Below are 576,716 nucleotides of genomic sequence, written 5' to 3' on the forward strand. Positions count from 1 at the left end.
GCATCAAACTGCATGACCCCAGATCTTTTACAGATTGTAAACACGTCTCTTCTGTCAGGTGTCTTCCCACAGGCCTTGAAAACTGCTTTTATGAAGCCTCTCTTAAAAAAGAACAATTTAGACACTTCACTAATGAACAATTATAGACCAATATCAAACCTCCCATTCTGAGTAAAATCATCGAAAAAGCAGTCTTTATGCAGCTGAACGACTTCATGGTAATAAACAACTGTTTTGATGTCTTCCAGTCAGGATTTAGACCACACCACAGCACCGAGACAGCTCTTGTTAAGGTCTTCAATGACATCCACTTAAACACGGACAATGGTAGAATTTCAGTCTTGGTATTACTGGATCTCAGTGCTGCATTCAACACAGTCGATCACAACATACTCCTAGACTGCCTGGAAAACTGGGTGGGACTCTCTGGCACAGTATTAAAATGGTTTGAATCCTACTTGAAGAACAGGGACTACTTTGTGTCTATAGATAATTACACATCTGAGCGGGCAAAAATTACATGTGGAGTTCCCCAAGGCTCCATTCTGGGCCCTCTTCTGTTCAATATTTTACATGCTTCCACTGACTCAGATCATGAAAAACAACAAAATATGTTACCATAACTATGCAGATGATACACAAGTTTACATAACAATATCACCAATTCCAGTACTGATTAGATGCATTGAGGAAATCAATAATTGGATGGAGCAGAATTTTCTCAAATTAAACAAAGACAAAACTGAAATCATTGTTATTGGAGCCCAGGAAGAACGGTCAAAAGTTAGCACGCAGCTTCAAGCGGTAATGCTAAAAACCACAAACAAAGCCAGAAACTTAGGTGTAGTCGTGGACTCGGACCTGAACTTCAACAGCCACATTAAATCAGTTACAAAGTCAGCCTACTACCACCTAAAGAATATATCAAGGATTAAAGGACTTATGACTCAGCAGGATTTGGAAAAACTTCAGCAGGCTCGACTACTGTAACAGTGTCTTTACAGGTCTCCCTAAAAAGTTGATCAGACAGCTGCAGTTAATTCAGAACGCTGCTGCTCGAGGTCTCACTAAGACCAAAAAAGTGGATCCCATTACTCCGGTTCCCAGATCTTTACATTGGCTTCCTGTCTGTCAAAGAATTGACTTTAAAATACTACTGCTGGTTTACAAAGCACTGAATGGTTTAGGACCAAAATACATTTCTGATCTTCTGCTTAGCTACGAACCATCCAGACCTCGCAGATGATCTGGGATAGGTCTGCTCTGTGTCCCCAGAGTCAGAACCAAACATGGAGAGGCAGCCTTCAGTTTTTACGCACCACATATCGGGAACAAACTTCCAGAGACTGTCTTCTTTGTTGTTGGGGCATCATCTTGCGAGACTTCTCTGACGGTAAGCGCTTTGCGTCTTTCCTGTTTCTCCGTGATAGTCGCTACAGGCTGTGTTTTTCTCTCTAGCCTAACTCTGTTAATTTAACGTATTTTCCCTGTTCAGCGGCTTACTACCGCCAAGTTTAAACTAAGCACACGCTATCCCTGCTTCAGCAGACACATCGCTCACTCTCTGAGTTGCCTCGCTAAATTTGCTATTGTTTACGCGCGATCTCTGCTAGCTACTTTAGCGCAACAGCTAGCCTAGCGGCTACGATGGCTTCTCTCTTTCCCTGTCCTCCTTCTCTTCTCTCCTGCCCGGTGTGTCTGATGTTTAGCTACTACTCTGCCTCCTTTACTGATAACGGTACATGTAATAAATGTAGTTAACTTTTTGCTTTGGAGGCGAGGATGAATGATTTGGAAGCGCGGTTCCGCACCAACAATCCTCCGTCGGCTGCCGCTGTAACCAGCCAGCTGACGCTAGCTGTACACGGTGCGGACCGACATAGCGTAGCAGCTAGCCGTCCCTCGGCAAACCCCGAGCAGCCGGGAGGCTGGGTGAATGTCCGAAGGAGGCATAGTTCTAAACCGAAGCCCACGGTGTGTCGCTGAGCCCTTTTCAGCGACACACCCGCTGAGAGCCAACTCTGGTCATTGGTAGCTCCATAGTGAGACACGTGAAAATAGCGACACCAGCGACCATAGTCAAATGTGTCCCAGGGGCCAGAGCGGGCGACATCGAAGCTCAATTGAAACTGCTGGCTAAGGATAAACGTAAATACAGTAAGATTGTTATTCACGTCGGCGTTAATGACACCCGATTACGCCAAATTGAAAACGTGGCTTATCAACACCTATAGCTGCCAACACTAAAAGATAAGCCTGTTGTGATGTTTTGATGTTATGATAATGTGTTGTTGCATTTTTTCTTAATTGTATAGTAAGTGTTTGCATATGTATTTTGTATTATCTTGTACATGTATTTTCTTTTCTTTTCTTCTTTTTTAATTGTAATTTTATTGCCTTTTTTACATCATGGCCAGGGGACTACAGATGAAAACTAGCCTTCTGGCTAATTCTGGCTTTTTTAACCATGTGTAACCATGTGTTTTATGAAATTGCACTGTCCCCTTTTCAATAAACTAATTCTAAAAATGTGTGAATATGCAAAAACAATGTCGGACTCCGTAGTTTTCTCTGGTCCCCTGCCAAACTTTACTAGTGATGACATGTATAGCCGCATGTCATCTTTCCACCGCTGGCTGTCGAGGTGGTGTCCAGATAACGATGTGGGCTTCGTTAATAATTGGCAGCCTTTCTGGGGAAAACCTGGTCTGATCAGGAGAGATGGCATCCACCCCACTTTGGATGGAGCTGCTCTCCTATCTAGAAACATCGCTGATCTCATTGGTAGTCCTAGAACATGACAAACCAGTGTTGAGACCAGGAAGCAGAGTTGCAGTCTTACACACTTCTCTGCGCCTCCTTTAGAGCAGTCACCCACCCAAAACCAAAACCACATAAGAACGGTGTCTGTCCCCCGACCAACCAAATTAATTAGGTCAAACAGAAGAGAGTTTTCACATGAAAACCTAATAAAAATTAGCACTTCCGATGTAGTAAAACAAAATAAGAGAATTAAATGTGGACTCTTAAACATTAGATCTCTGTCATCCAAAGCAGTATTAGTCAACGACTTAATATCAGATAATCATATTGATTTATTCTGCCTGACTGAAACCTGGCTGCGTGATGAAGACTATGTTTGCTTAAACGAAGCTAGTCCTCCCAGCCATATTAATACTCATATATCTCGAGGCAGCAGACGTGGAGGAGGAGTTGCAGCCATTTTTGATTCAAGCCTGTCAATCAATCCTAAGCCAAAACTAAACTATAACTCATTTGAGTCTGATTCTCAGCTTTTCGCACTCAAACTGGAAAACAATGCAGCCAATTCTGTTTGTTATTGTGTATCGTGCTCCTGGTCCATACTCTGAATTCCTATCTGAATTCTCTGAGTTGCTATCAAGTTTAGTCCTTAAATCAGATAAAGTAATCATTGTGGGGGATTTTAATGTCCATATGGACGTTGTAAATGACAGCCTTAGTGTAGCATTTACTTCCTTAATAGATTCTATTGGCTTCAGTCAGAGTGTACATAAACCGACTCACTGTCATAGCCACACTCTCGACCTCGTCTTATCTTATGGTGTTGAAATCGAAAACTTAATAATCTTTCCTCAAAATTCTTCTTTATCTGACCATTACTTGATAACCTTTGAATTATTGTTGCTGGACTTCACTCCTCTAGGAAAAAGCTACTACTCTCGGTGTCTATCGGATAGAGCAGTAGCTAAGTTTAAGGAAGTAATTCCGCCAGTCTTGAGTTCACTTCCATGTCTTAATGAAACGGAGGACTTTTATGTTAATCTTAGTCCCTCCCAGATCGATTCTCTTATAGATGAATCTGGAAGCCTACTTCGAACAACTCTCGACTCTGTTGCTCCACTAAAACAGAAAACTATAAAGCATAGGAAGTTAGCTCCCTGGTATAACTCCCAAACTCGTAAATTAAAACAAAAACTGCGTAAACTTGAAACCATCTGGCGCTCCACCAAACTAGAAGAATCCCGCCTAGTTTGGCAGGACTGTCTTAAAACGTATAAGAAGGCGCTCCGTAATGCCAGAGCAGCCTACTACTCATCTTTAATAGAGGAAAATAAAAACAACCCTAGATTTCTTTTCAGTACTGTAGCCAGGCTGACAAAGAGTCACAGCTCTACTGAGCCATGCATTCTGTAGATATAAAAATGATTAGAAGTTAATCACACTGGAAATTGTAGGTTTCATAAATTGCATGTCTCATAATCATATAGGTTTTTATAATCATGTAGCGTTTCATAATCATATAGGCGTTTTATAATCATGTAGGTTTTTCATAATTATGTATGTTTTATAATCATTTAATATGTGTGATATTAACCTATTCTATCATCCTCAGAAAGCGGCAGCGCAATAGAAAAGTAACAATCAGTAAAGGAGATTGCATGAGACGCTCCTTGTAGGGTATGAACTCAGCCGAACAGAATGTACACTCTTCATGAACTTATACATTCTTCATGAACTTACTTAACCACAATAGAGGAACAAAAATAGCGGAAGCTTACACAGACATGTATTTAGAATTTATAGGTCGAGAGAAACTAATCTGAGCCAGACGAAACATGGAGGGAGATGCTCAATGCATGGGAAGCGCATAAGTGTTTTCTTCGCAGGACCGGAAGGGGAGGCCAACGAGCAGACAAGGCCCCAATGTCTCGGGGAGGCCCAACGTCTCGGAGAAAGAAGAGGAACTACGCAATCAAAAATACACATACGCACGCATAAGCATGACACATAAGCCCTGCCTTTGTAACACTATATATGCTGGAGCAGGTAGCTTAGACACCAGAACTTTTTTGACTCTGGTATAGGGCACTGTGTTGCAACACAGCAGCTCTTAGCTAGAGAAGATAATTTTCTCCAGACGTCTGTTCATCTGATGTCCATCTGCAAATAAATGCCTGCAGTAATGGCGCACTAAAGAACCAACGACTCCGCTGTCTTCGTGATCCTCCTGCAGAATCTGAACAACGCAATATAGACTCTGTGAGGTCCTTCTGATTGACTAACTTGTGAACAAAATTCCTACAGAGAAACTTGGTGACCCCGACGTGATTCTGACAAAGGAGGACAGATCAAAGGAGCAGCGGAGGTTGGACCGGTGACCATGCGGAGTCACCTGGGCGCCTCCCGACACATCTGACATTCTCCACAAGGGCCCTATCATCTGAGAGGTAAGCAGTCACCTATTCTTTCTAAAAAGTAAAGACTGTGATTCGGCCATAGATTCTAAATTTGGTGGAGAGAGTCAGCATGTTGTCTAGAGGCTAGGTTTAATTTGATTAAAGCAGATGGACTGAGGATTTTTTTTTTAAAGGTCGACCGCCGATCCGGGATCGGTAAAACTCTCTATAAAGGCTCAGGGAGCCAGGCTCAGGGAGCCAGGGGAGGAGTTTCTGGATCATAAATCCAGAAAGGTCCTCGGCGCATTAACGGTGCTCATTAAGACGTTCTGGGAACGCAGAAAGGCCGGAGGCTAGAAAGACCCTCGAATATACATTGGACATAAGCAAAAGCGCCACAGGGGGATAGCCCCTAGGTGAGCCTAGAAAGCCACCTATAAGCTCTGGGAGCTAACGGTTCTGGGAACCAGGTTCTGGGAACCAAAGGAAAAGAGAGTAATAGAGAGTAATATTGTAATCACTGTGTAATATTGTAATATAAGGGACTGTTGTGTGGGAGGTTTCGAAGGTAACAGAGAACACAGACAGAAAAAGTGTGAGGAGGTTTCTGTGATGGTGGATACACCCAGTCTGTAGCCGCTGACAGTGAAACACTGCCAGTAGAAGCTTGTTGCAGACATCACAGAAAAGCCTTGAGTTTAAACTCACCACTGGTCTTCTCTTACCTGGGGGTACATAAATAGCAGGGCTGTGACGCTTGGTGTTTGATCAGTAAAACTGGTGGCTTATGTTTTCACACCGCTCTATCAAGGTAGAGTAGAAGGTTGTGTGAAGAGATAGCCATTAGGGACATGATCCACTGATCGGGCTATAAGCGTGTGTAAATAAATAAATAAAGGAAAACTGTGAATAGTACGTTACAGCGAATAACCATGGCAGATCCAGGGTTTGGTTGGGATGAATATTGGAAGAAAGTAGTTGAACAGACGCTGTCTGGACAACCAGGTCATAAAAAGAAAAAAGGAGAACTACGAGAATAGACTAGAGGATGTGAAAACTCACCTAACCTTATGCAAGGGATGGGGTGAGGGGGAGCCAGAAAACATGGTAACAATAATTCAGGAAGAGGAAGTCAAAGCGCAGAAAGCTGGCAGGGAAGAGCAGGGCAAGAATTTAAGCAAGTTATGGCATCAGCGGAGAGGACAGCAAAAGGAAAGGGAACGGTTAGAGGAGCTTAGAGCAGACCTACATGCTGCAGGCATGGCAGCGGAGATAGTGCAGAGACAGAGAAAAGGGAAGAAGGAAGGGAAAGCGACAGACGCTCCCCCACCATACACCGGCCCACCCCCGTCTATCCCCTCAGCCCCGGCAGTAAGCCAACTGTACCCAGAGCTGCCGCCACCAGCTCCACCGACCCGATATGTACCAAACAAACAACTACCGATGCTTGAGATCATAGGGAGAGCACCAGTGAAGATCGCAAGGACCAGAGAGGGGGGCCTAGCGGAGGCATTACGGGGCGGAAGGGAAAGCGGAAGTGAAGATGAGAGGCGCAGTACAATGGAGGCAGAACGAGATAGAGTAAGAAAAGCATACGAGAGGGAACAACGGGAAAGATATGAGACAGAGGTACGAGAACTAAGGGACATGGAGTTAGAAATAGAAAAGGCAGCACGAAGGAGGGAGAGAGGAAAGGGAAAGAAGGTGAAAAATACAGGGACACAGGAGATAGAAGGGAGAGAGGAGAGATCAGGTCCATTTGGAGAAGCAGCACCCAGACACACACAACAGGCCGGACCGGCATTCGTAATAAATCACTCAGACCCAGACTCAACTGACCAAGACGACGGAGTAAAGACACGACACTGCAGTAAAAAAGAAAAAGGGAAAGTTTAAATCAAAAAAGTTCCACCTAAATTTAAAAATAGAAAGCTCGGACTCAGAGGAGTCTGACGGATTGGTCTGCCTTTCATATAGCCCAATGAAAGAAAGCCACCCATGTCCATCCGACCGAGAGAGATGTGGGGAAGGGGTAAGCAACGCGCCAGTAGCTACTAGGACTCGGAGTCAAGGAGACATACCATCCCTCCAATTACCCTTGATAAGGGGACCAGGAAGAGGGCCACCAGTATACAAACCATTTAGCCTTGCAGATAAAGAACAAATGAACGCACAACTACCACCGCTAAGTGAAGGAGCTAATATGTGGCTACAGAAATTAGCCAGCCTAACCTTGGGGACAGAGATCACTATGGGGGACGTTAGAGGCCTTATTGGTCAGAAACACGGGTTGGGAACAGTCAAACAGTTAGACATAGATGCCGGCACCAGGGGGGGTATCAGATGAGGCTCCGTTCACCCTGCACATAGCCACGTTTGGCCCCGCAATAAGACAAAGGTTCCCACAACAGACCAGTCAACACACTGTGGCGTTTGGTAGAAAAGAAGGGGAGGGACCAGCAGATTATGTGGAGAGGTGTAGGAGGGACTGGGAGGAAAGATCAGGAATTAACCCTGGAACGGATCCCTTACAGGGAGCCATGTTCAAAGCAGCAGTTATGAAAGGAATAGATAAGGAAGTACAAGCTAAAATGGAGGACGATCCTCGAGTAGACACAGAACCCCTCGTAGTGTGGATACGTACACTCCAGCATCACATGCGCAGAGCAGATGAGAAAAAGGATGCCACTAAAACAGAGGTAGAAGGTCTTAAGCTCCAACTGACTAAACTACAGTTAGTAAAGGCGAGAGAAGAGGCGACCACTCAGAAAAAGGCAGGAAGAACAGGAAACCAGATGAGTCAGCTGCAGTCAGTGCCAGCTCCAGAGAACCCAGCCATAGGCCAATATTATGCAGGACCCCCTCCCCAAGCAGGATCATGGGGACCCCCCCAATCACGATGGAGAGGAAGAGGCAGAGGGTTTGCCCCTAGAGGCGGTTTTGGAGGAAGAGGCAGGGGAGGATCAGGGTTCAGGGGAGACGGGTGTTTTCTGTGTGGGAGTAAGGAACACTGGGCCCGAGAATGTCCTCAGGGCCAAAGGGGACCGCCAGGAGCAGGACCACAGCAGTCACATGTGCCACCATCAGCACAGCTAGCTCCAGGGAACCAGATGCCTCAAGGTGTGTGGTATCCAGACCAATACTAGGGGTGCCCGGGGTCGGGAACAGGGGGAGAGGCTGACCCCCTGTTGAAAGGAGAGGTGGACGGACACCAGGTAGAATTTCTAGTAGACACTGGAGCAACTAATTCGACTCTGACGCAACCCCAGACTCTCCAATAAATCCGTAGACCTTGTGGGATTTGGAGGACAGCCAACACCACTCCCTTTTACCGAACCCCTCCCTACAAAACTGGCAGGCTATCGGTTTCATCAAAGCTATGTATATTCGCAGCAGTGCCCTGTTCCACTACTAGGAAGAGATGTCCTAGTCAGACTGAAAGCATCTATACTCTGTGGGCCTCTGGGAGTACAGGTGTATTTCCCAAACGGGACAAAAGTGGACTGTTCAGAGACAATAACATCACAAAGGAGTCATGGACAATGGGTGTTAAGTGAGAACACTGACCAGCAGAGACAGTCAGCAGATGTCTACTGGGCACGGTTGGAAGGAGACCCCAACCCACCGGTCACAAATGTCCTGAACATATATCAACAGTGGAAACCATGGATCCACGCAGTACATCCGTATGAACCAGTCCCTGATTCCCCGCACTGTACTCTCCTCTACGACCGCACTCAAACTGAAGAAATTTACGAGGAAAAATTTAGAGAAATAGAGGGTTCTCCTTGGACGCTGAGCTCTGACTGTATATATGTCTCAAAGAAGGGAGTTGCAGCACATGTATTGCTAACCGAGAAACAAGCAGAATGGTACCTAATGGGCACGACCGCCGAACCACATATAAGTCTAGCCTTAGGAGCAGGCACCCAAGCCAAGGACTTAGGGCCGATGGTAAAAATGGCATCCCAATTAAAGGACTGGGAGAAAACTTCCATTCCAGCAGTCACATACTCTAAAGAGGGACAGGTATATAGAATCACACATCACACCTCATCTTTGTCAGAGCTGGAGAGAAAAGTAATCACACGAACACATGGGAGAGAAAGTACAGATCATGAGAAAACGGAGGAAATGTTAGGACGAATACCTAGCGCGGTGTGGGCACAAGGAAAAAACGACGTAGGACGGTGTGAACCTCCGGAACCACCAAGGTTCACGGTCAAACCAGGACCACCAGTGTGGGTCCCGCAGTACCCCACTAATGAAAAAGCTAAAACAACCATAGACAAGACAGTAAAAGAGTTGGAACAAAATGGAGTATTAGAACCCTCCACTAGCAAGTGGAACACCCCTATTTTACCAGTTCCAAAGCCAGATGGCACTTGTAGAATGGCACACGATCTCAGACTGGTTAATAAGAGAATAGAAACAACCCCTATTCCAGTCCCAAATCCACACACAGCACTCGCCGAGGTCACTAGAGAGATGACTCATTTCTCAGTGGTGGATTTGGCAAATGCATTCTTTTCCATTCCTCTCGAGCAGGACCTGAGACAATATTTTGCGTTCACATGGGGAGGACAAAGATATCAATACACATGCTTCCCTCAAGGCATGAACCTCTCCCCAGGTGTATTCAATAAAGTACTGAATCAACATTTGAAACAGGAAGTTATACTTCCAGACAAAACCATTTGTCTACAATACGTGGACGATTTGCTAATAGCTGCAGACAGTGCAGAACATTGCATGCAGGCTACGGTAGCAGTTTTGAGAGCGTTGGCTAAAACAGGATACAAAGCATCCAGGAAAAAGTTACAATGCTGTAGACCACAGGTGCAGTTTTTGGGGAGATGGATAACAGGGGAGGGAACTAATCTCTCAGGAGAACACAGGGACACGATCTTGAGACACCCTAAACCGCAGGACGTCAAAACAATGCTAAGTTTTCTAGGACTAACGGGGTACAGTAAACATTTTATCCCAGACTACAACAACAAAGCGGGCCCTTTGAGAAAGATGGTACTCGAGGCGGGAATGAGAAATCAGAGAGACTTGTTAAAATGGACAGTAGAGGCGGAAGAGGCCTTTATAAGACTCAAGCAGGAGATGGCAGGAGCAGCAGCTCTGCAGACTCCAGACTACAAGGAGCCGTTCTACTTAGACACCTCCGAAAAAGAAGGAACAATGAACGCAGTGTTGTATCAAATGACACCTTCGGGAAGAGCAGTGCTTAGGTATGTAAGCACCCCCTTGGATAACATGGAACAGAGGCAGCCTTCGTGTGTACGACATGCAGCAGGGTTAGCCAGAGTAATCCAGAAGGTAGAACATGTGGTAGCAGGACACCCTCTTAAAGTGTTGACCTTACACAGCGTTATGGCTCTGATCTCCTCATCCATATTCACATTGTCAGGCAGCAGGCACCGGAAAGTAGAGGAAAGCTTAAATGCCCCACATATCACCTACACACATGACGGAGTGAACGCAGCCAGTTGCATGACGACGGGAGAACCACATGACTGCATTCCAGTGACCACCATAGCATCTAAAATAAGACCAGACTTACTTACTAAACTTCTGACTCACTCAGACTTGGACTTGTATGTGGACGGGTGTTGTTTCAGAAAAGAGAATGGCAGTCTAAGTGCAGCATGGGCAGTAGTCGCTAAGGAACAGGGAAAGTTTAAGACGCTCAGCACAGGAGAAGTGAAAGAAAAACCGTCAGCACAGCTAGCAGAGGTAATGGCAGTAACGGCAGCATGCAATCTGGGGGAAGGAAAAAGAGTAAACATATACACAGACTCAGCATACAACAGTACAGCAGTACACTGCCAGCTAAAAGAGTGGGAGAGAGCAGGTTTTGTTACAGCTACAGGACTACCGATCAAACATGAAGGGGAAATGAAACAGCTAAGAGCAGCAATAATGAAACAAACAGAGGTAGCGGTGATAAAATGCAAAGGACACAGCTCAGACAAAACAGAAATAGCAGCAGGAAATGCAGCAGCTGATTCGGCGGCCAAAGCAGCAGCCGGATATAAAGTCCCAGCGTTGATAATGTTAGCAGAGGCCGTAGAGCCAACACCCCCGCGCTGGACAGTTGACCAGTTGGTAGCACTCCAGCAGGAAAGTGCTCCAGAGGAGAGGTCCATGTGGATAGGGAGAGGAGCTGTTAGAGGAAAGGAGGGACTGTTTCGATGTCCACAAACAGGGAGACCAGTGTTACCATCCTCACTGACACACTCATTGCTTGAAGAAGCACACGGACCAACACATGAAGGAACAAAACAGATGCTCCTCACCATGAATGGATGGTGGCATCCCTTCATGACAGCTATGATAAAAAATAAAGTAAAATCATGTTCCGTATGCAGCACATATAATGTGGCACCCACGTTTTCACCTCAAGCAGGAGCCCGCCCACTGTTAAAAGGTCTGGGGGAAGAAATCTGTGTGGACTACACGGATATGATTGATCCCTGCAGAGGATATCGGTTTCTATTGGTAGCGTATGATCGATTTTCAGGATGGGTGGAAGCTGTACCTGCAAAGAAGGAAGATGCACAGACAGTGTGTAAATTCCTGACAAATGACTGGATTCCTCGACATGGAATGCCAAGAGTGATACATTCAGACAACGGTACTCATTTCAGAGCGAACAATCTTAAACAAGTGGAAGAAATGTTTGGGCTCAAACATACGTTCGGCACAGTCTATCACCCACAAAGTCAGGGAGGAGTAGAGAGGTGTAACAGGACTTTGAAAGAAAAAATAGCTAAAATGAGGGCAACCACAGGGTTGCCATGGCTGGACTGTCTGCCAATGGCATTATATTCTGTAAGAGCAAGCGTAAACAGAGAAAAGAAGTTTACTCCCTACGAGTTATTTACAGGTCGGACGATTCCAGGACCGAGACACCAGGAGCCACTGGAGCCAGGAAGTGCTCCAGGACTAACAAGGACATACGTCGCTCAACTCCAGGGTTGGGTAAAAACTTTGGCTGGTAGCCAAGGAGGAGCAGGACCAGTGCCAACACCACTGACCGTACTGGGAGAACCCTGGGGGTACGTAAAAACATTAAAAAGAAAGTGGACACATCCCAGGTGGACAGGACCCCATAAGGTGGTGGAAAGAACTTCCACAGCAGTTAAACTACAGGGAGGGGAAGATAAGTGGGTACATCTGTCTAGGTGCAGACAAGGGGAGGCGCCGAAAAGGTCTCTAGACCAAGTAAGAACGGATCTGGCCAAACAACAAAATACCTAAGTGGCACATCATCAAGACGAATGAATAACCAACATACGCCGGTCAGAGAGCTGACACAACACATTGAATTTATCAAAAAATTACAAAAAGAACAAAGAGAGCTAAATCAGAAAGTAATTGCATTCCTTCTCATACTAGTGATAGTGACATTTCTAGCATTGTGGTATCTTACCTGTCTGTGGTCTAACATTTGCTCCTCTCACCATCGCAGGTAACCCACATGATGAAGAAGAAGAGTCGGCATATTAAAGCCACTCCAAAGGATTGATCACTCTTAGGAGTGATCAACAGGGGGAATTGTAGATATAAAAATGATTAGAAGTTAATCACACTGGAAATTGTAGGTTTCATAAATTGCATGTCTCATAATCATATAGGTTTTTATAATCATGTAGCGTTTCATAATCATATAGGCGTTTTATAATCATGTAGGTTTTTCATAATTATGTATGTTTTATAATCATTTAATATGTGTGATATTAACCTATTCTATCATCCTCAGAAAGCGGCAGAGCAATAGAAAAGTAACAATCAGTAAAGGAGATTGCATGAGACGCTCCTTGTAGGGTATGAACTCAGCCGAACAGAATGTACACTCTTCATGAACTTATACATTCTTCATGAACTTACTTAACCACAATAGAGGAACAAAAATAGCGGAAGCTTACACAGACATGTATTTAGAATTTATAGGTCGAGAGAAACTAATCTGAGCCAGACGAAACATGGAGGGAGATGCTCAATGCATGGGAAGCGCATAAGTGTTTTCTTCGCAGGACCGGAAGGGGAGTCCAACGAGCAGACAAGGCCCCAATGTCTCGGGGAGGCCCAACGTCTCGGAGAAAGAAGAGGAACTACGCAATCAAAAATACACATACGCACGCATAAGCATGACACATAAGCCCTGCCTTTGTAACACTATATATGCTGGAGCAGGTAGCTTAGACACCAGAACTTTTTTGACTCTGGTATAGGGCACTGTGTTGCAACACAGCAGCTCTTAGCTAGAGAAGATAATTTTCTCCAGACGTCTGTTCATCTGATGTCCATCTGCAAATAAATGCCTGCAGTAATGGCGCACTAAAGAACCAACGACTCCGCTGTCTTCGTGATCCTCCTGCAGAATCTGAACAACGCAATATAGACTCTGTGAGGTCCTTCTGATTGACTAACTTGTGAACAAAATTCCTACAATTCCTAGAGATCTTAGTAGTAACGACTTTATGAACTTTTTTAATGATAAAATTCTAGCAATCCGCGACAAAATTACTTGCATCTTGCCTTCAATTGGAACCGCGTTACCCTCAAACTCAGGAGTTTTAGAACTAGCATTAAGACCTGATATATATTTAGACTGCTTTTCTCCAATCAACCTAAACCAACTAACGTCAATGATCTCTTCTTCTAAACCTTCAACCTGTCTCCTAGACCCGATACCAACCAGGCTACTGAAAGAAGTCTTACCCTTAGTTAGTGCGTCGCTATTAGATATGATCAATGTGTCTTTATTAACAGGCTATGTGCCACAGTCATTTAAAGTAGCTGTAATTAAACCTCTTCTTAAGAAGCCTACTCTAGATCCAGGGGTTTTATCAAACTACAGACCAATATCAAATCTTCCTTTTCTCTCTAAGATCCTTGAGAAAGTAGTCGCCAATCAACTGTGTGACTTTCTCAACAATTACAGTCTACTTGAGGACTTCCAGTCAGGATTTAGAGTACATCATAGCACAGAGACAGCTCTGGTAAAAATTACAAATGACCTTCTTATTGCTTCTGACAAAGGACTGGTTTCTGTACTTGTTCTGCTAGATCTTAGTGCTGCATTTGACACCATTAACCATGAGATTCTAATATGTAGAAATTAATTGGCATCAAAGGAACCGCATTAAGCTGGTTTAAGTCCTATTTATCCAATCGATCTCAGTTTGTGCATGTCAATGAAAAATCCTCCAGGCACACTGAAGTTAAATACGGTGTCCCTACTGTCCTCCTAGAGCACTACGCTCTCAGAATAAAGGGTTACTTGTAGTTCCTAAAGTCTCCAAAATTAGAACAGGGGCCAGAGCTTTCAGCCATCAAGCTCCTCTTCTGTGGAACCGTCTTCCGGTTCTGGTTCGTGAGGCAGACACTGTTCCCACATTTCAGAGTAGGCTTAAAACCTTTCTCTTTGACACCGCTTATAGCTAGGGCTGGCTCAGGTTTGCCCTGAGCCAGCTCTTGGTTAAGCTGCTATAGGCCTAGACTGCTGGGGGATTATAGTGGCACACTGAGCCTCTCTCTCTCTCTCTCGCACACGCTCTCTCTGTGTATGTTCCCCCGGAGTCCCTGTGCTCTCTTGCCTAGCAGGTCTCCCTGGACCGTGGTGGAACCTGATCTGGACTGCACCGATGTTATGGTCTTGTTTGCCTCTTACCGCCAGTATTTTTAATTAAAGTAATTGACTAAAATCGGCATCTCTACTGTCACTAACTTGACCACTCCCGGGATCACTCCCGGGAGTCTGGCTATGCTTTCTGGTCCAGCAGAGTCCACTGAGGTCCTGACCGATGCAGACTGCTAACTGGCCTGATGCTGGAAACACCACATTGTAGTTCCACCTGCCCGCTGTGTGACTGTTCAACTACTCCTGCTTTTTGGTCTACGGCGACATGGTTGGGATGGATCCATCTCGGCGTGGCTGTGCCTGCTGCCATGGACTACTACTGTTGATACTATTGCTTCTGTTAATACCACCACTACTGTTAATGCTACTACTACCATACTACCAACACCAAATGCAGTTGGAACCCAAGGGCCTGGGCTGCACGGGATTTCTGCCTAAAAGCCTATTAAGGCAGTTTTCTCTCGCCACTGTCGCTGTAACGCTTGCCCCTGGGTGATGTTGGGAATTTGAAATTGTGTTGACTCTTGAAATTTTGAGCGTATTCTAGTCCTGCTCAATGTGTTAAGTGTCCTGAGACTTCTGTTGTGATTTGACACTATAAATAAAATTGAATTGAATTGAATAGAAAGCTGCAGGTCTGATCTCAGCTCTTTTAAATCAAGACTGAAGACTTTTCTGTTTGCCGCTGCCTTTCAGTAAACAATACTATCTGTGAACTTATTATGCTGCACTGTATTTTCTATTCCTTGATATTGTTGTTTTTATTTATTTATTTTTACATTTTAAACTTTATTTTATTATTGGCTTGTTTTAATGGGGGTTTTTTTCTCCAATGCTTTTCTGTAATGCATTTTAATTTTGCCTTTATTTTCTTTTAATTCTTAAATTTTTTTTCACTTTATTGTATGACATGATGTTATGATGTGAAGCACTTTGAGACTGCCTTGTGTATGAAATGTGGGGGGTGCAGGGTAAATGCCATGCGCCAGTCAGGGAATAAGAACTTATTCATGTGGCCACAAGCTCCAGATGCCATTTTCTACTATAAGAAAGATGTCATTGTTGGAGCTATTTATTTATTGTTAGTATTTAGTGCTGTTTAGTTTAGTATTCTGTTTAGTGAGTAGTTTGTTTTGATTATTCTAAATCAATTTATTTGATTTAATTATGATTAGATTTCTATTAGTATTCTATTTTATTATTTGCTTAGTTTAGGTGTTTCTTGTTTACTGTGTTTTGTTTCATTTGGACACGTTAAGGGGGCACCTGAAATTAAATAGGTACACTGTAAACCCGGATAAGTAGAATCTACTTAAAAAAATCAAGGTAACTCGTTGCCTTAAAATGTTTAAGTAATGAAGCATTAGTTGAATAAGTGAAGTGGACTACGTTCAATGTACTTGAGCCCATAATGGAATGGAATATAACATTTAAGTTGAATGTACTAATAACCAAGTTACCGTAACTGAAGATACTTAGTTTAAACAATCATTCCCACCCATTTATTTAACTCAGCTTGTTAAGTAAGCATTACTCCATTACCAATTCAACTTAATTGTATATTCTAACTGACCAAACTTAACTTTTTTGGTTCCTGAAACTCAAAATATGTCTTTCAATCAATAGAGCTGTGTAAAATTCACACATACAACTGCAACATTACACTGATCCAATTTTTTTTATTGAACATATCTTTTTTTCAGTAACATAAGAAACCAAGGCATGGCCTAATAGGCTTCTAGTGTGTAGATTCCTCAGTGATGGCATGAAAAGAAAAAAAAGTCTGCCTCACAAACTGGTACTATGCCAAGCTCTCTTCCTCTTTACCTCCAATCATTACAATATTGTACTCCGCCTCTTCAAATTTGGTTGACAAACTGGCAAGATAAAACTCAACCCTGCTGAACACTGGCATCTTAACATTTACACTTAAACACTTAACATTTACTCTTCAAATTTGGTTGACAAACTGGCAAGATAAAACTCAACCCTGCTGAACACAGTCATCTCAATATTTACAAATAACAATTGTGTCCATGGGAAAAAAAAAATGAGAATGATAATCTACCCCACTCCTCCATCTTGGCAATTGTGAACTCATCATTAACAAAAAAATGTTTCCCTGGATAAAATAAAAAAGCATGTGTGTGACAGAATAAGGGTGAAAAATAAAACCGACAGTAGATACCCATCTAAAGCCCACACTCTCCCCTCCTCCCTCTACCTCCCCTCCTCACGACCCCCCATGCTTTCTCTATCCCCCACGTAACATTGTTTTAGTCTGTCCATCTCTCCCTACCCTCTCTCTCTCGCTCTTCACTTTACTTTTACTGCCAATTAATTAAAAAAAAACTCACATTTGACAACTTGGAAAGAGGAGATTCTGGATCTTACATTGCGAGCTGATTCTTCAGTGTTTGGAGTTTAGGTTTCAGATCTGTCTTACCCAAGTTCAGAAGTACCTGTTGAAAAAAATCTAAAGTGTTCTTCATGTACTTTGGGTAGTTGAGATGCAGTGCATAGGTAAGTCCGAAGACAATGTACATGGCCTGGGGCAGGCTCTCAACATCCATCACAATTTTTCCCTCCAAGATGATTCCCACTGAGGATGCATTGTGGTGAAGGTACTGCGTGTGTGGAGTGATGTTTTCCTGTTCATGGCAGAGGATCCCCACTGGCACATCATTGTCGGAACCTTCCTCATCATCAACGTCCTGAAAAAAGGAACAGGGCATGATCACGTCAACATGTGCATGAACATAGTGCTACAAACAGCCTCTATAGGTACACAGCCCGCATGTCTGCCCTGCCCAGTGCAGCGACCCCTACAGAAAATCACTCAGGACAGGTGCAAGAGGCATCCACAAATGATCTGGGGTGAACACAGGACACAATTTTGGAGTGTGCCTCCTCCAGAGAAGTTGTTTTTTTCTTCAAACAACAATTACAATAAAAAAGAAACTATTAACACATGCACACCTTAAAATAATATGCAGTGTTGTATAAAGTACCCAAAAGCCATACTTGAGTAAAAGTAAAAGTACCTTACTGGAAAATTACTCAAGTAAAAGTGAAAGTTGCCTGCTAGAATATTACTTGAGTAAAAGTAAAAAAGTAGCTTGTATTTACTGTACTTAAGTATCAAAAGTAAAAAGTACTGTTAATAAAACGCAATCAGAAATTTGCCCACTCACACACTCCTTCGTGGCCACAGGTAATACTAAACATAGCGATTTCAGCTGCATGATTTAAAAGCTAACTTATTAATAACACTACCACTATGTAAATTAGTCTGACTGTCATCATCAGCTGGTTTGCTATATCAAAACTCGGACTCTCCAAACACAGGTACGGTCTCCAATAACACCAGAAAAAGACAGACAGATCATTCAATAACCCAGGAGTTCAGTTTTTGGCTAGCAGAGGCCAAGCCCACTCACGTTAGACCACGGAGACGCTCAGGGGCCGAGGGGCAGTAAAAAACAAAAACAAACAAACAAAAACGTAATCCTCGACTGTATAGTTTCACTGCGTGGAACAACACACTCTTTGCTTCACCATTAAAGTCTATTGACAGCAGGGCCGGAGTGGGACTCATTTTCAGCCCTGGAGTTTCATACCGGCCCACTTTAGATCACGACCTATTATATTAAAATAATGTAATTATAACTTTACATGTTAAGCATACAATAGCGCACTGTTCTCTAAAGCCTTGTAATTCCGTGTATTTTCACACAGCCTTGTGGCCACAAGTGGCCATAGTTCGGCCGTGTTCAGCTGTCTGTTTCCCGGCTGGTTTGCGTGCGGCGCGTCTTGGCGTTTCGCGTTCGACGGAGAGTCCGCCTGTGTGGACTCTTGTGGACCTGGGCGGGCCGGTGTTTGACCGATGTCCGCGGGCTTTTCAGCCAGCTCTGAGGGTGATAGTCCCGACAGTTTGGCTGGGTTCTTGTGTCTATTTACCTGCGGGAATCCCCGCGACGCATACACGTGATACCCACTCCACTCAGTGCCATGACTGAACACCGGCACAAAAATAAATCAAAATAATAATTGAACACCGGCCCTCGCGGCCCAAAAGTCAGACCGGCCCACCGGGAATTGTCCCGGTCCTCCCGATTAGCCACTCCGGGCCTGATTGACAGTAACACTATGCTGGTTGTTTCAGCAGCAGGTTCAGTCACCGATTCAGTCACCTCCTCCATCTCTGGCATTTTGCTTCTCTGTCTTCCTCCTTCTCTTCAAGTAGGCTAACATTAGAGACCCGACTTGTCTGAGACTACTACTAGCATGACAATGCGACCATTAATTTGAAATTTGGCCGCTGATTTCATCCGCCGCACAACGGGGTAAACCAATGATAACGTCTTGCGGTCTGTATCTCCCAACATCATTGGCTACTAGTCCCACTACAACCAAACAAAGATTGTCCATTGGCTGTCACGTTCCTTCTTATTTTGTAACGAGTAACGAGGATGCTCAGGTAAATGTAACGGAGTAAAAGTACTGATTTTTTTCGGAAAATGTAGTGAAGTAAAAGTAAAAGTCGTCAGAAATAGAAGTAGTAAAGTAAAGTACAAATATAAAAAAATACTACTTAAGTAAAGTAACGAAGTATTTTTACTTCGTTACTATACAACACTGATAATATGTATGGCAGCGAGAGAGGAGGGGAGGTAGTGAAAGGGCGAGCTGGGGGTGGGAGAGAGGAGGTAGAGAAAAATCAAAGTTGCTTACAAAACAAGCCTTGAAGAAGGTGGATGGATCATCACCAAGAATGACAGGAAGCCCCCTGAGGACAAGGCATCTGACTTCTGTCACATCCGAAGCCTGGTGGATTGAGGGAGCAGAGAGGACATCACACACTTTAAATAGGGTCCATATGTTACCCTGAACACTATGTGCACACACATAATCAATAATACACAGCACAGCCTTTTACGTACTGGACCCTACCTGTTATCTCACACACAGTGTTCAACTCACCTTTGTTTGTCGCATCAGGTCAGCCAAGACCTGCCCTGTGAGGACCTGCCCTGTGAGGCCCCTCTTCGCCCTGAAGATTTCCATGAGCCTGGGATTGTGATGGTCAAGGGCCTCGTAGAACTCCTGTCTCAGGCTCTTACCAACCACCCTGCTGAACTCCAGACACACCTGAAACATGAAAAAACAAAACATGTTCATGTTCAAATGAGTTGACACTATGTGATCTTTTTATACAACAACTCAGACTGCAATATTAATCTTTAATAATAAACTAACACAATAACCAACAAGCTAACAATAGCTACATAGCAAAACCTTGAAGAGGCATGACAGCTAAGAGTGGGACAAATAGCCAACTAACAAAAAATAAAGCAAAGTAAATCGAGAAATTTAAGCTAATTAACTAACTAATACTGTGAGCTAGTGTGCACCAACTTACAAGGATGTTTGCAGGTCTGTGGCTAGTTGCTTCACCGTCTCAGCTCAACTTTAGCTGTCTGGAAGCAACAGAGTAAAGACGTTTCAGAGTCGAGCGGACATCAGCTGCGTGTCACATTAAAAGCATATAGACGTGAAGACTTCCTGCCGAGCAGTCTATTGTGTTACACTGAGTATGCGGAGTCCGCGCGGTCATAAAACTTGAGCTTTGAGCCGACGTGTCGGCGACGTCCGCTTTAGGTACACTTCGAGTCCGCCGCGGACGTCCTTGGAGTCCGCTCCGTGTGTCCGCGGCGGACAGACCGCGTATGTACACGGAGCGGACTCCAAGGACGTCCGCGGCGGACTCGTAGTGTACCTAAACCGGACGGTTGCCGGACACGTCGGCGCAAGGCTCAATTTTTATGACCGGGCGGACTCCGCGTACTCGTACTCGGTGTCACACAATAGAATCTGCTTTAGCAAGGCAGCTGGGATCTGTGCCAACTTACCGGGACGTTCGCTGGTCCGTGGTCCGTAGTTGAGCTAAGGATAGGTCGCTGCTTCAGGTGCCCGGCTCAGCTCAACTTGGATTAGCTGTCTGGGAGCAACATACAATTTCCGTTACTGGCGCTAGCTAACGTTACCAGTGAACACATAGCTAACGTTAGCTAAGAAAGTGTGGGGCAGAGTTAGCTGGCTAGCTACTTTACTAGCTTGTTAATAACTAGCTAAGTAGTCTACTTTAAGTCAAAGTTTAATTTCTTTGTTACCTGAGCTAGCAGTCGGGACTGCAACGCATGCAACCAGTGCCAGGTTCCAACTTACCGTTTTGTGGCTGAATTCAGGTCATTCTCTGAAGGCAAACGTGGGTCGAAAAACTTTCTTGCTTGAACTTCACTTGTCGAAAATTTGAATACAGCTGAATTCTTTGTCTTTGTTCTGTTCTATCTCAAAATGTTAAGAGCTCATCAATGCCACTCTTTCAAAACTGGTATAAACTAGATTTTTGGCGGGTGCATGGGTGCTGCTATTAGTAACAGGCAAAACTTGATGATATTAAGTTGTTTGAGATCAAACACATAATTACAATAAGATAAGCCATTAAAAAGTACAGTTTACTCAGAATTCATAATTAATGTAAAGAAATGACACATGTTTAAGTAATACAAACTCAGTTTGTTTGAGTAGAAACTACTGATTCGACTTAAAAGCACAATTACAATAAGAAAGGACATGAAAAAGTTAATCTTAATCAGAATTAACAAGTAATGTCAATAAATTAGACACATTTAAGTAATATGAACTCAGTCTCTGTGAGTTGAATCAAAATCTGGGTTTACAGTGTAGGCTGTTGGTAAGGGACCAGCATGCACCTGGGTGGGCAAATTTTTTTTTTTTCCGGAGCGGGAGAGGCACATGAGTTTTCTTTGTTCTTTGTTTGCTCGCTTTTTGGTTAAATAAAACCATGTTTTTTGTTGAAACTGGACATTTGTTTGGACATTATGTTTTTCCCATCCGCGTACACCACAACCCATGGTGCATCAGTGGCTCTTTGATTTGTATGATTTGAAGTTTGATTCGAAACTTTTATTTGTTTTGACAAACGGCTACTACACAGGTAAAAAACCTGCCCTTGGACTCAAAGGAAATAAGCTTCAATACTGGACTTGTTGCATCGTGTGCATTATGGACGAATGGAAAGCAGAGATTGTTTAATCACCTTTTGGACTCAGCCACAGGGCGCATGCTGATTCTGGCCCAGATCGACAAGACGTTCAACCGTCTCAAAAAAATGGTATGTGATATAACTGTAAAGAGCTGTAATGGAAAACGGCCAAACGAGTGGAGTTTGACAGACAGTATTTCACGATAATGGAGTTCAATGAGTGCATGGTTGACTCGCTACATGCATACTTTTACGCACAGCCACGGCATATTCATTCATTCATAAAAAGCCGACCACTGTGTGCGTTTGTTTAATGAAGAGGATCTGTTGGCTAATAATCATTGTGTTTGCAACCTGCTCTTTTGTGCGTTTTTGGACTGTGATTGGTGTGTAAAAAAGGAAAGAAAACAACTAAAAGAAACGGAAAAAATGTCTGATGTTGCTGCAAAGGATGTGGAAAAGCCGTCATCAAAAAGAACTGTTAAAATGTCTTCTAAAGGTCTGGAATACAGTGTGACAAAGTACCAGGAAAAAAGGAGTGCAAACTGCAGACAAGCCAAAAGATGCATGGAACATATGAATGCGTTAATGGCATCAATCGAAAATGTTGATTCAATAAAGAATGAGCTTACTGTGTTCATGCAATATTACCAAGACGCAAAATGACACCCATAAATTGTTTATGAGTCTACCTTTGCCTAAAGATGAAGTTGAAAGGCAAAGTAAATACTTCTTGGAAAAAATGACAATGTACTGTGATTTCACTGAAAAGGTAAAAGGTTGGCTCTTTGACGCAGGTCATCCTTATGTAGAGCCAAATAAAGAGGATCCCGATGATCAATGTATTGCTGATGGAATAAGTCCTGAAGATAGTGCCTCCAATGTTGCAAGTGTAAAAGCAAGCTCTCTAACAGGGCGTACCCACCAAACGCGATGAAACTTCATCGCGCGACAAGATTACATGTAAAGTCAATGCAAAGACGCGATTAGACGCTTCATCGCGCCGGGCGACGCGATGGACGCGATAGCGTGGCGCGATGGACGCGATGGACCCGAAAAATCGCTTCATCGCTTCATCGCTTCATCGCGCCATCGCGCCATCGCTCGAGTTGAAATAATTGAACTTTTGCGGCGAATTCGCGTGAAGACGCGCCGCGACAGCCTATCAGCGTTGAGATCGTCACCGACGTGCTGACGTACGGACTCACCGGAGACAGATGGAAAGGCGCTCCGCAGCTGGAATGGAGCGCCGATAGTTGGTATCCAGGCGGGAGATCCTGGCACCAACCCTGGTTAGCAGGTCTTCAAACTGGGCAACAGTCAGCCTGAAGTACCGCTGGAACCGGCCGTCGTCCAGGCGCAGCTCCTGCAGGAGACGGTGGAACTCGCCGAGCTCACGCCGCCTCCGTAGGGTAGCATGCACCCAGAACCGACGTCGGCGCCTAGCCCGCAGACGAAGCTGGGAACTTCTCCAGAGTAGATACAGTGCAGCGATGGTGGTTATCTCAGCCATCATCGACGAGAGAATGAAATGGCGGAAGAAATGTTGTTGTTTGGGCGGGCTCGTCGCGATGACGCGATGCCGCGATGAGGCGTTTTTTGGCATATTGGACCGGCGTCAAAACTGGAGCGTCTAGCGCGACGCGATTTCATTTGTCGCGCGATTAAATCACGTTCATCGCGTTTGGTGGGTACGCCCCGTAAGATCACACTGCCAGCTATCACGGATTTCATCAACAACATCTGCACGCATTAAAGCTGAGGCCAATAAGGCAGCGCTTGTGAAATCCGGGAGCAGACAGGACAGCTGTGAAAGCGATCGTCCAATCAGGTGCAGCCATGAAGTGTGTGTGTGATTGTATGAAGGAGAGCGCCCGTCAATCATCCTCCTAGTGGCAGCCCACCAAGCGTGCAATACTGGCAAGCGGTAAACGTTGTTTACCCCCTGTAGTCCCCACTGCGCCTCTAACTGACACGCCCCCAGTGTTTGAGAGAAGACAGAAGTGCTTGTTTTTTCATTTTGACTTTGAGACCTAATTTCAATTTTTTTAAAGTTGGCAGGGTGAATAACAACACACTGTTCTGTGGTATGCCAAACTCAGAACACATATTTATTCTTACTTTACCTGGACTTTAAGACTTGAGGAGAAATTATACAGTGGGAGATGCTTTGTCCGTCCAACTTCCAATAAGCCACCTCATCTGGTCATATTTTTGTGTGAATTGAGACAACAAACACACTCCACAGTCCACGCTGACCTGATTTTTTTTAACCGAGTTTAATTGGTTAACGTTGATATAGTCAACCACCAGTCAAAAAATACTTACCTGGACACCTGTAAAAAGTGAGGACATTAAAGGGGTGCAATCATTCTCTTTGTTTCTACATGGATGCTCAAATTTAACAGAGCAACTGATGCACATGAAAGAACTGGACTTACCATCTAACATCTCAAGCTTTTTCACCGCATCTAACTTTAAGTCTGGGAGCTTAAACGTTAGTGGAGAGCCAGCAGTAGAGGATGAGAATGTTGACAGCAGGGCAGGACCGCTATCCGGCAGATGCCTCCACTTCACCAGCTCATCGACAGCGGGGTGCCTCGACTGAGACGGTATTGCTGTTTGCCAAATGGACAGAAAGTAATGAGAGACTGGATGATGTACTCCTACTCAAATGGAAATATTTACTGTTTTGCTTGTAAACTTTTCTGTAAGTGTCATCATCAGTTTGTTGAGGGATTTAGTGACTGGAAACATTCAGAACGCATCGGGACCATGAGAGGAGTGAGGAGCATAAGGCTTCCATGTTATCCTTACTCCACAGGGGCGAGGGCATCGGGACTGTTGATGTTTCTATGGCAACAGAAATGGAAGCAGCAAGGCAATACTGGAGAGAAGTCCTCAAAAGAGTTGTTATCCCTGGGGGAGAGAGGGCTTCCATTTAGAGGAGATAATAAATTGCTGGGGTTATGTCATAATGGGAATTTCCTCGGTATATTGGAACTGATCGCTCAGTTTGATCCATTTTCGTCTGGTCATATAAAGAAGTATAGGCAGAAAGGCCGGGGAAGTGTGTCTTACTTGTCATCAACGATTTGTGAGGAATTTATTGATGTCATGGGAGATAAAACTAGACAGATTATTGCAGAGGAAATTAAGGGGGCAAAATACTTCTCTGTTGTTTTCGACTCCACCCCAGACCTTCACATGTTGACCAACTTACTTTTATTTTCAGGTTTGTAAACAAAGAAGGCAAAATTGTTGAACGTTTTCTGACTTTTGAGCCAATCGAAAGCCATACTGGTGAAAGTTTGGCTGAATGTGTTGTTGCTATGGTTGCCAGTTTAGGTTTAGAGCTGTCAAATTGCAGGGGACAGTCATACAACAACGCAAGTAACATGTCTGGGAAGTACAATGGACTCCAAACACATCTGCAAAAGATAAATCCTTTAATCCATTATGTTCCATGCGCTGCTCACTCCCTAAATTTAGGGCAGCCCCGAGGTTGGACACTACTTTGACACTTTACAGTCTTTCCATCCATCCATTGTCTACCGCTTATCCTGTATTCAGGGTCGCGGGGGGGCTGGAGCCGATCCCAGCTGTCATTGGGCGAAGGCAGGGACAGGACGACTTTACAGTCTTTGTATAACTTTTGTTCCTCCTCTACAAGTAGATGGGGGAAAGTTTTTCACAAAACAGGAATAAGTTTGACGTTGAAATCTCTCTCATCCACCAGATGGAGCAGTCAAGCAGAATCCAGCAAAGCTCTGTGGAAAAACTATTTACACATAAAAGATGCACTTGAAAAAATAGCAGGCTCAGATGATGAAAAAAGAGATACTAGAAATGAAGCAGGGGCTCTCTGTGGTAAACTGGAGCAATTAGAAACAGCATTTATGGCTCATTTCTGGGATGCAATCCTTGACAGATTTCAAGCCAGGAGCATTATGTTACAAAAAAGTGACATAAACATTTTGACAGCTGTAAATCTTCTTAAGTCCTTGCGTGCCTTTGTTTCCTCACAACGTGACCAATTTGATTTATGAAAAAGCAGCATTGAATGTAACAGGTGTTAACAAAACCTACAAGTGTGACCTACAACAAAGTAGAAAGCGTAAAACCTTTGCAGATGAAGAGGGTGCAAATGATGTAAGTAACCTACAAAGTGGAAGGGACAAACTCAAAATTTAGACTTTTTTATGTCATCATAGACAAACTGCCTGTGAGCTGCCTTGATCATCGCCTCTCTGCTTACAAGCACTTAACAGAGATATTTGGGGTGTTGTTTCTGGTTGAAAGAGCAAGCAGCAGTGAGATCACAGACCATGCTAAAACACTGGTCAGTGCTTATCCATCAGACTTAGACAGTGGCTTAGCCAAAAACTTGAGAGCCCTGTAGACTGTAGACAGGGCTCTCAAGTTTTTAACTTAGTTCAGCGTGAGATTTTGGCTGAAGGTACGTGTCCACAGGCAGCATTATTTCGATGCTTCCCATTCATTGTGCAATGCATTCACGTTGTGGCGAGTTGCAAGAGACGGGGCGCCGCCTGCTGCAAGCTCTCGAAAATGTTTTAAACTGACTATTGTCGATCTAAAATAAAGAGAGATTCAGCAACTTCATAGCTTATTTCTCGCATAAAATGTTTTGAGAAACACATTTCGGTGAACTATTTTCGTAAAAGAAGAGAATGTTTTTTAATTATCCCGGTAATTTGTCTGCGAGAAATACTAGATGTGGTGTGTGAGCGTGTGAACAGGTTGAAATGCGTGTCTCACGCCCAATGTGTGAGACTTGAGAGCCCTGGGTCTAGCTAGCGCTAGTTGCTAGTCCAAAGTCTACCACATCAATGTAGTTTGTTAGCGCTAGCTGCTAACTGCTGCTACCTAGTGGCTATGAAACACAGGTCTGAGTTATTTTATTGAGTAAACTATTTTCATCTGCATTGTTATGAGGAAAGTTTGTGAGGAGGCAGAGTGAGACTATAGTGTACTTTCATCTTTCAAGTCAATATGTAGTGGCGGGTGGATCTAGCCTATTTGGTGAAAGTGGCCGCACATTCTCCCTTGCATTTTCCCATAGCCCACACATAGTATGGAAGTAAATGAAAGTTGGTTCCATCCCTGTAATCAGGACTGAAACGTTGACAGTGGCTACATGTATATTACCATATAACTACTTGGACGTTCTAATCAACCAATTTCGAGCTAGATCAGAACAATTTTCTAAACTTTATAATGGAGTTCTAAGTTCCGAGTTCATTTCTAGGTTTGTCCTTTCCAGTGGGCTAGCTGCTACATGTTCATTGTTTGGTTGCTTTTTGGCCGTTGCAAAACCTAATAAGTTTCATATACCTACCTACATTTCATAGGGTTCTTATATATTTTATATGCCATTTACTGCAAGAACTCCAAAGGACCTGAGTTTCCTCAGCAGATGGAGTCTACTCTGACCTTTCTTGTATGTTGCTGCAGTGTGATGAGACCAGTCCAGTTTATTGTTCAGGTGAACTCCCAGGTACTTGTAAGATGTAAAGGCTGCTCTACTGGACCCTTCATTTGGCACCATGTGGTTGACCCATGACGTTTTGGTCCCTGAAAACACCAAGGAGGCTGTGTCAATGATGATTAAAAATATGTAACATTTTTATAGCACATCAAATGTAAAGTTTATCCATGTTATAACTAGGATTTTGGAGGGTGGTGTCGATTCACTTCATACAGATTGTCATTACATGGTTGTTACTAATACTAAGTTTTCAATAGCATCTTTCCTGTTTTTGACTTTACTCATCAGATTTGATTCTCCAAGAGGCTTGCAAGACCACCCCAACCCCATGTGAGCAGGAGGACCAAACCACAACGGAGGAGCGAGAGCATCAGTCCGGACTGTTTTCAGCATACCGCAAGAGGCAGAAAAAGGTTCAGGTTCAAGCCCCCATATTCAGCTGAACCACTACTTGGATGTTTGTGATGGACAAAATGTCCTTCAGTTTTGGGCCATGAACAGACACACCCTCCCCTCTTTGTTCAAGGTGGCGGCAGGGGGGTCAATTGGGTATGGCAAGCTGCCACACCTTGGCTCCAGGGGAAAATGTAAATATTCGTTTTTTATAAAAAAAAAAGGCAGGTGATGGGTCCAATGTTGCCCCAGCAGCGGAGGGAGGAGGACCAGGTAGTGAAGGTGGGATTCAGGCTGTTAACGAGGCTGTTAGCCACTCCAGCACATGCGCCGGGGATGCAGATGCTAACAGGAAGACAGAGAGAACATGCATAGAGGCTGAGAACTCGTCCACACCGACTTCTCGAATTGAATCCGAGTCTGAGTCCCCACCAATTTCTCAGATTGAAAGAGCTGGATCAGACTTGGACAGCGATAAGGAAGGTCAAGGCCCGGGTGAAGGCGCGGGTGCCAGTACAACTACAGCAGTAGCAGCCTCTGGGTCAACTGGAGCAGAGAAGAAGGATATTAATGGATGTAAAACAGACGGACTCAGGCGTCCTCGTTTGACCCACTTCCCAACTAGAAATGGAAGACGCTTTAATGTCAGTGTGTATCAGGACTATGACTGGGTTGAATATTCTATGCAAGAAGATGCAGTTTATTGCTTTGCATGCCGTCATTTTGGAGGAGCCTCAACTTTAACAGGTGACAGGCATGCGTGTGTTCATAGACACTGGATCATCAAGGGAGCAGTAGACACAATTATGCTGCAATAGTGTGTTCTAACTTTAAAGGGGACATATTATGCAAAACTGACTTTTTCCTTGCTTTAGTTTGTATATTTGCGTATCCGGGGTGTCTCCCGACCCCTTAAACATGAGTTTTGACAACTAAGTCAATATTTAGTAACTGGCAGAGTCAGGAATTTAGTCTCTAAACGAGCCGTTTGGATTTTGACCGTATTGTGACGTCACAATCCGGTCTTTTGCATATTCTTGCATAGTCATTGCATTTTCATGGCATATCCCCGCCCACATTACGCCGGCTACCTGAACAAGGATCCGCCATTTTTTCTTACTCGCTTCACTTGTACTCGACAGCCTAACCGCCACCATGTACAAGCCGAAAGCCAAGCACTGCTGCTCTGTCATCGGATGCACGGGTCCTCATATGGGTCCACGGGGCCGCCTGGTGCCGGGGTCGTCTGGAGCTCGCCATGAGTCCGTCAGGCCCGAGAGTTCGGCCGGGGTTTTGAGCCTATAATCGGGGGGGTTACCGGCAGAGTTCCCGGTTCTCCGGTGCGGACTCTTGTGGCCCTGGGCGGGCCGGTGTTTTAGTGAGGACCACAGGCTTTTCACCATGGTCTGGGGGCATCAGGGCCGAGAGTTCGGCTGGGTTTTTGCGTCTATTTACCTGCGGGAATCCCCGCGACGCGTCCGAGTGTTTTACGGGTCTACGGACGGAGCAGAAGTCCGGCTTCGCGGTGCGTCATTGTGGCGCGGCGCGGAGCTGGACCGGCCGGTGCTTGGGTGAGGTGCATGGGCTTTTCACACAGCCTTGTGGGCACAAGTGGCCCGAGTTCGGCCGTGTTCAGCTGTCTGTCTCCCGGCTGGTTTGCGTGCGGCGCGTCTTGGCGTTTCGCGTTCGACGGAGAGTCCGCCTGTGTGGACTCTTGTGGACCTGGGCGGGCCTGTGTGTTAGTGAGGACCGCAGGCTTTTCACCATGGTCTGGGGGCATCAGGGCCGAGAGTTCGGCTGGGTTCTTGTGTCTATTTACCTGTGGGAATCCCCGCGACGCGTCCGAGTGTTTTACGGGTCTACGGACGGAGCAGAAGTCCGGCTTCGCGTTGCGTCATTGTGGCGCGGCGCGGAGCTGGACCGGCCGGTGCTTGGGTGAGGTGCATGGGCTTTTCACACAGCCTTGTGGGCACAAGTGGCCCGAGTTCGGCCGTGTTCAGCTGTCTGTCTCCCGGCTGGTTTGCGTGCTGCGCGTCTTGGCGTTTCGCGTTCGACGGAGAGTCCGCCTGTGTGGACTCGCGTGGGGCTGGGCGGGCCGGTGTTTGACCGATGTCCGAGGGCTTTTCAGCAAGCTCTGACGGTGAGAGTCCCGACAGTTCGGCGTGGTTGAGGTCTCTATTTAACGTCTGGATTCCCCGCAACGCGTCCGAGGGTCTACGGGTCTGCGGCGGAGCAGAAGTCCGGCTTCGCGGTGCGTAATTGTGGCTTGGCGCGGACCTGGACCGGCCGGAGCGTGACTGAGCTGCAAGGGCTTTTCGCCCGGGTCTGAGGGCACGGGTCCCGACATTCCGGCCCGGTTCGATTGCCTGTATACGGGCAGGATTCTCGGTGGCGAGTCCGGCAGCCATTTCTCCCCCGAATCAACCGTTGTTATGGTTACAAAATGGCGTCCTCACGTCTTACGCCCGGCAGGAAGAGGTGGGCGGTGCCAAGACCGTTTGGGCGGCGCACGCAGTAGCTCATTAGCATTTAGAGGGAAAGTCACTGAATCCGGCCGCTGAAAGCAGGGCTGTGAAACTGGTATGTTGAGAACCCTGCTGTGCTCAATCCTTGGGTTTTTTCGACCAAAGCATGTTACTATCATTCCATTTAGACATCAAAGACCCATGTCAACAAGCAGAAATGAGCATAATATGTCTCCTTTAAGGCTGTGATCAGTGGACATAATCAGAATCAGATTCAACTTTATTGGTCAGGTTTGCATAACAAACAAGGAATTTGACTCCAGTTAACCTTTGCTCTCAAGTACAACACACAAAAAACCCCCAGTAAAAATATAAATAGAATAAGGGCAGTAAGCTATTGTTACGCCCCAGGCTAGGGGAACAGGAGCATAACATAAATGAGACCGAGAACGACGTTTGCAATCAGTAAAAGCTGTTATTTATTGTATCAGTTCGTAAGTTGAACAAAAGTATACCACAAGGTGGACAGTTGAAAACAAAAGAAAACAGGAAACAAAATGAAGCGTCTCTTCAGGGTGAACCAAGGCCAAAAATAACAAACAAAATAAACAATCTACTCGACCAGACTGACTTTGCCCTGGGAGGAAAAGAAACAAACAAAATTTACAATACTAAACCTATCTCACTAAACTAACAAAAAACAGGAGAAAAAGGGGGATCAAAATAAACGGCAGTTGCACCCTTACTGCTTCCGTATCACAAGATATTTTAAATACACAAGATAACAACAATTACGATTATAAGTTGGGACACAAGTTAACAAAGCTCAAAATAGCAGCTACGCAGACGAGGAGGAAAAGTCACACCGCACAGTGACAGCCCTCAATGCGATCTGCAGAGCACTGCCTTTTCAAACGGGACCGCTCCGGACAGCTCGTCAGGCTCATCGGCTGCAGCTGCGGAGGACCAATGGCTGGCGGCAGGAGGCGGGACCTGTAAATCAGCAAAGATAGTGAAGAGGAAAACAGGAGCGCTCACTCGGACCCAAATGGACAAACACTATCGGCTGGGGGCCGTAACAGCTATGTACAAGAATAAATGAATAAATACAGTATATACATTTACAGATAAGTAGATGCTATGGGTGGGATAATACAATTGTGGGGGAGTGCGGCCTTGTTGTCCCTGTCAAGGTTGCCATGGTCGTGGACACCCCAACAGGCACAGACAAGACGCAGGATGCAATATACAATTGAAAAGAGGGTGGGAAAAGTGCAGTATCAGTATAGACCGAGTTTTAAGATTAAATATAAATATAGTGCAAGGCAGTTCAGTGCAACGATGATGTATTAATAACAATATTGTAACTGTAAGATTGAAGTGCACATGACATGAGGTAGATGAGCAGAACAGGTTGATTCACTTTGTTCAGTGTAAGGGTGGTGCTATTTCTGAGTGTTCAACAGAGTGACAGCTTGGGGGAAGAAGCTGTCTTTGTGTCGGCTGGTTATGGCAAACAGTGCCCTGTATCGTCTACCAGAGGGAAGGAGGTTGAACAGTTTGTGACCAGGATGTGAGGGGTCTGTAGAGATTTTTGCTGCCCTTTTCCTGACCCTGGATGGACAGATCCTGGATGGAAGGGAGGTCAGCTCCAATAATCCTCTCTGCAGCCATTATTGTCCGTTGCAGTCTGGCCCTGTCTTGTTTGGTGGCTGACCCAAACCAGACAGTGATGGAGGTGCAGATGACAGACTGAATGATCGCTGAGTAGAAAGTGGTCAGCAGCTCCTTAGGCAGATTAAACTTCCTTAGCTGTGTCAGGAAGTATAACCTCTGCTGGGCCTTCTTCTGGATAGTGTCAATGTGGGGAGACCATTTTAGGTCCTGTGAGATGGTTGATCCCAGGAACCTGAAGGAATCCACATTGGACACAGTGTCATTCTGAATGGCAAGGGGGAGGAGTGGTGGGGGACTTTTCCTAAAGTCCACTGTCATCTCCACAGTCTTCTTGGGGTTAAGCTCCAGGTGGATCTGACTGCACCACTGGACCAGCTGCTCACAGACAGGAAGTGTCCTGTCTGTAAGCAGACTCATCACCATCCTGGATCAAACCAATGACGGTGGTGTCATCCGCAAACTTCAGGAGTTTTACAGATGGGCCCTTTGAGGTGCAGTCATTAGTGTAGAGGGAGAAGACAAGCTGCTGCCTGTCAGACAGAAAGCTGATGATCCACTGACAAGTAGATGCAGGCACTGATAGCTGAGTGAGCTTCTGATGTAGGAGTTCAGGCATGATGGTGTTGAACGCCGAGGAGAAGTCCACAAACAGGATCCTGGCATACGTCCCTGGGGAGTCGAGGTGGTGCAGGATTAATTGCAGTCCCATATTGACGGCATAGTCCGCCGACCGTGCTCTGTAGGCAAACTGCAGGGGGTCTAGCAGGGGTCCTGTTATGTCCTTCAGATGGCACAACACCAGTCTTTCAAAGGATTTCATGACCACAGATGTCAGGGCTACAGGCCTGTCGTCATTTAATCCTGTGATGGAGCATTTTTTGGGGACTGGGATTACGGTGGAGCTTTTAAAGCAGGAGGGCACTTCATGCAGCTCCGGGGACTGGTTGAAGATCTGCGTGAAGATTGGCGCTAGCTGTTCAGCACAGACCCGCAGACAAGAGAGTGAAACCCCATCAGGTCCTGGAGCCTTCTTGATGTTCTGCTTCTGAAAGAGACGGCACACACCTGCACTAACTATCTCACAGATAGTTAGTGCAGGTGGGGGGAGGGGGTTGGGTGTTGAGGGGAAACCTATTGTACATCACGGGTGTGGTAATGGGTGCTTTTCAAACCTGCAGTAAAAGTCATTCAGGTCATCAGCCAGTTTGGGATTTTCTGGAGGGTGGGGGGATGGTCTCTTGTAATTCATGACCTGTTGCAGGCCTTTCCAAACTGATGCAGGGTTGTTGGCTGATATTATTTAACTTCTCACTGTAGCTTCTTTTAGCTACCTTGATCTCCTTTGTTAGCTTGTTCCTGGCCTGGCCTGTCCCGGTCCCCACTCCTGTAGGCCTCCTCTTTGGCTTGGCGTAGCTTCTTAAGATTAGAAGTGAACCAAGGTTTGCTGTTATTGTATGTGCAGAAGGTCTTGGATTGCACACATATGTCCTCGCAAAAACTGATGTAGGATGTTACAGTATCAGTGAGGTCATTGAGGTCTGTAGCTGCAGCTTCAAAAACGCTCCAGTTGGTGCAGTCAAAGCAAGCCTGCAGCTCCAGCTTGGATTCCTCAGTCCAGTTCTTAACAGTCTTCGCCACAGGTTTAGAAGTTTTTAGTTTCTGCTTGTAGGTTGGAATGAGGTGAAGCAGACAATGGTCTGAGAGTCCTAGTGCTGCCCGGGAAATGGCGCGATAGGCATCTTTTAAAACGGTATAACAGTGGTCCAAGGTGTTATTGTCCCTGGTGGGAATCTTGATATGCTGTCTGTATTTAGGGAGTTCCTTACTGAGATTGGCGCTGTTAAAATCCCCAACAATAATGGCGAGAAAGTCCGGGTGTTTCTTCTCAATGTCTGTTATCCTATCAGCTAATTGTTGTAGCGCGTCTGCTACGCTAGCTTGCGGCGGAATGTAAACACCTACCATAACAAACGACTAGAATTCTCGCGGAGAATAGAAGGGCTTACAGTTTATGAAGAGCGTCTCTAAGTGTGGGCTACAAGTCTTTTCTAACACTGTAACATCTGTACACCAACCTTCGTTTATGTAAAAGCAGATTCCTCCACCTTTCGTTTTCCCTGAAAGTTGTATGCTACAGTCCGCTCGGATGAGTTGGAAACCAGGCAGTTGAAGTGCGTTGTCCGGGATTCTTTCGCTGAGCCATGTTGTGGTAAAACACAGGGCGGCGGATCTGTAAAAGTCCGAGCTGGTTTGGTTTAGAAGCAGCAGCTCATCCATCTTGTTTGCTAGTGACCGGACGTTTGCCAGGTGAATGGATGGGAGCGAGGTGCGTAATCCCTGCTTCCTTAATTTCACCAGCGCTTCTGCTCGTTTCCCACATCTGCGTCTCCGGCAGATTCGATGGAGAACTGCAGCACCTCCAACAAGGATTTCAGTAAGAGTTGCTGGATCAGTGAAAATTGGAGAAAAAGTTCCAAAAGAGGTTTGCCTGATGTTTAAGAGTTCTTCCCTTGTAAAAGTTACTGGTGAAATATTGCAGAAAACTGATAAACGCACAAAAACAAACAAAGTACTAGAGAGCGAAGCACCGAGGCAGCCATAAGCGGCGGGACCTGTATAAGCGGCGCCATCTTGATCCATCACAAGTCGGATTGACACAAACAGGACAGATGAGGTGCAGGAGAACCGGGCTCATGTCAAATCCTTGTTCAAAATCACGTTGTTTCTGGGAAGACAAGCCCTCCCTCTCCTTGGCCACAACGAGAGAGATGAGGCTGAAAATAAAGGAAATTTCCGTGAACTTTTGCCGGTTTGAGGCCTCAGGGTTGTCCACTGATGGATTAATTATGAAAGGTCTTAAGGTAAGATACATTATCCGAACATCTTATTAATCTGTTTAAAAAAATATTTTCTCTTTTCTTCTCCCTCCCTCCCTCCCTCCCTCCCTCCCTCTCCTCTTTGCATTTGGACTTTAACAGTTTTAAGTTGACCTGGTATGTTCACGTGATATTGTTGCAATTACATAGTGAATGAAGTGAACAGAATGAGTGAAATTGTGTTTGTCAGAAAGGCTATTACTTCTCTCTAACCCTCTATCCATGGTGCTGAAAACGGATGCGTAACGGCGCATTTGACTGAATTGATTAATTTACGTGCGTAGTTAAGTGTTTGTGTCCATAGTTATGTTAGCGGGATGTGAGTGAGACTGCATTTGAAAAAGTTCAAATTTTCCTAACCACACAGATAAGCTACATAGCAGACTTGTTACTTTTGTTTTGATTATTTGCTGGGCATGTATATTGATTGATACTGTAGTTAAGTCATGTGACTAGTAACCTTGCCATACCTTAGCTTTGGCTGAATTGACGCCACTGGGTGGCAGTAAGAGTTTTGGAAATCCCTGCATCAAGTGCACCTGTTGAGCGTGTGAGTTCAGTCATGGCGGGATTATACTGCGACCCCATCGGCTGAGTGACAGAGTTCTGTCAAATTTGATATTCTGCAAATGCAATGCATTGTAAATGGCTTTTCACCATTGTTAACACAGAAAAGGCTAGCAGTGTTCTACTTGTGATTTCTCTGACACATGCAGGCAATGTCTTTGTCTCTCTCTCTCTCTCTCTCTCTCTCTCTCTCTCTCTCTCTCTCTCTCACACACACACACACACACGCACACGCACACACTCTCTCTCTCTCTCTCTCTCTCTCTCTCTCACTCTCTCTCTCTCTCTCTCTCTCTCACACACACTCACACACACACACACACACACACACTCTCTCTCACACACACACACACTCTCTCTCTCTCTCTCTCTCTCTCTCACACACACACTCTCTCTCTCTCTCTGTCACACACACACACTCCCTCTCTCTCCCTCTCTCACACACACACACACACACACACACACACACACACACACACACACACATTCACAAACAGATTCTGCCTCTTTTGCTCTCTCACACACATATGCACACATGCTTACACTAAGACACCAAGTTATGTTTAAAGTTTTCTCTCACATGAAAGAGTGAGGCCTCTTTGCATGAGTAGTGGACATAGAAGTCTTATTTGTTCAAGTTCATTCTTTGATGCACTGTCTTTTGCAACATATTGAAACATTTGTTGTAAATAAAAGGAAGTGGTTTGCTGCCCTTCCCAAGACAAACTACTGTGTTGAGTTCTCTGTCTGGTAATTATTGTTTGGTACACCTGGCCCTGTAGTCGTTCTTAGTACAGTTTTTCTCTATTGCTAAAACACAAAACCCAGTACTCTAAACCAAATGAACAGTTGCCTAAACACATTTAGTAAAACTACCCCCCATTTGCCACAACCACAACCACAATTCACCTGTAGACACTGTTCACAAAACCCATCCCCTTTTTCTCAAAACTCTAAACACATTTTGCCTTGCTAAAACACATTTTGAATATATCTCTGCTCCAATATGCATTGTGAAGTTCATGTGATGCAAAATGCCACCCACAGTCAGCAAAACTTGAACACAACGAACATACCTGGTGTCATTCAGTAAACACAACGACTCAAAATTGAAAACACCTGTTGCAAATGATATGACCACACCTATATAAGTCAGTGCAGTTTGCTGAAGGTTCCAAACAAAAATGGATGATCAAGGCAGAAGAAGAGGAGTTTGTGTCAGAGGAGGGAGAGGAGCAGGTCAAGGAGGGAGAGGAGCCGGTCAAGGAGGGAGAGGAGCCGGTCAAGGAGGGAGAGGAGCAGGTCAAGGAGGGAGAGGAGAAGGAGGGCGAGCAAGACAACGCATTTTCATTACAGATGAAATGAGAGCAACAGTCATTGACCACGTCATTGTCCACGGCATGACAATGACCGAAGCGGGACAACGAGTCCAACCAAACCTCAGGCCATTATTCGGGCCTTCAGAGAACACAACAGGTACTGTATGTAGTAGTTTTTTACAGTACTGTAGTCACTACAGTAGATGTTTACAGTATACAGTAGTATAGTGGAGTGCACCTACATACAGACAAGTGCAATCATGGTTACAGTAAAAGTGTGTACTGCAAGGACCATTTCTGACCAAATTACTGTATGTTTGTTTCTCTAGAGTTGAAAGATTGCCACGTGCAGGTGGGACAATGTCAGCCTGACAACCATAGACAGAGTCCTCAAGCGCCAGAGAGTACGCATGAAGCAGGCCTATAGGGTACCCTTTGACCGCAACTCTGACAGAATAAAACACCTCCGTCACCAGTATGTGCAAGTAAGTACAGTACAATCCATGTACACGGTGGCCTACAGTACTTTACATACAATACTATACTATCGTACTGTAATGTGCTGTATTGACTGTCTTTCTGAACACCTGAAAACGTTGTTTCCACAGAGGATCTTCGGGTTGGAGTCCATGGCCAGACCCCATGAATTTATATATGGATGAGGCTGGCTTCAACCTCACAAAAAGGAGGAGGAGAGGCCGTAACATCATAGGACGGAGAGCTATCGTTGATGTGCCCAGCCAACGTGGAGGAACCATCACTCTCTGCGCTGCCATGAATTCTAGAGGGCTTCTCCACCGGCATGCTGAACTCGGCGCCTACAACACTGAGCGTCTCCTCACCTTCCTAGGAGAGCTCAGATGTCTTGCATGACCGTGACCACCTGAATGCTGGGCCAGCTGATCACCACGACCAGCAGAATCCTGGGCCAGCTGATCTTCCCATATATGTCATCCTCTGGGACAATGTTAGTTTCCATCGCAGCATCCAGTTCAGAGAGTGGTTTAACATCAACCAGCAATTTATTAATGTGTGTCTGCCACCCTACTCTCCATTCCTAAACCCAATAGAAGAGTTCTTCTCATCATGGCGGTGGAAGGTCTATGACCGCCAACCCTACACCAGAGAAAACCTTCTCAGGGCTATGGACGTGGCCTGTGATGATGTGGCTGTGGAGGCGTTCCAAGGCTGGGTGCGGCATGCCAGGGCATTCTTCCCACGTTGTTTGGCTATGGACAATATTGCCTGTGATGTTGATGAGGTCCTGTGGCCCGACCCAGCCCGACGACGTGATGCCGCCCAGTGATTTCAGTGTCAATTTACAACATACTGTGTCAATTTACAAAGTACTTTAATAAAAAAAAAATCACACCCTGAACATTGTGTTTTTAATTGTTACTGTAGTATCTATTGTGTGTAATGGATCCTCCATGGAGTTTACAGTACTCATTTTTGCATTGAGTTGTGATATAACTGCATTTTCTGCATTATATAACTATTCCCATGAAACGCACAAATCTATAGTACATAAATGCCCAATACATATTTGAGAATAAATAAGGGTTTCTCAAATGCATCCTGGCAGTTGTGAAACTGTAAAAAGAACAGTAGTGTTTACATTTTTGCAGGCCTTGAGAGGTATTGTGGTGTTTGCTTTTGAGCATATGAGCAACTGTTTTGGTGTGATGGGTTGGTTTTGAAAAGAGACTGTGAGGTTGTGTGTACGTAGCTTTAGAAAAGTGTTTTGTGTTTAGAGTTTTGGGAAAAGTGAGGGCAGTATCATGAAATGTGTTTTAGCAATAGAGAAAAACTGTAATTCTGATCCTGCTGGTGCTAGTGAGTATTAATAATTATGCTTTAGCCTTATATCCCCTTCCTCTATTTGTTAGCTATTTTGTGCAAAGGAGGGCTACATAAAACTTAGGCTGCAGTCTCTTAAAGTTTTCAGATGGTTGTCTTCCAGCTTATATTTCTATGACTTGACATGTGACTTGCTTGACCTCAGCTATGACTTGACTTGACTCTCACAAAATGCTTGACTTGCTTGAGACTTGAAGGTTAAGACTTGAGACTTGCATATGTGTGACTTACTCCCATCTCTGCTTCAAACAAAGGAAAAGGGGAAGCAGCTTTGCCACTAACGTCACTACAGTAAAGGATGGAGTCATAACTCAACATACAGGAAACAAGACCAAGTCCTCCACTCTCAACTGCCTGTTCTGTTCACAAGATAATCATTCACTGGACCAATGCTCACCATGTAAAATGAAAGTACACAGGGACAAGATTAATTTTCATTAAAGAAAAAGGAATCTGTTTTGGTTGCCTGACAGTAGGCCACACTAGCAAATACTGCATGAGTCGTTTGGATTGCAACGTGCGTCACCAAAAGCACCCAAGTGCCCTTCATATAGGTACAGGATAAAGGAACACCCTCTGATCAACAGTCTGTAAGCTCTTCAAATGTTTCACCTGCAGAGTTTCAGACCTGTGGCCGCCATATTGGGGCCGGTCATGAAGATGCCTCCATTTTTTCTATTGTTGCAGTCAAAGATGGCGGCGCCACCCTACTCTCCATTCCTAAACCCAATAGAATAGAACCCAATAGAAGAGTTCTTCTCATCATGGCGGTGGAAGGTCTATGACCGCCAACCCTACACCAGAGAAAACCTTCTCAGGGCTATGGACGTGGCCTGTGATGATGTGGCTGTGGAGGCGTTCCAAGGCTGGGTGCGGCATGCCAGGGCATTCTTCCCACGTTGTTTGGCTATGGACAATATTGCCTGTGATGTTGATGAGGTCCTGTGGCCCGACCCAGCCCGACGACGTGATGCCGCCCAGTGATTTCAGTGTCAATTTACAACATACTGTGTCAATTTACAAAGTACTTTAATAAAAAAAAAATCACACCCTGAACATTGTGTTTTTAATTGTTACTGTAGTATCTATTGTGTGTAATGGATCCTCCATGGAGTTTACAGTACTCATTTTTGCATTGAGTTGTGATATAACTGCATTTTCTGCATTATATAACTATTCCCATGAAACGCACAAATCTATAGTACATAAATGCCCAATACATATTTGAGAATAAATAAGGGTTTCTCAAATGCATCCTGGCAGTTGTGAAACTGTAAAAAGAACAGTAGTGTTTACATTTTTGCAGGCCTTGAGAGGTATTGTGGTGTTTGCTTTTGAGCATATGAGCAACTGTTTTGGTGTGATGGGTTGGTTTTGAAAAGAGACTGTGAGGTTGTGTGTACGTAGCTTTAGAAAAGTGTTTTGTGTTTAGAGTTTTGGGAAAAGTGAGGGCAGTATCATGAAATGTGTTTTAGCAATAGAGAAAAACTGTAATTCTGATCCTGCTGGTGCTAGTGAGTATTAATAATTATGCTTTAGCCTTATATCCCCTTCCTCTATTTGTTAGCTATTTTGTGCAAAGGAGGGCTACATAAAACTTAGGCTGCAGTCTCTTAAAGTTTTCAGATGGTTGTCTTCCAGCTTATATTTCTATGACTTGACATGTGACTTGCTTGACCTCAGCTATGACTTGACTTGACTCTCACAAAATGCTTGACTTGCTTGAGACTTGAAGGTTAAGACTTGAGACTTGCATATGTGTGACTTACTCCCATCTCTGCTTCAAACAAAGGAAAAGGGGAAGCAGCTTTGCCACTAACGTCACTACAGTAAAGGATGGAGTCATAACTCAACATACAGGAAACAAGACCAAGTCCTCCACTCTCAACTGCCTGTTCTGTTCACAAGATAATCATTCACTGGACCAATGCTCACCATGTAAAATGAAAGTACACAGGGACAAGATTAATTTTCATTAAAGAAAAAGGAATCTGTTTTGGTTGCCTGACAGTAGGCCACACTAGCAAATACTGCATGAGTCGTTTGGATTGCAACGTGCGTCACCAAAAGCACCCAAGTGCCCTTCATATAGGTACAGGATAAAGGAACACCCTCTGATCAACAGTCTGTAAGCTCTTCAAATGTTTCACCTGCAGAGTTTCAGACCTGTGGCCGCCATATTGGGGCCGGTCATGAAGATGCCTCCATTTTTTCTATTGTTGCAGTCAAAGATGGCGGCGCCCTGTCCGGCTGTGGCTGCTTTGACTCTCAATAGCGACAGGAATTCTAAAATCTGGCTTCAGAAATTGCAGCAATCAAAGTTAACGTACCACCATAAGTAATTAATGGATTTACTACAGTTAAGCAACAAAGACTATGTGGACGCAGAACTTGAGGAACGCCTGCACTGTCTCGGACTGCTGCGTTGGGAAGACCCAGCGTCGTGCAGAGCCGTGGGGAGTTTTGCAAACACCGGCCACCGCAGGTGGACACGGAGGCGGCGCTATAAAAGACAGAAACGGGGCTGTCAAGGGGGGCTAACGGCGAGGCTAAAGGCTAGCCCATAGAGGACACCGATTCCATCTAGTCTCCTGTCAAATGTCCGTTCTCTGGAAAATAAACTGGATTATTTACATCTAGATCTCGCAACGAAATGGGAGGTGAGAGACTGCTGCGCTATTGTGCTGACAGAGACATGGCTTAACTCGTCTATACCTGATGCGGCTGTAAGCTTAGAGGGGCTAACAACATTCCGGCTTGACAGGGACACTGTTGTGACGGTAAAATCCCGGGGTGGGGGTGTGTGCATTTACACAAACAACAGCTGGTGTAATAATGCTACCACTGTTTTTAGCCACTGCTCTCCGGACATAGAGTTTTTGACTGTGAAATGCAGGCCTTTCTAACTGCCACGGGAGTTTACTGTGGTTGGCATTATTGCTGTATACGTTCCCCCCAGGGCTTACACCAAGGAGGCTCTGCATATCCTCTACAGCTCAATCAATGAGCTGCAAAGTAACCATCCAGAGGGCGTTGTCATTGTTGCTGGGGACTTCAACCAGGCCAACATGAAGACTGTCCTCCCTCATTTCCATCAATATGTGGACTTCGGTACACGTGGAGAGAATACGCTGGACCGGGTCTACAGTAACATCAAGCAGGCTTTCAGAGCAGGCTTGGCTCCTCTGACCACCTCTCAGTACTGCTCATCCCAGTCTACAAGCCCCTGCTGATCAGAGAAACCCACTGTGAAACAGGCTAGAGTCTGGCCTGAGGGGGCCATGGAAGCCCTCCAGGACTGCCATGAGCGCACGGACTGGGAGATTGGGACTGACATTGACTTCCTGAATGAACTTAATAACTATTTCGGCAGGTTCGAGGCGCTGAACACCACCACAGCGAGGAAGTCAGAGCCTCAGCCAGGAGAACAGGTACTCTTTTGAACCAGACAACATACATCTGCTTAGTGGATGTGCTGACCAGCTGGCCCCGGTTCTGACTGACATTTTTAACATCTCTCTGAACCAGGCCACCGTTCCATCATGTTTCAAGACAGCCACCACCATACCTGTTCCCAAAAAGCCCACAATAACCTGCCTAAATGATGATCGCCCCGTGGCACTCACACCTATAGTAATTAAGTTTACCATTTGAAGTGCTTTGAGAGGCTTGTTAAGCAGCACATGGTCTCTAAACTCCCCCCCAACTTCGACCTGTTCCAGTTTGCTTACTGCCCGAACTGCTCCACAGAAGACGCCATCTCCTCTGCAGTCCACCTGAGCCTTCAACACCTGGGGATAAGAACACCCATGTGCAGATGCTGTTTGTTGATTTCAGTTCAGCGTTCAACACTATAATCCCCCAGCATCTGGTGAGCAAACTGGCACCACTTGGTTTCAGTACCACACTCTGCAACTGGATCCTGGATTTCCTTTCTGAAAGACCCCAGTCTGTAAGGGTGGGGAATAACACCTCCTCGGTCATCACACTGAGCACAGGCTCCCCTCAGGGTTGCGTCCTGAGTCCGCTGCTCTTCAAGCTGATGACTCGCGACTGTCGCCAGGTCCACTACTAACAACATCATCAAGTATGCGGATGACACAACAGTAGTAGGCCTCATCCGAAACGGGGACCAGGCGTACAGAGAGGAGGTGCATCAGCTGGTGAGCTGGTGCAGCAAGAACAACCTCCTCCTGAATGTAGACAAAACCAAGGAGATTGTCATGTATTCCAGAAAAAAAAAACAGCCACACTCCACTGTGCATCAACAACTCAGCAGTGGAACAGGTGAAAAGTATCAAGTTCCTTGGGGTGCACATAACGGATAACTTAACCTGGTCAACTAACACCACGTCTCTGGTAAAACGGGCACATCAGTGATTGTACTTCCTCCCAAGGATGAGGAAATCACATCTTCACCCTCCCATCCTCACCACTGTCTACAGAAGCACCATTAAATCAGTCATGACCAATTGCATCTCCATCTGGTGCAGCAGCTACACAGCTGCTGACTGGAAGTGCCTCCAGAGAGTGGTGAGGACAGCGGAAAAAATCATAGGAACGTCCCTACCGTCCATCATGGGCATAGGACACAAATGCTGCCTGTCAAGACCAAAGAGCATTACCAGAGACACACATCTGCAAAATGGACTGTTCTGATACTGATCAGTCGAGATATGTTTGTTCTAAGCAGAATCTGGCAGATGATGCATCAAGAGAAATGAGGGCAGATAATTTCCTGAAAGGCAGGATGGATAAATGGGCCGAAGTTTCTCTGTGAGCCAAAGGAGGTTTGGCCTAAATTGGATTCTGATCTTGATGTGATTCCTGCAGATGACCCAGAGGTCAAAAGGGAGACGACAGTAAATTCTGTTGTTGTGGATTTTGAAAGTGCCACAGATCGCCTGCTCTGTTACTTTTCATCCTGGATGTGAGAATGACCACAATTACGGCTGGAGTGTACAGCAAAGAATGAACCACAGTCAGGTTTAGGGTGAGCAACAGAGGGGTTTCTTTATTGACCCATTAAAGCATACTGTATCGATACATCAGGCCCAACCCAGGTTCTTCTTCTTCTTCGTTGGTGTTTAATGGCAGTCGGCATCCTTAGTGTTGCATTTACCGCCATCTGCTGGACTTTACTTCTCCCGTTCCTCTTCTTCTCGTCCTTTTAATTAATCCAGTTGATACTAGGTATCTCAATATGATTCTCCTCCCTTCCCTCGATTTTCCACATTCTGTAATACTGTTAAAATTAATTTCCCTCACTCCTACCTTCCGCAACCCTCTAGTCATCATCTCCCTCTCCCTTTCATATCCAGGACACGCTATCACCACATGTTCTACTGTCTCCCTCTCCCCACAGTTACACAGACCATTTGCATGCTTCCCTATTATATTAAGTGTGCTGTTCAGTTTACTATGTCCTATTCTTAATCTACTCATTATTACCTGTTCTGTTCTATTATCTCCATAACATCCCATCTCTCCTACTACTCCTTGTAATTTATATAAATGTCTCCCTTTTTCCTGGCTCTTCCAATACTGATTCCATTGATTGATTATTTCCTTCCATATTAAACTTTTCCCCTCTGCTTTTGATAATTTTACTTTCACTTCCACCTCCTCTTTCATTACTGCCTACTACTGATTTTTGTTCTTTCCCCTTTTCCCAACACATATCCAAAACTCTCTTTGTTGGATGGTCTTCATTGTGTCCTTTTAGATTTATCCAGTGATTGGCTATAAGCTGTTTCCTTCTGATCCATAATGGCATTTCTCCTGTTTCAACCTGCAGGGAGCATACTGGTGCTGTTTTCATTGCTCCTAGACAAATTATTAGTGCTCGAGCTTGAATGACATCTAGCTGTAAGAGGACTGATTTAGCTGCTGATCCATATCCCACACTACCATACTGTATTCTAGATCTAATTAGTGCAATGTATATATATTTTAATGACGTAAAGTCAGCCCCCCATTCTAACCCAACCAAACACCTCATAACATTCAATACTTTTTTAAACTATTCCCTTCACATGTTCTCTCCACGTTAATCTAGAGTCAAAGCCCAATCCCAAGAATCGCATGCTGTTTACTCTTTCTAAATTCCTTCCATATAAATTTAACTTTTTATTTTCACTGATTTTCTTTTTTGAGAAGAACATTACTTTACTTTTTTCCACTGAAAATTTAAAACCCCATTCTGCTCCCCATTTTTCCACTTGATCTATCCCTTCCTGTAATTTCTTGACTATGATCTATGTTGCCTCCCCTCTTCCATACTGCCCCATCATCTGCAAACAGAGATCTTCCCATTCCTGTTGGTATATTGTCGAAAATATAATTTATCATTATTGTAAATATTGTAGGACTGATAACACTCCCCTGCGACGTACCATTCTCTACAATATAACTTTCTGAGATTTCTGACCCAATTTTAACCTTGATGACCCTTTCCCTTAGAAAATCCATGACCCAGTTAAATAACTTTCCCTCAATTCCCATTTGATGCATCTTAATCAGCAAACCTTCTCTCCACAACATGTCGTATGCTTTTTCGACATCAAAGAACACTGCGGCCACCGTTTCTTTCCTGTGCTTTCCTAATGACGTCTTCTAAATATAATATCAGATCCATTGTGCTCCTACCTCTTCTAAATCCACTTTGATACTTAGTCACCAGTCCCCTCTTTTCAATATGATACATGAGCCTCTCATTAATCATTCTCTCCATTATTTTACCTATATGTGATGTAAGAGCTATGGGTCTGTAATTAGTTGGCTTGCTATGATCTTTCCCAGGCTTCCTGATTGGGATGATTATCGCCTCTTTCCAACTTTGTGGGACTTTACCCTCTCTCCAGACTTTATTGTATAGTGTTAATATTTTTATGAATCCCCCCTCACTTATATGTTTAATCATAGTATAACATATTCTATCTTTACCTGCTGCACTCCTTCTTGTTTTGGCTATTGCTCTTTTCATTTCTCCAATGGTAAATGGGACATCTAACTCGTTTTCCCTACTATCCTTTTTTAACACCTCCCTGTTTTCATTTCTAGTTTTCTCCCTACCATTTCTTCCCTCCTCCGTTAAATTATTTGAGCTGTGCACCGCAACGAAAGTTTTAACCATTAACTCAGCCTTTACTTTATTGGTTACTGCCACTTCATTTCCAGAACTCAGGACTGGATAATTCCAGTCCTTCCTATCTCCACCCATTTTTTTCAACATTCCCCAGACTTCACCTATCTTAGTAGTGCTCCCGATCGAACCACAGAACTCCGTCCAATACGACCTCTTTGCTTGTCTTATTGTTTTCCTTACCATTGCTTGCGCTTGTTTATATTGGATCAGGTGTTGAAAGTTATGATATCGTTTAACTAACTTAAATGCTTTGTTTCTGCTTTTAACTGCTTGTTTGCATTTTCCATCCCACCATGGTACTAACTTGTTTTTCTTTCTGCCTGTACTTTTAGGTATGGAGCTGGTTGCTGCTGCTATGATCCCCTGCTTTATTTCCCTCTCCATCATTTCCACCTCCAAGTTATCACTAATCTGAGAGAGATTTATCATCACATTCCTTCATGAATTCTACCCAATTAGCTTTTTCTAAGATCCATCTTCCCCCTACTCTCTCCGTGGCCTGTACTGTCGCTAAATTTATTTTATTATATATAGGATAATGGTCACTTCATATAGTCCCTTTATGGTACACATTCCATTCACATAATGGCACTAATGTATTGGTCACTATTGTCAAATCTAAAGCCGACTCCTTCCCAGTATTTACGTCTATCCTTGTCCCTCTCCCATCATTCACACAAACCAGATTCTTTCCATCTAACAATTCCTCCACTGTCTCCCCATTGCAGTCATTCTTCTCACTCCCCCATAATAACTATGAGCATTAAAAGCTCCACACCACACTGTGTTTCCATTGCTCTTGCCTTCCATTTCTTCCAGTTTCTTAATGTCCAACTGTCTGCATGGGTTGTAAAAATTTAGTATCACCAGTTTCCTCTTTCCTGTCCATACTTCTATTATAATACTCTCCATCTCAGCTCCAATATCAATAACCCTGTAGGGAATGCCCTCTTTTACAAATGTGACACATCCGCCTCCTGTCCCTTCTTTCCTGTCTCTTCTGACTGCCATGTAACCTTTAATAATGAAGTCTAAGTTCGGTTTTAACCATGATTCCTGGATGCACATTATGTCTGGTCTAATGGACTCCTGACCATTAGCAATTAGGCTTCTTGCATTCCACTGAAGGATTATCATTATTATTAATATTACCCAATACATGATGTTTCTTGACTGGCCTGAACACTCAACTCATCTCTTACCTCTTCCCATCTTATCCCTCTCATATCCAGATGATGTACTGCCGCTTTCACTATTATTTGTATTCTTTCTGTTTTAGATTTAACCTCTGCGGTCGCATTTATGACGCCTGCTATGAATGTCACCAATGTCTTTTTCACCTCCACCATTTTCTTTTCAACTTCTTGTACAACACTTGTCATCACTTGTTTCTCTCTATTCTGTTGCATGCCACTGATATTCCCTTGTCCCGCTCTCTTAGCAGCTTCAGCATACGACACTTTTTCATTCACTTTTATCTGTTGCACTGTTATTTCTCTCTTCATAGCCTCACAACCCCAGTATGCTACGCTATGCTCTCCTCCACAGTTACAGCATTTTGGTTTCACCCCATTCCACATTTCCCATACTCATGGTCTCCTCCACACCTTGCACACCTTCTTTTTCCTTTGCACAGGTTAGCTATATGTCCATATTCCTGACAATTGAAGCACCTCATTGGTTTTGGGACGAATTCTCTCACATTATATTTTACAAATCCAAAATAAATTTCCCTTGGGATAGTTTTTGCATCAAACTCTACCACTACTGTTTCTGATTCTTTTTACTCAGGTCCTCTTGTCATTCTTTTAACATCTTTAATGGTGGTATTTCTCATTTTTAGATTTCCTACTAGATCTTTTATGCTGATACCAAGGGGAACCCCTGTTATCACTCCCTTACATCCATTATTTCTCTGCTCTCCAACTTTCACTGTTCTGAGCTTTTTCTACTTGTGTTTCTTTGTTACACCCAATTAGCAAGTTCCCATCTCCTAGTACTTTAGCGTACTTAACTTCTCCTACTTGTGCTCTGATTATTTTTGTGATTTTTAGTGAGTCCATTTTCTTTACTCCCCCTTCTCCCTCAAATCTCACCACGACATTAAGGGATCCCTTCTTCCCGCTCCTTACCTCATCTCCCTGCCCCTCACTCTCCGTGCCTTCCAAACTATCTTTATCTTCCTTCTTTCTCTTTTTCCCACTTGCCCTTCTACACCTTCCTCCTCTCCCTACTTGCTCCCATTCACTACCCCCTTTATCAATCTCATAGTCCTCCTCACTCATTTCCATACTGTTGTAACTATCTCCGTCCCCCTCCTTTCCCTCCATTTTACACCTGCTTACTGAAAGCAGCGCAAGGGTACCGCTACCGGACCTATACAGGCCGTCGGCCGATACCCCCACAATCTCCTCTCCGTAAGTTACCTACCTACTTGCTACACTCCAATGATAATGTCACGCACTCTTGTTCAATTCAATTTTCACTCTTCATTTTTAAGTTTTACCGCTCTTCCACAATCCACACTCTCCAACCTCTTCCTCCCCAACCCAGGTTGTCAAAATGGCACCTATTTATAGGGTGTCGCAGCTAATGACCCTAGAAGAGTCCATCCGCTGGGGTCCACTGCCTACCCACATGTTTAACAAACATTCAATAAATACGGCAAACATAACTAAATAAGTTAAAATGTACTGTGCAAATCTCCAATAATCTGTCCGGCATAAAAAGTTCATAGTGACCTTACCCACATGTTTGCTGATTTCATACGGTCCATGCCACGTAGTCAGCAACTTGCTTTCACTGGTTGGCAACAGCAACAAAACTTTTGGCTTGGATGAAAGACCCTGGCCTTTTTTATCGTACCACACTTTCTGGTTTCATTGAGCTGACTCCATGAATACAACTTATACATGATCTGTCTTCACTCCATTTATCCCTGGGGACCAAACTGGACAAAACTACGGTCTGAAAACATGCAGATTCAAGTAATGCTATTTCACGCTTTCCATTGATCAGAACTGGAGCTGTACGGCCTGCATCCCTCACTGTACCCACTATGGCTGGTCTCGGAGCGGAACAGAGGAAAGATGGTTTAGTGTGGCTCAAAACTGGGGAAAAGGGTTTTGTGTGCCCTAAACCATTACAGTGGTAACACCTGACATCGCTTTTAGAGGCTCGGGGAGGGGACTTTTTAACATAGCTCGTGGCCTGAGGAGTAAACTGCCTCTCACTTGAAAACCCTCTAACTCGTGGTTGACCATACCCCTGTTCACCCCCAGAGGACTTACTTGAATGGACCTGGTGGTTCTCCCAGCCAAAAGTGGCAGCTCGGCTCCTCATGTTTACTTGTTGCTGCATTTGGGAGATTTGATACTGTATGCGTCTCCATCGCTGTTCTTGAAGAGAGGACTCTTTCTCTCTTTGCTGGTCTCTCTCCATTTGTGCTCGCATAAATGATTTCACCAGACCTGCTAATTCATCCAGCTTGCCATCGGTCATGGTGTCTGGAGCACCTGCTGAGCTTGGCCCCTCATCTGGTTCTTCTTAGCCATTTTTCTTCCCCTGCTTTGGCATTCTTTGCTGTAACGTGTATCCCACTTCTGACACCACTTGTGAGAATGACCACAATTACGGCTGGAGTGTACAGCAAAGAATGAACCACAGTCAGGTTTAGGGTGAGCAACAGAGGGGTTTCTTTATTTACCGATTAAAGCATCCTGTATCGATACATCAGGCCCAACCCAGGTTGTCAAAATGGCACCTATCTATAGGGTGTCGCAGCTAATGACCCTAGAAGAGTCCATCCGCTGGGGTCCACTGCCTACCCACGTTTAACCCACCCTTTTTATTTCTATATTTCCACCACATAATCACTAACCTATATACACACCCTCATGTACCTCTACTAACAAAGAAAATATACATATCCACTTCCTATTCCATTTACATAGATACAATACACACATCAACCACCCCCACACCAATTTACACTTGGTTGTCCCCGGAACTATAAAAGCAGTGTCCGTTTCCTGGGGAAGCCTTTTGCCTGCACACCCTAAGGACAAAGACCTTGGGTGCAGTCGAATAGTCAAAAAATAAGGTCCTAACTCCTATTCCTATCTCCTATTCCTTGACCTCTGGGGAAAACGTCACGGGGTTAAGGAAAGGCGATAGGAGAACTCAAAAGGACTTAGGAATAGTCGACCGCGGTGCTCAGAGAATCCGACCGGACTTTCACTAAGCTACGTCATTATAACGCGGCCGCTGATGATTGACAGCTGATGATCGGCACCGGCGATTGACGTGCGTCTGCGCTGGAGAAACTACAATAATGGACTACAAAAAGCGCATCGTCCACTTCTCCACATGTTGGTTTTATAAACAGCTGGTTCACTGACCGGCTTCAGGTCCAGCAGCTCCTCCTTTCTGTTTGACCGTTGTTTTATTTACTTTTCATTTGTGGTTTTAGTTTCGTTTTTGTCAAACATTTGTAACATGATTGAAATACATTTAAAAAAAACCTTCAATGTTTATCACTGTCCACACACATTTATTATCACTATTCCAATTACTATATGTCTGCACGAAAGTCATTGTTAAATATGTAAATGCACATATAGTTTGTTTTCATTAACGGCCGAGGTGTGCGGCACTTTAAATGTTGCTCTCGCAAAGAATTGTGGGTCGGCGTAATCTCCTTTCCTTTCGCATAGGAAGGTCCGTTGCATCCTATGCTAAAGGAGCTCTGAAAGGAAGCATTGGAGCTCCTTTCCTATGCATTTTGAGAATCCGAACGGCTCTTATCATGGCGGCCACTTGTTTACTTCCGGGTCACTTCTTCAGTTAGGAACCTTCCTAAGCAAAAAAGACTATTCGACTGCACCCCTTAGCTGCGTTTCAATAACGGTTTGAGTCGCCCTCGCTCACTTGCCCTCAGCCCTTACCCTCGGGGGAATCCCCGCCGCCATCTTAAGGGCTGTTCCAATTCCCTGAACAGCTGAAGTGAACTCCGTGAGATCGACCCTTGAGGGCTGAGTGATCGAAGTGAACAACGATGGCCACTTCAGAGTTGTATATCACCCACAATGCATTGCAGTGGTGCACGAAAAATATGTCCATGCGGTGGCGATGAACCTCAAATACCATTGTCTGCTGGTTGTCACCACCAAGGTAGAAGAAGAAAGTAGAAAATGAATTAAAATTAATTCATTTTCTTAAATTGTGCAATTAGACTGTCTGTTGCAGAGTTATGGCAGAGCCCACCGTTTACAAGTGTAAGTAAATAAGCCGACGTATTGCCATCAAGCGCAGAATACGTCTTCGTCTCAATGAAATGAGTCTCCGCATATTTTGTGTAATTTGGAATAGGCAGTATAGCGCTACTCCAACAACGTGTGGTTGATCCATGATTGTCTGGGCTGTTAGTGAACGAGGGCAGGTGTGTTCCATTTACCTCTTTCACTCCCCCTCCGCCCACTTTCCCTCCGCCCTCCAAGTGGCCTCCGTGTGACGTCATAGCAAGGGCTGAGGGCAAGTGAGCGAGGGCGACTCAAACTGTTATTGAAACGCAGCCCTGGGGTGCAGTCGAATAGTCTATTTTGCTTAGGAAGGTTCCTAACTGAAGAAGTGACCCGGAAGTAAACAAGTGGCCGCCATGATAAGAGCCGTTCGGATTCTCTAAATGCAAAGAAAAGGAGCTCCAATGCTTCCTTTCAGAGCTCCTTTAGCATAGGATGCAACGGTCCTTCCTATGCGAAAGGAAAGGAGATTACGCCGACCCACAATTCTTTGCGAGAGCAACATTTAAAGTGCCGCACACCTCGGCGTTCATGAAAACAAACGATATGCGCATTTACATATTTAACAATGACTTTCATGCTGACATATAGTAATTGGAATTGTGTTGATAAATGTGTATGAACAGTGATAATAATTGAATGATATTTTTATTTATTTCAATCATGTAACGTTTTTTGTCAAACGAAACTAAAACCACAAATTAAATGTAAATACAGAAAACGATCAAACAGGAAAGAGGAGCTGCTGGACCTGAAGCCGGTCAGTGAACCAGCTGTTTATAAAACCAACAATGTGGAGAAATGGACGACGCATTTTTTGTAGTCCATTATTGTAGTTTCTCCAGCGCAGACGCACGTCAATCGCTGGTGCCGATCATCAGCTGTCAATCACCACGTTATAATGACGTAGCTTAGTGAGTCGTCAATACAGTTAATTGAAAAAGAATCAGGTTTAGATTTCAGCTTTTGCCTCGTCCCTAATATCATAATGTAGGATTTAGATTTGTTAAGAAGAAGCTTATTACATGATAGCCATTTCTGCACCTGAATGGAGGCTTGTATTCGTGGTAAGTCAGGCTGGGATGTATATATGACAGTGTCATCAGCATAAATTTGAACGTGACATTTAACAAGACTTGATGGTAGATCGTTTACAAAAATAGAAAAAAGTAGCGGGCCCAGAGTTGATCCAGGTGGGACACCCCTTTCTTGGACAAGAAAATCAGATTGAGATCCATTTATAACAACACATTGTTTTCTGTTGTGAAGGTATGCGCTAAACCACTGAACGGCATTAAGAGAGAGGCCAATACTGTAAAGCTTGTTTAGCAACAAGTAACGGTCAACAAAATCAAAGGCTTTTGTTAAGTCAATAAATATAGCACCAGTGAGTTTACCATTATCTGCGGCAGAGAACACATCATTAGTAAACTTTAGCAGAGCTGTTGTTGTTGAATAGTTAGATCTGAAGCCAGACTGGAATGGTGATAATAAATTGTATAAAATAGTGAGATAATGGGAGAGTTGATTGTAAATTAACTTTTCAAATACTTTGGCGATGGTACAGATAATTGAAATTGGTCTATAATTGTTTGGGTCAAGTTGGTCCCCCCCTTTATGGAGTGGGGTGATGCCTTCACATTTCCAGATAGCTGGTAACTCACAGGTGGACAGGGAGAGATTAAATAAATCAGCAAGTTGGTATATTAGAACATGAGAGGCAAGTTTGATAAATCTGATCTCTAAACCATCAAGTCCTGTACTGCTGTTTATTTTTAAGTCATTAATGGCATTCAGGACTTCTAGTGGAGAAATGCTTCTAAATGAAAAAGAAGTGGAACAGGCTGAAATATTGCTAGGGGTGCATGTGGCCAAGTAGGATTCAGGTAGAAGTGATGAGCAAACAGTCCAGAAATGATGATTGAATGTTTGGGCAATAGTTCATGGATCATGAGTTATGTTGTTAGCAGCTCTTATTTTATTAATTGTAAATTTATCAGAGATATTTAAAATACTTTTAATTTCACTCCAGAAATGTTTAGGGTTCTTAAAGTCAGAAGTAATAGATCCTTTGTTATAGTTGGATTTTGCATTACGGGTTTTTGTTTTGCTCATATTACGTAAATGCCTATACACTTCCCAATCAGTATTATCTCTTGTGCGACGAAAGGTTTTCCAAGCTTTATCTCTGTCTGAAAAGGCTAATGAGCTCAGAATTGATCCAGGGAAGGTGTTTACCGTTGACTTTTTACAGTCCTCCAAGGTGCATGTTTGTCAACAACTTCAATAAATTCTTTGTAAAAGAAATTCCAGGCATCATGGACATAGGGTATAAGTTGGTATCTATCCCAATTAATGTTAATCAAATCATTAATAAATAGATCAACATTAAGTTTCTTATATTGTCTGATTTTAATTACTTTAGGAGGCAATTTAAGTAATCTAATTTTTCATATGCAATAAACAATTGAATGGTTTATAAGATTTATAAAACTTTATAAAAATAGAACAAGTGTTAGGTCCTCATCTGAGTAAAGTAGTACGTTAAGAGCAACAGTGCTATGATCAGAGTGCTATAGGTAAGGGTTGTTGTTTTTTTGTTTTTTTGGGGGGGGGGGGGGGGGGGGGTGTTAGTGGGTCATGCCATGTAGGGTCGAGGTGAAGTCTGAACAGGTGAGTCTTGAGCCTTTTTCGGAAGATGGCAAATGACTCTGCTGTCCTGACATTGCTCGGGAGTTCGTTCCACCACTGAGGAGCCAGAACAGAGAAGAGTCTGGGCTTTGCTGAGCGACATTTGTTTGATTTCAGCGATGGTGGTACTGTGTTTGAAGGTAGATGGGTGTCGTTCCATTGATGGCCCTGAAGGCCAGTGCCATCGTCTTGAATTGGATGCGTGCTGCAACAGGGAGCCAGTGGAGGTCACGGAGGAGGGGGGTCACATGGGAGAATTTGGGTAGATTGAAGATAAGGCGTGCTGCAGCGTTCTGGATTCGCTGCAATGGTTTAATCGCAGAGGCCGGGAGTCTGACCAGGAGAGAGTTGCAGTAGTCAAGGCGGGAGATGACCAGTGCTTGGACCAGGAGTTGCGTTGCATCCTTTGTGAGGAAGGTCCGAATCCTGCGGATATTGTAGAGGGCAAATTTGCAGGATCTGGCCACAGCAGTGATGTTGAGGGTGCAGGATAGTTGGTCATCGAGGATTACACCCAGGTTCCTCGAAGTTGACGACGGCAATACTGTGATGCCCTCGACAGTGACTGACAGGTCCATGCGAGGGCAGTCTTTCCCTGAGATGAAGAGGAGTTCGGTTTTATTCAGGTTAAGCTTGAGGTGATGTGCAGTTGTCCAGACAGAGATGTCAGCCAGACAGTCCGAGATGCGAGTTGCAATGTGAGTGTCAGAGGTTGGGGGAAAAGAGAGGAACAGCTGGGTGTCATCTGCGTAACAATGGTAGGAGAATCCATGCGATGTAATAACAGAACCTAGTGATCTGGTGTATAGTGAGAACAGAAGTGGTCCTAATACTGAGCCTTGAGGGACACCCGTGTCCAGAGAACAGGGTTTGGACATAGAGCCATTCCATGTGACCTGAAAGGTGTGATTTGTCAGGTATGATGTAAACCAGCAGAGTCAGTTATGCCAAGTTCAGCCAGAGTGGAGAGGAGGATTTGGTGGTTGACTGTGTCGAATGCAGCAGATAGGTCAAGGAGAATGAGAACGGAGGAGTGGGATGAGGCTCTGGCGTCTCGCAGGGACTCGGTCACTGTGAGGAGGGCCGTCTCAGTGGAGTGAGCAGTCCTGAATCCTGATCGATTAGGGTCAAGGAGGTGGTTCTGCGAGAGATAGGATGACAGTTGGTTGTAGGCGGCACATTCCAAGGTTTTAGAGAGGAATGAAAGAAGAGATACAAGTCTGTAGCTTTGGATGTCAGTAGCGTCTAGGGTGGGTTTTTTAAGGAGAGGCTTCACTGTAGCTGTCTTAAAAGCCGCTGGAATGAGACCTGAGGTGAGGGAGGAGTTGATCAGGGTGGTGAGGAATGGCAAGATGTCGTGTGAGATGTCCTGGAGAAAAGAGGAGGGAATCGGGTCAAGGGAGCAGGTGGTGGCACGGTTAGATGTAACAAGTGCGTGAACGTCTTCAGAGGTGAGGGGGCTAAAGCTGGTAAGGCCATCAGAGTTGACAGTTGGGGGAGATGTTTTCTGGGAGGGAATAGGCGTGAATGAGGAGCTGATGTCATTTACTTTCTTGGTAAAGTAAGTTGGAAAGTCATCAGCAGTAAGGGAGGGGAGGGAGATGATCGCGCAGGTTGTGAGATTGGGGGACAGAGAGTGTCCAAAGAAGAGGAGAGTGAGGACATCAGGATGGAGGAGGCTTCCTCAGTAGGCATTAAGGAGAACTGTAGAGTGAAGATGGTAGTGAGGAAATAACAGTTGAGGAGAGAGCAGAGGGAGTGAGGGATTTCAGGTTGCGGCGGCTGGTGACAGTTCGAGGCGTAGAGGGGAGGGATGTGGTGGGCTTCATGGGGAGGGAGAAAGTCACAAAGTGGTGGTCGGACACGGTGAGCGGGGTAACAGAGAGTGCAGAGATGCCACAGGATCTTGTTAAGACAAGATCAAGTTGGTTCCCGGCGCGGTGAGTTGGTGGAGAGGGGGAGAGTGTAAGGTCAAATGCGGAGAAGAAGTCAATGAATTCAGATGAGTGCTGCTTTCCCGGGTGGATGTTGAGGTCACCGAGGACGACGAGTGGTGTGCCATCATCAGGGGAGCAGCTCAGGCGGGCATCCATCTCATCTAAAAAGTCACAGAGAGGACCGGGTGGGCGATAGATCACTATGATGTTGAGCTTGAAAGGAAGGGTGACAGAGACGGCGTGGAATTCAAGTGCAGATCGGCGTAGGTGGTCCAGAGGAAGGACCTGGTAGGAACATCTGGGTGAGATGAGGAGCCCAGTTCCTCCTCCTTGCCCTGTTCGTCTTGGGGAGTGTGAAAATGAGTAGGCAGTTGAAAGGGCAGCTGGAGTGGCAGTGTTTTCTGGGGTGATTCAGGTCTCCATAAGGGCCAGGAAGTGGAGAGTCTGCAGCGAGGCATAGGCTGAAATGGTGTCCGCCTTCTTGACTGCAGACTGGCAGTTCCACAGCCCCCCTAGTACTTCAAGTTCCTTACCGGTGGAGAATGGTGGGTAGCAGAGATTGGATGGGTTACAGCCTCGAGTGAAGGGTCTCTGGTAAAATCTTCTCCAGTGTGATGTCCTGACTAGGATAAGACACATGGCTGCAATGGGAGGGGGTTGAGATGTTATGCCTACCTCAATGGACTCCCACAGATAGACTCCCTTGTCTTCGTTCTGCTGGCCTGACGCTGCAGCTGACGCTGTAGTGACAGCCTTTTAAGTGCTCAGTTTACCTCATGCACTGACTGTGGCCCCTCCCTCCAATCAAGTCTATTGACTACAGCTGAGCTGGCTGAAACTAGCTGATTGCTCACTTAGTATAGACAGCTTCACAAGAATTTAAACAACAAGCTATCAACACAAGACTAAATGTTACAACTAGCTTTACTCACAGAATGCCTAAACCAAAATCTACAATTAGTTTCTGACTTACCAACAAGAGACAAAGCAGCTTCCTTCCTTTCTCCAGACAAAATGTGGTTTGGCGCGGCCCATGTCTTCTCTCATCGATAAACGGCATGGAGTACACACTACACAGAGGTAGGCTAGCTAACTTAGGAAAAGAAGGGGTGCGCACACATCACAGGAGTGCAGGTGCTGGACCAAGAAAAGTAACTAAGAAGAAATAATAAAGGTCCGCACACTGATTAAAGCTCCCAAACGTGGATTTATTTAGCACAACGTTTCGGACATGTTGTCCTTCATCAAAAGTGCAATGCAGAACAGGTGTAGGGGGTGGGGTATATGTACCTGGGAATGGGGGAAGGGGTGTGTCACTCATGAGTAAAGAATATATACAAAATGTACACAAGGGGGCCATAGTGACCCAAACAGAACAACCAATCAATATTGGCTGTAGCATTAAAAAACAGGAGAAATTACATTAAGGCCCGCTAGACCATTAGACCATTTCACATCAACATTACTATATGAGCATATAGTAATGTTGATGTGAAATGGTCTAATACAACTCCATAAATATCATTTTATAAATATCACATTGTAAACTTGGCAAGTTAGAATCTCCTACACAAATGTTCAGTATTTCATAAGTAATGAGGAAACATGTGAGCTTGGAGAGAATACAACAATGAGAATACAAATGTGAAACAAGTAATAAGTTAAGATAAAAATGTCTTCATAAATACATCAGCCTACAGAAATGGTTTGATATCAAACTCTTCATTTAGACCAGCTGGAGACATTCCATTCCATATTCAGAGTGTGAATATAGTAAGTCTCACGTTGTAATAGTAAACGTTTATGGTCACCACCTCTTGGGGGCTTGTTCACTTTTTCTATCCCTGTGTACTTGAGGTAACAACGGGGTTGCGTTCGTCCCCGCATCTGATATTGCTTCTATGTTCACTGATCCTGGTGCGTAAAGGTCTGGAGGTGCAGCCTACGTAAGCAAGACCACAGGGACACCTGATTAAGTAAATAACATAGGGAGTGTTGCAAGTGATAACGCCACGTATCTTGAGTGTCTTACCACTACTAGTAGTGTAGCCACATTGAGCACAATTGGCGCCCTTGTAATTCCCTTCTTGGATGTCATCAAGGCTGGCTAACTTACTCATAGATAGCAACTGCTAACGCCATTTAGCGTATGCCTAGCTTGAGGCGTGTGCCTTTGATATTGTAACATGCGTGAGGGGGAGTTGGGATCTGTGGCGTGTGCACGAACTGTGAACTGTGCTGAGTGGACAGGATGATATGGACGCGGTGGATTTTTGCAAAACAAACAAGCTCTACGTGCACGTAGAGGCAAGTATTTTTTTCTAAAACCGTATGATTTATGTTGTTCTATCGGAGCATAGTGTCGGCTTCAGTGAATATGATCAAACAAATGTTGCCGACTGCGACTTTAACACTCAGTTTTATTTAAATAAACCACCAAAGTTTGAGTTTTGTTTTCTCTGTGATCATGCATGTTTAATGGCTGCTCGACATATATAATGTTTTGACATTACATGGTGTCTAATACATTTTCTCCCTCTTTTAAATGAAGGCTTCTTACAAGCCTTTTTGAAGGGGAAAATAACATCGGGTTCCCTCTGCAGCTGTTGTGATTTGGGAAAGTAACCTGCTTGAGATGGCAGGTCGAATGATAGGCCATTCCTTCCTGCATGGTGGTTTTGGTGTGTCAGGAATCAGTTTGCCTGTGGTGACCCTGTTGACTGGTGGGAGCACGAACACAGCAGTGTCAGCTCTTGGCCGCTCCTCATTTGCCTAAAGTTGAAGTCGGATCTACTTTATGCTAATCAGAGGCGCCGGGCTCGACTCGCCGCCTCGGGAACGCTTGCGAACGCTCGCAAACATTTGTTGTTTAAAGAAGAGCTCCTGTCAATCATCCTCTAGTGGCAGCCCAGCAAGCGTGCAATCCTGGGAAGCGGCGCGTCCACTCGCGTTTAAAAACGCCCCTGTGGACACGTACCTTGAAGGTGCGTGTCCACAGGGTAAGACCGAGGGTTCAGTCGATAAGACCAAAGTCATCTGCGTGTACTGTGGGTATGAAATGAGCTACCATAGAAATACGTCCAGTCTGAGATATCACTTGCAAGTCAATGCACTTATATCCTAACTGTACTTATCTCCTGTTACGCTATCTCCTGTGACATGTTCACTTTAACTGTTTGTGATATATTCTTATAACCCTGTTTTGATCCCATGTTTTGGTAAGGGGATATCCATCCATCCATCCATTATCTTCCGCTTATCCGGGACCGGGTCGCGGGGGCAGCTGCCTGAGCAGGGACGCCCAGACTTCCCTCTCCCCAGACACTTCCCCCAGCTCCTCCGGGAGGACCCCAAGGCGTTCCCAGGCCAGCCGGGTGACATAGTCACTCCAGCGTGTCCTGGGTCTTCCTCGGGGTCTCCTCCCGGTGGGGCATGCCTGGAACACCTCCCGAGGGAGGCGTCCAGGGGGCATCCGATGCAGATGCCCGAGCCACCTCAACTGGCTCCTCTCGATGTGGAGGAGCAGCGGCTCTACTCCGAGCTCCCCCCGTGTGACGGAGCTCCTCACCCTATCTCTAAGTGAGCGCCCCGCCACCCTGCGGAGGAAGCTCATTTCGGCCGCTTGTATCCGGGATCTTATTCTTTCGGTCATGACCCAAAGTTCATGACCATAGGTGAGGGTAGGAACGTAGATTGACCGGTAAACCTCTCTTTTCCACGACGGACCGATACAGCGACCGCATTACTGCAGCCGCTGCACCGATCCGCCTGTCAATCTCACGCTCCATCCTTCCCTCACTCGTGAACAAGACCCCAAGATACTTAAACTCCTCCACTTGAGGCAGGAACTCCCCCCCGACCTGGAGGGAGCAAGCCACCTTTTTCCGGTCGAGAACCATGGCCTCAGATTTGGAGGTGCTAATCCTCATCCCGGCTGCTTCACACTCGGCTGCAAACCGCCCCAGGACATGCTGGAGGTCCTGGCTCGAAGCAGCCAACAAGACCACATCGTCCGCAAAAAGCAGGGATGAAATCCAGTGGCTCCCGAACCAGATCCCCTCCGGCCCACGGCTGCGCCTAGAAATCCTGTCCATAAAAATAATGAACAGGACCGGTGACAAAGGGCAGCCCTGCCGGAGTCCAACATGCACATGGAACAGGTCTGACTTACTGCCGGCAATGCGAACCAAGCTCCTGCCCCGGTCATACAGGGACCGAACAGCCCTTAGCAGAGGGCCCCCGACCCCGTACTCCCGAAGTACCTCCCACAGAATATCACGAGGGACACGGTCGAATGCCTTCTCCAAGTCCACAAAACACATGTGGACTGGTTGGGCAAACTCCCATGAACCCTCGAGCACCCTGCGGAGGGTATAGAGCTGGTCCAGTGTTCCACGGCCAGGACGAAAACCGCATTGTTCCTCCTGAATCCGAGGTTCGACTATCGGCCGAATTCTCCTCTCCAGCACCCTGGAATAGACTTTCCCGGGGAGGCTGAGAAGTGTGATCCCCCGATAGTTGGAACACACCCTCCGGTCCCCCTTTTTGAATAGAGGGACCACCACCCCGGTCTGCCAGTCCAGAGGTACTGTCCCCGACCGCCACGCGATGTTGCAGAGACGTGTCAACCAAGACAGCCCCACAATATCCAGAGACTTGAGGTACTCAGGGCGGATCTCATCCACCCCCGGTGCCTTGCCACCGGGGAGGTAAGGGGATATTTGAAGTGTTAAATAAACATTTTCATAAATCAAGTATATTTGCCCTTATGTTGTTAAAAGTATTAAGAATATGAAAAAAATACATTAAGGTACATTTAGAAGAAAAAAAAATGTGCCAAAAAATGCGATTAATTTGCGATTAATCGCGAGTTAACTATGGACAAAATGCGATTAATCGCGATTAAAAAAATTTATCTTTTGACAGCCCTACTATATATATATAAATATATATATATATACAAATCCAGATATCGGACCCATAATCTTTCCAAGGGAGTTGTTGACTGAGGACCTTAACCCACAGGTTTGCTGCCTTTGTGTCTTAATTGGATTTACATTAAGCTATTAGAATATATATTAGAATATTCCTGTAATTTACCGTGTTAGTCAGTGTAAAAACAATGCTTTACTATTTAGATTGTTCTGCAGCATCTAACAAGAGTCTTAGTCTTGGTGTTTTAGAGTTTTAGTCTTGATGCGCTTGGATTTGATCCACTGTAGGCTGTCATCCAGCACATCCACTGGCCACAACCCAAATGTGACAGCGATGAGGATGAGGATGACCCTGTTCCATTGGAGAAAGTCAGTCTCATCACTGGATTTTTGAGGAAATAGGACTTAAGAATGGACCAAAATAAAGCAAGTGTATTGCAGCTGAAGAAATGCCAGTTCTGATGAAAATAATCAGCACACAATTTGGGGTAGTGCAGTAAAATCTATGTACGGTGTGATATTTTGGCAAGTTGCATAGGCTCAAATTTCATCTTTTGAAGAAATGCTTTTGAGGTTTCATGTACAAAAAATGATCTCTTCCATAGCATCACCAGATATGCTGCGTGACCTCACGAGGCCAGCAAAAAAAAAAAAAGAAGATTTGTTGGAAGTTGCAACCTTGACCTACCCAACGGCTTTCAACTGCTTCTACAAATTCAAGCTCCCCGGCCACTACCAGACCTACCCGATCTTTCACCAGGAAATGATGATGGCCATCAGTTCCCGTCAGTTCCGGATTTGGTCTTGTGTAGTTTAAAAATAAGGTCCCTTTTCTAAGTGACGTTACAGATTATATAGAATCCAGACATTCCAGTTCCTTTTCATTTTGCACTATTGAATGTTTCATGTTTGTTGAGTTAAAGAGTTAACTTTTCAGATGTTCTCAAGACTGAAGCAAATGTGGTAAAGAATACCCTTTTGTGCTCACACAGAAGTAAAATTCTGGCTTCCTCATGAATGTTGCTCAATGTGTGCACAGCCCTCCTGAACTAGAAAGAAAGGTTTAAACATTTTGAAGTGAGGACCAATAGCAGTTTGAGGTGTACATTGTATTTAATTGTGCCTTTCTTGCATACAGTTTGTAAATAAAAGAAAATCAATGTCTTGCTTTACCGTAGTTCATTGTAAGGTTAAACAGTGATATTGGACAGTTAAACTTTTTATAAAACTTAGCCTAGAGCAGTGACAGACAGCAGAAATGACACACTAGAAGACACTTCAATAATTGAAAGGTAAGTAAGGTATTCAATATGAATATGGTAAAATAGCACAATTTGAAATTTAGTGTCAAGTTTGGAACAAAATTAGTCTTGTCTAGATAGCTTGTTGTTTAAATTCTTGTGAAGCTGTTCATACTGAGTGGGCAATTACCTAGTTTCAGCCAGCTCAGCTGTAGTGAATAGACTTGATTGGAGGGAAGGGCTAAACCTGCATGAGGTAAACCAAGCACTTAAGACCTTGGGCCCTAGTTTCGTAGACCAGGCGCAGTCAGCTTTCAGCGCACCTGCGCCGCGCCGACGGGGTGTGTCCGCCTGGACTTTGCAAGTTTCGTGCACCGCGCAGGCTCGCGCACGCACACCTCCCGTCTCGCCCACCGGCGCAAGTGGGAAAGAGGGAGGAGAAGAAGGCGTGAGTGGGAGACGAGGAGGAGACGAGGCGTGGACTGGGATTAATACAGCCGATTCAGATCTTCACCAATCAAATGAGCTCCTCTCCTCACCTTTAATGCGTTAGGGGAGGTTCAGTGCAAGTTCCGTCACTTGACAACCCGATGACAGAAGCAGAGCCGCTGCTCCCACCACGCGCATCACGCGCTGTGCGCGCGTATCATAATAATAACAATGCCCATATTATAAAAAACAGGAGAGAGAGAGGGAGATGTTTTGGTCCGAGAGGCTGAGTTTCCGTTACGCGTGCCATCCGCCTTTGATCTGACGTCAGATGTGACGGGACAATCTATATAGATATAAATTCACGTGTTGATTCAATTAGTTGCATTAAATAGTGTTTGTTGTGATTATTTATTGCATTTAAATGTGCCTGGAACTGTGGAAACCTGCCTGTGAGGTCTCGGTGACGTGTACGCACTGCGCGCCGTCAGGCAAACTTCCACTCCGCCAGCTGTGATTCGCATTGAATGAATGGACTTTATTTACGCCTTGCGCCGAGACTAGACCAGGTTGGAGCTGGCGAGCTTTCAGCGAGGCTAGGCGAGGCTTTTTGCCACGAAACTTCCGCTACGCCAAGCTGAATCTGTGACGCCTCCCCCTGCTGCGCCGCCACACCCATCTTGGCGCAGGCGATCCACCAAACTGCCAAACTGACGGTGCGCAAGGCTGCGCGGGTCGAAACTTGCATTGCGCTGGCTCCGCCACCCTGCGCCGCCCTGCGCTGCGCCACGAAACTAGGGCCCCTTGTCACTACAGCGTCAGGACAGCCGAACAAAGACAGCCGAACAAAGACAAGGGAGTCTATCTGTGGGAGTCCATTGAGGTAGGCATAACATCTCAACTGCCACCCATCATCGAGGCTGTAACCCATCCAATCTCTGCTACCCACCATTCTCCACCGGTACAGAACTTGAAGTACTAGGGGGGCTATGGAACTGCCAGTCTTTGGTCAAGAAAGCGGACACCATTTCAGCGTATGCCTCCCTGCAGACTCTCCACTTCCTGGCCCTTACGGAGATCTGGATCACCCCAGAAAACACTGCCACTCCAGCTGCCCTCTCAACTGCCTACTCATTTTCACACTCCCCAAGACCAACAGGTCGAGGAGGAGGAACTGGACTCCTTATCTCACCCAGGTGGTCCTACCAGGTCCTTCTCCTGGACCACCTACCCCGATCTGCACTTGAATTCCACGCCGTCTCTGCCACCCTTCCTTTGAAGCTCCACATCATAGTGATTTATCGCCCACCCGGCCCTCTACCTTCAAACACTGGTCAAACCACACGCCCCGACACGAGCACTGGCTGGTACCACATTCTTAGAAATAAAAGTGCTAAGTAGAACCATATAAGGTTCTTCGGCTTGTCCTCATAGGAGAACCCTTTTTGGCTCCAGGTAGAACCTTTTATAAAGGTTCCACCTGGAACCCTTTTGGAAGGTTCTACCGAGAACCACACATAAAGGGTTATACCTAGAACTGTGTGCGTACAAAAAACGCGTCGTCCACTTCTCCACATGTTGGTTTTATAAACAGCTGGTTCACTGGCCTCAGTTCCAGCAGCTCCTCCTTCCTGTTTGACCGGTTGCTATATTTACGTTTCATTTGTGGTTTTAGTTTCGTTTTTGTCAAGTTTTTTAACATGATTGAAATAAAATAAAAAAATTCAATTATTATCACTCTCCACACATTTATCATCACTATTCCAATGACTATATGTCTGCATGAAAGTAACTGTTAAATATGCAAATAGGCATATCGTTCGTTTTCATGAATGGCAAAACCCTTTCATATTTTAAGGGTTTCATCTAGAACCCACACAGGGAGTTCCACTAAGAACCCTTTCGTTTTTAAGGGTTTCATCTAGAAACTACAAAAGGAGTTCCACCAAGAACCCTTTCATGTTTCAAGGGTTTCATCTAGACCTCACACAGGGGGTTCTAAAAACATCCCTTTTCAAAGGTTTTCACAAATAACTGTCTTGTCTTCTGAGGGTTCTATAAAGAACATATTGTATTCTACAGATCAGTTTAGTTCATATTATATTGAACAAACATTCAAAACATTTTAATGAGAAAAACATTTATTTAAAGATAGTCCAACAGAACAGGCTGTGTAGGTCCCAGGGGAGAACAGGTCAAAAGTCAGCACAGGTCCAGTGGAATCAGCAACATGACAGGCCAGACACTTCATGCTGTCCTCAGTCGTGGATTTGTGTAATCTCCAGCAATGGTGACATGGCAGAAAGTGGAGACAAAAAAGAGTTTTAGTTCCATCAATCCAAGGTGCACTTACTTTGCCTTATTGTAAGCTATCTACAAACAATAAAATAATGCATGGTCCAATGAAAGGAATCAGAGTACATACTGTACGTAGTAATCGTGACAGTGGAACAGAATCATGAGAAAGTGAGGGAACCCCACAAAGTTTTCACATTGATTTAAATAATGTTGAAATACTTTTCAGTGTTATGTAACAAGTACTCAAAATGTTACGTATTATAACAATAATGGAAATCTCAGCAAAACCCTCTTTTTCAAGCTAATGGCACACTTCGGCTTTCGTCCAAGCTGTGTAAGTCATTTCTACAAGAAAACAAACAAGGGTCATTCCGTGTCATTTCATCAAATTTCTGAAAATCTTCCCACCTGACCATCTCAGAATGTCCTGAAAAAATTCAAGTACAAAGACACACTTGTTACTAGGACTAATCCAAAATATTAGGTCTCTACTGTCAATAGTTTTCTCATGAAACATCATTGAATGAAGGGTAGTTTAGACGGTTTTTGGCATCATGCTCTGAAAAGCCATTTTTAAACAGCAATATCTGGAAAACTATCTCACCTGTAGCCTTCAAAATTGTTACAGAGTATATCTGTTACTAATAGCCTCCAGACATGGAATATCAGGGATGTAGCTCAATGATAACCTAGTATGGTAGGTACTTAAAAAGGGGCTTGTTGAAATAAAGTAGTACATTTGAAGAGTGGCTGAGCTCCCATTTTTGTAGATAAAAGACTTCTATCATTTCTGCCTCTATCTCTGGTGTTAGCTTAAACATTCTACAAAATATGGTCTCTCTTAGATTATTAGTTTCACAGATATTAAGGCTCAAAAATGGAAGTAAACACATCTTTGCCCAACTTCAGAGTCATATTCCAAAAAACTTACAACAAGTATCAGGTCCAAACTTACTTTTTTTGAAAGATCATATTCTTGTTAAAATCATATTAAAAAATCGGGAGGGTGTTTTGCCTCATTTTGTCACAGTGATTTTTTAAAATCCTGATATTGGTGGGGTTTTTGTGTCCGTTTTTGGTACTGTGAACTATCATCACTATTGGTATGTCACACCTGGTTTGTAGAGGGTGAAGACCAGACTATATGATGCAATCCATGGGGCAACCAGCTCTTAACTCACACATGACAGCCACCATGGGGCAGCTCCCAGGCCCAACACACCAAACCTCGCCCTTTCCCCTGGGAGATCAAGGTTCAATTCCTGGCATCAACAAACCCTGATGCAGTAGCCCCAAAGTCAGTTTTTTAACATCAGTTAAGGCTTGGCCTCTGACATCAAAGACCTTCCTTTATCACTGAACTTATGTGCAGCTTCACAACTTGACTAAGCCTGTCAGCAGGGTACAGCAGCCATGGGATTAGGCCGATCATGGAAAAGTATGAGGAGGAGACAAATACATGAGTAAAATTGTCTGTAAAATAAGTGTTTAATATTTTTCAAATTGTCTGTCACTAATCCACACATCACCTCAGTAGGCATTAACATGGTCACTCTGCATCAACCAGGCCTTGAACTCACAACTTCAAACTGTATCTCTAGATCACCTGACTTGTAACAAACTTTCAAAAGCCTTTGTCCAGTGAATAGTATAGCTCACTTAAATGCCCCAGAAAGAGGGGTTATATCCTTGCTGTAGGGACCCAGGGTTCAATTCCCCTTGCTGCTTCTTTGCTGTGTGTCATTTCCTCCTGAAGAAGGGAGTAGTGTAACTAAACTTTTAAAAAATAAACACAATTATAGCTGCGTCGGGTCCAGACTATTTTTGGCAACTTTAGGCAATTCTGAGCAACAAACAGGAGAATAGGAAGGCAAGATAGTTGACATTGTAATGTTGCAAATTTTCAGAAGCAAATGGTTCCAGGTAGAACCTCAGGCCTTGTAGAAGAACCCTATTGGAACCCTTATTTCTAAGAGTGCACCATCGCTGAAATCAAACAAATGTCGCTCAGCAAAGTCCAGACTCTTCTCTGTTCTGGCGCCTCAGTGGTGGAACGAACTGGCGACCAATGTCAGGACAGCAGAGTCACTTGCCATCTTCTGAAAGAGGCTCAAGACTCACCTGTTCAGACTTCACCTCGACTCTGCATAGCACCAGTACTACAGTTGTGGTAGAAAGAACCCTTTTGTTTCTTGCACAAAGCCAAGGCTGTTTGAATCCAAGAAGGGGGGTGCGCTTATGGTTAACGGTGATCAGAACCTACATTTTAGAATGTTTGACTTTTTTACCGATTAAGGATCAACAAAAGATTGTCGAGACAGTTGAAAAAAAGCATAATTTACCTCAGGTTCAGGATCAACAACAGGATTAAGTGAATGGCCCACATGCCACAACTGATTTGGTTTCAAGTATACTTGTATACAAGTATACTTACAATGCTTTTAAGAACTGTTCATTTTGCCCCAGCCCAACCCATTGAATCAGCTGCAATGTTTCTTAATATTATTAAATTAGTTTGCCTTGAAATGTTGATGATCATGGCCAGTGAATTTCTCAATATAGCCAGGAGGGAATTCATGAAAATTGTGCACTTCTGGAAAAGCTTTTGATTTTTGGCAGGGTGTTAGGTATGGGGCCTAAGGTTTTTAAAAATCCATGGATACAAGTTGGGGTGGCCCCCTAGTGGCTGGTATACATCAAAATCCAAAATGGCCTCTGCCGAAAATAGAAAAGGTCATATCTCAGCTTCCTTTAGTCTTAAATTGTTGTATAATGTATTTTTTCTGCTTTGTTTGATACAAGGAGTCCAATTCTTATTTTAAGTCCATTGTTATGTTAAATGTATTATCATAGTAATATTTAGCTAAAATAAACAGTTAATATCTCTGAAAAAGCATTTTTTAAATATTACTCAGGGCACTAGACCGATATTTTTACCTCCAAGGTATGCTTTTCTTTTTTGATTGGACAGGTCACTAGCATTATTGTGTCAGAAAGCACATGTAATGACCAAAAGGACCAGTTGAGGATTAAGATCAGAATTTCAGAACTAAGCCACAGTGAATTTATATTTGGCTTTTCACCATGTCAAGTATCCATATCAAATTTTAGTGGAATAACTCAATGAACAATACATACTTAAACATATATTTATTTAAAGGTTTCTGTTATGGCTGAGGCCCTCCCCTTTGCCCTGTCTTCCTTGAACCCTCTTCCTTCCTCTAGACCCTCGCCTCTGGGGGTCTTTCCTGAATTTCACTCTTCATCATTATTTGTACCGCCTCCCTCACACTTGCACAATGTAGTACAGCGAAGTCCAGCTCAGTGGCACTTACAGTTGCCCTTACAGGCAACCACACAGCCACAGTTGAGGAGGAGTGAGCATCCCTTGCTGAAATCTTCCAGATCTGTCCAATACAGCACCCAGACCTTGGTTCTGTCATTCCATTCCCAACCCCACTCACTGGGGTCTGGAATTTCTGGAGTTTTGGAGAGGGATTGCTTCCAGACAAAAGCTGCATTATGCAGGGCATGCTTTCCATGCTGGAATAAGGCATGATGGGTCGGGGGGATTGAATCCAGGGACTTGAGGCCATGAGTGAAAAGAAGCTTCCGGGCTTCATTGACTGACTCAACACCACAGTTCTTACTATACATGAGTACAGTCCAGCGTTTGAGAACTTGCATGTGCACTGATTCCAGTGTGAGGCAGGTTGGGTCTTGGGTGATCGCAATGAGGGTGTCGGTGACTTCTGGGTAAGCTGCCCATGCATACCATGCAGTTTTTTTGCCAATTCCATACATTGCTGATGCAACGTCACATCCTGTGAATGTGTGGAAGAGGGTCAGTGCTTGGCATTTTTGAGGTCCCAGCATTTCTGAGATGTGGTGGATTGGAATATCTTTATATGCCTTCCCTGATCCAAAACCAATCCATAGCTCTGAGAGCCCTAACTCCTGGAACAGATTGATAGCCAGCACAACCACATCACTATCTACTGTCCTTAGATAGGCCTTGGTGTGACCCTGTTCGGCAGCATGACGTAAATGTAGCATCATACGTGTGTCCGCTTCTTTCTGCTGACATGGTGACAATGCTTCTAGGTCAGTAGGTTTGTTGCTCAGGACCAAGTTAGCCTTTGTTGTCAGGAGGTGGTACTTCTGAAGCTCCTCACTGATATACTGAAACAGCGCATCTTTATTTTGGCTGTCCTTGAGGAACTTCTGCCATTGAGCTCCCTTTGGCAGAGGTATCTTAGCGGAGACTCGTGTTCTGTACCCTGCTGTTCCACCACGCATAACACGAGTCTGGGATTTGAGACTTGCCTCTATATACATATCCCAGACTGCGTCCACTCTTGTCGTCCTGTCAGTTATCAGGCTGTGTAAGTATTGCATCAAGTCCATCTGAGTGTAGTCTCCAAACGCTGGGATCTGATGATGTGTATTACTGCTGACATATCAAGCACGACCACAGAAGCTTCTTTGGCTGATGGAGAGGGGCCAGGACCTGAATGAATGAAATAATGAATGAGTTTATTTCAACCAGTAGCAGCAGACCATACTAATGAACAGAAGATTTTAAATAAAGATTTAAAAGGGTTACGGCAGAAGCAGAGCTTAAAGGTGCAGAACCCTTGTTCACCCTAAGAAAGACAGAAAATATGATATACAGTATACAGACCTGGCATTCCAGGTAAGCACCCAAGAATATCTGACTTGGTTCCTGACCGTAGCTTGCCTTGATCGGACAAAGATGGAAGCTCACACTGATTCTCACGCTTGAAGAAGTCATCGATGTCCAGATCAGGACGGGCTTGTAGGGACATGAAAAGCTTGGTGACAAGAGCAGTATTTGCCTTGGCAGACCCCAACTTGCTGGCACTCTTCTTCAGATCCACAGGTGGCCTGTTCGTAAATGTGTACAAATTAGCCCTTGGAATGACATCAGATAGAGGCTTGGTGGCTTTTTCTATTCTGTCCCTTACAAACTGTGTGAACATGGCTTTGCTGATATAAGAAGCTTCCCTGAGGGAATTGGAGATCTCATGGTCAATGACCTCACCAGTGTCTAGGGTAATGAGCTCTGTACCCATTTCTTTGAAGGGATTGATTATTTTATCTTCCTTTGCAAGATTGCATAGTTATTTCAATTGATGCAGGAACTTCTTCTATTCAGCAGCTGAGAACTCTGGATGTTCCAGACTTTCCTTCTTGCTTGAGGCAAAAAAACAGGCAACCTCAAACTCATCAACGGCCCGTATTACTTCTGGTTTTGAGAGCTCATTTATCTCCTTCTCCTCCTGCTGGGCATACAGGCCCTTTGAACCACTGTCCTCCTTCAGAAACTTGATACTGTGTTCCTGGCTCTGATCAAGGAACATAAGGGAGAATTTTTTATCTCCACGTTGCATAAACTTCCCCTCCATGAATGCCTCGTGGACTGCTGGATGGGTATCTGGCAGGTTTGCCATGTCCTTCAGGAATACTGGCAACCAGCGGGCATAATTTGTATGCCCAAAGGCAAATAACCATGGGCACAAATCTTCAAGGGCATTCAGGGTCAGTGGCCAATTGCCCACTCGCTGACCACGGATCAGACGGCAGTTGATCATGAGGTAGTCTCTCACTGTTAACCAGTAAGAGGCTGTTGGAGCATTATTCCTGAGTCGACTCTCCCACATCTCCATGCTTTCACAAGGCCCATAGCCCTCTTGGCAGAACTCTTCATATGCCTGTAGTTTGAGTAAATGGAGCCAGGCAAGGGTAAGCTGGACATGCTTGCCGCTTAGTAGAGATGCTGCAACACCAGTATTGAAGATCTTTGCAAGAGCAAACATCCTATCCCATCCAGAGCCAGCTAACCGCTTACCTCCACACTCTTGGGATATCATCTCAATATGAAGGAAACCCATGAAGCACACCATTTTTGATTCACCAACCTCGTCAGGGAACTTCCTCTGGCATTTCTTTCTGTTGCATATAAAGAGGGCAGTCAGCCACTATGACTGGAACCTGACCAGGATTTATAAACTCAGTTGCCCACATGACCACAAGCATTGAGTGTTTCTGCATGGCCACAGATGGGGCCTTCTCATAAAAAACAGGGAAAATACCAACTGTGGCCCTTGGCCTGACATCTTCTTTGCGTTGGCCATGAGAGGGGAATCCAGAGTAGGTCACTGGTGTGTCTTGAAGTATTCCATCTTTTTCACTCAGGACCGTTTGGAGATAGTTTAGCCATGCTTCGTTAGGGACTCCTGCTCGAGTGTTCTCAGTAAAAGCTGGTATGACTGTTCCATCTGGAATTGATGGCAGCTTGATTTCCCCAGAATATTCAGCGATATATGGCACAATGGCAAAGTCATCCGGAAGCTTGATACAGGTGCCTACAGAACCTTCAATGGTTAGAGGAGGAGGGTCCACCCCCATGTTGTCATGAGTGAGATGGTTGGTTAGAGATATAGCAGTGCCATGGACTCCACCAGTAGTGAAAACCCCCCGCTTCATGTTTGAGGGAACAACAACTCCATCAACTGCAAACTGCCTTGACATGGCATAGGCAAGGCCCCTCCTGACCTCCATGACTCGTTCATAACATACTGACATGCCAAGTGCATGGAAGGTTTTGATGATGCCTTTATTGCGATCATTTCCATGCAGTTTCAGTCCCACATAGAGTGGAAAGGGTGTTTCTTTCTCCTTCCTCTGATAGAGGGTGAGGGCTTGACTACTTTGCTTTGCAGCATTGCTGCATATCAACTGACTTATAGTGTAGGCGACTCTGACCCTGGCATTGATGGTGGCCTGATTCTCCTCATTCTGCTCAACAGAGCCTGAGCCTTGAATCAACACATCAAGAAGGGTCTGAAGAGGTTTTGCAACTGGCTCAGTTAGACAGGTTGATGTAAAGGATCCATTGAAAGGCATCTGTTGCAGAAGGATGTATTCGCACAGCATTAGACCCACTTCAACGATGTTCTTTGCCTCATCTTCGGTAATTTGAAGGCAAGAGGTCTGAGCCACAGCAGCAACAACTGTCTTCTTGTGGGCTATGTAGACATCATGGCCCTCTGAGAAAGCAGATCACTCAGGCCCAAGCTTCTTTAGGAGGTGCTCCTTGAATCGTACACCATGCACATATGTTCCACTCCAGTCTGAGCCCAGTTGCTCTAGACGACGATCGTAAAGTTTCCTCAAGTCAGCTAGCTTAAAGGTAGATTCATTATATTGCACATATGCTACAAGCTGAGCAATAACTAATGGATCATACTGCATTGGCATTTTCATTGCTTCTGATTTCTTTCTTTCCTCTGCACGAGCATCATTGCTTAGTTTTGTGTAAGGATGCATGATAACTAATATCTCCAGCTCCCGCATCAACTGCCGTGTTTAGTCTGGCATAAACTGCCCAGTTTTTTGATTCCATGGCCCATTTCTGGAGATTCTTTGAACAGTTGTCACTCCTAGCCCTGTAAATGGGCTCAGTGGTATCATCTGCAGTTTTTTACATTCTAGGCTAGCATTCAAACTTGACCTGTTTTTTTTGGGACTGAAAGTAGTCACTTCACTGGTTGACTCCTCTCTTGCTTCCCTGTTTTTAGCTCGCTGCAAAATATGAGACTGGAAGTGTCCTCGACATCCATGATGATATTTAGCTTGATTTTTTTTCCAAGGTGCGGGCTATCCCTGATCCATCGTTTAATCTTTCCAATGTCACTCCGAGGGGCAATGGGATATTAGCTTCAGCAAATGCTATCAAATCTTGTTCAAGGGTTTGATATGCTTTGAGATAACACTCCATTTGATGTGGACATCGCAAATCTTTGTTTGATTTTTGTTGACACAAGCAACACAATGCCCAATCTATTTCTCGTCTTGTACTTAACATATTTTCATCACTCATGATGAGATATGTAGATATTCAGACTTGGCATATGAAGATGGAAGCCTGAAATGTAAAAGTATCAGATTTGAAATGTCATCTAATGTTTAGAGACTTCTGAATTGAAATAATTTAAAGGGGCCATATTATGAAAAACAGGTTTTCTCTGGTCTCTACACCTATAAACTGGTCCTCCCTGAGCCTGCCAACTCCCAGGATGAGGAAAACAAGCAATTCCTGCATGGTCTCTGCAGCCCACCCTCTGGTAAAACAGTGCTCCTACAGGCTGTTCAGATTCAGCTCCTTTCGTTACGTAACGAAAGGAGTCATTTGCATAAGCCCGAACTCCTCTGCACGATGATAGGAGATCCGAAAGGGGGGCATTTCGCAATACAGCGCTGAGAGCCGACCCACGGAGAGCGCTGACAAGAGCATGGTCAGACCGAAGCAGGACTGACAGCCCGGGCCGACAGCAGCATTAAGGCACAGACCGACAGCATGCACGGACCCACAGCGCGCACGGACCCACAGCGCGCACGGAGAGTGTGGACCGACATCATGGACAGACAGCTCGGGAGAGCAAGACCGACAGACCCAAAGCGTGCACTGAGAGCACGCACGGACAGCAGCGAGAGCGTGCACGGAGAGTGTGCACGGAGAGCACGGGCAGACAGCACACACGGACCCCCAGCACGCACGGACCCACAGCGCGCACGAGTGTGGACCAACATCACAGACAGTCTGTCGGGAGAGCAAGACCGACAGACCCATAGCGTGCACTGAGAGCAGCACGGAGAGCGTGCACGGAGAGCACAGGCAGACAGCACGCACGGACCCACAGCACGCACGGAGAGTGCAGCCCAACTTACTGGTCATGGCGCTGGGTGATCCGGCTGGTGCTCAGTGAATAAATCCTTGTGCAGGTGAAGCTGGAGATAATCCTCCCTCTGTCTCGCGCGCTCTGGTGCGACTTCTGCTGCCTCCGGTCGGACGGAACCCAGGGGCGTGTGTCCGACAGAGCACCATGCACGGCGGTCCGGGTCTGGTCTCTTGCGTTTCATTTTTACGGCTAGGGTCCATGTTAGCTTGTATGTGTGTGTTAACCACTTCACATCGGGCTGCTTCAGTAACGAGGGTCAGCACAAAGCTGGCTTTGCCTCGACACTGACCCTAGTAAAAGTATCTGTCCCCACAATACGGGCCCCAGCAACTTCACCTGAGCCTACTATTCACATCAAGTTAGCAAAAGTAAAAGCTGGTTTCCCATCACTTTAAATTAAGTGTTCATATGTTATCATGTATTATTACCCAGTAATAAATGGTTGCAGCTGTTATGAGAGGGTTCCCCAAATTGAATATTAAAATATACTTAACACAACTTCCTTGGTTGTTCAGTATTGTTACAATCTGCTGATTTTCTTTCAATGTCGAAATGAAGAGGAATTTGGAGACATTAGCTAGCTAGCTAGCAAGCTCAGTAATCAACAAAGCAACTTCAAACTAACTACACAGAGGAATGTGGGAAAGTCAGTGTACCCTAAAATATGTAAAATCACTGTACACTTACCTCAGAATGTGATTCTTCTTGTCTTGTGAGGGTAGGAAAGTAGGACCTTGAAACATCCGAGGGTGCCTCAGTGGTTAAGGCAAACCACCTTGTTTAATTTGGCATGAAAATGACCTTAAAATAGGAAGATAATATTAAAATGACATTCCTTTTATCAAGTCAAGTAGAAAAAGTGTCATTATACATCATTTTAAGACTAAAGGAAGGTGGGATATAACCTTTTCTCTTTTCGGTGGGGGCCATTTTGGATTTTATGTATACCGGCCACTAGGGGGCCACCCCAACTTGTATCCATGGATTTTTAAAAACCTTAGGCCCATACCCTGCCAAAAATCAAAAACTTTTCCAGAAGTGCACAATCGCTATGATTTTTCACGAATTCCCTCCTGACTACCAGGAGAAAGGAGAAGTGTTGTATTCTCGGGCAAGCGATCCGGAGGCAAATGGTGGCGTACGGCGACAGGTGAGTACTATGGCATTCGGAATCAGCTGTGCGTTCCGTGCGCCGTGGCATAGTCACGTGAGTGTGTTCTGGGCAGGGAGAGTTGGATCAGCGCGATGACACACAGGTTATTCGGGAAGTGAGTGGGGATTTTGTACAGGTATAGAAGTGTATCTGCTGTTGAGGTAGTATCATAGAATCTAGTACACATAAGTAAAGTTTGACAGTTATACTTTTTTATGTCTCCCTCTTAAAGCACACCGTAGGGTAATTGCTCGTTTTTATAAGGTCTATATAAATAACCTATTTTATTGTCGTTATCATGATTATTATTAATATTATCAACCACATGAGATGTTTGTAAAAAGATTGAACTTTAATGGCACATCATGAGACTAACAGCCCACGATCTAGCGTTAAATATTAGACTGACACAGGAAATTTGCATTTTCTACTTAACGTGCTGTTTGTTGTCAAAACTAAGAGCCAATCAACTCTTAGATGAGGTGAGAGCCAGGTGTTTCCCATCATGCCCCGGGGCTTGCAGTCGGTGAGAGCAACTACGGCGCCGGGCTCTAAAAACTGCGGCCGCCTTGATCTCATGAGACTATCGTTGCCCAAGTGTTCATGACGTCAGAGCAAGTCGGGATCAAGTCGGACACAAAGCTAACCAGCATGCATTGTGTGGCGATCACCAGCGATCGATTCTGCGCAAGCCTGGCTCATCTCCAACAAGCCTAATGTGACATCCGGGAGGAGCTGGACTACCTGTGAACCTGATTGGTCTGCAGGTACTGCCTCATGCTACAAGGACACGAGCAGAACACAAAACAGAAGAATCAAATAATAAGGAGATAGAGCAACTGTCTGTGGCCACCACATTACATTTACATTTACATTTAGGTCATTTAGCAGACGCTTTTGTCCAAAGCGACTTACAATAAGTACATTTGTCAAAAGAAGGAAACAAAGAAACCACGACGTATCATTGCCGATGCAGTAAGAGCTAAAAATAGAACAAGTGTTAGGTCCTCATCTGAGTAAAGTAGTACTTCAAGAGTAACAGTGCTACGATCCAAGTTTTTTTTTTTTTTTTTTTTTTTTTTTTTTTTTGCGGGGGGGGGGGGGAGGGGGGGGTGTCGAGGGAGGGTGTTAGTGGGTCATGCTATGTAGAGTCGAGGTGAAGTCTGAACAGGTGAGTCTTGAGCCTTTTTCGGAAGATGGCAAATGACTCTGCTGTCCTGACATTGGTCGGGAGTTCGTTCCACCACTGAGGCGCCAGAACAGAGAAGAGTCTGGACTTTGCTGAGCGACATTTGTTTGATTTCAGCGATGGTGGTACCAGCCGGCCAGCTGAAGTAGAGGAGCGGAGTGCTCGCTTCGGGGCATGAGGTTTGACCAGTGTTTGAAGGTAGGCAGGTGCCGTTCCATTGATGGCCCTGAAGGCCAGTGTCATCGTCTTGAATTGGATGCGTGCTGCAACAGGGAGCCAGTGGAGGTCACGGAGGAGGGGGGTCACGTGGGAGAATTTGGGTAGATTGAAGATAAGGCGTGCTGCAGCGTTCTGGATACGCTGCAATGGTTTAATCGCATAGGCCGGGAGTCCGGCCAGGAGAGAGTTGCAGTAGTCAAGGCGGGAGATGACCAGTGCTTGGACCAAGAGCTGCGTTGCATCCTTTGTGAGGAAGGTCCGAATCCTGCGGATATTGTAGAGGGCAAATCTGCAGGATCGGGCCACAGCAGTGATGTTGGGGGTGCAGGATAGTTGGTCATCGAGGATTACACCCAGGTTCCTCGCAGTTGAGGAAGGAAATACTGTGATGCCCTCAACAGTGACCGACAGGTCCATGTGAGGGCAGTCTTTCCCTGGGATGAAGAGGAGTTCGGTTTTATTCAGGTTGAGCTTGAGGTGATGTGCAGTTGTCCAGACAGAGATGTCAGCCAGACAGTCCGAGATGCGAGTTGCAATGTGAGCGTCAGAGGACGGGGGAAAAGAGAGGAACAGCTGGGTGTCATCAGCGTAGCAATGGTAGGAGAATCCATGCGATGTGATAACAGAACCTAGTGATCTGGTGTATAGTGAGAACAGCAGCGGTCCTAATACTGAGCCTTGAGGGACACCCGTGTCCAGAGAGCAGGGTTTGGACATAGAGCCATTCCATGTGACCTGAAAGGTGCGGTTTGTCAGGTATGATGTAAACCAGGTGAGAGCAGAGTCGGTTATGCCAAGTTCAGCCAGAGTGGAGAGGAGAATTTGGTGGTTGACTGTGTCGAATGCAGCAGATAGGTCAAGGAGAATGAGAACGGAGGAGTTGGATGATGTTTTGGCGTCTCGCAGGGACTCGGTCACAGTGAGACACATGCAAACCCATTCTATTTGTGGGGCTTGTCTTGCTTTTCCCTCCCTGTTGCACCTGTTGTCACTTTTATTTGCACCAAAACAGATTAAATTAATTCACAATCACTTGTGCTTCATAAATGGACAGATTGATATCTGAAGTTTAACTGACTTGATGTCATACTATGATGATTAAGTGTTCCCATACATTTTTCTTGAGCAGCATATATAGTGTAAGAAAAGCAAAATAAAACAACAACAAAAAAACACTGTCCTTGCAGAAAAATGACCAATACCTTCTAAGTTTAAGGACATACCCTTCAAAATCTGTAGATTTACTCTGTAGCATTCACAGACACAATATGATACGAAATTAGACACACACACAAAAAAATGACACTATCAAACATGCCTTATTGTCGGAAAATCAGTCTGCAGAATATTTCTGGCATATCCGGTGAAGTCACCAGTGAATGATACGGTTATCTCAATAACATAAATCATTTTAGTGTAGCATTTTCAACACTAAAATGTGAGGAAGTTTTCTCTGAATCCAAACGAACATCCAGCAGATTAAATGTAAGCAGTGTCCCTCAAACACTCAAATAATTCAGGCAGTGTAATTTTATTCTTTTTTATATCAAGGAACTTTGCTTCATACAAAATGTTTAAAGTAGACAGTACTGCAGAATACAAAGTCTGGCCAAGTAACATAAAATCAGGCAAACCAGCTCTGTGGAACTGTCAACAATGTCCAATACTGTTTTAATAGAAATTTGTCTTTTCAACAAACCACACAGTTTATATCAAATATTAAAAAAACAACAAAATAACACATGGTATCTAAAAGTACTAAGTGTTCTACATGCGCATACATTGTCAAAACATGCAAACATTTGTATTTTTTCAAGAAAAGCCACATCTACACCTGCCTATGGTATGCAGAAATAAAGCCATTGGATTGCTCGTAATGTTTGGTGACTGATTGGTCAAGACTTGAGTGCAGGCATGTTTCCTTTGACTCAATACAGAGACAGTAGATGGTTAAAGAAGTTTTTGCCACAGTGTGACAAACATTTTTAAATTATGAATACATCATCGTTGTTCAAGGTTGACTCATAAAAACAGTATTGTGGAAATGGGTACATGATACACATGCAAATATATGTATAAAGTTACTGTAATCCTAAATATTCTGTTTCTTGTTTACATTATGTGCCTTTATGTATTTAAGTATTTTGTGTTTGCATGTTTTTTCATAGCATTTTCTATCAAATCACAATCATGCTGAAGCCTGAGTCTGAAGAGACCAGTAAGTAAAGCTACAGAATGGAATGGAGAAATGGGTTTGTCACGTTGCATAGCCCTACTCTCTTGTCTTGCCCCCCGTATTGTGTGTAAAAAATAATGTTTGTGTGTACATCAAGTTTAAGAGTACAGTCTAGCTCTGTGACTGATAGATGTTTGTCTCAAAATCTGAATTTCATCCTTCAAATTGGAAGCAGAAGCGAGGCAGCAGGTCTGGTTTTGGCCAGTAGAACAACTGTTCAGTAGGAACAGATGTCAATCTGATGTATTCTGCATATTCTTGGTGTTTTTTTCAGATTTGTGTTGCAATTTATCTTTCGGAGTCTTTCGGAGGTTTTAATTATAACGGCTGATTTCTCCACCATCTTCTACTTCTACAGTATGACAGTTCTCAATAGATTTGCTACATTTCCCTGAATACATTTCAACAAGTCCCGGCAAAAAGCCACAACCCTCTTGTTTTCAATCAAAATGGTGAGTGGACATGTTAATCCCAATGTGAAGAATTCTGTAGATTTACAAGATGATGAAAAAATAAATCACACGAAGAAATTGCTTCCACAATTCAATGTGTAAAATATGGCTAAAACTTGTGAAAAATTGATACAGAAATGATCAAATATTTACAATACTAATTCCTTCGTATTGAATAAATGATACATTAGCAATTTTTTTCATGGACTTCTTTGATTGTAGTTATCCTATTCAGTATGTCTGAACAATTACATGTAACCTTACCTCAGCATTCAGTATCCAGAGGTCTGTTGGAGGTTTTCTTGCATGTAATTCTCAAGAAATCAATGTACTACTTATCATTTTTTACAAATAGGGAATGTCGAATCACACTGCAAATTTGAAATGACATCCAATTAAATTCAATGAAAAGAAAGTAAAATGTGCTTGAGCAACTACTCAATAGTTGTTGTACTTTTGAGGGAATCTCCTCAAGCTCATTCAAGCCTCATTTCTGTAAATGAGTTTACAGCTGTGAATAGCTGGGTTGAACTTTTGTATGTGATGAGAAAAGTTCACTTTTTAACAGTTTACTGATGTTATATGTAGAGGTGCGTTGCATTATGCATCTGTATGAACACACTATATGCATACAGTTAGTATGTAGTATGGAATTGGGACAAAGCTAATAATGCTACTGTATCTTGGTTTGTTTTCTGCTACTGTAGGTGGAGCAGTTAGCCACACTGCCTCTTTTATAGTCAGTCAACTCGTTTGGTGAATTTCACCACCAGTGAAAAAGACAATACTTTTCCATACAGACACGCAACCCTCATATTAAATATATATTTGTATTAAATCCCATGCATGTTTAATATGAATGAATTAGATTACTGTAACATTTTCCGCTGTCAATCCCATGGTATAGTACCTGCTGGAAATATCTTTGTGTGACATTACGACATACATTTTTTGCCAGTTATATTAATATGAATAAAAAACACCACAAAATGACAAACTGGACCCAGAAATTCAAAAATATATCCACAACAGCTGATTGCTACTACCAGTGCTACTTTAGATGTCAACACACACATACAGGGCCTGGCTTGACTCAGAGGACCATTAACAGTCACCCTGGATCACCCTACTCTGGGTCTAAGTAACAGTGCACCCTCCCACCCCTTCAGACCACAGCGAACCAGCACACACTCTGCACTCCAGACAACAAACCATGACATTACTATCAAAAACCAGGTCTACCATCTGAACATGCACAATGTGTTACTGGCTTTAATGTCACTTGATTTTTTAGATGTATGCAGCTTTCATAGTTGTTAAATGCTCACATAGTGTTTTCAAAATCTTGGTTCCTACTCCTCCATGCATACATGATTTTATGATTTATCAAAAACAATAAAAAGATAATTGACTTTCATCTGTTATTTTTCCATTCCTGTCTTTTGAATGTCCTGTAGATACAGTTCTCTGCTCGCAGATAAGGCTTTCTGTGCAACTTGTTTTCCTGCAGAGCTACATAACCCAACATCTACTCGGGTATGGATGCATTAGAAAACAGTTGATGGTGCGTATTTCTCTACAGTATATCTAAAAGGATAGGCACTTTGTCTTAAAACATCAAGAAGTCTGTAAGAAACATTAGACCTGAAATTATGGCAAACTGTATGTTTACATAAACCACACCTTTGTTTTTTCATGTCATATAAAAGATGCACACAATGAAAAGAGAACATCAACAGGGACATTTTATAGAAAACAAACTAGTCAGTCCGGTACTTTGCCCTACCATGCAATGCTTCTTGTTTAACAGGCAAATCAAGCAACCCTGAATGTGTCACAGCACTTCATCTGTTTGACTGACACAGGGAATGTCATAAAGGATTAGGCATCATCATGGAATGGTAGAGTCCTAAACTAAAGAACAACACATCTGAGGTTTTTCAACATTTTCATGTATCACTTCACTGTTTCCATCACCTTCTGTTGTACCATATTGACTCTCAAACGCCCTTCAGTGACTAACTTTACTTCAAGGCTTAACAATGGCCTGTTATACAGTATGTCCTACTCTTGGCTGTTGCAATAATGTGGAAGAAGATGAAACATTAATAAGCTGATAAAGAGAAAATCTTGAGTACATAGTATCTGGCTGGACTGTGTTGGTAAATGTGCTTAAATGCAGATAATCTAAAGTTCTCAACCTCAATGATAATCCTTTTAAACACGACACAAAATAAAATCCATCTCTCTCGACACCAACCGCCTCTACAAGCTGCAGCCTGTGAGTCACTAACCAGGGCAACCCTGTTGTATGACACCTGATTTCCTTTGTGTTTCGTTATTGTGGTGTTGGCAGCACTGCTGAGAACATACTGTCATATTTCCCTGTTAGTAGTCTGCAATTTATGAAAACTAGCTTCATACTAAGGCGTGTATGAAGGTAGATTTGTGCCTTTATTATTCAGTCAAAAAAAAAACGTTGCTTCAATCAAAAAATATATATTTACAATAAATAAAACTTCACTTCAATCAAAAAAAGCTTTTTCAATCAAAGAAAAAAAGTGTTTGAATGCATTTTTTAGGGTCTTAAATATCTTTTTGCATTCAAACACTTTTTTCTTTGATTGAAAAAGTTTTTCTTGATTGAAGTTTTTTTTATTGGAAATATATTTTTTGATTGAAGCAACCTTTTTTTTGATTGAATAATAAAGACACAAATCGACGAAATCGATGTGGTGACTTAATGTCATGTTGGCTAATGCTATTAAAAATGCTAAGCCAACCAAGACAGTTATCACAGTAAAAAGCCCAGTTACCTCCAACAACAACGCATCCAGTTTGCAATGCTTCATTTAGAGTTTTGCTGTCTATTAGAGGGGAAGTTGTCAGGCTGTAACGCTTGCTCCTGGTGATGTTGGGACTTTAATAATGTATTGACTCTGAAAATCATGAACGCGTTTTAGTCCTGCTCAATCTGTTAACAACTTTTGTTTTGATATGACACTAGAAATTGAATTGAAGTTCAATTGTTTAGATGCTGGCTGCTTGCTACCGCTAACTACGGCTACTATGGGGGATTTAACTTTCAGACTGATAAACAGTGAACTCTTTAGCTTTTAGATATTGTGTGTTCTAGACGTGATGACTTCTCCAGCTTTACATTTCACAACCACCCCGCCTGCCACCATGGACTACTCCTGTTAATACTACTACTACTGTTAATATTACTACTACTGTTAATACTACTACTACTACAGTTTGTGGAGGAAATCGGTTAAACTACTAAATGAAAACTTCCCATCACACTGTTAATTTCGCTGTTAATATTACTACAACTACTGTTGATACTACTAATACGGTTAATATTACTAATACTGTTAATACTACTGTTACTACTACTACTACTGTTAATACTACTACTGTTAAAATTACTACTACTGTTAATACTACTACTACTGTTCATAGTACTGCTAATGCTACTAGACTACTACAACACCAAATGCAGAATCACCAGAAAATAATGGTGTCAGAGACATGTTTGAACTTGCCTGTACTTTCAGTGAACTAGGGAGGTCCAGGCACCAGTAAAACCGGCCCACAGAGTTCATGAGGATAAAAATTTTAAGTATTATTTAAGGAAAAGTGTGATAACATTATTTCCAGGGTGAATTAGGTGGAGAATCCAGCAGAAGTAGGAGGGAAAGTCTTGTGCTGTTAAAACTGAATCACTCCATTTTCAATTATTGGCTGCAGAGCCAGCTCAGGTTTAAACTCATTTGAGAATTAATTCTATTGCCTTCAACTGTGACTCCATTGACTTTTGACACCTGTATCTATTTATTTTTGTGTTGGTGAAGTGGTCAAAAGTAATTTCACTTGTTAAACAAAACATATAACCAGATCTTAAGATGTGACTACTCCAAATGGATGCAAGTGTTGCTCTGTGTCTGCGTAATTAACGTTAAGCTTTCACTTCATAAGGCGATGTCACTGTTGTATTCACAGGTTGTTGTGCTATCCCCAAAGAGCAGAGCAACAAAACAATGCAGCTTTAAGCTTTTGAAAATTGCTATTTGAAAATGAAGCCAAATTATAGTTAGATGCACTGAATCCCACAAATAATCTTAAGAGCAAAGCAGCATGTTTAGTCCTTTAGTGTGATTAATGCTTCACTGCTCAGTAATCAGGAATGAATCACCCTGAAGAAAAACAGCACTGTTTATGTGAATGGCTTCCCTGGAATACAGACTAGAGTTCTAAATAAATCACAAAATGTTTCTCTTCATCGACCAAAGATTTCTTTGGATCTAACCTTTCCTTCCTGCATCAGGTGATATTATCATCTCAATGTGTGGTCTGTGTTTGTAATGAAATGTTGTTTGAGGGTCAATATGGTGGTGTCAACACTGAAAAATTAAGTAAACTACTGTAAGACGTCTCAAAAAGTCTAGGCTTCTGTTTCAGAATGCTACGTGCACTTTGATAGAGATAACATTTTTTTTGCTCACAATCAAATATTACCCACTTCAAGCTGCTTAGATGTTCTCTAGGATTAAAATACAGCATTAAACATACACACTGACAATGTAAACGAAGCCTTCGAAGAAGATGATAGAACTCATCACAATTCCTCAAGAATGCATTAAAAAGATTGGTTTAAAGCCATGCTAGCACCATTCATCCTCCTTTGCCTCCTTGTAATACCTGGGTGCCCTGACACCAGAGCCTGGGTTGGTGCTTCCCCCGATGCTGAAGTGGAACCCGTTGGGCACCCCAAAGTTCTGCTGTGGAGCAGGATACAGGGCTTCCATCATGCGAGGCAGTGCGGTCTGAGATGAGCGTCTGGCACGGGGGCTGGGACACAGTGACACTGCTTCTTGAAAGACATCCAGCTGGTCCCAGAGGCTGCCATAGAGGCTGCCCAGGACCTCGCTTTTTCCCCGGCCCAGGAAGGGCTCAGAGCTGATACGAGTGACTGGGCAGGGAACGTGTTGGGAGCCGCCGTGCCGGAGGGCATCGTGCTCCGACAGACCACGGCTCAGTCGACCAGGACTCAGAGAGGCCTGGCTGGACACAAAGTGCACAGGGGATGAATTGGCAGTCTTGTATGCTATCCTGGGCCGTGGGGTGAGGGGGATCTGGGGGAGCTGCCGACGTCCGTGGCTTGGCATGCTAGAACTGGAACTCAGTGTCACTAGGCTGCGTTTAACCCAACCACTGCCCTAGATGGAAATTGGACAAGCAATTTGAAATGATGACAAAATTATGTGAGAGAGGAGAGGAAGAGGGAAGAAAACCGAGACAGGGCCGCCGGAGGGAGAAAAGGAATGGAAAGACACCAAAATGTGATGTGTGATAAAATGAAAGTTGACGGAGAACAAATGAGGGCGAAAACACAGACGGAGAAGACAGAATGAAAGAGGAAGCGCTAATGGAAAGGTAATGACAGATGTTGACAAGAGAAAGTGGGAAAAGAAGGGAAATGCCATGAGAGGTTGCACTAAAGACAGAAAAAGGACAAAGTAGTAATAAAAGCATGCAGATGGATCACAGTCATAATCCTAACAGCTCACCATTCTGGTCTAACAGTGGTGCACAAATATGTCACACAAATTTGTCGCATGGTGCAATTGCATATAAAGTCAAGCAAATTAAAGAAAATTCACGCCGGATGGCCTTGGGCAGTGTGAATGTTGTGAATGACTCATATGACGCAGAGCGAATGACGCAAATTTCTCAGCGAAAGCGATTTATTCATTTGTGTGTAACGCCCTGACATGCAAGCCAATCAGTGTTGAGATTCTGGTCATGTCGTCACTGAATCAGAAATGAAGACAAAACCTATTATAGCGGTAGTACCTGATAGTACCTAACATTTCATACAGAGACTGAATTAAACCATGTGTATAAAAATGTGTGAAACCACAAGTGACTGTGGTACAAACAACAAGGTCGCTGCCGTATTTATGCGTACACTACGTTATTTTTATATTTAAGGAAGCAGCTACAGTGTTTGTGTAGCCTACCTCCGATCGATCTGAACGGCCTTCATAAAACAGACTTTTTACAAATCGTCATCATTATGTCGTCTCCGGCATAATTTTTTATCCATTTATTGCAATTATATCACAAGAAAATTGTTTGATTTGGGTTCATACCGCTGTAGTAAACCAGCCGGTGTGTGTCCTGCTATTCACAGTGAATACAGCCTCATTAAATTCACTGAGCACCTCTGGGTGATGTTAACAGTGTTGTGACTGATGAAACAGTGTCGGTTTAATGTTTCATGTCCACGTATAAAGAAGTCTGACACTGAGATTGTATTCAAAGGCATATCTGATAAATGTGGCTTCTGATATAGTATAGTTTCATTTTGAACATATTTAACACAGAATTGAATGCTTTGTACAGAAGATAGCAATGTCCCAATCAGGTGGCCACATCCTTGGGAGGCTGCATTTGATGACTGCATGCGTCACAGCGGCTGTAACAAGGCTGTCCCATTTCAAAGACTGTGAATGCAACCTCCTTTTTCTGCCTGCCTGCCTGCGTGCGTGCTTGCGTCAAATAATGCAGCTTGGTCAGCAATCTACGTTCCCTTCTGGTGTCAATTTTGCATGCATTGGTCTCAGCATGTCAATATACACAAATTTCATGCATTTTCAAAATAAAATGTTTAGGCAACAAAACCAGTAAGTTATGCTTATGAAAAGAGTGACGTCAACTTCATGGACTTTCACATCACGTGAATAGGGAGTGACAAATGAGTTATGGATCACGTTAATAATGACTGATGTAACACAGTGGTGAGGCTTGTCCTTTTTTGGGTGGGCTCAAGCCTCCCCAAAACTTGCCTTTGCCCCTCTTAAGTGCAACTTAATATTTTCCTTGGTTTCGCACCTAACATATAGCTGGTCTGTTTATGTGTGTTGTGTTTTTTCCCCACCAGCATACAACGAACAAGAACCACCACGGTCTGAGCCAATCAGAGGCAGAGGCTCTGACCTCGGTCTCTTCTTCACTGAACGTTGGTGGGAAAAATAATTCAGGCAGGGTGTAGAAGCCTTAATATACTACAAGTGAAACAACTGTAGTTATGCTTCTCCTCCTCGAGCGACACAAATGAAGAGAACTATAGATCGTTTTGAACGTTTTTTCTATGCCGGTCCTGTCTCATCGAACTCCGGTTTACATTATGTATTTACTGCAAAGAGTACATCCAGAACCCGGCTGGTAAATGCTGCTTTTACAGTTGAGCATCTTCGCTATGAATTGAAACGTTAAAAAAACACCAGAAACACAATGGTGGTATGGCGGCAAGCTTAGCGGGCAGAGCGGCATTTTTATTATAAAAGGGCCAGTCCAATTCTGCTCACACCCGAGTCTGAAGTGGGTCCCACCACTGATCTGTAATATGTCTTTAGTCTCAGTGGGTCCCGCCCCCTATAGGTGGGTTGAAAACATGAGGAACTAGTGTTGTAGTCTCACCCCCGCTAACCAAAGAGCCTCCGGTGATGCAACATGAGGATATTCAGTCATCGGAGACTCTTTTTCAGAATAGAAATACGGAGATCTCAAAAATACTACCAGGTTTCTAACCATACAAAACTTAATGCAAATGGGGGAACTATCCCTTTTATGGTAGCCTCTTCAAGAACAGATGTCAGCTGCTTCTTGGGGGCTGAGCCCCCGCAAAGGTCAGATCCTAGAATCGCAGACGGAACATAATCATTTACTTTTAGTTTCTCCTGGACGACTGATTTTTGATCCGTCCACCTCTGCTAACCAACCCTGTGTTTTTATACTACGTCAGGCGCTTTGCCTTTACCAAGCTGCATTATCTGATGCCTCAGTGAAGACGGGTTAGAACCATAGATATCTATAACATAAGAAGTGGATGCAGTCATCAGCAGTTACCCATTGGTTTGAGGACTATGGTTTTGAAGCATTTTTGTTGTCGCCATTTTTGGATTTTGGTCATTGCCATCTTGGAATTTTTACAACCAGCAAACGGAAGTGACCATATTTGGACTGTGGAGTAGTGACTGGTGGAATGCAGGTTTAATAGACTTAAACAGAAGAAACTGCTGCCTGGTTATGGTACTTGAAATTTTGATTAAACTGTGTTGAGGCTCCTCACGTCATTATTTTTAATTATCCCCACAGCTTTAGTCTTGTTACCACTGGCATGCACACGCTGTCACTGATCTTTCTGCAAATACATGCCATTCTACGACACACACACATGACCACATGAAACTGGAGGCCATAACCTATCAGGTTCCACACAGGTGTTAATTCATAGTTTTATCTTTAGTATTATGAGCAGCCAAGTTTTCTATCTGATAAAAATGACATTCTTTGGGAAAACAATATTCAAAACTGTCAGATGAACTTCGAACTCATTAGAAACCCTTTCAATGGCCTTTATCTGGTCTGATACCTCGTCTGTCCCTACTCTACAAGGCTGTACCCTCCCACCTGCTTGTTGCTGGAGTCCTGCCCCTCACTGGGGGAGGCGGCACAGCTTGCGGTGGCAAATTTGGTGTGGCAGTGTTCCCGGGTGCAGTAGCGGTCACAGGAGTAGTAACGCTGCTTGTCTGCTGAGGAGTGACGTTTCCTGTCATGAGAGCGCCCACGGTCATGGCCTCGTTCTTTAGAGGCAGCTGGGTCAGACTCTCCTGGTGGACCTGTGGAGGAGGGTGAAGGGTGATGTTTCTGTGTTCTACGTTATATTACAGTCCTGTCTAATGCAACTCAACTTGCCAGTATTCTTGTCAAGGTATTTCAGAAAAGCGCAGGTGTTAATAATATAGCAATAGCATTAGATATTATTGTTGTCATTCAGCATTCAGTAAGTCAGCATGGAACGAAACCAGGAGCCTGAAACTGAAGCAGCTCAATGGAATTCAGCCATAATTCAGTTTATTATTTACACAACAGCAGATAGTTTAGTACAAAAACTAAAAGAGATTGGTTTTGATTGTAAAACTCTTAAGTGGTTCCAAAGCTGTCTGGATGGATGGTCTCAATGTGTAAAGTTAGGGCATGCCAAATCCAACTTCCTTCCTTTAAATAAATGTGCCCCGCAAGGATCTGTGCTAGGACCAATTCTATTTACAATGTACATAAATGATATAGCGTCCTTTCTAGACAACTGTCAGGTCCACTTTTATGCTGATGACACTGTCTTATACTGTGTTAATAAGTTTGTCACACAAGCAATGGACAATCTGCAGCAATCCTTCAATGCGTTGCAAACAGCACTAATCAAACTTAAATTAGTTTTAAATGCAAACAAAATAAAATTCATGCTGTTTTCAAGGGCAAGGGACATTGATTTTAGCAATCTGCATCTTACAACCTTAAATAACAACAAAATTGAGCAAGTTTCTGTGTACAAGTGTCTGGGCATCTGGCTTTATATAAAACTGAACTACTCATTTCATACAGATTACCTAGCTAAACAGCTGAGGCAAAAGATTGGTCTCCTTTACAGACTCAAAAAAGTCTCCCTATGCCGTGCAGAAAAAGGATGGTTGAAGCTGTCTTTTTGCCATTCCTAGATTATGGAGATGTTATCGGAATGCTACCCTTACTTCTCTTAAAGCACTTGACACAGTCTATCATTCGGCTATCAGATTTGTAACTGGCTCTAGCTATAACACTCATCACTGTACCCTGTATAATACAATTGGTTGGCCATCTTTATCAGAAAGACGTTCCAGACACTGGCTACTGTACATATACAAAGCCATCATGGGCAAACTCCCACCCTACATATCTTCACTGATACTCTGGCAATCACATGTCCACCATACCCGCTCCTCTAACCATCTCCAGCTCAGAGTTCCCAATGTTCGCTCTGAACTTGGTAAATCAGACTTTAGTTTTGATGCCCCTAGAACCTGGAACTCAGCCCAACAGGCCCGTGAACTAAGTTCACTCATTTCTTATGGGCAGTTAAAAGCTTTAATTTCAAATCTCCCCAGTCCAGTATGTAATTGTTTTACTTGACCCTCTTAATTTATGCTTTTACGTGATTTGCCATATTTATTGAACAAATTGTTATATTTTAAATGATATATCTGAATTATTTATTTACTAATTATTTTACTGTATTTTTTATTGACATTTTATGAATTCACAAGTAGTACTAGTTTTAGTTAGTAGTACTAGTTTATTATGTATCTCGGCTACATTGTACACATTTGTGTTTCCGAGTATGAAATAAATAAAGGTTGAATGTTTATTAATACCAATTATTGATTACTTTTTAACAACAAACTTCAAATTTAATAACCTAATAACATGGCTTCATGGCTGTGGCTGTGGCCAGGGAGTCTTCTCTGGAAGATCGGCGGTTTTGAATGTTGAAAAACATTTATAACGACAGACATAATGTTTAATACTATGTATTAATTACATTTATAACGGTGGACTTTATGTTTAAGACCATTTATTAAATACTTATTAACATTTATAACGACAAACAACATCATCAAGAAGACATGAATGACTTGCGAAACGTCAACCAGTGGAGACTCCAGGCAGCTACTGTTCAGTGGAGACTCCAGGCAGTTACTGTTCTCAACTCCCAACCAAAATGTGAATAAGCAGATATCTGAATAAATGTGCGTTATCATACTTGGTATGGTCAGGGGGATAGCAGTCCAGAATGAATTCATTTCAGGTTAACCTCTAGGATTTGGAGCCTCAGAATAGACATGATATTGCTCTTTTTCTTTAAAAAAAAAAGGGACTTCATGCTAACTTTCACGTCCATGCTTCTAATTTGGGTTTCTACTAAAACATGTTTACATTCTTTAATCTTTAAAAAAACTATAAAAAAACAAAAGAATATGTCTGTCATACTCTGAATATACATATTCACTCTGTCTGGAGACCCCCTCTGGAAAAAGCCCAACCTGCTTTGATTGATTTGCAAGAAAGACAAGGCACACCTTTGTTGTTGTAGTAAGGGAAGCCAAATCTGACTGGCTTGTTAAATCGCATGTTTTCTGATCCAAACAGCCCACAACAAACTGACTAGCTACTCTTATTTCACAGTTTGTGGGTTGGTAGGAACTCCAGATACCCATATGTATGTGCACAAGTACTGAAGACGTTTCCATCATATGTCTCTTTTAAGTACTAGTTTACCAGAGAGAGATTGTTTTCACATTTGTATATCATAATTCTTTTCGTTGTATTTGTGAAAAATGGTGCTTCAGTTACTGGACCACTTCTTTTGTTGTCTTACATGTGACTTTGTAAAAGAAAGGTGAGCACAGCAGAGCAGAGCTAAAGTGTCCTCCTCCACCAAGAGACTTGAGCATGATGTGTGTGTACACTATGTGTGTGTATATGTGCTGACTAACCAGCAGAGCAGGGTGGTTGTCCACCCAGAGGTGTATCCAAAGACCTCTGCCTCTTCTCTCGGTCTTTATCTCTGTCCCTGTCTTTGCGGTGGTGGCAGCGATGGTGGTGTTGGTGATGGGGTCGGTCATGGCTGGGTTTCTCAAGGGTGTAGTCCCTCAAGTTGACCTGGGGTACCTCCTGGGGTGGCTGCGGCACCACGGTGGAAGCAGAGCGCTTCATTGGGCTGGCATTAGGGACAATCTGAGGGACACATGAGAGGTTTTTATATATATATATATATATATATATATATATATATATATATATATATATATATATATATATATATACATATATGATTCTTCCACATTACAGTATACACAGCAAGTGTATACTGTAGGATAATACAGTAATATAATGTAGGTAGGTTAAGATATAGGACAATATGAAATTGTCATGTCACTATTAAAGGGATAGTTCAGAATTTTGGACATAAGACCTATTTTCCAACTCAGCCGGTGTGTTCGAGACGTCTGGAGACATTTCAAGACAACTTCCTTCAACTCAACTGTGACAAAACAGACATGATGATCATCGGCCCCAAATCCCTCATCAAAAACACCCACAACTTCACTCTCTCCGTCGACAACTCCACTCTGTCCCCGTCCCTACACATGCGCAACCTTGGAGTCATTTTCGACAGCAACCTCACATTTCAACAACACATCAATCACACCACCAGGACTGCCTTTTTTCACCTCAAGAACATTGCCCGTCTCCGCCCATCACTCACCTTCTCTGCTGCCGAAACTTTGATTCATGCATTCATCACATCCAGAATAGACTACTGCAATAGCATCCTCTACGGTTCACCTGCCAAAATCCTCGACAAACTGCAATACATACAAAACTCTGCTGCCCGCCTCCTCACCCACACCCGCTCCCGTGACCACATCACCCCTGTTCTGCAAAATCTCAACTGGCTCCCTGTTCCCCAACGCATTGAATACAAAGTACTCCTCCTCACCCACAAAGCCCTCCACAACAAGGCCCCTTCCTACCTCACCGACCTGCTCCACCACCACTCTCCCCCCCGTAACCTTCGCTCCTCCGACACAAACCTCCTCTCCCCACCTGTCAGGACCAAACACCGTACCTGGGGCGACAGAGCCTTCTCAATTGCTGCCCCCTCCCTCTGGAACTCACTACCCCCACACATCCGAGCCTGCACGGACCAGACCACCTTCAAATCACTCATCAAAACCCACCTCTTCAGAATCGCCTTCAACCCCCAATAATCCACTACCTCATCTGTACTGCATCACTAACTTGTTCTTAAATGTGCCTGCTCTTCAACCGTTTTATAACTTTATATTACTTGTTTTTAACTGTTTTATAACTTCACAGCACATCTTTTTAACTTATCTACTTAAGAATAACCTGCTTGTTTTAATGCACTCACTTGTAGCCTCCCTGTGTTTAATAGTACTTGTTTAAATGTATTGATTTTTAACTGTTTATGTAAAGTGTCTTTGAGATCCCTTGAAAAGCGCTATACAAATAAAATGTATTATTATTATTATTATTATTAAGACATTTCATTCAGTTCTTCTAGTTGCCGACTTAACTTGTGCTATGGCTAGCGCAAGTCAATGGTTCTAGTTAGCATGGCATTAAAAACAGTCTTGCCCACTCCACAGTGCACCCGGGGCAAATCAATTAAAACACTAGACTGTCGATGTACATATCTGTGTTGATAGAATAATATTTGAAACAAAACTAACCTTGCATCGCATGAATCATCCATTTTTTGAGGGACTAGTTTCTCAGCAGCAGCGGAATTTTACTTTTCTCTGTCGGACTCAAAACTCAGACGAGCTGCTCGGAATCCAGCCGGTAAGTACACACCTGAACACCGCCGATTTGTCGGCCCTTAAGCCCCCAAGGCTGTCTGAAAAGCCCTCGGAGCTCACTCAAACACCGGGCAGCACACGGCCCGCGAACCCACAATTACGCACCGCGAACCCGAACCTCTGCTCCGTCCGGAGTACCGTAAACCCTCAGAGGCGTTGCGGGGAATCCCTCCTGGCACCACCAGTCTCCGTTTGTTCGGTCCCGGTTCTCAGCTCCAGCGGGGGCTATCTCGGTCTCCACAGACGCTCGTTCACGTTCTGCCCTTCGAGCATTCCTCTCGCGCAATTCTTCCTCTGTATATTCAGGCTCGTACAGGTACGGTTGGGTTTGGGTGGAAAAAAACTCCTCATCAGAGTCTTCAAAAGTTTCAGTATATTCTCCAAAAGTGGCCATTTCTGTGAGATTGAAGAAACTAGCACTGCAGGCTACTCTGCGTCTGTAGCAATGACAGCAGGTAAACAAACTATTATAGAACCAGTAATTTATAAGTGCTAGGTGATATCAGTCCGCCGCTGCCATAGCCTACTAGGAAGTATGACACGCTGCTGCTGCTGCTGAGACATAAATCCTTAAAAATGCAAGGTTGGTTTTATTTCAAACATTCTATCAACACAGATATGTACATCGATAGTCTGCCGTTACAATTGATTTGCCTCGGGTGCACTGTGGAGTCGGTATGAGTGTTTTTAATGCCATGCTAACTAGAACGATTGACTTGCGCTAGCCATAGCACAAGCGAACTCGGCAACTAGAAGAACTGAATGAAATTTCTTGAAAACGTCTCCAGACGTCTCGAACACACCGGCTGAGTTGGAAAATAGGTCTTATGTCCAAAATTCCCTTTAACCTGGCCAAACAAATTGTGTTTCACAATATTATCCCAATCATCATCAAAATATGCTTAAAACCGTTAAAATGGCACTTAATACTGGTTTTACTTTTCATTTAGTTAATAAACAAATTTGTCACAGATAAGACAGACATATTGTTGTCCTTTTTAGTGAACAACAATCAAATTAACTTCAATAAGATGATCATAAATCAAAAGGTCTGCCTGCCTAAATTAGGACTAAACACTGTACATTTAAAAATTTTTATTTTTTAAATCAGGCTCTATTTATCACTTGTCTACTAAGATAGCTAGCTAGACATCTTTTTCAAGTCACTGTATCTGCGAATATATAGATTAGATTATGATTAGCTAATAAGTAATTGTTAAATATCCAAGATAGACATATCATTTGTATTATTGATCAGACAAATGGTGCGTCGCTGTACATGCTGCTGCAAGAAATTATGGGGCTGTGGAATCTCCTTTCCTTTGGTAAAGGATTGTTCATTCTTTGCTTTGCTAATGGAGATAATAAAGGAAGCATTGAAGCACCTTTGCATAGCATTAAGATCATTACATTGTCTAGTGAAGAATAAAGTACCAGGTGTTCCATCCAAGGCACAGTCTTTTAATTAAAGGTGTGCTAAGGCAGACTCGCTGTATTTACAATCTGTGTTAGGGAAACATCGTTACTTAAGTGGAGAAATGACTCTTATGGGTTTTCGGTAAATGTAATTGCTTGAAAAAAAAAGAAAAGCAATTGCAAAGCAGTATCTCTTTCATATAATACACATAAGTAAATCATTCTACATTATGTCCAAATAAACTGTACTCTATTTGATATTCTTATAATGCTGAACTATACATATATTATATTATACTATGTTGCAATTATGAATACCATTTTATACTATATAATAAAAATGTTTTTTACATCATTACTCACACTGTCACTTTAATTGTATGTTTTGTCTCCAAATAATCTTGTATAGTTCTATTAGTTTAGAGTATATACTTCTTATTATTTATCACTTTTACTTTCTCTGTTTATTGCTGTATTTGTGCTGCTGTAACTTCCACATTTCCTCCCTGGGGATCAATATTGAAAAACCTTTATTTAAAGGTTTTTCTTATCTTGCTTCTGAGATTTGGGGTTTCATACTACAATTACATTCATAGCACAAATTTTCAAAGGCTGATTTTGAAATCACTTTACTCAGTATATTTTAAAAATGTTTGGTTTTGGCAACAACAAAAGAACAAAAAGCATTTCAGGTTTTCAAAGAGGACAAAGAAGGGGCTTTAAGTTGTTGTTTGCTGCTACTTTCTTATGTGTATATAGTAGACTTTCATTGTTTATATTTTAGTATAATTACATGTCTTTATCTATTATTCTCTCTATCTCTTTCACCGTGGGACAGTGAGATACCTTCGATTCCTTTGTTTGTGGTAGATGTGAAGAAATTGACAATAAAGCTGAGTTGAGTTGAGTTGTGTCAAAACCCACGATATTAACCCACGTAACATAAGATCATCAGACATTACCATCTTGCATTACAATGACAATGTATTTGGATTACGGTATTGGCATTGTGGATTTAAGAGTTCATCTAGCTGGACCAGATAAATCTGCATAATGTCAATCACAAATAAGAGTGTGACATGTTGTGCGAGACAGCGTGTACATACAGCTAGATGGATCCCTGGACAGTTACGTGAATAGCTCCACTAGAGAAGGAGAAAGGCCAGACAAAAAAAAAAGAACAGGAGAAACAGGAATATTAAACAAGATCAACAGCAGCTACAGTTGGTTGCTATAGAAATGTTAACATATTTTACTAAAAGCCACTTTGTATAGACTTTTTAGATAACTGTGGCCTTATTGTTTGCAGAAAAAATTATACAATCCTGTTGAAAATTGATGCCTATAGAGGGTGTAGTCGTGGTTATGATACCACCACTGGTGGGTGCCAAAGTCACGGATTTCCATATCCTGCACAAAGTGGCTTAATTATCTAAAAATTGTAAATTTCAAAACAAGTTCATTGCTTATAAATACTTTTTCCAATTAAAGAAATACTTCAACGGTGGAAACATGAATCTGGATTGAAAGTGGGTCATACATGTAGTCGAAATGTAAAATACATTTTTTCGAGAAAAGGCAGACAGTGACTTTTTGGTGCGTGGATGGAAGACAACAACTCCCACAATTCACAGCTCCACAGAGATCATGACTGAAACTCATCTGCACATATTTCTAGTAAATACTGGGCCTCTGGATCGGTGTATGTGAGCGCTCCAGCGAGAGGATTTTGGACAGAGCACAGACAGCATTTTTATTCTAAAAGGACCGGTCTGCTCACACCCTGTGTCTTTAGTGAGGTCCCACGACTGATCTGTAATAGGTCAGTTGGTTGTAGGTGGCCTGTTCCAGGGTTTTAGAGAGGAATGAAAGAAGAGATACAGGTCTGTGGTTTTGGTTTTGGATATTGACTTTGACATTAGCTAACTAAATTGTTTACATTCTAATTCTGCTAACATGCTAATGTTTCTAAGGTTGATCTATTATAAAATAGCCAACTGATAAATGCCAGCTTTGTAGTTTTTGCTGTAATTTATCTATGATTGGCGAGCCGGTCAAGTTTAACCCTTATGTTGTGTGTTCTCTGAAAAATACTTAATTTGATCAGACTGACCTAAGATTCCATGACTTTGTCCACAAAAAGGATTTCAACACACAAAATAAATAGTATTCATTTGCATACAATTTTGTGTATTTTATTCAACTTTTGTACTCTTGGTGTTCCCGGTCAAAAATGACCAGTCATTAGAAATGAATGGGAGAGACTACAACTAGTGTAAAAAACTGATCTCAGTTACATCCTCATTTGTCATATGGACACACACACACACACACACACACACACACACACACACACACACACAAACTCCCCCCAAAACACCCATGTATGCGTTCATGTCTGTCTTGGTTACCTCCTTCCAATCGTCTTTGTAGATCCGTTTCCCCTCCAAGTTGGTCATGTTTACCACTATGTTTTTGATGGAGTCAGTCAGGGTCAACAGTTCAAAGCAGGATTTGATGTCATCAATTCGGGATACGGCACATTTTGTAGGTCCTGGGGTCATCCTGATGACATTTTCAGCTGAAAGCCTACCTTGATTCTCAGGTGGGGATGAAGACCAGGATAAATTCCCATTCTTTGACCTGAATGTGACAGCAGCCTCAGCATGGCCATCCTCTTCATCACTGGATTCCTCCCCATCAGTTGATTCTTGGTCTGGATTATATTCTGTGTCGTCTTCATCTTCTGACACTTCCCCGTCTAATCCATCCTCACTGTCAGTGTCCTGGCCTCTCTCCTCCTCACCAGTGTGGTGATCACATATGTAGTCAATAGCCTCACTTACTAGTGTTACTTTATGTGACTGTATAAAAAATTTAAATAGTTTCAAAACAAATGTCCTTGGTAACTTTGACCCTAAGTAGTCTGTGATAAAAAAATATACTATGTTTCACTGATTATTTTTTATAGTCAAAATAATCCAGAAATGATGCTTTTTAGAACTCGAATTCAAGATGTATATGCTCAGATCAGTGAGGTATACAGGCCATAAATAACAAATAGAAGTTCAAAACTTGTAATGTTCACAAGAACTGAAGTTGATAAAAAGTTCTAACACAACAAGTAGTGATAATATATGTATTATTACAGTTTTTATGATGAGTTTAAATGGAACGGTCATTTTTGACCGGGAACACAAAATTGTTTAACATGAAACTAACACAACATAGGGTTAATTAACCATTTATCCAATCCTACCATAGCTTATTTGTTAAACATAACATAAGTGTAAAATGCAGTCTGTGATAATGATCAATCAAATCCATGACATTGTGTAGACACTTCTTTAAGGCCAGATCTTAATTCGGGTGATTTGAATCAAGCTGGGAGACAGTAAAATGGCTGCTCAGGAACCGCAGATAACATGATCATCTCGCGAGACTTCTCTGACGGTAAGCGTTTTGCGTCATTTCCTGTTTCTCCGTGATAGTCGCTACAGGCTGTGTTTTTCTCTCTAGCCTAACTCTGTTAATTTAACGTAGTTTCCCTGTTCAGCAGCTTACTACCGCCAAGTTTAAACTAAGCACACGCTATCCCTGCTTCAGCAGACACATCGCTCACTCTCTGAGTTGCCTCGCTAAATTTGCTATTGTTTACGCGCTATCTCTGCTAGCTACTTTAGCGCAACAGCTAGCCTAGCGGCTACGATGGCTTCTCTCTTTCCCTGTCCTCCTTCTCTTCTCTCCTGCCCGGTGTGTCTGATGTTTAGCTACTACTCTGTCTCCTTAACTGATAACGGTACATGTAATAAATGTAGTTCACTTTTTGCTTTGGAGGCGAGGATGAATGATTTGGAAGCGCGGTTCCGCACCAACAATCCTCCGTCGGCTGCCGCTGTAACCAGCCAGCTGACGCTAGCTGTACATGGTGCGGACCGACATAGTGTAGCAGCTAGCCGTCCCTCGGCAAACCCCGAGCAGCCAGGAGGCTGGGTGAATGTCCGAAGGAGGCATAGTTCTAAACCGAAGCCCACGGTTAACCACCATGTTCACGTGTCCAATCGTTTTTCCCCACTCAGCGACACACCCGCTGAGAAGCCAACTCTGGTCATTGGTAGCTGCATAGTGAGACACGTGAAAATAGCGACACCAGCGACCATAGTCAAATGTGTCCCAGGGGCCAGAGCAGGCGACATCGAAGCTCAATTGAAACTGCTGGCTAAGGATAAACGTAAATACAGTAAGATTGTTATTCACGTCGGCGTTAATGACACCCGATTACGCCAATCGGAGGTCACTAAAATTAATGTTGGCTCGGTGTGTGAATATGCAAAAACGATGTCGGACTCCGTAGTTTTCTCTGGTCCCCTGCCAAACTTTACTAGTGATGACATGTATAGCCACATGTTATCTTTCCACCGCTGGCTGTCGAGGTGGTGTCCAGATAACGATGTGGGCTTCGTTAATAATTGGCAGCCTTTCTGGGGAAAACCTGGTCTGATCAGGAGAGATGGCATCCACCCCACTTTGGATGGAGCTGCTCTCCTATCTAGAAACATCGCTGATCTCATTGGTAGTCCTAGAACATGACAAACCAGTGTTGAGACCAGGAAGCAGAGTTGCAGTCTTACACACCTCTCTGCGCCTCCTTTAGAGCAGTCACCCACCCAAAACCAAAACCACATAAGAACGGTGTCTGTCCCCCGACCAACCAAATTAATCAGGTCAAACAGAAGAGAGTTTTCACATGAAAACCTAATAAAAATTAGCACTTCCGATGTAGTAAAACAAAATAAGAGAATTACATGTGGACTCTTAAACATTAGATCTCTCTCATCCAAAGCAGTATTAGTCAACGACTTAATATCAGATAATCATATTGATTTATTCTGCCTGACTGAAACCTGGCTGCGTGATGAAGACTATGTTTGCTTAAACGAAGCTAGTCCTCCCAGCCATATTAATACTCATATATCTCGAGGCAGCAGACGTGGAGGAGGAGTTGCAGCCATTTTTTATTCAAGCCTGTCAATCAATCCTAAGCCAAAACTAAACTATAACTCATTTGAGAGTCTGATTCTCAGCCTTTCGCACCCAAACTGGAAAACAATGCAGCCAATTCTGTTTGTTATTGTGTATCGTGCTCCTGGTCCATACTCTGAATTCCTATCTGAATTATCTGAGTTGCTATCAAGTTTAGTCCTTAAATCAGATAAAGTAATCATTGTGGGGGATTTTAATGTCCATGTGGACGTTGTAAATGACAGCCTTAGATTCTATTGGCTTCAGTCAGAGTGTACAGAAACCAACTCACTGTCATAGCCACACTCTCGACCTCGTCTTATCTTATGGTGTTGAAATCGAAAACTTAATAATCTTTCCTCAAAATTCTTCTTTATCTGACCATTACTTGATAACCTTTGAATTATTGTTGCTGGACTTCACTCCTCTAGGAAAAAACTACTACTCTCGGTGTCTATCGGATAAAGCAGTAGCTAAGTTTAAGGAAGTAATTCCGCCAGTCTTGAGTTCACTTCCATGTCTTAATGAAACGGAGGACTTTTATGTTAATCTTAGTCCCTCCCAGATCGACTCTCTTATAGATGAATCTGGAAGCCTACTGCGAACGACTCTCGACTCTGTTGCTCCGCTAAAACAGAAAACTATAAAGCATAGGAAGTTAGCTCCCTGGTATAACTCCCAAACTCGTAAATTAAAACAAAAACTGCGTAAACTTGAAACCATCTGGCGCTCCACCAAACTAGAAGAATCCCGCCTAGTTTGGCAGGACTGTCTTAAAACGTATAAGAAGGCTCTCCGTAATGCCAGAGCAGCCTACTACTCATCTTTAATAGAGGAAAATAAAAACAACCCTAGATTTCTTTTCAGTACTGTAGCCAGGCTGACATAGAGTCACAGCTCTACTGAGCCATGCATTCCTAGAGATCTTAGTAGTAACGACTTTATGAACTTTTTTAATGATAAAATTCTAGCAATCCGCGACAAAATTACTTGCATCTTGCCTTCAATTGGAACCGCGTTACCCTCAAACTCAGGAGTTTTAGAACTAGCATTAAGACCTGATATATATTTAGACTGCTTTTCTCCAATCAACCTAAACCAACTAACGTCAATGATCTCTTCTTCTAAACCTTCAACCTGTCTCCTAGACCCGATACCAACCAGGCTACTGAAAGAAGTCTTACCCTTAGTTAGCGCGTCGCTATTAGAAATGATCAATGTGTCTTTATTAACAGGCTATGTGCCACAGTCATTTAAAGTAGCTGTAATTAAACCTCTTCTTAAGAAGCCAGATCCAGGGGTTTTATCAAACTACAGACCAATATCAAATCTTCCTTTTCTCTCTAAGATCCTTGAGAAAGTAGTCGCCAATCAACTGTGTGACTTTCTCGACAATAACAGTCTACTTGAGGACTTCCAGTCAGGATTTAGAGTACATCATAGCACAGAGACAGCTCTGGTAAAAATGACAAATGACCTTCTTATTGCTTCTGACAAAGGACTGGTTTCTGTACTTGTTCTGCTAGATCTTAGTGCTGCATTTGACACCATTAACCATGAGATTCTAATATGTAGACTGGAAAAATTAATTGGCCTCAAAGGAAACGCATTAAGCTGGTTTAAGTCCTATTTATCCAATCGATCTCAGTTTGTGCATGTCAATGAAAAATCCTCCAGGCACACTGAAGTTAAATACGGTGTTCCTCAAGGTTCTGTGCTCGGACCAATTCTTTTCAACTTATATATGCTTCCTTTAGGCAACATTATTAGAGGACACTCTATAAACTTCCATTGTTATGCTGATGATACTCAGTTATATCTATCGATCAAGCCTGAAGAAACCAATCAGCTAGTTAAACTCCAGGCATGTGTGGATGACATAAAATCCTGGATGACCTGCAATTTCCTGATGTTAAACTCCGATAAAACAGAAGTAATTGTACTTGGGCCTAAACTCCCCCGAAGCTCGCTGTCTAAAGATATAGCGACTATTGATGGGATTGCCATCGCCTCAAATACTACTGTAAGAAACCTTGGAGTTATCTTTGAGGGTAAACCCTTGACTCGCATATTAAACAAACCACGAGGACAGCCTACTTTCACCTGCGTAACATTACTAAAATTAGGCCAATGCTGTCTCAAAAAGATGCAGAAAAACTCGTCCATGCATTTGTTACCTCAAGGCTGGACTATTGTAATTCTTTATTATCAGGCTGCTCTAATAAATCTCTTAAATCTCTCCAGCTGGTCCAGAATGCTGCAGCTCGTGTTCTGACTAAAACCAGAAGAAGGGATCACATTTCTCCTGTATTAGCTTCTCTGCACTGGCTGCCAGTAAAATCCAGAATAGAATTTAAAATCCTTCTCCTCACTTACAAGGCTCTTAATGGTCAGGCACCATCATATCTTAAAGAGCTCATTAAACCCTACTGTCCTCCTAGAGCACTACGCTCTCAGAATAAAGGGTTACTTGTAGTTCCTAAAGTCTCCAAAATTAGAAGAGGGGCCAGAGCTTTCAGCCATCAAGCTCCTCTTCTGTGGAACCGTCTTCCGGTTCTGGTTCGTGAGGCAGACACTGTTCCCTCATTTAAGAGTAGGCTTAAAACCTTTCTCTTTGACACCGCTTATAGCTAGGGCTGGCTCAGGTTTGCCCTGAGCCAGCTCTTTGTTAAGCTGCTATAGGCCTAGACTGCTGGGGGATTATAGTGGCACACTGAGCCTCTCTCTCTCTCTCTCGCACACGCTCTCTCTGTGTATGTTCCCCCGGAGTCCCTGTGCTCTCTTGCCTAGCAGGTCTCCCTGGACCGTGGTGGAACCTGATCCGGACTGCACCGATGTTGTGGTCTTGTTTGCCTCTTACCGCCTGTATTTTTAATTAAAGTAATTGACTAAAATCGGCATCTCTACTGTCACTAACTTGACTACTCCCGGGATCACTCCCGGGAGTCTGGCTATGCTTTCTGGTCCAGCAGAGTCCACTGAGGTCCTGACCGATGCAGACTGCTAACTGGCCTGATGCTGGAAACACCACATTGTAGCTCCACCTGCCCGCTCTGTGACTGCTCAACTACTCCTGCTTTCTGGTCTACGGCGACGTGGTTGGGATGGATCCATCTCGGCGTGGCTGTGCCTGCTGCCATGGACTACTACTGTTGTTACTATTGCTTCTGTTAATACCACCACTACTGTTAATGCTACTACTACCATACTACCAACACCAAATGCAGTTGGAACCCAAGGGCCTGGGCTGCACAAGATTTCTGCCTAAAAGCCTATTAAGGCAGTTTTTTCTCGCCACTGTCGCTGTAACACTTGCCCCTGGGTGATGTTGGGAATTTGAAATTGTGTTGACTCTTGAAATTTTGAGCGTATTCTAGTCCTGCTCAATGTGTTAAGTGTCCTGAGATGACTTCTGTTGTGATTTGACACTATAAATAAAATTGAATTGAATTGAATTGAATTGAATCCTGGACACCACACTTTTTCTGCTAAATTTACAATAGACAACAACGCAACAACGAAACAAAAATGTACAAATGGAAACTAGATGCAAAAGCCTTTGTTTGCTGACTAAAAGTAACTAAAAAGTAGAGTGAAGATGAAAATGTGACAAATAATGTTATGCATTTTCATCAAATGAATGAGACTAAAACAAACTGAATATGGAAAGAGGTGTGGTGAAGACGAGGTTTTACCTGCAGCTCAGCATTGAGTCGAGGCATAGACGCAGCTCTGCCCTGATTCTCCAGACCTGAACAAGGGACTGCGATTAAACTGGCACTGGTCTCCATCTTCCTCATCTCCACCGACTCCTGGATACATACACACACACAAACACACACACACATACACACACGCACATACACACACGCACACACACACACACACGCATGCACGCACAGCCCCATCAGCATCATCATGAATATAATATATTTAACGTGAGTAGAGCAGCACTTCATAACACAGACGGAACAAACTGTTTAGAAATGTGTTTTTAATTTGGGAAAATACGCTCATTTCCTCCAAATCCTAACAACAGGAACATATACCGTTCTTTTTGTCCTTTCACAATACAGTTTTTTTTCGATTGCTAAGACGCATTGGTCGAAACTGAAGCGACATGTTCAAAACTCTTAACACAGTCTGCATTTCCATCATGAAGCTCAGCTCAACAGTTAATCTCATGCCCAAAAGTGTGTCTCACCAACAAAACACTTCATACTTGTCTCAAAAGAAGCTCATTCAACAAAACACATTGGGCCCTAGTTTCGTGGCACAGCGCAGGGTGGCGTCAGTTTGGCAGTTTGGTGGATCACCTGCGCCAAGATAGGTGTGGCGGCGCAGCAGGGGGAGGTGTCACAGATTCGGCTTGGCGCAGCGGAAGTTTCGTGGCAAAAAGCCTCGGCGAGACTGCGCCGAAAGCCCGCCAGCTCCAACCTGGTCTACTCTTGGCGTAAGGCGAATTACAGCTGGCGGAGTGGCAGTTTGGCTCACCGGCGTGCAGTGCGCACACGTCACCAAGACCTCACAGGCAGGTTTCCACAGTTCCAGGCACATTTAAATGCAATAAATAATCACAACAAACACTATTTAATGCCAGTAATTGAATCAACGCGTGAATTTATATCTATATAGATTGTCCCGTCACATCTGACGTCAGATCAAAGCCTGACTGAATTAACACAGCTGAAAGCTGGACCTCTCGGACCAAAACATCTCCCTCTCTCTCTCCTGTTTTTCATATCTATCCACTGCTAATAAAATGCGTCTATGCCTGAAAAAATCTTTAAAAAAAATACAGCAGCTCGTGCCTGGTCTCGCGCCTCGGCAGCCTGTTGTCCGTGTCCGTGGAGAGACGCACAACTTTGCCGCAAGCTGGAACCGGAGTTGGGGCTGCAGCTGGTCTGAGCGGCCCGCAAGGTCCGGGTGTCCCGCCATTCTGGTGTTGGACGAGGAATCTGGTGCAGCTGTGGAGTGCAGATGATGAAGACGGTGATGATGATGATGAATGGCCCGGCCGGCTCGTGTAGGCACCTGGTTCTCGCCACTATTATGTCTACTGCTGTGCACCCTGACCCTGTTTTGTGATAGACATGCCTAAAATGTGCCTACAATTTCTATAGTGATATAATATCGGCATTATAATTATCATGACTATACGCACGCACAGCGTGTGATGAGCGTGGTGGGAAAGGCGGCGCTGCTTCTGTCATTGGGTTGTCAAGTGACGAAACTTGCACTGCACCTCGCCTGGCGCATTAAAGGTGAGGAGAGGAGCTCATTCACTCGCCCACTCCACGCCTTGTCTCCTCCTCGTCTCCCACTCACGCCTTCTTCTCCTCCCTCTTTCCCACTTGCGCGGGTGGGAGTGACGGGAGGAGTGCCTGCCGACTACGACTGGTCTACGAAACTAGGGCCCATTGTCTTACATTGGAAACACACACAATCACTCTTAAGAAATGGAAGACAAAATACTAACAACAAAGGACATTACATCAAATACATCTTATATTTCAAGTAAGAATGATTTTTGTCAGGTAAATCACTATTTTATATAGGATCTTTTGCACTTTAATGGTTCTAAATTATTGTATATGCTGTAATATATTGCAACAACACTGAATCAGGAATGCAGAGATTTATTCAAGAACATTTGTGCTTTTGCAAGTACTTCAGGACCATACAAAAAATTAAGATTACGTAGACAGAATAATGCAGAATCTCAGAATTCCAGTGGTAGAATACAAATTACAGTAAGAGATAAAACTAAAAAACAACACATGTATGTCACAGTGGGGTGGTTTTGTAGTATGGTTGCATTTGATTCTTTTTGCATGTTTTAATTATTCAAGCTCTTTTAAGTATTTGTATTTGATTACATTTGAGTATTGTGTTTTATGGTTTTATTAGTTTTATATTCTCGCATGGTTTTAGAGTTTTTATATTGTTGGGTTGTGTAACCTACTGTGACTGGCATGCTGTTTGTGGACAATTGATGAGCTGAACTGAATCAGTTGGGAATAACTGACCACACCCCCCTCACAGCACAGGATTGGCCGACACAGGACAGTGTGCAGTAGTTTTCGGCTTTAATTGAACACAGGTAGGCAGAGCGGGGGGCCCAGGGCGCGACAGGAAGGACAGAACGAAGTGTTACGGAACTGAACGGACCGAGAACGGAATCCAGGCAGCTTACGACCGGTCGGGAAAGTGGGCAACAGCTGAGTAGACGACCGACACAGCAGGAGCCACTATCGAGGCGGCCAGAGAGGCGGAGCTTGGTCCGCACGCTGCAGGAGGGAGTGAGACACGCCACGTGGGAACGCGGAGGGGTGATTGTGCGCATCGCGTTGTATCTGCCTCCCCCTCCACCCCCTCCCCTCCAGACTTGAGGTTGCCAGAGCTGTTGTGTTGGCGTATCCTCCGTCAGCAAGCTGGACGGCGGCCGGACAGCCGGATGCCCGTAACAGGACAGTGCTGATGATGCTAGCGTTAGCTGTGCTGCTAACGTTTGTTTCTATGATCGAAATGAATAACGTTGTTCATGGACGTCGGAACTATTTTCTGAGAGGGGGGGGGGGGGGGGCTGGATTTTTGTTGGGAGGGGCAGGGGAGAGATGCACACAATGATTAAATGGATAAACGGTCCGTCTAGGCTACGTTGCGGACATCCGACTTTCGTTTTGAAGTCAACAATCGCAAAAAGGATAACGAGTCGTTTCCCGTTTTTCGCTTCAAAATAAAAGAACGAAAAACGGAAAAATTACTCGTATCCCGTTATTCGTTTTGAAAAAGGAGAAACAGAAAACGAAAAATCGTTAACTGATATTAGATATTGTGTTAATGAATGGGATTCGGGAATTAAATAACAGTGCCATTTTTCATTCCATATTTTGCCGTAGGCTACGTCTTTTTTTACCAGGAAGGCGCTGTTATGCCGCGAAATTACCTGAAAGCCTACTTTGAGACATTTAGGGGGAGCTCTGAAACACTGTTCATAAACGCTCTGACAGCGTCTGATGCTCGCGTTTTGAAGTAAACCTACTGTTTTAAACACACACCAAAAGCGTTATGACTCGGACATAAAAGCGGAGCCTCCGCCTGATCGCTGCCGCCACTCAGCTGTTGATCCCGGGAGCCGCTCCGTGAGTCGGTGTCCAGCTCATGGAGCCTGCTAACAACAGCGATTGATTATGTCAAAATATGTTTATGTCCTCAGTTGTATGTGATGTGATGCTGTATTGTTCTTATGTGTTCTGTACTGTGTATGTTTATGCAACAAGGAGGCGCTAATCTGCAGGCTATAGAGGCAGGGCGCAAAAGCGTCATTAGTTTTTTGTTCCAGTTGATCTGCCGTAGTTTGAGACGAAGCTGTATGACCGTGAGACTGATGTGTCTACAGTTCGCAAATAAATATGCCAAGAAAGGCTGAAGAAAACCCGCTGACTCTTTTCATCCGAATGCAACGTTAAGCTGCAACAGTTAATATACCATAACTTTTTTTTTTTTTTTTATGCATGCGAGTGCCGCAGTTACAGCCGGCTTCCTTTATTATATATATTTTTATTTCCAATAAATTAACAAAAAGGATACAACAACAAAAATATCCATCCTGAAACAATATCGATGATGGGGTGACTCGTACAGTTTCTTTCTTCTTTTTTTTGTTTAACCCATGTATATACAGCTATATAGGACAGACAAGAAAACAAAATACAAACAGAACAAACAAACAAAAACAAACCAAAAAATAAACAAATATCTAAATCAATAAGAGAAAAAAAAATAAGTGGAAAAGCAGCAATCTGTCTTCACTGACATTAGTGGGTATTTGCACCTATATGTGCTTACCTGCACCAACATACACATAGGCGTGCTCGCAACACATATGTACATCCACATAGTCAAACATACGCATATATTTTACAGAGATACATATATTTAATATTAAGGTCTGCCCTGCTCTATAGGGCACCAATTCAGGGCTCAACCAATCATATGTCCCCTTTAGAAAATTCCTCCAAACCTAAAAGTAATGGAAACCAAAATTCTTGAAAAATATGACCACATTTATGTTTTTCCAAAGTTAATTTTTCTAAGGGTAAAAAAGCTGAAATCTGATTTGTAAAAATCTTAAGAGTTGGAGGGAAATCATCTTTCCAAAATAAGAGTATGCATTTCTTCGCAAAGTATGTTATCATAATTAATATCCTGCATTTTTTCGTATCTAACTGAAGATGCAATGGATCATTTAACAAATACAAACTGGGACTTAAATCAAATTTTATTTTCAAAACAGATTGTGTAAAGGAGTGAATTGATTTCCAAAAATGTTGTAGAAGTTCACACTCCCAAAACATATGTATAAATGTCCCATCCGTTCTTTTACATCTGGGACATTTTGCTGAGATAGTCTTGGAAATTTTATGCATTTTTGTTGGTGTTAGGTATAGTTTATGAATGAATTTAAAATTAGATTCCTTAATTTTGTTGCTAGTGAATGGAAAGTGTATTCTTTCACAGATATTTAACCAGGTATTTTCTTCAAAGACTATCTCTAAGTCCTTTTCCCATGACTTCTTTATAATCTGGAAAGATGACTTACCTCCTCTTGAGAGAATGTTGTCAAATTCACTTATTTTCCCTTTATATAATATATATATATAATATACCATAACTTAACAGGTTATGGGCCCAGGAGTCGTTCGGATGATAAGTTTGCTATCACCGTTTAGAAAGTCGCAACGGACCACATGCTGACGGGATTGCTAACTAGAAAAAGAGCAAGCTAACATGGCGGAACAACGAAGGAGATTGCCTCGACTGACGTTCGACGGAGATGAGACTAAGTATGAGCTTTGGGAGACCAAAATGTTGGGACATTTTCATTTGTCAGAGCTAAAGAATACAGTGTTAAGAGAACCGCGGACAGAAGCAGAGATAGCAGCAGATCCAAAGAAAAATGCTGACGCTTATGCGGAGTTGATTTTGCTGTTAGATGACAAAAGCCTCTCTTTAGTTATGAGGGATGCGCCCAACAATGGAAGACAAGCTCTGAAAATATTATAGAGTATTATGCAGGGGGGGGGAAAGCCCCGTATAATCAACTTGTACACCACGTTGACATCGCTTCAGAAGGCAAACGATGAAAGTGTAATGGACTACATCATCAGAGCTGAAACCGCCATCACAGCACTGCGAAACGTGGGTGAAACATTAGGAGACGGCCTGCTATGGCCTTAAAAGGATTGCCTGAGAGTTTTAAGCCATTCGCAATACATGTGGCACATACAAACGATAACATCACGTTTGCAGAATTCAAGACTAAACTACGTAGTTTTGAAGAGACAGAGAAGATAAAAGCAGCCGACTCCAGCGACAGTGTGATGAAAACTCAAGGGAAAACCGGATGGCGGCCCGCCAAGACGAGCGCGTGTGGCTGGAACAAAGACGACACAGAAATGGTGTGCTTCAAGTGTGGCACCAAAGGCCACAGAGCGAAAGCGTGTCGTCAGAAGACATGGTGTAGTTTTTGCAGAAGTGACACACACAAAGACGCCACATGTAGGCGTAAGGACAAGGACAGTAAAGACAAAAAGGATGGTGTGAGTAAAGCCTCAGAAGATGCTGAGGAGGACTAAATGTTCAAGGTGAGAGACGGAGGGACCCAGCGGCAGCTGGCACGCAGCATTCAGGAGAGGGGCCTGATGGTGGACACGGGGGCTACCTCTCATATTGTCACCGACATCACCATGTTTAAGAGTTTCCACTGTGCGTTCAGGCCAGAAACGCACACTGTCGAGCTGGCAGACAGGACCCGGTGCAGCGGGGTCGCTCAGCGGAGGGGAAACGCTGAGGTTTCCCTCATCGACAGCAGAGGACAACGACGCAAGGCGACGCTGAGAGACGCTTTGCTCGTACCGTCGTACCCCCAAAGCATCTTCTCGGTGAATGCGGCGACTACGAGTGGGGCTACGGTTGTCTTTAAAGAAGATAAAGACGCCTTGATAACCAGAGACGGTACCAGATTTAACATTCATGTTTATGACAGGATGTATTATTTGCATACTGAAGCTGAGCCTAATGATAAGTGTAATGCATGTCACGACATACAAGCATGGCATGAGATATTAGGCCACTGTAACTATGAGGATGTTCTTAAGTTGCAAAATGTTGTTGAAGGTATGCAGATCAAGGGTAAAATGGGTAGACCTGAACAAGAGTGTGAGGTGTGTATTCAGGGGAAGTTTGCCCAAACCAAAAATAGGGACCCTGATACCAGAGCACAGGCTCCCTTACAGATGGTACACACAGACCTTGCAGGTCCTGTAGCCACAGAGTTGATAGATGGGTACAAATATGTGCAGTCATTTACTGACGATTACTCAAGCGCAGTGTTTGTTTATTTTCTGAAGAAGAAAAGTGACACAGTACAGGCTACGGAAAAGTTCCTAGCAGATATATCCCCTTACGGGAAAGTGAGGTGCATGAGATCCGACAACGGAACAGAGTTCACATGCGGTGATTTCCAAGCACTGCTCAGGAAAAACAATGTAAGACATGAAACGTCAGCTCCGTATTCCCCACACCAAAACGGAACTGCAGAGAGGGGTTGGCGTACTCTTTTTGAGATGGGTAGGTGCATGATAGTTGAAAGTGCACTGCCAAAGCAGTTGTGGCAATATGCAGTTCAAATGGCAGCAATGGTACGCAACAGGTGTTATAACAGGCGTACAGGGCAGACTCCTTATGAGCTGCTGACCAACAAGAAGCCCAATGTGTCTAAAATGAAAAAGTTTGGGTCTGCATGCTACACCTACAAACAGGACAAGGGAAAACTTGATTCCAGATGTGATCAGGGGCGTTTTGTAGGTTACGACAAGAACAGCCCGGCGTATTTGGTGTATCATCCAGATACGAATAAAGTACAAAAAAAAAAGGCTAGGGCGCGCAGTTGGCAGAGTGGTTAGAGCGCATGCCATGTACGAACGTACATACGCAGCCGACCCCGGTTCGAATCCCGGCCGGAGGTCCTTTGCTGCATGTCACATCCCCTCTCTCTCCTCATGTTTCCGATCTATCCACTGCTAATAAAAGGCGTCTATGCCTCAAAAAAATCTTAAAAAAAAAACACAGGCTAGTGAAGTTTGTGAGCAAGGCAGCTGTGGAGAAACAGACACAGACAGGTGAGCCAGATCCAAGCGATGGCGATGATAGTGTGAGACCCACGACTAGTGAGATCACGCAAGGGGTTAGTAGGGGTACAGAAAATGCTCCAGAGCCAAGTGTACGAAGTAGAAGTGCACATAGTGATAGTCCAGGTACAGTACCTAGGTCTAGTGACCATAATCACACACAGCAGAGTGATGAACCCGAGAGTAGAAGGTATCCAGCTAGAGAAAGGAAAACACAGAGTTACTTAGGTGACTTCATAACTGATGACTGTGATAGTGATGGGGTTCATATCACGATAGACTACTGCTGCAGAGCGGTGTGTGGCGTCCCACAGACATTTGGGGAAGCAATGGGGTCAGCTAACTCAAAAGAATGGGTAAAAGCCATGGATGAGGAAATTCAGTCTTTAAACGAGAACAAAACCTTTACCCCGACAGCGTTGCCAATAGGCAAGAAAACAGTGGGGGGTAGGTGGGTTTACGCTGTTAAGACTGATGTAGATGGAAAGGATAAATACAAAGCACGGTTTGTGGCCAAGGGTTACAGCCAGAAAATAGGAGTAGACTATGGGGAGACGTTTTCACCCACTGCAGACCTGACGAGTGTAAGGCTACAGAAAGCGGTACGGGAGAATTTACTCCTGCACCAAATGGACGTGAAAACGGCGTACTTGCACGCTCCCATAGACTATGAGATCTACATCAATCCACCAGAGGGTTATCAAGAGAAAGAGGGTATAGTGTACAAACTAGAGAAATCACTATATGGTCTTAAACAATCCGGGCGAAATTGGAATAGGGTTTTGCATGATTGTCTAACTGAGAATGGGTTCACGCAAAACCCAGCCGACCACTGTGTTTATGCCCAAGAATCAAAAGAAGGGAAGGTGATCATAATCATATGGGTCGATGACTTGATTATTGCGGCAAGCAATGAAGAAAAACTGAAAAAGGTCAAAGAGATGCTTGCAGAACAGTTTAAAATGAAAGATTTAGGCAAACTCAAGCATTTTCTGGGAATCGATTTCAGTCAGTCAGATGGATGTATAAAGATGTCACAGGAAAGGTATACTAACAAGATACTACAGCGTTTTAATATGCAAGACTGTAGGATCAGAGAGACACCCTGTGAGCAAAAGCTAGAGTATACTGAGGATGCAGTAAAGATGGAAGACGTCAGGGTGTACAGGGAGGCCGTAGGAAGTCTTATATACCTAACTACTTGTACCAGACCAGATTTAAGTTTTGTAGTGAGCAGGTTATCACAGTACTTTGCTGAGCCTACAGAGGAGCAGTGGGTCACTGTGAAGCACGTACTAAGATACCTCAAAGGCACTGCAGAGAAAGGGTTACGTTTTAGGAGAGACGACAGTGAGAAGCTAGGTATACAGGCCTACAGTGATGCCGACTGGGCGGCTGATACCAGTGACAGACGCAGTACCACAGGCTACTGTGTGAGCCTTAGTCAGAACAGCTCCCTAGTCTCGTGGAAGACTAGAAAGCAACCTACCGTATCCACATGCGAGGCAGAATACATGGCGCTGGCATCCACCATACAGGAGTGTCTATACCTAGAGCAGTTATTGGGAGGCATAGATAACTACAGGTACACACAAACTGTAGTACATGAGGACAATCAGGGAACAATCGCTCTTGCCAAAAACCCTGTAAATAGAAGGAGGTGTAAACATATCGACATAAAATACCACTTCATCAGGTCTACTGTGAATGAGGGAAGAGTGACTTTGATGTATTGTTCTACTGACAACATGGTTGCTGATGTAATGACCAAACCTGTAAATAAGTTGAAACTGGAGAGGTGGTGTATTTATGACAGGGGTCCACATTCATTCTGTCTTTGTTTTCTTTTTGCTTAAGAGTGTAGCAACCTGAGTACAAGTGGGGGTGTTAAAATATGTTTATGTCCTCAGTTGTATGTGATGTGATGCTGTATTGTTCTTATGTGTTCTGTACTGTGTATATGTTTATGCCACAAGGAGGCGCTAATGTGCAGGCTATAGAGGCAGGGCGCAAAAGCGTCATTAGTTTTTTGTTCCAGTTGATCTGCCGTAGTTTGAGACGAAGCTGTATGACCGTGAGACTGATGTGTCTACAGTTCGCAAATAAATATGCCAAGAAAGGCTGAAGAAAACCCGCTGACTCTTTTCATCCGAATGCAACGTTAAGCTGCAACAGTTAATATACCATAACTTAACAGATTAACATAGTGTAGACAAGAGTGATTAGTAATGCGTAAGTCTCTCCTGCTTCCTAGAGCTCTTTTGGGTTTCGCTGCCCCGCCATTGTAGCTCAGTCGAAACTGGCAACCCCTGGTTGCTCGGCAGCTGAGACTCTACTGACTGCAATGATTTGTAGACACCAGTGGGTGGCGCCACGTGCCAAAACATGTTTTCAAAACATAAACATGATTTGCGGTCCGCAAAAGATCTTTTTAAATGTGAATATTTTGGCTGTACTGTTGTTGTTGGTGAGTTCAGTATGTTATATGATCATTATTTCTGAGTCTCTATGACATATTAGGATGATTTTACGGCCAGTTGCTTTAGATTTCTTACATATTGTACCTTTAAGTCTCACCATTATTCCTACTAATGATCTACCTGTGAAGAGCGAATGCCTCTGTGGATCCATACAGAAAGATTGAAGCAACTGTATACTAAAGAGGGGAGAGCCTTGTTTCCTTCTGGCCTTTGTTTATTTTGCTTAGTGCATGGATATTTAGTTGTTTTTGTGGTTAATAATTTATTTTGGCTCAAACCTTTTAGTTTACCTAATTCATTTCTATACACCCTTCTGTGTGAGCTGGTGCAGTGTGGCACAGTGGCAACTGACAATTCTTTTTCGTCCTCTATACTCGCCAGCGGAGGACACCACGACAGTGACGACCCATCTGCTGCAGCCAGGAGTTAGGACTGCTTTTAACTGGACTGGACCCTGCATGGACCCTTGCAACCCGGGGACATTTTAATTTGTAGTATTTTTACCCTGTTTTAGAGACTTGGGGCCCTAGTTTCGTGGCGCAGCGCAGGGCGGCGCAGCCGGCGCAATGCAAGTTTCGACCCGTGCAGCCTTGCGCACCGTCAGTTTGGCAGTTTGGTGGATCGCCTGCGCCAAGATGGGTGTGGCGGCGCAGCAGGGGGAGGCGTCACAGATTCAGCTTGTCGTAGCGGAAGTTTCGTGGCAAAAAGCCTCGCCGAAACTGCGCTGAAAGCTCGCCAGCTCCAACCTGGTCTACTTTCGGCGCAAGGCATAAATAAAGTCCATTCATTCAATGCGAATCACAGCTGGCGGAGTGGAAGTTTGGCTGACGGCGCGCAGTGCGCACACGTCACCGAGACCTCACAGGTAGGTTTCCACAGTTCCAGGCACATTTAAATGCAATAAATAATCACAACAAACACTATTTAATGCAACTAATTGAATCAACATGTGAATTTATATCTATATAGATTGTCCCGTCACATCTGACATCAGATCAAAGGCGGATGGCACGCGTAACGGAAACTCAGCCTCTCGGACCAAAACATCTCCCTCTCTCTCTCCTGTTTTTTATAATATGGGCATTGTTATTATTATGATACGCACGCACAGCGCGTGATGAGCGTGGTGGGAGCGGCGGCGCTGCTTCTATCATCGGGTTGTCAAGTGACGGATCTTGCACTGAACCTCCCCTAACGCATTAAAGGAGAGGAGAGGAGCTCATTTGATTGGTGAAGATCTGAATTGGCTGTATTAATCCCAGTCCACGCCTCGTCTCCTCCTCGTCTCCCACTCACGCCTTCTTCTCCTCCCTCTTTCCCACTTGCACCGGTGGGCGAGACGGGAGGTGTGCCTGCGCGAGCCTGCGCGGTGCACGACACTTGCAAAGTCCAGGCGGACACACCCCGTCAGCGCGGCGCAGGTGCGCTGAAAGCTGACTGCGCCTGGTCTACGAAACTAGGGCCCTTGGACTTTTACTACAGTTTTTACTTGTGTTTTAAATTTATTTTCAAGCCACAGGTTGTGCCATTTTTCTTTTAACAGTGGATATTTTAATTGCTGGTATTTTAAGAACGTCACACTATTGTGTGACATGTATACTGTAATATTCAGACCCTGCACAGGAAAAAGAATCGTAAGCCACTCCTTTTTGTATATGCTTTCTAATGAGGCCAAACGCAGATCACCTGAATCAGTTTTCAGCTGAAAACTACCATCAGCTGTTTGTAATTGCATCTTTTATTTATTTTATTGTCAATATTTTGATAGACTTTTCAATAGATTTCAATGTGGCTGCAGCAGAAATTCAGTGTTTTTTCCCTTATCATTCTGTTTTGAGTGTGTTTTTGTTTTTTTTAACTGTTTTGAACTAAGTGTGTCTGAAAGCAATGAAAAGTGAGACACAGTTTAGCCCACATGCATTTCTGTTTTACAGACTGTGTTAAGAGTTTTCAACATGTCTCTTCAGTTTCAACCAATGTGTCAATCGAAAAAAATGTCAAACCAGAGCTATATATGTGGCATCACTGCTTACTAGTGCAACTTACATTACAACATATTAGCTTACAATATGTATTTATTATGGATGGTCCACCAGTCTTCATGTCATGATTGTGGTATTTTGTAGGTTAATTTCCTGTTTTATTTTGTAGTTTGTGGCCCCTGTGTTTTCCTGTCGTGTACTTCCTGGTCCTTGTCGTTTTTGGTGTCTTGACTCCCCCACCCTCTTGTTTTGATTACCTACCTGCCCTAATGTGTCTCACCTGTTCCTCATCCGCTCGCTGCCTCCTTGTGTATGGTCTGTAGCTGCGGTTGAATAGTCAAAAAAGTAGGTCTCGAACTCGGAGCTAGGAAAAGTCGACCGCGCTGCTCAGAGAATCCGACCAGACTTTCACTAAGCTACCTCATAATGCTGCTGATGATTGACAGCTGTTGATCGGCACCTGTGATTGACGTGGGTCTGCGCTGGAGAAACTACAATAATGGACTACAAAAAGTGCATTCCTGTGTCCAGCTTCGTGTCCTTTTTGGTTTTGGTTGGTATTAAGGGTTCGTCTTGTGTTTGAATGATCCTGTTTCCTTTTCAATGCTGTTTTTGCCCTTGTAGTCTTCCTCAGTTTTGCTTTGTTTTCCAGTTAAAATAAACCTTTTGTATTTCACCTTTTGTCTCCACCTGCTTTTGGATCCAACCATTTCCACCCGATACATGATCGTGACACTTCATTGATCTGACACGTTTTAATTGTGCGACAGCAGTAACAGGATTTTCGGCTGAGATGAGGACCTAACACTTGTTTCTATTTTTTAGCTCTTACTTTATCGGCGAGGATATGTTGTGGTTTCTTTCTTTTGACAAATGTACTTATTGTAAGTCGCTTTGGACAAAAGAGTTTTTACATTTTAAAGATGAGCTCACTGTATTGCCCCCTAGTCCTATATCTATCTATCTATCTATCTATCTATCTATCTATCTATCTATCTATATATATATATATATATATATATATATATAGTCATAGTCCTCCATACAGTCTTCTAGATAGTCCGTAGTGGACCTCCCTGGACACAAACTTGATTTGGACTTTGAATTTAGCCTGACTTCTGCATGTGAGTTTTTGTTCTTGGTCCAGACAGTAATGGTGGGTTATACTGTTTCCTTAATTCACCCCAATCATCAGTATTCATTAGCAGATGTTAAATAACTTGAACCCTAAGATGTGCTTTGGTGAGCTTCGTTCACCAAAGCACTGCGACGCATCATAGACTCGATTATTTCTGCCAACTCTAGAATGAATTGTATATTAACAGCTGTATGTCTGTACAACAATGAGTAAAATACAGTTTCACGTACACAGCACGTGTTGGAATAATTTCTGTCTGCAGTACCTGAATGACGGCAGTGTCCGGTATGTCCTCTGATGGGCCCCTGGACATTCTCTTAGTCTTGGCACGGGGCTTTTCTTGGGGTTTCTCCGTCACCCAAGATGACGATGCCTTGTTGTTGTGCTCATGCCCTGGCCTGTGTGTTTTAGCAGTTACAGTTCAGCATATTATTAATAATAATAACACAGTGCAAATCTAGGTCATAAATTTACATTTCCACATGGGTCATGGCCCAAAGTTCGTAATCAAATTATTGTACATAATATGGACATGACCTCGATCACTTTTATGTTATCGACTTATTGTACAAAATATGGACATTGCTGTGATCAATTTTACCTTATGAACTAACCATATGATATAAGGCTATGACCTCAATAATTTTTGTTGTTGACTTATCGTACAATGTATGGACATGACCTTTTTACATTATCCCAGTTTAGGATTAATAAAGTACAACTGTCTATGTCTCTGTTTATTAGCGTATGATATAAGGCCATGACCTCAATTATTTTTACGTTATAAACTTACCATACGATATAAGACCATAACCTTGATCCTGTTTACATTATCACTATATCCAATCCTTAACAAGTACCAGGGCACACGTACATAGGGCATCACATACTGAACTGAAAGGCCAACACTATAGGAAGGGGATGAGCAAACTACATTTCCTGATGAAGCTGCAATCCTCCAACAATCCTCCAACCTATCTAAAGTGTTGGAGATCTTCTAGAAGTCTGTTGTTTCTCGTGCATTGTACTTTGCTGCTGTCTGCTGGGGGACCAGCATTGCCGGCTCCCTCATTGGGTGCAAAACCAGATACTTGTGAAGTTATGGTGGAGAGAAGGACACCAAACAAACTGTTATCCATTATGGATAACATTCCTGAGCATAACGTATTCATGGCCACCGTGCTCCAATCACCTGCTCAACGCCTCGACCTGAGCCTCCGAGCCCTCCCAACCCAAAGACACTAGCTACCTGGTTATTCCTCTGAACTTCATGACCATTTACCTGCCTGCTTACTCCTCTGCTGGAGAAAGCAATTAAGGTCATTACCAACCATACCTACCTGTTGTGTGATGTAATTGGATCCTAATCTGGCCCATGTCAGATCGAGGTCACGTACATATTTTACATGCTAAGTTGATAACATAATTATCTTGACAGGCCTAGTAACAATGTAACACATTAACATGGTGTAACTCTTGGCTACAAGTTAAGAGTACATACACTTTGCTATTGTTTAGATAGACTTATGCTTTTCTTCTAAAGTGGAGGCCTCCAACATTCATAGATCTATATATAGTTTGGCGTAGAATTTAAATTGTAAATTGTTGTGCCGATGCAACGCTACCTGGATGGGTCATGAATGATCAGTGTTCATTATTCTCTCAAAGTAATCATGAACCATAGACCTTGGGCCCTAGTTTTGTGGCGCAGGGTGGCGGAACTGGCGTAATGCAAGTTTCGACCAGCGCAGCCTTGCGCATGGTCAGTTTGGCAGTTTGGTGGATCGCCTGCGCCAAGATGGGTGTGGGGAGGCGTCACAGATTCAGCTTGGTGCAGCGGAAGTTTCGTGGCAAAAAGCCTCGCAGAGACTGCGCCGAAAGCCCGCCAGCTCCAACCTGGTCTACTCTTGGCGTAAGGCGGATTACAGCTGGTGGAGTGGCAGTTTGGCTGACCAGCGCGCAGTGCGCACACGTCACCAAGACCTCACAGGCAAGTTTCCACAGTTCCAGGCACATTTAAATGCAATAAATAATCACAACAAGCACTATTTAATGCAACTAATTGAATCAACACGTGAATTTATATGTATATAGATCAATATAGTATATAGTCAGATCAAAGGCGGATGGCACGCGTAACGGAAACTCAGCCTGACTGAATTAACACAGCTGAAACTTGGACCTCTCGGACCAAAACATCTCCCTCTCTCTCTCCTGTTTTTCATATCTATTCACTGCTAATAAAATGCGTCTATGCCTGAAAAAATCTTTAAAAAAATACAGCAGCTCGCCTGGTCTCGCGCCCTGACCCTGTTTTGTGATAGACATGCCTACAATGTGCCTACAATTTCTATAGTGATATAATATCGGCATTATAATTATTATGACTATACGCACGCACAGCGCGTGATGAGCGTGGTGGGAGCGGCGGCGCTGCTTCTGTCATTGGGTTGTCAAGTGACGAAACTTGTACTGAACCTCGCCTGGCGCATTAAAGGTGAGGAGAGGAGCTCATTTAATTGGTGAAGATCTGAATCGGTTGTGTTAATCCCACTCCACGCCTTGTCTCCTCCTCGTCTCCCACTCACGCCTTCTTCTCCTCCCTCTTTCCCACTTGCGCGGGTGGGAGTGATGGGAGGAGTGCCTGCGCTAGCCTGCGCGATGCAAGAAACTTGCAAAGTCCAGGCGGACACACCCCGTCGGCGTGTCGCAGGTGCGCTGCGCGCTGACTGCGCCTGGTCTACGAAACTAATGCCCCTTGTGTTTGGGAGAAATGATCATAGTGGTGGGAAGGCTGGGTTTTGGTAGCTTACACAATATAAATCTATCTGGAATTACTGAGCCTTTATTCAACACAAACTGATGTCACTGACAATGTTAGCTGTGCTTTCCATATAGTAGCCTTAATATGCTTACTTTCTACTTGGTCTACTTATTTAAGTAAAAGTCTTCTGCATTCGGCTGCATTACCTCAGTATTGACATCCATCTCACTCTTTTCTGAGTTCGGTGATCTGATGAACTGCACATACTGAGCTCTCCTTCATTGACAGAAGGACGATCAGTCCAGCTGCTGTCTGAATAATAGCCTGCTGCTCTCTTTGTAAACCACACACTGAATATGCGCAGATAGCAACTGCAAATGCAATGAAACCCTCAGCACACATTAACCCAACATCTTTCTCTTAGAAAATCTGGCCCTCAGTTAGTCTTTAGTTATTTTAGGGTATGTCAACTTATTTATTTTAGCCCAGGGGCAGTAAACGTCACATAAACGAAATCAAGGTTTGAAAACGACTTTCAAACCTTGATTGAAAGTCTTGATGTTAGAAAGTCACACTTTTTTTTCTTGATGTGCTAACTTAAGTTTTAGTTCCTGAAGCGTTGAACTTACAGCGTGCCTCCATTGTTGAGGGAGATGGAGCTAGGTCTGGTCTGTTGCTGGGAATTGGCATGGGATTTGGGCTGGGGCTGAAGCATGCTGGGAGGCTCCACACTGTTTAACATCATAGGCAGATCTTTCTCCTGCATGTGAGTCAGAGGCAGCAATGGCTTAAACAGAGCCCCGACCTTGCACTGTGAAGGAGAGATGTATAGCAACATGCTGAAGACATTCAGAGGCCGCAGGCAGAATATTGTTGCACCCAGGTCTGACAGCAGGGTCTCAGTGACACCCAGATATGGACTTGGGCCAAAATATTAATTTCTTGCAGTCATGCTTGTATATACAGTAGCTGTGCAAGGTTACAAAAAAAGGCAAATGCAGGTTCATCTTTAGTTGTGGCTGCCAAATGTGCCTAGGCTAATCAGTACTGAGTACCTTAATACTGAACACATTGAATTGGCAAAGCTGTTGATGGATTTTGTAATCCACCAGTGAATGGCTAGTGGATACAAAGGCATCTTCTGTGCATGTGTATATGCGTGCAGGCATACAGTCAAAGTGTGTATCAGTGTGTTAGCATATTATATGTGGGCACATGCATACAGGTTTGCAGTATTGCATTCAATGTGCTTCAGTGTGTGTGTTTGTGTGTGTGTGAGCGCAGTGTGCAGGCACGTGTGGTGTGGATGTTGTACCTGCGAACCAGACGTGCCCTGTTGTTGCTGCTGCTGCAGCCTCCTCGCTCGATTCTGCTTGTAGTAGTCGAAGATCATAAGGGCTGCATAAACCTTTCCCACTGTTAGTTCATTAGCTGAGGAGTGAGGCGTGAAGTAGAAGGACAGTGCAGAGTGAAGTCGAGAGGAGAAGATTGGAGATGTTTTCAAAGTTCCTTCATTAAACCGTTGAAAGGAGAAACCACATTACTGTAACACCATCACTTAAGTCTAAAAAATCAGCGGAGGAAGCCAGAGAACCCGGAGAGAACCCACACGGGGAGAACATCCAAACTCCACACAGAAGGAACCCAAACTAACAAAATGCTTACGTTTATGTGGTGTCACCAACAGATCCATGGTCTTCTGAGAGAGGCTGGGCCACACTGTAGATAGCTCCTTCTTTAACTCAGCGTCAGCTAATCGCTGGGCTACCATGCCTGGACAGCACAAAGAGAGAGACTTTTACCCTCTTTTAGTAAAACACTTGTCAACTGCCAGTCACAGCACAATATATACAGTGTTTTTCAAATGATAATGACAAAAAGAGACAAAAAAGTGATGTAAACTTTAAACTAGTTTATTCAAGATTTCCGACACATGAGACACATGAGTTGTCCATGAGGCGAGGCTCAATGATAAATCCTCATTAAAAATGCAGCCAGGAGGAGCACAAAGCCATCTAATGAGTAATGGAAGCTAGATCTGCACAATAGTAAATTGCAGCTGGCTGAAAAAGCTGCCGTTTTACATAACTTTGAGGTGAGGTGAGCTTTTACTTTTAAGATATTATTTCAAGATGTTTGTAACTAATTTGCTTCAGTTCAAAACTGGCCTTAATTGTTAGAGCTGCAATGTCTAACAAGCTGTCTAAAACGTTGACACCCTTTTCAGTTTTCCATATGTTGTCAGTCGTATGGATGACCTTATACATTTCTGGATGAAATTTGGTCAGTTAGTTTTTCTGTTGATGTTGTGAACCTACAAATTCTTCTGAAATGAAACCAGATTTCAGTCTTGATACTGCAGATTTGATACCCATTATGAAGCATAAATCATAGACAATATGACTAAATATGTTATTAGCTATATATTCACCCCCTGAATTATTTGCACATGACCTTTTATGTAATTTAGGTCAAGAGGTATCAAAAGAAGTAGGACGTCAAATTTCAGTATACAGCAATGAAAAAATATCACCTTCAATAGGTCTGAGAGAACACAATACCACAATGTTAGCATACATTTATTGGCTGCACACTTCTTCCAAATTACAGGTGATCACTTGTAAAGTGTTATAGAGACTGGCTACAAAGGGAGGTCAGCAGAAATGCTCTTCATAGGTCCAGATCTGTAACTTAGGGTTACCATGTATTTACTACATTGCTACTCAGCTAAAAACCCAAAGGCAACATAACTCTAACTGTTGTGAGAATTGTTCTATAATTTATGGGGTTTTCACTCAAACCAACCTTATTCAAATGTTGTATTTTCTTGAGAGAAGGTCATGATATTAGTCTATTCTAGTAATTTTATACTCTCTTCTATTCTAATAATGTGTGGTGTGTTTCTCTGACCTGAGGCCAGTTTGATCTCCAGGGCAGTTCGTATTAGGGCCATCAGGGTGGACGTGAAATGGACGCTGTTGTCATCAGCGATTGGCATGTTCATTTTGACAAGGCGCTGGGGAGAGGAGATGAGCAGGGACAGAGAGACTTTAGATGACACAGCAGTAGCAACCAGTCCCATCTGAACATACAATCCACCCGGAGAAATCAATCTGTGTGCCGCTTTGATCTAACATCCCACAGAGATTCACTCCTTTATAAAATGGAATTTAATATGCGCAAGCTTGGCCGCATTGATGACATGTTTCTGAGACTTAGTTAAGCACACAAAAAGCCTTCTCTACAAGTGCATACAAAAGAGACAAACTAGACATTCACATTCAGTGCTATTGGCTACAATATGCACTACACTGCAAGTCAAAGTGCACTGCTGCAAGACTGACATTGACCGAAAAAAAGTGAGAGTAGGCATGTAACGCATAACGATGAAGGTGCCTCGACAGTCGCAGGAGCTCGACTCTGTGGTTGCCATCCTAGCAATCATCAACTTACAGTTGAGGGGGTTAAGTATGTTCTACATGTGCAGTGGCAGCTAGCAATAAAGAGTGTCCATTCTACCAAGCTTGGGCAGCCTTAGTAGGAAGACTTGATTCATATAGAAACCAATGGCACCACTAGATGCACACAGAAGGCTGTGGGATTGTTGTTGTAAGAGTTGAGCTCCCCTGAACACAAAAATCATTCATCTACATGTGCTATCAGTGGCAGTGTAGAAAGTAAGAAAGACCAGAATCAGAATGTAATGGGGATGGAGAGCTGAGGGGCAAACACACACACACGCACACACACACACACGCACACACACACACACACACACACGCACACACACACACACACACACACACACACGCACACATACGCCAATTTGCATGTGGTCACACACTCACCTACACATATACACATAGACACAACCATAGGCTGCACAATTAGAAAGACAGCAGTATGGATCAACACAATCGCACAGAAATACATGAGTGGTAGTGGCACAAAATCTTTTCAAATGACTCCACAGAAACAATTTGACATTAGGTTTAGGAGAGAAAACATCTTGGTTCGGGTTAAAAGAACTATCTTTGTGACGTAACTTATTTCTGTTGAACCTGGGAATTTGTGTGTCCGCAACCAAAAAGCAGCGTAATTGCATCAGATTGAATTTGCATCGTTTCTGTGATGTTGTCACTTCAGTTTCACACATTGTGTGCCACCATGTCTAAACATTCAGAGTGAATGAAATCTTATGTTTCACTTGAACCAACTTTTTTACAGCTTAATATAACAACTTAGGATATGCCAAATTGTGTCCACATGGACTTTATACAATCTAATTTACACCTGATGTTAGCAAGCAATCTGTCACTGGATATGTTATCTGATCAGAGACCATCATATTTTGAGTGGATCTAAATGTGCATTATTAGGTACGGACAGCTGGTGGACTTGTAACAAACATGGTGGAGCTCATCAAAACTGACATTAAAATCCCCCGAGAAAAGTGCACAACACAATGAACATTTCTTTTTTTTTTGTGCATGTAACAAACAAATCACAGTTGGTGATAACATAATTTCATTATTTGAAGTCTCAAAGAGTAATATGTAAATTATTATCAAGGCAGTCTAGTGTCCAAACTAGAATGACTGCCTTGTTGTTGTATGTACACATCATTTTATTCTAATAGACATTTTTGTTAAATTGTCATAAATAGCACATACATTTTCTGAGGTTCTGAGGTTTTCTGAGGGCTGCACGGTGGTGTAGTGGGCACCCTCTCGCCTCACAGCGAGAGGGTCCCGGGTTTGATTCCCGGGTCGGCCCCGGGTTCCTTCTGTGTTGAGTTTGCATGTTCTCCCCGTGTAAGCGTGGGTTTTCTCCGGGTTCTCCGGCTTCCTCCCACAGTCCAAAGACATGCAGGATGGGGATAGGTTCATTGATGACTCTAAATTGCCCGTAGGTGTGAATGTGAGCGTGAATGGTTGTTTGTTTCTACATGTCAGCCCTGCGATAAACTGGCGTCCTGTCCAGGGTGTACCCTGCCTTCGCCCAATGACAGCTGGGATTGGCTCCAGCCCCCCCGCGACCCTGAATACAGGATAAGCGGTAGACAATGGATGGATTTTCTGAGGTCACAGTGACCTTTGATCAGAAAATTCAAATCAGCTGATTCTTGAGTCCAAGTGTATGTTCTTGCTAGACTTGAAGTGTTACGGCCAGCACAGGAAGTAACTAGGTATACCACATTATTGAGAAATCCTGGAGGTATGATTTTCAATATCGTGATTACTACAGACTTCACATTCTATGATGCTGTATTGATGTGATGTGTTGTATTTACCAGCACGCATGACCATTTGTGTTTGTTCACATCACCCGGGCTGGCAGCGCTGGAGAGGAGGTTTACACTGTAAATGTTTCATTGAGTGGCTAAAATAACCTCTATTACTGCTTTGTACATATTGTGGAGTATTGTCCCAGATACGCAGGGTAATCAAACAGCATCCTGCCCTGCCATAAATCACCCAGAGGTGCTCAGTGAATTTGGGTTGCATTCACTGTGAATAGCAAGACAAAATTGCGTCATTATATTGGCTTTATATGCAATAGTGCCACACAAAGTATTTGCTTCACGTTTGGTTTGAACATACATTAACAGGCAGCTGAGCTCAGAAAGATGGAAACTTGGATGGTGTTGTTTGACTTAACAATCTTATCATTTATAGTAGAGATGTCAGTTTTGGTTACGGGTGCAGCCACTGATCAGCTGATATTCATTCCCAATCAGCTGATCAGTATTTGATCAGTGGTCTATCTAATTCTGATCAGATGAGCCAATCAGATGTAACTTTGATTTTAAATGGAAACGTTTTCTATAGTCATTTGTCTGTTTTCAAGCCTGCTCTTTATTTAACTCTGAGAGCTTCACTACGGTGAGCTCCATGACACCTAGCCTGGTGTTTGTGTGTGTGTGTGTGTGTGTGTGTGTGTTTGTGACAGGTCCCGGCATCACGGAGCTCACTGTAATGAGCCCAGCACCTGGTACCTGCTGTGTAGTTGAGAGACAGAGAGAATGAGGGAATATTCCTGCACCTCCAACATCACTGCTGTGGTCCGATCCTGAGGATTTGCCCTCTACAACATCCACAGCATCCGGTCTTTCCTCATAAAGGACACAACGCAACTCCTGGTCCAAGCACTGGTCATCTCCTGCCTTGACTACTGCAACTCTCTCTTGGCTGGACTCCTGGCCTCGGTGACTAAACCATTGCAGCCTATCCAGAACACTGCAGCACGCCTTGTCTTCAATCTACCCAAATTCTCCCATGTGACCCCCCTCCTCCATGACCTCCACTGGCTCCCTGTTGCAGCCTGCATCCAATTCAAGACGATGGCACTGGCCTTCAAGGCCATCAATGGAACGGCACCCATCTACCTTCAAACACTGGTCAAACCACACGCTCCGACGTGAGCATTTCACTCCTCTATTCAGCTGGCCAGCTGGTACAACCATCGCTGAAATCAAACAAATGTCGCTCAGCAAAGTCCAGACTCTTCTCTGTTCTGGCGCCTCAGTGGTGGAACGAACTTCCGACCAATGTCAGGACAGCAGAGTCACTTGCCATCTTCCAAAAAAGGCTCAAGACTCACCTGTTCAGACTTCACCTCGACTCTGCACAGCATGACTCATAACAACCCCCCCCCCAAAAAAAGCACTTCTATGTTCTTACCTGTAGCACTTTGATCATAGCACTGTTGTTCTTAAGGTATCCTTGCTGAACAGCTACTACTTTACTCAGACGAGTTTCGTCACTTTGGACAAAAGCGTCTGCTAAATGCCCTAAATGTCATGAATATTAAATTATCAATAACGTTATAACGGTGGCAAGATGGCGTCGTAGTGTGAATACCTCGCCTGTTGAGCTCGAGTGAGATTTACTGAAATATCCGTCTAAAATACGTGTTCACCTGGTGAAACGTTATAAACGTGCGTGGGAGAAAAATACTGCTTCAGAGGAGCATGCTAGCAATGCTATGGAGCCTGCTGTGGTTGAACCCGAAGATGCTAACGAGGTGGAAGCCGCTGCCAAGTTCGGGGAATCCGGGAGCAATGTTAACCCAAGTATTCCTATGGCTCTGAGCAAGATAACTGACAACATTACAAAGACATTGGATGCTAAAGTTAACACTGTGCTTGCTGCTATATGTGAACAAATATCTCAGATGCAGGCTTTGGCAACGAGACACGGCTCTCCGGCGTGGAAGACACAAGGGATGAGTTGCAGGCTAAAGTGACAAGGCTTGAGAAACAAATAACCGACATGGCAGATCACATAGATGATTTGGAGAACCGCAGCCGCAGATGTAACCTTCGTCTGGTCGGGCTACCCAAGGGCACGGAGGGAAAAGATCCAGTCACTTTCATGGAGACATGGCTCCCCTCCTATCTCAATCTCACAACAAATCCGGGAAGATCAAGTTGGACCGCACTCACCGCTCCCTAGCACCGAGGCCGGGCGCTAACCAACGTGCTAAACCCATCATTATGAAACTTCACAACTTCGCTGATAAACAACGAGTGATGGCTGCAGCCCGGCGCCTTGCTAAGGAGCCGAACCAGCCAGCCACTACTCGGCAGCGTTGGCCAAAAAACGCAAAGGCTTTTGAAGAGGTGAAGGGTTGTCTGATGAGGAAGAACGTGGATTATGCCCTTCTATACCCCGCTACGCTGAGGCTGTCTGTCAACGGTGTGGTGAAGAGATTTAACACACCGGAGGCAGCTGCGACTTCTGTGATCTCTGTAACCACCGGACTATCCCTTTTCTCTAACATTGCGCCTGGACTGTGCCTTATGAAGCAATGTGAGTACCTGCCAAATTCAGGCGTGTGTGACTATGCCCCTTTTCTTTCCTACTGCTTATGATCAACCAGAAGAAACGTTCTACTTCACCGTGTTCTTGACGGACTGTAGTGTGTTTACGTCTATGGATAGGCGTGTGTTAAGCGCATGTTGCACCTGTCGGCTCCCAGCCGCAGGCAGGAGAAGGACAGTTTTTCCCTACATGTTTAGTAGGGTCATTGCCAAATTTCAATTTTTTGAATGTTTTGTTGTACAGCTCTTTGTTTTTCTTTCTTTCTTTGTTTATTTTACTCTTACCCAGCATGTGGTGGATCTCTTGGCTCAAAATACTTTGTATGATACATGAATAATACTAATAATGAGTAAGCTGCGAGTATGCACCTGGAATGTACGGGGTGTCCACAGCCCTATTAAGCGGAGAAAAATAATTACATATCTAACGATAGGATGATATAGACGTTGCTATGTTACAAGAGACACATCTTGATGACACAGAGCATTTAAAGTTACAACAAGGGCCATTCGGACAAGTATTTTTCTCTTCCTTTACAACAAGAAGTAGGGGAGTAGCAGTGTTGATCAGGAAAAACCTACCTCTTATAATATCTGACTGTGTTAAGGATCTGAATGGTCGCTATGTGATAATCAAAGGAATTTCGCAAGGTCAAAATATTGTAATGATGAATGTGTACTTTCCCCCTGCCCACCCAGTCGCTTTCCTTACCAAAATGTTTTTGGACTTAGCTCCATTCCTTTCTAGCTCCACTGTTATTGTTGGCGGTGATTTTAATTTAATAATAAATCCGCTTACTGACAAATTTCCACATAGTAACGCACACACTCCATGCTCTTTGTGAGGAGTTTGGGCTTATTGATGCTTGGAGGTGCACCCAACCCTCTGATAAAAGATATACATTTTTCTCGGCCCCACATAAGTGTCAAACCAGAATTGATTATTTTTTTCCTGCCAAGAACTGACTCAGTTTTATCTTGCGACATAACCAGTATAATTATTTCAGACCATGCAAGAGTAATTATGGACTTTAATCTCAAAACAGCGTTACATCAGTCTTGTCACTGGAGACTTAATACCATTATTCTTAAAGATGAGGAATTTACTTCCAACTTCTCTACTGAACTTAAAGCATTTCTGGAAATCAACACTTCATCGGCCAGCAATGCCTCAGTCTTATGGGTAACACGCAAAGCTTATGCCAGAGGATTAATTATTTCGTACTCTGCAACAAAAAAGCGCCAAAGACAGGAGAAACAAAAGTCTTTAGAGAGTGAATTGATGGATAAAGAAAAAGCATATATTGCCTCTCCATCACCACCACTGTGGCAAGAAATCACGGCAATCAGAACAGCTCTAAATTGCCTTCTTACCAGGGATGCAGAGAAGAAAATTAAATATGCAAGACAGAGGTTTTATGAGCATGGAGATAAAGCAGGCAAAAGTCTGGCATACTATGTTAAGAAGCTTGCAGAATCCCAAACTATTGCAGCTATATCTGATAAAGATGGCCACAAGGTATATGAAAATAAACTGATAAATAAGTGTTTTAAGAACTTTTATGAAAGCCTGTATTCTTTCGAGCAAGCTCCAGAGGGAGGGCAACTAATGGACAATTTCTTTGCTCAATTGGATTTGCCAAATTTGTCAGAAGAGCATAAGACTGCCCTTAATAGTCCCATAACAAAAACTGAAGTGATCAAAGCTATTAATAAATTACAAAATGGAAAATCACCGGGACCTGATGGCTTCTGTTGTGAATTTTATAAACAGTTCCAAAATATTCTTGTAGATCCTCTTCTTGACATGTTCAATCACTCCTTCACTACAGGAGAATTCCCACAGACACTGAAGGAGGCCAATATATCCTTAATTTTAAAAAAGGGGAAGTGTTCTGACCCTTTGCGGATCCTACAGGCCCATAGCCCACCTAAATGTGGATAGGAAGCTGCTTCCTAAAATCTTGGCCTCTTGTTTAGAAAATCTTTAACCTATACTGGTAAAGGAAGACCAGACGGGTTTTGTAAGGGGTCGGAATTCAGCTACCAATGTTAGACGTCTGTTGAATGCTATCCTAGCTTTTAAACAAAAGTGTATTAATGGTCTGGTGCTCTCTCTTGATGCAGAGAAAGCATTCGACCGAATTGAATTGTCTTTCTTACTGTATACATTGGGCAAATTTGGTTTGGGGGAGAACTTTATAAAATGGGTCAAAATGATATATACTAGACCACAGGCAGCAGTCTTGACTTATGGGGCCCTAGTTTCGTAGACCAGGCGCAGTCAGCTTTCAGCGCACCTGCGCCGCGCCGACGGGGTGTGTCTGCCTGGACTTTGCAAGTTTCGTGCACCGCGCAGGCTCGCGCAGGCACACCTCCCGTCTCGCCCACCGGCGCAAGTGGGAAAGAGGGAGGAGAAGAAGGCGTGAGTGGAAGACGAGGAGGAGACGAGGCGTGGACTGGGATTAATACAGCCGATTCAGATCTTCACCAATCAAATGAGCTCCTCTCCTCACCTTTAATGCGTTAGGGGAGGTTCAGTGCAAGTTCCGTCATTTGACAACCCGATGACAGAAGCAGCGCCGCTGCTCCCACCACGCGCATCACGCGCTGTGCGTGCGTATCATAATAATAACAATGCCGATATTATAAAAAACAGGAGAGAGAGAGGGAGATGTTTTGGTCCGAGAGGCTGAGTTTCCGTTACGCGTGCCATCCGCCTTTGATCTGACGTCAGATGTGACGGGACAATCTATATAGATATAAATTCACGTGTTGATTCAATTAGTTGCATTAAATAGTGTTTGTTGTGATTATGTATTGCATTTAAATGTGCCTGGAACTGTGGAAACCTGCCTGTGAGGTCTCGGTGACGTGTGCGCACTGTGCGCCGTCAGCCAAACTTCCACTCCGCCAGCTGTGATTCGCATTGAATGAATGGACTTTATTTACGCCTTGCGCCTTGCGCCGAAAGTAGACCAGGTTGGAGCTGGCGAGCTTTCAGCGCAGTCTCGGCGAGGCTTTTTGCCACGAAACTTCCGCTACGCCAAGCTGAATCTGTGACGCCTCCCCCTGCTGCGCCACCACACCCATCTTGGCGCAGGCGATCCACCAAACTGCCAAACTGACGGTGCGCAAGGCTGCGCGGGTCGAAACTTGCATTGCGCCGGCTCCGCCACCCTGCGCCGCCCTGCGCTGCGCCACGAAACTAGGGCCCATGGACTCTAAAGTCTAAATACTTCAATACTCACAGAGGGGTGATGCAGGGCTGCCCTTTATCACCCCTCCTATTCGCTTTGGCCATAGAGCCACTTGCTGAGGCCATAAGGGTGACACCCACAATAATTAGTTTAGAGATTGGACAGCTGTGTCATAAAATAACCTTATACGCGGATGATGTTCTAATCCTTCTGACCGACCCTGAATCTGTCAATCACATCAATAAGACCTTATTGATGTGATTGACAGATTCAGTTGTTTCTCTGGTTATAAGATCAACCTGGCTAAATCAGAGGCTATGCCCCTTGGTACCCTTTCAACAGTACCATCTACTGTACCTTCCTTTCCTTTCAAATGGTCTCCCAATGGGTTTGTGTATTTATCACCCCATCCTTTGATCAATTATATAAAGCCAACTTTGCACCCTTATTTTGTAAAATTAAGCAGGACTTAGAGCAATGGATGTCACTTCCTGTTTCCTGGTCAGGACACATTGCCCTGGTCAAAATGAATGTGTTGCCTAGGTTACTGTACCCTATCCAAATGATTCCTGTTTTGTTCTCTAAAAGGGTGTTGAAGGATATTAATGGGTGGCTCAGCTCTTTTATTTGGAACAAGCGTAGACCCAGGCTTAAGATGGCAGTATTACATTTACCAAGTTCGATGGGTGGCCTGGACTTACCCAATATTAAAATTTTGTGCCCATTTCCGATTTGTAAACGACTGGGTTAAGGGTAAAACTTAACCCTTAAAATCTGGATGGATATCGAGACAGCATTGTCTCAGTGCAAACTAAGTGATCTATTATTTTTTAATACTTTTAAAGAAATCAAAGCTTTTTGTGCAAATCCTGTAACAATCAACACTTTAAAAGCATGGCGGCTTGTCCGTCGTCTTGAGGGAAGATCAAATGTAACATCCATTTTCACCCCAATAATAAATAATCCTGCTTTTCCTCCAGGTTCTTCGGACCCTGGTTTTCGACAGTGTAAGAATATTAAATCCCTCAGTGACCTGCTTTCAGATGATAAGCTTATGTCATTTGAACAGCTTACTAACAAATACAAATGGTCCAAACAAGATTTCTTTCACTTTTTGCAAATAAGGCATTATATTATTCATAGCACAACCCTTATTGATCACCCTGAAATATCTGCTGTTGAGAAAATTCTGTTTGATCAACAATTGAAAGTGTCTCTGAGCTCATTTTACTGTGTACTTAATATTTTTTCTACTACTGATGCGCAGGGGGTCAGAAGTGTGTGGGAGAAGGAGTTGTCTGTGACCATAGATGAAGACAAGTGGGATACCATTTGGTCTCTTGCAAAAAATATCTCAATTTGCACTTGAATAAGAGCAAATTAAGATTTTACACAGATTACATATTTCCCCTGGTGTAGTAGGTAGCACTGTTGCCTCACAGCGAGAGGGTCCCGGGTTCGATTCCCGGGTCAGCCCCGGGTTCCTTCTGTGTGGAGTTTGCATGTTCTCCCTGTGTAAGCGTGGGTTCTCTCCGGGTTCTCCGGCTTCCTCCCACAGTCCAAAGACATGCAGGATGGGGATAGGTTAATTGATGACACTAAATTGCCCGTAGGTGTGAATGTGAGCATGAATGGTTGTTTGTCTTTACATGTCAGCCCTGCGATAGACTGGCGTCCTGTCCAGGGTGTACCCTGCCTTCGCCCAATGACAGCTGTGATCGACTCCAGTACCCCCGTGACCCTAAATACAGGAAAAGCGGTAGACAATGGATGGATGGATGGATATTTCCCCTCACCGCAGGCATTTCTTCAACCGCTCTCTTTCCCCTCTATGTCTCAAGAGTAAAACTGATGTGGGAACTTTAACTCATTGGGCCCTAGTTTCGTGGCGCAGGGCAGGGTGGCGCAGGGTGGCGGAGCCGGCGTAATGCAAGTTTCGACCAGCCGCAGCCTGGCGCACGGTCAGTTTGGCAGTTTGGTGGATCGCCTGCGCCAAGATGGTAGTGGCGGCGCAGCAGGGGGAGGCATCACAGATTCAGCTTGGCGCAGCGGAAGTTTCGTGGAAAAAAGCCTCGCCGAGACTGCGCCGAAAGCTTGCCAGCTCCAACCTGGTCTACTCTTGGCGTAAGGCGAATTACAGCTGGCGGAGTGGCAGTGCGCATACGTCACCAAGACCTCACAGGCAGGTTTCCACAGTTCCAGGCACATTTAAATGCAATAAATAATCACAACAAGCACTATTTAATGCAACTAATTGAATAAACACGTGAATTTATATCTATATAGATTGCCCCGTCACATCTGACATCAGATCAAAGGCGGATGGCACGCGTAACGGAAACTCAGCCTAACTGAATTAACACAGCTGAAACTTGGACCTCTCGGACCAAAACATCTCCCTCTCTCTCTCCTGTTTTTCATGTCTATCCATTGCTAATAAAATGCGTCCATTCCTGAAAAAATCTTTAATAAAAAATTACAGCAGCTCGTGCTGGTCTCGCGCCTCGGCAGCCTGTTGTGTCCGTGGAAACGCGCAACTTTGCCGAGAGCTGGAACCAGAGTTGGGGCTGCAGCTGGTCTGAGCGGCACGCGAGGTCCCGGTGTCCCGCCGTTCTGGTGTTGGACGGGGAATCCGGTGCAGCTGTGCAGCCACCGGGTTCTCCACTATTATGTCTACTGCTGTGCGCCCTGACCCTGTTTTGTGATAGACATGCCTAAAATGTGCCTACAATTTCTATAGTGATATAATATCGGCATTATAATTATCATGACTATACGCACGCACAGCGCGTGGTGGGAGTGGCACTGCTTCTGTCATTGGGTTGTCAAGTGACGAAACTTGCACTGAACCTCCCCTAATGCATTAAAGGTGAGGAGAGGAGCTCATTTGATTGGTGAAGATCTGAATCGGCTGTGTTAATCCCAGTCCACGCCTTGTCTCCTCCTCGTCTCCCACTCACGCCTTCTTCTCCTCCCTCTTTCCCACTTGCGCGGGTGGGAGTGACGGGAGGAGTGCCTGCGCTAGCCTGCGCGGTGCACGAAACTTGCAAAGTCCAGGCGGACACACCCCGTCGGCGTGGCGCAGGTGCGCTGCGCACCGACTACGCCTGGTCTACGAAACTAGGGCCCATTGTTTCTGGTCATGTCATAAACTTCAAAGATATTGGGTTGAAATTATAAGTGAAATGGAGAGAATTTTTCATATTAATATAGAAATGGACCCCATGTCCCTGATTCTAGGTCTTTCAAGTGACAAAAACAGCAGTCAACAAAAGACTATATAATATTCTAACGTTTGCAGCTAGGAAAAATATTCTTTTGCAGTGGGTCAGTGACAAGGTTCCTTCTATCTGTGGATGGCACAAAATAATTTTTGAATTGATCCCTTTAGAATATCTTACTAACGTTATACATCACAGTGTAGATCAGTTCTACAGAGTATGGCGCCCGTTTTTGGACTATATTGGTCTAGACCTTTCCTCCACCCTATTAAAAGGACTGCTGTGGACTTGAACGACGTTCGTGTACTGTAAGATTCACCACCTCTTGTATCATGTCATAAGTTCATCTCTTATGTAAGAGCTGTAGTGTATGTTTTGTGTGTGTTTTGCTTTGTGTCTAGTGTTGTAGACACTGTTTGTTTGTTGAATGGGAACAAAAATTGCAATAAAAACAATGAAAATAACGTTATAACTTGCAAAGCAGTGTAAGGTAGCCACCAAGCATTGTTTTCTGGTCTGTTGGACTCTAAATGGACCATAATGTACTAATTGAAGAAGATTTGAAACTAGAGATTGAGACCATAAACTCATGTTTACAATGTTAACTAAGGTAATAAATCAAGAGAAGTAGGGTTCTCATAGACTTCCATGCAATCTGACTTCTTTAGGCACACGATGGAGTCGCCCCTCGTTGGCAAGTAGAGAGAATGCAAGTTTAAGGCACTCTAGCTTGGCTTTACTTTTCAGAACTGGAGGTTGCAGCCTGGATGAGATCTGATCATAATGTAATCAAACTACTGTTAGATGATCACATAGCATTTGTTTTCCTGATTCAGATAAGACATCCGGATACAATTCACATTGTAATATTGGCTGGAGAGGAGACACTGTCTCTTTCTCAGTGGTCCAATCAGTATTCAACCAAAAGTAAACAAATACATAACATAATCACATTGACATTATCAATGGTGTGCAGCACAATCATTCTAACACACGGGCAAACGCACACATATCACCAAAAGTGGAAAGACTGAGATGAGATGAGATAAGAATGAGAGGGAATGGGGAGCAAAGAAGCAACAAAGTGAAAAGCACACAAAGTATTGCTCCCACAAAAAAACTACAAAAGCTACACACACACATCCACCTTCACACAGACACACACACACTCACACTGCTCCCCAAAATAAAATCCCAACTAGGAATGTACCATTCAAACATAATGAGACACAAGGGAGCAGAGTCCCTCCATAAAGACGATATGCTAACTAACATAGCTTTAGGTTTTCTTGGTTCATGTTACTATCATTAGTGATGGGTATGAGTCCACGCAAAGGAACAGTAACACAGTAAAAAACGAGGTAGGGGCTTACACCAACAATATCAGAGCGCTAGCAAAACTAAGTGAAGAAACGAGGGAAGGCTGCAGAGCACAGATATTGGTTTGAGTTTACGCCAATGTTAGAAAGATTGTTGAGCACAGGGAGGAAGATGGAGGAAGAGGAGGGTCTACCTTGTAGGCGACTCTTGGAGGACATTTCTTTCCCAAACCTAACGGTGGGGACATGTGGAGCAGCATCTGATACATATCGAGGTACTTGATACGGCCACTTCACAGGGTAGGAAATCAAAAACAAACAAAACGTAAAGAGAGAAGGATGGGGAGTTAGAGAAGGAGGAGAGGAACAAATGGAAGAAACCAATAAAACATGAGAACAGGAACAATGGAAAGGAAAAACAGAAATCTCTTGTCAATAGATTTCCTAGAGTGAGATATAAGGTGGATGTCATCCTCGGCCTCTGTGTCGGGGCACGGGGATGCATCACTGTGGAGCTCAGGATCCTTGAAAGGAAACATGGAATGACAAAGTGAGTTTGGTGGGAAAGCAGAGTGGGGAGGATGGGTTGACCCAACACACAGAATTATGATGGGAGGGAAGAGAAATGACAGCATTGTAACAGGGATGTCTGCCTCGACATGCTAGCAGATATCCCACTGGTACTTCAACCAGGGTGCATGGAGACAAAGGTTTCAATGCCAGCCCAAGCTTTGTTGGGGCATAGCCTGGCTTTATTAAAGTACCACATTCTTCATAAGACTTTAGATCTGGTTCATATAGTTTAGAGACCTGAATGTCAAGTCAAGTCAATTTTGTGTCAATTTTATGTAGCCCAATACCACAAATCACACAACTGACTCAGCATACAACTGCCTCTATCCTTAGAACCTCCAATGAAGTGATCAAAATGTTTGAGGGTTCAAACTGACAGGAAGTGTCTATACATTACAGACAAGAGAAAGGTAAGCATGGCAGCATGTTGGACCATGCTGTGGCTTTGAAAGCTTTGTTTCCACTCTGGCATCATCAACCAAAGCCAGTCAGTTTGGAGGGAAGGATGCTAGTGTAAAGGCGATTTCATTGGTGCACAGCCATTCAGTTAAGTTTTTTGGCATCGAGTTACACAAAGCACCCTAGTGATGGAAACGTCTGGTATTTGCAAACCTTGTATGCTACCCTATTAGGGCAGTTCTTCCCTAAGCCAAGGGGGGGTGAGATAACGCGCAACAAATTGTACATATCCTTATAGGAAATCCGCCCGCTGTGGAAAAGAACAAGCACATAAATCAACAAATGTTCAGGACAGCTTAAAATAAATTAATGATCATCAGTTGGCTGACTGCATACAACAAGGGAACAAGGCTGGTGCATGATGCCTCATTTAGTCACCTTAGTCACACAGGAGCAGGGAAGAGAGGAGTTAATTTAGAGTTTATCCCACTTTACATGGTATAACACTCTGGGGCCCAGAGGGAGGAGTGTACATACCATGCAGCCGGATCATACTCGGCCCAAACTCGGATGAACTCATCAAGGTGATGAGGCCCCAGGATGGAGGAGTCTCTGGTTAGGTACTCAAAGTTATCCATTATGACAGCCACAAACAGGTTCAGCATCTGGAACACACATATGAGATTTTACACCTTGGCCATTTTTGCATTTAGAGCAACGTTAAATTATCTCAATTCAATTTTTTTGTGTCCAGTTGAACTTTGGTTAACTGTTTTGACAGTGCGGATATTTGAGGGAACAGAGAGCCAGAGTGTCCACAGAATAGCATAATATTTTACAATGTTAGCTGTCCTGTACCACCTGTCCGAGTATAAATCACCTCGTTAAAGAAGCACAGCTTTAAAAATGAGATGATACATTTATTGCACTTACTGAATAAACTAACAATCGAGCTTTAGTAGCCAGCTAGCTCTTAGAGCTGGCCAATTTAGCCAGCTAGCTTACAGAGCTATTATGACTGTATGTATCTACTTTCTGGTGTGACTGCAGCTTTGTAATCATCATCACATGTCATAGAATGAAGGGCTTCACATTAGGATGCTCCTGACTGGGTCAGTAAAAAATTCAGTGATGCAGGCCAAATTGATATAGAACCAGGCTTGTGGAGTAATTTTGTATGGGGAATGCATAAGTAGGATACAAAAAGTGGTTAAAGGAGTCATCACCTGGAAATCGCAATTTCTCTTGTTAAAACATGCATATCTGTGTTTGACCTCAGTTGAAACTTGCCTGAAAGGCTGGAGTTTGAAAGTGGCGCCGTTTTTTCGCTTCTGCTCTTTTTCCGAACAGGAATAGCACACAAGGGTGTGCATTCCTAAAGCACGAGATTTTGATTCTGCGCCTTCGGTGACGTCACCGTGGCGGCTACTTGCATAAGCCCACCCCTCTTTCACCACCCAACCCCGCCCCGTCCGCTACCTGAAATCGCCGAAGCGCCGCCATTATGTTTTGGAGTCTGCATGCAGGCAAGCCCCCCCGGCTCTGTCCTTCCTGCGGCGAATCAACGCGCGCCTCATTACATATTATACAATGCACATCCGGACCAGTCAAAACCTCGCGCGTAATCTCGCGTGATAAAATCGCGGTACGAAAAAGGGTCAGAACAAGCTCAATGTTTGATTAAATTTATTTTTTTTTTTTCTAATAAGTTTTACGAATTGATCCAAAGCGATCCAAGGGGGGCTGGATACGTATAAAACCAGGTGATGACTCCTTTAATGTATTCCTTTACAGAAAGAAAAATAGTAATCAGATTACTGATACATCTGGTACAAATGGGGATTATGAACAGGATTATGATTTTTAAAACATTTAAAAGAAATAAGGACATACTCTGCACATGAACTTATGCATTATAACACTCATACAGTGGCCTGTAATGTTTATGAAAAAAATGCTTTGACTAGGTGGAAACATGACAGAACAGTGCAAGTAAAGGATGGTTTGAGCATTTTCCAGTTCATCAAGATGATGAGAGGGATTCCAGTGCGGGAAATCTCTGCTCCAGCAAACATACAGTCAGGTCTATATATATATATATATATATATATATATATATATATTGGGACATCGACACAATTCTCTTCTTTTTGGCTCTATACACCACTACAATGGATTTGAAACAAACAAGACGTGCTTTAACTGCAGACTTTCAGCTTTAATTTGAGGGTATTTACATCCAAATCAGGTGAACGGTGTAGGAATTACAACAGTTTCTATGTATGATTCCTACTTTTTAAGGGACCAAAAGTAATGGGACAAACTGAACAATCATAAATCAAACTTTCAATGTTTAATACTTGGTTGCAAATCCTTTGTAGTCAATTATAGCCTGAAGTCTGGAAGGCATAGACATCACCAGACGCTGGGTTTCATCCCTGGTGATGCTCTGCCAGGCCTCTACTGCAACGGTCTTCAGTTCCTGCTTGTTCATGGGGCATGTTCCCTTCAGTTTGGTCTTCAACAAGTAAAATGCATGCTCAATCGGATTCAGATCAGGTGATTGACTCATTCAACATTCCACTTATTTGCCTTAAAAATCTATTTGGTTGCTTTTGCAGTATGCTTTGGGTCATTGTCCATCTGCACTGTGAAGCGGCGTCCAATGAATTCTGAAGCATTTGGCTGAATATGAGCAGATAATATTGCTCGAAACACAAGCATAATTCATTCTGCTGCTTTTGTCAGCAGTTATATCATCAATAAATACAGAGAACCAGTTCCATTGGCAGCCATACATGCCCACACTATGACACTACCACCACCATGCTTCACTGATGAGGTGGTATATTTGATCATGAGCAGTTCCTTTCATTCTCCACAGTTTTCTCTTCCCATCACTGTGATACATGTTGATCTTGGTCTCACCTGTCCATAGGATGTTCTTCCTTTTTTAGGTGTTGTTTGGCTAAATCTAATCTGGTTTTCCTGTTTTTGAGGCTCACCAATGGTTTACATCTTGTGGTGAACCCTCTGTAGTCACTCTGGTGAAGTCTTCTTTTGATTGTTGACTTTGAAACACAGACACCTACCCCCGGAGTGTGTTTTTAATCTGGCCAACTGTTGTGAAGGGGTTTTTCTTCACCAGGGAAAGAATTCTTCTGTCGTCCACCACAGTTGTTTTCCGTGGTCTTTTAGGTCTTTTGGGGTTGCTGAGCTCACCGGTGCATTCTTTCTTTTTAAGAATGTTCCAGACAGTTGATTTGGCCACACCTAATGTCTTTGCTATTTCTCTGATGGGTTTGTTTTGATGGCTTGCTTCACTGACAGTGACAGCTCCTTGGATCTCATGTTGAGCAATAACAGCAACAAATTCCAAATGCAAATGTCACACCTGGAATCAAGTCCACGGGCCTGTACTACGAAGCAGGATTTGTGCTTAGCGAGGTAACTTAAGCGTTAACCCTGGGTTCTCCGTCCTACGACGCTGGTTCACTTCTTACCAGGGTAGATCGCCATGGTAACTTACGCTGTGGAGCTAACCTGCTCCGGAGCAGGTTATGTTCCTGATAAGAGATCAACGTGGAGAAACATACCGCCGACTGACCAATCAGCTCTCTTGGTGCGCAGATATAAAAAAAAAAGAAGCTCGGTGGATCGTGAGAGGGTCTCGTAGGTGAACTATAGAGTGTACTGAGACCGGCAAAACCCTTTTTCTGTCCCTGATTTTATGAGAGATACAGATTCTCATCGGAGGGAAAGACTTTTCTTTGTCAGCGTACAGCCTACTTACCACTTTGAATTATGTTTTTATATTTATTTGATTTGCTCCCAAGTCCGTTTTACACCGCCGGGATTGCAGCTGAAAGAATGAGGCTGATATTGTCATAAACCACGTTATAAGAATACATCCAAGCAACACATTAATCATTTTAAAGTTATATGTTTGGCATTTTATTGCGGAAGGACATTATAAGACTTAAAGGGAAGAGAGAGAGCGACGACATGATTTAAAAGTCGGCCGAAGGGCGGATTCGAACCCAGGTGCGCTGCAGGGAGCCTCGGTTCATGGGGCGGTAACTCTACCACTAAGCTATCTGCGAAGTTAAAGTGACCATTTAATCAGTCAGATTTTGTAGTGTCCTTATGATGGGGCAGTCATATTATACTACTAATACTATTAATACGACTTCCGCATTCACACAGTCAGCGAGTTTTTGCCAGCTGTCCTTCCTGAATTTGGCAGATGAAACTGTTGCCTTTTGCCTGCATTATATGTTTAACTTCTTCGTATTTCTGTAAGATTATGGTTTGCTCCTCGTACGTGAAATACGCCGCTCCGCTGCCGTAGACTGATCCATGTATGTGATTGGTCAAATGCTGCAAACCCCGCCTCTTTCATGTGCACGCGCTCATAGCTGGACAGGTAAACCCTGGGTTGAGTTAACGAGTTGATCACCAGCTTTGTGTGACCGCTTATCTCCGATTGCCTTTGTTAGGGTTACTTAAGCTGGATCTCTGAAAGATACCCTGGCTATGTTGAACTCGCTTCGTAGTACAGGGCCCAGACCTTTCACCTGCTTACTTGATGATGACATAATGAGGGAATAGCCCACACCTGTCCATGAAATAGCTTTTGAGTCAATTGTCCCATTACTTTTGGTCCTCTAAAAAGTGGGAGGCACATATAGAAACTGTTTCCTACACCGTTCACCTGATTTGGTTGTAAAGTCTGCAGTTAAAGCACGTATCTTGTGCGTTTCATTTCAAATCCATTGTAGTGGTGTATAGAGCCAAAAAGAAGAGAATTGTGTCGATGTCCCAATATATATGGACCTGACCAACAGGTAAATTTAAATGGGTACTGCTGTTTCGCCAAGGTAAAATCTGGTAACACAAATGTGATGAATGATTGTAGTCCTTGGGAGATTATGACATTTTCACTTGCATTGAAAAACAATTCAGCATGTTTCTTTTCTTTTTTGCATGTTTGGTATTCAGCTAAATGGTAATTATCCAAAAGTAAAAAATAAAGCAACATTTCTTGTCACGATTAGTATTGCGGGGTAAATGGTTGGACCCAAAAGCAGGCAGAGACAAAAAGGTAAATGAAAAAAGGTTTATTTTAACTGTCAAAACAACGTAAAACTGAGGGAGGCCACAAGGGAAAAAAAACAGCATTCAAAATGAAACAGGATAATTCAAAAATAAGACGAAACACTTACTATGAACAAAAACCAAAAGGACACAGGAAGGCTGGACACGGGAACATGAGTACCTACCAAGGAACCAGGGCAGTGCAACACAACGGGGTAACAAACACAATGGACCGACAAGGAGACAGGAGAAAAACTCAGGGCTAGATTTACTAACACATTTGTGCCCACTTGAGGCGCAATCCTTTTGCAACAAGTGTGTAAAAACATGGAACGGTATTTACAAACAGAGCACTTGGGTAAAAGTGCAGATTGTGTGCCACATGAGCAGAAAGACAAGTAGCGCTTTCAATATGCGCTCCTGGGAGGGTCATGGGGAAAGTGGAAGTTCCCCGCAAAAAGATGGGAGGATACGCGTTAACGCCGCCTAATTACATATTCCTCGATATTTACAAAAAATAAATAATCAACGCAGACTAGAACAATTCCGTTTTTGTGTTCTTTATTATTTTTTAGTGAATGGTGTATCTGAGACTGTTTGCTCAGGTAGTTTTATTTTTCTGAGAAGACGAGTGGTCGCTGACGTGCATGTCTCAGGTCTGGATGTCTCAGGTCGGCATGTCTCAGGTCTGGATGTCTCAGGCCTGGATGGTGCCCTGTTGTACGTTACCGTTTCCTTGGTTCGCTGCTTCATGTGCTTTTTAGCACTTTATTTTTATCGTTTCAAGATCCCTGTTATATACATGCTGGCCCATTCATTGCTCTTTTAGAGGCGCGCTAATTACACTGGAGGGCTCTCACAGATAGAGGGTCCCGGGTTTGATTCCCGGTTCGGGTTCCTTCTGTGTGGAGTTTGCATGTTCTCCCCATGTATGCATGGGTTCTCTCTGGGTTCTCCGGCTTCATCCCACAGTCTAAAGACATGCAGGATGGAGACCTGTCTGTCTCTAAATATCAGCCCTGTGATAGACTGGTTACCTGTCTGTCTCTACATGTCGGCCCTGTGATAGACTGGTTACCTGTCTGTCTCTACATGTCAGCCCTTCGATAGACTGGTTTGTTTTGTTTTTATTTAGATCCCCATTAGCTTTTGCAAAGCAGCAGCTATTCTTCCTGGGGTCTATCATATTTCAGTGTGACAAATACAATGTAGAAATACACAGAATGATAACAGACATGACATACATTACATGAATACATAACATAAAACAAAAAGAACACACAGACAAATGTAATTACATTTCACATAAAACATGGTTGACATCACAAAACAAATACAAAACAAAACAACACAAAAAGACAGCTGCATCAATCAAAGTTCATATTTAGATAATGACTTTTAAGTTGTTTTTCAAAGCTATATAGATTTAATTGAGTAATATGATAAAGGAGTAAGTTCCATTGTTGCATTGCCCTATATATAACTGTACGTTGAAACATAGTCTTGGATCTTTGTAAAGTGAAACAACCTCCAACTGCATGCCTTGTTGAATAATTATGTGCCACTGAACTGAAAGACAAATTTCTATAAATAATAAGAGGTGATTTTGTTATTATGACATTCTTAATAAAAACCATCAGTAATGACAAAAATCTAGTTTTTACATCTAACCAACCTAATGATTTGTGCATTTTAATACTATTAGTTCTCCATCCACAAGAAAGAGCTACTCTTGCTGCTTTATTCTGGACCAACTGCAACTTCCTTATATTACTCAATGAAGTAGTGGAGCAGACTATAGAGCAGTAGTCTAAATTAGACAAAACCAAAGCCTGTATCACTTGCCTAACAAGTTTGTGCGTTATATATTTAGCACATCTTTTGATTATTGATATGGCGTTTCCGATTTTAGTCACAACCTTTTTTACATGTTTATCCCATGATAATTTATTGTCAATAATAACTCCTAAAAGTTTTACTTCTTCTAGTTGCTTTATCACGGTTTTATTTATTGTGAGATTAAGCTTTGGTTTTGAACTTAAAGAATGATTTGTACCGATTACTATACAATTTATTTTAGACACATTTAAGATCAGTTTATTGTTATTGACAAAGAACAAAAATATAAACCTAAATTCACACTGAATGGGCTTTATGCACAGCTCCACTACTTCCTGAAATAAGCCAGCTTGTTTATTTCCTGTCTTACATTATTGGACCAATTGATTAATCCAGGTGTGTCTGACCTCACAACAATGGTCAGGCACACCTGGATTAATCAATTTGTCCAACAATGTAAAACAGGAAATAAACGAGCTGGCTTATTTCAGGAAGTAGTAGAGCTGTGCATAAAGCCCATTAAATAAATACATAAAATAAATAAAGCTGACTCACAAAGAGTGAGTAAAATGTAAAAGTAACTTCAAAGTAAATTAACAGGCAGGAAAAATAACTTCACACTGAATAAAATAAATAAATCTGAGTCACAAAGAGTGACACCATTAACAGCGTTAACGGACATCAACGGCGTCGTTAATTAACGGCGCTAATGGCTTGCAGGTCATCAACATCAGTTCAATTTTAGCAACACTAACTTGATTGAATTCAAAACTACACTCTTTGCTTTCCATAATCTCGGCTATTAACTGAAGAGATAAGTCTATATTATTGGACTGTAAGCTGACACTACTTTCCAATTTATCTATTTTTGTCATGAAGTAGTTGTTTAAATGATTTGATTGTCTACTGGCTTTGTGAGAAAACCTCCCTCAGTACCTAGGTTAGATGGTGTATGTTATAGATTGACTGTGTGTCACTACTTTATTAGAGGTTTGCACCTTTGTGTCGGTTTTTGAGCCCGGTGGGACAGTTGAGGTGGTTGCTCCCCACTTGTGTACATGGCATGTCTGTCTGTTCTGAAGTTCAGTAAAGTACCCCTAACTATATGCAAAGTGTGCGTGCATTATTACCCTTGGGTTATCACACTTTTTGGCAAGGAAGATTAAAGCTGGTAGCGGTGGAAAGTGAAGTTAGGGTCGGAGAAGAAGTTTGTGTTTCGCTCAGTGAATTCGTCGAAAGGGACGGCGACTGGATTGAATACGTCGAGAGACTCGAGCACTTTTTCCTGGCGAATGGCATTTCGGAAGAGGAAAAGAAACGGTCAATTTGTGTGTGCGGTGCAAAAACCTACAAGTTGGTACGCAATTTAGCAACGCCGCGGAAACCAGGTGATTTCACCTTCAACGCGGTGGTGACATTGGTGCAAAATCATCACAGCCTGAAGCCCTCAGTGATTGTGCAGCGTTTCAAGTTCCACACTCATTCCCGCAAGCCTGGGGTTTCAGTAGCTGCGTTCGTGGCGGAGCTGAGACAACTGTCGGAACACTGTGAGTTTGGGGCGGTGCTGGATGACATGCTACGTGATCGGTTAGTCTGTGGCATAAACGATGATGGCATGCAGCGCCGTTTGTTAGGAGAAACCACGCTTACCTTCATGAAAGCGCTGGACATTGCTCAGACATTGGAAACGGCAGTTAACAACACTAAAGACATTCAAAAGGCTAAAGGTAGCACGCAGTCAAGCGCCGTTCATCACGTGTACAAGGAAAAAAAGGCAAGCCATCAAAGTCCGTTGAATGTTACCATTGTGGGAGAGCACACTTGGCCAATGATTGTGGCTTTAAGGATGCGGTGTGTCACAACTGCAAGAAAAAAGGGCACATTGCAAAGAAGTGCAGGGGTGCTAAACATAAGCAAAACAAAGACTGGGGGAAGGCAAAGCCCAGGGCAACACATCAGGTGCAGAGTGAGGAGCCTGAGGAGCAGTGTTCCTTTAACATGTTCAACCTCATCGATGGCAGTGAGCCAAGGACAGAGCCCATCTATGCAACATTGCAGGTGAATGGAAAAGACCTGGAAATGGAGGTTGACACAGGCGTCTCAGCTTCAGTGATAAGTCAAGCAACCTTCCACAGTTTGTGGCGCTCTGGTGAAGCACCTGTGCTTAAAGAGACTAATATTAGACTGAGACAATACACGGGTGAGTGCATTCCGCTTCTTGGGGCTATATGGACCGAGTTTGCTGGGACGTGACCTCCTACAGAAAATCTGCCTGAATTGGAGAGAAATCAGGTATGTGGAAGTGATTGGAGACATCCTGGCAAAATATGCAGAGGTTTTTAAGGATGAGCTTGGCACCCTACGTGGCACTACAGTGAAGCTGTGTGTGGACCCCAAAGCACAACCACGCTTTTTCAAACCACACTCAGTCCCATACGTCATGAAGGCTAAAGTAGAGGCTGAGTTGGACAGGCTGCAGCAGTTAGGTGTCATTGAGCCCATTGAATTCTCAGACTGGGCAGCTCCGATTGTGCCGGTGCTGAAAGGTGATGGTGGGGTACGCATTTGTGGTGATTACAAATTAACCATAAACCAAGCCTCACAACTCGACACCAATCCTTTGCCTCGCGTGGAGGACCTGTTTGCCACACTGGCAGGTGGACAAACATTTACTAAGTTGGACATGAGTCATGCATACCAGCAGCTGTTACTGGATGAGGATTCTAAGCAATATGTGACCATCAACACCCACAAGGGGCTGTTCAAGTACAACCGCCTGATGTTCGGCGTCGCTTCCAGTCCAGCTATTTTCCAACGTGCCATGGACAACCTTCTGCAAAACATTCCACACGTCGCAGTCTACTTGGATGACATTCTGGTCACAGGTAGAACAGAAGACGAGCATCGGAAAAATCTGGAACAGGTGTTAAAACGACTAGCAGACGCGGGACTGCGTCTGAAGCGCAGTAAGTGTATGTTCCAAGCTCAGAGTGTCACCTACCTGGGCCACCAGATTTCAGCTCAAGGAATATCTCCGGTGGAAGAGAAGGTGAGGGCGATAAAGGAGGCTCCAAGTCCAAAGAATGTCGCAGAGCTCAGGGCCCTCATTTATAAAACTGTGCGTAGGATCCTTACTAAAAGTGTACGTACGCCAAAAAGCCAAAGTTTGCGTGCGCCAAAAAAAAATCTGATTTATAAAACTGTGCGCACGCAAGCTGTACGCAATGTTCCCTTTATAAATCACAGGATCACCTACAAGTGAGCCGGCATGCAATCGTTTCCGTGTGGTGGATCACGGCGACAGGTCAGAAAAATAGCGAAGAAACGTAACTTTTCAGAAACGGAGAAAGAGACACTTGTTGGGGAGGTGGAGGCCCGGACAATAATTTAATTTAGTCGTCACAGCAGCGGGATCACGAATAAAAAGACGCAGTGCGAGTGGCAACACATTGCTGCTGCAGTCCACGGCGTCAGTGGGACGGAGCGGACGTGATCTGAAGGTAAATTACATATTTCCGCTCCTAACATGGATTTAATGTATTGCTAGAGTATTTGAGGAAGTTTGATTTTGATGTGACTTTGACGGGGATTGTGTCTGAAAAGGAGGGAGACACAGACGCGACTGAGACCAGAGGGATAAGGGTGAACAGTTTTTAACTTTTATTGTATATAAAACAAAACGTTAAATAGTTTTTGTCCTTCCAGAGTCTGCAGCGTGTGGCGTAGAGGAGGGTGAGGAGGGTGATGTGAGGAGGGTGACGGGCCCTCGGCACAGCGTCCGGGTCCTGCGCAAAGCAGCAGCGCACCCCGGACGCATGGCACATCAAGCGGTCGGGTGCTCACTGATGCCGTCCTGCAACTTCAGCGAGACACAATCACCGCCATCAACAACGTTGCAGATGAGCTACGGCAAACGTGCACTGTGATTAATAAAATAATACGTTTACAATGAACATTGATTGTTGTCTTCCTTATATTACAAACGCATAACATCCTCACAGATTCTTGCGCCCTGTTGATACCCCTCCAGTCGGGCAGGGGGCCGAGGCTCGGGGTCATCGATAAATTTGCGCTCTCCACGCTCCACGACTGAGCGCGCACGAGCGTGCCACTCATTATAGCGCATTTCCTCTGCGCTCTGGTGGTTTAAAAACGAGGATAAGTGTAACAAGTATACGATGGCTTAATGGCTGTATGTATGTGCGTTGATGATATATGCACATAAATAAGGAGAATATTTAGTTATTCCCGCTGTGTTCTGCAGTGATCTAATGGAAGGTATTTATTGTATACTGCATTACATGCATTTGGGCCGTCTCCTCCTCCTGCGGTGACAGCGCTGATTCAATATTTCAAAATTATTTTGATTTAAGATACAAGTCAGATTTTAAAAGAAGGTGTTAATATGAAAAAAAACTATCACTCATTAAAAGCGTCAAAAACATTGCTGAGTTCATCATGATAACGCAGATCTAACGTATGATATGGAGTGTAATTAAATGTGTGCGAGTCATCAAAAATATATAGTTCTTCTCACGTTTACTGCTGATTCCCTTCCAGTCTCCAGAATGTGCGTACCGGTACGCATGCCTCAGAGTTTGCTTACGGGTACGCACACTTTCCCGTCAAGTTTGGTTTTTATAGATCACAACATTTGCGTGGAAAGTGGCGTACGCACGTTTCCAGCCCCGTTTTGTGCGTACGCAAGCTTTATAAATGAGGGCCCAGGTCATTCTTGGGCTTAGTGAACTACTACGGGAAGTTCTTACTCGAGCTCTCGACTGTACTCGCCCCTCTCTACCAGCTGCTGCACAAAGACACCTCATGGACGTGGCAGCAGGCTCAAGAGAAAGCTTTTCAGCAGGTTAAAGAACTGTTACACTCTGCGCCACTGCTGGTGCATTTTGATCCAGACAAAGACGTCATCTTATCCTGTGACGCATCACCTTACGGTGTGGGAGCCGTTCTTTCACATTGCATGGAGGATGGAGCTGAACGACTGGTTGGGTATGTGTCACGCACTCTCACAGCAGCAGAAAAAGGATATTCTCAGTTAGAGAAGGAAGGGCTAGCTGTAGTTTTCGCTGTTAAGCGTTTCCATCAGTACCTGTACGGTCGCCCTTTTACAATCTTTACAGACCATAAGCCCCTATTAGGTCTGTTTGGTGAATCAAAAGGCATTCCACCCATGGCTGCAGCAAGAGTGAAGCGCTGGGCATTAACTTTGTCAGCATACCAGTATCGCATAATGAACAAAGCGGGCAGTGACAATGCGAATGCTAATGCTTTCAGCCGTCTTCCTCTCCCAGAGACACCAAGCCAATCTAGCCTACCTCCAGAAACTGTATTTTTGTTAGACAGGCTGTCAAACTCTCCAGTGACGGCAAAACAAATCAAGCTGTGGACTGAACGAGACCCAGTGTTATCACAGGTGAAGAGAATGCTGATGCAGGGCTGGCCAGCAGTGGTTGAGCAGGAGGAGCTAAAACCTTATGCCAACCGTCAGCAGGAGCTAAGTGTTCTTGATGGATGTATCCTCTGGGGATCCAGAGTGGTGGTTCCACCCCCAGGACGAGCCCAGATTATGGATGAACTGCATGAGGCCCATCCAGGAGTCTCCTGGATGAAAAGCCTCACCAGGTAATTTGTGTGGTGGCCTGGGATGGACTGCGCCTTAGAAGAAAAGGTAAAAGCATGTTCACAGTGTCAAAGTAATCAGAAGATGCCAGCACCTGCTCCACTCCACCCCTTGGAGTGGCCCAGCCGTCCGTGGTCCAGGCTCCACGTGGATTTTGCTGGTCCTTTTATGGGTCATATGTTTCTGGTGCTGGTGGACTCACATTCAAAGTGGATGGACGTACATATCATGACAAACATCACAGCTCCAGTCACCACTGACGTGCTCAGGAGTGTGTTTGCTATACATGGACTGCCAGATGTTGTTGTGTCTGACAACGGGCCCATGTTCACAAGGTTTTCAAGGAGTTCGTGGAGAAAAATGGAATACGTCACATCCTCACTGCACCTTATCACCCTGCCTCCAACGGTTTGGCAGAACGTGCAGTCGAGACTCTGAAACAGGGTCTGAGAAAGATGGCAGGTCCCTCACTGGAAGCTAAGCTTGCACGTTTCTTGTTCCAGTATCGGCTTACCCCTCACACAACAACGGGTTTACCGCCAGCAGAAATGCTACTGAGAAGAAAACCCAAATCTCATCTGGATCTCCTCCGCCCAGACGTGGCAGCAAAGGTGGCCCGATCACAGGATGAGCAAAAGGTGAGGCGAGACCAACATGCTAAAGAAAGGTTCTTTAAGCCAGGAGACTGTTTATGTCAAAAACTTCGCCAGGGGCCCGCCCTGGCTACCAGGAGTTATTCACCGCCGGACGGGTCCAGTGTCTTTTGTGGTGGATCTAAAGGATGGCAGGCAGGTTCGCCGCCACCAGCATCACGTGCAACTCCGCCTTGATGTGGGTGGGGAGGAGCCACAGAGTGTTTCACACAAGGATTGTTTGAGCAGCTCCATGGACTGTTGGGTGGTGCCTGCATCACCTGAGCACACTGATGGACTGTCTATTTCATCTGATCGACTGTCAGTGCAAACTGCCCCACCTGCTCCTGTCTCAAGCTCTGCTCAAGAAGCACAGGCTGCTGCAGAACCGGTGGACACGACAGCAGGGTTGAGAAAGTCAAAGAGGCAGCATAAGCCTCCAGATAGACTGAGATGTTGAACTGGTGAAAAGAAATGTGGTGAAATAAAGAAGGCAATGTTTTTGTCATTGTATGTGAAGTGTCAGTTTTTTGGCTGCACGGTGTTGTAGTGGGTAGCACTGTCGCCTCACAGCAAGGTCGGCCCGGGCTCCTTCTGTGTGGAGTTTGCATGTTCTCCCTGTGTAAGCGTGGGTTCTCTCCGGGTTCTCCGGCTTCCTCCCACAGTCCAAAGACATGCAAGATGGGGATAGGTTAATTGGTGACTCTAAAATTGCCCGTAGGTGTGAATGGGAGCGTGAATGGTTGTCTGTCTCTACATGTCGGCCCTGCGATAGACTGGCGTCCTGTCCAGGGTCTACCCTGCCTTCGCCCAATGACAGCTGGGATCGGCTCCAGCCCCCCCGCGACCCTGAATACAGGATAAGCGGTAGACGATGGATGGATGGATGGGAACTGTAAGTTAAGGTATGTGGTTTTCATTGGTATATTCTATGTTTTCACTTAAAGGGGGAGAAGTGATATAGATTGACTGTGTGTCACTAATTTATTATAGGTTTGCACCCCGGAACCTTTGTGTCGGTTTTTGAGCCCGGTGGGACAGTTGAGGTGGTTGCTCCCCACTTGTGTACATGGCATGTCTGTCTGTGCTGAAGTTCAGTAAAGTACCCCTAACTATATGCAAAGTGTGCATGCATTATTACCCTTGGGTTATCACAGTGTAGGCTTAGTGTTTTCTCTTAATAAATTGTTCCAAGGTTTTCCACAAGTGTTTACTATCATGTTTGATTTAATTAATTCTATCTTCATAAAATAATTTATTTTTCTTCTTGTTAATTTTGGTTACAAAGTTTCCTTCTCCTTGAACCAACACCTTACCGTGGTGGAGGGGTTTGAGCACCTGAATGATCCTAGGAGCTATGTTGTCCGGGGCTTAATGCCCCTGGTAGGGTCTCCCAAGGCAAACAGGTCCTAGGTGACAGGTCAGACTAAGGAGCGGTTCCAAAGCCCCCTATGAAAAAGAAACAAAACAAACGAGGATGTTACGTCGCCCGGAATGGCGTCACCGGGGCCCCACCCTGGAGCCAGGCCCGGGGTTGGGGCTCGCAGGCGAGCACCTGGTGGCCGGGTCTCTGCCCACGGGACCTGGCCGGGCACAGCCCGAAGGAGCGACGTGGGTCCGCCCTCCTGTAGGCTCACCACCCGCAGGAGGGTACAGAAGGGGCGGGTGCGGTGTGATCTGGGTGGCTGTCCTGGGCGGGTGCCCCGGCGACCCAATCCCCGGACAGTGACACTAGCCACTAGCCACCTCACTGGGGAGGAAAGAGCCTGAGCTAGTGCGGGAAGTAGAGCGCTACTGGCTAGAGGTAGTCGGGCTCACCTCCACGCACAGTCTGGGCTCTGGAACCCAACTCCTTGAGAGAGGCTGGACTCTCTTCTACTCTGGTCAATGATCGACTTCGTGGTTGTGTCATCTGACCTCTGGCCGTATGTCTTGGACACTCGGGTGAAGAGAGAGGCTGAGCTGTCAACTGATCACCACCTGGTGGTGAGTTGGATCCGCTGGCAGGGGAGGAAGCTGGACAGACTTGGCAGACCCAAACGTGTTGTGAGGGCCTGCTGGGAACGTCTGGTGGAACCCTCTGTCCGGGAGGTCTTCAACTTACACCTCCGGGAGAGCTTTGATCAGATCCCGAGGGAGGCTGGGGACATTGGGTCTGAATGGACCTTGTTCTCCGCTTCCATTGTGGACGCGGCTGTTCGAAGCTGTGGCCGTAAGGTCTCCGGTGCCTGTCGTGATGGCAATCCCCAAACCCGGTGGTGGACACCGGAAGTAAGGGATACTGTCAAGCTGAAGACGGCTGTCGCTGAAGCAAAGGCTCGGGTCTGGGAAGAGTTCGGGGAGGCCATGGAGGAGGACTATCGGTCGGCCTCGAGGAAATTCTGGCAAACCATCCGGCGCCTCAGGAAGGGGAAGCAGCCCTCCACCAACACTGTTTACGGTGGAGGTGGGGAGCTGTTGACTTCGACTGGGGATATCGTCGGGCGGTGGAAGGAATACTTCGAGGATCTCCCCAATCCCACTGACACGTCTTCCATTGAGGAAGCAGAGGCTGGAGACTCGGAGGTTCATCCACCCATTACCCGGGCTGAAGTCACCGAGGTAGTTAAGAAGCTCCCCAGTGGCAAGGCACCGGGGGTGGATGAGATCCGCCCTGAGTATCTCAAGTCTCTGGATGTTGTGGGGCTGTCTTGGTTGACACGTCTCTGCAACATCGCGTGGCAGTCGGGGACAGTGCCTCTGGACTCGCCGACCGGGGTGGTGGTCCCTCTATTTAAAAAGGGGGACCGGAGGGTGTGTTCCAACTATCGGGGAATCACACTCCTCAGCCTCCCTGGGAAAGTCTATTCCAGGGTACTGGAGAGGAGAATTCGGCCGATAGTCGAACCTCGGATTCAGGAGGAACAATGTGGTTTTCGTCCTGGCCGTGGAACACTGGAACAAATCTATACCCTCACCCGGGTGTTCGAGGGTTCATGGGAGTTTGCCCAACCAGTCCACATGTGTTTTGTGGACCTGGAGAAGGCATTCGACCGTGTCCCTCGTGGCATTCTGTGGGAGGTACTTCGGGAGTACGGGGTCGGGGACCCTCTGCTAAGGGCTGTTCGGTGCCTGTACGACTGGAGCAGGAGCTTGGTTCGCATTGCCGGCAGTAAGTCAGACCTGTTCCAGGTGCATGTTGGACTCCGGCAGGGCTGCCCTTTGTCACCGGTTCTGTTCATTCTTTTTATGGACAGGATTTCTAGACGCAGCCGTGGGCCGGAGGGGATCTGTTTCGGGAGCCACTGGATTTCATCCCTGCTCTTTGCAGACGATGTGGTCTTGTTGGCTCCTTCGAGCCAGGACCTCCAGCATGTCCTGGGGCGGTTTGCAGCCGAGTGCGAAGCAGCCAGGATGAGGATTAGCACCTCCAAATCTGAGGCCATGGTTCTCGACCGGAAAAAAGGTGGCTTTCTCCCTCCGGGTTGGGGAGAGTTCCTGCCTCAACTGGAGGAGTTTAAGTATCTTGGGGTCTTGTTCACGAGTGAGGGAAGGATGGAACGTGAGATTAACGTTCGGTGCAGCGGTTGCAGTAATGCGGCCGTTGTATCGGGCCATCGTGGTGAAGAGAGAGCTGAGCTGAAAGGCGAATCTCTCGATTTTCCGGTCAATCTACGTTCCTACCCTCACCTATGGTCATGAACTTTGGGTCGTGACCGAAAGAATAAGATCCCGGATACAAGCGGCTGAAATGAGCTTCCTCCGCAGGGTGGCGGGGCACTCCCTTAGAGATAGGGTGAGGAGCTCCGTCACTCGGGAGGAACTCAAAGTAATGCGCTGCTCCTCCACATCGAGAGGAGCCAGTTGAGGTGGCTCAGGCATCTGTATCGGATGCCCCCTGGACGCCTCCCTCGGAAGGTGTTCCAGGCATGCCCCACCGGGAGGAGACCCCGAGGAAGACCCAGGACACGCTGGAGTGATTATGTCACCCGGCTGGCCTGGGAACGCCTTGGGGTCCTCCCGGAGGAACTAGGGGAAGTGTCCGGGGAGAGAGAAGTCTGGGCGTCCCTGCTCAGGCAGCTGCCCCCGCGACCCAGTCCCAGATAAGCGGAAGATAATGGATGGATGGATGGAAGTTTCTTAATTTGCAATAAACTTGCCAGTCAGATGTGAGACCTGATGAAATTGCTGACAATTTTGCTTGATCCCTTTCCTTCATATATCCTTTTAGTTCTTCGTCCAAGCATTTCTAACCGTAAACTTTCTTACTGGTGCATGATGGTTCACCACAGCCATAAGTATTCTATTGAAAGCTAAAAGTGCTTCCTCTGGATCTTGCATTGAGAACACCTCTGACCATTCAGCATTCTTAATATCTTCCTTATATTTGTCTGGATTGAAATTATTGAAAGATCTTTTCTTTAATATCTTAACACCAGGCTTGGGAACTTTTGATTTCCTTACGATAGCTACAAGGTTATGGTCACTACAACCTATAGGGACAGATATGGAGGCAGAACAAACCTCAGGTACATTTACATATACAGTATGTGATCAATACATGTAGCAGCTCTGGTGCCATCACCCTTCAAGCTTACTCTGGTAGGTTTCTTTACAACCTGTGAGAAACTACAAGCAGCACATATATCCATAAGTTTCATTTTCATTTGACAACAAGAGGAATTCCAGTCTACATTCATATCAACCAAAAAGTACACTTCATGATTAGTACTACTCACATGATCTAGCATATCACAAATTTTGTCTACATAACAGCTATTAGCATTTGGGGGCCTGTAACAGCACCCTAGTCATATTGGTTTAAGATGCGTCAGGTGAATTTGTAACCATAGTACTTCAGTATCAGATGTCATCACGTCATTCCTAACTAGAGCAGGTATATGACTTTGAATATAACAAGCAACCCCTCCACCATATGAGTTTCTGTCTTTTCAAAACATATTATATCCATTTATCATCAGTGATGAATTCTCAAATGTACCATCTTAATATTATTTACCAATAGTACATCAGCAACTTCAGTTAATTTATTCCTGATACTGCATATGTTAAAGTGGGCAATTCTAAGCCCTTTCTTAGGCAGCTTATCAAACATTACCAATTAGACCTTCCAATGTAGAAAACCCATTATCATAGCAAAATTGCCAACTAAAATTACATGTTGCAGCTGTAACATACACACACATTAACATACACACATATAACCAACACATATACACAAACATAAACACACAACCACATTTATTTGTCCTTCAACATTGTGCGGAAGCCTAGTGGCTGTGTTGAAAAATGCATCATATAGCATAGCCTACCGAACCAATTCTCTCCTTGCAAAACAAACTTATATTCATTCAGTAACTCTCGGACAAAACTATTCTTCATATTACTTGTTTTATTGTGGTTTCTATATTTTATTTTCTAAATATCGTGGTTCTTTTGTTCCTAATAACTAAAACAATAATCCAAACATAATTCCAAAGGCCAACATCATTGTGCCCTAGTTTGAAACAGCATTTCATTAAACCACCAATTAAACCACCCATTATTCACGAGATTGTGACAAATAGAAAAGGAGAGATAGTTCATAGGGTACCACCAGAGAACCACAATTATTCACGTGATTGTGAAAAGTAGAAAAGGAGAAATAGTCCATCAGAGTACCTTAAGACCATCAGTCTCTATCTTTTCCCATGAGCTTCTTCAATAGTTCAGCTGTCTTGTCATCCAACTTCTTATTCTTGCCCCTATGCTCTGCACTTGGAGCGCCGCGGTGGCCTCAGTCGCCGTGTTGAACACCTGCTCCCCACCATTAGTAAACACCTTCAGCCTCGCTGGATACATAAAGTGAGACTTTATTTTCCTTTCACGTAATTCCTTTCGTATCCCGGTATACTGGCTCCTCTTCTTCATTACTGCTGCTGAGTAGTCTTGGTCGAAATAAATCCTCTCGTCAGCATGCATGATCGGGGCCCTCTTCTTCTCCCAGGCCGCTTGTAGAACTCTCTGCCGTGTCTTCCAGGTTAAGAACCGGACAACTATTGAACGAGGTGCCTCTCCATCCTCTGGTTTCTTTTGGGGGGATCTGTGTGCAGCAATTATGAACAGTTCGTTTTCAGGAATGTCCAGCTTTACAGATATCAGCTCATCTAAGAATTTCACCATATCCGCTCCCTCAGACTCCTCTTTCACCTGGTGAATCCTAATATTGTTCTGCCTCGATTTGCTCTCAAAATAATCAAGTTTCTCAGCCTTGAGACTTTGTTGTACCAGCAGATGAGTCAATATTTCGTTCATAGTTGGCTCTTTATCCTCCAGATTACTGATTAGTTGTTGCGCGGCAGAGATTTCTCCTTTCGTGCTTTTTATCTCTGCCTGCATTCCTTTTACTTCCAGTGTTAATTTAGCTATTTCTTGTTTCGTTTCTTCTGAGTACTTATTGAAATCAGCACGGAATGCACCAAGTTCAGCTTTTATACTTAGCATCAAACTTTGTAGGTCAGTCTCTTTGTTCTCCGTTTGATCACCTGCCATTGTTTTCGGCAATTGTTTGCGCTTCCGTTTCGCTTTGATCTGATCGGGTTTAGTCTCTCCCAAGCGCAAGTTCATGCCACCACTGCATGTTCGATATAGTTTTGCAGCTATCAGTCTTTAGTCTGCATTTCCACAGGGTTTTCAAAACAATTTACAGCTCAACACAAGCCACTGTCTCCCACTCAGCTCAGCCGTGCGCCGTCTTTTGGTTGCAGCCAGACACGTAAAAAGGCGGGTTACCTGTCCAGGTGTACCCTGCCTTCGCACAAGCTGGGATCGGCTCCAGCCCCCCCGCGACCCTAAATACACGATAAGCGGTAGACGATGGATGGATGGATAATTATGCTGGAGGGCGAGTATGCGCTGTTTGCCCGGTAATACTACATAAAATGAGGAAGCACAGTGTGCGCTGTGTACAAACTCTAAATAATAAATGCAGCGCAAACTGTGGCAGTCTTAGTAATCTCCCCCTCAGACTATATACACAGGGAGGCAGGGAGCTGACGTGGAACAGGTGAAGCACATTATGGCAGGCAGTGGCGCCGCCAGGATTCAATTTCAATGTACGCACAGAAACGGCAAATACAACAACAAATGGAAAAATACTTTTTTAAGACAAAATCTAATGTTTTCAGTATCAGTGAAATCAGTAGCGCATATCATGGTGATAGGCCCCGTTGCAAATATTTTTTTTGTGCCCTCCATCCCCGCCCTAAACACTTTGAGCACTCCACGCACGCACACACACGCTTGGACACACACGCACAGTACGGTATGCGCAATTGCGCACACACGCGCGGTCGTCCTCTCAAATGCGGCTGCGTCTCTCCAGGTCACTGTGTGAGAGAAAGAAAAGCTCTGACTTGCTTGAGCAGACGTTGTTTGGTGTCACCCGCTGATTTGCATAATTTAAATATCTAGCCCGCTGAATCTTCCAATCCGGCCCCCGGTTCAGCACCATCAATTTTTTTTTTCACCTTCAAAAAAAGTAAGCACAGTGCATACAGGATTCCGGCTGGCGGCGCCACTGATGGCAGGTAGGTAATCAACACGAGATGGTGGGGAAGTCAAGACACCAGAAACAACAAGGACCAGGAAGTACACGACAGGAAACCAACACAAGAGACAAAAACTACAAAATAAAACAGGAAAGTAAACTAGGAAAACCACAATCATGACATATCACATGTTGTGATACTTGGATTAGGTTACTGACTCGTTTTAGCAGGTTATTTGCAATTATATAGCATTATATATTTAAAGCACCCCCTTTCTTGACAGTGAGATGCTTAAAATATGTATGATTTTTTCCCCAACGGAATTCAAGTTGAATGTGATGGAAAAATAATGTTAACAAGAACATACAAATATTTGTCCACAATAAAATAGGTTACAGTGGCTTCATTTAGGTATGTTTCAGTACTAACCAGGAAGGAGCAGAGGAAAATAAAGGAGACAAAGTAGAAGTAGGCAAAATCACTGCCACACTCTTTCCCATGGGATCCTGATCGCTCGTCACAGGTCCGATGACTCAAACATGATAACATGATCTCATGCCAGGCCTCTCCAGTTGCACTCCTGACACACATAAAAACACAGAAGAAAAAGAGCAGCAACAGAGAAGCTTTGATTAAAAAGCCATAAAGGGCTTAGTTCAGCCTTGACGACATTAAATGTTGCAGTCTAGGCTGTGAAATGATAAATTAATTATGAAGAAAAAACTATAGTTTTAGATTAAATATACGTCAGTTTATTCAAATTGAGTGTACTTGCAGCACACTAATCAGCAGTATACTTCAAGAATGTTAATGATTGACTTTTTAGCCCAGTGGAAAATAATATTTTCACACTAAAGCAACTAGATTGCACTGGCTTTTCGGGTATCCCCAGGTTGAGATGCGTTTCAGTAACACAAGACAAAGCTTGAAGAAGAGAACTTTTCCCTTATTTTAAGTGTTAATAGAGCAACTATACTGTTAGCATAGCCTAGCACCCATCAATCCAAACTTGATTTCGACAGATCTTACTTACTTTGTACAAATCATAATTTTTACTTAGTAATCTCAGCATACTTTTTACCTGTTTATGGCAAATACACAGCAAATTTGTTTACTACAGCTGAAGTAAACTGGCCGATGTGTGCCTTGCTAGATACTCTGCATACATCTTTGTGAAATTTACTTTACTTAATTTGAGCACCTCTGGATGATGTTATGAATCGAGACAGGATGCTGTTTCATTTCCCGGTGTGTCTGGGACTTCCACAACATGTACACAGCAACAATAGTGGATTTTTCAGCCAAGATGGATGAAACGTTGTTGTTGTCTACATGAAGGTAACATCACCTCCTCTCTGGAGCGTCGGAACAGGTGACACAAATTCACACAAATGATCAAACTCGAGCAAGCAACGCAGGGAGAAATGGAATTTTGTCGTTGGAGTGAAAGCATTATGAGTTGTTTTGGAGTGTTTCTTGTTCTTTTTTTGGAAAGAAGTGGCATTGTCCACACCTCTGTTTGACTGTAGCAGCAATTTCATCAAATCTAGATAGGGTCCGACTTAATCTTGAAATAGCATTACAGTTTTGGTGCAGTTGGTCATTACCTCATCTGGAAGTCCAAATGATTTCTTATTTTTTTATACAGATCATTTTATAAATAGTCCGTTAAGTTTCTTCTACCTGAAGAGCAGCATGAGAGCTTGGAGGAAAGTGCGGAAGTTGTTGTGGTGGTTGATAGCTGTGTCCTCATTCAGACCAATGTTGCCAAACACCTACAGTGGAGACACAGTGAGGGATATGGATTTTTACCATCTTTACAATGTGCAAATTATGTTTTTTACATTAAGATGTAGGGATGGGACGATAAAGCAATTTTATCAAGGATAGAGATAAAAAAACAAAACACACAAGTGGATTGTGGTGAATTTCCATTACCGGGACAATCTAAATATCATCACGAGTGACTTAAAACAGCTGTCTAGCTAGCCATAATTGTAGATAAGTGAAAACATTTGCCTGATTTAAAAGGATAAAAATGTCATTTTAAAAATATATTAATTCTTTATTTATGCAGGGACACCTGATTTATGATCATCTCATTTAAGATAATTTGATTGTTTTGCACTAAAAAGATGCATCTTATCTGTGATGCAATTCAAATATTTAATATTTAAAAGTACCATTTTAAGAGGTTTAAGCATATTTTGATCTTTTATCAGGATATTATCGTGAATCACAATTATTTTGTCCACAATAATAGTGACATTAAATTTTCGTATCGTTCCCTGCCTTTTCATCATTTTAATGGTGAACCACAATATGCATATTACAGCCTCTATGACATCACCCACCTGCATCCCAATGATGGCATAAATGAAGAACAGCATAGCAATCAGAAGGCAAACATATGGCAGGGCCTAAAGGACAGAAAACACATGTATTTATTAATCCATAGACATGCATGTTGTTGTTGAGGGATGATAGAGTAATTGGGGAGTAATGGTCAGGCACCCCAAACACTTAAACTGAAGATATACTTGCTTTTCACAAACTCGCCGATGTACTATTTATGGCCTTTGCTATGTGTGTCCTTGTAGTTTTTTAAATGCGTGAGTTAAAGGAAAGATCCTGATCAAGGATAACACAGAAGTTTCTTTTGGTATTGTTTGAGCCAATGGCAATCCTGGCAATAGAAGCTACCTTTTAAGACAATGATTTTTGGAGGTGTTTGGGCCCAAGTACAATAATTCAGTCTTATCTTTAATATTTTAACATCAGGAAATTGCAGGTTAGCCAGGGTTTCATATCGTCAATACATGCTTGGAGTTTAACTAACCGATTGGTTTCTTTTGGCTTCATTGATAGATATAATTGAGTATCCTGAAAAACGTTGAAAACCTCTGAGACCATTAAGCAGGGTGATGCTTTAGGGCCTGGCTACCTTGCAATGTTGTTATTTTTGGGGAGCTCTTACTTTGGTAATTTATTTTATTTTGGCAATTCATTTTGTGTTGCATGACCTCTGACTTTGTTGTGACATCACTTCCTGTAGTTTTGCGCTACTCTCCTCACTCGGACCCTTATAGAGTGGCAAAGTCCCGCCTTTCTATTTCCGGTACATGGGACCTCAAAATGAATTTCTGATGCATGTATTCCTATGGCAAAATCGAAAAGATAATTTTTCATGCAAAAAAACTAGGATTTATGGTGAAGAAGTTTGATAATGGTAGGTTTTGTGTGAGGCCACTGTGAACTACAGCTCTTCGCTGCTCTCGGCGTGAATGATATCCGTCAGTTTGAGCATCTTCGTTTGATTGGCACTGAATCGCTGTGAGAAAGGGTGATGATGTGACGCCACATATAATAAATAATTATTTTAGCTGCATTGAGACCCATACATTTGTTACGATCTCAGAGGTCCCTAGCGGAAGACTCTCACCACTCTACACCCCGTGAGGAGAGGTAAAACTTGTGCTCTGCTCACTCGTAGTGGTGAAAATATGTAAACAGAAACGTTAGACAGAGGTGCAAACGTTACTCCAAAATGTCACACACGTTATTATTGTTTTGGAGTATATTTATTATTATTATTTGGCAAGCTAGCTAAAGGAGCATGGCAGCGTTTTTTAATGCTGGTGTGTCCCCTTGTTTTAAGGTGCATATGAGAGGGCTGTATCAGTCACCAAGTCTGCTGTACTTTAATCGAACATGTGGTTTTGTACAGGTATGTGAGCTGCTCAATTCATTTATTTATGTACATTTATTAAATCAAATACTATAAAAAATGCTGTTTATGGGGGAGAATATTTTTGTTAAATGGACCTTTGTTATTGTAATTATATGGATTAAAATAATAGTATTTTGTTTAATTGGATATTTTTATATTTTATTGTTTTATATAGTATGTGTGAAGACTCACTCAGACCCTATACCCCGTGGAGGAGAGGTGCATATGAGATGGCTGTATCAGTCCCCAAAGCTGCTGTACTTTAATGATCATGTGTTTTTGTACAGAATAAACCCCCCTCTGGTCAGCAAAACGGTTGTCCTCATCAGTTCACACCAACACAACGCAGAGCTGGTTGCAACCAGAGTTGTAAGGCAGACCAGCTACACATGTCATAATGTGTATTGCACCTTGAAGGACTGGACGAAGGTCCACAGCAGGATGCGGATGGTGTAGCCCTGTCTCAGCAGCTTGATGAGCCTAGCAGCTCTGAACAGCCTCAGGAAGCTCAGGTTCAGCAGCCTGTCCTGTTAAGACGCAAAACAGGACATCAAGGACTTACTGATCAAATATATGCTTTATAAGTCACAAACAATTAAGGGTGGGGAAAAAAAGATTCTTATATTTACCACAAATTTCTCCCGTGAATTGATACATTTCTATTTATTTTTTTACTATGTAGAGCAGACGACATCAGTGGAAAGTCATATCAGTTTCAGAAAAAACAGCAAAGCATCACTATAGAGAACATGAACATGACTGCAACTTTAGTGAAAGGTGTATCTGCAGCGTGAGCAAAGCAGATTTTGGACAGAGACATTTTTATTATAATAGAATGGAGAGTCGAACTCCTCCCCGGTCCAGTTCCGCTCCGTTACCACTCATACCACGAATCTGAAGCATGCTCAAGCCCGACCAAGAAGCCGTCTTGCACAGTCATCAACAGTACAACAGTACAACTTGCACAGTCATATATCAACTCGATAGCGGGGTGAGATCTGAGTTAAGCACAGAGCTATAATGAGAGGAACAGCAGAGGATTGGATTATAGCCGAGGTCATGTCCACGTTCTGTACCCGTGCATGTGCATGAACCGTACCATGCCGAAATACAGCTCTTCCAATCGTGCCAGGGCTGAGGAAGTGTTAGTGTAAGTTTAAGTATATGGTATGGACCACTTACGCTAGTGAAACAGACTTTAGGCTCAATTGTGCCTGAGCATGTTATGGTTTGCCTAATGTGAGTGCACCCTAAATGTAGCAATTTACTTAATCACTTAACCACTTTTCGATGCAGCTGAAATGCAATTTAATTCAATTTTCAATTCAATTTTAGGACACTGTCAGGACACTTTACACATTTATTAGTGTTATTATTGGTCTTTAGTCATATATTGCATGAATCCAACGGGTCCACTTTTAAACTTGCTGTAATTGGAACCTATGGTGAAAAGGGCATATGTTGTCTTTATAATCCCTGTATTTTTTGTTTGTTTTTTGCCTGTACCTTATGTAAGTAAGTAAGTGGCTCAGTGAGTGAGTAAGTAAGTGATGAAAGTTGCGTTGCTCAACAAGCGGCGAGCACAGTCGTCTCAGGTTGTAGAGACGGTATATTGTCTCTACAACCTGTATAATAAAAAACGAAGTTGAGAAGTTTAGACTTCTTTTTTTACAAAAAAAATTACACGTTTTGTTTTTTGCCTGTACCGTATTGGCTCAGTGAGTAAGTAAGTGATGAAAGTTGCATTGCTCAACAAGCGACGAGCAGTCGTCTCAGGTTGTGAGACGGTATATTCTCTACAACCTGTATAATAAAAAACGAAGTTGAGAAGTTTAGACTTCTTTTTTTTACTAAAGAAATAACGTTTTGTTTTGAGTTAAGTACCAAAAGAAGTACCATTGGATACCAGAAATACAGGAATGCTTTCAACTTTGTAGGCTCATATCTATATCTTTATGAGTACAAAGTTTTAGTCTTGTAAGCTTGCATTTGTAACATTTTACTCAAATGTAGCCTAAACATGTCATGTGACCTGCAATCAAGCACATTGACCACAGATGCTCCAGCCAGAATACTCGGTTTTACCTCGTCTTGTTACCAATTTACCAATACTGCTTTCTATTCAAGGTAGACAGGTGAGACAACTATGACGGCGTATTAGGACCACTGTAGAAAAAAATAAATAAGAAAACAGCCGGGAGAGGTTGGCAATATTCAGAGAAAAAAAGTTTATAAATTTGTGGCAAATTTGCGAGTTTATTACGATGCTAACAACCAGTATTTATGCAAGCTAACTTCCCATGAATATAGGCATTTATTTTTCTAACTAATACATCACATGTGTATTAGTTAGGTCCTTAGGGTGATTGCTGTTGATTTTATTCATATATGGGCCAAGTTGTCATCTTATGGGTATTTATTGATTATTATTATTGATTATTAATTATAGCTCCAAGAGAACAAATCATGCTTTCAATCATGAAGAGAATCTCACAATTTGCATTTATATTACAGATACACCGACACCAGACCATGATTGGAGTCACTGGGCAGGTTTGGGCACCATGCCTCCTAGAGCCACACCTTCTCCAGGGCCAGGTTCCCACAAAGGGGTTAGTAGCTGTAGCAGGTTAGGAGGCAGCCTGGTGGTTGGGGGTAGCCAGGAAGTCTGAGGCCCATTCTGGCAATGAGTTCCTGAGCCACGGCCTTGAGTTAATCACTCCCCCAGCCACTATGGTGGTCTGTTGTAGCCGAAAAAGGGACAAAAAGAGACCTGGCTGGTGAGCGAGTTTCTCCACAACCTCCTCTGTCTGCAACCGCTTCAGCTTCCTGATGGTTGAGACTAGGGTTGTAAACGATAAACCGAGGCGACCGGATATTCGGTTCAACAAGTGAGAGATACGGCTGCATCGGTAGCAGCCTCCTCAATTGATACGAATTATCAATGAATGAATCGGTTACAGAGTCATGGATCGGGTATCGCGAGACTTTGAAGCGGTTGGCGGCATTACACCAGCGTCTCTATAACAACGCGAGAGCTGAAGCTGCCCATGAAACGCCGTAGCTGGCTAGCTTGTATGAGTTATAAACAAGGGACAACACGGAACATGGAGGAGGTGGAGGTGGAGAGGCGGGCGCAGCACAGGTAGGTGGCTGCGACGCTGCCGTGTGACCGCAGGCACTCCACGACCACACGTGAAAGACGGATGGCTTTGAATGTCAATCGCTTGTGTCTCAACTTGCGCCACAAGAGGCGGCCGCAGCACGGGTAGCGTCCACGACACTGTCCTGTGACCGCCATCCACCGATTCAGCCAGACTTTTTTTTGGTCCATGTCTAAAAATAAATACATTGACATGTGGTTTTGTTGTTCTGTTTTTTTTTTTTTTTTTGCCAGTGCCATACAGCCACAATGTTTGGGGATATGTGGTATTTTACATATTTGAAAAGAAACTATTGTACTGTCACTTTCATAGAATCGGCTTCTTTATTTTATAAAATATCTACAACAAATATTAACCGTAGAATCAAATCTATCGTTCTTACACTGTATGGAATCGATTCGAATCGAATCGGTCTGTATTAAAAGGATATCGTTTTTGAATCGAATCGTAACCTGTGTATCTAGATGCATATCGAACCGTTTATCACAAAGAGATGTGCAACCCTAGTTGAGACCTTAATCCATCCGATGATGCTCCTGCTTACCCGGCTCACCCTGAGCCAGCTGACCCCACTTCGCTTATGGCTCCTCGCGTCACTGCTATGTCTCCTCCACCTGTGGCCAGTACCAGTCGTGTGGCCCCTTACTATTGCACAGAGAGGAACCACCATAGGAGGATGCTGTAAGAGGCTGTTATCCGATGTGCAGGTGGTCTTTCTAGATCTGGGCCTCTTTGTCCCAGTCCAACAGCACAGTACCCCTAGCTCATTGTTCGCACCGCAAAATGGGGTAGTTGAGCATCTGCCCAGGCTGTGTACACGCGGCCCCACCTTCTCCACAACCCCCCCCCCCCCCCCCCCACTACATTAAACTTCATAACCAGGAACATTCGCTTCTTCAACATGATGACACGCTATTTCCCCAGTGCCATTGCCCCCATCACTTTGGACAAACGTGGATTTACTCCCCTCTCTTCTGACGTCCATCACAACTAGTGTTGCTTTCGTTAATGAAAATTATGACGAAATATCGTCGTCAACAAACCTTTATCACGTGAGGAAAACGAGACGAGACGCAACGAAAATGCTGGTCATGTGACGATAACGATAATTAAATATATAATGCAATATTGTAGACGAATAAAAACAAGACTAAATGTGGTTTAAAAAATAAAAACTATGCTAAAATGTGTCTTCATTTCCGTTGACCAAAACGAGGCGAGACGAAATGTTGTAACGTTGTTTTGTCTCGTTAAGTCGTTGTTGTTATTAGTCGGCTCGTTCGAGATGAACTGTGCCTCGCCTGGAAAGCAGACGAGAGCAGCGGAGCAGCAGGAGGCGGAGCCTAAAAGCTGCGCTCCAGTCGGACACTTTCCATCGGCCTTCGAAGATTTAACAGGAAGTCATAGAAAAAGTTACATCCTGTTAGATGCGATCTCTAGGCTATTTGTAGTTTGCGACCTCATTTGCATTTATTTATATTTGTTCATAAATATCTGTGGAAATCAGAATCAGAATACTTAAGTAATCCCTTGGGAAGTTATAAAGCTGCAGTTATAAGAGAAAGAGAAGAAAGAGAGTCAAATAAGTATAAAAATATAAAGTATAAAATAATGCCAATAAATATTAGTATTATTAGTATTAGTAGTACTATTATTTTTTGACAGTTATACTGTATTAAATGTGTATCTGGGTAGTGTAATTAAGTTAATGAAAATTATGACTAAATATCGTCTTAAACGATCCTTTATCCTTTATATAAGGAAAACAAGACGAGATGCGAAAATGCTGGTCATGTGACGATAACATTTTTGGTTAGTAAAATAATATGTTGTAAATTCAAATCAGAGCGTCTTCTGTGTCTTGAATGGATGTATTCTTGAGTGTATAAGGTAATAATAATATAATAATAAGATAACCTTGTTTGAATTGTGAAATGGGTTTGGCTAAATACAATCTTTGACTAAAACTAGACTAGAATGTCATCAGTTTTCATCGACTAAAACTAGACTGAAGTGTCATCAGTTTTCGTCGACTAAAACTAGACTAAAATAGTCATGGACAATTCTGACTAAAATAAGACCAAAATGCTTAGACTTTTAGTTGACTGTAACTTGACTAGACTACAAATTGGATGAACATGACTCAAACTGATAAAAACTCAAATGATAGCTTGAGACAAAGACTAGACTAAAACTAAAAGTAAAACAGGCCGCCAAAAACAACACTAATCACAACAGTGGTCCATGTGGGGACAAAGGACACACATCCTGCAGAGAGTTTGAGATCACCCAAAACAATTTGAATCTATTTTTAACTGCTTTAAAAGACTGTGGAAAGTCTATTTTTATTTCTTGACCCATTTTCTCTTTCCGTGATTGTAAGTCATTAAGCAGAATCCTCCAAATTCCTGGCTTCATTCCTTGGCCAAAAGTTAAGTTAGCCTTAAAAAAACTACAATAAAACAAACAAGTAAAATACTGGACTACTACAATCAGTTCAGGTTGAGAGTCTCAGCAGGAGCTGTGTCATCGTAGTGGCATAAGCTGGAGGTGGGGATAATCACAGGCTGCACCATCTCGGTAACCTTTGCCCTGGCGATGAACATGATGGTGAAGTCAGGGTGTTGGGGCCCCCGGACCCAATCAGGGATCTGCCAGCCACCATTCAGGGCCTTTATGGATTACCTGACGGTCACCACAGAATCTGTACCAGGATGCAGATGGATCCTGCAAGGGCTGGAAAAGCTTATCCAGTGGGCACGGATGAGTTTTAAACCAGCCAAGTCCAGAGCACTAGTGATGAAGAAGAGCAAGGTTACCGACAGGTTTCGATTCAACATCGAAGGGAAGCAAATTCCAACCATTTCCGAGAAGCCGGTGAAGAGCTTGGGCAAGGTGTATGACAGCAGCCTTAAGGACTCCTCATCGGTGCAGTCCACCTGCCAGGAACTAGGCACGTGGCTAAGATCGACAGACAGTTGACAGATCCGGCCTCCCAGGCAAGTTTAAAGCGTGGATTTATCAGCATGGTATTCTGCCAAGGATACTTTGGCCACTACTTGTCTATGAGACCTTGGACAGGAAGGTCAGTAGCTGTCTCAGGAGATGGTTAGGGTTGTCCAGAAGTCTCAGTAACATTGCCCTCTACGGGAACAGCACGAAGCTCCGGTTGCCCCTGAAGTCTCTGGAAGAGGAATTAGAGGTCACACGGACTCGAGAGGTGCTGATGTACAGAGACTCAAGAGATCCAAAGGTGGCCCAGGCTGGGGTGGAGACGGGGAGGAAGTGGAGGGCTGAGGCCGCTGTACTGGATGCTGCGCCAAAAAGATTTGGTGGGCGTGGTGGCCAATGGCAGAGTGGGCTTGTTCACAACACGTCAGTATAGGGTGCGCAAGGGGAAGGAGAAGCGGAGGCAAATTTAGGAGAAGGTGAGGCTGTAGTGGAGGAAGGGAGATCAAGCAGAGCAGTTGGTCAGAAGCAACAAGGGGCCTGGACAAGGTGGGAACAGGCAATAGACCGGAAAGTCACCTGGACAGACCTATGGCAGGCGGAGCCACACTGCATCACCTTCCTGATTCGGGCAGTGTACAATGTCCTGCCTAGCCCAGTGAACCTCTTAAACTGGGGAAAGGTGGAAACTCCAAACTGCTCTCTGTGCTCAGCCAGGGGAACATTGGAGCACATCCTGAGCTCCTGCCCAAAAGCTCTCAGTGAGGGCCGGTACACCTGGTGCCATAACCAGGTGCTGAAAGATTGCGGATGCCATCAGCAAGGGTATCAGCAGCTGCAGCCAAGTGCGAAACGCCACCAGCGCAATAGCATTTGTCAAGGCAGGAGTGCAGCCAAGGCCAGAACACAAGAAGGAATCCTGTCAAGAGCCGGGACTGGCAGCTCTTAGTGCACCTGGAGAAACAGCTGAGATTCCCGCAGCACATCATGAGCACCACTTTGAGGCAAGATATACTTCTGGTCTCCGAGGCATTCAAGAACATCCTCATCATGGAGCTGACGGTGCCATGGGAAAACCGCTTGGGGGAGGCGCATGAAAGGAAGAGGACCAAATATGAACATTTGGTCATCGGCTGTCGAGAGCAGGGCTGGAAGGCAAAGTGTATGCCCATCGAAGTAGGCTGCAGAGGATTTGTGGGTCAATCACTCCACAGATCCCTCAGTGTACTGGGCATCACAGGAGGAGCAAGGAGCCAGAGCCATCAAGAACACAAAGGCAGCTGAGAAAGCGTCGAGATGGCTCTGGATCTGGGGAGAAGGTCCATGGGGACAAGCAAATGCCACCTGAACACGGTCTGATCAACCGTGGTGGGGTCGCCTGGAGGAGGGTGTATGATGTTGTGAGACCCGAAACACCCGAGGATACCAGGTTACATCACCCATGATGTGTTCAGCTGCATCAGAAGATGTATTCAAGAACTTGGCCAGAAGTTAAGTTAGCCATTTAAAAAACAACTACAATAAAACACACAAGTAAAATATGAACAAGAAAGAATAAAACATGAAGCAGCTCAACCACTAAAACGCTTGATTAAATATGGCAGTGTCATGCAAAGTATAGAAAGCCCCCACAATGTTAGACAGACAATCAGCGCAGACAGTTAAAATATGACAACATAGACCACAATACAAAAGACAGGAAGGAATTTGGCACCACCATGCAAAAAATGAACATATACAAAGCAGAAAAGTAATACAGAACAATGATGGGCCGATAATCAACACAGACAGTTTAAACATGACAACATGAATCACATTACGGAAGACAGAGATAAAGGAACACAATCTGACGGACAAACTGAAGTCAAGCAGATGAGGGCAGACAAGGTAAACACACAGTGGCTAGGTATGACAGGTATGATCTCTAGCAGAGAGCTGTCAGGGTCTCTGCCCCTTCCAATGCTCCTACAGCTTTCAGCCGCCCCTGTTCCCGGCCCTGGAAAGAGAGGCTTCCTGCCCATCAGTCCAAGCGTTCATCCGCCGATGTCGTCGAACCTGGGTCCAGGCCCGTGCCGCCCTCCTCCTCCTCCTCCTACACATCCACCGCCAACTGTCGCCACTCCCAAGGTCTGGCTCTTCACCCGGGACCTCCCCCTGAAGGTGGATTTCAAGGAGCTGGCCCCACAGTTCATCGGGCCATTCGAGGTCAAGGAGGTCATCAACCTGGCGGCCGTGATGCTCAAGCTCCCCCGGTCCATGCGTGTTCATCCCACCTTTCACGTCTCCAAGGTCAAGCCGGTTCAAGAGAATGCCTTGGTCCCTGTGACGCCTCCTCCGCCTCCCCCTCGCCTCATCACCTACATGTTCCGCCACCTCCTACAGTCCCATTGCCGCGGCAGAGGGATTCAATACATGGTGTACTGGGAGGGCTACGGTCCCGAGACGAGGTCCTGGGTCCCAGCAAGGGACGTGCTTGATCGGGCCCTCATCAAAAAGGTCCATCAGGAACATCCAGATCAGCCCACCAGGACCGGCTGCGTCCCCAAGCCTTGGGGTCGGCCTCCTCGGCCACCACCTCCTCCAGATCCATCTAGCGATGATTCCAAGGAGAATGGCGTCAGTTCCGAGGACCCCTCACCTGACGCAGAGAACGAGCACCTGAGACCCCAGGAGAGCAGGATGGAGGTAGACATCTCTGACAATTTTTTTTTTTTTTTACCACTTTGTTTATTGGTTTTTCACAAGTCTCTGACAAATTTTAACCCTGTGACGGAACAACCCAGGCCGGCGATCTCCTCTGTGACAGAGTACTAGGTCAGCCACACGGATCACCGACCGCATCTGCGGCAATGCGTACAGGCAAGAGACTGTTTCCTTGTGTTGGCGGGTTGTTTATGTCACACACCGCTGCCTGCCGTATTGTTTCCTGTTCCCTTTCATGGCGTGTTCCCCCTGGAAGTTTCATGTCATTCCCAGAAGCAAGTTCAACCTACGGTGTCATCTGTGAAGTGTCCACAGTATTTGTTTAAAGTATTAAAGAGTGCAATAAAGGTCATTACACACTGTCTGCCTTCCTACGTGTGCTGCATTTGGGTCCTCTCCTACACCCTAATGGGTGTAATCACTCTGATTAAAGGATGCATTAATGACCTTACAGACAGGATAGGAAAAAGAGGCTTTAACTACTTTTTTCTTGTTTGTGTTATGAGACATGTTTGTTCCTCAGTGGAAACCCATATGAAATGCATTAAACAACTAGATATGAGTTTAAAACATGCAGTTTTAGGCCTTTCCTTCAAAATAAATGCAAAACCCAATGAAAATCCAGTTGTTATCCTGCTAAGGAAACAAATACTGGTTTTATGGCTTTCTATGAGTTTACACAATTGCATTTTTTTAGAGAAGGATTTCAGTGTCTGTGGTGTGATTACACACAGACACACTTCTGGAAAATATTTTTTCACTTCAATCATTCTAACTAAAAGGGGTCATCTTTAACTACACATCAAAAACCATTCAGTGGATTTTATTTTTTTTGCAGCCATAAATTATGATAATTACAATTATTAAACTATTTTTACAAAACTTCATGAAGTTTGCTGCAGAGAAATGAGAACTTTCAGGCAAAATCATTTCCCCTTTAATTTAGGGGGGGGGGGGGGGGGGATTAATGCTACAAATAGCACTGGTGTAACGAAACATTTCACACAGTCAAAATGAGTGGATATGGATGAAATTCAAAAATACCAAAATTAATTCAAAAACACAAAGCCAAATTTATCTTAATAAATGCACCCCAAACTACACACATTTCCCTTAACAGGACATAAGGTGTAAAAGCAGATGAACCAACCACAGGATTTAATGATATTTCAAAAGCTAAACTACTAATAACTCTATCTGCTGATGGTGAAGTCTGTTCAAGAATTGATCTTCTAGATCTGTATTTAAGGCCATATACAAGCATATCAGCATTCATCATAACCTGCAGTCTATTTCAAAATACTAATAATTCTTATGGTCATGGATTAATGAAAGAACATATTATACACTTCAGAAGCAGCAACAGTGCTGCATACACTTCTGTCAGTCACCAGGACTTATTTTCTCCATGTGAGTCCTAATGGTGCTGGAATCAATCAGTGAGTCCCCTGTCAGTGTGTATTCCTGTTTACTCCTCAGGATCATTTGTAAAAAGTCAGTGTGAACAGGAACCAAAGAAGAACTAAAATACAGTACAATGTATAATTTTCCTCTCTTGGTCCGGACCAGATTAACCCAACTACAGGTGTGAAAGCAGCATTAGACATCATATCTGCACCTTTGAACTGCTTTTCAGTGCACATTTAGAAGATCATACCATCTTTTGTATGAAATAAAACAGTTCATAGGCAAACGCAGAGACTGGAATCAGAAAGTCACTCACCGTTGTCTAGTGATGTTTGGGACCAGGGCATGGCAACACCGGTGATGACAACCAACAAGATGGCGATGTGTAGGGGGGAAGGCAGAGAGAGAGAGAGAGAGAGAGAGAGAGAGAGGGAAAGGGAGAGGGGGACAAAGCGACATTGATGGAAAGAGATAGAGAGACAGATGAGAGGAGAAAGAAGAGGAGAAAGGACAGAGAGACAAGAGAACAGGAACAGTCATATTGCACAACAGAATTGATAGCTCAACAGATACACACATATGAACAAATCAGAAGCTACTTCACAATACACACATATATACAGGTAAGTGCACAGACAGAAAGTGTCCGGTATGAATTTAAACAACAACACAAAACGCAAAGCATGCTTTGTATTAGAGATTTCTGTTGTTAGCTCTTTTGCTGAACATGCTGCTAATGGCAGCTGGGATGTATCATTTCACTGCACTAAGCCTCGTTAGGGTGAGGGTGGAGTGGATGGAAACAGGTGTTCTTACATTGATTTCAGTCACAAGGATGTCGGTGATGCTGCCCAACACTGTGACAAAGTCAAACACGTTCCAGGCATCCTTTAAGTAGCTCTGAGAAACAACAGTTGAAAATCATTAGCTGTTTTTTATCAATAAGGATATTTTATTAAACGTATTATATTTAAGTTCTTTCATAAATGTGACCCGCCACGGCAAAACCAGCAACAAGTCGGGTGGGACGAATTCGTGTAAACGACGAAATAAGCTTTTTTTTTTCAAAATTAGTAATTTTAGTTTTTTTTGCAGAATATGCAAGTTGGGATCATGAAGAAGCCACTCCATGTTTCAGATAACAGTATTGGTTGCCTTAAAAGTATACATTTTGTATTTGTATTTTCAGAAAAAATCTGCGGTTGTCTCTGTCTTTGCTGGGGCGAGTACGGCGATGCAGTTAATTTCCATACTGATCACCGTTGGCCATTCACGCGCTGTTGTTATTTTTTCGGCAAATCAGCTGCACCTTAGAAGCGAAACACATGGCTACTTATTCAGCGCCCGTGTCCCTAGCAGCGGATCAGCTGGAGCGGAACATATCAGACGCTATATCTACGGTTACATTTCAACGGGATAAAGACAGCGAAATGGAGGAAATACGTAACTCTGACTGCAAATGCTACGGAAGAAGAAAGGAGAACTCTCTCCTTGGAAGACATTCATGAAGTGACAAACTTTCTCAAGAGTTTATGTAAAGCATACGGATGGATTCTTTAACTGCCGAAAGAGAGCAAACGGACATACTGTAGTGACGAAGGAGATGACTGCATCCACCAAAAAGCCGCAGACGAAAAGAAAGTCCGCCTGGACCTCTTATTTTAACGGAGCCAACGAAGTCTGCAGGAATACTTTTCAGTTTCTTATGGGGTGAGTTTCCGTTAACATCCAAATTAACTACTTTGCTTGGCTAGCTAAGCTAGCTCAGTGCTGTTGTTTTAAAATGATATGCACATCGAAACTAAGCTGTAATGGGAGGTTTTTGGATCGTAATGTGGGCATCTGATTTAACAGTAAGGTGCAAAGGGGCCTGTTGGCATTGCTTGAATTGACTGTGATGCTAATAGTTTAGCAACTAGCCTACCTGAGGACAATAGGCTAGTTGCTAAATCATTAGTAGGCTAACAGATACCAGATATCACTGAGTGACATCTGTAGGGGGGAGGGCTTATCTGAATCTGTTAATAACTCAAAATGCCCTGCAGCCGACTTGTTCCTGGATTTGCCGAGGCTGGTCACAAATGTGACTCACCAGTGGACCAAAAGCAATGATCTTGAGGATACACTCCAAAGAGAAGAGAGTGGTAAAGACTATGTTGAGGTTCTTCAGCATCGCCTCATAGAAGTCTGGAGCTCCATGGAACTGAAAAACAGCAGCATGTTTCAATTTGCCTGGCAAGCTGTCTGCTCCTATCTTTGTACTAAACTAAGTTAACTGGCTGACATGAGATTGGTATTAATCGGAAAATCCAATGCGCTAACGTCATATGAAAGCTCTTACCTTCATCATGAGCACCACAGTATTGAGAGCGATCATGATCATGATGGAGTACTCAAATGGTGCCGAGACCACAAACTTCCACATCCTGTACTGGAAGGACTGTGTATTCTGGGGCATGTAGCGCGTCAGAGGTTTGGCGTTTATGGCAAAGTCAATGCAAGCCCTCTGTAACAGAGAAAACACACATCTGTGTTTTGCCACTGTCTGTGTTCTTTGACAGGAACCGATCCTCAGTGATTTGATCATTCAAAATGTGCACTGGTCGGAGCGGGTGGCAAAGAATTGAACTGATAACTGAAAATGCATTTTGATACCAAGTGTTGTTATGGCCTAAACGCCTTGGGCAATAGATCACCAAACACACCTTTGTGTGTAAACAAAGGATTGCAGCTACTAATATAACCTTGAATTTCTCAAATATCTCAAAAGATTCACTTGATGGGCCAATGTACCATTTTGATATGAAGGTACTTTCTGCATTGATCTTTTACCCGTATTTTTTAAATCAAATTGCATTGTGGGAGCAAGAACCCACGAAATCTTTGATTTGATTTTTGGATTTGGATAGAACTTCTTCACACTTCTGTGGTCAAAATAAAAACAATAATGCTTATGTTAAGGAGTTAATGTTAGCTCAATATTGATTAAATTGGAAAAGAGTCGTTTTTTTCTTAACCTGTGTGTACAGCGGACAGTAACAGATATGTCAGGAATATTGGCACACTCATTGGACTATGCATTTGGACTCTAAAGCAACTTTGATAGTGCAATTTATTTTTCAGTTTTTCAGTTTTGATGGAAGTGTCTGCGAATGGTATAGTCCAAATATTGTAAAGCAAGTACAATAAAAATGGCTTTAAAAAGATCCCTCCACTTATGCTGACAATTCTATACAATATATTCAGTATTAATAATATAATTTTAATACACTTTTTTAGCATATATGTCACAGTAGTCTGTTTAATATGGCTGCACGGTGGTGTAGTGGGTAGCACTGTTGCCTCACAGCGAGAGGTTCGATTCCCGGGTCGGCCCGGGCTCCTTCTGTGTGGAGTTTGCATGTTCTCCCTGTGTAAGCGTGGGTTCTCTCCGGGTTCTCCGGCTTCCTCCCACAGTCCAAAGACATGCAGGATGGGGATAGGTTAATTGGTGACTCTAAATTGCCCGTAGGTGTGAATGTGAGTGTGAATGGTTGTTTGTCTCTACAGGTTGGCCCTGTGATAGACTGGCGTCCTGTCCAGGGTGTACCCTGCCTTTGCCCAATGACAGCTGGGATCGGCTCCAGCCCCCCCGCGACCCTGAATACAGGATAAGCGGTAGACAATGGATGGATGGATAGTCTGTTTAATCACTTGGTCAAGTTATTGTATGTCGTGTTTTTTTTACTTATTTGATGTTTTTATACTTCTGCACGTATTTGATATTTTATTCCCAGTTTTTGCCATGTTATTTTATTTAATTAGGTGTGGAAGAGACTGTTTTAGATTGGGACCAACTTGATGACAAACAGCTGTGACAAAGGACATGTGACACGCCTCCAGCTCGAGAGTGGTCAGTATGCACGTGGAATACAGGTGAGCACGGGAGGAACAACGAGACCGACACGGGGGCCGAGGAACGAAGAGGAAAAAGAGACCGGAATCGAGTGTGGACGAAACGAGATCCGGGAGGCAGAAAAGTGTTTTGCAGCGGACGCGCGCAAAAGTGACGGCCACGCCGATTCAACCGAGGAATGCGGAGTTTGGTTCAACGCCTCCAAACAGCTAAGTGAAGGAAAGAAAATCAAACTGCCCCGGGAAGTATGCGTGTGTGCCAGTGTTGGTAGTACCTATCATCGACGACAGCGTGCTTGTCTTCCTGACGTTTAGCGGCGGCGGGAGGAGGACCGTTGGACGGAGTACCAGGGCCGTGATGGAGAAAATCGACGGCCGCTGGAGTCTCTGTGTCTCCTTTTCCCCATCAAAGACTGGAGTACTTCCTACCCCCATTGTTTTACGGACTGCATCGCAGGACAGTGTTTAGCGTTGCATTTTAATCCCTTTTATTTACATTTACATTTAGGTCATTTAGCAGACGCTTTTGTCCAAAGCGACTTACAATAAGTACATTTGTCAAAAGAAGGAAACAAGGAAACCACAACGAATCATTGCCGATAAAGTAAGAGCTAAAAGTAGAACAAGTGTTAGGTCCTCATCTGAGTAAACTAGTAGTTCAAGAGCAACAGTGCTACGATCAGAGTGCTATAGGTAAGGGTGGTTTTTTTTTTGGGGGGGGGGGGGGTCATGCTAGTCGAGGTGAAGTCTGAACAGGTGAGTCTTGAGCCTTTTTCGGAAAATGGCAAATGACTCAGCTGTCCTGACATTAGTCGGGAGTTCGTTCCACCACTGAGGCGCCAGAACAGAGAAGAGTCTGGACTTTGCTGAGCGACATTTTTTCGCATTTTTTATTTATTTAAACGTTTTTAATTGCTGTTTTAAATAATTGTAATTAATTATTTTAACTGAAAAATGCTGGTGTGTTAACAGTGGTGATCCTTTTGGTGCTGGTATTTTTTAGAAAAAAGAACCTCACACCATTGTGTGACATACACATGTACTTTCATGCTGAGTTGTTTGAATGGAACAAAGATGACCTTATGAATACCTTTGCAAAGGAAACTGTCAGCCTGGGTTCAATTACATTTGATTGGAAAAGAGGATCAGAGAAAAGAATAAAGAATCCAAAAATATTGTGCTAATGTTACAGTGCACACAATTATAACGAGTCCATGCGCCAGAATATTAAAGGTCATGTGATCAATCCGTCAGTCGTGAGGGGTGACATTCAGCCTAAAGTTGTACTGGCCGGGCTCAGGCCATACAGACTGGTCTCAGGTCAGCCTAGGGCTCATTTCACTTCTATTCTTTCATTGAGCCCATATACACCTCTGCACGAGATAGTCCACATATGCGTGTGGCTGAAATAATGTATCATTAATGAGGAAAATTTTAATTACATTCTCTTATTGTAAGACTTCACGTCATCTTAGACGTGACCATATTTGGACTACGAAGGAGCAACAGGTGGAACTGAAGAACACGAGCGGCAAACCGGGAGGAATCCTTATTGCAGCCGGCTCAATCTGGCTTCTGGTGTGAAGCTATTAACAAAGCTAGCTTCATAATTCAAGGAAAACTTTAAAGCTAAGTATTACATATGAATACTAATTATTGATCTTGTCTAATGAGATACTAAAACAAGTGAGTAGTAGGGACATTTTGACAGAATTCATCAGGCTCCCTGCTTGCACTTCAGTATTGGCTTCTTGAGGTTACTGTGGCAACATCTTCTGCTCCTCTGCCAGTACGCTGAGCTAAAAAAGGATTACGGACAGCGTGTATACAGAGTGCAAGCTTTATGCACATGCTCCGTCTCTTCTTCTCCATTTTTGGTGGGTTTTTTTTTAGCAGGAACAGTGCCACATATAGGCGTGGAATATGAACTACAGCGTGCTGAGTCGTTTACAATGGATTTGTTTGGATGCAGATTTTCTTGAAACGACGCCAAGGATAACCAGGGAAAAGAGACAGTTTTGGTATGTGTGGATGTGGCCTAAATGTCTGCATGTCACCTATGTACATATGTGCATATAACAAAGGAGTAGTGAGTGAATGCTTGCTTGGCAGCACTGTTAAAGTGCATTTCACTCTTTGAGGTGCTATGGGAACTACAATGTTTTCGTCATATTTGCAAAGGTTTTTCCTTCGCCCATGCAATCATGGTATTTACATTTTCTACAGTAAAGCGATGGCTGTTTTACAAAGGTTGGTGTTGACCAAGACATCAACACACCAATGTCTTTCTCCAAATTTTTAATTTAACAGCTCTTGTTGTACAGTTATTATTATTATATTACATATTATATATATTATTATATTATATTATATACTATTATGTTTTGTCTGTTATCACCTAGGTCCTGAGAAACGTTATCTCACTTCACTGTCCCATGCATATCGATAGAATGACTATACAATCTGACTTCACTTGACTTGAAAAATCAATTCAAACCAGAAGGAGAAATTCAGGTCAATGGAAATAGTGATACCAGCACTGTGTCAACATAACAGAAAGCTGTGACTTGGTTTTTCATGGCTCTGCTTTACCTCATTCTTTTCCAAGCTGCACTCAGACAAGGCCTTGTCTCCCTGCTCTTGAAAAGTGATGATGATCAGCGCAACGAAGATGTTGACAAAAAAGAAAGGGAAGACCACAAAGTAGACCACATAGAAGATGGACATTTCTATCCGATAGCCTGGACTGGGACCCGTGTCTTCAAAGGTAGCATCCACAGAGTGCTTCAAGACACTGCAAGAAGAGTAGAGCACAACGAAACAGCCATGAGGTTATGAGACACAGGTCAGCTAGCTAGTGATCTTGATAACAAATCCAAAAATGATGTATATTATATCAGTATGTAGTACAAATGGCTCTTCAGGGGATGTAAGGGTGACCTGTCAGAGGTCTAACAACTCTGGATTCGATATGCATTGCCCCAAACCCGTGGTCCTGAATTTCAGCTGTCTAAAAGTTGCTCAAATGAGCTCTGCTGTGAACAGGCTGTTTCTGTGCCTGCACCTTTAAATGCTAATGAGCTCCGTCTGTCATCGCCTACTTGGAGAGCCACGAAGACGATGCATCTTGCGCAAGCGGTAGCATGCGCCAATGTTTTCGGTGGATGTATGGCTATGGCTCGTCTTTGTGGCTCAGGTGAAGTTGCTGGGTCCCGTATGGTTGGGACAGATCCTTTTACGATGGTCAGTGTTGAGGCAAAGCCAGCTTTGTACTGACCCTCGTTACTGAAGCAGTCCGATGTGTAGTGGTTAGCACACACATACAAGCTAACACAGACCGTAGCCGGCACATTGTCATTAAAAATGAACGCAACCACCGTCTCTTCTGTTCTTCTGTAGCTGGGACAGAATATAAGCACTTATGTTGATTTGTACAACCAACAACAGAGCATGTCTAGTTCTGAGTGGGGACATTGTGAAACACCGCTTTCTCACTGCTGTCTCACGGCAGGACACACCGAACTTCACCTCGTGATGAATGCCCCCTCTCGGATATCTCCTATCATCACGCAGAGTTCAGCTGATCGTTACGTAACAATGGGAGGACCAGTATTATAGGTGTAGAGACCAGAGAAAACCTGTTTTTCATAATATGGGACCTTTAAGTCGTAAAGGTAAATAGTGTAAAAGGAAGGGGGGTTTAGGACACAATTGCAGAAGGGGTGAATCCTAAAATTTCCTAAAATTTACAGTGCAACACGAACATGCTAATCAAACTGAAAGCAGAAAAAGCAAACCAAAACACCATTATGGTTATAGTTTTGTTTTTGTCAAACATTTGTAACATGATTGAAATAAATAAAACCACCATTAAATATTTATCACATTACACATTTATCAACACAAGTCCAATTACTATATATCTGCATGAAAGTAATTGTAAAATATGCAAATAGGCATATCATTTGTTTTCATGACCGGCCGAGGTGTGCCGCACTTTAAATGTTGCCCTCGCAAGGAATTGTGGGTCGGCGTGATCTTTCCTTTTGTATAGGAAGGTCCATTGTATCCTATGCTAAAGGAGATCTGAAATGAAGCATTGGAGCTCCTTCTCCTTTGCATTTAGAGAATTATAACGACTCTTATCATGGCGGCCACTTGTTTACTTCCAGGTCACTTCTTCAGTTAGGAACCTTCCTAAGGGAAAAAGACTATTTGACCGCAGCCCAAGACCTAGATTTAGGCTTCACACACCTGATTCCAATCAGGGGCAATAAGTCTCCCAGACCAGCCCTAATGAAGGCAACTGACCTCAATGAGTAGCAAGTGTCACTCCCTGTCTTTCCTATATTTTGTTATTTTCCATCTTGCATCTCCAATGAGCTAATTTTCTTTCAGGAACTATTTAACATGTATGTATCCAAGACGAATCCTGCTGTTCCAGGTGTCCAACAATCACGGTTAGGCAAAGTTTCAAGTGTGACAGCCTTTCATATGTCTACACTGTAACTTACGTTGGCCAGCCCTCCCCGGTGGACACAGTGAAGAGGGTCAGGAAGGCCCACAGCACATTGTCATAATGGAACTCATATTTCTTCCACTCTCTAGGCATGGCGGCCACCTCGTCTTTGTCATAGTCTAGGAACTGTCCTCTGGAAGACATAAAGCCATAAACAAAGCTGAGTATTTAGACAGAGGCAGGGGCTGGTTTTCACCACAGAAATGTTTTAAAGGTTTTTGAGATAAGTAATGAGGAAGTATGGTATTTTCGACCAACTTGCAGTCCTTCTCTAGGCCCTTGGACTCATCAGTGCAGTAGAAGAATTTTCCCTTGAAAAGCTGAACTGCAATGACGGCAAAGATGAACATGAAGAGGATGTAAACAATGAGGATGTTCAGCACGTTCTTCAAAGAATTGACCACACAGTCGAACACCGCCTGAGGACACACAGAAGACGCACACATATTGGATTTTGGGATTCATTAGGAGATACATGCTCAGTGAGATACATTAGGACCTAATCAATAACGCACATAGACACAATTAATGTTTGTATAAGATCACCTTGTAAAAAATTAAACACAGTATGAACAGTTAACAAAAGTTAAAATGGAGCTGAGAAGAAGTAAATAAAGAGATGAAAGGCCCTTAACAGATAACAGTGTAAACTACTGATTCACTGCTTTCAGCACGATATTGGCAAAAATGCTTACAAAAGCAATTTATTATTAACAGCAAAACAAAAGCTACCCTCAGCCGGTTTAAAACCAGCTGCTTGCCCTTTTTTTGAAACTATATAAATAAGTTCTCAGACAACCATGTAGTGAGGTTGTTGATGGCTAATGCTCAAAACGCTTAAACGTTTCTCAGCGTTAACATTGGTAATTGTCCACCAAAGTTGGCAGGCCTTTCAGGACTGGTGAAAAGTGGCTCCCTAGCGCCAAATAATGCTTCCCTGAGGTTGAACGCCTCTTTGGGGTTTCACCTATGTGTATGAACAGCACAGATAATGTTTTGGGCCAAAAATAAAAATGTACCTGGAAATATCCCAAAATTATTCAATGAGCGAGTGGACATTTACATTTACATTTACATTTACATTAAGGTCATTTAGCAGACGCTTTTGTCCAAAGTGACTTAGTGGAGGCTTATAATATAAGAAGAATATTTCATTTTAAGGTACAAAGAGTCCGCACAACCAGAAAAAACTTGTATTTCGGTCTGTGGAGTAGGATTGTGGAACAGTTTGAATGTGGAGTTAAAGCAATGTCCAAACATGAGGCAGTTCAAAATGACATACAAAAAAACTTTTTTCGCAAGGTACAGGGATGAAGGGGATGGTTGACAAACAGGGGTTAATGTTTATTTATTATTTATTTATTTACTTATTTTGGGGGGGTTACTTCATGCATATGACTTGTATGTATACATATGTCTGTATGCATGTAATTGTAATTGATAATACCAACAATATCATTGTTATTTTTTTATTATTATTATTACTATAAGAAATTGTACTAATATTAATAATAATAATTAATTAATTATTAATATGGAATAAGGGTTATGGAGAAGGGGTAAGAGTGAATAAGTTATTCTTCAGAATATACTGAAACTTTTGAAGACTCTGATGAGGAATTTTTTTCCACCCAAACCCAACCGTACCTGTACGAGCCTGAATATACAGAGGAAGAATTGCGCGAGAGGGATGCTCAAAGGGCAGAACGTGAACGAGCGTCTGTGGAGACCGAGATAGCTGGAGCTAGAACCGGGACCGAACAAACGGAGACTGGTGGTGCCAGGAGGGAATCCCCTGCAACGCGTCCGAGGGTTTACGGTTCTCCGGATGGAGCAGAGGTTCGGGTTCGCGGTGCGTAATTGTGGGTTGGCTGGGCCGTGGGCTGCCCGGTGTTTGCGTGAGGTCCAAGCGCTTTTCACACAGGTCTGAGGGCATGAGGCCCGACAATTCGGCCCGATTTCGGCCCGAGTTCGGCCCGAGTTCGATTGCCTATTTACGGGCAGTATTTCGGGCGGCGCATCTTAGTGTTTTGAGTCCGACGGAGAGTCCGCATGTGTGGATTTGCGTGGCCGTGGGCTGCCCAGTGTTTGTGTGAGGTCCAAGCGCTTTTCAGACAGCCTTGGGGGCATAAGGGCCAACAATTCGGCGGTGTTCAGGTGTGTATTTACTGGAGGGATTCCCCGCAACGCCTCCGAGGGTTTACGCTTCTCCGGACGGAGCATTCGGGTTCGCGCTGCGTAATTGTGGGTTCGCGGGGCCGTGTGCTGCCCGGTGTTTGAGTGAGCTCCGAGGGCTTTTCAGACAGCCTTGGGGGCTTAAGGGCCGACAAATCGAAAATTCCTAACTATCCCTTTAAGAAGACTCCTAAGAGACCGTTCGGGAACCACGACTATAGAGTTAAACAACTTTGGTAAGTCATAACGTAGGAATCTTCGTAGAGTGGACGTTATCGGGAAACCGGGCCCTGTGTAATTATCGGTGGCAGGAGGCAACTACAGTGATCAGACTCTTTTCTGATCCTAATTCCCATAGTCTGTTCAGTACCCCCCCCCCATTGAGAAAGCCAGCACACTTCTGTGTGTATGAGTAGTTCAGCTCCCATGTTTCCAGAAAGGCTGCTCAACAGTCGCGCACCAAGTGGCTTCGACTTAATCATGTTTATTACTTTGATGCTACACATGACTCATTTCCCTGTGTAAATGACACAGTGAGTCCAATGAACTTCAGGGTTTTCGTTCCTAATACGCAGCAGGAGCCCTTTCAGGCATCCTGTCATGGATGCAGCTCCATCAGTACACCAGAATTGCATGTTTTTGACTAAGATGTCGTTGGCCACTGGCTTCATGCAAGCGCTAGCTAATTTCTTGCCGCATAAAATGCACAATGCTTTAGGGGAATGCAGCTTGTCAAGTAAATCCCATTAAAATATAATCTTCCTAATACTGGCGATACTTTGTTGCCTCTGTCGCATTCTTGTTCACTTATTTCTCCTTGTTTTCAGCCACATTGCTGCTATTTTTCAATCCATTTTTGTTGATTTTGTTATTCAGAATTGAAACTGAACTCCTGTTCACAGTGAATACCATGAACGGGACTTGCGAAAACATTGAAAAAAGGAATTTTTACTATAAAATGTTGTTTATTGAACTTACATTTACATTTTTTCTTCTTTGATATTTTATTTTTGTAACATAAAAAAACAAAACTCAAGTACCCCATGCAGCATTAGTACCCCTAGGGGTACAACTACCCTATTTGAGAACCACTGTCCTACATATATTATAATAGATTTATAATCGAAGAAAAGGCTGAGGCTATTCATTATTTCTCTTCCTGTCAGAATATCCCATGTGCAGACCCAAACAGACAGTGAATGCATCTACTAACAAGTATTGTATGTATCCCAGCCAGATATCTATTTTCCTCTGTGCCATAGATTACATCGTTATACATCAGTGAACCTCACCGTTGCACTGGCATGTTCTTTCATTACCATGAACTCACACAGATAGTGATACAAATAGTCACCCCAGATGACCATGTTGTAGGTCAGTTAAGTTTTGCCGGTTATGGTACTATCATACTCCATTACAGATAGCTCTAATCCCAGTCCCGCTAACCTGGCTGAATTAATACAAATAAAGCAAAGAACCTTGAGTTTTGGCAGACGTTTGATGGTCTTGAGAGGCCTAAGGACTCGGAGAACCCTCAATGACTTGATCGTGCTGATGTCTTTGCCTTTGGTCCCCCTGTGGAAAGCAATTTCCAGTTAAACCACATACAAAGTTATTTAGTTCATCAGATCCTTTTTCTGCATTACTAATATTGCTAATAAACAGCACATAAGGGATATTTTAAGATGATGTTTTTGATTCATTTTGTCACTTTTGTAAATGTCTTTGATATGTGGAGGAACACAACAATAGGTTGTCTTGACCCCAACACATCCATGAGCCCATCTTAACACAGAGCTGGAGTAAGGATGTTGTAAGCCTAGCTTAGCATAAAGACTGGATGTTGCAGGAAAGGGCTGACCTGGCTGTTTAAATAAAAACCATAACAAATTTAACCATAACAAATCATATGTTTACACATGCGTATACAAAATAGTTTCAGTTAATAGTAATAGTAATAAACCTTGACCGTTCTCTATTCTTAACAAAGTCAAATAATAAAACAGATCATTAAGTTTGCAGTCGGGCTGCACGGTGGTATAGTGGGTAGCACTGTCGCCTCACAGCAAGAGGATCCCGGGTTCCTTCTGTGTGGAGTTTGCATGTTCTCCCCGTGTAAGCGTGGGTTCTCTCCGGGTTCTCCGGCTTCCTCCCAAAGACATGCAGGATGGGGATAGGTTAATGACTCTAAATTGCCCGTAGGTGTGAATGTGAGCGCGAATGGTTGTTTGTCTCTACATGTTGGCCCTGTGATAGGGCCTAAAAAAAAAAAAGTTTGGTTCCTTGTTGGTTGTCAGTTGAGGTCATGGGTAGGTAGGGAATTTATTTTATTTTATTTTTTTATTTTATTTTTTCCAGTGGCAGCAAATGATAGGTAGGTAGGATAGTTTTTTTTTTACAGCAGCAATGGATACTCCCAGCATGTTACAAACACACACACACATTTTTATATGAACAAAATATGTAGTCAATACGAATGTTTCAATTAAAATGTGCTGATTTTTAATGTGTGTACTATTTTCTACTCCTAAAAACTAAAAACCTACTAGTTCTGGACCATTGGCATTGAAGACATCTCAAGCAATATTTCATAAATAACTTTAATAGTATCAACTCTTACAATACTGTACAAACCTACAAAACGTTGAACAAACGTTAAACAAGGTAGCGAGACATCATCCAATCACCCCGGAAAATGTTATAGAACCATGAATGACTCCGAAGCTGTTTAATTAAAGTGTAACTCTGGTGTTCTGCGACTCATAGCCCTGTTGTCCAACATTACTGCCTGCTATTAGTTAAATTAAGGAAAATACAACTGCAGGGCCTCTTTAAACCAGACCACTGCTCATTTCTGCTTGCCGTAGGGTCTGGCCACAATGTGCTTTTTTCCAGCCCTAATACAAATGTGGCAGCAGGGCAAGACCGTTTTAAATTTCATTAACAGGGCTGGGCAGGTGTTGCCCTGAGGCCCGCCGCAGTGTGCACAGAGATCTTGCCTCCCAAAAGGTGCCCGGTAGTAGGCCAGGGGTCCGTTTCACAAAGCAGGTTTAGTGAAAACCTTGAGTTAGTTAACCCTGAGATGAGGGAAACTCTGGTTGTTCGGTTTCACAAAGCCAGTTCAGCATAAATCTGAGTCAGTTACCCGGGTAACATACTCCGTGAACCTAACCTGCTCCCTAGCAGGTTTGATTCAACAAACCCTGAGTTTCTCCCTACATGTCTCCGCCTTTTTCCGGAATCTGAACCAACTCTGAAAAAATGTGCCGTCCTTTCATCGTCAACCTAATCGATATGGAAATAAAAGTGATTCTAGCAGCTTTGCGTTGGGAGAGGATTTTGATTACCTTTCATTTCAATCACATTAGATATTATCTAAACAATATTCTCTGACATTTTCAACATTTCATATCGCGGACATAATCCGCAACCAGATTCTTTGCAGAGCTAGCGTTTTTGAGAACGGGAGATTTATGAAATGTTTAAGTACATTTCTGTTTTGAAATACCTGCTTATATTTACTGTTTAATATGTGAAATATGATTAAAATCATATGCCTTAGTCAACGTATTTGCGCAATATTCTTATGCTTAATTTTCAACTGACGCCACTTTCTTTCTGTGCCTGGGAGGATTACACCCAATGAAAATGATGATTTATTCATTGCGCTACTTTTTGAACTACGGGAGTTGAACCGCTGTCGCCTGCACTGGGGCTGGCATTGCTAACCATTACACCACAGTGTCTCTGTGCAAGTCTGAAAATAAAGAGTTATTACCTTTAGATCAATAGACTGTTTCATTCAGTTATACACATTAGATCGGGCAGTAATTGTCTGCCACGCCAACTATCGCTACTTTGCTGCAGTTACGTTGCTCCGCTTTCTCAGGATGAGCTCGTTTTCTACATAAACACTCAGTAATATCTAATGACGCTCTCCCCGTTGCCATGGTGAATCGTAGTATCGGAGCTCCATTGATGATGGCTTTGTAGAGTCGGCAGGCACGCGCGTAACTCAGAGTTTACATACTCAGAGTTGACTGAACTAATTCAAAACCGCTGTTCTGAAACTGAAAACTCAGAGTTGCCCATCTCAGAGTTGGTCAACTCAGAGTTCAGGGTTAGGTTCAGAGTTTGTTGAACCTGCTTTGTGAAACGGGCCCCAGCTCTATGAGATCACCACACGAGAGAGACAGCCTGACCTGCACAGTTGATGCAAGTGGATGTTTGGGCTCCAGAATGTAACTCCCACATGTGTAATCCATGCCATCATCTGACAGGGCCTCTGCCAATGTGGCCTGGTGGCGAGAGGAGAGGAGGCGCATTGAGTAGATCACTTAGAGCATTCCATGCAGCTGACTACTGCCCGTGCATGTTGGGCAGTAAACAGCCCAGACTCTTTCTGTTGCTTCTCTAGTGCGTCAACACATGCAGCTTGTTTGTGTTTGTGTGACTGTTGGGCAGAAGGTCGATGGGCGTCATCTGTGTCTTTGCCCATAACCTCAGCCAGTGTCAAGTAATGGTCACCTATTTCAATACAAGCACAACACAAACATGTATTAAAGTATTTTGCTTTAAGCTGTGGGCGTCATACAAATATGTGAACAGGTGTAATATTAGGCTAAAGCATGTTAAAAGTGGATAATCCACAAAAATATTCTTACTTTACAATGTATTGAATGTTAAAGTAAAATTCTTACCAGAAGCATCAGGCATTGGGTCAGGAAGCCAGATCATCCTTTCAGACGGGAGGGCTGGTACGGAACAGCATTCAGTGTCATCACATTTGCGTATCTGAGGAAAGAAAGAGACTTATTTAGCATCCTTCATACATGGAATGCAGCTCAACATCCTTTACAGTCAATATATAATAAAATAATCATTACGCGTTACACATAAAAACATAGGGAAAATAAGATCATTACCTGAAACAGATACTGGCATTGCCGGCAGTGTTTCTGCACCCACTCAGTGAATGCTGGATCCTTGTCTGCTTGTTGCTTGGTCACTGTTGCAGGATTGATGGAAGGGAAGAGTGTGGTGATAACCTGCATGACCGAATCTTCCTCTGCATCTGTGACTGCATCTATGATCGTCATTGGCTCTCCCTTCAACTTCAGCCGACTGTAACGTCCTGCCACTCTGTCCAGCACTGGCGCAACTGAAGTGCTCCAAGCCTCAGCAAGCTGTGGGTTTTTCTCGCCCGCTTTGCGGATCTCTGCCATTGAACTGCACCTCTTCAGCAGGTGTTCCATGTCCTCGGCTGTCTTGTCTCTCTCCAATGCACAGTTCTGCAGGCCGATGTTGAGTATAGCCATCACTCTCTCAACTGGATTCTGCCAGCTCTGGCCTGGAGCTGCTCTGCAGGCAATGAGCATGTCCAGTCCTAGCATCTTAAATATTGCGATCAGACTGAGCTGAACTTTGACCAGTAGGGTGCGATGTTCTGTTCCACCATCACTGTACTTGACATGGATTGGTTTCCATTCAGAAGGGTCTTCCTGTGCGAGCCTAACTGTTGCTGCTGCATTTCTGTATGCTGTAGACTTTTGGAAGACAGAGTCCTGCACAATGATCTTTACCTTGCCACTGTACCATGAACCCTCTGGCTGACAAGGGACATTGGGTTGCATGTATACTGTGGATGTGATTGATCCCTTGCTCGTCATATCATGGTCCAGTGCTGCCAGTTGGCTGGTTGAAGGCACAATTGAGTGTCGACCTCGAACACCTGTGGACACAGGCTCCCCTGGTTCTCCAACCGGGATCTTGGCCTTATCGTCCATGAATAAGAAAAATATTTCTGAACGCAGCTGATACATGCGTAGACGCAATAATTTAAAGAGTGCAGCACAGAAGTGTGCATCAGGGTGAGATGCTCGGAGCTGTCTTCGCTGGATCTTGTACTTGAGCTCAAAGCGTGAAGTGAAGTTCAAGGCACTCAAAGTAGGGATTCTTTGGTGCAAATTGCAATCTCACAAGGGCTTTGCTGGGCACCCTGGTTCCTTCAGGGCATTTGGACTTAACCTGTTCAATGAGATCCTCTAGCGACAACCACTGTGACAGGTGGGCAGTGCCATGTCTCCTTTCATCTGCTGCAGTGACTTCATTGACTGCTTCTTCCATCTTCGAGAAGAATTCCTCAAAGTTGTCACCAGGACGACCACTGTTAAGGGTGCGCAAGTTGACAATAATGCCAGGCTCTCCCTGGATAGCCACTTGGATGCGCTGGTTCATGAGAGGATTTGATGGGGCTGAAGAATCATGGGAGATTTCCTGATAGATCGCCTCTACGATGCTTGGTGTCACCCTAGCCACGTTCGCTACCTTCCTCTTGAAATCTTTCTTCATGTACCTAGTGTGGTACTGTGGGAGAGATGGCTGCAGAGAACTGACAACTCGAGTGGTCTGGGTCAGCTGCTCATCCTGTGTTCTGTTCCTTTCCACTTTCCACAGAAAGGTGATGCCAGTCTTGCTGCCCCCAGGTTGGTATTTCAGCACATAAACAGGTACAGACAGCTGGATTCTGTTGATGAAGTCAAATCTGTGCCATGAACTTGCAAATGGTTCCTCCAGGTGTACAGTGTCATTCAGGAGCACAGGAGTTAGAGTATCTGTTTGACACATAACATTGTCCAGCAACCTGTACCTTGCAGCCATCTCAGGGGTGTTTTTGTGGTGTGTCACGGCAATGTTCTCAGATAAAACTCTGACAGGTTGACTTGAGTTATGGTTTGCAAATGTAGTATCCCTCTTGCTCTTCAGGTACTCCACATAGTTGCGAAGGCAGGTGGCAAGATTTAAAATGTCCTCCTTCAGTGTTCTCCAAGCAGCAGTTGAGGACATGTATGGTTGGTCACACAAAGACAACAGGGCTTGGGAGTGACTGTCCAGAAAGGCAGCACACATGGGTTGCTCCTTTATTTTCCTTTCTCTTCACTTCATTGTATCCTTCAAAGCTCCAGCATGATGGAACAGGAATCACATCTCTCTCTTGGAGAGACGCATCACGTATCACAGTGTGCTTGTTTGTGATGTACCAAAGGCAATTTGTTAGCGTCTGAAAATACAAAAAAACAAAATGGTGTTATATTAAAGTTGTTTAATATTTTAATATAGCTCTTTAATACATTTTTATACATTTAATTTGAGTACAAATACAACAAAGTATATATTGCATTGATATGTTTAATACATGTCTCAAGAGTGAAGTAAGCCTATAGGCCTAGAAGGATTAGACAGTGCATGCGTGGGGTCTATTTAAGTTAACATTATGACTAACATGTAGCTTCTACTATTCTACCTAACACAAAACAATTTAAATATTTTTGTTTATATATGTAGCCTATATATATGCATAAAAATTATGATAGTATGGTATATGATATGAAAAATATATTATGAGAGCCACAGATATTTTTCATAACATATCATGATCATTATCACTTTTAGATCATATCAAAGATCTATCTATAATAGGATAACTCCAGCCATGTTTAACCACTAACCTATATCGTTTTTCTGAGGGTCACCCAGTGTTGGGGTGACCCTTTAACCTGATTAAAATCTATCTGACCAAACCGTAGATCTCCATTGTCAGAACGTCAGAAGTAGCCTACAGGGATACGCAAAACTGGCTTTCACTGTTGATGTAGCCTAGATGTTGAAAGCTGCTAGCTAGCTGCTACGCAAGCAACCATTGCTATGTTGTTACATAGTCATAAATATGGACATTACATCTAAACATGGAGATATTATCGACATTACGTCTGCACTGCTCGATCGTTGCTTTTTGTAAACAAAACAAAGCAACAAGAAAAAACGTTTTCGCTTCTGTGGGATCTCAGCCGCTCCGCTCCACCTTAGCCTAAAGGATTTTCCAGAAATAGCTGCTAAACACAGGTAAGTGGCTGCCTGCGGAAATATAAACTTTATATGGCTTTTCCACACTATTTGAGTTAAACACGCACTGTGGTGTATTGTTTAGGAACCAACTCGCGTCAGATAGGTCTTGGGATGATTCTCAAAAAGTGGTTAAAACGATTGTCCCCATAGGTTAGCGTTGTAGCAATTCCGAAGCGCTCAGAGCCAGGGTAGATCTACAGTGATCATTTCTTCAAATGTAATAACAGCCTACAATAATTCAAATATTATAGTTCACTTACCGTCAGCAAAAGTGAGCCTTGGGTTGTGCTCTCTGGAAGAGTAAAACCCACTTTCCTGGTCCGCAGATTCTTCAGAATGTCATTTTTCAGCTCGTCTTTTTTGGTCTGTACAACTTTCGGCGGGGGCAAATGAGTATGTTGCTGTGCTCGAAACAGCATCTCGAAGGCGGACAGGTTTGTGGTACTTGTGGAGGACACAGATATTTGCTCTGGGGCGCACCTCAGTGCTAAATATCTGAATTGAAATAAAGCTACGATGCTACTGACATGCGAGGTCGACACCACATCGCTGGCGATGTCAGTCCATCTGTCAGCTCGGTCCACTTTGCCGGCTGCTGACACAAATGAACAAGCGCACTGCTTGACTTCTTCAAGGACATTTTCGAAAGATTTCATACCCAATCTTACAATTTAGTTTGTCACGCTGTTGCATGGGCAAACAATGGAGACAACGCATACGTCCATCTTTCTCCCGCAACCATATAACAAGCGCTACTGATATCCAGTCGTCTGCATGCAGATCCCACGTGAAGCCGTTGTTTTCATTTAAAAACGAGAGAATGCGCTCATCCTTGTACAGGATGAAGAGGTGTCTGTACAAAAACGTAATTATAGTTTGCATCAAAAAATGTATTTGTGTTTTTTTTTTTTTTTCTTCCCCAAGCTCATAAAATAATTTGTGTCACACATAAATTGACAGGTTCGGTCGGAAACCGGAACCGAACAAAAACATTTTTTAGGCCTAGAGCGGCAACCTGTCCAGGGTGTAACCTGCCTTCGCCCAATGACAGCTGGGATTGGCTCCAGCTCCCCCTTAACCCTGAATACAGGATTAGCGGTAGACAATAGATGGATGGATGGATGGATGGATGGATGGATGGATGGATGGATGGATGGAAGTTTGCAGTCAGTACAATCAGATAATGTATGGCAAAATTCAATATTTTGGCGGAAATGAATCAAAGTTATAATTTCATATTGGAATGCAAATTTCCATATGTAAACTTTCTGTGGACTGAATGTGTGACACATTGAAAATAATGGACAGCTACAATCAACATAATAGAGCCTGACTTAAAAGTACAGGAATTATTTTGTAAGTAAGGACATCAATGTTGCTCTCTTTTTTAGGGGGATTAGATGATTTAAGATTGCATTGAATCGTTTTTCACCACAGATTAGTCCTCTCTGTTATTCAAAAAACATGTGTTTCATAACAAAATTTAAAGAGATTACATGTTTTAGTGCCATTTGAAGCATCATCAAGAATGATCATTATGGGAAAAATATCTTGAACCGCTAGGCTAACCATATCCCGATTCCAACTCAGTAGTTAACAGAGATATGAGACTGATAACAATCTTCTCGTCTCACTCTCAGAAAAGGGCATGGGGGATATCTCTGTTTCCAAAAACTATTCATTTGACTTTTTAGAATAGCCAAAGCCACATTCATTTCAACATCAGCATCTTTTTCTTCTAATATGTTTCCACTGTTATTTATCAACCACTCCCTCATTGACTTTAAGCAAAACATATTGGTTATGTTCAGCAAAATATTCACACAGCAACCCAGAGAACAGTCCTTGACTTTACCCATTATGGTAGTCTCTTGTTTTAGAAAGGCAAAACAACTGATTCTATCAAAAACAAAACATCAAACGCAACTATCAACGACACTACTTCAGTGGATTTGTCGTTATGATATTCCTGAGTCTCACACCCTCCACAGGAACATGCATCTCCTAACTATTCAGCTATTTGTGTGATGTAATCCTGGTTTACGTCAGAGTGAAATCTCATGCAACCAATCAATTACTTGACAGAAAGGTTGTCTTTGTCCTGTTGTTATTTCAACATATTGTTTTTCATGCATATATGGTCACAATTAAGACATCAGGGATCAGGGATCTTAATCATCAACATGTATAAATGTTTGAATGTTGCACTGTTTCATAAGTACAGTGTTTCGTCTCTCATGACTTTGTGTGAGAGTTTGCTCTGAAGTAGAGATAGTTGCTTCTCCTACTGACTGTTTCTAACATTTGAGTACTAACTAAAATTATTGTGTCTGATTTCACACTTTAGCAAAGGGTCTATCCTGGATATTGATGATAACTGAATGGTCTTACCAAGAGCTTATATGTCAGAAAGTCTGTTTCTATTTAATAGTATACCAGATCATATCAGATCAAACCAGCCCTGTGTCATCCCCCTCTCACTCTTACGCTGTCCTCTCCATGAATTACAAATGCCTCAGGCCCTCCCCTCTGCCCCATCGGCTTGCACTCACACTGCTCGAAGCACAACCAGGCCTCAGCTCGATTGCCTCTTGTACACGCCATCACATCATAATACTACACACACATGGTGTACGTAGTTTCCAAGAAGCGCCATCTCAAAGTCATCAACAAGAGAGAAAAACAGAGAACATGACTGAAACTTTACTGACAAGTCGCGTCTGTACATATTTCTAGTAAACACTCAACCTGCATCAGAGCCTGTGAGCGAAGCTGAGTGAGCGGGCAGCGGGAGCGGATTTTGAACAGAGCTCAGAGATACATTATATTATAAAAGGACGTAGTGTCGAACATCCGGGTTCAGTTCCACTCCACGAGTCTGAAGCCCAAGCACAACCAAGAATCCATCTGTGTCTTGTACAGTCATCAACAGTATTTTCAGTCAAACTACCGCTTGATAGCGGGGGAATAACCTGAGTAGAACACTGAGTGATAATGAGTGGGATGGCCTATCGATGAAAGCCTACGTCATGTCCACGTTGCGTACCCGTCCTTGCACTCACACTAGCCAAACAATCCAAACTTTAGGTTCAATTGTGCCTGTGCACGGAAAGGATGGCCTCATGTGAGTGTGCCCTTATATATGCTTCCTTTAGGCTCTATCATTAGAAGACACTCAATAAACTTCCAGTGTTATGCAGATGATACACAATTATATCTATCGATCAAGCCTGAAGACACCAATCAGCTACACTGTAAACCTGAACAGTACTACTAACTCAAAGAAATTATGGCTACAGCAATCAAACCTAGCTTTTCAGTTAACCCAACAATAAACTACTGAGTTTTCTGTAAAAGTAAGGTTGTTTTAATTTTATGTGGATCAATGTTTCTGAGTAAATGTCAACAGCTGAATCATAACTTTTGAGTTTCGTTTCACAGAGGCACGCAGCGTCACAATGCGGGCTCATTAAAAAATTTAAAGATGGCTGCACTTCGCGAGTGAGTTTAATCTGCAAGTAAATGAACGTGAAGTTTTTGAACAAGTTGAAAACTGGAGAGGACTGACGTTTTTCTTGGACTTCAGTTGTTTTTTTGTTTTGTGATATATTATTTCTCCATACATCCATGGACTGTATTAGTATATCGGAGTAGGCACGAAGTTTCATGCTAGCATAAGTTCTGTTAGAATAACGTCAACACGATGCTAGTGACCGAAACAGCGTCACTTGCCAATGGTCATTATTATCGGAGGCTGCTCCTTCTAATAAGCGCGTTTTGTAGTGAGTATGTACGTTTTTCTAACTTTGATTTTCTGTTGACATGTTAACGTTCGTTTTGGTTTACATTGATAACAAGGCTAACGTTAGCTTGCTAAGTTACTAATAACTGAAAGTAACATTACCTAGTTAGTTTAACTAATTACGTTGATTACAGTAACTGCTGTCTTTTAAACTAGTTATCTCTATACTGTGGCGGCAGTTTATTTGAATGCAGTGTTCATTCATGGCGAGACCTTGGTGACCTGCAACCTGTTGTAAACTATGAAATGAATCAATAATTCTTGCAGCATGTCTGACATTACTGAGATAAAAGTTGTGTGTGAGCATAGTCAACGTCCACGATACAAAGGAGGGACTTTACTGCATGCATTGTCTTATGTAGAGTCATTCCATGGATTTTAATGGGTTTGAATTTGTTGCTTGTTGTGTTCACCTTATTCTGCTTGTGTGTTAGCAAACTTCCGTAATTGCTGCAACAAGTAGATTGTAATGTGAGGTTTAGTATCACCCCCACTTGTAGGTCAATCATTATTATGAGTGGCAAGTATCAAGGTGACAACTAGAGGGTAAAACCTATAGTATTATTCCTACTATGGATGTTACTCGATTCAGACAATTTGCTGGTTGTTTAGCAATTTGCATTTTGTTTCCCCCTCTTGTAGCTGCTGCCACAAGTGTCTAGATTTTGTCTATCTGTGCCTGTGTGGAGACGTTTATGTCCCTGTTAAATCCCATAGGGTTTTTGTAGAGCTTGGTCTGCTTGTGATGAACCGATTTGACCACTGGCTTTTTTTTTTACCTTTCTTTTGGTTTTGGTAAAAACGACTGGTGAAGGCTTTTCTGTAATAATGTTTGGATTTTCCTAGTGTGGAAGAAATATGTAACAATTTGACTAATTCCAGTAGCTTAATTATTACTAAATAAACAGGAGTTTCATATTGAGCATATGATCTTTGATTTGTGTCATTTAACCCTTACAGATCGAATTATTTCACATTACAACAAAAGACGAGATAATGATAGTTCATTTATATATTTTCACACAGTCTCATGGCCATACACATTCACCACAAACCCTCAAACAACCCCCAGTCTAGATACCCAAAAGTCTTTGTTCCTAATGTGAGAAACCGCGTAACTAATAAGCGGCCTCGGTGTGCCCGCCTGTTGCGCACGCTCGAGCATTCTTTCCAAACAATTTCAAAACCCGGCAAAAATGTAAAAAAAAAAATCAGCGATCTCCACAAACAGAATCCCGAACACAATTGTCTTTTAAGTCCCAGGAGAAAAATGTATAATCCACTTCATCAACAAAAAAAGTAAAGCAAGATGACCCGGGTCGTAACAAAAACAGGCAAAAGTGGATCGCTCTTACCGACATTGTCGAGTCGACCATGAAGATCCGACAAACGGAGATTGTTTCTTCCGCTTGTTTGTTTAGTGGCTTTATAGCTATTTCCACTATTAGCTTTTTTATTGAGTGCACTTTCAGCATTTGTTTGAGGTCTCTCGTAGTCTCCCTTCAGCCATTCCGCCTCGGCTTTTTTCTTCCTTGTCTTTTTAAAACCTCCCCAAAACGCGTCCCCCGTCAGCTGACAGGCACGTCAAACAGCTGATTTGGGTAAGCACAGCTGATCCGCGGCAAGACAACACATCCATAATAACGATACAGTATATCAGGCCACAGGTACATTCGGGCAGGAACATAATACTTATGGATAAACATATTAAACCTGGTCATATGTACATTTAGCAACCAGGATTTATTTTAACAGTTTCTCCTTTGTTTTTTACCTACAGTGTATCACAAAAGTGAGTACACCCCTCGCATTTCTGCAGATATTTAAGTATATCTTTTCATGGGACAACACTGACAAAATGACACTTTGACACAATGAAAAGTAGTCTGTGTGCAGCTTATATAACAGAGTTAATTTATTTTCCCCTCAAAATAACTCAAAATATAGCCATTAATATCTAAACCCCTGGCAACAAAAGTGAGGACACCACTAAGAAACTACACCCCTAAATGTCCAAATTGAGTACTGCTTGTCATTTTCCCTCCAAAATGTCATGTGACTCGTTAGTGTTACTAGGTCCAGGTGTGCATAGGGAGCAGGTGTGTTCAAATTTGTAGTGCAGCTCTCACACTCTCTCATACTGGTCACTGAAAGTTCCAACATGGCGCCACATGGCAAAGAACTCTCTGAGGATCTTAAAAAACCTATTGTTGCGCTACATGAAGATGGCCAAGGCTACAAGAAGATTGCCAACACCCTGAAACTGAGCTGCAGCACAGTGGCTAAGATCATCCAGCGTTTTAAAAGAGCAGGGTCGACTCGGAACAGGCCTCGGGTTGGTCGTCCAAAGAAGCTGAGCGCACGTGCTGAGCGTCACATCCAAATGCTTTCTTTGAAAGATCGTCGCAGGAGTGCTGTCAGCATTGCTGCAGAGATTGAAGAGGTGGGGGGTCAGCCTGTTAGTGCTCAGACCATACGCCGCACTCTACATCAAATTGGTGTGCATGGCCGTCACCCCAGGAGGAAGCCTCTTCTGAAGACGGTACACAAGAAAGCCCGCAAACAGTTTGCTGAAGACATGTCAACAAAGCACATGCATTACTGGAACCATGTCCTATGGTCTGATGAGACGAAGATTAATTTGTTTGGTTCCGATGGTCTCAAGCATGTGTGGCGGCGACCAGGTGAGGAGTACAAAGATAAGTGTGTCATGCCTACAGTCAAGCATGGTGGTGGGAATGTCATGGTCTGGGGCTGCATGAGTGCTGCAGGTGTTGGAGAGTTACATTTCATTGAGGGAAACATGAACTCCAACATGTACTGTGAAATACTGCAGCAGAGCATGATCCCCTCCCTCCAGAAACTGGGTCGCAGGGCAGTGTTCCAGCATGACAATGACCCCAAACACACCTCCAAGACGACCACTGCTTTACTGAAGAGGCTGAGGGTAAAGGTGATGGACTGGCCAAGCATGTCTCCAGACTTGAACCCAATAGAACATCTTTGGGGGATCCTCAAGCGGAAGGTGGAGGTGCGCAAAATCTCAAATATCCGCCAGCTCCGCGACGTCGTCATGGAGGAGTGGAAGAGCATTCCAGTGGCAACCTGTGAAGCTCTGGTAAACTCCATGCCCAGGAGAGTAAAGGCAGTTCTGGATAATAATGGTGGCCACACAAAATATTGACAGTTGACATGTTGTATGTTAATATTGACAACTTTCACTAAGGGGTGTCCTCACTTTTGTTGCCAGGGGTTTAGATATTAATGGCTATATTGAGTTATTTTGAGGGGAAAATAAATTAACTGTTATATAAGCTGCACACAGACTACTTTTCATTGTGTCAAAGTGTCATTTTGTCAGTGTTGTCCCATGAAAAGATATACTTAAATATCTGCCGAAATGCGAGGGGTGTACTCACTTTTGTGATACACTGTATGTGGCACAGTGTCACAAATATGCAAGCCAATTTTTTTGTACCCTGGTTTTCTGTTCTATTTTCGTGTTTGTGTGGCCTTGGAGACACCTGCTTAATTGCCTGACATGTTGTTTTGGTTCTTTCCTGTATGGTACATGGGGAGTCATGGGCATGCATTGGCATCACATGAAGTGGCTATTCGGTACCACGATCATCGGGGAAGTGAGTGCAGCAGAGACATGCACTAACAACTGTTGCAGGCCAGAGATGGACTTAATGTCCTCGCAGGAGATGGGAGGAGCATTAGCATCTGACAAGTGCAGCATCATCTTAATGATTGCTAGGTCGTGAGGTTGGAGTGAGACCAAGTTGGAGTCAGATAAGGCGGGGGCAGTCGAGAGATGTGCACGTGTGGTCGTAGCCAGCGGAGGCAAGGCTGTGGCTTGTTTCAATTGTGATGCAACATTTTGTGTAGGTCCCGTTGTTTGATTGGACACTTCTGAGGAACCCCCACTTGTATCTTGCTGTGCTCCTGATTCACTCTCTTTAGTGATTCTTGGTAGGTCAATTCGGACACTGGGTGGTCCGACTTCCGTATCAAGAGTGTAGCATTGAGCGTCATTTTGTTGCCGAACATCGATGGGTAGAGGTTGGCGGACCTGTGTCCAGATCTTTAGGTTTTTGAGATCAATTAGTGGTTCAAATCGATTGATAAGATCTTTGCCAGTCAGAGTAATGGTGCAAGAGACAATATGTAGACAGGGTGGAGGAGGGTCATTGGTCTAGGGGTGGGCGATATATCAAGTATACTCAATGTATCGCGGCTTGTTCTACATGAGATGTAGTAAATGACTATATCGTGAACATCGAGTGTATGTTGTTACGTCAGTTTCTAAGCCGCCGCGGCCGAGTGTGACTTGCTTTAGTGCAGCGCTTTCCTCTGTCCCGCTCACAGACAACAGAAAAAAAGTCACACACACTCGCTCAACTTACGTCACATACACGCGCCCACACACACACTCGCCCAGAGACAGAGAGGTGCCAAGGCAGCGCGCATGTTTGTTTGGAGGAAACAGGGAACGAGGAGACGAGAGCACGAAAGAAGTGAAGAGAGTTTTGCGAGTTTAAACGTTAGCCCTACGTGTTGAATTCCGAAACGGCAATGGAAGATGGAGGCGCCGAGGCGGACGAACTGGTTCCAAAAAATAACAGCACTGGATCCATCGTCTGGCGGTGGTTTGGTTACCGCAAGGAAGATGTTGCACAAACAACGGTTATCTGCAAAATATGCAGCAAACCCGTTGCCACAAAAGGTAGTAGTACCACAAATTTGTTCCACCATTTGAAAATTCACCCACTACAAAATGAAGAGTGCCTGAAACTCCGCATGTCCACATCTCCCGGTCCCACACAAACGCCAAAGCAATCAGCCCAGACGCAAATGACTCTGGCTTCTTCGTTTTCCAAATCTATCCCGTATGACAAAAAAAGTCCAAAATGGAGAGAAATCACGGCCGCGGTAACTAACTACATCGCCAAAGACATGGCCCCAGTGAGTGTGGTAGAAAAGCCCGGATTTCAAAAACTTGTAAAGACGCTTGACCCAAAGTATCACTTGCCTGGTCGCAAATATTTTGCGGAGAAAGCTCTGCCAGAGTTATACATTAAAGTGAGAGAAAAGGTGGCCCACCAGCTAACAAATGTGACCCACTTCTCTACAACTACGGATTTGTGGTCCAGCAGAACCTGTGAGCCATATCTCAGTTTAACTGTACATTACATCGACAACTGGGAGTTGAAGGGTTCATGCCTCCAAACGTGCTTTTTCCCGGATGATCACACAGGCGAGATCATCGCGCAAGGATTACAAGATGCTCTCATGTCATGGAACTTAACAGAAGCTCGTCAAGTGTGTATCACCACTGATAATGGCAGTAACATCGTCAAAGCTGTGAGCCTCAATAAGTGGAAAAAACTGCAATGTTTTGGCCATCGGCTGCACCTCGCGATTGGTGAGTTTTTCTCTCCTTTTTTTAATTATTATCAGCAACGTTATAACGGCCTGCTGGTAAACATAACACTAAGAGAATACTTCATAATGTTTCATACAATTAAAAAGTATGTGCATCATGTGTATTAAATATATATATTTAATACACATCATGCACACACACTTTTACAGTGTTATGTTTACCAATAGGATGTTATAACATTGCTGATAATAAAAATGATTATTATTTTCTCACAGGAGAGTGTTATATATATATATATATATATATATATATATATATATATATATGTATGTATGTATGTATGTATGTATGTATGTATGTATATATGTGTGTGTATATATGTGTGTGTGTGTGTGTGTGTGTGTGTGTGTGTGTGTGTGTGTGTATATGTATGTGTGTGTATTTTTGGCTAAAATGGATTTTAGACAGATTTGTAGAAAACACAGTACTGTGCAAAAGTCTTAGGCACCCAAGAGTTTTTATATAAATTGTCTTAGATGTTAATTCATTTTTTTCTGTATTAGTGTGTCAGTAGACTACTCTTAGTAAATTTTTTGATATTTAGAAACTTTTAATTTAATTATTTTTGAAAGCATCTTCATTCACTTTAGTTTTTTTTACAATTACATGTAGACTTTTGGACAGTGCTGTAATTAAAAAGTAATTGGCAAAATTATTTTTGGTGTTAAGCTGATTGACTGAATTGTTGGTTTTTATATTCTCAGAGAGAAGCATGAAAGACTCCCGTATTGATCGTGCTGTTGCTGTTTGTAAGAAGGTTGTGAGCAGCTTCTCATTCAGTTGGAAGAAGAGGAGAGACCTGGCCACAGCGCAGCAAGAGCTGAACATACCTGCACACCAGCTGATCAGTGAGTCTCCTACCAGGTGGGGTTCCCGAGCAAAAATGTTTGAGCGGGTGCTGGAGCAGCAGCGAGCTATTTCACAAGTCTTGGCCTCAGACAAAAAAACAAGGCATCTTGTTCTGACCTGGCAAGACCTGGAAGTCCTCGAGTCAGTGCACAAGGCCCTAAAACCCCTCCTGGAATTCACCGATGCTTTATCGGGTGAGGGCTACGTCACAGTGTCCTATGTAAAGCCTGTTCTTCATCTCTTCCACTCCAGCATCTTGGCAATTCAGGAGGATGACACTGCACTGACCCAGTCTATCAAAGTCTCCATCCTGGATTACCTGAGGGAGAAATTTGATGACCCTGCCACCAACGACCTGCTGGACATGGCTGGCTTAGTGGATCCCAGGTTCAAAACAAGATACGTAGCAGAAGACAAGGTGGAGGAAATCAAGTGCAGAGCCATATCAGAGATGGAGGCCATGCTGTCTGAGTCTGACCATGGCACAGCTGAGTCGTCTGCTTCACAGCCTCATCAAGCGCCAGCAGAGCCACCAAAAAAGAAAACCCTCGGAAGCTTCTTCAAAAGGGCAACAACATCCTTTGCCACATCATCACAGAGAGAGCGGATTGAAACAGAGTTGTCTGCCTACTTGCAGTCTGTCGATGCTGACAGTGAATCAGATCCCCTGCAGTGGTGGAAGACCCATGAGGAAATGTTCCCAAACCTGAAAAATGTGGCGAAAAAGTATCTGTGTGGCCGCCACCAGTTCCCCATCGGAACGATTATTTAGTACCTATGGGAATATAGTTACATGCCACCGGGCAGCTCTCAAGCCAGACGCCGTTGATAGGCTTGTGTTTTTGGCACAAAACCTAAATGCTAAATGGTCCTCATTTATATAGCGCTTTTATCCAAATCGCTTTACAGTAATGACTGACATTCACCCAGTCACGCACACATTCACACACCGACAGCAGAGTCAACCACGCAGGGCGACAGCCAGCTCGTCAGGAGCAATTAGGGTGAGGTGTTCAGGGGACACCAGGCACTCAGCTAGGAGGAGCTGGGGATAGAGGGAGCTTTACTTTAATTAGGATGTATTTACTAATACAACCAGCCCCGCCACACCATAACTCATGACATGAAATCATGCACACATGTGCGAACAATTGTCCTCTACAAAAAATCCTCTTGGAGTACAAAAGTCCGCCTAGCAAAATGTTCCTGCTGCACCTCCCCAAACAGTATCAGCCACACTCGTTTAACAAGTGCAAGTGAAGGCACTTCCACTTGGCTTCACGTCTCAGAACTGGGGGATGCTGGTTGGTGTTGTACAGCTAAAAGAGGGATTTAAATACTATCAATATATTTGATTGGCCTGCTAAATTGGTGGGCTTAGAAGCTATATGGAGCTACAGAGGACCGTTGCTCGCTAGAAGCCCATACAGAACCATGCACTCTACTTTGATGACTGCAATTAGCTGTGGGGTGACAAACAACCATGGTATCCATCTCATATGAAGACGTAGCTTTTTTCTTTCCATGTGCCCTCATGAGAACCCTTTAAACCAATCACAAACACCATGCAACAACCTCCATGCTAATCTAGCATGCGTTCATAGTGACATCGATCCAGAGGGGTTTTAGACACTCACACAGTTACAAAGAGGGCTAAGTGAACAACCACATAATATATTCTGATAGCTTTCAAAGAATACCCCTCAACACCATATTATAAAGTGAGGAAGCAGGGGTGAAAGTGAGATTGGACTTGTTACAGTGGCTAAAATGTGATTAAAGTCTGTCAGAGGAATGTGAAAGTTCCGATGATAATGAGGATATCTGGCTCAAATGTGGCTGACTGAGGACTGAGACAACACAAGTATTTTCATTTTAGTACAGTTTTTTAATTTGACCTCCATTACACTCCTATTACACACCCACTGTCTTTCTCTCCCTTTAACTTGGCAGGATGGGTTGCACTACTTAGCAAGCCAGCTTCATTACAATATAATTTCAAGGATTTCAAATTTGTTCCCCACGGGTACCCATTAAATGACCATTGCTGTGTCAGTGGCCGAATAAATCCTTCTTTCTTGATCCTTGGAAGACTGCAAAGGCCAAATTTGACAATTAAGAGCATAGGTAACTGACGCTTTATGATTCAAATGCGGCATATCAGTGAAGTGCAACTAAATATTTTCCTGGGTCACACTGGTGCCCCCAACATTCAGATGGTCTGTTTATGTGTGTAGCGTACAAGAAATACTTTTTTTTCACAGTAATACTGGTTACATTTTTGTAAAAAAAAGAAGAAAAAAAAAGGTTACTGTATTGATTTCAATTCATTTAATCGTACTGTATCATTCTAGAAAGCCAAATATCGTCCTTGAATCGTATCGGAACCATAGAAAGTGATACGTATCGTATCGTTTTAAAAACATATCGTAACACCCCTAGTAGACACCATGTTGGTAAGTAGGCTAATGAATTTTGGGTTAAGCTTGGCCGTGAATGATCTATCAGTTGGATCATCCAAATCTAGGAAAAGAAGGTTGCATGTCTTCAAATGCTTCCTCCGAAGGATGCAGCCACTGAATTGGGGCACAGCTATGTATGGTCTTGGGTTTTCCAGTGTCCCATGTCTCTTGTGTCCTGTGTTTGCTTTTACTTCCTGTCTTGATCTTTTCTCCACCTGTTTTCACCACACCTGTCATTAGTTGATTAGCCTCTGGTATATTTATTCTGTGTCAGGTTTCTTGCATTAGTTTACTGAGGCCTGTACTACAAAGCAAGTTCAACATACCAGGGTATCTTTCAGTTATCCAGCTTAAGTAACCCTAACAAAGGCAATCAGAGAAAAGTGGTCACACGACGCTGATTATCAACTAAGTCAACCCAGGGTTTCCCTTTCCAGCTATGAGCGTGTGCACATAAAAGAGGCGGCATATTTCACGTACGAGGAGCAAACCAAAATCTTACAGAAATACAAAGAAGTTAAACGTATAATACAGGCAAAAAGCAAAAATTTCATCTGCCAAATGAAGGAAGGACAGCTGGCAAAAACTTTACAGTAGTTGGAGATTCAATTCATTTTTTTTTTGTTGTAACGATTCGATTCAGTAACTTGTAACCAAAATTCTATATCCATTAAATAAACATGCAATAATGCGAGTGAGCCTATCTGTATTCTTCTGAAAGGTGAAAAAATAACACATTTATTCTATAAAAAAGTAGTCCTGTATAATATTTTATGCTGAATACAAAAATGTAATTAAACATTGCTCAGTTATTTTTAACATTTTCAATAGACTGCATGCTGGATGGGGAGAGTGTCTTAAACGTCTTAAAACATTAATCATAATTAAGAATCACGATTCATACGTCTAAATACATTTATATTGATTATTGGTAAAGCCTAAACGATTCATTCTATTTATTTATTTTAGCAGATCGATTTAGTTGAATCAGTACATCGAATTAATCGTTACACCTCTAGTAAGTCGTGTTAATAATATTAATATTCATATACACTCAACAAAAATATAAACGCAACACTTTTGTTTTTGCTCCCATTTTTCATGAGATGGACTTAAAGATCTAAAATTCATTCCAGATACACAATATTACCATTTCTCTCAAACATTGTTCACAAATCAGTCTAAATGTGTGATAGTGAGCACTTCTGCTTTGCTGAGATAATCCATCCCACCTCACAGGTGTGCCACATCAAGATGCTGATCTGACATCATGATTAGTGCACAGGTGTGCCTTAGACTGTCCACAATAAAAGGCCACCCTGAAATGTGCATTTTTTTTGCTTTATTGGGGGTCTGGGGACTCAGAACCAGTCAGTATCTGGTGTGACCACCATTTGCCTCATGCAGTGCAACACATCTTCTTCGCATAGAGTTTATCAGATTGTCAATTGTGGCCTGTGGAATGTTGGTCCACTCCTCTTCAATGGCTGTGCGAAGTTGCTGGATATTAGTGGGAACTGGTATACTCGTATACGCCGGTCAAGCACATCCCAAACATGCTCAATGGGTGACATGTCCGGTGAGTATGCTGGCCATGCAAGAACTGGGACATTTTCAGCTTCCGAGAATTGTGTACAGATCCTTGCATAAGGGGCCGTGCATTATCTTGCTGAAACATGAGGTGATGTTCATGGATGTATGGCACAACAATGGGCCTCAGGATCTCATCACGGTATCTCTGTGCATTCAAAATGCCATCAATAAAATGCACCTGTGTTCTTCGTCCATAACAGATGCCTGCCCATACCATAACCCCACCACCACCATGGGCCACTCGATCCACAACATTGACATCAGCAAAGCGCTCACCCACACGACGCCAGACACGCTGTCTGCCATCTGCCCTGAACAATGTAAACCGAGATTCATCCGTGAAGAGAACACCTCTCCAACGTGCCAGACGCCATCGAATGTGAGCATTTGCCCACTCAAGTCTGTTACGGCGACGAGCTGGAGTCAGGTCAAGACCCCGATGAGGACGACGAGCATGCAGTTGAGCTTCCCTGAGACGGTTTCTGACAGTTTGTGCAGAAATTGTTTGGTTATGCAAACCAATTGTTTCAGCAGCTGTCTGAGTGGCTGGTCTCAGACGATCTTGGAGGTGAACCTGCTGGATGTGGAGGTCCTGGGCTGGTGTGGTTACACGTGGTCTGCGGTTGTGAGGCCGGTTGGATGTACTGCCATATTCTCTGAAACGCCTTTGGAGACGGCTTATGGTGGAGAAATGAACATTCAATGCACGAGCAACAGATCTGGTTGACATTACTGCTGTCAGCATGCCAATTGCACGCTCCCTCAATGCTTGTGGCATCTGTGGCATTTTGCTGTGAGACAAAACTGCACATTTCAGAGTGGCCTTTTATTGTGGGCAGTATAAGGCACACCTGTGCACTAATCATGATGTCAGATCAGCATCTTGATGTGGCACACCTGTGAGGTGGGATGGATTATCTCAGCAAAGCAGAAGTGCTCACTATCACACATTTAGACAGATTTGTGAACAATGTTTGAGAGAAATGGTAATATTGTGTATCTGGAATGAATTTTAGATCTTTAAGTCCATCTCATGAAAAATGGGAGCAAAAACAAAAGTGTTGCGTTTATATTTTTGTTGAGTGTAATATGACTGGCCTATCATAAGGACACTACTAGATCTGACTGATTAAATCAACATGTTAACTGTGCTGATAACTCAGTGGTAGAGTTACCGTCCATGTACCGAGGCTCCCTGCAGCGGTCCCAGGTTCGAATGCGCCCTGCTGCCCTCTTTCAAAGCATGTCATCCCTCTCTCTCGCCCCTTTAACTCTCACGCTGTCCTCCCGCAATAAAAAAACAAAGAATAACTTTAAAAAAATTAATGTGTTGCTTAGATTCATTCTTATGTCGTGGTGTATGACAATATAAAACATAATTCAAAGTGGTAAGTAGGCTGTAAGCTGACACCGAAAAGACATTCCCTCCGATTAGAATCTGTATCTCTCATATAAAACATCATCTGGGAAAGAAATAGGGTTTTAAGAGACCCTCTCACGATCCACGCAGCTTTTTTTTTTTTTGTATATCCGTGCACAGAGCTCCTCGGGATCTTTTACAAATGCTGATGCCATCTTCAAGAGAGCTGATTGGTCAGTTGATGCCATCTTCAAGAGAGCTGATTGGTCAGTAGACTTCAATTTATGAAGGATTTACTACATTTCCTGTTCATGGAGGCATGCCAGAAGCTTTCTTCAATAATTCAAGGTAACACAGGGTGAATAATTGATATAGAAATAGTAATTTTGTGGGTGTCTTTTTTTTATTACTCATATGCCACAGACACTGATTGTGTGTGTACTGTTAGGTATGCTGCTGCTGCAGGACTTAATGTTATGTAGTGTAACCTGAAGGCGGCTGTTGTTCAGAAAAATACATCGACCTACAAATGTCTCAGTGGACATGGAAATTGGGGTAATTTATATGATTAATTTTATATTGGTTTAATGACCTAGAATAAAAATAGAAATGAGTAGATTTGACTTCCAGCCAAAAGGGGGTGATGTAGCATTTTGGGGTGTCACTACTTAAACCATCAGTGGTAGGCGGAGGCAGGTTTCACTTGAAAGCTGTCAGACAAAGGTTACTGTTGTGTCACAAAAGACATTAGCTTCACTGGATTATGGGTTTACTTATTTTAGACATATAGCTGATCTGAGCATATGGAAGATGAGGGTGAGAGAAGTTTGGATTTAGTGAAAAGGGTTAGGGTAAGGTATGGATATAAGTTTCGAGGGATGGAGGGAGGGAGGAAGGGTGGCATAGGGAGGTTCCCCACCTGGTCACACCTTGTTGCGATCTACTTGGGGGAAAACAGTGGTAAAAGAAGGTACAGCACATTTATGGAGGCTTCACACACACACACACACACACACACACACACACACACACACACACACACACACACACACACACACACACATAAACAAAATATAGGATTGAATGAGAACTTTCATTGCAGATGTAATTTCATATGTCTAGCTTGGTTGGTAGCAGACAACTGGATGAGTAAATCCAATAGGCTCCACAATGAATTCAACTTTATGGCTGTGCCTGTTCATTTTGGAGGTAAAGAAACAAATAAACCAAAGCTGTTGTTGGATAGGCACGTGTTCGGCTCTTGTTCTATAATTATTGGCACATTGCTACATGGTATCATTCTCAATAAATCATCAAATAAAAAGACCAAATGCCTAATAATGTTATTATAATGAAACAAATAGAAATATCATCCCAACCCTGAAAACCATGTTAACACTAGTATTTGAAGCTGATATTCAGAAGCAATATGGCAGTTTGCAGCATCAAATGTGAAATGCACCAAAAATATGAAGACTAAGCTGAGTGGTTGACTGGTGGGATGCTATGATTGAGTGTCGTCAACCAAATGAGTTACAGGCAGAACAAGCTCTGGAGACATGCATGGTGAGTGAATAATGGCTGTGTATTAAACAGGACTTTCTATCTGCCTTTGCAAATCATTTTAGTTTGATTGAACCCGCTGAAGCATCACATGTCAGGGCTTAAAGTGTAGGTCCGGAGTGAAATGGACCCTAGGTAATTTCCACCAAGACCTCCAGCCAAACACCCCCTCGGAAGCATTTTTAGCGATGGTCAGCAGTGGTCAAGATAGGGCGATCAGCCGAACGGCTTCGTAATAGCGCTATGGTACTTACAGTATATCTCGTAAATTTCCCCACTAATAATGCATGGAATGTTACCAAACTTCTGCAGTAGTACACATAGGGTCTCTACTCACAAAACGAGGCATTTTAAAGTTTGTAAGTACATCAGGAGTTTATTTAAAAAGAACACTTGCCTGATAGCTTCTACTGCTAAAGCTACGCTGTTTGCGTAGACGGCACCGTGGCTGTATTCGAAACCGCATACTATACTGCTAGTACGTACTGATTTGGCCAAAATGTAGTATGCAGTATGCAGTATGCAAACAAAAGCAAAATCTGCAGTATGCGAAAAGTTCCCGGATGTCGTACTGATTCGGAGAATATTTCCAGTATGCATCCGACCAGTCTACTCTGCCTACTGTTTCCCACAATGCAATGCGCTGGAGCCTGGATAAATCGAGTAATGACGGAGCAAGAGAGCGTTTCCAGGGGAATACAAACGCCGGAGCTGGGACGAAAAAAAGAAAAAAAAACGCCGGAGCAGTACGGCGTTTATATTTGTTATATTTGTTTACATAAGTACAGTGCAAAGGCTACTTGATTATTGTGACGAAAGCTATATAGGTACAATAGAAATCCAGGCTGTTGTACATATGAAATGAAAAAAAGTGGCTGCTGCCTCTGAGACGACCCGCTCCTTCCGGAGCTTCACTTCTCCGAAAACATCGAGGCAAATTACTAAACAGCCGTCATTTGGGTAAACTAACCGCACATTGGGGATCTAAACGGTTACTTTCTCGCATGAAAAAATATTAAAATTTAATAAAGTGACATAATAACAGCGCTACAGCGGGAAATAAAACAGCTTTGCGCCTGTTTTACAACTACCGCTGCCGGTCGCCACGAAATGTATTTCTGGGAAACTTGCATACTGCATACTGCGGTGCGAACGGCGTCGGTCTGCTGAAGTAGCATACTGAATCCCACATTCAGTACGCAGTATACAGTATATACTAACGCAGTATGTAGTAGGCAGTACGGTAGTATGCGGTTTCAAATACAGCCCGTGTTTACACAGCTTCTTCTTCGTTGGTGTTTAATGGCAGTCGGCGTATACCTGGCTGTTTCCGTGACGCGAGTTTCACGCCAGCATATGAAAAAGTTTCGCCGATTTTTTATAAATGCTTGTATTATCATGTCAACACTTGTCTACCTGATAATATAAGCATTTATGAAGAAAAAATATTAAGTGAAACCTTTTCATACTCTCATACCAGTTCTATTTGCTGATCGCCCTATCTTGACCACTGCTGACCATCGCTAAAAATGCTTCCGAGGGGGTGTTTGGCTGGAGGTCTTGGTGGAAATTACCTAGGGTCCATTTCACTCTGGACCTACACTTTAATGCATAAGACAAAGATAGGATCAAAGGATGGAGATCCTCCAAAGTGTTCAATATAAAATAAATAAATCAGACATTTCGAAATAAAGATAATACTGAATAAACAGAATATAAGCTTGACTTGGAAAAAATACAAAACCATTTCAAACTCATTATTATGAAATGTATTTTACCGTTTGTTTTCATGCCAGTTATTAAAATGTACTCAGCCTCAACCCCTTAGTTAGCTTTAGGTCTCGCAATGCACATTTGCAGTTTACAATGATAATTTAATGCAAAAGTAACAATGGGTTATTTACATTTACATTTAGGTCATTTAGCAGACGCTTTTGTCCAAAGTGACTTACAATAAGTACATTTGTCAAAAGAAGGAAACAAGGAAACTTGTTTCCTTCTTTTATTGTTTCAGACAATACCAGGCTTCTCATTTCCAGCTAATAACAGCAATTGTACCTAGCTAGCTAATTAAGCTAAAATTAACTCCATGAGTCAGTCAAAATGCATCCATCCTTGTGATCCAATACAGACATGCATATCTGTATATTTAATGTTTTCACTTTAACATTACCAGTGGCAGCGTAGTTAATGAGCAAATCAGAGTCATATGGGCTAAGGTTGGCTGGGGTTGCTTGTGTGTAAACGTTCAGACAGAGATGCTAACGTTAGCCTAAACTCTGATAGCAGCACCCATGACCAACTTCATCGCAATGGGAATATACTACACAGTGGGTCAGTTTTTAAGGAAGTGTAATGGTGTGTTCATACCAAGCACAAAGACAAATGTCCGTGCAGTGTGATTGCATACAAAGTCAATGCAAAGACGCGAACAGACGTGAATGAAGTGAATATGAAAAATTTGCATCATTGCTGTGCTTTTATAAAATATTTAAACACAGGCGAGTACGGTAATTAATGTAACGCCGTGATTTGAAAGCATATCAGCATTGAGATCGTCCTCCTGATGTTAACACACAGAGGGAAAACAATATCTGCATCTGTCTGTTCACCCAGAGCTCTACAATAGTACCTCATATAACCAAACAAAACTATGTGTGTAAATGTATGTGGATAAACCACAGACGGTCTATGGTAAAAACAACGTCACTGCCATATTTATGTCGAGATGATGTTATGTGTTGATGTGGCAGCTACAGTGTTAGCATTGCCTAGCTTTGATTACGCCCAACTAAATAAAAATACAATAAGTAATAAAAAGTAAAAAGTCATTGCTTGTCATCTTTCAGACACAACGGACAGCATGACTTCAGACTTTTTACAAAACGTCATTATGTAGTTATTTCTGCATCCTTTTTTTAATCTATTTATTACAATTCACATCTAAATTGTTTATTTATGTTCATAGAGTTGTGGTAAACCAGCCAACATGTGTCTGGCTAGATACAGTGATACAGCTCAGTAAAATTTATCGAGAGCCTCTGATGTTATGAACTCAGACAGGACAGCGTTTGGCTTCTTGGTGTATCTGAGACTACAGAAAATGTTCATAGTAGTAAAAGTGGAAATTTCAGCCATGATGGATGAAACTTTTTTGGTGTCTACATGGAGGTGAGCCGCCCACTTCTCACAGGTGAGTCAATTGTGAGTGATATGAATACACAGTCAAACTCAGGGTTAAGTATGAACACAGCATAACCCAACACAATAATGGAGTAAGTTAATGATATGTTCTTGACCTCATTAGTAGCACTAGGTTACTAGATAGTAAGCTTGTTATTATTATGCCATAATATCTATTTATTTATTATTGAACATGGTGTCTTGATAATGGTTGTCAGCCACTGAGAATCACTGGTGAAAATACAATTCAGCACACCATATATATGGTATATATTAGGCATGGGACGATAAGAACATTTCAAGTCATGATTATCCTGGCCAAAATAATGGTGATTCACATATCCCAATAATCATCAAAATATACTTTCATCACATTAAATAACAAATGTTTAACGCAACATATATAAGACACTTTTCAGCTGAACAAATAATAAATAAAGTAATCATTAATCATCAGTTCTCCTTGCATAAATTAGTGTTTTTATTACATGATACTTCCTGTATTTTTTTTATCAGACAATTTTTAACGTCTCTACCAAGATAGAATAGAATCAGTCACTCGTGACGATATTAACCATTATCCCGATAATGTCATTTTACCAAGATCAACTTATTGTGCGTTGACTTGGAGTTGATTGAGTGTTTTTTTAATATCTCATAGCGTCCCATCCCTTGTATATATATCGACATCTACAGTTTGATGCTTAGTCGGACAGATAAAGGTTAAGCTGGCCAGTGTAGAACAAAATGCATATGAGTGGAAATGCTGTGACAATATGGTCAAGTCAGTCAACAGTTCCCAACAGTCCCAAACACAACAGTGCACACTGCAAAAAAACACCCACTCTCACAAGCAATTTCCCATCATATACGGTCTTACGGGCTTTTATAAAGGAAAAAACAACCTTAACAGCTGACAGTGATGCGTCTTGTAATTTTGGAGCAAATTATCATAATCATCATGGTGAGAGAAAACAATTTGGAGAAGGTGATGTGATTCTCCACTAACTCTAGACCAGAAACAAGTATATGTCTCATTTCCATATTGTGAACAGCAACAGATTATTTTGCATGCACATAAATTGTATTTTGAGCACAAATAATGAATTGTGAAGGAGGACTCTACAGAGAAATTTCAGGAGGTTCTAAAGTCTGGTAACAGACAGAAAGCGGAGACATCTCTGCTGTGCAAGCACACCAAGCTCCATCACAATGAAGGATAGCATGTCTGACCAGACCATGCAGCAGTAAAACAGCACAGTTGAGAAGCCCTCCCAAAGCAGGCAGTTTAATGGTTTGCTTGTAATCTACAAGATGTAGCTTATGTGCGTGCAAAAGTGTCACATGTGCTCTAACTGTCCAATCTTCTCAGAATCAAGTAGACAGTAGACAAGGGGAGCTTTGGAGGAGTGGTTATACCAAAAAGTTAGCTCAACAGTACTAAACATACTGGGCCCTAGTTTCGTAGACCAGGCGTAGTCGGGGCGCAGCGCACCTGCGCCACGCCAACGGGGTGTGTCCGCCTGGACTTTGCAAGTTTCGTGCACGGTGCAGTGCACGCCTCCCGTCACTCCTACCCCCGCAAGTGGGAAAGAGGGAGGAGAGAAGGCATGAGTGGGAGACAAGGAGGAGACAAGGCGTGGAGTGGGATTAACACAGCTGATTCAGATCTTCACCAATCAAATGAGCTCCTCTCCTCCCCTTTAATGCGCCAGCCGAGGTTCAGTGCAAGTTTCGTCACTTGACAACCCAATGACAGAAGCAGCGCCGGCACTCCCACCACGCACATCACGCGCTGTGTGTGCGTATAGTCATAATAATTATAATGCCGATGTTATATCACTATAGAAATTGTAGGCACATTTTAGGCATGTCTATCACAAAACAGGGTCAGGGCGCACAGCAGTAGACATAATGGTGGCGAGAACCGGCCGGGCCATTCATCATCATCATCATCACCGTCTTCATCATCTGCGCTCCACAGCTGCACCGGATTCCCCGTCCAACACCAGAACGGCGGGACACCGGGACCTCGCGAGCCGCTCAGACCACCTGCAGCCCCAACTCCGGTTCCAGCTTGCGGCAAAGTTGCACGTTTCTCCACGGACAACAGGTTGCCGAGGCGCGAGACCAGGCACGAGCTGCTGTATTTTTTTTAAAAGATTTTTTCAGGCATAGACGCATTTTATTAGCAGCGGATAGATATGAAAAACAGGAGAAAGAAAGGGAGATGTTTTGGTCCGAGAGGTCCAAGTTTCAGCTGTGTCAGGCTGAGTTTCCGTTACGCGTGGCATCCGCCTTTGATCTGACGTCAGATGTGACGGGACAATCTATATAGCTATAAATTCACGTGTTGATTCAATTAGTTGCATTAAACAGTGTTTGTTGTGATTATTTATTGCATTTAAATGTGCCTGGAACTGTGGAAACCTGCCTGTGAGGTCTTGGTGACGTGTGCGCACTGGGCGCCGGTGAGCCAAACTGCCACTCCGCCAGCTGTAATTCGCCTTGCGCCAAGAGTAGACCAGGTTGGAGCTGGCGGGCTTTCGGCGCAGTCTCGGTGAGGCTTTTTGCCACGAAACTTCTGCTGCGCCAAGCTGAATCTGTGACGCCTCCCCCTGCTGCGCCGCCACACCCATCTTGGGGCAGGCGATCCACCAAACTGCCAAACTGACATGGTTGCGCTGGTCGACACTTCCATTGCGCCGGCTCCGCCACCCTGTGCTGCGCCACAAAACTAGGGCCCACTGTCTTGAGAAAATATTCCTCATTCTATGACCTGCCTTTAAAGAAAGCCTGGATACATATCAAGAAGTAAGACTGAATATGAGAGGAAATTACTTGTTTTGGCCACGTATGTATGTATGTTTACTTTAGCATACCAACACATAATGACACAGACAGACAAGATGAGACAGGTAGAGGAGGCATTACCCCATGAAGCTCCTTTAAAACGATCCCAGCACAGAAACAGGGAGAAGATCACGTCAATAAACATAGTGCTTCTGTTCAAAGATTCCTGTTTTGCTGCAGTTTTCCTGCTTGTTTGTGCTGATCTTCACATTTGAAATGATTAGCAGACTTGAACTGAGAGGAAACAGCTGTGTTATGACAAAACTGTTGAGGCTGTTGAGTTAATATCTTACAGTATGGATATAACAGTCTTCATCCCTAAAAAGTGTTCAAACAGCAATTTATCTCATCACGTTCATGCACATCTGAACCAACATGAAACGACAGACAGAGAGAGAGAGAGAGAGAGAGAGAGAGAGAGAGACGGCCTGGTACACATATGGAATGTCGTTTAGGGAATAATTATAAATATAATGTGAAGTTTTGGAATAAGGAATGAATATAATAGTATATATATATATTACATACCAGACATGTTATTTTATGGCAAAATGATACAAGTAATTGAACTTACGAAAATGCAAAAGCCACCAGCGCCCCACTGACCACTATGAAGTCCAGAATGTTCCACAGATCTCTGAAGTAGGCTCCAGGATGAAGCAACAGGCCAAGGTCCACCATCTAAACCAAAGACACCATTATGTTTATTTATTTGGGATTCGACTTGATGCTGTTATTTACTGCTAATTAACTTTAGACTTTAACTTTAACTTTTATTTTGATATGGGACTATGTTATTAAGCCTGCATTGAGTGAGTCTATTACATAATATATTTAGTGGTTATTGATTCTTTATTTCATTATTCTATAATGTCTTTATTACATTACATTAATTACATTTTTTTAATTGCTAACAGTATTGGTCAAAACTGAAGTCAACAAACTGAATAATTTGTCATTGCTTTCACACAAAAGGCCTTCAATGACCACAATTCCCCATTTCCCATTCATACTCCAACACCTGCAAAACATATATTTGCAGCACATTTTTTCAAAACAGAATGGCGGCAAATTAAAATCTAACCACATTGAAATATATAGAAAAACTTAGCAGAATATTTACTAATAACTAATAATCTAAAGGAAATAATAATCATTCCAAACACTGAATGGAATTTCAGGTGAAGCTTACCGGGTCCTGTTTGTAGTCTTCTTACCAACAAGACAAACGGCTTTAAAATTTTTTACGTTTAAAACGTTTTAGGAAGAGGTTGGTCAGGGAAGCAGAGTGGCAGGGTGGAGATGTGCATCCTTCAGTGATAATTCAGTGTTTCCCACAGGATTTTTGAGAAACTCCCGAGAAAATTTTGAATAGATTTAATTTAACAATTTGGTGAATTTTGAGAACCAAAACTGACCAATTTCTTACAAACTGCGGATATTGATACAAATGTTCACATACTAAATGGGGTTGAGGAGTTTAAGCATTGCGTTTAAGATGAAAACAAAAATGACTAAAACACAGTACTGAGCCTTTATACTATTAGTTTATTATGACTATTATTATTATTATTATTATTATTATTATTAATATAAGTGGGTGACTATTCCTCGGCCTTCGTTGGTGTTTTGGTTTTGACTCAAGTCCCGTTCACATACGTTGCCACTCGCCCATCTCTGAGCGACAACTGTCAATGGAATGTGAATGTGTTCTCGCGGAATGTGGCCAGGAAAGGTGATGTGATGTGGGCAGGTACGGAGATAAAATAATATCAACTTTCTGCGATGCGAATGAAGCGAGTACCAATCGGAATGTAGAATAGAGAAGATTGACAATTGACGTCAACAGAGAGTTCCACAGAGAGTTGCTGCTTGAACAAGCCGCCGGTGGCAGTGAATTTTTTTTGCCAGCGAGTAGAATTCAGCGAGAAAGCGAGGGGCAAGGGGCGATGGGCGACGGGCGAATAGCGACTTATGTGAATGGGGCTATATGCGCACGCACTGTCAAACTCGCGCAGCTGAGGGGGAGTAGGCGCAGGGGATGCCTTGCCGTGGCGATGGGGGAAAACAGAACGTTGATGAGCCAAACCAGCTGCAAGGATTTTCCCTTACAATAAGCCTAAATTAGAACAATAAGCCTAAATTAGACTGCGCCAGAATTAGAATGCGCCATAGTCTCGTCAATGTGTGGGAAACACTGTAATTCAACTAGATACAGACCAATACATTTACATGTTTACATGTACTGACATTTTGAAATATTTTGATTATTTTGTGTTTGACCAGATGTCCTCACTGAATACCATGAATGGGGGGTATGGAGACACCTCTCCTGATATGACTTCCAGAAGGACATACTGTACATTAGAACTTCCCAAGAACGATCACGAAAGAAGACATACGGTGTGATGTTAATGAGAAATTGTGGCCAAATGCAGCAGAGGGATGACTAGAACCCTCACAGTACTTTACAGTATGAGTGATTATTCTCTATATGTTGTTGGTTGGACTTTTCTATTTTTAAATCATCATTGCAGCCCATGGTTATTTTGAGACATGTATGAAGTGTTTTGGTGGTTTTGAGTGAATTTTGGAGGTGAGATTAATTGTTTTTGCCAAGACGCATTTTGGTAATGCAGACTATGGACCGATGCTTGCTAGCAAAAAAAAAACAAAAAACAAGACATGAATCATTCCAGTAAGTGGAAGTCATTTTAAACTATAGGTTCCATTGCCATTGTGTTAGATGACTTTAAAATACATTGATTTATCAACAGTGATGAGAATAACAGCGTTAAAAATAAAATCTAAAATAAAAAACTATAATCTAATTGATAACTCTTCCTATCATTATAACGCTGTTAGCGTTACTGCGGGGGATTTCCTGAAAGGTTGGTCCATCCCATGCTGAACCAGCTTGCGTTCATATTTTAATTTCAGAGGTCAGTTCGAATCATGGACATATTAAAACAGGTGACGGTACGGCCCTCAGCTGCAACAGTGGCTGGCCTGGCTTTCACATCCGCAGACAGTGTTAAACGGAGCTCTGGCCCGACAGTCAGACTGGGCAAGTTTAATGTCAATTTAGAGGGGCGATGCCAACGGCCGAACAGCCCCTCCTGGACTGCTCCACTTTTTGTTCACTCTGATTGTTGGGTGGGTGTTGTTTACACAAAATTGAAAGCACACAAAGTTGCACACACAATGACAAAAGTGAGTCAACAAGCAACAACAGGATTGGTGAGCACAGGAAATCCCTAAGCAGCCTTCTTGAACTGGAACTATAGACATTAATTTTCCTTACATGAAATTAAAGGAACTAAAGTATACGTCAAATCCATGTTTGATGTCCAGATACCTCTTGAGGTGCAATAAATAAGCTCCAAAACATCTATTGTTATTTTTATTGATCCATATAAACAAAGAAATTATAATTATAATCTACAATAATACATGAAATTTGATTGGAGGCTAGTCTCACTTTGTCCCACAGCAACATTAAAATAGTTTAGATTTGTGTACATTGTTTTGTCATACATAATTGAACGTGCACATGTATTTTAAGTTACTTTCCATAGTAACTAGTTACTTTAATAATTTGTAACTCAGTGACTAATTCAAGGATAGGTTAACTGATGACTCCAAATTGTGAATGTGAGAGAGAATGGTTGTCTGTCTCTACATGTCGGCCCTGCAATGGACGGGCGACCCGTCCAGGTGTACCCTGCCTTCACCCAATGTTAGCTGGGATCGGCTCCAGCCCCCCGCGACCCTGAATACAGGATAAAGCGGTAGACGATGGATGGATGAATAACTAATTCAGTTACTTTTTTTGGGAGAAGTAACTAGTTACTGTAACCAATTACTCTTTTTAAAGTAACGTACCTGACTGTTTAGCCATGGACACCAGAGTGGTCCTCAATGTCTGTTACACTTTCAAATAGTTAAATACCTTACAATCACATTTTAACTGAGGAAGAACAGTTCAGTGAAAGACAATGAATTCTACATGTTTACCTTAATCACCATTTCAAACGTAAAAACACCAGTGAAGACGTAGTCCAGATATTTGAGCACCTGTAAAAGAAAGGCTCAATTAGTGTTGAAAAAGACAACAAATGGTATCATAATTATCATATTATAAAACACATTATCCTCTGGGCTCATGGCAAATATAATCACGTAAATCTGTTTGGAGTCAATTATTAACAAAGGGAAGATATAGTATCTACATAATTCACCAACAGGCCTAACTCCACACTGGCAATAAAAGAAACCAGGACAAACCCCAGTTTGTAGTGAATATTGTTAAAGTGTGTTCGAGTGACGAGTCAGATGTCTCACATTGTTGCGAGGGGCGTTGGTCCAGACAGGGTCCTCTGCTGCCAAAGCAATGCTGCTCATAGCAATGACAACCAGGATGGACATCTCAAAATAACGTAGTGTCACAATGTAGTGACATAACCGCCTCACACTGAGGACAGAGTGGGCACAGAGACACACACACATAACAGACATTAGGCTTTAGCACCAGTACATGTGGTGCATTTCATACAAGTATACATGCACTTCACAATTGCAGTTGCCAGTGTCCCTATACAACATACTGTATAACAGAAAGTGAGGGAATCCAAATAATAGAAATATAGCAAATGAGCAGGAAACAAATAAAGAACTGCACCTATGGTATGGTATAGGGCTGGAAGAGGTCTGACAGGTACTGTTTGACAAATGGACTTATTTTAAGTCGCTTTGGACAAAAGCGTCTGTTAAATGCCTTAAATGTAAATGTAAATGTACTGGGGAGCAAGGGCGTGGAGGGATTTGTAGGTGAGGAGAAGGATTTTGTAGGAGATGCAGGACTTGACCGGGCGCCAATGAAGGTGCATGAGGGTGGGAGTGATATATGACATACACTATATTGCCAAAGTACTCACCTACCTTGACTTGCATATAAGTCATAAGTGACATCCCATTCTTACCCTTTGCAGCTATAACAGCTTCAACTCTTCTAGGAAGGCTTTCTACAAGGTTTAGGAGTGTGTTTATGGGACTTTTTGACAATTCTTCCAGAAGCGCATTTGTGAGGTCACACACTGATGTTGGACGGGAAGGCCTGGCTCTCAGTCTCCACTCTAATTCATCCCAAAGGTGTTCTATCGGGTTGAGGTCAGGACTCTGTGCAGGCCAATCAATTTCATCCACACCAAACTCTCTCATCCATGTCTTTATGGACCTTCTTTGTTGGTACAGGAAGGGGCCATCCCCAAACCCTTCCCACAAAGTTGGGAGCATGGAATTGTCCAACATCTCATGCTGAAGCATTCAGAGTTCCTTTCACTGGAACTAAGGGGCCAAGCCCAGCTCCTGAAAAACAACTCCACACCATAATCCCCCTCCACCAAACTTTACACGTGGCACAATGCAGTCAGACAAGTACAGTTCTCCTGGCAACCGCCAAACCCAGACTCGTCCATCAGATTGCCAGATGGAGAAGCATCACTCCAGAGAAAGTCTCCACTGCTCTAGAGTCCAGTGGCGGTGTGCTTTACAGCACTGCATCTAACGCTTTGCATTGCACTTGCTGATGTATGGCTTGGATGCAGCTGATCGCCATGGAAACCCACTCCATGAAACTTTCTACACTGTTCTTGAGCTATTCTGAAGGCCACATGAAGTTTGGAGGTCTGTAGCGATTGACTCTGCAGAAAGAGTGTGACATCTGTGCACTATGTGCCTCAGCATCCGCTGACCCCGCTCTGTCATTTTACGTGGTCTACCACTTCTTGGCTGAGTTGCTGTCGTTCCCAATCGCTTCCACTTTCTTATAATTCCACTGACAGTTGACTGTGGAATATTTATGGAAATTTCATGACTAGACTCATTGCACAGGTGGCATCCTATCACAGTACCACGCTGGAATTCACTGAGCTCCTGAGAGTGACCCATTCTTTCACAAATGTTTGTAGAAACAGTCTGCATGCCTAGGTGCTTGCTTAATACACCTGTGGCCATGGAAGTGATTGGAACAGGTGATTTAAATTATTTGAATGGGTGGGTGAATACTTTTGGCAATATAGTGTATGTTAATGGAGTTGGGCGGCAATTATTTCCAGGATTTACAGTCGAATAGTCTTTTTTAGTCTGGACATCTCAGGCTTCATTGTTTGTTTTGTAAATGGATTGGTTGTTAGTTGTGTAAACTAAATAGAACGACATCTGTAATTTATAGATGGTTAATGTTTTTTCAATGAGTTTGAGGTATGCTGTATTGATTGATTCTCAGGATTTTTGGTGTGGTGGATCTGAAGAGCTTAATGGGTGTCAATAAAGCAACAGGATGATAGGTAAACAGCATGCAGACAATCAACTGCATATCATTTTAGCAGGGAGATAGAAGAAATATCAGGACATATGCCATATACAACCACTAGAATATTATGGGAAGGAAAGCATCATGGACATGTGTCATTTAAATGCAATCCTGTTAATATGAAACAAATGCATATAGATATAAAGACCACAACTATGTATGTGGAAATTAGCTGAATAAGTTGATAGTAGTAGATACTGTATACATACATTATTATAGCTATACATACTGTGACCTCATCACTCAAGTGAATCTCATCAGCACACTAGTCGGACAGAGCAGCTCCCACTGTCTATAGTAGAGCTGGATGGCAGCGTTTCTAGTGAGAGGTCTCTGGAGGAGGTGCACTCACTGCTTCCTGGTTTTGACATGATAGTTTGGATATGTGATGTCTAACTTCTAGTGTGGACAGAGGCGGTTGAGGTGACTCACGGGTTGGTTTGTCCAAAGATGAACATAGAACTGTAAGGCAGGATGGGTTTGGGTCCACACTCATTCATGGGTATTGTCTCACAGTCAATACTGTTCACTGGGAAGATGAGACAGTTTGATTACAGCAATGCAGGCAAAGTCATGAAAATCACATTTGACTCTAAATGGCCTGTCTTCACCACATACAGTAGGTCATTTACATTAGGGTCTAATTTAATAAGCGACAAATGAGTCAATCAATCATTACATCTTATATAATGTCCTCTAAAGACCAAGATGCCTCTGCAAGGCACAGTGTGATACAATGAGAGAATCTTCACAGTTACCATTTACCCAACTTAACTTCACTTACCAACTGTGTAAACTGTATGAACAACTGCTGGTTGGAAGCATAGACTGTATGTAAGAAGTGGACGTAGTCAACATGACGTCACTCATTGGTTTGTGGACTACGGCTTTGAAGCCTCAGGTTTGGCATTTTGGCTTTCACCATCTTTGATTTTTGACCGTGACCATCTTAGAATATTGCTACCAGTGAAAGGAAGTAACCATATTTGAGTTTCAGTGTCGGGGGTATCTGAGTGGATCTGACACAAGTGGCTCCATCTGGCGTGAAGCTGTTATCAAAGTTAGCTTCATAATTCAAAGTCAACTTTACAACTAAGTGTTGAAGTCATCTTAGTAGCTAACTGCATTGGTAGAGTAGCAGTGGCGTGTCAATCACATACATATCACCTGTTGACCCCCTCTCTCAGATGCTTAAGCGCAAGTTACATGGAAAAAAAACTGAAATGGTCCTGTGGTCAAACTCAACTGAACATAGCATTAGTCATATCCCCTCTCTATTGATTTAACTTTACATGGCTATGAGAAACCCAGTAAGCCTCAGTTGGTACTGACTTTGGATGAGTCTGGTGTCTCCAGGTGGGGAAGTGATCCTCACAGGAGGAATTTGGATGGAGGTTTGGCCAGTTCTTCTGACATTCCTCTGGTTGTCGGAGTCCTCTGCTCGGTAAGGAGGCCAGCTGGTCCCCTGGCCTTGCTGGGGGGAGATGACGAGGGACTCCCCCTCTGAGTCACCAAACCTGTCCATAAACAGAGATAAATATATTGTATATTCTCAAATAAGATCTAGCACTGATAATATGGGGGTAAACAATGATGGTGCTACTTGCCACCACTGTCAGTGGCATTTTAACATGTATAAACCAGCAGAGACTGAGGGTCACTAACAATCTTTGAAGGGCTCTGAGACGCACCAACGATGATGTGCTTTCATTGGTTTGGCTCTGTTCTTCAGTCAAACAGTGACCATGAGGTTTAAGTATTGACAGGGGTTTCTGGGGGCTGCATTATGTGGCGGTGGTGATGATTGGTTACTCAATTGAGTTTGCTACATTCACTGAACGAAACAACAGTTTGTGAAGATAGGAGAGTGTGCCACCACTGTATACTAATGACATATTTTTATTATCAAAAATATTTAAATTTAAATAAACACTAATATCTTTTGCTCAGGGGAGAATCTGAAGCAGCTTCTGGAGGTGATCACAATATAAATTACCAAATTAAAAAGGTGGTTTTAAGCAAATATATTTATTCTAATTTGATTTATTTCTTGGTAACATACAAAAGATATTCTCAGACAGAGAGGGGGGTTATGATCCATCCATCCATCCATTGTCTACCAGTTATGCTGTATTCAGGGTCGCAGGGGGCTGGAGCCGATCCCAGCTGTCATTGGGCGAAGGCAGCGTACACCCTGGACAGGTAACCAGTCTAACGAGGCGTTGTCTGGATTAATTAGAAAAATGTCTGGATTAATTAGAAAAATAAATGCATTGGTTGTTTGTTAGCATCATAAAAAATGAGCAAATCTGCAACTTTTTTCCCAGAATATTGCCCCCCTCTCTCGGCTCCGGTTATTTCATACAGTGGCCCTAAAACGCCGTTGTACAGACGAGCAGAATATCTGCTGCAGCACGTTCACAAGCACGTAGGCCGCCGCCGTTGTTGTTGTTGTTGTTGTTACGAGACGTCGTGAGGAAAGAAGTAAGGCTCGAGGGTCGAGGAGTGGGGCAATGAGGTCAGCGTATGCTATTTAAAAAAATATATAAAAATAAATAAAAAACAGTATAATATGGGACCTTTAAATAAATTATTTAATAGTTTGAGTTATGGAGAAGGGTGAAAACTTCTTCCTACTCCTTTCATGACATATTTATTTTGTGTTTTTTTTGTTGTTGTTTATGGATTTGTATATTTTTTAGGGCCGGGACTTTAACACGTTAATTAAGATTAATTAATTACACAAAAATTAACACGTTAAAAAAATTCACGCATTTTAATCGCACTTATTTTTGCACCGTGGAACGTTTCTCACTGTATGAGGTTCAGGCGGGCCGATTATACTGGAGCACCAACTAGCGTTCATGACTTCAGACAACAACAAACCACAGTGAACATGAACGAAGAAGAAGCTGATGAGACGGCTTTGGTTTGCCCCGTGGATGGGAAATTTTGTTATAAAAAACGAACGGATGGAAGTGTCGATAAGAGCATGGTTGTGTGCAAGCTATGCAACAAGGAATTTGCATATCACCGCAGCACATCGAGCCTCAAGTATCACCTCAATGCAAAACATATAGCAGCTAGCGTGGACGCTAGCATGGTAGCTAGCGTGGACGTTAGCCCGACTCCGAGTACAAGGACCCACACCCAACCCACACTCCACCAGATACTATTGTTACACTTAATGGAAAAAATTGCACTGGTCTGTTGGACTTGGTTGAACAAAAATAAACAATATTTTGTTGCTTAAAGGGATAGTTCGGAATTTTGGACATGAGACCTATTTTCCAACTCAGCCGGTGTGTTCGAGACGTCTGGAGACGTTTTCAAGAAATTTCATTCAGTTCTTCTTGTTGCCGAGTTCGCTTGTGCTATGGCTAGCGCAAGTCAATCGTTCTAGTTAGCATGGCATTAAAAACACTCATACCGACTCCACAGTGCACCCGAGGCAAATCAATTGTAACGGCAGACTATCGATGTACATATCTGTGTTGATAGAATGTTCGAAATAAAACCAATCTTGCATTTTTAAGGATTTATGTCTCAGCAGCAGCAGCGTGTCATACTTCCTAGTAGGCTATGGCAGCGGCGGACTGATATCACCTAGCACTTATTAGTTACCGGTTCTATAATAGTTTGTTTACCTGCTGTCATTGCTACAGACGCAGAGTAGCCTGCAGTGCTAGTTTCTTTAATCTCACAGAAATGGCCACTTTTGGAGAATATACTGAAACTTTTGAAGACTCTGATGAGGAGTTTTTTTCCACCCAAACCCAACCGACCTGTACGAGCCTGAATATACAGAGGAAGAATTACGCGAGAGGGATGCTCAAAGGGCAGAATGTGAACGAGCGTCTGTGGAGACTGAGATAGCCCCCGCTGGAGCTGAGAACCGGGACCGAACAAACGGAGCCTGGTGGTGCCAGGAGGGAATCCCCCGCAACGCGTCCGAGGGTTCTCCGGACGGAGCAGAGGTTCGGGTTTGCGGTGCGTAATTGTGGGTTCGTGGGGCCGTGTGCTGCCCGGTGTTTCAGTGAGCTCTGAGGGCTTTTCAGGAAGCCTTGGGGGCTTAAGGGCCGACAAATTGGCGTTGTGTATTTACCGGCTGGATTCCGAGCAGCGCGTCTTAGAGTTTTGAGTCCGACGGAGCAAAGTAATATTCCGCTGCTGCTGAGAAACTAGTCCCTCAAAATGCAAGGTTAGTTTTGTTTCAAATTTTATTCTATCAACACAGATATGTACATCGACAGTCTAGTGTTTTAATTGATTTGCCTCGGGTGCACTGTGGAGTGGGCAAGACTGTTTTTAATGCCATGCTAACTAGAACGATTGACTTGCGCTAGCCATAGCACAAGCGAACTCGGCAACTAGAAGAACTGAATGAAATTTCTTGAAAACGTCTCCAGACGTCTCGAACACACCGGCTGAGTTGGAAAATAGGTCTCATGTCCAAAATTCCGAACTATGCCTTTAAGCTTATGTATTCATTCATTATTCAATGGTATACTAAAAATCCATGTGAAAAAAATTACTTCTCACTGTTCTCAGGTCAAATTTATATGCGATTAAAATGCGATTAATTTCGATTAATTAATTACAAAGCCTCTAATTAATCAGATACATTTTTTTAATCGAGTCCCGGCCCTAATATTTTTGCAATTGTATACTGTTAATTTTATTTGTTATTGTTTGTTTTTTGTTATTCTACAAAAACATTCTTTAATAAACTCAACTAAGCTAAACTAGAACTAAAAAACTGATAGATAAAAACTGCAGTATAGTACATGATTTCTCTCCTTTAAATCACTGAGAACATTTTGCTTCTTACCTGTGACTGTGCATATACTCTCTCTCATTGGACTTGTCTCCTTCAACTGTGGATTGGCCCCTGGATTCATGAGTCCGATGTCTTCTCCTCTCTCCATTGGCACTGCTGTCTATTCTGGAATGCCTATCCCCACCCCTAGATGAACGTACATCTTTGTGGCGGGAACTTCTCTCTCCCTTCTCCCTACTCTTCACTGTCCCGTTTCCCCCTCGGGACTGCCGGTGTGAATTATGATGTCGATGCTCTCTCTCACTCATGACTCCTCCTCCTCTGCTGTCATCCACCGCGCTCTGATGGTGATGTCTCCTGCCTCCCTCTCGACTACAGGACCTTTCACTTTTCCCCTCTTTGCCACGGCTGCCGTCATTGTCTTTGGAGCAGCTGTGGTGGATGTGGTGGCCCCCGTCCTTACCGGTGCCACTGTTATCATTCGTCTCCTGTCTCGGCCTGGCCCGGTCCCTGTCTCTGTGGCGGTGGTGGTGGCGGCGAGGCTGATGAGGCACAGGAGGAGGAGGAGGGTCGGTGGCGGGCTCTGCCTCCTCTGGCATGCAGGACTTGTGATGGTGGTGCTTGTGGCCGGTCAGCAAAGGCCCGTCATGGGACTCAACAACCAGTGGCCGGTCCAGGTGGGTCTTCATGTCGGGACGAATGTGGAGGGCCGAGGACAGGTGGAGACGGTCCTCAAGCTCCAGCTCACTGTAAAGGGCCTCGCAGCTCGTCTGGTTCTGCCTCCTGAGCTGGTTCGCCCTCTGCTCCCACACCGACATTGTCTTCATTGACTTCTGTTGCTCCTTACTAGGACATGGGCAGAAGAAGCAGAAAAAACAAAACCACTGATATAGATAGTACCATATACACTCAACGTTGATGTCAGTACCACAAGTTTGTCATACAAAGGGTAGAAGGATTTGTAATAGATACACAGGCAGGCATGATACATTCAGTATGTATGTACTTTATACCAGTAGTATATTTTAACATTCTACACAGAGTCCCTACATGCTGAATGATTTACGGTATGACCAAGGTGCAATGGAGCTTCCAACACAGCAAACCACTGGATCCATTCATCACAATCTACTATGGAGACAGCTCTTCCATGAATATATCTGAACAATGCTTTGGTCTGTGTGAAGTACAGTACTATGAGTGTGAAGTACAGTACTATGAATGCATGCATTTTTGATACTGTGTCAACTATCTCTTCATAGTGGGAAGGATGCCATCTCTTTATGAGAGAAGTCAGCTTGTTCACTTCCAAGAACAGAACAGAACAGGGAACAGAACATATCTCTCCCTACAGTAGCATCCATTGTACTCACCGTCTGCAGACTGTAGGTAAAACACTGACAAAGATATGTTCACACCAAAAGCAAAGTGATTTTTTTGCACAGTGCTATTGCATACAAAGTCAATGCAAAGACATGAATAGATGCAAATTTGCACATGCAAACTATTCAAATGAAGGAGTTGAAATACTTCAACTAGAGCAAGAGATTTGTGCGATGCTGGACAAAGCATGACTTCTGACTTTTTACAGAGCGTTATCCTTATGTAGTCATTTCAGCATAATTTTTGATGAATTGTTTATTTTGGGTTCAAACAGCTTTAGTAAACCAGACGTGTGCCTTGCTAGATACCATGAATACAGGTTGGTGAAATTCCAGATGATGTTATAAACCCAGACAGGATGGCTTTTGGTTTTCATGTGTATCTGGGACTTCACAACATGTACAAAGCAGCAATGGTGGCTATTTGAGCCACGATTTATGAAACATTGTCCCTGACTACATGGAGGTAAGCTCCTCCGTCCTCTCCAGTGGGTCTAGTGCAGGTACTGTGTGTTTGGTGTGAACACAGCATCAGAACTCCAGCTGAGAGATGGATGGACATTATCTGACTGAACAGAACATCGTGGCATACATGACAAGAATGCAGGGCAGCTGTTTTGTGGTCTTGCTTTCATGAATGTAAACAATCATGATCAAATAAGAATCATCACGGTCCACCTGGGGCCTGTACTATGAAGCAGGATTTGGGCTTAGCGAGGTAACTTAAGCGTTAACTCTGGGTTTTCCGTCCTACGACGCTGGTTCACTTCTTACCGGGGTAGATCACCATGGTAACTTACGCTGTGGAGCTAACCTGCTCCGGAGCAGGTTATGTTCCTGATAAGAGATCAACGTGGAGACCACACCGCTGACTGACCAATCAGCTGTCTTGGTGCGCGGATATATATAAAAAAAAAAAAGAAGCTCGGTGGATCGTGAGAGGGTCTCGTAGGAGAACTATAGAGTGTACAGAGACCGGCAAAACCCGTTTTCTGTCCCTGACGATGTTTTTTATGAGAGATACAGATTCTCATCGGAAGGAAAGACTTTTCTTTGTCACCGTACAGCCTACTTACCACTTTGAATTATGTTTTTATATTTATTTGATTTGCTCCCAAGTCCGTTTTACACCACCGGGATTGCAGCTGAAAGAATGAGGCTAATGTTGTCATAAACCACGTTATAAGAATACATCTAAGCAACAAATTCATTATTTTAAAGTTATGTGCTCGTCCTTTTATTGCTGAAGGACATCATAAGAGTTAAAGGGACGAGAGAGAGCCACGACATGATTTAAAAGACGGCTGCAGGGCGGATTCAAACCCAGGTCCGCTGCAGGGAGCCTCGGTACATGGTGCGTCAACTCTACCACTAAGCTATCAGCGATGTTACTGTTGTCATCAAATCAGTCAGATCTACTAGTGCCCTTATGATGGGGTAGTTATATTATACTACTACTAATACTATTAATACGACTTCCGCATTCACACAGTCGGTGAGTTTTTGCCAGCTGTCCTTCCTGCAATTGGCAGATGAAACTGTTGCCTTTTGCCTGCTCCGCTGCCGTAGACTGATCCATGTTTGTGATTCGTCAAATGCTGCAAACGCCGCCTCTTTCATGTGCACGCGCTCATAGCTGGACAGGTAAACCCTGGGTTCACTTAATGAGTTGATAACCAGCTTCGTGTGACCGCTTATCTCCAATTGCCTTTGTTAGGGTTACTTAAGCTGGATCTCTGAAAGATACCCTGGGTATGTTGAACTCGCTTCGTAGTACAGGCCCCTGGCAGGTTATTGGGTTTACCTCAGGTAGTGATGGACTGGGGTGCAGACATAACTCCTACAAACACAAAAGGGAGCAACAAACAGAGGGAGAGAAAGAACTTCAACAGGATGGAAACAGACAAAAGCACCGAAGGGCCTAAGAGGAGACATATACTTTACAGTACAGATGCAGACTTACTTAAACAATAATTGAAAATTGTTTTTGCTGAGGAGAAGCAGGGAAATAATGGGGACAGGAGACAAAGAAAGTGAATGTTCTTTTATAGCGTATGTTTCACACACTGAAGCTTCTCAGAGAACTGGTGTGTGCTGTGTTTTTCATACCATCTCGCGCTACAGTTAAGGTGTGACTAAAGAAATAGTTTGTGACCATTTACATATTTAAAGTTGATATGAGTGTGTAAGTACCTGCTACTGAGATCTACACTTCTGAGCATCCATCCACCCCATATGTCCCAGGCTTAAGCTTTGGTTTAGTGAAAATTAAATTACAACAATGTGCTGACATGTTTTTTAATTAGAGAGTGATGATAATGGATCCTAAAGTCACGTATTAAAGGTGCTACAACATGTGTGGTGAAGTGTGCTGAAGTATCTGGTATTGCTATTAGTCAATACAAAGACCCAAATTCGGGCCCATCCAGGGCTGGACTGGGACCAAAAATTGGCCCGGGCATTTTCAGCCGAGACCGGCCTACCAGGTATCGATGGAAAGACAATGAAGCCTATTAACAAACTTTTTTGTGACAATGCTTGTACACTGTCGGGCATCGCCCCTCGGCTGTAATTGGTCCAGCCCAGAATCAATCATGACTAAGGGCCTGATCTACCAGTTTTGTGAACCAATAGCAGTGTTTCCCACAGGATTCTTCGTGGGGGGTCTTGCGATCTTCTAGGGGGGTCCGGGGGCATGCCCCCCCAGGAGAAAAAATTTAATAGATTTCATTTTAATGCATCAATTTGGTGAATTTTGAGAACCAAAATATGACATCAATTACTGACTTTCTTACAACCAATTTCTTACAAACTGCTGGTACTGCTGGTACTAATACAAAATGTTGACATACTAAATGGGGTTGAGGAGTTAAAGCATTCAAGAAAAGATGAAAACAAAAATGACTAAAACACAGTGCTGAGCCTTCCAGGGTTGCCTAATTAGTTTTCACTGAGGGCCAAATTATGTCCAGGTTGCCAAATCGAGGGCCAAATTGTCTGGTTTTTTTTCATTGGATCACTAAACATTATTTTATGTGCAAATGTTATTATTGTTGCTGATATTATTTGAAGTATTATTATTGTAATGATTAGTACTACCAGTGGTAGTTGGTTGTAGTAGCAGATAGTAGTAGTAGTAGTCATAGCCTGTGTTGAGGGACAGATAAAAATGTACACTTGAAAGAAAATAAGTCCAATGTCAACGATTTATTTATTTGAATGCCCCTGGAGAATATTTTGATCAACAACAAAAAACAACAGCACTACAGCAAGTGGTGCACAAGAGGAAAACATATTGTATAACAGTGGAGTTAATGATTTTTGTTTGCAGCGTCTTGCTTTTGTCTTGTAATTTGCAGACGGTCCCTGTGCACTCGCCCGGCTGCCGGCTGCGCATAGAGATCAATGTTCTCCGTCCAGACTGGACGGCTTATTTATGTAAAAAATCTGGGTTTTGGTCCTTGTAGCTCGTAGTCTATGATATTACGGTGGGAAAGAGGCATCATTTGTGTTTGAAAACGTTTCACTTCAGATTTATTGATCCCGAATCTGTGAATATATTTCCAACTTTACCGAACTCTTTATTTCACCATATGGCAGGTTATTGCATAGTGTCACTGGGTCCGCACGGGCCGGACACTTTGCTCTTGCGGGCCGGATTTGGCTTGCGGGCCGCTAATTGGGGATGGCTGCTTTATACTATTAGTTTATTATGACTATTATTATTATTATAATTAATATAAGTGGGTGACTATTCCTCAGCCTTCCTTGGTGTTTTGGTTTTGACATACGCGCACGCACTGTCAAACTCGCGCAGCTAACGGGGGTCGGCGTGGGGGACGCCTTGCCATGGCGACGGGGGAAAACAGAACGTTGATGAACCAAACCAGCCGCGAGGATTTCCCCTTATAATAAGCGCTGCTGCCCTCCTGTTTAGGCCTATCATTAGAGCCGTTAGTTAAGTCCATTCAATGTGTGGGAAACACTGAATATGTATCATGATTAATACCATTACTAACACTAGTACCATTAGTAAAAAAAAAAAAAAAGGCTCAGCCCAAAATCGCCATCGGCCCTTCGGGCAAATGCCCGATATGCCCGATGGCCAGTCCAGCCCTGGGCCCATCTATCCAAACAAGTTGTTTGCTTGACTTCAGACTTTTTAGAAACCGTCATCATGTGATTATTTCAGCATCGGTTTATTAATCACAGCTAAATTGTTTATTTAGTGTTCGTCCAGCTGTGGTTAAACAGCCGAGGTGTGTCTTGCTAGATACAGTGATACAGCTCAGTGAAATCCACCGAGCACCTCTGGATGATGTTTATGAAGTCAGACAGGACGGCGTTTGGTTTCTTGGTGTATCTGGGACTTCAAAGCAACAAACGTGGTTATTTCAGCCATGATGGACACAATGATGTTGGCGTTTGGGCTTACCTACCTGGATGTTGGGCTTACCTACATGGAGGTAAGCCCCTGCTCCCCTGAGAGTGAAGTGGATGAACACAAATTATCTCGCGGTCAAACTTGTGTCAAACACACTATAAGGCTTTGTTTTGTTTTTTGTTTGTTGCATAATGAGGAATAATTCTCATAACTCCAACTAGTAAGTCGGAGGGAGGGGTCACACTCAGTACCCTGATCAACTCCTCCCTCACCTCAGGTGTCATTCCAGCGGATTTTAAGACAGCTACCATGAAGCCTCTCCTTAAAAAACCCACCCTAGACGCTACTGACATCCAAAGCTACAGACCTGTATCTCTTCTTTCATTCCTCTCTAAAACCTTGGAACGTGCCGCCTACAACCAACTGTCATCCTATCTCTCGCAGAACAACCTCCTAGACCCTAATCAATCAGGATTCAGGACTGCTCACTCCACTGAGATGGCCCTCCTCACAGTGCGAGACGCCAGAACCTCATCCCACTCCTCCGTTCTCATTCTCCTCAACCTATCTGCTGCATTCGACACAGTCAACCACCAAATCCTCCTCTCCACTCTGGCTGAACTTGGCATAACTGACTCTGCTCTCACCTGGTTTACATCATACCTGACAAATCGCACCTTTCAGGTCACATGGAATGGCTTATGTCCAAACCCTGTTCTCTGGACATGTGTGTCCCTCAAGGCTCAGTATTAGGGCCGCTTCTGTTCTCACTATACACCAGATCACTAGGTTCTGTTATCACATCGCATGGATTCTCCTACCATTGCTACGCAGATGACACCCAGCTGTTCCTCTCTTTTCCCCCGTCCTCTGACACTCACATTGCAACTCGCATCTCGGACTGTCTGGCTGACATCTCTGTCTGGACAACTGCACATCACCTCAAGCTTAACCTAAATAAAACCGAACTCCTCCTCATCCCAGGGAAAGACTGCCCTCACATGGACCTGTCGGTCACTGTCGAGGGCATCACAGTATTGCCGTCGTCAACTGCGAGGAACCTGGGTGTAATCCTCGATGACTACCTATCCTGCACCCCCAACATCACTGCTGTGGCCCGATCCTGCAGATTTGCCCTCTACAATATCCGCAGGATTCGGACCTTCCTCACAAAGGATGCAACGCAACTCTTGGTCCAAGCACTGGTCATCTCCCGCCTTGACTACTGCAACTCTCTCCTGGCCGGACTCCCGGCCACTGCGATTAAACCATTGCAGCGTATCCAGAACGCTGCAGCACGCCTTATCTTCAATCTACCCAAATTCTCCCATGTGACCCCCCTCCTCCGTGACCTCCACTGGCTCCCTGTTGCAGCACGCATCCAATTCAAGACGATGACACTGGCCTTCAGGGCCATCAATGGAACGGCACCCATCTACCTTCAAACACTGGTCAAACCTCATGCCCCGAAGCGAGCACTTTGCTCCTCTACTTCAGCTGGCCGGCTGGTACCACCATCGCTGAAATCAAACAAATGTCGCTCAGCAAAGTCCAGATTCTTCTCTGTTCTGGCGCCTCAGTGGTGGAACGAACTCCCGACTAATGTCAGGACAGCAGAGTCATTTGCCATTTTCCGAAAAAGGCTCAAGACTCACCTGTTCAGACTTCACCTCGACTCTACATAGCATGACCCCCCAAAAAAAAAAAAACCCTTACCTATAGCACTCTGATCGTAGCACTGTTGCTCTTGAAGTACTAGTTTACTCAGATGAGGACCTAACACTTGTTCTATTTTTAGCTCTTACTTTATCAGCAATGATACGTTGTGGTTTCTTTGTTTCCTTCTTTTGACAAATGTACTTATTGTAAGTCGCTTTGGACAAAAGCGTCTGCTAAATGACCTAAATGTAAATGTAAATGTAATACCATACACATATACATAATGCACACATTGAGTATGAACTATGATCTACGAGGAGAGATGCAGGTATTGAAAAAAGAATACTCAGACAGAGTGAAGTTGATCACAAACAGTCAGATACCATGATCACTGACACAGACGGTCATGAAACCAATACAAGCAGAACAATCTCCCAGAAGGTGTGTTCACAGAGGAGCTGTCATGTTTTTTTGGACAATTAACACAGAAGACAGGCTTGATGACACTTTAAGAAGACAGAGATGGATAGCAGAGGGTGCGAGGAGGTAATAGGAGAATTTAAACATTGTAACAGAGAGGTAAGAACTCACAGTGAGTTAACGCTGCAGATGGATGAGCTGCTAGAGCGTGCGTTACCTCGACTGCGTGTTAGAAAACTGCACATGCACAAAACAAAAATGGGGGAGAGGGAACATTATATAGGATGAAGTCTCCTTTAGTCTCCAATCACATCTCCAATGCAATAGGCAGCCAAACACAAGACTAAGACTGAACCAGAAAGGAAAAGTAACACAAATGGACCATCAGGGACATTTTGGCTTGCCATAGAGATATCGAGATTTTATAATAAAATGAGCAAGGGAAATACCACTAAATCCAGGAGGTTTCACTGAAATATATATATATGCAACATTTCCCTTCAACTAGTGATGCAAAAAGTGAATTGAACTTAATGGGTATTTTTAGAGGTAGAGCTGCTGTGGATACAAGAAGAATGCCATGGGTGATGCTGAGAATATTGGCTAAATATTGAGGTCATTGCAGCATCTAGTTCTGTTTTTGTGGTAACACCATAGACTGTATATAAGAAGTAGATCTCGTCATCGTGCCATCCATTGGTTTGTGGACTACGGTTTTGAAGCCTCGAGTTTGGGATTTTGCTACCAGTGAGAGGAAGTGACCATATTTGGACTGCAGGGGAGTGACAAGTAGATGTGACGAACACAAGCAGCAGAGCGGCACTCCGAGCAGCAATCTTAGTGCATCTGGCTCCATCTGCCTGTGAAAAACTTATCTTCATCTTAACATTAAAAGTAATGTTAGTAGCTAATTGAATTGGTAACATTGTCCCGAGGGTAGCGAGGCTGCGTTAGCGATGCAGTGGTAGTAATCGGTCAATCACAAGGTAGCCACATACTAAATCATACCCTGCTTCATGATCTATTTGATGTCAATTTGGGATCATGCTGTTCCTTACCTTTATACCTAAAAACTAGAGATTGAGACCATAACCTCAAGTTGACAATGTTTACTGAGGCATTCAATCAGATTTTTTTACAACCAGAGGCAAGTTTAATGCACTTCAGATTTAGCTTCATTTTCGCCTGATGGCACCTTGTATGGCAGTCTCTGCCAACAGTGTATGAATGTGAAGAAAGTGCTTTGAGAAGCCGGAAGACTTTAAAGTCCATTTATCACACTTTTTAGCGCTCGTCACTGAAGACCAATGACATTTTTTTTGCCTCCAGAGCAGCACCATTTTCTAAAGAATTGATGTACAGTATATATAATATAGTATAAATACACAGTTTGCTATAGAATACAAAACAGTATACAGAATACAGAACAGTTTCTTTAGAAGAATGGAAAAGAACATTGGACATTGTATTACTCTATATTTTGTACTGTGGTCTTTCTATAGTCAATTTACTGAAGTATCAGTGAATTTCGGCAAGTTAGTTCTTGCAACTGCCGGTTTGTCACTTTGTTTTTTTTTTAATATACAAGTTATGTTTAAATTAGGGCTGTCAATCAATTCAAAAGTTGAATCAGTTTAATCACAATGGATTCATCACCATTTGTAAATATATATGAAAAATTCCCATTTTCTCTGAATATTGTTGTGGGAACCGAAAGATAATGACAAAAGGTGTATGCATCAGAATGTGAAGCCTCTACTAATACAGATGCACTGATACCACTTTTTATCAGACCGAGTACAAGGCCTTAAATTTCAGCACTGATATGAAGTTGTACATTTCTAACAATAACTTTGAAAACATTCAACTTTGTGTTTTCCTGATACAAACAGAGCAGGGTTTGCAGTAAGGATATTAACAATTAACTGTTTAACAGTGCTGTCAGTTACACAGTTAAAATAAATACGAAAAAAGCTAAGAGACTCAGAGGAGCAGCGTGTCACTGAAAGGAGAATAGAGCTGGTCCTCCTTATAGGTCAGCCCAGCTGAAAAGGTCAACCCACCTTAAGTGCTGATGAGCCAAAGCTTTTTTCTTTAACTTTATCCCTTAGCCAGAACTGTTGCTGTCGGGGCTAACGGCTACATTCACAGCTGTTACGCCATCACACACTCTCTCCTTAAGTGCACTGGAACTGCTGCCTTCATACTCACCGTCACCCTCTCTCTCTCTCTCTCTCTCCCTCCCTCCACCTGACACTTGCTAACATTGCGTTTAATGATAGTTCCATCTTTGTTTTTGTGTTAATGTGTTTGACAGCCCTAGTTTAAAACAAAGAATTGGAGGTTAATAATGTTTTTAACAGTCTGAAAACAAGCGTAATAATAGTGTTGGTTTCATTCAAAACAGATTTATTTTTAGTGTAGAGGGTACGATTTAAATATTGTTTAATTTGTATTCTCATTGTTATGTATACAGGATCTTCCTTGTTGTCAGATTTTTTGGTTAATTTTGTAAAAAGACCAAAATAAGCAGGGAATTCATGATCAAATATTTCATAATCAGCCTGGTAAATGGTTACACTTAATTACACAATATCTGTCTATCCCACTATTATATATAGTATACAGATGTTGTATGTGTGTGGTTATAAGTGCCTGTGGTTATATAGGCTGCTTACGAGGGTGTAAAAAGTGTATCACTCTGTTATCTAGTAGAGACATTTTGCAGACATTTTCTTCACATTGGGACATTGATTCTAGAGTGTATCAATACCATGCCTTGTTTCCCAGGGTAAGCAACCCAAGAGCTGAATCAAACACAGACCACACATCCAAGTAGCAAAGTATCTGTTCACATTTAGGCAGGGGTTAAAGATATGTACTGCAAATTAATTATAACAACAACAATAATAAACATTTCTATATTTATTATTATTACATATATTAATATTACATATTAAAATGCTTTGTATGTGCATCCAGACATTGACCTAATGGGAAACTAGTCTTTGGCATAAGCAGCAGAACAAAGGTAGATTATTGTCGTTTCTGTGGGTGTGTATAAGGGTGAGGAAGCCAGAACATACATTAGAAGAGTTTGACTTACGCTGTGATGGAAATGTTAGTAGGTGACAAGGGGCTGACCTCCTTTACCTCCTTGGCCCTCTGGAGTGCAAGCTTCTTATTGATGGCCTCCTCTTGCTCCTCTTCATCCTGGGCAGTATGTGTATAAACATACACACACACGCGCGCACACACACACACACACACACACACACACACACACACACAAATTACACATTACATACAAACAAACATCCTTACATCCACTTTGTCAGTGATTATGTACAGATGACCTCTCATAATTTATACAGATAGCTTTATTAGTAAAGTATGTTGACTTAGAAAAAATGAACACAGATGAACTTGTTTTAGTTATCCACCAGCCATTTAGAATCCTGTATGTCCTCCTGTAAATTGTGCTGCTCTCACTTTTTTTTCACTCATTATTTAAATTATTTTGACTTCTATTTGTGTGTTCATTGAAATGCAAGTAGATGTACTGTACTGGAAAAATCTTTCACAGAAGCCTGTATGAGAAAATGAAAAAGGTGACGAACTGTCCGAACTGAACTTTAATTTCCTGTTTTATTAATATGTATGCAGGTTAATTCATAGCAGCCTAAGAGAAGCTTTCCCCAGTAATTAGGACCACGGGTAAGTACGATAGCAGAATGAGTAGCCAGGACACCAGTGAGTCTGGAGGCACCTCTCCTCATAAGTCAGGAACTGCAGCCCCACTGGAGTCAGGCAAACCAGTCCTGCAGTATGCTGTTGCTGGTCTCAACTGTCTCTCCTCTCTGAGAATTAAAGGAGCTAGTGGGTTATTTAACAACCCAACTAGTGGTCCACAGTGCCCTGATTTGGATGTGCTTGGCCAAATATTGCTCCTTTATCAGTGTTAGGCACAGTTGGCTACGGAGCAGTAGGAGCAGCTCACTCAGTTGCAGGCTACCTGCCAAGTGGTGAAACTGGATAATGTTAGCCTAGAACACACTGTTACTTACTAATTGCTGCTGAGTGGACCATACCATGGACTTCCTGCCTCATGGGGGGAATGTTTGAGGATTGAACTGTGTAATGTAATTTCCGTGGAAATTAATATAATAATATTGATCATTATTCATTATTCTGCATATATTAGGATCATGTAGACTTAGTTATGGTTTTGTGTTGTTGTAGTTTTGTTTACATAGTTCCGTCTTTGCCAATCCCCCCTGGTAGTCTAAAGTGGCCTGATCAGCCACTATATACACTGAACAAAAATATAAATGCAACACTTTTGTTTTTGCTCCCATTTTTCATGAGATGAACTCCATCCATCCATCCATTGTCTACTGCTTATCCTGTATTCAGGGGGGGCTGAAGCTGATCCCAGCTATCTTTGGGCGAAAGGCAGGATACACCCTGGACAGGTCTATCACAGGGCCGACATGTAGAGACAGACAACCATTCACGCTCACATTCACTACGGGCAATTTAGAGTAATCAATTAACCTATCCCCATCCTGCATGTCTTTGGACTGTGGGAGGAAGCCGGAGAACCTGGAGAGAACCCACGCTGACACAGGGAGAACATGCAAACTCCACACAGAAGGAACCCGGGCCGACCCGGGAATCGAACCCGGGACCCTCTTGCTCGCCTTTGGAGATGGCTTATGGTAGAGAAATGAACATTCAATTCACGGGCAACAGCTCTGGTGGAGAGTTGTGCTTCTCCCCCTTCTCTCGGGAGAAGATTTTGTGAAACAGAGTCACTTAAACCCCCACAGGAAGAAACTCAACAGGGTCATCAAACCTAAGGGTGAAAGCAGATCTCCTGAGTGCGTTAAACTCATGCTGACCCAGCGGTCAGGACCAGTGGACTTAAACAACGAACAACTAGGACTTCATCAAACACTGTTCCGGGTTTTGAGTACACAAGCCTTGAAGTATAAAAAGATAACACCTTATCTCTTCCTCCCTATTTGTTCCCATGGTCATGGTTTAGTGTGTATGATGATGTCCTTTCTTTGTCCCAAGTCATGGTGAAGACCCCTTCCTCCCGTCTTGGAGTCATATATTATTATTATTATTATTATTATTAGCTTTATGTAATCTTCAAATATTACAAGAGTACCCAGGTCGCACAGATATGGTTGAACATAAGATTGTGTTAAAAGATGAGGCTACGGTGAAATGTATGAGTTACAGGGTTCCAGAGCACCTCCTGGTGTCCCTGAAAAAGGAAGTGGACCTGATGTTGTCTCTGGGGATCATTGAGCGCTCAAAAATTGAGTGGTGTAACCCAGTGGTTTGGTTCCCCAAAAAGATGGTAAGATACGGTTTTGTATTGATTTCAGATACCTCTGTGTTCATTCCTACCCAACACCACGTATTGATGATATGCTTGAATGCCTGGAAAGCAAAACACCTGACCACCATCGACCTGTCCAAGGGCTACTGGCAAGTGCCGCTTTCCGAGCAGTCCAGGATGCTGACGGCCTTTCGGACTCCTGGGCTATTCCATTTTGTAGTCCTGCCATTTGGTCTTCACGGTGCACCTGCAACATTCCAAAGGCTTATGGATCAGGTATTGAGGGGTTGTGATGACTATGGATGACATTGTGATCTACAGTTCGACTTGGGAGGAGCATCTCCAGCATCTGAAGGAGGTTCTGGTCCATCTCCAATCAGCAGGGCTGACCATCAACCCTGCAAAGTGCGTCTTCGCCAGGTCTGAGAATGAGTATCTGGGTTTCATCATTGGAAATGGAGTGATCAAACCACAGATCCACAAGGTCCACGCCATTGCATCCTGTTCCCTGCCTCAGACCTGGCTTCTATCACCGGTTTATCCCCAATTTTTCAGCCAGAGCTGCTCCACTCACAGATCAAGGTGTCCCAACCAGGTCCAGTGGACAGAGGAGCAGAAGCAGCATTTCGAGACATTCAGTATGCTCTGGGTAAGGACCCAGTCCTGACTTTGATAACCCTTTTTTTGTCACGGTTCTGCCGGGACAGTCTGGGGTTCTTGTCTTGTTTGTCTTTCCCTGTCTGTTTTCTCCCTCCTTCCTCTCCCTCACCGGCTCCTCCTCGGGGTGTGTCCGGTGGGCGTGTCGACGGTCGAGGCAGAGTGGCACACCTGTTTCCCATTCAGCTCATCAGCCTGCAGCCTACATAACCCTGGTCTCTCCACCACTTCATCGCCAGATGATTCAGTCCCTACGGTGATGTTGACACGCTCCGTATCGTTCACCTTCGTTAGCCCAAACGTGCTTCTGTGTACCGTAGCTTTCTCCACTAACGCCTGTCTTGTGGCTTCGCTCTCCAGGAAATCCCCAGCGCCTCTCCGCCGGACTCCTGCCTGCCTGCCTGCTCGTCACCTCGGCTGTCCCCTGCCGATCTGCCCGCACAGCCACATCATCTGCACCAGCTCGATGCACAATTACCTGTTGTAAATAAACTCTTTACCTGCCACTCTGCCTCTCTGTCTCTCAGTCCGGGTCCACAGACAAAACACAACATTTGCCTCTGGGAGGGGTATTGGAGCTATTCTTTGGCAGGGACCATCAGAGGCCCAACATCCCGTGGCTTTCATAAGCCACAAGTTGTTCCCGAGGGAGGTCTGCTACTCTACGGTTGAGAAAGAAGCTCTGGCGATCAAGTGGGCCCTGGACTCATTAAAGTATCTCCTGGGTAGGGAATTCAATTTGCAGACTGATCAAACAGCCCTCCAATAGATGCAGTGAATGAAAGACACCAATGGCCGCATCACACGGTGGTATCTTGCCATGCAACCCTTCCGCTTCACAGGTCAACACATCCCCGGCAGACTCAATGTGACAGCAGACTACCTCTCTCGCTCTCTAAGCGAGAGCTCTGAAGGGGGGGTAGTATGCAATGGCCGCAGTAGCAACCCCACAATAAACTAAAGTATTCTTTTAAATTACCAGTTCCAGGGGAGTTGCTGTGGAGGTCCTGTGGTGTCAACAAAAGGAGGCCGAGCTCAATCTACTTCAATTAAATACTAATTGGTGCTTAGTGGACCATACTATGGGCTTCTTGCCTCATGGGGAGGGGCAATGTTCGAGGATTGAACTGTGGAATGTTATTTCCATGGAAATTAGTGTAAAATAATTGATTATTTATTTATTATTCTGCATATATTAGGATCATGTAGACTTAGTTATAGTTATGATTTGGTGTGATTTGGTGTTTGTAGTTTTGTTTACATAGTTCCGTCTTTGCCAATCCCCCCTAGGAGTCTAAAATGGCCTGATCGGCTTATCAGCCTAACTATATATGTGAACCCTCCTGTTTCAGGGGGAGGAGGTGTCTTAGTCTGTCCTGAGCTATGGTATATTTAGGGGAGGCTGAGGCTCAGAGGTAGAGCGAGTCGTCAATCAGAAGATTGGCGGTTTGAATCCCGGCTCCTCCAGTCTGCATGCCGAAGTGTCCTTGGGCAAGACACTGAACCCCCAATTGTGTGAATGTGTATTAATGAGTAAGATCCTGATGTGCAGGCGGCTCCTCTGCCATCAGTGTATGAATGTGTGTGAACGGGTAAAAGTGACTGTGTAGTGTGAAGCGCCTTGAGTAGCTAGTAAGCTAGAAAAGAGCTATATAAATGTAGGTCCATTTAGTTTTTTTGGAGGCCTTTATAAACGATATCATAATTTGTAAATTGATCATTTTCATTTTTTTCTTAAATAAACTATTTTTTGGGAAAATCCACTGTGCTTTTGTCGTGCCTGCCATCATGGTCCCTGACATCAGGTTTTCACACTGTGATGTGTTTGAGTTTCTAGTGCTGGTCTCTGTATGCTCCTACGACAGGGTGAATCTCATAGTACTGAAGAGGAATCAAGGTGGGAAAACAGAGGGAGGCCAGTTATTTTCAAACCAAAGGTAGGCTCAGCCACCCTTTCCTGGATAACCTGACAGACAGCATTTTGTCTGACTGGGCAGTGTTCTGTGTGAACTGGTGGCCAGTATTGCTGGAGCTCCGCGGGGAACTGTGCAGTTTCCCCTTTCAACTTTCAACTCCTGTTGTACAGAGCACTGATGGATGATTTTGCGGAGTGGGCTGGACGAAACTGCCTACTTCTAAACAAGACCAAGACAAGGGAAAAAAAACGTCACAAATGCTGGTGATAACTTCCCTTTGCGACATGTCACATGACTTTAAAAACTCGCGGTATCTCCAGGTACCTCCCTTCGCATGCTTTTCTCTGCAGATGGTCTGAAATAAGTGCGGACATAAGACACTCCCCTCAACGTTGCCCTAGTTGGTTAGAATTATCACGTGGTATTTCCCACGTGAGAAGATTCCTCAGCCTCCGTCAACAACGGGACTTCAAATGCCTCGGCTCGAGTTCGTCAGCGACGAAGAAAGCCAGCGCCACTGGGCAGGCCATATTCTTTGTGCAAAGTCCGTGAAGTTTCCCCTGGCGCGATAGTTTTTGTTATGTATACAATTATTAATAAAGTTTAAATAAAAAAAAAATAAAAAAAAGTCCGTGAAGTGCACCTGTGTCCGACTTGACGTAGTGGGAACTTGGCGTGTTTATGACGAGTTCCGGCGGATCCTCTCAAGTCTTGTGCATGCATCGGCGCAAATGCATGCGATCCGAAACGCGCCCGGTGATTGACTTCAAGAAGAAGAGGACGGCTTCACAACCCCTGTGCATTCTGGGACAGGATGTTGATGTGGTGGAGGATTACAAGTACCTACATCGACAACAGACTCAACTGGAAGGTTGAACACTGCAACTGTATATAAGAAGGGAATAACTAGACCGCATTTCTTGAGGAAGCTGAGATTCTTCAACGTGTGCAGCAGGATGTTGGAGATCTATTATCAGTCTGTTGTGTCCAGTGCACCGTACTTCACTGTAGTCTGCTTGGGGAGCAGCATTCAAGCTGATGACAGCAACACACTAAATTAACTGAATAAGAAAGCCGATAATCCGCAAATGGGTGCAAACTAGAGACCTTGTTGCTGTGGATCGACAGAACACAATGTTATCTATTATGGATAATCCTGAGCATCCTCTCAACCATCTACAGGACAGACTTTCTCTAACAAACTGATTCAACTTTGCTGTCATAAGGACCAATACAGGAAAACTTTCCTGCCCAGCGCAATGACTCTATAACACCTCACCTCTGTCTAACAGAGAACTCTCAGCTGTGTAGTTATTGTTCAGACTTGTCTTTAACCTGCTCATGGCAAATTTGCACATTGTTTTTACTACCACTTTACCTTATTTATATTACTGAAAACAAACCTGATTCCTGCTAGTGAGTCTATGTTCTTGGTCTAGACATCACAGTACAAATTTCTGAAGACAGCTGGGGTTTGGTATAAAGAAACGCCGGGTGTTGCTGCTGCTTTGAAAGAGTCATTCAAATGGTACATACGTAATTTTGTTGCAAAAATAAATATTTTGAAAAAAGAGTATGAGGTTTTGGTTTCAGAGTGTTTTGCCATATTGACATAGAAGTGGTTTGTGTTATTTGACACTATGGGCCCTAGTTTCGTAGACCAGGCGCAGTCAGCTGCCGCGCCGACGGGGGTGTGTCCGCCTGGACTTTGCAAGTTTCGTGCGCCGCGCAGGCTCGCGCAGGCACACCTCCCGTCTCGCCCACCGGCGCAAGTGGGAAAGAGGGAGGAGAAGAAGGCGTGAGTGGGAGACGAGGAGGAGACGAGGCGTGGACTGGGATTAATACAGCCGATTCACATCTTCACCAATCAAATGAGCTCCTCTCCTCACCTTTAATGCGTTAGGGGAGGTTCAGTGCAAGTTCCGTCATTTGACAACCCGATGACAGAAGCAGCGCCGCCGCTCCCACAATGCGCATCACGCGCTGTGCGCGCGTATCATAATAATAACAATGCCGATATTATAAAAAACAGGAGAGAGAGAGGGAGATGTTTTGGTCCGAGAGGCTGAGTTTCCGTTACGCGTGCCATCCGCCTTTGATCTGACGTCAGATCTGACGGGACAATCTATATAGATATAAATTCACGTGTTGATTCTATTAGTTGCATTAAATAGTGTTTGTTGTGATTATTTATTGCATTTAAATGTGCCTGGAACTGTGGAAACCTGCCTGTGAGGTCTCGGTGACGTGTGCGCACTGCGCGCTGTCAGCCAAACTTCCACTCCGCCAGCTGTGATTTGCATTGAATGAATGGACTTTATTTACGCCTTGCGCCTTGCGCCGAAAGTAGACCAGGTTGGAGCTGGCGAGCTTTCAGCGCAGTCTCGGCGAGGCTTTTTGCCACGAAACTTCCGCTACGCCAAGCTGAATCTGTGACGCCTCCCCCTGCTGCGCCGCCACACCCATCTTGGCGCAGGCGATCCACCAAACTGCCAAACTGACGGTGCGCAAGGCTGCGCGGGTCGAAACTTGCATTGCGCCGGCTCCGCCACCCTGCGCTGCGCCACGAAACTAGGGCCCAATAAGTATGTAAACAATCGCCAAATAAGTGTACGGTGAAATACTTGAACTGATGGATGCTGTGGGACATACAGTGCTACTGCCTCTATATCCTGCTGTTAACTGCAGAAAATAAATACTCCACCTTAGTGAGCTCCTGGGCGTTTGCAAGGTTATCGACAGCGATGGCCAAGAATACGTTGAGGAGTGTGTCTGGTTATTTGTGGTCTAAGGAAAAGGTCAATTGACAAACACAGAATCAATATTTACACTTGCAGCTGTTTATCCTTTCACAAAGCAGCCTCAAAGCCATCAAGATGAGGCAATTTGGATCAACTGGGCAGGATACAGTTTCCAAAGAGAGTGAGAACGATGAAATAAATCGAGGAGAACATTCCCCCATGAACACCCCCTTGTGATTCGATCCCATGGTACATGACTGCGTTCCAGTCCTCCCCAGTTAGGATCTGCAAGGGAGACACAGGCTTAGGTGTTCGAGTCCAGTACAAGCAGAGTAGTAAAAAAAAAAAAAACATGATGGAGTCAACCTTTACCTGGAAAACGGTGAGAATCGCTGCTGGGAATGTGTCAAAGTTGGTTGTCGGTGTTTCGTCTTCAAAATTAAATCTGCAATGATAAATTGAATGTAATGAAGCTTCAAAGCCACACCACAGTCACATGATGGAACAGCTTGTTGTCCTGCAAGGCTGCTGCACAATTACTGCCTGTTACATTTCAGTCATGGAGTGACTATACAAATCTATTTGCCTATAAAAAAAAAAGAATAGTATAAAAGATTAATTGCAGCCTTTGTTCAGCTGTTTAAGTAAAAACAAAACTTTGCATAAAAAAATTAAAACTCACGATTGAAAACTCAACTAAAAACTTGGAATTAAACTTTCTTAAAAATGAAAATGAGACCAAGATCATTAGAGTTAGACCTCACTTATTGGGTGACTCTGTTGGTCTTCCTGGGCCTATAGCTTAGTGTGATAGTTGACACCTTTAAAAGGGATTATCAAATAAATTCAGTTCTCAAAACCAGCCTTTTGCAGTTCAGACCTTTAGCCAAGTTAAAGGCATAACTCTTCCCCAAAGACCTTGAGAGAGTTATTTATGATTTTTTCAGTTAGACTATTGTAATTATTTGTAAGTGGGTGTAGTACAGTCATCTCTTTGTCGTCAACAATTAGTACAAAATGCAGTGGCCGTCTTTTTACAAAAGAAAACAGGGAAAAGAAAACAGGATCACAAATTATCAATATCCACCTCCCAACACTGTCTTGTGGAGCTCTGTCATCTCTATACTGAAGTTAGAGCACTGACGCTCCCCAGAACCAGACACAAAAACAGAGTTTATTTAAAACTGCTCATAATACATAAACATTGAAATCACTGCTGATTATGTTGAGTGTATTCTTCTGTCCTTATTGTTGTTTGCTTTGTTTTTATTTGCCTTTTATGCATGTTCAGTAATCTGGTCTACTGTGGTTGTGCTGTACAAAGTTTGACTTGACTGTTGACCTTGCCACTGATCTCTGAGTGTTTCTTTTTAAATAGATGATTTGTGCTAATGCTGACATTTTGTTTCTCTGTCTGTCTACCGTGACCTAATCGTCTCAATGTGAGGCATACAGATAGAGAAGGTTGGAATGGTAGCAGCACTTGGATTGTGCTTTTTCCATGACAGCTTTTCTTTAGTTCTGGATCTCATTAGAACATATCCACAGAAACACTGTATTTAGCTCAGCAGCCTATGGTTGGGAAATGTTTTCCCACTTTACATTTAATTTTCTTTGATTTGAAAGATTGTTTTTGAATTTACAATATGCATGTGTATGTAAGGTAAGGTGATGCTGGTAGCAGCTGAGGGCAAATCATGCTGCCATATCCATTGTTCTAGAATTAAATAACAAAATACAGTATTAGTTCTAATGTATTCCTTTGTGACCCTTAAACTCTTGACTGTTTGTGTGTCCTTTCCACACCTTTAATAGATAGGTTTTAAAATAAGTGAATGTATTCTAAGAAATGTGACAAATTAGCCAGAAGTAATACTTCTGATAGTTTTAATTTTTAAAATATAGAAAGGAGAATATTTCCCCATATCACCCGTATGTAGTGTGTGTTTATAGGACAATCTGAGCCTTAGTAATGTAACTTTTATTGGTTTACTTTTTCTTATTAATTTGAGATTTTGCGATTAGCTTCCATCATGCTTTGAGGGATATAAACTGACATGGCGTTGCAATGGAGAAAGTAAACATGGCTAACATGGCTTAGCTTTTTTGACTTAACATTTCTTTAGCTACTGGCAGTTCCTGTTTGTGCTGTTACCATAGATGTGACAAAAATTAGCTGGTCTACTGAAGAAAAATATTACTAGGCAAGATCTTATGTACATTATAAGAGCAGTCTGTTTTCTATTATTTCTTATATAATAATTGGGGGTTTGTTATGGTATTCTCTGAATTTGGTCTTACGAAAGTCTTCCAAAGGCTGCAATGTTGCTTAACACAATGTGGTAGTACCCTATAAAGGGGACATGACCCGACTTCTTGAATGCTGTATACAACAGCACTGCAGTTGGGAAGACAGCTCTTCTGTGGAAAAGGGGTCCCCCAATAATGCCTCTTTTCTATGACCTCTAAGCTGAATTAAAGGCTGCTAGCAGTGGAAAATGTTGCAGGGATTCCAAGAACATATGTATTATAGGTGCATGTTCAGATTTGGCTGAGTCAAATTGCGTCAATCAGGTTAAAAGTTTGAAGATGGGCTGACATTCATAAGCTAACAATTATCAATGTGGTGAGTTTTCTGAGCCGTACTCACTGTACGGATCCAACTAAATGGACCAAGTTACTGTGGACGGACATCTTCTATGTGGTGGAGAAACCAAGTATCCATATCAGAGGTTCCCAAACTGTGAGGCGCACCTCCCCTGGGGGGCGCCAAATAATTTGAGGGGAGGCGCGGAAGGTTGATTCAAAAAAGAAGGAAAAACATTTATTTCATTTTCATTTTCATTTATTTCACCAAAGACTTTGGTTTCCCGGACGCTGCCCGGCGGGTCATGGGAATAACACCGCCGTCGGCATCGTTTATGGTCGGAACTACGACGGTATCTGATCGTCTTCGAACCTCCGACTTTCATTCTTGATTAATGAAAACATTCCTGGCAAATGCTTTCGCTTTCGTCCGTCTTGCGCCGGTCCAAGAATTTCACCTCTAGCGGCACAATACGAATGCCCCCGGCCATCCCTCTTAATCATGGCCCCAGTTCAGAGAGAAAACCCACAAAATAGAACCGGAGTCCTATTCCATTATTCCTAGCTGCGGTATTCAGGCGATCGGGCCTGCTTTGAACACTCCAATTTTTTCAAAGTAAACGCTTCGGACCCCGCGGGACACTTAGTTAAGAGCATCGAGGGGGCGCCGAGAGGCAGGGGCTGGGACAGAGGGTAGCTCGCCTCGCAGCGGACCGTCAGCTCGATCCCGAGATCCAACTAGGAGCTTTTTAACTGCAGCAACTTTAAGATACGCTATTGGAGCTGGAATTACCGCGGCTGCTGGCACCAGACTTGCCCTCCAATTGTGTGGAATATTTACATATCAATAAGTGCCAGATAAAGTGCTTGCTGTCATTTTTATTGATAACTCATTGCATTGCATAGTAAAGCACCGATTTAAGTGGCTTAACTGAAGTGAATATCATTATTTGAAAATGATTGTCATGGCGGGGAGGGGGGGGGGGGGGGGGGGGGCACGGAGGTGTCACTGTTTTCAGAGCGGAGGCCCACATTGATGGAGTTTGGGAACCCATGATCTATATAAAGGAAAACCTCAAATCCCTTGACACTTAAAATGTTGTCTTTGCCGTCATGTCCAGGACATTCAATACTGAGTTTGTCAAATGATTTTTGTGTGTTATGGGACAGACGTACTGACAACAATCCTCAGTCATCACATTGTAATACAATGATAATATGTTTCCCAAGTCTTGGCTCAGTTTTTGCTCAGTCATAGTGTCAAATAAATGTAATATCACAGATATAATATTACTTTATGCCCCATTCATTCATAGAATTCTGTTCTAAAGTTAGGCAGCTGAAGTGTTTTCATGTTACTTCTGCTTTCACGCTAATGTTGCAATGGTTGATCCGTGGTGTTTACCATTATTAAACAGCCTACTGAGAATGCCAGCTGTGTGGTTGCTGCTGTTACTAATTTATGGTTATTAACTACATCATTAACTTTGCCATTGTGTGTGATAAACAGATAAGAAAACTGATAAACCGAGAATTCACGAGGGCTTCATCATTCCAGTCAATCTGTTTAATGGCTGTGTTCTGCTTCAAAGGGATCTTCATCCATCCATCCATCCATCCATTTTCCTCCGCTTATCCGGGACCGGGTCGCGGGGGCAGCTGCCTGAGCAGGGACGCCCAGACTTCCCTCTCCCCAGACACTTCCCCCAGCTCCTCCAGGAGGACCCCAAGGCGTTCCCAGGCCAGCCGGGTGACATAGTCACTCCAGCGTGTCCTGGGTCTTCCTCGGGGTCTCCTCCCGGTGGGGCATGCCTGGAACACCTCCCAAAGGAGGCGTCCAGGGGGCATCCGATGCAGATGCCCGAGCCACCTCAACTGGCTCCTCTCGATGTGGAGGAGCAGCGGCTCTACTCCGAGCTCCCCCCGTGTGACGGAGCTCCTCACCCTATCTCTAAGGGAGCGCCCCGCCACCCTGCGGAGGAAGCTCATTTCGGCCGCTTATATCCGGGATCTTATTCTTTCGGTCATGACCCAAAGTTCATGACCATAGGTGAGGGTAGGAACGTAGATTGACCGGTAAACCGAGAGCTTCACCTTTCGGCTCAGCTCTCTCTTTACCACGACGGACCGATACAGCGACCGCATTACTGCAGCCGCTGCACCGATCCGCCTGTCAATCTCACGCTCCATCCTTCCCTCACTCGTGAACAAGACCCCAAGATACTTAAACTCCTCCACTTGAGGCAGGAACTCCCCCCCGACCTGGAGGGAGCAAGCCACCTTTTTCCGGTTGAGAACCATGGCCTCAGATTTGGAGGTGCTAATCCTCATCCCGGCTGCTTCACACTCGGCTGCAAACCGCCCCAGGACATGCTGGAGGTCCTGGCTCGAAGGAGCCAACAAGACCACATCGTCCGCAAAAAGCAGGGATGAGATCCAGTGGCTCCCGAACCAGATCCCCTCCGGCCCACGGCTGCGCCTAGAAATCCTGTCCATAAAAATAATGAACAGGACCGGTGACAAAGGGCAGCCCTGCCGGAGTCCAACATGCACCTGGAACAGGTCTGACTTACTGCCGGCAATGCGAACCAAGCTCCAGCTCCGGTCATACAGGGACCGAACAGCCCTTAGCAGAGGGCCCCCGACCCCGTACTCCCGAAGTACCTCCCACAGAATGCCACGAGGGACACGGTCGAATGCCTTCTCCAAGTCCACAAAACACATGTGGACTGGTTGGGCAAACTCCCATGAACCCTCGAGCACCCTGCGGAGGGTATAGAGCTGGTCCAGTGTCCCACGGCCAGGACGAAAACCGCATTGTTCCTCCTGAATCCGAGGTTCGACTATCGGCCGAATTCTCCTCTCCAGCACCCTGGAATAGACTTTCCCGGGGAGGCTGAGAAGTGTGATCCCCCGATAGTTGGAACACACCCTCCGGTCCCCCTTTTTGAATAGAGGGACCACCACCCCGGTCTGCCAGTCCAGAGGCACTGTCCCCGACCGCCACGCAATGTTGCAGAGACGTGTCAACCAAGACAGCCCCACAACATCCAGAGACTTGAGGTACTCAGGGCGGATCTCATCCACCCCCGGTGCCTTGCCACCGGGGAGCTTCTTAACTACCTCGGTGACTTCAGCCCGGGTAATGGGTGGATGAGCCTCTGAGTCTCCAGCCTCTGCTTCCCCAATGGGAGACGTGACAGTGGGGTTGAGGAGATCCTCGAAGTATTCCTTCCACCGCCCGACGATATCCCCAGTCGAAGTCAGCAGCTCCCCACCTCCACCGTAAACAGTGTTGGTGGAGGGCTGCTTCCCCTTCCTAAGGCGCCGGATGGTTTGCCAGAATTTCCTCGAGGCTGACCGATAGTCCTCCTCCATGGCCTCCCCGAACTCTTCCCAGACCCGAACCTTTGCTTCAGCGACCGTCCGTGCTGCAGCACGCTTGGCCTGCCGGTACCCGTCAGCCTTCAGCTGCCTCGGGAGTCCCCCGAGCCAACCAGGCTCGGTAGGACTCCTTCTTCAGCTTGACAGCATCCCTTACTTCCGGTGTCCACCACCGGGTTCGGGGATTGCCGCCACGACAGGCACCGGAGACCTTACGGCCACAGCTTCGAACAGCCGCGTCAACAATGGAAGCAGAGAACAAGGTCCATTCGGACTCAATGTCCCCAGCCTCCCTCGGGATCTGGTCAAAGCTCTCCCGGAGGTGGGAGGAAGGGATCTTCAATGACAGCAATATATAAAAACGAAGATCATCTTTTTTTATATTCCTATTCTGACATCCTACAGCACTACACATTTTTATTTCCAAAGATATCGTCAATTTCAACTTGTTTCTGCTGAATTTCTGCCACCACAATGTGCCAGTGGCGGCGCCAGGGGGGAGCTAGGTGGTGCTGTAGCTCCCCCTATAATAGCCATAGCACCCGCCCAGCACCCCCAAGAAATGTCTGTAGTTTTTTTATATTTATATTTTAATGTCATGCATGGACGTAATTTAGGGGGGGGACACAGGGGAAATGTCCCCTGCACTTTTTCAAAAGGCCGTTTTGGTCCGTTGCACTTTTTACCGTCCAAAAACAATGTTACGCTATAGTAAACAGAGACACGTCAAGCACTAGGACCAAGCGGAAAACGTCCGCTCAAGCTGAAGCCTGTTTCCCTTAGTTTAGACCGACCACAAGCTCCTCGATTGGCTCTGCCGTTTCTTGTGTGATTGGCCGTCCCCGCTGTCTCTCCATCTTGCTTGCACACCGACGGTCTGCTAGTCTGCGGTCAGGAGTCCTACAGGAGTCCGCTACTGGAAGTTAGTTCACGTCCGCTAGAAGGATGTTAATATTAGAGGTTTAATTTACATTTACGTTTGAATCGGTGTCCGTGAGCGTATGTGCGCGCGCGCGTGTGTGTGTGCGCGTGCGTGTGTGTTTGGTAATTAGACGCAGCCAGGATGTCTAAAAAAAGAAAAGTGGACATAAGAGACTTCTTTAGAAGTCAAAGTGTAAATTACTCAAAGAAATGCGTTACACCCATCCTGCAACACCTTCACTGGCTCCCAATAAAGCAGCATATCCACTTCAAGATCCTCCTCATCATCTACAAAGCTCTCAATAATCTGATCAATAAAATGTATTATTATTATTATTGTTGTTATTATTACTATTGGATTAGAATTGGGTGATAATGTTTTGCTACATGATTTACAACCAGTCAAACCAAAAAAGGGAACAGTAAACTTAAAATTAGCAATAGAAAACTAGAAGAACTACTAGAAAACACAGTGAACTGAAAGAGTTAGAGTTTTATTAAAAATACTTGTGTCCCCCCCACCTCTGAAATCAGAATTTTGTCCTTGATGTCATGTATGTTGTATCTATAGCCCTTGTGTTGAATACTTTTACATATATTGCTTATAGTCGTGGAACGAGTATAGTTAATGCGTGTACGCGTGTGTAGCTATATATACCAAGGGTGGTCCGATGCCACCGCCATAATGAAATGCCCTGAAATTCAAAGCACCTTCTCTTAAGTGTTGAGCATCCCCATAGCACCTGCAACAGAAAATCTCTGGAGCCGCCACTGCAATGTGCCAACAGCGGCAGTGATGTAAACATGACGTCTACTCCAAAATGGGCTATGACTCACTGGCCACCAAACAGCTGCATCCCCAGCAGAGCGAAGACCACAATGAAGAGGAAGAGTAGGAACAACAGGCTGATGATAGACTTCATGGAGTTAAGAAGGGATACGACCAGGTTCCTCAAAGAGTTCCAGTACCTGCACACACACAGACATGTGAATAAACAAAGAAATATTTTGGCATAACCAGTTACCAGTACCCAGTACGAAGGCAGACAATACTGATAACTCACTTGGTGACTTTGAAGATCCTGAGCAGCCTCAAAGCCCGCAGTACACTAATCCCAAATGAGGCCCCAGGTTTGATGGCAGCCCAGATCACCTCAAAAATACTGCCAATAATCACCTGTGAACAGTTGTCATTCCCAAACATTATTCTGTTGTGACATTTTTCTGTAACAATAGTCCTGAAACATTTAAATTACTCTACACACACTCTGATGAACTCCTAGCTGGACAACTCACCCCGAAGTCAAAACAGTTGAATGAGGAGTGGAAGTAGCTCTGGGGTCCGAGGCCATACATTTTCATGGACATCTCTGCCAGAAACAGGCCCAGGAATACAAACTCTGCCAGGTCTGTCCAGGAACAATAAGATACAGATTAATGTCGCTCTCCCTGCTGATTTTTACAACTCAATTGAGCAGCTACTGCTGCCTCTCCAGCTGCTCCTGTAGCAAATAAGATGCAGAAAGAGCCTATTGTTTGATAAAATAATGCTGGATAGCGCTATGATTGAGTGTGTCAGACGTATGTCCTAAAATGGCATAATGGTACTTTTGTGATGCATGTATGCACATCTGTCTCTGCAGTTGTCCCTGTCCCTAACTCTATGTACAGTGGCAAGGAAAGGTATGTGAACCTTTTTGAATTTCATGGTTTTCTGAATAAATTTGTCATAACATGTGATCTGATCTTTATCTAAGTCAAGGGTATTGACAAATATAAAGTGTCTTTAGTAATAACGTTTTTTGAACTTCTCATGTCTATGTATTATATACATGAAATTGAATTATTATTGTTATATTGAGAACAACAACAAAAAAAACAGTCTGCAGTTAGGCAAACAATCTACAAATGGAGACACTTCGGGACTGTTGCTACTCTATCAAGAAGTGGGCGCCCAGTCAAAGTGACACCAAGAGCACAACGAAGACACATCAATGAGGTAAAGAAACAACCCCGAATGACAGCCAAAGATTTGGATCATTGGAACTTGCAAATATCTCTGTTCATGAGTCTACAATATGTAAAACATTGAACAAGCAGGGTATCTACAGCAGGACACCACGAAGGAAGCCACTGCTTACTATAAAAAACATTGCTGCATGCCAGAAGTTTGCAAAAGAGCACATCGACACTCCACAGCGGTATTTGGCAAAATGTTTTATGGACTGATAAACTAAGATTGAACTATTTAGAAAAAACACACAGCACTACATCTGTCATAGAAAGGGCACGGCATATCATCATGAAAACATCATCCCAACCGTAAAGTATGTTGGAGCAAACATCATGATTTGGGCCTGCTTTGCTGCATCAGCTCCTGGCCAGCTTGGAATCATTGAGGGGAAGATGAATTCTCAAGTATATCAGACAATTCTTCAGGGGAATGTGACAATGTCTGTGTAGAGTTAGGTACTTCTAACTTGGAAATAAGTATGGAGAGAGGTTTCCAAAGTGTACACTTGAAGCATGACTTTATAGAAGTGCCTGGTTTACAACCTCCCATGCCTAACTACCAGGGGGCGACATCACATCCTGTGTCCTATAAATCCATTAACACTACAGTCTGTACGTCAGCTAAAACCGTGTAGAAGGTGGGTGATGCAACAGGACAACGACCAAAAACACGGGAGCAAGTCCACAACAGAATGGCTGAATGTTGAATTTGTGTGTTCAATAAAGACATGTAAGAGCTGAAATTTTACCCGCACCTTGTGATTTTATCGTTGATAATTTTAACAGCAGACTGAAGTCAACTTTGTACTCAGTAGCTCCACTTTTAACTAAAACAATAAAAAGAAAACCTATACCCCCGTGGAGAAAAAACATTGAAATCAATGAACTGAAAAGAAAATGCAGGAGTGCCGAGAGAAGATGGAGGAAAGGTAAACTGACAATTCATTACGAGATTTTACAGTCAAAAAGGCACGAATTTCACATTTCTCACAACTCATCACCATCAATAAAAACAACCCCCGGTTCCTCTTCTCCACTTTTGATATTTTAACAGGTACTAATTCTAATAAAGTTTTTAAGACACCAACAGATGATCTTTGTGAGAACTTTGCAGACCACTTCAGAACCAAAATCAAGGTCATCAGATCCTGCCTTTTATCCCATCAAGTTTTATCTGTTAACACTGAACTGTTGTCCTTGCCTGAGGTAACACTGGAGAGTTTTGCCCTGGTTGATGCAAGGACACTTGGTCGAGTTTTCTCCCAAGTAAACCCAACAACCTGCCTTTTAGATCCCATTCCCACATCACTTTTAAAATCGTTTTATGGATTCTTCGAGGAACAGTTTTTAAACATCATGAATTGCTCTCTTCAGACGGGTGTCTTCCCCACCGCCTTTAAAATGGCAGTGGTGAAGCCCCTTCTGAAGAAGAGCAATTTAGATCCAAGTGTTTTTAATAACTACCGACCTGTATCAAACTTACCATTTTTAAGTAAAATTTTAGAAAAACTGTTTTTTAACCAAGTTAACGACTTTTTAAACAGAATTAACATTTTAGAGAAGCATCAGTCTGGTTTTAGGAAAAACCACAGTACCGAGTCAGCACTTTTAAAGATTTTAAATGACATCAGGTGGAATTTTGATAATAAAAAGCTCACAGTGTTGGTTCTACTGGATCTAAGTGCAGCTTTTGATACAGTAGACCATCACATTTTATTAAATAAGCTCAGACATCTGGTGGGCATCTCTGGTACTGTTCTTAACTGGTTTTGTTCTTATCTCACAGACCGATGCTTTTATGTAAGTATGGATACATGTTCCTCAGGAACCTATGACATTGGATGTTGGGTTCCCCAAGGGTCAATTTTAGGTCCACTTCTTTTTAATATTTACATGCTACCCCTTGGAGACATCATCAGGAGGCACAGCATCAGCTTCCATAGTTATGCTGACGATACGCAACTGTACATCGCCGTGTCTCCTGATGACACAGGGCCAATTGACGCCCTTTTTAACTGTATTTTAGACATTAAGTCATGGATGGCAGAGAATTTTCTACAGCTCAACCAGGACAAGACTGAGGTTTTAGTTATAGGTCCTGAAGGCCAGAGAGAGAAACTTTTACCAAACCTACAAGATCTTAAACCAGCACAGTCAGTAAAAAATCTGGGCGTGATTTTTGACTCTGAGCTGAATTTTATTCCACATACCAAAAATATGACGAAAATAGGTTTTTATCATCTTAAGAACATATAGCCAGAGTCCGCCTGTTTCTCTCTCAGGCCAGTACGGAGGTGCTGATGCATGCTTTTATCTCCTGTCGTTTAGATTATTGTAATGCCCTGCTCACGGCGCGCAGTGCACACACGTCACTGAGACCTCACAGGCAGGTTTCCACAGTTCCAGGCACATTTAAATGCAATAAACAATCACAACAAACACTGTTTAATACAACTAATTGAATCAACACGTGAATTTATATCTATATAGATTGTCCCGTCACATCTGACGTCAGATCAAAGGCGGATGGCACGCGTAACGGAAACTCAGCCTCTCGGACCAAAACATCTCCCTCTCTCTCTCCTGTTTTTTATAATATCGGCATTGTTATTATTATGATACGCACGCACAGCGCGTGATGCGCGTGGTGGGAGCGGCGGCCACTGCATGAAAAGTGGGATTTTCGTCAGTTAGCGGCCCTGTAAATTGACGTGGAAGTTCAGGTTTACGACTGCAAACGGCAATTTGCAGGAAACACCGAAAACTGACGTAAATTGCCGGGAATTGACGTGGGCCTTGCTTGGCAGTTGTCCCCCCATGACCCCCCTCCCCGTAATCTTAGGGGAGGCTTTAACATGTAAATGAAAATGCTGTGAGCTATACAAATGCAAATCAGGGTAGCAGGGGGAGTTTTCCCCCAGGTGACATTTTTCTGAAAGGTGTTAACTTCATTTCATCTTCATTCAAAGATATAACTTAATTTCATCTTCATTCAAAGATATAACTTAATTTCATCTTCATTCAAAGATACACAAAACAATTTGCTTCAACAATTACTTTTAATCAGGCTTTGCCACAAAGGTAAAATGTACATTCATGCAAACAACATCACAGTCTCCTAGAGCTCAACCACTGTGCATAGTGGCATGACTACAGTGACCCTTTCTTTGGTCTTGCTTAAATGCACAGTGGATGTGTTAACCACACATCTCCCAGCAATGCGCTCAACAGGCAGAAATGATGCTGGGTATGACGTGTCTGTTCCCTGCAAGCTCCAAACTTCTATTGGCTTTCCATAAAAATGTCTGTCCGGATGGGGATGAAGCCAGGAAACTTGCGCAGTAACATGTTTAAATGCAGTACCTTTTGACACAACATTAACAACTATAAACTGCTTTATAATGGCTGGTCGTAGTTCTGCTAGAGGGTCAAGGATGGGTTCATAGATCATAGATCTCGGCTGTGTTCGAAATGCCAAACTAACGTCCTACTCGTACTTAATTGTGACGTAAATTTGAGTACGTAGTGCGTTCACATACAATAGTATGTGAATTTGTGCACGCGAGAAATGCCCGGATGTATACTGCATTGGCAAGAATTTCTGAGTACAGCGGACCTTGCTAAATCTACTCAACTTCCCAAAATGCATTGCGGCTCGTCTGACTTCACAAGTTTTGGATAATGGCGGACGACTGCGGTGATTCTGGCGACAGCCCGACACAAACCGCGTACACATGTAAGTATACTGTAACATGACTTTTATGTTTCCAGCTGACTTTTAAATCGTATTGATAATGAACGTTATTTTATTGTTGTTGGCATTGTACGTTAACGTTACGAATCGAAGGTCCTGGCAGCCGGCTAGCCTACTGACGCTAATTTACCACAGAGGTTAGCGAGCGCAAGCGAAGCGGAAAATGTGCCGTTTTTACCGACGTTAACTAATAATATAGTGCTTATGTTAAACCGTGGTTATATATTTACTAACGGTGATTAATAACGCCGTGCACCGTTGTCCGTTAAAGGGACTGATGCAGACACCGGGCGCCTCATTCAGTGGGGGGAACGATGAGGAGACGTTCACGTCGTTCACCGGCAGCAGGAATGCTGCTCTGAGAGGCTTCACTTAAGGAAATGTGGTTTAAATGTTGTAATTCATATATCCAGGACTGCTGGAGACTCTCAGGATGTCCCAGGACTGCTGGAGACTCTCAGGATGATTGCGGTAAGAATATGTTCGGTGACTGCTAGCTAAAATTAGCAAAGCAAGCCCAAGCTAAAAGTAGCTTAAAAGCTAATAGTCCAAGCTAAAAGTAGCATAGTAGCCTTGTAAAAGAACAAGAGAGAGGAACCAGTGTAACGTTAAGTTGCTTTGTTAAGTGTACGTGGTCTTTTACAGGAAGCAGTACGCCGGCTTCACAACTCGGAGACGAATTGTAGGCGCTACGAACCGGAGCAAGGGTACGATTTAAAGAATATGCTTTCATTCTGCTGTATAAGGAAATAGATGCGTTAACAGTAGATACCGATCTTAACTGTTCATTTTGTTTTCACAGACGAACCTCGCCTCATAACGAAGCTGTGACCTCTTACTTGCTCGGAGCTTTGTCCGCAAGTCCGGATTTCTATGACGCCGATAGTGACGCCATTGTGTGTAAGTAACTTTTACTGTTTTCTTCTTCCTTGTTTTAATTTTACTGTGACTTAAGTTTTCTTATTCATACCACTCATTTAATTGTTTTCCAGCTGCCTGTAAGACATACTATGAAACGGTACGCAGGAGCTTCAGACACACAGCCTGATCTCGCATCGCAGGCGGAAGCTGTGAAGACGTCAGCTCGGAGTCGTTCCAGGAGAAAGAGGGTAAGACTTATTAGATTTATTAGATCCGTTTTTGGTCAATGTGACCAAACCTACCTAAACCTATTTTTCAGGTGCATTAATAGATGTGTTGTGTCCATGCGCAGTGCGTCGCGCAGTACTGATTGTCTTTATTGATTGTTTTACAGCTGCTGGAAGCGAGACGGAGTGTGCTTGCTGGCGATGAGGCGGACCGTTGGAAGTGCGCCACCACAGACATGATGTCTGATGAGGAGGACGGCGTCGTTGGCGGGGTGTCTGGATGGATTGTGCGACCTCCATCCTCTCGTAGCCAGGAGCTCACCGAGCTCTGTGCGACTCTACAGTCGCGATTAGAGAAGACTCCCAAGTACAGGGCCACGCACCGCAGGCGGCTGTAAAATTGACCAAATTCGGACAGAATGTCGCCAGTTCATTTGTTTGTTGTGTGGGCAAATTTGTACAGTTGTGTGTTGTTGTCAATAAAGCTCTTTCTTTGAATACTTCCTCCTGGCAATTCAATAAATTCATTCATATTTATAAATATATAAATAAATAAAAATAAATATATGTGTGTATATATATATATATATAGTGATAGATCTGCTAACCAATCACTAGTGATTATTCTTGTTTAAAAGACCCAGTGTGACCAATAGTAACACATCTGCCAACGGGGGTGGGGTTTACATTTATAATGACTCATCAGGTTGACCAATAGTGACAGATCTACCAACGTGGGTTGGCTTTACATTTATAATGACCAGATCTGCCAACCAATCACGAGCGATTATACTTGTTTAAAACTAGTGGTTTCATCCAATCCTGAGTGAGGATATTCAAGCCATCTCTGGCCAGGCGGGGTTTCGCCGCTATTCATATGCTAATTAGAGCCTTCGCTGTGGTTCGTTTCCGACAATTTTCGGCACAGACGAACGCGGCGTTCGCAGCCTGTAAATTGTCGTTAACTCCCGAAAATTAGGGAGATTTTCGGGCGTTTACAGGGACGAAAATCCGACTTTTCATGCAGTGGGCGCTGCTTCTGTCATCGGGTTGTCAAATGACGGAACTTGCACTGAACCTCCCCTAACGCATTAAAGGTGAGGAGAGGAGCTCATTTGATTGGTGAAGATCTGAATCGGCTGTATTAATCCCAGTCCACGCCTTGTCTCCTCCTCGTCTCCCACTCACGCCTTCTTCTACTCCCTCTTTCCCACTTGCGCAGGTGGGCGAGACGGGAGGCGTGCCTGCGCGAGCCTGCGCGGTGCACGAAACTTGCAAAGTCCAGCCGGACACACCCCGGCGGCGTGGCGCAGTTGCGCTGATTGCTGACTGCGCCTAGTCTACGAAACTAGGGGCCATTATGTTTATCAATACCCTTGACTTAGATGAAGATCAGATCACCTTTTATGACAAATTCCAAAAGGTTCACATACTTTTTCTTGCCATTGTAAATATGTCTGGATTGGTCTAAATGTAAACGTTTAAAGAAGTGAATGGAAAGATGTGTTTGATCCAATTATTTGGAATGATCCAATTATTTGGAATATTCAAATGTATGTATAAATGGTCAAATGCTAATATTTACTTCTTTTTTTTTCTTTTTTTTTACTTACATAGTAATATTGGTTAATGTGACAACTATTAACTATTAACTATTGCTGGGACTCACATAGTGCAAAGGTGAGCCACTCAGGCTGGTCGTAGTGTACGATGGCGACACACAACGTGTTGAGGCCGACCAGACACAACACAGTCCAGTAGAAGCCCTGGGACTTGACCAGACGGCGGATGGTGAAGCGAATCCGCCTCTCTTTCCTCGTGATGTAAGACGAGCTCTCGTTCTTGCTCTTCAAGCTGGCATGGGCAAACGGCGACCCTGGGGGGGCAGTTGGAGCAAAATATACAAAATGCAATAAAGTTACTAAGTCTTAACCTGAGGTGGTCTTATCAAAAAATGACTGAAAATAGTAACTTTGGACCTGAGCCTTGTTTTGTGTCAACTTAATGATTTACTGCAGAGCAGCGTACTTATCAGTTTGAAGTTGGCACTCTAGTACAATCCATATATATATATATGTGTGTGTGTGTGTGTGTGTGTGTGTGTGTGTGTGTTAAAGAGGTGAGTTGAAAATGATAGACAGAACCAAAAGGACAAATAACCCTAAATCATAAATATGATATAATTAACTTTTTTTCATGTTCTTGTGCTTTATCTGCGATGTAGCAAAATTAAGTCTTTTAGATGACAGTGCCATGGTCTTCATCCGAACTGTATTAAACCTTCTAGGACTTCAATCAAGCCCAAATGTCAAGAAAGACTGGATACAAATGAGAAAGAGAAAACTTGTAAGCTCGCTGCCGGACTGTCAGCCCGGTAAACTGACCGCTGCAGGCTGGTTCACCGGAGCGAGCCGACCCACCACTGGTCTGTAATAGGTCTGCAGCCTCAGTGGGTTCTGCCCCCTATTGGCAGGTTGAAAACATGAGGAACTAGTGTTGTAGTCTTACCCCCTCTAACCAAAGCAGCCTCCGATGATGCAACATGATGATATTTGCGTCATCGGAGGCTGTTTTTCCGAATAGAAATACAGAGATCTGTCTCTGGGGAAAATGAGGGAATGATGCACGAACATTCAAAAATACTACCGGGTTTCTAATGATACAAAGCTTAATGCAAATGGGTGAAGTAATCCTTTACGTTCCTTGGTGTGACTGAGGACCTTTCGTGGTGAAAAAACATTGCCTCTGCCACAGCAAAGGCCCAACAATGCCTCTTCTTCCTCAGGAAGCTAAGATGGGCAAAACATACCCAGAGACTTACGGTCAACTTAGAGTGTCCTGATCTACAGGCTGCTGGTGTGGTTTGCCGGCTGCACCAGTGCAGAGAAGGACGCCCTACACAGAGTGGTCAAAGCTGCAGTAAGTATCATTGGGATCAGCCTCCCAGAGATCGCAACTGTGTACACCTCCCGCTGCATGTGTGAAGAACATCACCCCCCCCCCCCCCCCCCCCCCCCATACCTCTACCCTTAACAAGCCCTACCTCAAATAATGCATTGTGTGTTTGTGTGTGTGTGTGTGTGTGTGTGTGTGTGTGTGTGTGTGTGTATGTGTGTGTTGAGGTGTGTGTGTATGATGGCTTGGCTGACCTACATCCTTCTCTGCCAATCAACATATACACCTGAAGCTGGTTCCATTCATTGCCATCATCCATCTGATTCCAGTGCTGGGGCAGTTCTCTTTCAAAATGCTGGTCTGGATAACAAACTTAACCTCTGTACATTCCATTCTTGCCATCTCTCTCTTAGAGTGCACAACTATGACTTGAGCAACTGGGAGCTGTAGGCACTGGCTCAAGGGCAGCGAGCAGTCATTTGTAGCATGGACTGACCACAAGTATACCTGCACAAGAATATGTCCTACATACAATCAGTCACTGAGATCACTTCAACTGTTTTTTACATATTGTCCAGGTTCCAGAAATGTCAAACCAGATGTCTCGGCAGAGACCTGCCCTCCATCTCACACCATCCTGCCCTCCAGCCAAGTCGTGGTCACACTCACCTGGCAGGTCAGGGAAACAGCTTTGGCAGCACAGCAGCAACAAACGGTGGTAACGGTGTGCTTGTCCGTTACCAGGTTTTGTGGTGGTCACACAGCTCCCGGTTTGCTTGCCACCCCTGGCATTAACCACAGATGTAAATGGTAAATGGCCTCATTTATATAGCGCTTTTCTCCAAAGCGCTTTACAGGAATGACTCACCCATTCACTCACACATTCACACACTGACGGCGGAGTCAACCACGCAGGGCGACAGCCAGCTCGTCAGGAGCAATTGGGGTGAGGTGTCTTGCTCAGGGACACCAGGCACTCAGCTAGGAGGAGCCGAGGATCGAACCAGCAATCTTGCGGTTGCCAGCCGAACGCTCTACCTCCTGAGCTAAACCCCCCGCGTAACCCACATGACATAATGGGTTGCATTTAACAGTTGAAGCTATGAATAATAATAGAGTAACTAATCCAGTGCAGTATCAAGTAGCAATTGATACCCAGTGTCAAGTAGCGATTGATACCCTATGAACAGTAGTAAAAACATAATTTTAGCCAATCAGCAACTTGATGTAGCCGCTAGTCTGATGAATGTGTGTGGATAGTGATAATAATTGAACGCTAATTTTTATTTATTTAAATCATGTTACAAATTTGACAAAAACAAAAATAAAACCACAAATGAAATGTAAATACAACAAACGGTCAAACAGGAAGGAGGAGCTGCTGGACCTGAAGCCCGTCAGTGAATGAGCTGTTTATAAAACCAACAACATTTATTTACTACTACTTATGTTATCTGGTTATCTTTGAGCTACATCTTTTTCCCTCAGCTCAATGCAGACTGTGCTTTGATTTGATGGACTGCACCTACGCAGTTAGGTGTACTTGCGGAAAGGCTCTGGGACTTGGTCTCTGGGGCTACTGGGCCTTCTTGTTGTATTTTTTATTTTTATTCATTTTCTATTCTTTACGTTTGGATCTGTGTCTTGTTGTGTCACACCCTGATAGAATCCTAAAGGCTGGTATCAGTCTGACTGCTTCAGTGACCACTCAATCATTTTTTGTGAATGGAAAATTAAATTAGCTAAATTACCCCCTAAGTTAATCAAAATTAGACAATATAAGAAACTGAACCCTGCTCTATTTATTAATGATTTGATTAATATTAACTGGGACAGATACCAACTTATACCGAATGTTCAGGATGCTTGGGATTTTCTGTATGATGAATTTACTGATGTTGTTGATAGACATGCACCTTGGAGAACTGTCAAAGTCAAGGGCAAACATTTACCATGGATCAACTCTGATCTTATAAGTCTCTTTAGTGAGAGGGACAAGGCGTGGGCAACTTATTGTCGAACTTGTGACAATGCTGATTGGGAAGTGTACCGGCAACTACGTAATATGAGCAAAACAAAAACACGTAACGCAAAATCCAACTACTATAAAGAATCTCTCACATCCAACTTTAAGAATCCTAAACAATTCTGGAATCAAATTAAAACCATTATTAATACATCTGACAAGCACTCTATTAATAAAATAAGAGCTGAGGATACTATAATCCATGATTCACTAACTATTGCCCAAACTTTCAATCAGCACTTCTCGACTGTATGTTCCTCATTGCTACCTGAATCCAATATTATATCTTCCTCTAGCCATATTTCAGCCTGTCCCAGTTCCAGTTCCTTTTCCTTTAGGAAAATCTCACCATTAGAAGTTCAGAATGCCATCAATGACCTGAAGGTGAATAGCAGTCCAGGACTTGATGGTTTACAGAACAGGTACATTAAGTTAGCTCCCCATGTTCTAATATATCCACTTGCTGATCTATTCAACCTTTCATTGGCGACCTGTGAGATACCAGCTGTCTGGAAATGTGCCCGCATCATCCCACTCCATAAAGGAGGCGATGTACTTGGCGATGTTGTGTATTTGAAAAGTTATTTATAATCAACTTTCTCACTACCTCACAATTAACAATATACTATCACCTTTCCAGTCGGGTTTCAGGTCAAACCATTCAACAACAACTGCTCTTTTGAAATTTACAAATGATGTGTTTTCTGCTGCTGAAAATGGTGAACTCACTGGTGCAATCTTTATTGATTTAAGTAAAGCTTTTGATTTTGTTGATCGCTATTTTCTATTAGACAAACTGTACAATATTGGTCTCTCTCTCAATGCAGTCCAGTGGTTTAGCTCTTACCTTCACAACAGAAAACAGTGTGTTGTCTTAAATGGATATCAATCTGATTTTCTTACGCAACAATGTGGTGTCCCTCAGGGGTCAACTCTTGGCCCACTTCTATTTCCGATCTATGTAAATAATCTCCCAACAAGTCTTGCTAAATGCCGTGTTCAACTTTATGCTGATGACACCGTCATATATACATCCCAGTCTGACATAACACAAATTCAGTCCGACTTTATTTCTGTCCAGGAATGGTTGTCTTGTAACTCCTTCTTAATAAATCAAAATCCTATATTATGATATTTGGTACCAGACAAAAACTTAAATCCATCCCTGGTTCTTGTGTTATAAACTGTAATGACGGCTCTCCACTGCATAAAGTTGACCCCTTCAAATATCTTGGCGTTTGGCTAGACTCTGAACTTACTTTTAAACCTCACATTAATCATCTTTTACGCAAAGTCAATTTTGGGATTAATATGTTGTATCGTTCTCGTACTTGTTTTCCATTTAATGTACGTAAGAAACTGGCCACTCAACTTATACTCCCAATTATAGATTATTGTGATGTTATATATCAAAGTGCTCATAAATCAGACATTGCTTCACTTAACATAGCCTACAATAGACTCTGTAGATTTGTCCTTGGATGCCCTTTTCTTACCCATCACTGCACAATGTACACTAGACTCAACTGGCCAACATTGAATATGAGAAGACACATGCACTGGTTACAGCTGATATACAAATGCATTTACTTTAATTACCCATCCTATCTACAGCAGTATCTTACACTATATACAACAAGTTATCATATTAGACATTCATCGCAACCCTTTTTTTCTGTTCCCAATGTCATTAAATCATTTGGTAGAAGAGCTTTTATGTTTAAAGCACCAGCAGATTGGAACAACCTTCCTGCTAATATCAGATCCAGTTCCTCTCTTGGTATTTTCAAGCATGCTCTGTCTTCTCATCTCATGGTGACCTGTTCCTGTTTTCACTGAAGATGCATTTCTGATTTGTTGAACTGACACTAATCATTCTAGTCTCAGTGTTGACCATTGTGGCTTTATTACGGTTGTTTTGTGCTGTACATATGTAGTTACAATAACTGTGGTTTGTCCTTGTTTGTACTTTTGTTTTTGTCTTCCTTTTTTTTGTTTTTTTTTGGTTTGTTTGCTTGTTTTGTCTGTTTGTTTTTCTATATTGCTGAGAACATGTTTGTCTGTTGAATCTATGTATGTCTATATGTTTGGACCCCCTCGAAAACGAGATGGTACATCTCAAGGGGTTTTATCCAAATAAACAAATTTTCAATCAACATGGGGAGAAGTGGACAACGTGCTTTTTGTAGTCCATTATTGTAGTTTCTCGAGCGGAGACGCACGTCAATCAACGGTGCCGATCATCAGCTGTCAATCATCAGCACCATTATAATGACATAGCTTAGTGAAAGTCCGGTCGGATTCTCTGAGCACCGCGGTCGTCTTTTCCTAAATCCTTTTGAGTTCTCCTCCCAACTTTCCTTAACCCTGTGACGAGTTAGGACCTCATTTTTTGACTATTCGACTGCAACCACGGACTCAGACTGGTGTTAACTATTGACCTAAAAATAAGGAAATAAAGGAGAGAAATGGAAGACGAATAAGAGTTTACCAGGGACTATAAAACGTCAGGGTCCTAGGAGAGTGACGCTAAACATAAGTGAGTTATTCAACTCTGTTGTTGTTAGCGCTATTAGCCGCAAGCTAGCACTAGCTTGTTTATTGTGAGTATGTGAACTTAATTTGAATTTGATGATTTATACTTGAATTTAAGATTGATTCTAAAATTCAGGTTAAAGGGTGCACCCAAGATAAAATTGAGAAATCAATATTTTTGGGTTACATTTGGTGCTATTGTGATACTTCATATTTTTTGTATTACTAAAGCTGGCATATTTTTTTTTTTTTATATTTACATAACTGCCTCTGAGTCTTCTTGAGACATTCCATTGTGCTCTAATAGATGAACCTAATCATATTCTAGCCCATATATTACTTCCTTTATTACTATATATTCATATAATAAGTGTTACACAGAGTAAAAAGGTATGGACCCAAAACGCAGATTTAAGGAAACAAAAAGGTTTATTAGAATAAGGGAAACTAACAAAAACACAGTCCAACTAAGGGAGGCCATGAGGGCAAAAACAGTATAAAAAAAAAAAGCCACAACAGAAACCAACAGAAAACAGAATTTACAAAACGGTGAACAAAGTTTCTAAAAAAAAGAAAAACACTGGGAAGACACGGGAGACACACACTGTCAGGAAAGGAAGGACTGATCGGATGGTGGGACAACATCAACAGACGAACGTGCAATGAAACAAAGGGAACACACAGACTAAATACACAAGGGCTGATTAGGAGAACGAGACAGGTGGGGAAACACAAGGGCAGGCTGGGGAGAACAAGAGGCAAGGCTGATGAGACAATCAGACTAGAGATGGGAGAAGATTCACTCATATCACCCGGATCCTTGAACTGATGTGGTGATCCGGGTGAGTCAAGTCTGCTGTCTCCATTCCCTTGCTGCTAACGGCGGTCAAAATATACAAATTCAAACGATTGATTGCGTGACTCGCTACTCTCTTTTAAACCTGTAAAATCACATTTTAACATGACCTAGTCCATCAGTTTACCTGAGCAAGTGGCTGCTAGAAGTTAACACGGACAAGAGAAGGTGGTTAAGTGACTTCCACGGAGTTAAACTTCGGCCGTAGTTCGAAGCAGCTGAGGTTTTGTTACTGTGGATCACTCCTCATCTCAACTTGCTGCATGGATGCACTCACTGATTCACCGACCAGACCAGAAGAGAGGAGGACTCGCTGCATCCCTCAGTGAAAGCTCCGCCACAACAACAGACCATACTCTTGTAGCCTGACGGATTGAGTGAATCTACTTCCTCAAAACTTAAACCACTGATATTTACGGAGTGGATTAGACTTCAACAGCATACATCATCCTTTTAAAATAAAATAATAAAATACAATTTAATTTTAATTAAAAATACATACATATGGCAGATTTTGTGTCTTACCAACAGATGAGATGTCAGTGAAGTGGTCCTCGCCTTCCTCTGCATTGATGAGGTCATTCTTACTCTTCTTGGTCCTTTTCAGCACTGTGAATACAATTTGGAAAATTAAATCACACATGTTATAAGGCAACTAATCTGATTTAGCCTACCTCTGATTCATGATGCTTCTGTTGAAGACCAATGTGTAAGATTCTTTATTTTAGTCTGCATGTAGTTATCACTCTGCCCTGTGGTAGTCAATTACCAATGTGGCTATATCTGGAATGCTTCCTTTTATTTAATTATCCATACACTTATTATTAACTTATTCATGTTCAATTCATACTTCCTTATTATATATATACATAATATTTTCAACATAAAGCACACGACTAATGTAATTAAATCTTTATCATCTGATATGGTTGTAGTATATTAGGAACCATAAGTGTGTTATATGGTGTTCACAGGGACCCTGCATTGGAAGGTTTTATTCCCATATTTAGGCCTGGAAGAATTTCTGACTGATGGTCAACAAAATAAGATGTCTGAATTGATATCTGTTTCGTTCGATTTGGTTTTCCTATGGGCCAGAATGATTTATCAGCATTGTCAATAAGCTAAATCATAATACATTTTCATGACTGCTAAACTATTTGGGCTGCTGTGGCTCAGAGGTAGAGCGAGTCGTCCCCCGATTGGAAAATCGGTGGTTCAATTCTGGGTTTCTCCAGTCCACAGTCGCCAAAGTGTCCCCAAATAAACTCCTTTGCCATCAGTGTGTGAATAGTATTAGCGCCTTGAGAAGTCGAAAAGACTAGAAAAACGATACATACTGTAAATGCAGGTCCATTTATTTATCAAATGTTAACAATCATTGTAAGATGAGTAGAAGATTCAATTTTATCTAAAGCAACTTCCAAAAATTGTATTTAACAACTGCATTAGATGCAAATAGGCCAAATTACAAAGTGCTACATATAAATGCAGGACTTAAGTGCAATCTTTTTAAAACATATATCAACCATCTTTATAGCCAAGGTGCAGTTTGTAGAGATATGTTTTTAGCCTGTGACAGGAGATGTGTAGACTTTCTGCTGTCCAGATCTCAATAGGGGAGCTCGTTCCACCATTTGGGAGCCGGAACAGCAAACAATTGTAATTTGTTCACTACTCCCTGCTCACTATCCAGGGAGTTCTATAGAGAGCACTATATTGTGAGCTCATCTGTAAAATAAAGAAAAAAAATGAAACACGCACACATACACACCGTACACACACAAGGGCTTTCACATATGATTACATACAACACACACTCATTAACTTATTTTTATTCAGGCCTTTAGGGGGAAACAAACAAACGGCTGACTTTACGGAACACACGAGTTGTGTGACAGACGGTGTGGGATGCTTTCACCTTGATTATAGCGCCACCTGCTGGTGGTCATTTGGCATTTTGGTGTATGCCAACAGACACACATTATTGTGTTATCTTGTTAAATTAATGTCTCTTAACATAAGACGGGCAGGACTGATAGCGTTAGCTGCCTAGCTCCATCATTACGGTACTATTAGTCATTATTATTACATACATACATTATTAGCCAGCTGCAGCTGTCTGTCTGCAGCGCTGCTAGAGAGGGACGGAGATGTAGCTGTCTGTCTGCAGCGCTGCTAGAGAGGGACGGAGCTGTAGCTGTCTGTCGGGAGAGGGGACTGTTGACAGCAAAAGTATCGATTCTTTTTGCAAGATAGTATTGAATCCGATTGGGTACTACAGATTACTAACTACAGATTACTTACCTATTCATCATATCACACAAAAAAATGAAAGAAGCTGTTTGTGCCGGTGTTGTGCCGTATTCAGCACCCCTGCCGTGGAATGCACCCCCTCGCGGGAGCGCACGCACAAACCACTGAGCTGTCCAGAAAGTGAAGCAATTCGCCTTTATATCGCAAATAAACGCAGGGGAAAATACCATTTAACGATTTTAATTATTCATGAGGGAAATAGAAGAGAAGAACATCGGTGACTTACAGTCGTTTAACTCGTTTAAAGAGTGTAAATACATTATGTTCTTCTCAACACGAAATCGGTTTATAGTGAACACAAAACAACACCTTTTGGTATGTTCTGTGGAAATATACCACAGCCATAATTACAAAATGACTTAAATGGATTTTTTGGAGCAAGTTGAATGTATTTGACTTGGCGTTTCATAAGGCTAAATTTAATCCCAGCTTTTCTTGCAATTCATAGGTTCAAGTATGTTCTTTTAATTGGGTTACCTGTATATAAGCTTTATAGCTCATATAGGTCGAAACAATAGCTTTCTGATCCAGAATGATCCAGGAAGATCGGAGGATAAGCATAGAGTACACCTAATTATATATTGCCGGTATTTACAAAAACTGCCAGCGTCTATTCTGCGGGAAAATTCTCCGCCTCTTAAAAGCAGGTCTAAACCAGGAAGCGCCACACAAATCATACTTTTTCAATGATGCAAACCAGAAATCATCCAGCGTTACAGATTAAGCAGCCATGCAATAATACAGTACACACACATACTATATTATAGTGTATGTGTGTGTATGTGTTTTAGTGCTTGTCTTTCCTTTTCTGTGTGCATGTATTTCCTCCGACTGAGTGCTCTGCTGTGGCGAGGATCTTTCCCATTAAATTCAGGTGCTGCAATTAGCTGTTAAGGGAACTGGTCAGCAGCTGATTGGCTGATCCAAACAAGCCAGCGGCAGGCGGCGGCAGCAGCAGAGGCAGCAGCAGGCGGCGTTTCATCCTTCGTCTCTCAAACCTTGTGCATTGTACCCTTTCTTAGTGAAATTAGCCTTGAGCCTTAGTGCTTTGTTCTTTTGTTTGGCTTGACCTTTTGTCGCCATTTTGGATGGATTTTTGTTTGGTATAGGAGTGAGCTGCCATTTTTCCTTTGTTCAAGTATTTTCCTGTTTTGACTTAGCATAGGGAGTTAGTTTAGCCATTGTGTTTTTGTTGGTAGGTTATCCTGCCCTATGGTAGGCAGCGCTTTTTGTTGAAGTTTGCTTTATTTCTCTTTTTGTGTGGAAAATAATAAAAACCCTGCATTATTTCCACGATGAAAATTGATTCTGCGTGTTGGTTTGGGGTATGAACACATATACTTTTGTGTTGTGCCTTTATTTCCCCTAGACAGGGGCATAACACTGGACTTGATCTACATTGTTATATGTAAACCACGAGGACAGCCTACTTTCACCTGCGTAACATTACTAAAATTAGGCCAATGCTGTCTCAAAAAGATGCAGAAAAACTCGTCCATGCATTTGTTACCTCAAGGCTTTACTATTGTAATTCTTTATTATCAGGCTGCTCTAATACATCTCTTAAATCTCTCCAGCTGGTCCAGAATGCTGCAGCTCGTGTTCTGACTAAAACCAGAAGAAGGGATCACATTTCTCCTGTATTAGCTTCTCTGCACTGGCTGCCAGTAAAATCCAGAATAGAATTTAAAATCCTTCTCCTCACTTACAAGGCTCTTAATGGACTGGCACCATCATATCTTAAAGAGCTCATTAAACCCTACTGTCCTCCGAGAGCACTACGCTCTCAGAATAAAGGGTTACTTGTAGTTCCTAAAGTCTCCAAAATTAGAACAGGGGCCAGAGCTTTCAGCCATCAAGCTCCTCTTCTGTGGAACCGTCTTCCGGTTCTGGTTCGTGAGGCAGACACTGTTCCCACATTTAAGAGTAGGCTTAAAACCTTTCTCTTTGACACCGCTTATAGCTAGGGCTGGCTCAGGTTTGCCCTGAGCCAGCTCTTGGTTAAGCTGCTATAGGCCTAGACTGCTGGGGGATTATAGTGGCACACTGAGCCTCTCTCTCTCTCTCTCTCTCTCTCGCGCTCTCTCTGTGTATGTTCCCCCGGAGTCCCTGTGCTCTCTTGCCTAGCAGGTCTCCCTGGACCGTGGTGGAACCTGATCCGGACTGCACCGATGTTGTGGTCCTGTTTGCCTCTTACCGCCTGTATTTTTAATTAAAGTAATTGACTAAAATCGGCATCTCTACTGTCACTAACTTGACTACTCCCGGGATCACTCCCGGGAGTCTGGCTATGCTTTCTGGTCCAGCAGAGTCCACTGAGGTCCTGACCGATGCAGACTGCTAACTGGCCTGATGCTGGAAACACCACATTGTAGTTCCACCTGCCCGCTGTGTGACTGCTCAACTGCTCCTGCTTTCTGGTCTACGGCGACGTGGTTGGGATGGATCCATCTCGGCGTGGCTGTGCCTGCTGCCATGGACTACTACTGTTGATACTATTGCTTCTGTTAATACCACCACTACTGTTAATGCTACTAATACCATACTACCAACACCAAATGCAGTTGGAACCCAAGGGCCTGGGCTGCACGAGATTTCTGCCTAAAAGGCTATTAAGGCAGTTTTTTCTCGCCACTGTCGCTGTAACGCTTGCCCCTGGGTGATGTTGGGAATTTGAAATTGTGTTGACTCTTGAAATTTTGAGCGTATTCTAGTCCTGCTCAATGTGTTAAGTGTCCTGAGATGACTTCTGTTGTGATTTGACACTATAAATAAAATTGAATTGAATTATATTGAAATTGATAGAATTTAAAATGGAGACGTTGGAACGTCGGAGGTCCCCTGCAGAATACAGACCATGCCTGCAGCGATGGTCCGTAGTCGTTGGTCTCTTGCTGGTGGCGAACTCGCAATGCGAACTCGCAATAGCAAACGCAGCACAAACTGCGCCAGTCTTAGTAAATCTACCCCTGAGTTCCAAATGCAGAGATTACGATTTGAATCTGAATTGAATTTGAAGCTTTGAATACAGCAACAAATCTAGCATTCTGGCTAATCAGCTAAAACTTTTGACTTTTTCCTCTATTCAGGACTCAGCTGGGAAAATAACTCAGATACCTGAAGAAATAAATACCACCTTTAGAGACTTTTATAAAGAAACTCACAGATTGATCCATCTAACTCTAGCATTGAAAAATTACTTAACACCATACACTTGCCTAAATTATATAAAGATCAGATCTTGACTTTGGACTCACCTATCACGATAGCTGAACTCCACGAGGCCCTCCAACATCTGCATAATAGTGTTAGTAATAGTGTACTACTGGCAACAATTTTCCACAGAATGGTATTTGAAGTTAAAAAAAATGCATACTTCCACCAAATTTAGAACACTGCTCCAATCAGTCACCTCCTTAAACCTTATAAAGATCCAAAACTCCCGTCCAGCTACAGGCCAGATTTTTCAACCTGGTTAATATCTATCTTCTCAATTCATTGAAAAGACCGCAGTTCTCACCAGAATTGTGTTTCCTTTTGTACCAAGCTCCATCCAAGGATTTTTCCTCTGCGTTCTTGTCTTCTTCAGCCAACATCACCTCCTCTACAACACAAATACCACACCTGAATTTAAAATCATAAACCAGTCAGATTTGTGTCAACATCAATTAAGTCAGGACTTTTCATTCAAATGTGTGTTTTTGTGACCAGCTCTGCAGATCCACTCCAGGTATCCAGTTAACTCTCTTTCTATTTGCTGTTGTCTGCGGAGCTTCAGGAATTCTTGTCTCTTCTCCACCCGCTCTCTCTCCTTGGCAAACTCCCTGTAGAAAGACAAAAAAAAACCACAACAAAAAAACACACACACACACAGATGTTTATTTGATCTGAGAAGCAACACCCTGGAGCAGAGGTATACAGCAGGTTGGCTTCCAGTTGGGAACACAGATTCAGTGTCCAGCAAAGTTGAAAATATATTTGACTATTTGACTAAAATGCCTAATATCGGCCGATAATATCGGCCCGCCGATATATCGGTCGGGCTCTAATTTCGAGCCCTTTGTTCAATGTATGGTGTCTCTAATTAATGATGGCTCACCCTGATCCCTCCCATGGTAGTATCTTCTTATTAAATATGTATGTACACTCACCGGCCACTTTATTAGGTACACCTGTTCAACTGCTCGTTAAGGCAAATTTCTAATCAGCCAATCACATGGCAGCAACTCAATGCATTTAGGCATGTAGACATGGTCAAGACGATCTGCTGCAGTTCAAACCGCGCATCAGAATGGGGAAGAAAGGTGATTTAAGTGACTTTGAACATGGCATGGTTGTTGGTGCCAGACAGGCTGGTCTGAGTATTTCAGAAACTGCTGATATACTGGGATTTTCACGCACAACCATCTCTAGGGTTTACAGAGAATGGTCCGAAAAAGAGAAAATATCCAGTGAGCGGCAGTTCTGTGGGCGCAAATGCCTTGTTGATGCCAGAAGTCAGAGGAGAATGGCCAGACTGGTTCGAGCTGATAGAAAGGCAACAGTAACTCAAATAACGACTCGTTACAACCGAGGTATGCAGAAGAGCATCTCTGAACGCACAACACGTCGAACCTTGAGGCGGATGGGCTACAGCAGCAGAAGACCACACCGGGTGCCACTCCTGTCAGCTAAGAACAGGAAACTGAGGCTACAATTCACACAGGCTCACCAAAATTGGACAATAGAAGATTGGAAAAACGTTGCCTGGTCTGATGAGTCTTGATTCTGCTGCGACATTCGGATGGTAGGGTCAGAATTTGGCGTTAACTACATGAAAGCATGGATCCATCCTGCCTTGTATCAACGGTTCAGGCTGGTGGTGGTGGTGTAATGGTGTGGGGGATATTTTCTTGGCACACTTTGGGCCCATTAGTACCAATTGAGCATCGTGTCAACGCCACAGCCTACCTGAGTATTGTTGCTGACCATGTCCATCCCTTTATGACCACAGTGTACCTATCTTCTGATGGCTACTTCCAGCAGGATAACGCGCCATGTCATAAAGTGCCAATCGTCTCAGACTGGTTTCTTGAACATGACCATGAGTTCACTGTACTTAAATGGCCTCCACAGTCACCAGATCTCAGTTGCTGCAGATTTGTGCAGCTGACAAATCTGCAGCAACTGCGTGATGCTATCATGTCAATATGGACCAAACTCTCTGGGGAATGTTTCCAGTACCTTGTTGAATCTATGCCACGAAGGATTAAGGCAGTTCTGAAGGCAAAAGGGGTCCAACCCGGTACTAGCAAGGTGTACCTAATAAAGTGGCCGGTGAGTGTATGTGTCGATAGCTGACTGGCTGCAGTCGCGTGTATTTTTGGCTGCTTGTAGGCTGTTTGATCTATCCGTGTTGAGTAATTATGTTACGTAATAATGTAAGTCTTCACCGAATCGAAATCACCGAAATACACATAAATTTGATCACAATGCTGGATTGAGATCATAAAATGGCCCAGCCCTAAGAGAGAGGAAGACAGAGTATTGATATAACAGCCAGGGATTTCCAGTCTGACTGCCGTGTGTCCACACAGTGGAGGGGAAGCTCTGCTCTGCATTGCAGTGGCTGCCTGCCACTTTAGTGTGAGATTTCTCAGCATTGTAGCTGTTTACAGCCAGACTGAGCCTCACACCCATCCATACTGATACATATGCCAGCATGGGGACAAACAAACATTACACAGACTCAGATCTACACTGAATCAGATAATTGCATTCATCCACATATTCTTCTCCTGCAGAAACAGTCACACCAGTTTAAAGATGTATAGAAACACAACTAGATTCTCCTCAAAAAGCTGCTTTACTGCAGAAACTACATTATCACCATCAAAACAAACTGCATTTCATTGCATAATACAAAAGTGCATATTTGCTCACCTGCCTTGACACCTCGCATATGAACTTAAATGACATCCCATTCTTAATCCACAGGGCTTAATATGACGTCGGTCCACCCTTTGCAGCTAGAACAGCTTCAACTCTTCTGGGAAGACTTTCCACAAGGTTTAGAAGTGTGTTGATGGGACTTTTTGACCATTCTTCCAGAAGTGTATTTGTGAGGTCACACACTGATGTTGGACGGGAAGGCCTGGCTCTCAGTCTCCACTCTAATTAATCCCAAAGGTGTTCTATCGGGTTGAGGTCAGGACTCTGTGCAGGCCAGTCAAGTTCATCCACACCAAACTCCCTAATCCATGTCTTTATGGACCTTGCTTTGTGCACTGATGCAGTCATGTTGGAACATGCTGAAGCATTCAGAGTTCCTTTCACTGGAACTATTGGGGCCAAGCCCAGCTCCTGACATGTATCAGCCGCATGTCATCTTTCCACTGCTGGCTGTCAAGGTTGTGTCCAGATAACAATGTGGGCTTCGTTGATAATTGGCAGGCTTTCTGAGGAAAACCTGGTCTGATCAGGAGAGATGGCATCCACCCCACTTTGGATGGAGCGGCTCTCCTATGTCTCCTATGTTTAAGCTAACACCAGAGATAGAGGCAGAAGTGATAGAAGTCTTTTATCTGCAAAAATGGGAGCTCAGCCACTCTTCAAATGTACTACTTTATTTCAACAAGCCACATTTTAAGTACCTACCATACTAGGTTATCATTGAGCTACACCCCTGATATTCCATGTCTGGAGGCTATTAGTAACAGATATACACTGTAGAAATTTTGAAGGCCACAGGTGAGATAGTTTTCCAGATATTGCTGTTTAAAAATGGCTTTTCAGAGTATGATGCCAAAAACCGTCTAAACTACGCTTCATTCAATGATGTTTCATGAGAAAACTGTTGACAGTAGAGACCTAATATTTTGGATTTGTCCTATGAACAAGTGTGTCTTTGTATTTGAATTTTTTCAGGACATTCTGAGATGGTCAGGTGGGAAGATTTTTAGAAATTTGATGAAATGACACAGAATGACCCCTCTAGTTTGAAAGGTTTGAAAAAGACATGAGATTTCTGCCTAAAAGCCTATTAACGCAGTTTTGTCTCGCCACTGTCGCTGTAACACTTGCCCCTGGGTGACGTTGGGACTCATGAGCGTATTCTAGTCCTGCACAATGTGTTAGTGTCCTGAGACAACATCTGTTGCGATATGACACTATAAATAAAATTGAATTGAACTGAAAAACAACCCCACACCATAATCCCCCCTCCACCAAACTTTACACGTGGCACAATGCAGTCAGACAAGTACCGTTGTCCTGGCAACCGCCGAAGACAGACCTGTCCATCAGATTGCTGGATGGAGAAGCGTGATTGGTCACTCCAGATAACATGTCTCCACTGCTCTAGACCCCATTGGCGGCATACGACGCTTTGCATTGCACTTGCTGATATATGGCTTGGATGCAGCTGATCGCCATGGAAACCCATTCCATGAAGCTCTCTACACTGTTCTTGAGCTAATCTGAAGGCCACATGAAGTTTGGAGGTCTGAAGTGATTGACTCTGCAGAAGGTTGGTGACCTCTGTGCACTATGTGCCTCAGCATCTGCTGACCCCGCTCCGTCATTTTACGTGGTCTACCACTTCTTGTTGAGTTGCTGTCGTTCCCAATCGCTTCCACTTTGTTATAATCCCACTGACAGTTGACTGTGGAATATTAAGGAGTGAGGACATTTCACGACTGGACTTGTTGCACAGGTGGCATGCTAACACAGTACCACGCTGGAATTCACTGAGCTCCTGAGAGCGACCCATTCTTTCACAGATGTTTGCAGAAACAGTCCCTAGGAGGGTTATGACTAGAATTGGGCTGATTTCTGGTTTCAACGGTCCGGTTTCGATGTACGGAGCTAAACCGGTTTCATTTATGCAAACGTGACATGTTCTGGAAAATTAAAAAACATCAGTGACCTGTACCGACAGCATCCAGCACTAAATCCAACTTGTATTGCATTAGTAATATGAAGCAATAATGAAAAGTAATTAACATAATATTGTGTCTATTTATCAATGGACTAACTGAGCCGCCGCGAGTGTCTGAGGCGGCCAATGTGTAAAGTGCGCTCACCCCGCTGCCGAGCAAGCCAAGGCCGGCATGACGGAGATCACATAACAGGGGGCTGGGCTGAGACATACACGTCAAAGATGTTTTCATGCAGAACTACTTTTCTCTGAGTTTTGTCAACATAAGAATGACCCAACCTACAAGAATGTGCTGAGCAGCTACAGACAGAATCTCTCTTCAGAAACGTTCAGAAATCCACTGATTCACAGCTGAAAGTAAAACTTAAATAGTGGCGAGTGGGTCGACAGATGCGCTGACTTTGTGACTCCCCCATAAGTGATTGCACATATACTGTACTTGCGTATTTTGAACAAGTTCATGGTCTATGAATGACAAGGAAAACTGTGATGTGCTAAGAAAAACTATGAGCACATAACAAACCAACAAGGTGATGCTAGATGTAAAGTAGGCAGTTCAAAAAAGTAGAATATAGTAATATAATATAGAATATACAGTTGTGGGTTGGGATCAGAGCCACCTCTTATACCAGCCTGCCTATACTGATGGGATAAAAGCTGAGTGACCTCCCTTGGGGGTCCATAGCCTCTCAATCCAGCATATGTGCTCTCCTGTCAGCACTGAAGCTTAGATCGTGGCCTGTAAACAATGGCATGGCCCCAGCACACCCCTGGCAGACTGCATCAGTGACCTTACATCTCCCCATGAACTTTGAAGCCATCTAACACAAGACCACTAAGATCTTCTGAGACCAATCTGTTAGTGATTCCCAGAGTAAACAACAATCACGAGAGAGCATCATTTAGTCACTATGCAACAAATAGCTGGAATAAACTTCCTGAAGATGTAAGACTTGCCCCAAAACTTTTGTTCACCATAGCTTTCTGCTAAATCTTTTAATGTCTGCACTGTTTTTAATTATTGCAAATATGTTTTTATTCTCCTTTTCTTTCTGTAATGCATTTTTAATTTTGCCTTTATTTTCTTTTAATTCTTCTATTTTTTTCTCTTTGTTGTATGATGTGAAGCACTTTGAGTCTGCCTTGTGTATGAAATGTGCTATTCAAATAAAGTTGCCTTGCCTTGCCTAACACATTCTGTGAAGAGAGCAGTAAACAGAGAGGACAAGCTAAAGGCTACCTGCCCTCAAAAGCTTTTGTCAGTTTGAATGTACTGTATATAGATGAATGAGAAAATTCTAAAGGCATTCTAAAGCTGTGGAGCCGTGACCACTGTGCTCAAATACAGGTAATCCCATTGTAGGAACAGCCAGGAGATCCTGAGCAGGACTGCAGCGTATCAACTGGCCAATAACAACATTTATTTTGGTGCAAAACCATGAATATAAAACAGTAGATGTGACATGTTCGTATGACTTGTCATTTCAGGATGGAATCATATGGTGGCCATCTTACCTTGGTCCAGTTTTAAGTTGCTGTTATTGGAACATATAGGAAAGACACTTTTGCTATCTTTATAATCCTTGTATTTTTTTTTTACCAATACATAAATACTGTTTTTTTATTCAAGGAATGTTTACTCTATATAGAATGAACCCCAAAGACCCCCAAGAAATTCTGGTTAAGTTATGAATCATGCAGTCAAAAGGTCTTGTGCAGTCATGTGGTTCACACATGCACAGAAGCTGGTGGTCAGGAAGTGAAATTGGAAAGCAGCAATCTACTATTAATGCTAATCTTACTAAACAACTGCCTTTGAGCCACATTAACATAGCTAACATTAAAACAATGCTAACTGGTTATAACTTATTCGTTTAGCTGACATCAATACTTTTGAGAGCTATCAATTAACAATAACTAAGTACCCAGCTGGTCTTGGTAGCTAATATTAAAGTTAGCTAGTTCACTAACTTTGTAGTTTTAGTAACCCCATATATGAAAAATTAATCTTGCATCTACCCTATACGATGTATGGACAGTTACATCAGCCTGCCTGGTGTCTTTGGTCCTTCTCATAAACCAGTTAGGAAATCCAGTTGCTGTCCATTAGTGGCGATTGTGTCATGACTGTCGGTTTTGTTGTTTTGGTTTCTGGGGTTATTTTGTAGTCATTCTGTCTGTGTTGTGAAGTATTTTTCTTGTCTTGTCTATGTCATGACTGTGGGTTTTTGTTGTTTTGGTTTACGGTGCTATTTTGTAGTCCTTCTGTCTTTTGTTGTCACGTGCTTTGCTTCCTGTCTTGGTTTCCCTTCTTTTTTTTGTCTCCCAGCTGTGTCTTCATTGTCTCGTCAGCCTTGCCTCTCGAAAATTTTGAATAGATTTCATTTTAATGCATCAATTTGGTGAATTTTGAGAACCAAAACATGACATATCAATTACTGACCAATTTCTTACAAACTGCTGGTACTGATACAAATGTTGACATACTAAATGGGGTTGAGGAGTTTAAGCATTCATGAAAAGATGAAAACATAAATGACTAAAACACAGTGCTGAGCCTTTATACTATTAGTTTATTACAGGGTTCCCCAATTAGTTTTGACTGAGGGCCAAATTATGTCCAGGTTGCCAAGTCGAGGGCCAAATTGTCTGGGGTTTTTTTGTTTGTTTTTTTTGGACCACTAAACATTGTTTTATGAGCAAATGTTATTATTGTTGCTGCTATTATTAGAAGTATTATTGCTGTAATGATTAGTACTACCAATGGTAGTTGGTTGTAGTAGCAGATATAGTAGTAGTCATGTAGAGTTGAGGGACAGATAAAAAAATGCACACTTGAAAGAAAATAAGTCCAATATCAACAATTTATTTATTTGAATGCCCCTGGAGAAAATTTTGATCAACAAAATATGACCAGTTTGATCAACAACAAAAAACAACAGCACTACAGCAGGTGGTGCACAAGAGGAAAAAAATATTGTACAGTATTACAGTGGAGTTAATAATTTTTGTTTGCAGCGTCTTGCTTTTGTCTTGCAATTTGCAGACGGTCCCTGCACACTCGCCCGGCTGCCGGCTGCACATAGAGATCAATGTCGACGGCTTATTTTTTGTACAAAATCGGGGTTTTGGTCCTTGTAGTTTGTAGTCTATGATGGTGGGACAGAGGCATCATTTATGTTTGAAAAACGTTTCACTTCAGATTTATTGATCCCGGAATTTCGAATCTGTGAATATATTTCCAACTTTACCGAACTCTTTATTTCACCTTATGGCAGGTTATTGCATAGTGTCACTGGGTCCACACAGTGCCGGAGACTTTGCTCTCGCAGGCCGGATTTGGCCCACGCTAATTGGGGCTGGCTGGTTTATTATGACTATTATTATTATTATTATTATTAATACTATTAAATATAATAAATATTTTCCTTTAACTGCTTCGGTAGTTTTGACATACGCGCACGCACTGTCAAACTCGCGCAGCTGAGGAGGGGTTGGCGCAGGGGACGCCTTGTCATGGCGACGGGGGAATACAAAACGTTGATGAGCCAAACCAGCCACGAGGATTTCCCCTTATTATAAACGCTGCTGCCCTCCTGTTTAGGCCTATCATTTGAGCCGCTAGTTAAGTCTATTTGCCTTGATAAAATAATTTTGGGCGAACATTGAGACTGTGGCGGCCTAAATTAGACTATGGTGGTGCGCCACAGGCTGGTCAATGTGTGGGAAACACTGCCATAGCCTGCCCTTGTGTTTCCACACCTGTCTGTCGTTGAACCAAATCAGCCCTGTGTATTTAGTCTGTGTGTTTCCTTTCTGAGAATCTTAACTGCATTTGGGTCCATCCCTCCTTCACTCATTAGTCAGTACATCCCGTGACAGATTGTAAACAATATCCAGGTGAGATGGCGGAAGGTTATCCTATTATCATGATGTAATGGTGCATCTAATGTTTTATATCTATGGGCAACACCTTGTTTTGTCTGAATGTAAAGAATTATGAATAATGAAATGGAGTGTGATGTCTTGAGAGGTCGGGAGTTTTTCCCTTAGAGCGTTGGAGGCGTGAGTGCAGGGAATGAAGACAGCAAAGTGTTTCCAACTTAAATTCAGCATATTCAGTCTTCTCACAACAGGCCAACTTTGATCTTGCAGACAGAAGGTAAACACAACCAAAACAGGTTCCTCTCTGTGCAACTTCATTATTGGCTGCGGTCGAATAGTCTATTTTGCTAAGGAAGGTTGCTAACTGAAGAAGTGACCCGGAAGTAAATAAGTGGCCATTCAAATTCTGTAAATGCAAAGGAAAGGAGCTCCAATGATCCTTTCAGAGCTGCTTTAGCATAGAATACAACAGACCTTCCTATTCGAAAGGAAAGGAGATCATGCCGACCCACAATTCTTTGCGAGAGGAACATATAAAGTGCTGCACACCTCTGCCATTCATAAAAAAAAAGGTTGCAAATGTGCAACAATAACTTTCATGCAGACATATAGTAATTGGAACTGTGTTGAAAAATGTGTGTGGACAGTGATAATAATTTAATGATGTTTCAATTATATAATATTTTTATTTAACAAAACTAAAACCACAAATGAAATGTAAATACAGCAAACGGACAAAAGCGTCTGCTAAATGACCTAAATGTAAATGTAAATGCAAACGGTCAAACAGTAAGGAGGAGCTGCTGGAACTGAGCCCTATCTCTCATTAAATCACAAGTGTATGAAATGAATTGGTAGAGGGCTTCCTGCTTCCTTACGCACCTGTCATGGTACTGGTTGTGTTTCTGGTGCCTTTTTAATGTCACGATTCTGAACGAAGCTGCTCAAAAATAAAAGCAGCGTTCCCAGCCAGGCTCAGGCCGTACTCTTTGTGTCATAGTCCTCCCTCTTAGCACTCCTCATCCTCCTGCCAATCATCGGTCCACCACGCCCCTAATCAGCCTTTCTCAGCTGAAATTCGCAGGGTGTTTGGAGTGGCATCGTGGGGTCCTGATGCTTCTGGTGGTCTCCTGGGGATTGGCCAGGGGTCCAGCTCCGTGGTCGACTACGCTATCGATTTCTGCATCCAGGCTCGGCTGAGTGAGTGGAATCAGCTAGCACAAGTCGAGGTTTTCCTCGTGGGACTCGCGGACTATATCAAAGACGAGTTGGTGTCCCACTACCTGCCCTCTTCACTCGATGGCGTTATCAAGCTCAGCTCCCGCATCGATAGACACATCCAGGCCAGATGACGCAAGAGGTGCGCGGATCAACGTCCGATCCGCCGCCCGTCAACTCCTCCCCAACCATCACCTCCGCCTGCAGAGCAACCCGCGAGGGAGGTTGAGCCCATGCAGGTCGGGCGGGCCGGTCTCACCCCGGCAGAGAGAGAGAGAGACGACGTGTGGGGAATCTCTGCCTCTACTGTGGCCAGGGGGGGCACTTCGCCGCCAAGTCTCCGGTAAAAGGCCGGGCTCACCAGTAAGGGAGGAGGTCCTGGTGAGCCACACTTCCAGATCCCTCTCCAACCGACGTCCCCTCTGTCAAGTCCAATTACTGCTGCCCCGAGGCATTCAGACTCTGGCTACCCTCATAGACTCTGGTTCTGATGTGAACATTATGGACAATATCCTAGCACTACAGCTAGGGGTCAACCGAGTACTCCTGCCCTGCCCGGTTCCAGTCAAGGCCTTGGATGGCTGTCTGATTATGGCTTATGGCCTTTGACCCCCCCCCCCCCTACACACTCACCCTACCCTACCCTAGTGCCCTGTGCATTTACACTGACTCACTTCACATACGCACTCTTATTGTGAAGCGACCTTGAGTACCTTGAAAGGCGCTATATAATTTCAATTTATTATATTATTATTATTATTATGAAGATGGTCACCCACCAGACAGTACCCATCTGCATGCTTACCGTGGGCAACCACCATCCTGCAGTCTCCTTGCCATCCGCTCCTGCTCGGGTACCCCTGGCTCCGGCAGCGAAACCCCTACCTCAACTGGGCCACCGGGGCCATCCTAGGTTAGAGTCCATCCTGCCATCAGGTCTGCATGACGCAAGTCACCGCACCCGAGCCGACCACCTTCTCCAGCATCGCATCAGACATCTTGGGGGTCACTGTGGAATACTTTGACTTTCGGGAGGTGTTCAGCAAGGCCAAGGCCTTAGACCTTACAAATGCGGCATCATAGACCTTACGACTGCGGCATCGACCTGCAACCCGGCTCAACCCCGCCTAGAGGCCGCCTGTATTCCCTGCTGCCCCCGAGAGACAGGCCATGGACAAATATATTAAGGACTCTCTGGCGGCAGGCCTCATCCGCCCCTCATCTTCCCCAGCAGGAGCTGGGTTCTTCTTTGTTTCCAAAAAGGATAAGATGCTTCGGCCATGCATAGACTATCGGGGCCTGAACAATATCACGGTCAAGAATCGCTATCCCCTGCCCCTCATTGCATCCGCCTTCGAGCTCCTTGAAGGCACCACTATCATCACCAAACGGATCTACGTAACGCCTATCACCTGTTCCGAATCCGGGAGGGGGACGAATGGAAGATGGCGTTTAACACTCCCTCCGGCCACTACGAATACCTGGTGATGCCCTTCAGCCTCACCAACGCCCTGGCGATCTTCCAGGTCCTGGTCAATGAGGTTCTGAGAGACATGTTAAACAAATGTGTGTTTGTCTACCTCGATGACATCTTGATTTTCTCCCAGTCCAGAGACGAACACATCCATCAGGTCCAGGTGGTCCTGCAATGCCACCTAGAAAACTCCCTATAAGTCAAGGTGGAGAAATGTGAGTTCCACGTCCCATTTGTCTCTTTCCTGGGGTACATCGTCGGGAGGGGGACAGTGCAAATCGACGCCGCCAAAGTCTTCACCGTCACTGCCTGGCCTGTTCCGGATTCCAGCAAGCAGCTTCAATGATTCCTGGGCTTCGCAAATTTTTACTGGAGGTTCATCCGCGGTTACAGCATGGTGGCAGCCCCCCTCTCAGCCCTCACGTCCTCGAAAGTGCTATTCCAGCGGATGTCGGCCGCCCAGGACACCTTCCAGGCCCTAAAGACACGGTAAAGACCTCGGCCCCCATTCTGGTCATGCCAGACCCGGAACGGCAGTTTGGGGTCGAGGTCCATGCCTCCGATGTGGGAGTGTACTTAAACAGAGGTTCTCTACCGACCAGAAGCTGCATCCCTGCGCCTTTTTCTCCAGGCGGTTAACCCCAGCCGAGAGGAATTATGAAATTGGCAACAGAGAGCTCCTTGCCGTCAAGCTGGCTTTGGAGGAATGGCGACACTGGCTTGAAGGGACTAAGCTGCCATTTCTGGTTTGGACGGACCACAAAAACCTGGAATACATCCGGTCCCCCAGCCGTCTGAACTCCCAGCAGGCTGGCTGGTCGCTGTTTCTCACCTGAATCAACTTTACCCTCTTGTATCGGCTGGGGTCCCGCAACGTCAAGCCCAGCGCCCTGTCCCAGCAATTCCAGGAAGAGGAGGAGGACTCTGCTGTCCCGGATACTATCCTTCCACCCTCCCGCATGGTCGCCACACTCACCTGGGAGGTCAAAGAGAGAGTCAGGGTTGCCGTCCAGGACCAACCCGGCCCCAGTGCCTGTCCTCCCAATCGTCTGTTCGTGCCACCCAACCTTCAGTCCGAGGTCAGTGGGCCCACAGCTACCAAATCACCTGCCACCCTGGGATCCTGAGGACCAAGGAGGTCGTCAACGCCTGCCCCACCTGCAATCAACGCAAACCCTCGCTCCAGGCTCCTGCTGGTCTCCTACACCCTCTGCCAGTTCCTCATCGTCTGTGGTCCCACATTTCTGTGGACTTCGTCACTGGTCTAGGGGGGCTGTGGAACTGCCAGTCTGCAGTCAAGAAGGCGGACACCATTTCAGCCTATGCCTCCTGTTACGCAGATACTGCTGGAGTCCTTAACCGCTGCATTATGAGTGAATATTGTATGCGTCGATCTTCTGTCACCCGCGTCTGTCTCCAGCCCAGGCAGCCCGAGATGGGGCTAATTACGCGGCGGGGGCGGAGTCTATAAAAGACAGCCGTCTCCGGGACTGGCGGGTCCTTTTTTTCTTCGGCTCTCACGGTACCGCCTCTCTTCGAGTGCGGGCTGCTGTCTCTGCTGGGTATGGTCATTGCTGGGCGCAATGGCGCTGCGTCGGCGTTACACGCCGCCATTGTCCTTTGTTTGGACCCAGCTTTCTTTTGAAACTTTGGTTAAACATTCCTTAGTTCATTTTTGTCATTGCTGAGCGGGTGGTGATTGGTGGCGGGTCTTTTTGGCACGGTTTTATGTTAGGTTCAGGGAGTGTAGGGAAGATAGTTTCCCGGAAGACTCACCTAACTCCATTGTGTTTTCTGTTCAGGGTCGGGAGCCAGGAGGTTTGCTTTTCTTTTGAGTTAGATAGTCTTAGGTTTATTTTCTGTTTTGTTTTACACAGCATACACCCCCTACAACTACATAAATCACCACCTTGTTCATCTTTTTTTTTTTTTTTGTTCTGGAGAACGGTAATAAAACCCTAAACCGTCACCCTCTGTCTTGACTCTTATTATGTTATGTTGTACCAGTATTCTTTCTGTGGACACGTAACATAATAATGGGGGCTCGTCCAGTCGTCTGAACCCTAGCTGTGCCTTTTTTTTGACCATATGGCGTTTTTCAAGTAAGATAGTTGGAAGTACGATTAGCGTTACGGTGATATTTTTTTCCGCCACTTGCGCGTTGAGTATTTCTTTAACTTTTTTGTTGTTGTTGTTGTGCAACGCATTATGTTTGACCTCGAAGCTTTTGTGCAGGCTCCTTCTTTGGAGGCCTTGTCGTCCATTACTAGAGATGATCTTGTGCGCGTTGCTGGCCACTTTAAAATTTAAGTTTGTGGTTCGCCTGTCAAAGCGGATCTCCTGGAAAAACTAGTGGCTGATCTACGCGACATGGGGGTATTGGTAAAAGAAAGTCCTGAAACTCCTGCTCGGCCATCTACTGGTAAACCGGACTTTACACCTACTAAAACTGGAAGCGGAATGGAAGCGTTTAGAGCTTCGCGAAAAAGAGGTTGCGTGGGAAAGAGAGAAATCACAGCTAGAGGCTGAAAGCCAAGCAGTGCGTGATAGAGAGCGCAGAGAGCATGAACTGAGAATAAAAGACTTGGAGATGAAACAGGCTATTCACTTAAAAGAGTTGGAGATCCAAGCTCTTCAGTCTGGTGTTCGTATCCCTGTCGGACATGTCGGTTTTGATGCTACACGTAATATTAAACTTGTTCGGCCCTTTAATGAGAGGGAGGTTGATAAGTTTTCGCACATTTTGAAAGAGTTGCTACAGTTCTTAAATGGCCTCGCGAATTGTGGCCGATGACTTTACAAAGCATATTCCAAGGCAAGGCCCAGCAGGCATATTCCTCATTGTCCTTAGAAGATGCGGCAGACTATGATAAGGTAAAGCAAGCTGTGCTGCATATTTATTCGCTTGTACCTGAAGCATACAGGCAAAAGTTTCGTAATTATCAGAAGCGTGAATCGATGACTTATGTTGAGTTTGTTCGAGAGAAAGAGATGCTCTGTAATCGTTGGCTAAATTCACAGAAAGTAACTGTGATGGGAATTTTTCATTTAGTAGTTCATTATAGTATAATTAGTAGTTTGAGTAGTTTTAACTCATACTATTCCATGTGTGTCATGAGGTAACCTGTATTCTGCACTTAAGTCATGTCATGTGTTACATGAGTTGTAAAATGCATCTTGTGACACCAGCACAGCTGGCAAGTCAATATGGATCTATGGACACTGATGAGTGGTTCAAACACCACATTCTGGACAAAGTTCTCCGTCTACACAAACAACGGAACAATGCTTCTCTGATGACACATCACAAACAACTGTATAAAAGCCCTTCTCAAGACTGAAGACTTGGTCAGACTCTTAAGGAGTCTGCCCCTATCTGGCCAGATAATTTGCTCTGAAGCTGTATGTCGGTGATGCGGTCCGCTTGGACACCCTGTTTGCGAGGGCTTTGACTTATTAGACTTTGTCTGTTTACAGTCTGTCTGTAGCGACTGCTAGCCTGTTTTTGGACTCTTTATAGAATAAATTACTAAAAGCTCTGTTAGGAGTTGCATTCTTATTTCTCATCAGGTGATCATAAACTGATTTCCACCACAGTAACGACTTTTGAGGGTCTCCGTGATTTATTCATTGTTGAGGATTTCAGGAATTCCCTACCTAAAAATGTAGCCACATATGTGGGTGAGCACAAAGATCTTACGCTGTCTAGCGCTGCTGTAATTGCTGACGAATATGTGCTTGCAAGAAAAGATGCAATCTCTTATCCTGTTAAGTTTCAGAATTATGGTCAGCAACGGAACTTTAATGTGGCCAAAGAAACTGTAGTGGAACATGCTCAAAATGATGATAAACGTGTGACTCGTCTAAAGGATCCAATGGTTTGTGGGCACTGTCATAAGCGTGGGCATCTTATCGCTAATTGTTTTAAATTGAAACGTGACAATAAGGTTAAGTTCACGCCTAAGACAGGCTCAGAGTTAGGTCTTTGTGTTTCCACATTTCCTCCGACGTCTCGGAAAGACGAGAAAGTGAGTGATGTCTTTGCTCCGTTTGTGTCAACGGGCTACATTGCTTTAACAGGCAACCGCGAGGTGCGTGTGCCTGTGAACATACTTACAGCTGCTTCGCAAAGTTCCATCCTGGAGAGTGTTTTGCCATTTAGTGAAAAGTCTTATGCTGGCGAGAATATCCTTGTGCAAGGTTTCGAAATGGGCTTTGTGAATGTCCCTCTCCATGAGGTGGCACTTGTTTCGGATTTAGTTGCTGGTGACTTTAAAATGGGTGTACGTCGTACTCTCCCAATTAAAAATGTGCAAGTGTTGCTGGGCAATGATGTTATGGGAGGCATGGTGTTTCCTTCGCCCGTAGTAACTAACTCTCCAATCTCTCAATGTCCGGACGATTTAAATGAAAATTTTCCTGGAGTTTTTCAAGCTAGCGTCGTTACGCGTGCTATGGCACAGCGTGCAAAAGAAACCCAGGTTGAGGATGAATCATTTGGTCTTTGTGATACATTTTTTGTAAAACCCTCACTCGATGTTAGTGATTTGCCGGCTGATTCTGAATCACTGTCCAAGGTCCAAGTGTCTGTGAGTCGTGAGCACTTAATTAAGGAACAGAGAAACGACCCGTCTCTCGCTTCGCTCTTTGTCGAGGCTGTGGCCGAAATAGATATTGAGCATTCTCCTCACGGCTACTTTTTGCGAGAGGGTGTCTTGATGCGCAAATGGAGACCTCTTACAGCCTCGGCGCGAGATGAGTGGAGGGTTTTCTACCAAATTGTTGTCCCCGTGTGTTATCGTGATCACATATTGAGCGTTGCTCATGATCACCATTTATCTGGTCATTTGGGTGTGACAAAGACACTGGATCGTATCACCCGATATTTTTATTGGCCAGGTGTTAACCGTGATGTTGCAAAATACTGTTGTACGTGTCATGTGTGTCAGGTTATTGGAAAACCTAACCAGGTCGTTCCTCCTGCGCCTTTACAGTCAATACCTGTCTCCTCCGAGCCGCTTGAACATGTAATTTTGGATTGTGTTGGTCCGTTGCCTCGGACGAAGTCCGGTAATCAACATTTACTCACAATTATGTGTACGTTAACACGGTTCCCTCATGCTGTCCCTTTACGGAAAATTAAGGCTCCAGCCATTGTCAAGGCTTTGATTGATTTCTTCTCTATGTTTGGCCTTCCGAAGACCGTGCAGACTGACCGTGGAAGTCATTTCATGTCCCGTGTATTTGCGCAGGCAATGCGTCAGCTCGCAATTAAACATGTGCAGTCCACAGCTTATCGACCTCAAACTCAGGGTGCACTAGAAAGATTCCATCTCACTCTAAAATCAATGCTTAAAAGTTTCTGTCTGGAATTCGAGCGAGACTGGGATGAGGGTGTGCCGCTGGCTCTGTTTGACGTACGTGAAGTTGTACAAGAGAGTCTGGGATTCAGTCCGTCGGAGCTTGTGTAAGGGCACACAGTGCGTGGACCGTTAAAATTGTTACACAAGTTGTTTCTAACGGAAAGCAAGGAGTATGGCGATCTGTCCGATTATGTCTCTAAAATGCGTTTCCAGCTTTGTCGTGCATGTGATTTAGCCAAGGAAAATCTAGGTGTCTGTCAAAAACGCATGAAGCAAAGGTTTGACAGAACCGCTGTGGCGCGTGAATTTCACCCTGGCGATCGTGTGCTGGGCCTGATTCCTGTGATGGGCGCTGCATTACAGCCTCGTTACAGTGGTCCTTATGAGGTTGTGCGGCGGGTGAATAATCTTAACTACGTCATTGCAACCCCTGATCATAGAAGGAAAACCACAATGTGTCACATTGATCGCTTGAAGCTTTACTGTGATCGAACAGGTCCCGACGCGCGAGTGGCGCTGTCCACTGCGTGTGGTGCTGAAGTTGCCGCTCCGTTAGGATCCGCGGCTGCCACTCTGTCTGATCAGCAGGGTGCCGTGGCTGAATCAGTGAATGACGATGAGGGTCGCCTTCCCTCAGTGGAGGTAATTGAAGGCAGAATGAAGAACTCTGAGGTGCTGTGTAACTTGAGTTCTTTTTTGTCACATTTGCCGGCCACAGGCCGTGAAGACCTCATCTCATTAATTAACTTGCATGTGGATCTTTTCCCTGATGTGCCTCGCCAAACAACAGCGATTGTTCACAACATTGACGTGGGTGCAAAGCGCCCTATTAAACAGCATCCCTATCGTGCAAATCCACTTAAGAGGGGTTTGTTTCAAAAGGAGGTGAAATTTATGTTGGAGAACGGTATTGCAGAATCTAGCTGCAGTCCGTGGTGTAGTCCGTGTTTATTGGTGCCTAAAAGTGATGGGTCGGTGCGTTTTTGCACTGATTTCAGGAAAGTCAATGCCGTTACGAAACCTGATAGTCATCCCCTGCCGCGCAACGATGATTGTGTTGATCGTTTAGGCTCTGCTGTGTTCGTGAGCAAAATTGATCTGCTGAAAGGCTACTGGCAAATTCCACTCTCGGCCCGTGCCAAAGAAATTCCAGCCTTTGCGACACCAGGGCCCTCATTTATAAAACTGTGCGTAGGATCCTTACTAAAAGTGTATGTAAGCCAAAAAGCCAAAGTTTGCCAAAAAAATCTGATTTATAAAACTGTGCGCACGCAAGCTGTACGCAATGTTCCCTTTATAAATCACAGGATCACCTACAAGTGTGCGTACCTGAATCCCGCCCTGTACACGCCCACATTTTACTATATTAATGAGCCGGCATGCAATCGTTTCCGTGTGGTGAATCACGGCGACAGGTCAGAAAAATAGCGAAGAAATTTAACTTTTCAGAAACGGAGAAGAGACACTTGTTGGGGCGGTGGAGGCCCGGAAAATAATTTAATTTAGTGGCCACAGCAGCGGGATCACGAATAAAAAGACGCAGTGCGAGTGGATTCATGTATGCTAATTCATGTACTTCTTTGTAATTTGCATTTGTGTGTTAACATTAACTATAATGTTTGGCAGTGATAGAGAAGAATATGAAAAGAAAGGGTCAGTCTCAGGCGGGAATTCAGCAGTTTTTGAGCAAAAGAGTGAGTCTGCCAGCCGCTGAAAATGAGCAGGGTGAGTGCAGGGAGAGAGCAGCAGAATACGGTAGACCAGAGGCTGGTCAAGAGCAGGGCACCTCCAGTCCCTCTTCATCAGGTCAGAAATAATTTAGGGTATGAAATGTCTGATATTGTTATCTTGTGAAATGGCAAATAAGTTCACTGAGTTCTTACACCTAATGGTAATAAGATTTACCACAACTTTAATGTAATGGCTTTAATTTTTGTTGGTCCGTATATCACCACATCTACCACAACTCACTTTTATATTTCAAGCTTTCAAGTCTTTCCTTCAGTTTTAAATAAATAATGTGGTGTTGTAGACAACATGGTTTCAGCTGAATACATGCTTGGAGTTTGACACATATTTGTGTTTTAGCCACAAACTGGGACAGGACTCTCTCTGATACGGACAACTAAAGTGAAGTTGGTGAAGTTGGTGACTTAACCCCCCTATTCTGCTGAGCCGCCATAGTCACCAATCAATGCTGATCCTGCAGGATGTGATGGTAAGCGGCTATCTTGGAAAGTAATAACTGCTTGCATATGTATTGTGACAGTAGGCTTATGTTAAATAATTTGTCATTTGCTGCTTTCAGACATCTTCCAGTGTGGTGCACAGAGTCCTGTGCAGATGTCAAAGGATTGTTCTGCTCCAGTAGGACCTGATGGCATGCATTTCATTCTGTAAATGGTCTTTAGATTTCAGTGAATTATGCACTCATACACGTACTGTTTCTGAATGCCATGAAAGTTAAAAGTTGAGGGATATTAACAATTGACTCCAAATATTATTTAATTTGCTTCTCACCAGACATTTCCCAGTCAAGAGCAGGGGGTCCTGTGCAGCCTGTCCTTAAGGTTTTCCCCAAGACGCAACATGGCAACCGCAAGAGGGCATTCAATGAGTCGTGGTACAGAGACTACACATGGTTGGAGTACTCCATCAGTAGAGACTCTGTATTTTGTTATACCTGCCGCCATTTTCCCCTTCCAAATGCCCCATCCTATGTATTCAGAACAGAAACTGACTTCTCCAACTGGAAGAAAGCTTTGTGTAAAGAAGGTGATTTAAAGACCACTCCAAATCAGAGCACCACCAAAATGCGTGGAAGCAGCACGAAATGGCCACTCAAACAAAGTCATGCATAATAGATTCTATTAACAAAGAGAGAGAAAAGAAAATTATGGAGAATCAGGCATATATTAAAACTATTGCAGAAGTCTTGCTTTTAACTGCCACACAGAACATTTCCCAGAGGGGTCACAGAGAGTCTGAGGACTCGGATAACCGAGGCAACTTTTTGGCTATATTAGAAGAGATAACTAAGCACAATTTGTTTCTAGAGAAGCGCATGAAAGCTCATGGTAATGCTAAATACACCAGCAAAACCATTAAAATATGCTTTTTATGTGCACTGTAATGCTCATTGTTTGAACCTTGTGATTGTTGATAGTGTGAAGAAGTCAGTCTCTGAGGCTGATTGCTTTTTCTCACTTCTTCAAAAACGATATTGTTTTTTGTCTGGATAATATGTGCACACAAAATGGCATGACATTCAGAGAGAAATGTATGATGGTCAGCCTCGTGACCTTCCTAAGCTAAGTGACACTAGGTGGGCTTGCAGGTACACAGCCTGCCGCAATCTGCTTGATAGACTCCCAGCAGTGTACCGTTTACTGCAAGAAATTGGGCTGGAAAGTCACGGTGATCGGGCAGTAGATGCCCGTGGCTTACTAGCTCAAATTGATCTTAGCTTTATTGGACTTTTGGTAACTTTCAAGAAAGTTCTGGGTCAGTCCAAGTTTTTGTCAGGCATGCTACAGTCTCCCTCACTGGACCTCGCAGCAGCGGTCAGTCTTGTGGAGTCTTTACTTGACACATTGCAGCAATACAGGAGTGAGGCCTTTTTTGAGGTTGTGTGGAAAGAGGTGGAGGAATGGCTGTAAAGTGTGATCTAAGTTTGGAAAGGACTGAGAGGAGGCAGCCTAAGATGAATAGGCGGCTATGTGATTACATACTTACTACATCAAGTGGTGAGCGTAGAGTTGATGGAAACGACAAGGAAAACTTTAAAAGACATGCTTTCTATCCAGTGCTCGATTCAATGACTGGTGAACTGCAAAGACGTTTCTCTAAGCCAAACTGCACAATCATGAAGGGAATCCAAGCACTTCACCCTCAAAGCATCACCTTTTTACAAGAAGAGGCTCTTTTTTCCTTTGCCAAGATTTTTGATTCAAATGTTGATGACTTGTCCAACGAGCTGTATCAGATCAAGAGAGTTTTGGAGAGGAAAGAAAAAAGTGGGATGCAGAGGCTTACTACACTTCTAGAATTTGTAGTATTCCTAGAACCATTCAAGGAGGTGTTTCATGAGCTGTTTGGGCTCGGAAAAATAGCCAGCTTTTCAGCCCTAAGTTTGATTAAAAATCATCTACGAACAACAATGACAGATGAGCGTTTGAGTCATCTTGGGGTGCTGAGCATTGAGTCTCGATGAGCAAAAGCATTAGACATGAATTAATTTGTGAGACGGTTCAGTTCCTGTCACAAAAACTGAAGAATAATGCTGTTTTAGGGGAGCGAAATGTACAGTAGTCACCCACATGCAACTTTGTGTATGTTTGTGAGAGATATTTTGAACCGATGGTATTTGTGAAAAAGTAAAAAGGTTTTAAAAAATGAATAAAATGCTTTTCTCACATGCTGTGTGTGTTTGAGAGCATTTTGTCTATGTACAGTAAAAATGCATGTAAAATTGGTAAGGAGCTTTTTTAAATTACGTGTTTGATTAAGTGTTTGAACATGGTGTGACTGTGAAATGTATATACCTTACCAAAACGGGATTGTGTGCAAGGATGTCAGACAAATACTTGGCCCCTCTATGAATACTGTTGCCCCTTGATGGCCCCTTACTCAGAAAAATCCTAGATCAGCCACTGATAAGTTGGCAGTGGCAATGCTTTTATAATGCTGATCTGAGATTATTACAGCTGCGTGTTGTGTATCCCTTATCCGTTATGAACAAAGGCAACACAAATTCTGTGTGAGCATATGGCATATACCTGCATGTATGCACAACGACTTCTCTACAGCCTGTAGCAAGACACTCATACCAACACAGCCTCTTGTATACTTGTGCTCTGCAGAGTCACTTTGACAGACAGCACAACAAAGTTGTCATTTGACTTTAAATTGAGCTAATGGAGCCATCACGTGGCAAAACAGGTCTGGTTCAGAATGGAGAAATCTTGAGGTCATCTTCAGTGTGTACTCACCCTGACAGCACACCTAACACCAGGTTGAGCATGAAGAAGGAACCGATGATGATGAGGGGGATGAAGTACAGCCAGTTCCATGTGTTCCCTGAAGCATCGTTGGTCTAAACACACAAGCATGCAGAGACAGAGAATATCACTGTTAATACCGCTGTATTGCTGCAGTTAAGAACAAAACTGTTGTATTTCAATAATTCAATAATCAATAATATATATATATATATATATATATATATATATATATATATATATATATATATATATATATAGACACTTGATAAGATTTAGGTAAGGCCAGTGTTCATCTTACTTCAAAAAAGTAATAAGTTACAGTTACAAATTACTTCTCCTAAAAAGTAATTGAGTTAGTAACTCAGCACATTGTAAAAGTAATTAGTTACTCAGCAAAGTAACTGACGTTATTTTTTTATGTTCTAGAATGCTATTACATTCTATAACATCTTTAACATCATCCATCCATCCATTGTCTACCGCTTATCCTGTATTCAGGGTCGCAGGGGGGCTGGAGCCGATCCCAGCTGTCATTGGGCGAAGGCAGGGTACACCCTGGATAGGTCGCCAGTCTATCGCAGGGCCGACATGTAGAGACAGACAACCATTCACGCTCACATTCACACCTACGGGCAATTTAGAGTCACCAATCAGCCTATCCCCATCCTGCATGTCTTTGGACTGTGGGAGGAAGCCGGAGAACCCGGAGAGAACCCACGCTTACACGGGGAGAACATGCAAACTCCACACAGAAGGAACCCGGGCCGACCCGGGAATCGAACCCGGGATCCTCTCGCTGTGAGGCGACAGTGCTACCCACTACACCACCGTGCAGCCCTCTTTAACATCAAAGATGTTAATATTAACTGATTGAAGAATAAAAACACTATACAGTATTTTAGAACATTTGGTATTTATTTGAACTCAATAGATTGCAGCCTGCCATATGATATGCATAGAAATAAAAATATATATAAAAATAAATATAATAAATAAAATTAAAACTGCAAGCAGTATCGTGACGGGCCCTCGCTCATATGCGGTCGTGGAGTGCCTGCGGTCACACGACAGTGTCGTGGACGCTACCTGTGCTGCGGCCGCCTCTAGTTGCGCAAGTTGAGACACAAGCGATTGACATTCAAAGGCATCCATCTCTCACATGCGGTCGTGGAGTGCCTGTGGTCACACGGCAGCATCGCAGTTGCCTACCTGTGCTGCGGCCGCCTCCTCGTGGCGCAAGTTTAGACACAAGCGATTTAGCCATTTATCTCCCTGACTGCTGTTTGAGGTGCGGAGCAGATGAGACAATGAATAAAATCATAAGCAGGTGTTGAAAGTTTCCTGAGTGTTGATCTGGTGTTACACAGTGACAGAGGTCACATCTTCTCCATGCCTTCCTGACATCTCTCTGAGTCCCCTTAGTGTTTTTCCTTCCCCTCCCCCACTATTTAGTCACAGAGCTGATACACAGGTGGTTAAAAATTTTTTTTTGCCCATTTTATGTTGACTTTAGGTGGTGGTCCAGGAGGCTTTTTTGTAAATCTCCACATTCTATCTAGGAAAAAATATTTTGTGGGTGTACACCCAACCTAGAGGGGGGTGCTGCTCAGAAAAAGGGCATAAAATCAGTCACATTTCATGTCGCCATTAGGTGGTGCTCTGACTGTGAGTCAATATCAACACGGGTCACTCGGGTTTCCGTGTTGAGTCAATATCAACACGGAAACCCGAGTGACTCCCTCTGTCCAGCAGACCTGCAGGTCGGGCGTTGCGTTCAAAGTCACCGCGTCAGTAGGAAAAACCACGCGCACAAAAGTGCTTCAAGCATGTGATTTTAAAAAAGAAGTAATACTACTTGGGGATCTGAACTGTAACTGGCTTGACAAGACAAATAGAAAAGCCCTTAAACAGATAATGGATGGTTTAGATTTTATGCAAATCTTAGAAGGACCAACAAGAATAACTATGTCTTCCCAGACACAGATAGACTTAATATTCAGCAACAAGCCCGAGAGAGTTGTCAAAACACTTAATTTCTTCACTGGTCTATCTGATCATAATTTAATATTAATGTCCAGAAAACTTACAAAGAAGCGTTTCCATCATTCTTACAAACCTATGGAACAACTTAGAATCCCAAAGAGAGAATTTGTAAATTTTGAAAGAGCAGTGCAACAGACCAATTGGGTAGACATACTAAACAGGAACAATGTGGAAGCAGACTGCAGATTGTTTGCAACCATCCATCCATCCATCCATCCATTTTCTACCGCTTATCCTGTATTTAGGGTCACGGGGGGGCTGGAGCCGATCCCAGCTGTCATTGGGCGAAGGCAGGGTACACCCTGGACAGGACGCCAGTCTATCACAGGGCCAACATGTAGAGACAAACAACCATTCACACTCACATTCACACCTACGGGCAATTTAGAGTCACCAATTAACCTATCCCCATCCTGCATGTCTTTGGACTGTGGGAGGAAGCCGGAGAACCCGGAGAGAACCCACGCTTACACGGGGAGAACATGCAAACTCCACACAGAAGGAACCCGGGCCGACCCGGGAATCGAACCCAGGACCCTCTTGCTGTGAGGCGAGAGTGCTACCCACTACACCACCGTGCAGCCCTGTTTGCAACCAAGTTAGACAATTTAATCAAGGAGTTCACTCGAAAAGTCAAAAACAGGGGGGAAAATAAGAACAATACACTTCCCTGGCTCAATAATGATATATTTAATTTGATGAAAGAAAGAGACCTGTCGCTGAAAAGAGCTCTGAAAACGAAATTAATCATTGATAGGCACAGGTTCACTTCGTTACGCAACAAAGTTACGAAAGCCATTAGAAATGCCAAAGCCAACTTTTTTATAACAATTATTAATGAGGCAAAAGGTAACACTAAACTGATTTGGGAACAAATTAAGAATTTAATGGGAATTAACCACAGGCCTAAGAAACAGGTAGAGCTGAAAATAAATGACAAGCTAATACAAGATCCAGCAAAAATTGCCTCAGCTTTTAATAAATATTTTATTGACTCTGTGACTGAGATTGCACAAACATTTCCTTTAGTAACAGAAACCATCATTAAAATTGATAATAGTAAATCCTCTTTTTGTATTCAACCTATTTCTGAACTAAAAACTAAGGCAATAATTAATTATTTTAAAACTTCAATGGCCAAGGATATATATAGGATGGATTCAGCAATGCTCAAATCTCTAAAAGACCATCTAGCCTGTCCTATCTCACAAATCATAAATCTATCAATATTGCAGGGAGCATTTCCAAGTGCATGGAAGACTGCAATTGTATCTCCTATTTTTAAATCAGATGACCCCCAGAACATCAGTAACTATCGCCCAATTAGCATTTTACCTGTAGTATCCAAGGTTGCTGAAAAGTGGGTATCAGAGCAGCTTGTCTCCTTCTTGAACACCAGTCAATTTAATCTTAATCCTATGCAGTTTGGCTTTAGGGCCAACTACTCCACTGAAACAGCCAACTGCCTTTTCTTAGAAAAGGTCAGAGCTATGGTTGACAAAGGAGGTGTTGTTGGTGCAGTGTTCTTAGACCTGCGCAAAGCCTTCGACACAGTCAACCATAAGGTCCTCCTGGCCAAACTATCCTCTTTCAACTTTTCTCCATTAGCACTTAGCTGGTTTGAATCTTACCTGACTGGTAGATGTCAACATGTCGCTGTTAACAACCAACTTTCTCCAGCTCTTGAGTTGTATACTGGAGTACCACAAGGGTCAATCCTTGGTCCACTACTGTTTTCTTTATATATTAATGACCTGCCATCAGTCTGTCCTGATGTGGAAACCCAGTTATATGCAGATGACACTGTAATGTATGTGCATGCCAGGACAAAGCAGTTGGCAGCTGATAAACTCACTTCAGCGCTAGAGCAGATCTCTAAATGGCTAAACTGCTCCTGCCTCCAACTTAATCTAAAAAAAACTGTAGGAATGTTTTTTACTAAAAGGCAATGTAACATTCTGCCAAATATAACAATCTCAGGTCATAATATTGATATTGTGTCAGAGGTCAAATATTTGGGAATTGTTATTGACTCCAATCTAACGTTCAAAAAGCACATAAAAAAAGTAAGTCAAAGAGTTAGGTTCAGTTTAGCAAACTTTAAATATATAAGAAACACAATGACTTTTAATGCTGCCAAATTATATGTGAATGCCATGGTCATGTCGCATCTAACATACTGCCTCACAAGCTGGGGACAAACCAATGGCTCAGCATTGAAGCCATTGGAAATCTTGTATAAGCAGACCCTTAAAGTCTTGGACCAGAAACCGAACAGCTCACATCACTGTACCATCCTACACAAATACAAGCTTCTGAGTCGGGAAGATGTTATAAAATACAGGAACATCTGTCTGGTCTTTAAAATCCTGCATGGTTTAGCTCCCCCTCCACTGAACTCACTCATAAACCAACACAGCACTGTTCAGATCACTAGAAGCACCACACGTGGTGACTTATCAGTCCCACTCAAGAAAAGTACATTTGGTCAGTTATCATTCTCTGTTAAAGCAATACATAATTGGAACTCACTTCCCACCCATATCAAAGATACACATACATACTCCACTTTTACAGCCAAGTTAAAAACATGGCTTGCCGACAATTACACCTGCACACACTAATTGTGTGTTATTTTGCGTCATGATCATGGATGCCGCCTGTCTATACAGTACGTGATGTCTGTCCGCACTCCTGAATGTGATTGTATGTGCTGATGTGTGATTATGCTTTATGTGCTGATGTGTGATTATGTTGCTGCTGTGTGACTATGTTTTATGTTTTATGTGCTGCTTCTGTATGTCTCGATTATGTGTTGTCTCTCCATGATTGTACTGATGTTTCACTGTTCTCTCCTATCTTCATTGATTTATCCTGTCTCCTAGCTGTCCTAACGCTCTCCTTTAATCAATGTGCTGTAATATATTGTTTTTGTTTTTTGTTTTGCTTTTTAGGGTGCCTATTGTCATCTGGCCGGGGACTGCAGCAGGATATTAGCCATGTTGGCTAAAGCTGCCTTTTTTACTGTTATTGATACAGTTGATTAACTGGGATTGTCTTCGACATAATAAACTAATAAACTAAAACTAAACTAAATATTGCAGTGCTGATGTGTTCAGGATGGGACTCTTATCAAGTATGAATATTTTGGAGCAGATCGAAGAAGAAACGCTGAAGTTATAACAGCTTTAATGCCTTTGGCGAAAGTTCAAAATAGCACAGTCATGGCGTTATTTGGAACTTTTGGAACATCTTTGGGTAACTTTTTGTCCTTCAGGCCTTTCCAACCATTTATCCAATTTTGGTATCAATCGGATCAATGGTATAGTCCAAGTTAGATTTAGTACAACCCCTGTGAATGGCCAAAAATTAAAATTTTTTGAATTTTTTGGAAGCGCCCCACATTACTCGATTTTTATGAAACTTGACATGTATGTTTTTTGAAGCTATGGCAACATAGGTTTCGAGATTCGTAATTATTGGGCCAAAAGTTATGGAGTTATGCTAATTGCGTTTTGGTGGCACAACCCTCTTATGTTCATTGGCCGATATATTCTGAATAAAACCATATTTTCAAAACCTTTTGGACCATAACCCCAGCTAGGGCTAACAAGTACGCACACCAATTTTTTTTCTAAATCGGATCAACGGTGTCTGAGGAATGAGCAACGTCAGGTTTTTAATAAAATCCAACATGCCGGAGAATTTCGGTACTCCAAGAGGATTTCTTGTAGAGGACACTTGTCTGCACATGTGTGCAAAATTTCATGTCAATCAGAGTTACGGTGTGGCAGGGCTGGCGAATAGACACACTAGGTGGCGCTAGCGAGCAACTTTTTCATGGCCGAATGCGAAACCGCTACCATATCGCAATTTCCTGTAATTTCTACGCACACACCAATTTTGGTGAGTTTTTTTTAATGTTCAGGCCTCCAAAACACGAGTTTAATTGCCGTAAAAATAATAAACATTCGAATAACAATAGTGCTTCGCAGCCCGACGTTGTCGGCGCTTGGGCCCTAATAAAAAATGAATAAAAATAAAATGCAAGTGCAAATTTAAGTGTAAACAAATGTAAATTTGGGTAAAAAGAAACAAATGAAAATCTGGCCATTAAGTAGTGCAACCCTGCTCTATCCAGGCAGCTGATGTGTGGCACTGGCCAAAGCTGACAGCTTGCGCTTCATTCAACCAAATTGTAGTAACACGCAACTTTACATTCTCAGTAACGGCAACGATAGGAAAAGTAATTAATTTGATTACTCGTTACTGAAAAAAATAACGCCGTTAGTAACGCCGTTATACTCTAACGCCGTTATACTCTAACGCCGTTATTACCAACACTGGGTAAGGCTAGGTAAACTCTGTGTATTGACGATATACCTGGATGACCTGCAATTAAACTCATAAAACGGAAGTTACTTGTTGTACTTGGGCCTAAACCCTGTCTAATATAGATAGTCATCTAAATCAGTGGTTGGGGACCACTGACCACTTGATTCTTTCAGTCAAAAAAATCAATATCTTGCTTATTTCCGCTTTATTAACTATCCGTGCATGAATGCCGTGTTATTTTGAAAATTACCGGATTCTCTTCTGTCTTTAGCACTGTGCTTGGGTGGTGAGTCACGGTACTGTTGTGTGTACACACGCCCATGCATTGTTAGTATCCTGCAAAGTTTGTAGCTCTTGATTAAATAAATCATATCATTTTATAACTTGTTTTTGTTCGCAATAAATTGAGTTCCACATATCAATCATATTTTCTTTATGACGTTTTTTCATGTAATGAATGCTTTTCGTTGTATGTTTCCCTCACACCAGTCAATGAAAATGTTGCCTGACATGGTACCGGTTGTAGAAGAAAATGTGTTACCTTACAATTCTTATTTGTATCTCATACTAATATTCCTTTCTCTCGGAACATCAAATGTCCTGCTGAGCTGTATTCATTGTATTTAACCCTTGCCATCTTGATGAAAAGACCCTTTGATCTGTCCCCCTTCCTGGACCGTCTCCGAAACACCTTCATCTCACATACTTGATCAAGGCCTTCATGAATGACCCCTGTTGTGACACTATGTAGAAAGAACCCTGCTGTTCCAAGGGAAGTCACACCTTTCTGTTGTCTCAGGACGTCTCTTCCTCTTGGGAGAGACGCGTATTGAATCTATGTAAATCCACTGTTTAGACCTGCCCCTTTGGTTCTGTGTATGAAGCTATCCCTCACCTCACATTATTTAGAATGGACTGTGTGGCAACGCGACATTGCCCTTTCTCCACTGTCAGTGATTAAGGCCCCGTATACACGAAGCAAAACTAACTTTTTTTCTCCGTTTTGCCTTGGCGTCGTTTCAAGAAAATCTGCGTCCACACGAATCCACTGAAAACGACTCAGCGCGCTGTAGTACATATTCCAGGCCCTTATGCGGCGCTGTTTCTGCTACAAAAATGCAGAAGAAGAGACGGAGCGTGACCGGATGTTTGCCGTTGCTATGGCAACACGTGAGAGTTACGGCTAATCTCCGCCCGACCACCCGATCAATAAACACCCATAAGATGACAATTTGGCCCATATAAATAAAACCAACAATAAGCACCAACAGCCGTCATCCTAAGGACCTTGACGAGGCGTTGTCACACGTTGGGATGGATTAATTAGACAAATAAATGCCTACATTCATGGGAAGTTAGCTAGCGGTTGTTTGTTAGCATCGTAATAAAGTAGCATATCTGCGACTTTTTTCCCAGAATATCGCCCCCCTCTCTCGGCTCCGTTTTTTTTTCATACAGTGGCCCTGATACGCCGACGTACAGACGAGCAGAATATCTGCTACGAGCATGGAGGCCGCCGTTGTTGTTGTTGTTACGAGACGTCACAGGGGAAGAAGTCAGGCTCGAGGGTCGAGGAGCGGGGCGATGACGTCAGCGTTTTCGTTTTTTTTACCGTCCACTCGAAAACGATCACGAAACGGAGGGGTGCGTTTTTTTTCTTTTCCACCCTGAGAGCTGGTTTCAAAAAAGTGTGTTTTCACGCCGCGGAAACGCCGGATCCGTATGGACGGCAGGGCGAAACGCACAGGACTTCTGCGTTTACGCACTGAAAACGTTTTCGTGTGGACAGGCCCTAAACCTCATTTGAACCAGCCACAGAATTGGACCTGGAGAGTTTTTCTTCCACAATATGGCGTTGTCGGCAACTCGCTAACCCTGGGCTAGGGGACGTCTGGACTGGAGGGAGTGATTTTGAATATTAGCAATCGGCGCCAAATTCAAAGGGTAAAGGAAGCCTCTTGTAAAATTCCTAACTTTTGCTGATATTCACAATACCCTGTCTCATGTCCAGATCTTCCATAGACCCAGGTAACGCGATTTAAAATTTTCAAATAGCAGCGGTTGACTGCAGGAGGTTCTGGTGAGTTTTAAGCAAAAAAGGCCTTTTGTAGTATAACGACGGATTACATGGTGCGATTCTCTATAAAGTGACCTTATGGGTTTGAGTTTTTCTCTGTGTAACGGATTATTATATGAGGTGGATGATATTGTTATGGAGTAACCAGGCTTCCATACATATTGTCGTGAATCCTACTGGTAGCATAATGACAGTTTGCATGGTGGAATTCTCCGTGACCTTATGGGTCTGAGTGTTTCTCTATGTGAGGGATTGTTATGTGAGGTGGACAATTTTAGTGGAGTGAATCAGTCCGCCACTCATATTGCCCCTAAATCCTATTGGTAGTATAATGACGGTTTATATAGTGGAATTCTCTGTGATTGAGGATTTTTCTATATGAGGGATTGTTATGCGAGGTGGATGACATTTTAATGGGGTAACCAGTCCGCCATTCATGTCATCGTAATTCCTACTTGGAAATATAATGACGATTTGCATGGTGAAATTCTCTGTGATCTTATGGATTTCAGTGTTTCTCTTTGTAAAAGATTGTTATATTGAATGAATGAGGTGTGCATAACCGATATGAGAGTTGTATGAGCTCATTGTAACGTCTTGTTTGTCAATGTTGTGTATTTGTGTTTTGCTGTGATTTAAGGCCTGCTGCAGCCATAAATATGTTGTTTTCTTACTGTGAGGAATTATTGCTGGAATTGAGTAGTTGTTCTCAATGAAGTATTTTTTCAATTTTATGATTTCTTGTTTCTCATAACTAATACTGTACCATATCCTTCTAGTATGATCATTTCTCTTGAGCCGGTTGTTTCTGTATTAATTAATTTGCCCCGTTTTATTTTATGTAAAAATATTGTTCTCAATTTTTAGTATTATTTTCTCATTAATCATTTTATAATATATTTTTTTTTATTTCTATTGTATTTTAATTTTTTTATTTTCACAGTATTTCATTTTTATTTTTTTTTATTTTGCCTGGTTTTTGCCTGGAATGCTCTATACACCCTATTGAACGGAGTTAAACTGAGAGAGAGTGCCGTTCACAAGACACCATAATACAGTACGTTCAGTGCACGTTCACCCAAAATATGAACGAGTTCTTGAACTATCGTTCAATGAACAGGTTCAGGCACAACACTGGTTAGTAGTATCGCTTCTCTAACTAGTTGGTTGTCTGTCTGTTTTAATGCATTGTCCGCAACCTACCTGTTGCTATTTTAGTCTTTTTTTAGATACACAAATTTTCTATTTTATTATTTCAGGTTTCACATACTGTTAGTACTTTGTCCTTTTAAGTGTTATTGTTTATCTTTAACTAGTTTGTTGTTTTGTCTATATTAATTAATTTTTACCTTTTGTTAATATTAGTTCTTTTTTTGTAAATTTATTGTTTTCATTTTTTACATTTCTCGTTAATAATTATGTTGGTTTTAATTTTTATTAGTGTTTCATTATTATTTTCGCTTGTACATTTTTTTGTCTCTCTTCTAAAAAAAAAAAAAAAAAAAAAAAAAGAGGGGTAAATTAACTGAATAATATGACTTGCCATCAATCCCAAAGACTTGTCCTCCGTTGAATTGTCCTCTGAGGTTGTAAACACAGCATCACTAAACAAAACCCAGTTAGTACTCCAATGACAGTGGAATTAGGCCCCCTATCTGGAGAACATGCCTTTCTAATGGCTACTGATACCGCTCTGAACTTACTGGGTCGTAATTTATTATGTCAATTTGGCTGCACCATTAATGCACCCCTGATGGGGTAGCTATATCTTGATGTACCTGATGCTAACGTTAATACTGTGTTTTCTATACCTACAACAGGTTTCCCGATCAGTGACCTATGCTTGGCAGTTGCCCCCTCCTCAACTTTCTTTACAACTTCTATGACCATATAACCAAACAACCCACTTCTCCTTTCCTTTCTTGGCTGATTTCTGAAATATCTGACTCTTTACTCTGGTTTCCCTCACTCCATTGTCTAGCTCATCACGATGCAGTTCCAAATTCTGAGTATACTCAAAAAGCTGAGCAAGATGAAGGAGCAACCTCCCTCTTGCATGTTAATAATATATATTTTGGTCATACAGGGATTGCACTCGATGTAAAATTATCTCTCACTCAACAACCTATGTTTCAGAAGGATGACGGTGTTCCCCATATCACAGTAGCTACCGCTAACAAATGCGACACCTTGGAGCTGGGCAAGATGGTAAGTTATTCCAATGTTGTAATGACAAAACATTTTGTGATACTGTAGCCAGTTACCCACTGTACAAGGTTGGCTCTTTGGGGTACATCCTGTGTGTCTCTGCTAAATGACCTAAATGTAAATGTAAATGTCTCTTTTGACCCACAACCTGTTATCTTTTCAGCCCTTTCGCAGACAGAACCACACCTAGCTCCCCAGCCTGTTTCTCCATCCACAACCTCCTCCCATCTACTCTCCAGATCCCTCCTGCTTTGTGGTCCTCCCACCCTAATGTTGTAGGACTGATTTTTTCTGCTTCTAGTGTAAAAAAATGAATGTCAACCCAGATAAACCACTCCCAAAGAAACGCCAGTATCCCCTTAAACCCGACGCAGAACTTGGAATTGCACCCCTCCAGCCCCTGTAACACTCCCATTTTGCCCATAGCAAACCCAAATATGAGTTATAAGACCTCAGTGCAGTTAATGAATGTGTTAACCCTATTTTTCCTGTAGTTCCAGATCCAACCACTATCCTCTCCTCCTGTTCTGTTCATCCCGGGTCCCAGTTTCTTTTTTTTTATTTCAGTCACGCTGTAGAAACTACCTCCTCCATGGTACTGGGATCTCCACTAAACACTATTTGCCCCCCACTCTGTCTCCTATCGTGTCTTCCGCTCTGAAACAGACTAGACAGACTTGTTATGAGTTCATCCTTCTTTCCAAACCTAACCTTACTATTGAACGCTGATCACCCCATAACATGGTTTCCCTCCTTCTTTCCCTAATTGATGGCAAGCCATATAGTTGTGAAAGTTGATCTTAGTTGATCATTATGCTCACCCCGTCCTGATCCACTAGACAAACCACTTGCAAAACCTGAGTTAATTTTGTTTGTAGATGGTAGCTCATACCGCTCTCCCACTTTTAATTTTTCTACATTTCATTTTTCCATTTTAATTTTTCTAAATTCTGTTTTCCATTTTAATAATTTTTTTCAAAATCCCGTGTTCCGTGTTTTCCCATTTAAATTTTTCTAAATTCTGTTTTCCGTTTGAATTTTTTTCTAAATCCCGTGTTCCGTGTTTTCCCATTTTAATTTTTTTTAATTCTGATTTCCATTTAAATTTTTCTAAAATTAATTTTCCCATTTTAATTTTTCTAAATTCTGAGTTCCATTTTAATTTTTTCAATTTTCCCAATTTTATTTTTCCCAAATTCCGTGCTCTCCGTTTTAATTTTTCTAAATCCCGGTTTCTGTTTAATTTTTCTAAATTCTGCGCAAGATTTCCCTTTCTCCACTGTCAGTGATTAAACCTCATTTGAACCAGCCACAGAATTGGACCTGGAGAGTTTTTCTTCCACACGGTCCATGACGTAAAAAATGTTGGGAACCACTGCTCTAAATGTCCTCTTTACAGTCTTCCACATAGTCCTCAACCTAGGACATCTATGAAGACTTCCTTATAGTTCTCTACATAGTCCTTTATATAGTTTTTTACATAAAATGCCATGGACAGTAAGTAGGAAGTAGTGAATGAGTGACTTATTTCGGACACAAGCATACTGTGAAATGTTGCTGCGCTGTATTGACATTTCCATCAATTCTACTCTAAAATGGCACAGAACTGCCCACATTGGCCATAAACATTGGAATAGGTTGATAACCAGTGTGACGTGGTTGAGGAAGAGAGATGTGCTTGCCCTTGTAAGTAATGTTTGCTGTTGAAGCAGTGATGACAGAATACATATACATAGCAGCTGCTGTATGTAGCTAAACAGTCTAGTGAGTCTCCAACACATCAGTTCAGTGAGGTTGTCAGCCGTGTGTCTGCTGATAGAATCTGTCAGGGCTTCCACCGATGTACTACAGCCATTACGATGTAACATTAGAGAGTGTCCGGTGGAGAGAGCGAGAGCACGTGTGACAGTGAGTATCAAGTCAACGGTTACATTACTGCCCGAACAGTGCAGTCCGCGTATTTGTCGTTGAATAAATGCTGCAACTAGACACAGCTGAGTTCCTGTCCTGTTGTCATCCAACTGATGGGAGTTAGCCCTGAAGTGAGCCCTGAAGTTCAGGAACACTTAAAGGTACAATATGTAAGAAATCTAAAGCAACGGGCCGTAAAATCATCCTAATATGTCATAGAGACTCAGGAATAATGATCATATAAGATACTGAACTCACCAACAACAACAGTACAGCCAAGCTATTCGCATTTAAAAAAATCTTTTGCGGACCGCAAATCATGTTTATGTTTTGAAAACATGTTTTGGCACGTGGCGCCATTGCAGTCAGTAGAGTCTCAGCTGCCGAGCAACCATGGGTTGCCAGTTTCAACTGAGCTACAATGTCGGAGGCAACGAAACCCAAAAGAGCTCGTTATGATTCACAAAAACGGCAAGATAAAAACCGAGGCAAAGCGAGGGTCTAGGGGATGCATTTGAACGGTGGAGACAGTTGAAAGCTGAGAGGAATTTGATCGTGGCGTGTGATCGTTATGCAGTGGAAGAGTCCCCACCTCCCCTCCCACACCCAGTGGATAAAAGATGTCCTTTATTTCATGAAGTTTGAGAAAATAAAACACTCCCTCCGTGGTTCCACTAATACATTTTCAAAGACTTGGCTGCCCCTTTTAGGACATGTCAGGTCCTGCAGCTGGATATAGTTCCTTTGGGCGGTGCGTCCCCCCACCCCACTAACACTGCATTAACATCGTAGACCCTGCTTGTTCCAGTAGCGCTCAGTTTATTTAGTATGTGACTGTGAGAAATCCACTTATAATCTTTGATTCTATTCAAATGTGGCTTCTTTGTATAAGTCTTGACTCACATTAGTAGTATATATATATTTTTTTATTATTATTATATATTTTTCTATCATCATTATTATTATTATTATTATTATTACTATTATTATTATTATTATTTTATTGTCTGTCAATACTTTTTTTTAGTATGATTACTATTTTTTGTATGTGCACATGTTTAATTACTTTTTTTTATTTTGCCTTTGTAGCTTTATTATTGTCTACAAATGTCATCCTCACAACAATATTTTATATGGTGATTTTAATCTACATGTTGATGTTACCTCGGACCCGATATCCAGAGAGTTTTTAAATCTTTTAAATTGTCTTGATTTTAAGCAGCACGTCATGCAGCCAACTCACAATAGAGGACACACCCTGGACCTGGTCATAACCCATGGCCTGTCCATCGGTGTGTCCTCTGTTGTCGACCTGGCTGTATCTGACCACTACTGTGTGTTTTTTAATATCACCAGTTTTAACCAAGGGGAGGCCCCGGTGTTAGATAGCACTTCCAGTGAGGAAGTGCTATCTAACTTCTGAAGTGGCTGCAAATTTCATGGGGATTTTACAGAGCACTCCTGCTGAAATTTTTACCTGCACCCTGCAATGTTATCGTTGATAATTTTAACAGTAGACTGAAGTCAAATCTGGACTCAGTAGCTCCACTTTTAACAAAAACAATAAAAAGAAAACCTACACCCCCATGGAGAAAAAACAATGAAATCAGTGAACTAAAAAGAAAATGCAGGAGTGCTGAGAGAAGATGGAGAAAAAGTAAATTAACACTCCACTGTGACATTTTACGTCAACAACTCAAAACCTACAATAATGCAGTCAGAAAGGCACAAATTCCCCATTTCTCAAAACTCATCACCAACCATAAAAACAACCCCCGGTTCTTCTTCTCCACCTTCGATATTTTAACAGGTTCTAAGTCTAATTAAGTTTTTAAGACACCCATAGATGATCTTTGTGAGAACTTTGCAGACCACTTCAGAACCAAAATCAAGGACATCAGATCCTGCCTTTTATCCCACCAAGTTTTATCTGTTAACACACCTGAACTGATGTCCTTACCTGAGGAAACACTGGAGAGTTTTATCCTGGTTGATGCAAGGACACTTGGTCGAGTATTCTCCCAAGTAAACCCAACAACTTGCCTTTTAGATCCAATTCCAACATCACTCTTAAAATAATTTTATGGATTCTTTGAGGAACAGTTTTTAAACATCATGAACTGCTCTTTTCAGACGGGCGTCTTTCCAACCACCTTCAAAACAGCGATGCAAGAAGATGCTTAAGAAGAGCAACTTAGATCCCAACGTTTTTAATAACTACCGACCTGTATCCAACTTACTGTTTTTAAGTAAAATTTTAGAAAAAAAATTTTTTTAACCAAATTTATTACTTTTTAAACAGAAATAACATCTTAGAGAAACATCAGTCTGGTTTAAGGAGAAACCACAGTACCGAGACAGCACTTTTAAAGATTCTAAATGACATCAGATGGAATTTAGATAACAAAAAGCTCACAGTGTTGGTTCTACTGGATCTAAGTGCTGCTTTTGATACAGTAGACCATCACACTTTATTAAACAGACTCAGCCATCTGGTCGGCCTCTCCGGTACTGTCCTCAACTGGTTTTGTTCTTATCTCACAGACCGATGTTTTTATGTAAGTATGGATACATGTTCCTCAGGAACCCATGAAAGTGGATGTGGGGTTCCTGTCACGGTTCTGCCGGGACAGTCTGGGGTTTTGTGCCTGTTTGTGTGTTTTTCCCTGTCTGTCTTCCCCCTCCTTTCCTCTCCCTCACCAGCCCCTCCTCGGGGTGTGTCCGGTGGGCGTGCCGGCAGCCGAGACAGAGTAGGCGCACCTGTTCCCATTCAGCTCATCAGCTCCAGCCTACTTAACCCTGGTCTCTCCACCACTTCATCACCAGATGATTCAGTCCCTACGGTGATGTTGACGTGCTCCGTATCGCTCTCTTTGTAAACCTGAACGTACTTCCGTGTACCGTAGCTGTTTCCGCTAACGCCTGTCTTGTGGCGTCGCTCTCCAGGAAATCCCCAGCGCTTCTCCTCTGGACTCCTGCCTGCCTACCTGCCTGCTCGTCTCCTCGGCTGTCTACTGCCGACCTGCCCGCACGGCCACGTCACCAGCACCAGCTCGCCGCACTATTACCTGTTGTAAATAAACACTTTAAACCTGCCGCTCAGCCTCGGTCTCTCAGTCCGGGTCCACAGACAAACACAACAGAATCATCTGGCCACATGGACCCGGCCGAGACCGAGCACCTCCGCAACGCCCTGTCGGCCCAAGGAGCTATGGTGGGCCATCACGAGCAGGCCCTCCACGAGGTCATGGAGGCGCTCCGAGGACTTACCGCCCACACCACCCAGCCGGGCACCCGCCTGGACCAAGTCTGTAGCACACAGACAAGCACCGCTGCTGGACCTAACCCGCCACCGGCAGATCCATCGCCGCCACCCGCTGCCTCAGTGGATAGTTCCCCCTCTTCACGTGAGCCATTCATTCCCATCCCAGCGAGGTATTCTGGTGAGTTAGGTCATTGTGGTAGATTCAGAGATATCAGTGCTCTTTAGTCTTTGACCAGCAGCCCAGTACCTATTCCTCTGACCGAGCTAAAATAGCCTTTATCCTTAGCCTGTTAGAGGGTAGAGCATCCCAGTGGGCGGTAGCCACCTCCAAGTCTCAGGCCCCATTCCGTAATTCCTTTTGTTTGTTCACTGCTGAGCTACTTAAAATCTTTGATCAACCCGTTCAGGGCAGAGAGACTGCTAGCCGTTTGCTAGCGCTACATCAAGGGCCCAGTTCTGTAGCTGACTTCGCGGTAGATTTTAGGATCTTGGCCGCGGAGACGGGGTGGGATGAGGCCGCGCTTCAGGGGGTGTTTTTAAGGGGGTTAGCAGACAACATCCAGGATGAGCTAGCCGCTTGTGACGAGACTTCCTCCCTGGAGGAGCTAATTTCCCTAGCTATAAGACTTGACAATAGGCTTAGGGAGAGACGTAGGGAAAGGTCCCTTAGGCCCCCCCCCTGCTCACCTCCAGCCCTCTGCGGTGCCTCCCTGCCCCTCTGCCACGCCTCCTACCTCTGTCCAGCCTGCGGAGGAGCCGATGCAGCTGGGCCGCATGCACCTCTCACCAGCGGAACGCCGGCATAGGCTAAAGGAAGGACTTTGCCTGTACTATGGGGAGCCCAGTCACGCCCTTCCCCTTTGCCCCTTTCGGCCAAAAGCCCCGGCTCATCATGCGACAGGGGGGCGCTGATGAGCCGAACTGCCTCCGTGGCTACTTCCCCCTCTCGCATCCAACTCCAGGGAACCCTTACCTGGTCTCTGCAGCCCCTATCCCTGCCGGTGCTCGTCGACTCGGGCTCCGACGAAAACTTCATCGACGTGGGCACGGTAGACCGGGCTCACATCCCCACACTCCCTCTTCCGGTCCCCAAGGAGGTCTTCGCCCTGGATGGCCGATTATTAGCCAGGGTCATTCACCGCACCGCCCCCCTGACACTCCTCCTGTCTGGCAACCACAGTGAGAAGATCCAACTCTTCATAATCCCCTCACCCCAGTCTCCTGTGGTCCTCGGTCTCCCCTGGCTAAAATTACACAACCCCCACATCGACTGGTCTTCTGTACGGATTGGCAGCTGGAGTGTACACTGCCACTCCAACTGTCTCCACTGTCTCCACTCTGCTGCTCCCTCCGGTGCCCCGGTAACCCCAGCCCATCCTGCACCGGTAGACCTCACCACCGTTCCCTCTGCCTACCACGACTTGGCAGAGGTCTTCAGTAAGGACCGCGCACAGTCCCTACCACCTCACCGCCCCTATGACTGTGCAATCGACCTGCTCCCCGGTGCCACGCTCCCCTCCAGTCGCCTCTACAATCTCTCCTGGCCAGAGCGCGAAGCCATGGAGGACTACATCCGGGACTCCCTCGCTGCTGGGTTCATCCGGCCGTCGTCCTCACCGGTGGGAGCAGGTTTTTTCATTGTCTCAAAGAAGGATGGGACACTTTGCCCCTGTATAGACTACAGAGGTTTGAACAGTATTACCATCAAAAACAAGTATCCATTACCCCTAATTGACTCTGCTTTTGGTCCCCTTCACCAGGCCACCATCTTCTCGAAGCTGGACCTGCGCAGCGCATACCATCTGCTGCGCATCCGGGAGAACGATGAGTGGAAGACGGCCTTCAACACTCACCTAGGTCACTTCGAGTACCAAGTGATGCCATTTGGACTCACTAACGCCCCCACTGTTTTCCAGGCGTTAGTTAACGACGATATGCTGAATCGTTTTGTGTTTGTGTACTTTGACGACATTCTCATTTTTTCCCGTTCCCTCGAGGAGCACCTTCAGCATGTCTGGACCGTCCTACAGAGACTCCTGGAGAACAAGCTCTTTGTTAAGGCGGAGAAGTGCCAGTTCCACGCTACTTCGGTGCAGTTCCTGGGATTCGTCATCGAGCAGGGGCAGGTGAGGGCGGATCCTTCCAAGGTGCGTGCGGTGACGGACTGGCCTATTCCCGAGAACCGAAAACTGCTCCAGCGTTTCCTGGGATTCGCAAACTTTTATCGCCGCTTCATCCAGGACTACAGCCGTGTGGCTCCACTCACCCGCCTCACCTCCTCCAAGCTCCCATACATCTGGTCGCCGGACGCTGAAGCGGCGTTCGCCAAACTGAAAGACCTGTTCTCCACGGCTCCGGTCCTGGCCCATCCGAACCCGGACCTGCAGTACGTGGTGGTGGACGCCTCGGACACCGAAGTTGGAGCGATGCTGTCCCAGAGATCCCAGACGGACCAGAAGCTCCACCTCTGCGCCTTTTTCTCCCGCTGTCTCTCAGAGACCTTATCCTTATCCTTTTAACCGTTCACTCCATTTATTTATCTTTTGTTAAGGGTTTTATCCTATCTTATGTCTTTAGTTTGTAAGTTTTAACTCCAGAGTTTCCTCAGGGGGGTCCTCCACGCTGGGAGCTGAGTCCGGGCTTCTACTGGGGGTACTGTCCTCTGGTCCCTTCAGCCCTACCAGCTGTTGTCTGTCAGGGTCGGAGGGCCTGGGCACTGGTGCCCCCCGTGGCACAGCCTGTGACTCCTCCCAGCGTGGATGGCCCCAACGACAGCGCTTCCTCAATCCTCAGTGCCTTGCCATGTCTTCTTATTGTCAGTAGTAAGTGTGCAGATGCGTGTGTGTGTGTGTATGTGTGCGTGTGTGTGTGTGTATGGGGGGTGGGAGGGATTTTCTTTATTGTTTTTATCTTTCTTGTGTAAAGCACTTTGTGCTGCACACCCGGTGTATGAAAAGTGCTGCATAAATAAAGTTTGATTTGATTTGATGATATCATTACTTTGTAATTTCTGTCTGTTCTGTTTTTGTGAAAATCCTATAAATAAATCATAAATACATTTTAAAAAAAGACGGTAGTATTCGAGGCTATGGCAATCCCATCATTAGTAGCTATATCTTCGGAGCTTCGGAGGAATTTAGGCCCAAGTACAATAACTTCTGTTTTATCTGAGTTTAACATCAGGAAATTGCAGGTCATCCAGGTTTTTATATCATCAACACATGCCTGGAGTTTAACTAGCTGATTGGTTTCTTCAGGCTTGATATAATTGAGTACCATCTGCATAACGATAGAAGTTTATAGAGTGTGTTGTAATGATATTACCTAAAGGAAGCATATATAAGTTGAAAAGAATTGGTCCGAGCACAGAACCTTGAGGAACACCGTATTTAACTTCAGTGTGCCTGGAGTATTTTTCATTTTTCACAAACTGAGATCGATTGGATGAATAGGACTTAAACCAGCTCAATGCAGTTCCTTTGGTGCTAATTCATTTTCCAGTCTACATATTAGAATCTAGTGGTTAATGGTGTCGAACCAGCACTAAGATCTAGCAGGACAAGTACAGAAAACAGTCCTTTGTCAGAAGCAATTAGAAGGTCCTCAAGTAGACTGTTGTTATTTAGAAAGTCACATGGTTGACTGGTGACTACTTTCTCAAGGATCTTAGAGAGAAAAGGAAGATTTGATATAGGTCTGTTACTGCAAAAACCCCTGGATCTAGAGTAGGCTTCTTAAGAAGAGGTTTAATTACAGCTACTTTAAAATGACTGTGGCACATAGCCTGTTAATAAAGACACATTGATCATACATAACATGCTTACTAAGGGTAAGACTTCTTTGAGTAGCCTAGTTGGTATCGGGTCTAGGAGATAGGTTGAAGATTTGGATGAAGAGATCTCTGATGTTAGTTTGTTAAGGTTGATTGGAGAAAAGCAGTCTAAATATATATCAGGTCTTAATGCTATTTCTAAGATTCATGAGGTAACTTTTGTGGTTTTGGGTGGGTGACTGCTATAATGGAGGCTCAGAGGAGTATATGAGACTGCAACTCTGCTTCCTGGTCTCAACACTGGTTTGTCCTGTTTTAGGACTACCAATGAAATCAGCAATGTTTCTAGATAGGAGAAGATGCTGGTGCAGTGGTCATGCTGGAGGATGTTGCATGCAGCAGAACGTTTTCCGCGGTGTCGCCAGACCCTGTCACGTCAGTCACATGTGCTCAGGGTGAACCTGCTCTCATCCGCGAAGAGCACAGGGCGCCAATGGCGAATCTGCCAATCTCTGTGATCTCTAGCAAATGCCAATCGCATTGCACAGTGTTGGGTTGTAAGCACAGGCCATATTTGTGGACGTCAGGCCCTCAAACCACCCTAATGGAGTCGATTTCGAACCGTTTGAGTTGAAACTTGAACATCAGTGGCCTGCTGGAGGTCATTTTGTAGTACTCTGGCAATGCTCGTTCTGTTCCTCCGTGCACAAAGGAGCAGATATCGGTCCTGCTGTTGGGTTGTTGTCCTTCAGCTCCCTCCACATCTCCTGGTGTACTGGCCTGTCTCCTGGAATCTCCTCCATGCTCTTGAAACTGTGCTTGGGGACACAGCAAACCTTCTTGCCACAGTGCGCATTGATGTGCCATCCTGGATGAGTTGCACTAACTGGGCAACTTCTTTGGGTTGGAGAAACCACCTCATGCTACCTCTAGTGGTGCAAACTCTGACAAAATTAAAAAAAGAAAAAAATCTGCCAGAAAGGCCGAAAACAGAGAAATGGTCACCACCTGTAGAACCATTCCTTGATAGGGATGTCTTGCTAATTGCCACTCGTTTCCACCTGTAGTCTGTCCCATTTGCACAACAGCAGGTGAAATTGATTCCCAATCAGTGCTGCTTCCTAATTGCACAGGCTGATATCTCAGAAATATAATTGACTTGCAGTTACATTATGTTGTTTTAGTGTTCCCTTTATTTTTTCGAGCAGTGTACATTGAAACTCTTCTGAAAAAAAAAAACTACTGTAATACGGAATACTAAAACAGTGGTATTGATACAGTGAATTGTCATAAACATGCTTATCTTCAAGTCAAGGTTGAGTGACTAAAACAACCTATTGTGCTCAATCTGCTTACACTTTTGCTTTTAATTTAAAAGGAAAAAAGGAGTTAATTTGTACACAATCCATGCGCAACAGTGGGGGAAAAAATCGAAGCAGCATCCTCTATCTACCACACCTTTTCTCTCAGGAACCAAACTACTATTGATCACTCTCTAGCTTGCTCTTCTGCTTCCCTCTTTCAACCCTAGTAGGAGAAACTCACCCTGCTCGACGAGCATTATTTTCCCACTACAGCTGTTTAATAATTTAACAAATCACATAATTGTGTCCTTGGGATGACACAATTCTGACTTCATGCAGATGGTAGAGAGCTGTGATTTGCTTCATGCTAGCAGTAAAGCTGTGCTGTGGTCCTAATGGAAGCTGTGGCTGTGTGTGAGTCATCTTCTGCAGGCTCTTATGTTTGCCTCTAATCACCCCCCTGAGGAAGGCTGGGAGGGGAGGAGCAGTCAGGAGGAAGAGCACAGTGTCTGAACAAAGATGCACAATGCAGACTAGCCTGTACCTTTACACTAACTGCTTTTTAATAGGCGGCAACTTCCAATTCTGAAGAGTAAAGCCATGCTGAAGTGCCTTCAAACTTGCATTTTCTCTACTGGCCATCATGGGGGCAACTCAGGCGCTCATTTCTTCTACAGCATTTTGTAAATTATGGTTCCATTTAGTCATTTAGTCAAATAGACCAGGGCATGCTTTAGGGTGTGGCATTGACAGGTCGCTACCATGCCATCGCTACCGCAGCCTCGCTACCACCAAGTTTACCTTGAATTATGGAAGCTTAATATATTAAAAGCTTAACATCAGAAGCCAGATGGAGCCAGATACAGTTGCCACTTGGGCTGTGGCTCTGACACTTATGTCAGACCCACCCTTTACTCCTCCGCAGTCACTAACTGGTTGCAAAATATCCAAGATAGCGATGGCCAAAATGCCAAACTCGAGGCTTCAAAACCATACTCCACAAACCAATGGGTGACGTCACGATGACTACATGCAGTGGTGTAGTCCAGGGTATACGCAGGTATACGGCGTATACCCACTTATTTGTCAGTCAACATCGCGTATACCCACTTCTAAATCCCCCTTGATGCGCACCTTTCAGTAATATTCCTCCTCTGCCTCTAATTGGCTGGTACTCGCTGCTTTCACTGATTAGATTGGTTAACTTTAGGCATGAGGACTGATGAGCCAATAGAGGCAGAGTAGGGCGGGTCATGGCAAGGGAAAAAAAAACAAAACAACAGGTGCCGGTGCCACTTGACTACGATAACGGCAGCAGGTCAAACAACAGATGCAGAAATAACACAACAAGCGGCGGTGTGCCAGCCCAGTTGATGGAAGACATAATTGTGAGGTAAGTTTTAAGGTAGTTTCCAAATGAATAATTGTTTTAAACTACTGGCAATATGACTGCACATTTAAAGGAGAAGAGCTTTTGTCGCCAATAGTTAAACTGTGCGAGTCGGCTAACGTTATGAAGCTAGCTAGATTGGGATAATGTGGGGAAACCGCGGTATATTTGGTTTTCAGTAAGTGTTTAATCAACCCAGTTTGCAAGCATTTCATACCAGACTGTAATGTTACTGTAGATGAAACTGATTATCTCAATGTCTATGAAGCTTGTTTGTCATTGTAAAGGTCTAAATTATAACGTTAGAAAAGTTACTGAGCCCTAACTAACCTAAATGGTCGAGTTTAATTTTATATTAATTTTGTAGTAGTCTAGCTAGGCTGGCAGTTGATTTTTAAGTAAGTTACAACACAAGAATCTGGACAAATAGTTTAAGATTAAGCCTAAAACAATATTGAGGTCTAATCAGGCTGTCTAATTTTGTATAGGGACAGATAACAATGAAAAGGAAGGGAGATAGGTGAAGCCTCACACTGTTAACAAAAGATTAAACCTCATTTTGAATGTTGATTTACCTTGTAACAATAGGTGAATTTCTGAGAGAGAGAGAGAGAGAGAGAGAGAGAGAGAGAGAGAGAGAGAGAGAGAGAGAGGAGAGTCGCATAATTATTTTTGTTTTTTCTGTAGACATTGTTGGGGTTGTAGCAGGAGCAGATTTGGTTATCAGCAGTTAACTATCAATATCAATATGATTATCGGTATTAATAATTATATTTAATATATTATCATGATATAATCATGAATAAACGGGGCACCACCCTGGGATCAGGGAAAAAGATAACCTAAAACTGTATTCAGTCTCAATATAAAGGTTTTATACTCACATGCCAATCATCGTGATCATTGGCATGGAAGCATAAAAAAAATCTAACAATTAAGAAGGGCGTGAAATTCAAGCACTAGCCTTCACAACCTGCTGTTATCCAGTGACATATACACAACAAGCACAAGAGACCGCTAGTTATAATATAATAAGATTTATTAAAATCAGTAATAATGATCACAATCAATAACACTGCAATTAACAAAGCCTTATTACCTAACTACCTAACACACAAAGCTAAGCTAAACAAAGGGAGAGACACACGTGGAGTGTGTGTGTGCGTATGTGTGTGCATGCGTGCGTGTGCATGTGCGTGTGCGTGCGTGCGTGTCGAGAGAGAGAGAGAGAGGGAGAGATGGCTATGTGCGGCCACCAGATGGAGCTATTCCTCGCAGCGTTCAGGGGCGGAGCCACTGATGTCCGATGGGGTAGCGAGAGTGAGAGAGAGAGAGGTGGAGTTATTCCTCGCAGCGTTCAGGGGCGGAGCCACTGACGTCCGATGGAGTAGCGAGAGAGAGAGAGAGAGAGAGAGAGAGAGATAGCCGTATGTAGCCACCAGATGTAGCTATGTCCCTAGCGTCCGCCGGGAACAGCTGGCTTAGGACACGTGTGTGCGGCGTGTATGTGTGTGTGTGTGTTAGCGGGACACAAACAAAGAGAGAGAGAATGCGCGAGCGATATTCTGAGGCCCAGAAGCCGTGCCGCTATCACACGGGCTCGCGTGAATGAACTGGCGTTTATTCCGCGAGACCGGTCTTTTAACTGATAGTAGAGGCTTTCTGAGCTCGCGAATATGGCGGAGGTTAGTCGAAAACACTGTTACAGAAATCAACCCAGCTGCGTGGGTACACGATCAGCATTCACATACAGCAGCACATGAACAAACGGACTCGGCGGTCCGCGATCAGAACTTAAAACACATTAACAAGAATTACAAGCATGTCCTACACTATCGAATCTCTGCTTCTGCCCAGACAAATAGCCTCTTACTTTTGTCGATGTGAGATGCGTCGATGTGAGGGTTTCGTCCCGTGCGGTGATGCCGTTCCTTGACGCCGGCAACGGACGGTAGTTCGTGGGCGCTCGTTCAGCGCCGGATCCAATTGGTTGAAGAAAACCGTTATTCTTCCTTCTGCAGGGAAATGATGAACAATCGCGGGGCTCGGCGATTTAGTCAGCTGATTTCAGACAAAGACGGGTCGAGTTATCCGTTCTGCTGGCAGCTGGGATGAAGAAAGTTTTTCTTCTTACCGCGGGGAACGGGTGAGTCGCGCTGTCGCGGTGGTCTCCTCGGGATCCAAAATGATAAACAAAAGAAAAATAAAACGAGTAGAGAAAAAGAGGGGTAAAACAGTCTGTTGCTCGTCCAGCGAGTTTGGGGGAAAGACTGCGGCCTAGGACAAAGGGAAACGCTGCAGACGTAATCTTCACCTCCTGGTGTAACGCGAGTTACTTTGGAGAGAGAGAGGGATCTGGTGGCGCCGGGATTTATAGCTCACGGCTGGTCCGGGGGACCCCCTGGAGTCCCATGCAGTTGTCAGCCAATAGGGCACCAGTTGTGTGACGTCAGATCTCGCGACCAGGTGGAGGTGACACTAAAATGGTGGTTGTAGTTTTTTATCTCCTTTGTCCCTTTGTCCGGCCGCATTGTGTAGGCTTTGTAGGCCGCATTGTGTAGTCCTAACGGTTAGGTCCCAACAACATCAATAATGACTGGCCAGACCTGTGGAGTGCTAAACAAATAGAAGACTTCAAATTGAAGAACCCCTGGTTGGGATCCAAAAACAAAAAATTGGGTAAGTTTAGGTAGATTACTAGTTTGGGTAACTTCTGAAACAGTGGACACAGATAACTTGCACATAACCATGCACACGTACAGCTGTGGATACAGGAGTAGTTACATTGTTTGTTTATGCTTCACAGGATGTCAGGTCTGTAGCAGTGTGAACTCCATTGGGATCGACAAGGAGCAAGGTGTATCACTCTCAAGAGAATAGATGAACTTTGAAATTCAAGTGTCTAGCCAGGGAAGTAGAACAACAAGTCTGTCAGTCTTGAGAAATAAGGTGAGGAAACATGCTTTGTCCAAGGCCCACACTCAGGCTGTGAAGGTGGCAGAGCAACAGAAAGAAGCTGCCATTGAAAATGCAGTGGAGACTATGACTGAGTCCTACATGAAGGAAACTGAAGCTGTGTTTCGAACAGCCTACCATCTGGCCAAAAAGAACAGACCCTTTTCTGACCATGAGAGCCTCATTGAGCTGCAGGTACTAAATGGTGTAAAAATGGGCTCAATTCTTCATTCACGTTACAGTGCAACACAAATAATACAACATGTTGCTAGTGAGATGCAGAGCAAAATCGTCAGTAGCATTATAGCATCATCCAGTAAGTTAGCTGTCCTAATTGACGAGGCATCTTCTTTAAGTCATAAAGCTGTCATGACAGTTTCTATTAGAGCATCAATTCAAGAAGAAAGCCCTGAGTTCATATTCCTGGAACTTGTTGAACTGGAAAATCAGAGAGCAGATGGCATACTACAGGCGTTACTCACCCGTTTAACTAATGCTGGCTTTACAGAAGAGTGGCTTCATGAAAACTGGGTAACATTTGTATCTGATGGAGCCAGTGTCATGCTAGGAAAGAAGTCAGGAGTAGCAACCAGGCTGACTTCGAGATTTCCAAAGCTTTTTGTATGGCACTGTATGAACCATAGACTTGAACTTGCTGTGTCAGATGCAGTTGATGAGGTAAACTCTGTCAATCACTTTAAAACTTTTATCCAGAAGCTATACTCTCTGTATAGTATGTCCAACAAAAATGAACGTGAACTTGTAAATGCAGCAGCTGAAGTAGGCTCACAACTTCTTCGCATTGGCAGAATCTTGGATGTACGCTGGGTGGCCAGTAGCTTTCGGACTGTTGGTGCTGTTTGGACATCCCTGGGAGCTCTTGTGCAGCACTTTAAAAATGCTTGGAGTGATGAGATGAGGTCCAACAAAGAGAGGCAGATGTACAGAGGTTTGTTAGACCGTGTTCAAAGTCCAGAATTCATTTGTGACCTTGGCCTCATGTTCGACACTCTCCATGAACTAAGTCTCCTGTCACAGGAGCTTCAGTCTCGTTCTATAACTCTCCTCAGAGCAGAGCATCTGCTGAAACGTACAATCAGGGTGATCCAGTCATTCAAAGACAGTCCAGGTGAGAAATATAGTGAGGCTTTAGAAGCAAAACAGACAATGGAGTTTCGGTCTATAGCCCTGAAAACAAATGCAAAGCTGAAGTCTATCAATCCAGGCCAGTTCTTACAAAGCCTTGTGAACAATCTGGAGAAACGCTTGTCTTTTGAAGATGAGACCATCATGGACCTCAGCATCCTTGATCAGAGTAAGTGGCCATCAAAGCCCAGCATCCGCCATGGTGAAGAACAAGTTAAGCGACTGTGCAAGCAATTTAACTTGTGCACAGACCAAGCACTGAATGGGATGCGGGACCTACTGGAAGAGCCCAGTAGTGAGCCCAAGGACCTAAAACCACTTATGAACTGTATGAAAACATTCCCTGTCAGTACAGCAGAGTGTGAGAGGAACTTTAGCCTTATGAACAATATAAGCTCAGACAAGAGAGCTGTCCTTCTGATCTCAAACATATCAAACTTGATGATGATTAATATCAACGGCCCACCAACTTCCAAGTTTGATCCTAGAAAATATACAAGGACCTGGTTGAAGAGCCATCGTGGTGCCTCTTCTGTGCGTTCTAGACAGTGCAGTGTGAAAACTCCTGCAGAAAGCAAATCTGTCTAGAATATACTATGAGAAAAGGTCAGAAACCCAGTGCTGGGTTGAGAGATTATATCACTGTTGATGTGTTTTTAATGCATATATTTTTGTTAATTGTTAACTAAATATTGTTGTTTTGTAGCATATTATTTTGTTGAATGATTTACCAGTAAATCAACAGTTCAAAACAAAGCATTAATAAAAAAAAAAAATGATGATATTCAATATTTGTATATTTGTAGATACATTTATAAGTTTGCCTCATGATAAATACATTTTACATCCATCCAGACTGCTTGTGTCTGGTAACTACTGGTAACACGGTGTGTAGGTAACTACAAACGGCTCCTAATCAAGTTATGATCATTTTATAATAGTGAGCAAGTAGAATGACAGATTTTTGGGTAAACTAAATCATAGTCTTACATGTCACTGTTTCGAAAACAGAGCTTTTTTTCTGGACAATTTTTTTTTATTTTTTTTTTTTTCTCAAAGGTGAAAACCGAGAGTATACCCACTTCTCTCGGGACCACTACACCACTGACTACATCCACTTCTTATATACAGTCTATGGCTTTTTAACTTCTTTGACTCACACTTAATAGATAAATGGACAGTATTTAAGTAATGCCCTAAGCCAAAATTCCTTACAATCATTAAAATATTGTACATATGACTTTTCTGTTCCATGTGCTGCTTATCTGGACTTCTTGACATAGTTCCATTGTAAACATTGCATACTGAAAAATGATCAGTGAAAATATCTGTTCAATGAATATGTTGATATTAGTCATTTCTGGAAGTTAACCCAACCTGTGTGTTGGGTTAACAGCAATGACATATTTTGTGTGGCAAACAAACTGATGGCAGACAGTGCCTTCTTTGATTATTTTACTGGTTTTCCAGCACAAGACTTACATTAATAAGCCAACGATTATTCATGTGATGAGTTTACTGAGCCGTACTCACTGTACGGATCCAACTAAACAGACTCAGTTACAGTGGACGAACATCTTCTATATCTGGGAGAAAAACTAAGTGTTGTCAAAACACATAGAAATCAAGACATACAAATCTACTGACGCTTAGAATGTTGTACTGACTACGACCTCAGTCTTCAGATTGTAACTCTAATGATATGTGTGCCAAGCCTTAGCTAAGTTTGTGTTCAGTCAAAGTGTAAAGTAAATGTCATATCACAAAATTACATTACCATATGCCCCATTCATTCATTGAATGCTGTTATCACATAAGCTAGCTAAATTGTTTACATGCTACTTCTGCTAACACGCTAATGTTGCAATAGTTGATCATTGGTGTCTAATTTATTTTTATTAAATACATAATTGATTTTGCCATTGTGTCTGATGAACATATGAAATGAGCACTGCATATACAATAATTAATTCCAGTCAGTCTGTTTAATGACTTGCAACCATAAATATCTGCGTTTTGTTTAAAAACAAATTTCTGCCGACAGTGTTCTGTAAAATTTAAGCTATTTTTTTTAGTATTCCAGTTCTGATTTCCTACAACAAGATATTGTCTGTTTCAAATGGTTTTTGCACAATGCGCAGACAACTGCAGTGGCGTGAACATAACGTTGACTCCAAAATGGTCTACATAGCTACTTGTCCTCGTAAGACAGCGTCACAGTTCTTGATCAGGCCCACAAAACTATGTGTACTCACATTGTAGAGAATGTCTACCCATCCCTCCATGGTGATGCACTGGAAAACAGTGAGAACAGCAAAGAGGATGTTGTCAAAGTTTGTGATGCCAAAGTTCGGTCCGGTCCAGTACTCCCTGCAGGCGGTGCCGTTGGTGCAAGTCCTTGCCGGAGCCTCCAGGCCACATGGGAAATCTGCTTCTTGCTTATCTACAGCCACAAACATACACAGTCAGACACCATGACATACTGATGAATTATGAGAAGTACCTTTCATTATAGATATGGAAAGATATGCAATCATATGCATAATATATGGGTTTCACTACAGTGATGCACAACATAGCAACATTGAAGTGAGTGCATTTGACATAATTTCCTGTTTCTATCCAAAGTGACTTACGATTAGAGTTCAACAAACGCTTGCTCTTAGTTTGCACTCACACTGCTCCAGCCCAAACAGGCCTAGGCAAGATTGCAACTTGTACATACGTCATCACGCCGTAATACGACACACGCATGGCTTTACATTGTTTCCAAGAAGCGATGTCTCAGAGTCATCACAATAGAGAACAACACAGAACATGACCAGAGATGGATCAGAGTGGAGATGAGCATGAGTGGATTTTTCACAAAGATGCATTTTTATGATAAAAGGACGGTTGCCTAGGGCGCCATCTAGTGAGGGGCGCCAAAAATGCGGCGAGAAAAAAAAAAAAAAAAAAAAAAAAAAAATATATATATATATATATATATATATATATATATATATTATAAATATATTTATTTTTCAACGGTTTTGCCATCCCTCTATCTACATCAATACTTTGACATAAGAAATAATTTAAACTTAAGTAAAAGAAATTACAATTCTGATGTATTGCCCCTTTAGCTGTTACAAGTCACGGTCACACCATGTTACCATGCGCCCACTGATGCGGCGCGCATCAGTGGGCGCTGTCGCTGATGAAGCCATTGATCGGTCGGTCGGCTGTGCGTCCAGGGCTTACGGACGGTACAAAAAATGAAACGGCAAAAGCCATCCGGGGCGCACTTTCAGAAGCGCCGAAAAGAAGAGCAGGAGAAACGTGCGAAGGAGAAAGGTATGTCATTTTGATGAGACGCTTTTTAAATTCACCGAGCATTCGTGATATAATCATGCTAGCTAGCTAGCAGCATAATGTCATCTTACTAGTAAGCTAACATTAAGTAGCAATGAAGGTGTGTGACGCCGCTTCGTTCGGCTCGGTTTGGTCGTTATTAACATGCAGTCGGCCGCAAAGTTGTTAAGACTGCTATAAGACTGGTTCAGACTGCTGGCCCGGGTTGGCCTTGACTGGCTGGCTATTATTCAAGAAAAACACTGTACAAGTTGACACTAGCTACAGTATATAGCACTTTGCATCTCATTGTGTTTTGTGAAATTAAAAATAAAAAGTCTATTATTACTGTCCATATAGGAAAATTAGATATGATTCAGTTTTGGATTAGTTTTAACTTTACTGTCCAGTTCAAATACCGTGAAATACAGTTTTACATCTAACCAGTGTGAAAACTAGTAAAGTGCTGAGTGAGTCAGTGCCTCATATGCAGATGAGGATATCAACATGTGGACTTTATAGACAGAGGTGCAAAAGATGAGCATATGTTATATACTGATGAACGGAGATAAGTATACTGATGGAATATTGTATCAAAAAAGTTGAGCATAATAATAATAAATTATATATGCAGGTAGAGTTATGTTTATACAGAGAGGTATCCACATAGAGCTGTGAGCATATGGGACTAAATTAATTTATATAAAATTAATGTCAAAATGAAAATGCTTAGCAACTTTAAATAATAATATCACTTGAAAAATGGAAATGATTTACTCCATGTTGATAATACACTTGTTTATTTATTTATTTTTATATCATTTTAGATTCACTATTAAAATATCTCGGACCACCAGCAGCTGAACCATCAGACCAGGAACAACCATCCACCTCAGCTGCTCCGGTTTCCTCAGGTGAGTTTAATGTGTCAGTGAATGTTTGTGATGATAAAAATGTATTGACTTATGTGAAAATGACAATATGTTGTGCCATGTCTGATGTCTCATCCAGTCAATGTATTTGCTCTTGTGTGTTCTCTCTATGTTTATGGACCTAGAGCCACCAGAGGAGACACTACAAGAGCATGCTGCTCCTCCTGCCAGCCTCACCCTGCCTCTAACCACTGAGCCTGGATGTTCAGGTGAGTGCAAGCTGCTCATCTTGATTGCACCACTGATTCCACACTTGGTGTGTCTCAGGAATTTTAGCAATAACTTAACTGACCAGTTTTATTAATCTAAGTTGGCTCAAGGATGTTCTCTTTAAAAAGAAATCAGGTTATGCTTTATGCTGCAGTCACACAATAGCATTACATTGACATTATATCTATTCTATATCTTGTGTGTGTGTGTTTGTGTGGTAAGTTATCTTGAATCCAAGTTGAGAAACTGTGCTTCATGTGCCCTCTAGATGCGACAAACACTGGCAATTCCCCTCCAGCTGATCCTGCTGACTGGCCTCTTCCAGTAACCGACATAATGAGACCAGAGTTGGTTCGGAGAGGGCCGTGTCACGTATCGCCTGACTTCATTTTTCCTCAGAGAGATGATGGAAGAAGCTGCCACCACCAGTACTTCACCAGGACCTTAGTCAACGGTGAAAGGATAAAAAGAAGCTGGGTGACATACTCAAAAAAGAATAACAGTCTTTTTTGTTTTTGTTGCAAACTTTTCTCTGCAAAACAAATGCATTTAACACAAGGAGGACTGACTGATTGGAAAAATGCAAGTGCTGCTTTGACCAGCCATGAAAATAGTCCAGAACACCATAAGAATTTGGCATCATGGAAAGAATTGGTAGTTCGATTAAAACAAGGTACAACCATAGACAAACAAGAGCAGGCCCTCCTTGAGGCAGAGCATAATCGGTGGAGAGCAGTGCTGACACGACTTGTTGCTATTGTACAATCACTGGCAGTGCGAAATTTGGCTTTGAGAGGACATACAGAAACACTCAACTCTCCTTCAAATGGAAACTTTTTGAAAGAGGTGGAGCTTCTGGCAAAATTTGACCCAGTGATGAAAGACCATATCCACAAATTTGAAAGTCAAGCATCATACCAGAGCTACTTGGGCAAACATATCCAGAAGAGTTGATTGAATGCATTAGTGGAAAAATTTGATCAACAATTGTGCAAGAGATAAAGGAATGCAAGTACTTTTCCCTCATTTTAGATTGCACCCCAGATGTTAGCCACACCGAGCAGCTGTCAGTAGTTATCAGAGTTGTGTCACTGGGAGAAGACCCCCAGGTTAAGGAACACTTCATTGGATTCCTGGCAGTTGAGGAGACAACTGGTGAAGGTTTATCAGAGCTGATTTTGAAAAGGCTGGAGGAGCTTCAGATTCCTTTTGGTGACTGCAGAGGACAGTCATATGACAATGGCGCAAATATGAGAGGGAAAAATAAGGGAGTACAGGCCAGGCTCCTGCAATTGAACCCAAGTGCTTTGTTTGTGCCTTGTGGTGCACATACACTCAATTTGGTCGTTGCTGATGCTGCCAAAAGCTCCAGAGATGCCTTATCATATTTTGGTATTGTACAGAAGCTATACAGCCTGTTTTCTGCCTCCCGCAGAGATGGGCAATCCTGAAGAAACACGTCAACCTTTCACTCAAAATATGGTCAGAAACCAGATGGGAGAGCAGAGTGAAAGCTATAGAGCCTCTGCGATATGAAGCTATAGCTGTAAGAGAGGCTCTGTTCGAGGTGAGAAACCAGGCCAAAGACCCAGCCATCAGGGCAGAAGCCCAATCTCTGGCAGAAGAAGTGGGATCATTCCGCTTTTCTCTGTGCACAGTCGTCATATTGGTATGACATATTGAGTACTTCTCTTATGAGTCTCCTGATGAGCCATTTAGGGATGCCTTGCAAAACCTGGAGGTAACTTTCTTCAACATGGTGGTGGATGCTGCAGTTTCAGCACATAAGGAGAGGTTTACCACTCTTGAAACTGTGAGAGACAAGTTTGGCCTTCTGTCAAATTTCCAAAACCTGCCACACCAAGAGCTGATGAAGCAAGCAGAGGCACTTGCACGCACCTTAAACCATGGGGGGCAATCTGATTTGGATGGAAAGGAGCTGGCTCAAGAGTTGGTGAATTTACCGGACTTGCCATCGAAGAGCATGACATCCCTTGAGTTGTTGAAATTCATGCACAAAAAGCAGCTCACAGAAATAAATACCAACTTGTGCATTGCCTTACGGATAAGCACAACGCTACCAATAATGGTAGCTTCAGCTGAGCGGAGTTTTTCCAAGTTAAAACTCCTGAAAACATACCTCAGATCCACCATGGCTCAAGAACGCCTCAGTGGTCTGGCCACCATCAGTATCAACCATGAGGTTGGTGGTCAGACTTCCTATGAGGAAGTTATTGATGACTTTGCGGCAAGGAAGGCCAGAAAGATTGCACTGTGAATGAAGTGTGATATAAGTGTGAAGTAGAATATATTATTCTATTATTCTATTCACTTGGGGTGAATTTGAACCGTATTTGTTTATTTTGTATATTATATTTTGATCAATCTTTTTTCGTGGGGATGGGGCGCTATCAGTAAAGCTCGCCTAGGGCACCAAATGGTCTAGGACCGCCCCTGATAACGTATGTCATGTTGCATACCCGTGCATGTGCTCGTGCATGAACGATACTGTGCCAAAATCCACCTCTTCTAAGTATGGAACGCAGCGCTCACACTGGCCAAACAATCCCGACTTTAAGCTCAATAATTTCTTTACTAGCTAGCTACAACCTGGTTTCATCTCCTAGCTCCAGCCCGGCCTCCTCTGGTTGCTAGCTATAACCTGGCTTCATCTCCTAGCTCCAGCCCGGCCTCCTCTGGTTGCTAGCTATAACCTGGCTTCATCTTCTAGCTCCAGCCCGGCCTCCTCTGGTTGCTAGCTATAACCTGGCTTCATCTTCTAGCTCCAGCCTGGCCTCCGCCCTTGGCCTCTACTAGCTACAACCTGGCTTCATCTGCTAGCTACAACTTCGCCTCATCTGTTAGCTACTATCTGACCTCGAAGACAAGCTACAGATTTTCATAACTGCTAGCTACAGCCTGGGCTCCTCTGCTGGCTACCATGCCTGCTGGCTACATCCTGCAACCACTGCTAGCTTCAGCCTACAGGTACCTCTATCTACATTCTCCTCTACTACTCTAAAACACTCTCTCACACACTGTACACAAACTGAACTATTTACATATTCTGAACTATCGTCAGTAACAATGAAAGTATTATTCGCACTGTTCATTGCGTTTTCTTTTCTCTTTCTCTGTCCCATCAGTCTGTCCAGTAGGATTACTAGTACTGTACCCCATTGTGAATTGGCTGTACAGACGTTGGGTTTCTCTTAGGTTGTTGCTTTTAGTTGCAAATTTGCTTCGTCTATCATGTCTCTCTGTTTTGAAAAGTTGTCTCACATTCTCAGATATGTCTTTCTTTGAGTATGTCAAACCAACAAAATATCATACTAGGCTCCAACCTTTAGTTTTTAAAGGTGCCATATTATTCATACATTTCACACAGCTGTCAGAGGTCCAACAGCACTGTATTTGATATGCATTGCCCCAAACCCATCCATGGTCCTGAATTTCAGCTGTCTAAAAGTTGCTCAAATGAGCTCTCCTGGGAACAGGCTGTTTCTGTGCCTGCACCTTTAAATGCTAATGAGCTCCGTCTGTCATCGCCTACTTGGAGAGCCACGGAGACGAGTCCACTTATGCTAGCGGCAGCATGGGCCAATATGTACGGTGGATGTATCGCTATGGCTCAGGTGAAGTTGCTGGGTCCCGTATGGTTAGGACAGATCCTTTTACGAAGGTCAGTGTCGAGGCAAAGCCAGCTTTGTACTGACCCTCGTTACTGAAGCAGTCCGATGTGAAGTGGTTAGCACATTGTGGCGCCCGCGGGACAGAGGTAAGGAGGAGGGAACCTGGGTGCATAATAAACAATGTGTATATACCGCCGTGGCATGTGACAGCCACGGCGGTGTTGCCACCGCACTCTATCCCTCCAGGACACAGCGCAGTGAACGGACGGCGGACCATATATGGAGTTCCGATTGCCCATCAGAATCACCGGCGTGGAGGAACACGGCTGGGAGGAAATCAGCGCAAGATGACAGGAGGGGATAAAAGGAGACGGCGGAGAACACGTTCGTGTGGAGAGTAAGGAGATGATGAGAGAGAGAGAGAGAAAACTATAAGCCCTGTGTATGACCCGCTTCTGTAGGAGGACCCCGCGCCATGATCGACCCCCGGACCGTCTGACTACCCGCCTCTGCTTCGACCCCCGCCTGCCTGACCGACGCCTCCCCCGCCGAGCCCCGGACCGTATGACTGCCCGTCCCCGTGTACCGAACCCCGCTCTCGCCCAACGACGTCACCTCAGCCTCAGCCCCCTCAAGCCAGCCCCGCACTCCGCGGCACCGACAGCATCCCTGCCACAGTCTCTAATAAAGAACATTAACTGTGAATTTGGTGTGGACAGCCCTCTTTTCCCTGAAATTGGTCACGTAGCGCCTTCTTGTAACCCCGGAGGCGCCACAACATATACAAGCTAACACGAACCATAGCCGGCACATTGTCATTAAAAATGAAACGCAACCACTGTCTCTTCTGTTCTTCTGTAGCTGGGACAGAATATAAGTACTTATGTTGATTTGTACAACCAACAACAGAGCAATTTGCGTGTCTAGCTGTGAGCAACGACATTGTGAAACACTGCTATCTCACTGCTATCTCACCGCAGGACGCACCGAGCTTCACCTCGGTGATGAACGCCCCCTCTCGGATATCTCCTATCATCGCGCAGAGGAGTTCGGCCTATGCAAATGACACCCTTCATTACGTAACGACGGGAGCTGAATCTGAAGAGCCTGTAGGAGCGCCATTCTACCAGTGGGGGGGCTGCAGAGACCATGTAGGAGTCGCTTGTTTTCCTCATTCTGGGAGTTGACAGGCTCAGGGAGCACCAGTTTATAGGTGAAGAGACCAGAGAAAACCTGTTTTTTATAATATGGGACCTTTAAGTGCAAATGTCTCATCCTACTTTTACTTTTACTCAAGTAATATTGAGACAAACCCAGGGCCTATTAACTCTGATCAGTACTCCTGCTGACTTTAAAGCCAGATCTGGCCTCGGTGTAACTCATATGAATGTCCGTAGTTTTGCTCCTTAAAATAAAAAAGTTAGAATTTGGATCCAAACAACAGACACAGATATTCTAGTTCTGTCTGAAACTTGGCTAAGTAAATCTGTATGAGACAAGGATATTAGAATTAAGGGCTACAATGTCTTTAGATGTGACCGCCTCAGGAAGGGCAGTGGCATCGCTGTCTACATCAAAAATAAATTCAATTGTAACATTATAACCAAGGTTGGTTATAATGGTCCATCACCAAGCAGTTTGAACTCCTTGCCCTGAAACTTGAATTTGTCCAGGGTCAGTCTGTCACTGTCATTGGGTGTTATAGACCCCCGTCAGCCAGTAATGCAGCATTTTCTTCTTTAACACAATATGTATCCGGGCTTGATACAAATGAGCTTCTTCTTGTCTGGGATCTAAACTGTGACTGGTCATCCTCTGCATCTGATAGCCTTGTCTGGGATTTATTAAATCTTACTCAGCTAATTGACAGTCCAACGCTAACATTAAACGTCCTGAGAGATCATCTTGCTTGATTTAATTTAACAAAAGCCCCTCATAAATTCACAGATATTGGTATATTTGCGAATGATGTAAGTGATCACTGTCATAGCAACTGTCAGAAATGCCAATCTCCCAAAGTCCAAACCTCGACTCCTTCTTAAAAGAGATTTTAAACTCTTTTATGAACAAGCCTTTTTCCATGAACTGTCTCACTTTAATTGGACTAGAATTTCTCTCATTGATGACGTCGAGCTGGCCTGGAAGTTCTTTTATGATGGTTTTTCAGGTATTATAAATAATTCAGAAAATTCAGAGTGAAAGGGTGAAACAACCCCTGGTTTTCCCCAGAGATCGGTGGCCTTCTTAAAGAGACCGATGCAGATTGGCTAAATTTTAGACCGCTTAGAAATAAATGCGAATCTCTTAAGAAGAGAGCTAAATCTGAATTTTACCTCTCTGAAACCACACAAAACTTAAAAAATCCAAAGAAGTTCTGAAGGTAATAAAAGCCTCCTATGGACATGTATCCACTAGTGAACCCCCAAATTACATTGTTTATAATTCTTGCACTCTGACTGATAAATCAGCCATTCTTGATTGTTTTAATAAGCATATTATTATTTCTTAGCATATTTGTATTATTTCTGCTGGTTCCCTATTTGAATCCGTGTACCAAGAGTTGACCAATTCTGATGTGCAAACTGAAAAGCCTTTCCCTGTCGCTGCATCAGGTGACGACAGTGCTCCTTCCGAGGATCAGTTGCTTAATTTTATGCCAGTGTCTGTATCTCAGGTCCATCAGGTGTTAAAGCAGCTGGACATTAAGAAAGCGGCTGGCCCTGATAAACTTGATCCCTACTTTCTCAAACTATCTGCTGATTTTATTGCTGAGCCTCTAATGTATCTTTAATTTTAGTCTTGTTAGCAATAAAATCCCCCAAATCTAGGAATCTGCCTTCATTCTTCCGCTATTGAAGGGTGGTGAACCGTCAAATGTTAATAATTACAGACCAATCTCTAAACTGTGCATATTGGCAAAGGTATTTGAAAAGCTTGTCAGTTATCAAATCAAGGACTTTCTTGATTTTAATGATGTTCTATCCAAATATACATCTGGTTTTAGGAAACAACATAGCAGTATCACTGCTGTCCTCAAGGTGATAAATGATGTCATCGAAGCGTTAGACTGCACACAATATTGTGTTGCTCTATTTATTGAATTGTCGAAGGCATTTGACACACTTGACCATAGTATTCTGATCAATATGCTGCATCATATTGGCATACCTAAGCATGCAGCATCCTGGTTTGCAAACTACTTGTCTAATAAAACACAATGTGTTCAGATGTCTGGTTCCATTTCCTCTTTTCTGACAGTGTCAAAGGGCGTGCCCCAGGGTTCTGTCTTAGGACCTATACTGTTTTCCATCTATGTCAATAGATGATGTCAAGTTATGTGAAAATGTATCAACTGCAATGTATAATTTCTATGCTGACGACGATACTATCATTTATTGCTGTTTATCATCTATTGTACAGGCTTTTGATTTATTGCAGTCTTCATTTGATGATGTGCAGTCTAGCCTGCTGGAGCTAAAATTGGTGTTGAATTCTGACAAATGTTCTCAACAGCAAGTAAACTACCTTCAAATCTCCCTGATATTTTTACTGTTCAAGGAAAAGTAATTGAACTAGTTCCAAGGTATAAATACTTGGGTTTTCTTATCATTTAAATCACACATTGAAAATCTAGTCTAGGGTAACTATCTCCACAGAAGCCAAAGCCACTATGGCCTGCGTTCCAAGATGTTGTGATCTTTACTGTCCCGTGTGTTCACATTGAGCTGGGGAAAAGGGGTTTTAAATATGCTGCACCCTTTGCCTGGAACTCTTTCCAGAAGGATTTAAAACTGCCAAACCAACAACAAAACCACAAAACAAAACAATACACATAGACACTAAACACACACAAAAGCAAAAAAAATCTATATATATATATCTATCTGTCCACAGTATGCACTTATTTGGAAGCTCTAATTCTTCCAACTATGTGTTCTTGGTAAACTGTATTCCATTTTTCTATTTCTTTCTAACTGTTAGGATAAGTTTTTCCATTTCCAATGTTTGTTCTATTGTCTTGTGCCATACCTGATGGTCTGGGGGTCTGGCCTGTTTCCAAAGTTTGGTTACTTGCTTCAGTGCCATTACGCTGAGCACCTTAAATATATGTTTATCCCTAGTATTGATCTTTAAACTTGAATTAATTCCCAAAATGTTTCCATATGTAATTGGAGAAGTACTGTTGAAGATATATTTCAGATCACTCATCACATTTTGCCAGTACCCCTGAATTACTGAACAGGTGAAGAATATATGTGTCGGGTTTGCTTTTTTTTCACCACACCAAAACTGCCAGACTTGATCCCCAAAAAATACTTTCTTGTCTTGTCTATGTATTTAATCTCGTGGCTTGCTGTTTGTATGTCTTTGTATACTGCTTCTGACTTGTGCTGTTGCCTTCTTTGGCCAGGTCACCCTTGTGAAAGAGATCCTCGATCTCAATGGGCTTTTACCTGGTTAAATAAAGATTGAAAAAATAAAAATAAAATAATAGTGGTAAATGCGGTAATTATGCACATTTCAATAAAATGTATTTTAATTACATGCTATTCACACTTCACACTCAAACTTGAATTAAACTGCCATTAACATAACGTCTTATTAATTAATGTCTTAATTAGTCTGAGGTTTACCTTTTGTGAGGGAATTTTCTCCATACCTGCTTCCCTCAGTGTAAGATTTATACATGTATTTTATAAATAGGTTCACATTTAATCTGAGTTATTGAGTGTCTGCTTCTCCAGGCGAGGCAAGGTCACAAAGACACTAGCGTGTCTCTCATGACCGAACACAAAGTTCTTACCTTTAACCTAAACTACATTTTGGCTAAAGAAACGAAGGAAGCTGCATTTAATGGTTAACTTGTTGGTAAGTCAGAAACTAATTGTAGATACTGGGTTTAGGCATTCTGTGAGTAGAGCTAGTTGTAATATTTAGTCTTGTGTAGATACCTTGTTGGGTAAATTTTTTGTGAAGCTGTTCAATACTGTACATACCTATTTCGCCCATCTCAGCTGTAGTCAATAGACTTGATTGGAGGGAGGGGATAAACCTGCATGAGGTAAACCAAGAACTTAAGAGCTTGTCACTCCAGCGTCAGCTGCAGCATCAGGACAGACCACCCATCACAGCCATGTGTCCTATCCCAGTCAGGACATCAAACTAGAGAAGATTTCACCAGAGACCCATCGGTCGAGGCTGTAACCCATCCAATCTCTGTTACCCACCATCTCCATCTCAACTGCCTACTCATTTTCACACTCCCTAAGATGAACAGGTCGAGGAGGAGGAACTGGACACCTTATCTTACCCAGGTGGTCCAACCAGGTCCTTCTCCTGGGGGAGAAACGACCGGTTCTTAAAACTACGCCCGACCGGACTGTCCGGTTTGCGACAAAGGCTCAGACAGGTGACAGACGCGTGAGACAGGACCGGGCGTCTTACAGGAGAAAAGACAGGTGTTATGGCACAGCAACATTCTGTACGAAAAAAAACCGATTGACAGTTGTCTTCATTTTTGACACTCAAGTCACTCCGCCTGATTACTTTTCCTCACAAACGTTCTGCAGGAAGAAACAGAGGTCAGAGCCAATCAGAGACCTTGGCCCACCCCAACTCGGCCTCTGATTGGCTCAGACCGTGGTGATTCATCTGTGTATTCTGTGGGGGGAAAAAAATGATACTACACACATAGACAGACCAGCTGAATGTTAGGAGCACCGATGGGACCAAGGAACATATTTAGCCGCATTTCACTGATTTTTGGTCGCATGTGCACCCAAAATGGTCACACTCTGGAGCCCTGGCTTCCCCAAAAACGATCCGTGTGGAACAATGTTCTGTTGTTCAATCTCTGTGCTGAGCAGGCCGCATAATGCGCAAGATAGGAATTTAACTTCGAGGCAGAGTTTTTGCTTCGAGCATTTTTTGTAATCAACTCGATTACTCGATTACCTTGAGTAATCGTTTCAGCCCTACTGTCAAGGATCAACTCTTCCGCCTCCAACCCCAGGAACTTCTTCTCCATGTTCTCCTCCCTCCTACCCCTCCCACTCCTTCCTCCCTCACTGCTGATGATTTTGTAACTTACTTTACCAAGAAAGTACAAGTCATCAGCTCCTCATTCACTCCTATACCCTCCCAGAAACCATCTCCCTCAACTCTCACCTCTGATGGCCTTACCAGTTCCAGCCGTCTCTCCTCTGAAGACATTCACACACTTCTTATGTCTAACCATGCCACCACCTGCTCCCTTGACCTGATTCCCTCCTCTCTTCTCCAAGATGTCTCACACAACATCTTGCCATTCCTCAACACCCTGATCAACTCCTCCCTCACCTCAGGTCTCATTCCAGCGGCTTTTAAGTCAGCTACAGTGAAGCCACTCCTAAGAAAACCCACCCTAGTTTTCTTAGGAGAAACATCCAAAACTACAGACCTGTATCTCTTCTTTCATTCATCTCTCAAACCCTGAAACAACCAACTGTCATCCTATCTCTCACAGATCAACCTCCTTGACCCTAATCAATCAGGATTCAGGACTGCTCCCTCCACTGAGATGGCCCTCCTCACAGTGAGTGAGTCCCTGCAAGACACCAGAGCCTCATCCCACTCCTCTGCTGCATTCGACACAGTCAACTACCAAATCCTCCTCTCCACCCTGGCTGAACTTGGCATCACTGACTCTGCTCTAACCTGGTTCACATCATACCTGACAAATCTCACCTTTCAGGTCAAAAGGAATGGCTCCATGTCCAAACCCTGTTCCCTGGAAACAGGTGTCCCTCAAGGCTCAGTACTAGGACCACTGCTGTTCTCATTATACACCAGATCACTAGACTCTGTAATCACATCACATGGATTCTCCTACCATTGTTACGCAGATGACACCCAGCTATTCCTCTCTTTCCCCAACCTCTGACACCCACATTGCAACTCGCATCTCGGCATGTCTGGCAGACATCTCCATCAGGACAACTGCACATCATCTCAAGCTTAACCTGAATAAAACCAAACTCCTCTTCATCCCAGGGAAAGACTGCACTCGCATGGACCTGTCGGTCACTGTCGAGGACATCACAGTATTGCCTTCGTCAACTGCAAGTAACCTGGGTGTAATCCTCGATGACCAACTACCCTGCACCCCCAACATCACTGCTGTGGCCCGATCCTGCAGATTTGCCCTCTACAACATCCGCAGGATCCGGTCTTTCCTCATGAAGGACGCAACACGACTCCTGGTCCAAGCACTGGTCATCTCCCGCCTTGACTACTGCAACTCTCTCCTGGCTGGACTCCCAACTTCGGCGACTAAACCATTGCAGCGTATCCAGAACGCTGCAGCACGCCTTGTCCTCAATCTATCCAAATTCTCCCATGCGACCCCTCTCCTCCGTGACCTCCACTAGCTCCCTGTTGCAGCCTGCATCCTATTCAAAACGATGGTACTGACCTTGAAGGCCATCAATGGAACGGCACCCATCTACCTTCAAACACTGGTCAAACCACACCCTCCGTGCTGTCGCTCAGCAAAGTCCAGACTCTTCTCTGTTCTGGCGCCTCAGTGGTGGAACAAACTCCCGACCAATGTCAGGACAGCAGAGTCACTTGCCATCTTACGAAAAAGGCTTAAGACTCACCTGTTCAGACTTCACCTCAACTCTGCATAGCATGACTCACTTCCACAAAAAAAAAAAAACGCACTTCTATGTTCTTACCTGTAGCACTATTGTGTTTTACTTAAGGTATCCTTGCTGAACAGTATCCTTGCTGAACCTAACACTTGTTTCTACTTTGTCACTCTTACTTTATCGGCAATGATGTGTTTTGGTTTCTTTCTTTCAACAAATTATTGTAAGTTGCTTTGGACAAAAGCGTCTGCTAATTGCCCTAAATGTAAATGTAACCTAGACATAATACAGACGCTGTGGTGGCTTCCTCAAGATAACTTAGGCTTTTATGCTCTCCCAGGAAGGTGGGAGGCAGAATTGGGGTTGGCACTGTACTGTCGAGTTTGTAGCTGTTGTACTACTCAAACCTTGATTCTCACGATGATCATCGGTCATCAATAAAGATTTCTGCATAAGACATCTACTATCTCCAGACGTCTCCTTGCTTCGACTCATACAGTACATATTCCTATGACACCTTTAAATGTTTCCTTCAATTTGATGTTGAGTCTTTGGATAGTGACTTGCACTGAATAGTGAGGTTGTTTCCTTTTTCAGCTTTGAAAACAAAATATTGTCGATATATCCAGCCAAAGAGCATTAGAGCAAAGTATTATTTGATCTTGAGGCCATGATGATGAGCTTGAAAACATTTCACCTCACAATCAATGTTCTGTGAAGTCTTGTAAGCCCATGCATGATGTATAGCGTTCTTTATTTTGAATTGTGACACTGATTATAAATCATGATTACATTAAAATCTAATTTCACATTATTTCAAAATTATAATCCTGCTAATTATCCCAATTTTAAAAAAATGTATCAGTCATCTGATTACGTCATTTTTTTCTGTAACTGTAGGGGAATATAAAACACATCATGCAACCTCCTTAATCCCTTAAGAGGCTTCAGATTGGGCCTCAGATTCATACTGTATCTCAAAAATAAGGAAAAGCTGTGAAGCAGAGGACAACTGAGTTCATATCTAACTAACCCTCACAACTGCTATCTCAATCAACGTTTCTTAGTCTGTCTGTGAGCAAGTTCATATAAAAGGGGCAGCGTTTGTAGCATCTGACCAAAAGCAAACATGGACAAGTCTGCTGTCAGCTTATTTTACAAATGAAGAGCAAACTATAATATTAGACAAAGTTAGTAAGCCTTTAATATCACTGCCTTTCTTGAGCACCATAGTGTTGACTATAATTACATGTGTGTATTATATTAATTGAATGTGGTGCTTAGGTGTATTCTAACTTTTTGCATCCTGTATTTCATTTGTAACCCCGGCTTTGTGAAACAGATTTGGAGCTTATAAAAACATAGCAGGAATATAAAACTTAATTCAAACCAAGAAGAAGGTTTCCACAAAACAAATAGCGACTGCAGGACTACGGTTGTCAAAAAAAATCAACTCAAATAATAATCATTACAAAAAAAATTTGGATTAGATATTATTATGCAAAAGTATCACCAGTGCCATCTGCGCCTCCGCCAGTTAACACACAACTTCACCCAGCAGCAATATTGTTATTTCAGCCATGACTGGTGAAACATTATCAGTGTCTACATAGAGGTCTGTGCTGTACTCCATTTCATACCACTGACTGAGCAATCAGGTGCCTTGTACTTAGGGCACTCACAGTTCTCACAGGGAGATCTTACCTGTGTTTAATCATTTCTGCTTAACTGTTACAATAACTAGTCTATACTAATTTAATTTATTCAGGAATTTAAGTTGATTTCATCTTTGGGATGTGGCAGACACACCAAATATACAGTGTCAGGCTGTTTAACTTTTTACACACAAGTTGTAATTGACATGGATATCTTGTTGTCTTGTCTCTTTGGACATTCCAGTCGGCATCCTCTGCTTTGAGGAAAGCAAGGCCCAATTTGATACTATGGCAATAGATGATCAAAGATGTTCTATTTTTATAAGTGACTTTTGAGGTGATCATTGTTTATTGTCTTCTCAAAAGTTGAGTCTTTTATTTTTATTTAGCTAGCTCTCCATGACAATGTTAGAAGTTGCAACTAATACAGAAATACTTTAGAGAGTACTTTAAAGTTTCCGAACTTAATAGCTTTGTTAGGATCTGTGCTACTAGATGGTGTCTTCAACTAGAAATCTGTCAGCAGATTGTCCTTCAAATGTGAAATCAATTCCAAATCTTTAATAGTAAAATTTCTATTTGATGTATTTTGTGACTTTAAGTCAGAATAAAGTTCAACAAAATTGCCCTATGTCACACAGCGGTGAGGGGTGTCCTGTCTTGGTTTTTCTGTCTTGTGAATTTCATGTTTTATTTTGAAAAGTAACTCTCCTCTCGTGGGGCTGCATGGTGGTGTAGTGGGTAGCACTCTCGCCTCACAGCAAGAGGGTCCAGGGTTAGATTCCCAGGTCGGGCCGGGTTCTTTCTGTGTGGAGTTTCTCCCCGTGTAAGCGTGGGTCTTCCCCTGTTTTGTTGCCAGAGTATGTCGTCCTGAGTGTTCTTCCAGCCCAAGACCAGAGCCATTGTTTCATGTCCAAGTATCATTTGTATTCTAGATTTCCATGTTATTTCCTCAAGACGAGTGACATTTTTTTTTTTAATATTTCAAGGTCCAGATCCAGAGTTAGGTTATTTCGTAGTTTGGTTTTCCTCCTCCTGGAGCGTTTTCTGTTCTTTAGCCCTGTTTGTGTTTGTAGCTGTTTTCCTCCCCTCGGAGCGTTTTCTGTTTCTAGAGATATTCACAGTGTTTTTTTGTATCCCTTTGGAGTGCTTTTCTGTTTCGGTGTTTGTCGTGTTTGTTTCCTGCCCTTTCCTTTCCCTTCTCCCCTTCCCCTTTTCCCTTCCCCGTCTCTCCCTTTTTCCTGAAGTCAGGGGTTTCAGTGTTCATAGCCTGTTTCATTGTCACTCTGTTTTAGGAGTAACTTGTAAATTTGAGAATAAAAGCTTGGTTCAACTGTTCCCACTCTGCACCTGAGTCCCCCTTATAGCCCAGACCTGACACCCTACATGTTGTGTTTATTAGTTCATATATATTTTATGAAAGCAAGTCATGATTTTGGCGGGGAATATATTTTTAAGTTTTCACAACTTAATTCTTTTAGTTAATGAACTGAATACAATTGAAAAAAATGAATCATTATAACTTGAAGAGTTGATTTGAGTTGATTCATTGGAAACTAGAGTTGATTTTGATTGACAAGAGATTTTAAGTACAAATTACTTTTATTGTGTTGAACTTAAATAGTTATAACCAGTCCTTCGCCTTCATTACTTAAATGGTTTACATGGAATCGGTTGCCTCAAATTTTTAGAGTAAAGTCAACTTATCTGGGCTTACAGTGCATAGAGATTGTCATAACACCATAAGAAAAATATAAAAGACACATTAACTTAATATAAATCACACATATATCTTATTATAATCTATGGTTAATCTATGGTGCTCTATATGGGCAGTGATATTATAAGGGTAAGGTAAGGTAACTTTATTTGTACCCGAAGGTAGATTTGGTTGCAGGTACAAAGAAAGAATTGGCTGCTTACACACACACGCAGACAACATTAACATCATCGAATATATTATAAGTCTATTAATTTGAATGAACACATTCAAACAGTCATAATTTTTTTCCAGCTGTCGTTTCTGCATTTAGCAGTTTAAACTGTGCTGATTTTGACTTGTGTAATATTATCTAACAATCAGCACATCACACTTTGACTGCTCAGTAGGCTTTTACATGAGTTGATCTCCACTCCAAAAGCAGGTTAGGTATACCAGTTACCATGGTGATCTACCTAGTAAAAAGTGAAGCAGTAGTCAGGACACAGTTAAACCCTGAATTTACCTTGCAAACCTCAAATCCTGCTTCATAGTACAGGAATGTGGTCTGCCGTTGGTCTGTCTTTTGTTTTTGATCACATATAATATAGTGGAAAAATAATTGGAATATATGAATGGGTAATATAAACCTGTCTGTTCGTCAGAACTTCTGGCAGGGATGAGAGCTTTTTCAGAATTTGTATGCACATTGTTTGTGCTTTTCCGGTAACCCATAGAAGTTACTCGACAATGGTTGCTTCGACATAGTGATAATTTAGCTTCAACTACAAATCTCCTGTTGCTTACCTGTGTCAATTCTGAAGCAGGTGCGATGGAACTTGCCCATGTAGAAGTCGAGCCCGATGATGGCGAACATGAGGATAGCGAAGAAGAGCAGCAAGCCAATCTGCAGCAGAGGTACCATGGCTTTCATAATGGACTTCAATACCACCTGAAGACCTGGTGCAGACAAGAGAAACATCCATTTAAAAATCTAACACAAATATTATTATTAGGGCTATCAAAATGTATGCGTCAATGCAGGATAATTCATTTGTGGAATTTTTTTTTTTAATGTATTAACGATCTTGGCTCTCTTGATGGGATGTTCGGGTATAAACAAACAAAGATGGAGTAATCAATAAACAAGCCGTGCTAGTACACACTGCAGGAAGGACCTTTTGTTTCACCGAAGCACTTGAAGTTTAAAGTACCATCTCAACACTTGCATGTCTTAAATCCTTTTTCATGTTGGGCTCCCAGACCGTGGTGGAGAAGCACAGGGGCGGTGTTGTCTCCTGGGCCGTAGCCTTCTCCTGCTCCAGGGCTAACTGCCTCACAAAACTAACGTAGCAGCTATCGCCCTCGTCGCCGTGGCCTAACTGCATCAACAGATGTTTTGACACATGAAGTCTGATGAACAATAAAGTTTTCTGAATCACAATATAAATAGCTGACAGCGGGATAACACATAACACACGGAGACACCATGCTGCTTACTGCTAGCTAGATCGACCCGCGTCTCCATCGGCTTATTCATCTGGAACGAGACCAACAGTAGGATGTACGTGAGAACGTGAAAGTAGAGCTGACAGTGAGACGAGGAGGGCGTAGCCATGGCAACGGGGACACAGCGTCCCCAGGAGAACGGCAATGTGGTTGTTTTACATTCTTTCCATTAAAGTTGACAATTTGAGGTCATACACTTTGTACCTAAGCTTAATTATTACGGAGCAAGAAAGCTGTAACTGTGTTGGTAATTAGACAAATTTATTGGTAATGTTTTTGAAACGCCCTCTAGTGGACAGGAAGTAAAACTACATAGCCGATAATGCCATTGGCAAAGTATATGGCAGCCTGTGTAGTGTCGTAAATAATAATAGGCTGGATTTGAGCATTTCAAAAATATTTTTAATATTGAATATTCAAATAGGATTATAGAGGAACAATTGACAGCTGATGAAATGTACTTATTTCATTTCTTAAGTCACTTTGGATAAAAGGGTCTGCTAACTGTCCTAAATGTAAATGTAATGTACTCTGATACAACCGCACCAGACACCACTACAGCAACGTGATGTTAACCTCATCATTTGAGCCTAATAAACCACCCAGCTGTAACAATAACATGATGCAGAAGCATGTTAAATCATAATGTATCAGCAGCTGCAGTATGTGAGCTTTTTTTTAGGGGTGTAGTTGTCAGCTGTCAATATATTGAACCATACGGTACACCAAGCACAGTTCAATTTGCACTTGTCAATTGACGATTTTCAGTTTTGCAATAAAATTTCATGTTTCCATGCTTTGTATTTCTCTCTGAATTGGCCTTGTCAAGCTATGAGCGTGTGCACATAAAAGAGGCAGGGTTTGCAGCATTTGACCAATCACAAACATGGATCAGTCTACGGGCAGCAGAGCATATTTCACGTACGAGGAGCAAACCAAAATCTTACAGAAATACGAAGAAGTTAAACATATAATACAGGTAAAAGGCAACAGTATCATCTGAAACATGCAGGAAGGACAGCTGGCAAAAACTCGCCGACTGTGTGAATTCGTGAGTCGTATTAATAATATTAATCGTTGTATAATGTGACTGGCCCATCATAAGGACACTACTAGATCTGACTGACTAAATCAACATGATCAGTGCGCTGATAGCTCAGTGGTAAAGTTACCCCACCATGTACCGAGGCTCCCTGCAGCGGCCCCAGGTTTGAATCCGCCCTGCAGCCCTCTTTTAAAGCATGTCGTCCCTCTCTCTCGTCCCTTTAACTCTCACGCTGTCCTCCCGTAATAAAAGGCCAAAAAATTACTTTAAACAAATGAATGTGTTGCTTAGATGTATTCTTATAGCGTGGTGTATGACAATATCAGCCTAATTCTTTCAGTTGCAATCCCGGCGGTGTAAAACGGACTTGGGAGCAAATAAAATAATTATAAATACAGTATTCCCTCCAATGAGAATCTGTATCTCTCATATAAAACATCGTCGGGGAAAGAAAAAGGGTTTTGCCGGTCTCTGAACACTCGAAACACTAGTTAAAATAGCTGTAATTAAACCTCTTCTTAAGAAGCCTACTCTAGATCCAGGGGTTTCAGCAAACTACAGACCAATATCAAATCTTACTTTTCTCTCTAAGATCCTTGAGAAAGTAGTCGCCAATCAGCTGTGTGACTTTCTCAACAATCTACTTGAGGACTTCCAGTCAGGATTTAGAGTACATCATAGTACAGAGACAGCTCTGGTGAAAATTACAAATGACTTTCTTATTGCTTCTTATTGCTGTTGATTTTATGTGTATATGTGCATACCTTTTTATTTTTTAATTTAATTTTATTTTATTTTTATCTTGTGCGGGCAGTGCACCCTTTTAATTTCTTATTATTTTAATTATTTTATTTGAGTTTTATCTGATTTTATCTGGTTTTATTTGCATTTTATCTTATTTTATTTTTATATTGATTCTATCCTATTGTGTCCATCATTGTTATTGCGCTTCTGTTGTGTTGAAATTTATTTATTTACTGTGAAGCACTTTGGAAACCGTTGTGTTTGTTTAAATTGTGCTATATAAATAAAGTGGATTGGATTGGATTGCTTCTGACAAAGGATTGGTTTCTGTACTTGTCCTGCTAGATCTTAATGCTGCGTTCGACACCATTAACCATGAGATTCTAATATGTAGACTGGAAAAATTAATTGGCATCAAAGGAACCACATTAAGCTGGTTTAAGTCCTATTTATCCAATCGATCTCAGTTTGTACATGTCAATGGAAAATCCTCCAGGCACACTAAGTTAAATACGGTGTCCCTCAAGGTTCTGTGCTCGGACCAATTATTTTCAACTTATATGCTTCCTTTAGGCAACATCATTAGAGGACACTCTATAAACTTCCATTGTTATGCTGTTGATACTCAATTATATCTATCGATCAAGCCTGAAGAAACCAATCAGCTAGTTAAACAAGGTTTGATGTGTTGGCATGTGTTGACGACATAAAATCCTGGATGACCTGCAATTTCCTGATGTTAAACTCTGATAAAACGGAAGTTAGTGTACTTGGGCCTAAACTCCTCCGAAGCACGCTGTCTAAAGATATAGTGACTATTGATGGGATTGCCATCGCCTCAAATACTACTGTAAGAAACCTTAGAGTTATCTTTGATCAGGACCTGTCCTTTGACTCGCATATTAAACAAACGACAAGGACAGCCTATTTTTTACCTGCGTAACTTTACTAAAATTAGGCCAATGCTGTCTCAAAAAGATGCAAAAAACTTGTCGATGCATTTGTTACCTCAAGGCTGGACTATTGTAATTCCTTTCAAATAAATCTCTTAAATCTCTCCAGCTGGTCCAGAATGCTGCAGCGTGTGTTCTGACTAAAACTAGAAGAAGGGATCACATTTCTCCTGTATTAGCTTGTCGGCACTGGCTCCCAGTAAAATCCAGAATAGAATTTAAAATCCTTCTCCTCACTTACAAGGCTCTTAATGGTCAGGCACCATCATATCTTAAAGAGCTCATTAAACCCTACTGTCCTGCTAGAGCACTACACTCTCAGAATAAAGGGTTACTTGTAGTTCCTAAAGTCTCCAAAATTAGAACAGGGGCCAGAGCCTTCAGCTTTCACCTCTTCTGTGGAACCGTCTTCCGGTTCTGGTTCGGGAGGCAGACACTGTTCCCACATTTAAGAGTAGGCTTAAAACCTCTCTTTGACACCGCTTATAGTTAGGGCTGGCACAGGTTTGCCCTGACTGCTGGGGGATTACAGTGGCACACTGAGCCTCCCTCCCTCTCTCTCTCTCTCTCTCTCTCTCTCTCTCTCTCTCTCTCTCTCTCTCTCCATCTCTCTTGCTCTCTCTGTGTAAGTCCTTTTGCTTTCTCGCCTAGCAGGTCTCCGTGGACCGTGGTGTGACCTGATCCGGACTGCACCGATGCTGTGGTCTTGTTTGACCCTTTATTCAGTATTTTTAATTAAAGTAATTGACTATTATCGGCATCTCTACTGTTACTAACTTGATTACTACCGGCTATGCTTTCTGGTTCAGCAGAGTCCACTGAGGTCCTGACTGATGCAGACTGCTAACTGGCCTGACACTGGAAACACCACATTGTAGCTCCACCTGCCCGCTGTGTGACTGCTCAGCTACTCCTGCTTTTTGGTCTACTACAGCGACGTGGTTGGGATGGATCCATCTCGGCTTGGCTGTGCCTGCTGCCATGGACTACTACTGTTGATACTATTGCTTCTGTTAATGCCACCACTACTGTTAATGCTTCGACTACTATACTACCAACACTAACGCTTGACCCTGGGTGATGTTGGGACTTTGAAATTGTGTTGACTCTGGAAATTTTGAGCGTATTCTCTGCTTAATGTGTTAAGTGCCTGAGATGACTTCTGTTGTGATTTTAAAATTTAATTTAATTGAATAGTTCTACTAAGAGACCCGATCCACGATACACCAAGCTTCTTTTTTTTTCTTTTTTTATCCGCGCACCAAGAGAGCTGATTGGTCAGTAGGCAGTGTCTTTCTCCACGTTGATCTCTTATCAGGAACATAACCTGCTCTGGAGCAGATTAGCTCTCACCATGGCGATCTACATTGGTAAGAAGTGAACCAGCGTCGTAGTACGGAAAACCCAGGGTTAACGCTTAGTTAACGCTTAAGTTACCTCGCTAAGCCCACATCCTGCTTTGTAGTACAGGCCCCAGGTGATCTGGGAGGGAATTCCACATGCGGGCGTAGCTGAGCGGAAGGCCCGATCCCCCATAGTGGGGGGGGCTTGGTCCTGGTAGGGGTGAAGCAGGGTTTCGTTACCGGAGTGGAGGTTTCGTGAGGTGGTTTGTGGTGTAAGGAGTTCTTTGAGGTAAGGAGGGGCATTTCCATGGATGCAAGTGATGGGTAAGGACAGAGATTTTATATTTGATCCAGAATGACACAGGAAGTCAGTGGAGTGAGTGAAGGATGGGTGTGATGTGATCATGTTTTCGCGCCCTCATCAGAATCCTAGCGGCACTGTTTTGGATGTATTGTAGTTTTTGAAGGCTCTTGCTAGGAATGAGGACAGTGTTGCAGTAGTCCAGTCTTGAGGAGACAAAGGCGTGGACGATTTTCTCAGCATCTGACAGACTGACGCCCAATTTCCACTGCATACGTCTCCGCTGCGGTGCGTCTCCGATCCGGCTTCGGTCCGCCGTCCGCCAATCCCCACAGGATGCGTTTGAGTCCGCCGCGGCGCAGTCCGGTAGAACGACTGTGACGTCGCGAGACCTCGCGATAATACGTAATCGCGTGAGACTGCAGTTAAAGAACTCTGAAAACCTCTGACCTGTTGACTCCGTACCTGGCCCCGCCCATTCTGACGTTTTTGTGACGTAACTGAAATATGATCCGTCGTCAAGAGATTTTATTAACACAAGTGTTTTATTTTGAAAAGTAACCGGATGTTTTATTGTTGAGTAAAAAAACTGTCAGGCAGCTACAACTTGTTCAGAATGCTGCTGCTAGAGTTCTTACAAAGACCAAAAAATGTGAGCACGTTACACCAATTCTTAAATCCTTACATTGGCTCCCTGTATGTCAGAGGATTGATTTCAAAATCCTCCTGCTAACATATCACTACCCGAAGTATATCACTGATATGCTCCCACTACATAAGCCTTCTAGACCACCAAGATCTTCTGAGACCAATCTGTTAGTGATTCCCAGAGTAAACTCAAATCACGGGAGAGCATAATTTAGTCACTAGGCAACAAATAGCTGGAATAAACTTCCTGAAGATGTAAGACTTGCCCCAACTAGACTGAAAACTTTTATGTTCACCATAGCTTTCTGTTGGGGATGTAGCAGGAGCAGGTATGGTTATCAACAGATAATTATTAATGTCAATATAATTATCGATATTAATGATTATATTTAATATGATCATAAATGTACGGGGCACCATCCCTGAAAAGATAACTGAAAACTGTATTCAGTCTCAATATAAAGGTTTTATACTCACATGCCAATCATCGTGATCATTGGCATCGAAGTAAAAACAATCGAACAATTAAAAGGCGTGAAATCCCAACACTAGCCTTCACAACCTGCTGTTATCCAGTGACATATACACAACAAGCACAAGAGGCTGCTAGTTATAATATAATAAGATTTATTAAAATCAGTAATAATGATCACAATCAATGCAATTAACAAAGCCTTATTACCTAGCTATCTAAATGCACACAAAGCTAAGATAAACAAAGGAAGAGACACACATGTAGTGTGTGTGTGTGTGTGTGTGTGTGTGTGTGCGTGTGTATGTGGGTGTATGTGTGTGTGGGGGGGAGGAACGGTGATAAGCGAGAGGTGGCCGGGCGCAGCCACCAGGTGGAGCTATTCCTCACAGCGTTCAGGGGCGGAACCGCTGACGTCAGATAGAATAGCGAGAGAGAGAGAAAGAGGGAGAGATGGCTGGGTGCAGCCACCAGGTGGAGCTATTTCCCCAGCGTCCGGAGAAGGAAACAGCTGGTGTAGGATATGTGTGTGTGTGTGTGGCGATTTGGTAAGTTGGCTCCAGCCAAGAGCGGGGGTCAGAGGTTATCCTTCTTGCTGGTAGCTTGGATGAAGAAACCGTTGCGTTCTCCCTTCTGCAGGCAAACAAAGAGTCACGCGTGCGGCGATCTTCTCAGGATCCAAAGTAATAAAAAAAAAGAAAAAGGGCGAGTCGAGGAAAAAAGAGGGAAAACAGTCTGTCTCTCGTCCAGCGAGTTTGGGGGAAAGACTGCGGCCAAGGACAAAGGAAAACGCTGCAGACGTTAAAAGTTCACCTCCTGTTGCAACGTTGTGTCGCGATGGAGAGAGTTTTAAGGTGTCGCCGGTTTATATATCTCACGGCTGATCCCGGGGACCCCCTGGGGTCCCTGTGGTTATCAGCCAATAGGGCACCAGTTGTGTGACGTTACATTTCACACCTCGGTGAGAGGTAGAGCAAGACAGAGGTTTTTGGGGTTTGTAGTTCTTTTATCTCCTTTGTCCCATTGTTCTGACCGCATGTGAAGGCTTTTGGCCTCTGTGTAGGCTGCTCTGTGTTGTCCTTTTTGGTGATGTCCCTACATTTCTGCTAAATCTTTTAATGTCTGTACTGTTTTTAATTATTGCAAATATGTTTTTATTCTCCTTGTCTTTCTGTAATGCATTTTAATTGTGCCTTTATTTTCTTTTAATTCTATTTTTTTCACTTTATTGTATGACATGTTATGATGTGAAGCACGTCTGCCTTGTGTATGAAATGTGCTATACAAAATAAAGTTGCCTTAATGATATAATTCTGAATAAATAGTTAACAGTACGTCGTAGTCTGTCTTCTCAGACTCGTCTTAAAAAATCTCAAACAAACCCATGCGCTTAACCCACCCCATCCGACCTTAAAATAGAACTGTTTAACACGCAGCCTCTCACAAACAAGTCCTGCCTCATACACAACCACATATAAGAACATTGATTTAATGTGTCTCACTGACACATGGCATCAGCCAGGGGCATATTTTCACAAGACTGTTCTTCCTAAACTTTATTAGCATGTTGATTTCCCAACAAGAGGGGATGACATTTTGGACTTGGTCTACACTACACACAAAGGAGCGTACAAGGCCTCCCCCACATGGGACTCTCTGATCACTGTTATGCTAACGCCAGCATACAGAGTGAAAGTCACAAAACCGGTTCGGAAGCAGGTGCGGGTGTGGTCAGAGGGGGCCTCCTCTCCTCTTCAGGACTGCCTCAACACAACAGACTGGGAAGACTGATCTCCCTCTCAATACTGAAACCCATAGCCACCAAAAAAAGCATATTAGCAATATCTCGTCCCTCCTTGAATGCTCCATCCTTCAACAGAGACGAGAAACTGGACCTGATACATTTCTCACACATGACCAAATTATTTTTACAAACACTTTTATCAACCTGCCTAGAATGACAGCTGACCAAAGCTCCAATTCTAACCCTAACGGTTACACATGTGGATTCATCCCACATAATACCGATGAACTCTTCCCACTGATGACTCTGCCCATTTCCCAATGTGACACGTGCCATTTACTTCACCGGAATACACACATCTCACACCCATGAACTTTCTCCAGTTTTCATCTGAAATTAGAACTTTATCCTGCAAAATATCCATAAACAAGTGTCAGGCGTGCATGGATGCCCCTGATACCATCCCTCTTAGTGTAGTTCCAGGACCATTAGAATTGTGTATTAAAGGCACCGGAAGTGGTCCTGACATGAATTTCAAATTGTCACTTCATGCGTTCCTCCATGACCAACAAGGACTTCAATAATTTGGACTTCAACCTCGTCTTTGCCTCCTGCCTACAGTTTTAGACAATCTTTTTAGCATCCCAAGGTGGTACCTGTGCAGTGATTGGTGTTGAACGTTGTGCTTATGCGACAGATTATCATTGCACGCATTCAACACAATACTGATGAGGTGCACACCAGCAATATTAGCAAAACTTTTGAATGATTGGAAACAAATATAGCCTAGTATTTTGTTTGTTTTTAGTTGTTTTGTTGGTATAATCTGTTTTATATTTTTTGTTATTTTTTATAGGTGACAACGACGGGTGTTAGGGTTTACTCCTTTCAGCCTCAAAAGGAGGGTGGCAACGGTGCACGTTTGGTTTACTCCTTTCAGCCTCAAAAGGAGAGTGACTACGGTGCATGTTTTTTTTGGCTATTTTGATTGGTCAGTGCCCTAACCTTTGTTGTTTGTTTTGTCCTTCTAGATCGGCCTCTGCCTGTTTTGTGTGGCAAGCTCGTTTTCAGTTTGGTGCCCAGCTTGGTTCTTGTTTTTGTTTAACTCTTTTCCTTAATAAAAATTGTACAACGGTTACGTTCGACAAGCGTCTCCCACTCCTCCTTCACTCCTTAACATCAATGGTTACTCCCGGTTCCATGTCGGGACGTAACATTGTATCAGAGCAATGTGTAAAATTATTACAGCTGTGACTACTAAAATGATGATTCAACGAACTACTCATGACGTACCTAAAGAATTATTTCATGATGTTTTCAACGAATTGTGTAGAATTGATGTATTGTAATTTTCTTACTTCAGTTGATTACATTTTCTTGTGTATTTAGTGTTGTCCTATAGGACAAAATGGGGAATTGTAGAAGAAAATGTGTTACCTTACAATTCTTATTTGTATCTCATATAATATTGCTTTCTCTCTTTTGTTCTCCGTCAGTGATTAAACCTCATTTGAACCAGCCACAGAATTGGACCTGAAGAGTTTTTCTTCCACAGCTGTCATGTGCCTTTTAAGGCCCCCACACACCGCCCAGACGTCCAACTGCCTTATCTGACCACTCTCCGCCCACTCTGTGCCTCTCGTCTGACCCGTTCGGCAGAAAAGTTGCGTTGTACACACCGCTTCGACGTGCTTCTGACAACACAGCAGCGTGTACGTTCTGCGCTTGCGCGAGATGCAATAAGCCTCCCTAACAGCGGGTGGCGCTAGTCTCGTGCCAGTACTCCAAAACAGGAAAACAGGAAATGACGGAACGGAGTGCAGATAAAAACAATGCACACACAGTCTTGGTTCAGTATTCGTTCGACTCGAGAAGACCTTTGTGGACTAAATACTTGGCATTTCTGGAAAGATGACTCTGGCTAGGGTGACACTCGCGTTGTGTGCTCTCGGGCTCATTATTTTACGAAGACGTCGTCTCAGTAGGGAACGAGTAATACGGAGTTTACCATCGTCACTTCCGCCCCGCCCACACACCGCCATTGGATACTCTGATTCGCTAGCACACCGCCAATCAGAGTATCCAATGGCTCAGACGTCCAACAGCCCACCTCCTCAGACTTCGTATGCTCAGTCTGATCAGACAACGTCCGCGCGGCTCCGAAAGCTTCCGACGCAGCTGTACACAACAAACATATGTGTTCCCGACCTCGTCCGAGCCTCTCCAAACGCTTCAGACGTCCAACGGTTGGGCCGGTGTGTTCCTGCCTTTACAGAGGAGTGGCTTCCGTCTGGGCACACTACCATACAGCTCTGATTGGTGTAGTGCTGCAGAGATCGTTGACCAGGCAGGTTCTCCTCTCTCCACAGACTGGAGACACTGGAGCTCTGTCAGAGTGAACATCAGGTTCTTGGTCACCTCCCTGACAAAGACTCTTCTCTCCGATCGCTCAGTTTGGATCGCCAGTTCTAGGAAGAGTCCTGATGGTGCAAACATTTCAAACAAACCTTTTCCCTTTGTCATTATCAGGTATTGTTTCTAGAATGTGGAGGACATTTTTTTTTTAACACATTTTGGAATAAGGTTATGACAAAATGTGGAAAAGTGAAGCGCTGCGAATACTTTCCAGATGCACTGTAGTTGGACCTCTCGGGTAACAGAGTTATCTCACAGTGACAGTATGCTATATGTCGTAGTGGGAGATGAAGAGCGCAGTACTCCACACCCGTCCCCTTCATGGAAGTCATACATAGGCTACTAAAGTACAGATATTTTTATTTAAAACTGACTGTATGTTTTCAGGCATCTGTAAACAGTGAATTTATGCTTAGGGACTGTTGATTATTTATTTTAAGACTGTGAACGGCCAGCGCAGCCAGCCCACAATACCAAATGTGGGCGAGATGTTGGAGGTGGAAAGGATGTGGAGAGGAATTTGACGTTTCAAAATTATGAGATTTTATTTTCCCATTCAGATCGTCATTTGCATTTTCAGTAATAATAAAGAAACAAAAAACATTTTTTAAACAAAAATAAATTCAGTGTTCATACTGAGCATAGCATCATAGACATTTTGGCAAACCACTCTACCTCACAGCAGGAGAGCTGACCTTCTCTCCCCGAGCCCTCCCAGGGCAACTGACATAGCCTCTTTAAGTAGGCCTATCTATGAAGACAAATTGGCCCAAATTGGCCAAATAGGGCTAAACCACCATGTAAGGGAAGCACTAAACATATTGTTCAATATTATCATGGATACATTTAGTGAACAGATGTATTACAATAACCCTTTTAAATAATATCAATCTAATTACTCATTCCACACAATACAATACTCATATACATGATTACTATTAAACATACAGACTATGAGAACAAACACCCCTACAACATAACGCCCCGCTTCCTCCCCTTGTTGGACCTGGTAAAAGACCTACCCCTATGTGGCGCGCACTTCCGCAATGGGATGGCTGCGAGGAAGCCAGAACATCAGGAAGTGAGCGTGAGTGAAGGTTAACCGGTTTATGGACAATATAGACAGGTAAATGATTAATGGAAGTTGAAACAGTGGGTACCACACTATAGACAATTATATTTGGCCAAATCGGAGTTGTACAAAGTGTTAGGACGGTCGCTATATTTTATGCAAACACGGAACGATCGCGGCTGACCAGACAAAGAGCTGGTTGCGCGCCTACACGCTAAACAAACAGTAAACTCCCAACATCAAACATTTCCCTGTATCTCACACAAACCTAACCTAAAGCCTAACTGAAATGTTCACACATACATGAATGAAAGAATTACAGACAAACGTTTGATTCAAACTGACATGTAGAGACAGACAGGTAACCAGTCTATCACAGGGCTGACATGGAGAGACAGACAGGTAACCAGACTATCACAGGGCTAGCATATAGAGACAAACAACCATTCACACTCACATTCACATCTACGCTAAACAAACAGTAAACTCCCAACATCAAACATTTCCCTGTATCTCACACAAGCACAATATTTATACAACACAAATAATCAACGAAATCACAAGTGTTCATGTAATCGCCAACCAAGAGGAGTAGTGGTAGTCTGTTTGCATCGCAAAAACATAAAGTTGAATGTTTTCTGTTTGTTTGTAATGGTATTATTAAGTACTCATATCAGTACTAATTTAAGCACTGAAATAAAAGTGGCATCGGTGCATCTCTATTTGGGGAGGCTTCACATTCTGGTGCATATACGCTTTGTGTCATTTTAATTTCTGTTCCCACAACAATATTCAGAGAAAATGGGAATTTTTAGGATACATTTACAAATGGTAATTAATCATAATGGATCTTGATTGATCCACAACTACCCTGTGATCTTTAATCATTTCACAGCCCTAATTATTATATTTGATTTTGTTTGTCTTTACTGACAGTTTGAGAAGAGAGAGTGAGAAGGGTATTAAATATTGACTGATCACTAATCCTAACCTAATGTTCAATGAATCACAGTGGAAACAAAAATATTTACAAAGGTTCACTGTAATGCTGTCAAAGCCTAACTGAAATGTTCACACATACATGAATGAAAGAATTACAGACAAACGTTTGATTCAAACTGACATGTAGAGACAGACAGGTAACCAGTCTATCACAGGGCTGACATGTAGAGACAGACAGGTAACCAGACTATCACAGGGCTAGCATATAGAGACAAACAACCATTCACGCTCACATTCACATCTACGGGCAATTTAGAGTCATCAATTAACCTATCCCCATCCTGCATGTCTTTGGACTGTGGGAAGAAGCCGGAGAACCCGGAGAGAACCCACACTTACATGGGAAGAACATGCAAACTCCACACAGAAGGAACCCGAACCAGACCCGGGAATGGAAACCGGGACCCTCTTGCTGTGAGGCGACAGTGCTACCCACTACACCACCGTGCAGCCCCCCAATCTGTCATATAACTGTAGCCTGTGCATCAGGTTAGGATTAAGGTGCTTTAGTTTCTTTTCTCTGCACGCTCTCTTCCAGTGCCAATCACGTCACTAATTGGGGGGTAGAGTGGGCATCTAGTAGGCCACCTGAATGTCATAAGGGCAGGCTTATATATAGACACCTGGGGTCCTTACACCGGTTTCATTGTCACTCTATTGCTGGCGCTGGTGTGGGGAAGCGACGATGCGAGTGCCGTCGTGAAATGCTAAGCGTGTGTGTGGGGGGAGCAGACGCTGACCAACTGTGGCAGTCTAGCACTTACGAGCCCGTGTTCACGTAACCAGTCCCGTGTACTGGTCCCGCTGGCTATGGTGGCTGCAGTGGAGTACCTTCCCAAACTGTGTTGTGTATGACAGGTATGTCTTCATTTATGTCCATAGTTGTGTAGCTCACGTTCTCCTTGCCCTGATTAATGTGTATTGACTGCAACTAGTATTGACAATGGAATGTGACTAACCCATGCTAATTGTGTGTTTTTTTTTAGACGTGTTAAGCTACAACAAGCTGTCGGTTGCTGTTCTCTACACGGTATGATTGTGGTGTTGCTCATAGCATAAATGTAGGTTTGTTTTCTGTTTGTTTTCCTCTAGCCTGTTGATCGTAACTGTTATTGAATTGAGAGTGCATTGTACATCACAGGCTAGAGTGGTTTCTTTTTTTTCCTTTGTTTGCCCCCCTCCCCTTCGTGTAGCCGGCCTTGGTGGTGGTGGAGCCAGAGTAGCTATGGGATCCTTTTAGAAGGCACTTTTCCGAGTTCCCGTGTGTGAATTCTAAGGGCCCTAGTTTCGTAGACCAGGCGCAGTCAGCTTTCAGCGCACCTGCGCCGCGCCGACGGGGTGTGTCCGCCTGGACTTTGCAAGTTTCGTGCACCGCGCAGGCTCGCGCAGGCACACCTCCCGTCTCGCCCACCGGCGCAAGTGGGAAAGAGGGAGGAGAAGAAGGCGTGAGTGGGAGACGAGGAGGAGACGAGGCGTGGACTGGGATTAATACAGCCGATTCAGATCTTCACCAATCAAATGAGCTCCTCTCCTCTCCTTTAATGCGTTAGGGGAGGTTCAGTGTAAGTTCCGTCACTTGACAACCCGATGACAGAAGCAGCGCCGGCGTTCCCACAACGCTCATCACGCGCTGTGCGCGCGTATCATAATAATAAAAATGCCCATATTATAAAAAACAGGAGAGAGAGAGGGAGATGTTTTGGTCCGAGAGGCTGAGTTTCCGTTACGCGTGCCATCCGCCTTTGATCTGACGTCAGATGTGACGGGACAATCTATATAGATATACATTCACGTGTTGATTCAATTAGTTGCATTAAATAGTGTTTGTTGTGATTATTTATTGCATTTAAATGTGCCTGGAACTGTGGAAACCTGCCTGTGAGGTCTCGGTGACGTGTACGCACTGCGCGCCGGTCCGCCAAACTTCCGATCCGCCAGCTGTGATTCGCATTGAATCAATGGACTTTATTTACGCCTTGCGCCTTGCGCCGAAAGTAGACCAGGTCGGAGCTGGCGAGCTTTCAGCGCAGTCTCGGCGAGGCTTTTTGCCACGAAACTTCCGCTACGCCAAGCTGAATCTGTGACGCCTCCCCCTGCTGCGCCGCCACACCCATCTTGGCGCAGGCGATCTACCAAACTGCCAAACTGACGGTGCGCAAGGCTGCGCGGGTCGAAACTTGCACTGCGCCGGCTGCGCCACCCTGCGCCGCCCTGCGCTGGTCTACGAAACTAGGGCCCTAAGTCTTTAAATCAAGTTTATCAGAGTGACTTGAAGTTCCCGTGTGTTCACGAGTGATATTGGAACCCTAACCCTTCTATTTGGTATTTCTTAACGGCCTCTCTGGCTCCTGTGCCGTCCGCTTGGCAATGCCCTGTGTTTATTTATTTGTGTATTTATTTTATTGATATTTACCTGCTGACCAACCAGAAACAACACAATCAACTTAGGTATTAATAAAGATTGTATTTTTATACTTTTCTAAGAACCTGTGTCTGTGCAGATTATTGGGACAGAGTTCCCCTTGCTCTGGTATTAGTTTAGGCAAACTAAGTTCAAAGGGGTGGCGTAGTCAGCTGTACACTAGGGGGCATTACATAACATACAAATGTTTGAGTGTAATGCATACAAAATCAATGCAAGGACACAAATAGATGCAAATTAGCACCGAGCAACACAATGTGAATGAGACAAATTTTGAAATTTGCATCATTGCATTTGCATTAACACGCAAGTTGAAATATTTTATTGAAATATTTGCGTTACATTGTGTCACAAAAGCCTATCAGCATTGAGATTCTCTTCATGATGTCCTGACGTTGCTTAATGGAGAAAAAAAATATTGTTTCCATCTGTGGTCAGCCAGAGCTCTACGATAGTACCTCATATTAGTACAGAGACCAGACCAAACTATGTCTATAAATGTATGTGTATAAACCATAGACTGCCTATAGTACAAAAGACATCTCTGCCATATTTTTGCCTGGATGAAGTCAACCTTTTGTGTGTTGATTGAGCAGCAATGCTAGCATAGCCTACCTCTGTCGAATAGATGCAAAGTCTTTGCATTGACTTACTTGGAATGCCGGAAACCAGTTTGAGTGGCCGCAGTACTCTCACCGCCCTCAGTGTTGTTAGATCAAAATCAGCACCCACCGTGGCCAGGATCCTGCACACAACAGTATGGGGACAAAATTCAGGGTCCTTCTTTTTGTTTGTCTTAAACACACCTGCAGGAAAATATAATTACTACATGTTAAACATCGATAAATCATGATCAAATCAGTTATGAGGATCATAACACATGAGACAATAGTAATGACACTTACTGAAATTTGGCAAATAATATTGTATACCACAGCACAAATGCGGTACTATGCAGATAAATGACAGTGATAGTATTTGCAACAGCTTGTCTGCACAGGAGACACCACTATTTGAATCAATTTTTCAAATCAATTTCACATATACACATGACTACAGGGATTGTGGGGTAGATTTACTAAGACTAGTGCAGTTTGTTATTGCGATTTCGCAAACAGCACACACAGTGCTTCCTCATTTTGCGTTGTATTTATCAAACCTGACAGCCACCGGGCAAACAGTGCATACTCCGCCCTCCAGTGTAAAGCGCGCCTCTAAAAGCAATGAATGGGCCTGCATGTATCTGACACAGATCATGAAACAAAAAGAAAGCACTGAAAAGCACATAACGAACCAAGGAAACACAACAGGGCACAGGCGAGGAGAAGCGGGTCAGGTCCACCAGAAATTAATGTCCAGTAATGTGTAAAACTGTGAAATGAGATGAAATAATGGGCAGATACAATAACTGGTTTGTGTGTTAATGGAATGGTCAGAGCAGAAACCAAATGATGTCGCCACCAGCAAGAGACCAACGATCACTCTGCAGCGATGCAGAGGACCTCCAGACCTGCACCATTCAGACTTGAAACATGCAGACCTGAGACATCCAGACCTGAGACGTCCAGACCTGAAACATCCAGACCTTAGACATCCAGACCTGAGACATCCAGAACTGAGACGTCCAGACCTGAGACGTCCAGACCTGAGACATCCAGACCTGAGACATCCAGACCTGCACCATTCAGACCTGAGACATGCAGACCTGAGACGTCCAGACCTGAGACATGCAGACCTGAGACAACCAGACCTGAGACATGCAGACCTGAGACATCTAGACCTGAGACATCCACGTCAGCAACCACTCGTGTTCTCAGGAAAACAAAAATACCTGAGTATTAGAAAAACAGTCTCAGATAAACCATTCACTAAAAAATGCCAATTTGTGTGGCAGGTTCCTGGTTTAGACCTGCTTTAAGAGTATCCTCCCATCTTTTTGCGGGAAACACCCACTTTCCCCATGACCCTCCCACGAGCGCAGATTGAAAGCGCTACTTGCCTCTTTCCACTCATGCGGCACACGATCTGCGATTTAACCCAAGTGCCCGTTTGTAAATACCGTTCCATGTTTTTACATGTTTTTCATGTTTTGTTGCGAAAGGATTGTACCTCAAGTGGGTGCAAATGTGTTAGTAAATCTAGCCCTGTGTTATGCTGTAAGTGCTGCCAATAGGCGAGTGACCTACACTCAATACAGTACCTGAACAAATCATGTTTAGATATAGATAGGCACTAAAGCTGCTGCTGCTGCTGCTAGACGTCCAGTTTGAACAATATTGAAATATAACTGCTTTTAACTATAAAGTGAAGTAGCTCTGTCTGTCTGTGTGGTCACATATTGGACACATGACATGTTCAATATTAATAACCTTTGAATAAACAAGCACACTGCAGTCTGTGGTGCAGTGGGTGCGGAGGTCTTCTGCATACAGAACATACACTCAACAAAAATATAAACGCAACACTTTTGTTTTTGCTCCCATTTTTCATGAGATGGACTTAAAGATCTAAAATTCATTCCAGATACACAATATTACCATTTCTCTCAAACATTGTTCACAAATCTGTCTAAATGTGTGATAGTGAGCACTTCTGCTTTGCTGAGATAATCCATCCCACCTCACAGGTGTGCCACATCAAGATGCTGATCTGACATCATGATTAGTGCACAGGTGTACCTTATACTGCCCACAATAAAAGGCCACTCTGAAATGTGCAGTTTTGTCTCACAGCAAAATGCCACAGATGCCACAAGCATTGAGGGAGCGTGCAATTGGCATGCTGACAGCAGGAATGTCAACCAGATCTGTTGCTCGTGCATTGAATGTTCATTTCTCCACCATAAGCCGTCTCCAAAGGCGTTTCAGAGAATATGGCAGTACATCCAACCGGCCTCACAACCGCAGACCACGTGTAACCACACCAGCCCAGGACCTCCACATCCAGCAGGTTCACCTCCAAGATCGTCTGAGACCAGCCACTCAGACAGCTGCTGAAACAATTGGTTTGCATAACCAAACAATTTCTGGACAAACTGTCAGAAACCGTCTCAGGGAAGCTCAACTGCATGCTCGTCGTCCTCATCGGGGTCTTGACCGACAGACTTGAGTGGGCAAATGCTCACATTCGATGGCGTCTGGCACGTTGGAGAGGTGTTCTCTTCACGGATGAATCTCGGTTTACATTGTTCAGGGCAGATGGCAGACAGCGTGTGTGGCGTCGTGTGGGTGAGCGCTTTGCTGATGTCAATGTTGTGGATCGAGTGGCCCATGGTGGTAGTGGGGTTATGGTATGGGCAGGCATCTGTTATGGACGAAGAACACAGGTGCATTTTATTGATGGCATTTTGAATGCACAGAGATACCGTGATGAGATCCTGAGGCCCATTGTTGTGCCATACATCCATGAACATCACCTCATGTTTCAGCAAGATAATGCACGGCCCCATGTTGCAAGGATCTGTACACAATTCTTGGAAGCTGAAAATGTCCCAGTTCTTGCATGGCCAGCATACTCACCGGACATGTCACCCATTGAGCATGTTTGGGATGTGCTTGACCGGCGTATACGACAGCGTGTACCAGTTCCCACTAATATCCAGCAACTTCGCACAGCCATTGAAGAGGAGTGGACCAACATTCCACAGGCCACAATTGACAATCTGATAAACTCTATGCGAAGAAGATGTGTTGCACTGCATGAGGCAAATGGTGGTCAAACCAGATACTGACTGGTTCTGAGTCCCCAGACCCCCAATAAAGCAAAAAAATGCACATTTCAGGGTGGCCTTTTATTGTGGACAGTCTAAGGCACACCTGTGCACTAATCATGATGTCAGATCAGCATCTTGATGTGGCACACCTGTGAGGTGGGATGGATTATCTCAGCAAAGCAGAAGTGCTCACTATCACACATTTAGACTGATTTGTGAACAATGTTTGAGAGAAATGGTAATATTGTGTATCTGGAATTAATTTTAGATCTTTAAGTCCATCTCATGAAAAATTGGAGCAAAAACAAAAGTGTTGCGTTTATATTTTTGTTGAGTGTATATGAATTGTCACGTACTGAAAACCAGGTTGTAGCGATCTCGGTCGTGCTAACGGTAGCTAACTCTGCTCCATTGACTTCCGTGTGCAGCTAGCGGGCTAGCGGTCGCTGGCTTTGTTTTTGCAGTGGATGGTTTGATTTACAAGGTAATAAATCTGACGTACATTATACCATAATAAAGTAAAATAATCAGTTTGTACACAAACATATAGCCAAACACTAGCTACACCTTAAATGTTCTTAAATTACTCCAATTTGTTTCAAGTAATGCACTGACAATTTAGATTAAGTGTAATGAACATCTTGAGTAACAATATCTAGGAGAAGCGGAGCTGAGACATTGTCAATCCAAGTCAAATCCACCTCTGAGGTGGGATCCAAATGATCCTGAAATTTTGGTATCAAGCTGATCCAGATCTCTGCCTTACGTTTTGAAATACCCAAATCCAGCCCTTTATCTGGATTCAAGGGAGGATTGGATTACCAAAGCTGAATCCTGATCTTCAGGATCGGGATTCTCTGGATCTGTGTTTTCAGATCAGATCACGATTTAATCCAATCCGACCAGGATAATCCAGTGGATCACTTTTGAAATACTGGACCCAGGGCCCCAGAGCGCTTCTCATTGGCTGATTTGAAGAAAGGGCGGGCTCACTGCACGGGTCTTGCTAGCTCGGCTAACGTAGTAAAGTAACATAGCAAATTGACGTTTCATTCATTCATTGCATGATGATGAATCGAGTTGACTACCTGGCTAGTGTGCGATTTAGCACTTTACCACTTGAGCAGAAGTTGGAGATTAAACGTTTGGGACCACATCGACCGGAGGATTTGATCATTACTCAAGAGGGAAAAGACAAAACTCGGTCATACAACCAGGAGTGGTTTAAGCGGAAAACTTGGCTAACCGGGAGCTCATCAAAAAAGGCGCTCTACTGCTTTCCATGTCTGCTCTTTGGAGGGGAAACCGTCTGGACAACCACTGGATTTAAAGATTTGAAACACCTGTCAGAAAGGCTGGTAAAACACGAAAGCTGTGCGTCTCATGTGGATAATGCCATCAAGCTAGGTCTTTTAGGGAAAGCAAATGTTGCCTCTCAGCTTGACAGTGGCATTGAACAGCACAACCGACAGACTGAAGAAAACAGGTATGTTCTTGAGAGAATTAAAACCTGAATAAAACTTTGTGGCAAGTGCGAAATTGCCCTGTGTGGACATGATGAGTCAGCTGGGTCGTTAAAACCCGGCATTTTCAGGTGCATTTTTGACACAATGTGCGAGGGAGACTCCAGGCTGAGGAGCCACTACGATGCTCAACCCTATTTCAAGGGCACTTCAGCAATAATTCTAAATGAACTTTTGGATTGCATGTACAGTGTCTACAAAGATGAGATTGCTCAACAGTTTGTTGCTGTGCAGGCTGATGAGACCACGGATGTGTCCTGCAAGTCACAGATGGTCATAGTGCTGCGCTATATGGTAAACAAAACCGTGACAGAGAGGTTTTGGGAATTTATCGAGGTGAAGGACAAAACGGCTGCTGGTTTATCAAATGCTATAAAAGCTTCTCTTGAGCCCCTGAACCTGGGTAACAAGCTCATAGCCCAAACATATGATGGAGCGGCAGTTATGAGTGGAAGTGTGTGCGGGGTTCAGACTCTTGTCAAGGAGCGCTATCCAAATGCGCATTTTGTGCACTGTTACGCACATCAACTAAACCTCATACTTCAGCAGATCTGCTCAGCAAGAATTTCTGAGCTGAAGGTATTTTTTGCTGATTTGTCAGCATTCGCCACATTTTTCTCCAACTCACCAAAGAGAACAGCTGCTCTTGCCGAGACGTCAGATAGGCGCATCCCCAGACCTCCAGCCGATGGAACTTCAAAAACAGGACAGTCAATGCTGTGTGGGAACGCCGTGAGGAGATAAAGGAGTGTTTGAACAACATTCTCACACAAGAGGGATGGGACAGGGTGACCATCAGCGAGGCCTATGGTCTGTCCATGCACCTGCAGGAACCGAGATTTCTACACTTCTTGGAGTTTTTTTCTGAGCTCATGCCAGAAGTGGACATTTTATACAGTGTACTGCAAAAAAGAGACATCGACGCAGCTGGCATCAACCGGGCCATGGACGTCTTCCAGAAGAACGTAGGGCGTCTCAGGGAACGAGCTGATGTGATTGCGCAAGAAAGTGGAGCGGAGGGAAATAAAAGGAGGAAAACAACCAACACGGCTGCAGTCATGAGGGAGGCCTGCGACACCACGTTAAGCCAAGTGGAGGACAGGTTCGCTAAAAGTGACCATTTGATTGCAGCAAAACTCATTGGGCCCTAGTTTCGTGGCGGAGCGCAGGGCGGCGCAGGGTGGCGCAGCCGGCGCAATGCAAGTTTCGACCCGCGCAGCCTTGCGCACCGTCAGTTTGTCAGTTTGGTGGATCGCCTGCGCCAAGATGGGTGTGGCGGCGCAGCAGGGGGAGGCGTCACAGATTCAGCTTGGCGTAGCGGAAGTTTCGTGGCAAAAAGCCTCGCCGAGACTGCGCTGAAAGCTCGCCAGCTCCGACCTGGTCTACTTTCGGCGCAAGGCGTAAATAAAGTCCATTCATTCAATGCGAATCACAGCTGGCGGAGTGGAAGTTTGGCTGACTGCGCACAGTGCGCACACGTCACCGAGACCTCACAGGCAGGTTTCCACAGTTCCAGGCACATTTAAATGCAATACATAATCACAACAAACACTATTTAATGCAACTAATTGAATCAACACGTGAATTTATATCAAAGGCGGATGGCACGCGTAACGGAAACACAGCCTCTCGGACCAAAACATCTCCCTCTCTCTCTCCTGTTTTTTATAATATGGGCATTGTTATTATTATGATACGCACGCACAGCGCGTGATGCGTGTGGTGGGAGCAGCAGCGCTGCTTCTGTCATCGGGTTGTCAAGTGACGGAACTTGCACTGAACCTCCCCTAACGCATTAAAGGAGAGGAGAGGAGCTAATTTCATTGGTGAAGATCTGAATCGGCTGTATTAATCCCAGTCCACGCCTCGTCTCCTCCTCGTCTCCCACTCACGCCTTCTTCTCCTCCCTCTTTCCCACTTGCGCGGGTGGGCGAGACGGGAGGTGTGCCTGCGCGAGCCTGCGCGGTGCACGAAACTTGCAAAGTCCAGGCGGACACACCCCGTCGGCGCGGCGCAGGTGCGCTGAAAGCTGACTGCGCCTGGTCTACGAAACTAGGGCCCATTGACTGCACTTTTCCCCAAGTTTGTGCAATCCTTTCCAGAGGCTGAACTGGAAAGTGCTTTCAAACTATGGCCAATAAACAATAAGGTGAAGCTGAAAACTGAGTTGAAGTCCTTCTACCAGCACAGTGAGCTCAGCAATGGCAACAATACCACATTGTCTTTACTCAAGTCCATTCATGAAAACAACCTGCAGGAGGCCTTGTCTGAAACAGTGTCACTTCTGCAAATCTTCTGCAAATCAGCGCTGAATCTGAGAATAAAAACTTTTACACAGAATACAATGGGACAGCAGAGACTGAACGCCCTGGCGATGCTTTCTATTGAAAGTGAACTCATCCACGGACTGTTGGATTTTAACAGCAAGGTCACAGAGAAGTTTACGCACATGAAGGACCGCAGAGCGTCATTCCTCTTCAAGAAGTGATCCTCATCGGTGAGTCTAATTCATTTTTATTCTAAGTGGAATTTATAATGTAGTTTACATATTGTTTGAATTATAGTGGGATTTCTGTAATGCGTAACTGGCGATACGTGTGTGCGTATGTGGGGGGGACACAACCTCATGTGGGCTCCCCGAGGGAGCTGTTCACCTGTCTGTGGTGCTGAAATGGCTGTTTGGCTGTGGTATATTGTGTGTTTTGGCTTTGTATATTGATTGCTGTGTATTGGGTGTGCGCCGATGTGTTTTTATTGTTGTCACGTTGTGGTTTCGATCTTGAGTATTTGATATTGTGAGATCTTGAACACTGCCATTTGGTGGTGCTATTGATATGACAATATATATATATTTTTTTTTTTTTTATTTTGCCTTTATTTAACCAGGTCGGTCCCATTGAGACACAATGGCCTCTTTTTCAAGGGAAGCCTGGCCAAGACAGCAGCAGAAAAGTTACTACACATACATGACACAGAAATCACAAAACACACAGATAAAATACAACACAAGATAAAAGCAACAGGACTAAAAGTTCGGATTCACATTAAAACAAGAACAAGTGTGGTATGAAGCTGCTCCAATTTCTCTCACACGAGTTTTCAAAGATCCAAGGTTGATCAGCTCCTTTAGCTTTAGAGTTTTCTGCAGTGCATTCCAAGCAGCAGGTGCAGCGTACTTAAAACAGTGCTTACCAAGTTCAGTGTTAACTTTGGGCACGTTTAATAAATAAAACTCATTTGAACGTAGGCGGTAATTGCTTTGAGATTTGGAGAGATAATTACATAAATAGAGGGGGAGCAGACCCAAAATGACTTTATAAATAAAAATATGCCAATGTATAAGGCAGCGTGCTGCCAGAGATGGCCACTCAACTCGGGCGTATAAAGTGCAGTGGTGAGTGAGGGCTTTACATCCAGTGACAAACCTTAAGGCACCATGATACACGGTGTCCAGAGAGCGCAGACAGTTTGCAGGGGCATACATATACAAGAGGTCCCCATAATCAAGTACAGGGAGGAAAGTGGCAGCAACCAACTTTTTCCTGGTAGAAAAAGAAAAACAAGATCTGTGACGGAAAAAGAATCCCAGTTTCAGTCTTAATTTTTTTACCAGGTTTTCTACATGTGGTATAAAAGAAAGCCGATCATCGATTAAAATGCCGAGATACTTGTAACAGGTCAGAAGTTCAATCTCACAACCTTGTAATGACGAAATGCTGGGAGGAGACACAGGTACTTCCCTGCCATTAGAAAATATCATCAGTTTAGTTTTGACAGCGTTTAAGACTAGTCTTAGCTCAATGAGCTGACTTTCCACAAGGTTAAAAGCAATCTGTAAGTTGCCAAGGGCCTCAGCAAGAGTGGAGCCACAACAATAGATAACCGTGTCATCAGCATAAAAATGAAATTTGGCATTTGGAATGTTTCTGCCCAATGTATTTACATAAATAACAAACAAAATTGGTCCCAGAACTGAGCCCTGAGGCACACCGGTAGAAACATTTAGCAGATTGGATGAACTGCCTTCAAAGTGAACACATTGTTTTCTATTTGACAAATAATTATCAAACCAACCAACGGCCTGCTCAGATAAACCTATGTTGAGCAGTCGTCGCTTCAGAATAGAATGATCGACTGTGTCGAAGGCCTTAGAAAGGTCAACAAAAAGAGCTGTGCAAAATTTCTTATGATCCAGCCAGTCTATTATGTCATTGGTGAGTTTGAGGGTGGCCGTAATTGTGCTGTGTTGTTTCCTGAAGCCGGATTGATATGGAGAGAGAATGTTGTAAGTATGAAGGAAATCCTTCAACTGGTCATTTACTAGACCTTCAAGGACCTTCGACAGGATGGACAACTTGGAGATAGGTCGATAATTATTCAAACAAGTAGGGTCCCCCCCTTTCAAAAGGGGAAGGACGTAAGCAACTTTCCAAATTTCAGGAATACAATTCGTAGTGATAGACAGGTTAAAAAGATATTGAAGAGGCTTGGCAATAAAATCAGCTGCAAGCTTTAAAAAATATGGTTCCAGGTGATCTGGGCCTGCAGATTTAGTAATGTCAAGAGAGAGAAGAGCTCTAAGGACCTCTTCCACTGAGAACAACCTAAAAACAAGGGAAGGTTGACCAGCAGAAATATGGCCTAGAGATGTGTTACCAACATCTAGGGCAGAGGACACAGGATTAAGGGCAGGCATAGCAATCGTGGAAGAAGACCTAGAAAATAACGAACCTGAGGCAGAAAAATGATTATTAAAACAATCAAGTATTGTAGCCCTGTCAGTTACAGTGGTAGCGTCATTAGCAATACAGGATGGGAGTTCACTATGATTATCAGTGGCTGAGATAGATTTGATCACTTTCCAAAATTTCTTAGGGTCGTTTAGATTTTTCGTTATTGTAGAGAGATAAAAACTGGACTTTGCTTTTTTGATAAGAAAGGTAAAACGATTTCTGAGTTGCCTAAATATAAGTTTATCAGCCTCAGACTGAGTCTTTCTGGCCTTAGCCCAGGCAAGATTTCTATGATGCAGTAAATCGGCTAAATCAGGCGTGAACCAGGGATTATCCCTACCCTTAACCCTATATCTTCTGAAGGGAGCATGCTTATCAAGCAGGGAAGAGAAACCCTCAGAGAAGAATTGCCATGCAGTCTCTACATCATCAATCAATTCAATACGGTCCCAGTTAAAATTATATAAATCATGGAAGAACCCCTGTTCAACAAAGGCCTTCATATTACGTTTTATCAAAATACGAGGTTTGGATTTTGGAATTTTGGCATTTCTGACTGCAGCAATCACACAGTGGTCACTTATATCATTTGCAAAGACACCTGACATAGAGTACTTGTGTGGAGCATTAGTCAAAAACAGGTCAATTAAAGATGATTTTTCTGGACACTTCAAGTTAGGGTGTGTGGTGCTTTCAATGAGCTGTGTAAGATTTAATGAAACACAGGAATCCTTGAAGGCATCGGATTTAGAATTTAACCAATCCCAATTTAGATCACCAGTTAATATTATTTCCTTGTAATTCAGGTCAGCTAAAAGCTGATTCAGAGAAGTTAGTGCTTCAGCAGTAGCTGATGGGGGTCTATAACAGCCCGCAACAGTAATAAAAAACCCATTTGAAATTTCAAGATTTATGGCCAAGAACTCAAACTGTTTACTGATTGATTTGGACTGCAGGACATTTACATTAAATTTTGATTTACAATAAATTGCAACCCCGCCCCCTTTCTTGGGGCGGTCGGCCCTAAATACATTATACCCTTTGATGGAGATGGCTTTGTCAGAATAAGATTTGCTAAGCCACGTTTCAGACAGAACAATGACATCTGCATCAGTTGATTTTGCCCAGATGTGCAGCATATCAATCTTTGATGGCAGACTACGAATATTCAAATGGATTACACCTAGCCCGGTTCTATCCTTAAATTCAGCAGGTGTGTTACAGATAGCAGTACCAGGACCAGGGTTTGGCTGAATACCAGAGATCAAAAGTAAAATAAACAACAGAAATCTTTTCCTAGTAATTTCAAGGTTGCTAGGTGTTTCTGTTTTGGAGTGTAGTCTAGCATGCAACATGACAAGAGACTTATCAGACAATATGAAGTTTGATTCTAAGACAGAGGTGCAAACAAGACATAACCATTGTGCAAAGATAAAAGAATCCATATAAAAATGAATCAGCACTTGTTCACTTCGTTCACTAAGCAAATTATTGGTTTCAGGGTTTGGAATAATTGGAGGAGAAAGCACAATAGCTGATGTGCACTCCCCATGGTGGCTGGTTAACCCAAAGACCAAGAGAGTCACAGTAGCGATGAGGACCGTGAATAAAGAATGCATAGTACCTGCACAGAGTCTAGTCCCAAGAAAGAAATACGACGTGCAAGGAAGCGGTGTATCGCAGAGCAGGGTGGATGGAGCAGGCCGCAGGCTGCAGAGCAGGGTGGATGGAACAGGCCGCAGGCTGCAGAGCAGGGTGATGAACCAGGCTTCAAGCTGCAGAGCAGGATGGTGAAGCAGGCCGCAGGCTGCAGAGCAGGGTGATGAAGCAGGCTGCAGAGCAGGGTGATGAAGCAGGCCGCAGGCTGCAGAGCAGGGTGGATGGAAAGGCCTCAGGCTGCAGAGCAGGGTGATGAACCAGGCTTCAGGCTGCAGAGCAGGGTGGATGGAACAGGCTGCAGGGCAGGGTGGATGGAAAGGCCTCAGGCTGCAGAGCAGGGTGGATGGAACAGGCCGCAGGCTGCAGGGCAGGGTGGATGGAAAGGCCTCAGGCTGCAGAGCAGGGTGATGAACCAGGCTGATGAACGACAAAATGTCGTCAGATTGGCACTGTTTGTGTGATGGCATTATTCAGCCGCAATTTTGTCGTCAAAGGTGCCGTGGCCCCCTGTCTCACTTGCTACTGTGTTTTCTTTGTGAGGGTATGAGAGTAATATGTGGTATTTCTGGATTGCATTATAAGATTTTCCTGCATGGCCCCACAAGAGTTTCCAGACCAAAATCGCCACTGAAGGGGGGGGTCCCTGTCTAGTGTTGATGTGCTGATGTGGTTGACCGTCAGCAGAGTACAGATTTGGAGCACCTGGTTCAGGCGCTGGTTCAGTGAGGTCAGTGCCACTGGTCTGAAGTCATTTAAAAATCTTTGCAGTGTTCAACTTTGCCACTGGGACAATGATGGACTCCTTCCATGTCTTGGGGACTCTGTCAGCGACACCCCACAGAGCTGTTCTGAACAGCACTTTAACAGTCTACCAGTAATCCCATCTGGTCCTGGACTCTTATTTACATTATTTCTCTTGAATGCCAACCTTACATATTCTTGTGTAATTAATAAGGGTGTTAACTTTACCTGACCTAGCACCCCAGCTAGTTCCTTTTGTTTATCTGAGAAGTCATGAATGTCAAAACGTGAAAAAAAGTGTTCAATGCTTCAGATAGCTCACTGTCACTTTTATACATTGGGATGTGAACTGATTTGTTTTGAGTTTTTTGCAAGCCTATCATTCTTTTAACACCATCCTATGCTGCCTTCAGGTTGTTACTACCCAGTCTTTCCTAGATCTTATTTTTATATTGTAATTTAGCTTTCTTGATTTCTGCTCTGACCTCCTCTGACCAGAGATATAACAGCATACAATGTCAACCAGCTCATCTATATCCAAACCAGAGTCAAAGAATACAGACCAATCTGTGCACTCAAAACAACCTTGTCATTTTGAAACAGACTCATCATCCCAGACCTCAATCTCTAGTTTTTACTTCCCCCTTTTAAGCATGGGTCTGTACGCCGGGGTGAGATGGATAGCATAGTGATCTGAGGAACCAAGGGGCGGTAGAGGGGAGGCTTTGTAAGCCTCCTTGATTGAGCCATAGCACTTGTCCAAAGTCTCCCATGAGGAGACACGGGGCATCCGGGGAAAGAGATTGTAGTCTTTGAGTCACCTCGCGAATAGTATCGGCCGCAGTTTTTGTGTTGGCTTTGGGGTGTATATATACTACAGTCACAAATATCTGGGGAAATTCCCTTGAGAGATAGAATGGGCGAATGGAGATGGAAAGGAGTTTGATGTCAGCTGTGCATATTGATTCCCTGATGGTGAAGTTATTACACCACCGCCGGTTTATGTATACGCACACACCACCACCCTGAGATTTTCCCGTGGATTCTGCAAATCCGTACCAGTGTCTTTAGATGACAGCCACGTCTCACTAAAGGTCATAATACAGGCGTTCCTGTATTCGTTTAAATATTTAGAATTTTCTTGTAGCTCATTAGTCTTGTTTCTGAGCAACTGGGCATTTGCGAGTGTTATGGAAGGGAGCAGAATACGGTGTAATTTTTGGCGTTTTAGCCGAAGCCTGACGACACCTCTCCTTCCCCGCTTCCTCTCCTTGTGAATGCTTTTGCGATAATTTCCAGGAGACCTGTGCGTAGAGATCTCGGCTAGAATGTCTTTAGTTACAAGCGGGTCCATGTAAATATTTCCCATGCTTGGATTATCCCATCGCATTAAACATTCCCGGGAGTATGTCCTTACCGGCTCATATTGCTGGTTACGTCCGCCCTGGACATAATAAATCCATAAAGTCCATCCGATGACAGCGTACAATATCTCCATCCCGTGAATGAACAATCGCATCTAGTCCATCAATGGATTAAAACTAGAAAAACTTGCTGCCGGTTGCTACAGGAAGAGTAGGGGAATCATGGTTCGGCACCTGACCTGGTTGGTTCCAGTTGTGGTCATCTTGGTCTGGATTCGGCCTAATAAAGTCTCAGCACTCACTAGGCTCCCGTTAGCTGGCCTTCCACCCACACAAAAAACTCTCTCTCTCTCTCTCTCTCTCTCTCTCTCTCTCTCGCACTCACACAGCTAATTTGTTGTAATTTAAGTTATCTTGGTAAGCAGCTGGGCTATTTTTCTAGGGCTTTTATTGTGACAGGTAAGAACAAAGGCAGTAATGGAGAGGCAATACACATATTTTCTCAAATTAATTAGTACTTTGTGACCATCTGTGTTATGATGCTCTACTCACATTAAATATATTATTTTTATGGATTTGTCTCAATCCACTGCTCTCTCCACTGGTGTATAATTAGTTAGTGACCTTCCATTATACACTACTTTTCTATATGAATTGTGAGATACATTGAGTCTAGTATATAGACAGAAGTCAGAATCACTGACTTCAGCTCTTTGAGCACATCATCCGTTTCTGTGTGCTGTGCTATTTGACGGAATCTGAAAGCAGTGACATTCAGGTGCTGGGCTTGATCCAGCCGTGCGTACTCCGTCTGGGTGGCAAATGCATAAGTGCATAATGCATAGATTCTGGATTGAGTTCTACTTGAGGGAGATGGCGAGCCCCAGTGAATGAGAAACCTCCTTAATCCAAGGAGCTGGACCACGATCACCTATTCTCCGAAAAGGAACACTGCCTGTCTATCTGCTTCTTTGCATTACCACCACTCAGTTCTAGATGGGTACCTCCAGTGTGATCCTTTAATGCAGCCCTATTATGCTTTTCCTTAGTTTTTGACAATTATATATCGCTATGTCAGATACTCAACATAGCAATTAAAACTAGATTTGATTATCATGGCTCCAAGAGTGTATGTTCATTGTGAACATAATCTCATTATTGTGCATTTATTGCATTGCATTTATTCGACATCTCTGGAAGTGGCACTCAAATACAGCCAGAATACATGGCTTCATTTGATCTGTCACACACATTCATTGAAGTCATTTGCCACAAGCTGTTCCAGCATGCTCTCTGGCTGGCTTCACTCCCAGACTAAAGTGGAAGCATGGTAGCATGCAGCGGTACATGGCTCCCTGCGGGGCCTGAGTCTGCCTGACAACCAGCTCTCTTGAGGAGGTAGTTGTCTTGAACTACCTTCCAGGCCATTGATCGGCAGTTTAAGACACATTGGTTAAGTTTATTATCAATCTACCTAGCTTCATCACTCAATGTACAAAACGTACACACAGCAAGTAGGCATGCTCGTTCAACGAAAACAATAAAAGTTTCCTATTAAGGTTGTTGAATTGAGTTAATTAGCAGATGAGGCTTCACATTGAACATATACTCACCGGCCATTTTATTAGGTACACCTGTCCAACTGCTCGTTAACGCAAATTTCTAATTAGCCAATCACATGGCAGCAACTCAATGCATTTAGGCATGTAGACATGGTCAAGACGATCTGCTGCAGTTCAAACCGAGCATCAGAATGGGGAAGAAAGGTGATTTAAGTGACTTTGAACGTGGCATGGTTGTTGGTGCCAGACGGGCTGGTCTGAGTATTTCAAAAACTGCTGATCTACTGGGATTTTCACGCACAACCATCTCTAGGGTTTACAGAGAATGGTCCGAAATGAGAAAATATCCAGTGAGCGGCAGTTCTGTGGGTGCAAATGCCTTGTTGATGCCACTGGTTTGAGCTGATAGAAAGGCAACAGTAACTCAAATAACCACTCGATTCAAACCGAGGTATGCAGAAGAGCATCTCTAAACGCACAACACGTCGAACCTTGAGGGGGATGGGCTACAGCAGCAGAAGACCACACCGGGTGCCACTCCTGTCAGCTAAGAACAGGAAACTGAGGCTACAATTCGCAACAGGCTCACCAAAATGTGTCTCGATTTCTGCTGCGACATTCGGATGGTAGGGTCAGAATTTGGCGTCAACAACATGAAAGCAGGGATCCATCCTGCCTTGTATCAACGGTTCAGGCTGGTGGTGGTGGTGTAATGGTGTGGGGGATATTTTCTTGGCACACTTTGGGCCCATTAGTACCAATTGAGCATTGTGTCGCCACAGTCCACCTGAGTATTGTTGCTGACCATGTCCATCCCTTTATGACCACAGTGTACCCATCTTCTGATGGCTACTTCCAGCAGGATAACGCATCATGTCATAAAGCGCGAATCATCTCAGACTGCTTTCTTGAACATGACAATGAGTTCACTGTACTCAAATGGCCTCCACAGTCACCAGATCTCAATCCAATAGAGCACCTTTGGGATGTGGTGGAACGGGAGATTCGCATCATGGATGTGCAGCCGACAAATCTGCAGCAACTGCGTGATGCTATCATGTCAATATGGACCAAACTCTCTGAGGAATGTTTCCAGTACCTTGTTGAATCTATGCCACGGAGGATTAAGGCAGTTCTGAAGGCAAAAGGGGGTCCAACCCGGTACTAGCAAAGTGTACCTAATAAAGTGTCCGGTAGTGTTGTTTTTGGCGGCCTGTTTTACTTTTAGTTTGAGTCTAGTCTTTGTCTCAAGCTATCATTTTAGTTTTTATCAGTTTTAGTCATGTTCATCCTATCTAGTCTAGTCTAGTCAAGTTTCAGTCGACTAAAAGTCTGAGCATTTTAGTCTTATTTTAGTCAGAATTGTCCATGACTATTTTAGTCTAGTTTTAGTCGACGAAAACTGATGACACTTTAGTCTAGTTTTAGTCGACGAAAACTGATGACATTTTAGTCTAGTGTTAGTCAAAGATTGTATTTAGCCAAACCCATTTCACAATTCAAGGTTATCTTATTATTATATTATTGTTACCTTATAGACTCAAGAATACATCCATTCCAGACACAGAAGACGCTCTGATTTGAATTTACAACATATTATTTTACTAACCAAAAATGTTATCGTCACATGACCAGCATTTTCGCATCTCGTCTTGTTTTCCTCATATAAAGGATAAAGGTTTGTTGACGATATTTATTCATGTTTTTCATTGACTTAATTACACTACCCAGATACACATTTAATACAGTAACTGTCAAAACATTTTATACTTTATATTTTTATACTATTTGACTCTCTTTCTTCTATTTCTCTTATAACTGCAGCTTTATAACTTCCCGAGGGATTACTTAAGTATTTTGATTCTGATTTCCACAGATATTTATGAACAAATATAAATAAATGCGAATGAGGTCGCAAACTACAAATAGCCTACAGATCGCGCCTAACAGGATGTAACTTTTTCTCTGACTTCCTGTCAAATCTTTGAAGGCCGATGGAAACTGTCCGACTGGAGCACAGCGTTTAGGCCCGCCTCCTGCTGCTCCGCTGCTCTCGTCTGCTTTCCAGGCGAGGCGCAGTTCATCTCGAACGAGCCGACTAATAACAACGCGACTTAACGAGACGAAACAACATTACAACATTTCGTCTCGCCTCGTTTTGGTCAACGAAAATGAAGACACATTTCAGCAGTTTTTATTTTGTAAACCACATTTAGTCTTTTCATATTTAATTATCGTTATCGTCCTATGACCAGCATTTTCGTTGCGTCTCGTCTCGTTTTCCTCACGTGATAAAGGTTCATTGACGACGATATTTCGTCATAATTTTCGTTAACGAAAGCAACACTAGTGGCTGGTGAGTACATATGACAAGAAAAAACTTGACATTGGAAAAAATACATTTGAATAAGTATTAATATGTATCTCATTTTCATTTTTGTCCATTTATATTAGTTATTTATACCTCTAGTAGGATAAGTTTGCCTGTTAGGACTGCCTTGCCACTTTTGACCTTAGCTTACTCTATGATTCTGCCTGAACTGTGAACTCTGCCTAGTTGTTTGCAATTGGATCCTACCCGTTTTCCTGCTCACAGCAGTCATGAAACTGTCTGTGATTATGTCTGAAATCACTCACTTATTCACTACTCCCTACTCACTATCCAGGGAGTTTTATGTAGAGGATTATATAGGACGGGCTGCACGGTGGTGCAGGATGGGGATAGGTTAATTGATGACTCTAAATTGCCTGTAGGTGTGAATGTGAGCGTGAATGGTTGTCTGTCTCTATATGTTAACCCTGTGATAGACTGGTTACCTGTCTGTCTCTATTAGCCCTGTGATAGACTGGTTACCTGTCTGTCTCTACATGTCAGCCCTGTGATAGACTGGTTACCCGTCTGTCTCTGCATGTCGGCCCTGTGATAGACTGGCGACCTGTCCAGGGTGTTCCCTGCCTTCGCCCAATGTCAGCTGGGATCGGCTCCAGCCACTCCAGTGATAATAAGCCCCCCCCCCCCCCCCCCCGCGACCCTGAATACAGGATAAGCGTTAGATGATGGATGGATGGATTATATAGGACTAGATAGAGGATTGTATAAAGGACCATGTAGAGGCACCGTAAAGCAGAGGTTCCCAACTTTTTTTGTGCCAAGGACTGGCATATTCTTAAAAAAATTACAGAGACTGGTTGTCAATTTTAATGCCTCAATTTTAATAGACGTTAATTGACTTGAAACAAAGTGAACACAAGGAGAGGTTGACTTATTAAGCTTATGGATTTATTGCATAAAAATAAGGGAAACCTTGCAGAGGCTCCCCCAAATGATTATTGATTTTCGGATATTCGGGAGGGATGCATACTTTTTTCAGACCAAGTACAAATACTTGTATTTTTAGGTCAGCCCACCTTAAGTGCGCTGCAGCTGGAGCAGCCAGAGTTTCATCAGCCCGCTGACAATATGTAAAGAAGGATAGAAAAATATGAATTGAAACTAAACTTATTTTAGTTGGAACACTACACATTAATTGTCTGATTCATTGATGACAGGAGGAGAATCTCAATGATGATTGGCTTCGGGCCAGAGCACCACACGCAAATTATAAATAATGAATAAAGAATTGTGCCGCGTCATTTGTGAGTTCACGTGTATTCAAGTCTCTGCACTGATTTTATAAGCAATTGTACTATCCGCAAAAATTTGCTTCACATTTGGTGTGAACGCACCTTTAAAAAAAAATATTATTTCAACACTATCTCTCCCTGTATTGTACTGTCATGAATGACCTGTCTCTTCATACACATCTGCCAAGTCACTAGATGCACAGGAAATGAACAGGACTGTGTCACACAGTGGTGAGGGCTGTCCTGTCTTGGGTTTTCTGTCTTGTGAATTTCATGTTTTATTTTGAAAAGTAACTCTCCTCTTGTTTCAGGTCACTTGCCCTTCCTCATGTGTCCTCGATCTGACGTCATCCCTCATCCCTGATTGTTCTCACCTGTGCTCCCTTCCCTGATGTGTATATATTCTGTGGGTGCGGTCAAATAGTCTATTTTGCTTAAGAAGGTTCCTAACTGAAGAAGTGACCAAGAAGTAAACAAGTGGCCGCCATAATAAGAGCCATTCAAATTCTCTAAATGCAAAGGAAAGGAGCTCCAATGCTTCCTTTCAGAGCTCATTTAGCATAGGATGCAACGGACCTTCGTGGACCTTCGTGAGAGCAACATTTAAAGTGCCGCACACCTCGGCCGTTGAAACAAAATGATACGCACATTTGCATTAGGGATGTCACGAGAACCGATACTTACGGTACCTTTCGATTCTAAAATGTCAAAACACCGACGATGCCCGTTTTTTTAAGTACCGATCGCACCGATTCCAGTGTTGGCATCGGTGTCATTACTCTTCCGGAACTGTTGGGGGCAGTATACGCCTCCAGTCGATACTTACATCAGAAGTATTAGTTCACGAAGAAGTGGAACTACACATAGCAAAACAAAAACACGTGAAAGATGGCAACTGCGGCTACGGCTCCACCGCGACTTGTGGATAAAAAAGGCACAAAGAGTCGGGTATGGAAGTATTTCGCATTTGAGGCAGATGACCGTGGCGTAATAATGAACCCGCAGAAGCCGATATGTAAACGGTGCTACCGTAGTCTTCAGACCAAAGGAGGAAATACGTCAAATTTGGCGAAGCACCTGAAAGACCGTCATCCGGATTTATTCAAAGAATTCACGGTGAGTTCTGATTCATATTAACGACATCCAAAGGATGAAAAGGATGAAAGGATTTTTTTTTCTTCCATACTGAAATACACGTTAACGTTACATGAACGTTGCATGTGCATCTTGTTAACTGAATGGCTGCACTGTTACATTCACTGTTTTGTTTCTGCACAGCACCTTTGAAAGTTGAAAGTTCTGGAAGTTTGGAATGTGTCTATGGACAATAGTTGTTGCATTACATTGCACTTTATTGTGTTGTTCTGTGCTCTTGCACTGAGTTTTGTATGTCTTATGACATTTTGATATTTTTAATAAAGAAATTCATGTTTCAAGTTCATGGAATCCTGGAAAATCATTTTTTTTACCGTGGTATCGAAATTGGCATCGAGAATCGTGTAATTTTACTGGTATTGGTACCGACTACTGAATTTTTGGTATCGTGACACCCCTAATTTGCATATTTAACAATTACTTTCATGCAGACATATAGTCATTGGAATTGTGTTGATAAATGCATGTGGACAGTGATAATAATTGAATGGTATTTTTTTACGCCTCACCTCGGTAGGTGTTCCAGGCATGCCCCACCGGGAGGAGACCCCGAGGAAGACCCAGGACACGCTGGAGGGACTATGTCGCCCGGCTGGCCTGGGAACGCCTTGAGGTCCTACCGGAGGAGCTAGAGGAAGTGTCCGGGGAGAGGGAAGTCTGGGCGTCCTTGCTCAGGCAGCTGCCCCCGCGACCCGGCCCCGGATAAGCGGAAGACAATGGATGGATGGATGGATTGTTACGTATTTCCATACGTGTGTGTATGAATGGGTGCAGTGGTGTCCATGGGATGGGTATGGTGTGTCTTTTGTTGTTGTTCTGTTTCTGTTTCCATCCAGTCACCAAGGAAGATACTCCAGCCCAGTTGCAGTGCCGGCCTGCTAATTGATGTCAATCATCCAAATCGTCACCACTGCCACACCACCTGTTTCCACCTGTGCAATTACATGCCCCACCCCAAACACACTATATAATCCTCTGTTGCCACACACTCGAGCTTCTCCTCCATGTTTCGGTGAGCTCACTGCCTGTTAGTTTAGTTTGTGCTTGTTAGATTAGCTTACATATATTTTTATGTAAGTCCCTGGCCTAGGGGTAGCCAGACAGAGGCCTCTATACATTTACAGGTTGGGAGATTCCTCTGTCTAGTAACACCAGTCAGGTGGGTGTTGTCTGTATGTATTTTGTTTGGTCAGGTCCCTGGCCCGCTTGCAGTGTAGGTAGTCAGGGCTTAGTGTTTGTCGTTTAATTACCTGCATTAGTTTTAGTTAGATAGTTTGTCTTACTTTCTAGTTTGTTTTAAGTTTTTGACAACATCCATTTTTCCCCTAGGTCATGTGACTTTGTATTTGTTTGTGTTGGCAGTGCTGTTTGTAATTCACAATAATATAAGTTGCAACTTAATTGTCTAACCTGTGTTTGGTCTTCATTTACTTACACTTCATCCACTCGAGATTATTATTATTTTGGTTACCTGGGGTTTTGGTTTGTTATTTCTACTTCTTAGCACATTTATTGGACACATATTTTTGTGTCTGGAGGGGTTGTAACATATATTTTTTAATTTCAATCATGTTACAAACTTGACAAAAACGAAACTAAAACCACAAATGAAATGTAAATACAGCCAACGGTCAAACAAGAAGGAGCTGCTGGACCTGAAGCCGGTCAGTGAACCAGCTACTTATAAAACCAACATGTGGAGAAGTGGACGACGCGCTTTTTGTAGTCCATTATTGTAGTTTCTCCAGCGAAGACGCACGTCAATCGCCGGTGCCGATCATCACACAAAGTCCGGTCAGATTCTCTGAGCACCGCGGTCGTCTTTTCCCAAATCCTTTTGAGTTCTCTTATCGCCTTTCCTCAACCCTGTGACGTTTTCCCCAGAGGTCAAGGAATAGGAGTTAGAAATAGGAGTTAATACCTTATTTTGACTATTCGACTGCACCCTGTCTTCCCCTGTCTCGTTGCCAGAGTATTTCGTCCTGTCCAATCTCCAGCGTTAATCCACAGCCTTGTCCATGATCCATTGCCACGCTTGTATTTCTGTGAACTATTCTTCTTCTGAAGAGTGATTTTGATTTGATAAAGTTTTTTTTGGTCAACATGATTTTAGTTTAAGAATAGTTCATTTCAGAGCCTTGTTGTTTTGTCCTCCCTGTGGAGCGTTTTTTGTGGGTACCTTTTCTAATTCATGATGGTGTAGATAAGTTTGTAACCTTTTCCCTTTGACCCTCTGTGTGAGCGATTTTCAGTTGTAAATTTCAATAGTGTTAGTTTTTTTCTAAGAGCATTGTAGACCTAGAAGTTTTCTCCTTCGTGAGTGATTTTCTGTTTCATGATATTTTGTTTTATTTTTGTATTTCCTTCTGACGATAGAGTTCATAGTCAATTTGTTTGCTTTACTCATTCTGAAGGTGAATTCAAGAATCCAGAATAAAAGCCTGTCTACCCATCCCCATTTGCATCCTAGTCCTCTCCTTTGTCCGAGCCCTGACATACTGTAGCTGAATACATTAGCATGGACCTGATCTTTGTTTACACTGTGGAGAAACCTGGGGCCTGTACTACGAAGCGAGTTCAACATACCCAGGGTATCTTTCAGAGATCCAGCTTAAGTAACCCTAACAAAGGCAATCGGAGATAAGCGGTCACACGAAGCTGGTTATCAACTCGTTAAGTCAACCCAGGGTTTCCCTGTCGAGCTATGAGCACGTGCACATGAAAGAGGCAGCGTTTGCAGCATTTGACCAATCGCAAACGTGGATCAGTCTATGGCAGCGGCGTGGCATATTTCACATACGAGGAGCAAACCATAATCTTACAGAAATACCAAGTTAAACATATAATACAGGCAAAAGGCAACAATTTAATCTGTAACATGCAGGAAGGACAGCTGGCAATAACTCACCGACTGTGAATGCGTAAATCGTATTAATAGTAGTATTAATAGTATATAATATGACTGCCCCATCATAAGGACACTAGTAGATCTGACTGATTGAATGGACACGTCGGCGATGTACTACCAACGAGGAAAAGGAGGGAATTTTTTTCTAACCAATTCTATCACAGGTATAGTCGTTATCATTGTCCAATCAGATTAAAGTCATGCTTCAAATGGTCCCGCCTCTTTGGGGGTGATTTGAGTCAGGTTGAAAATTGCCCCAGCGGTCTCTCATAGACTCATGTACACAGCAAATTGAGAAGAGTTGAATTCTTGGTGTTAAACTAGACATACACTAGTAGAGTTAATTATACTCTGGATAGAGTTAATCCATTTTAATTAACTCTCAGTCGATAAATAGTTGTCAAAACTGAGTGTAAAAAGGAAGTGTCACTAAATCAAACCTGTAAGTGTAAATGTTTAATTATTAACTCCGAACTTCTTATCTAACTTCTAAACTCTGATCCTGTATTTCACATCTCAAGTGTCAACGTCGCCCCTCCCCCCTACACCATACGAAGCAAGAAGTGTCTCGACTCGAGTCTCGACTGCTTGTCCATCGGTCTGCTGAAGATAAAGCTACGTCTCATCTTTTAACGGTTACACTGTTCGGTAAGTACATGAAGTAGTATCTGATAATATTGTATTTTATATTGATATTACTCTTGGGGCACCCAGTCGTTTTGCAGTGGTGAGCCACTGCCAACTTTACTCGTCATGCCGCAACCTCCCGAACACCTGCTTAATGAGCTAGAGGTTAGCATGCATGCTGGTCTCACTGTAACATAAAAAGTGAGTAACGGCAGTAAAAGGTAGTTTGGAGTTAGACAAGTCATGCACTTTGTAACCATAGATATAAAACGTGATAAGATGATGCTAATCTTTCGGAGTTGCTAGCTAGCGTGTTAAAGTGGTGCTAACGCTAGCAAGCCCTTCATCCAAAGTAATTTCTAAAAAAAATTTAACACAGCTCTTGATGAAGTATAATCTAACTTTTTGTCAGTAACAAACACACACCGTGAAATTGCGGTCTTCGACAGACTGCTCATGTTTACCGTGCCAAAAACGCAAATGTCTTTTTACTGGGTTACACAGATATATCACTGTCATTTTGAGAGGGCGTTATATTTCTAAGTGTCATATGGTTTATCTTGGGAGACACTTCAATGACATGAAAATAACTAACATTACTTTTGTCTGTGCCTTATGTCTTTTAAAATGTGTAGATGCATTAATGTCTCCTGGTATTACTTGTGGTAAGATATTTGTATTATATGGGCTAAGCTGCATGATATTGGCTCACATTGACTTTTAATTTAATAACAGTGGATCAGATCAATTGTTCTTAAAGCTATCCTCCGAAAGTCCAAAAATACCAAAGTCCAAAAGTATACATAAAAATTTCACAAATTGATGAAAACTTTGACTTCCAGAAGTTTCTTCCAGAAGGTTTGTCTTCACACATTTTAAGCTACAAAAAAAGCATAATAGGCCATTTTAGAGAATATTTTCATTATTGTAGTGTGTCGTATGTTTTGTTTTTAAGCTTTTATGCTCTAAATGTCTGAATGACATGTTTGATAATAAAATTAACGTATCTTTTTCCCCCCCCAGTAACAGACAAATTAAGTCTGCAGGCCCAACTTGTGACTGAAGGTGTGCTCAGCCTGACTGACACATCAGAGACCGAGGTTGATGCGACATATTCGATGAGCTGGTCAACTCGGGTGAGAAACTTCAAGGTTGGATATCGTAGTCTTGATTTTTTTTTCCATCATTTTTCATTTTTCATCATTCACCAATCAATAAATTGTTTAATTTAAATTGATTCCTCTCTGAACTGTTTTTTAGACATTGTTATTACTTTGGATGAATCAGATTAATCTGTATTACCAGACCCATCACCATCTCCAGCATCATTGCCAGACCCTCCAGCATGACCAGCTTCAATGCCAGACTTCACAGCACAATCACCGGCTTCTTCCATTTCATCAGATTCTACTATTATCCTCCCACCCACAAAGAACAGGAAGAGGGCCATGAAAGATCTGGATCGCAATTAAGCAAGACAGGTAAACCTTGAAACCAGCTACACATGTATTAGATCATAAAATTAGTGCTTGATAAGAGGCAACACCTGGAACTATTTATATTAGTTTAATGTAATATATGAAACTTAACTAAATTTAACCAAATGTAGTCAATTCATTTAAAGCATGAAGCTAAGGGTTAAACAAATAATGTTGTCTTTGCAGAGGGTTGACTTTGATATTCAAAGATTATGACAAACCCAAAATGCTGTCAGTTGCAACACGCTAGAAGATGGTCAACATTCTGATTGCAGAAATGATAGAAACACACGGGTAAGAAAATCATTTTTAATATAATGGCAAAGGAAAAAATGACTGGAATCATCTAATAAATAATTTGTTTCTAAAGGAGGATTCCAGCAATGCATGTCCGGGCCAATTATGCACTTGGAATTGTGACCCTTTTTCCATATCTCCAACTTCCTTACTCAAAATATGGATACGTAAGTTTTAATGTGCCTTTGAAGTCCAAAAATGTATTGTAGAACTTATTTCATTAGGTCATGTTTCTGCTTTATATAAGAGATGCACAATATTATTGGCACAACCTTGATATCAGCTGATAATGACTTTAAAATTAAATGTCACCATCGGCCCAAAACTAACATCTCTGCTGATATGACAAACCAATAAAATGATGCTTTATATTATGCCCCAGTGCCCCACAAAATGATTAAAGCCATAGCCTTAGTTGAAGTAGTTTCCTTACATTGCCCAGTGAGTGTTTTGTAAAGCCTTTCATTTATGTCTGTTTCTACCAGTGGGTCATCATGGTATGTTAGGCATAATGTATTTTTTTCACTACAGGAAAGATTATCGGAAATTAGGGCAAAAAATGCCCACATTATCAGAATGAGTATCTGCAATCACTGCTACTTTATATTTGATGTGTGCGCATGCAGAAACACTACTATGATCCTCAGGTCAATACTGGCTATCTTGCATGGAGACTCGAGAAAGTACAACACAACACCCATGATGGCTTCCATGAGTGTTCCAGGCCTGATTTCCAGGACAGTCCGACAACCCAACCAGAATCTCTGTTAATTGGTGATCAGCTCCTTGGTGAGGAGTGCAGGGAGGCTCTCTCCATAATGAGACTCTCAACGGACAAATCTGTGGTTAGAGAGAAGATGAGAGCCACCTTTGACTACAGACAGAAGCTGGTTCTTGACCAGGATGCAACAGCTTCAGTGTTGGATGTCTTTCCTCGTTTTCTTGACAGTCGGACTGGTAGGAATATGTAGAGATTATTATTTTTATTATAAATTATTTGAAAACTGACTCCTTCTAATGCAAAGGACACTGTGCCTCTGTTTAAAGATCGAAAAGCATTTTTCCATGATGTTCGGGGACCATGTATCTGGAAGGTTTCTTGCAAGGTGGTCTTCAGATTTCAAGCACAGTCATCACAGAATGCCAGAGTCTTCCCTCAAGTCCTTATGTTGACGAGCTGTTGGTTGCTTCTGATCTTGAGGTTGAGAATGACTACAGTAAATGTGAAGTTTTTCTGTATCCAACACACAATCTGTTGCCCATTTCAATAAATCCAATATGCAGCAGTCATCAAAGCAAAATTTGTGGTCCTAAAATAAATTAATTGATCTCTATTGTCATTTTAATAATGACGAATATGAAGTTGAGTATTGTTATTCAACAAAAACAACAATAATTTTAGTTAAATGGTGAATGGTATCTGTAGTAAGCAAGAAATAATGTTTTACAATGCTTTTGTTGTCTTTCTCAAATATTTGTCTTCAAGGCTGGGATAGTGATAAGTCTGCTCTCCTGTTGCATCTCCTGCCCCCTACATCAAAAGGCCAGAAAAAAAAACTCCCAAGATGAGCTCAGCAAAGGCAGCCAATCATGTTGTCAGATTCATTAAGGTATGTACTGTCAGCTTTTTGTACTACAGTGTAAGAAGTGTGAGGTGCAGATTAGACTGTAAGAATAATTCTTGCTGTGTATCTCGTATGTTATGTATATGCATAATGTGTCATTCAAACTACAGGAAGTAGCCAGCCTCTCTACATTCCTGGATAAAGTTGATGCAAGGCAGCCTGTCCTCCTTTGCATCGGAGAGCAAAAGAAGAAAATCGCAAGTTTCTTCATTGTTGTGAACCAGAAAGCTATCCCATGCAATGCTCAGACATCGGTGGCTGCTTTTGATGTGCTGTTCAAGACTCACTATGTCTTCAGCCTCTCCTATGATGAAGCACGCTCTGCATTCTAAACTTTCATCCAAACAATGATATACAACATCGATGTTGGAACCACAAAGGAAACCCCACAAGTCAAGGAATTGAGGGCCAAACTACTGCAAGACCATTAAAATATCACCAGTTCACAAAGGTCACAGCACAGCTGAAAAAACTGTCTGAGGATGTTCACACACCACAAAAATTGTTCAGTTCTTTGTCAACATTTGAAATTTCAGCATGGACTATATCCAGCTATAAACTTATGTTTGAAATGTGGAGAGCAAGGATGTCCTTCATCTTTTTGTACATACAATGGCTTCAGAAAGCACCTAAAGACTGTTCATAAGCGCCATGATGAACTGGTTGATACTAAGCAGGAAGTGGCCACACAAAGACATTTTGAGTTTGAATCTTTAAGTGAACAGCCAACAACTTCTGCTGCATCCATGTTATAGGTTCCCCCTGTAATTACACAGAACTCACTTGAAAGAATGTGCGGTTCATTTGTTTCACATTTACAAACCTCCGGTTGTTCTCAAAGCACTATCCAAACCATAGTTTGTTCGATGGAGGAAGTTATTAGTGATGTTCAAGGTCGAGCACAAGAAGCAGTTCTCCAAACATTTTCCTCTGAAACTAAGGAGTCAGAAATTTATAAGAAAGTAGAGCACTGTTGAAATCAATTAGACAATCACTTTTCAAAATTGAACACACAGATGAAGAGACAAAAATATTATGATGAAAAATGGGAAATAGTTGAGCCTAAAGAATTTGTCCTTGGTGTGAGAATGGATACACGTAGAAATAGAACTACAGGTGTATATAGTCAGATTCCTGTAACAGACAAGTACATGTATGTACCCATTTTAGGTACACTGAAATCAACAGTCAAACAGTGAGATAAGAGAGTGCTTCTTGCAAGAGAAACACTGTAAAAAGGGGACATACAAAGACATTAATTATGGGTTTTATTTCCAAAACCATCCTAGAAACATGCTGTACAAATTTTACTTTATTATGAGGATTTTGAAGTGGCTAATCCATTGGGTTCTAAGAAGGGGATCCACAAACTTGGTTGTAGGGCTGGCCGATATGGCCTTTTATTAATACCGCAATATTTTTAGGCCATGTCACGATATACGATATACAGTATATCTCGATATTTTGCCTCAGCCTTGAATTAACACTTTGATGCATATTATCACACCAGTATGATGATTCTATATGTCTACATTAAAACATTCTTGTTCACACTGCATTCATATATACTAATTTTAAACTTGTATTTATTAAACAGTGAATTTGAGTTCTTCCAGAAAGTGTTGATGAACTTGGATGGTAACAGACTGTCCCCAAAGGTCCAAGCACTTAAAATAAAGATGCTTCAGTGAGGTCACAAGTTAAGGTGCTAGACAATTGAGCCAGCCACATTCGACTTGTTGGACATTGCCATTGTGATCTTCTTCTGTGACTTAGTTTGAAATTGTGGATTGTTCATATAATGTGCTGTTGGAAGGCATGGAGCATTTGTTGGATAAACCTGCTTCTGTAATTTCACATTGTAACTGTTAGATGTGTTAGCATGTCTCAACTTTATTGTGAAACTTGAGAGTCCTTGAATTAGGACTTAAGTCTCCATTTATTTATGTATTTTATTTAGTTTGCCTTGAATATTTTTTTGGGGGGGTAGCTCCTTTGGTTTGACCCTTTTCCAAATAGTTCCTAACTGTTTTTTGGTTGAATCTGTGGTGTAACGCAGCATATGCTCCTTGGCCATTTTATTAGGTACATGTGTACACTCTAATGCATCCAATACATGTTGATCCAAAGCATATTTGCATAATGCCTCCCACAATCAGTTTTTTGACATAGAATAAAATTAAATGTTTTGAAGTCATGGTCATGATTTCTCAAGCTGGAATTGACAGTAAAGCCATTTGCAATAGATTCTACACGTGTACCTAATGAAATAGCCACTTCTTTCTGCAGTATTAACAGCCTTGACTTTTTCTAATTGCAAGATATCAAAGATAATGTTCCTTAAAATTGTAAAGTGCTGTATTTTAAAGATCAGTTCATGCTATAGTGTGTTATACTGTGCCGGTGCATCCAGTGTCTGATTAGCATTTTTGATTTTTGTTACTGATCTTTCACTTATTTGCCTTCGTGTTGAGGTAGACACATGTTTGAATTCAGCAGGGCCTGTGGTGGCTGTGATGTGTCTTTAAGTGGCATCCATGTGGTGCAGACACATTTAAAGTTACTGTAATTTTGAATTTTTGTTACCGACAATAAAGTTGTTAAAGATATGCTGTGTTGCTTTGTGATTTTAACAGGAGGTAGGATAACATATTTGAAATGTATTACTATTGTATAATTTAACATATAGGCTTTATGTGAATATTCACCAAACTTTAACTGAATAATCACATACAGTTTATGTGAAAGTTCACCTTACCTTTAAGTGAATAAACGCATAAGGTTTATGTATACCTTTGCATTAACTTTATTTTATTTATTCACACTCATTCAGCATGGTAGAAACACATTGAATTAAATAGGACCCTCACATTGAACTTGCCTAATAAAATTACATGGAAAAACTTGTAATTAAAATACATAAAGTCAACGTTTTTGCTTCAATTATTTTTTTGAGTGCAGACGCGTATTTCTCCGCAACGGTCGACAAGCGCTTCTGCTCAGCTGTTATTGATTCGGAGCTATTTTTTTCATATTATTTGTTTGTTTTCATCTCTCTACTCTGTTTGGATACACAAATATGATCACACTTGTCAACCGCGGTATTTTATTTTGAAAGTTGACCGGATTGTCTCGTGTTTCTTTGTGTGACTTCCTGCCAGAATTGACGCGATCGCTCACAGCTCACGCACAAAATAGACGCCGAAACAATCGCTGCACGGCGCAAGAGGGATGATCTGAACTACACTATCAGTTAACAAGGGCGGCGAAAGGAAGCGGGCTTCGTTCCGCGGCTATTCGCAGCGCTTCCGCGGCCGGTGTGAACCCGGCGTTAGCACCTGCTGCTGCTACCTCTCTGCTGGGCGAGGGCGTGTGACGTTGTATGCACGACAGACTGACGTTTGTAACTAGGTAAGCTTGTTTTGCCTCTCTGTGAGAGGGAGAGACGAGAAAGAGGCCTGGAGTTATATGTCCGCGGCTAAAAGCAAATGCGTGACAATGTATACTTGAGTTTCACGATATAGTCATTTTCTACATCGCACAGACTACAATATCGAGTAAATTTGATGTCGAGTATATTCGATATATATCGCCCAGCCCTTTAAAAAACCTCCCACCCAAGGTGAACTCTGTGCTCATGAACATACATCTTGCAGCTCTTTTCTATACCCAAGATTTAAAGACGTACAGTTTTGAAGAAATATTAAAGCCCCATTAAAGCCCCATATAGACACTTTAAAAGTGTTAAGATCAACTCTTACAGTGTTAATTGGGTATGCTGATTTTACTGTGTAAAATCCATTTTTTTCTAATATCAGAGCTTTCAATGCATTTCTATGGGTTCCGGGAGGGCTTGCACTAACGTGCTTTCATCATACAGAGAAGAATAACCACAGTCTGAGCCAATCAGAGGCAGAGTAGGGGCGGGCCGTCGTTTCTGATTGGCTCTGACCCCGGTCTCTTCTTTGCTGAAGGTTGGTGGGAAAAATAAATCGTGTGTATAAGCCTTAATATACTACATGTGAAACTGTAGTTATCCATCTCCGCAGCTAAAATGAAGAGAACTGTAGATCGTTTTCCCTTCAGACAGGTGCTGGGAGGAGTTAACGGCTTCACTTCAATTGTTCCGAATCGAACGTTAAAAAGCACCAGAAACACAAGCTGTGAGGTGCGTGATGGGCCGAGCCCCCCTCCCCACAGCGTTTCAGCGTCAGGCAGCCACAACCCGATGCAGTGAGGGGTCAGATATGATAACTGACAGACATGACAACACTGCTTATAATATCACCCAAGAGATTATTTCGAAACAATTGAGATTCATTATTTGTGTTGAGATTTAAATAAAGAAAAATATGTATTTAAAATGATTCCTGTTTATTAAATTACCAGTGTATATGGGATTGTAAAGAAAATATATAATATGTGTTTTATTACGGTGCCATAAGGCCTGCACCTAAATGATGTGTGGAGCCCTGATGTACCTCTTGACACCTTAATCATTATCAGAACCCCCCCCTGATATTTTTTACAGGAGCGGCTATTGTATTACACATATTTTTCTCCAAAACATAGGATAATAAAGACCTATGCTAATCACCCTGGGTGCTTGGTTATGTTTATTTTTTACATTGGGAAACAAATATACATGAGAGATACTGAAACAATATTGTAATTTGAAACACATTTCCTGCAGATCCACACCACCCAAACATTTGGATAAAGTCACAAAACTGTCACCTGCACTCGTCTTGATGAGTTAGATTGAGATATATCAAGTGAGAAGTAACCATTTACTCATAGACTTCCCTGCAATTAGACTTATTTTAGCAACCAGAGGAGGAGTCACCCCTGACGGTCAGCAGAGAAAATGCAAGTTTGGCGTTGGTTTCACTTGGTTGCTGCTTTGTTAAAACAAACAGAAAAGTAAAATTCTTAAAAAAGAGCCATCTTATTTCTTTTGTGAAACCCTGTATAAATTACTGAAAACAATATATTTCACAAATGAGCAGTGCTATGTTAAGCTGCTATGTGGCAGTGGAGAGGGCAGGCTGTAGGAAAAAGCCACTGCACTGATCCTTCTTTTTTGCTGCAGGTGGCACCACCGCCGGCCATTTGCACTGCAGACTTTTCGCCTCCAACCGCCGACGTTCCCTCCGTCCTTCACTCTGAGCATATTGCCTCATTTAAATGTTCTGGTTCTCCCTTTTCATTTGTTCGAAGCATTAAATGTTCCGAAACTGGCGAAGTCGCATTTAGTTTTGTGACCAGAGCAGCTGCCTTTGTGTCCATCTTAAAAACAATGACTGAAACTCAGCAGCACCTGGGGCCCGTTTCACAAAGCAGGTTCAACAAACTCTGAACCTAACCCTGAACTCTGAGTTGACCAACTCTGAGATGGGCAACTCTGAGTTTTCGGTTTCAGAACAGCGGTTTTGAATTAGTTCAGTCAACTCTGAGTTACGCGCGTGCCTGCCGACTCTACAAAGCCATCATCAATGGAGCTCCGATACTACGATTCACCATGGCAACTGGGAGAGCGTTATTAGATATTTTACTGAGTGTTTATGTAGAAAACGAGCTCATCCTTAGAAAGTGGAGCAACATAACTGCAGCAAAGTAGCGATAGTTGGCGTGGCAGACAATTACGGCCTGATCTAATGTGAATAACTGAATGAAACAGTCTATTGATCTAAAGGTAATAAGTCTTTATTTTCAACCTTGCAGAGCGACACTGTGGTGTAATGGTTAGCAACACCGCCCACGGTGCAGGGGACCCGGGTTCAACTCCCGTAGTTCACAAAGCAGTTCATTGAATGAATTATCATTTTCATTGGGTGCAATCCCCCCATGCCCAGAAAGAAAGTGGCGTCAGTTGAAAGCAGAAAAATATTGTGCAAATACGTTGACTAAGGCATATGATTTTAATCATATTTCACATATTAAACAGTAAATATAAGCAGGTATGTCAACACAGAAATGTACTTAAACATTTCATAAATCTCCCGTTCGCAAAAACGCTAGCTCCGCAAAGAATCTGGTTGCGGATTATGTCCACGATATGAAATGTTGAAAATGACGTTTAGAAATATTGTTTAGATAATATCTAATGTGATTGGAAGGAAAGGCAATCAAAATTCTCTCCCGATGCAAAGCTGCTAGAATCACTTTTATTTCCATATCAATTAGGTTGACGATGAAAGGACGGCACATTTTTTCAGAGTTGGTTCAAATTCCGGAAAAAGGCGGAGACATGTAGGGAGAAACTCACAGTTTGTGGAAGCAAACCTGCTAGCGAGCAGGTTAGGTTCACGGAGAATGTTACCCGGGTAACTGACTCAGATTTATGCTGAACTGGCTTTGTGAAACCGAAAAACCAGAGTTTCCCTCATCTCAGGGTTAGTTAACTCAAGGTTTTCACTAAACCTGCTTTGTGAAACGGACCCCTGATGAGCACAGACAGTTGGTTGGGGGAATTACATTATTGAATTTATTTAAAGTTGTACTCCGTAACATTTTCATCTATTTAATTGTCTTTTAAGTTACTATTTATCAAAGAGTGAGTTAAAACAATGGTAGTTGATCATGTGACCCACTAATGAAAGTGCTTGCTGCTTTGCCCAGAAATAGGATCTTCGTGTCTCTGGCGACATTTCCACGCAAAATTCAAAATTACTTTTAGCTTTTTCTGTCAGTCAGCAGCGGTTGGTCTGCAGGTGGAACTCACGGAAGTATGCTGCGTTTACTTGGAATGGGAAATCGGTAACTTCCAACTGCTGACTCAGGCTCCCTCTAGTCTAAAGTGTTTGATCAGGTACATTTCATTACTGCTGACTCACAATGGAGGATCAACAGGCAGAGAAAGAAGACCATTCAACTTCCAGGCCCAAGAAAAAGAAACAACAAACTAATGGAAGTGAAGAAGTAAAGTCATCAAGAAGCAAAGTGACTGCCAACGAGGGAAAACCAGGATCACAATTGACGTCATACAGTCAACACTGTTTGGTTTCCAAAGGAATTCTGGGAGATGAGGTCCCAGAGGCTCGCCTGTAGTTACATCTACTGCCAAAGAGGCCGCTAGAAGTATCTCAAAGCAAATCAAGTACAACTTTAACAGTCAATACACATGCATTGAAGTGTAAAACAAGATGGGCCTAGCTTTCGTTGTTGCGGTTACTTACCATCCCCAGTGGTTGGCTTGTCAGTATTGCAATATTGCGGTTATTGCAACAGCCCTATCAAAGAGGTTGTAAACAAGCCAACTCTCTCCAATGATATTGTCTAAAGCCCTTTATTTGGTATACTAAACACTCTAAAAAAAAGTCTGTACAAGAACCTCCACTAGCCTCACAGAAACTTTTACCACACAATAATTATCTGAAATGATTTGCTTTTTTTCCCGACTGCTAAACGACAGCGGGCACAACTGCAGCTACATGTGTAAAACACAGTCTGCATCACCAACAGTCAGAGTAAAGTTTTGCAGTTCACATCAGCTGCAAAACTCACTCTAAACAACGCAACTCTTCACACGCATCTCAAAACCGGCTCAGTGCAGCGAAACGCTTTGAACCATTGTCATAACGACAACACACAGTGTCACTCAGAACACACTGAGAGGAAAAACACTAACATCACACACCAATACACGTGTTAGACACTTTTCAGCTTTACAGATTAAATCATTTGAGTCACTTCACACAAATCAATATTTCAAATCAATAAGAAAAGAGGCAAATTCTTTCACATTTTTATTTTGTAACACACCAGTTTTTAAGGTAAAACAAGAAGGAGTGAAAATCATCAGTTTGCTTCAATATATATATATATATACCAACCGGACATAGTGGTGGTGGACAAAGAGCAGAAGACAGTGGTGGTGATAGATGTGGCGATCCCAGCTGACGCCAACATCAGGAAGAAAATTGAAAACACGAGAAAATTGAGAAGTACCAAGGGTTGAAATAGCAGCTGGAACAGATGTGGAAGATCAAGGCTAGCGTGGTCCCCGTGGTAGTGGGGGCACTCGGGGCAGTAACCCCCAAACTAGGAGAGTGGCTCCAACAGATTCCAGTGTTGGGACCTCACCATTAGGACTACACAATGCGGCCTACAAAAGCCCTCATATGCGGTCAGAACAAAGGGACAAAGAGGATTAAAAACTACACCGCCATTTTAGTTTCACCTCGCACCTGGGTGCGAAGTGCAACGTCACACAACTGGTGCACTATTGGCTGACAACCGCAGGTACCCCAGGGGGTCCCCGGGAGCAGCCGTGAGCTTTATAAACCGAAGCCGCCTTAAGAACACTCTCTTGCTCTTCCTGCTTCCAACTCTCTTCCATCGCAACACCACGTTGCAACAGTGGGCGACCCCCGCAGCACACCGCTGCAACAAGAGGAACCAAGCCGGTTCCTGCATTCCAGCTACCAGCTCCTGTCTGAAGTAAGCTGACTAAATCGCCAAGCCGCGATCATATTGTCGCCCGCGGAAGAAAGAAACACGAACTGTTTTCTTTATTCGAGTTTGATCAACGAGAGGAAACACGCTCCGCTCTCGTCTGGACTTAGCCGACTCATCACGACCCCCCGCTGCCGCCGGGACTCCCGAACTACCGCCGCCGTGGTAAGGAACGCCGTCATCGCCAGGACGGACTCGCAACCTACGCAACGACACTAGTAAGAGGCTATCAGTCTGGGCAGAGACATAAGTTTGATAGTGTAGGATATGCTTGTAATTCTTGTTAACGTGTTTTAAGTTTTGATCACGGACCGCCGAGTCCGTTGCTTTCCGTGTTGTATTTGAATGCTGATTGTATACCCACGCCGCTGGGTTGATTTCTGTAACGGGGTTTTTGACTAACCTCAGCCATATTCGCGAGCTCAGTAAGCGTCTACTATCAGCTAAAAGACCGGTCCCGCTGAATGAACGCCAGTTCATTCACGAGCTCCCGTGTGATAGTAACACGCCTCCTGAGCCTTAGAATATTGCGCGCGCATTCTCCCCCTCTCTTTGTTTGTGTCCCGCTAACACACATGCACACATACACCGCCCCACACGTGTCCTACGCCAGCTGTTTCCGGCGGACGCTAAGGACATAGCTCCATCCGGTGGCTGTACCCGGCCATCTCTCGCTCGCGCGATCCTATCGGACGTCAGTGGCTCCGCCCCTGAACGCTGTGAGGAATAGCTCCATCTGGTGGCTGCACCCGGCCATCTCTCCCTCTCTCTCCCTCTCTCGTTACTCCATCTGGCGTCAGTGGCTCCGCCCCTAAACGCTGTGAGGGATAGCTCCATCTGGTGGTCGCGCCCGGCCATATCTCTCTCTCTCTCGCTCTCTCTCTCTACACACACGCACACACGCACACGCACACACACACACTCCACGTGTGTCTCTTCCTTTTGTTTAGCTTAGCTTTGTGTGTTGGGTAGTTAGGTAATAAGGCTTTGTTAATTGCAGTGTTATTGATTGTGATCATTATTACTGATTTTAATAAATCTTATTATATTATAAGTAGCGGTCTCTTGTGCTTGTTGTGTATATGTCACTGGATAACAGCAGGTTGTGAAGGCTAGTGCTCGAATTTCACGCCTTTTTAATTGTTCGATTGGTTTTGTACTCCTATGCCAATGATCACGATGATTGGCATGTGAGTATTAAACCTTTATATTGAGACTGAATACAGTTTTAGGTTATCTTTTCCCTGATCTTAGGGTGGTGCCCCGTTTATTCATGATTATATCATGATAATATATTAAATATAATTATTAATATCGATAATCATATTGACATTAATAATTAGCTGTTGATAACCAAATCTGCTTCTGCTACATCCCCAACACCAGGAACAACATCTGAAGCCTCAGTCCAGAAGAGTTCAGTCCTAGGAACAGCCAAGATACTGCGCAGAACCCTCAAACTCCCAGGCCTCTGGTAGAGGATCCAATGTTGAGGATGACACAGATACCACCCCACCAGGGGTGAGAAGGAGATTTTTATATGTATATATATATATATATATATATTGAATTGAACATATATAAGCCAACTGCTGATATATATTCTCCCTTCACCAACATGTCTTCCTTGGTCCACTTCCTGTGTTCACTACCAAGTCTAAAACCAGACACCTGCTGAGGTTTTCAGCTGAAGTTACAACCATCAGTGTTTGAAAGTCACCAGGCTGAAATCATCCTGTGTTGAATGTGAGGTTTACAGTTTTGACAGCGGTGTGATAACATTTGAACAACGTGCTGTAAATCCACAGTGTTGCAGGTTGTGGTTAAAGTCAGGAGAGAAGTGTGGAGAGTTTTGAAAACTGTGTTCCAACAATGAAAAGGAGCTAGAGTTTGGTCCACACGAACGTTTACTTTGGTGATAAATCAACTGAGAATTTGTGTAATTTTCTCATAGATGTCCATGCAATTGGAATTCTTCATGCATCACAACAATTAGAAGCTTCCTGTAATTCAATGATAAGACTGATTCAGGTACTTCATCTCATTCATCGGATCACTGCATGTGTTTGGACTTTCCCATTCATAAACCCACCATTTCCTCATTCTCTGTCTTGCTTTTCTAATAGGGTCCACGGCCACAACTTTAGCAACCAAAGGCCAGTCAAGAGGCTGAACCCTCCCACTAACAGACTGCCAGGATCTGTACCGACTTGCATTAGCTCTAATGGCCATCAGGGGGCACTCCTCTGGTTGCAAAAAAAAGTCAGATTGCATGGAAGCCTATGAGAAAATGACCCTAATTCCTACTCGATATATTATCTCAATCACATTGTAAACATGACTTTATGGTCTCAATCACTAGTTTCAAGTCTTCTTCAATCCAGCATGATGTTCATTTAGTTAATGTTGGTCTCAGTTAGAGCCAAATAGACCAGAAAGCAGGGGATGCTTAAGGGCAGGGATACGTTATGATTGACAGGTTGCTACCACGGCATCACTACCACAGCCTCGCTACTGTCGCTATCTTGCTGTTACAGTTTTTTTTCTGCTAAACAACAGCAAGCACAACTGCAGCTTCATGTGTAAAACACAGTCTGCATCACCAACAGTCACCTGAGTAAAGTAGAGGGATGCTTTAGGGCAGGGCTTCATTGTGATTGACACGTCGCTACCACGCTACCAATGCAGTTAGCTGCTAAGATGACTTTAACACTTAACTGTAACTGAAAGTGATACCAGTATTAGTGCCATTTTTAGTTCTATGCATATTTTAACAATTATTGAGATACTGTGAATCACAAATATTTTGGCCAGGACTGCTGCTTTTGTTTTTGTCAATTTTACATTTTGTAAAGCAGCTTTATATTTGTATATAATATTATGTAATATATATCAACATCATACGCTGATATTGCAGACAAGTTGCTGAGCTGATATTTTGAAATCCTGTCATTGCTAATGCCTAATTGCGATGAGTTTTCTATATCGTACATCCTGCAGGAAATGGACATCATCATGGAGAAGTGATTCATTGGCATGTGTGTACGGGCACGCTTCACTGTGCCTTACTGCATGTGTATGTGCATTCAGCTGCATTAACGTCTTGTGAGCAGTCCAGTATCTACCCTGACAATGTGGCTGAACTCGCCAGTGTAGCATGGCACTCATAGGAGTGCTGCTGTAATGGCCTCTAACCACCACCCTGCCCCACAATTGAAGTTATAATGTCAGCCTGCTCAGCTCTAATTCAATCAGGCCTGCTTGAGCAACTCCCATCCGCACACACAGACTGGAATAGGCTCTGGCTGCAACCAGGCCTCGACAGCCTGTCAATAGCCCTCAACTCTACACTTAGCAGGCACAGCTCTGAACAGATGCTGCACTTATTCACTTCAAGTGCATTGCACTCACACAGCACATGCATACTTGCAAAAACAGAAGAAATGTATGTCATTACTGTTTTTTGCATCTGTTAGCCTTTTTACTATAACTTACAGGACCGCTGGACCACAGCAAAGTGGAGGCAACTGCATTTCCATCTTGCCAACACAGCAAAAACTCAAATTTTACGACGGCATATTAGGGCCACTGTAGGGGAAAAAAACAGAGCCGAGAGAGGTGGGCAATATTCAGAGAAAAAAAGTCGCAGATTTGTTTATTACGATGCTAAAAAAACAATATTTATGCTAGCTAACTGCCCATGAATTTAGGCCTACGCATTTATTTTTAGGGCCCGAGCGCCGACATTGTCGGGCAGCGAAGCCCTATTGAAATTATAATTAGGGCCCGAGCGCCGACAACGTCGGGCTGCGAAGCCCTATTGAAATGCTGTCGTTTTTTATTATTTTAGGGCCCGAGCGCCGACAACGTCGGGCAGCGAAGCCCTATTGAAATGCGAATGTTTTTTATTATTATTAGGGCCCGAGCGCCGACAACGTCGGGCAGCGAAGCCCTATTGTAATTGCTTCGTTTATTATTATTATTATTATGCAAAGTAACTGCCTTTTTGGGGGCCTTAGCAATATAATTAGCTTACCAAAATTGACGTGCATATTGGGACTGGCGAAAAATTTTATATTTTAAAGGTTTCATAGTTGGCCACAAAAAGGTGGCTCTCTAGCGCCACCTAACGCGTCTTATGCCAGCCCCAGCACACCGTAACTCTAATTGACACAAAATTCGCCTCACATGTGCAGGCAAGTGTGCTCTACAAAAAAGCCTCTTGGAGTACTAAAGTCCGCCTACCGAAATTTTCCGCCATTTTGTATTACACCGAGCCGATTAATCCCTACAAAGGGCATAGTGAAACATTGTTGCGTTCAGAAGTTATAAGCCAATGAACATTAGAGGGGCGGGGCTCTAGAAATCAATACACATAACTCCACAATATTTAACCCAATCATCATGAAACTTGCAGGACATGTTGACATATGTCCCTGGAACATATCCTGAAAGTTTTATTAAAATTGACCACTGGGGGCCGCTACAGTAAATCAGCCATTTTTCAATTGTAAAATTGGTATTTTAACGAACTCCTCCTAAACCGTTGATCCGATTCCTACCAAACTTTGTGAGCCTGTTCTAGAGGCCTCGACGATTAAAAATGATCAAAAGGTCTTACATAAGTCCTACGGGAGCGCAATTACAGCGCCCTGAACATGGACGAATTTCATGCTTCGCCACAATACTCTAAACTGTTATAACTTCAATGTACATTGTCCGATCATGTTCAAACTTCTCACATTTGATGAGAGTCCCACCCTGAACACGTCTGCACTGCAATATTGACTCACAATCAGAGCGCCACCTAATGTCATGTTTTTACACCCGTATAAGGTCCCAGTGTCGTGGAACTTTGCACCCCAGTCTAGCAGGACAACTTCAATCGTCTGATACGGTGATCGACGCGACCATTCAGGCAAGGGACGAACGGCTGCGTGGCAATGGACGGGGACGATGCGCGCCATGGCGGGGGCCGGGGACGACGCGCGCCGAGGCGGTGGCCGGGGACGACAGGCGCCAGCCGTGGCGGTGGCCGGGGACGACCCGCGCCGTGGCGGTGGCCGGGAACGACCGGGGACGACTGGCAACGTGGCGGTGGCCGGGGACGACCCGCCCCGTGGCGGTGGCCAGGCCAGGCGGTCCGACACGTCAGGCGGTCGTAGCACTAACCGAGTTACGTGCCACGCGAGGGCCCGTTATCACTGCTCGCAGTTTTAATTATTCTTATTTTTCTGCCACTTTGCGTGCCATTTTGGGGGCCTTAGCAAAATAATTAGCTTACCAAATTTGGTGTGCTAATAGAAAACGGCGAAAATGTTGATATTTTAAAGGTTTCATAGTTGGCCACAAAAAAATGGCTCGCTAGCGCCACCTAACGCAAAGAAGGATGGCCAGCTCACACCATAACTCCAATTAACTTGAAATTTTGCACAGATATGCAGATCCGTGTGCTCTACAAAATTACATTATGGCACCAAAGTCCGCCTACCGAAATTTTCCGCCATTTTGAATTTTGTGAAAAACGGCTTTTTTGCTAATTCCTCCTAAACCGTAGATCCGATTCTCACCAAAATTGCTGTGTCATCAATAGACCGAGCTGATCCATCCCTATAAAGGGCATTGTGAAACATTGTTGAGTTTAGAAGTTATAAGCCAATAAACATTAGAGGGGCGGGGCTCTAGAAATCAATACACATAACTCCAAAATATTTAACCCAATCATCACGAAACTTTCAGGATATGTTGACATATCTCCCTGGAACATATCCTGAAAGTTTTATTTAAATCGACCACTCGGGGGCGCTACAGTAAATCAGCCATTTTTCAATTGTAAGCTTTGTATTTTAACGAACTCCTCCTACACCGTTGATCCGATTCCTACCAAACTTTGTGAGCCTGTTCTAGAGGCCTCGACGATTATAAATGATCAAAAGGTCTTAAATAAGTCCTATGGGAGCGCAATTACAGCGCCCTGAACATGGACGAATTTCATGCTTCGCCACAATACTCTAAACTGTTATAACTTCAATGTACATTGTCCAATCATGTTCAAACTTCTCACATTCGATGAGAGTCCCACCCTGAACACGTCTGCACTGCAATATTGACTCACAATCAGAGCGCCACCTATTGGCGACATGAAATGTCATGTTTTTACACTGTATAAGGTCCCAGTGTCGTGGAACTTTGCACCCCAGTCGAGCAAGACAACTTCAATCGTCTGATACGGTGATCGACGCGACGATTCAGGAAAGGGACGACCGGCTGCATGGCAATGGCCGGGGACGACGCGCGCCGTGGCGGGGGCCGGGGACGACCCGCGCCGTGGCGGTGGCTGGGGACGACAGGCGCCAGCCGTGGCGGTGGCCGGGGACGACTGGCAACGTGGCGGTGGCCGGGGACGACCCGCCCCGTGGCGGTGGCCAGGCCAGGCGGTCCGACATGTCAGGCGGTCGTAGCACTAACCGAGTTACGTGCCATGCGAGGGCCCGTTATCACTGCTCGCAGTTTTAATTAGGGCCCGAGCGCCGACAACGTCGGGCAGCGAAGCCCTATTGTAATTGCTTCGTTTATTATTATTATTATTATGCAAAGTAACTGCCTTTTTGGGGGCCTTAGCAATATAATTAGCTTACCAAAATTGACGTGCATATTGGGACTGGCGAAAAATTCGATATTTTAATTATTATTATTATTTTATTTTCTAGAGGCGTTTTTGGGGGCCTTAGCAAAATAATTAGCTTACCAAATTTGGTGTGCTAATAGAAAACGGCGAAAATTTTGATATTTTATAGGTTTCATAATTGGCCACAGAAAAGTGACTCGCTAGCGCCACCTAACGCAAAGAAGGATGGCCAGCTCACACCGTAACTCCAATTAACTTGAAATTTTGCACAGACATGCAGAACCGTGTGTTCTACAAAAAATTACATTATGGCACCAAAGTCCGCCTACCGAAATTTTCCGCCATTTTGAATTTTGTGAAAAACACGTTTTTGCTCATTTCTCATAAACCGTGGATCCGATTCTCACCAAAATTTCTGTGAATCATCATTAGACTAAGCTGGTCAAGTCCTACCAAAAGCTTTGTGAAATATAGTTGCGTTCAGAAGTTATTAGCCAATGAACATCAGAAGGGCGGGGCTCTAGAAATCAATACACATAACTCCACAATATTTAACCTAATCATCATGAAACTTGCAGGATATGTTGACATATGGCCCTGGAACATATCCTGAAAGTTTTATTAAAATTGACCACTCGGGGGCGCTACAGTAAATTCAGCCATTTTGGGCCCAGTTAGCCAATTGTAGGCTTTGTATTTTAACGATCTCCTCTTACACCGTTGATCCGATTCATGCCAAACTCGTTGAGACTGTTCTAGAGGCCTCAACAATGCAAAATCCTCGAAAGGTCTTACATAAGTCAAAGGGCGTGGCCAGGACGGCGTCCTGAACTTGGACGAATTTAATGCTTCAACCACAATAATGTAAACTGTTATAACTTCAGTGTCCATTGTCCGATCTTTTTCAAACTTCTCACGTTTGATGAGAGTCCCACCCTGAACATGTCTGCACTGCAATATTGACTGACAATCAGAGCGCCACCTAATGGCCACATGAAATGTCATGTTTTTACACTGTATAAGGTCCAAGTGTCGTGGAACTTTCAAGCACGACAACTTCAATCGTCTGATACAATGATCAACACGACGATTCAGGCAAGAGAGGATTCAGGCAAGGGACGACTGGCAACGTGGCGGTGGCCGGGGACGACAGGCGCCGTGGTGGGGACCGGGGACGACAGGCGCCAGCCGTGGCGGTGGCCGGTGACGACACGTGCCGTGGCGGTGGCCGGGGACGACTGGCAATGTGGCGGTGGCCGGGGACGACCCGCCCCGTGGCGGTGGCCAGGCCAGGCGGTCCGACACGTCAGGCGGTCGTAGCACTAACCGAGTTACGTGCCACGCGAGGGCCCGTTATCACTGCTTGCAGTTTTAATTATTATTAGGGCCTGAGCGCCAACAACGTCGGGCAGCGAATCCCTATTGAAAGCCCTATAACAATACTCTAAACTGTTATAACTTCAGTGTCCATTGTCCGATCTTTTTCAAACTTCTCAAGTTTGATGAGAGTCCCACCCTGAACATGTCTGCACTGCAATTTTGACTCACAATCAGAGCGCCACCTATTGGCAACATAAAATGTCATGTTTTTACACCCGTATAAGGTCCCAGTGTGGAACTTTGCACCCCAGTCTAGCAGGACAACTTCAATCGTCTGATACGGTGATCGACGCGACGATTCAGGCAAGGGACGACCGGCTGTGTGGCAATGGCCGGGGACGACGCGCGCCGTGGCGGGGGCCGGGGACGACGCGCGCCGTGGCGGGGGCCGGGGACGACCCACGCCGTGGCGGGGGCCGGGGACGACCGGGGACGACTGGCAATGTGGCGGTGGCCGGGGACGCCCCTAACGCATTTTAGCCCCTCACATCGTAACTCCAATTGACACAAAATTTGGCACACATGCACACATGTGCCAAGAAGCTAACGAGGCTAATACAAGCACATGCGAGGCAATGGAGGAGGAAAACAGCGAGCCGACTGAGAAGAGAATGACGGCTGAAGTAGGCTCAGACGCAATACTCGCTGCAATTGCAAACTTGAAATCAGATTTTTCCTCCAAACTAGATGGCATTTTGTCAGCAATAGAGAATGTGAAGAAAGATGTTAATGAGTGTATTGAACGGGTCGGTGAGGCGGAAATCCGGATATCCACAGCAGAAGACAGCATCACCAGTCTGCAAGCCAGCGTTCAAGCTCTTGAAAAAAAAAATAAAGGTCTAATAAGTTTCAGGATTAATAAGTGCAGATCTTGGGGCAGCTATAACTAAGGAGGAAATATCTATAGCGATAGATCATTTGAAAACAGGCAAAACCCCAGGCCTAGATGGGCTGCCGACAGAAATTTATAAAAAATTTAAAGACAAATTGCTCTCCCCTCTTTTTGACATGTTTTCGGATTCATTTGAAAAAGGAATCCTCCCTGTTTCACTAAGAGGAGCTCTGATAACTCTACTGCCCAAACCTGGTAAACCTTGCAACAAAATGTAAATCTAAGACCAATAAGTCTTCTTAATGTTGGTTTAAAAATACTTTGCAAAATTTTGGCGAGAAGGCTGGAGCGAATTTTACCAAACATAATTGCTTGTGACCAGAATGGGTTTATTGTAGATAGACAGGGATTTCATAATGTGAGACGTGTGTTGGATATTCTTCATAATCGGGAAGAAAAACCAGATACTGCTTTGCTATCATTGGATGCCGAAAAGGCCTTTGATAGAGTTGAGTGGCCCTATTTATTCGAAATACTAAAAAGAAAGTGGGGATAATTTCTGTCGGTGGGTTAAACTTTTATATAATGAACCATATGCTGAAATAATAACAAATGGAGTTATATCTAAATCATTTAAAATTAAACGGGGATGTAGGCAGGGGTGTCCTTTGTCCCCCTTATTATTTATTTTAGCAATTGAACCGTTTGCCATTGCGGTGCGGTCTCATGAAAATATAACTGGTATGTCAGTAGGCCAACAGGAACACAGAATTGCTTTATTTGCTGATGACGACATTCTCTTCCTGGAAAAACTGAAAAATTCTATTCCAGCCTTGTTGGATCTAATAAACACATTCGGAAAGATATCAGGATATAAAGTAAACAAAGACAAATCTTCATTAATGTTACTTAACTCGGAAAAAGGTTTAAAAACAATAGCGGATCTCATGGGATCAGATGATGGGATTTTGATGTAATTTGAAGAGTTGATTACCAGGTATGATATTCCAAACCATTTACATTTAGGTCATTTAGCAGACGCTTTTGTCCAAAGCGACTTACAATAAGTACATTTGTCAAAAGAAGGAAACAAGGAAACCACAACGAATCATTGCCGATAAAGTAAGAGCTAAAAATAGAACAAGTGTTAGGTCCTCATCTGAGTAAACTAGTAGTTCAAGAGCAACAGTGCTACGATCAGAGTGCTATAGGTAAGGGTTTTTTTTTTTTTTTTTTTTTTTTGGGGGGGGGGGGGGGGGGGGGGGTCATGCTAGTCGAGGTTAAGTCTGAACAGGTGAGTCTTGAGCCTTTTTCGGAAAATGGCAAATGACTCAGCTGTCCTGACATTAGTCGGGAGTTCGTTCCACCACTGAGGCGCCAGAACAGAGAAGAGTCTGGACTTTGCTGAGCGACATTTGTTTGATTTCAGCGATGGTGGTACCAGCCGGCCAGCTGAAGTAGAGGAGCGAAGTGCTCGCTTCGGGGCATGAGGTTTGACCAGTGTTTGAAGGTAGATGGGTGCCGTTCCATTGATGGCCCTGAAGGCCAGTGTCATCGTCTTGAATTGGATGCGTGCTGCAACAGGGAGCCAGTGGAAGTCACGGAGGAGGGGGGTCACATGGGAGAATTTGGGTAGATTGAAGATAAGACGTGCTGCAGCGTTCTGGATACGCTGCAATGGTTTAATCGCAGAGGCCGGGAGTCCGGCCAGGAGAGAGTTGCAGTAGTCAAGGCGGGAGATGACCAGTGCTTGGACCAAGAGTTGCGTTGCATCCTTTGTGAGGAGGGTCCGAATCCTGCGGATGTTGTAGAGGGCAAATCTGCAGGATCGGGCCACAGCAAACCAACATCAATTTAAATATTTGCAGGTGAGAAATTGTATTAGATCATCTCAAAACCAGTGTTTGTCGATACCCCCGCTGTCCACTTTGGAAATGGAAATGAAAAAAGATTGCTATGGAAAGGGAATTAACTCCAGGCTATATAACATGTTAGCAGAGGGATCCCCTGAGTCTTCATTAAGGAAACTTGATGCCTGGAGGGAAGATTTAAAGGAGGACTTGCCCTCAGAGGACTGGGAAAAAGTATGTGCTGAAGCACAAACACAAACTATCAATACTCGTCTCAAAGTACTCCAATATAATTGGCTAATGAGGACACCAGAAAAACGTAATAAGTATAACGATACTATCCCAGATCTGTGTTTCAGGTGTGGAGAGGAGAAGGGGATGTTTTTTCACTGTGTTTGGGAATGCAGTAAAGTCCAACAGTTTTGGCGGGAGATTAAACTTTAGAGACTATACTAGGTATAAAATTAGTTCTTGACCCTAAATTATTTATTCTAGGGTTATATCCTGATAGACATCACATGTCTAGAAAAATAATCATATGTTTACTGCTTGCAAAAAGAGTCATAGCACTCTCATGGAGGAGTACCAGTAAACCAAAACTCATCAACTGGGTTAAGGAAATATCCACAACTTTACCTATGGAGAAGATAACTTACATTATAAAAGGAAAACTACCACTATTCCAAAACATTTGGGGCCATTTTATGGAATATATGGAGAGTGTGGACTTAAGTAATGTGGGGAATGAAGCTGACGAGGCGTAGATGTCGGTAGTCCTTTGCAGTGATCCAAAGTAATTTCTTTTCTTTTGATATTTGATTTCTTTATTATGTGTGAACTGTACATCTAAATTTGTATTTTTGATCCACGCATAATAGTGAAATAACCTGGGCCAACTCTTGATAAGGCAGAGAAACCTTTATTGTTCGGGTTGTTGTTGTTGTTATTTTTTTTGTCTTGTTTTTTTTTATATACTTATACTTTCACCTAAGTGTTGCTCTATGTTATCTCATAAATACCTGACTTGCAAAGAAGGACAATTTAAATGCTGGACAATAATTTAGTTATCCCTGACGTCTTCCTTGATGTGAGAGCACTCTTATTTCTGTATATTTATGTATTTTGGAAACATTGTGAAAATTCAATAAAGATATTGTGGGGGAAAATTAAATAAAAAATTGACCACTTGGGGGCGCTACAGTAAATCAGCCATTTTAGGCCATTTTGAAAATTCAGGCAAGGGACGACCGGCGGCGTGGCCGGGGACGACCAGCGAAGTGGCGGTGGCCGGGGACGACCTGCGACGTTGCGGTGGCCAGGCCAGGCGATCCGACACTGAAGGCGGTCGTAGCACTAACCGAGTTGCGTGTATGCGAGGGCCCGTGCATCACTGCTGGTTCTAATTACAATTTGTGTTAACTGAATGCATTCTCTGTCAAAGTAACAGGAAATGTGTTAATTGTGTAGCTTACACAGACGGATGTTGCGCTAACTGTGTTAAAGAAATACTTCACCCATTTGCATTTTTTTATCTTTAGTTACTGTGTTGTCACTGTGTGTCATGCTGCTGCTACACTCTAATTTCCCAGCTTGGGATCAATAAAGTATATCTATCTATCTATCTATCTATCTATCTATTACAGTTTTTTTCTATTGCTAAAGACAGCGGGCACACTGCAGCTACATGTGCAAAACTCTAACACAGTCTGCACAGCAGCAGTTTGTGTGGACCAAACTCTAGCTCCTTTTTCATTGTTGGAACACAGTTTTCAAAACTCTCCACACTTCTCTCCTGACTTTAACCACAACCTGCACAACTCTGTGGATTTACAGCACTTTGTTCACATGTTAACACACTGCTGTCAAAACTGTAAACCTCACTTTCAACACAGGATGATTTAATCAACCCTTCAAACACTGATGGTTGTTACTTCAGCTGAAAACCTCAGCAGGTGTCTGGTTTTAGACTTGGTAGTGAACACATATAGATATAGGGAAAGAGAAGAAAGAATTTTTTGAGGAAATGGACCAAGGGAGACAGGTTGGTGGAGGGAGAAGAGTGGCAGGGAGACATGTTGGTGGATGGAGAAGAGTGGCAGGGAGACAGGTCGGCGGAGGGAGAAGAGTGGCAGGGAGACAGGTTGGCGGAGGGAGAAGAGTGTCAGGGAGACAGGTTGGTGGAGGGAGAAGAGTGGAAGGGAGACAGGTTGGCGGAGGGAGAAGAGTGGCAGGGAGACAGGTTGGTGGAATTCTGTATTGCAATAAAAGAATATTTACACAGATACACTGATTTTCATTCCTTCTTGTTTACCTGATATGTTATGTTGTATATAAATATATAAATAAAAATGTTGATGTGAAAGAATTTCCCTCTTTTCTTTAAAGAAAATATTGATTTGTGTGTGACTCAAATGATTTAATCTGTAAGAGAAGTGGGTTCATTTTCTCATAGACTTCCATGCAATAAGACTTCTTGCAACCAGGAATTGCCCCCTGATGGCCAGCAGAGAGAATGCAATTCTAAGGCTTTTCAGAATAGAGGTGGAATAATAAGGATTTCCCTCTTGTTTTCTGCAAATCAAATGTGGACAGTACAACCATATTGAGGCTCAGAAAACACCCAGCCATCTGGAATGGCTCGGCACTATTGATCATTAGACACACACACACATAAACACACACACACACAGCAGAAACAATAATCGCTATAAGCCATTAGGCCAGTGCTACTCACCCTGTTAGGACCACCACAAAGTCCATTACATTCCAGCCATTACGCAGGTAGGAGCCTTTGTGAAAGGCAAAGCCCAGGGCAATGATCTTGATGCCAGCCTCAAAACAAAATATTCCAATAAAGTAGGGCTCTGTGTCGTCCTGTTAGGAAAAAGCAGAGGTTTCATGAAATTACACGCTTCCATCTGGCCAGCAAATGTCACTCTCCAATAAAATTAAGAGTTAAGTATCAGTCTTAACATTCAGTGTCACATGATCATCTCCAAGTAGGGCCGATATAGAATTTGGATTGCAATCAAAAAACTCACGATAAGTTGATTATGGTAAATGATTGTGGTAATCAAAAATATCGCCACAAATGACTTTTTGGGTTGAAGGAAATGTCTGTACAGAAAATTACTGGTTCTTTCTCTGCCATCTGAAAAAATGCAAGCCAGTTGTCATGGGGCAACAGAGGTACTTGCTCCCACAATTCCATGTGCAATTCAAAATACAGGTAAAACACCTGTGAAAAATCAAGACAGAAAATTCCTTCATATTAAAATGGTTCATTGACTCATATTTTTACAGACTTTTCTTAGAGTGTAGAAGAATAGCCTCAAATTTGTCATCACCAATGTCAGTGTCAGAAAACAGTGAAGAGTGCGAAGCGAGTGCTGAAGTGGATGAGGGACCCAATCAGACATTGAGGAATAATTCAAAACGATCTTTAAATAAATCTAATGTTTAACTCATACAAGCAACATCACTATTGCTGCACGTTTCCTGCTCATGTTTAAAAACCCAATCTATAAGCAGGGCATAATTGCAGCAGTCAGACAAAGCACAACATCACAGCGGTCACAGTATGAGACATGAAGAGCTGTACTGCAGGAAATGGAAAACACTTACCAAACGCTCTGACATCGGTGTTTTGTCTAAGGCCGGTAGGTGTTGCTCCAAGGCCAGCACAATGCAGTTTGCTATAATGGTGGCCAGGACCATGTACTCAAATGGAGTGTTAAGTGTTAAGGAACTCTTAATTGACAGGTTGCAAACACAAACCACATCATTAAGCCAATAAAACATGCCCTAAATTAATACAAAACACTGACAGGAACACACTTTCTGGACATACATTGTTGCCTGGTGTTTGGTGGTGCATCTTCCCAACATACTACTGTACACATACATACATATAAGGCATGATATCTAACACATTTCTACTTCTAATCCATTTTTACAGGAGATACTTTTTGGTTAACCCATGTTTCAATGGTAGATTTTCCATTGTTAAAAGAAAAGAGCTTATTTGTGTCATAAAACCTAAAATGAGAGCCAACAAACTAAATGAGCAGAGTGCAAAGCAGCAATAACATAAAATACTGTCACAAATGTATACCACAAACTAATTCTAAGCAGCATGGCCACACTGAGAAAACGACACACTTATACTGTCCCACATTCTAAATTATTAAATGAAATATGTGCCACAAACTGCCGCACTGTTCTCTCTGGTAACAACTGGAGAACCAACTGTAGAAGTTTTACATTTTAGAAATATAAACACTTCACATCAAACCGAATCTAAGATTGTGTATCTCACCGAAATACGTGTATCTTCTGCTGGTAATCGGGGGCCTTAAATTGACATATTTTGCTATGAATTCGCATTATGCGGGATGCAGCGGTATACGATGAGTAGACAGGAAGGATATGGCCATTCGGTGATCTTTTTGGCATATTTCCGGATGATGTTATCCTCACTGAAGGTGAACAGAGAGCGGTTAACGGTGAGGCAATTCTGTTTGACTGGTAAGGGGTTGTAAATGGCCATGGTTCGGGCTCTCTGGGCCATCGTCTGCTTGTACATCCTCTGGACCCCCGGAGCCCCCGGCTGTCGGCTGCCCCCTCTGGTCGGGCCCGCGGGACAGCTGCCACCATAGCGGCAGGACAGTTCGCCTTCGAAGCGAGCCATTCTGGGATATCACGGATGTTACTGGATAAACCAAACCTGACGCCTGAAAGGAAATGGAGCATCACAACACGCAGCACCCCGTCTCCCAGGTCCTGTACGCGCGCGAAACGTCCACGAGCAGGAGAGTCTACTAAACACAGAGAAGGAGGGTCTTTTTCATCCACGTTAGCCCGTTATCTCCTCGTCACTGCTGCTTCCCATGCTCTCACTGCAGCCGACATGACATTGTTGTTCAAAGTTAAGATTATTGGATTCCACAATGCATTATTTTTTCCTGGGTGTTCCTCCGTCAGTTGGTTAACCAGCTCCTCAGAAGGAACTCTGATACTAGCGTCAAATGTTCACAGCATATCCTGGTAAAACAAAAAATAAAAAGACTGCAGCGGAGAAAACAGCGAACCGTCAGTATATATTTTCCTCCAGTCCACAAACAAGATCATGTCGGTTCCCTAAAGACTCGTCTCCATTTCTAGTTGAGTGATTCTTCTTTGAAGCACTTCGCCCCGCAGTCCAGATAGGAGAGAGAGAGCAGCTCTTTCTATCATTAATGTAGGAGACGTTGCGGCTGATGAGGTCGCTTCGACCAACTCCCCGTTAATGTGAACGCAGAGACGCAACTTTCTCCACCGCTCCTCATCCAGAGACCCCCACGTGACAGAGAGGACGCCAGTTAGTGGCTCCACCTGGACCGTCCCTGTTTCCATAGCAACAGGGAGGGGACCGAGAGAGAGAGAGAGAGAGAGAGAGAGAGAGGGAGAGAGAGAGAGAGAGAGAGAGAGAGAGAGAGAGGGAGAGAGAGGGAGAGAGAGAGAGAGAGAGAGAGAGACCCACATCGGTGTCAAATTACATGGAGAAAAAAAGATACTAATAAGAGCATGTTCAAGAAGAGACCCATTTTTGTGTTTACCAATTAAATTACAGACTAAAATAAAAATGTCCACACAATTTGCGAAATTCTACTCCAAGGAGCAAAACACCTCCACAGATTTGCACAACATTACGCCGTCTGCTTCACCCTTTTTGCAAAACATTACACACAGGGATTTGTAAAACGCTACACACATTTTCACACCTTAGACACAGATAAGGATTGTGAGGTTACTTCCTTGTCATTACAAAGCCCCGGATTGCCAATGACCACACTAATGAACAAATTGGATAATCACATCCACCAAGTGTGGAAGCACACATGTGCTTATTGAAAATGCAGCACTCAGGTGTGCTATAAAAGGCAGCAGGTGAGTTCACCTGTCTTCAACAAAAATGGAAGGAGCTAGAAGAAGAAGAAGAGTGAGAATGAGAGGGGGAGCTCAAAGAGGAGATGAAGGCGGTAGAGGAAGAGGAGAAGGAGGTAGAGGAGTCGGCCCAGGTAGAGGAAGAGGAGAAGAAGGAGATAGAAGAGGTAGATAAAATAAATACTTGAAATATTCAGTCTGCAGCATCAGTGTTGTGCAGTGCTTGGTAAGTTTATAGTAGGCCTATTTGTGTACATTCTCCCTATATCTCAAACTTATCATGAAGAATGTTGTGGGTTTGTCACTATTTTTTTGACATCTAATTGATCCCTTACATAACAATGTCTGGTCAAAAATCTAGCACATGCTATTTCCTAAAATTAGTTTTTTTACAAATGTGTTTTTTATCACAGCAGTGTGAAACTGGCTGCAATAGTGTCTGATCATTGAGGACTGTGTTGGTTAAATGCAAACTAATAGCATTTTCACAAATATGTGTATATGTTTTGACTGAAGTGTGTATGTTTTGACTGAAGTGTGTCATTTTGCAAACAATCTAGGAATTATGCAAATCGAGTTTGGTGTTTGGATAATTTTGATTATATTTTGAAAAAAAGAACCCGGTTTTCAAAATTGCATGTAAACAATTGAAAAAAACTGTAATATATTCATTTAATTGGTAAACACAAAAATGGGTCTCTTCTTGAACATGCTCTCTCTCCCTCTCTCTCTCTCTCTCTCTCTCTCTCTCTCTCTCTCTCTCTCTCTCTCTATGAACAACTCATAATCATCACAAGGCACTAAAAAGCTGTCTAGTTCACTATCATAGTACACAAGTAAAAAAATAGAGCATGGTTTTAAAAATATAGGATACAAATACACAATTCAAATTATTTTTCCTTCATGCAGGGAGACTTCAACATGTGTCTGGTGTTGTACATTAGCACTGTCACCTCATAGCAAGAGAGGCTGGGGTTTGAGTCTTGGTCCTTCCTTTTCCACCAATGCGAACCTAGTTCAGTGCCCGTGCTGGTTCGCAGTTGGTTCAACTTGCGAACCTTCTGAGAACCTGTTTACGTTAACACCGGCTAGAGAGCCCAGAGAGCCACGTCATTACATCACTGTATACGTCTGAGGTTTCCCAGCAGCGCTAATTTCAAGCATAGCAGACATGTCTCTTCAGAAAAGTGTTCCATCCATCCATCCATTTTCTACCGCTTATCCTGTATTCAGGGTCGCGGGGGGGCTGGAGCCGATCCCAGCTATCATTGGGCGAAGGCAGGGTACACCCTGGACAGGACGCCAGTCTATCGCAGGGCCCAGAAAAAGTGTTTATTTTGGCAAATAATACAATAACAATAAAATACACAAAATACTAAAATCACAACATTTTTTTAAAGTGTAGAGCAGTGTGTGATCAATATCAATGATCAGAGTGTTTGATGTTTAGTCATCTGCAGGTTGGACCTCCATTCAATGTCGTCGATGTCCGACAGTTCTACAAACACAAATCAGAGAACAGCTGTTTAATCACAAACTTGTCCACAACGCTGTGAAGACAGATATTAAGTCACATTGGTAGTTGGTAACGTTTAGTGAACCAACGGCAGTCAGAAAGTGGCATGCTAACCGTAGTATCTTGGTATCTTGCAGTCAGGTAACCGAGACCAACTCCTGGTTTGTACACCTTTTATTACAGTTTTTCTCGATCGTTTACACACATTTTCTGAAAGCATGCCTCATACTCTCAGAACTCTACACACAAATCAAAAAAACACACACACAATGGGCAAAACCCCTCAATTCTCCTGCAAAATGAAACTTTACATTCAAAACAATGTTATTTCTTCTCAAAATGGTATTTTGTTGTCAAATGACACACACAAACCATCATATGAATAGACATTTATAAGAACCAGTTGAACACTGATGTGCTCAATGTAAAACACGAACACTTCTTCTCCATTTACCATAATGACTTAGGCCTTTTTTTGTTCAGTGTTACAGTCACTACAGACAGTACATACATAAATGTGTTGTAAAATATTTTAGAATATTGTTTTTATATATTGTATGTTTCCCACAAGAATACTGTAATGTACACAGTGTTCATCCAAACCAACACAAAGTTGCATATACAGTGGTCTACATACAAAACCAGAAGAAATGACTGTATACAGTTACAAAAAAAACAAAAAAACAACAACTATCCCGCATCCTCTCTTCTGTTTCGGTCTGGCCACAGCACCTCATCCACATTACAGGCAATGCAAGCGATGGCCAAGCAGCGGGGGAAATATCTCCTAGCATGGAAAATCCATGCTAGGCTCCTCCTCGTACTCTCACTCCTCTGGCTCTGCCTCTGTTGCCAATGTTGGCATCCATTGCTCCAAAACAGAAGAGCTCACCTGTTGCACTTTTATGCTAATGCTCTGATTGCAAATTGTAAAACTGTGTTGTAGGTGTTTTCCCATGTGATGAGTCAGTGTGCATAGTAGGGAAATTAACTTTAGAATTTTGAATGGCAGTGTGTTCCTTGTGAAAACAAGAGATTTTCTTCATGAAAATTGTGCCAAATGGAAAAAGGAATTGTGCTTGCAGTTTAGCAGAGTTAGTTCAGGGTGTTGGTGCATGAGTTACATGTTGTGGTCATTGTGTCTCAAGTACCAGTATTTGTGTGTAAACAATTGAGAAAAACTGTAATAGTCTTCAGTAACATGTAAAGCGGCCATAACATGCCCGGCTGGCTACTGTATGGAGGTAGATTTGTGTCTTTATTATTCAATCAAAAAAAAGGTTGCTTCAATCAAAATATATATTTTCAATCAAAAAAAACCTTTTCAATCAAAGAAAAAAAGTGTTTGAATGCAAAAATATGGTTGAGACTCAAAAAAATGCATTTGAACACCGTTTTTCTTTGATTGAAAATGTTTTCTTTGATAGAAGTGAAGGTTTTTTTGTTTGAAGGAACTGTTTTGATTGAAGTAATGTTGTTTTGTGTTTGGGCCATATTAGGGGTAGGACATTTGTGTCTTTATAATTCAATCAAAAAAGAAGTTGCTTCAAACAAAAAAAAATCTTTTCAATAAAAAAATCACTTCAATCAAAAAAAACCTTTTATAGGCTGTATTCGAAACCGCATACTACCGTACTGCCTACTACATACTGCGTTAGTATATACTGTATACTGCGTACTGAATGTGGGATTCAGTATGCTACTTCAGCAGACCGACGCCGTTCACACCGCAGTATGCAGTATGCAGTATGCAAGTTTCCCAGAATGCATTTCGTGGCAACCGGCAGCGGTAGTTGTAAAACAGGCGCAAAGCTGTTTTATTTCCCGTTGTAGCGCTGTTATTATGTCACTTTATTAAATTTTAATATTTTTTAACCGTTTAGATCCCCAATGTGCGGTTAGTTTACCCAAATGACGGCTGTTTAGTAATTTGCCTCGATGTTTTCGGAGAAGTGAAGCTCCGGAAGGAGCGGGTCGTCTCAGAGGCAGCAGCCCGTCTCCAGAGGTGTTCCGCTGGCCAACATGCGTTGTCGTCCCGGGGAAGACAGCAAGCCAGTTATCTTAACCGCTGTTTGTAGTGGACAGTATACAGTATAGCGCTGTCTCGGGAGCTCTGCATGTACAGAAATCACCAAATATTAATAAAAAAAAGTTTGAATTAACAGAGTACTTTTTTTTATTTCATATGTACAACAGCCTGGATTTCTATTGTACCTATATATAGCTTTCGTCACAATAATCAAGTAGCCTATGCACTGTACTTATGTAAACAAATATAAACGCCGTACTGCTCCGGAGTACGTGACGACGTCATGAGGCTTATGGACAGTATAAAAGGTGAGCAGAGGCGGGAAAAAACTGAGGGAGACAAAGGAGAAAATTGAAAACAGCAAAATAGATACTGTAAATGTCGTATTTATCAGTCGTGAGAGGCCACAATGTGGCACAAAGAAGACGAAGGAGGGAGAGGACCAGGATGAATCTTCTTTCAATCATATGTGAATATTGTTAAAATAATTACCCGATGGTTTAGAACTGGAGGAAGGAGATCGGAGTCAGCTCAAGGTCTAAACAGGGATTTAATCTTGATCAAGAGGAGAATTCACAGAGCAACATTCTGGTCCGTTACAATGTGAAGACTCAACGTGTTGTGAGACAAACATGGTATTTATCCATCTTCTGTGGGTGTGTTTTCACTCAGTTCACAGGGATGGAAGTCCATCCATCCATCCATCCATTGTCTACCGCTTATCCTGTATTCAGGGTCACGGGGGGGCTGGAGCCGATCCCAGCTGTCATTGGGCGAAGGGATGGAAGTCGTAAACTCAAATGTTTAACTAAACCTTGCATGGGTCACAAACCCCACCTGGGTCATAAACCACACCTATGTCGCAAGGCACACATGGGTTGCAAAACACACACAAATGGCCACAGGCCACAGGTCACAGTACACATTTACATTCACACCAAACCTTCTCATGTGTAAGTCTTCAGTTCAGATATCTCTCATCAAGAAGTACAAAATTTCCATATCATATCCCTCCTGTTTATGCTGATTCTAAGCATAATCATAACATACATTTTGTGAAGTGTGAGAGCGAAAACCCTATCAGGCAGTTCAAAACATTCTTATTATCCATTATCCTTCTAGAAAGGGAAACTCTCTCACGGTCCCGCTGCCCCGGCAACCACCCGCAGGTACTCCATTTAACAAGGCACAGCAATTATATAAAAATAAGCATAAATTCAAAAGCATTTTGATTACATTGTTGCCCCCAAAAACAAAACATAAATGTCCTCGCCAAGCTAGTCAACCTATCAGGCTTGGCTACGGACCTATCCCTACCTAATTAAACTATCCCTTGCACGTAAAAAGAACAAAAGCAATGGGGTCACCTTCAATATGTACAAATGCTGTGAATATTTTTCTCCTAAGTGGCTCTAGTTGGTCAATTCAGAAAACTACAACTTCAATTAGATTTTCTGTAGCCTCATCATAATCAGTAGAATAAACATATAACAGCAATTATCTCTTAGTCCGTAGTGTCCTTATCCTCATCAAAGAGGTTACCATATAAGTCATCATCTGTCAGATCAGAAGTAACATTTTCTTGTGCTGCATTCTCATAGTCCCCTCGGTGATCATCGGTGATGGGGATCCTTTCGTACAGCATAGTTGTTTTAGTCACAGCGGTGTCAATGAGTCTCTGTAACAGTCCTCTCAAACAGGGGATACAACAACATCCACAAATGATTAGAATGGCAATCATTACGGTTACAGATAACATCATAGTTTTTATAGAACCTGCCCATTTTCCAAAAATGTCCTGGAGCCATCCTGTCAGAGGATCATCAAAACCAGAGTTTTCAGCAAACTCTGCAGATAGGGAGCTTAATCCATTCAACGCCTTAGTGATGCTGCCATCAGGTGCTGTATTGTTAGGAATAAACGTATATCTCCAAACATTTTACATACTCCTCCTTTTTCAGCCAACAACATATCTAACGCCATCCTATTCTGCCATGCCATTAAACTAGTCTTATCTAACTGTTGATGTATGCCCCCAATTGCTTCCTTAGTGTAATTTAAGAATCTTTGTTGGTTATAATAGACGTAATTTATCCAATCCACATTTTTATTAACGGTTACCACCAAGCCAGGAGTGATTCAAATCCTGCAGCAACCTGATTTCTGGCTTTAAACTCATCAGGAACACCTTGAGGAACACCAATTGCATCTATATAAACTCTGTTGTCAAAAGATCCTGCTTGTGCATTTCTTTTTGTTCGTGAATTATGTATCGTCACTTTTTCTAATGCCATTGTGTCATATGGTAAAATATATGTCGGCATTAATAATTGTACCATAGCACAAGTTCCCTTCCAATCAGTTGATAATTTTGCTCTGAGTATCTTACCTCCACAGAACCACCATACATCAGCTCTGGCCATCGTTTGATCACTCACTATGCCATCAGTGACATTGCTCTCGCCTTTAATTACATCAATGATGGTTTTACAGGTTGTCAATATCCCTACTGACACAGTACCTTTGTTTCGTGTCAAGCAGGTATAATTCCCGGTGTATGGCGTAAACCAAGGTGGTTTAATCTGTGATGACACTGGTGGGAACAGAAGTTTCAAAGTGGTGCAGTTTGTAGCACTCTCTGATTTGTATAATTCCAGCATGCAACGAAAACCTTTTGGATCATTATCTGGATTAAGGGGAAAAGGCACTGTGCCTAACCCCGGCCTGGCTGCTGCACATGCTAGACAACTGGAAGAGGATAACTTGCTGTTTCGGGCTGTGTGAACGATCCATTGTAGCCATACATTTGAGTCTGTGAATCCTGTTTCTAGGGCATACGTTTCCTTCATATTTCTTATGTCTATATATTTTACAGGATCATTTTTCATCGAAGTCAGTTTGGTTGGTGTGGCTGTTACAGATGTTGTCTGATTTCTCGGGCTTGGGGACACTATTATATGGAATATCCCAACCTTGTTTATTCCACTCCCCCATGCTCCCAACACATATGTTCCGTTATCAGTGCGTTTAGGAGTCTTAAGTGTTATTATTACAGGCATGCAATTGTTTGTTTTGCAAATATTTTGTTTTGCAAGTATCTTGATAATTTTCAGTCGGTTTTTCAAGTTAGAATTTGGGTTGTATCCCCAATCCCGTGGTCCTGTATTAGCAATTACCCAACTCCACTTCTCGCACGCACACCCACCTATATGAACAGTTCTACCCCACACACTTCTATATGTGGTGCATGCCGCCGTGGTGACACAGATATATTTTTCCGTCTCCAGCCTGTAAAAGTTTTGTCCTGAACAGGGGAAAACCTGACATGCATCAATCTGAGCAATGCAATTCATCCCTTCAGTACATTTTATTATCACTTCACCTCTACTAGTGTCCCACCTGGATTGTATTCCTATAGCTCTTTCCCTCATTTTATCGTATACCTGGCCTTGTGTCACTATATTTGAAATAAGGAATGCAATTGTGGTCATACATAAAACAGTTATCAAGCATAGCTTTAAGTCCGGCATGGTGAATGTTTCTACTTATCTGACAGTGGTATTTGTGCTCTTTTGCAGTGTGTGAGATGGATCCAAGTCTGTCTTTCAGCTATGCGGACTGCTGTGGGTGTAGACAGTAACACTTGATAGGGCCCTTCCCAGCAGGGAGCTGACCAATCCCCCGCCTCAGGACTTTGATAAACACCCAATCTCCTGGGTTTATTGGCCCTCCTGTTGGTGCTGGATCTGTAGGAGGAGATACTGTAGACATAATACTTTTGTTCTTCATCATTTTTGACATGTAGTCAACGATTGTTTCAGTCAATCTTGTATCATCAACCTTTGTATCTATTAGCGGTACCCTAAATGGCCTTCCATATAATATTTCAAATGGTGATAATCCTGTACTGTTAGGTTGAATGTGTAAGTTTAATGCTACAGCTGGTAGACATGTTACCCAACCCTTCCCTGTTTCTTCCATAGCCTTCCTCAGTTTTGCTTTAATAGTTCCATTGTTTCTTTCCACCAGTCCTGCTGACTGTGGATGATAGCTACAATGGAACCTGAGTTGGATTGAAAATATTTCCGATAGCTTTTGTATTACTTGATTCCTAAAATGAGGAGCGTTATCACAATAAATCTTTTCTGGAAAACCATACCTTGGAGCTATTATTGTAGCTAAAATTTTGGCCACAGTTATTGCATCATTGTTCACTGTTGGTGTAAAAAAACGCTATTCAGTAGCTGCAAAATGAGATCTTTATGTGTAATAGGTTTCCCTGTAGATGTTACCATGCCTCTATTTTTCCACTGTTGTGCAAACACATGAAGTGTTGAGAATGCATACTGGCTATCTGTGTATACAGTTATATCTTTATTTCTCCCTATCTTTTCTCAATTTCTTCTTTACATTGTCTCACTTTTACTTTCCGTTTCTACATTCCTCTCTTTCTTGCTTCTTTATATATTTTACATTATCTAGAGCTTTCTGGCTCATTCATTTTGCATCTCCTTTATATTGAACCTCGTCAGGTTTATGTTTATAACTATTACAATTTCCCAGCTTGAATTTGTTTAGTTATTTGGTTATTTATTTATTTATTTAATTATTTTCAATATCTATTTTTATTTAAACATTTTGTTCTATTTTACCGGTCTTTTCATTTCTTTTCCTTTTGAGTACTCTTACCTATGGGTCTGTGACCCTCCCTGACGTCTTTTTGTTTTCGCAGGCCTTCGGGATTAGTTTAATCTTTGTCCTTCCAAAAACAGCTTACCTGGATTTAGGGTCCTGCTCTAAATCTAAGAGAGTCCTGCTCCCCCAAGCCTTGGCTTGATTCCTATTTATTTCCTTTTTCCTATTAGGTCCCTTGACCTATTCTAAGAGATCGATCCCCCAAGTTCCCCAAGTTCCTGCTTTACTTATTAGAAATGTCTTACCCTTTTGATGAGTCCCTGACTCTGTTTGCCTGGCTGGTCCGTCTCCCCTCTGTGGTTGGCCCCGTCACCGCCCCCTCTTCAGAGGACCTGGCCTCTCTGTCCAAAACGAGGCTATATGAGCCCCGCGGTGGAGGTCTTTTCAGAGGGTTTCTATTTCCTCTGCCTTGCAAGGTCTTCAGGTCCTCTGGTACGAAGAGAGGGAAAGATATTGGGGCCCCACGTTGGGCGCCAAAGTGTTAAAATAATTACCCGATGGTTTAGAACTGGAGGAAGGAGATCGGAGTCAGCTCAAGGTCCAAACAGGGATTTAATCTTGATCAAGAGGAGAATTCACAGAGCAACATGCTGGTCCGTTACAATGTGAAGACTCAACGTGTTGTGAGACAAACATGGTATGTATCCATCTTCTGTGGGTGTGTTTTCACTCAGTTCACAGGGATGGAAGTCGTAAACTCAAATGTTTAACTAAACCTTGCATGGGTCACAAACCCCACCTGGGTCATAAACCACACCTATGTCGCAAGGCACACATGGGTTGCAAAACACACACAAATGGCCACAGGCCACAGGTCACAGGACACATTTACATTCACACCAAACCTTCTCATGTGTAAGTCTTCAGTTCAGATATCTCTCATCAAGAAGTACAAAATTTCCATATCAATTATGAATATGAAGCCAATGTAAGTAAACCAAACATTTATAAGTGTCAGTTAGGGGCAGTTGTAGTTCTTAACCTGGGCATACAGTTGTGCCAGATAAGTCAATAAATAATATTCAGAGATAAACACGTTTATTAAGAAACAATTTATAAGGCCTTCTTGAAACCGTTAACTTAAAATAAGAGAACTTGAACAGTCATGTGAAGTGATACAACAAAGAAAAAACATTTGCCCCTGCTCCCACAGGCTGCGCCTCGAGGGCAATATTTACTATTAAAAGCCCACACTCCTGTGGTCCGCCTCTTCTTGGGAGAGGGGGACTTAAGGCGAGACTTCCGCCTTTCAAGGCGGACAGTAAATGCCTTGGTCCAGGCTTTGGGGTGTGGCAAGGACCACGGATGGGGAGACGCCCTGGAGGTTGCAGTCTTCCTCTACTGGCTGGCCAGTGCCACCTCGTATCGGGTGGTATCGGAGGCCTTCGATATCCCCACCAGCACAGTCCACGATATCGTGCATCAGGTGGCAGACAGCATCATGGCCATCTATGCCAGGGTGGTGCGTTTTCCTGCTGCAGATGAGCTGGAGGGCATTGGGGAAGGCTTTGCCCACCTTGCTGGCTCCGTGCCTTTTGCCGTGTTGTTGGCTGCATCGACGGGACGCACGTCAGGATAAAGCACCTGCAGCAAACAAGGATGATTACCTGAACAGGTATGCTCCATACAAAGTTCTATTTAATCCCATCTTAATTAGGGCTGCAACTAACGATTATTTTCATTATTGATTAATCTGAAGATTATTTAAATAATGAATTGATTAGTTGTTTGGTCAATAAAATTTCCCAAACCACACGATGACGTCCTCAAATGTCTTGTTTTGTCCACAAACCAAAGAAATACTAAACCAATAATCCAATAATATTCACATGTAAGAAGCTAGAATCAGAGAATTTGGACTTCTTTTTTCTACTCAAACCGACACTTTGAGTATCAAAATAGTTGACGATTAATTTAATAATCGATTATTGTTCAATTAATCGATTAATTGTTGCAGCTCTAATGTTAATGTGAACTATTTAGTGATTTTTAAATTTTTTTCTTTTTACACAGGAAGCTTTTCCACTCGATCCAGCTTCAGGCTGTTGGGGTTGTAGCAGGGGCAGATTTGGTTATCAACAGTTAACTATCAATATCAATATGATTATCGGTATTAATAATTATATTTAATATATCATCATGATATAATCATGAATAAACGGGGCACCACCCTGGGATCAGGGAAAAGATAACCTAAAACTGTATTCAGTCTCAATATGAAGGTTTTATACTCACATGCCAATCATCGTGATCATTGGCATAGGAGTACAAAACCAATCGAACAATTAAAAAGGCGTGAAATTCAAGCACTAGCCTTCACAACCTGCTGTTATCCAGTGACATATACACAACAAGCACAAGAGACCGCTAGTTATAATATAATAAGATTTATTACAAACAGTAATAATGATCACAATCAATAACACTGCAATTAACAAAGCCTTATTACCTAACTACCTAACACACAAAGCTAAGCTTAAACAAAGGGAGAGACACGTGGAGTGTGTGTGTGCGTATGTGTGTGCGTGCGTGTGCGTGCGTGCATGTGCGTGTGCGTGTGTGTGCGTGCGTGTCGCGAGAGAGAGAGAGAGAGGGAGAGATGGCTATGGGCGGCCACCAGATGGAGCTATTCCTCGCAGCGTTCAGGGGTGGAGCCACTGAGGTTCGATGGGGTAGCGAGAGAGAGAGAGGTGGAGCTATTCCTCGCAGCGTTCAGGGGCGGAGCCACTGAGGTCTGATGGAGTAGCGAGAGAGAGAGATAGCCGTATGTAGCCACCAGATGTAGCTATGTCCCTAGCGCCCGCCGGGAACAGCTGGCTTAGGACACGTGTGTGCGGCGTGTATGTGTGTGTGTGTTAGCGGGACACAAACAAAGAGAGAGAGGATGCGCGAGCGATATTCGGAGGGACAGAAAGCGTGCTGCTATCACACGGGCTCGCGTGAATGAACTGGCGTTGATTCCGCGAGACCGGTCTTTTAACTGATAGTAGAGGCTTTCTGAGCTCGCGAATATGGCGGAGGTTAGTCGAAAACACTGTTACAGAAATCAACCCAGCTGCGTGGGTAGGCCTACACGATCGGTATTCAAATACAGCAGCACATGAACCAACGGACTCGGCAGTCCGCGATCAGAGCTTAAAACACATTAACAAGAATTACAAGCATATCCTACACTATCACTTGTGTCTCTGCCCAGACTGATAGCCTCTTACTGGTATCGTTGCGTAAGACGATGACGGCGTTCCGTAACGGCGGTGGTTCGTGAGTCCCCGGCGTCAGCGGGGGACGTGATGAGTCGGCTTCGTCCAGACGAGAGCGGAGCGGGTTTCCTCTCGTTGATCAAACTCAAATAAAGAAAACAGTTGGTGTTTACTCCTTCCACGAGCGGCGATATAATCGCGGCTTGGCGATTTAGTCAGCTTACTTCAGACAGCGGAAGGCAGGAACCGGCTTGGTTCCTCTTGTTGCAACGGTGCGCTGCGGGGCCGTGTCCACCTCCTGTTGGTGGAGGGGTCGCCTCCCGTGGCAACGTGGTGTTGCGATGGAAGCGCTGGAACCAGCGCCCGGGTAGGAGTGGGAGCCAGAGAGTAAGAGTGAATAAGAGAGCGTTCTCCGGGCGGCTTCGGTTTATAAAGCTCAGGCCGCTCCAGGGGACCCCCCGGGGTTCCCTGAAGATGTCAGCCAATAGGGCACTGGTTGTGTGGCGTCGCATCTCTCACCTGGGTGAGATGTGAAACTAAAATGGCGGTGTAGTTTTTAATCCCCTTTGTCCCTTTGTCCTGGCCGCATGTGTAGGCTTCTGTAGGCCGCATTGTGTAGTCCTTCTAGTGAGGTCCCAACAAGGCGGTCTGTGATCATAAGGGTTTCTTCCTGAACACATTCACTGGTATGGATGGTAAATCAATATTTAACAGGATGATAATAGGCCTAATTACTTTGACCTGGATTACATTGATATGTGATTTTTACATTTTTTTTAGGAATATCGATTGCTTTTATTTGTGATTTAAAAGGTCTGTATCAGAAGTGTTTACAATCAAGTACTCATTTTCTCTTGAGGTAAAAGAGAGCATAAGATGTGTGTAAACGTAACTTACGTAATGGCTGACAGCTGAGCAGTACATTATGCAGTTTTTTAATTACAGGTAAAAAAAAATTGTTTACACAGCATTTTAATAAATTAGGATTAAAATGATTTTGGTTTAATAACTTTATGCAGTTACATAACTCACCTCTTTGTTTCTGTAGGTTAAATCTACCTTTGTCCCAGTGGTGGTGTCCACCTGTGCCTTCCTCCACAACCTGTGATGTTGGAGGAAGGGGTGGACCATGGAGACGAGGAGGAGCAGGCATACCAGCCCGGAGACCAAATGCCAGGGGACAATGTCAGAGACAGACTGGCAGCAGAGGTCTCAGCTCCTGGAGCCGTCATCCCTGCACTGCAGGAGTATGACTATTAGTCATAAAGAATTTATTTGTATATATTATTTTGTATATAGTTGACCTATAAGCCCTGTGAAGACAAACTGTAAAAATAAAATCTACTATACAAATAGAATGGCACTGCCTCGCCAGGATGTTTTTAGTTAAGGAATTTTTGGAAATGTACCTGAGGGTTAATAGTAACCATTCTCAAAACAGTATTAGCAACTAGGCAATTAATGTCATGCGTGTTCTCCCAAAATCTTTTTTTTTTAAACAATGTGCCTCATCCACCTTCATTGTGATAAAAAATATAACATACAATAACATTTATGCAAGATGTCATACTGTTATATGACATCTTGCATAAATGTTATATGAATATGTTTTCTGGGATGACATAATTTGAACACCAGTGACACTAGAAACAAATATAACCAGACAAATGCAATTTATTTTTTAAAAACTTTCTCCAACATCAGCATCAATGACTTCTCCCTTCTCTCCTCCCTTTCTGCATTTTCTTTCTCTCTGTGCTCAGTCCACTCTCTCCATTCTCTCTCCCTCTTCTCTTCTCTCTCCAATCGCTCTCTCTCCTTCCTCTCCTCTCTCTCCAACTGCTCTCTCTCCCTCTTCTCTTCTCTCTCCAATTGCTCTCTCTCCTTCCTCTCCTCTCTCTCCAGTGCTTCTCTTTCTCGTCTTTCCTCCCTCTCCATATATATTCTTTCCCTCTCCTCATCCTTCTCTGACACTTGAGAGATAAACTGAAGCCACTCGGACCCCCTCTTCCTCTTGGCCACTGGTGGCTCTGAGGTGGCTTCCCTTGGAGAGGGAGGAGAGGCCACTACCACTACCTGGCTGGATGAATCAATTGAGACCGGAGGCACAATGCTGGGCCTCCAGCCCAAAAACTCCGGCCCATCAATTTAAACCACCTCCAGGATGTGGCAGTGGCCTCTCCTCCCTCTGTGCTTACTCCCGTCTTGGGGGCTTTCAACTCCTACACAACACAATACACACACACACACACACACACACACACACACACTTGAAGCATCTTAAACATTTATACAACCTCATTTATCTTTTATATTTTCTAATTTAACATGTCTTGTGTACCTCTATGTTGACAAGTGATTGCATTGCAGAAGGTCTAACAGAACGTGTGGAGGCCACTTTGCCAGCTTGATAACTTACCTTATATTTTTGTTTCAGGTTCTCCCATTTTCTTTTTACCTTGGTGGGCTCCACCTTCCCCACCAAGGCATTCACTCTGACAAACTCTCTGAATAAAATAAAATAAATGTAGTTACTTTAACAACAAGTTAATCCAACGTACCGGTATTATAATTCTAAAATCTAACAGAGGAGCACTACAAGATGAATTATGTAAGACTATCGCCTTCATTAAACGGCTTCGGAGTAATTATGATGGTTAACTGACTTATTGCAGGAGCTACCACGTCTCCCTCTGTCCCTCCCTCTCCCGAGCAACATCAGCGCCCACGAACCGATATCCCTACCGACTGTCCCTCGTCTCAGCGGCACCGTGACAGAAATGCGCGCCGTAACATGTAAACTATTTAGCTTTTATATACTTAACTATTCAATTATTCAACTATTAACAACCAAACTTACTCGAAACCCTTTTGGGCGGCATTTCGCCTTCCGCTGAAAAGGCTGTCATTGGCTGCGCGCCACTCGATCAGCCGCTCCGTGTCCTGCTCTGTCCCTAATTAAAAAGAATTAAAACACGATACGTAACGTTACATTAGTGTTTTGTTGTTTTCTGATCACTCGCGTACACCAAATTAAGAAGGAGAAAATTTAAATGTGATACTTACATTTGTATTCCCCTGGAACGCTCTCTTGCTCCGCCATTACTCGATTTATCCAGGCTCCAGCGCATTGCATTGTCGGAAACAGTAGGCAGAGTAGACTGCACTGCAAAAATGGAATTTCAAGAAAGTAAAAAAAGCCTTGTATCAAGAAAATAAGTCTTATTTTTTGTCCAAAAAGAATATTAATCTTGTCAAGCAAGTTTTGCATTAGAAAAAATATCTCATTTTAAGAAAAGTATGCCTTACTTTTTCTTGATAAGATATTCCAGCTAATTTTGAGCTAGAATGAACCAGAAAAAGAGTATAAAAATGTTTTACGATCAAACCCAGCGGGGCACCAAGATTATTTGCCTTATTTTAAGAGTAAGACCATTTGCACAACATCTCAATTCAAGAATGCCATGAAACAAGGACAAAAGTTTTTATTATTAATATTTTCATTTTCATTACAGGACAGTTGCTTGGTGAGATTGAAAACCATATGGGATATTATGCTGCAAACCAGCTGCAACATGATGTTTAGTTGCTATGCTGCTACAATAACTGATGTATTATTATTTTGATAGTGAGGTTCAAATCAAAACTGGCTTTTCAATCTGTTTGATTATGATGGATCTGGAATGCAGAAGTGCCCTTTTTTTTTGGATGTTGAATTGAGCAATTGTATTGCAAAGTTAATAAAAATTAAAACTGCGAGCAGTATCGTGACGGGCCCGAGCTTATATGCGGTCGTGGAGTGCCTGCGGTCACAGGGCAGTGTCGTGGACGCTGCCCTTGGCGCGGCCGCCTCTCCTGGCGCAAGTCGAGACACAAGCGATGGACACCGAAAGGCATCCGTCTGTCACGTGCGGTCGTGGAGTGCCTGCATTCACACGCGTGGCAGCCGCCTACCTGTGCAGCAGCCACCTCCTCGTGGCGCGAGTTTAGACACAAGCGATTGACATTTAAAGCCATCTGTCTGTCACATACACACATGTTCATGCCTTCCTGACATCTCTCCTCCTCCCCCTAGTGTGACCTCTCCTCCTCCTCTCCCTGTGTCCTCCTTGCAAGGTGAGATGAGAGGAGTAAGTTATAAAAAAAATCAGGTGTGGCTTTAACTTGGAAAAAGTCACAAAATCAATGACATTTCCTGTCTCCAGTAGGTAGCGCTCTGACTGTGAGTGAATATCACAGTGCAGATGTGTTCAGGAAGGAACTCTAATCAAGTGTGCAAAGTTTGGAGCAGATCAGAGAACAAACACTGAAGCTACAATACTTTGGATGGTAATGACAGAGTTCAGCTGACAGCTGTATGAGATGCATGTAAAATGTGCATCTCTCCTCCTCTCTGTGTCCAGGCTGAAATGAGAGGAATTAGTTATAAAAAAAAAATCAGGTGTGGCTTTAACTTGGAAAAATTCACAAAATCAATGACATTTCCTGTGGCCAGTAGGTGGCGCTCCGACTGTGAGTGAATATCAAAGTGCAGATGTGTTCAGGAAGGAACTCTAATCAAGTGTGCAAAGTTTGGAGCAGATCAGAGAAGAAACACTGAAGTTTTAATATTTTGGATGTTAATGACAGAGTTCAGCTGACAGCAGTGTGAGATGCATGTAAAGTGTGTCATCTCTCCTCCTCTCTGTGTTCAGGCTGAAATGAGAGGAATTTAAAAAAAGGAATTAAAAGTGGCATGACTGTTGATCTGGTGTGATCCAAAGTGAAACTACATTTCAGTCACAGAGCTCACACACATGTTCATGCCTTCCTGACATCTCTCCTCCTCCACCTAGTGTGACCTCTCCTCCTCCCCCTGTGTCCTCCTTGCAAGCTGAAATGAGAGGAATTAGTTATAAAAAAAATCAGGTGTGGCTTTAACTTGGAAAAATTCACAAAATCAATGACATTTCCTGTCTCCAGTAGGTGGCGCTCTGACTGTGAGTGAATATCAAAGTGCAGATGTGTTCAGGAAGGAACTCTAATCAAGTGTGCAAAGTTTGGAGCAGATCAGAGAAGAAACACTGAAGTTTTAATAATTTGGATGTTAATGACAGAGTTCAGCTGACAGCAGTGTGAGATGCATGTAAAGTGTGTCATCTCTCCTCCTCTCTGTGTCCAGGCTGAAATGAGAGGAATTAGTTATAAAAAAAATCAGGTGTGGCTTTAACTTGGAAAAATTCACAAAATCAATGACATTTCCTGTGGCCAGTAGGTGGCGCTCTGACTGTGAGTGAATATCAAAGTGCAGATGTGTTCAGGAAGGAACTCTAATCAAGTGTGCAAAGTTTGGAGCAGATCAGAGAAGAAACACTGAAGTTATTATGTTTATGGCAGAGTTCAAGTGACAGCTGTGTGAGATGCATGTGGAGATGTGTGCCATCTCTCCTCCTCCCTTTGTGTCCAGGCTGAAATTAGAGGAATTTAAAAAAAGGAATTAAAAGTGGCATGGCTGTTGATCCGGTGTGAGGCAGATTGAGCTGCATGTGAGATTCACAGTTCCCCATGTGTCACTGATAGATCTCTGACTCCATCTGGTGGTCGCTGTGCGCCTGTGTCTCTCCCCTCTATGCTCCCCGAGTGAAGATTGAGTGAAAACCTGGCTGATTTACACACTTGGCTAAAAACATTTTTTTTACCTACTTTATCATGACTTGAGGCGGTGGGTCCAAGAGGCTTTTTGGTACATCTCCACTTGGGCTATCTAGGAAAAAATATTTAATGCGTCTACGCCCAACCTAGAGGGGGGGCTGTTGCTCAGAAGATGGGCATAAAATCGGTCACATTTCATTTTGCCATTAGGTGGCGCTCTACCTGTCAGTTAAAATTGCAGTGCAGTTGTGTTCAGGACGTAATTGTTAACAAGCATGAATATTTTGGAGCAGATCGGAGAAGAAACGGTGAAGTTATAACAGCTTTAATGCCTATGGCGAAAGTTGAAAATAGTAGCGCAGTCAAGGCGTCGCCGTGGCCACGCCCCTAAATATTCTGGACATCTTTTGATAACTTTTTCTCCTTAAGGCCTTTCCAACAACATATCCAATTTTGATATCGATCGGATCAACGGTATAATCAGTTTTTGATTTTGTACGACCCCTGTGAATGGCCAAAAACAGGCAAAAACGGCCAAAAATGGCACTTTTTGGAAATTTGTGGCAGCGCCAAACATTACCCAATTTTAATGAAACTTGAAATGCATGTTCTTTGAAGCTATTGCAACATAGGTTTCGAGTTTCGTAATTTTAGGGGCAAAGGTTATAGAGTTATGCTAATTGCATTTTGGAAGCCCCACCCTCTAATGTTCATTGGCCGATATCTTCTGATAACATGCATATTTTCGAAACCTTTTTGGACCACCCCCCCAGCTAGGTCGAAAGCGTATGCGTACCAAATTTCGTCCAAATCAAATCAACGGTGTCCAAGAAATGCGAAAGTTCCTGTTTTTCATCAAATCCAAGATGGCGGAAAATTTCGGTAGGCGGACTTTGGTACTCCCAATGGCTTTTTTGTAGAGGAGACTTGTCTGCACATGTGTGCAAAGTTTCATGTCAATCGGACTTACGGTGCGGCGAGGATGGCGAATCTCGCTAGCGAGCAACTTTTTCGTGGCCGAATGCGAAGATGCCAAATTCTCAAATTTTTCGCCAGACCCTATAGACACTCCAATTTTCGTTAGTTTTTTTTCACGCTCAGGCCCCCAAAACGCAGGTCGAAGTTGTTAAAGAATAATAAACATTCGAATAACAATAGGGCTTCGCAGCCCGACGTTGTCGGCGCTCGGGCCCTAATAAGAAAAAACATTCGAATAACAATAGGGCTTCGCAGCCTGACGTTGTCGGTGCTCGGGCCCTAAAAATTAACTGGGGCGGTCGGTGGCGCAGTCGATAAGGCAGCCGCCCCATATACGGAGGCTCAGCCGGTGGCGCAGTGGATAAGGCAGCCGCCCCATGTACGGAGGCTCAGCCTCGACGCGGAGATCAGTGGTTCGACTCCCGGCCCGGCAATCTCCTTCATGCATGTCTATCTCCCCTTTCCACACTGTCTCTCTCATAATACAAATAAAAAAGCCTTGCATGGCACTCCAGCCATAAAACATTTTTTTTTTAAAAACTGAGAAAGTTTTGGTATCTTGATTTAAGACATCACTTTTATATTTGTTATGCTGTTTTAAGAAATTATGTCTTATTTTAACTACTTTTATGCTCATTATCAATCCCAGATTAAGGTGTAATTTCTTAAATTAGTAAAGAGACTTAAATTCTAATTTTGAGTAATTTAATCTTGAATTAGTGTTTTTTTCATTGCTTGTTTTAGAAGAATTTGGATTAGTTTAAGATTTTCTGTCTAGTTTAAAGTCTCATTTTAGTCTTTCGGAGCTAAGAAATTTGGGCTTATTTTAAGAATTGCTTGTCAAGCAAAAAAAGCTTACCCCATTGGCAGATTTTTTTGCTTGATACAAGATAATTTGATTGAATATGAGAATATTTTACTTCTTTCTAGAAGGGCTGTTTTTGCAGTGTGGTCGGATGCATACTGGAAATATTCTCTGAATCAGTACGACATCCGGGAACTTTTCGCATACTGCAGATTTTGCTTTTGTTTGCATACTGCATACTGCATACTACATTTTGGCCAAATCAGTACGTACTAGCAGTATAGTATGCGGTTTCGAATACAGCCATAGTCATAGAAAAAAAGTTTTTGAATGCAAAAAAAGATTTGAGACTCAAAAATTTGCATTTGAACACTTTTTTTTTTTATTGAAAATGTTTTCTTTGATTGAAGTAATCTTTTTTGTGTTTGGGCCATATTATGGTAGGACATTTATGTCTTAATTATTCAATCCCAAAAAAGTTGCTTCAATCAAAAAAAAAAGATTTTCAATCAAAGGAAAAACTCAAATGCAAAAAATCATTTGAAGGGCCCTAGTTTCGTGGCGCAGGGCGGCGCAGGGTGGCGGAGCCGGCGTAATGCAAGTTTCGACCCGCGCAGCCTTGCGCACGGTCAGTTTGGCAGTTTGGTGGATCGCCTGCGCCAAGATGGGTGTGGCGGCGCAGCAGGGGAGGCGTCACAGATTCAGCTTGGCGTAGCGGAAGTTTCGTGGCAAAAAGCCTCACCGAGACTGCGCTGAAAGCTTGCCAGCTCCAACCTGGTCTACTCTCGGCGCAAGGCGCAAATAAAGTCCATTCATTCAAGGCGAATCACAGCTGGCGGAGTGGAAGTTTGGCTGACGGCGCGCAGTGCGTACACGTCACCGAGACCTCACAGGCAGGTTTCCACAGTTCCAGGCACATTTAAATGCAATAAATAATCACAACAAACACTATTTAATGCAACTAATTGAATCAACACGTGAATTTATATCTATATAGATTGTCCCGTCACATCTGATGTCAGATCAAAGGCGGATGGCACGCCTAACGGAAACTCAGCCTCTCGGACCAAAACATCTCCCTCTCTCTCTCCTGTTTTTTTATAATATCGGCATTGTTATTATTATGATACGCACGCACAGTGCCTGATGCACGTGGTGGGAGCGGCGGCGCTGCTTCTGTCATCGGGTTGTCAAGTGACGGAACTTGCACTGAACCTCCCCTAACGCATTAAAGGTGAGGAGAGGAGCTCATTTGATTGGTGAAGATCTGAATCAGCTGTATTAATCCCAGTCCACGCCTCGTCTCCTCCTCGTCTCCCACTCACGCCTTCTTCTCCTCCCTCTTTCCCACTTGCGCGGGTGGGAGTGACAGGAGGTGTGCCTGCGCGAGCCTGCGCGAGCCTGCGCGAGCCCGCACGAGCCCGCGCGAGCCTGCGCGGTGAACGAAACTTGCAAAGTCCAGGCGGACACACCCCTTCGGCGTGGCGCAGGTGCGCTGAGAGCTGACTGCGCCTGGTCTACGAAACTAGGGCCCGAAGTGTTGTTGTTGTTAGTTTTTTGAATGAAGTGAAGAAAATTTGAAGTCGTTTTTTTTTTTTTATTGAATTATTTTGACACAAACATCCCGCAGTGGGCAGGTGCTTCCCCATTGGTCAGACATGTTTGAGTGACAAGTGTCTGTGTGATACACCTGAATGTAAGGGCAGGTTGATTTTGTTTATTCCTGGCTCACGCAGGTTATTTAAATAAGTGTATGATTTTACGTGTTACCGTAGTAATGCCAACAATGTAATCGGATGTTAATGTGGAAGGGGGGAACAAAAGTAAAGCGGAACCAAAGTGCAGGTATCGGTACCCCGCAGACCGAGACTCGGGGAAGAAAATGGAGGTTCACGCTCTCACTCATTCGTTCCATGATTTACAGGTCTCCTTATAGAAGAGTGGGAAAAGTGGATCCCGACAGGAACAAAGAAAAAAAATAAATCATTTGTTACTCCGGTTCATCATTCAACTTGAAACCCGTAACAAACTGTGGGGGCTCGTCCGGGATCTCTCCCCATCATAACGTTCGGAGGAGCAGATCCAGCGATACCAGAACCGCGTGACCAAAGTGACAAGTCGCTGCTGCAGGCCAGGAGTCAACCTGTGGGTGTCCAAGGAGGGAGACCAGAAAGACGAGGGATCTTCACTTCGCTCGGAGCCGCACTGCTGATCCTGAGGCCAACGCACGCCACTTCCCAAAGGGTCACACCGTTGATCTTATGGTCATCGCACACCAGCATCAGAGAATCTCACCTGTGATCAGGAGGCCAGCACACACTCCGTTTACCAAGTCACTACACGACACTATACTTACTGAACTCATTAACTACACCGTGACATCAGGACAGCACACCATGTCGGCAACTCGCAAAGAACTAGTATGGAACATCAAGAAGCAACTTTTCAGGCTCTCAAGCAATGACATCTATCAGCTTGCAAAAGACATTGCAAGTGACGGTCAACACAATGAGCCGAATCCGAATGATCCGAATCCGGGCTGCATGGACTATGTTGTTTCCTACATGCAGTCTGGCGTCTTACTAGAACTTGAGGATGAAGGTATGGGTCAGTTGTTGGTTTTAAATGATTTGATATGTAAAGTAATGAGTGCCAATAATCCTGTTAATTTTCCAGTTGATGCATTGAGTGATGGTGATATAAATGTTACACCCAGTCACAGTCCATCCACTACAATCCCAAACTCTGCATCACAACCTCATTCCCACGCTAACAGCACAGCCACACAGTCACAACCCCACCCAAACACTCACACCAATACAACACAGTCAATAGAAGAACTGAGACAAGTGTATGAAGAGCTGGGTGAAAAACTCAAACGATGTGAACCTACAGCAATCCCACCAACCACAACCCATCGCCACCAAGGTGTGTCAGAGTCACATTTTATACCACAGATGATCTCAGAGGGACCAGTAGTGCTGAAGGACCTCCCCTACCTGCAGCGCAGAGACTTCAAAGTACATGGTGGTCAGGTTGGAGATCAGAACTCTGATTTAAATTACAACAATATCAGTAAACAAATCGACGAGGGAGTGAGAGAGGGCTTCACAGAGGCAGAGGTGGTCAGGGGAGTGTTGAGGATCATCAAACCAGGAGCCTTTAAGGATATGCTTGCAAACAAAGATTCAATAACAGTATCTGAACTCAAAGGTTTCCTCAGGTCCCACCTTGGCGAGAAGGCAACGACTGAGATGTTCCAGGAGTTGATGTGCGCCAGGCAGTCAGACCAAGAATCACCCCAGCAGTTTCTGTACCGCATGATTGGGCTCAAGCAGAAACTCCTTTTCCAGTCCCGACAGATCAGTACAGACATTTCATATGATCCTAAGACAATTCAAGAAGTTTTTCTCCACACTATCTATCAGGGCTTGGGGACAAAACATGCTGACCTCCGGCAGAGACTGAGGCCTCTAATCTCAGAAAGCCAAGTCACAGACGAGGAAATCCTTCACCAGGTCATGAGGATAATAAGCGATGAGAATGAGCACCAGCGCAGATTTGGCCAACCCCCCCGACAAAAGGCAACACAAGCACACACTGCCAAGATTGTGACGGGAGATTGTAACAACAACGACAAAGCACGGGATACAGCCACCAACGACCAAAATTACCAGACAATACAACAGCTCAGTGCTCAGGTGGAGACGCTGACACACATGGTGGCTTCCTTGATTGATCAGCGGACAGCAAACACCCAGGTGTCCCGCCCTCTAACTATGCCAGCCCACATCCACACACACCCTCCGTCTCAGCCACCACCCAGCAGACCTTCCCAACCACAGCTGAGACAGCCTGCAGTCCAAGTGGGAGGTAGGACAGCTCGTTGTCAAAAATGTACTGAGCAGAATATACAGGAGTGTAACCACTGCTTTGCGTGTGGAGAGGCAGGACACAGAGCAGTGGGATGTTTGAAACGTGTCAAGGTGCAGGGAAACGGGGATCGGTCTCTGTGGAGGGACACTCAGAGACCGGTGAGCAGCTTCGGTCCCAGGCAGTAGGTCACACCCCCCATCAAATAGCAAGTCACCCCAAGCAAAACAAACAGCAAAAGCCACACACATTTACCTGCCACAGCACCATCAGCTATAAGACACCTCTAGTTGGAAAGAAAAGTCTGCTGAAATGCTTGATTGGTGGTTACCCAGCAACAGTCCTGTTTGATTCAGGGTCACAGGTTAGCATAATTGACCAAGGATGGGCTAACACTCACATCCCCAATTATTCAGTGAGACCTCTCTCTGAGCTCTTAGAGGAAGAACTCAGCGTCTATGCAGTCACTGGCCATGCTGTCCCATACAGTGGATGGATTGAGCTCACTGTCAATCTAGCAGGGAATGATGACCCCAATCTCACCATACAGGCCCCTTTCCTGGTCAGCCAGCTGCTGCTTCCTCAGCCCCTCATTGGAGCCAACGTACTGGAGGAGATCATCAGGAGGAAGGAGTCCTCTGGAGAGGCAGTTGCAACGGTTATCAGTCTTCTTCGCAGTGCATTTGGAATAGAGGAAGAGCAGGTGGAGGCCATTGTGAGTTTCATCCAGGCGCCACCCCGGGCTTACTGTGATCCAGCCACTGTCAGAGTGGGCAAAGACCATGCTATCATCCCCCCTGGCAGAACAGCTCATGTGTGGTGCAGAGTACCTCCAAACTTTGATGTCTCGGACTCTCTCGTGCTGTACGAACCTGCTGAGGAAAGTGCTGCCTTGGAACAGTTAAGTGTAGGAGAAGGCCTCTTGGAAATCAATAACACCCGACAGCCGTATGTGAAAGTGCCCATCTCCAATCACTCAAAACATGAGGTAACCCTGCCAAAGAGAACTGCCCTGGGGACCATCCAACAGGTCATCAAGGTTCTGGAGACAGATGCACCACAGTCAAGAAGGCTGACAACCGTCGAAGTTAATAGCATCACTTCTCCCAGCACCTTTCCCCCGGAGCCCTGGCTTCCTCCTGTGGATATCGGTCATCTCAGCCCTGAACAACAACAGGAGGTGGAGAAAGTGCTCTACGAGGAATGTAGAGCATTTTCCCGTAATAGCGACGACATCGGGTGCATCCCCTCCCTGCAGATGGAGATCAGGACTAAGGATGACATCCCAGTTCAAAGGGCCTATGCATCCATCCCAAAGCCACTCTACAGGGAAGTGAAGGATTATATCCAGGAGCTGATAGTTAAAGGGTGGATCGTGAAGTCCCAGTCACCTTATGCAGCTCCTGTTATCTGTGTAATAAAGAAAGATGGATCCTTACGCCTGTATGTTGACTACCGGCTCCTCAACAATAAAACTGTGCCGGACCGTCACCCTCTCCCAAGAATCCAGGACCTCACTGACTCCCTAGGAGGATATGCGTGGTTTTCAATCCTGGATCAGGGAAAAGCTTACCATCAGGGCTTTATTGCCGAAGGATCAAGACATCTGACTGCCTTTACAACCCCATGGGGGCTCTACGAGTGGGTCCGAATACCTTTTGGACTATCAAATGCACCAGCCGCGTTCCAAAGGAGCATGGAAGGAATGCTCGACACGCTGAGAGATGAATGCTGCATCCCTTACCTCGACGACGTGTTGTGCTTCTCCAGGTCCTTTGGTGAGCATGTGCAGGTGTTACGCAAAGTCCTCCAAGCCTTGCAGCGCCATGGGGTAAAGCTGAAGCCAGAGAAATGCGAGCTCTTCCGCAAAGAGGTCCGATATGTTTGTGTCAGCAGAGGGGGTGAAAATGGACCCCAAAGACCTCGAAGCAGTGCGGGCACTGAAAAACAAGACCGTACAGACAGTTGGGGAGGTCAGGCAGTTGCTTGGGTTCCTGAGCTACTATCGAACATACGTGCAGGACTTTTCACGTATAGCCAAGCCCCTGTACGACCTGCTACAATTAAGGGCCGACGTCCCTCAACCTAAGTCGGCACGAGGGAAAACAAAATGCCACCAGCAGTCCTCCCGAACCCCAGTAGACTGGACCACACAACACCAACAGATCCTTGACCAGCTTGTGGATCGGCTGATCAAACCCCCGGTGTTAGCATACCCCGATTTCAACCGCCCCTTTACACTCCACACGGATGCCTCCCAAAAAGGTCTCGGTGCAGTTCTTTATCAGAACCAGGATGGGAAGATGAGAGTGGTTGGATATGGGTCACGCACACTAACACCAGCGGAACAAAATTATCACCTACACAGTGGAAAACTTGAATTCCTGGCGTTGAAGTGGGCGGTGTGTGATAAGTTCCGGGATTACCTGTTCTACGCCCCGCATTTCACGGTCTTTACGGACAATAATCCCCTTACATATATCCTGAGTACTGCCAAGCTCAATGCAGTGGGTCACCGGTGGGTGGGTCAGCTGGCCGACTTCCACTTCGACATCAAATATCGACCGGGCAAAACCAACATTGATGCCGACACCCTATCCCGCTGCCCCTTGGACATCGACACCCTCATGGCTGAGTGTTCAGAAGAGCTATCGGAGGAAGCAGTAGGTACTGCATGGGAAGGAAGCAGGAGAGCACAACAGGGAGATGTGGCCTGGGTGGCAGCCCTCAACTTAACATCCCCTAGCCAACCCCACTTTGAGCCTCTGCAGGAAATCAGTCACGATGTGCTGGTGAGGGAACAAAGAAAAGACCCTGCTATTGGGAAAGTTATGGAGTTGAAGGAAAACGACACGCCACTAACAGAGGATGACAGAGGAAGAATTGACACACACACAAGGAGGCTCTTAAGAGAGTGGAGCAGACTACACATAGAGAATGACCTTCTCTACAGGAAGAGTGCAGGTCGACAGCAACTGGTTCTGCCCGCCACCTACAAACAAACAGTACTCACCCAGCTACACAACAACATGAATCACGTTGGTGTTGAGAAAGTTCTGAGCCTAGCGAGGGAGCGCTTCTACTGGCCTTTTATAAAAAGAGAGATAGTGGAGTATGTGACCAGAAAGTGCCCTTGCATTAAACAAAAGAAGCCAACAACACATGAAAGAGCGCCAATGGGAAGTATAACATCAAATTCACCCCTTGAGTTGCTGTGTATCGACTTTCTTCACCTGGAGGCCTGCAGAGGAGGATGCGAGTATATTTTGGTAGTGGTTGACCACTTCACCAGATTTGCGCAAGCCTACCCCACCCGGAACAAGGCTGGTAAGACAGCGGCTGACCGACTTTTTAACGATTTCATTCCGAGATTTGGATATCCGGCGAAACTCCACCACGACCAGGGTCGAGAGTTCGAGAATGAACTCTTCAGAACTCTCAGACAACTAGCTGGTGTTGCTCACTCGAGAACCTCTCCGTACCACCCCCAGGGCAATCCGGCAGAAAGACTAAATCGCACACTACTGCAGATGCTCCGCACCCTGGGAGAGAAACAGGTTGCAATACGTGTATGATAAGAAGAAATAAGTAGTTTATCAACAAATGAATAGGAAAACGTTCAGAATAAATGTAATATATTATGTTTTCTGTTACAGGTTGGTGCCAGAGGGCCGTACTGCAGGTCAATCCTCATGTTTCCCCGCTGGGCCTCTACTTTGGGTAACGGGATTTAAGGAAGGACCTCCATCTTTCAAGGCGTTCCATGGAGAACCTCGTCCACTGCTTACTAACAGAACATAGTTGGGTTCCATGTCCATAGTTCCACGGTGGTGATGGGGATGACAGCGGGGACATCCTCAGAGGCTTGTAGCTGCAGTGTCTACTCCAAATGTCCAGATCCCTGTGTTGCAGGAACATGATTATTGTTGAGGTTTTATTTTTGCTTATCAGTAGTGCAGTTTATAAGTTAAACCACACAGTATAAGTTCTTACAGTCTAATGTTTCCTGTTAAATGTTTTAGGAATATATCTGATGATCTGTACAAATCTAAATAATAAATATTTGAATATATATATGATTGTTGACTCATGTTTTAGGCCTGCAGGTCTATTTCCCTCCTGCTCTGGAGGAGAGACCCTGCCGCAGTGGTTGGCATCATGGCTGAGGAGATCGGGTGTAGTGGGGTAATAGCAGGTTTTTGCTCCATCACCTCATCCAAAACTTTCTTCACTTCATTCAAAAAACTTCAAATCGAAAAAAATATTTTCAATAAAAAACAACAACACTTCAAATGATTTTTTGCATTTGAGTTGTTCCTTTGATTGAACATCTTTTTTTTGATTGAAGCAACTTTTTGGGGATTGAATAATTAAGACACAAATGTCCTACCATAATATGGCCCAAACACAAAAAAGATTACTTCAATCAAAGAAAACATTTTCAATAAAAAAAGTGTTCAAATGCAATTTTTTGAGTCTCAAATCTTTTTTTTCGCATTCAAAAACTTTTTTTCTATGATTGAAAAAGCTTTTTTTTTTGATTGAAGTGATTTTTTTATTGAAAATATTTGTTTTTGTTTGAAGCAACTTCTTTTTTGATGAATTATAAAGACACACATGTCCTACCCATAATATGGCCCAAACACAAAACAACATTACTTAAATCAAAAAAGTTGCTTCAAACAAAAAAACCTTCCCTTCTATCAAAGAAAACATTTTCAATCAAAGAAAAACGTTGTTCAAATGCATTTTTCTCTCAACCATATTTTTGCATTCAAACACTTTTTTTCTTTGATTGAAAAGGTTTTTTTTGATTGAAAATATATATTTTGATTGAAGCAACCTTTTTTTTGATTGAATAATAAAGACACAAATCTACCTCCATACAACCGGGGAGAACACACCAGCGAAGGCAAAAGGATCATTAAACAACACTACCGGTCCGGTCAATTTGACACGCTAGCAGCAATATGATAGCCGCCTCAATGAACGACAGCTACATTGCTAAATAAACAGTCACAGAAGGAAATCAAATGTATGGTAATTAAGTTACATGTCGGGCCGTCCATGTTTCATGGGGTTCAGTAAGACATGCTAAATGGTAAGATAACAAAGCAAACCGAGCTCATTACCCTAGTAATATTAAACAATATAAACAATATCCACTCATCAAGTAACTTACATCATCACGACGCACACTGTTGTACAAAGGAATAAAGAAGAGCGCTGACGATCGGTGGAAGATTAACTCAACTAGTTAACTGCACATAAAGTTTTATCGAACACACTGCGCATGTGCAAACAGTCCGTCAGTCTCTGCATGAAGCAGTTTGCTGTGACGTGTATTCACAACAATCACAATATCAGAACACATTTTAATTCTTCCGAACACTTTGTTATCTACTTTTCTTTCTTTTTATTTATTTATTCAAACACTCATCTCCCCCCTAAGGAGACAAGGGCGCCTTCTTGCCCCTAAAGGCATCCACTTTATGTGGAGTAGTCTTTCAAATGGTTTGGAGGACGTTTGTCCCTCCTTGATCTGCTCAACCCATCGGTTGATGTACCCCCTGGTGCAGTATCCTCCCGGGTCACCACCGGCACAGCACTGTCCTCTGTTTGGTGAGAACTTGCGCCCTCCTGTGCTCCAGCAGCTGGTGAACTGGGTTCTGTTATGTCGTCCTCTGTAGTACTGGACACTGGTGTAGGAAGCTCCCCTTCCTGCCTGCTGAACAGCTGATCAACATGTCGCCTGACCACTCTTCCATCCCCCAGCAACACAGTATAGGAAACTGGTCCTGTTAACTCCTGCACTAGTCCAGGTACCCATTTAGGTCCATATCCAAAGTTCTTAGTGTAGTCAGAGTCACCTTCCTCAAAGTTACAATGTTTGGCATGCCTGTCATGGTAGTTTTTCTGACTGGTTTGTTTTGACTCGACTTTTTGTCTTAAATCTGTGTGCATCAAATCAAGTGTACAACTCAGCTTCCTTCCCATCATCATCTCAGCTGGTGACAATCCAGTAGTCGACTGTGGAGTGATGTGATAGCTGAACAAAGCCCTATCCACCATGTGACCATGTCGTCCCAGCTGTGCTCTTCTTCATCAGCTCCTTGAATGTTTGCACCGCCCTCTCTGCTAGACCATTAGATGAGGGGTGGTATGGTGCTGATGTGACATGTGTGATTCTATTCCTGGACATAAACTATTTCATGTGTTCGCTGACAAAACACTGAGCATTGTCTGACACGATCATTTCTGGAATGCCATGTGTGCTGAAACTGTTCCTCAAACAATTTACAGTCACTGCAGAGGTGGATGAAGTCACTGGATAAACATCCAATAGCTTTGAATGCGCATCCACAATTACTAAGAACATTCTACCCATGAAGGGACCTGCATAGTCTATGTGGAGTCTTCTCCAGGGCTTTTCAGACCACTCCCATGGATGTAGTGTTGCACTCGAAGGTGCTTTCCTATGTTCTTGAAATGTAGCGCATGATTTTACTTCAGTCTCTATATCAGCATCCATGTGAGGCCACCACATGTAACCTCTTGCCAAACCCTTCATACGGCTCATTCCTGGGTGTGACTGGTGTAATAATTCCAGCATATGAGCTCGTCCTCTTTCTGGTATGACTACACGGGCTCCCCACAACACGCAGCCATCTTGGACACTCAACTCACATTGCCTCTGCCGATAAGGATTAAAGTCAGTGTCATGGTTATCTGGCCAACCTCTCAGGATATACTCCCGTACCCTGGAGAGTATTGGATCTGTTGTTGTCCATTGTCGTAGCTGGGTTGATGTCAACGGCGGACCATGGTCCTGATCCATCATCAGCACTTGTTACTCTGGTACTGACACAGGACACTCCGGTAGTGGGAGGCGGCTAAGAGCATCTGCGTTGCCATTTTCTTCACCTGCTCTGTAAGCAATGACCTACTCGTACGCTCTCAATATCACAGCCCATCTCATGATTCTCTCTGTAGCCATCTGTGATACTGCCTTCATCTTGTGAAGTAGACTTATCAAAGGCTTGTGATCAATGCAAATCACAAACTTTCTCCCATAAAGGTACTTATGGAAGCGCTTTACACCAAAAACAATGGCTAAACCCTCTTTATCTAACTGGGAATAGTTCTTTTCTGCAGCGTTGAGCGTTCTTGACATAAACCCGATGGGTTTCTCCTCTCCATCTGGCATGCGGTGTGCTAAGACAGCTCCAACTCCATACGGCGAAGCATTGCACGCCAGTATTAGTTCTTTGTTTTCATCATAGTGAACTAACACACTGCTTGACTGTAACAACTCCTTGGACTTAGTGAAAGCTTTCTCCTGCTCTGGCCCCCAAGTCCATGGCTCCTCTTTCCTCAAAAGCTTGTGTAGCAGTGCCAGGAAGGTTGATAGGTTTGGAAGGAACTTGTTGTAGAAGTTTAACAGGCCCAAGTAAGCTTTAAGCTCGGTCACTGACGTAGGTGCTGGCGCTTCTTGCACTGCTTTCACCTTTGCTGGCACTGTATGAAGTCCCTTGGCGTCTACTCGATGTCCTACACTCTTAGAAACAAGGGTTCCAATAGGGTTCTTCTACAAGGGCTGAGGTTCTACCTGGAACCATTTGCTTCTGAAAAACCCTTTCCTGAAGAAAGGGTTTTAAAGGGGTTCTTGGTAACATTAAGGGTTCCTGTAAGAACTATTTTGATTCAGAGAACCGTTTTTGGAAGAAAGAGTTCTTCAGGGATTGTTGAAAGCATGGGTATAAGATCCTGTGTCACCAGGGACATACTTCCTGATAACACTTACCAATAATGGTGCAAAATACAATTCCTTGTTTATTTGTTTTTTTGTTTATTTGTTTTTTTAAAGCAAGCTCTTCTTCTCCAGATCCTGTTGATCAAACTGTAACATAATTGCCCATCTTGGGATTTGAACACCTGACACACAGTCTAAAGTCACTGGCAGTAGTGACTGAGCTAACCAGCTAGCTGTGGTAAGTCATCAGGTCCACCATACTAGTCTATTAACTTACAACTTCTGATCAGACACAAAAATAATGGCAGTCCTATCACTGAAATGTTCTGTTACCAATTTATTTTCACAACCATTAATTATAAGAAAGCAAGACCTTCATCAGCAAATCTTGTTGCCATTACCCACTGAGCTATCCAGCAGAAGGTGTAGATCAGGGACTCCTCTGACTCGCCACACTCACTCACAAAGCCAGGTTGACAACACCTTCATGGTCAGACAGAGGGAGCTGATCATGTGTCTGTTTAGCTTAGTCTGTACAATGGGTGACTTCTGCTTTTATGTCACAGGTTCAATTCCCATGTTGACAGATATCATACCTTGCTGATTGCTCTTCCCGACAACCAGCTCAGTTGGCTAGGAGCTGGTTCTTGGTGCCAGACGATGTGGTTCAAGCCGCAGCAAGGGGGCAAAATTTTAGAGTCATGGTAGATGTTTGACAAAAACATCAGATCAGAATTTTACCTCAAAAACTGTTTGTTTTTTTGGGGGTTTTACAGGGGTTTCAAGTCTGCCTGCGTGACAGTGAATGGCTTACTCAATTTGTGAAGCCACAGTTGAGTTGCCACTTGCCAATTAGCTCAGTGCGATAGACAATGGTCTTTGGTTCCAGAAATTGTGGATTTCAGCCTCAAAATAATATAATATAATGAACATTATAATGTCAACTGTCTTGCCTTCCTATTCTCCTGTTTGTTGCTCAGAATTGCCTAAATTTGCCAAAAATAGCCCGGACCCAACCCATCGCTGCGCAGCAGCTATAATTATTAGGGCCCGAGCGCCGACAACGTCGGGCTGCGAAGCCCTATTGTTATTCGAATGTTTATTATTCTTTTACGACTTCGACCTGCGTTTTGGGGGCCTGAGCGTGAAAAAAAACTATAGACACTCCAAAAATTGGAGACTCCAAAAATTGGAGTGTCTATAGGGTCTGGCGAAAAATTAGAGAATTTGGCGTCTTCGCATTCGGCCACGAAAAAGTTGCTCGCTAGCGCCACCTAGAGTGGAGAATCGCCAGCCCCGCCGCACCGTAACTCCGATTGACATGAAACGTTGCACACATGTGCAAACAAGTGTCCTCTACAAAAAATCCTCTTGGAGTACCAAAGTCCGCCTACCGAAATTTTCCGCCATCTTGGATTTTATGAAAAACAGGAAGTTGCGCATTTCTCAGAAACCGTTGGTCCGATTTGGACGAAATTACCCATACTCTTTAGACCTAGCTGAGGGGATGGTCCAAAAATGTTTCGAAAATATGCATGTTATCAGAAGATATCGGCCAATGACCATTAGAGGGTGGGGCTACCAAAATGCAATTAGCATAACTCTATAACCTTTGCCCCAAAAATTACGAAACTGGAAACCTATATTGCAATAGCTTCAAAGAACATGCATGTCAAGTTTCATTAAAATTGGGTAATGTTTGGCGCTGCCAAACGGCCAAAAAGTGCCACTTTTGGCCGTTTTTGGCTGTTTTTGGCCATTCACAGGGGTCGTACAAAATCAAAAACTGATTATACCGTTGATCCGATCGATACCAAAATTGGATATGTTGTTGGAAAAGGCCTTAAGGACAAAAAGTTAGTCAAAGATGCTCCAAAAGTCTAGGCGCCGCCATGACTGCGCTACTATTTTCAACCTTCGCCATAGGCATTAAAGCTGTTATAACTTCACCGTTTCTTCTCCGATCTGCTCCAAAATATTTATGCTTGATAAGAGTCACGTACTGAACACAACTGCACTGCAATTTTGACTCACAGTCAGAGCGCCACCTAATGGCGACATGAAATGTGACTGATTTTATGCCCTTTTTCTGAGCCACAGCCCCCCCTCTAGGTTGGGCTTACACGCATTAAATATTTTTTCCTAGATAGCCCAAGTGGAGATGTACAAAAAAGCCTCTTGGACCCACCGCCTAAAGTCATCATAAAGTGGGTAAGAAAAATGTTTTTAGCCAAGTGTGTAATTCAGCCAGGTTTTCACTCAATCCTCACTCAGCACGCATAGGGGGGAGAGACACAGGGGCACAGCGACCACCAGGGGGAGTCAGAGATCTATCAGTGACACATGGAGAATCTGTGAATCTCACATGCAGTTCCAGTCTGCTTTACACCAGATCAACAGTCATGCCACTTTTAATTCCTTTTTTTTAATTCCTCTCATTTAAGCCTGGACACAAAGGGAGGAGGAGAGATGACACACTTCACATGCACCTCACACAGCTGTCAGTTGAACTCTGCCATAAACATCACAACTATTATAACTTCAGTGTTTCTTCTCTGATCTGCTCCAAACCTTCCACACTTGATTAGAGTTCCTTGTTGAACACATCTGCACTTTGATATTCACTCACAGTCAGAGCGCCACCTACTGGCGACAGGAAATGTCATTGATTTTGTGAATTTTTCCAAGTAAAAGCCACACCTGCTTATTTTTTGACTAATTTCTTTCATTTCAGCCTGTAAGGAGGACACAGGGGGAGGAGGAGAGACGTCACACTAGGGGGAGGAGGAGAGATGTCAGGAAGGCATGGACATGTGTGTGCGCTCTGTGACTGAAATGTAGTTTCACTTGTGAATGCAGCCACGACACGACTGCACGTGACAGACAGATGGCTTTGAATGTCAATCGCTTGTGTCTAAACTTGCGCTACGAGGAGGTGGCCGCTGCACAGGTAGGCAGCTGCCACGCTGCCGTGTGAATGCAGGCACTCCACGACCGCACGTGAGAGATGGATGCCTTTCGGTGTCAATCGCTTGTGTCTCAACTTGAGCCACGAGAGGCGGCCGCACCAAGGGTAGCGTCCACGACACTGCCCTGTGACCGCAGGCAGTCCACGAGCGCATATGAGCGAGGGCCCGTCCAATACTGCTATGCAGTTTTAATTATGATTATTATTAATATTATCAACCACATGGGATATGTTTGTTAACAGATTTAACTTCTATTGCACATCATGAGACTAACAGCCCACGATCTAGCGTTAAATATTAGACTTACACAGGAAATTTGCATTTTCTTCTAAACGTGCTCTTTATTGGCAAAACTAAGAGCCAATCAGCTCTTAGATGAGGCGAGAGCCCGGCGTTTCCCATCATGCCCCGGGGCTTGCAGTCGGTTGAGAGCAACTGCAGCGCCTGGCTCTAAAAACTGCGTCCGCCTTGATCTCGTGATCGTTGCCCACGTGTGCATGATGTAAGAGCAAGTCGGGATCAAGTCGGACACAAAACTAACCGGCATGCATTGTGCAATTCTGCGCAGGCCTGGCTCATCTCCAACGAGCCTTTTGTCACCATAATACCTGTACTGTCACTTTAAGAAAAGTCCCTGCTTATTGACGTCTCTGCAGCGCCACTCTCAGGCTGCGCTAAACTTACAGAGAGAAGGTATGTTGTGATATTTCTCGTCATATTTGAGCATGTAATATGTAAACACTTTGTAAAAGCACATTTAAGAGTTGTATTGTAGAATGTGTGTCAGGGTGCTACAGGGTTTCCCTGTGTGTGTATTTGCTGATAGGGGAATGCTGACATGTGTCTATGGAGAAATGTGCTTCAGGGATTTTCTGTTTTCTTGTACAGAGCCTTCATTAAATTGAGCAACCAGTATCTATCGTGATTGGGGTGTTCCCTTCGTCCAGCACAGCACCAGAACACAACTCAGGTCCACTATAAGATTTAGGATGTGCGCCCAGTCAGAGATGAACTGTAACAGTGTGGCCACACCCGTTACAGATGCAAACAGGGGCGGATCTAGGATTATGGGAGATCCGAGGCTTAGCCCAGAGGGACGAAAGATGTATGCGCAAAGTTCTGGCATATATTCTGCGTATGCTAACTGTTATTACAACTGACGGTAATGAAAACCATCTAGCAAAAACTTTTTAAAGATTTTTTTCTGGCATAGATGCCTTTTATTAGCAGTGGACAGATAGGAAACACAGCAGAGAGGGGGGTGTGACATGCAGCAAAAGACCACCAGCCTGGATTTGAACCGGGGTCGGTCGCGTATACGGGTATTCATGGCATGTGCTCTAACCACTCGGCCACCTGCGCACTTGAAAGATACTACTTTGTCAGTCAATAACTTCTCACACACCGAGTATTAATCTTAACATTCACAGACCTAAAACATCTGTTCCGACGTTGGTCGTTAATTGTTGGTCGTTGCGCCACCGCCGAGAAAAACGTTCTTCTGTCCATCATGTAGCTACGTCCATCTGACATGTCGATTTGAACCCGCGGGCGGAATCAACACAGGAAAGAGAGAGAGGACACACTTCTTCTTGGCAGGACAGGCTATGAACGCAGGTTACTTTCCCGCTGCTGCTGCCTCTCTGTTGGACTCCGGTACTGCAGGAAGGCTACACCAGACTCCGGTGCGGTCAGGGGAGGGAGACTGACATAAACCGCGTTGAGCTTCCCCCCCCCTACTGTAAACATTCGGGGCTTTGGCAAAAACATCCGGGGCTTGAGCCCAAGTAGCCATCCCCTAACCCCGCCCCTGGATGCAAACCTCGGCTGCGTTTCAATAACAGTTTGAGTCGCCCTCGCTCACTTGCCCTAAGCACTTGCCCTCGGGGGAATCCCCGCCGCCATCTTAAGGGCTGTTCCATTTCCCTGAACAGCTGAAGTGAACTCCGTGAGATCGACCCTTGAGGGCTGAGTGATCGAGTGAACAACGATGGCCACTTCAGAGCTGTATATCACCCACAATGCATTGCAGTGGTGCACGAAAAATATGTCCATGCGGTGGCGATAATGAACCTCAAACACCAGTGTCTGCTGTCTATTCACCACCAAGGAAGAAGAAGAAAGTAGAATTCAATTTAATTCATTTTCTTAAATTGTGCAATTAGACTGTCTGTTGCGGAGTTATGGCAGAGCCCACCGTTTACAAGTGTAAGTATATAAGCCGATGTATTGCCATCAAGCGTAGAATACGTCTTCGTCTCAATGAAATGAGTCTCCGCATATTCTGTGTAATTTGGAATAGGCAGTATAGCGCTATTCCAACAACGTGTGGTTGATCCATGATTATCTGGGCTGTTAGTGAACGAGGGCAGGTGTGTTCCATTTACCTCTTTCACTCCCCCTCCGCCCTCTTTCCCTCCGCCCTCCAAGTGGCCTCCGTGTGACGTCATAGCAAGGGCTTAGGGCAAGTGAGCGAGGGCGACTCAAACCGTTATTGAAACGCAGCCCTCGAGTTCCAACGTCCCCCCTCGTTTTCAGGATTACGTCTGACATGTGATACTGAGAGTGCAAATCCCACGTTTTGGTCCTTTTAGGCGTGTTCATTTGTTTGAGATTTGTTAAGACGGACTAAAGAGAAGACAGACTATGACGTACTGTTAACTATTTATTCAGAATTGTATCATTAAGTAAAATCAAGATATCAAGGACTTTCTCTGTTTGAAAAATCGCAGGCATCAAAGCTGATAAGCAACTAGGATGTTAACTGCAACCAATCGCCCAGAAAAGGATGCACAATTTCTTGCAGCAAAGTGTTATATACATTTGTCCTTTATCAAAAAAAAGGTGGGGAGGAAATGTGGTTTAGACTTTAGCCCTCCCTTTGTCAGGCCTGGACTGGGACAAAAATTTGTCCCTGGACTTTTTGGTCCAGACTGGCCCACCACAATCCGTGGGCAGATACTGTGCCAACTCGGCCCGTTGATGTACTATGGTGACCTGATTCGGGGGATGTAATTATAGGTCAAAAATTGTGAAAATAGCAGATCTACATGCTCAAACACACCACATTGCAACATGAGGGTTTTAAACTCTAAAATCTGCAAATGTGTGGCATGCTTTTTAATGAAAATATAAAATAGTGGTTAATAAAAGCAACTATCAATTAATCAGGATAGTATATTATTTTCCAACACTTTAGATAACTAGATTTAGTTATAACACACCACACACTATGCAGAGATCTATTATGTCAAGTAAAGTTCATAGACAACGGTTCTGAACATTTAGTGAATGAGTGTTTATCCAAAACATGTTATCTAGCACACACACCTGCTATCACCACCACCAATCTCCTCCTCCTGTACCATCATGGCAGCGGGAGTCTCACTTTCACTGTCGGCCTGCGACACCTGCCTAGAGGGACCCGCCGCAGCCGAAGCTTCGGAGCCGGAGGCCACGCCGCCGCCCGCTGCAACAAACATGTTTAATATGTTTCTGCTCTTAGCGGCATCAGTAGCGAGAGCTTTTTTTTTCTTTTCCTTTTTTCTGCACCGCCTTTTCGTTTTTTCTCCATTTTCGCTTCGTTTTTCGTGTGTTTCTCTTCTCTCTCATAATGATTGATTGCATCATTAAAGGTGATTGGACGAGGGGGGTCCGGAAAATGGGTGGGACTACTGGGCCTCTGTAGCCACTGGGGCAGGTATTCTTTAGACAGACAAGCCACTGGGCTTCTAATGTGTCTGTGGGTTGCAGTTGAGCTCTGTGGGCCGGTGCATGTCTCTCTCCCTGCGCTGCAGCAAAAAAAAAAAAAAAAAAAGACAGCCACTGCCGGCCCATTATTGACCGGCCCACCGGGAAAACTCCCAGTACTCCCTATGGCCAATTCACCCCTGCCCTTTGTTGGTGCACGAGCTGGTCCCAGCTCCATGGCAACACAACACCTTGTTTCCTGGATTCGACACCCTGTAGAAAAAAGATTGACCCGTCTGCCTGTCCCTGCTCATCTGCTCTTTGTTTTAAGTTCCTCGTCTGACTCCCTCAACTCTGAGTAAACCAGTGTTATCTCTCAACCTTCCTCTCCTCAGTGAATGTGGCTTCTGTGTGCTCTCACATATTCTGGCTTCTTAATTTGTCTACAGGATATGTGCAACTATTTTAATAATTGCAGATTATTGATGAAACAATTTAGAACATTGGTATTGATGCATAGCAATTAAATGACAGTGTCTTTAGACTTTAATAAACAGTGTCCTGGTGCATGGCAGTGATAGTAGTCACAGTGTTTGGACTTAAAAACAGATGCATGAATCAACCAGGTGTTCATGCGGATGGTAATCTATGGTCCAGTGAACTACCAGTGCTAGGCAGGGGTCAGTGTAACGGTAAGGCTCACATAATCAACAGTGTTAAAGTAAATAGAACGTTAAAGTAAATATAATGGAGTAAAGCTCCCCAATATTAAAATGGAACAAGGCTCTTAGTGGTAAAAAATGGAAGAATCCTAACAGTGCATTACTGGAAGAGTTTATTGTTAGTTAACTTAAAGTCCCAGTCGGCAAGTCCGGCGGATTGAGGGCACTCACACTCTTCCCCCACGACCACCGAGCTCCTTCCCCTTGACTTCGTGCCCTTTGAAATCCTGTAGATCATGCCACCTTTGAAACGTGGGTCCGATGTTGACTCAGGTTTTATCACGGGCACCGTCGCAATCGTTCTTTTTTCCTTCTTTTCCACCAGTGTTTTCTTTTCCTTGGTTGTTTTGGACCTCCTCGTTTCGATTTTTAACTGAGGAAGTGGAAGCTTGTTGCTACTTCCCTCCACCTCCCCCCTGTGATAGTGGAACGACCCGAGGGAGGATGGGCTCTGTGTGTGCACGAACACAGCCCTGTGTGCTGATTGGACAGGACGATCCGGGCAGCTGTCGATTTTTGCAAAACGAACAACAGGCTCTACGTGCACGTAGAGGTGCACTTTTTTTTTCTAAAACCAGATGATTTATGTTGTTCTATCGGAGCATAGTGTCTGTGCCCAGTCAGAATTTAGGATTCCTCAATTAATAAGTTGGGTTTTGGCTATTAGACTTTAGAATTGGATTTTATTGCTGTTGCTTTAAAAAATGTTTGCCTATTTACTGCAGCTACAAGGACTATCACTTAACATTGTGAGAAGTGAACTCTTGAGTTCTTGTGCCTACATTTCTATTAAATTGTGGCTTAGGGCTGTTAGTTTAGTGTGTTTATTTCGGTCTTATAAAAAAAACAGATACAATAGACAAATATAAAAGTATAGATACAAAACAGATCAAAACAAAAACACAACAAGCAATACAATGCACATTGACCGAAAAGGTGTAGGCTGAAGCATCAGCTTATTTTGCCTAACCTTATTAAATTAACATTTTCTGTTCAATCATTTAAAAAAAAAAAAAACATTTTCTCCGTGCAGGTAGAAGCAGAGGGATATTCAGAGACGCTGTTGTTGTTGGTATCACATTGATACACTGCGAGGTCACGTGTCTGAGCCAGAATGTCTGAGTAGGGCTAATTACTGCGTCTGAGTGGATGCCCATCTCCATGCAGCTGGTGGACATGGCGGTGATGCACAGTGTCCCCACGTCATCTTTAGCCACCCCTTCACACTGTTATGGAGGCTATGCTTTAAGGATGTTTTTGACGCAGCTGTTAAAGCTCCGTTTGACTAGCCTTGATTTTGGAAGCTACACTGGTGTCTTCTTCATCTTCTTAATTTCTTTTCAAAGATTTCTGGTACACGCTTGAGTTGAATATAGGTAGGCATGCAAGGGTGAAGTATATGCACATACAGGGATTTTCCTCTAAAGCTCGTACCATTTTGCTTTGAGACCAGAGATCATCAATTAATCAATCTGACTTCCTTTTGGCAACCAGATGAGTCGCCCCCTGATGGCCAGTGCCATGAGAGAATGCAAGTTTAAGGCCTTTCCAACAGTTCCCACCTGGCTAGACCTCATCACCCAGAAAGACCACACTAATGTTCCTGAAGCTGTGGCTATACTTTCTCTTGACAAGTAAAATGAATTAATAAGAAAGCAGGATGCAAAAATGCTTTAAAAATATGTTTAATTTCAAATTAGACATTTAGTTAAAAAGAGCTCAAACTACTTAAACATTACTTCACTGTTACACAGATATTTGCATTAGTAAAGGAATAACTTGACAATTGGCTGTGTGAACACATTCTCATACAGTATGTAAATCAGTTGGAGCTTGAGCACAGAGAGGACAGATTTTCACAATCTTTCATTTGTTGCTTGTAAACTTGGAATACCGGAATACCAGAAAATCCAATTGGTGTTCACATAATCAAAGCTTCACTCATGTTGTCTTGTTCAAAAGATCATTTTTCTGGCATTAAAGAAGTCAAGGCAACAGAATGTGTCCAGGCAGATCGGCGGTCATCAGTGAGTTTATCCGCTACCAGCTGACTGGCAACACTTGCGAGACCCACACTGGCAGCTAAAGTACTTGCTCTTCACCCGCCAGTAGTGATCCCCATAGTCAAACCTGGTGAGGTAGAAACATCAATCTGAAAGATTATCTTTATGTTCAGATTCAGATCAGATTAGTTTCATTTCTACTGAAGAGCTTATTTTTCGGCCACTCACCCTATCTGTTCTCTGGCTTTGATGGGCCTGCTGGAGAAAAAGGCGATCCTGGGGAAGCGTAGATCCTGGTGCATGGTGAACACCCTCACAGCCAGTAGGTTGGGCTCACACAGATGGTTGATGAAGCGGCCGATATTACCAAAGAGTCTTGCATCAATACAATGTACGTCTCCCACCTGCAAGAGATGATTACCAAAATGAGACACACAAACTTTATCTGGAGATAAAAGCGTGAACGAGAGCACCAGCATGTGACTAATAATCAACCATTGCATAGGATAACTTACGTTGAAGCAGGAAGGAGTCTGTAAACTGTGTTGGATGTTTACAACAGACAGTTTGGGTAATCATTTTAGTTCACCTTTACTTTCGCTTTTAAAATAACTTTTGTTATGTTGCTTTAAACATACATCTTTTCTTGTCAGACCTCTTTTTAGTCACCATGTACCACGTAGAAATTACAATATCTTGTTCAATTATTATTTTCCATTATATTACAAAGCATTATTTGAAATAAAACAAAACACTACACGAATACATTAATTCCTATATATTACAAACAGTTCTGTGCGTTTCACCTCGAACAAGAAGCTGCTGGAGATGCATGGCTCATATACACATCTATGAGGAATTAAATAGCAGCAACACTGGAGTGTTGTTCAATCAGAGGTATGCTCGTACTCGCTCCAGAGCGCCCAATCGGCATCTTGAAAAAGTCCTGTCATTATTATACTAGCCAAAATAATTGTGAATCACGATATAATCCTGATAATCATCAAAATAGACTTAAAAACTCTTAACATGGCACTAAAACATACTTGTATCACTATACATTTAGTCATGAAACAAATTTGTATTGCGTCAGAGACGCAGAGATCAGGTTCTATTTTTCACTTGTCTACCACGATAGCAATCTAGACAGCTACTCAAGTCACCCATGATTATATCTAATTGACTTGATCGTAACCCACACATTAGCTGTGTTCCAAGTCAGTGGCCGCATCCTGCGAAGGACACGACCTTCTCTGTCTGTGTTGGCCAGTTCCTTTCTAGGCCGTGAAGGCTTAACTGAGTTATCTCTGAAATGAGACAATCTGGTCCCCAGAGGATTTCGTGTTTGCGTCACCTTTGCCTGTCCCATTGCTTTGAAATCAGCTGCAGTTGACAAGAAAGAGCATAGTATCTAACTTTTGTATTATGATGGAGGCTGTCTACCGAGTATTTCTGGCGCATCTCTCCCTGCTGATCCGCTAGTTTTTGCCATTTTGATCAAAAATTCAATCATCACCAGCACGTAATGAATCTTGGGATAAATTGGGCCTCTAAATCTGTGAAAATGCCACATTTCTTGGCTTCTGGAGGTCTTTGAAATGAGTGAGCCTTGTTGCAGCTGCTGTGATGCGTTCAGTCCTCAAATGCAGCCTCCAAATTGTAAATATAGTTAGAGGCTTTGTAATTAATTAATCGAAATGAATCGCATTTTAATCGCATATAAATATTTGACCTGAGAACAGTGAGAAGTAATTTTTTTTCACATGGATTTGTAGTATACCATTGAATAATGACTGCATACATAAGCAATATAGTGTAGCAATAGCATATTTAGAAATATAGTACATTTCAGAAATTCAGGTAGCCTATAGGTAGGTAGACCTTCTGTAAACTATAACACTGTTTTTTTTAAGTAAAACACAATACTTTCAAGTACATTCAGAACATTGGAAACCCTGACTATTAGAAAACATCTCTCTGTTGGCGAGGGTTAACCCTCTGACGCTAGCTACCACGCTAGCGTCCACGCTAGCTGCTATATGTTTTGCATTGAGGTGATACTTGAGGCTCGATGTGCTGCGGTGATATGCAAATTCCTTGTTGCATAGCTTGCACACAACCATGCTCTTATCGACGCTTCCATCCGTTCGTTTTTTATAACAAAATTTCCCATCCACAGGGCCAACCAAAGCGGTCTCATCAGCTTCTTCTTCATTCAGGTTCACTGTGGGTTGTTGTTGTCTGAAGTCATGAACGCTAGTTGGTGCTCCAGTATAATCAGTCCGCCTGAAGCTTCTCACTGGATGCAGTGAGAAACGTTCCGCGGTGAAAAAATAAGTGAGATTAAAATGCGTCAATTTTTTTAACGCATTAATTTTTGTGTAATTAATTAATCTTAATTAAAGTCCTGGCCCTAATAGTTTAGAATCATTTCTATTCATACTACAAGGTTCACACTAGTTCTCGTAGTCATCTTTCATATTGCTGAAAATCAGAGTACTAACTGCAGCGAATGCGACACACCACATCATTTTCTTCTCTTACCTGAAAATGTCAAGAGTTGGTAAACCATTTTTGTACATTGTGTCTCAGAAAAAACATGCACACTCGCCTACAGCACCTTTAACATTCATGTAAACTAATTAAATCACCTTATTGTCGAGGGTGAAGAGGAAAGAGTCATTCTCCCTTTTATCAGCCTCTGCATCAGTGATGATCTCACCGACATACCTGTGGAAGCATTAGTGGGAAAGCTTCTGTTCAATATTTCATGCTGGAAAACATGGAATGCAGTTGTTTCTCTTATGAGAGCCTGTCCTCACTCGCAAATGAATGTTCCATGAGGGATATCCTGCATGGCCCTCACTCCCCAGCCCATCTTCTGTGTCCTGAAGAGCTGCAGCCGGGCTCTGAAACAAACAAGACAATTATCCCATCCAGCAGAAGCACACATCAGAGGAATATTGGGATGTAATAGGCTTAAATTGATCAAGCCTATTAAAACAATATATAAACAAATATAAATTTACTTATAACGGCATTTAAAAGCCTTGCTCTTAGTCTTTCACATTCAACCTGGAAAACACAATAGCCAGTTCCATTTGGTTTATTTCAATTTAATAACTTTTGAATTCTTATTACTAGTCTACAAGTCCTTAGTCAAGTGTATTCTAGGTGTCTATCTGATAGTGCTGTAGCTAAATTTAAAGAAGTGATTCCATCGGCATTTCGCCTTGTTGACAGTTCTACAAGCACTCTGCGAATGACTCAACCATCGACTGTATAAGAGGTGGACATAGTCATTGGGACATCACCCAGTTGTTTGTGGATTTTGAAGCCTCAAGTTCTGCATTTTGGCCATTGCCAAAGTGTTAAATAAATCTTAGTAGCTAATTGCATTGGTGGCTACACGGTGGTGTAGTGGGTAGCACTCTCGCCTCACAGTAAGAGGGTCCCGGGTTCGATCCCCGGGTCGGCCCCGGGTTCCTTCTTGTGGAGTTTGCATGTTCTCCCCGTGTAAGCGTGGGTTCTCTCCGGGTTCTCCGGCTTCCTCCCACAGTCCAAAGACATGCAGGACGGGGATAGGTTAATTGGTGACTCTAAATTGCCCGTAGGTATGAATGTGAGCGTGAATGTCGGCCCTGTGATAGACTGGCGACCTGTCCAGGGTGTACCCTGCCTTCGCCCAATGACAGCTGGGATCGGCTCCAGCCCCCCCGTGACGATGGATGGATGGATAATTGCATTGGTAGCATGGTAGGGTGGTAGCATGGTCGTGATGGAAGCGGGGCCACAATAGTTAGAAAGGGCAAGGGAGCAAACTCTCAATCACAAGGTAGCCACGCCTTAAAGCATGCCCACCTTTATGGTCTATTTGACTCTAAATGGGAATAAACTAAATGAACATCATGCTGGATTGAAGACACTTGAACTAGTGATTGAGACCATAAACTTGATAATACATGAAGTAAGAAGTATGGCCGTCTTCTCATAGACTTCCATGCAACCGGACTTCTTTTTGCAACCAGGAGTCGCTCCCTGATGGCAAGTAGAGAGAATGCAGGATTAAGGCACATCAGTTTTGGCTTCACTGTTCAGAAATGAAGGTTGACACCTGTTTAGAACTATGCACTGCTGCAGCTTCATATTAAAATCTTACCATGAAGAAACCAGAGAGGTTTTTATTTTTGGCTTTTAATGCAGGAAATGCAGTATTTTCATAAGGGAGGAAAGTTCCGATAACAAACAGTCACATTGAGGCATTTAATAAGACCAGCAGGTGAATGTCTGAAAGTGGAATAAGTCACCTCATTCCATTCTGGACCACTCGGTTTCTGCAGGTCCTCCAACAGGAGCAGGCATGGTTACACTCGAACAGCACTGGGGGATCCCTCTGACAGAAGTCAAGTGGTAGTCGACCCTCCTACACAGGCACCAATGACATGTTACAAAGTGCTATCAGGGATAAAACACAGATTTACTCTTTAGACAAGTTATATGTTGCTGTCAGAAAACCAGATATTTGGTCTTTGATTCCTAGGAAGAAGGGTTTTTTGGTAAAACTAGGATAACTGCCATCCAGTCTGTCCAAAATACCATCACTACATCAGTTTATCCTATGAGACATTCAAGTATAGTTGTACAATATGAACTCTTGAGTTAGCATGTTCTGAAATTTGCTCAAACCCTTCCGGAGATATCATAAGAGACAACATGAGTACACATTACCTCCAGCTACCCCAGTTAAAGGTGGGTAGGCATAAAAACACAAATTAGAAAGAAGGCATTAAACCTGTGCCCTCTGCTTTGTAATGCTGTGTTCACACCAAATGTGAAGCACATTTTTTGTGGGGGGCAATTGTATATAAAGTAAATGCAAAAGCAGCCACTGGGTTGTCCGATACACACGGATGATGCAACGCAACGACCTCTACGACAGCTGATTTATGGCATTTTGAGATGATCGGCATCGGTCAAAGCCTGCGCTCACGAGGCCGATAAACAAAAAATGTCCACAGACACATCTGTAGACACCCTCGCAGAGGGGCCGGTGGTGAGGCGAGCCATTTTGTTATAAAAGCAATGCACAGATGCAATGCAACTTAAAACATGTTAACAGAAACATGATATCGCCATTATAGATCGGCCGCCCTGCTCTCTAAATATTGGCATCGGCCATTGAAAAACCCATATCGGTCAACCACTATAAGACAGTGCATCATTAGTACAGACTCATCCAAACTATGTGTAGAAATGGACGTCAATAACCTGTACACTGTCTATGGTACAAACAACAATGTCTCTCGTATTTATGTATGGATGACGTTATTTTGAATTTTGATGGAGCAGCTACAATGTTAGCATGGACTACCTCTGGTCGATCTGACCTCCATTCCATCCATTTATTTCAATCAAATTACAGTGTGTCTTGCTCTATACCATGAATACAGCTTGGTGAAATTCACAGAGAACCTCTGGATGCTCAGACAGGTGTTTGGTTCCCTGCAGAGCAAGAAAATTTGCTTCACGGTTGTTGTGAACACACTTTAAGAAAGCTAAGGCAAAATCTGCAATGTAAATACTGCAGACAGAATGAGACAAGGAGAATGTTTTAACATCCCCTACTAGGTCCACTAAAATGTGTTAGCCAATCCCAATTTCCATTTGGATTAAATTCATCTGACCAATTGAAGTGACATTGTATGAAAACATATGATCAAATAGACAAGTAAAATGTGGAAGACACTGAAAAGTAGTCACAGAATTCTAGCTGAATGTAATAATGTGTGTCTGTGTATGTGTGTGTGTGTGTGTCAACTTACACCATCATACCAACATCGCAGACTGAGCTGACCACATATGCAGGTACTGGATGAGCAGTCGTCTGTACAGCTGCAGTGCTGAATGACACAATCACTGAGCTATTATAAATCAGCTATTATTACATTGCTTTATTGTTATTGACCTCATTTAATGTACATGATATTAGAGTTCTCAACGGGCCAGAAAATTACGAGCCGACCCGACCCGGCCCGTGGCTTTTAAAGCCCGGACCCGATGTAACCCGACACATCAACATGGATTATCTGCCCGAACCCGGCCCACCGTGTATGTTTTCTCATACACGTATTATCATGACCAGAAGACGGCGACGGTGAATTCACTTGCGGCAAGTTAACTTTTCACCAACTCCATCTACTTCTCCAGGCTAAAGGCGTGCACGCAGCGGCGTCAGGTCTGCCCCCGCCCCTCTCCATGATGCACGTTACAAACAGCAGCCAGACTTTCTTTACGGTGAACAGCAGTGATGATTAATACATTTTTTTTTTCCCCACTGAGCGGAAAAAATTAAGCCAGAGGTCCGACCGGACCCGAGTCACTTGCTTATATTTTAGACCCGAACCCGTTGAGAACTCTACATGATATCACAGAATCAGTGGAAAAAATAAACAGCTAGTCCTTTTGTTTCCTCTTTTAATTTGGTCAGGGCAAAGGAAAATTGACATCAGATATTTGGTAAACAGCTGTTGCTTGCAGGTTTCATTACGTCCCCCAACTCACTTGACATGAATAACAAAACCAGTTGCAATCTCACAAACCTGCCAAATCTCACTTAAAGGATACAGCTGGCGATATTCTCAATTTTTCTCACTGTCAACAAATCCCATTAAAAGACCAACAGCAACAATGTTTGCCGTGGTTACACTTTTCTTTTCAATTAAAGTTTTGTGATCAGATGCACCAGATCGACACTCACGTTGTGTCCACATGTTGTCCACCATTGACATTTCAATGTGACCTGCCTGATTGGACGCACACCTGACAAGTATTTTCTGTCACATGCTGTGATGTTTGGGAACCTAACACTCCGTTTCACCCAGTACACACGCAAACACGAAAACGGCGTTTTCACAAATCTACACTTTGGCCGGAGTTTTCAGAAATGAAGGTTTTTGCGTGATAAAACTTGTTTTCATGTAAATGAAATGCCAAACCGCATGAAAATATATGCGTTTTTCCTACATGTAAACAGGGTCTCAGACAGCAGGTCTCAGCTGGGCTCCTGACCTGGTTTTCCTCTCATTCCTTTGCTTTCCTCAGGAGAGGAAATCCCATGCTGGGAGAAGATGATGAAGACCTACAAATTGTCCAGATAGTGTCCACATGCTGTTCACACCTCACTGAGATCCAAACTCAAAGCAAGCCACATGCAGTCAGGATGATTGGATCCCAATGTTACCATAGCTCAGGCTTGTGACAACAACACGGATTAGCAACGTTGGTCAATTGTACCATCATTTCTGGACTATTGAGCGCACCTGAATATAGTATATAGTAGGAGGAAGTAAGAGAAGCCTATGTTCTGAAGAACCATTCATGTTCTGCATGTTCTGAATTGTTATTAGTAAAGATTGAGAAGATTGGATCGGTTGTTTTTTTTGGAATACTTGATCCCCTTTTTTTGTGGAATACTTGATGCGGCCCAGCCTCACCCAGACTCTACCTCCAGGTAAGTTGAGTTTGACACCCCTGCTGTAGATGGTTTTCAGCTGCGGATGAATCCTCATGTCGTGCTCTAGTGAGTATTTGTGGCAGCAGGACGGGGAATGTTGGACTGAGTCTAAATAAACTACAAACTTCCAGCACATATTAGACAAGCAACTTTTGTTAATAGTTTTAAGAAACAGATCAAAATATATTGTTAGAAAATTACCTTTATTTTCCACTTTTGCTTTTATTGGATGTCACTTTTATTGTTATTAAATATTTCCCATACTTGTTTTATGACTGGTTTTAACATTATTACATTGTTTTACTACTAATTTTGGCTGGACTGTAGAGGGCCATCCCTATAACTGGCTCTGTGGCTGAGTAAGTAAGTAAGTTACTGACTGATCAAGTTGCACCATTGGTCAGTCGAGTGACGTAGACCTACTACGTCACCAAGATGCGTTGCTCATGAAGCTGCGTTCACAGTCGTCGGAGTGAGCAAAAAAGTTGCATTGAAGACACGTCTAGAGCACACAGAATATGGTGAATCTAAAAGCTAAAGAGTTCACTGTTAATCAGAGCCTGAAAGTTAAATCAGCAGCGATGCCAACACGTTTTTTCAGTAACTAAGTAACATTGAGTACCAGAAAAACAGGAAATGCTTTCAATTACATGGGCTCATATCTTTCACTTTATATTAACTGTATGAAATGTTGACTAATGAATGAACTATCCACTATATAATAAGTGCCATTTGCTTCATTATGCATTATGCTTAAGATATGAGTAAGGGGTTTGGGTCATTTAGTGCAATTCTAACATTTTACTCAAATAAGCACATTGACCACATACAGTCCAACCATATACTAGATTTCACCTCTTCTTGTTTTATGAAATTGTGTGGAAGGAACATGCCTGCAAGTGTGTTTTTAATGGAACTCTAAGGTTCATAGAAATAAGATAAATCAGGCTTTTATACAAAATACTTGTTAGTAGATAATATCTGTTTGGTCTATACATGGAATTTAATAGAGAATGTCACCAGAATTATTCTTAAAATACACAGAGATAGGAAATGTGCATCTTTCCTTTTAGCACAGTGTTAAATGTAGAATGTTCAAAGAGCTGAAATCTTACCTGTAAATGAGTGATGTCCCTGTCAATGTTCAGTGGGGAGGTGACGCAGTTGTCGGGTATGTATTTAAAGTTTTCAGGACTCGGCTCACTGTCAACACCATTTACACAGGTGATAGGAACTGCCTCGTATCCCCGTGAAATGTCCCTACAAGAAGGAACAATTTAATTTTAATTTAAAATGTGTTTTAAATATGTATGGTAAAAAGAAAAATATACAGAGACCTGAATCTATACCTAAAGAACATCAAAAACAACGTGAAAAACATGACACAACAATGTTTTCAAGACCCCCCCTCCATCTCCACAGTCCATGCAACGGCTGATGAACCAACATAAATTCACAACAGTCTGTGAAACTCAAAGATGACTTCCATCACCTCATGGATGTACTGCATGCAACAGGTAAACAATGTCAAGTCTTCCCCTCTGCCCCTCCCCCCTCCCTGATGAAATAAAATGTTGCATATTCGCCTCATTCATATTTGCCCACAGCGCAAATTTGCGCATTTATGTCAGTTATGCTGTGCGAAAAATTTGCTGTGCTCTCCTTCATACAATCATGCGCACACCTCATGGCTGCACCTGATTGGACGAACGCTTTCAATGGTGGCCTGTCTGCTCCCGGAGTTCAAACCGACCAACATGGCGGCTCGTTTGGAAACGTTCTCTTATTTTCCGAAAATAGTTCACCGAAATGTTTCTGAAAAAATTTTACGCGAGAAATAAGCTATGCAGTTGCGTTCGTCCAATCAGGTGCAGCCATGAAGTGTGCGCGTGATTGTATGAAGGAGGGCACCTGTCAATCATCCTCCTAGTGGCAGCCCACCAAGTGTGCAATACTGGCAAGCGGCGCGTCAACCAACGTTTAAAAATGCCCCTGTGGACACGTAGCATTAGAGTAATGTCCTCTCACCCTCTAACAACCACATCCTTCTCACCACAGCTCAGTCATTATTCTTAAATATGCACACCCAAAATTTAACTCACAACCAACAATAATGGATGATACCGTGAGCAGGCAGCCCAAGCAACCACTGGGTGCCTTGATACCAACCTCCAGCTCAACGAATGTAAAGCACGGTGTTTCCCATATGTGGAATTTGTGAGACCTTTGACCCTCTATTGGAGAGTAGGGGATTGGTCCCTCAGTCACCTACATCTGAAAGGAAATGTTTTTTTTAACTTCCCTATGATTACTTGACAACATCAGTTATTAGATAGGCTAATTTGCAGATTCGGATTTAGAATACTACATATAAATCACTGTATGAACTACAATGTAATATAAGTAGTATATCTTAAGTGTTAAAATGACCTAAATCTGCACCATTAAAGTGATGAACAGATAATGCATCAATAATGATTATTGAATGAAAAGGGCCTGACATAAGGGGCTGCATAATGAGTATACTTTTATTTTTGTACATTTTGATATTGATGCTATTTTAGGTTTACCTAAGTTAACGTTTTTAATGCAGACTTAAACACTGATATGAACATTTCGTGTCATGATTATTGTGGCTAAAATAAAGACGATTCACGATATTATCCCAATAATCATCAAAAGTATATTGTTACTGTCTCATAAGACATCATCATAAATGATGAAACATTTTTGTATCCTGTTTTTCTAAATCTAAATCTAAATTTTTACTTGTCTATCTTGATAGAAAGCTAGACAGCTTTTTGAAGTCACAATATTTATAATTATCCTGATAATGGAAATTCACCACAATCAACTTATTGTGAGAGTTATGATAAAATCCAATATTGGTCCACCCCTAGTGATAACACGGCAAAAAAGTCACAATCACAAAGCATGTGGGTGAGTTGCAGACACGGCTGCAGGCCCGTGACGCAATGAGGGTATTTCACCCAGGTTAACGCCAGGAACAGTCGGCTCCGTCCCTCCCCAGGTCACACCCTCAGATTTTGCTGGAAACAATATAAAATGTAGATCTATGTTTGTACACACCATGCAAAATATTAGCTATCAAGTCTTATTATTTCAGAAATACTGACCTTTGAAATTTGACCCCAAAAAAGCATTGTGCGAAAAATATGTTATTTTCTAACTTCAGTAACTTTTTTGTCCAATGATTTGACCATGTGGCAAGGTTCCTGTTTTCTGGAGGCCATGGGAATGTGTTGCCCCTTCCTCACAAACACATATTTTTCATCATCATTTCTTGTGACAATGTTCCCAATGTACCATTTACGAATAGAAAAAAATGTCACATAACTTCACTTATAGGGTTAGGCCCCTGCATAATTACCATGTGTGGACAAATTGCCACTTCAGCTGCCTACAGATATAAAAACAAACATTCTTCAGGCATTCTCATACCAGAATCAGAAATTGTGTATATGTTGATAAATATCTGCAATATCACTGTGCTAGAGCATTGCATTTCAGATTTATAAGCCCCTGAATATGAAAAAAGTCCCAATTTCAAAATGTCCTTGTACATAAAAAAAAAAAAAAAACCTTAAATATGAAGCCATGGGCGTTCGTTAAAATAATTTGATCAGTAGATGTATCTTATATGGGACAATTTTAATACAAAATGTGAAGATCCTAAATCCCTAGCCACATGGTCATATTATCTTCAATATTTTATAATTATTTTATAACCTAACTGTGATGGTTAGGTGATGAACATAATACATGTGAATAGATAACGATCCTATAATTGTAATAATATAACATTCAGAGTTGTTTTAGGATGGCTCCTATAGTTTCACCTTATTTTAGCTCGTTTTGGCCAAAAAGCCATTTTTACCTTCCTGTAGAGTGATATTGCAGAGGCTAACTGATGCCATAATTACCATTTGTATGCCACTTAGTAGATATCTGCAATATTACCTACATAAATCCATTATAAAATTAAAACTTCCTTAAATTGGAAAAAAAATGCATTTTCTGCACATGGCTTTCAAAGGTCTGTTATTCTGAAACTATGAGGAATTGAAAGCTAATATTTTGCATGGTGGGTACAAACTACAATCTACTATATATTATTATTCAAGAATTTTTCCAGTGAAATATGAGGAGGTGACCTGGGTAGGTTCCTGAAATTTAGGTGAGTTGGCGTGGAATGACCGTTCTGTGAAGCTGACACGACTGGAGCCGTGAGCCAATTTCACTTTTCAAGCCAAAATACAGCTGGTCCCTGTGCGCTGTTTCAGAGGAAATGAGGGAGGAAGGGGCCAGTCATCCCACTGTAGAGAAGTGTACAAATATTTTCAGTACATTATGAAACTGGGGTGTGACAAAATAGACCTTGGTAGGCTGCCACAGTTTAAAGGAAACACTAAATCAAATCACAACACCCATCAAGTAAGCACAGATTAACTAAGGTTGGTGGAGATAGGGAGGTAAACACTTTTGGATATTTGAGATATTTGAGATTTGTCCCAGTATGGCAGACATTGACGTCTAATTTTTTTTCCCACAATTGCAGTTTGAATGGTGGTCTTTTTATGATATGATCTTGTTGTGCACTCTTCTTCTTCAATGGAAGACCAGGCAGCAGAAATGTGTATTATAAAAAACAGTCACATACAGGTTATACACACACGCACACCTGCTGAGCACTCTTTCTCCATGACAGTCCCTGCCTCTCCTGGCATCAGTCAGCTTCTTATTGGTGTTCATGGCCGTCCACACCTTGGAGCCATAGAGACAGCAGTCCAGAGGTGTGTCTCCCTCCTTGTTCTTCTGATTGATGTCAGCTCCCCGAGACAGAAACAACCTGCAGATGGTGATTTTTGATTATTTTTACGCTTGAAGTCAGAAAAACTTTTCGTGTAGTATTACAATTAGGCTTAAAAACACAAACTGGTGTATCAAGGGATCGACCAGTATGGGGGCATTGAAGCTAAAACCAACAGCAAAACAGTACAAGGCAGCGTTAACTGAATATTTCGAAATGTGATGGAAAATCCTGTCCTTTTTTTTGATGGACTGGACCTTGGAGTGCATCTGTGCCACTGCTGCAGGAGTGCATGCAATTTTCTTCCCAGTGAAGCAAGTGCTTTCAAGGTCAGTAAATACCACTAGTCTGGTAAATCCAGTCTCCAGTTTGGCAGCAGAGTGCAGGTTAAGAATTCAGAATATAAATAAAAGAAGAAGTTACCTGTCTGAGGACAATAAGAAATAATTGTTAATCTGCTTTGGGTGTGGTGACATAATGATAATAATAATACTAATCATTCATAGAACTGACACCGATCAGCCATAACATTATGATCTGATGTGACGTGAATAACACTGATTATATCGTTTGTTAAAAGCAGGAAAAATGGACAAGGGCCAAACTGTGACGCTAGAAGACTGGATCATCTCCAAAACTGCAGCTCTTGTGGGATGTTCCCAGTCTGCAGGGGTCAGTACCTTTCAAAAGTTTCCAGGGAAGAAACAGTTGAACCGGCGCCCCTGACGACATATCCTGTCATATACCAGATACACCACTGACATGTCAGGAAGGTATGAAGGTATGAAAAAACAGAAACCTATTTTTTTTTTTTGTTTATCTTTGATAAATGTGTATAACACAAGTGTTGTTCCTACACACTCACATCACACACTCCAGGTGGTTTTCTCGGGCGGCAACATGTAGCGTTGAGTCACCGTGAATATTGACAGCATTGAGGTCACATCGAGCCTCCAGCAGAGCCTGGGCAATGTCATCACAGCCAGAAAGAGCTGCCCAGTGCAGGCAGACATTTTCCTCCTAACAAGGAGCAGATAAGAAGTTTCATGAGTTCAGCCTTCAATAAAAGAATAACAGGTCAGCTTGATATGTATGATGATTATCCATCCAGTTATGTACTCTCTTTGACACTGGTGATTGAAGTGATGGGTAATCTGAGTATTGATGAAAAGTTCTTTATTATTTTATGTCCTTAAACACACAATATCAATATGTTCTTATTTATGGGTAGTATATGGGCCATTAGGAAAGGCTTCCTTCTTGTTACTTGCCTGAAAATGCTGGATCAGATAATTGTGTAGTAATTGTATTTATGTGCTGACCAAATTGTATTTTACTGTGTATAGAACATTCTTTACAGACAAAACCTAATAATGTTGGAGCCATAATATAGTTTTGACTGTATACACGCAGTTCTTGAGTTGGACACAGGGTGGAGCATTGCTCCAAAGTGCATATAGTTAAAGGTCACATATTATACTGTTTTCATCAATTTCACACAGCTGTCAGAGGTCCAACAGCACTGTATTCGATATGCATTGCCCCAAACCATCTGTGGTCCTGAATTTCAGCGGTCTAAAAGTTGCTCAAATGAGCTCTACGGAGAACATGCTGCTTCTGTGTCTGCACCTTTAAATGCTAATGAGCTCCGGCTGTCATCGCCTACTCGGAGAGAGACAGGAAGGCTTGCGCTAAGCGGCAGCATGCGGCAATGTTTACGTGGATGTATCGCTATGGTTCGCCTATGTGGCTCAGGTTAAGTTGCTGGGGCCCGTATTGTGGGGACAGATACTTTTACTAGGGTCAGTGTCGAGGCAAAGCCAGCTTTGTACTGACCCTCGTTACTGAAGCAGCCCGATGTGAAGTGGTTAGCACACACATAGAAGCTAACACGGACCGTATCCATAAAAATGAAACGCAAGAGACCAGACCCGGACCGCCGTGCACGGCGCTCTGTCGGACACACGCCCCCGGGTCCGTCCGACCGGAGGCAGCAGAAGACGCACCAGAGTGCGTGAGACAGACGGAGGATTATCTCCAGCTTCACCTGCACAGGGCTTTATTCACGGAGCACCAGCTGGATCACCCAGCGCCATGACCGGTAAGTTGGGCTGCACTCTCCGTGCACGCTGTGGGTCCGTGTGCGCTGTCTGCCCGTTCTCTCCGTGCCGCTCTCCGTGCTTGCAGCTATGGGTCTGTTGGTTGCCCGCGCTGTCTGTCCGTGATGTTGGTCCACACTCTCCATGCTTGCTGTGGGTCCTTGCGTGCTGTGGGTCCACGCGGGTCCGTGCGTGCTGTCGGCCTGGGCTGTCAGTCCTGCTGTCGGTCTGTCCGTGCTCTCCGTCAGCGCTCTCCGTGGGTCTCTCTGGTTGGCGCTGTCTGTCCGCTTTCTCAGTCCGCGCTGTTGGCTCTCAGCGCTGTGTTGCGAAACGCCCCCCTTTCGGATCTCCTATCATCGTGCAGAGGAGTTCGGGCTTATGCAAATGCACCTTTCCTTAGTAACCTTCAAACACTGGTCAAACCTCATGCCCCGAAGCAAGCACTTCGCTCCTCTACTTCAGCTGGCCGGCTGGTACCACCATCGCTGAAATCAAACAAATGTCGCTCAGCAAAGTCCAGACTCTTCTCTGTTCTGGCGCCTCAGTGGTGGAACGAACTCCCGACCAATGTCAGGACAGCAGAGCCTTTTGCCATCTTCCGAAAAAGGCTGAAGACTCACCTGTTCAGACTTCACCTTGACTCTACATAGCATGACCCCCCCCCCCCCAAAAAAATAGCCTATAGCACTCTGATCATAGCACTGTTGCTCTTAAGGTACTACTTTACTCAGATGAGGATCTTGTTCTATTTTTAGCTCTTACTTTATTGGCAATGATACGTTGTGGTTTCTTTGTTTCCTTCTGTTGACAAACGTACTTATTGTAAGTCGCTTTGGACAAAAGCGTCTGCTAAATGACCTAAATGTAAATGTAACGAAAGGAGCTAAATCTGAACAGCCAGAGGGTGGGCTGCATGCAGGAATTGCTTGTTTTCCTCATCCTGGGAATTGGCAGGCTCAGGGAGGACCAGTTTATAGGTGTAGAGACCAGTGAAAACCTGTTTTTCATATTATGGCCCCTTTAACCTCCAAGGTGATGGGAGCCAGGTGTGTTGAATGGAGGAGGCAAACAGTGTTTGACCGTTCAGCTGCTTATGCTGAAAGGACACTTATGATTTGAATTTTGATATGAATGTAAAATAAACGGATCACCACATCGAAAGATATACAGGTCATTGGACATTGGTATATTTTTAGCCCATAACACACGTCCGAATCAAGTTCATCCGTTCACCCCTCGGTGGCTTATTTAATCTGGTCACTACACAACATTTGACAACTATGTACAGATATAAATATATATACACACTATATTGCCAAAAGTATTGGCTCACCTGCCTTGACTCGCATATGAACTTAAGTGACAACCCAATCTTAATCCATACACAATAAATTTGCCAATGTTAAAAATGCGTTGTCAAAGTATTTGAACTCTTACGGAGTTCTTCCAACAATGGAGAGAGTAAAATTGAACAAGAAAACTTCCAGTGTTGGTGAAAATAATCAGAGTTGACCGTGGTTTTACTCTGTCAGTGTCATTGACTCTCTCAGAGTTAAATCAACACCGATTAGAGCAAGATACCTTCCAGTGTTAAAAAAAAAAAAAAAAAAAACTCTGAAAAGCCCCGCCCATCAACTTCCACAGTCAAACTGAGAACGTGGACTCTGGCATCGCCATCTTCCTCGCATCGAAATACTGTGGTAAGTTTTTCTAGATAAACTATTGCCGTTGTTTTTTCTTCATTCAAGTTGAATCTGTATAAGAATAAAGGGACGGAGTCATTTACCACACTAGTCAATGTTGGTACGTGTCTTCAAATACCGAATTTCAAATGGCTAACGTGATATCGGGTCGGTGGTTAGCTTAAATGTACCAGCCACATGGCTGACCACGCAACACCAAACTGAACAAAAACAACACAAGGTAGTTAATGTCTGCGAGGACGGGCTGTTGTGGTGTGTTATGTGTCATAGTTGCACATTTGTTTCAGTAAAATGACGACAAATTTGTTGATGCAGTCGTATTTATTATTTATATTTGAGCCGAGCAAATGCTTTAGCATCACGTCACAATTTGGTTGAGCATACCGGGACATGTCACGGACATGCGGACATGCTCATTGGACCCGCTATTTCAACGGCAGACTGAGAGGAATGCACCGAGTCGACCCCCGTTAACATGAACTGAGCCGCGGCTCCAAGAGGCTCAGTCAGCTACTGTTAGCTGTTAGCCGTTAGCTGTTAGCCAGAGCAGCAGTGCTGCAAGGCTGGTTTAAGCTGCTTTCGCACGGTGCGCAGCACTCGGTTCGTGTTCAGACACGTGTGTTTTCACTCTGGTCCAAACAGTAGATGAGTGACACGTTTTCATGACGACAAGTTTTCTGGGGAAAAAACTAAAAAAACAGTAGGCTATGTTATTCATCTTTCACGGGTTTTAATTTGCTCTGAGAATATCAGGTTTACATATTTTAATTTCTTTTTTTCTTTCAGAATGTACTATGGTGCTCTGGTGGTAAGTAATAAGTTGATGTACTTGATATAAAATTGAATATCAAGTACATCATCTCCTCCCAAGGCCGGAGAAGACCAGGCAAGGTGTCTGCAGCCCAAACTGAGAAACATCTTGTCGTGTTCAAGAAGGTTTGTGTTATTGCTTATGAGGATTATCTTTACAGATGGCAATAAGAGAATGGGACTGTTTTTAATCTCTGATTTTCAACTTTTAATTTTGACTTCTTCTTTATCCTCAGAGTGGAACCAGTCTTCAAGAACATGTTGATGCAATCAAATGCACCACTCAACCGTATATTCTTGCTGTTGGGATGAAGAGGAGCACCATCCATGAGTTCTTCATTATTCTGGACAAGCAGGTCATACCGTGCAAGTCAACCAGTACCCTGGGAGCTTTTGACAAACTCTTTAAAGGAAAACACCACCGCATTTCCATACTGAACTATGTTCTGCTCTGATCTTAGACGAGGTGATACATACCTCCCTCTCCTCTGTGCGTGCACTCAATGGCTCTTGCGCGCACTCCGCGCAGCGCTAATTTGCTAGCATGTAGCTTGTCCCAGCTTTATATTCCTTAGGATCCAAAGGGGGGTGAAGTTAGAAGCGACCAAGCACTTCCACGTTGTCCCTATTTAAATACAGTTACGTGAGTAGTTACACGACCCAAGTTTGGTTACACAAAATGAAACATGCCAATTTTTCTAAGCGGATAACAAGGATAACTATATAGTATGGCGGAATAACAACTGGAAGCACTTCGACGTCGGCGCAGTAATATCATCACGCCGCTCCCCCTCTTACTTCCGTCAATAGAACCTACGTGACCTGCACGCCGTCGCCTGCACTACCTGTAGTAGTTTGTGCACAGTTGAGGAAGCATCAGGTTGTAGTAAGATAGTTTGTGAACAATCAAACATCATGGTTATAACGTGCATCGTACAGGGTTGTGAAAACAAGCAGAAGGTATATAGTCCCGTCATGTTTTGAGTGATGATATTACTGCGCCGACGTCGAAGTGCTTCCAGTTGTTATTCCGCCATACTATATAGTTATCCTTGTTATCCGTTTCATTTTGTGTAACCAAACTTGGGTCGTGTAACTACTCACGTAACCGTATTTAAATAGGGACAACGTGGAAGTGCTTGGTCGCTTCTAACTTCACCCCCCTTTGGATCCTAAGGAATATACTGGGACAAGCTACATGCTAGCAAATTAGCGCTGCACGGAGTGCGCGCTAAAGCCATTGAGTGCACGCACAGAGGAGAGGGAGGTATGTATCACCTCGTCTAAGATCAGAGCAGAACATAGTTCAGTATGGAAATGCGGTGGTGTTTTCCTTTAAAGCACACTTTGTATTAGGTACCATGTACAACCAGATGCTCCAACGCATGTACACCTTCATTCAGATAACCATTTACAACATAGATATTGGTCAAGTCCAGGAGAGCCCACGTGTTGCTGAGGTTAGGGCCAGGCTGCTGCACTAGTTAATAGATGACTCAATGTTCTTTTGGTGAAATGGGTAAAGCACTATGGTTCTGAATATCGCCCTGGTTTAGTAGTGTGTCTTGAGATTAGACACACTACTGCACACTACACACTGTGTTGTAGATGGAGGTGAAGACATCCGGAGTTAACGGATGTCTTCACCTCCATCTACAACACATCACTGTCTACATCATGGGTCCCCGCCTGCTTTAAGGCAGCCACCATTGTTCCCATCCCCAAGCAGTCAAATGTCACGTGTCTGAATGACTACAGACCTGTGGCACTCACCCCCATTCCCGCCAAATGCCTTGAGAGACTGGTCATCAAATACATTAAAGGCGCAATACCACCAACACTTGATCCACACCAGTTTGCGTACAAACAGAACAGGTCGACTGAGGACGCTATTGCCATTGTGCTTCATTCACTACTGGAGCATCTTGAGCAGAAGAACACCTATGCGAGACTCCTCTTTGTCGACTTTAGCTCGGCCTTTAATACAATCCGGCCTTTCAAGCTCCAAGCTAAATTACACCATCTTGGACTAAACATCTCACTGTGCAACTGGATTGTGGACTTTCTCACAAACCGAACACAGAGTGTGAGAGTGGACAAGTACACGTCCTCCACCCTTTCAATCAACACCGGGGCTCCCCAAGGGTGTGTGCTCAGTCCTCTGCTCTACACTCTGTACACACATGACTGCCCTGCTTCTTCTCCCTCCAATCTCATTGTTAAATTCGCCGACGCCACCACAGTGCTCGGACTCATCAACAACAATAATGAGACGGATTACAGGACTGAAGTGCAACATCTAGCAGCATGGTGTGTGGTTAATAATCTCATACTGAACATCAAGAAGACCAAGGAGATTATTGTGGACCCCCGCAAAAAGAGACAAAACAACCACCTTCCACTCTCTATCGGCAGCGAGGCGGTGGAGAGGGTGGCGCACTTCAAATTCCTGGGAGTGACCATCACTGAGGACCTGTCCTGGGGCATCAACACCGCCTCAGCAGTAGGAAAGGCCCAGCAACAGCTCTACTACCTGAGGCAACTGAAGAATGCCGGGATCCAGAAACAGCTGATGGTGAACTTCTACAACTGTGCCATCAGCAGTGTTCTGACGTACGGTTTCCTTGTGTGGTTCTCCTGCTGCACTAAGGCCGAACAGCAGGCACCCCAGCGGGTGGTAAAAACAGCGGGGAAAATCATGGGGACCATTCTACCAGAGATCAGTACCATCTACACCTCCCGCTGTCTGAAGAGAGTGCGTAACATCCTGCATGACCAACACCACCCGGCCCATCACCTGTTCCACCTGCTGCCCTCAGGTAGAAGGTACAGGGCCTTATCTGCCAGAACCACCAGAATGGCCCACAGCCTGTACCCTCAGGCAGTGAGGCTGCTGAACAGTGCCCCCCTCCTCTCTCTCCTCCCCTCACATGGACAGTAACCATACTCCATCTTATAATAACTGTGAACTGGTCTCTGCATTGCTGCAGCACACACTATACTACCTCTGACAATGTACTCTGGCGCCCCTTGTGTTTTTTTGTGTTTTTGTCCTTCTTTCGTGTACATGACATGCCCGTGGGATTCTGCACCATTGCACATTTTTGCACTTTTTGTACTATGCACTTTTCACTATGTAAGGTTGTATGCTCCAACGGAATTTCATTGTTATTTATGGCAATGACAAATAAATGATTGATTGATTGATTGATTGATTGATTGATTGATTGATTGATTAATGAGGAGTTGCCAGTATGTTGTAAGATCAGCACTATTGTAGTGAAAGATGAGCAAGTTGTACTTATTGGCTCTGGTGAGGGTTATTAACTATTATTAATTAATTATATTAACTATTTGTTTTGACGCACATTTCCATGCATTTAAGGTTTTGTACAAGCCATCCCAGGCACCTAAGGTGTTCAGTTGCTCTATTTTAAACCAATGGATGTTCAAATGGCATATGATTCAACAGATGTTTCCCTGTTTGTAGTACCATATTGATACCATATGATGCAGCCTTAACCAGAGTTTTTGGTTTTGACTTTGTATTCCCTCTCACTGAAAATCATTGACTCGTCATTGTTTCGTGATGGTGGATTGTTTTATTAAAGCAAAAGTTATTCATTGTTATTCAACCTTAGATACATTTCTGTCACCATACTGATTGATTCCAACCAAGATCTTTGCCACTAACAATGAAGGTTTTTGTAAAGGAGAGTTTTGCAGACCTCCGTTTGTCTGTATTTGTTGTGAAAAACATCTGTACACATACACTATACTTACATATCTCATGCAGTGACCTATTTGGAAGATTTTGGTTTGACTTGGTTGATTGTTTCCAGGTGATGGCAAAGTCTGCTCTTGGTTGAACACTGCTAAAATTATTCAGTGTGTAGCATTATAAATGCACTTTAAAGACATTTTCACGGCTGTGATGATTGTCAATACAGTATTATGCAGTTTAACATGAGATTTTCTCCAGCATTCAACTGAAAATATGTTTTTATAATGGAGACTGTGATAAGATTTGAGATTTTACATATGTTTACATTTAATGCCAATATTTCATGTTTACTTGGAATAAATATGTATTAAGATATGGATACAATTGTGTGTGTGTTTTTTCCCCCCCTGCAAAGATTACGTTTTGTGTCGTATCACTGGGAGAGAGTAGATTATATGTGACACTGGTAGGAGTTGTTGTAACTTTTAATGTCATATTTGACATTTGAATATTTTGAGTTATTTGAATATTGATTTGTTTACAAATACAACATATGTTTGTTTAAAAGAGAATTTCATTTAGATGCATTTAATGTGCATCTTTTGCATTTACACACGGTTTAGGTAATATGTGATTTGCATTGAAAGGGAGTGCCTGTGTGAAAAGAAATACGTTACCCAAATTGCATTGCACTTGTACGTCCTAAAGGTGCTACGTGATTAGAACTAGCGAGGCGATGAATGATGTACATGTGTGATATTGCTCAGTAAAGTTACCAGTTTTACAACGTATCCAGACTCCATTTAATCTGCAAACTAGTTATAGATTTACAGAACAGGAGTTGGCTAAAAATCAACACTCTTTGGAGTAATTTCATAATCAACATAGTATAAAGTAGGTTTAACACTGGAAACATTATTTCGTAACACTTAACTCTTTAGTGTTAAATGTGAATAACACTATGGGTGTTACTTCTTACATAGTGTAAAACTTGATTAACACTTCTCAGTGTAGTGTAGCAGGGCTCCAGACTAACTTTTTGCATTGGTTGCACTGGTGCGCCTAACTTTTTTTTTTAGGTGCACCAGCACAAAATTTAGATGCACCCACATTTTTCATTGCGTCGCCTTTAACGCCAAAAAGTCACCTTTTTATCGTTTTACATAATGACACCCCCTTATGGCCTAGGTTAACTGCAGCACCATCAGCACCCAGAGGAACCGTTTTCTCCAGCCAATCTGCACACTGATGCCCAAGCGCAGTAAATGCTTGCTTTGTGGCAGCATAAATTCCTCAAGAATAAAAAGATCATACAGGTCACTAGTCTATAGATTGCAAATGGAAAACTGTTTATGTGATCTTAGCCTAGCCTAATTATATTTTTACTTAGGCTATTCATTTTTAATAATAATATTAGGAATAGGCTACTATACAATTTCCTATTCATAACGTAACGCACTCCTTCGTAGAGACGTCTGTGTCGCCGTCAATCATGAATGACGTGTACGTGGCGTTTCCAACCTCCGCAGCTGTCTTGTTCTTTAGTGTGTCGGCATTTTTTTCATCAGAATAATTTCGGACTTAAATTTAGTGAACGGCAACTCCTCCTTTGCAATATTGTATGCGACGTTGAATTTTATAATCATTTCAGATTCCTCAGCGGACGTGATTGATACAGCCTGACGCTGAAATGCAGCTGGATGAGGGGCCACTTTATTAACACACTTATCACGGCATGTAGTATGCTTTTTGGACATATTGCGCTTTTTCAATGTCTCGATGCAAAATGTTGTTGACTCTTCCACAAACGCACTATTACCGGCCAAATGCTGACCGCACTCCCGACAATAAATGCAGTGCATTGAGTCCCTTTCTTCATCGTACATCAGCCAGGGAAATTGCTTCAACCAGTCCTGTCTGAAGGCATATTTTTGGGCTTTTTAGTCTCGGGGCGAGGCTTTCTGCCTCTCTTCATTTTCAAAGAAAATCGAAGCGTCTGATGCAGTGGTGTAAAGCACGCCGCCACTGGACTCTAGAGCAGTGGAGACGTTCTCTGGAGTGACCAATCACGCTTCTCCATCTGGCAATCTGATGGACGAGTCTGGGTTTGGCGGTTGCCAAACGGTACTTGTCTGACTGCATTGTGCCACGTGTAAAGTTTGGTGGAGGGGGATTATGGTGTGGGGTTGTTTTTCAGGAGCTGGGCTTGGCCATGGCTGTGCACACCAGTGCACAAAGCAAGGTGCATAAAGACATGGATGAGAGAGTTTGGTGTGGATGAACTTGACTGGCCTGCACAGAGTCCTGACCTCAACCCGATAGAACACCTTTGGGATGAATTAGAATGGAGACTGAGAGCCAGGCCTTCCCGTCCAACATCAGTGTGTGACCTCACAAATACGCTTCTGGAAGAATGGTCAAAAAGTCCCATAAACGCACCTAAACCTTGTGGACAGCCTTCCAGAAGAGTTGAAGCTTTTATTGCTGCAAAGGGTGGACCGACGTCATATTAAACCCTACACAGTAAAATCGGCAAGTAAGTGTTAATATAACACTTAAAGAGTTCATTTCAACACTACCTCAGTGAACATATGGTCCCTATCTACAGTGTTAAATGTACTCTGAAGATAGAGTTAAGTTTCCAGAGTCAATTTTACTCTGGTAAGAGTTAATATTTTACACTACACAGGGCTCCAGAGTGCGACCATTTTGGTCGCATATGCGGCCAAAATTTTTATGAGTGCGACTGAAAAAAATTGTAGGTCGCACTGGTGCACCTAACGCTGCTCGGGTGAAAAAGAAAATCATAAGCGCAGCATCTCTTTATGTTCTCCTGACGGTATCGTGGTCTAAACCAATAAGAGACAGAGCTCGGGCGGGTCCTTGCCTCTGATTGGCTGTGGTCCTTTTCACTGCTGTAAATTGTGTCAGTTCGAAAATGCGAGCGAGCAGAGCAGGTACTCTGAGCGCTTCGACGCTGAGCGCTTCGATTTTCTTTGATAATGAAGAGAGGCAGAAAGCCTCGCCCCGAGACTAAAAAGCCCAAAAATATGCCTTCAGACAGGACTGGTTGAAGCAATTTCCCTGGCTGATGTACGATGAAGAAAGGGACTCAATGCACTGCATTTATTGTCGGGAGTGCGGTCAGCATTTGGCCGGTAATAGTGCGTTTGTGGAAGAGTCAACAACATTTCGCATCGAGACATTGAAAAAGCGCAATATGTCCAAAAAGCATACTACATGCCGTGATAAGTGTGTTAATAAAATGGCCCCTCATCCAGCTGCATTTCAGCGTCAGGCTGTTTCAATCACGTCCGCTGAGGAATCTGAAATGATTATAAAATTCAACGTCGCATACAATATTGCAAAGGAGGAGTTGCCGTTCACTAAATTTAAGTCCGAAATTATTCTGATGAAAAAAATGCCGACACACTAAAGAACAAGACAGCTGCGGAGGTTGGAAACGCCACGTACACGTCATTCATGATTGACGGCGACACAGACGTCTCTACGAAGGAGTGCGTTACGTTATGAATAGGAAATTGTATAGTAGCCTATTCCTAATATTATTATTAAAAATGAATAGCCTAAGTAAAAATATAATTAGGCTAGGCTAAGATCACATAAACAGTTTTCCATTTGCAATCTATAGACTAGTGACCTGTATGATCTTTTTATTCTTGAGGAATTTATGCTGCCACAAAGCAAGCATTTACTGCGCTTGGGCATCAGTGTGCAGATTGGCTGGAGAAAACGGTTCCTCTGGGTGCTGATGGTGCTGCAGTTAACCTAGGCCATAAGGGGGTGTCATTATGTAAAAGGAGAGCGATAAAAAGGTGACTTTTTGGCGTTAAAGGCGACGCGATGAAAAATGTGGGTGCACCTTAATTGCACCAGTGCAACCAATGCAAAAAGTTAGTCTGGAGCCCTGTTGAGCTAATCTGAAGGCCACGTGAAGTTTGGAGGTCTGTAGCGATTGACCCCGCTCCGTCATTTTACGTGGTCTACCACTTCTTGTCGAGTGCCTGTCATTCCCAATCGCTTCCACTTTGTTATAATCCCACTGATAGTTGACTGTGGAATATTTAGGAGTGAGGACATGAGGACATTTCACGACTGTACTTGTTGCACAGGTGGCATCCTATCACAGTACCACGCTGGAATTCACTGAGCTCCTGAGAGCAACCCATTCTTTCACTAATTTGCTTGTAGAAACAGTCTGCATGCCTAGGCGCTTGCTTTTATACACCTGTGGCCATGGAAGTGAGTGAACACCTGACTTCAATTATTTGGATGGGTGAGTGAATACTTAAAGGGGACATATTATGCAAAACTGACTTTTTCCTTGCTTTAGTTTGTATATTTCTGTCTCCCGACCCCTTAAACATGAGTTTTGACAACTAAGTCAATATTTAGTAACTGGCAGAGTCAGGAATTTAGTCTCTAAACGAGCCGTTTGGATTTTGACCGTATTGTGACGTCACAATCCGGTCTTTTGCATATTCTTGCATAGTCATTGCATTTTCATGGCATATCCCCGCCCACATTACGCCGGCTACCTGAACAAGGATCCGCCATTTTTTCTTACTCGCTTCACTTGTACTCGACAGCCTAACCGCCACCATGTACAAGCCGAAAGCCAAGCACTGCTGCTCTGTCATCGGATGCACGGGTCCTCATATGGGTCCACGGGGCCGCCTGGTGCCGGGGTCGTCTGGAGCTCGCCATGAGTCCGTCAGGCCCGAGAGTTCGGCCGGGGTTTTGAGCCTATAATCGGGGGGGTTACCGGCAGAGTTCCCGGTTCTCCGGTGCGGACTCTTGTGGCCCTGGGCGGGCCGGTGTTTTAGTGAGGACCACGGGCTTTTCACCATGGTCTGGGGGCATCAGGGCCGAGAGTTCGGCTGGGTTTTTGCGTCTATTTACCTGCGGGAATCCCCGCAACGCGTCCGAGGGTTTACGGGTCTATGGACGGAGCCGAAGTCCGGCTTCGCTGTGCGTAATTGTGTCGTGGCGCGGAGCTGGACCGGCCGGTGCTTAAGTGAGCTGCACGGGCTTTTCACACAGCCTTGGGGGCACAAGTGGCCCGAGTTCGGCCGTGTTCAGCTGTCTGTCTCCCGGCTGGTTTGCGTGCGGCGCGTCTTGGCGTTTCGCGTTCGACGGAGAGTCCGCCTGTGTGGACTCTTGTGGACCTGGGCGGGCCTGTGTGTTAGTGAGGACCGCGGGCTTTTCACCATGGTCTGGGGGCATCAGGGCCGAGAGTTCGGCTGGGTTCTTGTGTCTATTTACCTGCGGGAATCCCCGCGACGCGTCCGAGTGTTTTACGGGTCTACGGACGGAGCAGAAGTCCGGCTTCGCGGTGCGTCATTGTGGCGCGGCGCGGAGCTGGACCGGTCGGTGCTTGGGTGAGGTGCATGGGCTTTTCACACAGCCTTGTGGGCACAAGTGGCCCGAGTTCGGCCGTGTTCAGCTGTCTGTCTCCCGGCTGGTTTGCGTGCGGCGCGTCTTGGCGTTTCGCGTTCGACGGAGAGTCCGCCTGTGTGGACTCTTGTGGACCTGGGCGGGCCTGTGTGTTAGTGAGGACCGCGGGCTTTTCACCATGGTCTGGGGGCATCAGGGCCGAGAGTTCGGCTGGGTTCTTGTGTCTATTTACCTGCGGGAATCCCCGCGACGCGTCCGAGTGTTTTACGGGTCTACGGACGGAGCAGAAGTCCGGCTTCGCGGTGCGTCATTGTGGCGCGGCGCGGAGCTGGACCGGCCGGTGCTTGGGTGAGGTGCATGGGCTTTTCACACAGCCTTGTGGGCACAAGTGGCCCGAGTTCGGCCGTGTTCAGCTGTCTGTCTCCCGGCTGGTTTGCGTGCTGCGCGTCTTGGCGTTTCGCGTTCGACGGAGAGTCCGCCTGTGTGGACTCGCGTGGGGCTGGGCGGGCCGGTGTTTGACCGATGTCCGAGGGCTTTTCAGCAAGCTCTGACGGTGAGAGTCCCGACAGTTCGGCGTGGTTGAGGTCTCTATTTAACGTCTGGATTCCCCGCAACGCATCCGAGGGTCTACGGGTCTGCGGCGGAGCAGAAGTCCGGCTTCGCGGTGCGTAATTGTGGCTTGGCGCGGACCTGGACCGGCCGGAGCGTGACTGAGCTGCAAGGGCTTTTCGCCCGGGTCTGAGGGCACGGGTCCCGACATTCCGGCCCGGTTCGATTGCCTGTATACGGGCAGGATTCTCGGTGGCGAGTCCGGCAGCCATTTCTCCCCCGAATCAACCGTTGTTATGGTTACAAAATGGCGTCCTCACGTCTTACGCCCGGCAGGAAGAGGTGGGCGGTGCCAAGACCGTTTGGGCGGCGCACGCAGTAGCTCATTAGCATTTAGAGGGAAAGTCACTGAATCCGGCCGCTGAAAGCAGGGCTGTGAAACTGGTATGTTGAGAACCCTGCTGTGCTCAATCCTTGGGTTTTTTCGACCAAAGCATGTTACTATCATTCCATTTAGACATCAAAGACCCATGTCAACAAGCAGAAATGAGCATAATATGTCTCCTTTAAGCAATATAGTGTATAATACAGGAAAATGACTTGTAAAATGTGTAGAGTGCAAAAGGTGCAGGAATAGATGATGATGACGATGATACAGGGCTCCAGAGTGTGACCATTTTGGGTGCACATGCGATTGGTGATGCGGAGCCGTGCATCCAAAACATTAACCCTCACCTCCAACACAAAAAGTGGGCTACATTTGGAGACGGGGAAGTAGCTTAACATTAGACACACCGGGCAGGAGACAACAGAACAAGAGAAGCCATCACAGCTGCTACTATAACTGGTGAGCTAAAGTTGCTAACGGAGAGACAACTGGAATTAACCAGCGAAAAGGCAAATAAGAGAAGGAGAGAGATGTGATTGCTGCAGCAGAAATAGTGTGCGTTTAAAGTAGCTGCAATTAGCTGCTGAAAAGATGAATGAAACAAAATTAAATTATTGGAGTTAAGCTGGAGAGAATTGACTGAGATAGTAGATTAAGTGAGAAGTAGGGTCATTTTCTCATAGACTACCAGGCAATTGGACTTCTTTTGGCAGCCAGAATGGCTGCCACTGGTGGCTAGTTGAGAGAATGCTTATTTAAGGCACTTCAGTGTTGGCTTCACTTTTCAGAACCAGAGGTTGCTGCCTGATGGTGACATAATAATGATCCATATCTTCTAGTCTAGTCTAGTTTAGGTCTAGTCAGGTTAGCGGTAAACTACAATTACAGATTCCGCTAATGTTGCAATTTATATCCACGTCTGTCCAAAATGGTTCACTTTATAATTTTATGCAATTATTCCCGTCACCACAAAAGCTAGTGAAATGCCACCAGCCGCTGGAACATTGTTCCCACTGTTAACTGTGCTCCATTGCTATTGTCCTTTAAAATTAAACTGTAAAAATTCCTTTCTAGCTGTGCCTTCAGTAGCCTGGATGACCGTTGTGGAGGTGGGCGCGGTGAGAGAGAGGTGTGTAGAAGCGGTTCACGGCAGCAGCATCAACTGCTCCACAGTAGAGGTGGGAATCACAGAGTTACTCGCGATACTCTGCCCATGATAAGGATGATATCACGATACTGCGATTCGGCGATACTCGATACATTGAAGGTAATCATCTATGATATGAATTATGATCTCTGTGTATCTGAAGGAGAAAGAAATACCAGTGAAAAGGTGAAAGCAGGAATTAATCATATACTGTTTATTCACTGCACTGTGGTGTCAGTTTTACAGAATTTGTCAACTGAGATTAAACAATGTATGACAAAGTGCAGAGTCTTAGCTTTGTCCAAACGTATACACACTGACTGAACATGTCTACATGTGCCATCATTCCAATAGCCACAAACTGGCAAAAGGCCAAGAGGAGTCATGTAGTAGTGACTCTGGTGAGGCATATTGGTAACAGACTTAATGCATGGAATTAGTAAATAGTTCCTGCATATTTTAATAAAAATATATATAAAATAAAAAAAATGTAATATCAATATTTTGTGCATCGATAATGTATTGCAGCAGGGAGTATCATGATACAATGATATTTCAATATATTGTCACACCACTACTCCACGGTAGGTGGCCGCGTGGCAACAATCTATGCCACAGTGGAACCTGAACAGGGACATGGGATATGTGCACTGTGGTTAGCAGTCTGCGACGCTGCAGACGGTTAGGGGAGCCGGCTCCAGTGTTATCCTCCATGGACGGTTTTCCACTTGAGTATTCTCGTGACGACACTCTACGATTTGCTTTTGACCAAGTGATATGAATTGATGATCAGCTGGTTTGCCCTGACGCAGCGTGGACATATTCCCATTTTTCAGTGGTTGGGGACAGATTATACAGAGAATGATGAAATCGCCCAGTTGTTGGTGCCGAAAAACAAAAACTGAAAAACAAGATTCAGTACGTCCTGGACCTGAGAGCACGGGAGAATTTTCTCCGGGCCTAGGAACGTCCACAGCGCCTGTATAATAGAGGAACTAGACAATTTTCACCTGGAGATAAAGTACTTTTATTGCTCTCTTCCAGCTTCATGTAACATCTTGGTTTTTACTATTCTGATTTGTCTTTATTTTATTCTTTTGCTTTTAATTCACTTGTCTTTGAAATTGCAAATGGTTGGTTGCTGATCTCGAAAGAATCTTGATCTCGATTACTTTCATTTTTATTCTTCCTCCGTAATGGTTTAATTCAGGTGCATGATGTATGTATATCAGTTTAATTTGTAATAACTTATGTCTAAAGTTTTATCTTAACACTACTGGAATTAAATGTGCTGTATAAGTTCATAAGTTTGGTTGTTTGCTATTAGACATTATTGTTCAATTGGCATATGGATTCTTTAGTTATGGCCAAAAACATGTTTTTTTGAGGGCACAGTGACCTTTGACCACGACATTCTGAACAGTTCAAGTGGCTGTTTGAGCCAAATATAAAAAGAAATTCACTCAAGGTGTTCCTAAGATATCACTTTCACAACAATGGACGGCACAGATGAACGGACCGCCCAAAAAACATATAGCGTCCGGCCATGGCTGTCGCCAGCAAGAGACATTGTGCATTGTGTTATAAGCTTACACTTGAGGGAGAGTTGAGCTGAAATGCTATATGAAATGTATATGAAATCTCTATATATGAAAACAGTGTTATGGTATGTGTGTTTGTGTGGAACACCGACCTTGTCTCTGATGTTAACGTCTGCCCCTCTGGCCAGCAACAGTTGGACCAGCTCCTTGTGCTTGTACTCGATGGCCCAGGTGATGGGAGTCCATCCTCCGTCATCCTGCACAGACACAAGCTGTAAAACTTGTACAAGATTTATATTGACATAAGATCTTCTAGCAGCATTTTGTATATGAAGCAGTGTATGTTTTTACCTGACAGTTGATGTATTTAGATGCCTTGGAGAGCAGATGATGGGCTATATCATAATGTCCCAGTTTAGCTAGCAGATGCAGACAGGTGAAACCCATTACATCCTGGAAAGACAACACAGCTCACATTGAACTACTTTGCTACTGCGACTACTGTTTAGTCCAGAAGTTAGAGGATTTTTTTGGCCTCTGGATTAGTATTCATCTCCCACCCACTAGAGTCCAGTAAAGGCTTATGCTTTAATACAAAAATCATAGGTATTATTAGATCTCTCAAACCCTCAAAAGCAAAAGATGTATTTGGTATGGACTCAACCATGCTTAAAGATATCGGTTCATCATTAGCCAGTCCCATCACTAAAATTGTTAACCTTTCAAAGTATGTGTAAATCTGCAATTGTCACGTCAATTTTCAAATCCGGTGATCATCATTCCACCTGTAACTATAGGCCCATTAGCATCCTTCCTATAATGTCTAAAGTTGCAGTGTGTAGCTGAGCAAATCATACACCACCTGAATAATAGCTCATTCCCCCTTCATCCAATGCAATTTGGCTTCAGATCCAACCACTCAACTGAGACAGCTAATTGTTTCTTCGCTGAAAAAATTAAATCACTGTTAGATAAGCGTGGCGTTGTCGGTGCTGTCTTTCTTGATCTCGGTAAAGCATTTGACACGGTGAATCATAGGGTTCTCTTATCAAAGTTATCAACTTTGAATTTTTCTGCTGATGCACTTAAATGGGTTGAATCATACCTCTCTAACCAATCTCAAACTGTTCGAATAAATAACCAGCAATCTGACACCCTCTCCTTGGCCACTGGTGTCCCGCAGGGTTCCATACTGGGCCCACTCTTATTCCGTTTGTATATTAATGGCTTGTCATCTGTATGTCCAGAGGCTCACATTCAAATGTATGCTGATGACACTGTGCTGTATATGGACTGACAAAAACCGAAGTGGCTGCCAAACTCACAAATGCTATGGTGAAAATGACAGCATGGCTAAATCAGTGCTGTTGCCAACTAAATGTATCTAAAACTGTTGGTATGTTCTTCTCCAAAACAAATGTCTCAAGTGAAAACCCAGATGTTCTTGTGTCAGGAGAAAAACTAGAAATTGTTAAAGAATTTAAATACCTTGGTATTCTTCTAGACTCCAACTTCAATTTCAGGGCACAATTAAAAACAGTCTGTAAACAGATTCAATTCAATCTTGCCAATCTCAAATTCATAAGAAACTCCATGTCCACCCAGGCAGCCATGATGTACATGCATTCAATGATATTCTCTTACATGACCTACTGTTTGACTAGCTGGTCTCAGGCTAATCACACAACACTAAATCCATTACAGTCTTTGTTTCAACAAACCCTTAAAGCTCTGGACAAAAAACCAAAACAATTCCACCACTGTGCAATTTTAAGAAAATACATTCTACTGAGTTGGGAAAACATGATTAAGCACAAAAACCCATGTCTCTTCTACAAAATCGTACATGGCATGTCCCCTCCTCAACTCAGAGAATTTGTTAACATTAGAACAAATCCACATCAGATCACGAGAGGAGTCACAAGAGGGGACTCCATTATTCCATTATGGAAAAGTGCCTTTAGTCAGTCAGCCTTCTCTGTCACGGCCTCACGAGAATGGAACAACATCTCAACAGGTATCCGAGACCTAAAAACATATCGGTCCTTAAGTTCCAATCTGAAACAGTGGTTCATTGATAATATGACCTGCCAGCACTAAACCTGATCCCCCTGCTGTTGCCTTCTTGTATCAGCGTGTCTATACATTTTTCCTGCATCTCTCCATTGTGGTGTGCTTCTGTGTAGTTCGTTCTGTCTATCATGTGCTGCTTCATATGTACTATTGTAGTTTTTATTCTTTGTTTGTTTGTTTGTTCATGATTGATAGACATGTTGTTTTTTTGTCCTTCTTTATGCAATGTTGTTGTATGTTTTCCTGTTGTGTGCATGTACTGTATGCTCCGGTGGGCTACTGCCTGTATGTCTAACACATCTTAATGTACCGATGCATGCCTCGCTGTATGTGCTTTACGCTAATGGCATGCTGTATTGCTTTAATCGTAGTTAATGTGTATTTTTCTTAACCCTACTTGTAAATTTGCTGTTGTTTTACTTTTTAGGGAGCCTTTTGTTACATCTGGCCAGGACTACAGATGGAAACTAGCCTCTGGCTAAATCTGGCATATTTACAGAAATGTTTATGAATATGCACTGTCCCCTGATAATGAGTGGCATATGGACCTATATCAATTTCAGTATGTAACCATACCAAGTCAATACAATTTAAGATTTTGCATAGAATGCATATATCCCCCAACCGCAGACACAATTTTAATTCCACTTTATCACCAATGTGTCTTAAATGTAAAACAGAAACTGGAACACTAGCTAATTGTCTCTGGTCATGCCACAAGTTACAAAGATATTTGTGTAATATCTTAACGGAAATTGAAAAGATATTAGGACTGAAACTACAGATGGACCCAATGTCTCTTATTCTAGGCCTTCCAGCCAGATATATTTTGTTAATAAATCAGAGACTGTATTGTATTCTTACACAGCTAGGAAGAATATTTTATTGCAGTGGATAAGTGATAGAGATTAGTTAAAGGTTGGCCTATGGTGCTGGCTGATCTGATACCCTTGGAATATATAACATGTATGGTACACTCTAAATGAAAACAATTTTATAAAGTTTGGGAACCTTATCTGAACTATCTTGACCCGAATGTTTCAGCCATTTTGTTAAAAGGATTTCCTGAAAGGCCATAAGGGAGGGCATACTGCTGTGCATTTTGTATTTTTATTTCCTCCTCCATATGTGGAACTGTATATGTGTGTAACTGAGCCGTTGTGTGTGTTTTTTGTTTGTTTATTTGTTTAAGGTATTGTTTACTGGATACTTGTCTACTTGTTGTAAAACTGAAAATGAATAAACATTCTATATAAAAAAATATAATATAAAATGCACTGTCACTGTCAAAAAAATGAATAAAATACTAAACACAAAGTGTAGTAGTGCAATTGCCTACAAAATCAATGCCATGACACAAAATCTGTCCCGGCACACCAATTAGAAAATTACGAAATCTGCTTATTTACACAGACATAAACCTAACAAAGGATGACTTCAGACTTTTACAAATCGTCATCATTACATAGTTGTTTTTGCATCCTTTTTTATCGGTTCATTGCAATTAAATCACAGCAAAATTATTTATTTTGGGTTCATACAGCTGTAGTAAACCACCCAAGGTGTGTCTTGCTAGCACCCAGATGATGTTATGAAATTCCACAACATGTACAAAGCCGCAATAGTGGTTATTTGTCCATGATTGAATAAATAAAGACACCCCTCTCCTCTCTGGCATGTATAGTGTTAGGAACACGAATGAACACAAATGAGGATGCTTGGACAGATTCAGAAAAGCTGGTGAGTCAAAGTTTATCAGTACATTTGGTCAGTAGTAAGACCTGTGATGTCATCTTCCTTGTTGCTGTTATGAATCCAGCTCAGAGCAGGATTGGGCAGCCTGCTTTATTTTTTTAGCTATGCTAGCTAATTCCCAGACCTGTAGTTTATGTTTTGTCTGCTGCAAAGTTAAAGCCATCCTCTTGTGGGATCCAATTCAGTCCTCTAGCAGAATAATGCACAAACATCACACCGACGCTCCTGCACATTGATGCGCGGCTAACGATGCTTATAAAACGGGATATCATACAGTTTTTAACAGCAGGGTATCGGGATACTTTATTAGTATAGGTATACCATGCCATACTAACTTACTACTAACTAAGAGTAGAAGTAGTAGGCCTGAGCAGTGGCAGCAGTTGATGGAGTAAGATAGAGTGAGACTGGACTGAATGATGACTGAGGAAGCAGAATTTGAAACGAGCACACATCAAGCTCATAGGACTTGGATGTCCAACAGACTGACCCACCTTGTGGCTGACAGCTGCTCCAGCTCTCAGCAGGTACTTCACTGTGTCCGGGTGGTTGTTTTCACAGGCTGCCATCAGTGGTGTTCTCTGTTGCTCATCAAACATGTCCAAGTTGGCTCCAGCCTACAGTATGTGTTCCACACATATACAAACAGCATCACTACTAAAACACTCCGAGTCTGAAATCACTTACTACTCATTATATAGTCCATTAAATAGTTATTTTGCCATGTTGCAGTACTGTCTGAGTGGAGGGTGAGAACTATTAGACCCTATATAAAGGACTCAAAGCATTCCACAATTCATCTTGAAAAGTAGCGTACAACTAACTGATGGTCACTAACATGTGACAATGTTTCATTATTCATGGCCGCAACTTATAGGGCTGGCCCTCTGCAGTCAGACGAGAGTAGAGAGAGCATTGTGATTGAGACGAATCCATAGAAATATACTGTTCAAAAAACTAAAGGGAACACTTAATCATCACAGTACAACACCAAGTCAGTCAAACGAAAGTTACGAATGTAGCTACGGTTCTATGAATCCTGGATGACCGCCAGAGGCAGTGCTAAGCACTGGATATCTTCTGTCTCGCGCATGCGCAGGTTGAGTATTAATATCAACAAAGTCACATGTGACCTCGGATGACCCCTGGCTCAGGTATAAGTTCCAGCGTCATCCACGAGATCGCTTCCTTCAGAATCTTCTTGCGGTTCACGAGATTCTGAGTGACCTGGATTTCTGGCGGTCATCCAGGATTCATAGAACCGTAGTTACATTCGTAACTTTTGTTCTATTTCATCCTTACTGACCGCCAGAGGCAGTACTTAGCACTGGATGACTCATACCAACAGAGTCACCGTGACAGATAAAAAGCTGGTCGGACAGCCTTATGCCTGCAGTAGCATCTACATAGGCTCTAAGGGCCCGCACCGGGCACAACAGCTCAGAGTTATCACCCTTCTCATAATGGGGGTTCGAACCAAGCCAGTTGGATAGGCTGATTGAGGTGCGAGCACGCCAGCACCTTGGGAAGAAAAGCCGTGTTTGGCCACAAAGTAACGCCACAGGTCCCATGCCGGAGCTCTGGGGGCGCTAGGAGGGCGCAATCTCAGCGCCCCTTTCAAGAAGAGGGACACCAGCCTGTGGCTCCCCACTGCGTTGTTGTCGATTCTGGCGTGCTGCGATGAAATAGCAGCCACATACACCCTCAGTGTAGAAGGCGACCGATCACGATCTAGGAGCTATTGCAGAAATCTCAGAATGGTAGGCACCGAGCAGTGCACTGGATTGATGTTCTCAACTGAACACCAGTTGGAAAATAGTTTCCACCTGTTCCGATACTGCAGGCGGGTAGAGGGTGCTCTGGCACTCAAAATAGTTCTCCTGACAGGCTCTATGCAGTCGCTCAGCAGCGGGTTGGGCCCTGCAGTGGCCAAACCCAAAGCCGGAGGCAGCAAGGGTTGGGCTGCCAAATCCGACCCTTCAGCTGCGACAAGAGGTCTGTCCTCTCTGGAAGGTGCCAGGGTGTCCCGCAGCAAAGTTTGTGCAGCAGGGGAAACCAAGTCCTGGCAGGCCAGAAGGGGGCCACCAGGAGAAGCCTGTGCCCCTGATGAAGCACCCTGAGAAGCATTTGGAAGATCAGGGGAAGTGGCAGGAAGGCATAGAGAAGGCTGTCCGGCCACGCATGGGCCAGAGCATCCTGACCCAGAGGGCTGGTCGTCTCCGTTAAGGAGAACCAGAGTGGGCAGTTGGCTGACTCTTCCGAGGCAAAGAGGTCCACCTCTGCTTTGCCGAAGAGACCCCAAATTTTGTGCACCACCTCTGGATGAAGCCGCCACTCTCCTGGTGGGGGCCTGTGACGGGAGAGGAAGTCCGCGACCTGATTCCGATCCCCCGGTAAATACGCCGCCCGTAGGCTGGTCAGGCGAGGGGCTGCCCATGTTAGAAGAGCCTGGGACACCTGCAGTAACCGTGTGGACCTGGTGCCCCCTTGATGGTTTATATGGAAGACTGCCGCAGTGTTGTCCGACCGGACAAGCACGTGCTTGCCTCTCAGATATGGTGCTTGAGTGCTAGGTGCACAGCCCGCAGTGAACTGTCCTGTTCTGCCACACCGCGCCCCACCCGAAGAGGCAGGCATCCGTTGTGACAAATTCGCAACAAAACAGAACGGAGCCCATGGGTCGAAGTGAGGGCGGGGCTTTCATAGTAGCGGTGTCCAGATCCACACTGATGAAGGTTATGGTCTGTGAGGGGATCAGAGAGCTCTTAGTGCACTCTCAGACCCAGCTGGGACACATGAGAGAGAAGTGAAACCAAATGAACCAATAGTCCAGGTATGGTAGAATCTTCAAGCCCTGCAACTGCAGAGGCAAGAGAGCTGCCGCGATGCACCTGGTGAATACCCATGGGGAGAGGGAGAGCCCAAACGGGAGCACACTGAACTGAAAATGACGGCCTTGGAAAGCAAAAACGAAGTTACTTCCTGTGATGAGGCACAATAGGAACATGAAAATAGGCATCCTTCAATTCGATTGAGGTGAACCAGTCTCCTTCGGCAACAGCATGAAGACCAGAGAACTGTCGCCTGGTGCGATCAGCCTGGACAGTCCGCTTGAGCGCCTGTAGAGCGACTGCGCCAAACATCTCCCCTGGTTCCACCGTAACCTTGCAAAGGGTCCTCCTACATGTTTCGGACAAGGGTGACTGCCCCAGCCAGACCTGGCAGCGAGTCTGTACGAGAATGGACATCAGATGGCCCAGTTCCCTCTACATTAGGGCAAAAGCCTGCAGTGACGCATCACTGAGGCTGATGGTGGATGCGTCAGCTTCAGCCCGCTGCAGGGAAGCTGAGAGGGAAGGCATCAGTTGCGAGAGTGAATTGCCGATACGACCCATACGCGCCGCTGTGCCATAGGCCTTAAGGCAGGAACACACCGGCCCAACCGTTGGACGTCTGAAGCGTTTGGAGAGGCTCGGACGAGGTCGGGAACACATATGTTTGGTGTGTACAGCTGCGTTGGAAGCTTTCGGAGCCGCGCGGACGTTGTCTGATCAGACTGAGCATACGAAGTCTGAGGAGGTGGGCTGTTGGACGTCTGAGCCATTGGATACTCTGATTGGCGGTGTGCTAGCGAATCAGAGTATCCAATGGCGGTGTGTGGGCGGGGCGGAAGTGACGATGGTAAACAACAATCCGTATTACTCGTTCTGAGACGATGTCTTCGTAAAATAATGAGCCCGAGAGCACACAACGCGAGTGTCACCCTAGCCAGAGTCATCTTTCCAGAAATGCCAAGTATTTAGTCCACAAAGGTCTTCTCGAGTCGAACGAATACTGAACCAAGACTGTGTGTGCATTGTTTTTATCTGCACTCCGTTCCGTCCCGTCATTTCCTGTTTTGGAGTACTGGCACGAGACTAGCGCCACCCGCTGTTAAGGAGGCTTATTGCATCTCGCGCAAGCACAGAACGTACACGCTGCTGTGTTGTCGGAAGCACGTCGAAGCGGTGTGTACAACGCAACTTTTCTGCCGAACGGGTCAGACGAGAGGCAACAGAGTGGGCGGAGAGTGGTCGGATAAGGCAGTTGGACGTCTGGGCGGGGTGTGGGGGCCTTTATAGAGAAGGTCATCTGTGACCCGACATTGTGGACAAGGGCACCTGGCGTCTGGCCTCAGGTCCTCGTCAGGTGAAACTATGAGGGAAGCAATTGTTGCTTCCCTCATAGGGCTTCCCAATTACAAATACAGGTTCTATGGTGCAGCCTGTCAAGTCAGCCTCCTCACCTGGACCAGCATGTGGCAGATCTCCTGGTGACCCTCAGCAGCTGCTGCATGAAGAGGGGTGACTTTGTTTTGGCCCTCCATCAAAAAGTTGGGGTCCTTCCCATCAACTTTAAAGTACAAAGATTGGTCTATCAGTGTGACAATACAAATGCAAAAACTTATATTGAGCCATTGTTATTGAAGCTGCAAGTAACAAATTTGAGTTACCGAGGAGATGAATGACCTTCTGGAGCTCTCCTTGTTTTGCAGAGATGTACAGCTGTTTGGTGGGGTATTTCATTTTTTTGGGTTTCAGGCTAAAAAGAATAAAAAGGGTCAAACTGTGTTCCTACAATGTACTTTATTTACAAAATGAAAGCAAAATATTTCATGGTTAACCTTACTTCTCATCATCCAGTGCCATCAGGATGTTTTCCAGTGACTCTCCAGGTTGGCCACCTGCATCACACACAGCCTGACTATTTAACCTGAAGACAGAAAGCAAGCAGTAACATTTGTATCTAATCATAAATAAGCTAAGCGTAGAAGATCAGGGAGAAAAAGGAAAGACATTTGGAGGCAGAAGCTGCAAATATGAAAATAACTAATGTGTTCATAATGAAAAAGTGTTCACATCAGCTGCAGCAGTGAGACATTAACAGCCCAAATGGGGGCGACTGTGGCTCAGTTGGTAGAACGGGTTGGCCAATGTTCGGAGGGTCGATGGTTCGATCCCCGCCCTTGTCACTGTGTCATGGTCGTTGTGTCCTTGGGCAAGACACTTCACCCAGCTTGCCTCGTGTGAATGTGTATGACTGCTGTATGATTGAGGTGGTGGTCGGAGGGGCCGCTGTGGCTACTGTCGTAGTTTCCCACCACCAGTATGACTGTGTGTGAATGAATGGAACCTGGAACCCTGTCAGAGCGCTTTGGGTCTCTTGAAAAAAAGCGCCATGCAAATCCAATCCATTATTATTATTAAATGAAGAGGAAAGGGAAAGTACAGTTCAGTACAGAGCATGCAGTAGCGGTAACGGAGCTGGATCAGAGGGGATTCATACAGAGGCTGAGCCTGATTATTATTCCTGGCAATGGTACAAATGTTTGTCCATCCATCAGAGAAGTGAGGAACATGAGACTAGTGCTAAACAAAGAATGCACAGACGCGTGTGTCAACACACAATGCACAAACAATTTGTCATATTTTTAAATTGCGGTGCAAAGGCAGTGTTTACAGTCGAACCCTGCACATGACTGAGTCACAATATGAGTTGGCTTAAGTCGGATTAAACTGTACAGAATTTTTTTTACTTCATTTTTCGATGCGATTTTGAATCCAGCCCTCAATGGGTTAATGATTTTGCGGCTGTATTCACGCGAATACGGTAACAGGGTCACAGGAGTTCCACAGGAATTTCAGAATCAAAATGTGCGGGTCAATATAGTATGTTAACGTCTGCAAAACGTAGATGGAAACAAACACAAGGGTTGCAGTCGAATAGTCAAAAAATTAGGTCCTAACTCCTATTCTTAACTTCTATTCCTTGACCTTTGGAGAAAACGTCACAGGGTTAAGGAAAGGCGGTGCTCAGAGAATCCGACCGGACTTTCACTAAGCTACATCATTATAATGGGATGTACAGCTGATGATCGGCACCTGCGATTAAGGTGCGTCTGCGCTGGAGAAACTACAATAATGGACTACAAAAAGTGCGTTGTCCACTTCTCCCCAGAGTTTAGCTTCTCTGCCCGAGCCTGACCCAAGCCCGGCCCGACCCACAGACGCACGCATCATTCATGACGGTTCTGCTCAATTCCAATTACTATATATCTGCATGAAAGTCATTGTTAAATATGCAAATAAGCATATTGTTTGTGTTCATGAACGGCTGAGGTGTGCAGCACTTTAAATGTTACTCTCGCAAAGAATTGTGGGTCGGCGTGATCTCCTTTCCTTTTGTATAGGAAGGTCCGTTGTATCCGATGCTAAAGGAGCTCTGAAAGGAAGCATTGGAGCTCCCTTTCCTTTGCATTTAGAGAATCTGAACGGCTCTTATCATGGCGGCCACTTGTTTACTTCCGGGTCACTTCTTCAGTTAGGTACCTTCCTAAGAGAAATAGACTATTCCACCGCAGTCATGGTAATTGGAATTGTGTTGCTAAATGTGTGTGGACAGTGATAATAATGTAATGATATTTTTAATTATTTCAATCATGTTACAAATTTGACAGAAATGAAACTAAAACCACCAATGAAATTAAAATACAGCAATTGGTCAAACAGGAAGGAGGAGCTGCTGGACCTGAAGCCGGTCAGTGAACGAGCTGTTTATAAATCCAACAACATGGGGAGAAGTAGACGACGTGCTTTTTGTAGTCCATTATTGTAGATTCTCCAGCGCAGACGCACGTCAATCACAGGTGCCGATCATCAGCTGTCAATCATCAGCAGCATTATAATGACGTAGTTTAGTGAAAGTTCGGTCTGATTCTCTGAGCACCGCAGTCAACTTTTCCTAAATCCTTTTGAGTTCTCCTATAACCTGTCCTTAACCCCGCGACGTTTTCCCCAGAGGTCAAGGAATAGGAGTTTGTAATAGGAGTTAGGAATAGGAGTTAGGCTTTGAGGGTGGTTGTGGCTCAGAGGTAGAGTGAGTCGTCCTCCAAACAAAAGATTGGCAGTTTGAATCCCACCTCCTCCTGTCTACATGCCAAAGTGTCCTTGGGCAAGATACTGAACCCCAATTGCCCCCAATGCTGCGCCATCGGTGTGTGAATGTGTATGAATGTGTATGAATGAGTTAGATCCTGATGTGCAGGCGGCTCCTCTGCCATCAGTGTATGAATGTATGTGTGAACGGGTACAAGTAACTGAATGTAGTGTGAAGCGCCTTGACTAGCTAGTTAGCTAGAAAAGCACTTTATAAATGAGTCAGTGTTACCTGCTTGAGTTCTCATCTCTCCTCCTCTGTGGTTCGCTGGTCTTCTTAGCTCTGAGTATCCATGGTTCAACAGGCGTGGTAGGTACTGATGGCAGGGTGGCTACAGTGGGTATAGCTGGAATTAATGGCCCAGGGTTTGTTCTGGGTACAGAGGGAAACGAATCAGCCTTTGACACTGTGACCTCCTTTGCCCCGCTGGCATCCTCTCCACAGTGCGGGCAAAACCTGAGATCCCTCAATATGGAAGCACATTCACGGTGAAAGCGGTGAGAGATACTGCCATAAGGCCTGCACTCCATGAAGGTGCCCTGTGATAAAGAGCAGACAAAACACTGCATTAACAATCACAATAATTGATCCTAGTTCATTTATTAGGATAGCTGCAAAATATGTTAGGAGTAACTTGAAAACACTATCTAGCCTGATATCATGGTAGACAACCGAAAGAGAGATGCTGATTTAAAAATTATGGGATTAAAAAATATATCTATTTATCCTTTATTATGCAGGGAGACCTTATAATTTAAGATCGTCTGATTTTGATAATTTAATTTATTTTTTTAATTAAAAAGTAATCACTCATCTGTGATGCAAAAATATAATAAATAATAAATGTATGTTTTACAGTATGCCATTTTAAGTATATCGTTTTTAGTATATTTTGATGATTATTTAGATAAAAACATGAATCATATTTATTTTGGCCAGGATAATCGTGACATGAAATTTTATTGTCCCATGCCTAGCCAAAGATTTAATATAATAATAAGATTTAATATCCAGGAATTCACATTATAAACACTACCACTGACTATCCATGTAAGGTAATGTCCATACTAGGATTCAACCCAGTCTTGTTCAATTTAGTTGAAAAAAGTACCCCTGGTTGGGAGTCAGAGAGAGGTTTTAAAGGGATAGTTCGGAATTTTGGACATAAGACTTATTTTCCAAGTCAGCCGGTGTGTTCGAGACGTCTGGAGACGTTTTCAAGAAAAACACTCATACCGACTCCACAGTGCACCCGAGGCAAATCAATTGTAATGGCAGACTATCGATGTACATATCGGTGTTGATAGAATGTTTGAAATAAAACCAACCTTGCATTTTTAAGGATTTATGTCTCAGCAGCAGCAGCAGCGTGTCATACTTCCTAGTAGGCTATGGCAGCGGTGGACTGATATCACCTAGCAGTTATAAGTTACCGGTTCTATAATAGTTTGTTTACCTGCTGTCATTGCTACAGACGCAGAGTAGCCTGCAGTGCTAGTTTCTTCAATCTCACAGAAATGGCCACTTTTGGAGAATATACTGAAACTTTTGAAGACTCTGATGAGGTGTTTTTTTCCACCCAAACCCAAGCGTACCTGTACAAGCCTGAATATACAGAGGAAGAATTGCGCGAGAGGGATGCTCAAAGGGCAACGCCTCCGAGGGCTTACGGTTCTCCGGACGGAGCAGAGGTTCGGGTTCGCGGTGCGCAATTGTGGGTTCGCGGGGCCTTGTGCTGCCCGGTGTTTACGTGAGCTCCGAGGGCTTTTCAGACAGCCTTGGGGGCTTAAGCGCCGACAAATCGGCGGTGTTCAGGTGTGTATTTACCGGCTGGATTCCGAGCAGCGTTTGGAATCCAGAGTTTTGAGTCCGACGGAGCAAAGTAAAATTCCGCTGCTGCTGAGAAACTAGTCCCTCAAAAAATGGATGATTCATGCGATGCAAGGCTAGTTTTGTTTCAAATATTAGTCTAGTGTTTTAATTGATTTGCCTCGGGTGCACTGTGGAGTCGGTATGAGTGTTTTTAATGCCATGCTAGCTAGAACGATTGACTTGCGCTAGCCATAGCATAAGCGAACTCGGCAACTAGAAGAACTGAATGAAATTTCTTGAAAACGTCTCCAGATGTCTCGAACACATCGGCTGACTTGGAAAATAGGTCTTCTGCCCAAAATTCCGAACTATCCCTTTAAAGTACGTCAGAGTAAGAGAGAGGAGGGAGTAGAAGAGGTAGGATGCAGGATACAGAAGAAAAAGAAAACAAGATAAGAGGGACATGGAAATGGGTTAAATAGAAGACAAATTTAAAGCAGGAATGTAAAATATAAAGACAAAAAAATAATGATAAAGGTGAAGAAAAAGACAAAGGGCAGAGGAAATGGAAGAAGAGCAAATAATGGATGATATTATGATTTATTAATATTAATATTTATTATTTATTCATGGCTGTGTAAAATTTTACCAAAATCTTTCTTGTTAATGCATTCTACTTGAAATCTTCCCATATATTACCAGCATAATCCTGTTACATTCTACTGTACATAGTACTGTTACATATAACAGGCAATATGAGTGTTTTGTTTCGCCTCACCACCCGGCAGAAAAGTCCACACCCAGGGCAGCAATGGTGCTTGACCATGCCGGCCCGGTGGTCCTCACACAGAACCAACAGATGGACAGTGTTGGAGGGTCGCATCATTTCCTGCTTCATCACTCGCCTCTGGCAACTAATCAGCTGTGGAGAGAAGATAGAGTAGGCATTCACAAAAAATCTGTCATACTGCACAACAATAAAGCCAATATGCTTTCAGATAAGTTAAAATTACTTTATTGGTCTCCCCAAGAAGAAATTTGTCTTGGATAATTGCTGCATCAATAACATTACAACATACAACAGAGACATCCAACCAACACAAACGTATAGAAAAAAACCCGGTAAAAGTACAAATGTACATTGAACATTTGGGCTACTTAAAAATGAGCTGTGCAAATTGCCATCCATGTGCTTGTGTAAAAGAGCCATCCCACATTCTGTAGAAGAAAATGTGTTACCTCACAGTTTTATTTTAATCTCATCCTAATACTCCTTTCTCTTGTACTGGTCAAATGTCCTGCTGCTCCTATTTGATTGTGGTTAGAGTCCCAGTCGGCATCATTTTTTTTTATCATATTCACTGAAGCCGACGACATAAATCATCTGGTTTTAGAAAAAAGAAAAAAGAAATCGCAAAAATCGACAGCACCAATTCATCCTGTCCAGCTTCCAATTCCTCGGTTGAAAACCGAAACGAAGAGGTCCAAAACAACCAAGGAAAAGAAAACACCGGTGGAAAATACGAAACAAAAGAAAGATTGAGACAGTACCTGTGATAAAACGAGAGTCTACATCGGACCCGCGTTTCAAAGTTGGCGTGATCTAAGGGATTTGAAAGGGCACAAAGTCGAGGGGAAGGAGCTCAGTGGTCGTGGGGGAGGAGCGTGAGAGTTGTAAACATTCAAAATCTGACAGAGTGCCCTCGATCCGCTGGACTTGCCGACTGGGACTTAAACTTTTGTTATCCTGATGAGAAGACCTTTTCGTCTTTCCCCCTTCCTGGACTGACTCCGAAACATCCTTATCTCACATTGACATTGATTGATCAAGGCCCGATGAGTGGTCCCTGTTGTGACATTGTGTAGAGAAACAAGTCTCCCCCGAGAGCAGCCACACCTTCGACTTCGGCCGCTTTCGGACAGAGCTGCGTCATTCCTGAATCTGTGTATGAGGATATGGAGGCTCTTAATTCATGGTTTCTCAACACCTGTCAAACAGCCATAGACATTGCGGCACCATTAAAGACCAGACTGCATAAAACTACATCGGAGCCCTGGCTGAATGAAACGACCCGTGCTGCCAGACAGGAGTGTAGAAGAGCTGAACGAAAGTGGAAAAACGACAAATTACAAGTGTCTTTTCAATTGTTGAGGGATGCTTGGCGTAATTACCAATACACTGTGAAAGAGGCTAAAAGAAAATATTTTTCTGATATTGTTCTGTTGAATTCCCACAAGCCTCGTGTATTGTTTAAAGTTATTAACTCTGCTCTGAATGCACCACAGACTGTTGGAATAGAGGTCTCCCCTGCAATGTGTGAAACATTTCTCCACTTTTTCATTGATAAAAGTGTCTTCTGCCAGAGCACTTATTTCACCTCCTGCCATTGATCCTTCAGTCTGTGTCCCATGCTCTGCTGTGTTGGACACATTTGAACCTGTGACCCTGTCCTTCCTTCAGAACACTGTTGATCATTTGAAGCCCTCGGGGTCCCCTGAAGATACTGTCACTCCCCGACTTTTTAAGGAGGTTTTCCAGACTGTTGGTCCATCCTTTCTCTCAGTAATTAATAGCAGTCTGTCCTCTGGAGTGGTCCCTGCTAATTTTAAGCATGCAGTTGTGCAACCTTTGCTGAAGAAACATGGGCTTGATCCTACAGTGATGACACATTTCAGGCCTATCTCTAAATTGCCTTTCCTTTCTAAAATCTAGGAAAGATTGTGCATTCTCAGCTCATGGACTTTTTAAATGAACAAAATATTCTTGAGATTTTCCAATCCGGTTTTAAAACATTGCACAGCAAATAATCAGCGCTTTTAAGAGTTTTTAATGATATCTTTTTAGCTACTGACTCTGGTCACTGTGTTGTCCTTGTTCTTTTAGATCTGACTCCAGCATTTGATACGGTGGACCATAAAATCTTGATTGCTCGTTTAGAGCAGTGGGTGGGCATCAGTGGCAGAGCACTTGAATGGTTCAGGTCATACCTGTCACATCGAACCTTCTGTGTCAGCCTTGATGACTCTGTGTCCTCCACTGCTCCTCTCTCATGTGGGGTACCGCAGTCTCTGTGCTTGGCCCTCTTTTATTTTCCCTCTATCTACTCCCTCTTGGCTCGATTCTCAGGAAACATGGCATTTCCTTTCATTGTTACGTGGATGACAGTCAGATCTATGTCCCCCTTAAAAAGCCAGACCTCTACAATATTAAGCCACTCCTAGACTGCCTACATGACATCAAAGCCTGGATGTCTTTACATTTTCTTAATTTAAATGAAAACAAAACAGAGGTCATGGTCTTTGGTGGCACTTCTGTGACCCCCCTAGTTGACCTGGGTTCTTTGGCACAACATCACAAGCCAATTGTGAACAATCTGGGGGTGAAGGTGGACGCAGAGCTTAAATTCGCCAGCCAGATTAAAGCTGTGGTGAAGTCTAGCTTTTTTCAGTTGAGGCAGTTGGCAAAAATTAAACCGCTCCTCCAGAGACAACATTTTGAGACAGTGATCCACACCTTTGTGACCACTCGGCTGGATTACTGCAATGGACTTTATATGGGGGTTAGTGGGTCCTCCATTGCCCGTCTTCAACTGGTTCAAAATGCTGCTGCACGTCTTTTAACTGGCACAAGAAAGTTTGAGCACATTTCACCTATTTTAGCTTCACTCCACTGACTGCCCGTTCATTTTAAAATCCTTTTATTTGCTTTTAAAGCCTTAAATGGCCTTGCTCCACCCTACCTCTCTGAGCTGCTACACCCCTACACTCCCAGCCGCTCTCTCAGGTCAGCTGACCAGCTGCTCCTGACAGTGTCTAAAGCCAGGCTGAAGCTCAGAGGGGAGCAAGCATTTGCTGTCGCAGCTCCAAGACTTTGGAACGGATTGCCGCTGCACATGAGACAGGCCTCTTCATTGTCTCATTTCAAATCTCTTCTTAAAACCCACCTCTTCTCTTTGGCGTTTGACACCATGTAGAGTGTTGATTTTATGTGTATATGTGCATATTTTTTACCTTTTTATTTTTTAATTTTATTTTATTTTTATCTTGTGCGGGCAGTGCACCCTTTTATTTTCTTTATTTGTATTTGTTTTTTAATTATTTTAGTTTAGTTGTATCTGATTTTATCTGGTTTTATTTGCGTTTTATCTTATTTTATTTTATTCTATCCTATTGTGTCCATCATTGTTATTGTGCTTCTGTTGTGTTGAAAAATGTATTTATTTACTGTGAAGCACTTTGGAAACTGTTGTGTTTGTTTAAATTGTGCTATATAAATAAAGTGGATTGGATTGGATGCCTCTTGGAAGAGACGTGTATTGAATCAATGCAAATCCACTCATCACACCTTCCTCCATCTTCTCTGTAAACTCTGTATAAAACTCTGGCTAGCCCCACACTCATCAGAGAGGATTTTATGGCAATGCTGTGACTTCCTTTTTCCACTGTCAGTGATTAAACCTCATCTGAACCGGCCACAGAATTGGACCTGAAGAGTTTTCTTCCACAATACATTCTTCTGTTCTACCTTACATGCCTTGCAAACACTCATTCATACGTACTACTACTCTTCATAAACATCCATGCATTCATTTATCCATCCAAGATTACTATTAGCTTATTTATATTGGTGCAAAAATATAGACTGTATATAAGAAGTGGATGTAGTCGTGACATCACCCATTGGTTTGTGGACTACGACTTTGAAGCTCAAGTTCAGAATTTGGCCATCACCTACTTGGTTTTTGGCTGTTGCCATCTTGTAATTTTTCACAGAAGTGACCATATTTGGACTGCGGAGTGACAGAGCTGCACCCCAAGCAGCAACCTTAATCCATCTGGCTCCATCTGGATTCTGGTGTGAAGAAAAAGGTAAACTTTCCAGCTAAGTGTTAAAGTAATCTTAGTAGCTAATTGCATTGGTACCATGGTAGCCTCGGTAGCAAGGCTATAGAATCAACCTGTCAATCACAAATAAGCTCCCCAAAACATGCCAAGCATTATGGTCTTTTTGTCTCTAAATGGGAGCATAATTTACTAAATGAACATCATGCTGTATTGAACAAGATTTGAAACTAGAGATTGAGACTAGCAATGCACCAATATCGATACCAGTATTGGGTATCGGGACCGATACGGTACTCATACTCATAAAACTACTCCAATACAACTGCACCCGATACCACTATGGCATTGTGACGTTAACCTCTTATCAGTTGAGCCTAATAAGCAACAGCTGCAAAATAACCTGATGCACAAACATGTTAAATCCATAATTACTATATTGCATTTGGACGGGACCGGTACTTGCAGCGCCGCCAGCAGCGCCCACAACAGCGACCACAACAGCGCGGCTAACAGCTGAGTTGACGAGGAGCAAGCTGGAGCTTGGGGAGATAAAAAGAAAAAGCAAGCAAGTAAGCGAGCAACGGGGACTGGAGCAACAAACGGAGCAGGAGGAAAGCTTGGAGAGAGCAGAGACGTTGGAGAGGGAGAGAGAGAGAGAGGGAGAGGGGGGGGGGGGGGGGGGGGGGGATGGCTGCTGCAACCGTCACCACGCCGCAACTTGTGGACAAACCAGGGGCGCGAAGTGCGATACGGCAGTACTTTAGCGTAGGCGAGGCAATTAACACCGATGCACCACTGTGTAAACAGTGTTTTAAAAACATGCATGGCTAAGGGCGGAAACACCTCCAACTTAGCCAAACACCTAAAGGACAAGCACCCAGACCTGCACACTGAGCTCAGGGTCATTTACTCATGAAAAAAAGTTACATTCAGTGCTAAAAGCAAGCGCCATCCCCCTGCACTCTGAACAAAAGTAGCTCTGGAAGAAAAAAAAATAGAGCTGGTTTATTTATATTATTATATTTTATATTATTGTATTTATATTTTCACAGTGATTTTTAAACGTTTTGCCATACATGTAGCCATGCTGATTTACAATAAATCTGAAGTGGTCCCTTATTTTTTTTCCCAGTGGTGTAAAATGCATACATGCATTATTTTAAAATTGTGTGCATTAATAAAGCTTGTCTTTGTGGTATTTTATTTTATTTACTGATTAATATGTTATTGTTCTAAGATTTTCTATTAAAATAAAGTCAGTAATTACATTTTTTGCGTTCTCTTTTTATTTGAAAAAGTATCGAAAAGTACTGAAATACATGTTGGTACCGGTACCAAAATGTTGGTATCGTGACAACACTAAGATGCAGTATGTGCGCAAAACAGATTAGCTGTCTGTCTGCAATGGCATAATCTGTCAGGGTTTCCACCAATGTATTGCAATCCTGATGTAATGTTAGCGGGTGCATGATCGAGAGAGAGAGAGGATGTGTGAAAGTGAGTATGCATAAATGCTCTTAAGTAAATCCTTAAGATCCATGGGGAGACACGGGCTAAATTCCTGCGTCTCGTTTGTCAGTCAGCTGATGGGAGTTAAAACAATGGTGATTGATCATGTGTCGTCGTCCTGTGACGTGGATACATTCACAGGGTCAGAAAAACAAAACAACAAACGTTAAATGGAAATGATTATGGTGGGCCTTTTGACACTGCAATGACAACAAGGTCAGTAGGTGACAAGTACTACTCCACCTCACTCCAACATGCATTTAGGATACTTTTGATATCAAGTTTTGCTGCTAAGCTTGGTCCTTGACAGGTTACAAGATGACCTACTATCACAAGGTGACATGTTATAAGGGAATGTGAAATTCAGTCAGAATAAGATTTGATTCACAACCATTCAGTTGAGGGTATATGAAAAACGACATTGATCCACTTTTTAAACAGAATAAGCACCATTTACAGCTGCTCTATGAGCGGGGTCTGATTCATGACGTGGTAGCACTTGTTGCATATATGAGGGGGGGCATTAGCTCAGGAGGTAGAGCGGGTTGGCTGGTAACCGCAAGATTGCTGGTTCGATCCCCAGCTCCTCCTAGCTGAGTGTCTGGTGTCCCTGAGCAAGACGCCTCACCCTAATTGCTCCTGAGGAGCTAGCTGTCGCCCTGCGTGGTTGACTCCGCCGTCGGTGTGTGAATCTGTGTATGAATGGGTGAATGTCAGTTAACACTGTAAAGCGCTTTGGATAAAAGCGCTATATAAATGAGGACCATTTATAGGAGCTTTTTCGAGCACAAAGTGCAGAAGCAAGCACCTGCTTCTCTTAAAGGTCATAATGATACCATTTTATGTAAACGAATAATTTAAAAAAAGAATACATCCAGAGTTTTTCCGAAAGGTGCAGAATCAAAAGTATCACTTCTTGTGATTCTAAATTAATCATTTAAAAAAATGTTGACGGTCTGTAATTGTTTGTTTACCTCTGTGTAGATGTGTGACGTGTGGCTGCTGCTTCTAGCAAGGCTTGTGAGCTGATAGAATAACAACGTTGGTATCACGTGGTATCTCTGCGTATTCATGGGTCAAGAGTCTTTGGGGTTGCCAGTTAGTGTGCAAAACAGTTTGACGGTAAGCGGGCGTCATTTCAGTACCAGTCCCAAGTGCAAAGTGACAAAAGGAGGCGCAAAACCAGAGTGAACATTGGTTCAGCATTTGATCGTTGGAGTCAGCTGAAGGAGTTTCAAGGACTGAAAAGCCACGCTGAGGTGGCCACTTTCCTTCTTGACCGGTAAGATATCATTAAAGCTAGTTTTTGACGTGACGTGAATGCAAAGGATGGAGGGAGTGTGAGTGTGACATCTAGTAGCTGGATGTTATCAATGTTGTCAATAGCACCTTTAACTTCTTGCACCAAAAGGCTTACCATCTTTCCAGCTCTTCTATCCACGGCCAGCGCCATTTATTCTTTAATCCTTTATCAATTAGGAGGGTATCTTCCCCAGGGTTCATGAACTTACTCTCCATCCTACTTTCCTTTGTGACATCTCTGCTCGGGCAGTCGAGCATCTATGCAGATCTCGGTTGAAGCTTATTGACCCGCCCCATTCTACTTCTGATTGGCTAATAATGTTAGTTTGACGGGGGAGAGTTCCTCTCATATCATCGGTAGATGGACACATGAACACGAAAGTGATATTATTTTTAAATATAAGATTTTTTCCGCAGCCAAATGCCGTACGCTGGAAATCCGGCTGAGTACTTTAAGCCCTGGATTCTGTTTGTAGTTGCTCATCACACGGATTCTTGCAGGTTGAGTCATTCTTGTTGAAAAATTAGAATAAACGTCTTTGACATGGCCGCGTGTTTTGTGTGTGTGTGTGTGGGTGGGTGTGTGTGTGGGTGGGTGGGTGTGTGTGCGTGTGTGTGTGTGTGTCTAAGCCATTTATAGGAGCGCCCCCGAAAGTCATCAAGAAGCAAAGTGACCGCCAACGAGGGAAAACCACGGACCTCCTTTCAGCGTGGAGCATTTGAAGGCATCACGCAGATGACAAGACAGTCGACTCTGTTGGGTGAGGGAGATGAGTCCCAGAGGCTTGCCTGCAGTTCCATCTACCGCCAAAGAGGCGGCTAGAAGCAACGCATCTCAAATCTTACAGACTGACACTTTAAAGCTGTAGTCTACGATTTGAAAGGTTTGAAAAAAGCTATCGGATTAATTTTGGCTCAATTGAAAGATCTTTCAAATCGTGGACTACAGCTTTAAGTACTCATCTCAGTTATACTCTTATCTTAGATAAGGATCTGTCCTTTAACTCCATGCATTTGTTACCTCAAAAATGGATTATAGAAATTAATTATTATCAGACTGCTTTTGACTCAACAAAAAAGGGATCACATTTCTCCTGTATTCGCTTCTCTGCACTCTGAACCTGTTCCCGAAAGCTGCCGACTATTGATTAAAGAAATGTATCTGCTACCTGGCCGGAATTGGCCCATGGAAGCACCAAGATCTCTTCCTAAAGTCAGTTAAGGTAGTTTTTTCTCACCACTGTCGAGTCATATTTCAGTGTTTTCTTTACTTCAGATGATCTTTACCATTCCATCCATGCTCTCCATGGCCATGCAGGTCTGATCCTCGGTGGACAGGTTACCTCCGCTGTGAGGAGTCTCCATACGACAGCAGCACAGTGGCAACTCCTCAGCTAGGTCTGTTTCTGTCACAGCAGCATCCACTGCTACACCTGCACACACACATCCCATTATTTCACCACACATTGACCCACAATTATGCTGGGCAAAATAATTGTGATTCACAATATTATACTGATGATCATCAAAATATGCTTATAACTCTTAAAATAGCATTGAACACACTGGAATCACTTTACATTTTGTTAAGATACAAATATTTGTATTGTGTCACAGATGCATCTTTTTTTTGTGAAAATCTTTTTTAGTGAAAAACAAGTAAATAATCTTAAATAAAATAAGGTCTGCCTGCATTAATAAAGATACTTATTATTAAATCAGACTCCATTTTTCATTTGTCTACCATGATATTTAAAATTATACCAATAAAAGGAACTGTACCATGATCAACTTAGCGCGAGTATTAGATTGTGACACATAAAATGTCTCAAATGTCTCCGCGATCTGCCTTTACAGAGAGATCGTTAGTATCGTTCTACAGTGCACACGGAAAGATTTTTTGTTTGTAAACACAGAAGTCTTGCACGTTTGGGCCGACCATCAACACGAATCCAGCGTTTTTGGTGCCTGTAATCGCACTTTTTTGAAACCAGGTCCCAGGGTGAAAAAGAAAAAAAAACACCCCTCCGTGTTTGTGTTCGTGGAGACGGCAAATTCATAACAACAACAATGGCGGCCTACGTGCTTGAGATCGTTGCAGCAGAAATTCTGCTCCTTTGTACGATGCCGTATTAGGGCCACTGTATGAAAAAAACGGAGTGGAGAGAGGGGGGCAATATTCCGAGAAAAACAGTGGGCAGATTTGCTACTTTATTACGATGCTAACAAAAAAATGGCATTTATGCTAGCTAACTTCCCTTGAATGTACGTATTAATTTTTCTAGTTAATACATCACAACGCATTGTTAAGGTCCTGAAGGTGATGGCTGTTGATGGTTATTGTTGGTTTTATTTATATGGGCCAAATTGTCATCTTATGGGTGTTAATTTATCAGTCGGTTGGTACATGTCTACAGTAGGGTTGCACATCTCTTTGTGATAAACGGTTCGATATGCATCTAGATACACAGGTTACGATTCGATTCAAAAATGATATCCTTTTATTACAGACCAATTCGAATCGATATACAGTGTAAGAACGATACGATTCGATTCTACGGTTAATATTTGTTGTAGATATTTTATAAAATAAAGAAGCCGATTCTTAGAAAGTGACAGTACAATAGTTTCTTTTCAAATATGTAAAATACCACATATCCCCAAACATTGTGGCTGTATGGCACTGGCAAAAAAAAAAAAACAGAACGACAAAATCACATGTCATTGTATTTATTTTTAGACATGGAGCAAAAAAAAGTCTGGCTGAATCGTTGGATGGCGGTCACAGGACAGTGTCGTGGACGCTACCCGTGCTGCGGCCGCCTCTTGTGGCGCAAGTTGAGACACAAGCGATTGACATTCAAAGCCTTCTGTCTCTCACTTGCAGTCATGGAGTGCCTGCAGTCACACGGCAGCGTCGCAGCCGCCTACCTGTGCTGCACCCGCCTCTCCACCTCCACCTCCTCCATGTTCCATGTTGTCCCTTTTTTATAACTCATACAAGCTAGCCAGCTACGGCGTTTCGCGGGCAGCTTCAGCTCTTGCGTTGTTTTAGAGACGCTGGTGTAATGCCGCCAACCGCTTCAAAGTCTCGCGATACCCGATCCATGACTCTGTAACCGATTCATCTAGGAATTCATTGATAATTCGTATCGATTGAGGAGGCTGCTACCGATGCAGCCATATCTCTCACTTGTTGAACTGAATATCCAGTCGCATCGGTTCATCGTTTACAACCCTAGTCCACAGGCAGCGTTGTTTCCACGCTTCCCATTCACTGTCTATGTGAGAAGCCGTGCAATGCATTCTGGTAGTGTTGCGGCGAGTATCGCGAGACAGCACGTCGAGTTGCCTGCTCCTCATTTGCATAAAGTTGAGGTCCAGTCTACTTTATGCAAATCAGAGGCGTCCAACTCAACTCGCCGCCTCTCGAAAGCTCTCGAAAATCTTTTCAACTGCCCGTTGTCAATTAAAAATGAAGACAGATTCAGCAACTGGATAGCTTATTTCTCGCATAAAAAAAATTCAGAATCACATTTCGGTGAACTATTTTCGTAAAATAAGAGAAAGTTTCCAAACTAGCCGCCATGTTGGTTGGTTTTGAAATCCGGAAGTGTGCGCATGGTTGTAGGAAGGAGAGCACCTGTCAATCATCCGCCTAGTGGCAGCCCACCAAGCGTGTAATACTGGGAAGTGGCGCGACAACTAGCGTTTAAAAACACCCCTGTGGACACATACCTTTAAAAGGTCCCCTATTATACTGTTTTTCATCAAATTCACACAGCTGTCAGAGGTTCAACCACACTGTATTCGATATGCATTGCCCAAACCCATTCATAGTCCTGAAATTAAGCTGTCTAAAAGTTGCTCAAATGAGCTCTGCTGAAACAGGCGGTTCCTGTGCTTGCACCTTTAAATGCTAATGAGCTCCTTCTGTCATCGCCAACTTGGAGAGCCACAGAGACGATGCCACTTACGCTAGCGGCAGCATGGGCCAATGTTTACGGTGCATGTATGGCTATGGCTCGCCTATGTGGCTCAGGTGAAGATGCTTGGTCCCGTATGGTTGGGACAGATCCTTTTAAGAGGGTCAGTGTCGAGGCAAAGCTTTGTACTGACCCTTGTTACTGAAGCAGTTCGATGTGAAGTGGTTAGCACACACATACAAGCTAACACGGACCGTAGCCGGCACATTGTCATTAAAAATGACTCTTCTGTTCTTCTGTAGCTGGGACAGAATAGAAGCACTTATGTTGATTTGTACAACCAACAACAGAGCAATCTGCATGTCTAGCTCTGAGCGATGACATTGTGAAACACCGCTATCTCACTGCTGTTTCACCGCAGGACACACGGAACTTCACCTCGGTGATGAACGCCCCCTCTCGGATATCTCCTATCATCAGGAGTTTGGCCTATGCAAATGACTCCCTTCGTTACGTAACGACGGAAGCTGAATCTGAACAGCATGTAGGAGCGGCGTTGTACCAGAGGGGGGGCTGCAGAGACCATGCAGGAGTCGCTTGTTTTCTTCATTCTGGGAGTCGACAGGCTCAGGGAGGACCAGTTTATAGGTGTAGAGACCAGAGAAACCCTGTTTTTCATCATATGGGACCTTCAAGATGTAGCCGTAGCTTTCACTTGTTGACATAGCAACGGCAAACATCCGGTCAAGCAACCCGTTTACTTCCCATGAACGCCATAATAGAGTAGCAAATTTGCTCAGTTTTTTTTCCCTTTTTAACTACAGTGGCCCTAATAGGCCGTCGTACCTCTGCCACTACGCTGAGCTAAAAAGGATCACGGACAGCTTGTATACCGTGCGCAAGCTTTCTGCACATGCTGCGTCTCTTCTCCTTGGTGTATTTCTATTGCAGAAACAGCGCCATTAAGGGCCTGGAACATGCACTGTTTTTATTGTTTGAAACGGTCTTTTCCTCATTGATGTCTTGTTCTGTTTGTTTCTATTCTACCTTTCATGTTTATAAGAATGTTACATACTGCTACTTCAAAAAACAAAGTGAATAGACTGGTTTTGCTGAGGATCTATGTCTAATAAGCTTCCTGACTGTTACAACGATGTTACGATTTTGTTTTAATGCTATGTAGCAAGAGTGCACTTTACTCGAGTGCTGTTGTTTACCTTTTGAAACCAATGTTCATTTTGGGAGTTATGCAAAAGTATCTGATTGTACTTGAGTACAAGTCTAAACCATGTCAAAATTCTTGTTGAATGTTTGGAAAGGTACTTTGGGCTAACTGGTCTGTTATTCTATTCTTGTATTGTTACCTTGTAGGGCTGTATTTTTTAAATAGGGAATTAGTTTGGTTGTAGTGTTCAGTAACTTGCAAAATAGTCTTAAAAACCAACATGAAAAAGAATCGTGATAAGATCGTGGATCGTGATCCTGCCAGAAAAAAATCATGATATGATATTTTTGCCATATCGCCCACCCCTAATGGAACCTAGAAGAAAAAGGGCACATGATGTATTTAGGTGAGATAAATCTTATAAAGTCTCACTGTTGTCACCTGACATGGAAGGGGAAAGCAGCTCTTCCTGAGCTTTGAGATCCAGACAGTCCAAAGCCAGCTCTGTGTATTCAACATGGCAGCCTTCTCCAGGTTCCAACTCCATCAGCGATTCATTAACGAAGGTTGTTGGTTCTTCAGCCTTCAAAGTCTCAGGTAAAATCAGAGGCTTCTCATCTGCTGCAGCTCTGTCCTCCTCCACACTGGGTTCTGGCTTCTCTTTCTGGTTAAGAACAGGATTCAATTATCTATGTATTAGTTTCCAATCCCCAGACTTACTTTAAGCCATCCTCTTAATTTACCAAGATTTCTTGTGTCTTTTTGGGTTTAATTTCCAGTGATGTTGCTCGTTACAAGCTAAATTGACCATCAATGATTTCTTCCCCGATGAGAAGGCTGGATTAATTTCAGAAGTCTGTCTGTGATTAGCTGATCTCCTTTGATATGGGATGATATCAGATTGTATTGTGTAAAAAAACACTCACAGTTAATTAAATTAGTAAAATTATGTCACGATATTGCAAGAACATTTTCATAAACGATATTCATGAAGATATACATGACAACCCAAACCGAAAGACAGATTTGCTTTCAGATTTTTATCATTTTGTACAGAATCCATGACCGGAGATGCAGCCAGTCAGAGGGAAGCAGAACACAGTGAAGATTTTTTTCAACCGCCCGCGAACACCACAAAAGAACAAAAAAGTTTGTATGTTTATAGCAGTTATTTAGCAGTTATTGCCACATTTGAACCTTATGTTGACTTAATTTGTGTATAACATCATGCTGGATGAAGAAGACTTGAAACTAGAGATTGAGATCATAAACTCATGTTTACAATGTCTACTGAGAAAATAAATCAAGTGAGAAGTTTCTCAAGTTTTCTCAAAGACTTCCATGGAATCAGACTTCATTAGACTCTGGTGACTTCTTCTGATACACTGAGCTCCTCTCTCCCTCTCCATCTGTATCATTCATGCTTTCTAGCCTCCCAGGTTTCAATGGATCAGTGTGACACCTGGACCGTGGTAATGCCTGTTGCTGTGGCCCTGCTTGACACCCACTGCTGCTATTATTACTATAAGTAATTTCCGTAACTGTTACTGCTATTATCATTTTATCATAGCCATTGCTGCCATTATCCCCGCCATTGGACTTATAAAGGGTTACCTTTTCTCAGTAGGAGTCATATTTCTGTGATTCTATTATATTCAATGATACTATTAACTTTACTTGTCAAACTTGTCAAATGAATGGACTAATGACAAGTGCACAATAATTGAAGTGGGCGGAACCGATGCGCCTGCCACACAGTCGGCAGCAAGAGACACTGTTTAACCCTTTAATGCCTGGATCGGTGGGAATGTGTGCGAAATATTATCATTGCTGTTCGCTAACAAAGAAGAAAGGGTGATGCTAGTGTTTGTTATTAATGTGCAAATTGTAATTAAGTGCAATCCTGCTTCGATGTGGTAGAAATCATTGTGAGGTTAAGGGCATATGTGAGCTAATTTTTAATGCTTTAATGGTACATATGGTGTTGGTTTAAATAATTGCACTTTAGCAACATGGTAAATTATGTATGATAAAATGTTTAAATAATTGCACTTTAAAATATGATGTTAGAAAATGTTAGTATTTTTTAGATATTGGTAAAAATGTACTATAAAAATGTTAAAAACTGGGTTTAAAAATTGTTTAATAAATATGAAAAAAATTGTGTTAAAAAGCAGTTAAAGATTCATATGATATTGAGTTTAAAAAGTGGTAACTGTGGTGGGCATAGCCAGTGGTTTTCATAAAATGTGGAAATTATTTAAAAACACAAAATGGTTACTATGAGTTGTACAGATTTGTAATTTTCTGTTGGTTACAGTAATTTGTACATTTTTTTTCTTTTGCAGTTTAAAGGTTTTTCACCTGCTAAAGGACTTAAACTGTTAAGAACCTTGAGACCTACAAAAAAAAAATCCTTCAAAGAAATGGCTGGAGCAAAAAATCAAGTGGAAATATAATTTAATTGCTGAATATGCCAAAATAAAAGGAGGAAAAAATCAGGACCCTTTCAAGCGGGGAACCTGCACAAAACACTAAAGAATTTACATTACTAGTCCCTTTTTCCATTATTATTATTATTGTGTTGCATATAACTCTGTTGTCTCTCTTTCAAGCCAACCAGTCAAGGCAGACAGCCACCCAACCAGAGCCAGGTTCTGGGATCAAGGTTTCCACCTGTTTAAAGGGGCAGTGTTTCCATACATAGACCAATGTGTGGCGCAGCGCCACAGAATCAACACCGAGCACCACAAATTGAATTGATTCCAGGTTTTTTTTTTTTTTTTTTAATTTTGAAATATAAATATCGTTCCGTTCATTCATCTCCGTATAGCACTCGTTTATGGAGCTAGAACAGTCTCATAATTCATAAATGCACACAGAAATTCATAAATGCACAAAAAAGATTTACAAATGTATTTGGGGATTTGTATATACATGTGACTCAAAACACAAATACATTTTCAATGCACACACAAATATGTTTCATTTCATATGTAAGTAAAAAATATTCACATATAAAAAACAAGATTCATAAACATATTTCCAATGCACACACAAATCTAAAAAAAAATCACAAATACATGAATGTTAAAGTATTTGCAATCTTCATCAAATACGCATTTGGGGCTTGTTACATTCATATATGAACTGTTGGACCTGTATTTACAAAGTGCTTTTAATTTGTAAACCTCCCTGCATTTGTGTGTGAAATTTTGAGACTCCCCTGACGTGACTCTGATCCACAAATGCGTTTTTTCTAAGAGGAGGTTGTCTGTAGCCAATCAGATGTCTCCCTCCTTTACAGCCAATCACGTGAGTGTCTCCCCTCCTCCGGACGGCGGAGACGAAAGATGGCCTCTGGCAGTTCAAATGTAAGTAAAAAGTACTAATTTCTTGTGAATCTTTTACATAAGTCATATTCCAGAATTATGAATGACTGTTTAGCATGAATCGTGACGCTAAATCAGGTCTGAAACCTGTTTTCAGTGACAGAAAGTAAATGCATTCAGCTGTATTTTTTGTTTGGTTGTTTATCGGCTGTGTTTACCATTTCGGGTGCTACCGTATGCTGGTTAGTTAGATAACTGGTCCCGACCAGGTTATGTTCAGAGTTTAATCATAAAACCGGCTATAAAAGCGCTGCTGTTTCACTATTTAACTAATTTACAGCTTGCGGCACCTTTACTTTGAAAGTCCAGTGGAGCTGGATCAGAACGGAGCGTTTGTACGGAGGGAGAGATCAGCTGATCCGCTGCTGTTGACTTTATCTCTGAGCGTCTCCGCCTACAGGTGTTCTCCTCACCCGTTGAGCTGAGCGTCAGGAGCTCATTATATATTAGACTATAGTCTATATTTTACTTTTATATACAGTCAGTCACCACTGATAGAAGTTGTTCGCTCGCAGCAGGACGGATAATGAGATGGATAATCGGTTAAGTTAATAATTTAACTTAATGTGGCCGTGAATAAATTAATTCCGATGTTTAGCCTGTTATATTTCAGTGTCAAACAAAAAATACAGCTGAATGCATTTACTTTCTGTCACTGAAAACAGGTTTCAGACCTGATTTAGCGTCACGATTCATGCTAAACAGTCATTCATAATTCTGGAATATGACTTATGTAAAAGATTCACAAGAAATGAGTACTTTTTACTTACATTTGAACTGCCAGAGGCCATCTTTCGTCTCCGCCGTCCGGAGGAGGGGAGACACTCACGTGATTGGCTGTAAAGGAGGGAGACATCTGATTGGCTACAGACAACCTCCTCTTAGAAAAAACGCATTTGTGGATCAGAGTCACGTCAGGGGAGTCTCAAAAGTTTCACACACAAATGCAGGGAGGTTTAAAAATTAAAAGCACTTTGTAAATACAGGTCCAACAGTTCATATATGAATGTAACAAGCCCCAAATGCGTATTTGATGAAGATTGCAAATACTTTAACATTCATGTATTTGTGATTTTTTTTTTAGATTTGTGTGTGCATTGGAAATATGTTTATGAATCTTGTTTTTTATATGTGAATATTTTTTACTTACATATGAAATGAAACATATTTGTGTGTGCATTGAAAATGTATTTGTGTTTTGAGTCACATGTATATACAAATCCCCAAATACATTTGTAAATCTTTTTTGTGCATTTATGAATTATGAGACTGTTCTAGCTCCATACTCGTTCTCCCTGTCATCTCACACACACACACACACACACACACACACACACACACACACACACACACACACACACACACACACACACACACACACACACACACACACACACACACACACACACACACACACACACACACACACACACACACACACACACACACACACACACACACACACACACACACACACACACACACACACACACACACAGAATATCAGCTACATATTTAATTTTATTTTTTCTAACTATTTAAAATGGGTAAAATATTATTTAATTGTAGCGCTGCGTGCAGCGCATCAGCCCCTCCCCCGTCTCGGACCGTCTGTGAACAGCCCTTCCTCTCTATGAACAGCCCTTCCTCTCTATGAACAGCCCCTCCTCTCTATGAACAGCCCCTCCTCTCCATGCACAATCCTCATGTGCAGGAAGGATTGTTTTTCCCTGCAGAGAAGACAGCTGGCTGAATTCCCCAATAAAATCAAACCTTGCTACAAGTAGGCTGTGGAGCCGTCACTTAAAGTGGAGCAATCGAGCACTCACTGTATATATTTTTCACTTATGATACAAAGTGAACAATGGAGCTGTCACTTGTCAATTAAAATATACAGTGGAGCACCTTATATACAGTGGTATTATTTAATAATTGATTTAAGAAAGTGTGTGGGCGATTTGATTTATAAATACATTAAATATTGGGTTACTTACAGTGGGCCAGTAGAAGGTCTGATAAACAGGAATTAAGAAATGGGACCTGCCTTCTCCTGCTGTTTAAGGGCCTTGGTTTTCTTCTTGGGGACCAAGTTGTACATTCCCATCTTCCTCTTCTTTCTCTTCACAGCTACAAAAATCACATACAGTGAGGTTAGGTGGAGACCAGAAAAAAAGTGTGTTCATATGAGAACTAGAACATCAAAAAGATTCTTCAACATTTAGGCTCAGCTTCGTGTGCTACATAAACACTGTCAATGACAAAAGCACTACTAATACACTGTTGTTTTAACTACACTGCTTAAAGTAAAAAAAAAAAAAAAAAAAAAAAGATTACATTACATTTCTTGGCCCTCATAAACACAAAACAATATTTTTAAGTAACTGAAAATCAAAATGTAATACTAATTATTATCGAAAACTTAAATAGGCTTGGTGCAAACAAATTAAGTGCGGCTGCAGCTACTACTACTACAGCCCTATGATTTCCACGATATGAAAAATGCAAACAGAACCGCAGAATTTGACAATGAAAATGGATGGATTTTCCCCATCATGATTAGCGTAATTAAAGGGCACAATGCGTAATCTAGCTTCTCTCCTCTGCTGTCTGTCTGTCTGTCTCACCGATCATTTCGAAGACAATTATTATGCAGGAGAAAAACTTTTCTGTAAGTTTTGTCAACATACGAATGACTCGACCTGTAAGACTACATGTGATGACCAGCAACAAGCAAAATCTCACATCAAAACTAATTCACAACTGAAACTGAAAAAAAAATGCCGAATGGAAAGACATATGCGCCGACTATGACACTGTTGAGAGGCATTTATTGTGAATTGTCCCCAAGTAAAAAAGTAGCATATTTAAATACTACTGGAATGTATTTGTCACTGTCCCATTAATTATTGCACATTAATTGCATATTTGCATGGTCTCTGAATGACGTGGAATCATAATGTTAGAATGTTTTTTTCAGTAAATTTTGCATATTTTCTTATTGGTTTGTTGAATTTTGATTCATCCATCACATTGATTGGACACCATCTGATGAAAAAATGCTCTTCGATTGTAAAACACATAATTAAAAAAAATGTAAATGAATTTCATAGGGCCACACGTAGTTTATTAAGGTGTACACACTATGACTGATTTATTTTTCCCACTAACATTCAGCAAAGAAGAATACCGGGGTCAGAGCCAATCAGAGACAAAGGCCCGCCCCTACTCTGCCTCTGATTGACTGCTTTCTGGTCCATGGCGATATGTTGGAGATAGATCCAAATTAGGACTTTGGAATGATCTTCGGCAACCCAATATAATTCGAATAGTAGCTGAAAGTTTTTTTTTTTTTTTTTTTTTTAACATTAGCAAATCTCACCCTCCTTGCCGTGGCCTGCCCGCATAAACGGATGCTTTTGACACATGGAGTCTGATGAACAATAAAGCTTTCTGAATCACAATCTCAGAATATATATCAGAAATAGCCGACAGCGGCGCACGCAGAAATAACTGCGTGGCAGCACTCGGTGAAATGAAACAAAGATATGGACGGAGCTCTAGAAGCGATGACGTCATGACAAAGATGCATTTATGCGGCTTACTGCTAGCTAGATCGACCTGCGTCTCCATCGGCTGATTCATCTGGAACAAGTCCAACAGCAGGATGTACGTGAGAAAATGAAAGTAGAGCCGACGGTGAGACGAGTAGGGCGTAGCCATGGCAACGGGGACACAGCGTCCCCTGGACAACGGCAATGTGGTTGTTTTACTTTCTTAATTATTACTTATCTAGAAAGCTGTCACCTGTTGGTAATTCAACATGCACTACTTAAAGTTAGGAATATTCGGCTTTCGTGTAAAATTTCAGGATGAACCTAAAATGCACTATAACCTTTTACCCAGGGGGCAAAATCCCATTTTTTTTGAAAAACAGACACGGAGCGTTGTAAAAGGTTTGACACCAGAAATGATATCTAGGACCTTCAAGGAATAAAACCTGGGTGGTCAACCCGGTCAACTAGCTGCTGGAAAGCTACAGGGGGCCAAAACCCCTCTATTTGGGTAATTTTCCTGGCGAAATTATGTAAATGCAAATATTTAGGTACTACAATGGAATAAATAGTCATACAACTATAAAATTTGACAGAGAGTATCATGACACATAGGGGGAGGCATGGAAACAAGATTCTGGGGCTTGTTGCAACTCAATTTTAAGATATCACCCTCAACATCCCAAAAAAGACAAAAAAAAGTACTGTTCGCCTGACAAATTCTCATGAACATTATTATTTTTCAGCACTTTATGGAGAATATCTATGCCCAACATGTATATACAAAACTTCCTTAATTCATAAGCTTCCATTTGAGTCCAAGATGGCCTTTCGACTAGCTACTGGAAAGCTACAGGCTGGCTCCAAACAATGCAACCCCTATTGTGAAAAACTACATGTTAACTGGCATTAACTGACATGATCCGAACATTCTATTTCTGGTCTCCCCAAAGTGAACAAGCAGTGCACTTGGGGTTTTCTGAATTGTTTGCTGTTCGAAAGAGGTAAATATACTTTAAATATTATTTCTTTATAAAATATTGAAGAATTTATTCATATCATTTACAGAAGGGCAATATTTGTTTGCCACCTATGCTAATTTTAGTTGTTCTGGTGTTTCAGCAATTGAAAGAATTGTAAGCTAGCTAGCAAGCACAGTTAGTTACTGTTAGCTAACATTCTAAAAAAAACTGTAAGTCTCTTGTACTATATTTTTCATTTTATCAATAGATATTTTTTTAAATATTATTTTTTTCATATAAAATATTGAAGGATTTACATTAATATGATGTACAGAAGGACAATTTGCTTGCCACCTATGCTAATTTTAGTTTTTTCTGATGTTTCAGCAATTGTAAGCTCGCTAGCAAGCACAGTTAGCTACTGTTGGCTAACATTCTGAAAGAATCTGTAAGTCCCTTGTCCTATATTTTTCATTTTATCAATATATTTTTTATCATTGATTGAGAGAATTTAATGTGACATACCAACCATTTGTTGTTTGTGCAGTGCTGTGTGGGGTCACATGTACACCTATGCCACAACTACACCTTTGTGTGTAATTGGCACAAGTAAGGAATAGAGTGAGTATTTTGAGATTGAGGCTGCACTACATATGCTATGTTTAAAATATTACTTTTTTTTTTTAAAAGAACAATATATTGCAATTATTCACAATTGTATCCACTACTTCATAATTACAATGATATTGACCAGTAATTTTTTTGTATGTTCCTTCCTGTAGCAAGATGACAAGCCAGCCAATTAAACATTTGGGTGACACGGCCATGTCGCTGAAGCATGAGTCTCATAACAAGAGTTGTGAAGTTAAAAGCACTGACTACACAAAGTGCATCATATGTCAAGGACACTCCGTTAAATACCTAAATTTCATCACTCCTATAACAAAGCAAAAGTTTTTAAAAGCCATTGATGCACGTCAAGATGAGGTCTTCCAAAGACTGCTCAATGATTCTGCATCAAAAAAATGGTTGGAAGACAGTGCACCAAAGTGGCACCCAAAATGTCGAAATTGGTACATAAACAAGAAGAGCTACCAATATGCTGAGAAGAAACGTTCAACTGATATGAGAGCACGAGCATCAAATTTGGCTGATCCACGATTCACCTCCTCACACCATGATGTCAGGTCCAACAGACGAAACACTGAAAATTTTCAAACAAAGAAGAGGTGTGTAATTTGCAATAAGCAGTGGCTGCGAAGAAAGGAACCAATCTCTATGGTATCCACATTAAATAGTCAAAAGGCCATTGAGGAGAAAGCCAAGAAACTGGGTAGAGATGACATATTGTTGAGACTGATTGGGCAAGGTCATGATATGGTTGCCAATGGTATTGCCTACCATAAACCATGCATGAACAACTTCAAGGCTCAGCGCATTCATTCTGGAAAGCGAAGACTTAACCTGTATGCTGTTGCCTTTACTCGCCTCATGGAAGAACTGGAGGCTCCTCTTTTCCATGACCTGTCAGGATTCTTAGTGAAATCAGTGCGTAACCGGTACCGAGAAATTCTGAAGGAGCTAGGTGTCAAAAATGCAGATGAGTACCGAACAATTAGTATGAAATTGAAGCTGCAGCAATACTTTGGTTCACGTGTTTCAGTCCTTAATCAGACATGTGGTTCAGGTTTCATGTGTGCATCAGGTGTACCCCTCGGTGATGCCCTGGAGAAGCTGAGGAGACTAGAAGCAGATCATATGCAGGATGAGAAACATCAAGCACTGCGACAAGCTGCAAAGATTCTTCGAGCAGATTGTGTGGACTGCATGAGGCAAACTCATAAGAAACATTCCACTGAGATATCCTTCACATCTGCTAATAACATGGTTCCCGACTCACTCTTCAACTTCACAGCTATGCTGTTTAATGACAAGATACCAGAACTCGGTGCAGAGGGAAGAGTCATTGTTGATCAGCCAACAGCAGAGAAAGCTATCATTATGTCACAGCATATCCTACAGCATGTCTCGAGGGTAACAACACCTTTGGGCATAGCCACTGCCTACCACATATTCAATCAGACACGTAGTAAATCGTTGATTATGCTGAACAACAGGCTGGGGCTTGGGATCAGTTATGAAAGTCTGCAGCGTCAGCTGACTGCACACAGTGAGAAGATCATGCAGCAGGTTGAAACTGTTGGTGTTTATGTCCCAGAGACAATGACTAAAAACTGCAAGATTCCCCATGTGTTTGCCATGGACAATCTGGACTGGAAGAAGAAGACACTAGATGGTGGGAGTTTCAATGCCACCTCTGCAATCATAATTGAAAACAAACAGATTGAGAGATTCCAAGAGGGTGCCAGTCTTCCCACTTCCACTCGTGACAGAAGAAAGACTCTCCATGATGTTGCTGACCCACCTGTTCCCATGTGTTACATCTCAGCTAAAGACAGGCAGAGGTCCAGGTCACTTGAGCACATTGAGAAGCTAGAGAGTCTGGCAACTTCCTCAGATGGTACAGCTGAAGACCTGTTGCTTATATGGCGCCTAGCAAGAATGGTTACAACTTCACAGCTTTTGAATTCTCTGCCTTCTGTGCAGACCTCCATCCACATAGACAGGCCAGCACCATTGGTTATCTTCCTCTCATCCCAGCATCTCCAACTGATCCCGCAGTGATGAAAGAAGAGATGAAACGGCTGGTCAATACATCACATGCACTGGGAGACAAGTATACCATTATCACTGGAGACCAGGCTACATATGAACTTGCAGTTACCATCAGAGACAACCACAGAGATGACTTTGACAGTGTAATCTTGCTGCTAGGGGGCTTTCACCAAGCTCATAACTATATGAAGGCTGTTTGCAAAATCATCAGGGATGCAGGTGCAGAAGATCTTCTTGTCGCAGCTGGTCTATGTCAGGAAGGGACTGTCAAGAAGATGTTTGGTGAGAAGGCTGACTAATATCAAACACTACATGCCCTCAGGATCCTCAGTGAGGCAATGTGGCGCTTGTACTGGGAAGCATTTGAGACATGGGCAGCAGACAGAGAAACAGAACACTGGCAATCACAGGTCGAAAATGTTGTGAAGAGGTTGTTTGAGAAAGATGCTACTGCCACTCAGAAGTTGGAGATCATCCAGATGTCACATCCACAGTTATCAGTTCTACGGGAGCAGATGTTGCTTTTTCAGAAATCACTGAGTGAACAACCAACATCCGTTTTCTGGTCAATCTTCCTGGAGATGTCCGACATTCTTCACAGGTTCATTTACTACCAACGAGAAGGCAACTGGGTAGGCCATCTCTCTGAATCAGCACAAATGCTGCCTTACCTCACTGCAGCAGGTCACTATAAATATGGGCAGCAATCTTTGCCTCTGTATTTGGCCGAGATGAAGAAACTACCTGAAACAGCTCCAGAGGTACATGAAGCACTGATGGCAGGTGCATTTGTTGGGAGGAGAGCAGATGGCAGTCACAATGGGGTCTCCCCTGACATGCTTCTGGAGCAGACATAATGCAGATGCCAAGGAGGCAAGCGGTTTAGATGGCATTACACTCAACCCTGCTGCCCGGATGAAGTGGCTTTTCACAAAACCACTCACTGCAGCCATCTCTGCAGAGCTCAAGTCTATGTTGCACATCCATTCCTCCAGCCCACACCATGAATCTGGTTGGAGTCGTGTCACCAGGGATGCAGAGATGGTAGTCAAGGTCATGGCAGCAGTAGAGACCAACCCATTCACAACAGCCACGCCATGCCTGATCAACATATCAACTGGACAATGTGCAGATTCCACAGTCAAGGACAACCTGACAAATGTGAAAGTACTTGGTTTGAAGGCTCTGTCAGAGTCACTGTCCAGTGATCAGAAGAAGACAACTATTGTGAAGCTTAACACCTTCCACACACAAAACACGAAAGTCTCAAAGAAGTCTGAGGGTAAAACATCTTCATCTGGCAAGAGCAATGAAGTTACTGCCCTTCTGCGCATGACATAGATCATTGCTAGTGGTGGCGAACTCAACATTGTGGACTTCATCGGCAACCATGAGTGCAGTGACTTTCCCCCATCCCTCTTCCAGGAAGATGGCAGTATGAGAAATGGTACCAAGGCAAGCCTAGTAAAGATTCTGAAAGAGGAGACCAAAGTGAACAGCATCCCTAATCTGCTTCAAGATGGCAAAAAGACAGCAGTAGTAGTTGATGCTATGTGTGCCATACGACATTGGTCTTTTCAAAAAGGTGAACTATTTGGAACCATTGCTAAGCGATACAAAAGCTTGCTGCTGAATGATGTGCCTGCTTGCACTCAGATCATACACTTCTGTTGTGACAGGTACAGTGGGCCCAGCCTTAAATCAGCTGAGCAGGAGAAGAGATACGCCCGATCAAAACCAGCCAAAGTGTATGAAGTCAGTGAGCAGTTCACAGCTCCAGACCCAAATGAGTTTTTTGCAGTCTCAGCTAACAAAGCAAATCTTCTGAGCTTCCTCTGTGATAAATGGTGTGAGAATGAGCAACTGGGGCCTGTTCTTGGCCCAACTCATCTCTACCTGGGTGGTGGTTTCAAAGAAGAGACCAAGAGTGTGGTGCTGACAGAAGGGTCTGTTATGCATGTTCCTGCTCTGGAGTTTACACAGCAGGAGGCTGACACCAGGATCATACTCCACACCCTCTACAGTGTCCAGAATGAAGGAGTTGACAGAGTTGTCATACATGCAAATGACACTGACGTCATTACCATGTGTCTGTACTATGGTGCAACGCATCTAAGTGATCTAGCAGAGCTGTGGGTGAGAACAGCCCAAAATGCATACCTGCCTATCCATGAAATGGTTGTGGCACTGGGACCGTCACAGTGTTGTGCAATGCCATTTGTCCACAGTCTGAGTGGCAGAGATACAACTAGTTACCCATATTTCACTGGGAAGAAGGCATGGTTTAAGAACAGCATGATTCTGGACATACCTGCACTTAAAGAATTTGGTGAGAACTCAACCGATGCCATAACAGATGACGTCCTGAAGCAGGCACGGGACCTCACCATAGCTGTGTATACAGCCACAGCAGATCACTTTGAGGATTCAGACCTGGGCAAACTAAGAGCATACAAGTTCCTGAACAACAAATCAACACTCTTAAAGCTACTACCCCCAACAGAAGATGCATTTCTCCTGCACCTGAAAAGGGCTGCTCTAGCAACACTCATTGACAAGAGTGCACACATATCCAAGCCAGATATTCCCTTATGCACAGAATTTGGATGGTCTATGGATAATGGAAAAACAGTTCCTATCCCTTCTACAAAGCCAGCCTGGCCTGTGTCAATGAACAAGACAATCTCATGTGGATGTGTCAAAGGCTGCCAGAAGAACTGTTCCTGTGCAAAGAAGGCAGTTCCATGCTACATAGGGTGCCGTTGCCAGGGACTGACAACCAGATGCAACAGATTAAACACTGTGACATTGGAGCTCAGTGACAGCAGCAGTGAATCAGAAAACTAGGTACTAACACCAAAACGTGTTGTACCTGCTGTAATTTGGACATATATATATGTCATGTTTTTTTTTTTTTAAATCCTATTATTATTAAATCCTATTAAATCCCAATCCTATGTTCTAGTTCTGGCCATGAGGATGGTTATTCTATGTTCAATTTATGAACATTTAAATGAAAATAAATGTTTTGCTGCCAGGAATTTGTTTCTTCATTGATCAATATTGCATATTTTTCATAAACACTGAGGCATTGATTTGTACAAATGATAGAAGAAAAAATGAAGAAACAGCACTTAACCCCATCTGGTAGAACACTGACTGGAAATTCTATTTCAGCACAATTCTCGATTTGGGATAGAGAGAAGACCGTTGGCCACAGCAAGTGAGGCTTTTGAGATAGAAAGGCCATCTTGGACTCAAATGGAAGCTTATGAATTAAGGAAGTTTTGTATATACATGTTGGGCATAGATATTCTCCATAAAGTGCTGAAAAATAATAATGTTCATGAGAATTTGTCAGGCGAACAGTACTTTTTTTTGTCTTTTTTGGGATGTTGAGGGTGATATCTTAAAATTGAGTTGCAACAAGCCCCAGAATCTTGTTTCCATGCCTCCCCCTATGTGTCATGATACTCTCTGTCAAAATTTATAGTTGTATGACTATTTATTCCATTGTAGTACCTAAATATTTGCATTTACATAATTTCGCCAGGAAAATTACCCAAATAGAGGGGTTTTGGCCCCCTGTAGCTTTCCAGCAGCTAGTTGACCGGGTTGTCCACCCAGGTTTTATTCCTTGAAGGTCCTAGATATCATTTCTGGTGTCAAACCTTTTACAACGCTCCGTGTCTGTTTTTTTGCTTGGCCCCCTGAGTATTTACAGGTGAACTTAATTTGACCTTGTCTAAACTTTTGAATGTCCAACTGTTCAATGTTTCAGTACTTTTTGCACAACTTGCTGTTCTCTAACACGGAGCTGAACGGCAACTTTCACAACAGCTGATTGATCCTTGAATCGACCAATCAATGTCCTGGTTCAATTAGAATTGGTATTAAAACAGTCCTCTTCATCATGCTGTTCACATATTGACATCATGAGTCCAAGATGACACCTAACAAGGGGTGCAGTCGAATAGTCTATTTTGCTTAGGAAGGTTCCTAACTGAAGAAGTGAATGTAAAAAGCTCACAGAACAACGCGGTAAAAGTGGATTTTAAACCTACGTCTGCGGGTATGAGGGCGTTTTCACACCTGCCTTGTTTAGTTCGGTTGAATCGAATCCTGGAGCGTTTCCCCCCTTGGTGCAGTTCGTTTGGGAAGGTGTGAACACATCAATCGCACTCGGGTGCGGACCAAAACAACCGGACCGAGACCTCCTGGAAGGGGTGGTCTCGGTCCGGTTCCAAACAAACTCTGGTGCGGTTCGATTGTGGTGAGCCTCCTCCCACCAGGGAGCCACGTCCCTCGCACCAAAAAACTCACTCATCTTCATGAGGTACGGGTCACGCCCAACATATTTACTTATTGTTTGTATCGTATTCTAGAAACTGGCTCTAAATCCCTACAATACGGACTCTCTGGAACGGTTTTCTCCATAGATGTAGTCGGCATTTTTACTTCTGGACAGCCATTTGGAAATCACGCCCCCTTAACGCGTCATCACAATCACGTGACTGAAACCAAGCTATTGGTAATGTTTTTGGAACGCCCTCTAGTGGACAGGAAGTAAAACAACCACATTGACAATAACGGCATTGGGAATGTACTGTATAAGCCTGTGTAGTGTATAATAATAGGCTGAATTTGAGCATTAAATATTTGAATATAATTTAAAAAAACTGAATGAAATTCGAATAGTATTAGAGGAAAATTGACAGCTCTTTTCTAAATGTGGCTGTGCCTGCCACCATGGGTTACTAGTCTAGTATAGTGTTATTACTATTACCAAAACCAAATGCAGATGGAACACAAGAGCCTGAGGGGTATTCCTTCAAACTTGCTAAGCGCAAAGCCGGACTAATTTCGATAAGCCTCGCTACCTTTAGCGAGAGTTGCGTTCCATCAACGTGACTTGAGGCACTCTCCGCTAAGTAACCATGGGAATTTATCCGACCAAACTAGCCTGCCCCGGGGCAGGCTAACCATCAGGCTTACTTTAGCGGGGGTTTCAGAGAAGTCCGTCTGTCGGAAACAACTGTACCAGCAGAAGGTTCCGCCAAGCCTAGTCCTCGTGATTTCGTCACGTGAAAGACCAAAAATTACCAAAATTACATACGGTATATGAAGTACAAACAGACTATATTTTCATCAAGCGTCTAAGAATACATGCTTGCAATTAAAAAAATATGAATAAATCGTTTATTTTGTTTAAGACCGACTGGTCATATCACTGTCTAAAGCCCCCAGTTGGGTGAGTGGTGATGCACCTGCCCCCGAACGTGGGGGCAAAACCCAAATATAACTTGCAAAAACATGATAGGCATAAAGATGTTATTATTAATAGCATGTTATAGATCCCAATGACAAAGGCATTGCTGCATGCAATTTTCAGCCACATAAATTCCTTTCAGGTGAGTTCATTAATAGGTTCATTGAATGTGTTGATTAAATTGTTGAGATAAATGAGTTGGTCAATGTATTTACTAGGCCTATCTAAAAAGAGAGAGAAAGAGAGAGAGTTCAGGCCAAAGAAAGAAGTTTCACAAAGTTCCATAGTCGGGAATTGAACCGTTGGCGGCTGCGTGCAAAGCCGGCGCGTTACCTCTACACTATCCTCACGTTCGAGAAATCGTTGTCAGTGTTATATTAGAACACGTTACTCTGAACGGTACTTCCGTATTTAATCGCGCGGCAATTCTTGCCCAAGCAGCCTCGCGATTTTTATTTATCACTACAGTATTCCCTTTTTTGGTTATGATGGGTTTGTACTCCTCGTACAGTTCCATCAATATTTTTTGCTCTGGTCTTTTCTGCCATTTTCTCGATGATTCGACATTCACCATTCTGGGCTGGCTTCATATCCCGTGAACGCGCCTAACACACGACAACATTAACCTGGCTTGAATTAGCCTCAACAAGGCGCGGCTGAAATGCGTTAATGGAATGGGTTTAGCCGCAAGTGGAAGTTGGCGTTAGTTCTAACCAGGCTTAACTAGGTAAGCGCCGCCTTAATTAGCGAGTTTGGTGGAATACCCCTCTGGTCTTCTTGAGTAAAGTCTGTTATGGCAGTTTGTTCTCGCCACTGTCGCTGTAACGTTTGCTCCTGGGTGATGTTGGTACTTTGAAAACGTATTAACTCTGAAAATCATGAGCGTGTTCTAGTCCTGCTCAATGTGTAAAGTGTCCTGTGTAGTGTCATGTGTAAACACTTTTCCGACACTGAGATTGAAGTTATTTTTGTAAAGTACTGTGGCTTAATGAACCAGAAGAAACGTCCACTAGATGGCGCCTTTGTCGCAGCTTTAATCTGGCCACAAATACAATACAGTGTACCCCTAGAATTTTTTCCAGGCCTGGCGGTACCCACTTAGGATGGGATATTGGCACAGTTCGCTTTGGTCAGAGATGCAGCAGGCAGTCAATGTATATTTGCGTTCCAATTTTTGTTCGCTCTATGTATACAAGACGTGAAACAAATTGAACACAAGGAGAGGATGACTTATTAAGCTTAGGCATTCATTGCATAAAAATAAGGGGAACCTTGCAGAGACTTATTTTCAGACCAAGTTACTTGCTGATACTCAGTAACAATATGAGTAATTAATAATACCATTACAGTTCAAACAATATTTAATAATAATAATAATAGATAATCCTCACTTGACTGTAACAAAAAAAATCTAACATGATGAGCAAGCTATTGAAAAAGCAAACGTGCATCATTCAGGAAATAGGTAATTGATAGGGTTAGGGTTAATTTTTTTTTTTTTTTTTTTAAATCTAAGTTGTGAAATAATAAAAGGGATGTCACTTTGTATAAAGGCAGTGGTTTAAGATTGTTGAAAAACAAAAAAAGTAATTGAATATGGAATTGGGTCCTATTGCACTTTTTCCAACAGTCTGCAACTGGTGCACTGGTCACACATTAAATTCCTCGCACTCTCCACTGCATCGCCATTTTGGGGGATTTTTAGTTCAAATCAGTGAAATGTCTTCTTAAATTAACTCTCCATCATAGACCAAAACTGGGCGAAAACAAGGTTTTGACACAGAGCTAATGGAGATAACAGCCATGAAAACCGCCAAATGTCAACTATTAAAATAACTTCGCCCCGTTATCATACCGGCTATTAAGTCTGTGTCTTGCGGTTACACGGTTAATGCATGAAAAGTCTGATTACCCAAATAATTTACTCTGCTTTCAAATCAAAATAGCTTCTCCATGACCTTATTATTAAGGCTAAGTACTGTGATTATAATTTATATGCATTTTAGCACAATTTTAATTGAATGAATTAGGCTACCAGCGTACGCCACTTGTTCCGGTTGCAAACTGTGTTTGTTCCTGGGAGTTCTAGGGTCTGATTTAAATCAACAAAGTTTGCACAAGAAAGCATCAACTAACCCGACTGAGGCTTGATGGTGGTGCATACGACTCTCCGCTCTTTGCCTCTCTGGCTGTGAAGAAGCTCCATGCTGGACTGAGGTGCCTTCCTGGCAGAATGCTTTAGAGGCAAAAAGAAGTTAACATCCTTCACTGGTCTGTTTAATTATCTATATCATAGATTAGGAAGGACATGGCAAGCCTAAAGCACTTATTACATTTCAATTCATATATGTAAATGTATATCAATATGGAGGGTTAAGTTATTATGTGAAGCCAACACTGACTGTATTTGTGTCTCAAATAAGAGAACTGATTTTTCAATTCTCAGTATTTGAGACACAAATACAGTCAGTGTCGGCTTCACATAATTAGTATACGAGTACTTAATAATACCATTACAGTTATAACAATAAACTTTGAAAACATTCAACTTTGTGTTTCCTGATAAAAACAGAGCAGAGTTTACAGTAGGGATATTAATAATTAACTGTTTAACAATACTGTCAGTTAAAAGAAATATTAAAGATAAAAAAGCTAAGAGACTCAGAGGAGCAGCTTGTCACTTAAAGTGATGGTTCAGAGTGAAATGCACCCGAGGTAATTTCCACCATGACATCCAGCCAAATACCCCCTCGGAAGCATTTTTAGCGATGGTCAGCATTGGTCAAGATAGCCGCTATCAGCCGAATGGCTTAGTACTAGCGCTATAGTACATAGAGTATATCTCGTAAATTACCCCACTAATAATGCATGGAATGTTACCAAACTTCTGCAGTAGTAGACATAGTGTCTGTACTCACAAAACGAGGCATTTGAAAGTTTGTAAGTACACCAGGAGTTTATTTAAATGAACACTTGCCTGATAGCTTCTATCCTCGGCTACTAACGCTAACTAACGCTACTTCCGTGTTTACTCAGCCGATGCCGTGACGCGAGTTTCACGCGAGAGTATGAAAAAGTTTCGCTAAATGTTTATAAATGCTTGTATTATCAGGTCAACACTTGTCAACACTTGTTGACCTGATAATACAATCATTTCTAAAAATGTGTTGACCTGATAATGCAGAAGTTTGGTAACATTCCATGCATTATGAGTGGGGTAATTTACGAGATATACTCTATGTACTATAGCGCTAGTACTAAGCCATTCGGCTGATAGCGGCTATCTTGACCAATGCTGACCATCGCTAAAAATGCTTCCGAGGGGGTATATAAAAAAATATATATATATATATATATATATATATATATATATATATATATTTTATAAATATATTTATTTTTCAACGGTTTTGCAATCCCTCTATCTACATCAATACTTTGACACTGGATGTCATGGTGGAAATTACCTCGGGTGCATTTCACTCCGAACCATCACTTTAAAGGAGAATATTGCTGGTCCACCTTAAAGGTCAGTCCACCTTAAGTGTTGCTGGGCAGGTAGTTGTTGCTAACTTTGGGGCTAACTCCCTTTACTTTCATTATCAGCTGGCTGACCTCAAGACAGGAACCTAACTTGACAGAAACTTAGCTTGAGAATGTGAATTCTTCAGGTATTTACAAATGGTAATTAGTCCAAAGCAATGCTTAATCATTTGACAGCCCTAACAATTATATATATTTATATATTCTCTCTCTCTCTCTCTCTCTCTCTCTCTCTCTCTCTCTCTCTCTCTCTCTCTCTCTATATATATATATATATATATATATATATATATATATATATATATATATATATATATACCGTATATATATATATCATATATATGTATGGATTGCTTTCTATCTATCTATCTATCTATCTATCTTTCCATCAATATAGATGGGCTCTAAAAATAATACAACAAACAAATAACAGCACCAGTTGTTGGCATTTAAAAAAAAATGATCCAAGTTATTTTTTGAAAAATGGGACATAAAATTACTGAATGTTCATCAGTGCATCCTTTTACTGTGACAACAAGTGGACTTGCCTGAGCTTTTTCTCCTGATGCAACTAGTACAGAGCCTGAACTGGGAGTTCGTTCCTCTGAGCTCACAGCATTAGCAGAGAGTCTCTCTCTTCTGACAGGTGGAGCCATCAGCCGACCAAGTCTGTCCACAAAGTGGCTGCCAGGAGACACCAGCAGTTTCCCAGAAGCTGCTGGTCGTTTGCTACGGAGCGCACCATCACTGCTGACTATGGGTGAGCTGTGGAAGGGAGTTATCTTTAAATTAGGTCTTTGACCACTCTGTGCTGCTTGTCCCTTGGCACCCACGGGTGTCCCAGAGGAGGGACTGGAGGGTCTTCTGCCTCGTCCTGGCCCCTCATTGGCTCCACTGCGATGCATTGCTGTCCTGAGGTTGATTTTTGAAGCCAGTCACCACAGTAGCACCTGAGGCGTTTAAACAAATTTTACTCCACAATAAGTCACTCTGCCTTAGTGTTAACTCTCAATGACGAGCTCAGTCAGTATTAAGCAGTGCACAAGTATGTTAATCTTTGCGACATTTTACATGCAAGAATGAATAGTACACAAAGACTAAGACATGACATATTTGCACGCCAGTGGCTTAGATATGGAAGAAGAAAGGCAGAGCAGCTCAGCCGGTGGACCAGCAGGAGAAGGACCTCGTGTGACGGCGTAAACAGATTACAAACATCACCGAAAGCTAAAATGAGGCCAAATGAAAAACCTGAAGCAACAAAGTTTCATCCTACCAGTTCAAGTCGGTGTAGCTGTCTCGACCGAAGATTGGAAGCGAGGGATGGGACAGGAAGAGACAAGTTTCCGCTTCCGCCCCACCCGCTCTAGCACGTGATGCACTGTGTGTCCCGCTTTCATGTCCTGGCGGACTCGGACATACGTCACCAGCAAACTGGTTTAGTTTACAATACGGATACTGTCTAATATAAGGATTAAGCTCGCCAAATTAACTTTTTAATTTCAACTCGAGTTGCGAAGACTGGTAAAACTTAAAACGATAAAAGATATACGATACAAGTATTTCGCGGGTTAAAGGCATTAAAGCGAAAACGGAAGTAGGTAACAGTGAATCATCTAGCCCCCAGCTCAGGATTTGGAACGAAGTACTTATTTACCGGTATGCGTTTGCTGAAAAGAGGCTCAGATTTTTCGCAGAAATGAAAAGACTATTGACAAAATATGGTAATAATACTGAACTCTTATATGTTTGAGGTTTGCTTTCAAGTGATATTATACTGTATATAATTTGTATGCAGTAATTTAAATCGATCAGGAATGTTTTAAAATTAATAGTGTATATAGTAGTATTGTTTTATAATCTTTTATTATTATTACATATTCATATTTTTCTTTAGACGTTTTTTTTTTTATAAAGCAATAATGCATAGCAAACACAAAAACATCAACTAACCCATCTTGCATGTCTTTGGACATGGGGATAACATACATACATACATACATAATAAATAATAATAATAATAATACGTTTTATTTATAGTGCCCTTTTCATCTGAAGATCTTAAAGGGCTACCGGTTATTAAAAGCCATTTTGTTTCAAATAACAAAAAGTAAAAAGGGGTTTAAAAAAAAAACATCTAAGAGGGGGAACCAAAAGTTTTGCTAAAAAGAAATGTCTTACAGTTTTTCTCAATTGTTTACACACAAATACTGGTACTTGAGACACAATGACCACAACATGTAACTCATGCACCAACCCCCTGAACTAACTCTGCTAAACCGCAAGCACAATTCCTGCTTTACACTCAAATTGCAGTTTTAAAACACACTTTTTTTAAAACACTACACACAATTCTCTGCATTTGGCACAATTTTCATGAAGAAAATCTCTTGTTTTCACAAGGAACACCCTGCCATTTAAAATTCTAAAGTTAATTTCCCTACTGTGCACCATGGGCGTCGCTAGACACTTTTTACTGGGGCACGTGCCCCAGTATTCATCTGCCGTGCCCCAGTAAAATCTCCCGTTCGAGTTTTAACGAGCTACTTTATTTGGCAGTCGATTAATTTATATTGATAATAACAGTAAAAGAATGGATTTTCTTTTTCATCCACAATCTCAAACCAACGCAGTTTAACCCAAAATACAAGCTGAGGCGCGCACCTTGTGGTCCGGGTCCGGCGCGCACATTACGTCCGTGCACGGCAGTGTGCATGTCGTATCCGGTGCACCGCTCTTTTTTGTGATTTTACAGTTTTTCTCGATTGTTTACACACATTTTCTGAACGCATGCCTCATACTCTCAGAACTCTACACACAAATCAAAAAACACACACACAATGGGCAAAACCTCTCAATTCTCCTGCAAAATGAAACTTTACATTCAAAACAATGTTATTTCTTCTCAAAATGGTATTTTGTTTTCAAATGACACACACAAACCATCATATGAATAGACATTTACAAAAAAAGGCCTAAGTCATTATGGTAAATGCAGAAGAAGTTTCATCGTGTTTTACATTGAGCACATCAGTGTTCAACTGGTTCGTATAAATGTCTATTCATATGATGGTTTGTGTGTGTCATTTGAAAACAAAATACCATTTTGAGAAGAAATAACATTGTTTTGAATGTAAAGTTTCATTTTGCAGGAGAATTGAGGGGTTTTGCCCATTGTGTGTGTGTTTTTTGATTTGTGTGTAGAGTTCTGAGAGTATGAGGCATGCTTTCAGAAAATGTGTGTAAACAATCGAGAAAAACTGTATAAGAACCAGTTGAACACTGATGTGCTCAATGTAAAACACGATGAATGGAAAACACTTCTCCTCCATTTACCATAATGACTTAGGCCTTTTTTTGTTCAGTGTTACACTCACTACGACAGTACATATATAAATGTGTTGTAAAATATTTTAGAATATTGTTTTTATATATTTTATTTTTCCCACAAGAATACTGTAATGTATACAGTTTTCATCCCAACCAACACAAAGTTGCATATACAGTGGTCTACATACAAAACCAGAAGAATTTACTGTATACAATTACAAAAAAAACAAAAACAACAACAACTATCCTGCATCCTCTCTTCTGTTTCGGTCTGGCCACAGCACCTCATCCACATCACAGGCAATGCAAGCGATGGCCAAGCAGCGGGGGAAATATCGCCTAGCATGGCAAATCCATGTGATGAGTCAATCAATCAATCAATCAATCAATCATTTATTTGTCATTGCCATAAATAACAATGAAATTCCGTTGGAGCATACAACCTTACATAGTGAAAAGTGCATAGTGCAAAAAGTGCAAAATGTGCAATAGTGCAGAATCCCACGGGCATATCATGTCATGTACACGAAAAAAGGACAAAAACACAAGGGGCGCCAGAGTACATTGTCAGAGGTAGTGTGTGCTGCAGCAATGCAGAGACCAGTTCACAGTTATTATAAGATGGAGTATGGTTAGTGTCCATGTGAGGGGGGGAGAGAGAGGAGGGGGGCACTGTTCAGCAGCCTCACTGCCTGAGGGTACAGGCTGTGGGCCATTCTGGTGGTTCTGGCAGATAAGGCCCTGTACCTTCTACCTGAGGGCAGCAGGTGGAACAGGTGATGGGCCGGGTGGTGTTGGTCATGCAGGATCTTACGCACTCTCTTCAGACAGCGGGAGGTGTAGATGGTACTGATCTCTGGTAGAATGGTCCCCATGATTTTCCCCGCTGTTTTTACCACCCGCTGGAGTGCCTGCGGTTCGGCCTTAGTGCAGCTGGAGAACCACACAAGGAAACCGTACGTCAGAACACTGCTGATGGCACAGTTGTAGAAGTTCACCATCAGCTGTTTCTGGATCCCGGCATTCTTCAGTTGCCTCAGGTAGTAGAGCCGTTGCTGGGCCTTTCCTACTGCTGAGGCGGTGTTGATGCCCCAGGACAGGTCCTCAGTGATGGTCACTCCCAGGAATTTGAAGTGCGCCACCCTCTCCACCGCCTCGCTGCCGATAGAGAGTGGAAGGTGGTTGTTTTGTTTCTTTTTGCGGGGGTCCACAATAATCTCCTTGGTCTTCTTGATGTTCAGTATGAGATTATTACCCACACACCATGCTGCTAGATGTTGCACTTCAGTCCTGTAATCCGTCTCATTATTGTTGTTGATGAGTCCGAGCACTGTGGTGTCGTCGGCGAATTTAACAATGAGATTGGAGGGAGAAGAAGCAGAGCAGTCATGTGTGTACAGGGTGTAGAGCAGAGGACTGAGCACACACCCTTGGGGAGCCCCGGTGTTGATTGAGAGGGTGGAGGACGTGTACTTGTCCACTCTCACACTCTGTGTTCGGTTTATGAGGAAGTCCACAATCCAGTTGCACAGTGAGATGTTTAGTCCAAGATGATGTAATTTAGCTTCTTCTCTTCTGCTCAAGATGCTCCAGTAGTGAATGAAGCACAATGGCAATAGCGTCCTCAGTCGACCTGTTCTGCTTGTACGCAAACTGGTGTGGATCAAGTGTTGGTGGTATTGCGCCTTTAATGTGTTTGATGACCAGTCTCTCAAGGCATTTGGCGGGAATGGGGGTGAGTGCCACAGGTCTGTAGTCATTCAGACACGTGACATTTGACTGCTTGGGGATGGGAACAAGGGTGGCTGCCTTGAAGCAGGCGGGGACCCATGATGTAGACAGTGATGTGTTGTAGATGGAGGTGAAGACATCCGTTAACTCCGCAGCACAGTCTTTCAGCACCCGGCCCAGCACGCCGTCTGGCCCGGCTGCCTTCCTGATGTTAATGCTGCGGAGGACACGTCTCACCTCATGAGAGCTCAGGACTGGAGCAGGGTCAGAGGAAGGAATGGGGGGCAGCACAGAGTCTGTGTTTTCCCTGTCAAAGCGGGTGTAGAAGTTGTTTAAGTCCTCAGCCAGGGTGGCACCATCTGAGGGAGATGTTACTGTTGCCTTGCTCTTGTAGTCTGTGATGGCCTTGATGCCCTCCCATACCTGCCTGGAGTTCGTCGAGTTGTTGAAACAGGCTTCAATACGCCTCCTGTGTTGTTGTTTGGCAGTATTGATGCCCTTCCTCAGTGCAGCCCTGGCTCTGCTGTATGCCTCAGGATCCCCAGAGCTATATGTCAAGTCCCTGGCTCGGATCAGCTGTTCTACACTGTGTGTCATCCAAGGTTTCCTGTTCGGATACACACGAAAATGTTTCCAAGATGTAACGTTATCCACACAGAAGTTGATGTAGCATAGCACAGTGGAGATGTATTCGTCCATGGATTCACGAGTGTCTGTGCCCTGCTCTCTGAATACATCCCAATCTGTGTGGTGGAAACAATCCTACAGCATAGGAATGGCGCCTTCTGGCCATGTTCTCATTGATTTGGTGATAGACCCAGCGCTCTTAATCTTAGGTGTATACCGTGGGTGTAACAGCAGAGAAAGATGGTCTGACAGACCCAGGTGTGGGTAGACCTGAACCTTGTATGCATCTGCTATGTTAGTATACACTTGGTCCAGCGTTTTGTTTCCCCTAGTAGCACATTTCACATTACGATGGAATTTGTGAAGAACTGTTTTCAAGTCAGCATGGTTAAAATCCCCAGCTGCTATAAAAACACTGTCCGGGTGAGCTACTAAGCTGTCGTTTATGCTGTCGTGGACCTGTGCTAGCGCTAGCTTGGCATTGGCATCTGGTGGAATGTAAACAGCACAGATGTAAACAGCAGTGAACTCCCTCAGTCAGTGTGCATAGTAGGGAAATTAACTTTAGAATTTTGAATGGCAGTGTGTTCCTTGTGAAAACAAGAGATTTTCTTCATGAAAATTGTGCCAAATGCAGAGAATTGTGTGTAGTGTTTTGAAAAAAGTGTGTTTTAGAACTGCAATTTGAGTGTAAAGCAGGAATTGTGCTTGCAGTTTAGCAGAGCTAGTTCAGGGTGTTGGTGCATGAGTTACATGTTGTGGTCATTGTGTCTCAAGTACCAGTATTTGTGTGTAAACAATTGAGAAAACTGTATATCAGCTATATATGGATGATATTAAATTAATTAAATACATTCCAACACAGGCACACCTCATTCTAGTAAATGAGGTAATGATTAGGTGATCACCTGAACCAGATCTTATTTCACAAGGAAAAGTATAAAAACATCAAGGACATCAAATGACCTACAAAAAGGCTGGAACATGTCAGCTGGGGTGAAGTGCACAAGGAGGACGGTTGGAAACAGGTTCCTAGAGGCCGAACTGAACTGCCAGGTCCATCAAGGTGTGGATGGAGGATCACCAGATCAAGATCCTGTCATGGCCAGCCCAATCTCCAGACCTGAACCCCACTGAAAACCACCTTTGTGCGGGCGCTTAAGGCTAGCTACAGGATATTTGGCTCATATTAGGTACTGTTCTGCGCTGACAGCAAGATGGTCGGAGCTTGCTCAATGTATATGTTTCCATATAAGTACAAATAGATAACATAGTATTTTAGGTTTGCAGGCCCCAAGGTGTGACATCAGCAGAGTTAATCAACTTATAGAACGTAAACTATTCCAGCCCATTATAATGGATTGGAGGCAGATCAACTCCTCGTTCTCTTGTTGGATAGATGGACTCTCAATCCATTCAAGGTGACCAATTAGGAGAGGTCCTGGCGAAAGGACTTCAAAAAGGCACGTTAACAAAAGTTAGGTGGTTACATGTAGATTTCCTACATCGAATGCTCAGTAGGATTTCTTGGTAGAGCAGGCGGCAACGGTTTAGTAGGACTTTGCCAGAAATTGGGGAAAACTGGGTGTTGGCCAACCTGGTCTGATGCAGGCTTGAGAATTCTGTTTTAATAAAGATTGCTCTATGAATCCAATCCAGCCTGACTCAGCAGATTCATTTATCACTAAACTTCACGCCGACATCTTTGAGGAAGAGAGCCCAACAAGAAACAATAAGAGGAAGATGGAGGTCATAAGCCATCAAACAAAGCCAGGCTGATTTAATTTCTGCACCGGGAGTGACATAAAGTCACTCAAGAGCAATGTGAGAGACTGGTGGAGAGATGCCAAGATGCGGATTTAACAAGCTGTGATTAAAAGTTAGGGTTATTCCACCAAATATTGATTTCTTAACTCTTCACATTAGTATTGTGATGTTTAATTTTAATTATTCAGCATCTGAAAACACTGAATCTTTTTACCTTTTTTGACCAGTTGTCATTTTCTGAAAATAAATGTGGTAAATGTCAATATTTTTATTTGGATTTTGGAAGAATTGTTGTCAGTAGTTTATAGAATAAAGAAAATAATGTTAATTTTACTTGAACACATACCTATGAATAATAAAACCATAGAAAGTGATACTTTAGCAGTGGTCTCTTTATTTTTTTCCAGAGCTGTATATATGTTGGGGCAGATTTGGTTATCCCAAAAAATACTAAATATCTCCCCGACTCACCCCATGGGTCTTATGTTTCCTCCTTCAAGCACTGACCCCAGGAACCCAGGTACAGGCTGTGCAAAGATGCCCCTGAGACAGACCAGTACATAACAGCATCAGCGGGAGAGCCATTACCAAGCAGCTGGTATAATGTACAGGAACATCAGACGTCCAAATGGACCAAACCAAAACACCTCCAAAGGTGGTTGAGAATGACCAATCTCATATAATGTGGGACTGGTGATGTCTTTTCAACTGGATATCATGGTGGTGGACATGCAACAGAGGACAGCATTTGATAGACTTGGCAATCCCAGCTCATTCATAATGGCAGTATTAGAACATAATGTTGTGGATGTCATGTGTTGTGCACCTTTTTCAAGAATTTGACATTCATTACTTTATTGATTTAAGTAAGGGATAATGTAGAGCGAGGTGGTCATTATCGCAGAATAGGCCCCGACCAGTGTTCAGTTTAAAAGCATGGAATCAATATTGTGCTGGATAATATAATAATTAATTAAAAATGTTCCCTGTGCCAAAGACCTGATGTTTAATACAGCTAGTTCTAGTTTGTTAAAAACATTATCTGCCCAGGTTTGTGATTGCCCAGCTGATATCAATTAGAGACACAAACAACTTTATCAGGCTGGTAGAAAAGTGCTGGTCAGCGGCATAAGCGTACTCAGTGGCTGCTTAGGGCCCCCCCTAGAAGTCCTGGAAAAGCTTCTTTTTTGTAATATTTTCTCAATAGTATTGCTAAGCTGAGGTCACGTTCACCATGCTCCTCCCGCATGTCAATGGACATTATCTGCAACGGAAGTCACAGACTTTGAAACTGGACAAAAAGTATCAATGTCGTAAAAAATCTGGAGCAGGGAAGATGAAAAGAATGGTCTCTTGCAAACTCTGACAAGATGGCATGGGAGGGAGACGGATGGTGACGGGAGTAGTATGGCGTTTAGTGAGGAGGATGAGAGAAGGGAGAGTGAGTGGGAAGAGTTGGTGAGAGGGAAAGGAAACACGAGGGAGAGTAACCGCAGGAAAAGGAAGAAAGGAGAGTCTAACACTGGTAGTTCAGAGAGAGAGGGGCAAGATGGGGAGCGGGGAGATAATAAAACAGGATTATTAATGTGGTTGTAAGATTTGAGGAGGAAGGAGGAGTAAAAAAAAAACAATACACTAAAGCTAACAAAAATCATTAGAGGACAAATCGAGGAAGTGAACCATGCGAGGGTCCTAGGAGTTGGAAACTTGTCAATAGGCTGTAATACGGAAGTGGAGGTGGAAAAGGCAAAAAAGATGACGAGCATTGGGAAAGTGAAAATATCCCAGGTTGCAGTGGCGCAAAAAGGGGGTATGCAGTATATGCGGTGCATATGGGCGCACCGCCAGGGGGGGCGCCAAAACAAGGATGGGAGAAAATATAATATGTTCTTGCGCTTTTAACTCATGACTATTCTCAGAATATGTTTCAAATAAAGGCCTGGACACTCTTAAATTTGCTAGATGCTATATAATCAGCGACGTTACTGTGGTGGGCGCCCTCAATCTCCTTAAGGCTTTTCGTGCTTATAAGCCCCAGTTGAGGGAGGAGGTGGGGAGGGGGGCGCTGCTGAGCGTCCTTTTAGTAGCTATTTGGCTATTTGGCCATTGACGTGGTGAGGCGTGCTTGAGGAAAGATGGAGAAGGCAAAAAAGTTTTTTCATTTCATTTCATTTTGATTTATTTCATTCATGGTTCTCACATAGTTGCACATATACATAGTGTACACATTTTCACCATGAATGAAAAGGAGCAGGATGAAGAAAAAACTTATAATACCTGCCCCTCTCTGTTGTTACAAATTTAAATGGCTTACTTCAACACCAATATTATTCTCTGTTTCAAAATATTAAAGATAATGAAACATAGCAATGACAAAAACAAACAAACAAACAAACAAAATAACGGTAAACACCACTCGTCTATCTATCTTTTTCTTTTTTTCCCTTCTTTTTCTCTTTCTCCTTCTTCTTTTTTGTAAATACTTATCTTTTCTTTTTTAAACATTTTCTTAAACTGAGACATACTTGTACAACTTTTCAATTCCTTGCTTTGTGAATGCCATACTTTTACACCTGCAACAGAAATACACATTTGTTTTAAGCTCAACCTTGCAAATGTATATTTAAAGTCAAGCTTCAGTCTGTTGTCCCCTTCCTGCAGTTTAAACAAGCTTTGTAATTGTTCTGGTAATGATCTGTTCTTTGCTTTAAACATTATTTTTAGGGTCTGTAATTCTATTATATCAACCATTTTCAACAAACCTGCAGAAATGAATAATCTATTTGAGGGATCTCTATTACCTGCCATGTGGATTACTCTTACTGCTCTTTTTTGTAGCAGAATCAGAGGAGTGATGTTACTTACATAAGTATTGCCCCACACCTCCACACAATAATTAAAATATGGCAAAATAAATGTACAATACAGAATTCTTAGTGTGTTAGTGTCCAAGACAAACTTAACCTTATTCAAAATATAGATACTCTTTGCCACCTTGGCTTTTACATATGCTATGTGGTTTTTCCATGACAACTTGTCGTCCAGGATAACACCCAAAAACCTAAATACAGACACTCTTTCAACACTCTCTCCTGCAAATGAAAGTTCAATTTCATCCTTTTTTCGATTTGTAAAAACCATAAAGTTAGTTTTTTTCAAATTTAACAAAAGCTTGTTTTCATCAAACCATCTCTTAAGTTTAACCATTTCATTAGTAATGTTTTCTGCAATAATACCCAAATCATCCCCAGAACAAAAAAAATTAGTATCATCAGCAAACAAAACAAACTGTAGAATCTTTGAAACATCACAAATATCATTAATATATAAAATAAAAAGTTTAGGTCCCAAAACGGATCCTTGTGGGACTCCACATACTGTCCTCATACATTCTGATTTGTAACCCCCTAGCTGAACATATTGTTTTCTATTTTGTAAATAACTACTTAACCAGTCCAAGGCAATTCCTCTCACACCATAATTACGTAATTTAGAAATTAAAATTTCATGATTTATTGTATCGAACGCCTTTTTTAAATCAATAAAAACCCCAACTGTATATTTTTTGTTATCTAATGCCGTTGTTATTTCTTCCGTTATTTTCATTAGTGCCATTGCTGTAGATCGGTTGGTTCGAAACCCATACTGACTCTCACTCAGCAAGTGATTCTTTTCAAGAAATATGTCTAACTTCTGAACAAACAGGTTTGCTCTCCTGCTGGGCGCAGTCTCCCACCCGGAAGCCTTCAGCATGGACTCCAAGTCGGGCTCTCTGGGCGTCATCTCCATGGCAACTCCATAGTCGCGGAGCCCCTCTGCTGCGTGTCGGGGGTAGCGAAACACTCTCACTTTTCCTCCAGCCTCTGTTATCTTCAGCCTTGCTGGAAAAAGCACGCGCGCCTTTATCCCTCTCTCCTTCAGTTGCTTTCTGACATCCCTGTACTTTGCTCTCTCCTGGAACACTTTGTTAGTGAAATCTTCGTCAAAGTAGATGCGGGTGTTATCTTCCAGTTTAATCTCTTTCTTTGCCCAGGCGGCACTGAGCACCCTCTGCCTCGTATTGTAGCTTTGAAAACGCACTAGAATGGACCTGGGTTTGTTGATATTGCGCTGAATCAGCTGTCCAGAGCGGTGCGCTCTTTCAATGGGTATTTCCCCCTCAATTTTCAGCGTGTGGCGTAACACTTTTTCCACAAACCCAATCATGTCGCTTCCCTCTAACTTTTCAGGTACTGCATAGATTCTCAGATTCTTTCTTCGCGATCGGCCCTCAGAATCTTCACATCTTTCCATCAAATCTTTCTGAACACGTAGAGTATGAATCAGTACCTTCGACAACATGATTTCCTGGTCCTCCTTCGCCGCAATCCTGGACTCCGCTTCTTCCATCCTACTATCCAGCTCTTTGATTTTTGTCAGGTGCACAGTGTAGGAAGAGGAAAAAAGAAAAGGAGAAGGCGTCTGAGGGAATGCGCCAGAAAATGCTGAAATGGATGAAAGACAGCAACAGGTATGAACTAACCTACAATGAAACAAATGACTTCACAGAAAACAAGGCTAACGTTAGATGTTGTGCTGCTGCTGGCTAACATAACTTAGTTGGGTCGTCATTCAAACTGAAAATGTAGTGATTTCTTGCTGATGCACACAGTTATAGGCTAGGATTTGGAAACCGTTTGTCATATTGATTGTTATCTGGGGCGCGCATTGTGAATGAAACGAAACGACGGTCAGACTAGCACCTGATCATGATTCATGATAATCACTTCACTGTTTATAGCTAACATGCTCGCGGAAAGTCGGATGAAAGTAACGTTAGGCTAACGATAGGTAGCCTACATTCGGTGGGCGTTTCTACTGCCAGGTCATGTCATGAGTGTTGTGGTTTGGAGTTTGTGCTTACATAATGTGTGTGAAATCAGATGTACGGATTTATTAATCATCTTCAACACTAACGTTACTTGCTAACCCGTTTCATGAATATCACCAAGAGTAGGCTAAACCAAAATGTCCTACAAGTAATCTTGACACAATGTTACAGTATGATGTACTGTAGGCCTATACCTTTTTTCCCTTAGAGGCAACATTAACAAGTAGCTGATGAAACTATAGAATCACTTCAACATAATGAACATATAACAATGAATTGGAGACTGTTTTTGTTGTTGTTGTTTTCTAATTGTGAATATTTAAGCTAACAATAGACTGCAACACACAACAATGAGTAGTTATTTAGTGGACTAATGCATATTTCTATGTGTGTAAATCAACTATTTAATGAGATATCAATTTTATTCAGGTGTGAGGATGGAGATGGATCAGGAAATGAAAGGGAAAGTAGCAGGTAGGTCTAATATGAGGTGGAAGTATAGGGCAGTCACTATTCTGTTCTGAATTTAGTTAACTGATTTATTATGAATGACTAGGCCTACTGGTAAGACTGAATCAGATAGATGTACTTTTTCTTTGGACTTTTATCTCTCCACTTACAGTACTTACTGTACCTTTGCAATGTAAATGTAAAGTACCTCAGTTGTTATAGTATATATGGAAATATGTGAAATCTGTTTCAGTAAACTTATGTAGCCTAACTAAGATGTGGGGGGGGGGGGGGCACCAAAATTGATGTTGCATACCCCCAAAAAACTGTGTAGTTGCGCCCCTGCCAGGTTGTAAAAGTGGGAGAAAAAGGGGGTGAATTCTGGAATTACTTTGGACATTGATTGCGCTCACTGTCTTTGATCATGTAATTGCTTTGAGAGTGATGAGGGAGCTGCTAACCAATTCAAATCGATGATATTAAATTTCTCATTCTTACACCAGAGAGAGAGAGAGAGAGAGAGAGAGAGAGAGAGAGAGAGAGAGAGAGAGAGAGAGTAAATGTCATCGTCACTCAATATCTGGTTACATGTATTATAATGAATGTGTGTATTAATCGATGGTTCCCCTTAGTGTCAGTGCATAAGCTCTGGTGGAGAACCTGAAGGCCAGGAATAGTACTGTAAAGAATGTGAAAAGAATATCAAGGGGAGTAGAGTAAAAGGAGACAGAAGGCATCATGATAGAGTTTGAGGTGGTATCACCCATGAGGTTTCATGGGTGGGCTGATATTGATAATAATGTTAATTCTTCAATGGAATGCAAGAAGTTTAATAGCCATGAAGATTTCAAACAATTTATTGTTAGTAGGAGATAAACCAGAGATTGTTTGTATACAAGAGTCCTGGGGCCCGTTTCACAAAGCAGGTTCAACAAACTCTGAACCTAACCCTGAACTCTGAGTTGACCAACTCTGAGATGGGCAACTCTGAGTTTTCGGTTTCAGAACAGTGGTTTTGAATTAGTTCAGTCAACTCTGAGTATGTAAACTCTGAGTTACGCGCGTGCCTGTCGACTCTACAAAGCCATCATCAATGGAGCTCCGATACTACGATTCACCATGGCAACCGGGAGAGCGTCATTAGATATTACTGAGTGTTTATGTAGAAAACGAGCTCATCCTGAGAAAGCCGAGCAACGTAACTGCAGCAAAGTAGCGATAGTTGGCGTGGCAGACAATTACTGCCCGATCTAATGTGTATAACTGAATGAAACAGTCTATTGATCTAAAGGTAATGACTCTTTATTTTCCGACAGGCACAGCGACACTGTGGTGTAATGGTTAGCAACGCCGCCCACGGCGCAGGCGACAGTGGTTCAACTCCCGTAGTTCACAAAGTAGCGCACTGAATGAATTATCATTTTCATTGGGTGTAATCCCCACCGGCACAGAAAGAAAGTGGCGTCAATTGAAAATTAAGCATAAGAATATTGTGCAAATACGTTGACTAAGGCATATGATTTTAATCATATTTCAAATATTAAACAGTAAATATAAGCAGGTATTTCAACACACAAATGTACTTAAACATTTCATAAATCTCCCGTTCGCAAAAACACTACCTCCGCAAAGAATCTGGTTGCCGATTATGTCCGCGATATGAAATGTTGAAAATGTCGGAGAATATTGTTTAGATAATATCTAATGTGATTGGAAGGAAAGGTAATCAAAATTGTCTCCCAACGCAAAGCTGCTAGAATCACTTTTATTTCAATATCGATTAGGTTGACGATGAAAGGACGGCACATTTTTTCAGAGTTGGTTCAGATTCCGGAAAAAGGCGGAGACATGTAGGGAGAAACTCAGGGTTTGTTGAAGCAAACCTGCTAGCGAGCAGGTTAGGTTCACGGAGTATGTTACCCGGGTAACTGACTCAGATTTATGCTGAACTGGCTTTGTGAAACCGAAAAACCAGAGTTTCCCTCATCTCAGGGTTAACTAACTCAAGGTTATCACTAAACCTGCTTTGTGAAACGGACCCCTGGTTACAGTTTTTTACGATTGAATAAACACTAAAATCTAAAGTGTTGCCCAATTATCAAAACCTTACACTCAAGGAGCAAAACTTGGCCCCAGATTTGCACCACTGTAAGCACAATGAGTCCGTTCACACTTTGTGCAAAACAATACACACCGTGATTTGAAACACTAACACACACGTCTATGCATTAGACACAGAAGTATATCAAGATGTCACTTCCTTGCAATTCTAAAGCACTGACTGTCAAATTACCACACCTATGAGCCAGTTGATTGAACACTGCCATCAGGTGTGCAAACACAAGATTGCTTAATTGTAGACACACCAATCAGGTTTAAGCACTATAAAAATGCAGCAGGTGAGTTCACCAAGCTTAACCAAAATGGAAGGAAGAGGAAGACGAAGAGTGAGGATGAGAGGGGGAATTGGAGAAGGAGGAGAAGAAGGAGGCAGAGGCCGTGCCAGAGGCCGTGGCCGAGGAAGAGGAAGACCTCAAGCAGGAGTAGGTGAAGCTCAAAGGAGAAGAGGTCCAACTTTAAGCAATGAAATTCGCGCAACTCTTGTGGACCATGTTGTGAACCATGGATTGACGCTGAGGGAGGCTGGACTGAGAGTCCAGCCAAATCTCAGCAGATTCACCGTGGCATCTGTCATAAGGGCATTCAGACTGGAAAACAGGTAAAAAAATTACTTACTGTATGCACCCCATATCAGCACTTTTGATACCCCTTCATGTGACATTTTACAGTAGGTTACATGTATTTTGTTCTACATAGGATTGAGGGTCGAGTACAACGAGGAGGAAGGGCTCCCATTTTCACACCACTGCAGGAGAGGGAGATTGTGAATATGGTTTTGGCAAATAATGCCATCAGGCTTCGTGAAATCCAGGCCAAAATTAATGAAGACCAAATCATCTTTCATAATGTGAATCAGGTCTCTCTGTCCACCATAGCTCGTATCCTGAAGGCACACCAGGTACAAATGAAACAGTTGTACCGAGTGCCTTTTGAGAGGAACTCAGAGAGGGTCAAACAGCTGCGGCATGAGTATGTGGAGGTATGTATTGTTCACTTTAGCACTCTGATGTTGCATACTGCACACATAACCTTTTTTTACATGTAAATGTACTGTACACTAAATCTATGCTGAACTACACAATCTTGTCTTTCACTGTATTTTAGAGAGTTTTACAAATGGATGCTGAGGCCATTCAGCATGAGTTCATCTACATAGACAAGGCGGGGTTCAACCTCTCAAAGGTCAGAAGGAGGGGAAGAAATGTAATTGGCCAGAGGGCAATTATTAGTGTCCCGGGGCAACGTGGGGGTAACATCACCCTTTGCGCGGCAATCACCCAGAATGGGGTCCTCCACCGCCATGCCAACATGGGTCCGTATAAAACACCTCACATCCTTACATTTTTGGACAGAGTATACAACCTCACAATCATAAATACAGTTTTTTACGATTGAATAAACACAATTTTGATTGTTTTGTTTTGTTTAGCAAAACCCAACACACGAATAGCACAACCACATACCCAATTAGCAAAACACCTTAACTCCTTTGCAAAATGAACCACTCTTGTAAAAACTATACACCAACTTATCAAAACCATATTTTTTTACCATATGAAACACACACGTTGCATATGACTTAACTCTGTTTGCACCAGTTACACTCTGCTGTTGAAAACCTTAAACACTTTCGGCTAATTCTGCTTCTAAGTGCATAGAGTAGTATGGGTGAAGCACACAGTGAATTTGCAAAACATCGCTCGGATTTGCACAACTGTAAACACAATGTCTGCTCACACTTTTTGCAAAACAATACACACAGTGAACACTTGTATGCATTACTGTAGACACCACACAGGACACAAGACTAATGCTGTTGACAATGTTATTTATTTTTTTCCATATACTCAAGCCAACATGGCGAAAAAAAAAAACATTTCCCAGTTTTCATGAACATAACATTTTATCCTGTACAAAAAAAGAACCCCCCCAAAAAAGAAAACACAGCACATAAATTGCTACTGTTGGTCTCTTCTCCTAGCTGGATCTGGCCAGAGAATTTCATCCACATCACAGGCGATATCCTCATTTGCAAGACAGCGGGGAAAGAATCGCTGTGCATGCCGTATCCACCCCTGTATGGCTGTGGCCTCAATCTGGTCACAGGCCTCCTCCATGGCCTGAATGAGGGCTACCCGAGCCAGGGGGTGCAGATCGTAAACCTTCCACCGCCATGCCGAGAAAAATTCTTCAATTGGGTTAAGAAATGGAGAATATGGTGGCAGGAAAAGGACTGTGAAATGTGGGTGCTGCGTAAACCAGTTCTGAACCAGAGCAGAGCGGTGGAATGAAACATTGTCCCAGGTGACAATGTATTGGATCTGCATGTTATTTATGATTGTGAGGTTCTATACTCTGTCCAAAAATGTAAGGATGTGAGGTGTTTTATACGGACCCATGTTGGCATGGCGGTGGAGGACCCCATTCTGGGTGATTGCCGCGCAAAGGGTGATGTTACCCCCACGTTGCCCCGGGACACTAATAATTGCCCTCTGGCCAATTACATTTCTTCCCCTCCTTCTGACCTTTGAGAGGTTGAACCCCGCCTCGTCGTAGATGAACTCATGCTGAATGGCCTCAGCATCCATTTGTAAAACTCTCTAAAATACAGTGAAAGACAAGATTGTGTAGTTCAGCATAGATTTAGTGTACAGTACATTTACATGTAAAAAAAGGTTATGTGTGCAGTATGCAACATCAGAGTGCTAAAGTGAACAATACATACCTCCACATACTCATGCCGCAGCTGTTTGACCCTCTCTGAGTTCCTCTCAAAAGGCACTCGGTACAACTGTTTCATTTGTACCTGGTGTGCCTTCAGGATACGAGCTATGGTGGACAGAGAGACCTGATTCACATTATGAAAGATGATTTGGTCTTCAATAATTTTGGCCTGGATTTCACGAAGCCTGATGGCATTATTTGCCAAAACCATATTCACAATCTCCCTCTCCTGCAGTGGTGTGAAAATGGGAGCCCTTCCTCCTCGTTGTACTCGACCCTCAATCCTATGTAGAACAAAATACATGTAACCTACTGTAAAATGTCACAGGAAGGGATATCAAAAGTGCTGATATGGGGTGCATACAGTAAGAAGCTGTAAACAGGTAATTTTTTTACCTGTTTTCCAGTCTGAATGCCCTTATGACAGATGCCACGGTGAATCTGCTGAGATTTGGCTGGACTCTCAGTCCAGCCTCCCTCAGCGTCAATCCATGGTTCACAACATGGTCCACAAGAGTTGCGCGAATTTCATTGCTTAAAGTTGGACCTCTTCTCCTTTGAGCTTCACCTACTCCTGCTTGAGGTCTTCCTCTTCCTCTTCCTCTTCCTCGGCCACGGCCTCTGGCACGGCCTCTGCCTCCTTCTTCTCCTCCTTCTCCGATTCCCCCTCTCATCCTCACTCTTCCTCTTCCTCTTCCTTCCATTTTGGTTAAGCTTGGTGAACTCACCTGCTGCATTTTTATAGTGCTTAAACCTGATTGGTGTGTCTACAATTAAGCAATCTTGTGTTTGCACACCTGATGGCAGTGTTCAATCAACTGGCTCATAGGTGTGGTAATTTGACAGTCAGTGCTTTAGAATTGCAAGGAAGTGACAACTTGATATACTTCTGTGTCTAATGCATAGACGTGTGTGTTAGTGTTTCAAATCACGGTGTGTATTGTTTTGCACAAAGTGTGAACGGACTCATTGTGCTTACAGTGGTGCAAATCTGGGGCCAAGTTTTGCTCCTTGAGTGTAAGGTTTTGATAATTGGGCAACACTTTAGATTTTAGTGTTTATTCAATCGTAAAAAACTGTAACATGCAGATCCAATACATTGTCACCTGGGACAATGTTTCATTCCACCGCTCTGCTCTGGTTCAGAACTGGTTTACGCAGCACCCACATTTCACAGTCCTTTTTCTGCCACCATATTCTCCATTTCTTAACCCAATTGAAGAATTTTTCTCGGCATGGCGGTGGAAGGTTTACGATCTGCACCCCCTGGCTCGGGTAGCCCTCATTCAGGCCATGGAGGAGGCCTGTGACCAGATTGAGGCCACAGCCATACAGGGGTGGATACGGCATGCACGGCGATTCTTTCCCCGCTGTCTTGCAAATGAGGATACCGCTGTGATGTGGATGAAATTCTCTGGCCAGATCCAGCTAGGAGAAGAGACCAACAGTAGCAATTTATGTGCTGTGTTTTCTTTTTTGGGGGGGTTCTTTTTTGTACAGGATAAAATGTTATGTTCATTAAAACTGGGAATTTTTTTTTTTTTCGCCATGTTGGCTTGAGTATATGGAAAAAAATAAATAACATTGTCAACAGCATTAGTCTTGTGTCCTGTGTGGTGTCTACAGTAATGCATACAAGTGTTCACTGTGTGTATTGTTTTGCAAAAAGTGTGAGCAGACATTGTGTTTACAGTTGTGCAAATCCGAGCGATGTTTTGCAAATTCACTGTGTGCTTCACCCATACTACTCTATGCACTTAGAAGCAGAATTAGCCGAAAGTGTTTAAGGTTTTCAACAGCAGAGTGTAACTGGTGCAAACAGAGTTAAGTCATATGCAACGTGTGTGTTTCATATGGTAAAAAAATATGGTTTTGATAAGTTGGTGTATAGTTTTTACAAGAGTGGTTCATTTTGCAAAGGAGTTAAGGTGTTTTGCTAAGTGGGTATGTGGTTGTGCTATTCGTGTGTTGGGTTTTGCTAAACAAAACAAAACAATCAAAATTGTGTTTATTCAATCGTAAAAAACTGTAAAGCTTCATTAAGATTTTGTTTTGTACAGGTATGTAGCAGTGAGGCAGAGGATGTGCCACTTTTGTAAAGCAAGGTATTCCTTACAAAGTGCTAGGTGTAGGAAAGGAGCAGGAGTATGTGGTAGTGAAAGTGTGGGCTGAAAGAATTGGTTTGGTTGTTGTTATAATCCATTGCAAAAGACTAGAGGTAAACAAGTTGGAAGATGTTGAAGGGCAGAATAATAGGAACATTGTATGGTGTGGTGATTTCAATGGCCACATGTTATGGGGGAGTGACAAAACAGATACTAATGGACAGGTAATAGAGGAGTTGCTTGATGAGGAAAATTTGGTATGTTTAAAGGATGGAAGTAAAACAAGAGTAGATATTAATTCAGGGAAAGAAGCTGTGATTGATCTCACATTGGTATCTAACACCATTGCACCTGTGTGTGACTGGACAGTGTATCAGGAAGAGACCATAGGAATCATTATCCAATATGGTGCAAGATTAATGTTGCTACCCCCTTGATCAGTGAGGGCATAGGTGGGATGATCCTTGAAAAGGCTAATTGGGGGAAAGTCTTGGAGGACAGTGATAGATACATGAATCAGATCAATGATGAAGCCAGTATAGAAACACTTGACAGCAAAATAAAGCAAGGCATAATAATGGCTGCTTTAGAATCCATTCCTAAAAGCAAAGGCAACATAAAGAGGAAAATAGTGCCCTGATGATAACTGCAAGGAGGTAGTAAGGAATAGAAATAAGGCATTTAGAATAATAAAAAGAACTCATAATGTATAAGAAAGCCCAGGCCATAGTCAGGAGGACAATAAGACAGGCAAAAAGGGCACACTGGAGGAAATACCGTGATACGATAAGATCGGCAACACAAGGAGGAGAGGTGTGTGGGATGTTTAAAAAAACGGGAGGAACAGAAGGGAGTGGAGTTATCCGGTTCTGACTGAAGGGAGTGACACGGCAGTGACAAATAAGGAAAAGGCAGAGCTGATAGCAAACACTTTTGTTAAGGTGCATAGCTCCAATAATTTTTCTGAAAAGGGAAAAGAACAAGAGAGAGGACAAAGTCAAAAAACATTGAGGCTCTATGTAGAAAAGATCATTTTGATGGTGGACAAAATGTCCCTTTCAGCATTGGAGAATTAAGAAAGGCTCTGGATAAGACAGGCACCTGGGAATGATGAGGTATGCTACAGCATACTAAAGTATTTAAGTGTTGGAAGTCTGGAGAAGTTATTGGTGCTATATAACAAAGTGTGGGATGAGGGTAAAATGCCAGAGAGCTGCAAAGAGGCCATAATTATTCCAATAAGGAAACCAGGAAAAGATGCCAGCAGGCCTGGGAGTTAAAGACCCATTACATTGACCTCACACATCTGTAAGATAATGGAACGTATGGTAAATGAAATGCTAATGCCCTGTTTGGAGAGCAGAGGCATGGTGGCAGCATGTCAAATCAGCTTCAGGAAAGGTAGGAACACTATGGATCCAGTGTTGTGTCGAGAAGATGAAGTAAGGAAAGCTCAAGTAAATAAAGAAACAGTGGTTGCAGTGTTTTTTGATGTGGAGAAAGCCTATGACATGTTTTGGAGAGAGGGGCTTCTAATAAAGCTACACAAGTTGGCAATTGGTGGAAAAATGTTCATTTGGATCATGAACGTCCTGTTATGGGCCGGGATTTGGACCAGAAAATGCAGGAGACCGTTGATGAGAGCAAGTTCAAATGTTTTATTCCTCTTAGCACAAAAAACACGCAACACCCTACTCCAAAAAACTGGAGGGCAGAGGCAGGAGGCAGGCTGTCGCGATGAGTGAGCAGGTGACAAAAAACTGGTAGAGCTCACGCAGGACGGGAACGTAATCATCTGGTAACATGGTGAAGTCATGACAGGGTTTAAATGGAGGTGTGGTGATTGCTTGAGATGCTAGCCAGGTGTGTCTGATCTCAGTCTGGGAAACAAGCCACGCCTCCTGCCCCGACCTGAAACAGAAAGCAAAAGGGGAGGGGGAAAACAGAGGAGCAACAAAAACCTAGACCATCACACGTCCTAGATAAAAGAACTATCCAGGTAAAGATAGGATCAGAATTATCCAGCCAATGAGCCCTAGTTTTGTGGCGCAGCGCAGGGTGGCGGAGCAGGCGCAATGCAAGTTTCGACCAGCGCGTTTGGTGGATCGCCTGCGCCAAGATGGGTGTGGCGGTGCAGCAGGGGGAGGCGTCACAGATTCAGCTTGGCGCAGCGGAAGTTTCGTGGCAAAAAGCCTCGCCGAGACTGTGCCGAAAGCCCGCCAGCTCCAACCTGGTCTACTCTTGGCGCAAGGCGAATTACAGCTGGCAGAGTGGCAGTTTGGCTCACCGGCGCGCAGTGCGCACACGTCACCAAGACCTCACAGGCAGGTTTCCCCAGTTCCAGGCACATTTAAATGCAATAAACAGGGGCGGATATAGGATTATGGGAGATCCGAGGCTTAGCCCAGAGGGACGAAAGATGTATGTGCAAAGTTCTGGCTTTTTTTGTTTTTGTTAATGCTGTTGTTATTCACTTCCATTGAGTATGCTAACTGTTATTACAACTGACGGTAATGAAAACCATCTAGCAAAAACTATAACTTTAAATCTTTTTTTTAAAGATTTTTTTCTGGCATAGACGCCTTTTATTAGCAGTGGACAGATAGGAAACACATCAGAGAGAGGGGGTGTGACATGCAGCAAAAGACGGCCAGCCACGATTTCGAACCGGCGTCGGCTGGGTATGTGCTAGCTAGCATGCGCTCGAACCACTTGGCCACCTGCGCGCTTGAAAGGCTATCCTTTGTCTGTCACTAACTTCTCACATACCGAGTGTTAATCCTTTTTTTTTTAAACTATCTTTTTATTGAGAGCAAGATACAGAGAGACAGTAATATACAAAGACAATATTTTTTAGATTTTTCTCTGAACACATATACAAACACCCCCCACAATAAGAAAATAAATGAATAATTAAAAGTTATGATCTTGACAGGTGAAGGTATCATTCAACAGGTATGAAGAATTTAACAAAGAAAAAAAAGTAGGTAATTTGCTAGTGAAGTTTTAGAATAAATGAGAGGGCCGTGCGTGGTGTGCCACATCATGCATCACCCTTCAGGTTGTAGTACTAGTGGATTCATGAATTGTCAGGGAGAGCTTTAAGTTTGTTTATGAATGACATTACTGGGTTCCAGGTGGAATAGAAGAGTTTTTTCAACCCTCTAAGTGTGTATTTGATCTTTTCAAGACTTAAATGGAGCATAAGGTCACTCATCCATAAGGAGGTGCTGGGTGGCTTGGGGGATTTCCAGTGCAACAAAATCCTTCGGCGGGCAAGCAGAATAGCAAATGCTATAATGTCCTTATGCTTGTTGATAATATGTTGGTCAGCTGGTACTATTCCAAAGATGGCAGAGTAGGCAAGGTTGCACATTTAATGATAGTGCTTGTGAAAGAATTCTGAAGACTGCTGACCAATAATCCGAGAGGGAAGAACATGACCAGAACATGTGTGTTAATGTTGCCGAGGCAACATGACATCTGCTACAATTCTCATCCGCCTCGGGGTACATTCGGGCTAGCCTAGACTTGGAGAGGTGGGTACGGTGCAAGACTTTAAACTGGATTACACCTAGCCTAGCACATGAAGTAGTTGCATTAACTCTCTTCAGAGCTTCAGTCCAGGATTCCTCAGGTATTACATCCCCAAGCTCCTCCTCCCATTTCCCTTTGATTTTATTGAGAGAGGTGTCTCCAAGAGATATATTGGAATAAATTCTCGCAATGAAACCTTTTAAATTGGAGGGAATTTGGAGGATGTCGTCTACAGCTGTAGGTTGAGGTGCATTGGGGAAGTTTGGATCTAGATTTTGCATAAAATGTCGGACCTGGAAATATCGGAAAAGACTTGAACCGGGGAGGTTGAATTTTTCAGAGAGATTACTAAAGGTAGAGAATACACCTTGGCTGTAGAAATCTTTAAATTTGGAGAGGCCAAGTCTTTTCCACAGGACAAAGGTGTTATCTAATCTAGGTGGGGCAAAGAGATGATTATCACAGATAGGAGCCAAATGAGAGAGATCTGTTAAACCGAAGTGGTTTCGAAATTGTGACCAAATTCGTAAAGTATTGCCGAGTGTTAAAATCTTAACATTCACAGACCTAAAACATCTGTCCCGACATTGGTCGTTGCGCCGCCGCCGTGAAAAACGTTCTTCTGTCCATCATGTAGCTACGTCCATCTGACAGATGTCGATTTGAACCCGCGGGCGGAATCAACACAGGAAAGAGAGGAGGACACACTTCTTCTCGGCAGGGCAAGCTATGAACGCAGGTTACTTTCCAGCTGCTGCTGCCTCTCTGTTGGACTCCGGTACTGCAGGAAGGCTACCCTTCAGACTCTGGTGCAGTCAGGGGAGGGATACTGACATTAATAAACCGCGTTGAGCTTTTTTCCCCCTACTGTAAACATTCGGGGCTTTGGCAAGACATCCGGGGCTTTGGCAAGACATCCGGGGCTTGAGCCCAAGTAGCCATCCCCTAACCCCGCCCCTGGCAATAAATAATCACAACAAACACTATTTAATGCAACTAATTGAATCAACGCGTGAATTTATATCTATATAGATTGTCCCGTCACATCTGACGTCAGATCAAAGGCGGATGGCACGCGTAACGGAAACTCAGCCTGACAGAATTAACACAGCTGAAACTATGATGCAAACTAAAGAGTTCACATCTCTCTCAGCCATCTGGCGCTGCTGCTGCTGCGGTCTTCTGTCCAGTGCCGCTGCTAGCCATTTTGGTGCCCTAAGCAGAATTCCTTTATGATGCCCCCACCTCCCCTGAAAAACATTGAGTTAGGGGTGCGCAGGTGGCGGAGTGGTTAGAGGCATGCCATGTACGTGACACGTACGCATACGCCGCTGACCCTGGTTTGAATCCCGTCCGAAGGTCTTTTGCTGCATGTCACACCTCCCTCGCTCTCTCCTGTTTTTCATATCTATCCACTGCTAATAAAATGGGGGATCGTGTTCTGCTTGTGCCTGGTCTCACGCCTCGGCAGCCTGTTGTCCGTGGAGAAACGCGCAACTTTGCCGCAAGCTGGAACCGGAGTTGGGGCTGCAGCTGGTCTGAGCGACCCGCGAGGTCCCGGTGTCCCACCGTTCTGGTGTTGGACGGGGAATCCGGTGCAGCTGTGGAGCGCAGATGATGAAGACGGTGATGATGATGATGAATGGCCCGGCCGGCTCGTGCAGGCACCGGGTTCTCGCCACCATTATGTCTACTGCTGTGCGCCCTGACCCTGTTTTGTGATAGACATGCCTAAAATGTGCCTCCAATTTCTATAGTGATATAATATCGGCATTATAATTATTATGACTATGATGATTTTTCATAATATTTTTGGTGCCCCTCAGCACTTGGTGACCTACGCACAGCGCGTGATTATAGAATTAATGTTGTGTATGAAAATATCCCAATGCACATGGGGAGATCACTGTTCGCAGATGAAATGTTTATTTTATGATTGAGAAAATACAGGATCTGATTAACCAAGTTGAAATGTGGGGGTCACAATGGGGATTTAAATTCTCAGTGGAAAAGACTAAAGCAATGTTCTTTACGAGGAGAAAACTTAGAGAATATAATCTAAAACTTAATGGAAATGAATTGGAGAGAGTTGATAATTTTTGTTTCTTGGGAGTGTGTTTTGATACAAGATTGGCATGTAGAGTGCATATTAGCCATATAGTCAAAACATGCAAAAAGGTAATAAATGTCATGAGGTGTCTAGCAGGATGAGGAGTGGGGAGCAGATTTTGCATCACTGAAATATATTTATAAAGCCTTAATAAGGTCAAGATTAGATTATGGCAGCATTGTATACGGGTCAGCAGCTAAGGCTGTGCCCTCAGACCTTGATGTCGTGCTCTGAGGATTTGTTTAGGGGCAATGAAAACTGCACCAGTATGTGCTCTCCAAGTAGAGGCAGGAGAAATGCCACTGTGGCTCCGTAGGAAACAGCTGATGGCTAACTACTGGATAAACCTCAGGGGCCAAGATCAATGTCATCCTACTAAGAAGGTCCTGGAGATGTGTGGGGAGAGGGATGAAGCACAAAAGACAAGTTTTGGATGGATAGGCAAGAAGCTATCAGAGCAAATGAATATTCATGAAGTAGAATTTCGTCCAAGTGTGTTGTGGCCTGTGAGAACAGACTGGATGCTGCATAGTGCTCGTGTGGATCTGGAGCTACTCAGCATTAAGCGCAGAAATAAAACAGCAGATCTAGCTCATGAGTATTTACTGTCATAGGGAAAGGAACTACACGGATTATGTACAGCTTTTTCCGGACTGGTCAAAGGATCCACTAACAGAGGCAACGGGGGCAGCAGTGGTGATTCCCAGTTACCAGACTGGAATTAGCAAAAGTACAACAGTTTAACTGTTTAAGTGTGTATACAGTTGAGCTAGTTGCAGTCCTTTTAGCATCGCGGGGAAAACGTCATGTATAAAATACTCATCTGTAGTGACTCAGTCTCAGCACTATCAAGTATAAAAGCAGGATCAACCAGAAACCATCAAGACATCATCTATGAAATACTGGTTACTAACTCAAGGTTGCCAGTCATGGGAAAGAGGTGGTGTTCATGTGGTTGTATAGAGGATAAATATACATAAATAGAGATAAAAAAGAAATAAAATGTTGATTTTAAAATGTTTAAATGTGCAGTGAGTGGCTACCACTCCTCCTTCCCTTCTGTCCTCTATACCCCATTTCCTCCTCCCCCCGAGTGAGGAGTTGTAGAGTATGATGGCATGAGGAACAAAGGAGTTCTTACACTTGGGACCTTGAAAAAGGTGGATAAGCTAGCAAAGGAGGCAACCAGGAAGGAATAGAAATGAATATTAAACTGGTAAAATCGGAGGGGAAAAGCATGGTGTGGAGGGAAATAATCAAACAGTGGCAACAATACTGGGATGCTTCACGTTTGGTGTGAACTCAGTATAACAACATCAGAAAGCAGAATCGGCGGTTTATGAACATGAGACAGAAATCTGAAGCTGTTTGACAAAAAGTGGTTACATCAGATTTATTAAAATCCAAGCAGCATTTTGGAAACACTCAAAACAATAAATACAATGTCTTTCTGCATGTTTGATGGATTTTACTTTATATTTAAATATTAAAACTTTTTCACAAAACTCTGATCAAGCCAAATGATGCAAACTACATCAAGAGGGGCCAAAGAACCCTCAAATCAGAGTTATGTTGCATTATTGTACAACTGTCATTCTCTCTACATGATTCTCTTAACAAATCAGCAGTCATCATAACACAGTTAAAGGACGTGAAAGCAACAAAACATGGCAGACATCTAGGCAAAACTGGAACATACATTATATCCTTACAAAAAGCGTATAATGGCAATATCCTGATTGTTCATCATAATCATAAAATTGAAAACTCTTTATCAAAGGCAAATAAAAAACGTCTTTCCAAAACAAACCATTTAATCCATTCCTAAATATTCAAACTCAATAAATGATAAATAGGTCAGAAGAATAAAGATGGTGTCAATTGTTTCCAATACAAATAAAGCCTAAAGGTTAATGTTTTATTTTGCTTCCGTAAAGATATGGATATTAGACTAAATACAAGATGGTTTGTTATAGACCGAGTTATTATAAGTAAAAACTTGACATCACATATTCCATCATATTTCCAAATAACCCATAAAGAAAAACATGACTCCTTTTACTGTACAAAGAACAGCCAATTAAATTCTGCATATTCCCTTCATCCTTCCTTTAAATTCAAAGTGCTAAAAGTATTCCAAACTTTGGCAGACAGTGTTAATTGGCTGTAGCTGATTAGAAGGAAAGAATAATCCTGATTGATTAGTGAAGGAACTTGGGCAGTTCCAGGTCAAAACATTTTCATTTCATTTCAAAATGCTGATTTGGAAACCTAGACCTACCAGGTGACATTAGCTTTCCTCTGTGTCTTTAAATCATTTTTCAAGTTAGATAATCTTTTTAACTTGGCAGGACAGCAATTTGTTTGACGTCAGAGTGAATTGATGGCCATCCTGGTGGAAGATTACTGGTTCTTCCTCCACTTCATGTGTTGCAGCTCTCATCATAAGAAGGAGGAGCATCTGTAACAGACAGACAGTCACCATCAGACCAGCTTCTTCTAACACAAACGCACCATTACATATCATACTTTTCACGTCAGCAAGAACACAAGACGACCAGAGCTGTGTGAGGCTGATGAGTGGCAACTTTTACATTTCTGTGAAAATACACACATGCACACACAACTGTAAGTTGCATGACTAACTATTAATGAAACATGAAGTAAAAAAAATATTGCAAAATCTTGCAAATAAATTAGGATTACTTTGCTCTCCATAATACTGGTGGTATAAATATTTTTTTACGAAAAATGTAAAACCATAGTGTATATAAGAATTTGATGTAGTCATGGAGACGTCACCCATTGGTGAATGGACTAGGGTTTCGAAGCCTTGTATTTGGCATTTTGACCATCATCATCTTGGATTTTCCGCAACCAGTGAACAGAAGTGATGTGAAGCTGCCAACAATATAAGCATCCATAATTTGAGGTGGCGTGGCGAATAGGGCAGGGCCCCTATCATTGAGTAATCAGATAAAAATTTACATAATAGAACAAAAAGAAAGGGAAAAAAGCTAAAGATTTATGTTTTTTCTTTATTTAAATCTCAACACAAACAAGAAATCAACAATAACCTAAATTGAATAAGAAATAAAAGTGATTCTAGCAGCTTTACGTCGGGAGAGAATTTTGATTAACTTTCCTACCGATCACATATCTAAACAATGTTCTCCGACATTTTCAACATTTGATATCGCGGACGTAATCTGTGACCAGATTCTTTGCAGAGCTTTTTTGCGAACGGGAGATTTAGGAAATGATTTAGGAAATCTCTTTAATTCTAAAACATAGAATTATGAAAAATGTCAACGGAAAACACAGAATTTGTGGGGGGGGGGGGATCTGGAAAATGAAAACATATGGACCATAACTTACTAAAACATCATCATGCTGTATTGAAGAAGACTTGAAACTAGTCATTGAGACCATAAACTAAAATGATCTTCAGGACCGGTGTTGATGCCTGAGCTGAAATTAAGTTGCAGCAAAGCAGGTTAGCCCTGCAGCACGGTGTGCCATAAAGGTGATGAATAGGTGTTAAAATCAGTCCTACGTTACAGCCTTGTTCTTCTCTACATACATCCTTATCCAGTTTATATTCAGAAGCAGATCCTGGATGGTTCAGAAAGAGAGTGTGCCAACTGACCTTGTGGATAAACTGAGGTGCCGTAGTCTGGAGGCAGGATGAGTGTTGTTGGCATTGAGGTAGCTCCATTCTCAGGGGGGTAAGGTGCTGTGGCCCCACTAAGACTAGGCTCACTGGATACAGTGCCAGGGCCATTGTGCTGCTGGTTCTGAGAGAAAAACAAGCCAGGAGCATAGCTGAAAGCATTGGGTGACACCAGCTGAGACTGGCGCTTGCTGGGGAAGCCATTGCTCATTGGAGTCCCACCCTCTGCTCCCCGGTGGTACTCAGCTGGAGGAGCACTGGGGGAATTATGTGAGGACATCCTGGAGCGAGGGGTGGGACGGGGAGCGGGTTTTGGTGCAGTGCGAGGGGGCAGAGTAGGGGTGGCTGTGGAGGTGTTCGGGGTAGAGGCAGATGGAAGTGTATCTTCAGATGCAGCAGAGGAGGGAGGAGCTGCTTTTATGGAAGGTTGCAGTTTTTTATCTAGCGAGACGTTCCCGATGTGGATGGGTAATGTCAACATGGTGTCTGGCGACTTTAGACTGACCTGATTTAACAGAGGAAAAAGAATGTTACATTTCCTGGAGGAAAACAGAATGTATACCCACAACTTAATCTTACGCCATAGAAACATTCTTACTCTTCAGAAACCAACACTCATAAATAACAAACATGTATAATCTAGATAGCATTCACCTAATTTCTATAAGAAATAACCATGAGCATTATATTGTAAATTCTGGTTAGTCAACATGGCACCACACTGGTGCTGAACTAACTGTTACATGAAGAATTTCAGATGTCACACAGTCTGGAGTTATGCCCCGATCAGATCCTCACCTTAACTGAAGACACATTTTAAAAAATCAAGCATCATCATCATCATCATCATCATCATCATCATCATCATCATCATCATCGAGCAGACATTACTAGAGATAACTAACAAATCAAATAAACCGTACTAGATTGGCAAACATGCTTTAATTAGAGACAACCTAATTTGTTGTATCCTAGAGCCTCCAGACGTTTGTCCACTCAACGCAAGAACCTTTCAGAAAAGTGAACCATATCTCATTCCACCAGGTTCACCTTCCCAGCGTTAAAAAACAACTAGGCATGGCAATATATGAAAATTTAAATTCACGTTTATCTAGGACAGAATAATTTAAATTCAAGGTATTATATATCAATATCATAATAATCATCAAAATATGTGTAAAACTCTTAAATGGCAGCAAAATATTTACCTCACATTTAGTCAAGAAACACATTTTTACTACATCACATATAAAACATCTTTATTTTTAGGACAAATAAAAAAAGGATACTCAAATTTTAGGTGAAACTTAGTATATGACTGGACCTTGCATGGTCAATGTTCTTAATTGAAGATAAGCTAAATTCTCAACCTCAAGGATTATTTTGTTAAATACGACACAAAATAAAATCCCGTTTTTCTTTAGTACTTTACTATGTCTGTTAAAACAAAACATGTAATATATTTTGTAAATAAATAAGTCTAAACAATGTACAATGTTTACAATGTTTACTGATATAACAAATCAAGTGAGAAGCAGGGTCATTTTCTCATAGACTTCCATGTAATCTTCTTGCCACCTGATGGCCAGCAGAGAGAATACAAATTGAAAGGCACTTCAGATTTGGTTTTACTTTTCAGAACCGCAGCCTGTTCATCAATCAAATTTGTTAGCTGGAATATTTGTGGCATTGGAAAAAATGTGGGAAAAATGAACTAAGTCAACAAAATGCAAGTGGATGTACAGTGCCTTGGAAAAGTATTCACCCCCCTTGGTATTTTTGGTGTTTTGTTGCCTCACAACCTGGAATTAAAATGGATTCTTTGAGGGCTTGCATCATTTCATTTACAGAACATGCCTACAAGTTTGAAAATGTGATTCTTTTTATTTTATTGTGAAGCAAACAACAAATAGGACAAAATAACAGAAAACTTCAGTGTGCATAACTATACACCCCCCTAAAGTCAGTACTTCGTAGCCACCTTTTCAGCAGTTACGAGTGCACGTTGCTTTGGATAAGTCTCTATGACCTTGCCACATCTTGCCACTGGCATTTTTGCCCATTCCTCAAGGCAAAACTGCTCCAGCTCCTTCAAGTTGAATGGTTTCCGCTGGTGAACAGCGATCTTCAAGTCTGATCACAGATTCTCAATTGGATTGAGGTCTGGTCTTTGACTAGGCCATTCCAACACATTGTTTCCCCTTAAACCACTCGAGTGTTGCTTTAGCAGTATGCTTAGGGTCATTGTCCTGCTGGAAGATGAACCTCCGTCCCAGTCTCAAATCACAGGCAGACTGAAGCAGGTTTTGCTCAAGAATATCCATATCATACATTTGGAGAGTCTCCCACATGCCTTTTGAAAAAGTCGAAACGTGCCTTCCTATCTAAATAATTGCTTTTTTTCTGGCCACTCTTCCATAAAGTCCAGCTCGATGGAGTGTACGGCTTATTGTGGTCCTATGGACAGATACTCCAGTGTCTGCTGTGGAACTCTGCAGCTCTTTCAGGGTTACCTTTGGTCTCTGTGCTGCCCCTCTGATCAATGCCCTCCTTGCCCGGTCCATGAGTTTTGGTGGGTGGCCTTCTCTTGGCAGGTTTGTTGTGGTACCATGTTCTTTCCATTTGATGATGACGGATTTGATGGTGCTCTAGGGGATCATCAAAGATTTGGATATTTTTGTATCACCCAACCCTGACTTGTACTTCTCAACAACTTTCTCCCTGAGCTCCTTGGTCTTCATGGTGTAATGCCTCTTGCTAAGTGGTGTTACAGCCTCTGGGGTCTTTCTGAAAGGTGTGTTTATACTGAAAGATCATGTGACACTTAGACTCCTTTTAGACAGATGATTCCGCCACAATGGCGGAAAGGAGAGTCAAAATATGCCGTGAACCGCTGCGTTTAGATAGAACTTTGTTTTCCGGCGTAACGCCATTTACATGTCGATGTGTATAACGGCGGCCTCGTATGAGCAACTACCGGTGTTTTATCTTCTTCGGATCTACGCTTTGAGTTCGTAAAATCCACCGTTAACCTGCCTTAACACGTCTTCACTATGTCACGTCTTTTCCATCTCGGGTGCTCGGAGCGTTTAGATAGAACGACGTATCGCCTCTGATGTGGCTCTGTGATGACCGTCTCAGAGGCGTAATATTCCGTTACGCCTTTCCGCCTCAGTGAGCGTTTAGACCGACAACGGGGCAGAATAACGGCGGAATACTCCCGCAAATGAAAAGGCTGTCTAAAAGGCTTTTGATTGCACACAGGTGGACCTAATTTCACAGACTTCTGAAGGTAATTGGTTGCACCATAACTTTTTGGGGGCTTCATAGCAAAGGGGGTGAATATATATGCACATGCCAATTTTCAGTTTTTTATTTTTAACAATTCGAGGGATTAATCTTTTTATCAGTCATCACATTGTTTTAAACAAATTGTTGAATATTATAGATTTAATTCTGTGCTTGACGTTAATAGAAAGATCAAGTACCAGATCTCGGCAATCCACAGAATAAAAAAATAAAAAAAGATGAAGAGGACGATAGTCTAGACAATTGCAGGTTGAACACTTTCATTTAAACTCAACAGTGAGTGTGTCTTACTTTGATGTAATATTCAATCTTTATAAGATCACAGCCAGCGAGGGAGGACTGAGGAAGAGGAGGAACGATGATCTGCTCCTTCCACTCCAACTCCTTGCCAGCCTTCACCACACCACCCTCCACCTCTGCTATCGCCCTCACATCATGGGTTGGCTTCTTCGTCTCATAGGTCACTCTCTGCAAATGCAGCAATGAAGTTTCAGAAACTGGAGTACAGGTGACTGGGAAATACAAAGGTAGTTAATATAAAAAACACAAGTGTTTTTTACACCACCATAAGCCAATAAAGCTGCTGCTCCAGCTGCTATCTAAAGCCTCAGTTATTGAAGGCTTTCTACATTTGTACTCAATTTTTAATTTTAGTATATTTAATGCAAGTCGATATGGCAAACAGTTGCTAACCGGAGGTTGCCGCCTAGCTTTACAGTTCTTAATGGTTCTTAATTTTTTCAATACTTTTCCCAAGTTTTCTAAACTCTTAACACAGTAAGCGCAACATCCGTCTGTGTAAGCTAATTAACGCGTTTCTTGTTGCTTTGACCCAAAATGCATACAGTTACGGAAGTAGTCACGGAACGATATTTATATTTCAAAATCGCGTTGAAAATAAAAAAACAAACCCAGAATCAATTTGTGGCACTCGGTGTTGATTCTGTGGCGCTGCGCCACACATTGGTCTATGTATGGGAAACATTGGTGTTGGTGTATATATTATACAATAAATAATTATTGTATTTAGAAAATGAATATTGGAGTGTAGTTTACAATGTATGATTTTGAGCATGAAATTAACCGTTTTGCCAATTGTATGTGGAAGGTATGTTGGTGCATTAAGAGTTTCGGAAAATTGTTATAAAGTATTTCACATTTCTTGAAAATTCAACAGTAATTCTTGAATACAGTATTGGGTCTGTAAGCCTGAATCTAATCTGCCCCTGACCAAAGGTCAGACCAAAAGTGTTTACCTGCATTAGGCTGGCCGCCATATTGCCTGTGGTCTTCCCAGACTGGTTGTGGAAGTTGACCAACACCTGGATGATCTGGCCTGGTGTGTAACCCTTCATATCAGACTGGGCCTTCAGTACCACTTTGCCCGTTTTCACCAGCATGTAGGTAAACTGCTGCTTCACTGCAGATGTACAGGTTCCCTGCATGGATATGGGCAGTGGAGTAAATATTATAAAAATATTAACACAGACATTGATAGAGTTGTTTCTTAAGGAACATTCACATATACATAGCTCTTTTCTTTGCTGTTATATAAGATGGTAGATGACAAAGTAGAAAGAGATCAGTCTTGTTTGTTCAGCAGAGATGGGTGACTCGAGTCAGACTTAAATCGCCAGATTGAGGACTTGTGACTTGCTTCATTAACAGCAATAAAAAGACTTGACTTGACTTTGACTTGCATGAAATGACTTGAAAAGTCATTGCTGTCTTCGTTAATGTGAATTAATAAAAATATAATAAAAAAAAAAATAATTAAGTCTGTGAGGTTATCATTACGCTAGCAGCTTATAAAAACCAGTAACGTAATGACGTATACATATATATATATATAGCGTTATAGAGCAATGACTGACATTCACGCACACATTCACACACCGACGGCGGAGCCAACCACGCAGGGTGACAGCCAACTCGTCAGGAGCAATTAGGGTGAGGTGTCTTGCTCAGGGACACCAGGCACTCAGCTAGGAGGAGCCGGGGATCGAACCGGCAATCTTGCAGCTGCCAGCCAACCCGCTCTACCTCCTGAGCTAATCCCCCCCCAATAAGTACATTGTCAAAAGAAAGAAACAACAACATATCATTACCGATAAAGTAAGAGTGAAAAAATAGAAACAAGTCTGAGAAACAGGTCCTCGTCTGAGTAAAGTAGTAAAGTAGTAGCTGTTCAGTGTTTTTTTTTGCGTTAAAAAAATGAAAAAATGAAAATAATTAAACTGATATTTAAAGGGTTAACATTCTGAAACTGATTGAATGTTTGGTAGTTTGGAGCAAGGTGAAAGTTGTTGAAGAGATTTATGAAAAAAAGTAGAAAAAATACTGATGTATGATCATTTTAAAGCAGTTTGTAAGTGCATGGCTTTTTTTTGCCACGAGGGTGTCGAGTGCGTAGTAAATTTGAGGAGGGCATGAGGGTTAAGAACAGTGCTACGATTAAAAGTGCTATAGGTAAGAACATAGAAGTGCTTTTTTTGGTTTTGTTTGTTTTTTTTGTTTGTTTGTGTGTGTGTGTGTGTGTGGGGGGGGGGGGGGGGGTTGTTAGTGGGTCATGCTACGCAGACCTACATACATACAGACATACTTACAGACATACATACATACAGACAACACACACACACACATACAGACAACTTTTTAAAAAGTGTTGTTGTTTATGTTGTTTGTATCGGTCTAATCTTTATTTTACAAAATCTGCCTCTTAATTGTTATCCACTGTACACATATTCTCTGTCTTGCTCTCACATGCAAACATGCTTAATCATGACACAAACACCAAGTTACATTAAAGGTTCATTATCACATAAAAGAGTGAGGCCTCTCTGAAGGAGTAATGGACATAGAAGTCATACTTGTTAATTTTTTGATGCAATGTTTTTTTGCGACATTGAAATATTTGTTGCAAATAAAAGTCCAGCACTTCAAGACAGTTGTTTTCCAGCTTATTATAATTCTATGACTTGACTTGTGACTTGCTTGACTCTCACAAAAATGACTCGAGACTTGCTTGAGACTTGCCCATGACTTACTCCCACCTCTGGTGTTCACTACAGAGCTAAATTCAAGAGGGGGTTAGCAAAGCTTAGCATGAAAACCAGGCAGCAACTAGCCTGACATATTACCTACACTTAAAATTATGATTTTTTAAAGTCTAAAACAATGCTTTTCAGCAACACAACTCTGAATGGATTCAATAGAATGAATCAATCGTAAAGCAGCACTGGAGTAAGGTGTTTGACAAAATTTAAACATTCAGTGATGCAGACTTATTTTTATCTTTCACCAGTTCAAATAACAGAATTCTTGGGCGTTCACACCCAACACTACTAGTTATTTGCGCAGGTTTGGTCACAGGACCAGTGGTAGTTATTGGCGCGGCCATTAGTGTTTATTCGTGTCGCCGGGGCTGGATGCTCCAGCGTGGAGCGGGGCTTAAGACGCCAACAATGTCTTATCAGACATGGCTGCAATAACCACTATTACTGCTTTATACCTGTGGAAGTCCCAGATACACCGTTAATCAAAAGGTGTCCTGTCTGAGTTTATAACGTCATCCAGAAGTGCTTGGGTGAATGAAATTAAGCTGTATTCACTGTGAATAGCAAGCCAAATATCACCTGGAGTACAACAGTGGCATATACCAAAATCAAACAACTCTGTTGTGATGTAATTGCAATAAACGGATAAAAATGAAACTGAGGTAACGACAAAATGACTAGGATTAAGGACTAAGATTGGTAAAAAGTCAGAAGTCATGGTTTGTTAAGTCTGTCCGTAAGACGTCAAAAATAACATTTCCAGTTCAACTATACTGTCCCAGAGAGGAATTTTGTCTTGCAGTCAGGTACAATGTAGAACTCAGCGACTAAGGCACACAGAATAAAAGGTACATAAAACATTAACACATCGAGTGATAATAAGAAACCTGGAGTCATTGCCAAAAACATAATCAGTCCCAGTATTTATATGGGAAACAAATCACCAGCTGAGTCATCAGGAGTATTTAACAGGTGGTGTAAGAGATTCAATTGTTTATTATTATTCCTATCCTCTGGTAGTCTAATCTTGGCCCAAAGGGTACAAGTTTTAACTGTAAAATATCTTCGGCATTCTGTATAATTATATGATTATATTATATCTTACTGACCACTTTAACTATATGTCACAATCTGTTCTCGCCACCTGTTGAAACCAAACCAAGTAATAATGGAGATTGTGTTGACAGACTCTACCATAGAGCATTAAAAGACCATCATGAGTTTACTACACTATGAATCCCCTTGAGGCAAATATGATTTGTGGTAATATGATGGCCTTGACTACACACCCTAAACCAGTTGAGCGTCCAGAGGAAGTGCAGTTGTTTTACAAATTGTCACTGTGTTGCCAGTTAATGTGTCTATCCCAGTGACGCACTGGGATCTGACCACCAGAAAATTTAAAATCCATCCAACAATGACATTACTACCCCTAAAACCCCAGACTGTTGTTTTACATTTCTCTGGATGTAGGAAATAAATGAACAAAAAAACAATGTTGGTGGGGTGTTTTTTAAGTCTTGTGTATGGATCTAACCAGTCATGGATTGACCATATACACACATCATGTCTCACCCATATGTCTGGCACTTCATTCAGGTTTAGAAGGCTCAGCAGGTAGAACGCTTTCTCTATGTTGTAGTCCTTGGAAAATCGCGGTGTGTCAATAAATGATCTCACTCTGTAAACGATCCTACCAAAGTTGCCTTCAAAAGATGTTGGAGCAGAATCTGTGGGGAAAAAGTCAAATAAGTATTAGTGTTATCATATGTAGTGAATACCATTTAAAGCCCTATTTGTACAGGAGGAGTATTTCCTGTGGACTTGTAATTTGCAATAATCAGCATCTCAGTGATTCACAACGACATGCAACAAAAGTCCCAAGGCTGGAGCACATGACACGGGGCCGCCAGTTGAAGACCATCAGAGTGAAAGTTACAAATCTATTATAGTGTAATAATTCCCATGCATACTGATTCAGAGTAAATGCAGTCAGAGTCTCTACCTCTCTTCTTAAACCATGCACACGCATGCAGGAGTGAGAGTGAGTTACTATGGTTATGTGCCCAGAAACTTTCTGCCAATATACTATTCTTGAAGCATACTTGGCTTTCATAGCACCCTTAATCTAACTCATCAAGACGAGTGCAGGTGGCCGTTTCTGGACTTAATGCAAAAGATTAGGTGGTGTAGACGGAAATGTGATTTTTTCAGTATCCCTTGTAGGAGCCAAATTGTGAGTTTTCTGCATATTCATGTCTTTGGTTTGTTTGTGCACACCGCATTGGCACTGAGGTTTTTGTGTGTCACTTTGTGTGTGGCCTCGGTGGTTATTAATAATGGGACTGGCCTGATGGGGGTTGGGTGAGCATGTGGGAGCGAAACTTTCTGTTGAACGCAATTGTCCTTAGTTTGTTTAGTTTTTGTTTACAAGTTATTATTATTTGAAACAATAAAAGTCTGTAAACAGTTACTTTGGTGCGCATCATTCAGTTTAAACTCCCGGTGCTTAGCCACCGTATCGTTGCTTGTGATGGAAGGAAGAAGCCAGTTAGCCGCAAAACATCCCTTATATTTGGTCCCTCATGTTGAAACATAACCAGGTGCCCTGGGTAAGGAAGCTAGACCTTTATTATCCTATGCTTGAAGAAAAGTAAGTGTACTATTTTGAGTGTATGTCAGAAATGACAAAAACAAATTAGCAGAAAGACAAAAATTCATGATGCCTAAAAAGCATCTGGTGGCCTCCTGAAAAATATAGCTGAATAGCCCTCCCCTACAGGGAAAAAAACAACAAATAGTTTTTTTCAATTCCCCTATTTGCACAACAATAAAAAAAACTCAGAATAAAACATGAAAAAAATGATTGAGAACACCTTGGTAGCAAAGTGGTTAATGCATACAGCAATCATATAGCCGCACATTCCAGGTTCAATTCCAACCTTGGGAGCTTTGTTGCATGTCAAACCCCCATCTCTCTCTCTTCCTATGTCCAGGCATTTTCTCTACATTGTGTACAGTGTCCACTCCCAATACAGCTGCAGGGACTCTAAGTGTGTGAAAGTACACAAACGTTTCAAAAACTCAGAACAGAAGAAAGACCGGTTAGATTGCTTTTCAGTTTCTGTGGTGTTTCTTGTCACACTGCAGGCTAGGCTTAACTTGGAAACATTAACTACAGCAGATGATTGGCATTAACAAGGCTGAACACAATGACTGGCTGTGTTCTTCAATGACTGGTGCTATGGCTTATTAGGATGGAATCTCAATGTGTTGACAGGAAAAGAAGGACAAGGTGCACCGTTCTCCAAAAATCATGACAGTACCAAAACATGCCTCACAACAGTCAAACATTCTGAAATTGATAAAAAATGAGTGTGGGCAGGTGTTCGGATGTCTTTGAGGACATTATCTAGACATCATGGGCCCTAGTTTCGTACACCAGGCGCAGTCGGGGCGCAGCGCACCTCCTCCCGTCACTCCTACCCCCGCAAGTGGGAAAGAGGGAGGAGAGAAGGCCTGAGTGGGAGACGAGGAGGAGAGAAGGAGTGGGATTAACACAGCCGATTTAGATCTTCACAAATCAAATGAGCTCTTCTCCTCACCTTTAATGCGCCAAGGCGAGGTGCTGTGCAAGTTTCATCACTTGACAACCCAATGACAGAAGCAGCGCCGCCACTCCCACCACGCGCATCACGCGCTGTGCGTAGGGCACCAAGTGCCGAGAGGGGGCACCAAAAATATTATGAAAAATCATCAGTCATAATAATTATAATGCCGATATTATATCACTATAGAAATTGTAGGCACATTTTAGGCATGTCTATCACAGAACAGGGTCAGGGCGCACAGCAGTAGACATAATGGTGGCGAGAACCCGGTGCCTGGGCCATTCATCATGCTGGCATGCCTTCCCTCAATGTAAGACGCCATACACATTGGCTGACCGTAGTTTTTAAGGCACTTCTTGGCCTGGCTCCGATATATTTATGCATGTTCCTTCAGAGAAATGGAAGCCGCTATGCCTTAAGGTCAAATGACATTCTGCACTTCACTGTTCCTCGAGCTCGGACTGAATCGGGAAAAAAAGCATTCAGTTTCGCTGCCCCTTCTGCTTGGAATGCTCTCCAATCTGAACTGAGATTATCAGAACTTGTTTCATTGGAAGCATTCCGCTCTATTTTAAGAAAACGTCAAAGGAAAACTTTTGAACAGTGCCTATGTTCTTATTTGTTACTGTATCTATATCTTCTGCACTTTATTTGCCTATCGACTTGCACTTTAGTATTTGCTTATTCACTCGCACTTTAGTACTTAATATTTTAATGTTTTCATGTTTGTTTTTTGCTGCTTGTTTGTTGTTGTCTGTCTGTCCTGATTGTCATGACGTGTGCTGCTGCCTTTCTTGGCCAGGTCACCCTTGTGAAAGAGGTCTTGATCTCAATGGGTTTTTTATCGGGTTAAATAAAGGTTATAATCATCATCATCACCGTCTTCATCATCTGCGCACCACAGCTGCACCGGATTCCCCGTCCAACACCAGAACGGCAGGACACCGGGACCTCGCGCGCCGCTCAGACCAGCTGCAGCCCTAACTCTGGTTCCAGCTCGCGGCAAAGTTGTGCGTTTCTCCACAGACACGGACATCAGGCTGCTGAGGCGCGAGACCAGGAACGAGCTGCAGAACACAAACTTTTTAACGATTTTTTCAGGCATAGACGCATTTTACGGCCAAACTTTTCCCAGGATGAAACTGATGTTTCGGTCCGAGAGGTCCAAGTTTCAGCTGTGTTAATTCAGTCAGGCTGAGTTTCCGTTACGCATGCCATCCGCCTTTGATCTGACGTCAGATGTGACGGGACAATCTATATAGATATAAATTCACGTGTTGATTCAATTAGTTGCATTAAATAGTGTTTGTTGTGATTATTTATTGCATTTACATGCCTGGAACTGTGGAAACCTGCCTGCGAGGTCTTGGTGACGTGTGCGCCTGTGAGCCAAACTGCCACTCCGCCAGCTGTAATTCGCCTTGCGCCGAGAGTAGACCAGGTTGGAGCTGGCGGGCCAAGCTGAATCTGTGACGCCTCCCCCTGCTGCGCCGCCACACCCATCTCGGCGCAGGTGATCCACCAAACTGCCAAACTGACCGTGCGCAAGGCTGTGCTGGTCGAAACTTGCATTGCACCGGCTCCGCCACCCTGCGCTGCGCCACAAAACTAGGGCCCCATATCATTATCATCATATCATCTAGACATCATCATATGCTCTGCTGAGAAAGTGATTGGCCTTCCATCCCTTCAGGATTTGTAGGATTGTGGCCGACCCCTTCCATCCCGGTCACAGACTTTTTTTACACTCTCCCCTCTGGCAGGAGGCTGCGGTCCATCAGGACCAAAACCTCCCACCACATGAACAGTTTCTTTCCTTCCGCAATTGGGATCCTAAGTCCCACATCTCATTACCATAAACACAGATGTGTTTTCTTGTGATCTCACATACAGTCTCATTATCTTAAACCAATTATTAGCCATTTTAGAATTGTAGGTAGCTTGGAATAACATGCTAATTTTTCGCCACAATAAAATGTGCTTTGTTGTTTCAGAGTCAAATGTTGATGTCAGCAGGGAGTGAATGCAAATATTTCACTGTAATGAGTTAGTGGAACAAGTGACAGCTGCTGACATCACTCTGTAAAAATCAGGTGATAGGTAGTGCTGTGGTGGTAGATGTAAATCCTGAGAAAAAATGGTAGCATAGGTGACAGGCCTCACTATTAAAATGCTATTTGAGAACTTTTTCAATAATTTACCGAATTCTGTCTCTTAATTGAAACATCCAGTCTGTAAAACTGTCTCCAAGCACTTCCTGTAACAGCAGCAGACACTTGAAACCAGGGTGGGAATTTCATGACCGCCATGACGGCCCCGCACTTTGGCCTTGATGCCCTGTGAAAAAATTTTCAATTTATGGCAAAGGTGGCCTTTGTGCCCCTGTCAAAGTTCCAGTGTAAACAGCGCTAGTGATGCGTGGTGAGCTTTTATGGACTTACAGCCACCCTCGTGCGCACAGTAGGCTCGTCCCATGTGTGTGGATCAGAGCGATTGCTCTGCTGCGCAACTTCGCGAGCCGCGCAGGTGAAGTATCAACATCACACGCAAGTTCCATGTAAAAAGCGCCTGTGCAGCGTAGCGGGCTAATTACAGCCACCCGAGCGAAGCTGTGCAAGCAGGCAGTGAAAGCACACAGCGGCATTTTTATTATAAAATTATGCACATATTTCTAGTCAACACGAGCGGAGCTGAACGAGCAAGTGGCCACGTGCGGATTTTGCAGAGAGCGGCATTTTTATTAAAAAAGTACCGGTCCGGTTGCGCTCCAGTCCGGTCCCACTCACACCACGAGTCTGAAGCCCAAGCCCGACCCAGAATCCTGCTGTGTCCTACACAGTCATCAACAGTATTTTCAGTCATAAAACGGCTCAATAGCGGGGTTGAACACAGCGATAATGAGAGAGACTGCCTATCGATTAAAGTATATATATGAAGATTTCATGCAGAATGTTTTATTGCTTTCAAGTAGTAATTCCTTTGTAAGATGTTATTTAAAAAAAATCCAATGTAACATTTCTTGATATTGGTATTAGAAATATTTGAATACATAACTCATGTTTTGTTATTAATTAGGATGTTATGGTATTAATCTGAAAGGTAAAACCATCTAATTTTACTCGATGGCCGTTGTGCCCTGTCATGTGGCCTTGGTGCCCATAAAAAAAAAAAAAAGGAAATTGAAGGCCAAATGGCCTTGCCCCTAAAATGACGAAATTCCAACCCTGCTTGACACGCTGGCAATAACTGTTACTAGAAGTCCCCCACCAGTGCTGGAAAGCCAACCACTTTACCTTGTAGCAAGCTTTGGTGGACCCAGCTCGAACCGACTCAATGGTCTGCACGACCTGCACAGACAACCCAGCCCCCCTCAACCTGTCCATCACAGAAGATAATTCTATTGTACCGGCAGACAGAGGCCCCCAGAACTGCGTGCTGCCCTTCACCAATCCACCAAACTTGCGACTGGGGCTCTTGTTTTGAAACCAGAGCGCAGCCTTGTATACTGTTTGCTCAGTTTGGGGTAAGAACCTCCTGAGTGGCAATCTACGTTTATGCAAAGTTCTATGGGTGAACACATGAGGCGTGTGGAAGGTATTATCAGAGTCCAATAGATGGCCTGTGTGAGATAGAACAGTAAAATGATGCCCCCATAAGCTAAAAGGGGCTAAACAGTAGTGCTGAGAGGTGATTATTGTCTGTCAGTTCTTTAAAGTGAACGTGACACTTTTGATTTTACACATTGTGATTGGATCCATTGTTTATGAGAATATTGATTAGATCAGATTTAACGTGTTTGAATATTTAACTACAATTGTAAAATTTGAAGTACTGTTTAATAAGTTGGGATGGTTCAGACGATTACTGGAAATGCGTGCAATGTTTAACACAACACTTATTAGCCCCAGTGAATGATGGGATAAGATTCTGATCCTCACTGCTGCTGAACCACAAAGGAAGTTGGGTAAATATCAACGTGCAACGACATGTCTGTTAAAACGCACACAAACACAGGAAAGAATGTGCAGCAACAAAAGTTCATCCCAATCCTCCATGCCCCTACCTGGTATGAGGAACTTGAAGGGAAAAGTGTGTTCTCCCTGTTTCAGGGTTCCTGTATGAGACACAGAGGGCACAGATAACATCTGTCAACTTTAACAATAACCCCGTTGTTTCCCAACAGGCAGCTATGGCTCGGGGCTGCATGATTCACGACTACAGTCAATACACTTCAATTATTTTAACTAGACAATTTTTTTATCTTTACATGGTGGAAAACTATTGTTTCATTGATACAAAATATGTTTAAAATCTCTGAGTGTGTGGATAGTTTTTCTTCACCCTGTGTATTGTGGCATATCCTGAGGTAAACGTAAAACTAAGGATGGGATTTTATCTGAGATTGTGATATAAAAATATCTCACAATAAATTCAATAAATTGATCGTAGTGAATTTCCGTAATCGTAAAAAAAAGCGATACAAAAATATATTTTTTAAATGTATTAATCCTTTATTGATAGAGGGAGACCTTATAATTTGTGATAATTGTATTTAAGATTATTTGATTGTTTTCAATAAATACGAAAAAAAGATAATATAATAATAAAACACGAGAGAGACCACACGAGAGGGACTACAGCCTCAAGCAACATTGTTTAAATGTTTAATAGGAGGTTGAATCAAATTGATTTTTCAAAACAGTTTACGGTGGGGAGTGTGTACCATCTGCCAGAGGGGCAAGAGCTCATATTCTGTGTGGGGGATATGTGAAGGGTTATTGAACTGAAATGTTCTGATGTGGTAAACTACTAATACTATTACTAGTACTAATACTAATGGGAGGATAGATCAAACTCTTTGGTCAGTTTTGTAGTTAGTGTCAGCATACCTTTGTCTGCAACAGAGACAGTACTGTTGAAGTACTGCTCCTCCACAGTCCATGCCGTGTCATTTACCTTACTGGTGATGCCACAGAAACCATTGCAGTTCACTTTGACGGCTGTGAAGAAGAATACAGACTAGGTTTTAGCCACAGAGCCATTTCTAAGAAGCAGCATGACACAGTACTGTCAAATAATGGCAAATAATGTCATTAGACAGTCATCTCCCTAGTGGTAAGACACAAAAAAAGCACACAATTGAGATGCCCACTAGTATGAATGAAATTTAGCACTCTTCCATTTATTCATTATCTGTAACCACGTATTACACAGGGGAGCTGGAGCCCATCCCAGCTTACATGGGACAAAGGCCCAAACATCTCTGGTTCGAACGCAAAGACTTTGAATATTATATCCATCTGTTGTGACCCATAACTCTACAGTAATACCTCGTATTTGCGAGACCAGACCAAACTGTGTATAAATGTATGTTTATGAACATGACTGTCTACGATACAAGCAACAATGTCGTTGCCGTATTTATGTCTTGATGATGTTATTTTGAGTAGAGCAGCTACAATGTTAGCATAGCCTAGCTCCCATCAATCCAAACTCCATTCACAAAAACAACCATTGTGAAAGTTGTTTGCTTGTCGTCTTGCATACAGACCTAACAAAGCATGACTTCAGACTTTTTACAATATCACCAACATTATGTAGGTATTTTGGCATCCTTTTTAACTAGGGATGCACCGAAATGAAAATTCTTGTCCAAAACCGAAAACCGAAAATGAGGAAACCAAGGCCGAAAACCGAAACCGCCAAATATTCGGTGCATTCCTATTTTTTAACTCTTTATAAATCACAGCTGCTGCAGGTTGATACTGCTGTAATGAACTTCAAACATGTGTCTTGCTAGATAAAGTAGGCGTTTTTACACAGAAGAATGCGCCATAATCACGGAGAATCAAAAATATGCTGCAATCTCACTGTTTATGAAGAACTTTGCTTTGCATTGCAACGCCACAACTGTGTCTCCTTTTACAAAGCATGCTGGCATTGAGTGTCAGAAATCAGATTAGCTTGAGCTAGGGATGCAAACAATTAATCGATTATCGATTAATTGTCGATAAGAAATGACTTGATTAAAATAATTTAATTGCAATTAATTGCGTTTTGAACCCATAATTCCCCGCCAGTCCACGTGAGGGCGCACTTAACGCCAGACGTACTTGACGCACATGCGGGAACACAGCAAAGCAGGGCTCTGACGACAACAACAAGACAAACGAGAAGCGGGACACTAGGCTTGGTCAGGATGGTCTTGGCAGGACTTGACTTGACCTATCACACCGAAGAGATATATATGTATGTTATATATATATATATATATATATATATATATATATGGCGCACCGCCATAGTCTAATTTCGGCCGCCATAGTCTCGTTAAATACAATTATTTTATCAAGGCAAATGGACTTAACTAGTGGCACTAATGATAGGCCTAAACAGGAGGGCAGCAGCGCTTACTATAATGGGAAATCCTCGCAGCTGGTTTGGCTCATCAACTTTCTGTTTTCCCCCGTCGCCATGGCAGGGCTTCCCCCGCGCCTACCCCCCCTCACATGCGCAAGTTCGACAGTGCGTGCGCGTATAGCCCCGTTCACATACGTCGCTACGGCCCTTGCTTTCTCGCTGAATTCTACTCTCTGGCAAAAAAAAAATCACTGCCACCGGCGGCGAGTTCAAGCGGCAACTCTTTGTGGAACTCTCTGTTGACGTCAACTGTCAATCATCTCTATTCTACATTCCGATTGGTACTTGCTTTACTCGCATCACAGAAAGTTAAACAAATTTTCTCTCCGTACCTGCCCACATCGCATTGCCTGTCCTGGCCACATTCCGGTAGAACACATTCACATTCCATTGACAGTTGTTGCTCAGAGACAGCGGCGGCACCAGAAAATTATTATTGGGGGGGCAATGAGGGGGTCTGATTGTTTATAGGAGGTGCTAGTGAATTCTGACACCAACAAATAATATAATAGATGTACTGTTCCCGTGGCCGTGATACACTACATATTGTCGAATGCATGTTACTAAACGTTTATCATAAAACAAACACAAGCATATTTAACTACTTTTAATGAAATTAAGTGCCAAACAACAAGCACAAAAAACAATACAAATCCACCACAGAGAACATCTGTGGATTTACAAGAGTGTAACTGAGAATTGTAGCACAGTGTATAGTTGTATACTAGTCTGGTTTTCACCATACTAAGGTCAATCTTTTAAGATTGAACATTAGTCTGGGGAAGCTGCGCTTTGTTTCTACTGCTCAAGAGGCGGGATCAATGGGCATCGTTCAAATGACTCCGTACGCAATTGGATAGTCCTACAACCAATCAGAGCAACTTTCCGGGTGACGTACTTTGCAGAGCGACGCAAAATCTCTAGACAGGAAAACAGGAAACCAGGAAACCCGTGCATCATTGCTGCTTCGGTTTGCACTTTTATTTTCTATGGCTGTGCAGAAGCGGAATGGCATCAAGCAAATTTTGCAGGTTGTGCAAAAGTAGCATGAAAGTGGGTGGAAGTATCAAACACGCGATCGATTTGTTTGATAAACGAAAGAAGCCATTGAGCATCGCCGAGAGGTTAAACGCAATTGGAGTGACGGTCGTGCGAGAGACGGGTAAATCCGATAACGTGTGTAATCGGTGTACAGACGCGACAGCGGCATCGATAGCTTGCTTCTCCTCGGTGGCTGCCATGTTGAGTGTTTACACAACTGCTGCTTCGTGTCGCTTATGTTTCGTCATCGTCACGTCACCGGCCAATAGCGTGCCAGGAGAGAATGGCCGTTTCTGATTGGAGCCAAAGATTCTGGCAATGTAACAGCGAAAGTAAGCCTGAGGGTGTCCAGCCTAAACTGCCGAGCGAAATCCAAATTTCCCGGAAGTTCAGGCAGGGTTCACCCAGCCTAGTTGTATACAGTATACTCTTACAACTGTCTCTTAACTCACTAAATATGTTTTCTCTCTCCTTCTGTTCTCCTCTCCTTCACTCTCCACTCCTGTCTTCCTCCTCTTCCTCTCCTCTGAACTCCTCCTCCTCACTCTCCACTCCTGTCTTCCTCTCCTCTAAACTCCTCCTCCTCACTCTCCACTCCTGTCTTCCTCCTCTTCCTCTGCTCTAAACTCCTCCTCATCACTCTCAACTCCTGTCTTCCTCTCCTCTGAACTCCTCCTCCTCACTCTCCACTCCTGTCTTCCTCTCCTCTAAACTCCTCCTCCTCACTCTCCACTCCTGTCTTCCTCCTCTTCCTCTGCTCTAAACTCCTCCTCATCACTCTCAACTCCTGTCTTCCTCTCCTCTAAACTCCTCCTCACTCACTCCCCACTCCCGTCTTCCTCTCCTCTTCCTCCCTTCTTGTCCTCTAAACTCTGCTTTACTCGCTCTCCAATGCTGCACCTACTACTGCCCCTTCGTCATCCTCGCTTTCATCCTCATCCTCCAAGTCCGTCATCACTCTGTCCTGTGTCCGTAAATCACCACCACCATCGTCCACTCTTATTCGCTTTTTGGCTATCACAAATCGGTCCATTTCGCTCTGTTGACACAATCGCTAACTAGCCGCTATGCATCAACCACTGCTAACGTGAGCGTCAAATACAGCCTGCCGTCTGCGTGCAAACCAGCCAATCAAATCGCACGACACAGGAAAAAAAAAAACAATCACCATAGGAACGTTATAAACAATATTTCTTCAGATGATTGATTGTTAATGTCTCAGTGTCTTAATTTTTTCTATATTTGTTATAATTTTTAATCCATAAATATTTCGAGGGGAGGGGGGGCAAAAGGGGGGGCGCAGCCTTTGACAGCAGGGCCTTTGCCCCCCCGCGCCGTCATTGCTGAGAGGTGGGCGAGTTGCGACGTATGTGAACGGGGCTTTAGTCAAAACCAAAACACCAAGGAAGGCTGAGGAATATTCACCCACTTATATTATTATTATTATTATTATTATTAATAATAATATTAATAATAATAATACATAATAATAATATAATGTAATAATAATAAAATAATTATTATTATTATTATAATAAACTAATAGTTTAAAGGCTCAGCACTGTGTTTTAGTCATTTTTGTTTTCATCTTTTCTTGAATGCTTAAACTCCTCAACCCCATTTAGCATGTCAACATCTGTATCAGCACCAGCAGTTTGTAAGAAATTGGTGAATTTTGAGAACCAAAATATGACATATCAATTACTGACCAAATTGATGCATTAAAATGAAATTATTCAAAATGTGTGGAAGATAGCATTTTATGTTACGTATACAGTAGATAGAACCTATTCAGAGGGAAATTTCTTCTTCTTCTCAGAAGAATTGCTGCTTATGAATTAATCGATCATGATCGATAAGATGAAACAACTATCGATTAATGAATTACTCGATAATTTGCATCCCTAGCTTGAGCATATTAAAACAATGAAAGGTGAACTTCATCTATCATATTTACATGACTCCTTAACCTCAAGCAAAACTGCTGAGCATCATATACATGACGATGCATACAATGGCGGCCTTGTGTGAGCAACTACCAGCATTCTATCTTCTTCGGATCAACGTTCTGAGCTTCTAAGCTGGAGCGTCGCCCACGTAACACGTCTTCAAAACGTCACCGTCTGTTGCGGCTCTGGGTCTACCTCCATGACTACCTCTGTGACTACCTCAGGGTCTACCTCCGTGACTACCTCAGGGACTACCTCAGGGACTACCTCAGGGACTACCTCCGGGTCTATCTCTGTGACTACCTCAGGGACTACCTCCGGGTCTACCTCAGGGTCTATCTCCGTGACTACCTCAGGGTCTACCTCCGTGACTACCTCTGGGTCTACCTCCCTGACTACCTCTGGGTCTACCTCCTTGACTACCTCAGGGTCTACCTCCGGGTCTTCCTCTGTGACTACCTCCGTGTCTACCTCCGTGACTACCTCCATGACTACCTCCGTGACTCCCTCCGTGATTCCCTCCAGGTCTACCTCCATGACTACCTCCGTGACTACCTCCGGGTCTACCTCTGTGATTACCTCAGTGACTACCTCCGGGTCTACCTCAAGACTCCCTCCGTGACTCCCTCCGGGTCTACCTCCGTGACTACCTTAGGGTCTACCTCCGAGACTACCTCTGTGAATACCTCTGTGACTACCTCCGTGTCTACCTCCATAACTACTTCAGGGTCTACCTCCGGGTCTTCCTCTGTGACTACCTCCGTGACTACCTCCGTGACTACCTCCGTGACTACCTCAGGGTCTACCTCCGTGACTACCTCCGTGTCTACCTCCGTGACTCCCTGCGTGACTCCCTCCATGACAACCTCCATTGCTGTGGCGTAACATTCTGTCACCCCTTTCCGTCTCAGTACCTTTTTTTATATATACACACACATACATACTGAACGTGATCAGGACTCAGCAGAGTATTGCGTGCAGAATTTCAAAGTTTCTTTCATACAGTATGCATTTTAATGTTTTATGTTTGTTTTACTTTTTCCCCTGAAAATGTGTAATAAGAGCGCTGGTCCACCACAGTACCTACAGTGTCATCTCGGCCATATAGGCAAGATGATTAGTAAAAGTTGGACTTCAAAGATCATTGAGTTTTTCATTGACAATATTGTGTGATGTACATAGAAGAATATAAAATACTTAAAACGTATGCCACAACAGGTGACGATCATAAAAACACTCTGACTCAATATGTCGTTTCCATACAAGAAGATTAAAAAATTAGTTATTTCATAATTCTGGAACCTGTATGCAGGACTTCAAACACAAACACACAATTAGTGAGGTCCAACACAGATGTTGGATGGGGTAGAGGTATGGCCTCCACGCAGGATAGTCAAGTTCTTCCATATCAGACATAAACATGCACTGTATATATGACGCGGACCCATTGGTTTGTGGGCCATGGTTGTGATCCCTCGCGTTCTTCATTGGAGACAAAGCAAGAAAAATTCCCAACAACTGATATGTCCCCCCCCCCCCCCCCCCCCCCCCACACACACACACACACACATTTAATAAAATATATATCTGTGTACGATGTATACAAGGTGAACCGCAATGATTGAAACATATTTTAAGTTGAATTAAATGTCAATATTTGCTCAGTAATGTCTCAGGGCCCAACCCACTTCATAATCCATCAATGACTCAAACTGTAGCATGGGGAGAGTCTGTTGGTCAGACCAGTTCTACGTGAAGAGGAATGTAAACAGACTTGAGGCCCCGCAGGCATTCAAACAGAAACTCCCAAACACATAAAATCAGCTCTCAGCAAGTCAACACATAACAAAGATAGAAAGACAGAGGGAGAACACCTGAGAATAATCTCAATGAGAAAGTATCACTTAATAATTAGGGCAAAATTTGGAATAAAATGCATCTACAGTCGAAGAGAAATGGGCTCCAGCATATCAATATATTAAACAAGACTAGTTCGAAACCGAGTATATGGCTGGACCATGTGTGGTGTGCAATAGATTTGTGAAAGCATCTTAAGGGGTGAGACACGATCCATGCAACTATGTGAAGGCAAATGACGACACCTGACCCAGCTGGCTCAAAGTGGCTGACACATCGTTACACACACACACACACACACACACACACACACACACACACACACACACACACACACACACACACACACAGCTATCAAATCTTTTTTGTAATCTTGTAATCTACAGATTATTCCATCGATTGAGTAATCAGATAAAAATTAACATTGTATATAGAACAAAAAGAAAGGAGAAAAGCTAAATTTAATTCTCAACACAAACAAGAAATCAAAATAACCTAAATTGTTTAAAAATACATTTAAAATATGCGTCGACACCGGCTCAGACAGAGACGCGTGTTACGGTGCAGGGGAGACAGTGAGACAGGACCGGTGTCTTACGGTACGAGGGAAGACAGTGACAGGACCACTGTCTTACGGTGCGAGGGGAGACAGTGATATATATATATATATATATATAAAATGTTTTCGTACCAAAAAAAGATGCAAAACAATGTTTTGTTTAACAAAATGTAGCAAAATGTTAACAAAATGTAGAATAACATCATTAGGTCCCATTTATATATCTCTGCAACCCAGAATTAATCAATATTCCAGGAACATTATTGTGAAGTAGTGCTGCAAGAAATCACTTACAATGCCATGAAAACTCCGTATTAAAACATGTGCCTGCTCTGTCTGTCTACCGCAGACACGGAGCACCATTAACAATCATATGAAAATAAAAGAGATTTTCACATAGATCACGATTTCAACAGTGAAATCAGTGTGGGAGCTTGCCTAATTCACAGTCCATGTAAGCTTGGTTAAAAGCATTACTTCCTTGTTTAGCGACAGCGACGTTTCTCCACCATGTAAACGTTGTCAGACTCACCTTTACACTGCAGCGGCTGGCAGAGTTTGAACGTCACGGTTCCAGAGATGGACTCTCCCGGGCTGTACACTACTTTGTTTTTGTCAAACTTGATCTCAAACTCCTGAAGTTTCCCCATGTTTTCCCCGATCACAGCAAAAGTGAGGAAAGATCACCTGTGCGCACACACGACCTGCGCATTTACGACTCTCTTCCGCCCCTTCACATGACGCCACTAACCTCCCCAAGAGGAAAAAAGATCACCGTTCACCGGGCAGCGCCGGTGTTGTGCACAACAGTTGTTGTGCCAGTGTAGGTATCCCCGACAGAAATTGTTTCCCCTGGCTGCGGGAGCTACTTCCTCTGTCTATTTTGAGGGGGGGATACAAATTCTGGCAGACAGGTAAACGTCTGAAATAGTCTGTTTCCCCCCATAACTTTGTGTATAAGAGAAGAAACTTGCTCATAATCACAGAGGTTATAGAGTAGTATCTAAAGAACACACAAAATAAATAATTTGATGCTCAGACTTCATCTGTCTACTATAGTACATTTCGAGTGAAGTAGCTTAAATAGACGTAATTGAAGCCAGAAAACAATCACAGTGGTCTTGATTTTGGATATTGACGTATATTTAGTTCGACAAATTCCATACCAGGACTTGAATTACAGCGTGTTATATGTCAAATCACATGAGGAAATGATTACCTTCGTTTTGCCGTTCAGTAGGCTACTAGTAGGCCTACGACGTTACGACATACAAAAGAATAAAATCATAACGCTGTTGCTCCGCCTCCGCCAGGGGAAACAATTTCTGTCGGGGATACCTACACTGGCACAACACCCGGCCCTTGGCATATGTGTACAGGCAAATGCTAGGCGTGTCGTCATCCTTTGGGGCGCGCCACAAATGGTCGAAGAGAAAAAATCGAAATATTTATCTTTTAAATTTTTTACCAGTGTCATCCCTACTTTTATTTTGACTTAGATTTTTTATTTTCTACTTATATTTTATATTACATATATATGTACATTTTCCGTAAATAAATAAAACGGCAAATGGGCACTGGGCGCAGTGTGGGGCTCCTACCACTGGGGGCCCCCCGCACCGCGGGGTCTGCGGGGGCTTCCCCGACGCAGAGCAGAGCTGCGTTTCAATAACGGTTTGAGTCGCCCTCGCTCACTCGCCCTCAGCCCTTGCTATGACGTCACACGGAGGCCCCTTGGAGGGCGGAGGGAAAGAGGGCGGAGGGAGAGTGAAAGGGGTAAATGGAACACACCTGCCCTCGTTCACTAACAGCCCAGACAATCATGGATCAACCACACGTTGTTGGAGTAGCGCTATACTGCCTATTCCAAATTACACAAAATATGTGGAGACTCATTTCATTGAGACGAAGACGTATTCTGCGCTTGATGGCAATATGGCGGCTTATATAGGCTACTTACACTTGTAAACATGGGGCTCTGCCATAACTCTGCAACAGACAGTCTAATTGCATAATTTAAGGAAATGAATTAAATTTAATTCATTTTCTACTTTCTTCTTTCTTCTTCTTCCTTGGTGGTGAATAGACAGCAGATAATGGTGTTTGAGGTTCATTATCGCCACCGCATGGACATATTTTTCGTGCACCACTGCAATGCATTGTGGGTGATATACAGCTCTGAAGTGACTATCGTTGTTCACTCGATAACTCAGCCCTCAAGGGTCGATCTCACACAGTTCACTTCAGCTGTTCAGGGAATTGGAACAGCCCTTAAGATGGCGGCGGGGATTCCCCCGAGGGCAAGTGCTTAGGGCAAGTGAGCGAGGGCGACTCAAACCGTTATTGAAACGCAGCTCGGGTGTCATCCCAGTGTCACCCCTACTTTTATTTTGAAATGTTACATAAACCCACAACTACATAACTGGGGGTTTATGTAATATATGTATATACATATAATATACATATATACATATACATATAATATATGTATACTACATAACTGGGGGTTTATGTAATATATGTATATACATATATTACATAAACCCCCATGTATGTATACATATATTACATAAACCCCCAGTTATGTAGTTGTGGGTTTATGTAACATTTCAAAATAAAAGTAGGGGTGACACTGGGATGACACCCGCTCTGCGTCGGGGAAGCCCCCGCAGACCCCGCGGTGCGGGGGGCCCCCAGTGGTAGGAGCCCCACACTGCGCCCAGTGCCCATTTGCCGTTTTATTTATTTACGGAAAATGTTTTTCAAGGATAGATCAAAATGCACTTCTTTGAGCTTTGCGAAGACGAGCGGCTCCAAGACGGGGATTGTGTGTGTTTGTTAGACCCATTGACGTCAGTCCGCAGATGGCCGAGTGGTTAGAGTGCATATATACTGTGTAAGCTCGTGCGCACATACATGTAGCCCACCCAGGTTCGAATCCCAGCTGGGATGATGTATGTGCGGTGTATTCTTTATAACTGTATGTGCGATGTTCTGAATAAATATCTGAAAAATATGTATGTTCTGTTATGTCTGTATTGGTTAGCGCTGGTAGAAATAAGCCCTTTGTGTTTAATAAACCTACAGTTGCTGAACAGACATGAACAAATATTCACACAAATTAATATGGAAACTAATAAGACAGCACTCCTATGACATTTATTTCGATAATGATATTAATTATTTCATATACAGTAGGGGTGTGACGATACACTCAGCTTACGAGACGAGACGAAACGAGATGAGACACGATATTGGGTTCACGAGAACGAGACGAGACGAGATTTTAAGAAAACTACAATGACAAAATATATGACTGGACTAACAGACTTTAATTTAACAGAGTTGCACATGCATTTTGAAATATTTTATTACAACTCTTTACATGCATGATGTAAGCATGATCTTTTAATAAACTTCTTCTTTCACAAATTTAAACTAAAACTAAAATTTATAAAAGTTAAAATAAAATAAATAGCCTAAAATATTTCTTTTTCCCAAGTGTAAATATGTGCAAAACCAAATCAAAGTTCTACTTTGTCAATACAGAGTGCAAATAGTGCAAACGGAGCCTGACCAAGTATGTCATGAACAACATGCTGCAACTACAGCATCTTCAGCATCTCTGACATCGCAGCTGTCAAGTGTATCAATGCTTCGGGAGTTTTGTCTTATCTCTGGGCTGGTGAGAGATGCTGCCAGGGCTGGACTGGCCATCGGGCATATCGGGCATTTGCCCGAAGGGCCGATGGCGATTTTGGGCCGAGACTTTTTTTTTAATTTTTTTTTACTAATGGTATTAGTGTTATTAATGGTATTAGTCATGATACATATTCAGTGTTTCCCACACATTGAATGGACTTAACTAGCGGCTCTAATAATAGGCCTAAACAGGAGGGCAGCAGCGCTTATTATAAGGGGAAATCCTCGCGGCTGGTTTGGTTCATCAACGTTCTGTTTACCGCCGTCGCCATGGCAAGGCGTCCCCCCCGCCGACCCCCCTTTAGCTGCGCGAGTTTGACAGTGCGTGCGCGTATGTCAAAACCAAAACACCATGGAAGGCTGAGGAATAGTCACCCACTTAATTTAATAATAATAATAGTCATAATAAACTAATAGTATAAAGCAGCCATCCCCAACCGTGCGGACCCAGTGACTAACTAATAACCTGCCATAAGGTGAAATTAGAGTTCTCAACGGGCCTGAAAATTACAGCCCGACCCGACCCGGCCCGCGGGTTTTTAAACCCGAACCCGACGCAGCCCGACACACCAGCATGAATTGTCGGCCCGAACCCGACCCGAAACCGACCTCCCGCGCGCCTGCATTGTTTTCCTCATACACTTGTTATCACGATAACACGAGTGGATGGACTGAGGCGCGTCCTCCTCTCCTCAATGGTACGGCCAGCCACACTGAACAGTCTCTCGCTGCTGCTGCTGCTGCTGCTGGCTGGCACACTGAGCACCTGCCGCGCCAACTGAGCCAGTTTAGGATAGACACTGCTGTTGGTCTTCCACCAGCCAAGCAGGTCCTGGTCGTCACTCATTGTTGGCCTTTGACGGACGTATCTGTCCACCTCATCCTCGTCTGTTCCCGTCTCACCCAATATATTCTCCCACTGGTCGAAGCGCGGTGTCTTCTTTGCAGCGGGAGCGGGTGCTGCTGCTGATGTTGACGCATCATCTGTCTCCTGGCTCGCGTCACCTGGGCCTTTTTTATTTTTTATTTTTTAATGAAATGTGTTTTATAAAAAAAAGGAAGCCCGAGGCCCGACCCGACCCGGCTCATTTGCGTATTTTTTCGGCCCGGACCCGGCCCGAAACTTCGGGTCCCGTCGGGTTTGTCGGGCTGGACCGACCCGTTGAGAACTCTAGGTGAAATAAAGAGTCGGTAAAGTTGAAAATATATTCACAGATTCGGGATCAATACATCTGAAGTGAAACGTTTTCAAACACAAATGATGCCTCTTCCCCACCGTAATATCAAAGACTAGAGCTACAAGCACCAAAACACAAATTTTTTTACAAAAATCAGCTGTCCTCCGAGCTGAACGGAGAACATTGATCTCTATGCGCAGCCGGCAGCCGGGCGAGTGCGCAGGGACCGTCTGCAAATTACAAGACAAAAGCAAGACGCTGCAAACAAGAGGAAAACAATATTGTATAACAGTGTTATACAATATTGTTTTCCTCTAGTGCGCCACTAGTGCTGTTGTTTTTTGTTGTTGATCAAAATATTCTCCAGGGGCATTCAAATAAATAAATCGTTGATATTGGACTTATTTTCTTTCAAGCGTACATTTTTATCTGTCCGTCAACACAGGCTATGACTACTACTACTATCTGCTACTACAACCAACCTGGACATAATTTGGCCCTCAGTGAAAACTAATTGGGGAACCCTGGAAGGCTCAGCACTGTGTTTTAGTCATTTTTCTTTTCATCTTTTCTTGAATGCTTAAACTCCTCAACCCCATTTAGTATGTCAACATTTTGTATTAGTACCAGCAGTTTGTAAGAAATTGGTCAGTGATTAATGTCATATTTTGGTTCTCAAAATTCACCAAATTGATGCATTAAAATTAAATCTATTAAAAATATTCTCCCGGGGGGACATGCCCCTGGACCCCCCTACAAGATCACAAGCCCCCCACGATAGAATCCTGTGGGAAACACTGCTATTGGTACACAAAACTGGTAGATCGGCCCCTTAGTCATGATTGATTCTGGGCTGGACTAATTACAGCCGAGGGGCGATGCCCGACAGTGTACAAGCATTGTCACACAAAAAAATGTTTTCATTCATAGGCTTCATTGTCTTTCCATCGATACCTGGTGGGCCGGTCTCGGCTGGAAATGCCCGGGCCGATTTTTGGTCCCAGTCCAGCCCTGGATGCTGCTATGGCAGCTTGCTACTCAAGGTAACGAGCCAGCATATCCAACGTGCCCGTCATTAACTTGTGTGATGGCAATTGTAGCCGTTTCTGCTTGGACATTTTCACCGCAGTAGCCGCTGAACTACGATGAAAAAAAGCAGTCACACGTCTCACCCGCCCGAGTAAACGAGCGACGCGGGGAACACCGAGGCAAGCTTGGGTTGCAAGATTTATAGTGTGACTTCAATCCCACGTTGCGCACGGCCACGTCCATATTACGTGCATTGTCGGTAACAATAAGCGATGCCGTGGTTTGTTTTTTTTAAGCTCCCAGTCAGTAACAGCTGTCTGTAAAACCTCAGCTATGTATAGCTCACAAATCTCGCGAGACAGATTTTTAACGCAACGAGGTGGTACGAGAGATCTCGTCACACCCCTAATATACAGCAAACGTAAATGTGACCAGCCACGGCAAAACCAGGAACAAGTTGACCTTGGGGCATTTTGAGTTATTCACAGCTTCTGAAATTGTAGTTTCTAACCTTTCTAATGATGTCTAACACATAGAATAACACATCCGATAACATTTGAAGAAGTTGTGGCCATTTGAATGTATGCTTCTCTGAAAACCGTTCACTGAGAAAATTGGCCTGAAAGATTTGCAAATCTCACCTCACCTCACCTGGTGAGCAAGGAAACACAATGGTGCTCATTTGCATCTCATTCAGATAAGCCCTCCCCCCTACAGATGTCACTCAGTGACATCTGGTATCTGTTACGCCTGGTTCACACCGGATACGGAAGCGCCGCGGCACAGCGCGCCGCCGAAAATCGCGCGCGATCCGCTGCCCCCCTGTTCAGACCAGACGCGTATTTCTCCGCGGCGGTCGACAAGCGCTTCTGCTCAGCTGTTGTTCATTCAGAGCTATTTTTTTCCATTAAACCCCATAAAATGAATACGCCATGTTTCTGTAACCAAGAAGTTTGTACACTTCTTGTATGTATCCGTTCTCTATCTCTCTCTGAGAGAGAGAAAGAGAGCGAGAGAGAGAGAGGGACACACGCACAGACAGAGAGTGTAGTAGACAGTAGTAGTGCAGATATACCGTTGAAAATACAATTTTTTTTTTATCTACTCTTCACATTTATTAAATGTATTGTCTCTTCTGTTTCCCAGTGCGAGTTTAGATACACAAATATGATCGCGTTTGTCAATCGCGGTATTTTATTTTGAAAATTGCTTTTGTTTCGAAAATTGACCGGATTGTCTCGTGTTTCTCCGTGTGATTTCCCGCCAGAATTGACGCGTTCGCTCGCGGCACGCGCAAAAAATAGAGCAGATGCCGAAATGATCGTTTCACGGCGCGGGAGGGCCACGCCTATTCGCGGCGCTCCGCGTCTGGTGTGAACGACACTATCGCTTAACAGGGGCGGCGAATGGAAGCGGGCTCCGCTACGCGTCTATTCGCGGCGCTTCCGCGTCCGGTGTGAATCAGGCATTAGCCTGCATGGCAGAAAGTATTGTAGTGGTTTGAACAATGGTTATCAAAAGCAGTTATCATGTAGTTAATGTTGATGTAGTGTTATTTTTCGTTAAGCACTTTACTGGACTGATCAGAATTAGAAGGTACTTTATTAAATGCATTGTCTACCGCTTATCCTGTATTCAGGGTCGCGGGGGGGCTGGAGCCGATCCCAGCTGTCATTTGGCGAAGGCAGGGTGAAATGCTTAAAGTGTACAATGTAAACATTGGAGGAAAATAAATCCTACAGTACAGTCAGTACTAGAATTAAGTGAATTCAGTCCAGGCCCATTCTCATCAAAGTGTTTCATTATATCAGTCAGGGTGTCTTTGCCCATTCTAAAAAGGAAAAAAAAGAAGTTTGAAACTCACCCCATAAGAAACTGAAAAGTATTCCTGCAGACTTCGTTGGCTCCGATTAAATATGAGATCCGGGTGGATTTCTTTTCGTCTGCGGCTTTTTGGTGGATGCAGTCATCTCCGACGTATGTCCGTTTGCTCTCTTTCAGCAGCTAAATAATCCATCCGTATGCTGTACATAAGCTCTTGCGAAAGTTTGTTGCTACATGAATGTCTTCCGAGAATTGAGTTCTCCTGTCTTCTTCTGTAGCATTTGCAGTCAAAGTTACGGATTTTCTCTATTTCGCTGTCTTTATCCCCTTGAAATGTTACCATAGCGTCTGATATCTTCTGCTCCAGCTCCTCCACTGCCCAACACTGAAGCTGTATAATTAGCCATGTGTTTCGCTTCTAACATGCAGCTGATTGGCCGAAAAAATAACAACAGGGTGTGAATGGAATACAACAATCAGTATGGAAATTAACTGCATCGCAGTACACGCCCCAGCAAAAACACAGACAATGGCAGACTTTTTCTGAAACTACAAATACAAAATGTATACTTTTAAGGCAACCAATACTGTTATCTGAAACATGGAGTGGCTTCTTCATGATCTCAACTTGCATATTCTGCAAAAAAATGAAAATCACTAATTTTGAAAAAGAAAAAAGCTTATTTCATCGTTTACGGGAATTCATCCCACCCGACTTGTTGCTGGTTTTGCCAAATGTAACATAGGCACATAGACTTAATGCGCTTTCCAGCCAGTCAAGGAATGTGGAATTCCGCAGATAAATCTGCATATGAGTGGTAGGCCTATGTTGGTTCGTGGGAGGAGCCTTATGGTTGGACTCTGCAGGGGGGCCCAGGATAATTGAGCTACGCCACTGCCACTTTACCTTCCCGGGGGGTGCACAGAGGCATTTTCACCAGTTGGCTGTGCCAAACATTTAATTGAAATGTGGTTAATCAACGTTTGTCCATTTGTA

General features: G+C 43.1%; 3 protein-coding genes and 2 long non-coding RNA genes across 7 annotated transcripts; 1 reads left to right on the plus strand and 4 right to left on the minus strand.

Moving 5' to 3' along the window:
• Positions 1 to 81,390: 81,390 nt before the first annotated feature.
• Positions 81,391 to 402,025, minus strand: cacna1ba (calcium channel, voltage-dependent, N type, alpha 1B subunit, a). Its single transcript, XM_084024282.1, has 50 exons — positions 401,302 to 402,025; positions 400,497 to 400,601; positions 399,607 to 399,746; positions 351,371 to 351,462; positions 335,855 to 336,007; positions 318,211 to 318,398; positions 289,538 to 289,641; positions 268,397 to 268,512; positions 268,209 to 268,292; positions 262,898 to 262,981; positions 255,730 to 255,936; positions 248,502 to 248,614; positions 248,270 to 248,382; positions 248,043 to 248,174; positions 240,687 to 240,759; positions 240,482 to 240,599; positions 240,278 to 240,345; positions 232,751 to 232,857; positions 229,816 to 229,881; positions 224,986 to 225,021; positions 221,851 to 222,645; positions 218,352 to 218,536; positions 217,452 to 217,548; positions 214,991 to 215,120; positions 214,664 to 214,723; positions 211,221 to 211,327; positions 203,967 to 203,987; positions 181,106 to 181,202; positions 177,711 to 177,871; positions 177,448 to 177,585; positions 175,526 to 175,727; positions 171,381 to 171,545; positions 171,132 to 171,242; positions 169,856 to 169,939; positions 159,227 to 159,343; positions 157,441 to 157,506; positions 156,770 to 156,861; positions 155,516 to 155,666; positions 134,889 to 135,016; positions 134,565 to 134,661; positions 120,725 to 120,830; positions 119,480 to 119,587; positions 119,130 to 119,245; positions 118,444 to 118,625; positions 115,316 to 115,448; positions 101,951 to 102,067; positions 94,340 to 94,378; positions 89,925 to 90,165; positions 87,025 to 87,233; positions 81,391 to 83,765 (listed from the first exon to the last, which is right to left on the minus strand). The coding sequence occupies exons 1-50, from the start codon at positions 401,560 to 401,562 to the stop codon at positions 83,211 to 83,213; spliced, it is 7,170 nt and encodes a 2,389-aa protein (XP_083880408.1). The 5' UTR covers positions 401,563 to 402,025; the 3' UTR covers positions 81,391 to 83,210.
• LOC311022757 lies at positions 320,114 to 320,805 on the plus strand. The gene is made up of 3 exons (XR_014598142.1): positions 320,114 to 320,202; positions 320,346 to 320,429; positions 320,699 to 320,805. It is a non-coding gene; the product is annotated as an uncharacterized lncRNA (long non-coding RNA).
• Positions 402,026 to 415,355: 13,330 nt separating the features above from the next.
• LOC311022837 lies at positions 415,356 to 417,395 on the minus strand. The gene is made up of 4 exons (XR_014598147.1): positions 417,304 to 417,395; positions 417,098 to 417,191; positions 416,657 to 416,744; positions 415,356 to 415,476 (listed from the first exon to the last, which is right to left on the minus strand). It is a non-coding gene; the product is annotated as an uncharacterized lncRNA (long non-coding RNA).
• Positions 417,396 to 442,327: 24,932 nt separating this feature from the next.
• On the minus strand, positions 442,328 to 518,506 carry LOC311022746 (histone-lysine N-methyltransferase EHMT1-like). Of its 3 annotated transcripts, none has more exons than XM_084024271.1 (23): positions 518,416 to 518,506; positions 517,688 to 518,089; positions 515,733 to 515,832; positions 503,183 to 503,265; positions 498,188 to 498,410; positions 493,943 to 494,088; positions 485,778 to 485,921; positions 483,419 to 483,726; positions 480,881 to 480,964; positions 480,705 to 480,793; positions 480,498 to 480,604; positions 476,707 to 476,829; positions 472,736 to 472,837; positions 472,537 to 472,641; positions 455,871 to 456,025; positions 454,877 to 455,044; positions 451,290 to 451,434; positions 448,484 to 448,561; positions 446,969 to 447,084; positions 445,484 to 445,570; positions 445,313 to 445,391; positions 442,890 to 443,065; positions 442,328 to 442,788 (listed from the first exon to the last, which is right to left on the minus strand). In XM_084024271.1, exons 2-23 carry the CDS (start codon positions 518,042 to 518,044, stop codon positions 442,692 to 442,694), a joined length of 3,072 nt encoding a protein of 1,023 aa, XP_083880397.1. In that variant the 5' UTR covers positions 518,045 to 518,089; positions 518,416 to 518,506; the 3' UTR covers positions 442,328 to 442,691. The 3 variants fall into 3 exon arrangements, with proteins under 3 accessions (XP_083880397.1, XP_083880395.1, XP_083880396.1); XM_084024269.1 differs by having other exon boundaries at positions 498,179 to 498,410; XM_084024270.1 differs by having other exon boundaries at positions 498,179 to 498,406; positions 503,179 to 503,265.
• A 25,392-nt stretch (positions 518,507 to 543,898) lies between these two features.
• On the minus strand, positions 543,899 to 568,719 carry arrdc1a (arrestin domain containing 1a). Its single transcript, XM_084024275.1, has 8 exons — positions 568,519 to 568,719; positions 561,050 to 561,160; positions 560,224 to 560,274; positions 554,125 to 554,279; positions 550,750 to 550,932; positions 549,785 to 549,961; positions 546,161 to 546,689; positions 543,899 to 544,972 (listed from the first exon to the last, which is right to left on the minus strand). The coding sequence occupies exons 1-8, from the start codon at positions 568,634 to 568,636 to the stop codon at positions 544,935 to 544,937; spliced, it is 1,362 nt and encodes a 453-aa protein (XP_083880401.1). The 5' UTR covers positions 568,637 to 568,719; the 3' UTR covers positions 543,899 to 544,934.
• Positions 568,720 to 576,716: the final 7,997 nt, after the last annotated feature.

The sequence above is a fragment of the Eutrigla gurnardus genome, assembly GCF_963514095.1.
Source record: "Eutrigla gurnardus genome assembly, chromosome: 13".
NCBI classification, from domain to species: domain Eukaryota; kingdom Metazoa; phylum Chordata; class Actinopteri; order Perciformes; family Triglidae; genus Eutrigla; species Eutrigla gurnardus.

What these genes read in the sequence shown, in the direction of transcription:
- arrdc1a (XM_084024275.1), bottom strand. Translation starts at nt 568,636, where the DNA reads ATGGGGAAACTTCAGGAGTTTGAGATCAAGTTTGACAAAAACAAAGTA. An exon ending in CTTCAAGTTCCTCATACCAG is followed by an intron (nt 554,280 to 560,223) that starts GTAGGGGCATGG and finishes TTTTCCCCACAG; the next exon opens with ATTCTGCTCCAACATCTTTT. An exon ending in CACCTCAGTTTATCCACAAG is followed by an intron (nt 544,973 to 546,160) that starts GTCAGTTGGCAC and finishes TGTCTGTTACAG; the next exon opens with ATGCTCCTCCTTCTTATGAT.
- cacna1ba (XM_084024282.1), bottom strand. Translation starts at nt 401,562, where the DNA reads ATGGCTCGCTTCGAAGGCGAACTGTCCTGCCGCTATGGTGGCAGCTGT. An exon ending in GTTGGTGACACCACATAAAC is followed by an intron (nt 119,246 to 119,479) that starts GTAAGCATTTTG and finishes CTCACTCCTCAG; the next exon opens with CTAATGAACTAACAGTGGGA. An exon ending in AGGGCACGTCTGGTTCGCAG is followed by an intron (nt 118,626 to 119,129) that starts GTACAACATCCA and finishes TCTCCTTCACAG; the next exon opens with TGCAAGGTCGGGGCTCTGTT.
- LOC311022746 (XM_084024269.1), bottom strand. Translation starts at nt 518,044, where the DNA reads ATGCATCGCAGTGGAGCCAATGAGGGGCCAGGACGAGGCAGAAGACCC. An exon ending in CATCAGGAGAAAAAGCTCAG is followed by an intron (nt 515,833 to 517,687) that starts GCAAGTCCACTT and finishes TTGCCTCTAAAG; the next exon opens with CATTCTGCCAGGAAGGCACC. An exon ending in CTAAATACATCAACTGTCAG is followed by an intron (nt 472,642 to 472,735) that starts GTAAAAACATAC and finishes GTGTCTGTGCAG; the next exon opens with GATGACGGAGGATGGACTCC.